The sequence below is a fragment of the Ambystoma mexicanum genome, chromosome 5p (genome assembly GCF_040938575.1).
Source record: "Ambystoma mexicanum isolate Mex_15411 chromosome 5p, UKY_AmexF1_1, whole genome shotgun sequence".
NCBI lineage: Eukaryota > Metazoa > Chordata > Amphibia > Caudata > Ambystomatidae > Ambystoma > Ambystoma mexicanum.
Genome location: NC_090930.1, coordinates 191,075,078 through 191,651,793, shown reverse-complemented (window position 1 = coordinate 191,651,793; position 576,716 = coordinate 191,075,078). Strand labels below are relative to the sequence as shown.

Sequence of the window (576,716 nt, the reverse complement as noted above, 5' to 3'; positions counted from 1 at the left end):
CCTCATGTAGAATGTTTAATATACTTGTTCTGTTCAAATCATAATGTAGAAAAAGGATTACTTCTGCAACATATTATCATCTGAAGCTTATCAGGATTCCGTGGTAAGTTCCTGATCCGCATTATTTGTGTTTCTTGTCTCTGTTTTGTAGCAGTTATTCGATCTATTGATTTATTATTTTTTGTCTCGTTTCGTGGTGTTATCCATTCTCTTACAGGAACTGGTACTTTCACTTGCTTTTAGGTAATTTGACCTGTGCACGGGATATATCTTTTAGTTATTTGTTCCTTTTCATTAGTCCAATTTTTTTGAGGAAGCTCCTGGTTAATTGTATTGTATATCGCCATACATCTTCGTACTTCATCCCGTACGTAGTCCTGATTTATTTGTTTAGTTTGACTTGTTATGTCCATTATATCATTTGAATTAGGCATTTCTTCTTGTGCTGAGTTCATATTAGTTCTATTATCATTTCTTTGTCCTTGGTTCTCCATCATATTTCTGTCAGATCTTTCATCATGGACATTTCCACCAGGATGCGTGCGAGTTTGTAAAGTAGGGGCTTTCAACAGATGTTCTACATTTGTCATGGATAGATCTAGCTGATGAGCTTTTTCCTCATTCAAGTTTTTTTTCCATCTCCTCTCGTATTTCCTTAATAGTCAGGGAAATCCTGGATATGGAAAGTTGTTCATGTTGACCATAGGTTAGAGGACTTTCAATTTGTTGATTCAATGTTTTATCACTCGATAAAATATATCCGGTTATTGATTTACATATCTGTTCTCACAGATCTTCAATAATTTTTTTTAAAGTATTTGATGAGACATCTTCTTGGTTTACATTTTTTATTTCAAGGGAGTCTTGATTTATTCCCCTGTTGCTTGATCCATCATCTCTCTCTTTTATTTGTAATTTATTTTGAGCAGTGATCTTCTCTTTTTGCTTAGTAAAGATTGGAGCAAGTTTAAGTGCTGGTTTCAACAGTTTCAATTGGCACTATTTTTAATTGCTTTTTTGGTGGTTCTGTCTGACTGCCCACAGTAGAACTTGCTACTTTACTCCCAATCACCTTTTCTTTTTCTTGTGCTGTCTTCATGCTTTGTTTATCAAGATTCTTACTTTCTTTCTTTTCCTTCATTATTTGATCACCCTTTTTTTTCTTTAATTTCCGGATGGATCTATTAGACTCTCCTGTTTTTTTTTTCCTTTTTTTGTGATTGGAGTGTCATCACTCTGTTTTTGTTCATCCTCTGTATAATGCAATTCATCGACAGAGGAAGGTTTTTGTTGTTCTTCTGATTTCTCTTTTTTATACCTTTCTCATGTTTCATAGTTTCTCCTTTTTTACTTTTCTTATCCGTTCCTATTTCTTTGTTATGACTGCGATCTCGTTCTTTTTTCCTGTTGTTTTCCTCTTCGTTTTCTGCTAATTGGGCAAGACAAATACATTCTTGCATCGTTGATTTAGATAAAGGTGTGTCATCCATTGCTTTGTTTTCATCCATCTTATAGTCGCAATTGCAAATTTTCCCCTGCTTTACAGGAGAGCGATTTTCAAATTGCTGTATTTTAGTGATTAGATTTGCCATGATCTTCTTTGATTCTTCATCTCTCTGTCTAATAGCCTCAAAATTCTTCATTATTTCTTAGTGATGTAACTGAGTTTCTGTTTTGTTTGATATTGGGAAATCCTTTATTGCATTCCTTAGGGCAACTAGTGTAGTATCATTGATTTTAAAATCCTTTGTAATCTCTAATAAATGTGCTGTATGTAAACGCACTTCTGAGCGAATTTCTTCGTAGACTTTTACCACTGATGTCAATACGTAATTCAGGGATATCATTGTGGATGAACTTGTGTTTTCTTTTGTTGATTTTTCCTCAAGTTTTTTCGGAAGGCATTTCTCATTCCTATCTTTTTCATTTTCAGAAGGATGCCTATGCAGACTTTTCTCTGTGTTTGTGTTGTCCATTAGGGCTGATATGGCATTTAGTTAAAACGAAGACCCTATATTGGGCAGTTTGTCAGAATGAACCAGGGTTTGATCCGACAGATCAATTCTTGTGTTTTCTTTTTGATTGATGTTGTGATCTTGATGGTCGTTGATTTTACCAAGTTTTTTCCTCATAGGTTGTCTCTCTGATGTCTTACCACTTTTTGTTCCATCTGAATTTTGATTTCGTGGAAAGTAGTTGAGTATTGTATTTTTTATTGTTGTTGTTGTTAATGTATAATCCGTATGCAAAGGCACGTTATCATGACATCTATCGTTCTTAGATGTCATGATAACGTGCCTTTGCATAGGGATTATACATTAACAACAACAACAATAAAAAATACATTATCATTGGTGGTAAGATGTGACAAGCCAGAAACTGAAGGTAATTGTTTATCATTCGGATTAACACTTTTTGTTCTGAAAAAGGTAGACTTTTTCTTGTTTCGCATAGATGATTTGAATATTGTTCTGTTTATCAAGGGTAAGTTCCTATCTCTGATTGGTGGCTCATCAAATTCTGGTATGCGATCTTCAAATCCCGCTATAGTGCTTCACAGGTTGTATCCAGTCATCTAAAGTAAATATTACTTTTCCTAGGATGCTTTCAAGTATATTCACAATAGCCAATAAAAGATGTGGTTCGTAAAACTGTTGAAGTCGGAATTTCCAGAAATGTATTTGTTGCAATAATTGCAACGACGATACGGGTCAAAGGCAATGCCTACAGTCTTTTCTTGGATTCACCAGTGCTAGGGACGCGTATCAGGAGTCAGGTGAAAGGCAAAGCCTGAAGTCCACGCTCAGCGTCACCAGCGCTAATAGAACACATTGAAAATTAGATCAGAGGCAAGTCCCGCAGTCCCCGCTCGTAAGTACTGGCAGTAATAAAAGAAAAAAGAAGGGGTTCACATGGTTCGGTTCAGGTGCCGAACATCAAAGGTTTCCACCCCGCCTTGTCCACAAACACTTTCTGCAGTCGGGAACAGGTCAAGGACGAAACATCTGCAGTTTCCGCTCTGCTCCAAGCCACCGAAGGCACATCCCACGAAAATGTGAGTGATGTGTTTGAAAGAGCAACTAGTTTGGTTTGTAGAGCATGTACAGAAAATGTATTTGTATTTTTTGTATTTTATTTATTTGTAATGCGCACCTAACCCAAAGGTAGCCAGGCGCAGAGGCATTAAGAGGGTTGCAAAGCTTCGTTACATAGGCGTGGCGAGGTCCAGCTAGGGTTACATTGCCGGAAATGTCACGCCAAGTCAGAGGGTAGAGCATGTACATTAAAGGCAGTACTATAAACATATTTGCAATTAATGCGTAGGTGACGAACATAACATGTGCATTAGGGCAGTACTATAAACAAATTTACATTCAGTGATGCGCCACATAGTAGAGGCACATCTGGGTCTCTAGGAGTCATTGTGAGTCGAGGGATTTGAGCCAGTTGATGGTCCTAGCTCTAAACTGGTGGTAAGGTAGGTCCTCCCTGCACGACGGAGGGAGGGAGTTCCAGTATTGTGCTGCTTTTACTGGAAAGCTGTTACCCCCAGATGTGATACGTTTAAACCTGGGCACCAGTAGAAGGTTGGAATTTGCCGTTCTCATGGGGCGGGAGAGGGTGGGTCTGGTAAATCTAGCGATGAGGTATTGGGGGGCTGCTTGGTGGAGGCATTTGTGAATCAAAGACACTGATTTAAGGAATATCTTGTCCATAGTGGATAGCCAATTAGCGGTTCTTCTGGAATCTGAGATGTGGGCTTTCTTCGGGATGCTAAGGGCCGCTCTTAGGGCATTGTTCTGGAGAATTTGGATTTTGTTGGAGATGTATTTATTACAGCCTACATATAAGGCGTTGCAATAGTCCAACTTGGACAGGATCAGTGCCCTGGCCAAGGTGGTGCAGTTGGTGGGGGAGAGAAAGGGTTTGGCTGCCCTGATAAGTTTGCAAGTGTAAGAAGTGGAGGAGGCCATTGCGTTCACTTGTTTGTTGAAGGTAAGGGTGGAATCTAGATAGAATCCGAGGGTTTGAACCTCCTTAGCTACCATGATTTTATTGTTGTCGATTATGAATGAGGAGTATTTGTGGCCCAATTTGTTAAGGAGGTGTGAGGAGCCTAGAATGAGAAGTTCCGTCTTGTCATCATTCAGGCATAGTCCGTGTGCGGCCATCCATGCCTGGATGATGAGGTACACTTTATTAACGAAGGCCAAATCCTTGTCATAATCCCCCGATAACGGGATGAGGATCTGGGTATCATCAGCATAGTTAGTGTAGGTGATACCCAGATCATCTAGATCATCGAAAAGGGGCTTTGTAAAAATGTTATAAAGTGTAGGGGAGACGCACGATCCTTGCGGTACACCACATGTGATCGGGATAGGGTCGGCTGATGCTGTTAATGAGAAGACTCTCATTGTGCGGTTGTTGAGGAAGGATTGGATCCAGTTAGTGGCATCTTGAGGGAAATGGGCAGCTATTTGTAGGTGGTTGCACAAGATTTCATGGTCGACCAGATCGAAGGCCGCAGAGAGATCAAGGAGAAGCAATAGTGCTGTCTTCCCCTGGTCTCTCAGCTCATCTATCTGTGCCTTGAGATCTATGAGTGCGGTCTCTGTTCCGTGTTGTGGCCTGAAGCCTGATTGACGGACGCCTAGGAGTTGGAAGTGCTCAAGGTGGTGTTGGATCTGTTGGTATGCTATTTTATCGATGATTTTGAGGAGGAAAGGTACTGTGGTAATGGGGCGGTAGTTGGTGGGGGTGGATGGGTCCAGATTCGGTTTTTTGAGCAGAGGGAGGACCCAAGACTGTTTTAAGTTGTTAAGTACGGTGCCTGACGTGAAGGACGCATTTATTAGCTTGGTGATAAAAGGTGCGAGATCACGGGCAGCATCCTTAATTAGTTGAGCGGGGCATAAGTCTCCATGGCAGTTTGAGGGTTTGAGGGTGAGAATAGTATTCTCAACTTCTTTGGTGGATACTTTGTGGAAGTAGAAGGATGGGTTAATCGCTAGGGGGGGGGATTGAGACGGGTAAACCTTTTTGTGGGAGGCGGTACTCTGTTTGGTGGAGGAGAGTAGAGATTCTTTTTTAGTGCTTATTTTAGTCTTAAGGGATGAGATTTTGTTCGCTAGGGCATTTTGAATGCCTGTGCACCAATTTTTATCTTTAATACACAGGTCAGGTATTTGAATCGGGGATTCGATCTCTTTAAGTATTGTGAAAAGCTCTCTGGTGTTAGATTTGGCTTGTGAGATCCGCGTGCTGAATGACGATTGTTTAGCCAGTATAATTTCTTTTTTATATTGGGAGGCTAGGCTACTCAAGTTTTTTTTGTTTTTTTCTGAGGGGGAAGCTCGCCAGATTTTCTCACATCGTCGCTTTTCTTGTCTGAGGGCTTTGAGATGAGGCGAGAACCAGGAGTTAATGTGTTTCCGGGGTTTGCTCTTTTTTAGGGGCTATAGTGTCGAGGGATGAGAGCATGATTTTATTATAGATATCCACCATCGTGAGTGGATCAGTGTGGTCCGGGATGGCATTCAAGGTAGGTGTGATAAGCGGGATCAGGTTTTCCAAGGTGATGTTTTTTTTGTTACGGGATTGGATGGGTGGAGCTATAGTGCTGGCTTGTGCTGGGGTTGTCTTTAGGGTAAACAAGATCAGATAGTGGTCTGTCCAAGGCTGTGGGAGTATGGCAGAGACCAGGACTGGGCAGTTGTGCACAGCTAGCCAGTCCAGAGTTCTCCCTTTGATGTGGGTAGGTTCGGTAATCAACTGGGTGAAGCCCAGTTCCTCTAGGGTATTGTTAATAGTGCTAGCATTGGCGTCTGCAGGGTCGCTAAAACCAAGGTTAAAGTCTCCTAGTAGGATGCGTTGTGAGGAGTTTTTGAGGTTGTTTGATAAGATGTTTGTGAGGTCTTCTTCGAATGATCCTAAGGGGCCCGGTGGTCGGTAGATAAGGTGAATGGAAATGGATTGAGTGCTAGAGAGGGTTAACTTAGCTGTAAGAGATTCACAATAGCTAGCATTGATAGGAGATTCGATTGTGATAGTAAATTTAGTTTTGGCAATAATGGCAAGACCTCCACCTCTAGAGGTGGTGCGATCAAGTCTTAATAGCGTGTAGTCGTCTGGGACTGCTAACATAATTGCAGGGCCTGCCGTGGGGTGAAGCCAGGATTCGGTAACTGCTAAGACGTCCAGGTCTTCATTATGTAGCAGGTCAGCAATGTCTGATGCGTGGGCTACCATGGAACGTGCATTTATTAATGCACCCTTGGTCCCTGGATCTGTTAGGTTAGGGGGTGGTGGCATAACATCGTGCGTGCTTTTCTGGTCACGGATGGGCTCACGGTGGAGTCTGCTATTCAGTTGAAGGGGTTGTAGAGATGGATTCCTGGTCACCGTATTGTGGGCTAGTTTGGACAGTGGGTCATAGAGTCTTGCGAGCCTGGCGCGTAATCTACGGTTTCTTGCGAGAACAGGGCAAGGTGTGGAATTCATTTCAGTTGATAGGTGTGGGATGTATGCAGGCTCAGGTATAGAAAGGTTGGATAGCATGGTTAGGTGTTGGCTATTCAAGATGTATAATGTTAATCTTAGTAACACTGTGTAGAGAGTGTGGATATGCATTGTTGTGTTGGGCAGGGTAGACTGGTGCGATGTGATAATGTCTGGTAGCGTGGGTCAGTTCACACAGTCCAGGCACAAAGGTAAGGTCACAGGCACAGTGTGGGGGCAGTGAGTCACTTGGATTCAGTTTTTACAGTCGCGGTACGAATGCAGCGGTCGCTTGCAGCAGATTGAAGGCGAGAGGTAATTTAGAATCGTTTTTAACAATCAAGCACTTCAATTCAGTTAACAAACAGGTATAAAGCATAGTTCACTATCAGGGTGTGAAGGCAAGGTCATCTAGATTCAATTTAGACAGTCAAGGCGCAAAGGTTCAGTTAGCAAACAGGTATAAAGCATTTAGATTTGGTTTAGGCAGTCAAGGCACAAGAACCTAAGTCTCTGGGGTGCATAGTCAATGAGACACCTAGATACAAGTTTTTAGCAGTCAGGTACAAAGCATAGATCACTAACAGGGTGCGAAGGCAGAGGGACATATAGAATCGGTTTAGACAATCAGATGCCAAAGCATTTTGATAATCAAGGCACAAGGGCATAGGTCTCTGGCGTGGTGCAAAAGCAGTAGGGCATCTGGAATCAAGTGTTTAACAAGTTGCCATAGAGCATAGGTCACTAGCAGGGTGCATAAGCAATAGGGCATCTAAATTCAGTTTCGCCATCTAAGTGTGAAGCATGGGTAACTTAGTAAGGTATAGAGGCTGAGGAACCACTAGATTCCATTTTAACAATCGGGACAAAGAGGCATTGGTTGCACTAGTGAGGTGCATAGGTGATGGGTCACTTGAGTTCAATATGTAGCAGTCAGGCACCCAGGCGTAGGACGCTAGCGGGTGCGGTGACAGTGGGTCCTAAAATCAAATTAACAATCGGGACCCCTAGGCATAGATCGCAGGGAGTATAAGAGCATCGCAGGATCGTTACAAGGCAACAGTCGATGGGGACGTGTTCAAAGGGATACAGATATTCAAGGTACAGTTGCTATGCAGCTCAGGCAATAGGCAAGGTCTCTGTGCAAACGTGCAGTAGGGTAAAGTTGGCCCCTGTGTTAGGGCAGCGGCTGGGCCTTGGAGAGTGTTTACCTTGTATAAGATGGGCCAGAGGGGCTGGCACACGGTCCTCACGGCTCCAAACAGGCTCGAAACAGGAGTCAGCCTTGCCTTCGTGGGCCTTGGGACGAGTGGGCCGGCTTCGCCTGCCGGCGCCCAATGGCTGAGTAGGTCGGCCAGCAGGCCAATCAGAGGCTGCTTAGGCAGATCAGGTGGAATGGGCAGCGAGCGTCGGGTGGACGGCCATCTTCAGGAGGACGGGTACCTCATGTATCCCAATGGCGGCAGGGACCACGAACAGTGTCCCAGGGCGAAGAACGTGCAGACAAAGCACAACGCGTTTTAAACTAAGCGCCTGTAGCAAAAACGGGGTCAAATGGGAAGCTCTGGTGACGATGCGCGGACGACCTCGGCGCTCACCAGGAGGCATGCAAAATACGGAAAAGCATGTCGGAGTCCTCCATGGGTCCTCTGCTCCTGCAGGGGCCGTCGCCTGGAGCTCCTGCTCCGTCGGTGTGTGGTGGGGGACTACGGCAGGCTCGAAACAGGAGTCAGCCTTGCCTCCGTGGGCCTTGGGACGAGTGGGCCGGCTTCGCCTGCCGGCGCCCAATGGCTGAGTAGGTAGGCCAGTAGGCCAATCAGAGGCTGCTTGGGCAGATCAGGTGGAATGGGCAGCGAGCGTCGGGTGGACGGCCATCTTCAGGAGGACGGGTACCTCATGTATCCCAATGGCGGCAGGGACCACGAACAGTGTCCCAGGGCGAAGAACGTGCAGACAAAGCACAACGCGTTTCAAACGAAGCGCCTGTAGCAAAAACGGGGTCAAATGGGAAGCTCTGGTGACGATGCGCGGACGACCTCGGCGCTCACCAGGAGGCATGCAAAATACGGAAAAGCATGTCGGAGTCCTCCATGGGTCCTCTGCTCCTGCAGGGGCCGTCGCCTGGAGCTCCTGCTCCGTCGGTGTGTGGTGGGGGACTACGGCAGGCTCGAAACAGGAGTCAGCCTTGCCTCCGTGGGCCTTGGGAATGTAATGCGATGCACTAAGTATACTAGTATAAATATCCAGTAAAAACGCTTGAGCAGGATTAAATGAGTTCTTTGGGGTGCAAAGTGTCCAAACAAGCACAAAGTCTTACCAGTTTAGTTGTCAGTCGATCGTAAATCTTTTCCTCGTTGCGTGGTAAGGATTACTCTCCCAGCTCCTCAGACCCAAAGACCCCAAGACTCAGCCTCCGACTCCACAGCCGCTCCGTAGGAGGTTTTTAAAGTTTGTTGAAAATAGGGGTAGAAAGAGGACTGGTAGCAGACAACTCCAAGGAAGAAAGCAGGTAACATGTTGCAGCCCCAAGACTCAGCCTCCGACTCCCCTACACTTCCCTACACTCCCTATGGATCACTATTGATGTTGAATGTAATTGGGGATCTATGCTGCATCTGATTGCTAGTGCATTGGCAAGGCTAGCGGAAACTGGAAAAACACAGAGGAATTGATGATAATGGGGTAGGAGTGGCATCTTGGCAGTACTGTGCAAAGTGCTGCTACTAAACAGTCAATGAGCCTTGTCAGTTCTTGTGGTGCCCTGGCAATATAGCGCAGGGCATTGGAAAAAGAGTGGCAATGACTCCCTCATAAACCCTTCCTTCTCTTTCCCCTGTGAGAATGGGATCAAGTAGATCGAATTAAGTGCCACCATGGGTGGACTGGCCAATAGGCCTCTGCATCCTGGGCTTATTTTGGGTAGTTATTTCCAAATGTTTGCATCAAAAAGGTTTGGGCATGCGTAATATGGGGCAACTTTGAAAAATATTTCCAGGTCCTCTTTTGGTTCCCAGTCCACTCCTAAGTGCCACTTTCCCTAAGGGCCGTTCAGCCTCTTGTATGGACACACATTACTCTCCCAAGATGTTTAAGTTCCTTGATAAATTGCACAATTTTACACACAGTGACCCCTATCAAACATTTCCCAGAGTATATATTTAATAATATTGTGTTCATTCCTATATACGAACATACTCATGTTTGCTTTCTGCATAATGGCAGTAATGATACTACAGGAAATTACGTCCATGCTCGTTCTGCTAATATATAGCAGTATCCCAACGTGAAAACAAATATCCTGTTGGTTTTGCCATTACAAATGCCATACCACAGTATGAAAACATATCCAAACTGGCTGCACCAAAATGCCAGTCTAGCCATATAATATAAAACGTGCAATGCTTGCTTTATTATAGCTGCCCACTAAAAAATAAAAATCCCATGACAAATAGCTAGTATGACTGCACCAAAAGGCTACTCTGGCCACATAATAACAATTGCCATGTTTGCTTGGCCTGGGAGGATAGCTTAAGGGCAACACGCATGTCTTGGAAGACAATGCAGAGCAACACAGGTAGGAATCCCGGTCCCACGCTAAGCGTGTTTTAACTATATATTTTTTAAATGTCTTTCTTAGTTTCATCAAAGAGGAAGAGAACAAACCACATTACAAATATACCATAACACAGTTCCATAACCCCACATAACATATTCCCCATTCCTCAACGTCCATTTAGGTCTATACCCAACCCACCTTACCCATCCCAACCCTCCCTCCCTCCTCACCCAAATGCCAGTGTGCATTCATTCCATTTCATAGTATTCACCTATTACAGGAGTTACGAACAGCAGGAGTTCCAACTGGGACTGTATCTTCCAAAGATATCATCTAGGCCAATTCCACCAATGTCCACATGAGGTCATCCCAATACAGCTCCCGTCCATACAAATCCGCCCCCCCTACTTTCACTACACCCCTTCCCTTTACAAAGGCTTTTCATTCTAAGGGTAGCAAAGCAATTGGGTAAAACAGTTCCAATAAATCTACATGTCATCTGTTCCCTCTGCTCCTCCACCCCTAGCTTTCACCAAAACCCCAGTATCAGCAAGCAGCAACCGTTTGAGATCTGCCAGCCATCTCTCAACATTAGGGCCTGCCCTGTTTTTCCAGACTAAGGCAATCCTCCAATTAGCCAGTACAAACAGCAAGTCTATACATTTTAGCTCATGTCGTCGAACCTTCCCACCTCTCCTAGGGTATATCACCAATAAACAGACCTGAGACTTTACAGGTAGTTCCATATCTTCAACGCAAACTATTTGTTAAACACCCTAGTCCAAAACGTTTGCACCACAGTGCAGGGACGTCATTTAGGGGTCACCAGGAATCACACGTGTGAACCCTGATGTCAACCTTGCTACCCCTGTGGTCTCCCCTGCTACCCCTACAAAAAAATGAAACGTTTTTTTTTTTACAAATTGAAGCTCCTGGGCTGTGGCCAATGCCATGTGGTTCTTTGTTTCTGGAGTGGCTGGCTTTCCTGTTTAGGCTTCTTAAAAAAAACAGGGTGTTCCAAAAGTGTAACACTTTGAGTAGTGACCCTAAATAAGAAAGAATAGGAATAACAAATAATTTGTCTTCCTGGAATTCTTGACAATAATTGCTAAAATAATTAAAGGTTTATTTCAGGCACACTTCAGGGGATGAGTCTGATCTTAAACACCTCAAATTCACAATGCGGACAGAATACTGCAAAAAGCATTTAGAGTAGAATAAGCATCCATTTCGGACTATGTATTTTGCATTTCGCAAGATGCAGTTATAGCATGTTTTATTCTGCCGATACATATGGTGATCCGTTCTTCTATGAAATGAACATCACGTTACAGTGATATTGTAACCATATTTTTCATAGTGTACTTAGAAACAATTTTATGTGTGACCACTTCCTGTTTTGTTAAGGAGGAGTGTTTCCAGTCTCACTGCGCCAACACATACAAATTTAAGACACTGCTTGGTTTGCAGTTTTATTAGGTGAGTATGGTACAGCCTAACACGTGTTTCGAGCAACACTGCTCTTCCTCTGAGGCTTGGATTGATTGTTGAACATACGTGATTACGTGTTGTAGTTGTACTGAAGGTACAAACCTTGTTATATTCCTCGCAATTGCGGAAAGCTACCCAGTTAATATATCCGACCCGGTGGTCCTGACTGAACGATCTATTCCCCACTTCCTGTTTTGTCAAGGAGAAAACGGTCATGTTGCATCACTTTCTATGATGTCACTTTGGGGTGGGGTCAAATGACATCACTTCCTGTGATGTCATCAGAGGTCAAGGGTCATGTGATGTCACTTCCACTACCCCAGGCATTCTGGTGAAATGAAGTCCCTGCCACAGGGCAGCTCCAAAACATATGTAACAGACCTCCGTTCTCCAGGATGCATCTATAGCAGTGGGAGGGATGGTTCGGGAACATTCTAGCCAACCTCACTGGGGTCAGATACACTCTGTGCAGTATATTATATTGCACCAACTTGAATCTAGTATTTCTCTATACCTTCCGGGGGTATACAAGAGCCCTCGCTGAATTGACGTCCTCTGTTATCAGACTTATTGTCCCCCCAAGCTGCGCAGACTGATAGCTTGTTCGTACTATGAATATCAGATAGTGTCTTATACAAGCGTGACACCGCCCCAGAGTATTCAGAAGCATCCTACAAAGCAGCCAACAAACCATCTTTATCCATTTCCTGTGGCAGCGATGGCCACCGCCCCCTAGCCTGGTTGGCTAAAGCCGCATATTTCAGAAACTGTCCCAGGCTCAGGGCGTATCTATCACCCAGTTCTCTAAATGACAGCAAGCGCTCTTCCTCAAAGACATCTCTCCACACAGCCGGGCCAGAACCCTCCCACTTTATTTATTAATCTGGGTTTCATGCTAGCATCCATCCCCATAGTATATTGTGAAAGAGTGATCTAGTGCAAGTACGGATTCCTCAGACCTATACTTTTTAGTAATTGTTTCCAAACAGCTCTTCGCACCTTCAGCAATAAAGTTAGCCCCCACAGTCTTAAGCGCCACTCAGAGGACTTCCTTCCTGGTGTATGGTTTCACTAATGAGGTCAGCCTTGTTATATCAGGGTTCACTTCATATGCCAATCACTAAGCCACAAATTGCAATGGAGCCGCAAAATAATATCCTTCAAAATCTGGAAGTTGCAAACCTCCCCTTTCAGAGGGTCTATGCAGCGTTCTCAGCGCTATTTTTCATTTTGATCCTGCCCATAGTAAGTTCGGAACTTTATTGTACAGTTGTGTGAAATGCCCTTTAAGTACCTCAAATGCTACATTTGTGTAGTAATACAACATTCTGGGCAACAGAACCATCTTCACTAGTGCAATTCTGCCCATTTGGGAATGCGTTAGCTTCCTCCATAACCCCAGCACCGGGTCCATCTTATATATAGCCCTATCCGTATTATGCAACTAAGTCTCTCATGCATCATGGAGAATTTCTACCCCAATATACTTAAAAGAGACGTCTGTCCAGGCCAAAGCTGTCCCCAAGCTCGACAGCCTCACCTGGGTACCAAGGTCATTCCCAGGCCTGCCACCTTCTTGTCATAGGTGGACTTCTGCTGGGCTTGAGCTTTTTCCATGTGAGTCTAGACTAGATTTCGAACAAGTTTCAAATGCTTTTGCAATCGGGTAGCTGTTTGTGAGAGGGGATTAGGTGCCTCTTCCCTCTCTTCCGAGGTTTCCCGGAGCATATCTAAGACATCTTGTGGTTCTCTACCGTAAATTAGTTCAAAAGGAGAGAAGTCAGTGCATGCCTGAGGGGTCCTTGTTACTGTGAATCGAACCCAGGGGATGATGCTATCCGAGTACTTTCCATCCTTATTTACCAATTTTCTCAAAATCATTTTATGGGTTTTATTAAATCTCTCTACCAATCCGTCGGTTTTGGGGGTGGTAAACTAAGGTTCTTAAGGTAGAAATGTGTAGTGATTCCTTGACTTCGCCCATGAGTTTGCTCATAAAATTTGATCCCTGATCCGTTAGAATTTCCTTGAGGAAACCAGCCCTAGAAAAGAATGGTAGTATGTGTTTTAAGAATTGCTGGGTTGCATTGCTCCGCATGGGGAATGCCTCGGGTATCAGGTAGCATAATCAACGGTTACTAGAACATATTTATTACCCAGTCTAGAGGTCTTCAATGGTTCAACGATACCCATCCCAATTCAGGAGAAAGGGACTTTTATGATTGGTAATGGGTTCAGAGGGGCAGATAAGGGAATATACCGCAAATGGTTTTCTGGCATATTTCACCTGTCTAGAAGTTATTTATGGCAGCATGGATACCTGGCAAGTAGAAATTCCCACTGATGTGAGCTTGCATTTTAGATTGTCCGAAAAGTCCCGCTAACAAATGAGAATGTGCAATCTCTAGCTCGATCTTAAGATGGGTTTTGCGGATTACTAATTGAGTTTTACTTAGGCCTTCTCTGGAGGTTTCCTTTCTGTATAGTAATCCCTGTTTCAGGAAGAAGACGTGACTCCCCTTTTCTCATCCTTCTCCCTCAGGAATCAATTGCAACAAAGCCTCTGCAAGGGCTGGATCATTTCGCTGGGCGAAGGCTAGATCGGGAAGGATGGTAGGTTCTTCTTGCCTCGTTGCCTCGCTAATGTGTGGTTCATCAGTCTCTCCAAAGCTTAAGCTGCCTCTCTCAGTTTCTTCTAGTTCATTTTCTTTCTTAAAACATGGAAGTAGATCCTTCTCAAGAATTCTGTGTGCACTTTTGTCCCCACAATGTATTTCAAATGGAGTTTCACCATGGTTCTGTAGGAGGACCTTTATGTCTCCCCAGAAGTCGAGATCTAATATGCCTGCTAGAGCATCCAGACCAAACTTCCAGGCTAGGCCAGATTTTGGGGCCAATCTTATATAACAACCCTCAGGGGGTATTAGGACTAGGTCTGTGGGAATCATCCCTCTTTTCCCTGGAGCGATAATAGCATCTCTGCTGCTACAAATATCAATGCCTATGGATTATTTTGTGACGATAGAGGGATCTGAGGCCCTCTGACTAAGTTTCTGGAATTTTAGGGTCCCCCAATTTGTCTCAATTGAGTCGCATCCCACACCTGAAACCACATGTAAGGAAGGCATGGTATCAAACAGTGATGAGAGACACAAGTGATGAGAGACACAGTTCAAGGGTCTTTATTGAACTTCGGTGGGTTAGTTGAACGCCTATCTAAGCCTAAATACAATGATGCCAGCAAGCTACAACCTTCAAGTAATAATAACGCAGTTCTAGTGGAGTCTCTGTTAAAATAAAAAGGCCTATACTAATAAACATATTGCCAATACTTACTTCTAAATACAAATGATGTGGCACAATAAGGTATGCAAAAATAAAAACCTTAAAGAAATAATATGTCAGAATAATTGAGCAGTTGGCTTCGCTTCCCCACGAGGATACAGTTCAAAGCATACGTACCAGGGCCTTCTGCCGAAGCTTCTTTCCCAATAGTGGTTTCTTATTACAGAGGGCCTGCCGTAACAATCAAGCACCAAATTTCCTTTCTTATCAGGATTTCAGGATTTTCACATTCACAACTTCTCACTTTCAGTGTTCATCGTGAGTCTCCTTCCTTCAGGCTTGGACCCCCCTTTTAACACAATGGGCCTCATTACGACCCTGGCGGAAGACCATGGTGCTATTAGCACCATGGTCCATGCCGGTAAGTTACCGACTCCGGTATGGAGAAAGGGGGAATTACCACCCCATTACAAGGTTGGCGGGGCGGTAATTCCCCCTTCCTCCATGGCCCTTCCCCATTCCCATTTTTGCCCCATAGGGCTCAATGGGAATGGGGAAGGCGCTAAGTATGGTGCCGCAAATTGCGGCACCGTACTTAGCACCAAGGTCCCTTTGCGGGTCCCTACTTTAACGGCTGGTCTACACCAGCCGTTAAGGTCGGGTCCCGCAAAGGGACCTCGTAATTAGGCGCTAATAGGTTAACGGCGCCGCAGCCTTTTACGGCGCCGTTAACCCATTAGCGCCTGGGTCGTAATGAGGCCCAATGTTCAAAATTGGTCTCCCTCGTTCAGGCTCGGATCATGCAATCCCACTAGCTAAGTTTTCCTCTTTGTATCAAAAATCGAAGACTTTAAAATGTGCGGTGGGTTTTGCTTAAACCATCGAAGGACCACTTTGTTTCACTTCACTGATCATTCCTCTACTTTCGTTTCTGTCACTTCTTGGCTGGATACCTTACAGAGACCTTTCATTGAGCACCCTTGTGGTACCGGGCCACTCTGGCATTGGTATTGTAATTTTTCTCCGTAATGTCCAAACATCCATGAGCAATTAAGCTTTTCTCACGTCTTTCATCACACGCGTTACCAATCTTTGTTCTTGCGCTGTTTATACAATGTTGCTGCTTGCAACCTTGACTTCAACACACATCAGTCTTGCATTGGTCTCCCCAACTCACCGGCTGTGTTGATCTCTCTGGCTCTGTTTTGATCTTGGAGCCAAGGAAGGTGCTGTTTCTCCCTGACTTGGTCAGCTGTGCAGGAGGGCCCCGGGTATCTCTGACACACAATACAGGATTCTTCCGTCTTGTTTCCTGGCCTTATGCTTTCGAATCTGAAGAGTTCTGGAAAGTAATGGTTTTTCACCGGAAAGGTGAAGGGTATCTCCCTCCTTGCGTACCCTTCTTGGTTTGGCGTCTTTCTTCCTTCGTTCAGCTGCCATCGGGAAAATACTGTTCCTTCGTGCCTGGCTCAGAGTGTGCTCACATGCTAATTGCCTGATCTTGCCTGACCACAGTAATGGGACATGTCAGGTACAATGCTCGGGTGTGAGTCTGTTTTGTCCCAGAGAGGGCTGTATGTGTGAAAGTGTTTGTGCAGGGAAAGGGGCGGGGTAAGGTTCATAAATACCTGGTAGGATGGTCTAAGGGTATTACATGTCTCACCATGAAGTGTCGCACTCCCACTCCCCAAAGACCCCTCACCCAGGTGATCCTCCCACACTGGTCCACCCCCAGGATCTGGATCCAAAGGCGATGGGCATGCCCTGGCCACCTGGGAGAGAGACCCCCGGGCACTAGTGAGTGAGACACCTTCTGGTTTCTCACACAAGGGGACCAGGTGCCGCTACGCAAATTCAAACACACTTAGAGCGCGCCCCATTTGAGGGGCCATATGAGATGGAGGAAGTGAGCCCCACAGCTGCCAAATTCAAAGGAAGAAGACTGTGGCTACACCTGCACAACATGAAACCGTATAAAGGCGAAACACCAACCCTTCCTGCAGCTGCCCACAGTGAAGCAAGTGAAGAAGGTCTGCACATGCCGAATCACTCGATGGCCAAAGGCAAGGATATGGAAAAAGAAGAGCACCAAAGCCATTTGAACAGAGCACCAATATCTTCCAAATTTGATAAGGAATAAATAGACTTGCAGTTATCCTGGATCTTTTTTAGATAGGTTTAAAGAGACAATGATTAGAAGATCCGGAGCCTGAAGAAAAAGAAGCATATTTCATCTTTTATGTTACCCAATATAATAATAGCTGTTTTTACATTTATATTGCATTCTTATCCTGCTCTAATAAGGAGACACGTGAACATAGTGACGTTTTTTGGCAATCCTAAGAACAGTCACATCATTTTTAGAAATATTATAGCCATCATCTTGCAGTTGTTTATATGAAAAGTGTGATTTATAAAGAAGTAACAGAGTTACACAAACAACATGAGGAGGTTTCAGAATATAAGTGGCACATTGCCATCAAGAAAGTCGATGAGTTCTCTTGGAATGCTAGTTGCAGCATAATTTTGTATTGTGATTTGTGTTTTCCTCATTATTATGGCATTTGAACATGTACTAAAAAGCGATTCAGAGATGGAGGGTGCACATGAAACATCTATTATCATTCCCACTGGGGATACAAATAGCTTGTTTTTTAATATGATTAGGATCTATTTCAATTTAAAAGGGATGCTCACAAAGATCATGAAGATGTAAATACATATGTGGAGAATTCGCCTCATTTAAAAAATCATTTATGGTATTAGCACATGAAAGATGTGGGAGAGAGAATGTCAGATGAAAACTGCCACATGCCATGGATGCAGCAAGGACATTTATTGCAAAAGAAATGCCTGCACATGACGCAAAACGTCTCAGCCATCTAGCAGCATGTACAGCCACAGGCCAATTTGAAGAACAATTGACAACTTTATGCTGGCGAACAAGAGGAACATTTGCATTTGAGGACACTTATGTGAAAACAAAGAGGATGGAAAATGGAATGGGGTGGACAAACAAGAAACATATGTATCCATCCCAGAATGGAGAACGAAAAGTGGTTGTTGAGATGAAGAGGATGAATTTCTCAGATATGAGTGAAGAATCAGGAGAACCAGGATGCTAGTAGAGACCTCAGCTATAGTATGGTCTATGGACTTGTTGTCACCAGTACCGGATGGGGGGATGGACTATTATCTTGCCATACACACTTATTGAACAGGGAACCGATAGGCAGAGTGCAAATAGTGAATGACAGATGCCTAGAATCATGTGCCAAGTACTCTAGGTTACTAACATGGGTAGACAATGAAGCAGGAACAGTATCTATAATATCACTGAAGAATGCAACGTGTTTCAAGAAGGGAGGCCTGGTCCTGGTTGGAGAAAACAAAGGATGTGGGCAGACAATTGAAGCCTCAGGAATTAATGGAGCAACTGCAGCACTGACGGAGTATGTTCCATTGTAGTAATACATGTTCCAGCATTGGTGCTTCCACAAAGTGACGTCAGTATTGATGGATTTCCAAAAATGAATGATCATCAGAGGAGGAAGAGGTCACTCAACCTCGATTGGCTGAAGAAGGAAAACTATTTCTCATCAAAATTAATAAGGGCCTATGAAGACATTCCAGATGAGCATAAATTGTGCAGTAAGACAGCAATGATAATGACATCTATATTCATGGTAGGACTCCAGACGGTGGCGAATCAAAGTTACAGATCACCCGATGTGAGCTGCTGGAGTCAAACAATACAACAATAAAATGATTTAATACAATCAGAGAAGAATTGAGAGCCATCAGGCTGATGACCCTACAGAGTAGATATGTCCTGGACTTTATTACAGAAATGGAAGGAGGCGTGTGCACCAAGGTTGGGCCTTCTTGGTGTACATCCTTACCATCTCCTGATGCACAGAATGGAACCCTGACAGAAGCAATAACTATACTGATGACCCTGCATGCAAAAATGGAAGATGAAGCTGACGAAACAGCAGGAGATTACTGGTTTTTGTTCCTGTTGTCGTGGATTCCAACTTGGCTGGCAAATGCTTTCAAAATATTCGGAGCAATACTAGTGTTTGTATTGCTAGGATTTTGTCTCATAAGGGTTTTCTTGGGACAGTGCCAGAAAACAGTAAGGAAAGCTATTGTAATGAAGTTAATGATTGATATAGATGCTGAAACTGGTGAAGACATGCAAAAGGAGGAAAGTACATGTGAGAATATCAAGAAAAGTACCCTTGCACCTCCAGGAACAAAGTTCTACTACCCCATAAATCATATGAAATATGTAGGACGTTGGATGTTCTGTCCACCATCAGGTGATTGCCCTCACATGACCTGGAGTGTGGATGAACATATAAAGAATGCAGGTCACCTGAGGGGGGAGACAAAGATTTGGAGAGGTTGGTTCACATTTGTGAGGTCCTTTCCTCTGTTTTGGCTTTGTGGCTTCGTGGCGTGGCTTGGCGGTTTGCTCCTCTTCTTCTACCACTTTGCAGCCTTTGCAGCCTGCCCACGTGAGCCCTTGTGAGCCCCCCGCATGAGCAGAGACCTTTGAGGAGCCGAGAAGGACCCTTGACCAGTGAGCTGGGAAATGTGATTCGCGAGCTGCGGCTTGCTGCAAACCGTAGTCCGCAGTTGGGTCTTGCAAGCAGCCGCCGTGGCCTGCACCTGCACTGTGACCAGAGAAGGCGGCGGCAGCGGTATCGGTTGCAAAATAGAGTAGACATCGGGACAGCCAGGATAGAGTGCGGATTGTACAGTGGAATAACAGGAATTTTCACAGTGGTTATAGAGCTGCCTGAGCGCGGACGGATAATTAAACAGTCAATTAAATACCTGACACAGAAGAAACTGGATGGTAATTATGCTGCGAGATAAGGCATCAGTACTATCAGTACTAACAGATGTACCGATGGATGCTGAGAAGGAAGAAATGGAAGCAGATGGACCCTTACCGAGGATATGTGAGCTAGAGCCAGAGCAGGAGGTTCATACGAATAGAGGTGAGTAAGCTGAACCATCCATTCCCTGTCTCAGTCGCGGTGGTAATTGGGTCGAGTACAGCAGCATATATGGAGGCAAGTCAAAAGGAAGGGTCACCCATGGGTACAGAATCTAACCCCCCTATACTGATTGCATCGAGCCCCAGCGCAACCTATAGTCCGGTACATAATAGCGCTTTGTGTATGGGGCTCCCGGAAATCAAACGGACAATACGTCTACATCGCGGTGGACTGTTTAAGTAATCAGCCCGAGGTGGAACAATTACCAGTGGACCCTGGAAAGTAGAACCAAAGAGAACAACTAATATGCCCAGATATCCCCCCTTCAAAAACATTGGGGCTATTCGACAGGGAAATTACAACTGCCAAGGGGGGAAAGATACCGGACTATATGGATACAGGCAAACAAATTTGATGGTGGTCGACTAGGCAAGGGGGGGCGGAAAAAACCACAGCCGCTATAAGACCTTTTGTTAGTGGAGGGCATGCAGACTGAGGAAAGCAGCCACCCCTGAAGGGTGATGAGATCAATATTTGGAAACCTAAATGGCTTACATGAATGGAATCCTCAGATGAGAGGGGTTTCTCCTATAGAGAACATAGGTGGACGATGGATGGTAGTTCGGCCAGTAAAGAGAATTGTGTATTCAAAATACCAGATCAGCTACTATTAGAGAGTGCCTCCCAAACTGAACAGGGAGGAGTGCATTTACTCAAGAGAAAAGACTTGGTAAAGATGACATTTGATCTATCTACAAAGGCCATAGGGACCACCTCTGATCATTTTGATTGTATGGCACTGCAATCTCAGTCTTCAGAGGGATCTTCTACATACATATGTATGGCCTTAAACAAAAGACTGTGCGGTTGTAGTGGTGAAAGAAATACTAGACCTATCTATAAAGAAACACCAGAGCGGGATCAACTTAAACATCTATTTGTAGACAAAGAAACAAATACTAGTGAGCAGACACAAAGAGATATGGATGGGGTTTCAGACTTTACCACTATTACCACTTTAACATCTATTATGGCTCCCTTTATGAAGCTTTATGAGCAGATGGGTGATCATCTCAAGGATCAGACAACAATGTTGGCTATGCTTCATTCCAAGATGGTCTTTGTTGAGGGATTTGTTGCGGCCATTCAGAAAGATCTGGATTCCGGTACTGCGAAAGTAGCAGTACTGATGCATATAATACAAGACCCTCTGATCAAAGATAAAGAAAAACTACAAGCCTCCAGATTATTTGACACACAGGATTTTCGTGAGGCATCCCCATTGCTCCCAAATCCTAATCATCTACAGACAAAAGGACAACAGCCCAACACGAACCAAAATCAAGACGTGCTACTCGATAACCCAGACCGTTTATCAGAAAATAAAGGCACCCCAAGACCTATTGACAGTGTCATTGATTTGAAAGCTAACACGGCAGCTTCTTCTTTAAGGTCGATGGACACACTAAAGATCTTTGCAATGGAATCAGCAGTACGAGGGAGTGTGAATTTGGAAGAACCACAACAAGAAATTACGCCTATGAATCAAGGAGAGCCTCCTGCAGGGATAATTGATAGTGATGGAGGGCAAACCATAGAAAGGCTCCACCCAGATATCCCCCATATTCACCAACTCTAAAATAGCTCAAAAAGCAAGTTCCAACAATGCGGCTGTAGAGAAAAATGGTGTCAATCATAGTGGACAACAGATAAAACAGCTTGGGGCTAGGACGCAAAATTCTCAAAGATCAAAAAATCAAAAATTCCCCCCAAAACAAAAATCAAAGGGTACCAGAATATTAATTCAAAATATTACGTTACCCGTTAATTCAATCCAGTCCAGCTCTGAACTAAAAGTTAAACAGTTACCAGAAAAGACTATGTCAACAGAAACAAACAGCCTTGTGAAAAGGACAATGAAGGATTATTGCAAGGGAAGGAGCGAGAGGAAAGTCCATCGATTGATTTGATGGACATGTCCACATACTGAATCTCAGATCAGAGTACGACCAGTGATCAATATCAGGAGTTGGACGATCAATTTAATGAGGATGAAGATCAACATAATGAGGTTCAATTACCAGGACAGGAAGAGGAAAACATTAACACAAACCAAATTCCTGAGTGGCATAAAAGTCCAAGGGGTCGGAGCCAATCAGCAGGTAAGCCCCGGCTGAACATCATCAAAGCCCGAAAAGCTGCAGCGTCTGATAAGGGAGTGAAGGAAGGGGAATATCGAAAAAATTCTTGTGTGACTTGGTAGTCGGATGAAATACTGGAAGAGGATTAAGAAAGGAAATCTTGCTATAAAACAAAAGTAAATATAGATCAAACAAAGAAGATCCTGGAAGAAACTCAAGGGAGTCTAGGAACCAAGAATCAAAATGAGGAGGTAGTCCCGTCAATTGCCTATGTGGTTGAAATTGCATCCCCCGCAGCTATAGAGAAGCATATGTGGCATCTTTACTGAAAATAACACGACCACCATCAAGTTCGAGCAAGGCAAGTAACCCGAAGACTAAATACTCGTCAGAACATAAAATATGCCATCAAAATGGCTTATTATTAGAGAGACTAACAAAATCTGCAGATGGTTTGATCTTAAATAGAGAGAATGTAATAAGATTATTACATCATGTGCTGTCTCTTAGACCTTTAACATCGGATGATTTGGCAATTGTTGAATTTTCAGACAAACTCTGAACAGACCGAGTGACTATTTACACCAAAACTCCTTTGATTAGCCAACTCCTGAAATATGAGGCGGCCCGATTAAGACCTTTGGGCTTTGATTTAACTGAGCAAAAGTGGCAAACACAATCCCCACAACGAAGAGTATCTAACCAAAGAGAAAACCAGAAGCATCCTCATATAGAGAAAACTGGCAACTACTATGAGAGGAGAAACTCAAGGGAATGTGCCTGTGGTCGAAATGCTGGTAGGGAAGACCAAAGGACGAGTAACACGAGAAAAGATGTACAAAGGCCAGAGATAAAGGGAACAGAAGACAACTGGAAGTGGTTGATGGGTCTAGTGGCAGAGAAAATCAAAATGTCACAGACTCCACAAAGCACTCCAACGAAACCCTTGACAGTGGCAAGTTGGAATGCAAGGGGACATTCCCACTTGTACACTAAAGGGGTGCCCAAAATCCCAAAACATGATTTGATCTGTCTCCAAGAGACATGGTTACTGTCCGCACTACTTGTAGATGGATATTCCATCTACGTAAATCCAGCTATTAAAAGGAAGAGAGGCAGACCTATGTCAGGTCTTGTGATACTAATTAAAGATCAGCTACATTTCTCATTTCAGGAAGAAATAAAGCCTAACTCGCTTATCCAAATATTAGTGGGAAATATTAACTTGGAAGGCAGTAATAAGAACACAGTATTAGTGCTGATGAATCTATACTGGAATCCAGCAAGTATGGCGAGCGCTCATTTTTCACTTCAAGTGGTGGCGCATATAGACAGCTGTAGAAAGAAATGGAACGATCCATGGTTTATATTATGTGGAGACCTCAATAGTGTATGTTTGGATAAAAATGGCGAAAATAATGGTGTAGAATCTGAGAAACCAACTTTATCAGAAACAAGAGGATTGTTATGGAAAGACACCATGGATTTGAAAGATCTGATCATCCTATATGGAAATATTAGTGGAGACACACCAGGGAAAATCCCCTGGAATGGAATGCATGGTGGCCAGATTCTTGACTATATTTGTATCTCCTGAACCTTGACCTCATTCCCAGACACTATGAGGGTGGAACCAATGTCGGTCAGTGACCACAATGTATTAAGTTTGTCTTTATCTGCTGTTGCCCAATAAAACGGCCTAATATATACTCCAGATGTGGAAGTTACTCAGGGCCGTAACAGATTAAGAATAGGAGCACAGCATTTCAAAGATTTGTCAGAAAATTTAAAGTATACTATTAGCCAATGCGAACTGAATGGAGAAACTCAAAGACTAGAATACCTGGGTCTTTTTTCGGCATTTGTAGTGAAGAAGAGTTGAATAAATAGACCTTATAACACTCACCGCCATGTCTTCCACCAAATGGCGGCCTCCAAAAAGAAGGCTCCAAAACAAAAAATGAGGAGTCTTAATAAAGAGAATTCCCCTCTTTAAGCATAAGGCCAGGCAACAATACCACAATTGGCTGAGATTTTACAAGAAACAATCTTCTGCAAAAAGACGCAGAAGATATGCTGATCAAATTAAAGGCAAGGAATTTGGCAGGGATGTGGGTCGTAATTAATCAGTCCGATATACCACAGGAAGCCATACAGTCGACCGTTATATTGGCAACAACATGGATATCTTATTTTGATAAGTTTTAAGATCACGGTCAGGAGCCCGATTCCATCAGTGTGACTGATACTTCAAAGCGTGGTGCGTGGGACTGTATCGGGCCTGAAATAGAATCTGTCTTGGAGATAATTAAAAATTCACCAAGTTCTCGAGCGCCAGGCCCAGATGGCCTGAGTAATGCTACCTTAGAGCAAAATAAGCTGCAATGGGCACATTTTCTATCTATGATGTTCAAATATGTGCTCAAATCAAAAAGAAATCCCAAGCTCTTGGAAAGCTTCAAGTATCATTCCCATTTATAAGAAAGGTTTAAGATCAGACCCATCAAATTATCGGCCCATCGCATTGTCAGACGTCCCAGCAAAGATTTTTGCATCAATGATTTTGAATCTTTGGCCAAATGGTCAATAACATCAGGCCACCGGGGCGTCTGGCAAGCAGGGTTTGTGAAGGGGATTGGCACAATATTGAATATTTTCATCCTAAACCTGTTGAAGGCTCGAACGGACAGAGATAAAAATAAGGAGATTTATCTGGCGTTCATTGACTTAACTCAGGCTTTTGATATGGTCTCCCGCCCAAAGCTTTGGAAAAAACCATATCACTGGGGCTACCCATCCAACGTGCTGGATCCTATCAAAGAGCTGTATTCAGAAGCCAATCTAAAAATTAGATTGAACACAGCAGGACTGCTAACTAAAGCTCTTCTTACAAACAAAGCCTTAAAACAAGGCTGTCCATTGGCCCCTGAACTTTTTAATATTTTTATCTCCGATATTGATCAAACCTTTGGGGACACCAGATGTTTTCCTCCTCATCTCGCGAATACCACCATTGGGAGACTTTTGTACGCAGATGATGTAGTGCTGATTGATCAGACTGAAATTGGGCTACAAAGACAACTTGAAGCCCTGCAAATCTACATCGCAGCAAATGGCCTCTTGATTAACCCGAAAAAAATCTAGGATTCTACCATTGGGACATCGTAAGGGGCGAGGTGGAAAGAGGTTAATGGAATGGTATCTACAAGAGGAAAAAATCCCTGTGGTGAATTCATTCAGCTATCTGGGAGTCTGCATGAACACCAGTACTGTGGACACTCCCAATGGGAATCTTTAAAACAAAAGGCTCAGAACCTGGCTGGACAAGGAAGAATAATTCTAAAAAGATATGGAGGTTTCTCAATGTGTCCACTGATTACATTTTATCACCTAAAAGTGGCACTGATCTTGACATACGAAGGAGAAAATTGGGCAAAAATTGAAGGAGCATTTTGGGGACAGGCATTGAGGCTAACCAAATCTACCCCAATCTAGGCAATTCGCATGAAATTGTGGTTAATGTCCCTAAAGGCGATGGTTGTCTGGAAGTCGCTCTCCTTCTTTAGAAAGCGCATAGAAGAGAATCCAAGAGGAGGCTTCATAGTGTTAAAAAAGGCCCTCGGTCAAAACAAAGAGCCTACCATGACAGAATGGAAACACATCTGCAAAGAAATTCTGCTCAATCTAGATGAATCATAACAAACGTTAGGAACAAATCCAGAGAAAATTAAGCGCAAGTTATATAATCAAGATTGGATCAATACATAAGATGAACGAACGAAATGTCAATGTTACGGAAAATCTTTGGTAGAAGCACGAAAACTAAACTCTATACCAAAGTACTTACAAACCTTTCCAAATTGGTTTCTCAGAAAACAATTTTTGCAATTTCAACTAAACTTGTTCCCAACCGGGGATGTACAGTGTTGGAGGAAAGTTGAAGGAAGTGTCAAGAAATAAGTTCAATTGAGAATCTGAAACACTTGGTTATGTCTTGCCCTGCAATGATTGATCAGAGAGCAAAGTTAATGACAGAGAGGATGGAGAAATGTGGCCAAAGATCGGTCGATGAGTGGTGGAGAATTCTTCATGCTGGCGAAAAAGTGTCAATAACTTTAGCTCTGACTAAATTGCTAACAGTAATCTTTTGGAAAAATTGCAACAACTGCTTTGGACATCGCTGAGACATTGGATGAAAGATAGTATGAACTTCCGAGCCTCACTGCTTTTGTTTGTTTTTTTAGTCTTCCTCCTCTGGTTATTTGACCATTTTGATATTCTGTACTGTTCTTTCTCTTTTAGTCTTTTTGGTCTTTTTTCTTTCTACTCTCTGTAGATAAATGTATTCTTCTATATTGTGATTAAATGTATTTTATTGATGTAACAGTGGCTAAAGGTTTTTTGTATAACCATTATAAGCCAATACAAAAAAAAAAAGATTCCAAAGAAACAATAGTATCAAGAGAAGATAGAGGAGATTGAAGAAGAGAATGTGGTCGAGGACTTCACCAGAGGTGTAATGTAGAGGAGTAGATGGATGTGTTCTCCCTACCTCCCGCCACCTCACTACCATCATATTGGAACCATAGGGGAAGAGTTGTAAATGGGACCCCATGCATTGTCCCTATAAGGCATTGAGTCTATGAGAGACGATATGCACTCAGACAACCATACAGAATGTACCCTTGCACTGAAAAAGTGGAAGGATGTTTAAAAGAAGGATGTTAGCACGTACCATTGGACATCATGGAGCATTCAGTGAAATCTGAAGAGGGTAGAGTGATGTCATAAAGAAGATATATGAAAACATGCTGAAACGATATGAAAATCTTCAAGAGTGACGATGTGACAGAAGCATGAAGAGAAACATGTACTTAAGAATAAAGTAATGACATATACAAAGAAGATACGGTAACATGTTGACCAATTAATGTAAATATACAGTAGCGCAAGGTAGAAGAGACATATAGAAGCGTGCTATAGAGGAAATTATAGAGTGGCAAGGGTGGCCATGAAAGGAAAATGGACGTCAGCTCATTTCAACTTCAGCCCGGTGACCTCAGAGAAAGACCAAGGCTGCGGAGTAAGGAAACACTGGAGTATAGCTGTGCATGCAAAATGAAGAGGAGTCTATGTTGGCCTGGGATCAACAAGGCTATTTTGAGGAATAATTGCAAGGCACACAGGGAGCCATATGGATGAGCTATGAACGAAAGACATATTTTTCTTAGATTAAATAAGAAGTATACATCTGCAAGAACCATGTATTGGACACTTAAAAGTGTAGGAGGTCTATGCAAGATGGAGTGAGCAAGTCCCTAGAGGCCAAGAGGAGCAAGCACTCCAAGTATAATTAGATTAAATTGCAGTAAATAGAAGTTCAAAATGGAACCATTTGTGGTCTCTGCACATGATTCAGAAGTAAAAAACAAGGGCTATTCATTAGGCTTTGGATGAAAATAGTGATGTGGCTACACTCCCTTAAATGTTCCAGAACAGTAAGCAGGCTACAAGGTCAACTACAGATGAGAAGACTTTGGCTCATGGCCGGACTGATGACATATGATGGATTAATTGGGAAATGGGGAGTAATCTGACGTGATTCAAGCACCTGGGTTTTGTTCCTCTTACATGCTGTTAACGAGCCAAAATGTCCAAGGTTGGGTGAGAATGCCAACCAATCAGGGTGTCTATGGGGCAACCTGTTATACAATGTTGCACAGACCAATCCGCTGCCATTTTCTCTGCTATAATCAGTATTATACATATTTAGAGGTAGTTTGAGGTATGCCTTACAGATACGAGGCAGCCAATGATGTACTAACCCATACATTCAAAACAAGTACACATGTTCCTCTAACCAATCGCTCCCCTCAATAGGTTTAATAATTTGCCACATAGAATGACATCATTGATGACGGATATTGAGGTATAAAACCCTTGTATAATCAAGTTTGTGTGTGAGTGTGCAAGCATCAGTCCGATGTCAGCCATTTTAGCCCTGTTTTATTAAATTAAGAATAAAATCATATTTTGCCATATTTGTTTTGTGTCCGGTTATTTGGACTGTGATCTTTATTGGTAATTCCATCTAGCACAAGAGACACTTCAAGGTGCTAGAGCACAATATTTTAAAGTGAAATATAGAAATGTAGTTCAATTGACCTTCTCGTTAGAAGAAAGTGCGCAAGACAAAATAGCATTGGACTTTTAAACAAAGTAATGAACACCAGAAAAATAACCTGAGAGGGGAAATCTTCCAATAAATATGCTGCCAAAGTATAAAAGGTGCTCACATTTTAAAATCAGCAATCTGTCCTGAAATATTCCCTGGAAAAACAAAATCCCAATACGAAACAAGTGTTTGTGGTCTTGTGGGTAGGCGTCTACACTGGGGACCTGAAAACCTGAAAGTCCCATATCTGTGTTATATATATATATTTTTAAAGATATTCTTACAGCTAAATTGATGTTGGGGGTGAAATATCTCTGGCTATGGCGGTCGCCCATTCATGCAGTAACCAGGACTGACTCTGCTTAGTTTCAAAGCAAGACTGACCCTGCTTAGCATCAAAGTGAGGAAAGGGCCGGCCCCCTCAAGCCTTGTTTCTCTAAGTGGTCTTGTAACGTTGGCTCATTTATTAGGTAACATGACCTGAAGGGGCTGGCCACTTCCACACTTTGAAGCTAAGCAGGGTCAGTCTTGCTTTGAAGCTAAGCAGGGTCTGTCCTGGTTACTGCATGGATGGGAGACCGCCATAGCCAGCGAATGTTCACCCCCAACATCACTTTAGCAGTAAAAATATCTTTAACAAAAATATATATAACACATATATCCATAGTCGCGAATATTAGAAAATATGCTTTCTTGCCCCCTCAGCTTCTCACTAAGTGCCCCCATCATCTGTGCCAGCTCCCCTCACTCTCCAGATGGCCTCCTCACCTCCCTTTCCCTCTTCCTTTCCCCCCACAACACACAATGTTTCTGTGATGCAGTTTGCTTTCAGATGTTGGCTATTTGCGGACAAAGCCGAGGTTCCAGAAAAGCTTTGTGTTACAAACTCAGGTGCCCTCTAGCCAACCCCCCACACCTCTAGACTACTGGCATGTGCATTTTATTTGACCTACAAATTTCTTTTTTCCAGTGTTTCATTTTCCTATAGCCGCGGCTATCTCTCGCATTGAAAAAAGATGGCGGCCGTTTCATGTCTAAAAACCACCGGTTTTGTCAATTTACCCGAGACATAGCTATCTATTTTTGAGAAGGGGCACTGCCTTCTCCATCAAATATTTAAAGAACTACTGCACAGAATAACCCCAAACCACAAAAAGGTCTCTTGTCAATCCTTTGTGCCCAAGTTGTTATGGACCTGGTCCAAATACGTCAAGCGGTTTGGGCTGTGCGGTCCGGCAAAAATTTATGTTGTTTATTTTTGGGAAAATGAATGACAAGTAGGGCGCAACTTTGAAAAAAAAATAGAATTGTCTTCACAATAACTTTTTTATTTTTTAATGTATCTTTATGAATCTTTGCAGTCTGGGGGGGCCCATGCATCCCTAACCAACTTCAAGATTTCAGCCAAATGAGTTAGTCAAATCAAAAGTTATTAACAGTAGAGTTTTTCTAGGTTCCTATGGGAGTCTGAATCACCTTAACTATCGGCCGGCTAACGCCGCCATATAACATATATGCAGTGGCGGCCATGTAGTTATGGTTAAGTTGCTAAACCCATAGGAAGAGCACTTTTTGGGTGGCTTATAACTTTGCTCCCCCTGGACGAATCCCCACCAAACTTTGCAATGAAAGTATATGGCCCACTCTGAATAATTTTGCAACGTTTGGTGAGGTTTGGTCAAGGGGGGGGGCAAAGTTATAGGGGCGCCCCAAAATTTGGTTTTACCCATAGACTGATTGGAGAAAATATTTTGCTCACACCTACAGCCCAAACCGCTGGACGGATTTTCACCAAATTTGCGGCAGGGGCAGCGGCTTGGTCCCGAAAGAGTGCTTCTGTAAATTTGGTGAAAATCTGTCCAGTAGTTTTTTTAAACAACCAAAAATTAGGTCTAAAAAAATGTGTGATATCTATGTGCCCTCCGTGGACACACTTCCTTCTTCGCTCCACAGACAGGACACTGATTGGATGATCGGCTTGCGTCGTTTCCGCAGACACGTGATGTGTTCGCTGATTGGTTGGAGTGAAGCGTGAGGTGCGTCACATTCTTTTGATGCACCGGCCATGTTGGAACCGCGGACAGCGCTGCGTGGAAGTGAGCATAAATTCAATTTTGGGGAGTGTGTTGGTGTGTAGGAGTGGTTGGAGATTGGTCAAATGCTGTATTTGTTTAGGTGGGATAAGGCTGTGATGTGTTTGCGGTGTCTGAGGGCACAGCGGTTGTCCACGGACATACTAAACACTGGGCGCACTACTGGCTATTTCACTTCAGTATGATGTTGGTTTTGGGTTGTTAGTAGAGCATTGGGTGAAGAGGGTATGTATTGAAGAGTTTGTGCGTTGGTTGGAATTATTACTTTAGAATGTTAATTGAAGTGGATATGTTTTGAGGTGGATGTGTTATGTTTTTGAGTTGTGGTCATTCAGAAGGTGTTTGTTTCTATGGGTGTATTATGCTGCGGTGGTTGTGGCCAGGGCCTAGAGTCTTGGATGCATGTCCTTCACCATGCACCTTCGGCCATGCACCCAAGACTCTAGGCCCTGCCCACAACCACCACAGCATAACACAGCAATGCTATCAAACATTTTGACTGTGGTATGTGGGCTTCTTAGGGGATATGTTTTCAAAAATGTGAGTACTGATTGGCAGTAGTGTAATAGTGTTTATAGGATAGTGAGATGATGTGTGTTAGTTTGTTTGTTGGATTGTGTTCAGAATGTTGGTATTGAAGACTCTAGGCATTTTGGGTTGAATTTATTGGTGAGGTGTTTGTTTGCATGGCTGTGTTATGTTGCGGTGTTTGGTAGTCTAATTATTATATACTTACTCATTCCTTTGTAGAGGCTGTATGTAGAGTTTTGGTCAGGCCATGCTGTCAAGATTGTAGTGTTTGGCAACAAGCACTGCAGCATAAGATACCCATGGAAGCAAACATTTTGGATTGTGGTCTATGGTCAGGCGTTTGCTTGAATGGGTGTGTTTTGCTGTGATGTTTGTGAGTCAAATCATGATATACTTACTGTTTGACTTTTTGTGGTTGTATGCATTTTTTCATGACATGGGTAGTTGGAGCAAACATTTTTTTTTCAATCACTGTGATAAAAGAAAATAAATCACATGTTAGTGTAGGTAATATATAATGAGTATTGCATTGCATAGTAGACATTTCTGTATTTTGTCTACCCTCATAGTTAGTACTTTAGAAGTACTAGAGTTCAAATGAGTGTACTGTGCAATTTGCTCAGTTCCTGTGGTTTGTTCATTAAATCATTGGGTCTGTGGGAAAATAATCCATGCTGGATTAAAAAAAGAATTTCTACGTTGTTGTACAATATATTTTTTTCATTGATTTCAGTAGGAGGAATTGAATAGGTGTATGGTTTTTGATTTGGAAGTGGTGGTAGTAGTGTTGCAATTAGATAGCAGTTGGTGTATTCTATTTGTTTATTTCTTTTTCCATTTTAGTGGTATTCATCTATCTGTTGGCTTGTTGCAGATTTTTGGGGCAGTTAGATACCTGTTGGCGTATTCTGTTTATTTCTTGTTTCATTTTAGTGGTATTCATTTATCTGTTTGCTTGTTGCAGAATCTTGGAGCAGTTCGATACCTGTGGGCGTATTCTAACTGTTCATAGTTTTGAAGTTGAAGTTTTGTTCATGTTCATACACAGATTAGTTATTAGGTTTTAAGAATATTAAGTAAGCGTTTACAAGATTTGCTGGTAATATCTGTTTTAGAGTAATGGTAGTATCATTACATTCGAACCATCCACAATTCATTTTTATATATGCAGTGTAGTGACCTGCATTGGTTGTGGCTCCTGCGTGGTAGATTATACCTAATCAGCTGGGGAGCAGGTGTAAGTGGATCTAGGTCACCTGGCCTAAGCCCCACCCACCTGGTGCCTTCCTGGTTGCCGCTCCTTCTCACCACTTAGCAAACCCGCCCACCTGGTGCCTTCCTGCTTGTCACTCCTTTTCACCACTTAGCAAGCCCCGCCCACCTGGTGCCTTCCTGCTTGCCACTCCTTTTCACCACTTAGCAAGCCCCGCCCACATGGTGCCTTCCTGCCTGCCGCTCCTTTTCACCACTTAGCAAGCTAAGTGCCTTCCTGCTTGCCGCTCTTTTCCCTACTTAAGGAGCCCTCCAGCCTCTTTTCCTTTGCAGCTGGGGAGCAGGAGTAAGTGGATCTAGGTCACCTGGCCTAAGCCCCGCCCACATGGTGCCTTCCTGGTTGCCGCTCCTTTTCAGCACTTACCAAGCCACGCCCACCTGGTGCCTTCCTGCCTGCCGCTCCTTTTCACCACTTAGCAAGCCCTGCCCACCTGGTGCCTTCCTGCTTGCCGCTCTTTTCCCTACTTAAGGAGCCCTCCAGCCTCTTTTCCTTTGCAGATGGGGAGCAGGTGTAAGTGGATCTAGGTCACCTGGCCTAAGCCCCGCCCACCTGGTGCCTTCCTGCTTGCCACTCCTTTTCACCACTTAGCAAGCCCCGCCCACCTGGTGCCTCCCTGCCTGCCGCTCCTTTTCACCACTTAGCAAGTCCTGCCCACCTGGTGCCTTCCTGCTTGCCGCTCTTTTCCCTACTTAAGGAGCCCTCCAGCCTCTTTTCCTTTGCAGCTGGGGAGCAGGAGTAAGTGGATCTAGGTCACCTGGCCTAAGCCCCGCCCACATGGTGCCTTCCTGGTTGCCGCTCCTTTTCAGCACTTACCAAGCCACGCCCACCTGGTGCCTTCCTGCTTGCTGCTCTTTTCCCTACTTAAGGAGCCCTCCATCCTCTTTTCCTTTGCAGCTGGGGAGCAGGTGTAAGTGGATCTAGGTCACCTGGCCGAAGCCCCGCCTACCTGGTGCCTTCCTGGTTGCCGCTCCTTTTCACCACTTAGCAAGCCCTGCCCACCTTGTGCCTTCCTGCCTGCCGCTCCTTTTCACCACTTAGCAAGCCCTGCCCACCTGGTGCCTTCCTGCTTGCCGCTCTTTTCCCTACTTAAGGAGCCCTCCAGCCTCTTTTCCTTTGCAGATGGGGAGCAGGTGTAAGTGGATCTAGGTCACCTGGCCTAAGCCCCGCCCACATGGTGCCTTCCTGCTTGCCACTCCTTTTCACCACTTAGCAAGCCCCGCCCACCTGGTGCCTCCCTGCCTGCCGCTCCTTTTCACCACTTAGCAAGTCCTGCCCACCTGGTGCCTTCCTGCTTGCCGCTCTTTTCCCTACTTAAGGAGCCCTCCAGCCTCTTTTCCTTTGCAGCTGGGGAGCAGGTGTAAGTGGATATAGGTCACCTGGCCTAAGCCCCGCCCACCTGGTGCCATCCTGGTTGCCGCTCCTTTTCACCACTTAGCAAGCCCCGCCTACCTGGTGCCTTCCTGCTTGCCACTCCTTTTCACCACTTAGCAAGCCCTGCCCACCTGGTGCCTTCCTGCTTGCCGCTCCTATTTACCACTTAGCAAGCCCTGCCCACCTGGTGCCTTCCTGCTTGCCGCTCCTTTTCACCACTTAGCAAGCCTCACCCACCTGGTGCCTTCCTGCTTGCCGCTCACTTTCCTACTTAAGGAGCCCTCCAGCCTCTTTTCCTTTGCAGCTGGAGAGCAGGTGTAAGTGGATCTAGGTCACCTGGCTTAAGCCCCGCCCACCTGGTGCCTTCCTGGTTGCCGCTTCTTTTCACCACTTAGCAAGCCCGCCTACCTGGTGCCTTCCTGCTTGCCACTCCTTTTCACCACTTAGCAAGCCCCACCCACCTGGTGCCTTCCTGCTTGCTGCTCCTTTTCACCACTTAGCAAGCCCCGCCCACCTGGTGCCTTCCTGCTTGCCACTCTTTTCCCTACTTAAGGAGCCCTCCAGCCTCTTTTCCTTTGCAGCTGGGGAGCAGGTGTAAGTGGATCTAGGTCACCTGGCCTATGCCCCACCCACCTGGTGCCTTCCTGGTTGCCACTCCTTTTCACCACTTAGCAAGCCCCACCCACCTGGTGCCTTCCTGCTTGCCGCTCCTTTTCAGCACTTACCAAGCCACGCCCACCTGGTGCCTTCCTTCTTGCCGCTCTTTTCCCTACTTAAGGAGCCCCCATCCTTTTTTCCTTTGCAGCTGGGGAGCAGGTGTAGGTGGATCTAGGTCACCTGGCCTAAGCCCCGCCCACCTGGTGCCTTCCTGGTTGCCGCTCCTTTTCACCACTTAGCAAGCCCCACCCACCTGGTGCCTTCCTGCTTGCCACTCCTTTTCACCAGTTAGCAAGCCCCTCCCACCTGGTGCCTTCCTGCCTGCTGCTCCTTTTCACCACTTAGCAAGCCCTGCCCACCTGGTGCCTTCCTGCTTGCCGCTCTTTTCCCTACTTAAGGAGCACTCCAGCCTCGTTTTGTTTGCAGCTGGGGAGCAGGTGTAAGTGGATCTAGGTCACCTGGCCTAAGCCCCGCCCACCTGGTGCCTTCCTGGTTGCCGCTCCTTTTCACCACTTAGCAAGCCCCGCCCACCTGGTGCCTTCCTGCTTGCCACTCCTTTTCATCACTTAGCAAGCCCCGCCCACCTGGTGCCTTCCTGCTTGCCGCTCTTTTCCCTACTTAAGGAGCCCTCCAGCCTCTTTTCCTTTGCAGCTGGGGAGCAGGTGTAAGTGGATCTAGGCCACCTGGCCTAAGCCCCGCCCGCCTTGTGCCTTCCTGGTTGCCGCTACTTTTCAGCGCTTAGCAAGCCCCGCCCACCTGGTGCCTTCCGCTTGACACTCCTTTTCACCACTTAGCAAGCCCCGCCCACCTGTTGCCTTCCTGCTTGCCACTCTTTTTCACCACTTAGCAAGCCCTGCCCACCTGGTGCCTTCCTGCTTGCCGCTCCTTTTCACCACTTAGCAAGCCCCACCCACATGGTGCCTTCCTGCTTGCCGCTCACTTTCCTACTTAAGGAGCCCTCAAGCCTCTTTTCCTTTGCAGCTGGGGAGCAGGTGTAAGTGGATCTATGTCACCTGGCCTAAGCCCCGCCCACCTGGTGCCTTCCTGGTTGCCGCTCCTTTTCACCACTTAGCAAGCCCCACCCACCTGGTGCCTTCCTGCTTGCCACTCCTTTTCACCACTTAGCAAGCCCCACCCACCTGGTGCCTTCCTGCTTGCCGCTCCTTTTCACCACTTAGCAAGCCCCACCCACATGGTGCCTTCCTGCTTGCCGCTCACTTTCCTACTTAAGGAGCCCTCAAGCCTCTTTTCCTTTGCAGCTGGGGAGCAGGTGTAAGTGGATCTATGTCACCTGGCCTAAGCCCCGCCCACCTGGTGCCTTCCTGGTTGCCGCTCCTTTTCACCACTTAGCAAGCCCCACCCACCTGGTGCCTTCCTGCTTGCCACTCCTTTTCACCACTTAGCAAGCCCCACCCACATGGTGCCTTCCTGCTTGCCGCTCACTTTCCTACTTAAGGAGCCCTCAAGCCTCTTTTCCTTTGCAGCTGGGGAGCAGGTGTAAGTGGATCTATGTCACCTGGCCTAAGCCCCGCCCACCTGGTGCCTTCCTGGTTGCCGCTCCTTTCCACCACTTAGCAAGCCCCGCCTACCTGGTGCCTTCCTGCTTGCCACTCCTTTTCACCACTTAGCAAGCCCCACCCACCTGGTGCCTTCCTGCTTGCCGCTCCTTTTCACCACTTAGCAAGCCCCACCCACATGGTGCCTTCCTGCTTGCCGCTCACTTTCCTACTTAAGGAGCCCTCAAGCCTCTTTTCCTTTGCAGCTGGGGAGCAGGTGTAAGTGGATCTATGTCACCTGGCCTAAGCCCCGCCCACCTGGTGCCTTCCTGGTTGCCGCTCCTTTTCACCACTTAGCAAGCCCCACCCACCTGGTGCCTTCCTGCTTGCCACTCCTTTTCACCACTTAGCAAGCCCCGCCTACCTGGTGCCTTCCTGCTTGCCACTCCTTTTCACCACTTAGCAAGCCCCACCCACCTGGTGCCTTCCTGCTTGCCTCTCCTTTTCACCACTTAGCAAGCCCCGCCCACCTGGTGCCTTCCTGCTTGCCACTCTTTTCCCTACTTAAGGAGCCCTCCAGCCTCTTTTTCTTTGCAGCTGGGGAGCAGGTGTAAGTGGATCTAGGTCACCTGGCCTAAACCCCGCCCACCTGGTGCCTTCCTGGTTGCCGCTCCTTTTCACCACTTAGCAAGCCCCACACACCTGGTGCCTTCCTGCTTGCCGCTCCTTTTCACCACTTAGCAAGCCCCGCCCACCTGGTGCCTTCCTGCTTGCCGCCCTTTTCCCTACTTAAGGAGCCCTCCAGCCTCTTTTCCTTTGCAGCTGGGGAGCAGCTGTAAGTGGATCTAGGTCACCTGGCCTAAGCCCCGCCCACCTTCTTAGCCCTGCCTCTTCCTTCCTGCTCTTAACTCTTAGATGAAGGGCGTCTCTCGCCCGGGTGTTCAAAGTGAAGGGCAGTCAAAGAAAAGTGCTATTGCTGTTTGGACCTGTTCGGACCAGGAGGATCCAGGGTCCGACCCCCTGCTAAGACAGCAGGTAAGCTTGCACCAACATGTGCTTACACCCTCTGTCCCAGCAGGCCATCCCCACCCTCTCTGGTCCCCCTGTGTTGTTCCCTTCTGCACCCCCCCCTTCCTGCACACAGGAGTCTGTCCTGATACATTCTGGTTTCACCATCACCGTCTTGTGGCCAATGCTGGATTTTACTTTTATGGACTTCATTGATTCACGGTGCGTCACCCTTTCTCAACTCTCATGCTGGACTTCCTTTGCATCTTGTACTCATGGTGGCCATGAATCATGCTGTTCCATCTTCATCTTGTATCCTGGCTTGCAACATTATGGCCCTCATTACAACCCAGGCGTTAAGGGGCGCTTGATTACGAGGTCCATTAGCGGGCGGCACTTTAACGCCTGCTTTTAGCAGGCGTTAAAAAACCATCCCGCAAAGGGACCTAGGAGCTCATTACGGCACCGTAATTTACGGTGCCGTAATTAGCACCTTCCCCAGTCCCATTGAGCCCTATGGGGCAAAAATGGGAATGGGGAAGGGCCATGGCGGCATGGGGAATTACCGCCCCGCCAACCTCGGAATAGGGCGGTAATTCCCCATTCCGCCATGGCAGAGTCGGTAAGTTACCGGCATGGACCATGGTGCTATTAGCACCATGGTCCAACGCCTGGGTCGTAATGAGGGCCTATGTGTTACTACTGACTTCTGCAATTGTATTCGCTCTCCTCTCTTGCTTCTACACTCTTTTTGACTGCTTACTCTCTGTTCTCTCCTCCCCTCCCCCTTTTCCCATCTCCTCTCCTCCTCCCCTTACTTTCTTCTATGCACTTACTCTATCAGAATTGTCCCTGGACCTACTATGATAGCAACCTCGTCTGTCGCTCCCCTATCCCCTTACTGTTGCCCCTCCCCTCCCTCCAGCACTATCTGAAATGTTATCAGGCTTAGTACGATAGTCACTTGTTTTGTTCCTCCCCTCCCTTTCTGCACCCCTCTCCCTCACCTTTTGTTTTCCTCCGGCTCTAGCAGAAATGTCGTCAGGCCTAGTACGGTAGTTGCCTGTCTGTTTCCATTTCCTTCCCACTCTCCCCCTCCCTTCCTTATCTATGTCTTAGCGCTTGCACTATCTGAAATGTCGTCAGGCCGAGTACGATAGTTAATTTCACATCCTTACTGTTCATGGCCTGTAAGAATGTCGTCGTATTTTCCCTTGTTCCCTTCCTTGCCTTGAAGCGCTTTGAAACACATTGTGTATAGGCGCTATATAAATAAACTATCATATCATATATCATATATTGTTGTGAAGGTTTTCTTAACAAGTGACACTTGACCATGTGTGAATCCAGTCAGCTTGCAGTTGTTTTTGGTACCATCTGCATTGTAACGTAAAAGCATTACTATTACGTATTTACTATGTGTCTGTATTTGTAAGGTGGAGCGATTATCTGAATTGCAGGTAGTACATAATCTGCTATGGTTTGCATTTTGTACAAGTTGCTGAAATGGAATGGATTCACAGTTAGGTATGGATACATATACAAGGCGTTCATTAGGAACATCTTCTTGTGCGACATGGCTGCAAAGAGTGCATGTATGTTTCCACATGTATGAAATCTGGAAGATTTCCTTTATATGTATGTTTTTGTTTTCTAGTACTTGTAGTAAGTACATTCGAAATTCTTGTAGATCTTCTTGTGTGTTTATAGTGAATTTGACCATTCCAGCACAGTAGTCCAATTCCTGGCTTATTCCAGAAACACTTTAAGTATTGTCAGGATTGTTGGTTGCATTTCTATGAAGGACTAACATTTGCAAACACAATTGGTCTGTCCCGTGTAAGTAAATGTTGTCAATAATTGCTGGCAACTGGAATAGAATATTGATTGCTACATTTGTGAACCAATTTACACCAGTTGTATTTGAAAATTTGAATGGACCTGACAGTTCTGTGTCCAAGTCATTTGTTCGGAGTGCGTGTTGTTTCTTTGAAGAGGTAATTGACTTTGTTTGTGCAGTAGATTCTTTTTTGTTGTGGTCTTTGAGGAAGTATTTGCTTCTTTTAATTTCTTTGGAGGAATTGCTGTGAGATCCTGCATAATTTGAGTCTGAAGTAGTTTTCTTTTACAAAGTTTTGCTTTTTGCGGAACATGGTAGGTTTTTAGATGGGGGCTGTAGAGTGAACGCAGTCTATTGTGTACTAAAATGAAAGAAATATCAGCATTTACTTTACTTGCATCAAAGTTGATTAGAAATAGTCTGTCAAGAGTCCATAAGTGTGATAGTGCTACATAGCTCATGCCTTCTTCAAACACTGTGCTACCAATAACTATCCGTGCTTTATCTAGGGTAAGACCTTGTGATTTGTGAATGGTGACTGTGTATGGTAGAGTTAGAGAAAATTGTTCTCTGCATACATACATGTCTTTGAAAAGAAGGAAGTGGGCTGTTGAGCATCCTATCCTTTTAATTTCTGATAGTTTGTCAAAGAGAATATTGACAAACTGAATGTTGTTGTCACGTGGGTATGTTTGAAAGCCAACAACTGTACCAAGATCTCCATTAACTAGTCCTTGGTCCATGTCAAGGTTACGTTTAAGCATTACTCTACAGTTTAAAGATCATTTTAAATATTTTCTCCAAACCAGCTGTGTTAGAGATAGAGTTTTCTAAGGTATTTAGCCTTGTTGTGGCTTGTTGACACATGGGTAGTGTCATACCATGTACGTCCAGTTTGTCTGTGGAGCAAATCTGAAGTATTGGTTGCATTTCTTTTTTTAACATTGTTTCCTTACATTTTGAACAGCTTGCAAGAGTTGTCATCAAGAACATACAGTTTACATTTTTGTTTGCTAATTGTTCCATGACATCAGTAGCACATGAGTTATGGCCATAGAGTGCATAGATGTGCCTGGTTTTTAATATAGAGTGTGCTTCTTGAGATGGTACACCTACTCTAATACTTCTAAAAATGTTGGCGTATGTGAGGTCTGCAGGATGACGCATTTTTTCAGTTAATCCTCTGTATTGGAAATGTTGCCAAAGGTTGACATTTCCTATGCTGCCAAGAATTTTACGGCATAGTTTGTGCCCTAAGGTTTTAAAAATAGGTTCACCTTTAACTGGTGTTAATTGAAGAAGATCTCAGAAAACTATAATGTGTTTTCCTCCAAAGAGTTCTTCATAGTCTGTTTTCAGGACCTCTTGTAATCTGAGGTGAATGAAGGCTAACATTAGAATGGAAACCATGCTTAACTCATCTGTTAGCAGCATTTTCATTTGTTTGAAAACTCTGCGTAGTTCCATTGCAGCTTCTGGAGAAAGTTTTAATAGTGTAATTTGTTTTGGTGTTCTACTGGAAGTAGTAGTAATCAGTGTAAAGTGACACCGCCCATGTTGTAGGCAGCTAAACCTGTGGGGGCAGTTACAACAGCTGACAGTTTGTTGTTTGTCAATTGTTGGAGGAACTTGCTGGTGATTTTGATTAAGAACATTTTGCCTGAACCAGCTTGACCATTCACGTATAGCAGTATAGGTTTGTAGTATTGGCAGGTACAATGTTTACTTTAATGCTGCACACCATGCTCAATTTGTTTTGTTATTTCTTGGAAAATGCTACGCTGCTCATTGTTTAGTTGTGATTTTAGTAGAGCAAAGTCTTCTGTAGATTGCTCATACTGACACATGGGGCCTCATTATGACCCGGGCGGTAAGTGAACAACGATGCCGGTAAAGGATTACCGGCATCGCTTACCACTCCGGCCGAGTAGGACACGATTAGCCGCTATTAGCGGCACCATAATTAACGGTGCCATTAATAGCACCAGGGGCACGGGCACACGACCATCCATGCCGCCAATGCCGGCATGGCGCAAACAGGGGAACATCACAAGTCAGGCAGACATGCAAACAACGCCCTACTGTGCCCGAAAAGTACCTTACCGGAATGGAACTAATTCCTGCGTCGCGGACCACCCGTAAATGGCCATGTGCAGTGTTCCCAACTGCCACAGGTGCACACAATCAGCACAGGTGGAAGCAATACAGACTGGGCCAGCACAAAAGGAGCACACCCCACCCCTTCCCACAACCAGTCACACTCCACAATGATACCAATACTACTAGCAATGCTGGGGCTGGAGGACATGATTGATGTGGAACTGCTGTAACAACAACAACAACAACAACAACAACTGGCAGCACAGAGGAGACGCAGGAGGAGAAGGAGGGTGAGGCAGGGCCAGCATGCCCCACCAGTGCAGCCAGTGCCACCACGCAGGCAGCCCCCAATCCTTCGCATCAGAGCCAGTCCATTCAACCTAACCCTGAGCAGATCCACACCCTGTACCGTCTGGACCGGGACACCATCACCACCATTGTGGATATACATGACGACATTGTCAGCCTGATTGAATCACGCACCGCTATCCCACCCCTACTGAAGGTAGTGTCTGTGCTCCACTTCCTGGCCACAGGCACCTACCAGCACACAGTGGGGCACATGCATGGCATATCACAACCATTATTCTCACGTACGCTGAACCAAGTGCTTGATGCCCTCCTGAAGCACACAGGCGACCACATTTACTTATCACGGTCTGCCCAGGAGATCTCAAACACCAAAGTTGGTTTCCATTCACTGGCCGGCATCCCTGGTTGCATTGGCACCATCGACTGCACCCATGTGGAATTGGTGGTCCTACATGCCATGGAGGTAGCGTACCGCAACCGTAAACTATACCACTCAATCAACGTGCAAATGGTTTGTGACTCAAACAAGATCATCACACATTGCTGTGCCCGATACCCCGGATCAACCCATGATTCAATGGTCCTGCGGAACTCCACGATACCACGCTACATGGAGCGACGTGCAGGGCAGAGATCCTGGCTTCTCGGTGAGTCGCATGTTAGGCCCATGAAAATGTGATGTGGGTAGGTGATTGGGTAGAGATGGGGGGTAGATGCATACTTCACCTGGCTGGGATGGGGGGATGCATACTTCACCTGGCTGAGATCGGGGGAAAGATGCATACTTCACCTGGCTGCGAGTGCCTGAGAGAATGGACCATGCTCATACCCCAAAGCAGCCCAGACTGGACCTGACACCTGACCACATAATGCAAGATGAAAACTGCCCTAACATGTAAATGATGCAGTGTCACAACCATTCCATAGCCATCTACATGTGCACTGTACCTAATCAGACCGTATCCCCCTCAACACAATGCAGCTACAAGCAATTACTATGGCCAATACACAGCACCAAATACCATCAACTGAAAGGACAGTCCCCCATTACTGCATACAAAGGAGTCACATGAGGACCAAATACATTAATGCACCACTACACTGACACAGAGGTCCAACAAAAGTGCTTTTCACCATTTGTTTTGCATAGTGACATCATCATGAGGCTGACATCAACGGTGCCAGGATGAAAGCATACAAATTACTGGACATCAGTCAGATCATGGAAACAACCGGCGTGAACTAACACAGTGCATGAGCACTCACAAGGAACTGTACCCCCTGTGCCCACTAGTCGATGGCATGCACACCAGTCCATCAGAGGAATACACACATAGCAGTCACATCGTGTGTCTCCATTCATGCATGGGAATGTAGTTGCAATCAGGAAATCAATGCATGCTCTACGTGGAGAGCTCAAAGATGTGTTAGCTCAAGTAGTGAATCCCCCACAAGATTGTTCGGACTATATAGACTTAGTCGTTCAAATAGATCACAGACTGCAGAACAGGAAGGCCGATCGTTCCAAGTTTGATGCTCAAGTATTTTCCAAACCGCCAACTCCTTCCAAAGGAGTAGACTCCGGGGAACCCATGCAAATAGGGGGCCTGAAAGGTCCTCTAACACAAAAGGAGCGGGAAAGGAGAAAACAGTTGCAATTATGCCTCTATTGCGGAAACTCAGGGCACTTTCTTCGAGACTGTCCGGTGAAACCTGCCAAGAAGGCAGTAGGAGATGCAGTTACGAAAGTTACAAACTCTGAGCAGGGAAACGACCTCGCCCGACAAGAATAGAGGTCCTCTTGCCGAGCGTGAAAACCAGTTCCGTGACCTCGCATTTCGTGATACCTATGGTCCTCATTAGCCCTGATAATCCGGATCGATTACATGCAATTGAAGCTTACGTCGATAGCGGTGCCATCGGCAATTATGTGGATCATGAAATGGTTTTGAGGATGAATCTAACTCTTTGTCCCAAGGCTGTAAAGGACGTCATTACTACGATGGATGGAACGGAGATAGCCTCCGGAACAGTAACGCATACCACTCAAGAAGTGACGCTAGTAAGTGAAGATGGACACCATGAGAAGATCGTGTTCGATGTGATCAAGGCTCCTCAGTTTCAGATTATTCTAGGAATACCTTGGTTAGAGAAACACAATCCTCTGATCGATTGGCGAGCAAGAACGGTCCAGTTTCCAGAATGTGTCTCTACTTGTCACCCTCCACCTGGTGTTGCACTGGCAGCAATTTCTTCAGAGACTCCCCAGTTACCTCCCGAATACCTAGAATACCAAGATGTTTTCCGGAAGGACCAGGCTAACTCTCTACCTCCTCATAGGTCTTATGACTGCCAGATAGACCTGATACCTGGATCTACTCCTCCTTGTAGTAGAATTTATGCCCTCACCGAGCCTGAGAACCTTCACCTTCGACAATACCTGGATCAATACCTGGCAAATGGGTTTATTCGTCCTTCCAAGTCCCCTGCTTCTTCAGCTTTGTTCTTCGTTCCAAAAAAGGAAGGAGACCTCAGAACTTGTATAGATTATCGCTCCCTGAACCAGATCACCGTCAAGAATAGATATCCGTTACCTTTGATCCCTGAACTCCTGGACCAAGTCAGAAAAGCATGCATATATACAAAGCTGGATCTTAGAGGAGCCTACCACTTGGTACGAGTAAAAGAGGGCGATGAATGGAAGACAGCCTTCCGCACCAAATATGGGCTATTTGAATATCAGGTCATGCCCTTCGGACTTTGCAATGCCCCGGCCGCCTTTCAATATTTTATGAACGATGTCCTCAGAGAGCTCATAGATGTGTGTGTTGTGGTTTACATTGACGACATCCTCGTTTATTCTTCACCAGAATCTGAACATCGGAAACACGTGAAAATGGTCCTCGAAAGATTGCGTCAACACAAACATTTCGCTAAGTTGGAAAAATGTGTTTTCAACGTGACTGAAGTTGAATTCTTGGGATTCATATTATCACCTGGCGGAGTACGTATGGATTCAAAGAAGGTCGATGCAGTTCTCAAATGGCCATCACCATCCTCCGTAAAAGGTGTGCAAAGCATGTTAGGCTTCGCTAACTTTTACCGCAGGTTTATCCCCGAATTTTCTCGAATAGTCCAGCCCATCACTGCCTTGTTAAAGAAAAACAAACATTTTGAATGGTCTACCGAGGCGGAACAAGCTTTCCAGGATTTGAAGACTAAATTTGTCTCTGCACCAATCTTAAAACACCCTCGCCCCGAACTCCCCTACATCGTGGAAACTGATGCTTCAAGCCTTGCCATGGGGGCAGTTCTATCACAAAAGGATCCGGTAACCAATCAGTTGCATCCCGTGGCTTTTTGGTCCCGCAAACTCTCGCCTCCTGAAATCAATTACACGATTACTGACAAGGAACTTCTGGCTATCAAGTCTGCCTTTAAGGCTTGGCGGCATTATCTGCTGGGGGCCCGACACACCGTCACTGTGATTACGGATCACCGAAACCTGCAATATTTGAAAACCGCAAAAGCCCAATCCTCTAGACAACTCCGTTGGGCATTATTCTTTGCCGAGTTTGACTTCATAATTACCTATCGACCTGGTACAAAAAACGGTAAAGCTGATGCCCTTTCTCGGATGGGAGTGGAAGAACACTTGATCAACCCTAAACCTGTACCAATCATTCCCGAACAAAGAATTCTGGGTGTAATCGTCACACAATCCATAGAGGAAGTTAAGGATAAAGCCAGGCAACTTGTAACTCCAGCAGACATACAGAATTGGCATCTGCAGGGAAAGGACTTTGCAGTAAAGGACAACTTATTGTATTTCCAAGAACGATTATACCTGCCCAGCACAGATTTACAGAAAAAAGTAATCTCTTGTTATCACGATTCTTTAATGGAAGGACATCCCGGTATGGCCAAGACCTCAGAAAAGATCAAGCGCTACTTCTGGTGGCTGTCTTGGAAAAAAGATATCAGAGACTTTATAATGTCCTGTGGAGTATGTGCCCAAAACAAGAGTCAAAAGGAAAGACCAGCAGGCCTCTTACGCCCTATTGACATCCCACCTCGCCCTTGGCATACGCTTTCTATGGACTTCATCACCGATCTACCTCCATGCTCCGGATATAATACGATTCTAGTAATCGTGGACTTATTCTCCAAGATGGCGCGTTTTATTCCGCTCAAAGGCTTGCCAACAGCAGCAACTCTGGCCCGAGAATTTCTCGAAAACATCGTCCGACTGCACGGTTTTCCTTCGGTTCTAATTTCGGATCGAGGTAGTCAATTTATTTCTCATTTTTGGCGAAGTTGCTGTCGGTCGGCTCAAATTGATGTGAGACTATCGACCAGTCACCACCCTCAGACCGACGGACAAACCGAGAGGACCAATCAAACTCTGGAACAGTATTTACGCTGCATGCTGCAACAAACTGAAAAAACTTGGAAAGACATCCTTTGGATAGCCGAATATGCCTACAATAACTCTGTCCATTCGGGAACTGGGAAAACCCCGTTTTTTCTTTTATACGGCAGTCACCCTCGAACCTCGGAGTTGGATCCCCTCCAAGATCTTGAAACACCAGCAGTAGACTACCTGCATTCTACAATCACCCAAGCCTTTAAGGAAGCTGTTTCTCACCTTCATAGGGCTAAAGAACAATAGAAGAAAGGAGCAGATCAACATCGGAAGGAAGCCCCTCAATATCAAGTAGGGGATCAAGTCTGGTTATCCACCAAATATCTACCTCTAAAAGGGCCACGCACATTCAACCCAAGATACCTTGGTCCCTATTCCATCACTACCATAGTAAACCCAGTAGCGGTCAAGTTGGACTTGCCCCCGCACATGAAGATACATCCGGTCTTCCACGTCTCTCTATTAAAACCCGTGCAACCTCAAACCCGACTAACTAAATCTCCAAAACCCATCCTAGTTGATGGAGAACTCGAGTTTGAAGTCAAAAGCATTCTGGACTCCAAGATCTCCAAATCTAAACTATTTTACCTAATTGACTGGAAAGGCTACGGCCCCCAAGAGAGATCCTGGGAACCTGCTGAATATGTCCACGCTCCTCGCCTAATCAAAAGATTTCACCGAACATTTTCTGACAAGCCAAAACCCCCGGAGAAGCCCGGTTTGGGAGGGGCCTTGAGGGGGGGGTACTGTCATGATCTCTGCTTCCAAAAGGCCAGGGTTTTCCCAACTCCCTTGGAAGCAGATCCATAACCCAGGTTCCGAGTGCCAACCAGTCCCAATTGGGACCTTTTGGACCCAGTCCTGGCGCCAGTGGCACCAGGCTCATAAATATACCCAGTCCCAGCGCTGGAAGCGCCGGGCTCATAATGCTTGGGTGGACTTACCTGCAGCAGACCATGCTGCTTACTTGCCTGCCAGTTGAGCCTCTGATCCTCTTCTGTTTGGAACTACTTTTCCTGTTGGGTGGGGCAGGAGCCACTCCCTAGGTTCAGAACACTGGAACTCTTCCGGAAAGCAGGAACTCTTTTCTTACCTAGGCGTGGCTGTGGAAGGAGACACCTAAGCACTACAGGAGGCTATTTAAACCACACCCGATGGATGAATCTTGCTTTGCTTTATTCTGCATCCTCTGCAGCAGAACGCTCATCGTGTCTTCTGCATCTGATCCTGGGCCTAAGGAAAAAGGCTTACCATCCTGAATCCAGTCTTCAGCAACACCTATAAAGACAAGAAAGAGCAGGTTAGCATTATGGTCTTCAGTGACAGCGCTTCACTTACCTGGTCCATCGGCTGTCACCAACGCCTCGCGCTGCATTCCGGCATCTGAAAGACAAAGGCTTACCTACTCTTCGTGCGCTCCGGAGGTCTTCGCACTGCATTCCGGCATCTGAAAGACAAAAGCTTACCAGCTCCTCGCACGCTCCGGAGGCCTTCGGCGCTGCACCCCGCATCTGAAAGACAAAACAAGGTGCGTTTAAAGACATTGGAGAACTTTAATACTCACGTGCCATTACTCCTTTCCACATCTAACCCAGTGGGTATTCCGGCACCCTGCAGCCGCTCCGAACTTGTACCTGCAAAATAAAAAGACAGTTAGAGCGCATCGTGAAGCAGGCAACAAGCGCTTACTTACGTGCTTCCAGGCGCTTCCATTCATCACACGGGCTCCATCTTCAACTCACTTCAGCCCGTCATCCGCCATCGCCGGAACCCTGCAAAAACAAGAGACATCATTACTAAAGACTTTTAAAGACATTAGAATTACTCGAAACTTACCGTTCGTGCAGTAAACGACAGACAGCAGTCCTCTGAAGTCAAGAGGCCTGCTCCCCTTATCCAGTGAAGAAACTGGTTACAGCACCCTGCCCCGAGGCAGATGGAGAGCACGGCGTTCACTTACCTAAGGTGAGAGCGTTAACCTTTGGGGTTCTACAGGAGAAGAGAAAGGGAAGAAGAGAGAGACATTCAATAACCCAGTTCATTAATCCCATATTTTCTATCTGCAGACATCTTACCCTTCGAGTCAGACATACAGTGCACAGAGGTCCAGCCCAAAGAGCCAGCCGTGTGTTACACATCACCTTTGAAGATACGGTATACGCCCAGTCAAGACCGGCGCCTCTACGGGAATCAGGTGAGCGTTACATCGGGCATGCATTGGGGTGGCTGCATTGATATGGAATGGTAGATGATTAACATTGGGGGGAGTGACATACGGGTTGCCTCACTCTTGGGTGGGTGATGCATGGAGGCGTCTGGGTTGCAACACATATGGGGTGCATTATGCATGTGGACAAGGTGATGCTCTGCACTGCCTGTAGGCAGTTTTGTACTTATGTGTCTGGTGGACCCTGCTCTACATCATTGCACTGTCAGTTCAGGTGGACATCATCGTGGTGGTATTAGCATTGTTTCATTTGAGACACCTACCTGCATCGGTTATTGACGGGGCTCTTCGCTCCATGTCCCCGACTCCCTCTATTGCCTTGGTGCCTATGGTGGTGCCGCATATCTCCTCCCATGGTTGCAGTTTGATGGGGGACTCTGCACCTCCACCTGTCGCCATCCCAAGGTTGCGGTTGGCGGAGAGTATGCTCCGCACACGTAGACGCAGGTCATCCCAGCGTTTACTGCATTGTTTGGGTGTGCGGGGTGTGGTGCCAACGGCACTGACTCTCTGGGCGACCTCTGCCCAAATCTGCTTTTTGCGCTGCAGTGCTGGACGGGACATGTTGTTTGAGAACACCACATCTGCATGTTCCTGCAGTGTCTCCGCTAACATGGTGAGCTCCTCTCTGGAGAAGCGCTCCTTGCGAGACGATCTCCCGTTTTATTCACTGCTTTTGGCATAATAAAATGCAACAGGTAGTGGTGGAAGTGTGTTGGAGTTCTGGGGGTCAGATGGCTCCTGGTTGTGGTGGATGGCAATGGATTGTGTTTTTAAAGATGGCCGCTGTGCTCTTTCCCGTTCCTGTGCGATGATGCTACTTCCGGTTCCACATATTTACGGTCACCGCTAATAGCGGTTACCGCTATTAGAGGTGACCACTATTAGTGGTCACCGCTAATGCCGATGGCTTGGATGCCGGAGGAGCTATTTCCACTACAGACGGTGCCAGAAAGGGAGATTTTTCGGCCTTTTACGGCATGGTGGTGAGGTCATTACCGGCATGGCGCAAAGCTTGTGCCCGCAAACTCGTAATGGGCTGCTTTTAGCAGTCTATTGCCAGCACGGACACGGTAATTGCGCCATGCCGGTAATGACCGGTACTTACCGCATGGGTTATAATGAGATCCATGGTGTTTTGTACTTCTGTCATGGCTGTTTCTGCCTCATTTGGTATTAGTGGATGTCCAAGTGGTTCTTGGCTTCCTGTTACAGAAAGCTGACTACTGTCAGGAGTGTCCACATCTAATTGCGCCTGGAGTTCTTCTTCTTGTTGCTGTTCATTGTGCAACATTGTTTTGTACTGTGTAAAGTTTACATCTGTTACAGTGCTTTCATTTGATTTGAAAGCATCTTCATAGGAGTCATAGGTGTCTAGTAAATCTTCTTCTTTTCTCCATGGTTTAAAAAGTTGTAACCGGGACATGTAATACAGTTCTTTATGGTGAGGAGTTTTTAATTACAATTTGATATGATTAATTAAGCTTTGTTTGGTCAGTTTCAGTAAGCTGCCTTCACAATTTTCCACTCTGTATCTACCTTTCTTCTCATCTGGTTTAATATTATGTTTGTATGTGAAGTTTTGGGCTATGTGGTATAGACACATGGTTTCCAAAGTGGTACTCCTGTTTAGGTAGTATGTGTCTAGTAGGTTGTTTTTCAAAATGTCTTGGCTGTTGGGATCATTTTTGGCTATTGTTTCTATGTCTTCATATGATTTCAGAACTCTTATTCTAGATTTAGCAGGACCAAGGCTTAGCCATACTATATTTTCAGATTTTCCATACAAGGCAGTACCGGTTAAATGGTCTGCAGCTTTATAGCAGCCACATTCTCTATGGGAGAGCATTTTTATGCATTAGCTGTACAATTTCTGTGATAGTGTTTTGTCAGATGATATGTCATCCTAGAGGTGTTGGAGCTCTGTTTTCTGCTTTGGTTAAGTAGGCTGTGACATATTGTGCAACCGCAGTGGAATTGTCTGCAATGTACTGCACATCTGTATTTGCATTCCATAGGAGGGAAATGATTGCATTGTAATCATTGATGTATTTTGATCATTCTGTTCTTTTTATGTAAAATGTGTTCTTAGGTGATTTACCTTTGACACTATGTCTAACTGAAGACATGAAGTTGTTTACTTGACCTGTTGTTGAAACTGGCCTAGAGAAACCAAAGCAGCATTTGGTGTAGTATTTCCCTTTGTTTTTATATTTGCAACGACAATACTTCCCACATTTGTGTCTTTGAAATTGTAAAATTTGTGCATGAAGGTCACTATGTGTCATTTGTGAAGGGATTTCACAAGTGACATATTTTTGGATGAACTGCAAAACAGTGGCATCACTGTCATGACCAATTTAGGAGCATCTTTAATCCACAAAAGCATGTGGATGTGTGGTGCTCCTTTGGCTTGGTATTCTTTTCTCCAAAAGAAGTGTTGCACTTCTCAGAGGGGAGGAACAGTTTTATTACAAATGAAGTGTAGCATAGCATTGAAGCGATGATGGAAATATCTTGATACATTTACAGGATCTAGAGAGCAGAGTTCTCCTGGTGTTTTTATATCTGTATTTGTTTTGTTTTTGTTTGCTATGCTTAGGAAATCATGTAAATCTTCCCATGCATATTCTGCACAACTTAATGTCACAAACAAGTGGGTGGGCCAAGGTTTTTTATCATACAGCATACATCTCTGTGACGTCGGAACCAGTATTCATTTGTACCAGGCATGTTTGCTAAATGTTTTGTAATGCTTGACTGCGAAACATCATCTTTTTCTTGCACATTTTGTAGCATTGTTGCTTGCATTGCAGACTGAAGGGGAGGGGGCAGAAGTTGTATGTGTTGGTTTACTACACTGTTTCTACATAGTTGTACATGATGTGATAGACATGACTGCACCTGTGTATAGTTGAATGCTGTTGTAAATTCTAGAACGGAATGGGCAACCAGCTTGAATGAGAGAGCTGTCTAGATTGGAAGAACAGTTGTAAAGGCAGTGGTGTTGTTTCAGCTGAGAGCCTTTCAAAAGATTTTGGCTATCTGTGTGCATGAATAAAGAAGCATTGTTCTCATCCTGGCTGAGTGTCACTTTATAACATACTACAAAGCCTTCTCCCACAATTATACTGTTATTTCTCCCATCTTTTAACATGAAACGACACTTTGTTAGACAGCTGTGTGTGTTGTGTCTGATTACTATTATAATCATTCCTAAAGGAAGTTCAAATGATAGAATGTATGTTAAATATCCACATGTATAGAAAGGAAATTGTATGTACATCCTATGCACTATAATGTATTAAATGCTAATATGGTTGAAATGAGAATAAATAGGTGGCAGTGGTTACACAAATGACAGAATGAATGAAACAAAAATAACAGTTTGCACATTACAGTTAGTAATATGGGTAAATAAAAATGTGGAGAGCAGACAGCTTTGTAAGTGACACTTGATCATAGCAGGTTATACAGGGTAAGTGGCAGTTACCCTGTTTAGATGCATTTATACAAGAGCTGTACATGTACTGTTCAAAACATATTCATGCCTGTAGTTTGTGTTCATGCATGTGGATGTGCATGAATCTGCAAGCAGAAATCTTGGAGAGTTTTATAGTAGTTGTTGCTGTAGGTGCTTTGCAATCACAGCACAATTGTACTCAGATTGATCAACAGTACATCTAAAGTGCTGAACTGTGATGATGGAGTTAGATGTAGAGTTCTTGGATGTGATTAGTGGATCGTTGTATGACTGCTTAACAGTAGCCAATGAGGCAATGGTGCAGAGAGTGAAGTGGAAAGGGTAGAAGGGCTTCCCCAGTGTTACGCACTCTGCGGACACCGTGGGTGTTCATGGACAGGGCGTGCCCCATCCGGGGCTTCTGAGCATGAAATGGGAGTGTATTTTGGGGATTAGCCAATCAGGTGTTGAGGTTCTGCTTTGTATTGAGAGAGGCTGTGTGTAGTGAAGATGGCAGAGGTGGAGAACGTCAGGGTGCTGGTGGTTGAAGATATATTTGTGAATGGTTTGGAGAAGTATGCTAAATCTAGGAATGTGGCTAACCATTTTGACATAAAAGGAGTGGAGGTGGTGTGGTGCACTGTGTCTGGTTTGAATTTTCAGGCAATGCTGGAAGTTTCTCAGGATATGGCTAGGTTCAAAAGTCCAGATGTAGTTGTCCTGCACTGTGGTGCTGTGCATTTGGGCTATGTCAGTGCCCCTACTTTGTTGCAAGATCTGCAAAACTTGGTGCAGGCAGTCATCAATGTCCTTCCAAATGCAAGGTTATTTTTTCTGCTTTGTTACCTAGGGCAGTATGGGACAATAGTTCTGTTTTTTTTTCTCAGCAAATTGTTGCTAGTGTCATGACCCTCGCCCAAAACCCCCTCTGGCAAACCCATTGGCCAGGTGGAGTCAGGACTCGGGCCTCTAGAGCCTGGCATCCTCTTCAAAAGCCCTCATGGGGCCCGTCCTGTTGCCTATGGCACCAGGCTCATGCACCATGAACAACAATGTGCTTGGGAACTACTTTATTGTATTGTCAGCCAACATGGAGGCATCCACATAGCGTGGTTCCTAAGAACCAAGCTATGCGGTCTAGAGTTTTGGGTGTGGCAGGCCTGGAACTACTTTCCCTGGTACTACTTTACCTGGGCTATATAAACCACACCCTGACTGCAGAACATGCTTCGTGTTACTTTGCAGCTTGCAACGTGACGCTCACCGTGTCCAGCTATTCCCTCGAACCTCGGACAAGCAGAACCTGCAAGGAGACAAAAGGAACATCATTAGCAGCAGCATCTTACGTGCAGTCTTCATCTTTAAACACTCGCAGCTACTGAGAACAGCTTCCTCGAATCTGCATGCCTCCCGGACAGAACGCCCTGAAAGAGGAAGATAGAGGCAACATTAAAGAATGCTGTAGAGACATTTACAAATTACGAACTGCTCAAAAGGCTTACCTGGCTGGTCGCCTCTCGGCTGGCACCATTCCAGACATTCCACTCGCGCTGAAGAGTGGAGTGGCAGTGCAGCAGATTGGTTGGTGCCGTTGGTAACCCATGACGATCCTCTATTACATGACTTTGGGGGGTTCCAGAGAGAAATGGGAAAACGTTTTGCTCACCATACCCAGGAACAAGCAGTAGACAATGAACTCTTGTCCCTCCGACAGGGGAATCAGGACTTGTTAACGTACATTGCTACCCTCAACAGACTGGTTGCCGAAGCTAGGTGGCCAGAAAACAAAAGAACCACGTTATTTCATCGAGGCTTACGAGGTGAATTAAAGGACGTCTTAGCCCAGGTGGTTGATCCACCCAGAGACTGTGCAGAATTCATAAATCTGGTCATGCAGCTAGACCACCGTTGCAGGACCGAAAGGCAGACTGGTCTAAGACGGACCCTTGGACCGTGTATGTTCGACCAAGGGAAAACACACCCTGTGTACCTGAAAATGCTGTAGAACCCATGCAGATTGGAGGGATACGGCCTCCATTAACAAAGCAAGAGCGGGACAAAAGAAGACAACAACAGCTTTGTTGGTATTGTGGGAAACCAGGACATTTCCTGAAGGACTGTCCAGTAAAACCCCCAAGAAGAACAGTCGGGGCCACACAGAAGGATGAAGCTAAGGAATCGGGAAACTACCAAGCTCGACAAACGTAGAGGTCAGTTTGTCAAGTGACAAGAAAGAGTTGCTGACCTCGCACTTTGCAATACCAGTGATCTTAATAAACCACCAACAGTCGTCAAGAATGCATGCCATTGAAGCATACATTGATAACGAAGCAGTTGGAAATTATATTGATCAAGAACTGGCAGCAGAGATGGGGCTTCCTTTGTGTTCTGAGCCAACTATGGACAAGGTAACCACCGTGGATGGGACAGAAATTGCTTCCGGACCAGTAACCCAGTGTACAGCCAGGGTAACCTTGCTGTGTCAGGACGGACATCGGGAGTCTATTTCATTCGATCTCATCAAGGCACCTCAGTTCAGGCTAATACTAGGGATGCCATGGTTGGTTGCTCACAACCCTTTGATAGACTGGCGGGCACGAAAATTAACCTTCCCCGGTGACTGCTCCCCTGCCTGCTATTACCAAGAGGAGAAACCCCACATCTGTATCCCCATGACTCCCGGAGCAACAGTATCAACCCTGGGAGAAACTAATACCTTGCCAAGTGAATACCATGATTTCCAGGATGTTTTCCGAAAGGACCAAGCCAATACATTGCCACTGCACAGGCCCTATGACTGTCAGATCGACCTTGTTCCTGGTGCACAAATCCCTTGCGGCAGGATCTACGCTCTCACAGAACCAGAAAATCTTCATTTGAAATCCTATTTAGACCAGTACCTTGCAAACTGATTTTTCCGTCCTTTCAAGACCCCCGCAGCCAGTCCTTTGTTCTTCGTACCGAAAAAGGAAGGAGACTTGAGAACCTGTATTGACTACCGCACATTGAACCAGATCACTGTGAAGAACCGCTACCCCTTGCCACTTATCCCTGAGATGCTAGACCAAGTTAAAGATGCCCAGATTTATACCAAATTGGACCTTCGAGGAGCGTACCACCTGGTCCGAGTCAGAAAAGGAGATGAATGGAAAATCGCCTTCCGTACTAAGTACGGCTTGTTTGAATATCAAGTCATGCCCTTTGGGTTATGCAACGCTCTTGGGGCATTCCAATAGTTCATGAATGACGTCTTAAGGGAGTTAATTGATGTGTGCGCCTTAGTGTACATAGACGACATCTTAGTATACTCAGCCTCGGAACAAGATCATGTCAGGCACGTTCGTTCAGTCCTCACCAAGCTCCGTCAACATCGCTTGTTTGCAAAGCTTGAAAACTGCTTTTTTCATGTCACCGAAGTAGAATTTCTTGGTTTTATCCTTACTCCAGGAGGCATCAGAATGGACGTGCACAAGGTAGATGCCATTCTGAAATGGCCTTCACCGACGTCTCTGAAAGGGGTACAAAGTATGCTCGGCTTTGCGAACTTCTACCGCCGGTTCATCCCAGACTTCTGTCAGGTTGTGCACCCAATCACAGAACTATTACGAAAAAACAATAGAAAGTTTGCTTGGACCGAAGAAGCATTTCAGGAACTTAAAGGTTTACCTCAGCTCCAATCCTGCGACATCCTCGTCCAGACCTCCCTTATGTCGTTGAAACTGATGCGTCCAGTCTCACAATGGGGGCTGTCCTTTCACAGAGAGACCCGGAAACCGGCCAGCTACATCCTGTGGCCTTCTGGTAGAAAAAGTTCTCACCTCCAGAGATTAATTATGCCATCACGGACAATGAATTCCTGGCTATCAAATCTGCCTTTAAAGCCTGGAGGCACTACCTTCTGGGGGCCAGACACACCATTACAGTCATCACAGACCACCAAAACCTGCAATATCTCAAAACAGCCAAGGCCCAGTCCTCGAGCCAATTACGGTGGGCCCTTTTCTTCGCCGAATATGATTATGCAATCACATTTCGACCAAGAGTCAGAAACGGAAAGGCGGATGCCTTATCTCGCATGGGCATAGATGTAATAGTATATATAACTCCAGACCCAGTACCTATTATACCTGAAGACAAACTCTTGGATTTCACGACAGCCTTAACACAAGCAGAACTACAAAAAGAAATCCAACGGACAATGAATCCTGATGCCTCGCATGGCAAACTCAAGGAGAACAATATACCATCAAGGACCACCTACCCTTTTTTAGGGATCGCCTATATGTACCCAAGAAGGAATTACAACAGCATATTATTTCAAACTATCAAGATTCACTGATCGAAGGCCATCCTGGGATCGCCAAAACCCTAGCTAAGGTGAAAGAGAACTTTTTGTGGCCTACCTGGCGTAAGGACATCATTCAGTATATTCAGTCCTGCGGTGTCTGCGCACAAAATAAATCACAGAAACAAAAACCATCTGGTCTCCTACAACCATTGGACATTCCTCCAGTTCCATGGCACACTCTATCCCTTGACTTCATCACTGATCTACCTCCAAGCCAAGGGTTCAACACCATCCTTGTAGTTGTGGACTTATTCTCAAAGATGGCCCATTTTATTCCTCTCAAAGGCCTCCCAGACGCAGCCACTTTAGCAAAAGTGTTCCTGGAAGGTGTGGTTAAGCTACATGGCTTCCCTTCGGTTCTGGTCTCTGATCGAGGCAGCCAGTTTGTTTCAAACTTCTGGAAAAAACCTGTGCAATGGCGCAGATCGACGTTCGGCTATCTACCAGTCACCATCCAAACTGAGAGAACCAATGAGACACTCGAGCAATATTTATGGTGCATGCTGCACCACGAACAAAGGAATTGGAAAGACCTACTATGGATAGCCGAATATGCATACAACAATTCTTTGCATTAAAGCACGGGACAAACGCCCTTCTATACCCTTCATGGCAGACATCCACGTACCTCTGAACTAGACCTTCCAGCCAGCTTGGAAATGCCAGCGGTAAAGACTCTACACACAACCATTACTCAGGCTTTCAAAAGGGCAAAGGAACACCTTATTCATGCCAAAGAAAAGCAAAAGAGATTCGCCGACCAACACCGGAAAAAGGCCCCTGATTATCAAGTAGGAGACAAAGTTTGGTTAGCCGCTAAATTCGTACCCATCAAGGGAACCCGGACCTTTCATCCCAGATTCTTAGCACCCTATACCATTAAGGCAGTTATCAACCCAGCAGCCGTGAAACTGGATTTACCACCTAATCTACACATCCACCCGGTGTTCCATGTGTCCCTCCTGAAACTAATGCAACCCGGCACACGGATTGGGACACCACCTAATCCCATACTTGTTGACGGAGAACCAGAATTCGAAGTCAAAGATATCTTGGACTCTAAATACTCTAGGACCAAGCTATATTATCTCGTCGATTGGAAGGGATTTGGACCACAAGATTGATCCTGGGAGCCCAGTGAGAATATCCACGCACCACGTCTAATCAGGAAATTCCATCGGAACTTCCCAACCAAACCTGGGCCAGACAGAAGGAACACCATGGGAGTGGCCTTAGGGGGGGGTGTCGTCACGACCCTTGCCCAAAACCCCCTCTGGCAAACCCATTGGCCAGGTGGAGTCAGGACTCGGGCCTCTAGAGCCTGGCATCCTCTTCAAAAGCCCTCATGGGGCCAGTCCTGGCACCAGGCTCATACACCATGAACAACAATGTGCTTGGGAACTACTTTATTGTATTGTCAGCCAACATGGAGGCATCCACATAACTTGGTTCCTAAGAACCAAGCTATGCGGTCTAGTGTTTTGGGTGTGACAGGCCTGGAACTACTTTCCCTGGTACTACTTTACCTGGGCTATATAAACCACACCCTGACTGCAGAACATGCTTCGTGTTACTTTGCAGCTTGCAACGTGACGCTCACCGTGATCAAGCTATTCCCTCGAACCTCGGAGAAGCAGAACCTGCAAGTAGACAAAAGGAACATCATTAGCAGCAGCATCTTACCTGCAGTCTTCATCTTTAAACACTCGCAGCTACTGAGAACAGCTTCCTCGAATCTGCACGCCTCCCGGACAAAACGACCTGAAAGAGGAAGATAGAGGCAACATTAAAGAAAGCTGTAGAGACATTTACAAATTACGAACTGCTCAAAAGGCTTACCTGGCTGGTCGCCTCTCGGCTGGCACCACTCCAGACATTCCACTCGCGCTGAAGAACACTGCGACCTACAAGGAAGGAAAACACATGTTAGCAAAGGCAAGACTTCGCAGCGCTGCGCATAGCGCTTACTAACCGCATCATAGCGCTCTTAATGCGCCATCATTTACCAGCGGGGCTCAACCAAGCCAGTTCACCGCGCTGAAGCTCTGCATACCTAAGAGAGAAAAAAAGAGACATTTTAAACAAAGAAAGGCATGCAGGATAGCAACAAAACTAAAGAACAGCAATAAGACCTACCTGAACACTATCAAATGGGCCGGCGTCAGTGAAGTAACTAGACCGCACTCGCCCATGAAAGACAACGCGCCCCTGCAAAGAAGGCAGGACGGAGAGCACGCCTAATTCTACCACAAGGTGAGGAGAGGGCGCCAGAAGGACTGAAAGCATACGGGGGTGGAGGGAGGATACTTACCCCAGTCGGTCAGTCTTGAACACAGTCCTCCTGTATTTTCAGGCAGAACCTTCCCCGCAGACCACATCAGGGCAAAGCTCAGAAGCATACCAGAGAGTAACCCAGCTGGGTGGCGTCCCTGTGGATACCAGGTGAGCGTAACAGCTACTAGGTGTTTAATTAACCAAGGCATGTTTGCTTTTATGATTAGAGCTGGGTTGTTCTTTTACAATAATGACAACATTGAATCTGGTAATGTTGTTTACTTTAAAGGAGATGGCACGTCTTTATCTTTCATGGGAAATGCCATGCTGTTTTGGAATATAAGGATTGCTTTGGCGAAGCTACTGTAAAGATATTTGGAGGAAAATAATAAGAAAGAAAAATACTAAATAAAAGGTGTTTGTGAAGCATCTTAAAAAAAAAAAAAAAAAGGCTCTTGTGAGAGCCAACCTCAAAGGGGAATTGGGGTACCCTATTTAAATGTTCATTCCCCACTCTCAGAATTTACGATTTGTCCGCGGACACCTCAGTTGTCCGTGCACAGCGCATTTTACATACAGGGATTTTGAGGCTGAGAGGCATGCAAAAGAGACTGTGCATGGCGAGGGATTGGTCAATAAGGTTTACTGGGTGTGATGTGTAAGGAGAGGCTTTGGCAGAAAGTCTGTTTCCTGAGAGGAGAGCAGATCATTATGGCTGTGTCTTTCAGAAGGCAGATTGTCTGGATTTTGAGAGACTCGTGGATAAACTGGTTCGAGGTGCATGCAGATCGCTGTGGAGTGGCTGCACATCTTGGATTCCCTCATGTGGAAGTGCACTGGCATGGAGTGTGTGGAATGAAGTGGCTGGATTTGGTACCTCTTTGTGCTACTTTGGTGACAAAGCATCATCCCATGGGACGGGTGTACATAGGACGCCAAATGCACGGGTTGGGTGTACGCATGCATGCGGGTGTTCTACAGACAGTGTTTGTGTCCCCGAACTAATTAAAAGTGCGACACACTTGCAGCAGACAGTTACGGACAGGCATGATGTTCGTAGGACCCAAGAGTGAAATACTCATGCGTACGGGTGGTCTACGGACAGAGTTCAGGTCACCAAACAAATTAAATGTGCGTCACAACTTTGCGGACAGGCGGACGGCTATGTGTTCTATGGACATATTCATTCTGGTTGCGTACAATGCGAACAGGGGGTATGTTCTAAGGACACCTTATTTTGAATAGTTGCAGACATGCGGACAGATTTAGTGTCCTGTGGACACCTCCATTTTGATTGCGGACAGTGCGAACAAGCATAGTGTCCTTAGGACACCCCCACTCTGCTTAATGACAGACATTCCGGACACCCACGCTGTCCGCTAACACCCTAACTGCCTTTTTTTTTTTAAAACAAGACACAGAGGAATACAGTAACAGTACACATAATATTTTATTATTGTATACAAATCTAAAAATTATGAAAGAGAGGGGGAATCAGAAATTGATACAAATACAGGGGAATTAGGGGTTTGTACATGTTGGATGGTAGCGGAGGAAGGGATTGAAGTCTCATCATAACATTTTTCTTGCTGGGGATTTTTTGGGGATGGTTGTCAGGGACATGGAGAAGGGGTACAGGCACATGTGGGACAGTGATATTTAATGTTTTCCTTTATATGGTACTCTACAAAGTTTTTCAAAATAATGAAATTAGTCATTAATAGATCAATTTTTTGCTCAAAATGCTGCATGTGATTTTCTAAGGTGTCTGTTTCTGTATTATTCTTATTGTCGGTATGGTCTGTTAAAAAAAATATGTGTTAAGTACACATAAAATAATGGTTATTAATTGGTTTATTTTTATTGAAGTGTGGTGTCTACCTTAGGTATCACTGTTTTCACTCATTTCGTCCCGAGGAAGATTTCTTCTAGCCATTCCAAAGTACTAGACATTTCTGTGTAAAAAAAAAAAGAAATTATTTTTCAGTTTATAAATATATGAAATTAATGTAGTGTACTTACCAGTTTCTTTTTTAGTTTTGCTATTACTGCAGAACTATTACCTATGTAGGTGTGCTGTTGATTTATTCCGTGCAGTTTCTGTGAGGTAATTCTGCTGGCGGCATATGTTATTTTCTTTTTGTATTTTCCATTATGTTACATATGCTATGTAATTGGACTGTTGGTGTCTTACATATACAGTTTGCACTTCTTGTTTATTATTGAATGTAATTGACAGGGGGTTCACTATGTTCTATGTTACATGTATAAAAACTAAGGGAATCCTACTAAACACCTATCAAATTCATGCTATCTATATCTATAATCAGTGAAAAAACTTTGTTAAAGGGGCGCTATGGTTAAGTTGCGCTCCTAAAAACCTATGAAATTCAGTGAAAAAACTTGGTTAAAGGGACGTTATGGTTAAGTTGAGCTACTAAAAACCTATGAACTTTAGTGAAAAACATTGTTAAAGGGACGTTATGGTTAAGTTGCGCTACTGAAAACCTATGAAATTCAGTGAAAAAACATTGTTAAAGGGACGTTATGGTTACAAGTAATACCGAAAAAACCCTGAAATTCACCAATTATGGTAAGGTAAGCAACCATAACTCGCGTCAAAGTTTTTTCACTGAATTTCATAGGTTTTTAGTAGCGCAACTTAACCATAATGTCCCTTTAACAAAGTTGTTTCACTGAATCTATATATATATATATATATATATATATATATATACATATATAAAAATATCTACCCTATAATGTAAAATCATAAGTGACAATTTTGTGTAACGGTTTTTATGTAACGATTCTTGGAATGCTTGAATCCTACAGACATTGTTCTGGTGTCATTCCGTTCTACATTTAGCCCAATCTAATTGTATGCTTTCCAAATCTACAATTCCTAAGGCATTTGAAGTTTATTCACTGATGAAGTTGTGTGTAAGTGACAATTTTGTGTAACTTTGTATGTTTTTTTGTAACACTTTAAATTGGGTTCATTGTATATCCCACAGACATTAATCTGGTGTCATTCCATTCCACATTTCGCCAACTTTAATGGTATACTGTCCAAACTGTAATTTCTAAGGTGTTTGAAGTCCATTCACTGGAGTTCTTCTACTGATGAAGTTGTGTATAAGTGATGTTTCTGTGTAATGTGTCATATGAGTCTAGTGGTATTCCGTTCCACATGCATCCAACTTTGATGTTATACTGTACAAATCTACATTTCCTAAGGCATTTCAAGTTAATTATCTGACATTCACTGATGAATTGTGTGCTGAACTTGTGTAAGTGATAAGTGGCAATGTCGTAACACTTTGAATTGGGATCATTGTATGGCCTAAAGCTATGGGTCTTTTGTCATTCCGTCCCACATTTCTCCCACTTTGCTGGTATACTGTCCAACTTTCCAATCCCCCAAATGGAGGGTGTCGAACAAAGCAAGTCATTGGAGGAGTATCCCTACAGTGACCAAGCCGCCGAGTTCAACGCATAGGGAGCGATGCAAGCCCCTTGGGAGTTGGGCGTTGAAGGTGCCAGAGGGAAGAGTCCTCGGGGTTGGGCACAGAAGGCACTGTGGGGGCAGAGCCCCCCTAGTATATATATATATAGTCTTTGGGGTTCCAAAAACCTTTTGAACCCTTCCATTGAAAATTTTGAAAATATGCCAGAAACTCATATAACATGCACTTTATCCCATAGTTACATGAGGTAGACTCCTACAGCATACAATCTCATGGCATAAGCGTATATGCTATCCACATACTGACAAACACATGCATCAAATGCTCAGATGCCAAATGTCATGCATTCATATGCCGTACACCCATACACCATACCCACACAACATACACTCACATGCCACACCCTCATAAAAAATACACTCATATGCAATATGCCTACATGCCTTACACCAGACACTCATGAATCACACATTCATATGCCAGATGCTTCCATACCAAACCTTCATGAACCACTCACACAACATACTCTCATATGCTGGAGTGTTTCAAATTGGTTGGAAGTAAGGGAAAACGGGCAATGCCCAGAAAAAAATGATCAAGCGAAAATAGTCCTTTTAGACCTGATATTACAGTCACAAGTAAACTTGTGTATATTTCATTGGGATGTTTAATCTGGTAATGAAAAGCCGACACGTGTTTCGACCCAACTAGTCGACCCAACATGAAATCAGGGTAAGCCTGCACTTGGGCTACTGGGTGCATTTGACTTGTTACATGCTTTATGGGTGCTTCACACTCCTCACATACATTAGATAGGTGTTGTGTTGTCCCTCTTTGTATACATTTTAAATTTGTATCACTCTACTCTCATATGCTTTACACTCATACACCATAAATACATACGAAATATACTCATAGTTCATATACTCATATACCCTATACAATTCAGTCATACACCATACACTATGCCATAAATGATACACCCATACTACATACATGTAGGGCATATGTTCATTCATCATAAACTCATTTGCTAATATATTTGTATGTCATGAACTTTTACAGCATACACTTATACACTCATACACTATGCACCATTCACTCCACAAAAAAACACTGAAATAAAAAAGAAAAAACAATTTTTAAAAAAAGATTTATATTTACTCTGACAAAATTTAAATTCACATAACAGATGAAATAACAACATTAAGGTGCAAACACTCATTCTGTGCCACTATAAATTCAACCATGAAACTCAAAGAATAAACACTCATTCCATACAGCTACACATGTAACCTAACACTCACTTCAAATACTAGGCAGGCTAAATCAATACAACAAAGATCTTGGAAGCTAGACAACGTGGAGCAACACAGGTTTAAATCCCGGTTCCGTGCTTAGAGACCAGTCTCCACTTTGAAGTGCCTTATAAAAGATCAATTAATTAAAGTGAGTGAGTGTTTTTCATTCATAATTTGACAGGGAGAGTATTCATACTTTGAGTTTCATTGTTGAATTTGTAATGGTATAGAGTGAGTGTTTGCATCTTAACATTGTTATATACGTGCAATTGTTTAAAAGTTATAACCCGTTGATTAAATGGGTGCTTTTAATTTTATCATTGGCTTTCCCATAGGGAAAATGCACACTCATTCAACAAGCACACAGCCTAAATCGCTGGACAGATTTACTTCACATTGAAACAGGAGTGGCACAAAGTGAAGAACATCATTTTTTAGTTGGTTTGATCCAAATCCATGCAGTCGTTTTTCTTTATTTTAAATGCACTGGGTGGGGTTCTCCTTGTAATAATAAATGTTAGAACTCTCCCATGGTGCATTGTAGAAAGTGAGCCTTTTCAGAAATGAAAAGTATAATCTTTTTTCACTGATGCAGGCATTCTAGCAAGAATTCCTGCAAGAATGAAAAACACAAAAAAAGGTCTGGGAACCCATCTATCGAGAACAAACATGCCCAAATAATCTGTTCTCTGGGAAGGTGCCTACTGGTGAGGGCCTAAAATCATGTTCTAGCTCACTGTACCTTTCACAGAGGAGAAATATCCATTTGCGTATCAGTCTGGTCCCACCACCTTGGGCAGTCAAGCACTGAAATGCTAGGCAATCCTCCTCTGCACAAGTACCAACAGCAACGCCAGACACGTGTTTCGGCCTATTCGGTCCTCATCAGTAAGGTGAAGCTTTGCCTCTTTAAGGACAGTGAGCAATGGGTCCATGTCTGGATTACTCTGGTTAATTTAGGGTGAAACCACAAGTTCCTAAATATTCAAAAAAGTTCTGGGAGTCCCACTACTGAGAACGAACACAGCCAAGTAACCTATTCTCTGGCAATGTGCACGCTCGGGAAGGTCTACAACCACGTTTCAGTACAACGTGCCTTTCATCGAGAAGAAATATCCATTTGGGTATCCGTCTGGTCTCACATCCTTGGGCACTCCAGTACTAGAATGCTAGGCAACTCTCCTCTGAACAAGAGCACCATCAGCAACCCCAGACACGTTTTTCGGCCTTGTTGGCCCTCATCAGTGAGGTTAAATTGTGCCTCTCTAAGCACTGTGACAAAGGTGCCCATGTCTGAATTACCCTTGGTAACCTAGGGTCCAAACTCAAGTTCCTAAAAATTCAGAAAAGGTTGTGGGAGTCCCTCTACTGAGAAAAAACACAGCCAAATAACCTGTTCACTCGGGAGGGTCTACAACCACATTTTAGCTCACTGTGCCTTTCACAGAGAAGAAACATCGACTTGCATATCAATCTGGTCTCACCCCATTGTGCACACCAGCACTGAAATGCTAGGCAATTCTCCTCTGAAGAAGATTACCAACAGCAACCCCAGACACGTGTGAATGAAAAACACAACATGCTTAATATAATATTAGGAGGGGGAGAAGGAGAGAGTGAGAAGGGGACGTTCGACTTTAGGGTACATATAGGGAGGGTGAAACAGCAGCAATTGGATAGTTCCTGTACGTTCTGGAGGTTGAAAAAATCATCTGTAACTTAAAACCCTCTAACTGCCAAGGGGACGCCTGTCCAGCCCCGATCATTAAGGATTCGGCTCACAACCTCGCCCCTTTCATTACCACATTTATCAACTCCTCCTTTCAATCGGGAGTGGTCCCCAACAACCTGAAGGATGCATGAGTTATCCCTCTCCTAAAAAAACCTACTTTAGACCCGGAGGTCCCAACTAACTACAGGCCCATCACACCAGTCCCAATTCTGCTAAAAATCGTAGACAGCGCACCCTATCTTCAGATACAGAACTATCTGGAATTGAACAACCTACTAGGCACGCGACAATCCGGCTTCAGACCTAAGCACGGTACGGAGAGAGCCCTCCTTGATCTCAAAACCCAAATTGAGGACCTCAAAGACAAAGGTAAACTAGCCCTGTTACTACTATTAGACTTATCTGCTGCCTTTGATCTGGTTAACCACCAAATCCTCTGTCACCACCTGAAAACGGCAGCTCATTTCTCCGACATGGCCACTAACTGGATTCAATCCTTCCTGGATAACAGACAGATGAGGGTATTCTCGCCCACCTTCTCTGCTGACCCTGCGCCAGTCCCTTGCGGGGTCTCCCAAGGTTTGTGTGTATCCCCTACCCTCTACAATGTATTTACTAAACCCTTGTTTGATGTGCTTGACTATCTGGGTGTCACCTACGCTAATTATGCGGATGACACCCAGATACTCATCCCTATCACGGGTTATTACACAGTAGATTCGAAAGCCTTAAATGACGTTTACCATGTCATCCAAACCTGGATGGCCCAACATGAGCTCTGTCTCAATGATGACAAGACAGAGCTCCTCATCCTAGGTACACAGCAAAGACTAAACAAGCTGAACCCCATGTTTAGCTCGTTTAACATCGATGGAAATTCAATAAAAGTCTCCAAAGATACCAAAACGCTTGGAATCTACCTCGATTCCACTCTCTCACTTCACAGACAAACAAATGCAGTTGCGGCCGCCGCCGCCTACACCTGCAAGCTGATCACAGCATGTCGCGCTTTTCTTTCCACTCACAACTGTACTACCCTCGCTAGGACCTTGGTCATGTCCAAACTGGACTACTGCAATGCATTGTACCAAGGCACTAATCAGGGTAAACTAGACAAGCTACAGATCATACAAAACAACGCCATCGGGGCAGCCCTCAACATCCCTAGATCTGCACACATTTCGGATACCAGGAAGAACATTCATTGGTTGTCAGTCACCCAAAGGATCTCACTAAAATCGCTCGCCCTAACTTACAAATGCATGAATAACCTGGCCCCCATTTATCTTTCCTCACGGTTCACGCAGTATACCCCAGTTCGTTCTCTAAGATCTACCCTGAACCAGAGCATACTGATCCCGAGATACAAGCTCCAAACAGCCGGTCGATCCAGCTTCCAAGTCCTGGCAGCCAAATTGTGTAACTCTGTCCCCCGACTATCAGAAACCTCCCTTCCCTCAATCTATTCAAACACAGAGCCAAATGTTGGCTAGTCACATCCAATGCCCAAGCTGCACTCTGAAAATGTGATAACCCATGTATTACTGTACTATTTGACTACCCATGTATTGTTCTACTACTTACCAATGTGTCCTATTACTATGTTCTATCTAAATGCTACCTGTAATATTGTTATATAACCACTGTATGTAACCACTGTAACCATTGCTTCCAAGATATGCGCCCGGTAGCCTCCGGGCCTGGTCTGCGCTATACAAATAAAATAAATACAAATACAAATACAATTGTCCTGCAAGTGTGGGTCAGTTCATCAATTTGGCATGGGCGGAATGAGGGGTTTAGGAACCACATAATGACTAATAACGTGTACATTTCTGATGAGGACTGCTTGGCTGCAATTGGTCTCCCTCTTCCTCCCTTGCAAGAGGATCTGCATTCTGATTCCCCCTTGTGTGCCGTGGTGGACAATGGGGGTGTTCTGGCTAACCCTTTAATATGTAATTAGAGTGAAATGATTACGAATGTGCCCAGTTCAGCAATGCTTGGCTCAGTGGAACCAAGTGGTTGTTTGACCATTGCAGCAACGGCAATTAGCTCTGTGAAATCCCTGGGGGAAATTACTGACTTCTTTTCAGTTGTTAATCGGGCTGTGCTAAAGGCCCAGTACCGGTGGCTGTGACGTGTCTCTATGCAGGCCCGCAGGACTCAGTCAAATATGTTGGAAACTCCTCTGAGGTGGCAAGAACACTTAATGGGGTGGATTCAGTTTTATTACCCCAATCAGGTCCTCGGGTGGCCACGGAACAGGTGGGGCGGCTTCCTGATCGAACGATTGATTCCAGCTCACTTAGTTGTTCTGATTCTCCACCTGGTTTGGGGAAACTGTACGCTCCAGATTTTGATTCATCTGTATCTTTTATTGGCTCTATGTCTTCAACTGTGCCATTCAGTCACTTTCCTGCCAGAATGTCCAAGACGCTTAATGAGGGGCAAGTCCAGGCGGCGCTGTCACTTGTCGAGATTAACCAAGTGTTATGCATCCTTGTATCTCTCTACGAAGGCCTTAAAGTGGAGGCGATGGTGAACATTGTACTTTTGGAATCTCTACTTTCTAAGTTTGATAATAGTAAGTTGCATATGACTGCCAGGGAATTTTATTTAATCAATCTCGCCTAAAAACCACTTCTGTAGGGGTTCCCTGTTCATCTACTTTACCACCTAAAACATCTTGTCTGGGATCTTGTGAGGTGAGACCGGAGGCACAATGACTAGGGTTACGAGACCCCTGCATAAGGGAGCTCAAAGAAAGTTGTCCCAATGGACTATCTAGGGCAAATACCGTCAGTTGCTGGCTATTTTACTATGGTCCCTGTTGACAAAGTTCAGGGGTCTAATTCAACATTTTGACCAGTTGCCCTGTGTTGTCATTGTCTTCCACTACTTTGTTTTGCTACCCCTATAAATTAACCTAGCCCTCAAGTATGGACGTTCAGCCCAAACTCTCCTTCTACTTCATACTTAAAGACTCAAGCCAGGATTGTCTAAGAAGTGAGACCCGGAGCTAATGCCGCTGGGCCCACGGCAGTGGCATTAACATCTGTAAATGCCCCCACCGTGCTGCTGAGTGGCCATCACCCACTTAGGCCCTACCCTTTCTACACCTCTGCAGAGGCATCTGATAAGAAGGGCTTACTAAGCAAGACAAAGAAAATCAGGCAGCTTTCAAGATAACAAATTCCGCGTTGTGGTGATTTTTGAGGTCCTTTTTAAGCAACTAACGGTTCAAGCTGCAGTAGCTCCCAAAAAGGATGATTTGTTGAAAGTTATCCAGCAAGATGTGGTTTTTGTTGGTGAATTGACCACACAGAATATAATTCCCACTAAAGCGAAAGTGATCAAAAAAATTGGATTTGGCCACAGACACGACCATGGCAGCCCCCTTGATTCAGCTTAGGGGTTTCAGCAATTTCATTTAATTTCATAGTTTTCTTTTTTTTCATTTTATTGTTCATTTACAACACGCTTAATTGCAGCAAGTGGTTTCTAAGCTGGGATCAGGATTTGATCCTGTGGTGCGCTGTGTTGTCTTGCTTTCAAGACAAACACATTGCCCCTGAGCTATCCTTCCTCCCCATTTAAACAATGTGCCTTCAGTAACCATCAAAGAAGCAGTATTGACATAGGATGTTGCCAACACTTGGAAGCGTGCTTTGATTAACTCATCTGGTTCAGTCAGACACAGGGAGGGTCGATTGAAGAACTCTAACATCAGGCACAATTTAGGTGGGGTTGTGTCATCTGATCGCTACGCTTTGGGCCCAGGAGCTGTATCGTCTTTGACTAACTATGCTAAGGGTCCTGCTCATAAATGTGTGATTCCGGCCCATTCATTTAGGCTTTTGCTGGAATCTGTTCATCCTGATAACAGAACTTTTTTCTTTCTTTTAATTTTTTTCAATTCATTTTATTCAAACCAAACAACAATGCAAACCAAACACGCAGTGCAATTTACAACAGTTCCATTAAACATCATTTAGTCTCTGTCCACTGCTCCCCTAGTCCCACCCCCCGTTATGAGCCTATTTGTTCTTCGCATTCAGTATCTGCTACATGTGGCAGGGTCTCACTTTCCTCGGATTCTGTTGGATCCGATATTGTTCCGAACAGATCTGCTATTAATAATTTCCATGCTATAAGGGTACCCGCTTCTTCTTCCCCACTCATGCTACTCGCCTCTTGCCATACCACCGTTTCAGCCTCCGCCCATTTCTGCAACTCCTTCCACCACACCTCCACCCGTGGCTTGTGACACTTTTTCCATCCCATGGCAATCCTCCGCTTTGCAAGCACATATGCCAAATCTTTCAGTTTCCCAACATGTTTAAGTTTCCGTGATCTGGGGAACCCTCCTAGCAAGCAGGCCCAGGCCGTGTCTATGACGAGCGTGACCCCCTTCTCTGCTAGTTTTTGTGCCACTTCTCCCCAGAAACACTCAATTACTGGGCATGACCAAAACATGTGTGTCATGTCAGCGTTTTCCTTGTCGCACTTGGGGCACACCTGTCGCCCAGCGTTTCCAAACTTAGATATCCTCAGAGGGGTCATGTATGCTCTATGCGTTATACACAGCTGTATTTGTTTTAATCTGGCATTTCTTGACACCTTCTTGTGGTATCCCAGGGCACGTTCCCACATCCCATTCTCCATTTGGGCTCCCACCTCCGCTTCCCAATCCAACCTCAAATGTGTCAATTCCTTCCCAACCTTAGTCATCACCATCTCATACAATCTAGAAATCTCATGCCCCCCTTCCGATATGTCATATACTGTCCCCATAATAGCATCTGGTTCCTCCGTCAATATTGTTTCAGGCCACGTTTTTTGAATTTTCTGCACCATCCTATGATACGTAATATATTGGCCCGTATGCAATCCCGCCTCTTCCCCAAGTCCTTCAAAATCCCTAATGGTCCCCTCTTGCCAAAAGTCCCCTAACGTTAACAGCCCCACCGATTCCCAGTAGGTCCTGATAATCACTCTCAGCTGCTTATCTCCCCCTGCCAAAGCAACCAGCGGTACCTGCGGGGAGCATAGGAATGGGTCCTCAATCATCCGGCATGCTCGACGCCACATTTTCCACCTAAGCATCATCATCCCAGGGCGCTCCTTCATTTCTGACTCAGGCAACCAGATCATTTCCCTTAAGTAAAACGGGGTACAGTCCTGCCCAAACAACCTAACTTCAGGGGTCGCTTCATCGGAGAGCCATTTGGCCACATATTGTAGTTGACCCGCTACATAATAAACCTCAAAATTAGGCAGTTTTATACCCCACTTTTCATAGAAGTTCTGCAACTTCCATAGTGCCACTCTATTCCGGGTACCATGCCACAGGAAGTCCCTACACATACTGTTCAGTTTAGCAAAAAACTTCTTAGGTATCATATGTGGAATATTACTAAAATAATGTAGAAGACTAGGCAGGACCACCATCTTAAGCATTGCCCCTCGTCCCATCATTGCTAAGGGCAACTTCTCCCAAAACTTCATGCATTTCTGGATTTTCTCAATGGCTATCTCAGTATTGTGCTTATGTTCCTCTTCTGCCGTGTGATACATGTCTATTCCAAGGTAACGGAAAGAACTAACCGCCCATGGTATTTACAACACCGGTAACCTTTCTACTGGGGGTTCCCTTATAGTTACCTAGCGGGAATATGCTAGATTTTTGGGGATTCACCGCTATGCCGGACAGCCCCGCATACCTCTCCATCACTTCCAGAATATATTGGAGATTTTCTTCCGGGTATTTCAAGTATAATAACAAATCATCCGCATATAGGGATATTAGGTGTCTTTCCCCCCCTACCTCAATACCTATCGTATCATATTGTTGCCTGAGGTATATTGCCAGGGGCTCCAGAGCTAGAATATACAGCATCGGGGACCAGGGGCACCCCTGCGCTAAGTTGCCATCTCTCAGATATCACTGCTCCTGTTCGAACTCTGACTAGCGGCTCACTGTATAGCATCTTCGCCCACCTGATGTAACCTGGCCCCATTCCGTACCCTCCCAGGGCCGCCAACAGCCATGGCCACTTAACCGAGTCGAAAGCTTTTACTGCGTCTGAAGACACAATCACCATTTCGCCTTCATTTTTACCCCCCCCCCATTCGACCACCCGGTGGAGTCGCCTGTGGTTATGAGTTATATTCCTATTCGCGACATAGCCTGTTTGGTCTGGATGTATTAATTTGCTAATTACTTGCCGCAATCTATTTGCCAGGACAGCCATCAATATCTTGCTGTCCTGGTTCAGCAGCAAGGCCTGTAGGAGCCACAGCTATGCCCTGGTTTGTTGGGTTTGGGGAGCGGTATTATGATCGCTTCTCTGAGCAACTCCGGCAACCGTCCCACCTCAAACGCTTCATTAAGCATTTCTAGCATTGGGGGGAGCACTTCCTCGCTATATACTTTATAAAATTCACTAGGGAACCAATCCGCTCCTGGGTCTTACTGGTAGGCAAATGCCTCTCAACCTCCTCCAACTCATCCAAGGTCATTGGTGCATCAAGATCTTCTCTTTCCTCTTCACTTATCTTGGGCAGTCCTATATCTTCTTGTGTTTCGATTATCTCCTCTTGGCTGCCCACCTGTAACGCTCACCTGATTCCCACGGAGGCGCCGACCCGTTCTGGACTGCTACAACTTCTTCCACGGTAAAGCGTAGTGCTTGGAAGATGGACTGGACCCCCAAACCTCGTCTGTCTGGCCCGTAGAATAATCCTTCTGTAGATGGGAAAAGGGAGTTAACTGTCTGCTAGATTGTGTGTGAGATTCCCCCCTTTTTCCCCTTCTCACCCTCCTCACCCTCCTCGAACCCTAGCTGTGCCTTCCGCAGACTCTCACCTTAATTTCTGTATGGACAAGCTCTCCATCCTGGTTCTGACGCAGGGGCGCATAGATTTCCAGTTACTTCACTGGATCTCAGATTTGGCGAGGGTTCGATGTCTGCTTGCCTTTACCAAAATGCTGCCGTAAGTATATAGTTCAAAAGATCAAGTCTTATTTGTCCCTTGGCCTTTGTTTAATTTTCAGGGACTAGGTGAGGAATCCGTGTGGAGGAATGGATTCGCCGAGGTAAGCTCAGGTGAGTACTTTTAATGAAGGTGTGCAGTAGTGGTTTGCTCCGACACCTTAATGAGTGTGTCTTATTTCCCCATAGAGGCCGGGGTACGGAAAAGCCAGAAAAGCCGCTCCGACCCGAAAAGGGAACTGAGGTCCCAACAAAATTCAGGTAAGACTTAAGGTGAGTAATCTGTCCTTTTGCAATTAGTTTGTTGCTCACCTTGTTTTGTCCTTTTTCTCCGTAGGTCTTGAATGCGACCGATGTCGCCTATGGGCGCTGAAAAGGTTGCCGGCGCCACGTGAAGGTAAGTGGAAGCGGCGCAGTAGCTGAGAAGCGGAGCGCTTCTAACTATTGTCTTTCTTTTCCGTAGGTGCTGGGATGCAGCCGATGTCACCTATGACCGCTGAAGAACAAGACAGCGCCACGTGAAGGCAAGTGGAAGCGGCGCTGCAGCAAGCGATGAGATGCGTTTCTAACCCTTGACTTTCTTTTGCAGGATCGACGGAGTGAAGAATCCGGATGCTGGATGAAGGTAGGTAATGTCCTAATGCTTGCCTTTCTCTCCTTGCAGGTGTTCGAGGTGCTGGCGGACGTGGCAGGAGCCAGGATGCAGGAGCCGACCCGGTGAGCGTCCTGCTGCAGATGCAGAATAACGCGAAGCACGTGTGGCCATCCGGGCATGGTTTAAATAGCCTTGGAAGAGCTTCAGGTGAGTGTTCTTCCACTGGCCCCACCCGAGTAAGAAAAGAGTTCCTGAAAGAAAATAGTTCCTCCCCAGCCTTAGTTGGCTTGGAGCTTCAGACAGCATGGTCTGCCTCGGGTGAGTATGCAGCATGGTCTGCCTCAGGTGAGTTCACCCAAGCATTACCATATGTTCTGCCATGATGAGCCTGGCGCCTATGGCGCCAGGACAGATGCCTTTTATGAGCCTGGCGCCAAAGGCGCCAGGACAAGGTCCAAAGAGCCCCTATAGGGGTTTGCTGGGTCCTGCTTGGTGAGTATGAAGTCTGCTTCCGGGAACGCTGGGCCTGACCTGGCTTCTCGGGAGCAGGCATCATGACACCACCTCCTCGTATAGCACCCTGTAATAATCCGCAAACTCCTTGTTGACTCCTTCTTGGGTGTCCGCTACCTCACCATCTTCTCTCGTTATTGTCCTAATTGGGGGCCTAGGGGTTTCGCTCTTGTATAGCCACGCTAAGAGCTGGCCCGTTGTATCCCCTCCAGCATGCTGTCTCTCTACATACTTTTTATAATTGAGGTTGCAGAGCCTTTCCCAGTGTTCCGCACACTGCTGCTGTAGTTTGAGTACTAGCTCTGCTTTTTTTAGGTCAGCCAGGACCCCGCACTGCAGGCCCTTTGATTTAGCTATGGCAACCACCCGCATCACCACCTTAAAGGCTTCCCATAGTATAGCCGCCGAGTCAACACTACCAGTGTTCACCTCGAAATAGTTAGTAATCTCATCTCTTATATCCTCTCTAAAGACTGGATCTTTGAGCGCCTCTGCTTGGAAGCGCCATGTCGGAATCCGCGCCTTCGGGTGGCAGTATTGCCACCCGAGGACCAGGGGCGAGTGATCCGATAGGACCCTCGCCTTATATTCTATTTGAGTAATCTCTGTCATTACATCTGGCGTGGCAAAGACATAATCAAATCTTGTGTGCAGCTGCTGCGGGGCTGAGTAGTGCGGATATTGCTTCCCATTAGGATGTTTTTTTCTCCACACGTCTGCCAAGCCGAAATCATCTAGCAGCGTCTGCAATGCTTTAGCCGCTGGGGTGGGCCTATCAATCTTGCCATCAGATCTGTCTACCTTGGGGTTCAGTACACAATTGAAATCCCCTCCCCAGATCACTGCACTACCCACACACATACCAAGATTGGTGCACAGAGTCCTGAAGTATGCCACTGTGTTTTGATTGGGGGCATACGTGTTTACAATGCATACCTCATTATTCTCCACCAGCCCTCTCACTATAACCATCCTCCCATCAGTGTCCACCACTTCCTGTATTAGCTGGAATGGGACGTGCGGCACCACCCAGACAAGCACTCCTCTAGCGTAGGCAGAGTATGAAGAACCCACTACAATCCCTTTCCATTTTTTCCCCACCAGCTCCATCTTTTCCCGTTTCAGATGCGTCTCCTGTAACAGTGCAATATCTATCTTTTGCCTTTTCAAATACAGCATAACCTTATTCCTCTTCAAATAACTGTTAAGTCCCCTGACATTCCACGTTACTATCTTAAGATCTCCCATAGCTCGTTAGTACTCACCTCCCTTACTTCAAGCCGATCCCTCCCACCCACGCAATACAGATACAACCCTCTAGCTTAACTATTAGCATTTCCATCCTGTTGCTCCTATTTTGAAATTTATTACGCTTTATTTTAATGCTATGCAGCTACCAATTACATTTTACCCGCTATATTCCAGTCCATGCCGAGCACAAGGCCCGAATGCTACCCAGTGTTCGACCGGTCTCACTTTCCCAGTATAACCAGGATCACCCTTCCACTTCCCCCTCAATGTCCATGGTGCAAGTTCTTCAGTTATCACCCTCCTGCTGGTCGCGGTCCGCTTCTTGCTCCGGGCAACCCTGCAGGTCCAGCGATGTCACCACCTCCTCGGGAGTATCAAAAAAAAGGGCTCTGCACTTATGTAATACCTTCAACCTCGCCGGGTACAGAAGCATGTACTTGATGCCTACTGCACGCAGCCTCCTCTTGACGGCCACGTAGCTGTATCTCTGCCTTTGCACCAGCATCGTGTAATCCGGGTATGCTGTGATGTTGGTGGATGCTCTCTCTATTGTTCCGCCTTTACGAAAATATTCCAGGATCTTCTCTCTGTCTTTATAGTTCAAGATCCTCGCGATGATTGGTCTCGGCGGAGCCTCAGGTCGTGGTTTTCTCATTAAGGCGCGATGCGCCCGTTCCACCGTGAACCCCTGCGAAGGCTTGTCTGCTCCCATCTCCTGGAGGATCATGTTCTCCAGGTAGTTTGTGGGGTCCTGGCCTTACTCCCCCTCCGGCAGGCCAACCACCCTTATGTTATTTCTTCTCGCCCTTCCTTCCGCTTCTTCCACCCGATTTTCAAGATTGGCAACCTGCTGTTTTAGCACATGAACTTCCTTTGCATTATTCGTGCTAACATCTGTATTGGTCTTTACTGCACTTTCCAAACCACTCGTTTCTCTCTGCCAGCGCTCTGACATCTTGCCGTAACAGGGTAAGTTCAGTTCCTACTGCATCAATTTTGTTCTCTAGGGCTGTTCGTAGGTCCGCCATTGCCAAGCCCCATTTAGTGCTCAACTCCGTTATAGTCTCCAGGATCTGATGCTTGTCTCCTTCTGGGGCTTCTTCCACAGGAGTCGCGCCCGTGCTCTGCGCCGATGTTTTAGGGGTCCTCTGCGTTTTCGCAAAGACCTCCATTGTGGGTTGTTTGGTCTTGGCTCTTAATCCTTTCACCGACATAGCGCCACCCTTCACACGTGTCTGGCTCCGGCTCAGTGCTGTTGTTGTGACTCCTCCAGTTCTTTCAGTCGTTGGGGTCTCTATCTTCCAATTTACATTTACTATGGCACATGAAATTGTTATTCAGGTGGATTGTAGCCTCCCACGTATTACTTTCCGCACATAGTTCTTGTTGGCACTCGTATTCGCTGACACCTCCCCTTGTGGTCGGGTTGCCTAGGCACATGTGGTGTATGCCAAGTTGGGCGTCCCTTTGAGGTTATAATAAGCATACTCACTTATCGGTTCTTGGTCCGCCCTCAGTGTCACCTGGTGCCACTTTAAGGAGTACGTTGGTGTTGCACTCCACTGTCCTCTCCAGCCTCACAGGCCGTTTTCTGTAAATTTTGGTTACATCCTCATCTGATTCCAGTGACAGTCTTTCTGCCTTACACTCTGCACGTCTGCTGGCTTAACCATCTGTTAGTGTGCATATATGGGCCTGGTGTGTATGATCGCCTGGCAGCAGCTCTCCATGTGTAGTACATTGCAGTGGGCCCAGTACCACGGCTACCGCGGCTTACAGCGCCTTCCTCAAGCCCCACCGACCCGCTCCTCAGATCACAGCGTATATTTGGGTGCGGCGACTCCCGTACTGCGGGGCCCAGCAGTTCCCTATGTACTTAGCGCAGCCCGATGCCTGCACAGTCTGCGCCACTGGTAGCCTCCGCCGTCAGTGTCGTTGAGGGCTTCCATCCCGTGAGCACGTACAGCTTTCGCCAGTGCCACTGCCCGTTTCTCTGATCTTATGTCTCTCACCTCGCAAGCGCGGCTACCCTGCATACAGCTGGGTGGCGCGTCCGCCTATCGCTCCCATCTGCTTCATTGTGTCCATTAAGAAGCGATCTCCGCAGCAAGACCCAGGGGCGCCGCCGCGTCGGTGCAGGGCAAAAGGACACCCTTGATATTGTCTGACGGCAGTCAATGTTTTCCACTTCACTTGAGCGGCGAGGACCGGCCGTCTCGCGTACAGTTGCGAGCCACCCCAGTTCCCAAAGCATGTCCCAGCGATCTCGCAACACTATTCAATTGCTACCGCCATCCAGCCCGGGGGTTGTAATCCAGCAGCACAGTATCACTGAGGTGCACAATACTCTTTCTTAGGCAGTCGTCTGCAGCCGCTCCATGTAATCAGAGGAGTTAGTTTCGTTTCTCGACTTCGCCAACCCTTCCTTTGTTCGCTGCCATCTTAGCAACAAAGTATCCCCACTGCTGCACCTAATAAAGTCCATTTATCTCGTGATCCGCAGGCACGACTGACTCTTTCTTCAGGATTCCCATAGCACATGTGTTCCGACGCTTGATCCTATAATTTCCAGGCACTTGTAACAGTTTCCAAAGCGTAAATCAGCAAATTGATGTCGGACCAGCAGGAGCCCAGCACGAAGCATGTCCTAATCCATGGCTAGTTAGGCACGCCCCCTCCTGATAACAGAGCTTTGATTCTCAATCGGTCCAACATTCTTTGCTTGTTTTCAGAGGTACAAAGCTTGGCGGGTATCTCCTTGAATGATCTTCAGCGGGTTGATTTTATTGATGTATTTAGGACCGATAGATCTGTTCTTCATTTTTAATCTAAATTGATTTATGATTTTGTTTTACAAGAACGTCATTCTTTCCAGGTATTTGGTTTTGATCTGTTTCCCTATGTTGAGAGGTTATCATCAGATATTTCACTGAAGGGGCCTGAAAGTGTAAAGATTTCAGGGGATGAAATTCAAAGGCTTCAGCTTAAAATGAGGGCCTCAGAGGAAAATGGTGATTGGTCCTGGCTGCGAAGTGCGACAAATCGCAGATACGGCACAATTCTGATTGTTTATATTAGAGAAGAAACAACCACTTTCCATTTTCTCTTTGAAATACTCGAGGCCACACACATTTGTTTAATAATCCTCCAGTGGGGGCCCATATTGGGTTGCACACAATTGTTTGTCTTCAGGAAACCTGGTTGCAAAGTCCTCCCTCAATTGATGGTTTTGTTGTGATTCTCAGGATGCTAGGCGACATGGGTCACCCGTTTGGGGGCCTGTTAACACTTGTCAAATCGGGGAAGGACTTTTGTGTGAGATCATCTATGGCTTCCTAGTTTGGTGCTCTGATTACATATGTCAAATTTCAGGAATCTCAAATATCGAGATTCTAATTATTAACTTGTACTGGCATCAGGGTATGTCTGGGCTGATTGCGATTCTGGAGTACCTAGTTGGAATTATTAATGAATGATGAGAACTACACAGGGGATTTCATGTTGTTATGTTAGGTGATCTGAACTCTGATGGCATTAACGTAGGTTCTCGTGATGTTCAGGATCCACCTGGTGTTGGGACTGCTAACAAACTTCAGAATGGGAGTTTATGGCTAGACACTTTAGAGGTGCTATGTTTCTTTGTTTTAAACAGTAGAGTTCAGGGGGACATCTTCTACCGCCCCACTTGTCCAATGGGAACGTGTATTCCACTATCTATTACATCTTTGCAGGTTGGTGGCTTAATACTAACTGCACTAGCTTGGAAATAACACATTCCCTTTTAGTGAACACTCTATGATAGTGGCACACTTTGCTATTGGCTTGAAAAACAATAATTTGGGCCTGTGTGATTTACTGACTAACCCGTACGGAAATAAAATCTCCTGGAATTTGGCCTTAGCAGCAAAAGTCAATTACTCACTTCAAGATTTATTGTTTACAACGACTCCAGAATGGCAATACCTCATCTTCTCAGTGAGCAATTTTGATGAGTTCTTGGAATGTTAATTAACTCAAATGTTTGTCTATGGACTGCTAGGAAACAAACTAACAAAAGAAAAAACCCTCTCACTTCTATAATCTGGAAGTCGTCTCTAAAAAACGAGATATGTGAAAGGCAATTAGATTACTTGGTAGGCAATTTGATCTTTTCTTGGATAAAATGATTAGTGTGATTAAGGTGTTTTGACAAACTTATCGCAACTGACTTGGGCAGACTTGTGCCAAAAGGCACCAGGCCGATGCCGAAGCCATGTTTTCAATCCTTGTTAATAAAAATACACAGCCCTTCTGGGGTTTAATGAACAATGTTGAACCCGCCCAGCATTTTAATCAATTAAATGCTGTAGCAGAGTCTGACTGGGTTTCTCACTTCCTTAATCTGTTTGCTCGACCACTTGGGGAGTTGGTTATCTTTCCCTGATTTGAGGGATAGAAGATACTATGGAATCATATTTGTTTGACAAGGAGACGTTGCTTGAGGTCGTAAAGAGGATAAGAAGATCTTGTGCCCTGGGACCCAACCAGTTGTCCAACTTTCTCTTTAAACAAGAATCGGAGGTTTGGGCATTGAGTTTGTCTACCCTCTTTGAAAGTATCCTGAGTATAAACCTTTTTCCTCCCTCTTGGTCTATTGAGATCATAGTCCCAATTTTAAAAAGGCTGTAAAATCAAACCCTTTCAACTATAGACCATTTGCAATACTGGAGGCGGACAGTAAGGTGTTTTCATCAATACTACTGCTGCATCTGGAGTAATGGGCAATTAGGGATGGAAGGCTGGAGAAATGGCAGGTTGGGTTTAGGCAGAAAATGGGAAAATCTTGAAACAGTCTCATTGTGAAATATATACAGCATTTGGAATGGGAGGGCATTTATGAGGCAGTTTACATAACATCGATGGATCTGAGTGTCGCCTTTGACGCTGTTGATAGAAATCTTCTATCGTCTAAACTGTGGGCATGGGGCATTCCATCAGGCATCCTGAGGCTGATTATTGGCCCCTACTCAAACTCTAATATTCAAGTCCTCCTCAATCATGCAGTTCAGCTTTCACGCCAAATGTCCACCTTTCATGACGTCAGGCAGGGGTGTGTTTTGGCCCCCTGCCTGTTTAACTTATATTTGGCGGATATGGGTGATCATTTGAAATTGGTGATTTTCGTGTCACCAAAATAACTACACTTGAGACAGTTTTGGTTGGCTTATGCCGACAATGTACTCATTTTTGACTGAACTCCAGTGGGATTGCAGAATTTGCTTAATGCACTCGCTGTGTTTGTTAATATTCATATGATTCTATGTAAATCACTACATCGAAAACAACACTTTTCCAATGCTCACGGGGTATGAAAATCAGTATCTTTCATTGGAATTTGCGGTCTGAGGAGTTGGGGAGAGTAAACTCACTAGTATTTCTGGGGTTCTTGCTGTCCATTAGACCTTCTACTGGTAGTCTTTTGAATTGGCTAAGAAATCGGGCTATGGCCCTATCTAATCAATTATCAAGGATCGATTCAAATTATGGTACATTTTGCCTTCTTCCATCTATTAAATATTACAAAGGGAAAATTGTCCCAAAGATTCTTTATAGAATGGACATATATCCCCTATCTACCTTGGGACTATCTTCCTATACTTGAGGGATTCATTTGGAAGAGGATTTTACATCTCCCTAATTCCATCCCTATATTTATTTATTTCTTATTTTTTTTTTTTATTTGTTTGCTTATTCGTGCCAGGAAACCTTGGGCATCATGGTGCACAAAAACAGAACATATAGTGTGCGGATTGCAATGTTTTCCTGGATAGTACTTTTCGACCCATTTTAAACAGTAAAGTTTTCAATTGTGCACGAAAGCTGTTGAGATTTTTTTCCAGTCGAAGTTGGCTTGGGAGCACATTCCACATCTGTGGAGCCCTTTTAGGGAAGGCTCTACCAAACTCTATGGCCTTTCTGAATCTGAGCATTTTAATTGTTCCCAAGTTAGCCGATCTTGGATCCCGGTTGGGAACATAGGAAAATGTGTGGGACTTTAGATAGTTTAGAGCATTACCATAAAGGCATTTATGGACAATGGTGGCTGTTTTGAAGTGAATACGGGCCAAAATGGACAACCAATGTAGGGATTCTCTCCCTGCAGAAATGTGTTTCTGTTTGCGGATGCCCTTAATTATCCTGACTACATCGTCTTGGAGCGTTAGCACCCATTGGATGCATTTTTTCTTCACCCCAATGAACAGGGAGTTGCAGTAGTCAATTCGTGATAAGGTAATGGTTCTCCCAATGGAGGCACAGTTCTCTTCTGAGATAAATGGTTTGATATTCCTCATCGGTGTCAGGTAGTTATTGCAATTATTTACTGTGTAAGTGGTCTGTGCCTCCGTATTGATGTCTGCATCAAAGAATACCCCTAGGCTCTTAACTTTGTTCACCACTGTGATGACAGAATCTTTGAAACGGAAATGTCAATATTCATGACCCAGTTTTGCTCTGCCCCCTGGGTTCCCAAATAATAGCAATGCAGTTTTAGATTCATTGAGGCAAAGCCAATTCTCTGTCTACCAATACTTTATTACTTCAAAGATTGCGGTCAAATTCATGGTGTCATTCACATGATTCCTGTCACTTTTTAGGATCAGTTGGATATCGTTAGCGTGGTTTGTAAACATGACCCCATATGGCTCGAGCAGGTCATAAAGAGGCCTGATATAGAGATTAAATTGTCACGAACCCAGTGAGAACACAAGGCACACCCTTATATGGTAATGTAGGAAGGGACTGGACTTCGAGGATGGCTAGCTGGCGCAGATCTTTATTAGGAAGCTGCTACGACCCACACCAATATGGCCGCCAAGTTAGGACCTGCTGTGGAACTCAAGATGCCCACCAGGTGGCCCGTGAGCCTGGGATCCCTGGTAGTCTAGGCTTACAGGGTACACCCCGAGGTTATAAAACCACGCCCCGGGCCACACCCTTTGCTTAGCATTTCTTCTGCTACCAGCAAGAGAAGCGTAATGCTTACCACTCCCCAACGTGCGCAGAGACTTTTACTTACCGGTGCACGCCCAAACTCATCTGCGTTTGGAATCTTTCTTTGCATCCATACTTACCTGAAGACTTTATCGACCGTGCTCAGTAGCAGCCTCAGTTCTTGATACTTACTTGAAATCTTCATTTATCGGGTCCCGCTGCAACTACAGCTCCTGAAACAGAAAACCTACAGTAAGAGTCGGAAGTTTAAAGACAATGCCCACCCGAATTCCCCATTGAGAACGCACTTATCAGAACAAGCGGTCAGCCGGCTAGAATCCTGCTTGGTTGCCGCTTCATTCATTCGTCGTGCAGCGGCACGATCCGGTACAGCATGTAGTGTGATCCACACCTACAGAAAGGAACGGAGAAAGAGACTTGTTAAAGCGCACAGCGCCACCAGACAAGAACAAACCATACAAAACAAGCCGTGCTTTGCCCCGCAAGCTGCCAGAACTTTAACTCAGCGCAATACAAAGACTTACCTCAGCACCCTCAGCATCTCATGTGCTGCAGCTGACCTGTGCCAATGCTCCCAGTGAAGCAACTGGAGTCGGATGCTTACCTGGCACCTTCAGCCTTTCTTCTTTTGAACACAGTGAGCACAACTGCCTGCGCACCAGCCAGCATAACTAAGGTATATACAAGGGGGTGCTGGAGGGGGGAGACACATACTGAATACCTGTACTTACTTGTCCGTAGGTCTCCATCCAGACCCCCTTGCACACCTTACCAGAGGCTCAGAATCCTAATGGGCCTCTGCCAACCACACTGGTTACTGGGCTACAGCTCTTCAGTGGGACAGTGGGAAGGAGTGGTTTGGATGTCCATCATCACCAGTCCCTCCAGTGGGGGTAATGCTTCGGAACAGACCGGACCAAGCACTCCTGGAGTGCACCAGAGGTAAGCATTACAAAATAGAGTAGGTGATGTACAAGCTCCCTGTGGGACTCCACACAAAATGGGGGCTGGCTGAGAGGAGAGACCGTCCCAGGAGATTGTGGATTGCCTGTTAGATAGAAATAATTTAAACCGGTTTGTAGCATGGGACTCGCACTTCCCTATCTTAATGAGTGTCTCTATAAGATGATCGCGATCTAACAGATCAAACACCGCTGATAGGTCGAGAAGGGCCAATAGTCAGTTCTTCCACCGATCAGCTAGTTCTGACATGTTTGTCTGCAGGCCCAAAAGGGCAGTCTCCGCACTATGGTGTGCCCTGAAACCTGATTGTTTATTATGGAGTATTTGTGCTTTCTCCAGGTATCCCTGAAATTGTTTTGTGACCATTTTATTAAGAATCTTTAGCCGGAAATTAGTATCAGTGACAGGCCTTAAATTCTTTGCCTCCTTGGGATCCTGGGCCTGCTTTCTTCACTAATGGCAAGACAGTAACTACCTTTATTATATCTGTGAACAAGGCATAGTCAAAGGAGGAGTTGACCAGTCTAGAGAGAAAAGGTGCAAATTACTTACTATGCTCTAGGCTAAGCTTCACTGGGATATTTTCACTGCATGAGGTAGGATGCATTGTTGACAGGCTAGACTCCATTTCAAGGATGGTAACATGTTTGAATGCAAAATTTGATTGGTCACTTAGTCGGTCCTGGGTGTCTGCTCCCTGGGGCTGTATGTGTGCTATATTACCTAGATTATTTTCTATTTTATCCCGAGCGGCTTTGATTTTGTTTGAAAAAGCCATTTGGACATCATTGCAATCCTTCTCTGATGAAAAGGTTGAGATAGAGCTTTTGGTTTCTCCAACAGTTTAAAAATCTTGAAATTTTTGGGGGTGTTATTCTTAGCCCCACTGATTTCCTTCACAAAGAAATCTTTTTGGTTTGAAGTAATCTTGGCTTTATACTCTTCTTCTAGCATACATGTTCCATAAGATACAAACTGGGATTGGTATCCCTTAGGGTGTGAGCCCAGTGGAACCTTTTGTCTCTTCTAAGTAAGATCATGTCTCCACTGGAGGGTGTGTTGACCTTAAGCTGATTCTTGAGGGCAAGGGGAGTACTTGTTTTGATATGATACAGGATACAGTGATAGGTTGCTCCTTGTGTGATCTGCTGAACAATCCATCCAAGGTTTAGAAGTCTCTTTTCCTTGGCGATTGGATTGACACTATTGAATAAATTCACACGTACCCATCCTTGAGTCACCTCCAGTTTGATCACAAGAAGCTTGGAACTGATAAGAACTTATGTTTGCGATTTCTACTGAATCTGATCCATACTAATCAAATCCTAGTGAGATATGGTTCACTGAGGATGGATAAGGGAGTATGTCACTTTTGAAAGGTTGAGAACCAGCTCGAATGTTTAGAGAATCTATTGTTGCATTGACCTGCTGTGTGTGGCCTCAGAGACAATTATTGCAAAAAAATGCTCGGATCTGTTTGAGTTTGGAAATAAGGAATTAATTTGGTCCTACTATTGATATTGATATTTTATTTGTATCACGCTCCTACATAAGTGTGTTACTTCAACTGTTCCTGCTGTGATCAATTTTTTAAAATCATTGAGTCATTGATCCATAATCATGAATTGTATGAAATGTATGCATTTGTTTGTGAAGTGATGTTATGTTTTTGGCTAGTAGATGATCTGTATATGATTGTCATTTCAAATTTTCTACTTTGCTTTTTTATTAGTTTTATTAATTGTTTAATGTTCTAAATTTGTTAAAAGTTACGTTTTCTTAACCATACAACAATGAAAAAAAAAAAGATTGTTCAGGAGATTGGACAGAGTTTGGAAATGTAACTTCTTTTCATTTTATTTAAGTTCTTTTTTTGCTAGAAAAGTTACATTTTTACAATCATTTTTTGAGTAAAGTAAAATTTCTGCGAGAATATGGATGATTTTTGTAAGGGTGTCATGGAAATAATGTGGCTCAAATGTAGCTAAGTGGAAGCATCGGGGAACTATTACTTCAGGTTGATTGTGTGGAGAGAAAAATAGCACCATTTGTGCATTTAGAGGTTGAGTTGGAGCTTGAAAAAGAATTTTAATTTTAAGGCATGTTCGTTTTCTCAAAAGTAGCAATGAGAATCTAGGATCACCTGGGTGTTGTGTTGCCAACAGTGATTTCTCTTGAGATGCATCCCCATGAGAATGGATAAAAAGATACATTCTTGTAAGACTTACCCAAGGAAACATCTTGCGAGAAAATCTATTGACAACAAAAGGAGGATCACGAAAAACATTTTAAAATGTCTGCTAAAACATTCAAAAAATGCCCTTTGAGTCACTGTCTCGTAGTAGGGAGAAATACCAGGTTACGTAGCTTAGATAAATATTGAATTAATACATGTGAGGTGAGATAAAGCATACAAAACTCTTGAAATTCAGTGAAAACACTTTAGTTAATAGGCAGTTAAGTTGAAACAGTTCACCATAGAAACACATTTGAAATTCAGTGGGAAAACTTTAGTTGAAGTGATGTTAAACTGCCACTTTAATACAAAATCCTTGAAATGCAGCCGGTGTTCGATGTGTGAGGGATGCACAATTTCCCAAGTAGACATTGACACAAGAGCTGCAAGTTTCAAAACCTTTATTGATTGTTTAAAAGGGGTTGTAAAACTCCTATCTTGTCCTATAACTAAGATGGGAGTATTCTCGACCATCAAACAAAAAGGAAATACAGTCCTAGTTAGTCCTTAGTCAAAATAAAAATGCCCTATACTAATCAACCTAATGCCTGCCCTTCTTCTAATACAATAAATGTGTCAAGGAAATGTTTAATGTAAAAAGGAAAATCAGTGTTCAAATGAAATATCAGTATAGCTGAGTAAACTTTACCCACATTTTGTAGCACGGGGAGAGCTGGCACATGAAAGTGAACCCCAATTTACAGGGGCACCCCTCAAATATATTAGGGTAGCCCTGATCACGCTCACACTAGGGAAAATGCACCATTCTAGAGAATTAAAGCCATGAGTCTTCATCTTGCAAGGCTAACAAATTTAATCTGTACAAAAATGAGGATTGGGGGGGAAGAGCAGAGGACTCTGCCCTTCCGACCAGCATTCTGTCTTCCTTGGCTGGCTCCTGCAGACTAATGGCAAGCAGGCACCTTTATATACTCTTCAACTTGGTCACTGGATATGGGCAGAGCTCATCCAAAACTGTTGTTCTTCCTTAAAAGGGATGCTGCAGTGTCCAGTGTTACATGGCCAGGTTACAAGCTACTTAGCATACTGCTGCTTCTGCAGGAATACATTGTAGCTCTTGTTTAGCATCATTTTCTATGTTATAAACATTAATACATAAACACACCTTCCCGCCATACTCTCAACACTCCACTCAATATTCTTATATTTTATCTGGTCCAGTAATTCTCCAAAAAAAACTTTGTTTTCCCGTCGTACTCTGTTTGTCGTGCATTGAATCTTTGTTAGTCTGCATGGGTTTTTGATTGACAGAAACAGCTGCTCAGCCACTTTGTGTGCTCTTCCGGCCTGCCTGTAGTCTATTAAATCCTAATTTATCTTTATTTAGTGACCCTCTTCCCCGGACTCTTGTAGTGCTTAGAAAACAGTTAACAGACGTCATGTCTAATTCAAAAGCACTTGGAAAACTTGGGAATGAAGAAAAGCTCTACACTCCTTCCCAACATTCCCCCCTTTCGTTACTTCTACAGTAGCAAACTCATCCCCACCCGACATATCTACAACCCCAGAAATATTAGTTTGGTTTTGCTGTTTATTATATGGCAAGGTGTTTTAGATCTCCAAATTGATACTATTATATTTGCACTATTAGGGACTATATGAACACAACATCAGAGACCCCATTGGCACGTGCAAAAGAGAAACAAGAAGAACACAATCACAGGCACAAGTAATTACTGCTGCCCCCAGCCATGACGAGACCCCATCAAAGGCAAGCAATAGCCAATCTGTGCTCTGAACTCCACCTTCTTTCTTCATTTGAACACCTAGATTGTGCACTGCTTGATGACGTGGGATAGTGACTCATTCTCATCATCATCTGGGGTTAGAAATGTGCAGAACTGCTTATAACTCAGGAGCCAAAAAAGATGAAAAAGAATGTCTCTGCTGGGCTAAAAAGCCCATCTTATCAGGTTTTCCTCTGAGCAGTGCGGAATAGTCTTTTGAGACAGTTTTATCTCTTCTTTCTCCCCTGCTGTTGAAATCTTCCTTCTTCTGGCAGCATACCAAATTCTTATGTGATATGCAAGTTTCTTTCTGTTTCTTTAGGTGCTAGAGTGGCTGTTGGCACCTTGACAGGCATTTCTTCTCCCTTCAGGTGTTCTTCCAGGATTACTAGTAGCACTGAGTGCAGGATGGCCAGTGAACACTTGCCCCTCCAAGATGGTAGGAAGTGCAGGTAGGCTTGTTGGCCACCAACCAATTAGTAATCCATCACTGCTGCTGTACCTTTCATCATAATCAGGGAACACAAGAGTGTGGTTGCACTGTGTGTTTGTGCCACCAGGAACTGTTCCTTTATTGCTAAAACAAAGTTCAAGATTGTTGGCACTATCTATTCACACTGGCTTCATTGTTGCAATCTGTGTCAGCCTTGTGATTTATTGGGACCATATTGTGCACACACAGTCTCTATTTGGGTAGTGCGTCTCCAATGTACTCGATCAGCCCATCTGCCAGGCACATCACTGTGGTGCCCTGCCATTTGTCATTTGAGTAACCTCCCAAGGAAAAATATGGTCCTTGTAGACACTGAAGGTATTTTATGTTGCCATTTCATAACACTGGGTCTAGATCAAAGCTCCTCAACTGCACACTATGTGCTTGGAATGTGCCCTTTATCCCCTATAGTGCAAGATGTACCAAGGATTATGCCTCTGTAATTGGGATTGGATGTGGAACTAAAACCTTAGGAGTCCCTGATGTGTGCGGGATAAGTGCACACACATAACAGTGTTCATTGATTATATTCCTTCCTGTAATACGCATATTCATACTTCCCGTTTCATTCGTCTAAGAAAACTTGTAGGGGTGGCCGGCAAAAAGTGAGACATTTTGTGATTGTGTTTTTGTTTCATAGATATATTTATACTAGCATTATTTTCCAACTGAAAGAGAGAGAGAGGGAGATAGAGGGAGGGAGAGAGAGGGAGAGACACTTTTTCCACAAGAGCTGACCAGGTTCTAGACCTTCAAAACAAAAAACAATTGAAAAATAAATAAAATTGACAAAAGATAAAGAAAAACAATGAAAAAATAAAAAATGAACAAAGAAACAAAAAATAAAAAAATCAGGAGTGTGCCACTGCACACCACCCTGGAATGGATCCTCAAAAATGTCTCTTCTTTGGCTATGCCCTTACTAAACTTTGCCTTGTCCCAGGTGCTCTTCGGACATCCGAGAGATGTACCCAACATCTAACTCCTTCATATGGACGGCGAGAGGAGTACAGAACACCACCTCATGTGGACCTTTAAACCTGGGGCTGATCAGTTCCCCAGATAATAATGGTCCAGTTGTAATATGGATAATGATGTGTATGGAACTGTGGTCTCGCTTTCTACAGGGGTGGTCACTATTTCTCTCCCCCCCCCTTTACTGTGCCCCGCTACCACCCCCGTGTGCCTCCGTCCCGTTCCCTGGTCAATTATTTATTACCCATCTACATAATATGTCTCCTTCGGTCAATGCATGAGCCGTTCATCAGAGTGGGAAAATAAATCAAACTCCTGTATCTAATCCGGAGTTGCTAAAACAGGGACTGTGCAAATAGCTTAAGTGCTCAAATTGTCTAGTCATTTTGTCAGTCCATTCAAATATACTTTTAAGTCCTCTGTCCTTCCCTGATACTTTGTAACAGTGGCCTTGTGTAGACTGTGTAGTCTAGGATCCATGCCTAAAATAATTACATAAGTCAAAAAAACAGCTACATTTCCTTCACAGTGCTGGGCCTAGGGGCAGTGCATACTGCCGCCACCCTATCTGGTAAAAAATAAATTAACCCATTACAAAAAATAAGTTGTCCCAAATATATAGTCCCTCCTGTTGGCAGTATTGTAGCTTCTTTTTATCTGCCTTGTACCTTTTGTGAGCCAGCAATTGCAATAATGCAACAGAATCCGTCCTGCACTGATGTTAATTTTCACTACATACAAACCCATCATCCACATACTGGATGATTGTGCTAAGCACCTTACTTCAATGTAATCTGTACATGGGGTCACATTTCTCAGTAACCCATCAGCAAGTGGATTAAGAGTCCATAATTATGCTGGCACATATCGCATGTCCTCCTCAACAAAAAAAAACGACTGGGTCACCACTGCCATCAGGGGGCACTGCACCTCTCTATACTGTACCGATATCACAGGGGATGCAGATTCCCAAAATAATCTCCCCATTTTGCTCACTGTCCTCAAATAACTCCTCATCAGTCATTTTCTTTAATTACACTGTCGGGTTGTTATGCTCACCTGGTCTCTGTGGGGACGTTGGGGCACGGTTGCAGCCCTCCGTGGAACTGGCTCCGCTGTGTCAGACTTCTTTCCCTGCTCCTGTGTTGTGGACTGCGCTGGTTGTTGGTACTGCCCCTGCGAGAATACGAGAGGCCGTGAGAATGCTGTGATATGGCTGTGGTTTCCCTCAAACCCTTCTTCCCAGAATGTGGTGAGCATACGGCTACCCATATAGTCTCACCTGTTTATTTATGATGGTGAGCTCTCCGCCCTGCTTCTCACTGCAGGGGCGCCTTACATAAACCTAGTTTCTTCACTGGTCCATGTGTGTGGCAGCCCGGACCGGCTTTGACTGAACCACTTCAAAGGTAAGTGTTCTTCAACAATGATTATTGTCTGTAGTCTTTTGTAATGTCTTTTTTCTGTGATTATTGTCCGTATCCCTTCTGTCTTTCCTTCTCCCCAATAGGTGATGAGAGGCCCAGCGGAATTGCAGTGCTAGAAGCGAGCCCCAATGGAGGACAGAGGAGTTTACGATGTCCCAATAGGTGGTATGTTTGGTTCTAAGTTCAAGAGCGACGATTGTATTGCGCGTGACCTTATCGTAATGTCTTTATGTTGTTTCTAACCTTTTCTCTTGCAGGGATGGCCTGGACAAGTAAGACGGGACTGCTGCTATCCGAAGACCTGCTGGCGGGTGATGGATGTCTGGATCCGCGAGGATGCTGGCCGAAGATGGACTCCCTAGTAAGTGTTGGAAGCCGGGATCAGATAAGGATGCGCTCCGACTGCGGTGGCTGCTGGAATCAGGTACGGATGCACTCCAACTGGCTGTTGGAATCAGGTAAGAATGCGCTCCAACTGCGGTTGCTGCTGAAATCTGGTAAGATGCACTTCAGGCGATGGTATTGCCGGAATCAGGTAAGATGCGCTGCAGGCGATGGTTATGCTGGAATCAGGTAAGATGTGCTTCAAGCGATGGTATTGCTGGAATCAGGTAAAATGCGCTTCAAGCAATGGTATTGCTGGAATCAGATAAAATGCGCTTCAAGCAATGGTATTGCTGGAATCAGGAAAGATGCGGTTCAGGCGGCGGTAAGCGTTACGCTGCTATAAGCAGACTAATGCGAAGCGCTTGCATGCAGGCAGGGCAGACTTAAATAGCCTGGTCCCAGCCATGCCCCTTTGCTCTGCCTTGTGGCCCCACCCTGCCACTCCCAGAAGATGCTGCTCATGCAGCCCAATGTATTCCTATGGCCACGCCCGACCTGGATGCACGTGGAGGCCCTGCAGGGGAGGAAATAGGACGTGCACCAGAATAAAAGTGTGTAGAGCATACTTTCTCATGAGCCTGGTGCCTAAGGCGCCAGGACTGGGTCCAACTGGACCCTTTACGTGATGGAGCTTGTGGTCCTTGCCCTGTGGCCATGACACAGGTATGTACATAATGCTCTTTTGTCTGATAATACTAGTCCTTATAAATCTAATGACAATATTGTCCCTGCCACCATCTCGGGTGACACCATGGGTGGGAAAATAAAATCTGTAGGTACTTACCAACTTTGTCACAATTTGAGGCACTGCATGTTCTAATACCTTAATACCATTAAAAAATGTAAAAAGATATCTGGGAACACAGGAACCCATATACTACTGACTCCCTTGCTATTGCATTGATTATTATCATTGCTTGAGTTACACACATATCTGGAGTGGAACACACTACCCCTTGATCTGTGAATGATACATTTATATTTATTGTACTGAGCAGATCTCTACTCAACAGGTTCACAGGGGAACTCTCTGAATATAACAAGGGGGCTCGTACTACCTCCCCTCCCACTTTTATATCCAGCTCCTCAATCTATGGAACTGTAGAAATAACCCCAGAGAATCAATGCATGTAAAGAGTTTTACCTGATAATGGAAAGTTCCCCTCCATGATGCATGCTTTGGTTGCACCTGAATCTAAGATAAATATAAATTGCCCATTTCCTATTTCCTCCTCCAACAAGGGCTCCTCTTCAGGGTGTGCGGTTATAAATAAGATTGTACATGCAAGTGCTTTCTGTGGCCTGTCCTAATCAGAATGTGTATTTGTCCTGGGGAATGAAAAAGGGCCGCCTCCGTCATTGTAACTCCTTGGAATGGGGCGTCTGTTCCCCGTGCCATTCTGTTAAACAATGTTCCCTCACCCAGCAGTAGTTGTTGCCCATGTTACCCCCAACTTAACAATATTGATTCCCTACAACCTCCCTCCACTTTCTAGAGAAGAAACACACAGGGTTGCAAACAGGTTCTAGTTAATAATAAATAGAAATAAAAGAATCAATTTAAATATAAACAAATTATGCATCTATGACATTCCAGCTTCAATGAGAATGATCAATACACTGGTTGCTACACTTTTCTATGCTACATTTACTTAAATAGACTTTTGTAAACACATGCATCAGCATCTATACATTTGGTTTACCATGAGTGCCCATCCGCTGTGGATTGAAAAATAAATGACTCCAGGTAAAGCTTTCATCTGATAAAACAAAATGGAATAAAAATATCCCTGCCTATCTAAGTCTCTCTGCTTCCTGTGAGAAACCAAACGGTGTCTCACTTACTAGTCCCCAGGGATCTCTTTCAGGTGGCCAGGGCTTGACTATCACCTTTGGATCCAGACCCTGGGGATTGACCAGTGTGGGAGGATCACCTGGGTAGGGGATCTTAAGGTAGTGGGGGTGAGGCAACCGATGGTGAGACGTGGCATTCCCCCTTTCCCGTACCCATGCCCCATCCTATTTTGTAGTATTCTCCAATGTTCCAGCCCGCCCTTTCTACACAAACACTGGGCCGAGGAAGAGGATGACTGAGAGTAAAGAAGCTAACACTTACATATCTCATTGTACATATCTCATTGGACATGTTCTGTTAATCAAGTCAGGCACTTGACCTTAATCACATACATCTGATACCTATTAGCTCCCCCCACACGGATAAAAGGCGGAACACAGAGACACACTCTGAGGGTAGGGAAACCCTGAAGATCCCTGCAGGAGGTTGTTGCCTCTGGGAAACCGTGAGGAATATGCAGAGAAAGTCAAATCCCAGAAAAGAAGAAGCCTGCATTGTGTTTCAAGGATGACAGCGACCCTCCCGGGTGAATGACAGAGTTGGGGAGGCGAGGCTAAATCTGTGCTATTAACCTTGACTCGTGAATCAAAGCCGCGAAGACAAGAAAGGAATGCATACAACCGGTGAGTGAGCAAGGACATGAAAGGCCGGTTTGGGTCGAGGAAAGATTGAAGACGCAACAGTGTATCTCACAATTGAAAGTTGCGCGCATGCTGATGAGACATGAAAGAAAGAAAACCTGTAGTGAACTGTAATGTTACTGATAAGTGTGAAGTCAGTAATACAGAGTAGCAGAGTGGTCCGGTGAAAGTCAATAGCCCACTCAAAAGTCTCTGCAAAATATTTGATGATTTGTATAAAGCAGCAAAGTGAACAAACCCTGAAATCTGCAATTTTCAAGATTAACCCTGACGAAAGGGGAAGTTAAAAGGTGATTGCTTTAAGAGGAATCTTTCTTTGAACGTTTCTGATTGTGGTATGGGACTATCAAGACGAAGACACTTGGGCAAATAACATAAGGGAGAGCTGGAGTGAAAGTCGAAGTGATCCTGCGGAGGTCTATGGAAAAAGCCTTGCACATTCGAAAATCTTCAACATCAGTGAAAGGTCTGAGCCCGACTAAGGGATATCAGAAACGTGAACTAGGTTAGGGGAAGGGAACCTCTGACGAATGTGAATGAAGCTTGGTGAAGGGAACCCCTGCAAGGGCTGTGATTGGGAGGTCCAAATCTGGCTGAGGGAGATTTACAGTGAATCAGGTACTTTTTGTTGAAAGGTCATAGCTTGATTGATGGAGACCCGCGTAACCTGTTGATGTCTTGAGAGGTCAAAGCCTGACAGAGGGAGACCTATGTAAATTGTTGATGCCTAGATAGTTCCGAGCCCGACAGAGGGAGACCTATGTGAACTTTTGTTTAACTGTGAAAGAACTTTTAGAAAACTGGAATAAGTGACTTTAATGTGGAAGGACAAGCGGGCCTTGACCCACATTTTGAACTGTGCTTTTATTATAACGTGAGCCAGAGTGTGTCATCCTGATTATGGGGGCCGTCTTAATCCGTGCTGTCCAACGTTGGGAGGACAGCTTGCTCAGCCACCTTGATCTGTTATGTTATAACACTGAGTTTCCTTTGCATACATATTCCCCTTTACACACATTTTGTATAAGAGATAGGGGCAGGCATTGGATTTTGTTAGAATAGGCCATTTTGATTTGACAAAGACTGACTAGGACTTTCCTTTCTTTATTTTTTGATGGTAGAGACTACTCCAGTCATAGCTATAAGGCAAAGTATGAGTTTTTCCAAACCCTAAGAATTTGATAAAGTTTTGAAACTTCTCACTCTTGTGACATACTTGTGATACCATGCCTTCCTTACATTCCCCTTTATTGAACATAGATACCCTTACACCATGGGTATTTCAGAATGTCAAACAGCATTCTAGAAAACTCAAGTGAAATTCCTGCTACTTGACATTCCTGCATGTAAATGTATTGTAAATAGAAACATTTTGTTTAACATGCCTGTTCACTAGATTCCTTTCAATGGTGCGTCTATTGCATTACTGTGTAAAAGTATTCCTTTCTCATTTTCAATGGACAACTTAAAAGTGATAAAATGGGTAGTAGTAAATTAGTAGATTGCTCTTTTCCCTTTGTCTTGAATGGTTCAGCGCCAGGAACATCACTTTGCTTGGCGATGTAAGCAGGACATGAATTCAATTTACATTATGTTTCTAGATACGCACACATTGAGATATCCTTTTGACTGTTAGAAAACGTATTGTGTTTGATCATTGGACAGAGGAGACAAGAAATGTCCCAGTATACACACACCATATGCCCTATTCTATCAAATCTATAATTCCAGAAGCATATACACTTCTATAACATGTAAACATTTCTCAGTATGTCTAGTAAATGTACATACCCCACACCCTCACTGCTCTCACTAATAAAAAGGTGGGATTTAATCTATTCCTTTTTAGAGTATTGGTCTTATCAGTATATTTCCCCTTCATATTATGCTTACATGTGAATTTGTTTTGGCTGCCTCACAGACAGATAGGCACTCTTTTGAAGACTGGTTCAATCATCTTCCTCTGGAACAGTTGGCATAAGTCTGCAATATGGTGTCAGCTTCCTTCCACATTCTGGGTCCTGCTTTCTGTATTTGGGTCTGTCTGCTAGGCAGTCTATTGGAAGTAATTTCTACACCTAGTTTCCCTCCCGTTTGATGTGATGTCATCTTTGAGATTTCTATGTTAAACAATTGTAACTTTCTAAAACATATTCCTCACATGTGATCATGTTACTAATCAGTTCATCTGATTGCTCTCATTCAGGTGAATCAAATAATGCTAGTCTGATCTCGGCATGATATATGATGTATGTGTTACAAATTGTTTCTTTTTCGCTCTGATACTTTTACAAAGAAATTCCTTTCCCTGCTCAGAATAACAGGGCTAAGTGCCACAAATGCTAGGCCATGTGAATCAGCGATGTGCATAATTTCTGCGCAAATATTTCCACACTCGCCTATTTTACATAATGAAATAAACATTAAAACATTATTTTACATCCAGTTGTAATAGCGTTTCACCCTGATGTTTTTTTAAATAAGTCTTTGCCAAGAGTTACAAGCAAAAATGATTCTGAATGCCAAATGCACATAGGCATTTTGTAAATAGGGGCATTTGTTTCACTTGAGAGGCCTGGCTGAGAACAACTCCAGGCAAAGTCATTAACGTTTCTAGTTGACCTTCAAAGGCAGTGTTCACATGTTTCTCCTGGGAAAGCATCCCCCACATCCTGTAGCTTGTTGGGGGATGTTGTCACCTTAAACAGAACATTATTACATCATAATCAAACTCCTATAAACATTTATTTCTGTATGTTTCTTTATATAAACTGCTTCTCAGTGCTGTAGAGAAAGACAGACACAATGCAAGGCCCAATTCAGTATTCATTTACCTATAAACTTTTGTGCTTTTCATCCCTGATGGGACGGTTTTTCAATTTAAATAAATATTGCCGGATCCTTCCATATAACTGAAAAGATTTCTTTTTGTGGCTTGTCATATAAGGATGAACATATACTCTTGTTGTAGATTTCCTTTCACGTGTCATTTTTCAGATGCTGCGTGCAGGCTGCAACTCACATTTTGATTTTTAAACAATTAACTTTTGCTTTGCATCCTTTTCTTTTGCATAGATGTGCCTACATAACATTAATGCTGTGCCAGTTTCACCATGATTGAGATCACTGCTGGTTGAATAGTAGTGTGGGGCTGAGTAGGAGTTTATAAAAGCATATCTTTTGTCTTTTTATCACTATTCTTAGTTTCGCTCACTATTCTTAGAGAGGCACAGCTCCACCCTACTGATGAGGTCCAACCAGACCGAAACAAATGTCTGGGGTTGCTGTTGGTACTCTTGTTCAGAGGAGAATTGCCTAGCATTTCGGTGCTGGACTGCCCCAGGGCAGGACAAAGACTGATATCTTTTGGACATTTCTCCTCTGTGAAAGATTGTGAGCTAAAGAATCTGGGTAAGGCTCTCGTAACCAGGACTAATGTCTGGCAGAGGGACTCCCAGGACCCTCCTTGTTAATTAGCACCATGGGGTGCCCACCAACCAATCCCTCAATGTTTAAAAAGGTTTGGTATGTCCATATTCGGTGCAGGCGTTTTTCATCTATTAGCTCCACCGCGTGCAAACGGTGTCCCGATATTACTGCTAATTAGGCCAAGCATGTCTTGGACACTCTTTGGTAGATAGATGGATTAATTATTCACTGGCTCTCCTTCCAGCATACACCACAGTACAGTTTCTGTATTTTCTAAACCTACTTTGGCATGTGAAAATGGATATCACTTTAGTCTTCTCCTGCAAATTTTGACTGCAAGAGTGTCTAGGTCTTCTGCTTTTTATAACCTTTTGCGATGCTGTTGAAGGTAGGGCTAAAAAGATAACCCAGACATTGGTCATCATTGTTGGCCAATGCAGTGGAAAAAATGACCTCCAGCCAAAACTCTTAGATCATCCTGACACCTTACTGGCAAAAACAGCGGTATTACAGGCGACAGTAATACCGGCACCTGTAATACCGGCAAACTCCCCCATGATTCCTACACTCGGAATCCAGTGGACATTCCACCAGACCGAGTGCCGGTAACTCTATTACCATTTGACGGTATCCTTGCAGAATTACCGCCAGCATATCAGCAAACTTATAATGAGGGCCATTGTCTGTGGTTTAGTTTTCAAATCTTTCTTAGTGCCTCTTTAAATGCAGTGCCAGAGTAATTTATGTATTTATTGGTTGTTTTTTAAAGCGCCAGCTGTGAGCACAGTCGCTGCCTAGCAGCCTAGCATTGCTACAGTTCTCCTTCTCATGACCCCTCAGTTGTCCACTTGCAAACTCTCTACACTTGCATAACATTAGATCTGGTGGACTCGTGTGTTGAGATCCGACTGTGCTCAGATCGATACAGGAATGAATATGTACGCACAAATGAGGCGGCTGAATGAAACTCAGGAGACCGGCATTTGACATCTAACTCTTTAATGATCGGCGCAAAGACTGCGCCCGAGGCGGTAACCACGCCGCTTCCTGCCACCTGAATACAACAACAGAAATGGGACTTGGCTCCCTTACAACAATGAAAACAATGGCAAACAAACGAGGACACAACATCTCCCCCCCCCACTTAAGCAGAGAGGTGGCCTTCAGTTCATCTCTTCGATCCACTGTATGGGTTTGCGTATATTTCTCTTCGACGGGCTTCGGCTTGATCTGATAGTCATATTGGGAGAGGTACTTGTATCGCTGTCATCAGCGTTGCGGTCTTTCTCTAGATATTCAGAGTATACGTCAGAGGACTCATAAGTGGCTGTCACGGTTGACTTTCCGGGTTCTGCACTTCCTTCAAAGATCTTAAAGAATGAAGAGTTTCTCGTGATCGTTCCTTACTGATTTGCTGCGGTTATCATGGAACCCTTTGCATGAGTCACTGTCATGGGGTCAGGCTTGAAGGCTGGAGTGTCCTTGGCCGTTTGAGTCTGCCGAACAAGTACCTGATCACCCACTTCGATCTGGCATGGCCTTGCGTGTCTCCTGTGGTCCGAGTATGTCTTAATTTTCTCTTTGCTCACCTTGTCTTTGATCCGGGCATCCTCAATGAGGGATCCGGGCAGACGGACGTGCGGGTTGTGTGGGAGTCTCATTCTTATGACATGGCCAAACATTAGGGCTGAGGGGCATTCCCGTGTGGCGCTGTGCAGCTGTCACACCCATGGTGCGCTCCAACTTGCACCGGCTGCTTTCCCCCTGTGTTAGAAACTGTAGATTGCGGCGAGCTGCACCTTTCTGGCAACGATGGCGGTTACTAGGGAAGCGAAGATTGTTGCCACAGGTTCGTATGCGTGGTCAGCTGATGCCAGCAGGACGCTTGACACGCCCCATTGACTCGTGTCTCAGTGCCCATAAAACCATTTGCAGTGTTGGTGTCGGCGCTTCTGATTAGCGTTGTTATTTTGAACCACTTACTGCCGAACTCTTATTTGTACCGACCTTGCTATCCATTGCCGACTATTCTTCTGTGTATCCCTGTACATTGGTTTGATCTGCTGGTTACCGACCCGGATCGTCCCAGATCCCACCTACTCCAATGCGAAGCTCCTCTCAACTTCGGTTTCCTGTCTCCCTCGCCCAGCACGAATCCCGACTTCAGGCTGCGCGGACGGGATACTGATTGTCCCGGAACTCGAATCTCGAGTGCTGCCGAAAATGAAGAGACCTTATCTCAAAGCGGCGTGTACCATTCTTCACGCGACTCAAGAACCAAGCTCTGCCCAAAACGTGCTTCATCTTCAATCTCCCGCAGGCCATTGATCAGTGAAGAAAGATTGCAGTTCCAACACCGGTAAGACGGGAACTTCTTTTCTCCCTCCTGGGTTTGTTGGGTTCTTAGTAGTGCCCCTGTCTTCCAAATCCTCAATCATCATAAGACTATCTACCTCCTACTAACAGGACTTATTGAAAACATCACTGCAACTAAAGGAACCTCGTAGAGCAAATACTGAATGCTCTGCTGTGAATTGCACCAACCCCCCACTAGTTGCGGCCCTCGTTCCATTCGGGGAGTTCCCTGTACTAACATCCCCTTTTTGTTATTTTATCCTACCGTTGTTTCCATCGTTAGGAGTCTGATTACTTTGCAGAGGGTAATCCTCGAATATACTTTTACTGTTCTGCCCATTAGTCTCTTTTCTGGCCTTAGCTCATAACTCTCCCTCTCCTCCTAGGTACTACCAACCCAAACGTCACCTGTCTTACAGGTATTTGATCTTAGATATAGACCTGGAATTTACCTACTCATTACCCACTCCGTTCTAACCTTTTTGTTCTTCCTTTACAGCCTGGTGAAAGCGGTGTGGGTAACCCCGCTCTTTTGGGTAATTTACCGTCTTGGCTATTATCATCAAACAGCAGGAAGGTCCATTGCCAGAAAGAGCTCCCTCAGTGAGAGGGGGTTCGGTCTGCTATTCCCCTTTGGGAATTACGCTAGCAGTTACTGAAGTATTTGGACCCAAAGAGACGCTCTATTTGATCCTGAGCCAATGCCCCAGCCAGACTGCACGTGGTGAGTCTAACAGAATCAGAAGACTTAAAACAAACAAGCCAATGGATCCTGCAGAATCCTTGGCACAGTTGATGCAGATGGTTACTGATCTCAGGTCAGACATGATCTCTGCACAAGAAAATCTGCGGCAAAGGATCAATGTCCTCCAGCAAATGGTGACCCCTCCCGTACCACAGGTCTCAGGGGGTGCTAGTGCGCCACCTTGGGGTCTGGTTTCCCTACTCCTGGTCAAGAGTCAGCCCCGATTGTGGTTTCTACCCAATTCCCTTTGGCTCCACCTGAAAGGTTTACGGGTGACCCTAAAAATTATCGTACGTTTGTTAACCAATGCAAACTGCACTTCCTATGCCGTCCCGCATCGTTTCCCCTTTCAATTACCAAGGCTGCTTTTGTTTTATCACACCTGGGGGGTACAGCCGCTGCCTGGGCCAATCCGCTTTTGGAATCTAATGGCAATGTGCTATACGATTGTGATGCACTCCTTACGGCCATGAGCCGAGTTTTTGATACTCGTTATACCACTCAAGCATCTGACTTGGAGCTACTTAAACTCAGGCAGGGTACCTCCTCCGTGATCGCTTATTTAGCTCGCTTTAATCAACTTGCTGCAGAAAGAGATTGGCCAGAGGATAAGAAGACTGTTGTATTCTACCAAGGTCTATCGGAGGAACTTAAGGACACGCTTTCCACGGTTCCTGTAGTACCCACGAACTATAGTGAGCTGTTGGATTTGGTGCTCCAAATAGATGCTCGTAGAGCAGAAAGAAAAGGTGAGAAACGACTCACTCTTCCTCCTATGGTTTCAGAGACTCCCTCGGTTTCTGCTTCAGCTCCTGAACATATGCAGATCGGAACGATTAAAGGACTACTTACCCCTGCTCAAAGGGAATACCACAGAAAAAATAATCTCTGCATGTATTGTGGGTCCTCAGATCATTTGTTACCCGACTGCAATAAGAGACCAAAAAAGAAGGCGGGAAACGCCAATTCCCGGCAATAGAAAGAGTCCCTTTGTCGGGAAATACTGTTTTGGACTCCATTATAGCCATCCCATATTCTTTGATCAACCTCCCGACCACTTTTTCTACACCCTCGGAGTACTTTTCTCTGCTTCAACCATTATTGACTCGGGTGCCACTGGCAATTATATCGATCACGAGTTTGCTTCTTCCTGTGGGGTGGCGCTACTCAACAAACCTCGACCCGAAACGGTTAGTGCAGTAGATGGTTCTGCGCGGATCTCGGGTTTAGTAACTCACAATACGGTACCACTCAAGATGTGTACTACGGATGGGCACACTGAGGAAATTACTTTTGATGTCATCAAGGCTCCTGCTTACAAGATCATGTTGGGGATTCTGTGGTTGCAGCTCCATAACCCAATGATTGATTGGGCTTTGGGTACTTTCAGTTTCCTTCCCCGCTCTGTAACAGCCAGTGTCTGACCGCTAATGGTGTCTTGATATGCACCCCAGGTCTTGCTTTGGCCTCCGTTACACCCTCTATGGGGCCATTTTAATGGAACCTAGTGCCATTATTCCCCCAGAATATTTGTCATTCTCCGATGTCTTTGATAAAAAGATGGCAGAAACTCTGCCACCCCATAGAGACTATGATTGTCCTATTGAATTGATTCCAGGAGCTAAGATACCCTCGGGCAGGGTGTACTCGTTATCTCTCCAAGAGGACGCCACGCTTAAAGAGTATCTGGACAAGGCATTGTCCATGGGCTTCATCCGACTCTCTACATCTCCTGCTGCTTCACCCATTTTCTTTGTGCCCAAAAAGGAGGGTGACCTTCGATCCTGTGTTGATTACCGAGCCCTAAATGCAGTAACTGTGAAGAATCAATATCCCCTACCATTGATCTCGGTCCTGCTCGATCAATTGGGGAAATCCAAGCTATTTATTAAATTAGACCTCCGTAGGGCATACAATTTGGTACATATGAGGAGTGGGGATGAATGGAAAACCGCATTCAAAACGTGGTTTAGACTCTTTGAGTATTTGGTAATGCCTTTCGACCATTGTAATGCCTGGCTACATTTCAGGCATTCATGAATGATGTATTCCGTGATATCATGGATCAATACCTGGTCATTTATTTGGACGATATTCTGACCTACTCGTCTTCACGAGTGGAACACCTTCAACATGTAGCTACAGTACTCCAACGTCTCCGGAATCATCAGTTGTATGTAAAGGCAGAATAATGCGTGTTTCATGCCACGCAGGTTGAGTTCCTGGGGTTTGACCTCACTGACCACGGTATAAGAATGTGTTCATCTAAAGTAAAGGCGGTTCTGGACAGACCGGCCCCTAAGTCGGTCAAAGCCCTGCAATCCTTTTTAGGATTTGCGAACTTTTATAGGCGCTTTATTCATGGTTTTTCCTCATTGGCAGCACCACTTACCGCTTTGACAAGTACCAAACAGCCATTCATATGGTCTCAGGAAGCCCAAAAGGCTTTTGAACAACTCAAGGCTGCCTTCACCACAGCGCCAGTACTACAGCACCCTGATCCCGAACATCCTTTCTATGTTGAGGCAGAAGCTTCTGGCTTCGCTATTGGGGCAGTTTTGTCTCAAGTCTGTTCAGACTCAGGGGATGTTCATCCCGTCGCTTACTTCTCTCGGAAATGTACGGTCTATGAGAGGCATTATGCCATAACTGAGAGGGAACTGCTGGCAATAAAGAAGCCTTCGTCGAGTGGAGACACCATCTTTTGGGAGCTAAGCATAATGTCACTGTTTACTCCGATCACCGGAGCCTTTTGGCCTTTCAGTCTATGAAGTGCCTTACTGCTCGCCAAGCCCGCTGGCATTTATTTTTTTCCCAGTTCCGTTTTATCATCACTTATAGACCAGCCCGCATGCAAGCCTTGGCGGATGCACTTTCCCGTCTACATATGGATCAACCCCCCACTTGTACAGAACCGATATAGGTGTTGCATAAAAATGTGGCTTGTGGTTGTTCAATCCAACCCTCACTACGCACTCTTCTGAAGGAGTGGGTATCTTCGAACCCTACTGAAATCATGGAACTGAATTTGGACCTCTGGAATGGCCTGCCCTTTATCCAAGGAAGAGTGTTTATTCTGACGGGCCCTGCTCGTCTCCTGGCTGTGCAATGGGCTCATGATTCCATTAATGCCGCCCACCCTGGACAGCAAAAAACAATTGAATCTTTGAAATGCTGGTCTTGGTGGCCTTCTATGTCTAGAGATGTTATTGATCATTTGGCCAATTGTGCAATTTGTGCTCAATGTAAGTCTTTCAAATCCAAACCAATGAGTCTCTTACAACCTCTTCCGGTGCCATACAAGCCTTGGCAGATGATTTTGATGGATTTTGTGGTGGAATTGCCCAGACTCAAGGGTTTTGACACTATCCTTGTTGTGGTCGATTATTTTACCAAATATGCTATCTTTATACCATGTGCCGGCATACCTACCGCTCCTGTCCTGGCCGTGCTGTTCCTGGCCCACGTCTTCCGGAGGTTTAGTCTCCCTTCCATCATTATTACTAATAGGGGGTCCCACTTTACCTCCCGATTTTGGAGGGCTTTGACGGCGGCTTTTCTTATCGATGATCGCTTCTCTTCCTCTTATCATCCTCAGACTGACGGGCAAACGGAACGTACCAATTCCACAATGGAACAATACTTACGTTGCTTGTGCCTCCAGTTCCAACAATCATGGCTACCGGCATTGCTGCATGCTGAGTTCGCGTATAACAACTCTTTGCACTCGGCCACTAAATCTTCACCTTTTCACGCTCTTTACGGGTTTCACCCGCGTTCGTTGCCTTTTGGACCCTACCTTGCCGGTTGACAACCCGGCCGCTGATGCTTGTGTTTGTGATATGGATCAGTTTCGGCGGGATGTGCACTCCTACCTTCTTCGAGCCCAGGTGCGAGCTAAGAAATATGCTGATGCTTGCCGCTCTCCGGCACCTTCGTAAAGCGTGGGCTCAAAGGTATGGCTCTCTACGTGTCATTTGCGTATTCCTGGGTTCAAGAAACTGTTGCCTCGCTTTGTGGGTCCTTACAAGGTGGTCGAGGTGGTTAATCCTGAAGCCTTGCATTTATCCCTGCCCCCCAGCTGGAGGGTTCACCCAGTTTTTCATGTTTCTCTTTTAAAGCCATGTCCTGAGGGTTCTCGTTTGCCTGTTCGTCCTGACCCTCTTCCTGTGGAGGGTGAAGATGAGTGTGAGGTGGCGCGCATCTTTGATGTGAAGATATCCAGAGGTACTGTCTACTATCTTGTGGATTGGAAGGGCTACAGCCCTGAGGATCGCACCTGGGAACCTTTGGATCACATCCATTCACCTGTTCTCCTTCGTTCCTTCCATGCCTCTAGGGGGTTGCCGCTATCTTTGGGGGCAGATGCTATCACACCCATGTTGCGCTCCACCTTGCACCGGATGCTTTCCCCCCGTGTTAGGAACTGTAGTTTGCGGAGAGCGGCGCCTTTCTGGCAACGCTGGCGGTTGCTAGGGAAGTGAAGATTGTTGCCACAGGTTCGTATGCGTGGTCAGCTGACATCCAGGTTGCCAGCAGGACGCTTGACACGCCCCATTGACTCGCGTCTCAGAGCCCATAAAACCATTTGCAATGTTGGTGTCGGCGGTTCTGATTAGCATTGTTATTTTGAACCACTTACTGCCGAACTCTTATTTGTACCGACCTTGCTATCCATTCCCGACTATTCTTCTGTTTATCCCTGTACATCGGTTTGATCTGCTGGTTACTGACCCGGACGGTCTCAGACCCCGCCTACTCCAATCCGAAGCTCTTCGCAACTTCGGTTCCCTGTCTCCCTCGCCCAGCACGAATCCTGACTTCAGGCTGTGCGGATGAGATACTGATTGTCCCGGAACTCGAATCTCGAGTGCTGCCAAAAAACAAGAGACCTTAGCTCAAAGCGGCATGTACCATTCTTCACGCGACTCAAGAGCCAAGCGCTGTCCGAAACGTGCTTCATCGCAATCTCCCGCAGGACATTGATCAGTGAAGAAAAATTGCAGTTCCTCCACCGGTAAGACAGGAACTTCTTTTCTCCCTCCTGGGTTTGTTGGCTTCTTAGTAGTGCCCCTGTCTTCTAAATCCTCAAACATCATAAGACTATCTACCTCCTACTAACAGGACTTATTGAAAACATCACTGCAACTAAAGGAACCTCGTAGTGCAAATACTGAACGCTCTGCTGTGAATTGCACCAACCCGGCACTAGTTGTGGCCCTTGTTCAGTTCGGGGAGTTCCCTGTACTAACATCCCCTTTTTGTTATTTTATCCAACCGTTGTTTCCATCGTTAGGAGTCTGATTACTTTGCAGAGGGAAAGCCTTGAATATACTTTTACTGTTCTGCCCATTAGTATCTTTTCTGGCCTTAGCTCATAACTCTCCCTTTCCTCCAAGGTACTACCAACCCAAAAGTCACCTGTCTTACAGGTATTTGATCTTAGATATAGACCTGGAATTTACCTACTCATTACCCACTCTGTTCTAACCTTTTTGTTCTTCCTTTACAGCCTGGTGAAAGCGGTGTGGGTAACCCCGCTCTTTTGGGTAATTTACCATCTTGGCTGTTATCATCAAACAGCACGAAGGTCCATTGCCAGAAAGAGCTCCCTCGGTGAGAGGGGGTCCGGTCTGGTATTCCCCTTCGGGAATTACACCAGCAGTGACTGAAGTATTTGGACTCAAAGAGACGCTCTATCTGATCCTGAGCCAACGCCCCGGCCAGTCTGCACGGTGGTGAGTCTAACAGCAGGGTGTTTCGGTATTCTCTGAGAAGTGTGCAGATGGCTTGCATGAATGACCCATTGGGGATGGAGCAGACTTGAAATGTTCGTTTGAGGCTGCTCATACATTTTTCAGCCATTCCATTGGCTTGAGGCCACAGCGGTGTGATTTTTCTGTGTTGGAAACCCAGATGTTCTGCAAACACTGCAAAGTCATGACCGCTGAACGGTGGTCCATTGTCCGATTTGACTGTTGTCAGCAAATGTCTTGTCCAATGCGGGTATTACGGCCTGCGCACTGGTGGAGTGAATGAGGTGGACTCAGGGAAATGTGACATTGCATCTATAATGACCAGTGCGTATTTTCCGTTTGCCAGTGGTCCAAAAATGTCAATTGCCACCTCGTCCCAAACTTGCAGTGGCATTTCGGATGGTTTTAGTGGTGCTGAGAATGTTCTCGGGGCTGCAGCTTGACATGCAATGCATTTACTCAAGAGTTTTTCTATCTTCTCATCCATCCTTGGAAACCAGACTTTCGTCCTGAGCTGTCTTTTTGTGGACACCACTCCGCGGTGTCCAGCATGAGCTATGTCCAGTATTTGGTCCTGTAGTTTGGTGGGAATGATGAGCCCGTTTTCTTTGAGGAGTCATCCCTCTAGAGACATGGACAAGGTGTGTTGTACCAATTTGAACTTATGCAGTCGTGCTTCATCTTGTTCAGATAGACTCAACTTGTTATGATCCCTTGCATGCCATCGGCCTGACTTTATGCATTCTTATACTGTTTGAAGGAGTTTGTCTTCTTTTGTGGCTTCCACTAGTTGTGTAATTGAGATGAATTTGGGGAGTGCGTTGCTGATGAGGTAGTTGATGGTATTTGCTTTTGCCTACTAACGCCTTTTTTGTGTTGGCAGTGGATATCTGGACAGAAAACCTGCGGGGTTGCTGTCCTTGCCTGGGCGGTGAATGATGGTGAAAGAATATTCTTGTAGCCTCAGCGCCCATCGGGCTATTCGGGGTGGCATTTTTGCGGTGGGTTTTTCCGTAAATTGTGGTGAGTGCCTGGTTGTCTGTGACAACGGTGAATGGGCGGCCGTATAAGAAAAGATGGTAGTGCTCGCACGCTCAGCCTACTGCCATACTTTCCTTTTCAGGTTGAGAGTATGCACACTCTGTAGATGATAGACTTCGGCTCGCATAGGCCACTATGCGTTGTGGTGAGTTTGGCGGTGCTCCTGGTCTGGATTGAACCAGAATGGCTCCAAGTCCTACTGGGCTAGCATCTACTGTATGTTCCGTGTCATATGTGGGATCGTAATACGCCAGGCATTAAGCTGATGCGATGCGACGTTTGATCTGTTGAAACGCTTCTTCGCATTGTGTAGTCCACTGATAGTCTTGGTCTTTTCCTGTGAGGGTTCTTAATGGTGTGCTCACCGAGGCAAAGTCTTGGATGTATCGAGTGCAGTAGCTGGCCATCCCTTGGAAGGAGCGTACTGCCGATGTGGAGGTAGGAGTGGGCACATCCACCAGGGCTTTTATTTTCTCGGGATCTGGTTGCATACCTTTGTTTGAAAATATGTGTCCGAAGAATTTTAACGTGGTTTTAATGATTTCGCATTTCTTGGGGTTGAGAGTGAGGTGCGCATTTTCGAGTGCCATGCAGAAACATCTCAGGGTGTCGTCATGACTTTCTTGGGAGGTGCCAAATATGAGGATATCATCGCTATAATTTAAACAGTTGTGGATGCGTTTGATTATTTGATGAATCTCATTCTGGAAGATTTTGGTGCAGAGGATACCCCAATGCTTAGTCTCTTATATCTGAACAGACCCAAATGCCTTGAAAATGTGGTGATGATGGGTGAAGTTCAAGCTGATGATAGCCTTTGTTCAGGTCAAGCTTTGTGAATATGGTGGCTCCATGCAACACATGCATCATATCAGTCATGCGAGGGGCTAGATGCCTTTCTCTTTCGATGGCCACGTTTGGGGCACGCATGTCAACGCAAATGCGTATGCTTGACTTGCTGTCTCATTTGGGTACTGGCACAATTGGGGAGACCCATGGTGTTGGCCCTGATGCGGGCTCTATGATGTCCTGCTGTAGCAGTGAATGTATTTCATCCTCAACATGTCGCTGTATGTTGAGCGGGATGCCCCGGTAGTGTTGAGCCATCGGTGGTATTTTTCGGATTGATGTGTAGTTTGATTTGTCGGTCCTTTAGGCGGCCTAAACCTTTGAAGAGGGATGGAAACATTTTTTGGATCATGTCTTTTGAGCTGGAAGTGTAGGCGGACATGATCTGGTACATAATGCTGATTAAGCCCATTTGTATGGCTGTTTTAAAGCTTAGTATGCTTCCCCCTAGAACTTCTCCCTTGATAACATAGATTATTATCTTTTGGCGCTGCTCTTTGTATCAACACGTTGCAGTGAACATGCCCTTGCAGTCAAGTGGTTTGTTTGAACCATAAGGATATATTAATATGTCAGCTTGTTGCAGCTCTTTCTTCACTTCGAGTGACTTGTATACTACGTCACTTATAACATCGACAGTGGCCCCTGTGTCAAATAAAAACTCTAAGTTTTGTCCATTCAATTGGATCAGCAATGTGGGGCTGTATTCCTCTTCTATGTTGTTGCCAATGGCATGTACGTATGCTCGTTTTCGATCTCCACTGGATGACGATGATCGAGCAGTCCTTCTTTCTTGCAGTGACTGATCTAGGTATCTAATTCTTTGTCTTGGTTTCCGGTGCTGGGAGTCATGTCGGCTCCTGTGGTGACTGGAAGGTTCTCTCTTTTCTTCCTACCACCGCGTTGAAAAGGCGCTCTCACGCGATGGGCTGGGTGAGCGCCTCCTGCTGAATTGACTTGAGGGTCTTCGTGGGCTTTCCCGCCTTGCGTTTGGTCCATCTTGTCTACAGGACTCTCTACTGACATCATTGCTCTGGAAGAATTTTATGTTTTTGCAGATGGATTGAAAATGGTTCTCTCCCCCACACTTGTCGCAGTGGTGTCCTATCGCGGGGCATGGTCCTACGTGAGGAAATCTGAAACCACATCTGTAGCATTTTTTTTGTTCCAACGCATCGTTGGTAGTGCGAATGGGGCACACTGTTGCAGTATTGGCGTTCTGCGTAATAGTGATGTTTCCCAATGATTCAGTCTCTAATGCTAATGCTGAGTCGGCTCTTGCCATTTGAAGGATTTACTCTAATGTTCTGCTTTTTTGCAATAATTTCTTGGGAAAATCAGGGGACCCACACCCTGCAATGGCCTGGGATTTCAGGGCCTCATCAGTGGAGTAGTTATCAAAGTCACAATATTTGGCTCTTTTCCTTAGTCTCATTACAAAATTATCCATTCTTTCGTTTTTGTCTTGTGTAGTAGTGTGAAAAATATGTCTCTCGTAATCAATGTTCCGCAGCGGTGCAAAATATGTGTTTAATGAGTCAATTATGCCTTGGAATGAGTCTGTGTTGGTGTCAGGCATTTCAAACACGATGTCACGTACCGTGGGTCCTAGTGAATGTAGCAGGATTCCTCGTAAACGTTGCTCCTCTCTCACCTCAGAGGCATCAATGTTAACCTGGAGCTCCTTCAACCATCTTGCCCATCTGGGAGCTAAGCTGCTGGTATCAGTCATATCAAAATGTGGCACTGCTTGTAGCTGAAGTGATTCTGAGTTTCCTTCTTCTCTGTCAGCCGTGGGCCTTGGGGTGGAGCTCGCCTGCGGGCTTTGGAGCCCGCTATCAGTGTTGCTTTCCGACATGGTGGTTGATGAAACGTTATGATTTGTTGCTGGGATGACTTCTGTGCTGCTTGGTGATGCCAGGCGAACGTGTTTTCTTTAATTATTGTTGTCGAGCGTTCAATTTGCCTTGTGTCATTAAACGCGATGTTGCCGTTGGCTGTTTTCCCCTTTTGCCATGCTAGCGCTGCAAGCCTTGTGCGTGGCGAGCGCGTCATGCGGGAGGAAACGTTCGCGTGAGAAAGTTTTATGTAGCAAGTATTTGTTTCCTCCGCGGCAGTGTTGACATCGTAAGTGGTGTGGCAAGCACGTGTGAATGAGGTTCTATTTAGCGTCTGCGGCGGCTCTGCGTCCGAAATGATTGCTTTTATGATGAGCGGTGTGGCGTTGGCCCTTTAAGGGTACGCACGCGACGGGGTGACGTTCACTCCGTCGCGTGCGCAGTTAAATAAACGAGGCGTTCCCCCTGACGACACAGTCACCGGGGAGCCCACACTGGTAACACCGCTGTCTCCGTGTCTCTGTGTCACGGGGGGTGAGAGGCTCACGGACGGCGGCATCCGGAGACTGCCAACAGTGGCGACGAGTGCCGGGATCACTTCCTGGAACAGGCGGAGACATTTGCTGGGAGCGTACATGATCCTACGTGAACGCTCCAGCGAATTCTGACTGCGGAGAAGGAAGCGACACACGCGGCCGGCGGCCATCTTGATGAATAGGCCTCGGAGACTCACGGCTTCATAGCGAAGCGTCGGTGAGCCATCCGGACATAATTTTTGGATATTTCAGCGGCGGAAAGTCGCTGGAAACAGCACGTGTCAATTTCAGAATGATTCATTGACACTTTCACTGTTTTTCACCGAGTAGATGGGTGAGACTCTATAGGAAGCCTGCTGAATGCACTAGGGGTCTTTCCCCCTGCTCAATTTTTGGACACTTCATTGTCTGCCTGCTGGCTTGAGTGATACATCTGCGAGGAGTGCGCCTGGTGAGAGGCAGAATTCAATCCATCTCTGGAGGCTGACTGCTGGTGGTGAGTTGCGGCCCCATCAATTATATCTTCTGGGGTGCCTGTGCGCTATCCACCATGAGTCAAGCTGCTGCTGCTGCTGCTGCTGCTGCGCCTCCGCCTGCTCCCCCGCTGAAACCACCTGGGTCCCTACAGCCAATGCCTGAGTTTGATACCTCGGGTGCTCCGTCAAGCCTGGGACAGAGGTGGAAGATGTGGATGGATAGGCTTGAGATGTACTTCAGGGCCACGATGGAGACAAGCGACGACAGCAAGCTGGCCACTCTCCTGTACTCTGCTGGCCCAGCAGTGCATGAGATATTTCTGTCCATGCAGCCGGCGGATGGGTCGTTTGGGGCGGCAAAGGATGCACTCCATAATCATTTTCTGACACTGGCCAACGCAGATTATGAACGTTTTCTCATGGGGACGGCTCGACAGAAGGATGACGAGACTCTGGATGTATTCTATGGGCGGCTGCGGAGACTGGCCGCGCCATGTGCGTGGAACGACCCTGAAGTCATGATTTGCAACCAACTCATTCAGGTGTGTGTCTCTGGGAAACTGAGGCGCCAGATATTGCGCGAGCCTGGCATCACCCTTCCTTGCATCCTAGAACTGGGAAGGTGCCACGAGGTGTCGGAATTGCGGGCGACCAGAATGGAAGCTGGTGCCCGCCCAGGCAAGGTGGAGGAGGTCTGCGCGGTCGGAAGAGGCCGTGGAGCGAGGCGCCCCATGATCACTCAGAGCCTGCGCCCGCTTGGGACCACTTCCTCGTGCCCAAAGTGTGGGTACGATCTCCCGCACCCAGCTGAATGCCCTGCGACTGGGGTTAAGTGCGGTAGGTGCGGAGGCGCAGACCACTTCGCCAGGATGTGCAGATCTGCAGCTCCCAAGATAGTGCCTAGGGGGCCTGTTCGAGCTGGGTTCTTCCGACCCAAAAGGACGTCCAACGTCGCTCAAGTGGACCAGGGTGACGAAGGGGCGCCTCAGGAAGAGGAGGAGGAGGAAGAGGAAAACGTCTTCTTCGTGTCCAGTGTGAGCATGCTGAAATCCCACTCCAAGAGACAGCCCAGGTGCAACGTGCTTGTCAATGGTGACTCTGTACCAATGCTAGTGGACACCGGTGTGTCCGTGAATGTGATGGCCAGACAGCACTATGATACCATGCAGGCCCCGCCCACGCTGACCGCACCGAGAGCACGCATATTCGCTTTCGGCGGCGATCAGCCCCTCCCTCTGGACGGCGTATTCGTGGCTGATGTTCAATATGGGGACTCACACATCCGGGCCAGATTCTATGTCACCCCGGTGAGCGACAACACCTTGCTTTGCTGTGCTGCGGCTGAGGCGCTGGGAATTGTCACATTTGCATATTCAGTGTACTTAGACGACATTCAGGTACTCCTGGCCAAACACAGCTCCCTGTTTGAAGGCATTGGACAGTTGGTGGGTGAGCCGGTCCGGCTCCACATCGATGAGTCAATCCAACCAGTGGCGCTGAAGCACCGGCGAGTTCCTTTTCATCTCAGGGATCTGGTGGATCGAGAACTGGACAATCTGGTGGGGCTGGACATTATTGAAAAGGTTGAGGGCCCCACCCCGTGGGTGTCTCCCATTGTCATCGCGCGCAAGCCTAAACAGCCGGATGCGGTGAGGATCTGTGTGGACATGCGACTCCCCAATAAGGCCATAAAGAGGGAGCGACACTTGACCCCTACCATCGATGACATCATAGCAGAACTGCAAGGGGCGAGGTTCTTTTCCAAACTGGACCTGAGAGCAGGCTATCATCAGGTGGTCCTGCACCCCGAGTCCCGCTACATCACAACCTTTACCACTCATCGAGGTCTTTACCGATACAAGAGGTTGAGTTTTGGGGTGTCTTCCGCGGCGAAGGTCTTCCAAAACATCATCAGAGGGGCACTAGCGGATTTGGATGGAGTCCTTAATATTAGCGACGACATTTTGGTGTATGCCAGGTCGGAGAAGGAGCATCTGGCACGCCTGGCCAAGACCTTTGAACGCCTGCGCTCGCTGGGACTCACCCTGCACAAGGACAAGTGTGAATTTCTGAAAACAACGATCGAATTCTTTGGGTTCGTGCTCAAGGCGGATGGGGTGTCGCCGGACCCCCGCAAAGTGAGGGACATAAAGGAGGCGCGTCCGCCAGAGAATGTTGCAGAGGTGAGGAGCTTCTTGGGTATGGTTACTTACTGTGGCCCTTTCATCAGGAATCTGGCGTCTCGTTCAGAGCCGTTGAGATCGCTCACAAAGAAGGACACCACCTGGCAGTGGGGCCCCCTTGAGCAGGCGGCATTCGATGACATCAGAGGTGCCTTGGCGGCGGACGACACCATGGCGTTCTTCGATCCGAGTCTGCAGACAGAGATCGTTGTGGACGCCAGCCCATATGGACTGGGGGCAGTACTTACACAAGTGGGGAATGACCAGGAGATTCGACCCATAGCATACGCCAGTAAGGTGCTCTCCGACACCGAGCAAAGGTACTCCCAGATTGAGAGGGAAGCCCTGGCGGTGCTGTGGGGTTGCAGACATTTTCGCCTCTACATTCTGGGGCGCCCCGTGACTGTGGTCACGGACCACAAGCCATTGTTGTCGATCATGGCGGGCTCATCATCCCGTCCACCAGTGAGAATAGAGCGCTGGATGCTCGCCCTGCTCGAGTATGGAGTGTCGTTGACATATCGTCCAGGGGCTAACAACGCGGCAGACTACCTCTCTCGACACCCAAGAGGGGACTCGCAGGAGTCTGCATCAGCGGAAGAGGCCGACGAACATGTCCGCCTGGTTGTGGAGACAGCCACCCCAAACTCCATGCAGGTGGAAGAGCTCGAGGTTGCATCAAAAGGCGACGAATGTTTCGCCATCCTGAGGGAAGCCATGCAGAGGGGTACCTGGAAGACGGTACTGGAGGCCGTGGAACGCAGGACATGTGAAGCCAGAGTGGCCCTCGAGCAGTTATGGAGAGTGAGAGAAGAACTGACATTCTCAGAGTCGGGGCTGCTCCTGAGGGGTGAGAGAATCGTGGTGCCCCAGGCCAAAATTGCACAGGTCATCACCTTGGCGCACCAGGGTCATCAAGGGGCGCCCAAAACCAAAGCTCGCCTCTGCCAGAAGGTGTGGTTCCCGGAACTCGAGCGAAAGGTGGAAGAATTTGTGGCGTCGTGCGTATGGTGCCAGGCTGCGGCACCGGCCCAGCAGGAACCATCCATTGAAGCGATGCCCAGAGGGACCAGGCCATGGGAAGTAGTGCACGCAGACTCCGGGTCCACGTCGAGAGGCACTCACTTCCTAGTTGTGGCGGACGAGTGGTCTCGATACCCGGAGGTCGAGTTCATAGAATCCGTCGCATTTGAGAACGTGGTGGTGGCGCTGGAGAAGATTTTCGCCACCCATGGCCTGCCCTCTGTGCTGTGCTCCGACAACGGGGCACCATTCCAAGGCGAGAGTTTTGCCGAGCTCATGAGGGAGTATAGCATTCAACACCGCGGGTAACCCCACTGTGGCCCCGGGCCAACGGGGAGGCAGAGCGCATGATGCGCACCCTCAACAAAGTGTTCAGGATCGCCCATGGAAAGGGCGAGTGCTTGCAGAGGGCTCTGTACGTCTTCCTGCGGGGATATCGGACCACACCTCACTCCTCAACGGGTGTGGCCCCGGCGGAGGCTCTCTTCCAGAGATGCCCGAGAGACGTCATACCGGAGGTGGGGGACAGGGACCCTGCCGTCATTGACAATGAACAGGTCGAAGAGGACAGACGAATTAGGACGCAGATGGAAAACATCCGGAGGGGCCTGAGACCCCCGCACATCGCGTCGGGAGATGAGGTTTTGTTGAGGAATCGCCACCCACAAGGAAAGTTGTCCCTCACGTATGAACCCGCTCCTCGAGATGTCGTGGCGGTCAAGGGCTCTATGGTGACAGCCTCTGACGGGACGTCGTCTGTAACAAGGAATGCCTCCTTCTTCAGGGGAATCGGCGACCCGAGAGTGGACAGCCCGGACAACCGAGAGGGTGAGGGTGCCTTGGATGAAGGCGGGGGTGAAAGCCCTGCCGTGGACTCTCCGGCTCGAGGCAGACCAGGTCAAGAGACACCGGCCAGGGACGTTGGCAGGAGGTACCCCCTGAGAACAGGGCGTGGGAAACCTGCCCGTCTCACAGACTATGTGACGGACTAAGCTGGGGAGGCTGACCGGGGGTAATGGTCAGGCCGTGACAGGTACCCGCGGGGGATCCAGGGTGGCTGTGAATAAATGGGGGTTTTTGGAGTTGACAGAGTTGTGTGCTTTATAGATGTGTGATAGTTAGTCCCTCCTGTTCCCAATTTGTTGTTATGGAAAAGGAGGAGTGTGGCGTTGGCCCTTTAAGGGTACGCACGCGACGGGGTGACGTTCACTCCGTCGCGTGCGCAGTTAAATAAACGAGGCGTTCCCCGTGACGACACAGTCACCGGGGAGCCCACACTGGTAACACCGCTGTCTCCGTGTCACGGGGAGTGGGGGGCTCACGGACGGCGGCATCCGGAGACCGCCAACAAGCGGGTGGTGGGTTCCAGAGGCGGTCTTCACGCTTCTCGTGTTTGTAGAGAGCGTCGGTCCCCGTGCAATGAAACCTCGTCGCCATTGTTGAGAACTGACTGTGCTCGGATCGATACATGAATTAATATGTACACACAAATGAGGCGGCTGAATGAAACTCAGGTGACCGTTATTTGACATCTAACTCTTTAATGATCGGCGCGAAGACTGCGCCCGAGGCGGTAACCACGCCTCTTCCTGCCACCAGAATACAACAACAGAAATGGGACTTGGCTCCCTTACAACAATGATAACAATGGCAATCAATAGAGGACACAACAACGTGACCAATGCATATTCAATGAAATTCATGCTTACATTTGGTGGCCTGCTGGAGTACATGGTAACGCCTGTTGCCGTGCTCATGGGTGAGATTCTCATGTATGGCAACCAGTACTTTTTCCCCAGAGGACCAGGCTTGACTTTCCAAACCTGAAAGCACTCAGCATGATGGGACTTGCAGGTTTGCTTTTACAATGTTGCCTATGAGCATACAAGTACCAGCATGCCAAGTGTGGCTGACTTACATAGCATGCAGGCTGAAAGTGAAACTCGGCGGCAGTTAACTCCTAGGTCCAATTCATTAGGCTTGCTGCTAGAAACGCTTCCACGGGGAGTCACTTTAAAATACCTATCACCCTATTTTTTTTCGCACGCAACTACTGAAAAATAAGAACGGTGCATTTAAAAAGCTATCCAGAAATATCAGCGAAAATGCACAAGTTTAAGTGGGTCTTGGGAATAATCACAAGACCCTTGTCACGTTGGGAAACTAATTAGTGATTGGCGCTCCGCCGTGCAGCAGTCAAGTTGTCAGTGTGGCGGGTCGCAGCGGTCAGAGTTATGTCAGCAGTAGACGGCAGCACTCTTGCAACAGCGGCGCGCGGCTTCGCGTCATATTAACATCACACACCCCAGACCCCTTTCACTGGGCAGGGCAGGCGGGCTGCAATGCTCTTTTGCTTTAGACAGCTGCGCTCTTCAGGGGGGCTCAGGTTTCTGCCCCCTCACGCAGCGAGGGACTTGAGGACAATGAGGGCTGTTTTCCTTCCTGCACAGCTAAGTTCACTGTAGCCCCCCCCCCCAAATACGGCTGCTCCCCTTCCAGAGTTTTTTCAGCACTTCCTGCTTTGAAACCCAAGGTTTGCCTCTGCCAGCCCACACTGTGCTATTAGTAGTATTATTATCTGCGCCCAGCCGGCCAATCAGCGCGCGAGGAAAGCGATGACATCATGGGCTAGGGAACAGCAAGGAAGGAGGCAGTGAAGCATCCGAGCTGCTGATGTCAGGATCGGAGGTCAGGCGCTGGGCTGAGGGGAGAATGGGGGGCCTGCGGATGGACTGAACCACAGGGGGGGGCGGCGCTCCTTGCACCACCACCGGGACTCGGGAGGGGCACAGATGGTGCAGTAATGCCACGGAAAACCACAGGTAAAATGCCCCTCGTTTTTCCTCCCCTGCAGCCACGCTGACAGTGCTGCTGCTGCTTCTCATTGTGTGTGCCCGAGACGGCCTATTGCAGGGTTTCAAGGCTGCTGCTGACTTGCAGTTGCGGTCACAAATGGGCAATAATTGCCCGAACGTGGTGTTTTTGTTTATTCTTGCGCATCTTCCTTTTATATTCTGACAATGCCGTTTTTTTGTGAGTCTGCAATTTCAGTCTACCCGTTTCAGTATGCCATTTTTTTTAATGTTGTTTCTGCGCGGGCACTGCCGCTGTTCAATGACATGCTTATGTTATCGATGTACGATCGGAACCCCAATAATCTGTTTCGAGCAGGAGCTCCAGGGCTTAGTCGTGAATGAGATGGTCACCCCAGACGCTGTGTGCATGTCAGCGAGAGAACAAGCCACTCTCTGTTCCAGTCATAATTTGCAGCAGCAGACACACGTTTTCTGCAGAGATATATATATATATATTTTTTTTTGGGCAAGAATTTCCTTTAACCCTTTCGTTGCCAGCTCGCAGAGCCCAAGTGGGGGAATCCGGTATGCTTAAAACCATCAGAACGCACTTCCTGGTTTCCTCAAGCTCTACCCAGTCGTTTGCTACCCCATTTCTTGCCTTGGTTTTTCGTGTTGAATGGCCCCTTGACTCTCTTTGTTTTCCCCCTGGCCCCCGGCTCCCTTTTCTCTCTCCCTGGATCAGAATGGTGACACCTGCTCCTGCTGCTTTACTGTGGGGCCGCCAGAGAGGCCCTTTATGGGGTGGCCAGCCTTTGTCCCAGCCCGGTAGGCAGGCTGCCTGATGATAAAGCGCTTTTCTTCCCTGACGGCTGCCTGCCTTTTTGCCAAGCACACTGCAGCTCAAAACGTGTCCCCTTAAAAAGAAACTCCCAGTCCATGACCCCTTTATGTTGCCATTGCTTCTTAAAAATGTGGATTAGAAGGTCTTGTTTTGCAATTTTGAATGCATGGACACAATTGAAGCATGTTGCTGTATTCTCGTGGACACCCTCTCTGGTTCCAGAGGCAAACGTGCATGTCTGCCGTCATTTTTTTTAAAGGGGGGCATTTTAATGGTGGCATATCTGGCAAAAGCCGATTCTGCAATTCTCCTTTTTGAAGTGTACTGGGGTGGTGTGAAATACACATTGCAAAGATACAATCTGTCTGCCCTCAACCCCTTTTAGATTCTGTTTACTCTGCACCTGCCGTTGATTTGTGGCATTGTTTGGGGGTGGGGTCATTAATTACAGAAGCAGTCGATTTGCGTCCCTGTCATTCGCGGCCCCTCAACGCTCTCCCGTCTGGGTGTCAAACTTCTCTCTGTCTCACTGTGCCTACGTGTTCCGCCGGTTATTTGGGGGGGTGGGAAGCTCGTCCTCAGCCCATCCTCTCCATCTAGCCTTAATTTGTTGAGGCTGATTTTTGAAAGGAAGGGCTGGTGCAGCTGCTGGCCAGGCCATTTTCTCTCTCCTGTCTTCGTGAGCGTTCTCAAGAGCTGAGAACTGCCTCGCGTGCCGTGCAGTGCACCTAGGCACGAGCTGCAATGTCTGGGGGCCCCCTCCTGTGTGTGAAGTACAGTCAGCCTGCGTGCCTTTGGCATGGGCAACTAGACTGAGAGAATAACGCAGATGATCAGACCTCTCCCGTTGACTCATGCATGTTTGCCAACATAACCCATTCCAATCCGTAGGACCTTAACCAGTCCTGGTGTTTTTCTTTGCATTCTGGGACTTGTAGTTCCACTTTTTCCATTATAAAACTGGGGACTACAAGTCCCAGAATACAAAGAAATGACCAGAACTGGATTAGCATTTAGATGCAGTGTCTGATTAGCATTTCAAGTCGTCTCTGTTTCCTTTCAGACACATGCCAGCATTATCCATTCAGGGGACACTAGTTAATTCCTGGTTTTAACCTTGCAGTCTGGGAATTGTAGTCCTGGTTGTATATGGGGGTACATCCAGGACTGGATTAGCGCCTCCCGAATGGAATGGTGACATGCATGCTCTGATGGAATGTGTTGCTCTCCATTTCTGACGAGAAAACAAAACTTCAAGTACCAGAATGCAACCTGGTGCCCTTTTGACCAAGGCAGGGATTACTTCAACCAGAGCTACTGTACACAAAAACAAATGATAAATCAAGGCTGGAGTCAGAGCAACCCCTTTGCAGTGCGCTTTGCATAGAGTTTTATTTTGTTCGTAAACTGGAATTTGATGGAGAGAGTAAGGGGCAAAACATGACTAACTGAAGACCTAGAACTTTTTTGGGTTGGGGGTTTTGGGGCAGACAGGCCAATATCAGTGCTTTGTTTTCAAGTTTTCTTTCTGGGCATTGTTTGTATTGATGGAGGATTCAGGTTTTTGGACACCAGGTGCGAGTAATAGTCGTCTGCTTCCCCTTTGCAGTCTGGTACTTGGCGTTTGCTTTGCTCATTGTAAGTGTTGGGCCAGAAAAGCTACTCACAAATGACTTGACTCAGAACGGATGACTAATTGGCGGCTTTTGGAAGCATGCGCAGAAACAGCTGATGGAAGTGGGAGTATTTTAATCCACTTGTTTTTAAAAACATATTTTTTTAATTGTGAGTGAAATTATTTTAGGGAGTAAACAAAGTCCCATTCCCAAAGTGTGTAATTTAATAAGTGTGTAAACATGTTTTAACTGAAAACCAGAAACGTCTTTGTAATACATTTTTCTTTACATCTAGTTAGTCATGCGCATTAAAAGATACATGTCTACCTCGTTGGACCAAGCAGTAATAACAGTAGTTCTGTCCTGTGGTATGACGTGTACTGCTGGCCCAAACATCCATGAGGCTGAGGGGTGAGAAAGAGGGGGGGCGGGGCTGGATACATTCCTGTGTGTCTGTTTACTATTTTCGTTGGGAGTATCTTTAATCCCTAGTTTTCTTTCTTGGGATAAAAATGGCCTGTGCACACCCAATTTGTAGGTCTTGTTTCGGGACAGCCATGCAGGGCAAGGATAACATCAACTGACTTGCTGAACAGTAGCCCTCCTGCTTCTCGTGCAAGTTGAGAGGCCTTTCATTGAATGTGCGCAGAGCCCTAACTACCCTCTAAACCCCATGAACATGTCTGATGCACTGAGGTGGCCAGTTAAATTAAGGATCCACTGCTTTGGAAGAATTGTGGGGCAAGTTAGGTTGTGCCAATGCCCTACTGATTGGTGCATGATATTTTTTTAATTTATTGTATATGGTTTACAAAGAAACCTTTACAAAAACGTAAAGAAGAAAAAAAAAACATTCTACATAACATTCATTACATCTAAATTTCAAGTATACAAACATATATTAAAAAAAATAGATCCAATTTCCACATAGTAAGGGGCACATTAAAAAAGATTCAGTGCAATTACAGTTCGACATTCAAATTTGGAGTTAAAAAAAAAAATACACAATGAGCCTTCAAGAATTGAAAAGTTCATATGCTCAAGCATAATCATAAAAGGGGGGCGTATAAATCTAGAGCTTTAATAAAACCCGCTACAGCAAGTCCATCCTTGATATTAATAATAGCCAGACACTGTGACCAAATTAGATTTTCTGCCCCCATTTGACCCATTATGTTAAATCTAGCTAAATATTTGTCCCTTAGAGTTGTCAGAGCAGTACAAACTAAAAAGAGATGCCGTGAGGTCTCAATCACCCCCAAAGTTTTACAAAAGCGACAGGTAAGAGTCTAAATCTGAAAACTCCTTCCTTTTATGTAGGACTTCCCGGGTGGGAAGGAGATTCCGTGGGAAGGAGATTCCATCTGAGTTTGAGGAGAAGAGAACAGTAATATCTATTGGGGAATTGGGTCAGAATAAAAGACAACAGACCTCTTTTCTTATGGTCGAATTGTAGGTCTCTCAGAGAGGGATAAGAATGTGTGTTTTCAATGGTGTTGCTCCAATCATGACTAAAAAGACATTCCTTAACCTTATTGGGATTCGTTAACAGTGTCCCTATCAGTGGAAATATCTGACGGGTTCTTGTCACAGAGATCACTGAATGCATTAAGATATAGATTGCGAACCAGAGGCCCCTGGGGAAAAAGTTGAATGACCCATGTCGGGTTTAGGAAAGAGCAGAGCTGAAAAAAGAGTAAGGACCCTCCAGAGAATCCTTGCTCGTAGTGAAACTAGCCCTAGTTTGTATCTAATGGGCACTATTGGAATAGAATTCGGCAGTTTCAAAATTTTCCTCCAATAGATACCCTCAAGAGAGTCCCAAAAAGTCAAAAGTGCCAAGAAGTGAAGTTCCATTCCATAAAGTAGCTTAGGGGTGACCTTACCCTTAAAAAAAAGTCTACTACAGGTTTGAAGGAGAACATACAGTATTTGTTGTCTAATCTGATAGCTTGGGAGATGAGTGGGAGCAGTTTGTGTCTAAGAAATCGTCAGAGTTCAATCACTGAGGGTTGGGCCAGAATGAGAAATCCGAGATAGACGATTTTGTGTGCTCTGATGATATTTTCACCACCTATTTTCCATACTTTATTTCCCTTTCTCCCCTTTGAAAAGGCCATAGTACGAGTTTTGCTCGGGTTAATCTTCAGCCCATTAAGAATGGCGTATTCTTCAAATTTGCAAATGAGCCTCTGCAGGCCAACTTTAGTGTGATCAAAGAGAAGAAAATCATCGGCAAATGCCAACTATGAGAGCCTCAAGTCCCCCAGTTTAGCGCTCGCCATACCTGTATTTCCCAGAAAGTCACCCACATCAGCCATATAGAGGATAAAAAGACAGGGAGCTAGGGAGCAACCCTGTCTCACTCCAATACGGGTCCTTATCCTTCTGGAAAGAGTACCTGCCTAATATGGACCCCCGAGTTCTCATCCATTGCCATAATAAGAGTTAGAAGACCCGCCCGGATGCCCCATTTGGTTAACTTTTCCCAGAGTCTTGACCTAATTACCAAATCAAAGGCATTTGACAGATCGATAGACGCAACGTAGAGTGAACCATCATATTTACCCCAGGTAGAACTTTGCAAGGCAGTAATAATAAGATCATTAAGATTGGTTGAGTGGCCCGCCCTGAAACCTGTTTGTTGTTTCGGGAGAATGATTTTCCTTAATCCAGACGTTAAGGTGTGAAAGAAGCATAGAGGAAAAAAGCTTACAGTCCGCATCAATAAGGGAAATAGGTCTATAATTTTTGACCAAAGTGCGGAGACCTCTTTTAAAAATTGGAACAATGTGAGCGGTTTGCCAACTAGTAGGTACATTCCCAGAATTAACGACGTCTTGGAAAAGCAGGGAGAGGAGGTTGGCCCAAAGATCTGGCTCAGCTTTAAACGTGTTATTAGTAAGGCCGTTAGACCCCGGAGCCCTAGATTTCTTGGCTTTAGAAATAAAAATAAGTCCAAGTACTATTTCAAAATCAATTACAGGCATCCAGGAATCCTTAGACAGATTCTTCCCCAAAGGTCGATATTCTAATCCATCACCACCTGTATCAAATAATTCGGTATAATGCTCTACCCATTGAACCTCTGGGATGGCATTCAACTGGTCGACCTCCGCCACGTCATCAAGGCTGGACAAGGTAACCCAAAATGCCCTCAGATCTCGTTTTATTAGTACTGCAAGCATATGCTCTGCGTCGTTTTGTAGCATAGTAGCTTTACTTGACTTACAGTAATTTTTATATTTTTGGCGAATGGTTTTAACTTTTATTTTTATCAACCCAATCAGAATCTAGGGCTTGTACACCTCTGAGTTTCCGAGTGAGGACCTTTGCATTAGCCAATTCTTGATCAAATCTGAGGGTGAGAAGTTTTAGAAACGCCCTTCCTAAACTAGCCATGAATACTGCTGTGAAGAGCATTAAGAAAACTATCTAAGTAAACTGTATTGAAAACTGCTAATTTCCAAGAAAAAGAGGTATGATTAAAGAAAGAGATCTGTTTACGGTTGAGTAAACTGATATTGATAGGTGACCAACGTATCCCTGTCCCTTGTCCCACAGTATGGAGATGGCTTGGACCCCCGGCGGGCAAACACTTAATGGGAAAAGGACAGATGAATGAAACCCGGAGGATACCATGATCACTCCATAGGTTAAAAGAGACCTCAACATTGGTTGAGAAAGGAATAAGTGAATGATCTACAAAGACCTAGTCTAGAGTAAATGTTGATAGAGATCTGCGCCATGTGGGACAAGGTAAGTTAATGGCATCATAGTAGCCATTAAGACAAGTTAGACCAACCGAATCCAAAGCGAAATTCCAAAGACGACCCCGTGCATATTTCAGGCCTAGGCGAGAGTCATCCTCCATAGCCAGTCCCAAGTCATCATATTTGGAGTCAGAAGAAATAGAGCAATCAGAGTTGAGATCACCTGCCAAAATCAATTTCCCCCTAGGGTACAGAGATCTCCAGGAAAGAAGCGTGTCCGTTAACCTTTGGAAAAACGGCTCAAGAGCAGAAATTCCCTTGTGCCAATATTCATTAATCAAGAGTAGACTGACCATTAGATCAAGAGAAGGCACCTCCAGGGCCAAGATGCCAAAAGGCACATCCGGAAGAACCTTATTCCTAAAACCAAAGGAGGTTCTAATGCCTATGAGAAGACCCCCCAGAGGGCCTCCCTCCCAAACTGGGTTTAGCATTTTGAGAAAAAACATATCAAACCCATCTAAGACGGGAGTTGAGAGCATCCAGGTTTCCTGCAGAAAAAAGCAATGTGAAGCCCTAATCATAGTTACAGTGTCCAAATTCGTGAGAGATGGGAATTACCTCTGGAATTCCAAGATAGAAACACAAAACTATTCATGGGGGGAGTCTTGGGAGAAAGTTCCGAATGAATCGGATGGTACTCATTTCCACAGACCTGCAGTAACCTGAGCCCAGTTTCAAAAATTTCCGTTAGATCTGGGCGTAAATTGCCTCCGTTGGGACTGTGGAGCTCTTTCCGGATGATATACCATAGTGAGGTTTCCCCAATAGTCTGCACCACCTCCATTGTTACTGGAGAACTGAGTGGATTCTAATAGGTTTGCTTCGAAACCAAGTTGCTTTAACCCTTCTCTATGCCCCATAATCAAATCCAAGACCACTCTTGATTTAAGAACGATATTACTCAAATCTACCCGACCCTGAATAGGGAAAAAATACTATCCATGTCATAACTGGAGATGAGTGAGAGCGAGGGTAATTGATGAAAAATCTTTAAGCTGTTACCACGGTTAAGACAAATTGACGTGTCTTGACCCTAGAGACTAGTAAGCTGTAAAATATCGAGAGGGTCTTTCGCTTCTGCTAATTGGGGTAAATAATCAGTGATCTTTTTAGTGAACTGAATTAAAGAGTCAGCCTCCAAGTCAGTGCCCCTTGCACCCCTTAATATAGTCCTATTTTGGATTGCGTTTGGACCCGCAGGGAATCTTTCACATGATTTGAAAGACTTACTGTAGTGGACAAAATTGGGCCCAGGAAGGACACCTTCACGGCCCATAACAGGGCCAACACTTGGCATACTTGAATGAGCTAAATTAAGAGAGATGGGAGCAGAAGAACCACCCACTGATCGAGCTCCCATACCGCAGTCCCTCATTGTGGGCTCAATATTAGCCGGAAGACCCTCAATAACGGAAGAGAGAATAGGGTCCAGCGATAGGAACGGAGTAGATGGGGCCCCAACCTGAGACGGGATTATAATTGAATTAGGCACTGCCCCACTGGCAGTTTTCGGAACCAATAAAGCCTGGTATAGATGTTTAACCAGATCAATATTGATCAGGTTTGCATTGATCAACGAAAAAGTGGTCTGAGTGACTCGAATCTACCCCAGACATGGGGTTAGATGGAGTAGTTAAGATTTCTACAACTGAGGAGGGATCCTGCACCTTGACAATAGTATTGGTGGTTAATACAACTGAAGCGTTAGTGGAAGTCGGCTCTGGTAAAGTTAGAACTATTGTTGAAGGGCTGGAGACCGCAGTGTCCACAACCCCCTCAGTATTATGCCCCACTACTGGAGGGTCAATATTGATGGTAGTAGGGCCATCTGCCAAAGTGTCCGGTAAGCTAGATAGAACTAATGTAGTGGGAGATGAATTGGCTGTGGCCAAAGTGGCCATCATATTAGGAATGGGGTTCACAGAAACCACTGGTTCAACAGGATTCCCAAGCCCCTTGGGAATGAGAGAAGGGGTTGAGGAAGCTGAAGTATTTGCCGAGAAGAGATTTCTGAAGAATTGGTTGGTATATGAGGTAATATTTTTCAAATTCTTCTGATTTTTAGTTTTCTTCATTTGCTGATTATTTTTTATTTTCTTTCCTATGCAAAGCAAACCTTTTTGATGAATAATTTCTTTAGTGAGGTCAATAGGATCAGATGGAATCTCTGAAGTCGGAGCGGATATAGGGTCCACAGAGGAAGCTAAGTGGACACACTTAAGTGGATCTGCCAGTACTAAAGTCCTCCCCACACGGGGAATACCAGGAACAGTACGATTGAGCGGATGGCATACCGACTCCTCTTGGACTTTCTCCTCCATTAATTCTGTAATGAGATACAGAATAGGGATAGGGAGTTTTACCTCCAACCCAAGAACCTCTCACACACCCTCAGAAGTAATTGAAGGAATCGTAGAAGGATGATCACAGATATCCTGATCCGAACATTGGGTGAGAGTAGTACCCAGACCTTTATCTAAAACTACCCCTTGTATAGTCGGCGATTTCCTAGTGAGCCCTTGATTTACCAAATGGGCATCAGCCTTAATCTGGTTAGAGAGGATGGGATCAGAGCCATGTGTGGGCACAGGGGGGTGGGCTTCCTTAATAATTTTAACTAACTCTTCGAATCTGTCAAGGCCCTCTAGCCTGGAATAGATTTAAAAAAGAAGAGTGTGTGATCTAACCTCTGACCATATGTTATCATACAGACTCCCAAAGGAACTCGGGACCATATTCAGAGCCGAGAGAGTCGGTTGAGAAAGTTTAATTCTATCATCCGCCTCTTTGAGAGTATGATGCAGAATGGATTCTCTGCCCTGATCCTTTTTTGAGTCAGCGAGTAGACCCCTTTCTCTCAACCAATTTTGTTTCTCTGTATACTCATCAATAAAATTGATGAGATCAGAGGGAGAGCCCACATAGGAATCATCACAGATTTGCTGGGTGACATTATTAGTATTATTAGAGTTGAGACCCAGGTGGCTATCAGTGATTGCCTTATCTGCAGATTCTATTATGCTAATGTCGTCAATATCGTGAGCTAGATGATCTTCGATCTCTAATTTCTTAGCTACCTCAACTAAATGAGTATGATCCGATGTGGCCATTATTGGAAGTGAGTGTAGAGATTTAACACGGGTGCTAGTTGCAGACCTCTTTCCGAAAATGTTGGAGATTTTTTTTCCCTTGAATATGTTTCCCTTGGGTACCCAGATTGAATTTAGTTTTGGGTGTGGGAATATGGGATTTGTTAAGTGGAGTTTTGAACACAATGGATTTCACTGTGGGGGTATTGGGAGTTTTAGCCCAATTGGCAGAAAGGTTGACATGGATAGAGGAATTATGGTTTACACCCCTAACAGAGAAATAAACCTCCGGCGAAAGTTTAATGGGAAGAATAACATTGTTCCCATTGACCACAGGGGGGGAAAGGCAATCAACAACCTCTTTTGTCACCACCGATGTTTCTGTAGCATTGGCTACAGGATCGTCCACCATAACAGGCAGTTTAGGCGTCCTAGGATGCAATTAAACAGGGGTTGAAAGCACAATATTGACCACCATATTATTGTTAGACTGATCCAAATGAACCTTACCCCTAGGTAAACTACCGCCTTCCTCAAGATTAGAGGCTATAGTGTCTGCTAGACGCTCTTCTTGTGTGTCCATTGAAATATCTTGTTTCCCTTTGAAAATACAACTATTATAAGCTGTTATACGTGGAATAATACCCATAGCATTAAATACCTCAGACCTATCACTAGCATGACTTTGGGCCTAGGCCAGGGTATTTAAAAGAGAAGAGTCGAGGGGAACATCTACTGATACGTGATGTAGATTCCCCAAGGCAGCAGGGATGGGATCATCTAAAACAATAGTGACTAGCGAAGCAGAGGGGAGATTACCAGTGGCAGAAGGAGTCCAAGCAAGAGAAGCCTCCATAGCTGTCTGACTTCGAAGTCCCTTGCATGTCATTCAGACAGAACTAAAACCCAGAGAGGAATAGGGGGACTTGAGGAATGACAATGAGGAATTTAGACTTAAAAACTGAGTTTCAGTATATAGCAGTTACATAAAAATGAACAGAAATGGCATACAAAACAGTCAATAAGATTGTAAACTGTAAACTGTAATATCTAGAGTATTGCACTGAAAACGAGAAGCAACATCAAGCAGATGTGAAACTTGTCTGAAAGCACTCTAAATTTTTTTTAAAATGCAAGTAGAATGGATCTATGCGTGTCAAATAGAAAATTTGGGAATACAGATATATGATAGAATGTAGTGTTGAAAAGAATGTTCTTTATCACCGCAAAATCAAGTTACATGATTTAAAAATAAAAAATTATAACTTCATTCATCCAAGGAGCCTGGTAAAGCGTACAATCTCAGGGTAGGGAACGCCCGACAGCTTATGGAGCTGCCATAGTCCGACTCTCCACCCTTGACCCTGAGAGCTGGAGAAGGAAAAATAGATGGGTTTACAGCTCTGGACCCCGGACCAATTTACTCACAGGTTACAGCCAAACAGCAAAACAGCGGCTCCAGCACTTACTGCCTCCAGGGCTCAACGCCGCAAGGGTGGTTGGTCTGTGCTTAAATGACCTTCAAAGTCACGTGACCGCAGTCAGGTCCGCCTCCTCCAGGAAGTGAATAGAACCTCAGCAAGAGCTACGCTCGCAGTGCCGAGTGTACGGAGGTCACTTAAAATGCAGCCGTGGAGCACAAACGTTCTGGCAACCAAACGCTCCTTTCAATGAGTAAAGAACGATATTGCTAGACTTCCTGTGATGCAGAACCCGGCTGCCAGGATACTGCCCAACGTAGATCGATCTAAGATTTCACCAACATTAAAAAAAACTCCACTGACTGCTCGTTGCACAATGGATTAAGTTGAAGGCCTTGACCAGAAGTTCATAAGTGCATGGAGAAGCAACAGCCTACCTCAAAGCCCGGCTCCAGTGGAATAAACCTTCCCGCTCTCTGTGCTCTAGTTCGCAACAGTTACTCGAGCTGGCGTGAGATTGTTCCAGTTCCTTGCGCCACCCTTATGGCAAGCACTACCCCTGCATATTGGGCTTGAAAACATCTTTATTCTGAATCATTCACCCAGTTGTACCAAGTTTCCTGAATCATCTTCTTAATATTCTGACTGCTGTCCTTTGTTTGTGCTGCCTTTTATGGTGCAGCGCTTTGACACTCTCAGGTTTTAGCACTATACAAATAAATAAATATGGTTTCCAGTGTTTAGTCTAGGGCAACTCCTTACTGGTTGAGTACCCTGCGTACGGCGCTGGTCCCTGAAGTGATATACCACAAAACCTTAAGGTAGAATATAGAAAATGGCCTTTACTGGGAATGGTGCCCCATATTTGACACGTGTTTCGACCAACTATGGTCTTCATCAAAATTGGAAACTTATTTTTAAAATATCCTGCCACTCAGGAGTGTGAAATCGGTATGTTTAGAACCAAACAGAACACGGTACCATCAGGTTCGGGATCCCACTTAAACACAGGGATCCATGGAACTTCAGGATCCAGGGAATTAACCCATGTATCCGTGTACATACTGATTTCACACTCCTTCTGAGTGGAAGGAAATTTTAAGAATAAGTGCCCAGTTTTGATAAAGACCATTGATCGAAAGACGTGTCAATTAAGGGGCACCAGTCACAAGGAGCCCGGTAAAGCGTACAATCTCAGGGTATTTTTCTATGTTCTTCCTTACAATTTCGCGGTCCATGACTTTAGGGACCCGCGCCATACTTGGGTACTCAACCCAATTTTTGTAAACTAAGGTCTGGGTATACCTCACAGTACCTGGGGCAGCGATAGTCCACATTCCCAAAACACTTCAGCGGTTAGCACAGAGTGCGCAGACCTACCCCAATTTTATGTTCAACTCCTCACCGGTTTTCAATTTACACATGTGCCTAGAGGATATGCATATCACGGTAAGCACTAAAGAGCACAAACCACGGACTTGTGCAACATACTCGGTATGGTGTCCAGCCTGTGCTCCCAGGCTGCACTTCACAAGATGAAATAGTAAACAATGCCCCCTCTGAGTATGGCGTCACAGTGGATGGGCTGAGTTTTGGTAGTAAAGCAAAGCACTAGACCTATCTTCAACTTTCGATACAATGTCAGGGAAAATCCAGGAATACGATATATGGCACTTCATGTAGGATTGTTCCCATTTCTAAATGCTTTAAGGATAGCTGTTATTATAACAATATAATCATATTCATGGACTTTTGTGTATCCTAGCAGACTTATGTTGCATCTGCTCTAGCTCCTGTCTTCTGGATCCGTTTTTAGAGACGTATCTCATTTTCATAGCTCTTAAATTTGTCAGTTCCATGCAACACAAAAGCACCAATTCCTGTGTTTTTACTGTGTACTTTACGTGTGTCATGTTGGAAGCTCAAATCATGAAAGATGAACCTCTGAAGGGGGGGGAAACGCGTGTAATCATGTACTTAAGTATTTATAATTTGAAGTACTATTTACACACTTCTGCCCCACTCACTAATACAAATTGTAGAAGAGCATTTGGTTGATTTCCACTACATCAGTGATGGCATAAGACATGTTAATTGCATGATGCATGCCATGTTAAACTTCTGGAACGGTTAAAATGTGTGGGAGTTGACCCACAATAAAAGCTACTACTAGGGAAGGGGTCAGCAACCTCTGGCGCTCCAGATGACTTGAAGTTCTACTCCTGTGATCCCACACCTTTGACTTTTCTGGCTAGGACAGATATTGTGTATGTCGTTTTATAACGCGCCTGTACACAGTGTTTCTAGGCACAACAAGACAAGGGGTGGAAAGACGGATGGAGGACAAGACAAACAATCTTACTAGGCCTTGTGTCATTCAGATCGTGCAAGTGCAACAGCGCAATAGTGCAGGGGGAAGGGAGGGGAGGGGGGAAGTGCCAGGGAGAGGGAAGTGCCAGGGAGGGGGAAGGGAAGTGCAATCGGGGAAGCAATGCTCTGAGTGCAGTCAGGGCAGTGCAAGTAGACGGGGGGCTGTAGAGATTACAGTTGCAGACCCTTAGTGTGGGGTAGGCCGGAGGCAGTGCACAGGAGACTGATCATGGAGGTGCCTGGTACCCAGTGAGACTCTGTGGGTAGCCAAGCAACCAGTTGGTGCAGCAGGCAGGTAGGTCAGCAGGGGAGAGAGAAGGCAGAGAAGAAAAGGAAGGTCTTGGGCAGCTTTTGGAACTTCAGGTGGTCCTGCTCAAGTTTGAGAGGGCCAGGGAGGCCATTCCAGAGGGAGGCACCTGCAGAGGAGAGAGATCTACCCCAACTCTCTGCATGCAGAAGCATCTGATTCTCAAAGTGTGGGAGAAAGCTGAGCGAAGGGCTCGAGAAGGAAGGTATTTTGGAAGAGTGAGTTGGATGTAGTGTGGACCCCGGACCCAGAAAGACTTGTGGATGATGCAGAGGGTCTTAAACTTGATCCTTGCCATCACCAGAAGCCAGTGGAGAGATTTCAGAGCTGGAGAGATCTGGCCCCTGGGCTTGAGGCCAAGGATAAGTCTCACACTCCTGTTCTGGATTAGTGCAGAGGAAGGCAGATTGAGAAAGAGGCTGTTGCAGTAGTTCAGCCTAGAGCAAACAGTGAGCTTCTGAGGGCAATACCTCTGAGGAGGTGCAGCTGGTAGTGGGCCTTCTTGGCAATGTCAGTGATGTGAGGAGAGAGTGGAATCTAAGATGGCCAAGGCTTTTTGCCTCACAGGACGGCAAAGGGAGAGGGCCCAAAGAGGGTGCCCAGAGTGAGAGAGGGAAAGTGGGAGCAGGGGACAAAATGAGAAGGGTCCATGTCAGATGGGGTCAACGATAACGATCCGATGGTATATGTAGTCCAAAACACCTGTTGAGCCAAAGGCCTGACTGCTGCATTGGGGAGATTTTTCCACAGACATCTGAAGAGGGATGTAAATTAGACCAAACTCGCTTATGGGTAGTTATAGCAGAATAGTCAGGCTTTGCTGTAGGGAAGAAGAAATGCTGGTGGATAGATACATGTAGCCCCAAATGGACACCCACCAAGACAAGGGGGTCACCTGATGTTTTGCAGGCTAATGCCCATGAGACCTTGCAATTGAATATGCTGGTTATGGCTTATTGGATTTGAAGTACGAAACATCTGGAGAGCCAAAGGCAATAGACTGATGCCAGTGTATACTGGAAAATATACACACTTGAAATTATGCATATAGTATCTATCCATTTAACAAAGTACTTTGCGTTAGACACACCACATAGTAAAATACAGTGTATGTATATACACAGTAAAGGGCTATTCCAGCTCCAAGCAAAATGTATTACTTTGCCATAGTGGTAAGCTCAATACATAAGGTGTGGAAAGTGAAAGGGAACCGTACAATATTAAAAATAATTTAAAGAGTCATAATCCGGACCCAGAAATGCCAGCAAACGAGCAGTCAAAGTAATCCCCACAACCTCAATACATAGTGATTTTACAAGTACTCTGTGTAGGGCCCAGGTGGAGAGAAAGGATTAACGCTCCTAAGCAATGCCTCAATGGCAACCAAAATCAGATTCAGGTTTGACTGACATTTCCAGAGCAGCATGGTCTCACCACACCCCTGGAAATGGAGAGATACAAAGAAACAACTGTTAGAAACGGCATCCTAATGCATTTCTTTGGCAGGAGTGCAGTTCGTTCATACATTTAGTTTTTATTGTGAATATTTTTTATTGTTTTTAGCTGAATTAGTAAACTTTTACAATATCCGTATTGATAAAAAAAGGAACATTTTTAGTTCCATATTTAGTTACAAATATAAAACTTCTCACATATTCAGAAAACAAAAACGTTGCCATGTTTATCGCTTCCATATTAAATAATCAGTAAGCATATAACATTTGTTCAATTTCTTTTTTTGTTCCCCCAAAAGGAAGAAAGATTAATAAAAATACAACACACTAATGTCAACCAGATTACATTATTGTTCATGCCACATGTCAACTTTAGTAATTCCTTTCTTTCTTACATAAGACACATATTTACTGAATCACAAGGTCAGGGTGTTCAAGAAATTGACAGTCGCTATTGCAATTCCTATCGATTGAGCAGCTACAATTATCCTCCACCGCAAATCTGGATTTACATCAAGTAAAAACTGATAATGATTGGCGAAATTGGTTTTCCTCAAAGACAGCAAACTTGAGAATTCTATGATTAAATGGAATAATGTCTCTTTGACGTATTCAATTTGGCAGAAGCGACAGACGTTCTCATGCGATTTAATCATACGTCTATCTGCTAAGACATCTCTTGTGGGCCATAGATTGAATCTTAAACGCATTATCGACGAATGAATAATCGGTGATGGACTTTTAATTAAGTATGATGTCATTGCTCTACAGCTTTTGTCAATCATACAGTTGCCATCAAAATGTTTATATTTCAAGCAAAGATCTCTCATATGGGATCAGTTACAAATATCTTCGACTTTGCTTTTGTAGGATTATTTACAATGAGATCAATTGTGACATTCACAGTTGCTAATATATTACAAACACTTTTTAGCCAATCTCTAACAAACACATGGTTAGAGGAAAACCTGTATAGAGACAAAGTTTTTAGAAGAGTTACAGAATTGTTAGCCATGAGACACTTTCTAAACAGAGCACAAAATAGCCAATGGTATTGAGCGGACAACGAGATCAATCCCAATACGTATCAAAGCCACACCATTGGTACACATTGTGGCAGATATAACATTTTCTTCAGGAATTTTACCTCTTGCTTGTCAAAAACATTTGTCTGCTACCAGTTTTATTGCTTCCATGCCATATAACAATACAAGGGTGCATTTTTGTTTATAGTAAATCCATGCAGGCATTATTGAAAAATGTCCATATTTCCTCATGATGATTTTGGTTTACGATATGGCTGTTATCACTTTTTGTTCCAACCGTTGCATATGACACTTGTTGTGTTGATCTATACTAATGATTATTCCCAAATAGGTGTATTGACACACAACTTCAATCATTACATTATTAATAGTCCAGCTCATCTTATTACGAGCCATTCTGTTTGGAGCATAGATAAGTATCTTTGTTTTTTGCAAGTTTATGCTTAATTGATTAATTTCAATGTACTGTGTCAATGCAAACAACAAGGTTTGGAGACCCATTGGACTTTTGGAAATAAGAACTAAATCATCAGCATACAATTCTGCTATGGTTTTACCATGCAATTTAGGCACGTCTGTTCGCAAGATCTTAAACACATCTTTAATATCATGAATAGAAAAGCTAAACCGAGCTTATGCCAAAATGCCCCCTTGTTTAAGTCCCTTTGCTGTTTTAATTATAGATGAGAACAGACCCTCTGTATTGAGCCTAATTTGTACAGAGGTATCTGAGTGTAAAGCAAAGATGATGTCTTTTAGGGTCTCTGGACATCCTGCCATTGATAACTTGGCCATCAAAAGTTTATGTGAGACTGAATCAAATGCCCATTTAAAGTCAACAAAAGCAAAGTAAATTGGATGTTTGTTGACATGGGCTTGGGTCTTGCTAGCACTTAGACTCAATAGATCAATTGTTGTTCCCATACCGGGCCACAAATCCGGTTTGGTTGGGATCACGTTTTTGACATGCTTCTCTCCGGGCCTAAAATTCTTTCAAGATTATCAGCGCAAAATCTTACCCGGTGCATCTAACAATTCAATTGGTCTGCCGGGTATCATCGCCTTTTTTAAAAAAATCGGCACCACTATCGGTTTTCACCAGGAATGTGGTATAATGCGACTTGATACAATATCTTGAAAGATGGTACATGAAATACTTGCCCAACATGTCAAATGAGCCTTAAACATATAATTGCTTAAGCCGTCAGGCCCAACTGCTTTTGAGCTACTTGAGCGTTTTATTAAATCTTCTATAAGTGCTGATGTAAATTTCAGATTCCATCTAGTTATGTTTTAAAGCCTCAAATTCTTATCACAGTACAACTCTGAGAAGTCTTTTACCCATTGCCAATCCATGACACCGTTCACTTGGCAGATGTTTTGTCTATCATCTTGTGCATTATTTAGTAATGACCACATTTGGGCAGTGTGTTTGGTTTTCAGAGTGTGTAGCATGGATTCACTGTCCTTTTGAAATATTAGGGCCATTCTCCCTCTGGTCCAATTTTTTTATTTAGTTTTTGCATTTAGTTTTTGCTCTAAGTGCTCTACATTGGTCCTGACCTAGATTGCTCTCTTTTCTTTCCTAAAATCTATTTTACGTTGTTTCATTATTGGATCAAATCGATGCTTATGATTAAAGGCTTTCGAGCCTGCATTAGTGAATGTGGTTTTGTATTTATTCAGAATAGTGGAATAAGATTGGTTATTTAGACCTGTTCATATTTGTAGGTCTTGTTCTAGCATGTGTAATTTATTTTCAGACCAGCTAAATCGTGTTTTAGCATTGTTGACTATTATTTCTTGATTCATCCTATACGGTGTAGTAACTGATTGTTGCAATGCACATGGCCATGTCATAGTGAGCATATGACGATCACTATGGGTTTGATTCACAATCTTGAAATTATTGACTATATTAAAAAGTTTATCATCCATATATATATATATATATATATATATATATATATATCAATGATGCTACCTGAGAGCCCGCAATGCCATGTGTTCTGCGGGGGTACATCGCCCGGGAGAGATCCATTTGTTAATCTAAGGTTTCTTTCTGCCATGAAAAGTTTCCACCTGTCAACCTGCTTTGCTTTTGTTAAGGAATTAGAAATGCAATTCAGGTTGATATCACCTACAAGTATAGTTGCAGATATATTTCTGGCGCCCAAAATCAAATCCAGAAGTTGTACAAGAGCACTATAAAAAGCATCATCTGTGATCCCTGCTGGATTTCTATACATATTTATTACTGCAAAATTCCACCATTAAAAGAAAGTTATTTTGGGGCAGCCCATAATTCAATGGACATCCCACTACTTTTTTAATTTTTTTTTAAATTTCTTTTAATATATATATATATTTTTTTTACTGCTACCATCAATCCTGATGTCGGTCTTCCTTTCAACTGGTAATAATACAACATTGTGATTGTTCCAAATAGGCGTTTGTGTCAACCAAGTTTCTTGGAATGCTACTATGTCATATTTTTCTATTCCATTATCTATATCTGCTTGTAAGCGGGAATACCCACTGTAATCGGGAATACCCATGAGTATTCCAAGAAGCTAGGCTAATATGCTGTTTTATTAGCAATGATTGTTATGCTCTTGGCTTTTCAGCGTACAATTGTGATTGCTTCTGTTCGTATACATTGCTCAGATACTTACTGCTCTCATATGTATGTTGTTGCTGCTGGTCTTTAGCATGGGGATCCTGAGCGAGGATGAATCCCAATTTAAAAATGTCAATTACCTTCCATAGTGCATTGAGCACTACTCTTGCAGAAATCCATAGGCGGACTATTGACAGGTCCTCATCACTCAGGAATTCAATTTGGTCTATGTCTCGTGTAGATAGATATTCCAATTCTGGAATATCTGCAAAAATATTTAATACACTTGTGCAACATAGATCACATTTTACATATGGAGCGGAGCAGCATTTCATTATCAATGAGTATCTTTGCTCAATATACTTGTTTGATGACACCTTGTCATGACTTCTCTCAATAGTTTTAAAATGACACTGCTCCCTCAATAGAGGGGTTTGCATTTCGCCACCACTATGAGAGGCGGACATCCTCAGTAGTTCATCTATTCGTGTTGTGACTTGTCTGGGCACGTTTTCAATTATGTTTTCCTTTTGTGTTGATTGGCTCTTCTTTTCCGTCATTTGTAATGCAAGAGATTTGGCGTTATTCTTGAAATGCACATCTAAATAAGCCTCTACTGCTAGTCCAATATCAATGCGTCTTTGTTCCTGGAACAAATCTTCTCTGCCTTGTGTGGTAACACAAATTTAGATTCTTGATTAGCTAGAGGATCTACTCTACCTTGTGTCAATCTGTCACTAACAGTAGAAATCTGGAGAGAATAATCAATAACAGGTAAAGTTGATTTCCTCACAGCTTGAGCTTGCAATGTAATTTGTGATTGATTATCTTCAATCGTGTGTGTCATCTGCTTGATGCTACCATTTCCTTTGCCAAGGCTCAATTCAGTTAAGGCGACCCTGCTCTCGAATTGGGTATTTAGGTAAGCATCGACTGCTTTTCCTATGTCATTACACCTTTGTGCATGAAACAGGTCTTTTCTTATTTTTTTTGGCTGTTGTGCCCTGTTTACATGCAGTGTATCTTGAACTGTTTGATCCTTCTTTTGGACCGTTGATTGAACTATTTCCAAGTGCTGCCGCTTAGCATTGGTCTCTCTATTTGATTCCTTGATATTCTTCAATAGCCTCAATGAGCTCATTCAAAGGTGTTAGAGAGTGATATTTTCTTGAGGCGTGTCATCCAAGTTCGTACTACTTTTACTTTTTTTTTCATGAGGCCCCTGAGGTTTGAGTTGTACTACGTTATTTTTCAGTTGTTTTGGATTTGCACTCGTCTTGTTTTTAATATTTATTATAGTCTTTGATTTGAGCTGCTTATTTTTATTTACAAATATGTCAAAAGGTTCAGATTGCGCCAGAAGTATTGAATTATCTGGTCTATTTTCTTGAGAATCTAGTTCTACACTGACCCATGAATTATGTCTCTCCAGCTCTTGCACCTCCCTTCCCCCTCTTGTTATTATCCTGTTCACAGTCAGGACGAATCACCTGTTCGAATAGTGGGATCGCCAGCGGCATTCCTTGTGGAGCTTGTTTTTCTAACTCCACTGTGTTTGTGGCACATTTGTCGATTTGATGTGATAATTCTTTGTTAAAAATATCTTGTTTTTTTTTAATTCAATTTCTAGAGCAATCCAATCAGACATTCTTTGAATCAACTTCGTTTGCGTCGTTCTTTTTGCATCAAGTGATTCAAATAATTTAAAAAGACTGGTTATTGTCATATTAACAGCTGTTAAAGTAATCTCAAGCATTTTTGGTTGTAGTAATCGTGATACTTCTTAAGATTTGCTCCGTGGCACAATTTGTTTGCACAGTGTCTGCTGAACATAGGATATCGAGGAAGCCGTAGTAATACTTGAACTATTGATACCCGGGGTCGAAGCAGCTATTACCTCCGAGTTGCTAGATCGATCATAAACACTAGCATGTATAGATATATCAGGTATAACCAAGGTAGTGTCAGGGCTCTCATCAACCACCCCATGAACAGGTATTTCGGCCGGTGGTATACGTGGGAGAAACCCAGGTTGAGCCTAACAACGTTTCATCGGACACCGTCCGACCCACTTTGGTGCCTACATGGGGTATCTGTGCCTCAACAATGCACGCTGGACTTTTGTGCATGGTTGGTATTTCTCAGTGGGAAGTTTTATGTTGCACCATATAAGATGTTTTTACATTCAATGTGGGGGACTGAAGATTTTTCTCCGGGAAAAATACCCGAGTGTCACGCCTCGTTGTTAGGGGACATGAATGTACTATCAGAGTTGAAGTAATTGCCTTGTGTGATGCGCGCGTAGCACTGCCCCTATTGGTTACGCCCACCGCCATGAGCCGGTGTTAAGATGGGCCAGCATGCCCGTCTTCAGTGAATATAGACACTGGCGCATGCAGCTTAAACTGTGAGCTCGTTAACACAGATGGAAAAGCAGGATTACAAGGGAAAGCTCACTCACTGTGCTAATGATTCTAGGAGGCAAGGTGTATCGTCCGACCCCACGAGCACACGACGCAGCAGCAAAGTGGTCCTTGTCGGTCCTTCTCTCAGTGCACGCGCGCTAGTGTGCCACGTTCCAATTTTGTAGCCAACGCCAGAAAGGGGCGTGGTCAAGTAATTAAGTGTATATTTGCCTATAACAAAAGAAATTATGTGATACTTATAGATATATAAATTAAATTGCTATCCTTGACATATTCACCTTTACAAAAGGACTTGTAAGCATGAGAACAGTTGATCCAAAATATATGTTCGTGGCGAAGTGGTCCTTGTCGGTCCTTGCCTCGGTGCGTGCAATACATTTAAATTACATACTAACTCGGAGGTCACTGCTAATGTTCTAGTCTTTGGCAGAAAACTCCAGGGATCCACGGAAAATGTCTCAATTCAACTAAGTACCATTCTTAGTCACATTTGGAGGAACTTTAAAGTTGTAGAAAGTTACCCATAAAATAAAGCTGACCAATCTACAGAGCAGTGATTATGGTAATGTTGAGTAGTTCCGTGTTCCATCCCATAGGTGCACACTCTGGAGCACCAACCCAGATAATGCCAGGAGACTCCCAGTCCCATGTTCAGTCCCTTACAACCAGATAACATATTAAGCCGTACAAGATTTAGGCCAACATGTTCCAATGATGAATCTTGTTGGAGGGGGCCTGCAACACCCAGGTGATTCCTAATGAGAAACATGACAAATCTACCAGGACCCTAAGACGAGGGGGAAAGTACTCCTGGGACCAGATGCAGAAGACTTTGCTCAGGAATGGAAACGCAAGGTTTCTTCCAAAGGACAAAAGTCTGTATCTGTTGCCCTCGGGCTTGTACTCTGCCTAGCTACGAAACAGACGACCCAAAAGAGGATGACCCACCAGCCAGAAGCAATACAAATTATAAGAGTGCACCTGGAGGACTCAGGAACCTGATCCAATGGACCTGAACAGCTTGAGAGGCAAAACTGGGCAGCCAACCATCAGAAAAGTGGTTCCATGGCCAATGCAATGGTGTAGGGACTCGGGAAGGGGTAAAGGTGCAGTAGTGAGGGCTCTGCACTCTTCTGGATAATGGAAGCTCCCCACCCTTAGATGCTAGGAGGGTAACACGGGGGCAACAGAAGTGTGGTCCATAAACGGTGCCAGCATACAGAGGCCAGCTAGTAAAAAGTCTACTGGGAGGGGGATGAGGAGCAGACGAGGAAGGGCCTCTTGCATCGAAAGAAGTAACTGGAGCGAAGACAAAGGACCCATGGCCCAACTAGTATGTACGGACCTGGTGATAGAAAATCAGCAGTCCATATTCATGGAAAACCCTGTAGAAATAATTCAGGTTAGAATCAAGAGGGATCTGAGGAATGCACAGGGTCTCGCAGATATGCACATTCACCCATGGATTGACCAAAGCCAGCTCTCTAATCGTGCACCAGACAGACACTCTCAAAGGTTCTGGGTGCCATCGAACCAGGCCGGTCGGAAAACTGTCAAACACTCTGACTACACTGGATGTGTACTGGGACGGGAAACGTGTTCAGGCCAGTTGAAACCACAATGGAGGACGCAGGTCTGCGCTGAGGGTGAGGCAATATTTTGCACAATCTTGGGCCTTCCTCATGATCCCTACAGTCACGGGGATGGCCCAAAACCAAATGGCCGGAAGCAGGACTTGCATTAGTACCCTCATGGCTACAATCCTGGTTCATTGGACAGCTAACGTGATACAACGGGCTGCACCTCTAGTACAGCCCAAACTAAATGACAGCTACTACATGTGTACTCCTCAACACAAAGTGTAGCGCATGACAATCCCACTGGGATCAAAATGGGGTGATTAAAAACCACCCCTATTCTGGGATCCATATGGGCTACCATAGGACAGCACATCAAAAAAGGGCTGCAGTGTCTCTTGCCACAAAAAAGAAAACGAACAGAAAAAAAACGGAACCACCAAAAATGTAATTGTGCCCTAAGAGCCCCACACTTCTTTATTCCCCAAAATGTATCCATTTTGAAAACTGAAAATCATTTGAAGTGTTCTAGAAAGAATCCAGATGTTTGCAGTAGGATCTAGCAATTGGTTATTGATGTCTATTGGCCTTAAAAATAAAAAAGAAAGAAAAAAAAAATAAAATAACAAGCAGTAGTACATTTTGCTTTTATTATGCCAGAGAAGTTAAGGTCAAGCTCCAACGACCTTTGAGCCACAACTTTAGTCTCCTTAATTGCAATCATTGTGTTACTGCTGAACCGAAACATTCACCAGGGTTCCAGCTTAATTTGGGACTAAGAAATCAATTGTGACTGAGTTCTCCTGTTTTTTTTTTTTTATTCATTTTTTTATTGTAAGTATCGGTCCCTACAAGGGAAGGGACACTGTGTAAATGTACACACACCGTCGGTTTTCTACACTGCGCCTCCTGCCGTTTGCAGAAGGTGCTTGGCTGTGCAACATGAAGTCGGCTGCGTCCGAAGCAGAGTCCTGCCAATTCTGAAGAAGCTTAGTTCCACCGTGTCAACAGCCTTGGAAGGTAATTCCCACGCCATGTGCTCACATCCCCGAGGCAGTCATGTCTCTGCATGACAAGGACTCCGAAGATAGTCGCGCACGTATGTATTAGCCGGGGCCACCATTGAAAGTGATCTAATAGTACACAGTATATTCATCTCACGTTTTATTCATACTGAGTGAGAGCTTTACAAAGGTTTGATATTATTTTTGGATATAATAGTGTTTTGGTAGTATAGTGAGACTGTCCCATATTTTAGAACCCTGTCACTTGGGACGGGACTTGCTTCTTTCTCCTAGCTCATGGGCATATCCACTGCTGTAATATAGGATATTCAAGCTACTATAACCCGTCACCTTCCCTTCCACCAACCTCTGCTAACACCCCTTTATCTGTACAGTGCTCAGAGTTTCCCAGCTAGATTTGGGCTGTATACAGTGCCGGATTATCCATAGGCCAAGAAGACACCGGCCTATGGGCCCCACTCCTTTTGGGGGCCCGTGCCAAATGATCAAAATAAAGCAGTGCAGAAAATTGAAAATGTATTAGGAAATAATTTGCGAAAGGGGGAGGGGGGATGATATTTCGACTGCCTGGGGTTTAATCCGGTACTGGTATGATAAAATATGGCATTTATAACGCGCCTATACACAAGTGTTTCAAGGCGCGAAAAGAATGCCGTGCCCGACGTGGGGCACAGACCCACGGCCGTGAGTTATGCTATACCGACTGAGCTAGCCGAGCTATATGCCCAAATACAAACATATGTCAGCTGCTAGGCCTCTCATTTATTATAATTGTAAGGGTGAACAGTCTCATGTTTCCTGTTGGCTATGGAATTTTGCAAACACATTGACGTATCCCGCCCCTGGTTTTTCATTCACTGAGCCTGTTCGGAGGATCTATACAGACATTTGCAAGTTCCGTCGTTATACATTCTTTGTTTGTTTTCTGTTTCTGGTCCATTTCCTCATGGGGAAGGAGTTGCACTTGGAGAAGAGAATTCGTAAAAACTGCCCAAACCTGTTTTCATTTGATGTGTGTGCCAGGCACGTAATCGTTGCCTTAGTGTCGCAGTACAGTGCCTTTAGACTCAGAAACATAAAAGTGCAGGTTACACTTGGGATTAATTACAGAAGGCATATAGCTCACTGATACCTGAAAGCATCCCTGGGTGCTGATCAACAGCCTAGTGAGGAAAAAGGGGCCTTCTGTTGAGATGCGCGTGACACTGGCCATAGTACATGAAGCAACTAGCAAACTAGGATGTAGCCAGTAGGGATGCAGGTTTAGGGTGATTACATCGAATACATTTAGTAGATGGAGAATTGGTCTAAATGTTCTTTTTTGACAGTTTGATTTTTGCTGCATATATATGTGGGGCAGACCCCCTTAACTTCCCTACAATAATCTAAACCCACTGTGTGTATATATATATATATATATAATTTAGTAAAAAAGGGACGTTCTGGTTAGGTTTCGCTACTAAAAACCTATGAAATTCAGTAAAAAAACTTTGTTAAAGGGACGTTATGGTTCAAAGTAAAACCGAAAAACTCCTGAAATTCGGCAGTTATGGTAAGATAAGCAACCATAACTCGCGCCACCGTGCACTGCTAACACTAACACCCCGGACATCAAAGATGATCTCACAAATGTCATTCATGACATCACATGTGCATTTACTTTTCATAAAAACTCTGTACAAGGGATTCTTATAATGCTGACCAAAAACTGTCAAGGATCATTGGGATAAATATCATGAGCCAATTAGTGCATTAAGCAATGCATTGATATAAATAGCATTCTATTATGAAGTTCTATCCAGTATACTAAGCTACTCATCCAGAAACATAGGCAGTGTGTGCAGCATACATGATGAAGGTGCCATATTCATAATCTTGCCATGTTGAATAGTGAAATAACTGCTTTCTTATTAGAGTTTTGCATACTGTGAAACATGTAATAAGTAGATAATAAAACCCACTTAATACATAATTATTACAGACAAAACACAAAGAGACAACAACACATACACATATGACTATATACACGGACAGTGAAGTAAACAAAAAAGCATAAGTAGTAGCAGAAAGGGTTCATAACTTAACTGATTGTCTTTATGCAGAGAAACTATTTCTCTGTTTCAAAGCTGCTACTTACCATATGTATGTGTATCACATGATGTGACTGCACCCAAAGGAAAGGAGAGTGAGTATAATGTATACAAATATGAGCATATACAGGGAAGGGAAGGTAGAGTTATACAAATAAAACTATGAGAAAGTGCTGATTGCCCTAATGATCATCTTCATGCACAGAAAGGATTGCTCTCTTTCAGGCCTGTGTCTTCCGCTATGTATATGTTTCATATGATGTGACTTGACCCTAAGTCTACAAATATAGTACCTTTTCAATTTTTACTTCCTGACTGTTACTGAAGAAAACTATGTGGCCTAGATATGTCAGTAAAGGGGAAAAAAGGGAGAGCCAGACATGTGATGTCATCAATGACATTTGTGATGTCATCTTTGATGTCCTGGGTGTTACGTTAGCAGTGCACGGTGGCGCGAGTTATGGTTGCTCATTTTACCATAACTGCCGAATTTCAGGGGTTTTTCGGTTTTACTTTGAACCATAACGTCCCTTTTAACAAAGTTTTTTTACTGAATTTCATAGGTTTTTAGTAGCACAACTTAACCATAATATCCCTGACTTTAAATATTTGTAACATAGAACATACTGAAGCCCCAGTTAGTGATTTCGATGTACGGGTACTACCGCCATGTCCACGGACATATCGAAAATCTGAGCGTAGTGAATGTAAATTTAAATAGTGTGCCCCATTTCCCCTTTGAGGTTGGATCTGAAAAGAGCAGTTTTTTTTTCTTTTTTTGCAGATGCTTGACAGACACCTGTTGTTTTGTCTTTTTTTTCTTACTTTACTCCTAAAATCTTCACATAACCTTCTCCAAAGCAACCCTTACATTCCAAAACAGCATGGCATTTGGAAGGATGTTCATTACTGCTTGAACCAAGTGTTCCAAATCTGCCAACAAAGTAGGGGCACTGACATAGCCCAAACGGAAAGCACCATAGTGCAAAACTACCACATGGGGACTGTTGATCCTGCCCATATCTTCACAAACGTGTACAATTCCCTGTACATTGCAATCGGGCACAGTGCTTCACACGACCTCCACTTCTTTAACATCAAAATTCTTTGCAACATGCCTGCATTGAGCATACTGTTGTAAACCATGCACAAACATATCTCCGAGCACCAACACCCTGACTTTCTCCAATTCTGCCATCTTCACTACACACAGTCTCTTCCAACACAAATCCACAACCTCAACATCTGATTGGCTGATCCCTACAGTCTTCTTTCCATGCTGGATTTGCTGGAAAACCCCGGATGTAGCACGCCCTGTCCATGGACAGCCGCGGCGTCCGCGGACCGCGCAACTCTTGGACAGCCCTTCTACCATTTCCACTTCACTCTCTGTGCCATTCCCTCATTGCATACAGCTAAGCAGTCGCACAATACGGAGAACGTCCTCAAGACACCCCCATTTTGTTTATTTTCGAACATTTCAGGACACCGCGAGTGTTCTTCTGGCTCACTATTTTTTCTTTTGCTGACATATCTAGGCCACATGGTTTTCTTCAGTAACAGTCAGAAACTAAAAATTGTATTTTATTTGTAGACGTATCCTACAAGTAGGTTCTTATAGTAATTCCCTTAGAGTCCAGTCACATCATATGAAACATATACATAGGGGAAGACACAAGCTTTAAAGACAGCATTATTTTCAAGCAAATAAATGATGATTTCTCTGTTTCAAAGCTGCTATTTACCCTATGTATATGTATATTGGTATGTGGTCTTGTCTCTTTCTGTTTTCTCTATAGTAATGCAATTATGTAATACATAGGTTTTATTAGCTACTTATTACATTACATATTTCACATTACACAAAAATCTATTAAGAAAACAATTATCATTTCATTATTCAACATATTAACATTACAAATATTATACCTTCATCTTGTACGCTGCACACAATGCTATGTTTCTCCATTAGTAGCTTAGTATACTAGATAGAACCCCATAATATAAATAGCATTCTATCAATGCATCCTTCAAAGCACTAATTAGGGTATGATATTTATTGCAATGATCCTTGACACTTTTTTCGCAACATTGTAAGAATCCCTTGTACACATTTCATAAAAAGTACATACACATGTGATGTAATCAATGACATTTGTGATGTCATCTTTGATGTCCTGGGTGTTAGTCTTAGCAGTGCACAGTGGTGGCGCGAGTTATGGTTGCTTAGCTTACCATAACTTGGCGATTTCAGGGGTTTTTCGGTTTTACTTGGAACCATAACGTCCCTTTAACAAAGTTTTTTTTATTAGCACGCAAACAATATACAAAGATGGAGTGTAAAAAGCAATTTCTCAGAGATGGCTGTAAACAGAATGTGGCAAACTAAGAATTTCTGGTCGTTTACAGTGAAGGTCAGCTGCTTCCATTTTTTTGCTCGCGTGCCGGAGAGGCCCACGACTCGCACTATAAGGTTCTATTGTTTTTTGACCTTGACAGACGGGGATCGTGCTAAAAGACCTCTTTTGAAGGAGTGTTGCAAAAACGTAAGACACGATAAGGATGAAATTTCTGAAACGAAACCACTTTTATATATTATATCACTATGAGAAAGATCGTTGGCACAGACGGAGTCGTATTTTGGGACTCCACTACGCTTAGACAATGGAAAATGCCAATATAATGTAAGTAACCCTTTAGATTAGATTATTTTATACCGGAATATAATAACAATAGCGTGGCGTTAAAGCCCGGTTAAGTTGTACTTGTTCCTTCCATGTGGCATAGTGTTTTCTACCGTGCACTATCACCGCCGAATTGGTCCCCTGTCGCTTAGAGGGCTCTGAAAAAGGCAGAGGACAGAGGGTGGGTTAATGGGAATAAGTTAACATACTCCGTTGCACTATCCTCGCTAGCAAATAGTTTCACGCCCTAATAAATAAAATGAATATTTTTAATGAAGATCGGCTGGTGAGACTAATTTATGTTTTTTAAAACAGGTATGTTCTCCCGTACTGTGAATGCCATGATTTTCAGACCCCGGCCGACGGATTTTTTAACTGCCAGGTGCAGCTACTTCTAAACAACTTCATGACCCTCACCATTTTATGGGACATTCGCCAAGGACCCTTGCGCGGTACTAGCGGCTAGAAGCAACATACCAACCATTATGGTGGTCTAATGCCTTGTTTGTTGGAACAGCCTTCCGATTATCAATGCCACCATAGTGCTTATTTTATCATAAACCAACACCCTGTGTACCGCAAAGGAACAGCGCGTGACTCAAGATGAACTTTTGCGGATCGACAGCAAAGACAAATGCAAATTGCTGAATATTCTCTAAACATTTGATGTCAAATAAAAGTACTTTACGAAATGTACAATCTTGCTATTTGCTTTTAAATCACAGTTTCATATTCCGAATTGTGGCGCACTGTGTTGTGAGATGATCTGTGTTGTTTTCCGGGTTCTGTGTAAAGTAGCGTAGCACTGGAGACGACTGGGCGCGTTTGGCTACGCACCCAGTACCGTCACGGAGAGAGACGGGGAATATGAATGCTTTGATAATGTCAGGCTTAGGGGCAGGAGATATGATTTAGTGTCGCAAAAGCAGGTCAGCCAGGTCGATGGGGCAAGTGATAGGATTATCACATAATGTCGACGCACAGCAGCCTGATTTATCGTTTGTTTAGTGGACAAAAAGTCGGGTAAGGGCCATAGGAAATTGTAATGTCAACGGACATGAGGAGGGTTCTTATAACATTTTCAACCTGACAACGAACAATACGAATAGCGTTCTCAGAACACCCCCATTTTGTTTAATTGCAAACATTACCTCCACGTCCACTCTTCCTCGTCCCAGTACTTACTTCATGAGGCCCCTGCCTCCGACACAGGACCTTCTTCTATTTCTTTAAATTCCTATAACTCCTCCCCCACATCCACATCACTCAGTTTCATATTACCAAGCCGGAGCATGGGAACTTCCGCCCGCAGGGAGGGTCGTCAGTACTGTGACGAGGAAGAGTAGCACTAGGAGTAATGAAGATTAACGGTAAGTAATCAGAGCATTTCAGGACACCGCGAGTGTTCTTAGAACACATTCAACTTGCCAGAGTCCAATACGGACAGCGTCCTCCGGACACCCCCATTTTGTTTATGTACGAACATTTAAGGACACCGCGAGTGTTCTTGGCTCAATTTTAGCTCACTTGCGTACAAAACAGACACATACTCCGTCCTCAGAACACCCCACCATTTAGTTTATATAGAACATTTCAGAACAGACGTGTTGTCCGCAGACAAATCAAACAACAAAAGCGTCTAGCATATAAAAAAAACAGAACATTGAACCTATCTCATACTCCCCCCCCCCCCCCCCCACCCTCCCCAATTACTCTTACACACCAACACACTCCACTAAATACAATTTTTAATCCAAGTTTCACCGCGCTGTCCGCAGTCGTCCGCGAATGCAAGATGGCGGGCGCCACAGAAAATATGACGCGCTTCACGCACCACGCCGTCCAATCAGCGAACACGTCGGATGTCCGCGGACATCACGCAAGCCGCTCGGCCAATCAGGGCACTGTCCGCGAAGCGAACGGAGATATCACTAATTTTTTTGCCTTACATTTTGGTCATTTTAAAAAAGACTACTGGACGGATTTACACCAAATTTGCAAAAGCACGCTTTCAGGACCAAGCCCCCGCTCCTGCCGCAAATTTGGTGTAAATCCGTCCAGCGGTTAGGGCTGTTTGCGTGCGCAAAGTTTTTTCCCATTATGTCTATGGGAAAAAACAACATTTTTTTGGGACCCCCCTATAACTTTGCCCCCCCCCCCCCCCTGGACCAAACCTCTCCAAACTTTGCAAAAAAATTCAGAGTGGGCCATATACTTTTTTTTTAATTGCAAAGTTTGGTGAGGATTCGTCCAGAGGGAGCGAAGACGTGTCTTTTCTGTCTATGCCCCCAGACTCTGGAACCGCCGATCGGTCTCCTCACCTCTACATTCCAGGAAGGGGCTCAAGACTCTCCTCTTAAAGGAATGGTACCTATATCCACACTACCTCCACTCCCTCCCTAACCTGAGACTGCCCCCCCCCCCTCCAGTTTCCTCACCTGGTGGTTTGTAGAGCCTTTGCTGCCAAATTGGCTGCCCTCTCATCCCCGCATTGTTGGCTCTCGACTCCCTTGTATTGGTCCATTGCTATATGCTTCCATCACTGTGTATTTCCCCCTCTGACTTGTAAAGCTCTTCTAAGATTGGTGGTACAACTGAATTTCGCTCTGAGAATTATCCCAATGACTAGGCCATTCTCTAGGGCGATTGCTGGCGCGATGTCAGGATTGACTAAAGCACATCGTCACACTAGGCTGTCAGAACTAGGACCTGGTAGTATGGGACGAGTCTTTAAGGAACTTTAATGGGGCACAGCTATGGCCAGTAGAGGTAAAAAAAACTGCACAGTTGGGGTTGAACACTGCAGCGGGCAGTGTGGGATTTGGAGCCATACTGGGGAGAAATGGTGTGTGCAGCATTGGCCCACTGGTTGGGTCGACACCGGGCTGAGCAAGAACATGACCTTTTTAGAGTTATTTCCAAATGTGGTGGCATTAACAATCTGGGACAAGGAACTGAGGGGTAGGGACATACTGGTCTGGTCAGAAAGCATGTCCGTGTTTGCTCAATCAACAGCCAAAAAGTGGCTTGTCCGATGGAATTAAGATTGTTGAAGAGATTGGCACTGTTGTGTCTTTGTGGGAATGGTTGCTTACCTGGGATCAATAACAATGCAGCTGATGCTTTGTTCCGTTTTAAATCGGAGGAATTCCAGAGATATCTACCAGTGGTGGACCCCGTGGTGACCCCCTTTCCTTGTCCTTGAGATACTATGGGGGCTTGGTGCCCGGAGTTGGGCTCCCTGATTGAGGCGTCGGTGTCCAAACGGATTTGTTCAAAACCAAATGAAAAGCCTACCTCCTCACCTCTGAGTTACCCTCTTAACCTACCTCTCATCTTCCTGCTAGTTAACATTTTTCCCTCGCCTTTAATCTGCCTCTGTCTCTAACGTCCTCTGCCTCCATTCTAGCACTTAACCCATCATGGTCCCGTCCAGAGCACAGCTGGCCATACCGCCTACCTGCACTTAAAAATGTCCAATGTTGGTTGTACTTAATTTATGTATGTCCACATATGTATTGTCCCCTTTGACTGTTCCATTTACTCTCCTCCACAACCTGGTCAGAATGTCCCTCAACCTCACCCCATTGTAAGAATCTCACTGCTTCCCGTCAAATCTGATTTCTTATCTATTGTATGTTCTTTTTTTGATCAAAAGAGCATTGTTCCTCCTGTATATAAATATAAAGGTCTGCGCTCAATAAATACCATAATACCTTTGTGGTGACCTGGTCCATTGCACCAGAATGAGGCAGGGTCCACATGGAAGTTAATGGTGAAGCTACACTTACCTGAGGGAGTGTGGATCTAAGTGCCATTCCTTGAATAGCAGAGTCTTGAGCTCCTATCTGGTACGTATATGTGCAGAGGCAAGTCTGGTGCTCACAGGTAGGAGGTTCCAGAGTCTGCCGGTATAGACAGAAAAGCGCAGTCTTCTGGTTCTGTCCTTCCTGCAGCTGCGGAATTCAAGTCTGCAGACATTGTTGCTTCACATTCATATTGGCTACATCCTAGTTTGCTAGTTGTTTGATGTACCAAGACCAGTGTGGCGCACATCCCAACAGAAGTCCCCCTTTTCTCACTAGGCTGTGGATGCACTACAGTTGTGTTTTTTGTTGAATATCGGCAAACTCCTCGCCACGCCATACATACTCTCAAGAAGGCAGCAAAGGGTTGTTCCTAGATTCGTTTGCATAAATGCCAACATTATACAAGGGCTGCTAGTCCAGTCCTGGTTTTAACTTTGCATTCTGGGACTTGTAGTCCTGGATTTATAATGGGGCGAGGGGAATCCAGGACTAAAATCCCAGAATGCAATGTTAAAGCCAGGACTTGACGACTATCTCCTGAATGGATAATGCCCGCAAGTATGCGTTTTCCAATACCGACCTCTCGATTTTCTCTATTTCATTTGTGAGAGCGCCATCCGGTCTCGGGTTGTCTTGGAATTCTGAGATTTGTATTCCTAAACTTTAAATGGAAACCACAAAACTACAAACGACTTTTTTGGTCCATTTCCGTTTTTATTTGTAAATGGCAGAGCTTCCTACGTTCTCCCTCCCTTTCTAATCCCATGGAGCTCTGCTTGTGCATGTGTCGTTTTCTTCTTTATTTAAACCTACTGTTCATCGATTTTCCACTGTTTTGGTCCGTTTTGGATGTCGTCAAAATAGAGTTGCCAGACTTAGATTTGATTTTTCTTTTTAATTTTTCTGTCTTGGAAATGCATGAGAATATTTTAAGAGTCATTCTTTATTCCCCAGGCAGTAGGTGTGCTCTTCTGTTAAACATGGTCGGATCCTGTTCCACGAACAAATAAAAAATGTTGGCTGCCGTTGTCAAACAGTAAACATTAGGGTGATGGTGCGCAACGTTGCCTAAAATCACATGGCTAGCCCTTAATCTGTTTCTTTCTGAGCTTCAGCCATGGCAAGGAGTGCACTGTCTGTGTGCTATTGCCTTACTGATGTATGTCTTGTGCATGTCAGTATGTAAGGGGATCTGATTTGTAGGCCGTCTCTAGTTACCACCAGCAGACCCAAACATAGAGCCACATAGCTGACTAGATCAAATTAATGTGTGATAAAGGCTGTAAATCCTATGACTTGGAGAGCGAGCTCCCGTACTGATGTTTTCAATAGTGGTGAAGATGTATGTTTCTGGAGAAGTCCATAGTTGGTAACCTACTCCATTCCAATCTGTATCTGCTCTAGGGTGTTGCTAGGTCTGGAAAAGATCAGGGGCTAACCTAATGTCGGGACTGGCGGGACTCGGGGCTAGCTAGTATTTTGGTTGTGGCATCTGAGCTTCTATCCGGGGCTACAACCAAAAGACCCGGGGCTATAGCCCTCTCAGGCCCCCCCTCCCCCCCGCAGCAACTTCTATGTAGGTGCTTATCCAGGCCACATTTTTGTTTGCATTCTGGGACTTGTAGTCTGGGTTTTATATTGTGGAAATGCGGAACTACATGTCTCGGAATGCGAAGAAAGAAACCTGACTGGATGAGCACCAACAGATGGAATGGATCATGTGTGCAACTGTAGAAGTCTCCTTTATAAATTTAGCCAACTGACGTTTTTCTTAAAGAACCAAACCAGTTCTACAAAGCCAACCCTCATGTAGCTTATTAAATGTCCTGCTTCTTTATTGCCCTAAGAAAACATTTTTATTGGTCATTTTAGTTTAATTTACAAAAACTTTAAGCAAATAGAACGTTAAAAAAGAGAAATGTCTCGCATATATAAGACTTGCATATATAAAACCTTACATAAACATCATGGGTAAAAAGTTCTGTCAGAAACCTAATTTTTTTGTTAAAGGTTTTCCTATTTCTTTCAAATCATATTACCATCATCGTCACTTTCTTTATCCTTTCTTTCAATACCCCAAAAGCGGCAGCGGTCACTATAGGTTGCGCTCCACATATTGTTGACACGAATTGATTGTAAAGGATGCTCTCCACATTGTTATGCAATCAACCAGGTTGGGACAAGCTGTTAAAATGTGGCGACATGTCTCAGTTTCTCTATGGCATAGTCTACAGTCGTATTCCTAATCAATTGAGGATTTGGCCTGCCATGTTCCCACATATTCATTGGTGTGAAAAAGGGTTAATCTTAAATGCAATATGAAACGTTTGAGCTCAGTTGATCTGATCACTACAAGCTCTGTAATAGAGAAAGCTCTTATAGGAGTATTCCTTGCATCGCTTCTTTTTGTGTAGTTTGTCCATATTCAGGGCCCTATCCCACAATTATGTTTGTATTATCGTTTCAAAGTTCGGCAAGGTTACAAGAATATCTGGCTCGCTGTCTAATGCTGCAAGATGGATTATTAGTTTTTTTTCAATCCTCAATGAAAGCATTTTTTTCGATCATAGGCTGCATTACTTCCCGCAGGACCACACCATTTGGTCATTTTGGGAAGACAGGATTAGTGTGTAACTTATTCACTAGACCCCAGATACTGTAATCTTAGATGGATCCCTAACAACCTCTTCACCAAGTCGTCGGATTTGTGCAAACCAAAAATACCCAACAACGCACAATTTTAGCTGCTACCAAACTATGTTCGTAATACAGGTTTTTTTTTTAGCGGTTTGATGACCAGAGTCTGTATATGTTTAATTTCTGTGCTGCATTGTATCCTTCACCTAAATCATAAGGGGGCATATATAGCCCATTGCATGGCAAGTACTGAAGGACCCTTTGCATTCTTTGGACGTAGGCCACACATGTAAGTCAAATTAGCACTTTACACAGACAACACAGGTCAAAACTCTTTCTGAGGTGAAAATGAAGGCACAGAAAATAAAATCAAGGGCTCTGGTAAAACTCTTAGTACTAGTGGAGGTTCTTCTGACTCGTACAACGCAATTTACATTTAACCTTGGTTTATGTGGTAGATGGTTGTCCATCTACAGTCTTTCATAGATTGTAGATATGGACATTAACATTGGTTTTTAGGGTGGAGGGTAGCTTCTGTGTCTTCTTCTGGATGGCATCTTCATTATTGCTATAAACTAGGGTCTTCTCGATATGCTGAGTTGTGTTAAAAATGTACAATTTAATCTAAAAATATAGACTGAAGTATGTGCTAAAGAAAAACTGAATCCAGGAAACCGGAGGGATATAGACGTCCCATTTGAAAGAGCCTTCCATTGAACTTGCTTCCACCCACCCTCACAAGGGTCCCATGCCGGTAATTGTCCTAAACATGACCATTGTACTAGTGCAGAAAGCCACTGTTAAGATAGACCTAAAGGAACCAATAAAGTAAACAATACTCCATAACGTAGTAAGTCCAAGTGCATGAGAAAACCCAGCTTTATTCCAAAACAGATGGTTGCTGAGAGAGCATACGAAGAACAATCTCAAAATTGTGTTAGAAACAACCATTTGTAACAGATAATACAATCACAACAAACTTCTATTCTCATATTCAGTTGGACTGTAGAGTATATGATATATATTTATCAATACGTGACCTCTTTATAATGTGTCTCTACAACTCCTAATTCTCCTAGGGTAAACCATCTGCAGATAATACATTTGAATATAATATGCCATTGGTTGGTACTCTACACTAGTTGATAAGAAGAACATGATTTCATTGGTCAGACATTTTCTCATCCAACCTCGAACAACTTGCACAGTGCCAAGTTTCGTGATGCACAAGGAGAGATGGGCAAATCGCTATGATCTAGTTTAAATAAGTTACTCCTCTCTGTTCTGTGAGAAACCTGAGGGCATTCTCCCTCCTATTCCTCATGCGTCCTCTGAACAGGTGGCTAGGGAAAGGCCATCGCTTTTGGGTCTCGCCCCTAGGGGTGGACAAGCAAAGGAGTATCACCTGGGTGGTGGATCTGCGAAAACTGGGAGTGGGATGCCTTTAGGAGAGACATGGTATTCCCCATTTTCCTACTACTGAACAACCCAACCCTTCCCCCCGCCTTTATGGGGTACTTTGAGTCAACTCCCCTGACTTCCTCATGTATGACTGTTAGAAGTACTGGGACAAAGAAGAGGCAACTAGGAGCAACGAGTACTAGGTGCTTTTACTGCTCTGGTACTGGGACGAGGAAGAGGCCTGCTGAGCAGTGTAGAGGTCCGGCATGTTTCCTTAATGATGGTAAGGTAGGCTTAATTGTACCAGCGCACCAGCAGCCTGTTGGAAGGCTGCAGGTGTATAAAAGACAAATCTAGGTGTAGGAGAGAGCAGAGCAGGCAAGGGTGAAGCAGAAGAAGCCATGGCATTTAGAGAGCAGCAGCAGAGAGTAGTGGGAAGCTGCTTGTATGTGGCACACCTGCGGTTCGCAGGGGTTCAGCCCGGATGCTGGGGCTCCGTGGATCCGAGTGAACATCAAAAGGGGAGACATGCCTGGAGACTTCCCCCTTGTCATGGTGTTCGCATTCTCGTTCTCCTGGTGTTTGCATTGCTCGTTCTCCTGGTGTTCGCATTGCTCATTCTCCTGGGGTCAGAAGCTGACCCAAGTGTGCCTGGGGCAGAAGGAGTCCTGAAGTGGAGGACCAAAGGCTGACAGATCAGCGCTGCAAGAACGCCAAAAGAAGCAAATGGTGAGTTTCTATGGGAATGGAAACCCGGTGTGCGAGTGTTTGAAGTTATGGAGAGGATTATTGTGTATCAGAGTGGTCGCATGGATGAGAAGTCACGTTTCCGAAGGCCTCCGATGGGAATCCTCATTAACTCCTGAATAACTGAGAATACTTTGTAGCAGAGTGGTCGTGTGTACGTTAAGAAATGGTTTTCAAAAAAATCTCCAAGTGCTGGGCATGATACAAAGGCAATTTTCATAGACTGCTAACAAGGAAATTAAATGAATAAAACCTCTTCTAATTGTTACAAAGGTCTTTGACTGCTGGGCACATTAGAGAGACTGATAACATAAATGAAACCTCTTTAAATGCTACAAACATTTGGGCACGTTATTCAAGGCATTATACAGTAATTTATATCAAGAAATCAACTTTAATGAAGAACTTTAACACCTACAAAATGCAAAGCTACAAAATTCAGAACAAAATGAAAACCGTACGATACATCCTTTCAATGAATGCAACTTCAGGTACAAACACAATTTATATGTTTTGAACTTACAAGTGAACTTTAACAAAGGTTTAAAAATACAAGGAAACTTTGGAGATGAACTTGAGTTGCGACTTTCGCCAAAGATATTTTGATCCCAAGACCAACCACATCCAGAGGGTGTGACTGTGGTGCAGACCACCTTTAAGAAAGCTGGAAATCTTTATTTACTGGAAGCAAATCTTGGGGAAGGTAACCCAGAGGTTTTGATCTGCTTTCGTGGTTGGATCTATGTTTTGAAACTTGAGGAAGTGAACCCCAAGTACTGGTTAACTTTATCTGAACCTAAGGCAATCCTGAAACCTTTAGAACTGCTTTATTCTTGGGGAGGGTGGCTGAAAGAAAGTTGTGGGCCGGACAGAGCCCTGAACTTTGTGTTGACCACTGTTTTACTGGTTGTCTTCATCCCTACACATTGCATAGATTGGTTGTGAGGGCAAGTATAAGTTGTTTTTGGACACACATTCCCAAGTTGAACTTTCAGACTTTGACTTTCCTTAGTTTTGGTTTGGTGGGGAAATGCAACCCTAGAATAGGGCAAGATAGTTGTTTTTCAAGCCTGACTTTTAAGTTAATAAACTTTTGTTCATTAAGCATCTGTTGTCTGTGTCTTACTCCATAATATCTTCACAGTTCCCAGGCATGAGGTCTTATCTATCAGCTTTGTTTGTGGCTCTAGCTGTCGTCTCGGTCTCTGGGTGTGATAAGGGCATAGCAGGTGTACTATCTAATTGGGCCGGGAATAAATGTCTATTGTTGGGATCACCGGGTTTGGGACCACTCTTCAGAGATCAAATTCATTTCTTTTTTGGATGTTCTGCTATTCTAATATATGTGTGTGTTTGTGACATTCTTCGGCAGCTACTTGTGCCACTGTATATTCATTCATTAACATACCCGTTGAAATAGCAGCTATTTGCACCTGGCACTTAAGGATATGTCTTTTTCTCACTGCTACCAATTGAAACTAACAATAATTGCAACTGTGTGCCCTGGGAAACGTTATCTGGTGTGGTTTCAGCTTGCTAAGCAGAACTCCCCTTGGCGTAATGACCTTGGTGTCTGGTGCCCATCTGAACGTTGTGAGGTTGGTGCCTGAGGCTCGTCTGAGCATCGTGAGGCCTGGAAACTTGTTTTTAAGTGATTTTATGTCTGGCTGCAGAATTGCGAAATTGAGTCCTACAAGAGTTTGGTCTAAGCAATGGCGGCCCTTCTGTTCATTTGCTGCCATGTTATTTTCGTCTCTGGCATATGTGTATTTGCCTACATGTGCCACCATTTCATTATTCGCAGCCTGTGTATGCAGCAAAATGCAATCTACCGGTCGCCCTACATAAGGCATGCAATCTTTTTCTACGCTCTGTGATCACTTCATGATTCTTAGTGTTAATAGCTGTTAAAGACCAGTTTTCAACTTGTCATGTATACTCTGGGACGGGTGGGGCGTGGCCACACCTGGTGCAACTCTCATTTCCATTATTGCACCACCCTTACTAAAAGAAATGAGAATAATACACATTTCATTTTTAAATAAAGTGCTAATTCTCTGTGGTACTCGTGTTATCAACTTGGGAGGATAAAAACACTGCAATCACTATACTTGAGACAAACTGATGACCTGCAAATTGCACAGACCTCTGCAAGACTCGTGTGATTCCACTCAGAAATCTTATTTGTGTTAATTACATTTTGAGAATTACCTTGTGGGGGGCATTTCTAGGAAAGGACAGACCCCTCCGCCACCCCCAGATTGGACATTTTGGGAAAGATCCATTTAAAAATAAATGTATTAAGGAAGTAAATAAATGCTGTTTCGGCCTCATCCCCGTTAATTTTCCCATAGAGAAAAAGTCTGAATTTGGCTCCAGCGCACAGGCAGAACCGCTGGACAGAATTGGACCAGGTACGAAATAACTTGGGCACGAAGCGTTGACTCTATTTCCGGGAGAGGTCTGTGGGTTATTCCATCCAATATTTGTTAATATTTGACGGAGAAGGGGGTGCCCCCTTCTCCCAAAATCATAACTATATTTCCCATGGTGCTTTGCAACAGAGCGCATGACAGGCTAAAAAAGCAGCAATTTTCCCCCAACATTCTATTGCTAATAACTTTTCACTTGCTGGATGGATTCACAAAACAAAAGGTTTGTCAACCGTCTCACTAAACGGCACATTTTGGGAGCAATACGTTATAAAATGAAAAACCACTGTTTTCAGCCTATTCGCGTTCATTTTCTTTTAGAGAAATAGTGCAGTTTCTGAACAGCCGTAGCGCGATAACCGCTGGGCAGATTTGGACCAAATAAGAAACAACTTGAGCACAAAGCATTGACTTAAATTCCTTGACTGGTTTGGGGTAAAACCATTCAGTAGGTTTTTAAATATTCAACAGCTAATGGTGTGCCCCTTGCTCCTTTTAAACATTTTATATATGCCTTGGTGCTTTTTACAGCAGAGAGGCTGAGCGTGGCTAATAACGAAGACTTGCTGGATGGATTTGGATGCAAATTTCTAAACTAAGGGATTTTCAAGTGCCACGTCGAACTGGAATTCTTGGTATGATAATCCTATCTAATCCTCTGTTTGGTTTGTGTTCCCCTTGATGACCTTCATGAGCAAATTCAATTACTAGTGTCCTTACTCCAGTGTTTGTTTTATTCTGATGCCCCCCTTGAGTACAACTATGGTTTCTGGGCACCCCATAAGCCATAAATGCTTATGTTCTATTAATAACAGCCACCATAATCCCATTTTAAAGAGCGTTGTGCTCTAGGGTGGCCAGCCCCACAGTTTGCAGACCACTACCTTAGTCCAGCTAAAGGAATAACCTGATCACCCCCTCATAACTAGTCAATTATTAATATGTAATCCATCCTTGATTTTCCATTTGTGTTTCATTCTTGAAGCATCGAGCAATTTCTTTAATGGTGTTCTAGGGGACATCCTTGACTTTGTATCTCCTCTTCCTTCGTGACTTAAATGGATTCTTCGTTGGATACCATTTGAGGTTCCACCATTAACACTTGGTCTTCTACGTTAATGCCATCACCGCCATCGTCATTATTCTCATGCTCTTCTTCATTCTTCGCTAGTCTGGATGAGCAATCTGCAGCTCATTTTAACTCCTGTACATATTCAAAATCCCATGTATATTCTTTTAGATCAGTAACCGATTTCCTGAGCCAGAATAACACAGTCCAAACCTTTGGTGTTTAGTATTTTTTAAGGGGTTTATGATCTGACCTTATCTCGAACCTGGTACCACACAGAAACAGTCAATATTGTTGTTCTATTGCATTGGAGTACTGATTGGAAGGAATGACAACTGAGGAGGGGCACAGAGTCTGTAGGTGTTGTTTCGTTATGTCATTATGTGCCCACGAATTGCCTGCCCGTGGCCATGCTAATCCCTATGGTAATTCCTGCCTCTGCCCACCCAAAACACCTCATCATGGGAACTCTTTGAGCTCACCTTGCCATCAGGCTTTGCATTCAAAGTGCCTGCCAGGGTTTGTTCAAAGCAGTCTTCTGAGAGTGAATGACTTAAGTTGTTAACACACTACTGGTGTAATAAAAATGTCTCACCAGACCTGCCTGTAGCCACTCGATTTACTAGCACTCTGGGTGTCCTTCACTGAATTCCTGTTAAAAACAAATATTGGCAAAGCCACTGTAGCTCTTTTTTTAAAAACTTGCATTGGCAAAGTCAACATTTTGGCTTGTGTATGAGTTTCAAGCTTTTGCCAGGCACTGCTATGAGATGCCCAGGTACTCCCACCATGTTGCACCTACTACCAACAATGGTTAGTTTAATACCAATATGGCTGTGCCTGGCAAGTGTCTTTCCCATGCCAATGCTTGTTTTTACCTTGCATTTGGTTTCATAATTCTTCTTAGGTAACCGTGTCATTTGAGAGCTAATTCAGTTGTTGTCATGGTTTTGACTGTGTCACCATGGTACAATTCTGTTCCTCTTCAATCCCAAATGTTGACTCATCCAATTCTTCGATCTAATTTGTTTAAAATAAATTGGTGTGACATCATTTTACAAAATGCCCTCTTCTGTTGCATATTTTGCAAATTACTCTGAAGGCTAGGCATTAATCGCCGTTTGACAGATGAATAACACTATCACATCTGTAGCATTTTCTCCTTTCTCCTTGATAATTCACACTTTTAAACTGTTTTAATTCCTTTTGTCATGCTATTTATTTTCTAATACCCGGCATTGCCCGTTTCGGGATCGAGTGGTGTCTCATGTGCCCTGGAGGATGTTGCTCTTGTCCTCGTGTCAGCAAGTCTTGCTTCCGTTTGCTCTGGCATCTCATTCGCCCTGGAGAAAATTGCTCTTGTCCTCTGGTCGGCAAGTCGTGCTACTGTTTCTTGTTGTTTCAGAAGCTCTTGATATTGATATTCGCCTTCCATCAAATGGCGCTTTTCCAAGTGATGTTCGTTTTTTGTGCGGCATGTTTCAGTCACTCAATGACTTCAGCACATTTGAGAAAATGTCCAAGAAAGATTGATTGATTGTGCTCTCTTCTTGTGAATGAACTTAAGTAAACTTGCCATTTCCCATATTTGGAGTGGCGTGATAATTCCCTTTAAAAATGCTTTAATAAACGCTGTCTAACTGTATACAGTAGTAATACACTTCAAAGAAATAACCAACACATCCAACATTTTGCTTCAGACACTTTTCCAAATTTGGCCTCCTTCTAGTACCTACTGTAGTGAAGCGGGATGATCATCAGTACATGAGCGTGTCTACGGAGTGAATTTTTTGCATCCAAACAGACTACAATATTGCCACAGACAAATGAGGAATACAAGCAAACTGTGGTAGCAGTGGCTTAAACGGCATGGATTTGTATAGCTGGACAAACATACCCATACATACATATTGCTTTATATATAAAGATAATACTTCAGAGGAGTTAGTCTGACATTTCTGAGCGGAGATATTTACATTCATATTATTTGCATGATTAAACGAATATCATAAAAATATTGTTTTACATCCAGTGGATAGTTTTCCACTCTAATTGTGTTGCTACGAAACTCCTGTCAAAAGATATTCCCGAGTATTTGATCCCATCTGTAAAATATCAAGAACCACTTATTTTTCTTACTAAATTGCATTTCCATTGCCAGGCCTAGCAAGAGCCCATATGGTGTCAGTTCTTTTTGGGGCTTGTGAGTTGGGTTATTTATGACTCCTGAGAGGGCTGGTTGTCATGGCACCATTGTCGGAAAGTTCATAGCTGGCTGTCACAAATGCCAGTCTGAGTAAGTGTGAATGGCATCCTTCAAAAGAAGACCTGTTTGATGAGAATGTTTGATTTACTTGGAGAAGTCTACTGTGGGTCCACTTCTCAGAATATACTCCTGTATTTTCAGTAAATCCTTAGATGGACCCAGCAAAAAAAAATGTTAATGAGCAGCATTTGTTTTACTTGTAAGCCCTGTAAAGGTTATAGCCCAGCCTCAAAGTCTGGGTTTAATTTTCTTGGGAAAACATCTGCACAGCACTGTTGCTGTTTTTCATTTAATACATATTGCTGTATGCCTCCATGTAACTGAAATGATTTATTTGTGTGCCTTGTCTTTTATTGTGAAAAGATACCCTTTTGTTGTCGTTGGTCTGCTGACATCCCAACACTTCTCGCATGTGTTCTTTCAAATGATTTGAACCGAATGCAGTATATATATATATATATATATATATATATATATATATATATATATATATATATATATATTTTTTTTTAAATGTGGAATTTACATTTGCTCCTTTTTTTGTATAGACTTCTCTTCAGTTTGAGTTATGCTTTCCGCATCATCTGTAGACCCATTTATGTACCCTCATGAATCTGAAGGAAACATGATTTTTTTACATCTGATCATTGTGATAATTGATAATGCTCTTGTCCTGACTTGATTGCCTTTTCTCTGGCTAAGCATTCTGTACCTATGTCCTGGAGCAATAGAGGATCCTCTGTTACCCTTCTTCTAGTCGGTATCCTTCAAGTTCTTGTCACCTACCTATTAACTCTGTTTACACCTCATCCTATGACCAGCTCACCCCATCCCCTGGGTTCTCATATCCTCTTTGCTGACGATGCATACACATATTTCCCCTGGTGTACTACATACCATGATAGACTGCCTGGCTGCCATATGCTGTCAGATGCTTAACTTGTCCACAATGTCCTCCTGACTTCTAATCCAGTAACCATCCTCTCCTCTATCGTTGACATTATCTACACCCCACCCTCTTTTTCTGGCTCTTTTTGACAGGGATCTGAAACTACAACAGTTAATTTCCCCCACCTCTATAGCTGCCAGTTTCACTGTACTAAAGATCTATAAAACCTGTCCCCATCATCTTATCTCAGTTAAAATGCTTGTCCCCAATGTTTGTCAATTGGAAGGGATTACTGCTCCAACCTCCTCATGGGACTACCGCTCTACTTTGTCATGGTTTATTACGTGGTAACACTCAAACTCAGGGAGTTCCTTTCCCCCCAAAGAATGTGGTGCACAATAAATCACTACGATTTTGATTCGGTTCAGTTTGGTAAGACCTCCAACCTGTCTCGCACCCAACCCCAACATATAACCGGTGCCACAATGGACTAGGAACCAGGCCGGTGTGTATTAAGAATGTATATATTTATTCATTTATTTAAACCAAATTTGACAAACGGACTAACATCAGCCACCAATGCTGTGGCAACACAAGAACAAAAATGACTTCTATAATGGCACCAACACAGAGAATACTGAGATATGCAGTCACAATTATTTCTTTTTAAATCGCCCACCAATACAGAAAAATAACTATTCACGACACAAAGTGATTGCTGATTTGGTTATAATACTTTTCTCCCTGAAAACCCCCACCTTCCAAACATCAATTGGACTTCACCCCTCTGAATTGAAGGGCAGTGGCAGAGAGTGGGAACACAATGGGAAAACCGTTGTAGGATTCTGATAAAATGTGCTCTTTGGAAAAAGGGATTCAAGTGGCAAAATCGTTTTTCTTTTACTTCTTACCCCAGATGCAGTCTGAGGGACAGAAAAGCAATGGGAATTTCATTTTGCCAAACCTAATAAGAACAAGCAGGGCTTTGTGGTTTTGGTCAGAGCACAATGGGATCAATGGGGAATTTAGTTTTGCACCCTGCACGCTCACGTGGAGAATAGGTTTTGGGATTAATTATTTTGGCAAATCCATAGATCTATACCGGTTCAAAACACACTGGTAAGAGCTTGTTGGTTTTCAATGGCAACAAAATATATCCCATGATTTCTATAGGGGAATTAATTGATTTACTTTAATTAAATATGCTAAGGATCTACACAAACAGGATATTTTGCTATGGGGAAATAACTAGAACAATACGTGAAAAGTGCAGAGCCTACACAATCTATGGCATTGGGGATAGTTATACTTACAGGAGAGGCCTTGGAATGGGCATCAGTAAACACCAGGGCACCGATGGGACAGCAAGGGTGTCAGTCAAGGATTGTCCCCGTTGAATCCTCCAAGAGTTCCCGTCAGCTTCTATGTCTCCTGTCTCCACTGCAAGATTTAGGCCTCTCTGCTGGGAAGTTTCTCACAAGAGTTCAGCAGTAGGTTGCCTCCCGGAATAAGTGAAACAGCCCAGTTCTAATGCAAACTGGTTCACTTATAGGGCACATGACATCACCAACGTGTCCTAATTCTCACGAAAGGGATTGGTTTGTTTTCTCTATGCACCTCCCACCTGTGTGCTAATAGGACGAGGAGATGGGAGTTGTGAGTTAGGACAGCTCTGGGGGGAGAAAGCTTCGGCATCTCACTTTGACAGGTGCGCTCAGCATGTTCAAAATGCCAAAAATTGATCACCATGGCAAGTACCCACATTTTTTTAATCTTTACATATATGAATACATTTTTAAGAACTACATTTTAAGGCAAATGAGCTGCTACTCTGAGGTCCGCACCCCCTTTCTATACAGATATACGTTTTTTCTTCATTTACTCAGGATCTGTATCAGTGAAAAATATGCCACTTCATAGTTCTCATGTTAATTATTTCCTTCACACTCGCACCAATTTTCAAATATCTCGGAATCAAGGGAAGGCCCAAATCAAATTTTCATTAATAACTTTAGTCGTGTTTATCACACACAAATCGCTTTAGCATGGTCTAAAGGGAGTGACTGTCACGTTTAATAAAAGTCTGGAATGGCCTTTGTGGGGTATATGCTGCCCCTATTATGCAATAATAGGTATTTTCCTATTAATTCAACTGCAGCCTTTTCCTTTGTTCCCCTAAATTGCATTTACCCTGAGGCACGTGACCAGGCAGAGGCTGTTTATGTCTGCCTCCCCTTCAAGGCCTGTGATGACCATAATTGCAGCTTTAATGGACATTTTATGGGAATTGTGACCTCAAGGTCACTTCTGCTAAAAGAACAGACATGGCCTTATCTGTCTTTACCAGGGTTTACATCTAAGCAGTGTATTTCTTTCTATATTTTTAAGTAATGGCCCTTATTGATGGTTGACAATCAGGCCTCTTTCTTCAGGGCAGTAGTGGCAAGGTCTTGGAGATTAAGTTTCATCTTTGGAGAAATGGCCGGCACATGTACTCTGCAAGTAATGGCCTTTTTAAACTCCAACACAAGGCATTTTACATAGCATCTTATAAGGCACCTGCGCCTTATCCATATGTACTATGTTTCTTTAATTTTATAGTTTCAAAATACATCTGGATTGTCCATATATATATATATATATATATCAGTTATATGAGAAAAGCATGTTCAACTCTGAAAGTCAAGTGAGCGCTTTCCTCTGCATACTGTCATTTGCATGAGGAAAAACAACCAGGAAATTAATTTATTTCTTGTAAATGCAAGGAGCTTGGTTTCGGTTTCGATGACTGGAGCAAAATCTGTTATTACATTGAAGATAATGTATGCACTTCTGTCTCTTTAAGTACAAGTGCAGCTACCCATGGATTGAGTTAAACAGCATTGTCACAAGTCTTTCTTTTCCTTGCTGAAATGCATTGCACATATCTCTGCACTTTCGAAATTCAAACCCACTTTCTGTCCTTAGTGATTTAGGCCTGTTTTTGATTCAGTAGGCCTCATGTCTGACATCACCATTTCTGTGCTGGCCTTCTATTTCAATGGGCATTTCTAAATCACTGTGGCCTCTTTATTTCTGGCAATCTGGGGCTATATTTCACCCCACAACCTTTACCCCTCTTGACAAAAGACTTTATTTTGCTACCCACTCCCCTACGACCTCCCCCCATGTTCTCCCACCTCTGTGCATGGCCTCCACGTGGGTTGACTGTCCATGCAGTCACTGCCTCATTAACTTCTTCAAATTCATCCATGGGTTATTTGCCTCTACCTTGTTAACTCCTTCTCTAACTACTCGCCTCTTTGAAACCTGAGCTACCAAACACTCCTCAACCTCGGTGCTTCCTCTCCCATTTGCTCGATCACCTTACTTGCTTTACATCACTGGTATGACAAATCACCTACTTTACCTCAAAGGATCAGCCCACTTAGATCATCGCTTCTCAATCACTCTTCCCTACCACCTATACATATATGTAAGCACTACAAACTCATAACCTTGTAGCAAACTTATATTGGCATTCATTAGATTTTGAAATCGTGTTGTGGCAAAGCGCTGTACAAAGTTAATGAAATGGTATAAATATAAGATATGATGAACAGTAAAAGTAAAGAATGAAATGTAAAGATGATCCGGTTAACTGTAAAAGTGATGGCCTGCCAACAAAATTAGCCAGACAAATTGAATATGAAAGTAAATAAAAATGAGGACATGAAAGAGCATGGGAAACACAGATGGAAATGGCACCAGAATGACTATGGTAGGAACCAAACGACAGTCGGCAAAATAAGAGGAAGCAGAAGTAGAAACCACAGCGAAGAAAGGAAGCCACTCCAGCAGGAGGTCCATCAACCATGAGTCAGTGCTTCTGCACCAAGGCTCTTGAGGCTCCAGGTCTGCTGGTGGTAAGGGGATTCTTCAGAACCCACACTGGCGAGTGTCTCCGATAAGCTAATTCAAAGGTGCAACTAGTCCACGCACAATCTCTCATGTGCTGGGGGTCCAGAGTTATGTTGCAAAAAAATTGAGCGTTACAATTTGGAGTCTGTTAGCCAGTAAATACTACATTCTCACCCCAATTGCTTCTCAATTGCCCCCCTAATACTCCTGCCTTGGTGCAAAGTTTAATGTTTAAGCTCCATCCCCCATTGTAGCAAATGCAAATGCTGGGAAAACGCGTCCAAGCACCTCCACCTAGAATGTGCTTGAAAAAGTCGGAGTAAGAGAGGAGTCAATTCTCTACTTCCTGCTGGACTGTTGCATGTACGTCTGAGGAGATGATCTGTGCTCCCAGGTTTCGGATGAGAAATGTCTGGTTCTTCAACCTCTGGCTCTCCTGATATGGACTACATCTCTCCTCACCACTGACCATGCTGTTTAGTGCTGGTGGGAGCTGTGGGAGCTGTAGTCCAAAACATTTTGTGCAACACCAAGATCAAAATGACTTTCCTAATGTGTGATTATTTCCCAGAAGTGATGTCTGTGTTAGGAAAGGACCTGCTTAGTGCATGTAAGGTGGCTCAAAGCACTTCTGCCCCCCCCCCAACCTCGCCCCAATCTGTGTGCCCTTCGTTCAATGATCTAGATGCTGATGTTGGAGGACGTTTTCTGGAGCATGCCATACTGTCCGAAAAGCAAAAGTTTCCAATGACTGCAAATATATGCTACACTTTGGGTCTGATTCACATAAGCATTTTATAATGGTGCAATCCCTTTGGAAAACACTCTGTGAATCAGGCCCCGTATCTCTGTTCTTGCATCTTTATCCTGGTTTTAATCTTTCTTTTCATTTACCTTTCACTTTTGGAGGTTTTTTAAAATTATTTATGTATTTATTTTTTAAATTATAATTGCACCGGACGTGTTATGTAAACGTTTGTGTCCCCCCCGCCCCCCTCGTTCTCTGTGTGAAAGGCTTAGTTCAAAAGTGCTAACGGCAGTCATATAAACTGCCTTTGTCTCAAAACATCTCGTAAAATGCCACACCTACTCGGTAGGAAGCCATTTCCCTGAGAAGGAGCTCAAAAACCTGCTGGTTGTAAAAATGACTTGTTGCTGAGAACGTAGACCGATAACTGTACACCATTTAATACAATATGGGGATGAATAAAAACAAACGTGGTGTGTGTTGGCCTAGAAAGTGGCCAAACGCATTTCTGCATGAATTTTACATGTACACTGTTTCCTTGTGGTAAAATGTAATTTTTTTAACGAATGACCTTCATCAAAAAATCAGAAGTGCGTGTCGGTATCGGCCGAAAATGTTGGTTTTTGTTTGTTTTTTAAAAAGAAAAAAAATCTGCGCGTGTACAGCAATCGGCTGCAACGTGCTCGCCTTGGAAGCAAGACGACATGAGCAACTCAAGTTCGATCCCCGGGTCCACGCTTAGAAACCTCTGGGTATTAAGCACGTTATAAATAACAAATCATATCATTTAGTTCCAAACCTCTTTGCTACTCTTGGTAGAAGTGTACCATTACCTTGCTTCAGGAAGTAGCTGGAAGTAGAAAAGTGCACTTTCTTGTTCAGGGTGGCCGAGTTGTGTGTGCTGCTGGCCGGAAAGTGGGTGAGCCCCTTGACCCTGCTCATCGAATCTTAATTTCGAGCCCTGCCTTCGTATATATTCTGGCATTTTCATGGATGGCCATTGTAGTTCTACATTTTCAGTTACTGTTCAGAAGATGGGGATCTAAACAACATCTTGACATACAATTACACAGACTCTCGCCACCTGAGGTTTCGTGGGACAGCCTACTGTAACACATTTCTTATTTTTCCAAGAGTATGCAAAAGGAATTTTTTATTGTGCACAAATATATGTTTGTACAAGTATGATATGTAAATTGCATACCAGTATTAACAATGAGCTATTGTTTGCCACATCAGTGAGTGTGTGTTAAACTGGTTGCTCCTTTGTATGGCCATGCTGGATGTTTTTGACTTCAACTTCCATGATCCTTAGCCAGCCTAGTCAGTGGTGATGGATCATGGGATTAGTAGTCTAAAACATTGGTAAGGCCATCTAATGAGTAAACGAGCGCTTGTCTTTTATTTTTAATTCGCGTGACTTTAGTGTGGACCCTTCAAACGTCACCATCCCAAGGAATGTGGATTTGGGTGGGTGAGCAATGGGTCAAGCACTGCAGCTCATGAAGTCATCTGTACCTCCCAATTCAAGGCCACTGAACAGTGGGGACGTGTCTTGCCACTTTGTAGACCCAATGTTTTGCACGCCAGTGGCACTGGGCAGCCAAGCACCCACAGCCCCACTCGCATGTTGGTTATTCTGTGTGGTGCCGTGCTCCCATGGCATCATGGGCAGTCTGGCCCTGTGTTTGAATGGGTCTTGTAATTCCTTTTAACAGTGGCTTGGGTAAGTGCACATTGTTTTGGGATAGACCTTTTGTGTTTAAGGTGCCACCTGATGAATCTTTTCGCGTGACCCTCCCCATCCGTGCCCTATCTGTTTTGACCAGTCCTTACAACCCATTGATTTCATTCAGCGTTCGGTCGCACTGAATCATTAGACGCCTGCACGCTTCCTCGCTCATGTGTCTGTGACAAGCCTGTTCCCCTTTCCCTCAGTTTCACATAACTTCTCGTGCCTTTCCTTTAATTCAGCCCCGTTTCCCCACAAATCTTGGACTTGCTGTGAGATTTCTTTTGCAACCTACTGCAGCCTTGTCTTGGTTCTCAACACATCGCAGCCTCTGCCCTTTGTATGTTTCTGCTCCGGGTTGGCACATAGCGACACCTACTGCTCATGTGCAACTCATTTGTTGGATTTCTACTGGATCCAGATGCTGATATATATGTTTAGCAACATTCTGAATTGCTCTTAAGAAAGTTACAGTTGTGATTGTATTGCATGGTCTGAATGTTTATTGTTTTGATATTGTCCCAATGCATAACTGCTTTTTAGTATTTTAGAAACTGACATGGAGCCACTTGATGGACTCCCCCTTGCCCCCCATCCGCCTGTTTGTAAATGGCCTCTACTGTTTTTTTTTTTCACCTCAAGGCAACATGCAGGCTGATAATTGAATATTTTCAGATGGTTCCTACTGGATCACACACAGGTTTCTGTATCTATCCTGAAGTGCATGAAGTAAAATTCAGTGGTAAACAGCCCCCCCGCCGCCCCATTACCTATGCATCACCAAAGAGTATCCCGTGAGTGCCCCTTTTTCCTTCCACGCCATTCTATTCACCCCACCCCCCGACCCCACCTCTTTCCATGGCTCCTTATTCTATATAAATACTGCCTTGGGAATTGTGTGAAGTATTCCGTGGCATTTTAAAGGAGAGTTCCGGGACTTTTTTTTTATTGTCCCTACGGTTCGGCCATGTGTTTTTAAGCATAAATCGGTAGATCGTAGAAAACTTTCCTATGGACCATACCCGACTTTTCGTCCATTAACGCACTCCAAATCAGCCGCCATTTTCTGATAATCCTCTCACTTGCCGCATCGCCCTGGCTCACCTGCTTTTGCGGCACTAAATCAAATCCCCCGCCCCCGAGCCTGACCTCAGCAGACGCGTACCGCCCATTTCCCAACGCCAAAGCACGTTTCGTGTCAACAATCGCTGCGCCTCAGCTAATGACGTGTCGCCATGGAAATGGCAGGACGCCTCTTTCCTCAATAACTATAAACACACCGTTTCACAACACACAGCAGCAGATTTTCGATTCCATTATTCTCTCTGTGTTACTTTGAGTATTCTGTGACTCGTTTCTGTGCTCTGGTCAGCTACCTTCGCCGCTTCTAGGCCTTGTGAACACCTGTACCATCTCTGTAAATTATTTTACTTTCTTTACCACACAATGGCTACAATAATGCCGTATATGTACGAGCCCGAGTACACCGAGGAAGAACTACTGGAAAGGCAAGCACGTGAAAACGATGGGGATTCGGACGGCAGTTGGGAGGACCAGTCAACGGATGAAGAGCCTGGACCATGTCGCATGGACGGCATCTCCACCTGGTGCACATGCAATCGGTGCGAGCTAATGCCAACTGAGGAGGAGAACTGCTGCTGCCGTGAAAATTCCGGGTGCTTGGCCTACATTTCGGAAGGCGAGCCAAGTCCGCAATGCATCACCGAGCTGCCAGAGTTCAGGGAAGCCTGCCTCTCACGGACCGTATTGAGGATGATGATGGTGCTTATGCACGAACTTCGCGGCACTGTTCGTCCGCGTAATCCGAGTAACGAGTAAGTATACTCTGGTTGTGATGTCAGTGATGCCACTACTATGTCATGGTCGTCTCCCACATATAAAATTACATCTACATATCATTCGAATGCATGTAAATTGGTTCCATATTGTGCATGTTCTAGATAGAATTTTTTTCAAAGCAGAATGACATTTTTTACCTGAATCGACAGTGATAAGAAAGTTTTGTCATTTTAATACAGTTTGCATCTTTCATTTTCACAGGTGGTACAGGCTGGTGGCCTATCGTTGCTTCACTTGGTGGCTTCACGGGAGGCTCGGACACCGCGTTCGGAGAGTAATACCTGCCTGTGCGGTACTTGCCATTAGACAACATTTCCCCAGCGACAGTGGACAATACCGCGGATTTTCCCTGGATGTGCTGCAACCGCAACTTTACAATGTGTAATGTTTATTATTTATGTTCAATTGAAATTAAGATCTAAAATAAAACCCAACATATATTTTAACAATGGTTGTTTTGATTTTTTAAATGAATCTAGTGTGTCTCCATTGAATAGTCTTCCTGTGCCTTGTCTTGTCACACCACATGTCTCTGGTCAGCATCCTCCCTCACGCTGGCCGCCCACCTTCAATCCACATAACCGTTGAACCCATATGCAGCAGACATACATATGTTATTTTGCGGGTTGGCATCAAGCCTCCCGGCCTTGCCTCCTCCCCCAAAAATACTTACCACACCACTTTGTTAACGCGTTGGCAATAAAAGGAAGGCCGTTGGATTTTATTGATACAAAACATGGTTGTAGGTAAATAATCAATATGGTTGATCATAATAAATCATCCTTTTGGGCACCGGGTACAGAGATGACCACCTCTGGCCCGTGCCGCCTTGCCACCACAGGCCAGCCTGCTGCTGACTAACTGCCTAGGCATCCAGGGTCTCCAGGGTGAACTGCACCCATATATTCTCCTGGGAGGGTGAGGTATTAATAAACTCACCCCCCTGCCTTCCATGTACTAGATCCTGCAGGCAGCCTCTTACATGCAGTTAGATGGCCTCTCCTTGGTGAGGCCCTGCGGCAAACGAGTCTTGTCTGCACGACCACCGCCCTAATCCACACCCCCCCCCGCCCTATCAAAGGCAGTTCGCACCGGGGTACTTGCGCTGGCAAGTGGAGCTGTCAGGGAGCGATAAAGGCCAAGAGGTGCCAAAGACCATGTACACTTCAAAGTGGTCTCTAGAGCATGGGTTGTTGTTCCCATGTCTACTTCCAGACCCCGTGTCTCCTGCCAAGCATCCCCCTCACGCTGGACGCCCCCCTGCAATCCACATAAGTGTCTCCATTCACGAGTCTTCCTGTGTCTTGTCTGCACGACCACCGCCCCAATCCACCCCCCCGCCCTACCAAAGGCAGTTCGCACCGGGGTACTTGCGCTGGCAAGTGGAGCTGTCAGGGAGCGATAAAGGCCAAGAGGTGCCAAAGACCATGTACACTTCAAAGTGGTCTCTAGAGCATGGGTTGTTGTTCCCATGTCTACCTCCAGACCCCGTGTCTCCTGCCAAGCATCCCCCCTCACGCTGGACGCCCCCCTGCAATCCACATAAGTGTGTCTCCATTCACGAGTCTTCCTGTGTCTTGTCTGCACGACCACCGCCCCAATCCACCCCCCCCCCGCCCTACCAAAGGCAGTTCGCACCGGGGTACTTGCGCTGGCAAGTGGAGCTGTCAGGGAGCGATAAAGGCCAAGAGGTGCCAAAGACCATGTACACTTCAAAGTGGTCTCTAGAGCATGGGTTGTTGTTCCCATGTCTACCTCCAGACCCCGTGTCTCCTGCCAAGCATCCCCCCTCACGCTGGACGCCCCCCTGCAAACCGCATAATGCCACGACTTAAACACGTCATTCATTCACAAACACACCCCTGTTTCGAATTCTTTATAACCCACTTCATATTTCTAATGAGCACTTCTTTGCGCTTTGCTAGTCAACCCGTGAAGGTGCTGGCTATCTGCTCTTTGTCTCTGTGAACTTCCATGACCACTTCGAGGAAACTCCTCAGTTTGCAACCTGTGAACTGCTCCCTGTTCTACGACAAGAAACTACTCTGATCCCTGCATCTAACTGTTTGTTCGTCAAGGTAAGGCCATGTACCATAATCATTTTGCGTCCAATTTCTTTTCGTTCAAGACAGTACATGCAAGGAACTAGTCACATGTTCTGAGTTTACATTGGTATTCATAGAGAATTGTTGATATTTACTTTTCAGAACTTTCCACAATGCCTGCCTGTTCCATTGGCGGTTGCCCTTCGAAGACCCATAATAAATCTGAAGGTACTATAATGCACGTTTTCCCTAAGACAATAGATCAGATAAGAGAATGGGTCCGATATTGCGGATATCCACCGTCTGAGCTTGAAAGTAGAGTCCTAGAAGTCTTTGCGGACAAGAGGGGTGATCGATACCGCATCTGCAGCAGGCACTTTACCTCTGACATGTACTCCACATCATTGCTAATAAAGAAGAACACACCGCGAGCGAGGCGAAAATTGCTCTCAACTGCTATTCCCACTCTATTCGTCCACATCCCGCCACTGGTGAGTCAAGTTTACGTATTTATCTCTCGGCCTTGCGGTAGTGTGTAGCATTAGCTAACAATAATTTCCCCATTTATGTATCCACTCAATATGAAGGCGGAAGATTCTCCATCCGTGTCGTTATTGCAGTCATCAGCCACTTCAAGCGCCTATCGGGTAATCTTACTTGGCTATTCTGCCACTGACTTGTTTTAGGCATGTAAATCAATAGTTTTAATTTATCGTGTAATTATTTTACCTAATGGTACACCCTTGTACTCGTCCTCTAGTCTTTGTTTTCAGTTATAATTATTGTTATCCAAAATAATTCAAGTACTGTCTTTCAGGGAGATGCTGAGGAGTCCAACGTATTGACGACTACCGTTGATGTCACTCAGATGCTCGAGGTACGTTTCAGGACAGTTCCATCGATGGAGATCATCAGATCTTGCATTCTTGTAGCGTGATTGTTACACACAATGTTTCTTTCGTTTTTAGCCATTGATATGTCCTTCTGTCGTCGCCCTCCTATGTCTTCTTTTTTCAATATTGTGTTCATTACTAATGAAAGTCCTATGTTTCAGGGAGTCGATGGAGCATTAGTCCAAGAAGAAGGGGGAGCGTGCAGTTACGGGTCGGCGCAACAGCTTGCAGAAGTGTGCACCGCAGTTACATCGTCCCTTGATGTTCTTATGCATTTCGAGGTATGGATACTGACAGTTCAATCAAGCGAAATCATATGACGTGATTACATCCGCTATACTTCCTTCTTTATTAACGCAAGTACTATGTTTCAGGGAGATGACGGAGCTTCTTCTACAAGAACATCACCCCTAGTAGTTGATGCAGATCTCTGGGTGGTGACACTTCCAACGATCGAGCAAATCGAATCATATTGACATATCCATTATTTATTTTAGACAACTGAACATTTGTGCAGGTCTATTTAGATGAGCCGTTCACGCCTGCACAAAGTTTCTGTTCTTTTTATCAAAATATAAAACCATACTAATGCAATTACTGTGTTTCAGGGAGTCACTGAAGCATCATCTTCAATAATATCATCAATGGAAGTATGAGGAGCCAGAGGTATGGATCTTGACAGTTCCATCTAACTAGATCAACAATGCGTGAATAATTGTCGTTTGAATGTTCTACACAAAGCGTTCATTCGTGTTTTGCTATTGAGATGTACGTGGGTATTGGTCCCCAAGTACATTTTGTGTTTTCGATATTATTGTACATACTAATGAAAGTTCTATGTTTCAGGGAGTCGATGGAGCGTCAGTGCGTGATGGATGTGCTTATCAGGAAAACATAGTCGTTGCAGCGCAAGAGGAAGTGGAGACATGCACACACGAGTCGGAGCAACAGCGTCCTGATGTTGAAGTTCGAGGCAAGAAAGTTTCAAAGAAAAGAAAGCAAAAGAAGGTTGGTGTCCTGGTCACTATATTATGTTGTTTTTCACTGTTAATAGTTCAATACTGTAAGTTGTGTTTAAACTGAACATCCCTTTTCCAATCTGTCCTCTAGTTGCGAGTGGGTGTACGAACTAGATCCACACAGACAGTGAAGCGAACGAGAGATGTTGCTTGTCAAACCTTTTGGCAGGGACTTGAGACTGGAGATGCATCGTGCCAATGGGAAGAATATGAAGTGATTGACAACGGAGCTATACCACCACCAGCCATTGATAGTGAATGTCCTCCTGGTAGTTCGGATGCAGTCGGAGATCAATTCACAGAATCCACACCCGCAAAAACTAAGACCGCGAGAAAGTTGAAGAAATTGTTTTATTCACCCATCTCCGGAGAAGGAACAGATGTTGCAATGGAAGAGAATGAAGTGGACGACAATGAAACACCATCAATATCACTGAACATAGCGGAAGACGATATCAGAGATTCTACCTTTCATGTGAGTGACATGTCCTCAACGTTACAGGCCGAACCAGCTGGGATGCAGAGTGACAGTATAAGGAAAGAGGCCAAATTCATTGTATTCGATAGTTGTTTGATTGATATTATTATTCGGATGAAATGTGGGCATTCGGTTGGTGGGGAAGTATGTGAGGAGCCATTCATTAATGTGACACGTGCAATTCGAGGCACTAACCTTAAAATACATGCCACCTGTACAAAATATCATCCTTTCTCATGGTCTGCACAACCTATGCTGGGACAACTGCCAGCAGGCAATCTACTTTGTGCAGCGGCTGCACTTTTTAGTGGTTCAAGTTTTAAAAAATTAGAGTCTTTCTTTCAGTTTGTGGGAATCCATTTCATTGCGAAAACTCGGTTCTACAATTACCAAACCGATTATCTATTTCCAGCCATTAGCGAAGCTTGGAGAATGGAAAAAATGTCTATTGATAGTACATTCGCGGGCAAACGGTCCAGGCTAGCCGGTGATGGACAGTGCGACAGCCCAGGATTTTCAGCCAAGTACTGCACCTACCACTTTCAGGACATGGAAAGTAAGAAAATTGTGAGTTCGGTGGTCGTGCAGGTGTCACAAAGTACATCCTCAGTGGCCATGGAGAAAGTTGGCTTTGTAGCATCATTGCAAGAACTACAATCGCGGGGAATGGTGATCGACCTGATGGCCACGGACAGACACGTTTCAATTGCCAAGACAATGAGAGAACAGTACAAAAATATAAATCACCAATTTGACGTTTGGCATCTTGCAAAAACAATCAATAAAAAATTGTCGGCTGCAGGTAAAAAAAAAGAATTGCAAGGTATTTCACAGTGGTCCAAGTCAATCAGCAACCATCTTTGGTGGAGCTCAAAAACATGTGGAGGGTCGTTGGAAATTCTACTGGAAAAATGGCGGTCAGTAATGCCACACTGTACAAACGTTCACCGATGGAACACGAACCAACATTTCCACAATTGTGAACATGGCCATTTGTCCACAGAGGAGGCACGGAAGAAGAAGTGGTTGATTCCTTCATCACCCACTCACAAAGCCATTGAAAAGATTGTATTTGATAAAACTATAACAAAAGCTTTGAGGGGACTCACGGAATTCTGCCACACAGAAGATTTGGAGGTGTTCCACAATATGTGCCTAAAGTACAGGCCAAAACGATTGCATTTTGGCATGGAGGGCATGATAAATCGGACTCTTTTAGTGGTCTTGGCACATAACCATAAAGTTGGCCGTCAACAAAGTAGGACGACCGGAACTTTAGGGACGCTTCGCTACAATAAGGCCTTCACTAAAAGAAGTAAACAATGGGTGATCAAACCAGTGTTTGAGGATATGCAATATGAGTTTATTGAGAAACTTATTGTTGACGTCCTAGATAGGCACATAAATGGAGTTGTGAACAAACCTGTGCAGGGGACAACTGCATTGCCACCCAACATTGCCTCTGTTCCATGTCCACCTAAAGAAGAACTCATTGAGAAATACACATCACGGTTTAAATGATTGTAATTTGATTGTCTGTTCTCTCGAGTCTCCTCATGTCGCAGGCCCATTGAATATGTGTATCTATACAACCTTGTTCATTTGCGCATTAAATTAAACCAAACAGTAATATAAATCATTTTTCAAAAAATATAGAATGTCTCCGTATTTATGGTTCTGTGGGGCTGCAAAGCACGCAGACAAAATGCAAAGATGGAGTGTAAATTTCAAGTCCTGTGAGATGGCCTTACACTAAATGTAGCTAACTAGGAATGTGTGCTCGTTCAAAGTGAAGGTCAGCTGCTTTGATTTTTTCTCGGGTGCCAGAATGGCCCACGACTCAGTATAAGGTTCTATTGTTATTTGACCTTGACAGGCCGGGACCACGTAAGAAACGATAATGAATATAATTTCAGAAACGAAAGCCATTTCATGTTCGTTCATTAGAAGAAATAACGTCGGCATAGAAGGAGTGGTATTTTGGGGCTGCCCTACGCACAGACACAATGGAAAATGCAAATATAATGTAAGTAACTCTTTAGATGAGTTTATACCGCAATTTAATTACTATACAGTAGCTTTAAAGACGGGTTAAGTTGTACTTGTTCGTTCTATGTGGCATATTGTTTTGTACCGCGCACTATCTTGGGGAGAACCGTCTCCTTTTACGGAAGCACCTCAAAACCTTCCTCTTTGCTTCTGCTTTCTCTCTCCCTCTCCCCTGCTACAACTGGTCCACTGTCTGCGATCTCGGTCCTGGGCCCTTCCGCTCTCCACCTGCACTCCCTGTCAACCCCTGCAATGGGGGACTGTCTCAGTATCCTACAGCCCCCCCTTGACGTTTAAAACCCAGTTGCACTGTCCTAGCTATGAAATAATTTCCCGACCGAATATATAAAATGAATAATTTTAATAAAGATCTGATGGTGAGACTAATTTCATTTTTTATGTTTTCAAACAGGTACTTCATCCATTATTGTCTGTGTCACGAGTACCAGACACCGGCGGATGGGTTTTTCAACCGCCAGTTGCTTCTCCGCGTGAACAACGTTAGCACCCTGACCATTTTGTGGGACGATCGCCAAGTACAAGTATGCCCTTACGCGGTACTAACTGCTAGATGCAACATACAGACCGCTGTGGTGGCCTAGTGCCTCGTTCTTGGAACAGCCATGCGATTATCAGTGCGACCGAAGAGCTTATTTTATCGTAAACCAACACCCTGTGTACTGCACACGAACATCGCTTGCCTCAAGACGAACTATTTTGGATCGAGAGCAAATAAAAATGCAAATCGCTGAATATTCTCTAAAAATTTGATGTCCAATAAATGTACTTTGCCAAATGTACAATCTTGCAGTTTGCTTTTAAACCACAGTTTCATATTACGAATTGTGGCGCTGTATTGTGAGATGATCTAAGACCCTGTGTACAGCAAAGGAACATCGCGTGCCTCAAAACGAACTTTTTCGAACGTGAGCAAATAAAAATGAAAATCGCTGAATATTCTCTAAACATTTGATGTCAAATAAATGTACTTTACCAAATTTACAATCTTGCGGTTTGATTTAAAAGTACAGTTTCATATTGCGAATTGTGGCGCGCTGTGTTGTGAGCTGATCTGTGTTGATTTCCGGGTTCTGTGTGGAGTCGCGTAGAAGACGCATGGGCGCGTTTGCCTACGCAGCACAGTCACGTCACGGATAGAGGCGGGGAATATGAATGTTTTGATAAAGTCTGTTTCAGGGGCGGGGGATTTGATTTAGTGCCGCAAAAGCAGGTGAGCCAGGTCGATGGGGGGAAATGATAGGATTATCAGAAAATGGCGGCTGATTTCGAGTGCGTTAATGGACGAAAAGTCGGGTATGGTCCATAGCAAAGTTTTCTACGATCTACCGATTTATGCTTAAAAACACATGGCCGAACCGTAGGGACAATAAAAAAAAAAGTCCCGGAACTCTCCTTTAAGCATTCAGAAAAGTATAACAATGGTATAAAGATCATGAAATTGACGCCTGCAAATTTAGTTGGGAGGTCGGAGTATAAGTAGTTTTTTTAATCATGGGGTTTGGTGGATGAGGGCTTGGTCCAGGTCAGGCCCCAGAGCGGCAACAGAGCAACACGGACAAGGGTGCCGCCTTTATTGGCATGTACACGTGACTGCACTTGCAATCTACTTAAAGGGACATTGCATGGGGTAATGCATTTTAATTTAAGGAAGATATACAGCAGATTAAAAGGAGTTTCTTCATAGGTTGCAATGAATGGACTGTTGGCCAACACATGCAACATTTGACTTCCTGAGAAAAGGGCACCTGTGTGATTCACAACCTTGGGGCCCTCTGCAGATCTGTTTGGACGTTTTAGATGTCCCATTATTGGGGCATAGGAGGCACGGTATAGGATGGCAGGACTGCTCATAATGTAAACTATGACTGGTATATGGTTGTCACTGTGGCATTTTAATTCTGGTCTTGACACATGAGCGCAAAACATACTGTCAATGTTTGTTTTTCGAATGAAGGATGCCCCATGTTTGTAGAAAGCTCCTTTTGCTGTACTAATCAAAAGATTTCTTTTAAGAATTCCATCACCTAACAAATTCGTACTTGAGTGGATGGGGGTGGTGGGTTCTTGACTCCAGAAATCTGAGCACAAATCCCATCTTGCAAAGCCATTTTATTTTCAGAGCTGGTGATGGAGATAGTGACCAAGCCACCGGGTATGGGCCATGCAGGACATGTAGACTTCCCTGCAGAAGTCTTGCTATACTCTCGGAAACTGGTACACAGTTGTCCTTAAAGTAAGCCTCAGATGCATCGGTTTCCCACTAGCCTGCCACCGATGGGGATGGTGGCCAAGCCACTGGGTATAGGACATGTAGACTTGCCTGCAGGAGTCTTGCTGTACTCTCAGAAACTGGTACACAGCTGTCCTCACAGTAAGCCTCAATTGCACCGGCTTCCCACTAGCCTGCCACCGATGGGGATGGTGGCCAAGCCACTGGGTATAGGACATGTAGACTTGCCTGCAGGAGTCTTGCTGTACTCTCAGAAACTGGTACACAGCTGTCCTCACAGTAAGCCTCAGGTGCACCGGCTTCCCACTAGCCTGCCAACGATGGGGATGGTGGCCAGGCCACTGGGTATAGGGTATGTAGACTTGCCTGCAGGAGTCTTGCTGTACTCTTAGCAACTGGCAACCAAGCTGTTCTCACAGTAAGCCTATGGTGCATCGGCTTCCCACTAGCCTGCCAGCAAAGGGGATGGTGGCCAAGTCACTGGGTATAGGACATGTAGACTTGCCTGCAGGAGTGTTGCTGTACTCTCAGAAACTGGTTCACAGCTGTCCTCGCAGTAAAAACAATAGCAGAGTATACCACTAGCTACCCACCTCTCCCACACACCAGTAGTGGAAAATACCTACTCGCAGGATGATTTTTTAGATCATCAAATTATATTTAACCGAAGGCATTATATCAAAATAGACATATTTTAATTCATAAATATCAAAAACAATATGATCACATAAAACATATATAAAACACTAATGTATGCAGATGTAGCTGATCTCACACACAGGGAGAGCTATTTCTATGTGGACTGCAAATGTTATTCATATGAATGTCAAAGTGACGTGATGTTAGTAACAGTGACTTCAACCAAATGTCGATGTTTATCCAACATAAGTTTTAGCAGTATCAAATACAAATGTTCATCCAACATGGATTAACCAGCGTCTACACTTAGATGTGTTTCTGGGGCAGGGAACGGCACTTCCGTGATCTAACTTTGGTTGGTGGAGTTCAGAGACCCGTCTTCAGGACGCAGAAGATTAGTGACAGTATTCAACTATGGTGCCTGGAGCCTGTGCATCACAGTTGAACCCTAAGAACAAATAAAGACGAAAGTGTTCTTAAAAAAAGCCTAATGGGGAGTCACAAAATGCTATGCGCATTGTGGGAAAGTGGAGTAGTGGTGCTGGTAACCTGGTGAAAATTTCTTTTAGTTGTGGAGGGAAATTTATGTTGACTTAGATGGGAGCCATCATATGTATTCGGCAACCGAAGAAGTCCGTAATTCTATGAATAGAAAACAATGGGTGCAGCAATTAGATGTATCCAGATCTATAAGAACAAATCATTCAACTCATTTATTTATAGAAAAAAGTTATGTCAATTACCATATTCAATTGAAGATTTCTTTCAATGAAGCGCATTCCCTCAGCACGTTAGTTCGGACTGCATTATCCATAATGCATCATGTGTCCTGTGAGAACACAATAAGAGGATACACGGCGTCTATTAGCCACCCAAATCACCTTTTGGATTTTAAAATAAGTGTACGTCAGTGAAATGCACTTACTTGCTGTCCACGTGTGATTGAAGTCGGTGAACACTATCCACCCGTATAACCACGTGGAGTCCGAGTCAAATGCACGAGGCTGTCAGCCCGTGTGGCAGTCGCTCAATGCGGAGCGATGGCTGGGCTCACAGTTTCTTTTTTTCGCCTACCTAATAGAGTAACAGATATTGCCTGTTAGATTTGCGCATCCAAACTAAAGTCGGATGTTCGAATGGAACAAATTATTGCACTCGAACCGAAGGACGCTTACCTTGCGGCACCGATTCAGCGTCTTAAGATCCAACGCAGAGTGTGGAAACAAACGAAGGACTTTGCGAATGAGCCGGCTCATTTAATGAGAGCCCATTGACCTATGATTGGACATGGGGCAGACGGCCATAATACTCGACAGGGAAGACAGTTCGTTTGGTGCCCGATTGTCATCTCGGCAAAAGGGAGCGCCATTAATCAGCAATCTAAAAATAAACAGGAACTTACATTTCCTGTAGTGCGAATGCATAGATGGCAATGTCTGTCACTCTATACAGCATCTCGGTATAATGGCGTTATGCCGAGGTATTTATATATAATAATAATAATAACCAACTGTGGCGAAATTATTGCTCATGTTGCCTGGTGCTGATGACACCATATGTCTCAAAGGACTATGGGTGACCGTCTAAGGATGTTAAGATCCCGAGGGGAAAATCTATCATATACAGATGGTACCCTATCCCAGCCGTTTAAAGGGTCTGCTTAATTTTATCTGTGGATGAGCCAGAGAAACCCCCACACTCCCACACTTTTTGGAGTCTACAAGATTATGCATGGGGACCTCCAATTCAGTTCCATCTGGACAAGGAGAGGGGGGGGGGCAGAGATGTATCCTGAAGGATTAACAACCTTGTGTCCACACCTGGCTCATGAAAAAACATCATGTACATTGGGTGTCTTATAGTTCAAAAGGACTGGAAAAGTTAGTGGTCGAATAAATCCCATTCCACAACTATGTTTAATCCAGTCTGGGCAGTTTTGAGGTCATATATCCATTTTTGCTCGAGTTTTTGCAGACGTCTTGCTGTACTCTCGGAAACTGGCACTGATACAGCTATGCTCACAGTAAGCCTCTGGTGCACCTGCTTCCCACTAGCTTGCCAGCAAAGGGAATGGTGGCCAAATGACCGTGTATACGGCATGTAGACTTGCCTGCAGAATTCTTGCTGTACTCTCTGAAACCGGCAACCCAGCTGTCCTCACAGTAAGCCTCGGGTGCACCTGCCTCCCACTAGCCTGCCAGCAAAGGGAATGGTGGCCAAATGACTGTGTATACGGCATGTAGACTTGCCTGCAGAATTCTTGCTGTACTCTCGGAAACCGGCAACCCTGCTGTCCTCACAGTAAGCCTCGGGTGCACCTGCTTCCCACTAGCCTGCCAGCAAAGGGGATGGTGGCCAAATGACCGTGTATACGGCATGTAGACTTGCCTCCAGATTTCTTGCTGTACTCTCGGAAACTGGCAAACCAGCTGTCCTCACAGTAAGCCTCGGGTGCACCTGCCTCCCACTAGCCTGCCAGCAAAGGGAATGGTGGCCAAATGACCGTGTATACGGCATGTAGACTTGCCTGCAGAATTCTTGCTGTACTCTCGGAAACCGGCAACCCAGCTGTCCTCACAGTAAGCCTCGGGTGCACCTGCCTCCCACTAGCCTGCCAGCAAAGGGAATGGTGGCCAAATGACCGTGTATACGGCATGTAGACTTGCCTGCAGAATTCTTGCTGTACTCTCGGAAACCGGCAACCCTGCTGTCCTCACAGTAAGCCTCGGGTGCACCTGCTTCCCACTAGCCTGCCAGCAAAGGGGATGGTGGCCAAATGACCGTGTATACGGCATGTAGACTTGCCTCCAGATTTCTTGCTGTACTCTCGGAAACTGGCAAACCAGCTGTCCTCACAGTAAGCCTCGGGTGCACCTGCCTCCCACTAGCCTGCCAGCAAAGGGAATGGTGGCCAAATGACCGTGTATACGGCATGTAGACTTGCCTGCAGAATTCTTGCTGTACTCTCGGAAACCGGCAACCCTGCTGTCCTCACAGTAAGCCTCGGGTGCACCTGCTTCCCACTAGCCTGCCAGCAAAGGGGATGGTGGCCAAATGACCGTGTATACGGCATGTAGACTTGCCTCCAGATTTCTTGCTGTACTCTCGGAAACTGGCAAACCAGCTGTCCTCACAGTAAGCCTCGGGTGCACCTGCCTCCCACTAGCCTGCCAGCAAAGGGAATGGTGGCCAAATGACCGTGTATACGGCATGTAGACTTGCCTGCAGAATTCTTGCTGTACTCTCGGAAACCGGCAACCCAGCTGTCCTCACAGTAAGCCTCGGGTGCACCTGCCTCCCACTAGCCTGCCAGCAAAGGGAATGGTGGCCAAATGACCGTGTATACGGCATGTAGACTTGCCTGCAGCATTCTTGCTGTACTCTCGGAAACTGGCAACCCAGCTGTCCCCACAGTAATCCTCGGGTGCACCTGCCTCCCACTAGCCTGCCAGCAAAGGGAATGGTGGCCAAATGACCGTGTATACGGCATGTAGACTTGCCTGCAGCATTCTTGCTGTACTCTCGGAAACTGGCAAACCAGCTGTCCTCACAGTAAGCCTCAGGTGCACCTGCCTCCCACTAGCCTGCCAGCAAAGGGAATGGTGGCCAAATGACCGTGTATACGGCATGTAGACTTGCCTGCAGAATTCTTGATGTACTCTCGGAAACTGGCAACCCAGCTGTCCCCACAGTAATCCTCGGGTGCACCTGCCTCCCACTAGCCTGCCAGCAAAGGGAATGGTGGCCAAATGACCGTGTATACGGCATGTAGACTTGCCTGCAGCATTCTTGCTGTACTCTCGGAAACTGGCAAACCAGCTGTCCTCACAGTAAGCCTCAGGTGGATCGGCTTACCACTGGTCTGCCAGAATATAGGGGGTGGTGGTCCAGTCACCTAGCTGTAGCCTTTTCGTTGTAGTCCCGGAGCTTCCATCCAGGGCTACAACCAAAAGACCCGGACCTATAGCCCCCTCAGCCCCTCCCTAGCAACGCCTCTGCAGGACATGTCGCCTTGTCTGCAGAAGTCTTGCTGTACTCTTGGAAACTGGCAACACAGCTGTCATTACAGCAAGCCTCAATGAAAACAGATCAACACGATTCTGTTCCTTCGGTAATACACTGTTTATTATTATTATTATTTCTTCTGTCGCCCATCTTGATGCTATTTGCAAGTCTTGTGAATATTTGTGGTGCTGAAATAACATTCTGGCCGTGTTTTCGTCTGCAATAACGTATATTTGAGCCTTTTTTTAACATTATTTCCAGCTTTTTGTACAATATTATACAACTTTAGTGCTCGGTCTACTTACCCGCCTACTTTTAACCTTGCAGAACTCGCATTATGTGCTTTTCTTTCGAGTCGGATACACCGGCTCTGCACTGGCTCGACACATTAAAAATGATCTTTCCCTTTTTTTAAATAAACGTGTTGCTTTTATCTTTCTGTGTGAGCCAGGGCATTCCAGGCACCAGAGCTGGTCACTATAATGCTAAAATGCCATTCATTCTATATCTACTTCAGGTGTCACACTGCAGCAGTTTCAGGGTGCTTTGTCGCAACAATTGTTACGGTGTCTTATTAGGGCGGGGTAGCTGGTGTCGTGGTTCAGAGGGGCAATAGATTACAATTGTTCAACTCGGGATAGTTTATTTGCAGTGAAATCATGTTTTTGTATTCTCCTACAGCAATTTCAATTTGCACATTTTCATCGTGGCATTTACATCGTTTCACTGTTTCATCTCGGTACTTTTCTAACTATTGGTGATTCCGTGTAAAGCCTTTTTGTCTAAACGTACTGATGGAAGGAGGAGGCGTGTGGTTTAAAGGTACCTGAAGGGGGGCTGCAAGTCCCAGGTCCAAGTGCTTGCGGTTAATGCTTTGCAAGAAAGAGTTGCTTATGAGGAAGGGGCGAGTGGATGGGTCTGAAGAGAGAGGGGCTAGGATGAGTGCTTAGAAGTTGCAGGGGTGCAGATAGGTGCCCCCTGATTTTGGTTGCATATGGGCCACATTCCTATATCAAAGGAAAGGGAAAATAATGTACTGAGAAGGACCATGGAATCGAATTGATATTACTTGATTTTGGATTGCATGTTCAAGAAGACCTGATTAACTTGCAAGGTACCTGTGGCGGAGCCAGCCTCAAAATTTTTGGGGGAGGTGGGACTGGATGACTGTTTTGAAAGCTGGTTCTGAGTGGGGCCATTGAATTGATTTGATATTTTATTTATATTGCGCTCCTACACAAGTGTTTCAGAGCGCGACAAGGCAAGGGAGGGGAACAGGGGAGAACAAAACAACGATCTTACTAGGCCCAGTGACCTTGAGAACGTGCAAGTGCATAGGAAAGGGGAAAAGTGCATGGAAGGGGGCAGATGTGGAAAGTGCGGAACAGAGGAGAAACGGATGAATAATAATAATAAATAAAATAAATAATTACAGGCGAATAAATGGTATTAGTGCAGCCAGCAAGTAGCATGTGCTGGGTTTATCCAACAGGGTATATCAGATAAGTGTAGGAGACAAGCGGGGACTGTATGGGTACAGATACAGACACCAGTGCAAGGGGTGGTTGAGGCAGTGCAGGAGGGTGGCAGGGTGAGCAGGTACCTGGGCCCGGGGGAACAGAGGGCGGCCAGGTGCACAGTGCCAAGGGGCAAGGGCAGAAGCGAAGGGGAAGGTCTTGAGGTGCTTCCGGGAACTGAGATGCACATAACCCATTTTGCTGTCAACCCTCCCCATCCTCTGAGCCCAAGCGGCTGAATAGCTATTACACCTTCCTTTGGCCCTTTAGATGCCCCCTCCATCCCCTTTCAGTGGGCATTTAGTTTCACAAAGCGATGCTAATCATTGGAGGCATGGTCCACTTGCAAGCAGAGCCAACCAGTTAAAACATTGACTTCAAAATAGTGATATCACCTGGGAAGGCTTTTGATCTCTGCCACTGTTGTTTTGCTGTTTTTTTTTTTTACGTTAATGATTGTTTAACTGTAAATACTTCGCTTTCCCAGGTGAGAAATTGGACGGGCACTTGCGATCGCACTCCTTTTCCATTGCCCCTGTCCCCACCCCGTCTGAGCATCACAACCAGCACTCTTCTGAAAGTGCGAGTGCTTCTGCCCTCCCAAGGTAGGGTCTGGCAGCGTCCCTTGCAAGGTACTGAAGAGGAACTTGCAGAGTGCCCGTCTGTATGCCTGTGAGGAGGTGGTGATATCTGGGTACATGTTAGCGGGCGGGCGTGCTGGCGGGAGCTGGTGAGCGCGTTAGTGAAGGTTCTACACAATAACCATACCGTGGGTAATGTTCCAATTCAGTCCAGAAGCGGGTGAAGCCCTTTTTTATGCAGTACCTCTTGTTGCTCTATAGTATTGGCATCTCTTGAAGGATTGCATAAACGAGCATTGGTAATGCCAACAATTCAGGCTTTTGTGCAGGCATGGGAAAGGCACCTGCCAGGCACTGCCCTTGTGGTATTAAGTGGCCATTGATGATAGCAGGTGAGAAAATGGTCCGAGTACCTGAGCATCTAATCACAGTGCCTGGCAAATGCCTAATACTTATACACAATCCAAAACCGTTGGCTTTGCCAATTGATGTTTTTAACAGGACTTTAGTGAATGCCACGCATAGATCTTATACATCGAGTGGCTGAAGGCAGACCTAGTTAGGATATTTTTATTCCAGCAGTAGCTTATTTACAGCTCCAATGTCCTTATCTCACAGAAGACTGCTTAAAAAAAACTCTGGCAGGCATTTCCAGTGCAAAGTTTGGCGGGAAGGTGATTTAAAGCAAGCACAAAAGTTCCCATGGGGAAAGTTCCCGCAGGGAGGGGACAGAACTGGGTGGGAATGGCCTTAGAATTAGCAAGGCCATGGGCAGTCAGTGGGTGAGCACAACATTAAATAACACCTACAAGCTGTGCGACTCTCCTCCTATGCCATTTCTCTGTATCTGTAGTCTAATGCAGTAGTTTTGGGTCACACCTAATTACCCAAACTAAAAACTGGAGTTTCCAGCATTCTCCGTAGAGCAGGTGGTTCGGTTTTTCTTTCCGGGGTTGCATAGAATGCCCCTTGGGTCAAGTTGAGAGGTATTTGAATAGATAACATCTATTGCATAGCTACCGGGCTCTTCTTTCGTGTCACCAAGCTACATGACAGACTAGCAGTGACATCTGTGGCCTTGGAAGGAGGGGATGCATCCATTGAAAAGTATGGATCATATACTCTACGTATCCCCGGTGTAGCGTGCGAGAGCCTTTCCTTGTATGACGCACTACACAGAACTCTATTCCCAGCTGCCGGAAAGGTCTTTCAAGCATTCAGCTAAACAATTAGAAACTGTTCTTTGCCAGGTCTTTCGGAGAAAGAGGGGAACAAACATTGGAAGTGATTTCCCCTCCCCACATACTTGGATTCCTCTGAATGTCTTTTTGGAAAATCGCTGTGCTGTTCTCCTTCCTCCAACCGTGCACATTTCTAGGGGCCCTTTTAAAATAATTTTTGACATTTTCTTTTTTCTTTTTTTTTTCCTTTTCCCTTTTCATGCAGTTTGAGGTGTTCATTGATGTCTTTGCAGCCTCTGTTGTGAGCGGGGGCATGCATGTTCTTTAGTTTATCCCGTGTAGGCAGCAACTGTGCAACTAGGCTGCTCGTGCAGAATGTTGTTAGTGGAGTTAAGGAACGTTGAGGGAGAATGCAACGGAGGAAAAAGGAGGTTGGAGGGTTAAGCTTGAGAATGAGGGTGGACTGCAGTTGTTGCGTATTTTCTCAATAATGGAACTGTTCACGATTTAAGGCCAATATCTATATTATACATGGCACCATTTTCCTTGACCGATCAGAGACTCTGGCAGCCATGCCTTCTGTTTTGAGTAGTCATGTGGCATGTTTTGACATGTCAATGTGGAGGATTCTACCCTTCTACCCATCCTTGGGTGTACAGAAATCCTGTGGTACCGACGCTGGTCACCCTGCCATACATGTTCAGAAATGTCAAAACGTCACAACGCGTACAATTGTAATCTGAGAAGCATGGCAAGAAGGAAGGGACATCTTAAAATGTCAAGACTGCACTTGGGGAGAAATGAACACAAGGTACAATAGGTTCTCACGTTTGGGAGGGCATCCTGTGCACCAAACAAATCAGCCCACACACTGGTTATTCACAGGCCCGCCCCGTGAGATGATTACCATGATCGAGTGCTGTGTGCGATCTCCCTTAGAGGGGAAGGCTGTGTGTGCAGGAGATCCAAATATACCAAGGCATTCCCATACATGATCTATACTGCCGTCAATCGGGGGGGGGGGGGGGGGGGGGGGGGGGGGGTGTGTGTGTGTGTGTGTGTGTGTGTGTGTGTGTGTGTGTGTGTGTGTGTGTGTGTGTGTGTGTGTGTGTGTGTGTGTGTGTGTGTGTGTGTGTGTGTGTGTGTGTGTGTGTGTGTGTGTGTGTGTGTGTGTGTGTGTGTGTGTGTGTGTGTGTGTGTGTGTGTGTGTGTGTGTGTGTGTGTGTGTGTGTGTGTGTGTGTGTGTGTGTGTGTGTGTGTGTGTGTGTGTGTGTGTGTGTGTGTGTGTATAGAGTTGTCTTTCGATTGCCAATTGTTCAGTCGAAGACCAATACTTTGGAAACTTGCAATTGAATTTTTCCTGTTTCTTTAAATGAAATCAAACTGTAAACAAGATTGGATGCCCTTATAGGAGCCCTAGATCAGTTTGTTACCTGGGCAATCTGATTCGCTCTCCGCCCTTATCCAACACTGCCCCCCACCCTCCGGATATTTTTAATTTCAACCCATAATGTGTAAAGGGATGTGATGTTGATCTGCGGAGGAAAGTGATTGTAATCGCACTGCCTACATTACACACCATCACTTGAGCTAGACGCCACAATTACCACGGGGCACTGTTTTTATCTTGTGATTGAACCTTGCCTCCAGCTGCTGTTGACATGGGAATAACCCAGGCATGACACAATTACCATGAAACACTTTTTTCAACGGACAGTACTGTGTGGCCATCCATACGTGGAATCTGTTCCACAACCTGCCGTTCCCCAAGCACACCAGCTCAATCTCCTATTGGTTAAGGTCTGGAGGGAAACTTTGTGTCAGAGCAGAGAGGGCTAGCATCCAAAAGGACCTTCCAACAAAGTTGCTTCTCTTCATAAGAAAATCAAAGATAAATCTTCTTACATCGCCCCAGTCAACTTGCCGCCCGACTTAATTCCTCCCCATAACAACCCCATCCCTAGATTTGAGTTCACCCCCTTCCCTACCGCTGACACATTAAAAATCATCAATGTGCTAAAGCCAGCTAGATGTAGATGACAAGGCGACACCTGTCCTGCATCCCTCATTCAAGATTGTGCCAGGAAATTAGCTCCATTCATCACAATGCTAATCAACAATTCCTTCAATGATTGCAACGTTCCAGGAAACCTGAAAGAAGCATGGGTGCTCCCATTGCAGAAATAACCCACTTTAGATCCAAATCTCCCAACCAACTATCGGCCAATCACAACGGTGCCATTTCTATTAAAGATTCTAGACAGAGTTGCATACCTTCAAATTCAAAAATACTTGGAAAATTACAACCTCCTAGGCCTCCGTCAATCTGGCTTCCGTCCTGACCACTGGACCGGAACTGCCCTTAGACCTTAAAATTCAAATGGATCAGATGAAGGAAATCGGAAACTTGGCAATTCTCCTCCTCTTAGACCTGTCCGCTGCATTTGACAAGGTTAGCCACAATATCCATTGTCAACACTTGGAACACGCAGCCCACTTCTCAACCAACACCATAAAATTGATCAAATCCTTCCTGGCAGACTGCACTACAAGAGTCTTCTCACCCATGGCAGCAGCACAACCGGTCCCAGTCACATGTGGTGTACCACAATCCCCAACCCTCTATGATGTATTTACGAAGCCTCTCTTTGACTTCCTCGACAAACTAAGCATTGCATACTCCATTATGCTGACGATACACATATTCTCATAACCATCTCAGGTAATTTTGCCACCGACACTAAACTACTAAATTACATTTACCTCACTATTCAAGCTTGGATGGTGTGATGCCGGAAATGCATCTGAGGGACAGGGCCTCTGAATCCTTGTCCTTTTTCTGTTTTTACCGTGTGTTCTGTCATGTTTTCTGCCCAGGAGTCCATGAGGGACTCCTGGCAGTGCAGCTCTCTTTTGGTTTGGTGAACAGACCCATGGGATACCCTTATGGCACCCATGGGTAGGGGTACAACCCTGTGCCCCTAGTGTATGTTTTTGGGCACCTGTGGGTGGCCCACAGAGCAGGGTATGGGCTGGTGGCAGCTCCATGCTAAACTTGACAGGTGCTCTGGGTGTCCTCCATTTTGGGATACCCAGGCCCTGCCATTGGGATCAGTTGATTCCTGATAGAAACAAGATGGCCCCTGTGGCCTCTTGCTTTCTATTGCCTGTTGTCTTGTTTTTCCCAAAGTCCTGGGAAGCCCTGGCTCTGTCCCTTCCCCCTGGCTGGCTGTTGGGTGGAAGTTCCATATATGGTGTTGTTGTGAAGGCCCAGCTAGACTGACTGGAGCCTTCCCAGTGACTGTATGTTATGGGTACCTCCTGTGGGTGGGACCTGGGTGAATGGAGTGTGTGACCAATATACACTCCTTGTTGTGGTTGTCTGGTTTCTGGCATGAGAGACAAAGACTGAGACAGCCCTGCCCGAAACTGGCCTGAATGCAGTGTGTAGTGTTGAATGGCTGGGTACTTGTCCCAATCCACATTCCTTGTTGTGAGTGTCTGAAAGGGAGGAGTGTGGCCTGAATGCACTGTGTGCCTGATTGGCTGACTGACTGCATGAATGCCCTTCTGTGTGATTGGCTGCTGTGTGTGTGCCAGCAGTGTGGATGAGAGACAGAATAGTATATCTGGGGACCTCTCACCACTGGAAATTGTTCAGAAGCATTCAGAAGCTGAGTCTCCACTCAAGAGTAACTGGATTTGCTGATCCTCGACGTCCAGCTGGAAGAAGAAGACTTGCTGTGGCATTTGCTTCGACGGAACTGAAGGTTGTCGAAATCGTCGAGGACTGACCCGAGAGAGGACCTGGTAAGGCGCCCTCTTCCCGTGCTCCGAGGGACCATCGAGCACCGCTGAATCTTCGCCGAAGCTCCCTGGACGCCAGACCATCGAAAGGCTGCCGACCGGAGAAGGGGACTGCCGAGGAGACCGAAGTAAAGCACCCGGACATCGACGCTGTCGAAGTCCATTGCCGTCGACCAGGGTTCGCAGGTCTGTGCAACCACTGGAGGCCCGTCGAAGTTGTGTTGCCCAGCCGTGGGAACCACTTGACGCCGAGCCGCCGACGACCGGAGCCGTCCGCTCCTTGCCTAAGAACATTTGACTCGAAGGACTCCCTCGTCCGCACCGTCGACCGCTTTTGTCCTGCCGGAGAAAGTCGAGGACGACCAACGCGCCGAGGAGAATCCGCCGGTGGGTTTCCCGCCACCTCACGATCCCAAAGACTCGAGCGACTCGACGCCCTTGCTGGGCTCCCGTCTCTACAATCTTTGCGGTCCAGAACTATTGTCATCGAGGTGCCCCGCACACCTCCGCCTTGCAGGACGCCGACGCCCCGACGCCGACGAGCACCGCTCGGACGAAGCTGCCGCCTCCTCGACATCGTTCTACCTCGTTTGTCGACGGACGTTCGACGCCCCGTGTCTCCCGCTTGAAAGGGAAGGCATTCAAGAAGGGCCGTCGATTCCCCGTCGCCGAACCCCGAGGTCTTCGACGTTTCTCGACGCCTCTCGACGATCCGTGACTCCTGCTTTAAAGGGGGTCATTCAAGAAGGATCTGTCGACGCCTCTTCGAAGAACTCGACTCCACCAGGTACATTGGGGGGGTAAAACATTGTAGGAGAGAATAAGACTGTTGAACAATATATGGACTGGGCTTGTGTTATATCTCTTTATTTTACAGGTTGCCCAGGTGGGGGGATCTCCACACAGAACGGTGTCCAGTAGCAAGGGCCAGTCTTCTGCCTATTGTTTCAACCCTCTGGTATCTCTCCTCTCTCTATTGCTGGTTTCCTTCTTATTGATCCGCGTGCCATTGCTACAGTATTGTGAATGCACTGTTATGAGGTCTAATATTAGTGGTACCACTTTAGAATTGTAGATATTTATCATTATTGGTTTTCCTGAGCACAAAGTGCGTTGTTGTGATAAGTGTACATAACCCTTGAATATTAATTATATAAAGACTGTGTTTTCAGTAATACAGTGTGTGGACATTCCTTTGTGGGGGCTTGGGGATACACTGTACTTAAGAACCAGCCTGCATCACCTCCTGAGAAGCTAGGCCTTGATTGCTCGTCCATTGCTACCACAATCGAGAATCTTGGCTGGGGTCCTCTGTGCCTCTCCTCTACCATATAGAGAGCGGAAGTACAGACCCCCCCACCGGTCTTGACAGATGGCACAACATGAGTTTTGTTTAAACAATGAGAAAACAGAGCTACTCCTCATTGGCAACCCTTCCAGACTAAATTCACTAAAGCAAGACTAACATCATTCAACATCGATGGCAACATCATCACGGTGGCTAAGGAAGTAAAAACACTTGGAGTCTACCTGGATTCATCACTATCTCTCACAAGACAAGCCAATGCCATTGCCTCATCGGCAGCCTACACGGCCAAACTGATCCCAGCTAGCAGACAGTTCTTAATGGCCGACAATTCTATTACCTTAGCTAGAGCTCTCATCTTATCGAGAATTGACTACTGCAACTCCCTCTTTGCTGGTTCCAATTTGGAAACATCAATAAGTTACAAATAACTCAAAACCATGCAATCGGAGCTGCCCTCAATATTCCCAGAAAAGATCACAGCAAGGTGTAACCTTCACTTGTTACCAGTACGTGATCACATCAAGTTCAATGTCTTATGGCTAACTCATAAATGTGTGTCTTAAAAGGCGCCAGCCTATCTTGCCAACCAAGTCGCGTAAGCCCAATCTATCAGACCTACCCGTTCTGTCTATTCACACCTCCTTACCATCCCAAAATTCAAATTGCAAAATGATGGAGGATGTAGCTTCCAGTAATCGCAGCCAAAAAGTGGAACTCTATGCCCCTCGCACTCAGAGTAGACGTGCCATTCTGGACGTTCCGCAAAAGCATTAAAACCTAGCTTTTCGCCCAAGATGCACCACTATCTACCCTAGAAACAGGTACCCCGGGATTATCTGGCCACCATTGCTAAGCGGTACATGCTTCTAACCTTGTTGTCCGCGTACCCTCTCTGTGCCAAGTTATTTGCTATTTCTATGTCAGTACCCTGGTATGTTTGTATCCCATGTCTAGAGTTAACTAACATGTAATGGGTTAATCCTGCAATAAATGTATTTAATCTGTACCAAACTATGTGCAACTTCATCATCTTGCAATTCCTGTGGTACAACGGTAACCGACACCCACAGCAAATGAAACGACTGTAACCATATTCTCAAGCAAGCGCCCAGATGCCTCAGGGCTTGGTGCGCTCTATAAATGTATGAATGAATAAATAAATACATGTACGGCAGGATGGGACTATTGGGCCTTTGGGAAGCCAATCGATGGACATCTCCTCCATCCTTCGTGCCCTGCCTTCTTCATGGAAGGAGACCCCCCAGTCACCAGTTAAGATTTGTGTAGCTGGCATCGTGTGACAATAGGTCCGGTTGGTCGCTCGGGCTTTTCTTCACCCAGACCTAACATGGGTACACCGTAGCCATTGCAACTGTAGGCAGGCCAGCTCTGTGTCTAGTGCAGTGTACTCCAGTAGACATGACCAGCCCTCTTAAAAGCCACTTAGCGAGCATCCTCCTCAGATTCGATGTCCATTTTGTGAAACTGTTTCTTGTAAGGCCAGAACTTCCAGGCATCTACAGCCCAAGTAGTCTGCCATGTTATGGGGTTGGTGAAGTCCTGCTGATATTGTGACATGAGACTGGAGCCCAGGAGCAGGCATATGTTGATAGATTGGCCCGGGCTGGGCTGCACCAGTTTGGTCTGATCCAGCAATCCTTTCCTCCACTGGTCTATAAAAGCTTTTTTCTTTGTAGGGAAACGCAGCAATTTCATATGGTTTTGTGCACTAAATTCCAATGTGCATGTGCTATGCAGGGCTCAAGTTGAGGGTACACACGGGTGGACGGAGTCGCCCCCCGCCCCCTCCTTTTTTCGGGACTCCCCTCCCCCACACACTTTTTTTCGGAGGACACCTTCATATGCTCCTTTCTGGTGACGCCTCATTCAATTGTTATGTTAATGAGCCCCACCACCTTTTTTTTAAGACTGGTGCTGTTATTTACATAAATTACTGTTTAATTATGATTATCGTTGAGTATTTTTAGCACAGACCGAGCAGAAAAGGCTGTGCAAGTTTTGTCGCGTGTCTCACTGTAACATTAAGGATGTGTTCAGTTCAGTTTGATGGCGTTCTTTGGGTGTCTCCATCTGATTAGTGCATTGGTATCGACACTCCAAGCCTTGCACCAAATGTCCCTGGGGTGTAGACTGTATTTCTCATGTCAAAAGGGACTCTTCTTTTGGAGCTAGGACGTTGGTAGGTGTTAAGGAAAGTGCTGCGCGTTTTCTTTGGGATAATATACTTGACATGTTGTGTCTTCTGTATCCACGCTCCTTAGTGCTAGCAATCGTGCAGGTGTGATAGGGTAGCGGGTTACTTGAAAGGTTGCATGCAACCTGCTGGCCAACAGTTCCAACCCGGGCCGGGCGGACTCGGCCCTTGAAACTGGAGAGGCCCAGTCATTGGGGTCCCCTTCAAGTAGTTAAGAATAGCCCCTGCTTGTGAGCGCGTATACATGCAAGACGCCTAGGCTAGCACTTCGGGCTGGATCTAGTGCGTGTTGCATGTTAACCCTTCCTGGGAGCGTGGTAGCTCCCAGGATGTTGTAATGGGTCACGTGGCAGTAGCCACGTGACCAACATAATAAAAGAAGCCAGCCGCTTCCGGCTGGCCAGTCACTCCCATTCTGGCTCCAGCGTCGTTCCTGTTGCACCAGGCTGGTGCTGCGCTGTTGGTGCTGGGCCCACGAACGGGGCCCAGCTTAAGGACGGTGCCCCTGCCGGGCAACGCCGTCCGGACGGTGCCCCTGCCGGGCAACGCCGTCCCTGTGGGTCCCCCAGCCATGTGAGGCGGGTTGGGGAGGCGACCCCGGCCTGGGTGCCCCCAGAGCCGGGGCCGCGGTGGCCAGGTGGACCTGGCCACGTGTGCGGGGCTCCGGTGCTCTGGAGCGGGGTGGGCGGAACCCCCACCCCTGAGTATGCGGCATGGGCGCCGCCGAAGAGTGTGTGTTGTCGGGTGCCACCCGACCCGAGCATGGGGCTGCCCGGTGATCCGGAGCAGCCCCCAACAATGGCGACGAGGGCTGGAGCCCACGTGCGCAGAGCGGCGTCGGCCGCTGGAGGTGTAGTGGTGCTGGGGGGGCCCAGGGCCCCGTGTGTCTAGCCGCTGGCCGCCTGGTGCCCCAGGATGGAGTGTGGTGCTGGCCGCACGAATAGGGTGGTGGCGTGTGAGCGGCCCCTCTGCCCTCCCAAGGGCAGGAGAAGAGCTGCCTGCCCCGCCCCTGCTGAGCAGAGGAAGATGCGGCCTTGGCCGCAACAGAGGAATGTCGGGTCATCGCTGCGAAGGGGAAGAAGCCCCAAGCATAAGAGACTGAGCGGCATCAGCTGCGCGAGCCGCTGCCCCCTTTTCCCCCTGGAGGGAGAGAAAACTCAGCGGCATCGGCCTCGGGAGGGTGGATCAGGAACATGCTGGCGGCTGCGCCGCGAGGAGGAGGCGCTGCCCCTCCCCCACCCGCAAGCCGCGGCAAACATCGCCGCCAAAAAAAAAAAAGAAAAAAAAAAGGAGGCGGCCCCGAATCCATCCGGGCCCACGAAGGAAACCAGAGGGGAGCTGCTGCTCGCCCCGTGTGTGGGAGGATCTGCGGCGTTGGCTGCACCATGAAGGTGGCGTTTAGCCGCATGAGCTGCTGCTCTTCTCCCATCTCTGGGGGAGGAATGCTATGTCGCAACAGAAGAAAAAGCTGCGTCGGCCGCTATAAGATTCCCGGCCGGCCGGCCGTGGCAAGGTGAGGCTGCCCCTTCCCCACCAGGACAGCCATGCATGCGGGATCTGCCGCAGGGGGAGGTGTAGCCTCCAGAACGGGTTGAGGTGAGCGGCACTCGCAGCGTGAAGGGGGACCGGCTGCCCCCCTCCCCCACCCGCATGCCATGGCAGTGAGGAGGTGCGATGGTCGGCGCAAGGAAAAAAATATACTTGGGTGTGTGCCAGATGCCGGCGCCATCCACCCGCCGAGGAGGCCTGCAGCGCTCCATGGGGAGCCAAGAGAAAAGGGGAGAGCAAGACACGGCTCCCCGGCCCTCCTTAGAACTGGGTCACCGACTGCCGCACCGCTGGGGCGCACGGGCCCAACTGTACCTGGGCCCGTAAGGAAAAGAAAATGAACACGGGGCAATGGAGGCACAATGTCACCCTGCCTCACGCTGCAGCCCCCAAGCGACAGCAACAAAGAAAGGGGCGCAACAGCATCCTGCCACCGGTGTTGTCGTGACACCTCCCCACCAGGGAAAGGAGGTAGGAGGAGGGGCCTGCCGCCAGCAGCTCACCATCGGCACCCCCAGACTATGGACGTGGCCGATGTGGCCCCTGGGCTTCCCCAGGTGCGGCTTTGCCGGCCGTTTTGGACTCTGGTGAATGGAGGGGGGACAGTGTTCTCGACGTCCCCATGAAGACTGGGGGAGCCTGCAGACATAGGCTTGTTGATAATTGCCCAGGTAGTGGGCAATGTGATGTTGTGCACACTTACACATGTAGAGGGCGTCATGTGGTGCCAGTAGATATCATCAGTGTTGCGTAATAGAGAAACCACTCACCCAGGTTAATAAAGGGTGTATCAGTAGAGTGGTTATATGAGTAGTAGAATGCAGTGATGTATATTTTGTTTATTGTCATTAAAAAATGGAGTGGTGTTGCATGTTAACCCTTCCTGGGAGCGTGGTAGCTCCCAGGATGTTGTAATGGGTCACGTGCCAGTAGCCACGTGACCAACATAATAAAAGAAGCCAGCCGCTTCCGGCTGGCCAGTCACTCCCATTCTGGCTCCAGCGTCGTTCCTGTTGCACCAGGCTGGTGCTGCGCTGTTGGTGCTGGGCCCACGAACGGGGCCCAGCTTAAGGACGGTGCCCCTGCCGGGCAACGCCGTCCCTGTGGGTCCCCCAGCCATGTGAGGCGGGTTGGGGAGGCGACCCCGGCCTGGGTGCCCCCAGAGCCGGGGCCGCGGTGGCCAGGTTGACCTGGCCACGTGTGCGGGGCTCCGGTGCTCTGGAGCGGGGTGGGCGGAACCCCCACCCCTGAGTATGCGGCATGGGCGCCGCCGAAGAGTGTGTGTTGTCGGGTGCCACCCGACCCGAGCATGGGGCTGCCCGGTGATCCGGAGCAGCCCCCAACAGTGCGCTCTTTTCCCGAAGGCTCCCCATTCCGTGGTGCTTCAATCCTGTTTATTTGGCCGTTTTCTTTAGATTAAGAAACGGGCGTCCCCGTACTTGCTGTAAAAGCCGCATAGGGGGTGCGATGCCGAGCTCGGAGAACTCTGCCGCACAACACATGCTTTGTACACACACACACGCTAGGCAGCGTGGCCAAGAAACGGTGGCTGCCCAGCAGAGCCGCTCTAAGGTTTCGTGTTTACTGAAGCATTGCGCCGAGGCCGCCTTTCCAAAGAAACGCGGGAAGGAAACTCTTGGGAGCCTGGGGCTGAAACGCCAGCCCCTGCCAGTCATTGGCTGCCGCCTTTGAGAGCGGCGCAGGGCCAGAAGCTGGCTGATTGCGCCGCTCTTCGGCTTTCAATTTGTTTGATAACAACATTGTGCCCATGCTATTTGCCCCGATTGTATTACATTTTAGGTTGGTGCTTGCCAACCCACCAACAGTAGAATGCAGTTCGGTTTCCGGTGCTTGTCCAAAATTCTACACATCTTGGCGCCACTGAAATTCAGAATATTCTGCTGTGTTTGGCGATGCTATCCCGAAAACACCACTGGATTTTTGCCTTGGTTGTTAGGGCACATCCTGTACTGCGTGGGTGCAACATTCGAATTTTGGGGAGAAGCACCAGGCAGGCAGGCAGGCTATACGGGCGTGTATTGGCCCTGTGTATGAGGGGAAGGCCACAGTGGTGGAGGGCGGGGGGAATATTTAAAGAGGGTTGCCGCTCTGTTAATCGCCCGTACAGCCCACTATGCAGGCGTTTCTTGTCCCAATTCTCTGCCGATGTGCGCGCTAATGCCATTTATTAAAAATACCTTTCGTCTTGTCTTCCTTTAACTTTGCTGTTACAGTCTGTGGCTTTCCAGATGTTTTGGACTACAACTCCCTTTATCCTGCACAATTGTGTAGGCTGGCTAGGGGTGATGGGATTTGTTGTTCAAAACACCTGGAGAACCTAAGCTTGCAGATCGTGAGTCTTAGGGTGTGGAAGGAAGACCAAAGAGTAAAAGTAACTTTCCTTCTTTTTTCTTTTTCATTATTTTTTTTAATGCAAAAGTATTAAGGTGTAAGGGCAAGCGTCACTGGCAGCAGCTCAGAGCTTCATCTGAACAGGGCTTAACACTATTAGGTACAGCTCTTTTTGCGACCAACTTCCCTATTTTATATGTCTACTGTGAGCACTAATATCGTTAAAAACCGTACACTTCCTTCTGTAAAAGGTTGTAGAATTGCGAAAGGGCGTTGCATGCAAGAACGCTAACCTTAAAGCAATTTCCCTTTTTTTTTTTCTCCATATTTTACACACTTACGTGTAGGCCACTTACTTGAAAGGTGGAACGGACACAAGGCCCACGGAGATGGAGTTCTAATAATTTGAATAACCCTTATAATGGTCAAGTTGCACTCCCAAGCAACACTTTTTGAAACCTTGCCAATCCCTCCCACCCCGAAAGAAATGAGACCAACACATGTGTCCAAGTGGCCCCAGGTGATCAAAGTCCCCTTGTTTGGGCCATAGTGTCCGCTATGTAATTGTTAGTTCGTAACACCAGTTTGCAGGCATCATATAAAGCGCATACCGTCAGGACCACCCATTGGAAGCGCAACCCGCAGTTACTCTTAGGTTTGCGTATCTCCAATCCTCACGCCGCCGTATCTCCAATCCTCACACTGGCATTCAGTCTGACCACATTGAGGGTTGCGTAGACTTTCAGACGGTAGTCCGTGCCCGCACTTTATCACTCATTGCCCATTGGAAGCGCAACCCGCAGTTACTCTTAGGTTTGCGTATCTCCAATCCTCACGCCGCCGTATCTCCAATCCTCACACTGGCATTCAGTCTGACCACATTGAGGGTTGCGTAGACTTTCAGACGGTAGTCCGTGCCCGCACTTTATCACTCATTGCACACGCTACCTTTCCGAAAGCCTCCCATAGTGCAAAATATCCACAGTAACAAGCTTGCAGCGCCAGTTCGGCGCACTCATCCAAACGAACGTTACACCTGCAAAAGACCGCAGATTGGCAATACGCATCCAATGCACCGCACCCGTCATTGCAGACTCCAGACTGGCAACCGGTGCAACAACAGTATTTTCTGACAACGATACATTGCTGCAGAGTCAAAACACTAACAGCTGTATGCTGTACAAGCACCCTGCACAGTGAAATTTAGACAACCAAGAGCAATTTGGCCTACAGGTCCCAAAATGTTTAACAACCTTGTCCATAAAGCCAGTATTAGTTGATGTGGGATGCTGGTGTCATTTGGCCACGTCTCAACTATGTCTCGGTCTCCAAATGGCATCATCGGAATGCTTCCTGCAACCGCCCTTTCTAATATTGGTAGACAAAATGTAAAAACCCACCAATGAAAAGCGTATCTCCTAAAACCTCCAGCATCCTGATGCATCTTCTGAGGCAAACCGGCTTCATGGTGTGACTTGTCATGGTAAAAGACCTCTCCTTTCTATGGGAGTGATGGCATCTCTCTTTTGCTACCTTTTTGAGGGGACCTTTTCTTCTCTGCTGTTCTCAGTCCTCAAATTCACTGACATGAAAGACATGTCTTTTTAGTCCAATGCACCTCATTGTCCTGGGGTAGATGTTTCTGCAGAACCTTTTATTTGATGTTCAGTAATGTGGCAATCACACCCCAGACGGTAGGCGTACATGGGCAATAATGGTGAGGGCTGTGGGCCGTTTAGCGGCCTGTACGCCCCCCAACTGGGGCGTGATTGTAGATCGTTCCCTCCCACCCCCAAGAGATGGGCTCTGCGTTATTGCGCATTCCCAATCTCCCGAGAAGGGAACAAAATGGCCGCTGGCCGGAGGAGCGTTGGTACTGGAGCACAAAGCTCTGGCCCAGCAGGCAAGTGGGTGGGGATGGAGCGGGAAAGAGGATGTTTCTGTTTGGAGGAGGTGGAGAGGCGGGGTGACAACAGGGTCAACCGGTGAATGACCTCAGGTATCTGGAAACACCAGGTGGTACACTGTGTATTCTCACCCGTTGTTACAGCCACCTGCTTTGGCCGAGCGCTCGTCCCCGGGTGTGAATGTGTATAGAGGCTTGCCTTTTAAATCTTTACGATTTAACTTCTAGCCCCCTTTACGTTTTGGCTCATAGTGAGGCAAACCTTCTTGGCATCGGTAGCAGTAGATGACACGTGTATGAATACACGTCTGCCTAAGTGATGTCATCATTTGGACCTATTGTATCTTTCTGTGATTTGTATTTTGCTGAACGGTGATCATCTTAACTCTGATTGGTTGCCTCGTCTGTCAATTTAATGGAAAGGGTAATAGATGCTTGAGGGTTGTTAAAACCGTTTTTATATTTTTGGTTTGTAGTGTGTTCCCGTTTTGTATGAAGTAATTAATGATCATTACTTCTAATGGTGTGAACTTTATTTCTTTCCTTTAGTCCTGGCATTAACTTTATTGGGGCATTCAAGTGCCACTTTTCGTAAGACCAATACTTTCTCACCAACAGCCGGGCAGTATTCTAAAAGTGTCTCATGGAGGTTTTCTCTTGGTGGTAAAACTGATTTCTGGAGCACTACTCTCGCCTTTAATGATGCACATGCCATTGTGCGCTTATGCTCGTCTTGTTGGGCAACTGTTCATTGAGTAATCTTTAGCCTTTTGGCGTGACATAGGTACAGAGAGGCGAGGTACAACCGGGGGTAGTCCCGGAACAAGATGACAGCAAGGAAGGACATTTGTCTAAACCTTGAAAGACCCACAAAATGAGTGTGCATCTCTACAGACAACGATGCTAATAGCCAACCCTACTAAAACCTCAAGCCTCTGCATACACCTCTCAAACACTAAGTAAACAGAACCATACCTCCAAAAACCACTGCAAACTGCACGCATTTCACTACACTGCAACAATAAACAAACCACACATAGCCTACACAACGGTTACCAACCGTATACCACATCAAGAAGCTCAGCAAACGGTGTTCACCGAACTGGAGCTGCCAACAGCACATCACAGCTCTCTTGCTCTTTTTCCAAACCTCATCCTACTAAAGTACCCCTAACGACTCCCTTCCTTTTTTTTTTTTTTTTTTCAGATCTGCCAGAGCACCAGGGGACCATTTCGGTGGCGATTGTGCGCCATATAAATATCCTTTAACATTTTGTGCCATTCTATTAGGGCAAACCCCATATGATAATTCATCTTGGTCCTATCCCAAACTGGAATCTGACTGCATTTCGGCGTTGACCAAAGCGTGCCTGGCGACTTCGCCAATATGTTGGGGCTGTACTGCTCCCATTGGAGGAGGAGGAAGGACTTGGACTAATTTGCATATCGTAGATCACTTGTTAAATTGTATAAAGGAAATGATATGAAAGGGTGTAGCGGTAGCCGCCTAGAGGTACTCCCAGAAGTTATGATTCATTCAAAGATTTACATCTGTCACAAGTGGAAACAAACCCCAGATATCCACCAGTGTATAAATAAGAAGGGGTTATAGGGGTTTTGCATTCTGATGACTGGTATGGATTACATTGCAACATTTGCGATTACACAGACTTTTATTGTGCCATTAGCACTTGATTCTGCACTTACCCTTGCACTTGCCACCAGCTGGCCACACTTTTATTTATTGTCTTTATTTATTTTACTGTTATCCTATGTACTGCACTGCCCCCTCCCCCTGCACTCATCCCCTTCCCCGCACTTGCACGATCTCAATGTCACCTGGCCTAGTAGGATTGTTGTCTCTGTCTTCCCTCTGTTTCCCCCCCGCCTCATTGCGCTTTGAAACACTTGTGTATAGGCACATTATAACTTCCATATCATATATCCTATTAATGCATTGTGGGCAATACCGCAGGGCCGCCCAAGGTGAGGCAGAGTAACTGTTGTTACCATGCGGCAGGCCCAGTAGAGGGGTGGCCCCACACCCAAGCCTGCTCCCTCTCCCCTGCGGACACAGAGACACGCAGTCTCTGCCACACACAAAACACAGGAAGGGTGAGGTGTGAACAATCACCTCACCCTTCCACAAAGCAATAGGGTGCTAAGCACCCAGAGGGACCAACAGTCAGGCAGGGCACAGGTTCAAAGACCTGCCTCCCCTCAGGGGGCCAGACAGTCGGCTACACCGGCCTGGGGGTTGGACTACAGCCCCCACTACGCAAATCAAAGACCCAGGGCTCCCCTAGGTCTTATAAATAAGATCAGCAAGCTCTAAGAAGGTACAATCTGTTTGTGGACCTTGAACGGGGACCCAAACAAACAGGAGGTTCGCTGTTCACTCCGCGTCCTACACTCTTTCCTTCTTTACCACAAAACCCTCCCACCCTACAAAAGAAGGGAGAAGAACAAAGAAAAGATGAAGGAGGACACCGGACGGTGACCACTACAAGTCGTGGGACAAGAAGGCGGCACGGGCCAAAGGGAGTAACCTCAGGACCCGGTGCTGAAAAGTATGATATTATGATATGTGATTATTGTTATTCCCATAACTGCACAATAAAATCCTGCCGCCTTTTTATTGCCAACACTTGACAAAGTTTGTGCTTCAATTTATTCACTGCTGGGGTAAGGGTTCAGCCAATGTAAGTAGCATGGATATGGGTTCAGCAGTTATGACGGAGATGGAAACAAAGACGAGAGCTGCTGAGTTTAAAGAAACCTTTACACAAAGTCACCATTGTCACTGGCGGCCCCTCTCCTTTCTGCTGTTTAGATCTGCTTTGCTTTCCAAGCATGGAATAGTCTTCTGTTGCCTCTTCGGCCAACTGAGGGATAGCTAGCTTTTAGGAAACTATTACAAACGTGTCTGTTTCCACTTGGGGGTCTGCTTCCTGGTTGTGCTTGGCTATAATCCATCTCTTCATGCAATTGTGTTCTCCCTTGCACACTTTTGTCCTTTTACTTTGCGCCAGGATATCCTTTGGCGTCCCAGTTGCGCTCTATAAATTCCCATGCCATGCCATACCATACCATACCAAGAACCTTATGGCGAGCTAGTCCCATTGCGATGTAAAACATTAACCAGGTACTGTTAGCCGCAAAAGAATTTGGTGCTGCAACTGTGTGTGCAGGATGCAGAGCCTCTGCTGTCTAGACCCGGCTGAAACACTGATGGTCGTGCACGGTACATGCATGCTCACAAGTCATTCTTCTTCTCTGTTGCTGTAGAAGGGCTCAGAATCGCATTATTACTGAGATGATTTAATTTTATATGGCAGTTTTTTCGAAAGTAGTTAATTACCTGTTGAAATAGCTTGTAGCTTAGCACTCTTGCACGTTCTGAATGCTCACAAGGCCTAGTAGGGCCGTCTCTATCTTTCATGGTTCTGTTTGTTCTTCATTCCCATGTCCCCTCCCTGTTGCCCTGTGGGCGCTTTGAAACACAATTTACTTGATATATAATCGCCTTACAACTGCACAATCAAATAAATACATAAATGGTGGCTGGTTGAGACCTGCCCTGTTCTGGCCTTGGAAAAAGCCGTAACGTCGTTTGATGACTGAAAATAAAGGCAATATACTTTGTTTATAACGTTATACTTGAATTTCACATTATTTCAATATAAAATAAAACATCACCAATAGTAATCAAATACTAAGTTTAATTACATCTATGCGGAAGTTATGAAGAGCTGCGAGCAAGATTAAGTTTAATGTAAAATACGTTTCTGGTGATAAGAGCAAAAGAACCACCCAAACACAGCAACCACCCACCCACAATCGCCTGCAAAGTATTCACAACACCTTACTTGATTAGCTACCCAAGCACGGCAACCACCCCACATAATCACCTGCAGAGTATTCACTGCACCGTGCTTGATTTATGCACCCAAGCACAGCAACTACCTATGCACAATCTCCAGAAGAGTGTGCACTGCACCGTGCTCTTTTATCCACCCGAGCACAGCAACTACCTACGTACAACCTCCAGAAGAGTGTTCACTGCACCGTGCTTGATTATCCACCCGAGCACGGCAACTACCTACGCACAACCTCCAGAAGAGTGTGCACTGCACCGTGCTTGATTATCCACCCGAGCACAGCAGCTACCTACGTACAGCCTCCAGAAGAGTGTGCACTGCACCGTGCTCTTTTATCCACCCGAGCACAGCAACTACCTACGTACAACCTCCAGAAGAGTGTTCACTGCACCGTGCTTGATTATCCACCCGAGCACGGCAACTACCTACGCACAACCTCCAGAAGCACCGTACTTGATTAGACACTCAAACACAGCAACTACCCATCCACAATCACCTGAAGATTATTCACTCCCCCGTAGCTTGATTAGGAGATACTTGGTGGCATGGAGAGGGTTTATCTATTTTGGGGGTTGGAAAAGCCCCTGGAAAAGTTGCTGTTTCAAATAAGTAATACGTCAGGATACGCACTGCATTCAGCAGTGTTAATCAAACTACCGCAATGCGAAGAGTTTATAGGGATCGTTGCCAACATCAAATTCTTTGTTTCCAAAACGATTGCAGCCATCCTTAACGTTGTTGTTTTCCGATTGTGCAATCATGTGTGTTGTCAGCCCATCCCAGCTGTGCTCAGATCGTGTTTTTCAGGTTTTCATTTACGGGGCCAGAAAGAGCAGTGAACGAGGCACTCCCAGCATGCATTTCTCGTTCACAGCCTCCAGCCCTAACCTAGCTTCCTTGCTGAGTGCACATTTGAGCGGCTCAAACGTGGAGTGCGTCAGGCTAACTTTGCGTGCACGTTACAAGGGCGGCCTGTCAGTTTTTGATTGATATGCAAATTAGCCCGAGGATGATCGGGCAAAGACAGGTGCTCCTGAACTACTCGTGAAATGGCCCATTATTTTTCAAACAAATGTTTCCGCTGAGGCGGCGTCATTACTTGTCAGGTTCTGCCTGAAACTGAGTTGTTGCGCAGGTGTTACTTGTCCTTTGACACCGTAACTGACAGCCTGTTAGACGGAGCCCAGCATATCCGCTTGTTGTTGCACGAACACAATCGTACATGTTATTAGTAAAGAGTACTGTATCATTTTATGAATGGGGGGCGGCACAAGATGGCCGGTCTGTGTTCGAGCTGCTGAGGCAAAGCAGTTTCAGAAAAAAGTGAAACCAAATGGAAGTCGTTTACAACACCGTGCAAAAATGGCTGTTACAGTGTGATATGTAGGTGTCCTTCACAAATTGCATTTAAGTGATTTTCAGGAAGCATCCAATGGTGGAGATGGCGCTCTCTTTGTGTTTTAGTAATTGGGACTACGGAATGGCTCTAACCCTGGCCGATACATGCGTGTTTGCTCACCCTGCCTTCTGTGCCACATCTTTACAGCCCTCCCACCCCTACTGCATACCTCACCCGTCCCCTGTATCCCACCCCCACACACTTCAGTCTTCAATCCCTTATGTCAGACATTGAATTCCACCCCCTGCCTGCCTATCTGTGCAATTAATTCCTCCAACTTTGTCAGATCCAGCTGCCTCATTGTGTGCCCAACCGTAGTGCCCACAACCTCATTAAATGTGCACCCCCCACCGTCTATCCATGGGCTCCCGACCATGCACTATTTTCCTTCACCTCAATCCCTGTGCGAATGTCGGATGGTTTCAGCCCCTTACTTGACTAGAGTAATTCTATTCTCACCTTTGCTGCAGGCTGGAACTCCATTAGGTGTGGTTTGTGCAGATGGGGAAGTTTTTATTGTGCAGCGACCAAAGAAAATTGTGCAAGCCTTTGCCTGAGTGGTTGACACCTAGTCTGCAGGACTGTTCTTGCATGGTCCCTTGTATTAATATCCCCGCAAAAATTTTGCGATACAAAAACATTGCCATATTTTTTGGGCGATATTGACCCATGGACCCTGCGGGGGAACACCCTGCAATCCCCGCATTATTTTAAAATGTGCGGGAGCCACCCCCACAACCCCCCCCGCTCCCACAAATTATCCCCTCGAAATAAATATCGCCTATGGCGAGACAAACGTCCATATGTACGGCGATATATTTGGTGGGGATATTTTGTAGGGATACCTCTTGCATGCCCTGTTAGTGAACACGCATTTTACAATTTGCTGGAAGTTGTCTAGTGGCCAAATGCTCCGAACCCCAGATTTGGCTCTTGATCAAAAATGTGTCCGATTACAAACCAATCACTTTTTCTCCCAGTGACTAACTTGAATCTATGTGTAATAAAGGAAGCTATTTTCCTCCTCTGGTTTCCCCGACTACCTTTACATTGATGACACACAGCATGTTTTCCACCCCCCCCTTTCCCTTTTCACTGACATCCAACTATCTCTCCACTGACTGTTACTGGACGGCCCTTCAATATCTAATGCTTGGTTTCCAAGATTGACTTCCTTTATATGCTCCCAAAGCCTAACCCATCCCTCCTCCCCTCTGTTCTTTCATCCCACCTGCCTTTCATTCCGTCCCGAGGCTCAAAATCTTAAGGTCCTCTTTGACTGCAAACTTGGGCTTCAGCAATTTATCATCTGAACTGCTACATCAGCTGACTATACCAAATGAACGTAAGCAAAATATACCACTAAACGGAAACACTAATTTCCGCTCTTGTCCTACGTCATCCTCAATATTCCTCTAACATACTGGTGCCTCCTCTCTATTCTTTTGCACGAGCTGACATCATTCTTAACCTTGCAACTTTCACTCTTTACAACCTACCCGACTTTCTCCAATCCGCATGTCTTTTGCTCTACCATGTCAGATTGCAGTCTAGGAACCACTGTTTATGCTTTAAATGAGTCCTTTTAGTATTTAATTTAATTCAGACTTATCCCCTCTACCATATCCAATCACTCCTCATCTCCCACTCTCCAAACCAGAACTGCACTTGATCTATCCTGTGACCACCTTTGTCCTTTCCCGTTTTCAATCCTTAATGCTCCTTGAACCATCAAACAGTTTTGGGCGTGTGGGTTCGGGGTAAACTGTATGCAAAGAATGGGTGTTTACAATAGTCCACATTTTTATTAAACGTAGCATTGAAAAGTGATTGAAACAGTGTAGTGTCATTCTTCCTTGTAGTCACAAATAACATTTGAATTTCAAATATGAATAATTTGTTTATATGTACATTGATTTACTTCTTTCTATTGTGTTAATCAATGGCCCTTCTGGGAAACCCTCCAAGTTTCTTTTCCCAAAAGATGTGGGAGGATGTAGGAAATCATTATTGTTCAATATGGGGGGGATGGGAGGGCACCGATTCTTAAACGTTATTAAATACATACAGATTGTGCATGCCCAATTTGGGGTGGATGGAAAATTCCCCCAAACTAGATGTCGCCCGATTAAATCATCCTGGATCTCCAAAGGATGACTGCACCTGTTGGGTTTGAAGCCTGTGCAAGTTGTGCCCAGTGCTCTCAAGAGACCAGTCCTCTCCCTCAGGTATCCCACCAACTAGTGAGTACTTTTTATGTGCTCTCAATGTTTGGCCAGGAATGGCTAAATCACGTTTTATAAATTCCTGCTTGCCAGTTCTCCTAATTGTTTTTGCAGTGTACATATTATGTTTACATGTTATGACCTTTTTCTTTTTCTCTAATGCACATCCTGTTCCTGAAGTGTTGCATCTCCCTAGAGTAGCAGCCTGAGACATTAGTTAGTATGCAAGGATGATGATGATTTCTTCATATGTTATAGGGCATCGGATGCATGATGTTACCATAAGCTGCCAACAGTATGTCCTCCTACCTTAGATGGTGTCCATCATAACCAGCGTGTTGGGGACCCCTCTTGATGGAGACAGGTTGTATGTCTGAAGGCTGAATTTGGTGCCCTGCTAAAAAAAATAATCTTGATCCCAGTGACCTCCAGAACTATTGCCAGGTTGCAGGCTTTGCCAGGCCAGGAAAGATTCTGGAGACAATTGCGACCTAAGCAGCTCCGGGATCAGGTGGGGAAACATTCACTCCTGGAGACTTTCCAATCAGTCTTCCGCCCGAAGCATGGTACAGAAACCACATTGCTGGAAGTGTGGGGTTTGCTTCTTGATTGGTCCGACAAGGGGGAGTTCACCCTACATGTGATGTTAGACCTTTCAGCAGCTTTTGATACAGTCGATCATAGCATTCCACTTGCTCGTCGAAGGACAATAGGGGGGAGTTTTGGAGCAGCCTCGCTATGGTGCAACTTCTTTTTTGTCCAACCGCTCTGAACAAGGTAAATGTCACCAATACCTTTCAGATACTCTCACTCTGAGTTGTGGTGTCCACCAGGGGTCTTCACTCTTGCCTCTCCTCCTTTTTAATCTGTATATTGAACATTTTTAGGAAATATAACAAAGTTACCATTCATATGTATATAACAAAGTTACCATTCATATGTAGACGATTTTTCTGAAAGTCGGCAACAGTGAGGATTCATTCCAGAGAATAGACCATTGTCTGAAAGAAGTTAATCTCTGGATGTCCCACAACAAGCTAGAGCATATTTCAAATAAAATGGCAGTGGCTCTGTTTGGATTCAAACATCTGCTGATGGATGCATATAAACTACCTCCCACTCCTAACTTTCTGGGCTTGAGCCTCGGCTATGCACACAAAATAAAAAATATTTCTAGTGTTCTCCTTCAAAATTCCAATTCTCTTAGTACCCTCCAACAGTTGAACTCGCTATGCATCCTGCCGTGCTTTGGAAATGAGAAAATCTGAAATGTTGCCCACCTTTGAACACTGGGTAGCTGTAGTATAGGGTGGACATTTGGTAAGGATTGGTACATTCAGCGACTTCCTGGAAGAGACAAGCCCCAGCTTAAACCAGGTCTTGCCTTCATAACACCAGAGGAACTGCTAATACAACTGGTTGAATGGGAGGGATGCAGCATCGAGCAGGTACATCACAGTGGACTCAGTTGGGAACTTGCAAAAAGAAGTCCACCTTCAAGTAACCTGCCTTTGGAATGTGCCTCTGGATGCTTCCATGATTCTTGTGGGGCGTTTCAGGCCCCTAAGTCCCAGGGCCTCCAAAAAGGACCCAGAAAGGCAATAATATATTTACTGTGACCATCTATACCTTGCTTTTTTCAGGTAGCATAGTATATAGCAGTAAACTCGAAGTTCTCAGAAGCTGCCAAAAGGCAGTTTGATGGCACTAGACTAAATCTAAAAAAACAATCAAACAAGTCTTTCTCACCAAGGATCACCTCCTGTGTTTTGCTATAGTCATCCGGAGTGGGACGGGCGTGCCCAGACGCGGGTCCCGTGCTTGCTGGGCCTAAAGACCCAAGCTACTCCTCACTGTTGAGGCCCAACAAGGTCGAAATCTGTTTGGTGATGCTTGTGGTCTCGTGCAGAAGGGATGCGACCTTGCAGTTCAAGCTGCACATCCCCTTTTGGGTTGGGATCAAGTCATATTTGCATACTGTCTTTCCCATTCTGTAATGGCTTGGCAGGGGCGAAACGGTGGTCTGGAGGGTTGCCCAGAGCTATGATGGCGGCTAAGATGAATTGTAAACCTTCCAGCCATCACCTCTTGTGTTTTACTCCACAAGGATCATTGCAGAAATGACAGATGGCAATTTGTAAAGTAAAACTAGTGTGAAGTATTTTAAGAAGTGCGCAACAGTAACTAGCAAACCTAGAAAAAAAAAACAGGAAGCTATGTGTTCCTTTTCGCCAAGCATCGATCTGTTGCAACTTACAAGCCTAAGAGGAAGTTTGTGGTGCAGGCATGACGTGTGCATCGCAGAGTCTAATGTATCAGAATTTCTTGCAAGTTTTGCAAATTCATCTGTGAAAGGGTGCATTTTCTGCCACGCAAAAACTTGGAAGTGCCGTAAAAGCAAGAACAGTTCATATCTGCCTAGGACTTCAAATAGGCTGTGAAACTTCAAAGCCGTGTCAGCATCGCCAGCATACTGTGGTCATGGCAAGAAGCTGTGATTGGTCGATTGCCTTTACATATTTCTAAACTTGCAGTGGAAGCCCAGAAATCGTCCCCATGGATCACCCTAAATGGCTGATCCATTCTCTCTGGAAGATGAGTCTGGAGACTTGGAAGGAGCAGTTGACTCCGTTTTAGAGCATTTGTTTGCAGTTTGATAAATATGAACTACAGCATGGGTCTGCAACTTTTGGCACCCCAGACTTTTTGGACTACACCTTCCATCAGTCCTAGCTAGCATAGACCATGTTGAGGGGTCATGGGAGTAGTTGTCCAAAGCATCTGGAGAAGCACAGGTTGCAGATCCGGGACTACAGCAATGTCATTCAGAGTCTTTGGAGACCATATAAGGGCACAGAGCATGCACAAGCCATCAAAGAAAATTCACTGCCTTTCTTACATTTATCAGTATGGGATTCAGTAATGCCCATGGCACGAGAGGGTCAGTTTAAACGACGGGGGTCACTAAGGGAAAGGTTTTCGGATAGTTCAACTAAGTTTCTCATTAATCTAATACTGTGGATTTGTATCTTTCTTTGGCAAACAGTTCATCTTCATCAGTGTCTCTTCTGGGAGTGTTTAGCAGTGTCAACCTTGAGATGTAGTGTCCTGCTTGAATCTTGTCTAGTTGGCAATAATGTCCCATCCTAGTGATTTAGCACCCTGTTTGCTTCATGTCTAGCCAGCAGTGCCACTTTCTAAGGATGTAGGGGCCTGTTCACTTCTTATCTAGGTAGGACTGTCACATCCTAGGGATGTAGTGTTCTGTTCTGGACCTGACTTCTGGTTGCAAGTATTGCTCCGTTACACTTTGGGCATTGTCGGCCCTAGATATCCTTACCTTCTAGCAGCAGATCGCCCTCCTGGGCCGCCATGAATGCCTTGCAAATCTCTTCTACCAACGAGTATTTCCTCCCCAATGCTTAGCATTTTATCTGACTGTGATAGGCTCACCCTCGAGCCACAGGTCACAGTGAGAGGGAATCTACCTATTGGACGTACAAGGCTTCAGTTGGTGAAAAGTATGTTCCGACTTCTCCCAGCAGCCATTTTCCTAGTCGGCATCTTCTCCTCCAACTCGTGCTCCTACTCTGCCATGTCTGGGACTGCTTCTGCTCAGTCTGGACTCTTACAGTATTTATTCTTTTAAAAAGAAAAAACGTTTTTATTAAACAATAACCACAATGGCACATACACCAGCTTGAAGCGTAAATGGGCGTATCTCGATAGAAAGCGTAATTCTCTTACAAATGCTGGGTCCACTAGCCATGCAACGTCAAATTGTACCTCCAAAGGAAAGCACATTTTTTCCAGAAATATCGGATCTGGGCAGAATATGGAGAAAACGTATTTCCGTACTCCCACATCTAAAACAGTTGGAATGTTCGGCACGCCCCAGTTTGAATGGAGCTGTTCATGAATAATGCACCATGTGAAACACCTTGATCTGAATTAACTGCAACTTTGCGGAGGTTCCCATTTCCCTGAGGAACCGTGCGCCTCGACCGCTCCTCCGATGCAATGGAGCCCACATCCGCTTCCGTTCTAGCTTTCAGGCCTGTCATTACTCTGGATCCAAAGGTAGTTACAACCTGATGTAAGGTAGCTGTGACCTTAGTCGTTCTGGTAAGATATTAAACTCCCGGGGTGAAGAGCCTGTAAGGTCCTGGAAACTCTGAATTCAGGGCGTGCATGACCTGTGTATAGTGGGAACGTTCAGTGTTGGGTAACCCTAAAGAGAACTGGAGGTTCGTAAAGGAACGAACCTGCCCTCCCTTACTATATTCATCAGCGATAAGATATTGAAAAGATATTACTCTGCTTTACAGTATTTATTCTTGATTAGGGTGATCAGGCAATAAAGCTTTTATGTTGTGGTTATTCCCTAGCCTCTTTGTTGCTGCTGAGCATGTTTGGTTAGTCTCCTTTGCTCTGGTTCACTACCATACCAAGAGGTTTCACTATTCCCGTTAGCCTTTTTAAGTTGTCGGTCCAGATTATGTACTGTTGACTAATCCGCACCAGGGTATAAGTAAAGCGGAACCCGAGGGCTTAAATACTCAGTTCGGCGATCTTCGTGCGGAAGGGGGCATCCTTCCTCGATGCACTGAAGCTTGGTTCATTGGCTCACAAGTGATTCCGCGTCAAGATAAATCATTTATGGTGCAAAGTAACCAAGTCTTCTTCCCAAACACGAGTCCGCCCGAGCAGCCATACTGAGAATGTGTGTAGGTAGATTGCACCCAGCGACACCTCTTCAGTCCCCCTCGCTCGCCTTTCAAGATGGTCATTGTCTAGATCACCCATCCTTGAGACCTTTGGCAGTTGTGAGAAGGGGTTGATTTCTCTAGACATCACCTACATGTGTGGCCAGCTTGGAGCAGTGCCAACTTGTGATGCTATAAAGCAAGAAGGACTGGGAGCCGAGGAGGGGGAGGGCTTTAAGGGAGTCTCCATGTATTACTTTCGGGATGGTTGCAGTCTCGTTAGATGGTACTTACCTAGCATGGTTTGCTCTGAATGACCAGGAAAAAGGAGTTCACATTAAGATTGGAGGAATGTTGGTATAAGTAAGCATCACCGATATGGGAGACCCTATTGGTGAAGAGGGCATATACACTAAATAGGGGTTCATAGTATGCACATTCCAGTTTGCTGTCACAGAGAACAAGCAGTGGAACTGCTTCTTTGCTCCGCTAGAGTATTACACTAAACATGTGCCCAATTGTTGCCAAAGGTCAGCGCCTGACAGGTGCGTCATAAAAGGAGGCGTCTAGCATGTGTGGTCAAGATAATGCCATGAGGGGTTTTCCTCCCTTTTTGTGAAATGATTGTGGCTGCCAATACCCATGTAGCTGAACCCTAGGGTGGCAAGTGTATGGCCATAGAGTTTGCTTCTAGAGCTCTGTGTAAGCCCGAGTTGCTCTATGCACAGAGAATGAGGCTCTTGCAGTGCTCTAGGCAGTGCGACTCTTCAAACCCATGTCTGGTGCTTTCCAGTGATTATTAAAACAGACCACAAACCATTTGAGTTTTAGCTCCACACTGCCCGTTATCTACCGATGGAGAGTTGAGTTTATGGAGTTTCTCTTCAGGATAAAAGCAGGGATGTCATTTCACCAAAATTCCATGGGTAGCGGAAGAGAAATCACACGTCCTTTTGACATCTGATGACCTCACAGGAAGTGATGTCATTTGAACCCCACCCTGTAGTGACATCACGGGAAGCGGTGAAACACGACCTATCACCCCTTGGCAAAACAGGAAGTGGCATCACACAGCAAGTACGCTACGAAAAATATGGTTATGATATCCCTATACTGTGATGTACATTTCATACAAGAATGGATCACCATATGTATCGTTAAGATCAGTGTGTATAGGCCCATATTACCAAATTACTGTGAATGCCAGCAGACGTCCAAGGCCAAATGATGATAATGTGTTATGATTCTATGTGATATTTCCACATTTAAGATTGAACACAAAAAAGACAGTTTGTTTTATTCCGGCCGTTTTTGTGTTGGCTTTTATATGCCCCAATATGACCCCCCACCCGGCCCCCCAAAATGACCTCTTCCCCACCCTCCCCTGCCACATTTGATGTTAAACAGGGGGCTTCACCCCTCCAAACCCCCTTTTCCCAGCACAACACACACCAAATCAGCACACATTTGCTCACGAAAAACACTACAGCCTGTCAGCCCCAGCACGCACTCGTGTTCAGCAGGGGCTGACCGCTCGATTTAGAATGACCGCTCTGTGCGTTCACGGAGCGGTCATTTTTTTTCGGTCCAGTGAAAACTGTTTTCCTTTACGACCGTTATTATATAGCAATATCACCCAACGTGTGTTGGTACTCATTTATTGACCTCAGGATGAAAGGCTGCGTTGAGGTGTTTTACGAACAGACTAAATCTGTGTGCCTGAAATAAACCTTTAATGAGCCTAGCAGTTTTTGCATTCCAGAAAGACAAATGATTGTTATTCCTATTCTTTCCTATTTAGGGTCACTGCTCAAAGTGTTACGCTTGTGGAACCCCCTGTTTTTTTTTTTTTTTTTTTAAGAGGCCTGAACAAGAAAGCCAGCCACTCCAAAAATAAAGCACCACATGGTGCTGGCCACAGCCCAGGAGCTTACATTTTTTTAAAAACAAAATGTAAAATAACTTTTTATTTAATTTATTTTTAGTAGTTGTGAGTGAGAGCTCGTGGGTTGCAACTGCGACCCCCAAATGACACCCATGGGATAAAGTATGCAGTATGTTGTTGTGGATTGTTTTTGGCACCCTGTGGGGAAAAGACATGTCTGAAAATGATTGTATGGGGAAGATGGAAGAGAAAGCTTTTATTCCAGCTGTTGGCAACACGGAGTCGGCGGAGTGCAGTGTGATTGGAGGCGTTTTGCTGATTCAAAAACCACGAAGAGGGTCTTGACCCCCATGTCTAAACATCCTGGTTTTGAGCACATCTTTAATGAATTGGACAACAGTGAATGGGGGCGTGGGGAACCCCTTCTGGGAAGAGAGATTCATGCACCCAGCGGGAATGTAACAGCTGGTTGTAGGGGATTTGGACTACAACCCACACAATAGACTTTAGTGGAAAGAATACTGGTAGCCACGGATGGATAGATGTTCAGGTAGAAGGGGCAGTGAGGAACTGTATTCGATGTGCAGTAAGCAGCACATCTAAGAAGATAACGATGCAAACCCTCATGCAGGTGTTGACAGTACCGCCATAAGTGTGATATAAGCTGGTTTAGTGTGAGTCTTTATTTTTTAGTAATGCAGGGAAGCAGTTTAATTCAGGACCTGAGTGATCCCTTGTCTGGAGCCGTGGCAGCCCCGCACATCTTTCTGGTGTAGAGAATGCCCGCTCCCTCAATGCGGGAACTTTTAATGTAAGACGTGGAGGTTGATTGCCCGGCAACCTGCACATGAAAATCCTGGCCCTGCAGGATTGCTGTTGGATTTTAATCTTCTACCTTCTTTATAGCCATTTTTCTAAATATTTCATTGTTTTAATTTTAGGCTTCTTTTTTTGTTTTATAATTTCTTTTTTTGTTTTTTTTATATCTGGCATTTTTATCCGGTCTGATCCCTTCCAGCTGGTGACAAGCCTGCATTGTCCCCATTTACAAAAAGGGGATGGACCTGAACCGAATTCCTACAGTCCTACCTTGCTATTGAAACTTCAGCCTGTTTAGGAACCTTATCTCAAAGACTCCATGATGAACTGAACGAGAGCAGAATAATGTTAGAAAGGCAGCTTGGTTTTGTGGAGTGGGGAGGGAAGGGTGAGGTGTAAAAGCTGCACAAGCCCTGGGCCTATGTAGGTTTCTGGCTAATGTTCATCGCTTCACCACGCTATCCTGGATCTCTCATTCACCTTTAATTGTGTAGACTGGGGCTATACATTGGGAGGCGTTGGTGGACAAAAGGGTCCCCATGGATCTTCAGGCAACTCCGAACATGCACAGTGTTCTCACTGTGGACTTTGATGAGTTTGTAGGCAGAGTCGTTGCTGGGAAAGGGGGGGGGGCAAAACGGCCTATAGCCCCGGGTCTTTTGGTTGTAGCCCCGGATAGAATCTCAGGGTCTAAAACCAAAAGGCTAGCTAGCCCCGAGTCCCGACAATCCCGACATTAGTGTAGCCCTGGATCTTTTCCAGACCTAGCAACACCCCTGTTTGGAGGTCTTGCAAAGTCTGTCTCTTTCGGCCTCACTGGAGGCATTCAGCGAGGTTTGCCCCGGTGTATATCCATTGTCTTCTTGGAGATTAAACTGGTGGACGCTTAGCTGGAGGTCCCAGGTGTGGGCATACATCCTCTTCCGATATTATATGCAAACAATAGTGCTCCTGGCGTTGACGCCACATGCTGTCCAAAAATATGTACCCATTTACACACCGTTTATGGCAAGGGATTTGGCGGTTATTTTTGGGACGCTGAATGTGATGCACCAATGAAAAGATCACGACTATGCAAAACGTCTATACTGGGGCGCGAAGGCCCCTCTATGGTGCAGTACACCCGCATCTATGTTTCCTGTGATTAATCGCGGGCAGATCACTGAGCGAGGCAAAAGGGCACAATATTGAAGGCCAGAGTGTTTTTGTAGAGATGTCTTCCTGCTGACAGAATTTGAACCATCTTCCCCTAAAAACCCGCACCTGCCCCTTCCTAGGAGACTGCTATATGTGGTTATGTGAATACAGGGATACTTCAACGCAAGCAAAGTTATTTTCTGTATAGTCTTTTGGGGTTTCCAAATTAGAATCGGTTTGTAATACTCACTTGGTTCCAGGGCTGGACGTGTTGGCAATCAAACCGTCAGAAATATGGGCCCAGCTATGGCACTACCTTAATTCCATACTTGATCTTTAGCTCTGACATGGACGGGTAATTCTTTTTGTTGACAAATAAATATGAATCTACAATGCGAGTGGGAGCTCATTTTTCTCCGAGTTTGGATTTCAAATCCCAAAAGGGGCCTTAGGTCTACTATGTCTCTCTACTTGACTGGCAAGGAAAAGAAGCAAAAAATGACAATAAACAGTGCGGGTTTGTCTACCATTAGTCCTAGTTTGTCAGACTATCTACTGATTATCAGTAACCTGACGGCGTAGACGTGTGCTGACCTGGTTCAAGTAGCGTGCTCTGCCATTAGAAGTGTAAATACTCTACTTGCATAGTAGCGACTGATCTGATGGTTGTCACTGCAGCATAGGAGTTTTCCTCTGTCCTCCCTGTGAAGGCCCGTGCGATGGCCCTTCATATCCCTGCTGCATACTAGGTAGTTCATGGAAGGCCTCTCCACTCTCCATAACCTTGCTGCATACTCGGTAGTTCATGGAGGGCCTCCCTGCTCTCATCATAACCCTGCTGCATACTAGGTAGTTCAGGGATGGCCTCTCTGCTCTCTTCATAACCCTGCTGCATACTAGGTAATTCAGGGAGGGCCTCTCCGCTCTCTTCATAACCCTGCTGCATACTAGGTAATTCAGGGAGGGCCTCTCCGCTCTCTTCATAACCCTGCTGCATACTAGATAGTTCAGGGAGGGCCTCTCTGCTCTCTTCATAATCCTGCTGCATACAAGGTAATTCAGGGAGGGCCTCTCCGCTCTCTTCATAACCCTGCTGCATACTCGATAGTTCATGGAGGGCCTCCCTGCTCTCATCATAACCCTGCTGCATACTAGGTAGTTCAGGGATGGCCTCTCTGCTCTCTTCATAACCCTGCTGCATACTAGGTAATTCAGGGAGGGCCTCTCCGCTCTCTCCATAACCCTGCTGCATACTAGGTAATTCAGGGAGGGCCTCTCCGCTCTCTTCATAACCCTGCTGCATACTAGGTAATTCAGGGAGGGCCTCTCCGCTCTCTCCATAACCCTGCTGCATACTAGGTAATTCAGGGAGGGCCTCCCTGCTCTCATCATAACCCTGCTGCATACTAGGTAATTCAGGGAGGGCCTCTCCGCTCTCTTCATAACCCTGCTGCATACTAGGTAATTCAGGGAGGGCCTCTCCGCTCTCTCCATAACCCTGCTGCATACTAGGTAATTCAGGGAGGGCCTCTCCGCTCTCTTCATAACCCTGCTGCATACTAGATAGTTCAGGGAGGGCCTCTCTGCTCTCTTCATAACCCTGCTGCATACAAGGTAATTCAGGGAGGGCCTCTCCGCTCTCTTCATAACCCTGCTGCATACTAGGTAATTCAGGGAGGGCCTCTCCGCTCTCTTCATAACCCTGCTGCATACTAGGTAATTCAGGGAGGGCCTCTCCGCTCTCTTCATAACCCTGCTGCATACTAGATAGTTCAGGGAGCGCCTCTATGCTCTCTAGATCTTCTTTTTATTACCTTATATGGCGTATCTGCTTTAGAGGGCAACCATTTTTACTGGGGGCTCTATACTACATTTAGAGAATGTTGTTTACATCTTTTAAATACATGTACTTTATATGCTTAATGTGAATTTATTGGTATTCCTTTTTTTATGATTGTCTTTTTATGTACTTGGGATGTTTTTATGGAACAAGCTTATTGGATTTAATTTGTCCAAGGTGGCTTCATATCTCTTGTGTTCGTATGGAATCCTATTGAACTACTCGGCGTACTTGATCATTGTAGTACATTAAAGGTCCACATCGGAGAACATGGGATCCATAACGACCATGAGTGTGATTATAGTCCTGATCAGAGGCGTAGCAGGATTGTCTAACAAGTGGGGCCTGAAGCTAATAAGTTGGGCCCCCCCGCAGTGACATTAACATCTGCGAATGTCCACACAGCGCTGCAGAGTGGGCATTTATAGATTTTGGGTGGGCCTTGCCTGCTCAGGCCCTAGGCTGTCTACGCCTCTGGTCGTGACTAGAATGTTTAGCAGGGAAGGCATTACTTCAAGCGATGGAAATTCATGTTGTGGTGCAGTTCTGCTTTTGTGAATTGTTGGTATGTTTTAGATGTAGAGCACAACTGCACTGTACCACCCCACCTCTAACTGACTAGTAGATCGTATTAATACATTTCTTTTATTTTATTGTTTAAAGCATGGGCCTCGCTAGCGAGGAGCAGAGTGCTGTTTAGGGTGTGGGTTACCAGCATTTGGGCTGGCATCTTAACAGTAGCGCACTGTGATTATTGTCACATCTGTGCATCCATTAGGATTAGTCATTCAACAGGTGTTGTTGAAAAAATGATGTTGTGAGAGATTTTGAAAAATAGGAATTGTGGGGGCATTCCGAACCGATACCAGGATCGAGTTCCAGAGGATCGGTGCATGACGAGAGGATTGTTTGAGGGTCCCCTCTTTGCAGGCGCATTGTGATTCAGTAGGTTGGTTGATTTGTTCTGCGAGGAGCATGTGCCACGAAATATGTGGAGTTTATCGGCCATGTATGCTGGCGTGCTACTCCTAACTGCTTAATAGATGATACATGCATGCTTCACCAGTATCCTGACCTGGAGAGGAAATCAATCTAGTTTGACATGCTGTTGAATGGTGGACCTCTTTTAGGGGAGCCAAATGAGCAGATGGGAGCGCCATCAGGGCGTTTTCCCCCATCAATGTGCCATAACAAAAGGGCCTGAACTATAGTCCTGAAGTCCTGTGGCGTGATTTAGGGTTTGATTTTGCAAAGGGTTGAGATTTAGATTTTGGTCGTTTGGGCATTCTTGGCTATGTGTTTCTGTAAGGACAGGCTGCTTTACATGTTGAAGCCTAAGGATTTCGCTGATTCCGAGAGTTGTGGATCAAACCCTTCTCGGCGCATTTCATTGAGCCATTGTTGGACAAGTTGCTGTTTAGTGAGCGGACCGATGAGGACAAATTTAGTCCTCGATGGGTTAAGTTTAAGGTAGGCAGTCGACATCCAGGACTGGATGATGGCTAGGAAATCACAGAGACGACTGGTGTCCTCTGGGCTTTTTACTCTCATGTACAACTGAGTATTGTCTGCCTATTGGTTGATGACCTTATTGGGATGTTGAGTGCCTGCGCACTCCATGTAAAGGTTAAAAAGGATTGGTGAGAGGATGGAGCTTTGGGTGACTGGTAGGAGGTAAACCAATTTAGGACAGTTGCAGAGAATGACATCCTGTCAGCACAGAGGCTGAGGTGGATGCAGTGGTCGACAGTGTTGAATGCAGCATAGGGGCATAAGAGGAGGCATGAGTCACACTTGTCCTTGATTTGGAGGGCATCATCCACCACTTGGATGGTGTCTGTCTTGATGCTACACATGTTGCGGAACACTGACATAGTCATTTAGGAGGTGAAGTTTGATTCTGGTGATTAGTTGTGTAGCGACTACCTTTTCCAAGATTTGGCCAATAAATGAAATGGGCCAGTAGTACTTCTTGCTCTTAGTTTTTAATTTTTTCTCCAAATGAAGACATAGGAGACCACTCTTGAGCATGTCTGGGAAGGACATTTCTGTGAGGGAGGCATTTCTGTGAAGGAGGCACCAATGATGCTGAAGAGCGTGTTGAGCACAGGGTCCATCAATTGTTTAACGATAGAGGCTGGGATGATCTCATCGGAGTAGGAATTGGGTTTGAGGGAGGCAGTCATTTTTCAAATATCTGTGGGAGTGAGAGGAGCGTGTTGGGAAGAACTCCCAGGTATGCCAGAGGGACACTGGAAACCGTGGACTCTTGGAATGCCCAACACCTTCCCCAGGATAAACTGAAGACTCAGTCAATGGCAAGTTCAAACTGCGGTTTATTGCAACAAAAACCAACATGGATCTGCACGGGAACAGGAGAAATCCATGAACCTCTCGTTCGTTTTCGGCTTGTAGGCCGGTTTTACTCTAGTGTGGTGCCCGTTCCATGCCATGACTAGGGCCTTTCTCCAGAAAACCTATCGGCCCTTCTAATTGGGTACTGAGTACCATACTACCTATAGTGGACACTCTACAAGCTATTCTACATTGTTGCAGTGTGGGGGTCTTACCATTCGTTCGTGTCTGTTGCTACCCACCCCTTAGAATACTAAACTGTGGTTGGCTAGAGCTGATATCCCCAGACCTAGGATCTGCAAAGATTCTCAGCTGTCTGTACCTTTTCAAGTTAATAAGAATGATTGTGTCTGCAGTGTAACTTGTGTGTACCACCTTAGTCTACGAAAGTGCTCTTTTGCTCAGTGCAACACTTGTCTCAGATTGTAGCATATTTGTTTCAGTCCTCTGTCTGGTAGCCTGAGATCGGCTCCCTTTCCCAGTGCTGGTCGCTGTCCATTGTCTGCTTCGGCCAGATCATGGGTTCAGAGACCACAAATTTGAGCTGTGCAGCTCTGAATTATGAGGAATTATTCGTATTTACTGCTGTTGATGCCTTTGTTGTTTAGGGAATTAAATGTCATCTGTATTTTATGGCCTTAGCTGCGGGTCCTGCCTCACACGTCTTGCTCTCTTTCCAGCTTGAATTCAGTTCAGCTTGTCTCTCGCTGAAAGGCCTTTGCCCTACTGTAATTTTCCTAAACCATTATAGTACGATTTCTACAATATCCATGCTAAACTACATTCTCCATAGGTAAGTCACACTTGGTTCTGTCAGGTCCCAAAGGTGCTCCTGCAGTTCCATAGGGTTATTTGCATATAAACATCTGCAAGCTTTACTCAGGCTCTCTTGCTTCTTGTGGTTTCTGCGTTGCTGCATTTGGCTAGTGTCTAAAATAATAAAAGCAATGACAATATGTATCTGTCCTCTACCTATAGAACTGTGCGCTCGTGTTCATGTATTAATTAGAGTGCCTGTTTGTGTCCCGAAGTTCGGATGGCAGGTGTGCTTTAACGCATCTATGTCGTGGTGCCTCTAACAACGTCGGCAACATGGCTCCTTGGTGCTTTAATCAAGACTGGCAATTGAGGTGTCTTTGGTTATGACCTGGGGCTCTTCATCCATGCTGGGGAAAATCCATACTGCACCTGGTCTGTAGGGCTGGTTGAGGGTGTATGGCTGGCTGATGGGTTATCTTTCAACATACTTGTCAATCATTGGACCACTGGGAATCGGTCCGAAATAGAATGAGTGATTTTGATGGGGGACAAAGGGTTAGGCTCCCCCATCCCGCATGAGGTGCAGGGGATGCTAATGCTGTCAGAGGTTGATTTGATGATGATCTCAGATTTTGACTATTTAAAGTTGTTGATTCAGTCACATTTTTCCTGAGTTGCTGGCACCTCTTAGTCGGGTCGGGGTTTGGTACAATGCTTTACTATTTCAAAGAGAACATTGCTCCTCTTGGAGACTGCCGCGATAGTGGTGGAGTAATACACAGTTTTGGCCTTGGCCTTGGTAATCCAAATCCTGTGTTTGGTACAGAGAGATTTGGGGCTGGTGAGGTCTCCAGGGCTACGGGCTTTGTGCCACAGATTCCCTAGGGCTCTGATTTGAGCGTTAGTTGGAGGCGACCCCTGGGGTGTATCAAGGGGTGGAGGGTTTGGTCTTAGTGCAGCTGGTTTATATGCGGGCATGAGTGTCCACCAGTTCCTACCAGAGTTGTTGAATAATTCCAGGAGGACTGAGGACCTGTGTTGGGGTAGCTGGAAAAGTTAAAGTGCTGAGTGAGGGGGCATTAAACCTTACCTTTGTAGCCTCTAGTTGAGTAGGTGACCGATGGTGGGATAGCGGCATGGTCAGACCAGTCAAGTTGGATAGTGTCTGCGCAGGTGATGATGGGGCGGGGGGGTGATGTCAAGGCTAAGCTTAGGGAGTTGCCTTTGATGTGCATGGGGAGAGCACAGTTTGCTTAAGGTCCATGGATCTGGTCAGTGCAAAAAGCTTGCTTAGGGTGTGGTTGCCGGCTTGAGACTTGCATGGTAAAATCTCTGAGAAAGACATTAGAGTGTGCCAATTTGGCACAGGAGAGTATGTTGGAGTTGTCAGCAATGACGGTGAGGTGGTCTGTAGATGAGGTGGAAGGTGATGGATTCCTTGTAAGTTAAAGGGAACCGGAAGGTGAGTGATTTGAGCAAGTATGTTCTGGGAGAGGGATGGGCAATCGCTCCTCTGGATGATTGCCAGTCTGTCTCCTGGCCGGTCTGCATTTTGGATGCAGTAGCATGAGGTAGGAGGACATCATAAAAATGGGGGCATGGGGATGAGGTAAACCATGTTTCAGTGACATCAAGGTTGTTGTACGTGAGGAGGTAAGCAATCTCTGCAGTGTGAGTGACTGCTCAGCGAGCATTGATCAGCATGAGAAGGTGTGTGTCTGTGTGTCTGTGTCTCCTTGGAGTTGATGCGGGGCAAGGCCAATATTGATAAGTTTCGCTAGGGTTGCTTGCTGGGGCTGCCCAGAGCTCTTAGCCATTCTAGCCGCAGTGAGTGAGGGGATTGGCTGTGAAGGGAGGAGACACATGGTGATATTGTCTGGTGAATAGATGGTAGCTTTCATGCTAAGCTTGTGAGAGACTTGTAGCAAAAGAGCATGCACTCTGTCTTCCACTACTATCAGGATTGGGAATCGGAAGGTACTCTGGATAATTAAGCACCATTCCTTCAATGTAACATCCTTCCATTCTCCAGCTTGATGTTCTTATCACAGTGGCTTGCTTCGTCGTGTCCTCCCTTTTTTGCCTTGGGTTTAACTAACACTAAGGTGTTAAGTCATATTACACCTAATGAAAATTGGGCCTGCGCAGTCAATTTTAAAACATTTGCTTGGTTAGGAAACGTTCTTTTTACTAAAATATGAATGAGCAGATGACACCATTCACAGTTCTAGGCTTTCCTTTCCCAGTCAATTGCATTCTGGTTGTTGCAGTCTTGTCACAATTGTCCATACCCTCCGTGACCTTGAGTCATCTGGTAAAGTTTTCAGAGCCGGGGGCAGCAGTGTGATGGAGGCCGGGATGGTCTGTAGGTTGCTTAGTGGAAATTAGTGCATTGTTCCAGTAAGAGAAAACCATCATTTCGCTGTTTGATTTATTACATGACAAATAATGGATTTTCTTGTGTGCACTCTTCAATCTCAGTACTCAACATAGATTGCACAATTGATCATCCCTAATATTGTTAAGCAAATAATATGATCCTATTCGAATTCCTAGACTAAAAATGTCTTGAAGAGTGTGTTTCTGCTTATCCTGATGTATGCACAATCGAAGCGTGAATTTGCACCGTCCCATTGTTGGGCATTACACAAGTGTATGCTAGATTTGTTTGACCATCATTGTCCCTGTCAACACAAAGCATTGGACAGATCTTCAAGTAATGGCTACTGTTTCATTGATTGCTGGAGATTGCACTCTCTGAGGGGACACTCTGCCAACACAGACCCATTTACTTGGCCTGATCAATGGTTGTCGGCATTTATGGTGCAGTGTCGGCGGTGAACCTTTTATTGTGTCCACGAATGTCTATGTCTATGTCTATGTATTTGTAACGCGCCGACAGCCCGCAGGCATCAGGGCGCGGAGAACATCTGAGAGAAGTCTTGTAGATCGCCATAATAAAAAAAAAACAGTTCGGGGAAAGAACAGGTGATCGTCTAGATACTAGTGGGAGGTCCTGACATAACTGGAGGTTATTGAAAGAGGTATGTTTTCAGAAGTTTCCTGAAGTTACCATAATTACCTTCTAATCTAAGAGTCCCTGGGAGGTTGTTCCAAAATTTGGCTGCTATGAATGGGAAGGCTCGGCCTCCCCCTGCTGCTCGTTTCACCCTGGGGATAACCAGGAGGCCTGAGTCGGCTGATCTCAGGTTTCTTCTAGGTGTGTAGAGAGCGAATTTCTCTTTGAGGTATCCTGGCACCATGCCATATAGGCATCTGTGTACGATCGTCATGGCCTTAAAATGGACTCTTTCCTCGATTCTGAGCCAGTGAAGATCTTTCCTTGCAGCCGATATGTGGTTTCCAAATTTAATTTCCTTAACAATACGGACTGCCTCATTTTGCATGACCTGGCAGCGATGCAGCTCTTTCTTGGTGGCCCCGACCAATAGTGCATTGCCATAATCGAGACGGGATAGTACGATCGCTCTTGCGATGTTAGCCGCGTTTGCTTCACTTATGTAGGGTCTTATGGCTCTTAGCAAGCGCAAGTAATAAGTGTTGTTTTTGTGTAAATGGTTTACTTGCGCTTCGGCCCCTACTGAGGCTTCTACCAACATCCCAAGTGTTTTAACTTGGGGTAGGACTGAAATTTTGGCATCTTTTATACTGAAAACCTTGTATTGAACGCCTAGTTTGGATCTGGCATGCTGAGCTCCGAAGATCATGAGCTCAGTCTTGCTGTTGTTGAGGCACATCCAATGCTTCTGCATCCAGATATCGATGGTTTTATATACCTCTTCTACTTTCGCACTATCTAGTGTGTAGTCTCCCGTCATTTCAATGACCAGCTGCGTGTCATCGGCATAGTTGGTGAAAAACACACCAATGTTTTCCAATAGTTCACACAAACTACGCATGTAGACATTGAAAAGCAGAGGGGACAGACTGGCTCCCTGCGGTACTCCAAATAGGATGAGAGCTGCTTCTGAGAAAGTGTCTCCCCAATGAATGCGTGCCCTCCTGTCACTTAAGAAGGAAACTATCCAGGCCAGTGCTGTTGGAGAGCAGCCTATGGTTTTATCTAGGGCCTTTTGTAGTAGTTGATGGTCCACTAGGTCGAACGCTGCACTAAGATCTAGTAGCATGAGCATCCCAGACTTGCCCAGACTAATGAGGAGCGACCTCTCCTTGTTTGCGGAATCTTGGCCTCAATACAAAGTGACGCAATATGTTGCATGGAGCCATCTCTCAGGTCCTGAGTGTCCTGTGAATGGTTGAGGAAAGCTTGCGCATCTTCATAATGTGCCTTCGGAGGCAGCTTGCGGCTCCTTATCAGGGCTGCGGGTTCTGATAAAACGAGCGGGCAGTGACCTCAGAGGGTGGAAACCGTTAATCAAGTGACTCCAGCAATCCACTAAGTAGTCTGGTTGAACTTGATGATGGAAAGTAATAGAAAAAAGAATATATATTTTTTTTTCTCCCTACCCCGATGAACAAACCGGGCTTGGTATACTCTTCTCGTCACCCCTTAATAACGACTAGTCTTTGCTTATCCCAGTGCAATGGCCTATTGGCCTAGTCTGTGAGTAACTTCAATCTAAATGACGGAGCATTATGCATCTCCCATTTGTTTACTCCTCCCTTCTGCAATGATTAATGTCCCATAGTTCTGCAATAGTTGGTTCCATTGAAATATAGTCTCCTTACAGGTGCTATATCTTTTAAATGTGACGTCAACACTACACCACCTTTGACTTCTAACTATTGATGGAAAGGAGAAGAAGAGACATAGCAGAAGAGTAGGTATAATGTGCTTGCACATAATGGAGTCGCCAGCCCAAAGTAGAAGGTGCTGATCTGAAGGACTTGCAAGTGGTTGACAGGATTATGTAAAATGAACATGTACCAAAGTATAGAAAACAATACCAATAACGGCATAACCTGTTTTGTATTTGTGGTTAACACTATGCACACATTTATATGCTTAAGACCTGTAGCTTAACAAACCGATTGAAAGAACTTGAATGTGTGTTTGCTGGCCATTGGCGGGAGCGCACGATGAGCGTAATTGAAAGAGCAGAAATGCATATAGAGTCTTATGAAGAGTGCATGGCCACCTACCCATTGGATCTACCAATCAATGACTTCCACTCTTCCGTTCTACCTCTCAGAAAAAAGGCCTTGCTGACTGCATTAGCATCTAGCCACCTGTCAACTAGTGCTCCAGTTCCTGCCTCCTCCATGTGCCTTGTACCGGCCGCCAATGTCTTGCAGAGGTCTTCTAGCTGATGAACGCTCCTCTGACTTGGCAATCGCTGATCGTAACTTCTACGCGTCTCTGTCGAAGTCCTGTACCATACATACATCACACTTGCCACGGTCCCCACTACCCTTGCCACGGTCCCCACTACCCTTGCCACGGTCCCCACTACCCTTGCCACAGTCCCCACCATGCCTCTTTTTCAGCAACCATCTGAGGTGAGCAGTTAATGGGACTACTCTAGCAGGGTCCCTGCATTTCCCATGATACTCTGGTTATAGCTAACCTGACCCTACCGTAACACCTACGCAACCTGATACTGCATGACCTGGGCCTTTTTGTGCCATGGAAACAAATGATTTATGACTATCAAACAAACACGACGGATCTCTCAAAACCTATTCATGCAGTATGTTAAACGTGCAGACGAGAGAAATGAGGATAAAGTAGGAGGACGCGGAAGGTTAAACTGGCTCAGTAGGTGAAAAGGTACAGGGGCGGGCAGTTGGCCAATGGTTCTTGGCGACCCAGAGCATGCCACTCACTAGTAAACAGATCAGAAATTGCAATGTCAGAATGAAGGACTGTGCACACCTACAAGATGTGCCACTGTAGTGATGGTGTAGCTTCACGGGAACTAACATCAAGCCAAGAAAGGTCAGGCCAAGATGGTTAGTTCCATATGAGGGGCAGCGCTCTAGTGATTGAGAAGCCTCCTTGAGTGCAACAAGTTAAGGAATCCTCCACCAGCTGCAGGTTCGGAGGAAGTGGGGGGGGGCAGACTAGCAAAGGTTGGGGGGGATGTTTAGGGATTACATGGTTAAGGGAAGTGATTGATGGTTCATCGAAGGGAGCAGAAGGCTGAGTAGTCTGTTTCTAAGAGCACGTGGTCTTACAGACGATCAGAAACTGACACCCTGATGTTGACCCCAATAAAACGCTCCAGCAGATCTTATCTTTAAACCACACCAAGTACCAGAACTTGCCCAATGCTTCCAACTAGGAAATCGCTCATTTCGCATGCACATCATCCCTAAAAGGGGTCGATTCTGCATCGGTTTTGCAGCTGTCGTTACGTCACTGAGGTCCTTTGCCCGAGCACTGCTGGCTTTACAGGTGAGTACAATGAAGGTGCATATTCTGGCCTCCGAACGCCCTCCCTGTGCAGTCGAAACCAAACCTTATTTTACTCCTGTAGCCTAGCTGGATCTCTAATAACCCAGTGTACCTAGTGTACCCGGTGTGCCTAGTATCCTAGGCATCAACAACTAACCCCAAACTAAAGGCGCTACTGGCAGACAGTGGTCCTATGAACATTTAAACGAGGGAAGCATTTGCATGTATTGTGGGAATGTATTTATTTTATTTATTCACTTGTTAGGCACCTATACAGCAAGTAAATATTGTTTCAAAGCGCCAACAAGACAAAGTTAGGGAACAGAGTGTGAAACACATTAGCAAACACAAAAAAAGGAAAAAAACAGTAGGGGGGGGGGAGGACAAACCTACTATGCCTGGTGAGTATTCAGAACGTGCAAGTGCAGCAAGGAAGAGGGAAGGGGGGAGTGCTAAAGTGTCTATGCTCGTGGGTGAGCGCTAAAGTGTCTATGCTCGTGGGTGAGCCACAGATAAGTGCATAGTAGAAGTGCATGGTGAGGAGATTGCTACACAGCCAGGGGCCACAACGGCTAAGTGCGAGCCTCCAAGGCGAAGGGAGTGCTAGGGCATGTGCTGAAGGTAGATAGGAGTTGGGACGATTGGGTGTGAGAGATCGGAGGCCCGAGGATGCACGAGGGCCAAAGACACCAATCACAGCAGCGGTGCTAATTAGCAGAAGAGAGAAGGGAAGGAGGTGGTAAAGAGGAAAGTCTTGAGGAGATTACTGAATTTTTTAAGGAAGTTCTGCTCAAGGTGTAGAGAGATGGGGAGGCTGTTCAATAGGAGGCAGCCAGCGGAGGAGAGTGATCAACCAACTACTCTGTTTAGCGAAACGCTTTACACACAGAGTTTGTGCAGAGGAATGTAGATGTCTAGAAAGAGAGTATTTAGTGAGATAAAGTTGAAGATAGCGTGGTCCCCGGGCCCAGACAGCCTTGTGGATGATGCAGAGGGATTTGAATTGAATCCGTGCAGGAACTGGGAACCAGTGAAGACATTTTAGGGCAGGAGAGGTGCGGTCCCTGTGCTTAAGGCCAAGGATAAGTCTTGCTGCCCTATTGTGGATTAGCTGGAGGGGTCGCACAGTGGAAGATGGTAGATTCAGGAGGAGGCTATTGCAATAGTCAAGCCTAGAGCGAACCAAGGCTCGGGTAGCATTGAGCCTCTGGGGGGAAAGTGCGAAAAGGAAGAATTCTTTTGAGCAGGAAGAGCTGAAAGTGGAACTTCTTGGCAATGTCCTGAGTGTGAGGACATGCCACCCACATGATGCCTTGCATGTGAAGTATTTGATTTGTCTGGACATGCAGTTAGTGGAGGATGGAAACATGCACTTGGCTGAAATCCTGCTGTATGAATTCACTTAACCCTTGCCATACTCTGATAGGAAAGCAATGCCTTGCTATAAGAATGCTTTTTTGTCTCTATTCTTTCAACCCTCTCTCTTTATGCACTTAACTGGTGTATAGCCTTTAAATCCATGTATGCTTTTAAAAAAGATTTGGAGCATCTACATTACACTTAATTTCGTTTTAGATCAATTATAAAAATAACTGAAGAATTGTTGATAAATGGAAAATAACAAAAGGGTTTCTGGTTAGGTGAAACGTAGACATTGATTCTTGTGCCATAAATGGGGAGTACAATAAATAAATGGGCATGCATATTTTAATAAAACGCTACTTTTCCATTGCCATAATTAGTAAAGGGACCTTAATCTTATATAATGTATACTTTGTATTTGATGCAGTGATAATTTAACAAATGAGCAATAGATGCTCCCAATGATTGCTCATTTATCACAAACAATGATAGTAACATAAAATATATGTAAGGCTGTGTTGCAATGCTCTAGTTCAGGGATCTGCAACCTTTGGCTCTCCAGATGTTTTGAACGAGAACTCCCATGAACCCTAGTCAGCATAGGCAATAATGGGGATCATGGGAGTTGTAGTCCCACACATCTGCAGCGCCTCAGGTTGCAGAGCCCTGGTCTAGGTGCTTGGGTACCCTTTAGTTGTAGCATCACTTCCCACTTTAGTTGTCGGCATTGTCAGGTGCTTGCCTTTCCAAGGGAGTCTTGAGTTTTGGCTGATTACGCCGCCACCAATTGGCATGCACGTAGAAGAGGACTGTGTAGATGCACTGTGCTAAGTACTGTATGCTGTATATTTTCCGCTTTGTCTCCTTCCGCGTGCAAAGAGGTGCATTACAAAGGGATACACACAGCACAGAATGCTGTAGAGTGCAGACTATCTGGGGTTTGGGACGATTGGGGAGTTCCCTTAAAGCACAAAAGTTGGTGGTGCACTGCAGCTGAAACACTTTGTACACTTCCCATTCTGCCTTAGAGACATTTGGCATATGATATGAAAACATGGGCAATGATGGCACCAGTTACAAAATGGCCATATGCCGCTTATACAAAATCAACGGCTATCAGCTTTGACAATGCTTGGTGATTTTTTGGGTCGATTGCAGGGACCATCATTTGATTTGCAATGAAATGTGTGTGTGTGTGTGTGTGTGTGTGTGTGTGTGTGTGTGTCTGTGTATGTATATGTGTATATATATTTCTGAGGCTTGTTAAATCTGCTTAGACATGCTGTGTATATGCCGACATCTAGTGGAAGCTGCAGAGTATTACAGTTTGTTTTTCAAAACTCAAAAATGGACATCGACCCAGGACGTTCCAGTAATACTATCCCTAGTGTGACGTCTACTGTACCAATGTTCCCTCACGCGTCTAAGACCCTCAGATTGTTTTTTTCCGCCATACTTGTCGGAAGCATTCCGCTGAATTCCCTGGCTTTTAGCCATAATTTTGCAAATGAGTATAATATTTCCCCGTTTCTTCCATTCCCACGTCGAGTCACCGAATTTCGAAGCTTGACGCCGGCCCAGAGAAGAAAACGACCGTCGAGAGCTGCATGACGGACTTTGGGCCTCGGAAGGCCTCTGGCCTCGGCCCGGGCCTTGGAAGGCTTCTGGCCTCGCCCCTTCAAGTAGGGAGCGTGGGGGGTGGTACCTACTCTACACTCTATATATATATATATATATATATATATATTCCTACACACACTAGCCCGCTGCCACAGGGTGCGTATGGAGGATACCCCTTTCCAATTTTGCCCCCAGTGCAACCACAAGTACCCTTGGGTGGACACACGCCACATGTAACCTTTGCTTGCCGAGGGACCACCCCGAGGCGAACTGCAGAGCATGTAGCCGGTTCAAGGCTAAGACTCTAAAGGACCGTTCGACCAAACGTTGGGCCCACCACACCAGGCAACGAGAGGCCATGGAAGCGGAGGGCACCTTCAGTGATGGCAGCGACGCCATACTATCGGACGGCGAGGGCAACGTGGTGTCGAAAGACAGCCAAGCGCAAGTCCCTGACCTCGGAAGGTTGTCCGGCAGGGCAGCTATAGGGAGCACACCCGGCGACACGAGCGCTACCCACAGCACTGCCACTAAACACTTGAAGTCCAACCGAGACTCGACGCGCGTGTCGAGTTCCCGGAAAGAGGCACACAAAGAACGGTCCACCGAATCGGTGTCCTCTGGGCGTTCTTGGTCAAGATCACCGCATGACACCAGGCAACCATCCACTGTTGCCAAGAGTGCCTCACTCGCCAAAGTTATGGAGGTACAATCCTCGGAAGATGAAGCCGACCTCCATCCCCAGGACGCACTCCAGGAGTCGGCGTCAGCAGACCGCTCGACACCTGCTCCCGGATCCTGATGTCCACACTCTAAGGAAAGGGACTCTACCCCTGAATCTCGGCGCCAGACATCGAAAAGCTCAGAGAAGGTGAAAACGCCAGGGAAGCACTCTTCCACTCATGGGGAGGGGGGAAAATGGAAGAAGAAAACATCTCAGCCTTCTTCTACACCTCTGCTACATAAAGACAGTGTGAAGTCTTCTGATAAACAGCTAGCCAAGACCCTTGCACAAGCCCATAGGTCCAGTCAGGTCACAGCAGGGAAACCCTCCAAGGAAAGGGTAATCCCCAGCTCCAGAGAATGGTCCAGTGAGGATATAGACAGTTATGTCTAGAATGTCATCCCTAGCAGACTTCTATGTCAAGAACCCAGATCACTTCCTCTCCTATAGCCCTGACGGGGCTACTCCCTCAGGGTCTAGGGACTCACAACCCTCTGGTAAGAAACCTAGAGTTGAGGCACCAACTCAAACTCGGTCTTCTGACCCTTTCTACGTACAGCCATACACTCAGTATAGTGAGGATCCACTACAATATGAGGATCCAGAATTGGTAACGTTGGATGACCAAACTGGGGTGGACTACTATGGGGATGACGAGGACCAAGAGGATGAGGATGAGGATGATGAGGAGGAGGAAGAGGAGGAGGAGGAGGAGGAGGAGGAAGATGACCCAGAAGTCTACAGAATAGACTCCCTGGTAGACAAAGAACCTCAGGTTACAGACTCCCCAATTGACAACCAACCTCTCCTAAATGAGGTTTTCTCTAGAGCAGCAGAACACTTCCGCATAGACACTCACGGAGCACAGGAGGAGAGGGACTTTGCTGAGGAACTAGTAGGAGAAAAGAAACCCATTGCCCAGGCCATCCTTATTCTCAAGTCTATACAAAGGAGAATTGATCCTTCCCTTCTCAATCCTAACCTCACCAGGGCGGTAAACCCCAGAATTGAAAAATTGTTCAGGGCAGCCCAATCAGACCCGCTTTACATAAAGGGGCAACTGAAACCTGACTCCCTGGTAGTGACTAATACCCGGAAGAGGGCGGGAACACCCCTATCTTCGTCTGAGGTGCCCCCCCCCCCGACAAGGAGAGCAAAAAGATCTACGGGTTGGGAAGGAAGGTAGCCTCCACTTCTGCCTACCAGGCAAGGATTGCCAACTCCACCACCCTGTTGGCTAGTTACAACTGCCACCAGTGGGAGTAAGCTGCTGCACTTATCGACTCCGCACCGGAACCTTTAAAGGGCCAGTTGGCACAGGTTGCGTCGGAGGGGAGAGCCGTGTCTGGTTGCATCCTTAAGGCAACCTTTGATGCCGCGGATAACACCGGCAGGCTAATAGCAGAGAGCACTGTCATTAAGAGGCATGCTTGGTTAAGACAGTCAGGGTTTAAACCCGAGACACAAGCATCCTTAATCGACATGCCGGTGGAGCCTAATCTACTGTTTGCCAAGGCGGTAGAGGACGCATTAAAAAATGCCAAAGATGAGTATGAGACTCTGAAATCCCTGGGACAGTTGACCAACAAACCCCCTAATCAAGAGAGAATGGCAATTTTCGTCTCCCACGCGGCCAAAATTCACAAAGAGGCTCCAACTATTCTCAGGGGCAGGGTACATCATGGGGTAACAACCAGCAGTCTACCCAGAATTACAACAGGGGAAACAAGAGGGACCGTGGTAAGGGAAGAGGCAGCCCCAGCAGAGGCGACACGCCTCCCGAAAAAAAAGTGACGGCGAGATCAGGGTCCCTTCCCACGCATCTCCAGTAGGGGGACGCATTACCAACTTCACCCAAGCTTGGGAAGGGATCACATCAGACAGATGGATGCTGTCCACAGTGTCTGCAGGATACTGCATAGAACTGCTTGAGCGTCCCCGAAACCAACCCCCACAACAAAAATTACATTCCTTGGACCACCGAAAGATCCTCCTAAGGAGATCGTCAATCTTCTAGAAAAGGACGCAATCAAACTCGTCCCGGGCAAACAGGTAAAAAAAAGGGTATTTATTCAACTTACTTCTTTGTGCCCAAAAAAATCTGACAATGCGCCCAGTTTTAGACTTGCGCCCTGCAAACAAGTATGTCAAGCCCCAAAAGTTTTGCATGACTACTCTCCAAGAGGTAATCCCCCCGCTCCTAAAAAAGGGGGATTACATAGCAGCATTGGACATGAAAGATGCCTATTTTCATGTTCCCAGCGCACAGAAGATTCTTGCACTTCAAGGTGGACGGTCAGCACTACCAGTTCTAGGTGCTGCCCTTCGGTATAGCCTCGGCTCCAAGGGTATTCACCAAGGTTCTGGCGGTGGTGGCGGCACACCTACGCCAGGGAGGCAATCCCAGTGTACCCTTACCTGGACGACTGGCTCATCACGAGGGAGACCCAAGTAATTTGCAGTTTAAACATTCAGGGAACGATCAACCTCCTCTTCGAATTGGGTTTCTCCATAAACGAGAAAAAATCAAGCCTGGTGCCAAGCACCTCCAAACAGTTCTTAGGAGCTATACTAAACACTCAAGAGGGGTTGGCCTTTCCATCGGAGGAAAGCATTCGGAATCTACTACTGCAAATTCCTCTATATCTGCCCGGTCGCCAGATAACGGTGCGCAAAGCGATGAATTTGCTAGGCATGATGGCGTCATGTATTCCCATGCAAGAATGGTTGGCGAAACAGTGGTCTCAGGCAAGTGGTCAGTAGGACTATCTAGTGGTCGTTTCGCCAACACTGGTACAAAGTCTTCACTGGTGGACAAGAGACAACCTGTCAAAGGGGAAACCCTTTTACGATCCAGAAGTACAGGCTGTAGTCACTATAGATGCATCCCTGTCAGGGTGGGGAGCATACCTCCTGCACCACACAGCTCAGGGTCTCTGGTCTCACACAGTGGCCAAGAATCATCTCAATCTGCTAGAGCTTCTGGCAGTATTCAGAGCGCTTCGAGCATTCGAGCCCCACCTGTTGAACCTGTTAGTGCAAGCCTTAACAGACAGCACGACAGCAATGTTCTCCCTAAACAAGCAGGGAGAGACTCGTTAGCCAAATCTGTCCAAGCTTGCCCAGAAAATTTGGATATGGGCACTCAGATGGAACATTTACCTGTCATCTCAACATGTTCCAGGGGATCTCAATTCACTAGCAGACGCCTTGAGCAGAGATCCTCTCCCAAGAGAACACGAGTGGTCTCTACACGGAGAAGTCGTAGAAGACATCTTCTCACAGTGGGGGTTCCCCACTATAGACCTATTCGCCACAAGCGAAAACAGACAATCCCCAGACTTCGCATCCAGGTTTCCCCAGCCAGGCTCCAAGGGGGAACGCCCTGTGGACGAACTGGTCCGGGATGTTTGCTTACACTTTTCCACCAACTCCTCTAATGAGGAAGGTGGTGTACAAGATGCACAAAGAATCGATGACGCTCATCCTAGTTGCTACCATGTGGGCGAGACCACCGTGGTTCCCATACCTACGCAGTCTAGCAGCGTGCGAACCCATCAGACTTCTGTGCTAGTACAACCTACTATCCCAGCACCAAGGTCAAACAGTGCATCCTCAACCCAGCTCAATGAACTTGGCAGCATGGCTCCTGCAGTCATAGAGTTTGGACACCTCAATTTACCACAGAGGTGCATGGACATCCTAAAGGAATCTAGGAAGCCCAACACTAGGCACTGTTATTTTGACAAATGGAGAAGATTTGTTATCTGTTGCCAGAATAAGCAAATCAACCCAGTTGATTGCACTCCTTCCACTATTGTCACCTATATGCTCCACCTGCTTGACGCAGGGTTGGTATTTAATTCACTAAAGGTACACCTGGCAGCTCTGTCAGCATACACCACCTTTCCATAACACGGTATCGTGGTGGAAAGTACCAGTGGTTAAAGCCTTCATGGAAGGGGTAAAGATAAACCACCCTCCAATTTCTAACCCACCACCAGGATGGGACCTTAATGTGGTGCTGGCTAAACACATGGGCCCCCCATTCGAGCCCATGCATAAAAGCAGTCTCAAACACCTGACATATAAAACTGCCTTCTTAGTAGCCATTACATTGATAAGAAGGGTCAGTGAAATTCAGGCTCTGTCAGTGCAGGATCCTTTCTTTACTGTTAATAAAGATAAACTGGTTTTACGAACACACCCTAGGTTTTCACCTAAATTTATTTCTTTTTTTTTTTCTTTTTTTTTTAAATGTTTGTTTTGAAATAAGGCAGGAAACAAGTACAATTATGCATTACTTCCCCACTCCAGTCACATTTCTCCTACTCCCTTGTCCACCCCCACCCCCACCATGGATATCTGTCCGGGTTAGCGTCCTGGAGCTAGGGGCTACCTCCCCTTCCTCCTCATGCTTCACTCCGCTCGGTAGGTGTGCTCCCGCCACACAAAATCCGCCTGGCCTGCTGGGGCTTGTATGTGAGGGCTGGGAACTTTTGGTCATAATCCAGGTATGGGCCCCAGATGTTTTGGAAACGATGTAGAGTCCCTGCTTTGGCCGCTGTCACCTTCTCTGAAATGAGGATGTCCCATATTTTGGTCCACCAGAGGGGTAAAAGTGGTCCTTCCCTGGCTTTCCAGGAGCCGGCAATTGTTATTCGACCTGCTAAGAGGAGTTGGGGAAGGAGCTTAGCTTTAGCTCCAGATCTCGAGTATATTCCAGGAACCTGAGCACCCAGCAGGATAGGTTCAGGCTCTAGGGGGAGCGTCGTTTGGGTAATATTTTTAATGATATTTAGGCACTGTCTCCAAAACTGTTGGGGCTTGTGGGCATCTCCACCACATGTGGAGAAAGGACCCCGTATGTCTGCACTGTCTCCAACATGCCGGGTCCAGGGATTGGTTCATGTGGTGGAGCCTTAGGGGGGAGTAGTACAAGCGTAGCAATATTTTATAGGTGCATTCCCTATTGGTGATACAGGCCGAGGATGAGTGCGCCTGGGTCCATATATCCGCCCAGGTCTGGTCCTCTGGGATGGCCTAGATCTGCCTCCCATTGTGCCATATCGCGAGTTTTAGAGGCCAGGAAGTCCCCCTGGAAACGTTTATATATGGCCGAGATCTTACCTCGGGTGGGAGATCCGTTAAGGTTAGTTCCAACGCTGTAGGAGGGCGAGTTGCTGCCGTTTGGGTTTGTGGGTGGGAGCACCAGTGGCGGAGCTGGATATAGGAAAAACTGTCTGTCTCGTGGAGTTGAAAGGTGTCCTTGTATTGGATGAAGGTGTGCGGCTCCCCTCCCAGGAACAGTTGCCCCAATGACTCCAGGCCTCCTGTGATCCAGTTCCTAAAGTTCCAGGGGTTCATACACAGTGTGAAGGTTGGGTTATGGAAAACCGGCGATGTGGGGCTTAGTCCTCTACGGACCCCTTTTTTCCTTAGCGCTCTGTTCCAAGTGTCTACAGTGTGCCTGGTGGCAAGCAATAGTCTTACTGTTTGTCGCATAGGCGGTGGGATATGTGGAAGAAAGCGCAGAGGGAGAGATGAGCAGGATTGTTCAAGTTCCACCCATCTTGGGCGATCAGATGATATCCGCCATGCCTGAGTGTTCGCCAGATGAACTGCCAACTGGTATCCCTGAAGGTCGGGCACTCCTAGGCCGCCCAGTCTGGCGCTCCATAGCATCGTTCTTAGGGGGATTCTGGGTTTTTCCCCCCTCGAAATGAACCGCAACATATTCCTCTGGAGGGCCCGCAAGGCCGGCAGTGGGATAGGCACTAGGAGTGCTGAGCAGGCATATAAAAATCTGGGAAGAAGGTTCATTTTGCAGGCGGTAATATGGCCCATCAGTGAGATTTCTTTTAATTTCCACTGCTTCAAGTCATCTGCCAATTCTTTAAAGGGAGGGGGAAAGTTTGCTTGGTAGACGTCCTTTGGGTTCGCCGGGATGTGGAACCCCAGGTAGGGGATAGTTGTGGCTTTCCACTGAATGGGGCATAGCGGGGTATGGGTTTCTTTTAATGATGGGGTCAGGCCTATCTCAAGGGCTGATGATTTGTTGAAATTGATGGAGAAGCCAGTGACCCTTCCATAGGCCTTTATCTCGGCCAGAGCGTAATGCAGTGAGTGACAGGGCTGTGAGATGGTGAGTAGGACATCATCCGCATATAGGGCTACCTTGTGTTGGGAGGGTCCCACCTGCAGCCCCTTGATGGAGACATTTAGTCGGATTCTTTGGGCGAAGGGTTCCATGATTAAGGCGAATAGAAGTGGTGATAGTGGGCATCCCTGCCTGGTCCCGCTGGTCAGGGGAATCGGAGAGGAGAAGGTGCCATTGATTCTCAGGAGGGACTTTGGTGATTTGTAGTTCGCCAGGATTATGGCTGGGCACTCTGGTCCAAAGCCGAAGGCCTCTAGGGTGAGTTGCATGAAGGTCCAGTCTACCTTATCGAACGCTTTGGTGGCGTTGAGAGCTAAGAGTGCCAGACCTTGTGAGCCTCGGGTGGCCAGGTCCACCAGATCTAATGTTCTGCGTATGTTGTCGCTTGTCGCTCTATTTTTTTTTTTTTAATGAATCCGGTCTGGTCCGGGTGGATTATGTCAGGCAAGATGTGGGAGAGACGTGTTGCCAAGACCTTAGAATATATATTTGCATTGATGTTCAATAATGCAATAGGTCTGTAAGAAGCTGGGTTCGCTGGGTCCCCTCCAGGTTTAGGCAGATGGACTGTGATGGATTCCTGCATGGAGGGAGTTCGAGCCTGTGGTACGAAAGGAATTAAACAGCTTCACCAGAGACGGTAGTAGTTGATGTTTGAAGATTTTGTAGAATTTGGTGGTGTGGCCGTCTGGTCGGGGGCTCTGGATTTAAGGTTCTTTATGGCCTCTTCTACCTCTTCTCCTGAGATCTGTGCATCCAGGAGGTCTCGGGCTGAGGGCTTCAGCTGGGGGAGAGCGGCCTTCTGCAGGTATTCCATCTGTTCCTGCGGGTTTCGTGGTGGGGTGGACATCACTTGCATAAGATGGTCGGTCGCTATTCGTCGTCGCTCTGGCTCTGAGTATTGGATTGTGCCCTGGGGGTCTGTAGTCCAATATGGTGTTATTCTTCTTGATTTTGGCGAGTTTTGCTACCATTAGCTTATTTGCCTTATTATTCCTGACGTAGTAGAATTGTTTGGCCTTTTCTAATAGGTGTGCCGTGTATTCGGCGTAGTGCGCTTCCATTTTCTGCATTGCAGTGCAGTGCTCGCTGTATTTTGGGGGACCATCCCTTCTCCTTGTGGAAAGCTTCCGCTTTCTGGAGCTCTTCCTCAAGGGCCGCAGGCGTCTGCCTCTTGCTCCTGTGGTATGCCACTCCACGGGCTATCTGTTCCCCCCGAATGACTGCCTTCATAGCGTCCCAGGTGTTGGCTGGAGAGGTATCTTCGTTAGGGTTCTCCTGGAAGAAGTTCGAAATTTACGCTGCTATGGCATCCCGTGTTGGCATATCATTTAATATTGGGTCGTATATTGACTATGTGCGGCGGGTTGTGGGGGCCGGGTGATGGATGCGAATTTCCAGGGTAATTGGAGCATGATCGGATAGGATTCTCGATCCGATGGAGACCTCGTTGGTGAAGGTGAGTACCTGTGGTGATGTCAGGAGGAGGTCAAGCCTCGAGAAAGTTCTGTGGACATAGGAGTAAAAGGAGAAGTCCTTTTACGAAGGGTGTAGTACCCGCCATGAGTCGACCACCTCCAAGGTCCTGAATAACCGTAGCAGACCTAGGGCTAAGGGAACCTCTCCTGAGGAGGCCGGGTGTGACCTGTCATTCGTGGGGTCTGGCACCCCATTAACGTCTCCTCCCATCACAATCTGGCCCTCTGCGAAGGGAAACAGGGGGGCGCTCAGGGCTTCATAGAATGCGACTTGTCCTGTATTTGGGGCGTAAACCGAGATTGAAGGTGTACAGCTGGTCCAGCAGGAGACCTTTCACTGCCACAAATCTTCCCTCGGGCAGAGTTTGGTTTCCAGCAAATGGGGTTTTAACCCCTTCTGAAATAGAACTGCCGTGCCCCCTTTCTTGTTGCCACCGGAGGCAATTAATTGCTTTGGGAACTGTTGTGAGCGCAGACGCCCAAAGCACGCTGGAAGTAAATGGGTTTCCTGGAGCAGGGCCACCGCTGCTTCCTCTTCCTGGAGCTTCTGTAGAATAGATTTACGTTTGGGGGGGTAATTCAGCCCCCTGACGTGAAGGGAGATGACTCTCAGGATGCTATGGTCCCGGGTGGAGGGGGGTGGGTGCTGGTGGGTTCGGGTGGGAGGCATGGGTCGGGTTGGCGTCCGCCATAGCTTGCATGGGTGCGGTTGCTTGTTCGCCTGCTATCCTGCTCTTGAGATTTTAGTCCCTGCCTCCAACAGGGAGGCCGGGTATTAACTAACTGGGGGGGGACCAGCTTGGTAGGGCTGGCACCACTCCAGGCCAACTGGGCCATACAACCGTGGTCAGCCAACATGGCTAAAACTTGCGGCCAGACTAAGTCTGGTATTCCAAGGATTTGTAGGTGTATCATACCTCGGAAGTGGGCAGGAACCGTGGGGGAAGCCCGCTGCTGTGTATGTCAGGTGAGTTTTGTGCAGCCTTACGGTATATATCGTCTCGCCTGGGACAAGAAGATCTGGATCCGAGGGAGGATAGGGTCATGCCAATTCAGTTTCCGGTTGCGTGGAGGTTGTGGGATATCTGTGTATGTAATGAACGCTACTTGGTCTCTTGCCTGTGTGCCATTCCTGTGATCCGTGGTCATTTTTTCCTCCTGACCCTTGGGACCCTTGTCCATGTATTTTACTTTTCTTTTGGTGGGAGGACGGGATCCCCCCCACCCCATGTGGTGGACTCGGAGGCCCCCGGAGGAGTGGTCACGGGCGAGAGCGGATGCATGATTTGTGCAGTGTCTTCGAGGTGGCTGATTCTCCTCAGGGTGCCCTTATAGGTGAAATGTAATGCTGTTGGGAAGAGCCACCAGTAGCGGATCTGCTGGGCCTGGAGGAAGAGAGCCAGTGGTCGGAGAGCTCTCCTTTTTTGCAGAGTGAGGAGGGAGAGGTCCTGATAGATTTCAAGTGGGGAGCCTTGAAAGGTTAGCTCATTCCGGGTGCGACAGATTGATGAAATGGCTTCTTTAGAGGTAAAAAAGTGTACCCTGGTAATGACATCGGGGGGGGGGGGAAATCTGACTCCACTCCACGACGCGGATGTAACCTGTGAGTGCGATTTAATAGGAGTTGGGCCTTATCTAAGTCTGGGAGAAGGCACTGAAAGAGGTCCTCAGCGTATTCCATTACATTTTGGTCTGGAACCGAGGCAGGTATACCTTGGATTCGTAGGTTATTGCGCCGGGCTCGATTTTCAAAGTCCTCCTGCTTGAACTCCACAGTTGCACATCTATCTTGTAAAGCTCTGATGGAGTGTTGGATTCCGTCTATAGCCGTGGAGTGGTCTTGGGCTTGGCCCTCGACTTCTCCCAATCTTTGCTGTGCTTCCGTCACCCTCTGGTTAGTATGCTCCAGTTTTGTGGAGAATTACGCCATGCAGGACCTAATTTCAGATGTGATGTCAGCCATAAAGACCAGCAGGTCGCTTCTGGTTGCAAGGGTCTCTTTGCCCTCCTGGTCCATCTGTAGCGTGGGATGCGGATGGTCTGGTTTCTTCCCTTTGTCTGACGACAGCAGCATTGTAGCAATATCTGCGTTCTTTGAGGGTTTAAGTTGCTTGGCCATAATGCCTGCTAATTGGTTACTAGCAGGGTAATAGTCCGTGGTTACAGCAGAGTGCAAGGGAAGGGGGGGGGGGACCCGGTCAGGGCAGCGATCTTGATTGATATTGGGGGATTCCCCATAGGCATGAAGAGAGTTAGTTAGTCCATGGACTAGGGCGGTGCACCTGGGCAGATGGGGGGGGCCAGAGATCATTGAGGTTGAAGGAGAGGTGCCAGGAGCTTCCTTGATGGAGGGACCGAGGGTCGCCGGGTGGGCCGGGGCGCCCCAGGAATGGTGTGAAATGCCTCTGGAGGCCAGTTAGACTGTAACTCGGAGTGGGGTATAGGCAAGAGTGGGCCCCACCAGTTCTCTGAGGAGAAGGTGCCCTATACTCTGGAGGCCGTAATAGGTAGGCAGGAAGCTCTGGGACCCTCCGCTCACAAGTGCTGAAATTCAGGAAGGTAGCATTTGATTCTCAGGGTGGAGAAGGGGGAGGGAGGAATGCCTCACACCCCCCCCTTACGCCATGAGGGGTCCAAGGAACTCCACAGTGGAGGTACAGGGGGTCGTTGAGTGGGCCGGGGCGCCCCAGGAATGGTATTAGGTGCTTCCAGAGGCCCAGTGAGACCGTGAGGCCCGGGGGAGGTTAATGGGCTTCTCGAGAGGCTTCACCCGTCCAATGCGTTGTTATCCCGTGGTGGAGACTCAAGAGTGGCGGGGGGGGTCCTCGTGGGAGGAGGGAGGAGGCGGGCTAGTTCTGTGTGGAGCCCGACAGCCGCAGAGCTCTGGATGGGGCAAGCAGGAGAGGAGGGTAGGGCCTGTCTGCTCTGTAATGGGCCGTCCGTATGATGGCGGCATGTTATTCTCTTGTTGGGGTAAGAGGCCTCAGCCTACGTGCTACACCACAGGCCCCCGGCGGCACAGGATGGTGGGCAGGCCGTTGTCTCCAGGCCCGCAGGTCGCCGCAGGCCTCTGCTCCCCCCCACACTGCGTGGATCTGCGGGAGGGAGAAGGGCGACTCAGCAGGCCCGGTGTGTGATCCGGCAGCCGTGGGGGACCGCAGAGCCTCGGGTGGGGGTTGGAGGGGAAGCAGGGCTGCACATCCCCAATACGCTCCTTAGTGGGCCGCCTTTGCGATGGCAGCACAGTCTCCCTCCATTGGGGTACGGTGCTTCTCACCTGACTCCTGCGTGTTGCACCGCGGGTCTCTGGCGGTTCAGGGATGATGGGCGGGCTGTCCTCTCCAGGTCGCCGCAGACCGCTGCTCCTCTCGAGCCGCACGGCACCAGCGAAGCCGGTGTATGGCTCGGCCGCTGTGGGGCCCCAGGGACCGAAGAACTCCAGGCAGGATGAGTGGGGAGGTAGGGCTGTATACCCTCAGTGCGCGGCTTGAGGGACCGCCCGTCCAGTGCCGATCATCCCCGTTGTTGTCAGGGGGGGGTGGCGTCTCCCCGCGGTCCTGCATACGCCATTCGGAGGACACCAGGCCCCCCCTGGATGCACTCAGCAGTTGTCGGTTGGTGTCGCTGTCATTTTGCCTGGCGCCTTCACTCTTTAGGCGGTGTCCGGCAATAGGTCCTCACCGCCCTCCAGCCACTGTCCACCATCTTGCTTGTGGAACGTTGGCGAGTTGGCTTTTTCAGAGGCCGATTTCAGACACTTTAAGGCATAAACTGCCCAGGCTTCATGGACTCGGCTGTTCGCACGGAGTTCCGATTGTTCTGGGTAGCAGTGTTGATTCGGTCGCAGTACTTAAGACTGCATAAATCTGAGTTGCAGCAGGCTTCCCACTGAGGCCGTTAAAAGAGCAGCCTCATCGATGGCGCCCTTGGCCACGCCCCCCCCCTAAGTTTATTTCTAAATTCCACGTTAACCAGTCCATTGAGCTTCCAGCTTCTTCCAAGAACCTCAAAGCTCTGCTGAGGTGAAACTGCACACCCTAGATGTGCGTAGGGTGGTCCTATACTATGTAGACAAGACCAGGCCGCTAAGGAAAACAGACCAACTGTTTGTCTCCGTAGCTACAGGCAGAGAGGGAGATCGCGTCTCTAAAGGTGCCATCTCTAGGTGGATTATAAATTGTATCCAGCTGTGTTACTGCCTTTCTGAAAAAACTCTGCCTTTCACGCCAAGAGCCCACTCTACAAGAGGCATTGGGGCCACTCTGGCTTTCATTGCAAATGTACCCCTTGACACCATTTGCGAAGCAGCTACTTGGAGCTCTATTCACACTTTTACTCATGCACTACTGCATTGACACTCATTCCAAGACAGCTACTCAAGTGGGACAAGCGGTTCTAAGACCTATATTTGCTCATGACCCTTCTCACATCCCACCTCCTTCTTCTAACATTGCTCGCTAATCTATGCACAGCATGTGATCTAATCAGATTCCACAAGCCGCAGAAGGGATACATTACTCACCGTAATCATATTTCTGATGCTTGTATCTGCTTAGAGTCACATGCGATCCACCCTTCCTCCCCTCTGAGAGAAGGCGCATGGATGCTTGTAGTCTTATCTTTCTATCTATCTGCTTGGATAATCTGTACTCTGGCTACTCCTCATGCTACCTCATGTCAGAAAAAATACAATCTGAGGGTCCTAGACGCGTGAGGGTTCATGGGTACAGTGGATGTCACACTAGGGATAGTATTACCGGCACGCCCTGTGTCGACGCTCTTTTTTCGAAACTCGAAAATCAAACTGCAATACTCTGCAGCTTCCACTAGATGTCGGCCTATGCACAGCATGTGAATCTAAGCAGATACAAGCATCAGAAATCTGATTATGGCGAGTAATGTATCGCATAAATATATTACACGGCCCACGGTAGTGGCCGTGTAGTTATGGTTAAGTTGCTAAACCCATGGAAGAGCACTTTTTGGGTGGCTTATAACTTTGCTCCCCCTGGACGAATCCACACCAAACTTTGCAAAAAATGTATATGGCCCACCCTGAATTCGTTTGCAAGCTTTGGTGAGGTTTGGTCCGGGGGGGCAAAGTTATAGAGGGGGTCTCAAAATGTATTTTTTCCCATAGACTGAATAGGGAAAAAACTTTGCAGACGCCTACAGCCCAAACCACTGAACGGATTTTCACCAAATTTGCGGCAGGAGCAGTGGCTTGGTCCCGAAAGCGAGCTTTTATAAATTTGGTGAAAATCAATCCAGTCGTTTTTTTTAAAACGACCAAAAAGTATGTCACAAAAAATTAGTGATATCTATGTCTGATGGTGAAGAGCGTGAAGTGCGTCAGATTTTTGGAAACGCCCACCATCTTGGATTCACGGACAGCGGCCGGTGTATGTGGACATCGCAGTAAAAACAGATTAAAAAACACAACATTGCATTTGCCAAATTTATTAAATAATCTCTGGGGAGGTGAGGGGTGATGAGGATGGGATGGGATATGGCTACAAGAAGCAAAACAAAAAAACGGGTGTTTTTGCTGCGAAAGTCAGCGAACAGTCTGGATGTTCGCGAACAATCCTGAGAAGTTCGCGAACACCTCCAGCATTACAGGATTGGTTAAATGCAGTTCTTGGATGGCTTATAACTTTGGCGCCACTTAATGGAACTGCATGAAATTTTGCATGTATATTCCTGACCTGAGTGAGGATTCTGTCATGAGGGGGCAAAATTAGAGGGAAGGTCCCAAAATAATGTAAAGGCATATAAATGAGGTTCCATTTGACAAATCTACACTTCATTTGGCAAACTGATAATAGATCTAGATATACATGTTTTTGCGTAGTTTGGTGGGATTCTTTCAAGAGGGAGCAAAATTCGAGGGGGGGGTCCCAAAATATTGTAAAGGCTTATAAATGTGGTGCCATTTGACAAATCTACACAAAGGTTTGCAAAAAGATTATATTATATATCTAGAAATAGATGTTTTCGTGAAGTCTGAATGGATTATGTCAAGTGGGGACTATGTTATATGATGATTGTATGTGCATACATTTGACACTTTTGAAAAAATAAAACATGGGTAGATTTCCGGCAAACCTGCGTAAGGAGCATTGGCAAGGACCTACAAGCATGGTTTTGCAAATGTGTCAGTGTTTTATTATTTGACAAGTGTAATAATGTAGCTACAAAAAATAGCGGTATACCTTTAGTCACTGAGGGGTAGCCTGTGGCCAGGGGCTGTGACCAGATTGTCTGGATCATGACCTTATGATCCAGACAATCTGGCTACTGGCCATGACCAGAAGGGACAAAACATAGGATTAAAGTGGCCTTGTCCACCTGGGACTGGCTTTGTGGTAAAGTTATTCGAAATTAGGATAGATCTGAAAGGGAAGAAAAATGTGCTTGTGGTAATATGGTCATAGGGTTCTCATTTGCCTTCTGCAGGCTGCCATGGAAAGTGAAGAGGGACCCTCTATGGAACCCTCGCCTTCCCTTTCCATGGTGGCCATCTTGGAAAGGGATTTTCCTTCCTACACTGGTGTAGGAAGAAAAAACCCCTTTTTAGCACCCCGGGTTCGTGCTTTGGGAACCTAGGGTGCTAATGGCCTTCATCCCCCATTTCAGGGGCTGGAATGGGGGGGGGATAATGGTCCAGAGACCTTGTTATTCACCCTTGTTTCGCTTGGGCTGATAACTTGGGCTCCTGGGCCGATATCCACCGTTCCAGGGACGGAGGATGAACGCCACAATTTTCCCATTAGCATAACACAAAATGCAAATGGAAATGTTGGAAAGTCTTATTGAGTCTATGTACTTTACTGAGAAATATAAAGTAGATGGAGTCTATACATGTTTTTTTAGTTCTATTTTTTAACTGTGAAAGGTGGTTCCTAAAGGAATACGTCTTTTGTTGTTTTTGGATGTATTTTATTTTGGCAGGAGAGCTGAGAACGAATGGTGGGGAGGGAAATGAGGGAAGAGGAACCAAACACTAATATGGAGGGGACAAGGGAAAATGTTGCGCGTGTGTTATTTCTAAGGTAGGGGGGCACTGTTTCACATGCTCCTTGATTACAGCAGTGGTGGTGGCTCTTGGGAAGGAGGGATGGCATTAGCTGATGCCATTTTAAGGTAAATAGCAGTTTTGTTAAAAGTATGTACTGTGTACTTTATTTTTAATGGATAATGAGTAGGAAAAGGTGTTGGAGCTGTGCAAGGGAAATTTTGAAGTTGAAAGTTCCTAGATCAGTAGAAAATGCAGTTCTGAACTGTCTGCAAAGCACCGATCTTATCGTGAAGTGCGGACGGGTTCTCGGACACGTCATCATGCCGCACGCCAGCCTATGGTCATGTGGCACTGTCCGGAAGGTCCGCTATGAAGTCAGATGTTCGTAGACGTCTACAGATGCAAAACTAGTTGAATTTATTTCCAAAAGTCTATAGAAGTGTTACAAATGATTCCAGAAGGTGGGAAATGGCAGAGTTTTAAGGTGACACTTTGTAAATGGACACAAATATTGCTATATTGGGTAGTTGTAGGAAAATAGCAAGCACTGGTAAAAACCCATGAAATTCACTGAAGAAACTTTGTTAAAAGGGTGTTATGGGTAAGTTGCACTAATAAAAACCTATAAAAATCAATGAAAAAACTTTGTTAAAGGGACGTTATGGTTTCAAGTTAAACTGAAAAACCCCAGAAATTCACCAGCAGAGATTTTATTGTGAAGTGTGGACGGGTTTTCGGACATGTCATCATCCTGCGCAAGCGTATAGTCATGTGACACTGTCCGGAATTTCCGCTATGAAGTCAGATGTTCGTAGACATCTACGGATGCAAAACTAGTTGAAATAGTTGCAAAAAGTGTATGGAAGTGTTAAAAATGATCCCAGAAGGTGGGAAATGGCAAGAGTTTGAAGGTGACACTTAGTAAATTGGACACAAACATTGCTATATTGGGTAAGTATGATATTAGTGAGTTGTAGGAAAATAGCATGCACTGGTAAAAACCTATGAAATTCACTGAAAAAAACATTTTTCATTGAATTTCATAGGTTTTTGTTAGTCCAACATAACCATAATGTCCCCTTAACAAAGTCTTTTCATTGCATTTCATAGGTCATTAGTGCAACTTAACCATAACGTCCCTTTTTAACAAAGTTTTTTCATTGAGTGTGTATGTATATATATTTACTTCTCAGCTGATGCTGCTCGGATGGTAATGCATTTGATGGAGCCTGGAGATTCTCACATGCAACAGGAATTCAAAATACTCGAATTGCATCCTGCGTATGCTCCTGGGACGTACAGGTTAGCTCCAGTGACAAGCTCATGGACGGCTTGTGTGCCAGTGAAGGTAGGAGATTCTCTGGGTGGTTCTGCATTGTTCCAATGTTTAAAAAAACACGCCCAATAGGCAATAGGTTGTCAGAAATAAAATAATTTTGCTTCTTAATGGAGTTTATTTTTATATTTTCTTAAAAGTATGCATTTTGATTTGAATCAATCTATTGTTTTTCAAAAAAGTGACTTCTTGTCAGTGGGAGTCCGACTCACTGGAACAGTGTCTGTTAATGCAGTTGAACTAAGCAATTATTTATTATTAGACTAAATTATGAAAAGGGCTAAATGAATGCAATGAAACCTCTGAGTAACCTGTGCCTGATCCTGCTATTGACTACAGTGACGCCATTTTAAGTTATTCTGTTTCCCAAATATGCGGACTGCAAGTTGGTATTTTCTGTTATTGTGGTTGTACATGGGTCTATTTGTTTGCTCTCGACATACTACCTTTTGCTCAAAAGCATTTTTCTACATAGTGTTTTTTCAGTGCGACGTTGTTACATCAACAGTATTTTTTGGCGTTTTTTGCCGAAAACATTTCTCTGAAAAAACTCATTGAAAAATATAGGTGGGGGTAAGCAGTAGGCAATGGGGAGTCCATAAAAGGAAGGTGGGTTTTAAGGACCCCCAAATATATATATATATATACATTTTTTTTTCCCCTCCAAAAATCGATTCAGAAAAAACTATTCGGAAAAAAACTCATCGAAAAAATAACTGGCGATGTAACAACATAGAACCCAGTTTAAAGGCCAATCAAGAAAATAAGATCGAATAGTGCTGAAAAATCACAACATTACGGTTGTTTTGGATATGATCGCAGGGTTTTGCATTTCCAAAAAGATCTATGCCTCCTCATGCTTGCAGCGAGTGCTGGGTCAATCAATGCACGAGTACAAGGGATTCTGTGAAACCCAAGTGAGTTCTCGTCTTGAAATGGTCCATCCCGGCTGAGCCTGTCCTTTCATATGCCCGTCGTAGTAAATTTTCTCTTTTTGGTAATGTATCAAAAACCAGGAAATCCTGCTGGCTTATGGAACCCAGCAATGGCTTCTCAGATTTGGCCCTGGGCTACTCATTTCCCGTTAATTCTTTTGCAATTGCTGTGGTTTCACTCTGTATGTTCGGTCCCTGGGATTCATTTGCACTTGAAATACGATCTTACAAAACCTTTCTGGTGTCCTCGGTTAAATCTCCAGTTACTTATTGCGGTAATGTAGACGGTTACCAGCGGTTTCAACACATCAAATTGTTGCCTTTCTCTTTCTCTCTGCAAATGCTGGAGTAAATAATTTTCTCTGTATTGTTAACTGTTTATCATAGAACCTTTTGTGTCCTTCCAATTGAGCTTTTAACTATAGCTAGCACAGTCCTTTTCACGGTGGTCTCAAAGAATATTAAGCATCAGGGCTGACCTGCATTTGTAGCCCGCCTGACTCCAGGCAATTTTTGATGAAGTCTGTCTGAATTAAGATCACTTTTTTTCTTTGCAGAGAGGGGGGCTGTGCAAAGAGGGAATGTTTATGTAATTGTGCATTGATCGTGTGCCTTGGTTAGAAGTAAGGGGGGCTGAAAATAAGACGCATCGAAATGGACATGGAGGCGTGTAAACTGGAAGTTGAGTCCATAAGAAATTCACGTGTTGCAAGCACTTACATACAGCTGGAAATTCACATTGATGTGTGCCAAGCCTTTGGATAAGCAAATTGACATGACCAATGCCGAAGGAAAAATGCCAATGGGTATAAGAGGGGAGTCCCATGAGATGTGCATTGCAGTAGTGGAGTTTTGGCAAAGATGGACGTCCATTCTTCATAATGAATTAAAACATCACTTTTAAAATCTGACCTCTTGCTAGGAAATAGCAAGAGAAGATTTGGTGAAATTATTTGATGATCAATTTAGTTTGTCTGTGAACGATGATATAATTTTATATTTTGGGGTCCTTTTAGTAATGGTGAAATGTAAGAAATTCTATATATCCTAATATCTTGACATGAAGCATTAGCAATTATCCTCTTTTATTATGATGAGCGTTTTGGATAGATTGGTACATTATTTGTTTGGGCAATTAGTAAATGATCAAAATGTTGGCATTTCATTTGTGTAATTGTAGATGTCCAGGCCTTTTTAATGTTTGATGAAATGAAATAAAAACAAAATCTATGCATGTGCAAAACTGAACGGATCCCATATAATCCGCAACAGTTGGCTCATCAGATGTTTTGGACTACAACTCCCATCAGCCCCAGCCAGCATAGTCCAAGGTGAATGAAAAGTAGTAGTGGTACAAACCATCTGAATATCACGTTTGTAGTCCCCTACCCCATGTATCATGCCAATGGTCATTCCTCTTTTGAATGAAGGTTGGACATTCTCTTTAGGTCAACGGATGACTGTTTTATTTTTTTAATCCTCTTGGGCACAAACACTGCAATAGATGGATGATCACACCTGATCCTGGAAGTTTTCCCAGGGAATGTCCAATAAAATTCAGTGAAATAAAAACTAGATATTAGCATTGATCCTGATGGAATGTTTGTAGTATGCTGGCACAGTTGCACAGTGCTGGCAAAGTTACAACCCAAAAAAGTGATGGGTGGAAGGTTTTGAATAAATCTGAACCACTGGCACTGCTCTGGGCAACGTACTGCACCACTGTATTTTAGCCCATCTGCGCTATTGCAAAAGGGGTCGAGCCGATGCAAATCCTTCAGGGTGCTGCCACCAATGGGAGCAGCCCAGCCTGAAATTCTAGGACAGGTCTCCTCTGCACCGGAAACACAAGCAACCCCAGACATGTTTCTGCCTTGTTGGGCCGCCTCAGGTGCAGCTTGGTTCCCTGTGGTGCAGCGAGCAAGGGACCCACATCTGGGCATACCCTCTCTCACATAGGGAGACAAACCTTAACCAATAAAGTGATGGCACTGCTCTGGGCAACCTTCCACGACACCATTTTTTAACATGTCTGCGCTATTGCAAAAGGGTGATCACTGTAAACATAACCACACTGCCCTGATTTCTATGTTAGTTGCAATTCTTATATTTTAATAAACATCAACCATCTGACACGTGTTTTGAGCATGGGTCTTCCTCTAGGCTGTACTTAATCACAATTTACCAACAGGGAAGGGGGGCCTGATTTGTCCCATGTTATTCCAACAATGCGATATGTGATAAATTGCGTCTCATGCCCGTTGGCCTGACTGAACCTGTCGGGCAGGCCAACGGGCAAGAGACACAAGTTATCACCTTATTAATGGCACCCTATTTCCGGACCGGCAAACCTATGAGAACCTATGTGCTGATTTCCCATAATTTCCCAGTATGTTACTCCCTATTTCACTCGGGAATATCTGCCTTTTTTTCGAGTGAAGTAAGCCACTTCTCGTAGGGCTGCCTCCCATGGTAGGACCTATATATTGCTCAAACTTTAGTAGAGCCTTAAAAGAAACCATGAAGAATGGAGAGCAAGAAGGGACTTGCCAGAATCCTGCAGTAAATTAGATGGCGGGCTTAAGAGATGGCTACCAATAAGCCATCGAGAACTCCAGTCAAGCACGCCCTTCATAGACTGATGTGCCATCTAAAGTCTCTGGTTCAAATCCGAGCAGGGCTGCGTCAGCTCTTTTGTTCCCAGATCCTTACTTTCGTTAGCTTTACATGAATCAATATTAGTACTTGGCGTGCTGCTAGAATCCAGAAAGCTGTGCACCCATTGGTGCGTTTCCGAGCCTTACCCTACAGTAAGCCCGGAGACGTACATGCATGCATCCCACACCACTCCCGTCCATTTTACAAGTGGCCGGGCCGCCGTGGAAAGGGAGAATGGACTATATGTAATCCCTTTGCCCCTTTCATGGCAGACTTTTTGTTTTTGTTTACTATGACTGCCATGGAAAGGGTTAACGGACTACGTTTCCCAGTCCGTGGCAGGCATTTATTTTTTTTTCGGCTGTGAAACACGACACTTATCGCAACTGGGAAAAAAAAACAGCATTACTACCGCATTCTAACAGGTCGGGTACAAATAGCAATAAGTCCCTCCCTGGCAGCTCGGGGCTTATTGCCTTAATGTAACCTACCATTGCTCTGCCTTGATGTGGGAGGAATTTTCCATTACAATAATACTTTTTATTGCAGCATACTCTGAGACCGTTAAACTGGAATGTAGTGATCTTGCAACAAAGGATTTCTTTGACTGATGGAGAGGAAAGAACTGCTATATCCAATATTGGAACACATCTGAGTCACTGTTTTGATATATCATTAGTGCAGAATCCTCTAGCTCAGGGATAGGCTTTCTCTGGATCTCCAGATTGTTTGACTACAGCTTCCAAGATCCTGCACCATTGACTATACCGACTAGAGCAGATGGTATTTGTTGGCTCTCCAAATGTTTTTGACAATTGTTGCCGTCCCCTCCTTTGCTAAATTTGTATTTATTTGTATTTATTAGGCTTATATAGCGCTTTAGACCAAAACGCTGCACATATAACAACAGGATACAATTTACATAATAACAGTAACAATAGAAGCATTACTAACTTGAATCAGTCAACAAAACAATATGTAGAGCAATTAGATGTAGGGAAGGGGAGAGAAGTGGAATAGATCTATGTGAAAGTGGGAGGGAGGGTGGGAGGGAGGTGAGAGGCGGAGGAGTAAAGGAAAGTAAAGGAAGGGGAGAGGATGGGAAAGGGGAAATGGAGGGAGAGGCATGAGGAAGGAAGAGGGAAGGGTGGGAGAAGGGGGAGGGTGGATTATGGCGGGGTATGGAGAAGGAAAGACTTAAGAGACGTGCGGAAAGAGGAAAAGGTAGGAATAGAGCGGATTGCGAGAGGTAAGGAGTTCCAGTGGAGGGGGGGCCCAGGAGTTGGAAGGATCGGAACCGGGAGGAGGCACAAGGAGATAGAGGAACAGTGAGGAGGAAGTGGTCAGCGGAATGAAGGGAACGAGAGGGAGCGTAGAAAGAGAGAAGGGAAGAGAGAGAAGGGGGAGCAAGACCGTGGAGAGATATAAAGACTAGGCAGAGAAAATGAAATTTAAGTTGAGAGTGAAATGGGAGCCATCCAATGGAGGATAGGGAAGCAGAGATGGAGTCACATGGGGAGAGGAGACAGAGGGTACGGATGGCAGAGTGATAGATAGATTTGAGGGGGACAAGATGCAGGTAGACCAAAAAGTAAGGAGGAGCAGTAGAAGAGGCGAGAGAAGATAAGGGAGGAGATTAAAAGTTTAGTAGCATGGAATGTAAGGGAGGAGCAAACTTTGCGAATATTGTAGAGGTGGTAGCGACAGGCTCGAGAGGTAAGCGAGATGTGATGGGGAAAAAGTGAGAGGAGAGTCGAAGTGAAAGCCTAAGTTAGGGGTGTGGGGGAGAAAGTAAGATTCGAGGGAGTAAAATGGATGAAAGGAAGAGGGAACGGAGGGGGAAGGGAGTTGGAAGGGAAGAAAACTACTTCAGGTTTGTCAGATAAGGGAAAGAAAGCAAGAGGACATCCAGTTCTTAATAGCAGTAAGAAAAGAGAAAAGTTTAAGGTGGAGATCAGGAGAGAAGGAAGAAAAGGAAAGAAAGAGCTGCTTGTCATCGGCATAGAAATCGTGAGAAATGCCAAATGAGGAGATAACAGGGACAAGGAGGGAGATATAAAGAGAGAATAGGAAAGGACCAAGCACTGAGCCTTGGGGAACTCTGTATTCGAGAGGGCGGGAGGGAGAAGAGCGGCCTCTCCAGGAAACCGTAAACGAGCAGGAGGAGAGGTAAGAGGATAGCCAGTTGAGTACAGAATCTTTGAAATCAAAGGAGGAGAGGGTGTCGAGAAGAAGAGGGTGATCAACAGTGCCGAAGGCAGCAGAGAGATCAAGAAGAATAAGGACAGAGGATTGCTTAGCCTGACTGGCATAGAGGAGGGAGTTAAGGATGTAAGTGAGGGCAGTTTCAGGGGAGTGTTTGGGGTGAAAGCCAGATTGAGAAGGGGGAAGGAGAGAGAGGTTAATGACAAAGATTGAGAGCTGAGAAGGCAAGGTGCTCAAGAAGTTTATAGAGGAATGGGAGAGGAGAGATAGGACGGAAGGTAGAGATGAGCAGGGGATCAGCAGAAGGTTTCTTCAGTATCAGAATGATAGTGGCATGCTTGAAAGCAGAGGGGACGGTGGCTGAAGAAAGGCAGATGTTGAAGAAGGTTAGGTAGGGAATAAGAAGAGGGTAGATCTTAGGAATAAGAAGGGAGGGGATAGGGTCAGATGGAGCAGAGGAGGGGTGGGCCTTGGAGAGGAGGATAGAAACTTCAGAAGGGGAAACTGGGGAGAATACAGTCATGCAAGTGGAGGGTGAGAGGGGGGAGGAGGTGAGAAGGACGAGGAAATTATTTTTTGCCGAAGAGCAAGAATCTTGGAGGAGAAGAAGTTTGCAAAGTCAGAAGGAGAGAGGGTGGAGGAGGTTGAGGGATCAGGGGTTGGGGGAGAGAGAAGACGAGAGAGAGTTTGGAAGATGCGGCAGGGGTGGGAGGATTTGAATAGTACAGATCTACCACAAATAAAACAAACAAACAAGTGGCCTCTTGGTGTGGACATGTGCTAGAGACGGACTGGCATCACAGGTTGTCGATGAATTGGGCGGTAAACTGACACGTTTTCGGGGGTCTGTACGAAGACTGAAGACCTACTCAAGACCATTTGGCAGCCATGCTATGGTAGGCAGACCCTCCTGACTTCTTCTGATCCTCGGGATAACCATAAGGTCCAATAATGGTAAAGTGAAATGGTTTGAAATCAAGAGATGAAGTAAATCTGGACACGATTTAAGAATTACATTTATCTGAGGACCACAAGCAAAGCCTTCACACGCATTTGACGATCAACTCCTCCACGACTCGGAAAAATGGAGCTTAACGTTCTCATATTGGTTTCCAGTGTGGGAGTGCTAATTTCACACTTCTCTCATTCCCACATTCGTGCACATTCCATCACTAAATGGCCAATCGTCATTGGAAGCCTCATATGGGATACAACCATGAATATGAAGTTTTTGCATCAATGGTGGATTGTTTTATAGGCATCAGCACACAGGCATGTTGGCGTGGAAGAGTATGCACTACCTTTACTGTCTCCACTTTTGCATGACTTTCATATCTGCATATGTGTACGTGATGTAATGAAAAGACGTAGGAACCCTCGCATAGTCTCATTCTCATTCCCATATCCAAGAGCCCCAAAATTCACAAAACAAATTCCAAGATAAGGTGACCACAGGAAGCAGCACGATATGCGTGAGACATGTGATAATAATGAACCATTCGCTATTTGTTACTTTACTGTAGAGCATAGAGGGAAAAACAAAATGGAGGAACTCCATGGGCAATTCAATTAGTCCTCCAAATTAATATTGCAGGAGTAGTTCTTCTGGTCTGTCTTTAATCGGTCACAATGTGGCCAATCAGTTGTTATTGTGGCCAGAAAGGTGCAACTACAGCCGTCTTGCTTGACTGGGTCTTGGTTGGATTCTGGTCTGTTTGACAATCTCTTCCAATTTCTCTTTTGTAGTGAGAGTTCTGGTTTTACTCTGAACTTTGTAACGTCGGGTAAGGTGGGCTCTAAACAAGGCAAGCATTTGGCTGCTTTTCTGTTAGACCTTAGCCAGTTATCTATTCCCCATTTAAAAATGAGTGTTGTGATTCAGGACACCATAGGTGCTAATCTCCAGGGTATTAAAACCAATATTAGTCGGAAAAAGGCTAATACAACCAGGAATAACAGCACAACTTATGCCAGGAACCCATTAGATGTCCCACACTCCCCGAATTTTCGCTTTCAGCAATTACGCTCGAGGAATTGATGGAGGTGGTGAAACATCTGAAAACAACCAGTGGCAGGGGTGATCCTTTTTCCGCCATCATCATTTAAAACATGCTCCCCTATACTGTTGGAGGCTATTCTTCAGTTCATGAATGCATCTTTTAGAGAGAGCACGGTGCCTGATGTACTAAAACGTTTGTGGGTGGCACCTCTATTGAAAAAAACAGGCCTCCCTCAAGAGGACCCACTGAACTACAGGCCCATCACAAACTCAGCCTTTCTGATGCAAATTCTGGATAGGGTCGCATACAAACAAATAGCCAAACAGAAAGTTATCCCATCTTAAACTACAGACAATCGGGTTTCAGAGCAGGGCATAGTACTGAAACAGCCTAATATAAATAGGAGAGAGGCCACCATGGTTATGCTGCTGGACCTCTCAGCCGCATTTGAGCAGGTCGACCTCAAGTTGTTGGTCACCAGGCTCGAACAAGTGGCAGCATTCTCCTCAGAAGCCTCACAGTGGGTAGCTTCCTTTCTTAAAAATCGGGTTGGCTGTGTTTGTTTGGATATTGCTGAAGCAGACACGATTCCGATCGAATATGGCGTTCCACACGGAGCAAGTCTCTCGCCCTGCTTCTATTACATCTTTACTGTTCCCCTTTTTTTCCATGTTGGAGCAAGAAAACATTTGGTTCACCAATTTTGCGGATGATATGCAATGTATCATCCCCTTGCCTGGAGACACATACGAGATGAAGTGTATCAATAAAGCCTACACTTGTATTGAAAATTGGATGGTGCAGAACGGACTAGCATTAAACAGAGCCAAAACCGAGCTCCTGATTGTGGGATCCCCTAGCTGGATTTCTAAGCTAGACCCTAGGTACTCTAACTTCCAGCTTGGTGACGTTAAAATCGACACACTCAAGAAAGTGAAGTCTCTAAGGGTGATCCTTGACCAACACCTTTCCAGGAAAGCTCATGTGTATCTGGTGCGGTTTATTGCCTAAAACTTATCGCACACCTTCAACCCACAGTCTCCAAATCCAATGCAGAAACACTGGCCAGAGCCATAGTGGGAACCAAAATGAACTACTTCTGCAGTCTGTTGACTAGCATCAGTAACACTGAAATAAATAGACTTCAAGTTCTTCAAAATTAAGCTGTGAGGGTGGTTACAGGTCTAACTAGATGTGATCAGGTCACACCAGCCAGTAGAGGGCTACAATGGCTCTATACAGAGGCACAAATCCACTATCACTTACCACTTATTACTTTCAAGAGCCTTCTGGGCATTATGCCCCGCTACCTGAAAGAACTGATATTGCTTAAGAGTACCGCTCAGTCTCTTAGGTCGCTGGAGACTAAAATGCTTATGAGCCCGAGAAGTAAATCCAGGAACGCCAAAAAGGAGCCTTTGTCATAGCAGCTCCGACAGCCTGGAACTGTTTGCCGTTGGATCTCAGGCTGGAAACTAAACTCTAGCTATTAAAGCGAAAGCTCAAAACCTGGCTGTTTGATTGAAGTTCTCTTCCTGTTTTAGTTCATGACTCTTTGACTGCCAACTTCTTTCTGTTTACTGTTGTGTTCTTTCTTGTCTTTGCCATCATGCCCATGGGTTCATTGCTGCGCATTATAAATTAAAGTAAAGTAAAGCTAGTCCTGTGGCTTTCCTTTAGTCTGTTGGTAACTGGCCACATCAACAGCTCACCTGAAACTGATTGATGAACTGAGATTTGCCATGATCACTCAGCAGTAAGCACTGATCAGGAAGAAAACGATTGACAAACCCATTCTTTCTGAATGTTGCCTGCGTGGGGGAGTATGTGCTACCCCATCACTGACCAATCTGGGGAACATCTGAGCTTTACCACTCTACGTTGACTGGACAAGCTGATTTAGGAGGAGCAGAACTAAATTAGTTCAACCATTATTAATTCACTAGAAAGACGATATGCTTAAAACGTTTACACCGTATTCTGTGCTATGTGGGATCAACAGCCTGCGTTCTCAATTGCGGTAAGTGACTTTAGAGCAGGGTTGTCCATCTCCCGGCCCGGACACATTTCGGTTTTTCAGTATTGCCGTCATAGATATTAATGAGAAATGTGCCTACTATCATTCTAAATATGCACATATTTCCTCATGAATACTAATAAGGGATATACTAAAAACCAGTCAGGATTTTAGGCCTCGAGGCCTGGAGTGCGACAACCCTGCTTTAGAACATGTCTAGTAGTGTAGAATTTTTGAAATTCAGTTTATTTTTTTCTTGAAGATTGCTCTTTTCTTTGCAGACGTGGTTCAGAGGTCAACATCGTCCAGACCAGGAATGCAAGACTTGTCCTTGGCCTCAAGCCCAGGGATCATATCTCTCCAGGACTGAAATCTCTGCACTGGCTCCCAGTGGCTGCGAGAATTAAGTTCAAAACCGTTTGCATTCTCCACAAGGCCTTCTGGGGCCTGGGGCCTCAATACCTTCAACTCTCTCTTCCTAAATATCTTCCTTCTCGAGCTCTTCACTCATCCGCCTCCAACTCCCTCAGGGTCAGTCGCTTCTCCAAGCAAAGAGTCAGCGGTAGATCTCTTTCTTCGGCTGGGGCCTCCCTCTGGAAGAGCGTGCCTACCTCCCTGAAACTCGTGGAGAACCATCTCCGGTTCCGGAAGCACCTCAAAACCTTATTTGCTTCTGCTTTTTCTCCTCCTCTCCCCTGCTGACATCCTGGCTGAAACTAAAACTGCACTGGTTACCTGGCCACCCTCTGATCTCGGATCCAGGTCCCTCCCCCGCCAGTCACACACACTTGCACTGCCTTCCTGGCAACACCCACACTTGGAGACTGTCTCTGTATCCCTACAATCCCACTACCAGCACTTGACACCTGATGTCTGCTGCACTTACCTTTGCACTTGCCACCTGCTGGCCGTAACTTACTATCGTTTTAATCTATTGCCATGTACTGCACTGTCCCCTCCCCCCCTACTCTCACCTCCCCCATCCCATGCACTTACACGATCTGAATGACACCTGGTCTAGTAGGATCGTTGTCTGTCCTCCCTTTGTTTCCCCTCCCTTGCTTTGTCACGCCTTGAAACACTTGTGTATAGGCGCGTTATAAATGCCATATCATATCCTATCATATAACATTATTCTTCATCTTCTGGGCTTCATTGCTTTTGATTCGTTTTCAGGCTTTCAGAGTCCGGTTAAAGTGCATCTTCACGAACAACTCGTCGTGAAATACTGATTTGTAAATTACAAAAAAAAATAGTTTGGGAAGAATTATGAACATTTTAGCCACCCATCCCTCTCCATTTCTGCTCAACATGAACCACACCCACGTCCACCTCATGTACCACTTGTAGCTCGGCGTAATTATTCTAGCAGTTTCCAGGCACTTAACTATCTGAGAAACATTGACATGCTTCCTGTGATTGGCCCTAGGTCTGCCTTACCCCAGCTAAAAACCAAGCCATAGCTCAGTGCATGTCATGCAGAGGCCGAGGCTCATACACGGATACCAATAGGATTTGCGATCCTTTGGGGGCAAAAGCAGCCCCCTAATTTGCATTTGTAGTAGCATCATGACATCACAGGAAAATGACATCACTGAAATAGTTTTTAATACCCGAGTTGACAAATTAGCAGTTACAGTTGATTTTCAATATACGAATGGGAATGGTCACATACGTGGCAACATCATGAGAGAGGTTTTTTGGAGTAGTGTAAGCTGAATCAGTCCTTGAGAATTCTAATTTTGCCAGATGTGGCATATGGCGATACAGTGATTTCCCCAGGAGCACACACACTGTTTTGTTAAGTGGTAAAGCTGGGATTTTTGAGCACCACGTAATTGAGGCAACTGAACACATCTCTTCCAAGCTGTTTTTGGTAGAATGTTTCTTGCAATAGGTGTTTCTGCAACTATGGTTTGCAAACACCATTTGACTGTAGAATGCAGTACGAACAAATTGTGATTTTTAAAGTATGCTGCCGTTTTCGCAGCTGTTTCATGACTGCTTTTATTTTCATGGTGCACTTCTATAGTGTATTTGTTTAGACATGTTGTCCGAATTAGCATTATGATTTTAATTCAAAAGCTGTAGATTAGGATGATTCTGACTGGTGGAAAGAAGTGAATCTGCGAGAAATGCTTGCACTGTTTATGAAGATGGGTTGAGCCGCATCGCCAAAGTAGGACTTCTGGGCCGGGATGTAGCCTGGGGAAAACAAAGTGCCTCTACTAGAGGACTGCCCTTTAGTCTGTATCAGCAGCCTCTCCTCTTCCACGTCCCAGGTAAATCGTGGCTCACTAGCCCTCGCCTCCCTTCCCAACCTCCATGTTTGTCTTTCACCAATACTCTGCTATGTAGAGTTTACCGGAAAAGTACATGGACAAACGTGTAAATACTGAAGGAATTTTGTAAAGCAAAAATAATTGGATTTTTCTCCCATCTTGAATGGAGTACTGAATGGCAGTGAAAGGCTCAAGAAATGGCCTTTGGGTTTTGTAAATAGACTGTCATAGCAGAAGATATAGAAGGTAACCTGGTTGCTTTTCATGGGTTGACAACGGCATAATGTCACGTGAGGATAATGACATTAAACAACAAAAAAACGATTTTTGATCCGGCAAATAAGAATACATGGAAAGAAGGGAGACAGTTTAAACTTTGTGTTTTTTTTTTTTTTGTGTGACCTATTTTAAGTATCATTTGGGCACCTGACTGGCACTTTATATGTGCTTTCAGAATGAAATGTCCCTTTGCCGTTCTTGTCACCGAACGTCGTGTCCCAACAATGGTTACTTAAATTATCCATCACTTCTAAACAGATTCAACTTGCAATACTCTTCCAAAACCAAGACTGCGATACGTGGTAAATTTATTTTTGAGACCCTTGTGGGATTTGCTGTGGATCTTTTGCTGGGTAAGGTGGGAGCTATTTGTGTCCAGTTTTGCGAGGTGACCGCATGCCGCGCTGGGACAGGCAGGAAAAAACGGGCATCGTGCCAGAAGAACATCAAAGCCCCTCTAGAATCCGGTCTGTTACTTGGAATATATGTGGTAGCTGGTGCCTGCAGGGCCCATAGGAGCAGGAGGCCCTGGGTACATCCCTTTTGGCCGTCCCTCGCTACGAAGATTCAAAGAGTGTGGTAGCCGCCCATAGCGTTACCTCGTAAGGTACAGTGTTTAATACTGGAGCTCACAGGAACCGCCTGTGACTCCATTGACCGCACTGCATCAGTGGAAGAACGATGCAGACTCTGAGCTCTTCCGTGCACCTCCTTTATTCACACTCCATTCTCCAACTAACTTTTCCCCATCCCGCCATGTCAATTTCCGCCCTGCTCCCCGAGTCCCGCCCTGCGTCTATGGACTACATTTTCCCAATTCTACACCCCCCAGATAAAACACCAACAAAGTTCCATTACCCCACTTCTTCAATGCGTCTATGGGGCCTTATTCTTGCCCTTTGAATTTGTTGATATCTAACTTCCGACTGTCCTGGTCGGGATGCAGACACTGGGTCGTCTGGCTCGGCCTAATCCGAGCCCTCTCCATTCTAAGACTCATCTGAAGAGTAGAGGGACTTCCGTTCACAACTGCTGCATCTCCCTGGCTGGTTGGTCCCTCACAGTTTCTTGAAATGTGATGACTTCCTCATCTATGGTGCTGGTCTCCTTCTGCAGTGATCATGGAACCCTTCTCGCCTGTGATGTCCAATGGGTCCTCGTGGAATGCAGCAGTGTTTGCTGCCTCTGGGCTGTATCACCAATACCACTTCTCCAAGCATCACTGAAGTGTCTGTTGCCCTTCTCATGGTGTCGGCATAGCGTTTCATCTTTTAACTCATGATCTCATCTTCTGTATATTTTTCAGAGTGATTTGGGTGTTTTGGCAGACCAGTACGAATGCTACGGCCAAACGTGGCCTCGGCCGGGCATTTCTCTGTGGAGCTGTGGCGTGCTCCTGTAATCTCTCAACAGTTGATGTAACACCTGTTCATATGGCTTCCCTGTCCGGTGTGAGAGCAGTAGTGCTCACTTCAGGTTGGCCATAAAACGCTTGACTGTCTCGTTGGCCTGGGGCCACAGCGAAGTTATCTTTTTGTGACTGAACCCCGTATATTCTGCAAAGGTTTTCAAGTCTTGGCTTGTAAATGGGGCCCATTGTCTGATTTCACCTTTCTCGGGATACCATACGCAGTGGATATTCTGTCCAGTACTGGAATCCCATGGTGGACCGCCATGGAAAACCCCATCTGTGCTTCAGGAAATCGGGAATATTTGTCCATGACTGTTAGCAATTATCTCCCCCTTCAATGGGTCCAAAGAAGTCAACAGCCACTCCCTCCCACAGCCCTTTTGGAAGTTGTCATTCTCAGCGGTTGGGGCTGTTTTGTGGGTGTGATCGGACAACATGTGGGGCATTCTTTTTAGTAGATCTTCTACCATCAAGTCTAGCATTGGGAACTTTACCTTCTGCCTTAACATCCTTTTAGTCAATACAATTCCCCGGTGTCCTTCATGTGCCAGCTCCACCACTTGTTTCCTCAGCGGCGTGGGCACTATTTGTCTTGATACCCTTGAGCAGAAAGGCTTCATCTGACACAGCCAGTTCCATTTCACCTGCAGGAGGCTGCCCCGTCCTTTTTTTTTTTTTTTTGCTTTTTTTTTTCTGCTTCTTCAGACTCAAGACCGCCAATCTCCGCCACCTTCCCTACCATATCCCCTCGATGACGATTTGAAAGGCCACATCTCTTTCCACTTCTTGCATTGGCTTTATTGGATCTATCCCTTGTGGAATTGCTTATTGCTCTTTCTTCCTCCACTGCGTACACCTCCAAACTCATCTCACTAAGTAGGCAATTCCTGTCACCAAACAACTGCTTGACACTTACGCGAGCACTGATCCTTTCCAAATTGGACTATTCCAATGTTCTCCTCCACTGCACCTCAGCTATCAAACTATCGAAACTACAAGTACTACAGAACAAAGTCCTACGAGCCGTTTTTGGTTGAAAATGCAGCAACCACATCTCATCCACCAGACGAGATGCTCACTGGCTGCCCATAAAAGCGCAGATTGAATTTAAGACTCTAATGCTGGCCCACAAGTGTATTTACAATGATGCATCAACTTACCTTAATGACTGTCTCTCCCAAAAAACACCACAACATACTTTAAGATCCAGTGCCAGCATCTTGCTTGACATTCCGTAGTACAAGAGCAAAAGGGTGGGAGGCTCCAGCTTCGAAGTTGCTGCCCCCACTCTAAGGAATACTCTGCCTTCATCCTTTAGAAATGAACAGTCGTACTTGGTATTTAAAAAAAACTTGTCAAAGCCTAGCACTTTGACAAATATGACTGATGTCCTCAATGTACTTTTATTTCTGTCCTTGTAACAGAATGAATATGTTGTAACAAACGCTGTGATGCCCCTGGGTTTGAGCGTTCTAGAAATGTTATAAATAAATAAATTGGTGTACCGATCAGTCACTGATGGCTCCGGCACTCTCTCTGACCTTGGATGACGAGATAAAAAGTTGGCCAGGTTGTCCTCTTTCCGTGGCAGGTGAACTGTATTGAATGCATAGTCATGCAACCGCAGGCCCCACCGAGTAATGCAAGCAAACCTTTTTGTCTGGGGGTTGCCATACCGAAACAAGTACCAGTTGGGGATATGTGATTATCGTAAACGGCTTCCCATAGATAAATTAAATGTAAATCTTCACAGGCACAAACAACAGCCAAACATTCCTTTTTAGCCTGCAAATAAGCCTGTTCTGTCTTTGATAGGCTCCTACTGGCATACAAAACAATGTGCCTCTGTTTGGAGTTGTCTGGTGCTTTTTGGGCCAAAATGGCACCCAGACTTACAAGGCTTGCATCTACTGTTCGGTCTGTCTCTCTTTCTGTGTTAAAGTATTTCATGTCCTCGTCCTCTGCTATCTGATCCCGGATGGATGCAAATGCCTCTTAGCACACCATAGACCCATGGAATGGTGCATGCTGCTTTGTGAGGGCCATCAACGGTTCACTGATGATGAAGAAGTCCTTAATCTATCTTGTGCAATAACTTGTCCGTCCCAGAAAAGATCGAAGTTCCGAGACATTTGTCGGAGGTAGCGTCTCAACACCTTGTCGGGATTCAGGGTCATTCTTTTCTCTGAGCAAATGTGCCCAAGGAAACTGAGTTCCATTTCTGAATTTTCACTTGTCTCCATTCAACGTGAAATGGCTGCTTCTAGCACCATGCATAAACTTGAAAGTGTGTCATCATGTTTTTCCACAATCATGCCGAATACCAGACTGTCATCACTGTAGTAATGCAATTCGGAATGTGTTTTATTAAATTGTATATCTCTGCCTGAAATCTTTGCACCGCTGATGAGACTCCAATGCTTAGTTGCTTGTAATTATAGAGGCTGAAATGTGTTACGTCTGTAGTAATGTAGTGGCTCCCCGGGTTTAGGACCAGCTGGTGATTTCTCTTGTTCAGGTCCAGCTTCGAAAACACCTTGGCCCTGTTTAGAACGTGTAACATGTCTGTGATGCGAGGGGCCAGATGTTGTTCCCTCTTTATGGCCTGATTTGGCCGTCTCATGTCCACACACACCCGAATGGCTTCAGAGCCTTTCTTTGGAACAAGCGCGATGGGTGACACCAAAGGCATGGAGACCACTGCTGGTTCTGTAATGTCTTGTTCCAGCATCTTGTGGAGTTCCTTTTCTACCTGCTATTCTATATTCACCAGAATGCCTCTGTAGAGCTGTGCCACCGGCTGGACGTCATCAATGTGGAGCTTAATCTGGCTGTTTTGCAATTTTCAGATACCCTTGAAGACTGATGGGTATAATTGGTCAATCTTGTCCACTATGTCAATGTACTTGTTGACCATCAGCTGTACCAATACAGTACATGAATTGGACCCATGTTGACCACGGTCTTAAAACTTAGGATGCACCCACATTATCTTGGCATGGAGATCACATGTATCTAAATCTTCTTTTCTAGCATCTTGTAGCGACATCTTGCCTCAAACTGACCCAGGCACTTCAGCGGATTTTTAGACCAAATGGATAGATGTCCACTTCCGATGGGCGAAGAAAAGTCTTGTATACCTGCTAATAGCTTTTACTGTGGCGCCATTGTCTATCAGAAACTCTGTCTGACGCTTGTTTAGGTACATGAGCAGTACAGGGCTCTTCTCCATGGGTTGTTTGTTGCCTAGAGCATATAGGTATCCTTTCCGCCGTTGCTCTCCTTCGGAGGATCTCGGTGCCGTTTCAGACAGTGACTGTTCAACCAGATACCTTATATGGCATCTTGATTATCTCTGTTCGTGATGATGGATATCTCCTGGTCCCTCACTTGCTTCTCCTCTCTCCGATCTTTCACTGATTTGTCGTCTCCAGAATCGTGTTCTCGTCATCCGGTGTACCTGTGCTGCGATTTGAGAGGCCTCCGAGGCCATGGTTGGTGCCTTTTCCCTGTGCCTCTTCCTGCTGCCACCTTCACTATTTCCTATCACCAATCCTCTATGCATCCGGCACACAGACTTGGAGTGGTTTTCTCCTTAACATGCCGAGCACCTTTGTCCTATCTATGGACATGTGTTGTCCTGAGGAGATTTGTATCCACATCTGTAGCAAAATGGCTCTCCTTGAGTCCTTTGCACCCTTTTTGTGCCTAGAAATACTTGTGTACAGGTGCACTATAAATGCCATATCATATAATATCTATCATACAGTTTTTGGATCATCTCTGGGTGCACATGCAAGCCTTTCCGGTTGCCCGTGGCCTCTACCTGTGACTCCACCGCAAGTTCTGTTCTCGCCAGCATCAGTATCTCCTCCAGCGTCCTGGATTTCTGTAGTAGCGTTGTCCTGAAGTTTTGTGACTTACACCTCGCGATTATCTGGGATTGCAAAGCCTCAGTGTTGGAATAATTATTAAAGTCACAATGGTTTAGTGTTGATTTGTAGCCTCATCACAAAAGAGTCCATAGTTTCACGCTTCAGTTGTTCTGTGGTGCGAAATACATGTCTTTCATAATCCACATTGGTATGGTGCATGAAACGGATAGCAAGAGCAGTCTTTTAAGCCCTGAATCGTGTCTATGGAGTCAGCTGGCAGTTTATCAGTGATGTTTCTGGTGGCTGGGCCTGCTGCTAGCTTCAACTGGCATTGCTCTCTGATGTCGTACATGGGCCCAATAGCACCCATGTACAGGTCGAAATCCCTGAGCCACCTGGCCTTATGTTGTTGGTATCGGAAACATTGAAAACCCTAGGCAACTTTACTGCTAGGAACTCCTGCACTCTCTGCTGCACCTGCACTTGTGGTGTTACTGGGACGGTGGCTGGAATGTCCAGGTCAGACATGCTGAGTGGGAACACTAACCCTTGTAGTGCTGCCACAGGGCTTAATAATAAATAAATAATAATTTAATTTAGAAGCCAAAAGGATGGTGTAAGAAGGTCCTATTCTTGACTTGATAAAGTATGTTGTGGCGCTGTAACTGGGCTAGCAGCAATGAAGAATACAGTGTCTTAAGTTCACCAGGGTACATTTCCACTGGAATGCTCACCTCGACATCATAATCACTGCTGCCGTGGCACCGGGCTTCCATGCCGCATCCACCAGCAGATCGGGGATGCCACAGGACTCCTGCTACGTGCAGGCTGCACGCATTTACCACGCACCCAGGTGCGTATTGGGACAGGAGCCTCTGGTGCAATGACCCAACATGGGCCGCTTTAGGCACACACCGCATAGGCTGCCTACTCGTCTAATACTGGAGGTCACAGGGGCCGCCGTGACTACAGTGACCGCACTGCGTCGGTGGAAGAAGGATGCAGACTCGGAGCTCTTCCATGCACCTCCTTTATTCACACTCCATTCTGCAACTGACTTTCCCCATCCTGCCATGTCACTTTCCGCCCTGCCACATCACTTCCCGCTCAGCTCCCCAAGTCCTGCCCCACTGACTACATTTCCCAATGCTACACAGTGGGATCATTTAAGAAAGCAGTCTACTTCATTGGTACCCTGGCAGCACAGCCAAGCAATCTGTGTTTGTGGAAAGTTATTTATTTGCATGTGTAAAGCTGGCGTACCATGGTTTGCTATCTGCCCCAGTGGACCCATGCTTCAGTGTCCACGCTTCAACACCTCCCATCGTAAATCCAAACACTCCTCCAATCGCTCCCCCCCTGAACATTTACTACCTGTCTCTCGCCATTGCTGGTGTCTTACTTGTTGACCACACCACTGCCACCCAGGCAGCAGAAAGGGGACTCTGTTGAGTACACTTTCTTTGTTTGATGGTCAGCCATTTTTTTTGGGCTACTTTCAGTTTCATGAATTGATGCTTATGCAAGCGTCACTCATGAAACATACTTTTAACACACTTAGTTTTTATTTTTTTATTTTATTGGACATTTGTAAGGCACCTATACACATGTGCATCCATGTGCCACAAGACAGGATGGGGGGAGACATGGGAATCCTACATTTATATTGGCCTTGTGACAATCCTATGGTGCATGTGCTTGACAAGGTGATCAGTGCAAGGGGGCGGGGGGGATGAGGGAGAAGTGCAAGAGTGAGGTGCGGGCAAGTGCTGGTCAGGCCATGGCGGCAAGTGCCAGGGGGAAAGAGAGTATGGGGCTGAAAGTGCAGTGGACACGAGGACTGGTTTGGGATGGTCTGTGAAAGGGAGCCTGAAGGCAAGTGCTGGCAAAGAATGCTGTGAGGGACTGGTGGGGGGTGGTCGGGTCCCTGTACGATTCTGAAGGGTCCGGCCACAATTGGAGCGGCAGGTGGAGAGTTTAGCACGGGAGGCGGAGAGTGAAGGTAGAGGAGAAAAGGTAGGTCTTGAAAGGTTTCGGAACTTAGGAAAATCCGGCTCAACTCTGGGGGCAGGGCCGGGAGGCTGTTCCAGAGGGAGGCATCAGCCGAGGAGAGGGATCTACCTCCAACTTTCTGCTTGGGGAAACGTTTGACCTGCAGAGAGTTGGAGCCATAAGACCAAAGGTTTCTGGCTTGGAGGTATTTCAGGAGAGAAAGCTGTATGTGGAGAGGTTTTAGGCCCCAGACAGCTTTGTGGATGATGCAAAGGATTTTGAATGTGATCCTTGCAGTCACCTGGAGCCAGTGGAGAGATTTTGGGGGTGGAGAGTTGCAGTTCCTAGGCTTGAGGCTAAGAATACGTCTTGTAATGCTATTCTGGATTAGTTGGAGGGGGGGGCGAAGGGAGGAAAGAGGGAGTTTAAAGAAGAGGCTATTGCAGTAGTCAATCCTAGAGAGAACCAGGGCTCTGGAGACATTGAGCATTTTAGGGGAAGGTGAGGAAAAGTAGAATGCCGCTGAGGTTATGAAGCTGCAAATTGGACTTCTTGGCAAGGTCTGTGATGTGTGGAGAGAAGGAGAGAGCGGAGTCAAAGATGATCCCAAGGTTTTTTGTCTCACAAGTGGGTGAGGAGAGGGGACCCAATAAATTGGGCCAGAGAGTGAGTTGGAAGCTAGGAGCAGGTGTCCCAATGAGAAGAATGTGTCTTGCTGGCGAGGAGGAGGAGGAGGAGGAGGAGGAAGAGGAGGAGGAGGAGGAGGAGGAGGAGGAGGAGGAGGAGCTCCTCCATGAGTTTGCCCAAGGAAGACGTGATAGAGATAGGTTGATAGTTAGCCGGGCAAGAGGGGTCATCAGATGGCTATTTTAGAAGGGTGTGCACAAGAGGGTGCTTTAGGGGTTGAGGGGGAAAAAGCCAGTGGAATACAAGCGGTTGCAGAGGTCACCAAGGCACTCTCTACACGCCCTTTTACCCGCTGCTTGTGGGCGTCTGTCCCTGTGACGGCGGTGGGTATCAAATTTGTGATCGGGTGAGGGTCCAGGCCAGGCCCCCGGGGACGGGGGGCGCAGCGCCCACAGCGTGCTGGTCAGGCCGTGTTTTCTTCCGAGTGTCTCTCCAGGTGGGCACTCGCCCTGGGACGGAGCCCAGGGGCCACCACCTGTATAAGTCTCACACCTTCTTCACCGGCCTTGCCCCGCTGTTGTCCGCAGTACACCGCTCCGATGGCCCTTGCCAGGGTCCGTTGGTCGGGGTCCAGGCGCCCCTGTTTTTTCGACTCCGTGATCTGGCGCTCGGGTCAAGCGGGCTGTCTCACCTCTGGCTGGATTGGTTGGTACCCTCCCCCAGTGCCGCGAGGCCCCGACGGTGGAGACCCCGCCGAAGCGCTGGCGTGCTCTATGACCGGGGTAGGGTGGCGGGGCCTCCCGCGGATTCTCTCGTTAGGCCGCGGGGCCTCGTTCTTAGGCGTCCGAGGGTCTTTTGGCGTCGCTCTTTCGCCCGGGGGGGTTTCCCGGGATTCACCGCCACTGAGAACCGCAGCTGTTTCGTGGGGGGGTGCAGGGGGGGCTCAATCCCTCAATATGGCCCAGTTTCGGCGAGAGTGGCGTCTTCAGGCAGCCATCACCTGTGCGCCCCCTGGTGGCCTCCAAGCCATATTATTAATGACATAGACGACTTACAATAGCCTTGTGGCACACCCGCACCTTCTGTAGCAAAAGTTTGGTTGTGCCCCTGCTCGTGGGACCAGACCCGTCCGCAAGAAAGAGCCATGTTCAATCTCCAGCCTCCGCCGGCTGGTTCGGTGAGGTTGGCTGGTCCGGCTCCGGAGGATGGTCTGGCGGTGGTCTAGGATTTCTGCCCCTGTTGGTTCGAGGTGCCGACCAGTCCGCCTCAATGTGTTGCTCTGCCCATCGCCAGGCCTCCTTCAGGTCGTTGAAGTGGACCGTTGTGCCCTTATGATATATTTTCAGCTGGGCCGGGAAGAGCAGGCCGTACTTGACTCCCATCGCTTGGAGCTGTCTTTTATGTCTTTCGAAGGATTGCCTTGCTTTCTGGACCTCCCGCGTATAGTCCGGGAAGGCGGCTATCTTGGACCCATTAAAGGTGGTCGTACCCTTGGTTCGTGCAAGGTGCAGCAGCGTGTCTCGGTCCAGATAGTTCAATAGCCTTGCTATCACCGTGCGCGGCGGAGTACCAGGCACTGGTCTGCCAGTGGGCATTCGGTGTGCCCTCTCTATAGAGAAGAATTTGGAAAAGGATCGCTGGTCTAAGAGGTCCATCAGCCACTGCCCCAAGACAAGCTCCATACAGGGGCCTGCGGCCTTCTCAGGGATACCGAGAATTCAAATGTTATTGCGCCTGGACCTGTCCTCCCCTTCCTCGACTCTGGCTTCCAGAGTTTTAAGTTTGGCGGAGACTCCTTGAAGTTGTAATTGCACTACGTGCAACCCATCCTCCGTGTTGGAAATACGCTGTTCCGCCTCACCCGTTCGTGCCCACAGTTTCTGCAGGTCGTGTCGGAGGAGGGACACATCCAGGCTAATTCCGTCCATCTTCTGCTCCATCGACGAGCGGGAATCCGCTATAGCTGCCATGACGTCTCTTAGGGAGAGCGCAGATGCAGAGTCCACTTCTACCGACGGCAACGGTTGAGTATCAGGAGATTGCGATGGAGGAATCGTGTACTGGTCGATTCTGTTTTGCATGGTGGGCCTTCTAGTTTTGTCCTTCCCCATGGCCGCTGCCGGGCCCCTCGGGCGCCCTCCTGTATCTTGGTTACTGTCCTGTTACACACTGGCCAAGCCTCACCAGGGTATCGCACAGGTCAGTAAGCGTTGCCCACGCTCTGTGGGTTTGGGCACCCCCCCCAGCCAGTGGGGAAAAGGAGGGCACAGAGCCGGATGGTGAGCTCGCTTTAGTGAGTGTGTAGGCCCAGCCACAGACGCTGGGGATTTTGCTGTGATGTGCCGGGGGTGTTCGCGCACCGTCGGAGTCTGTGCGCCGGCGTGTCGCCAAAGCTTCTTTTTGGAGCCCTAGTGCCCGCACCACCAAAGGCGGGACACCCCTGCCCCCCCCCGGCACAAGCGATAGTCAGGGCGGAGAAAGGGGGGGTGCCGGCGCTTCTCCAGGCGTTGTACAGTGGCACGCACCAGGGCCGCTTCCCCCCTTAGCGTTATCTCCAGTACGGCAGAGTATCTGTAGTGGTGAGAGGGGGGGGGGAGTCCTGTTCAGTGGTCCAACAGCCCCCAAAGTGGTCACTCGCGGGGGGGGGGGTGCCAAGGTGAGGCCGGGCTTTGAGTTTGGTGCTCAGCAGCAGGCACTCACCGGCGGGGCCGCCTCCGCAGCGCACGGGTCCCTGTAGCGGCGCTCTGTTGTTCGCGCCCTTCCCTCCTCGTCCGGGCGGAGCAGGGCGGGTGGTTCCTCCTCTCAGATTCCTCCAGGAGCCTCGCCCGCGGCTCCCACTAGTGTACCGGTGCGCCGTCTCCGATGCGGTCGCCGCTGGATGTGTGGGTGCTCCGCTCCCCACTCAGAGCGCGCCCGATGGTCCGGCGGCCATCTTGGTTCGTCCGACAAACCGCACCGGCGTAAATTTCCCTCGCTCCTGCTCCCGAAGCCCCTGCGCGATTTGGGCTGGGATTTGCCCCAGATGTGCCCCTGGGTATCAGGCACCGGGGGTCTTGCTTTGGGGGTCACCAGGTATTTCAAAGTGGTCGTCTGTAGCAGGATGTTAGGCCGCGGCAGCGGGAGCTCCGAAGGCACACGTCTACTGCATCGCGCAGTTGGCCACGCCCCCCCCGAAAAGTGAAAAGTTTGATTCAGAAACATACTTGAATATTTCACGTAGTGCAGCTCATGGCATGCCACTGCAGCAGCATGATCACGTTATGTGGATTGAACATGCATGATGGCCCAAGCCGGCTTGGTAGTCTGTGGTGCAGCAGGGAGCTAGGGGATCCCCTCAGTAGGGCTCACTGCACCACCCCCTAATTTTCTGTTATGCCACTGATACACATACTTTAATCTTAATTGGAGCCTTGTGCTGGCCTGGAGACAACACTGGCATGATGAGACTGTCCGGACAACTGCTCAATTTTTCTTTCAACATGCGGCTACCTATATCTGACTACTGATCACGATTACTTGGGTCTCGACTGCTGCAGCTGTTCTTAATGTACAAACACAACACACAGCATGCTGTGCAGATGCCTGTGGTGGCACCTGCGGCCCCCAGGTAAAAAATGATACAAAGGTTTGTGACCTGGGAGGGCTCAACCAGCATTTGATGCAGGTTTACCACGGTACCAGGCTCGGAAGCCAGAGAAAGAGCCAGTGTCAGTCGGTCACTATGGATTGAGTATGGGAAGGATGCTTGCGCTCAACGCCCCTAGAATTAGCAGAGTTCACTAACACATCACTGCAGTCAAACAGTTGTTTCAAGAGGTGAGTATTTATTCTTCAAATTGTAGACAGCCGACATGTCTTTTGACCCCTGGTCATTCTCAAGGCTGTTATTCATACGCAATTAACGAGTAATCCTCAATCGTATTAGGAACATTTAACACATCATGCATTGTGAGTTAATACTAAGTTTTCATCCGAAAAAAAACAATTATAGAATCATCACATAAAATAACATGTCATTATAGTATGTATTGTGAAAGCAAGAACATGCCAGTTTAGAAAATAAATTTGAAACCATACCATGTACCGTCATAGGTCAGGTCATAGACGGAGGTGTGGATTCAGATGGAGGCAGGTTGATTGGATAGCAAATGAGCAGGAATGAGAAAGTGGAAAATCCATAGATTACTTAAATTGACCATTATCTGTTAGCTGTTGATATGCAACATGGTGATCCTGTTCCTTGTAAGTGTCCAATTCTAGTGCATGCCAAACCATGCATCATTTTAATGTTAGAAAACTAGTGAAACCATTCTGCCTGGCCCATGCCAAACCATGCATCATTTTAATGTTAGAAAACTAGTGAAACCATTCTGCCTGGCCCATTAGAAACCAAATGGATACCTCAAAAGATCTTATCATGGTATTTTAAGTGTAGAAATGTTAGATACTCCGGTTCGACATTCTCATTGAAGATAGTATAAGTATTAGTACGTTCTCAACACAAGTGCCAGAGATGGTCACTTTAGATAGGCTGAAAGTTTGAACTAAGTCAATAAAACGGGTATCAGATCAAGATTACCCAACAAAGAATATCAACAGTTCTTGTCTCTTGTATTTAGTATTGGCTTCTCCTAGTGTCGAAGTACCATAAAGTCTCAAATAAGAAAAGTTTCCCAAATTCCGGGTTTGCAGTTCCTAATATATGATAGGAAAACAGAGTCCTCAATAAACCCCTTCCCGCTGATAATGATTTCTACCTCATGTGCCTAGCATCAAGATTTCATATAAATCCATATCTCACCTTAGAACGTGTAGTTCCGGAATTAAAGTTCCATTAACCATACAAGTCATGAATGAATTATAGCAAAAGTCCAAGGATCAGCTTCCAAATGCCAGAACCTAGAGAAATATAGAATTATATTCTTAAAGGCCTGCGTGATCAGTGTGCAAGGGTTTGATTTGGTCCCAATGGTTATTAAATTTGGTGTTGATTGATTGATATTTTATTTCTATCGCGCTCATACACAAGTGTTTCAGAGCGCGACCAGGCAGGGAAAGGGACCAGGGGAGAACAAAAACAATCTTACTACGCCCAGTGACATTGAGAACGTGCAAGTGCAGGGTAGAGGGAGAAGGGGGGGAGAAATGCATTGAAGAGGGAACAAAAGGAGAGTGCGGAGCGAGAAGGAAAAAAAACTTTATGGCAGCAGGCCGTGTAGGTCTGAAAGTGCAGGAAGAAAAGGGGAGTGCTGTATGGGTACAGATACAGACCCCCAGTGCAGGGGGTGGCCCGGAGGCAGTGCGTGAGGGTGGCAAGATGAGCAGGTACCTGGGCCCAGAGGACAGAGGGTGGCCAGGTGCATGGTGCAGAGGGAGAGCAGAATCAACAGGGGAGAGGGGAGGAGAAGGCAGAAGCAAAGAGGAAGGTTTTGAGGTGCTTCCGGAACCGGAAATGGTTCTCCTCAAGTTTTAGAGTGGCAGGGAGGCTGTTCCAGAGGGAGGTCCCAGCCGAAGGCAGAGATCGACCTCCCAGCTCGTTTCTTTGAGAAACGACTGACCCTGAGGGAGTTAGAGGTAGAGGAGCAGAGTGCTCGAGATGGGAGGTATTTGCGGAGGGATAGCTGAAGGTATGTTGGACCCAGGCCCCAGAAAGCCTTGTGGACAATGCAGAGGGTTTTGAATTTAATCCTTGCATCCACAGGGAACCAATGGAGAGATTTCAGAGCTGGAGAGATATGATCCCAGGGCTTGAGGCCAAGGACAAGTCTTGCAGTCCTGTTCTGGATAAGTTGTAAAGGGCGGAGAGTAGAGGCAGGTAGATTAAGAAAGAGGCTGTTGCAATAGTCCAAATTAGAGAGAACCAGAGCTTGGGAGACAGTGAGCTTCTGGGGGAATGAGAGGAAAGGAAGAATGCCTCTGAGGAGGTGCAGTAGGAGGTTTGACTTTTTTGATACATCAGCAATGTGGGCAGAGAAGGAGAGTGTGGAATCAAAGGTGACCCCAAGGTTCTTGGCCTCGCAGGTGGGGATAGGAGGAGGGCCAAGGGAGGCCGGCCAGAGAGTGAGGGTAAAGGAAGGTGATGGTGTGCCAATGAGGAGGATCTCTGTCTTGCTGGCATTAAGACAAAGACTGTTGGCGGCACACTAATCTTGGATGGCAGTTAAGGGACCACAGTCTACATTATTTGTACTGAGGCTCAAATGACTGCATATTGTCCTTAATTTACCATAGAACCCAATGTGGCATCTAGTTTTAGAAATGTAATAACCATTGGGACCAAATCAAACACTTGTAGGCGGAATGGTATTACGGGTCCGGCAGCAGCCTGACGTTTTTTTTTTCCGGCACGGCTACCACCAGATTCGTAATGAGGCCCAATGTCCAGAATTTAACAGGTGAAATTAGGTGTTTTGTCCCTGGGTCAGTGGACGGAAGCTGTACTTTTTAGTGGTGTGCCCCGAGGCCTGCGGGCATGTGGTGCATTACAAAAAATTAAGTAAATAAATGTATAGTGTTTTGTCCCCATGACGATGCCCAAAATTCACATGTTGCCCCTGTACAAAAGTAAACCTGCTGAACTATTCCAACACCGCAATCGCAAATGTACATCTGGCAATACTGATCTGCCCCGACATTTAAACAGTGGTTGTTCCCCTGACCTCTCGGGAGTTGGCTTAAGTGATGGCAGAATCTCCCACTCCTCTAAACTGTCTCTGGGAATTGGAAAAGAGAATGATTTGAACCTCCAATACAGTCCTTCTTTGGACAGTGAGCTTAAATGTGGCTGCGGACTCTAGAGTGGGTACCATCCCCTAGGTTCGAAGCTGGAATTTGGCCGGTTTACTTCCATATTCAGAAACCGACAAAAATGGTCTCCCCAAATGGAGTTTGCGGAAACGAAAAGCCCTTGCCCGCGCCACCACACGCTGCATCCATAGTAGTCAGCTGTGCACAGTTCTTGGAGATGAGAAACCCGCCCTCCGACAATCTTTGCTTTATTCAGGTTAAATGTAAACAAAATACCACTATCGTTGTGAAATTAACATGTGCTGTCTGCAGATGCAGCGGTATGTGTGTGATCATTGGCCTTCAGTGGAGGGGATGGCGGATGATCAGAAATTGTAGAGGGTGCATAACATTGTGTGAAAATAATTACTTCGTTCGGGTGATCCCACTGCTTTTTATTGTACACTTGATGATAAACTTAGAACCAGGTTCGATTTGATTGTTTTTAGGCTAAAATGACTTTGAATGCTTGTGATCATAGGTTTCATTCAGGGTGTTCAAAAGAAAGCTCTCATATTATTTGTGCTTAATTTGTTGCTAGAATAGGTTTTATATCGCAAAACGATGCATTGTGGGATTTATTCACTCTTCAAGAAATGTTTATGAAACAGTGAGAAAACAAGCGGTACAAAATGAATCAACCAAACGAAGCGCACATCCGGCCTATTGGAAAGTAAAAAGTTTTCAAGATGAGTGAGCAGTGGCATAAGAGGAGATGGATCTGTTGTGTAGAGGCAAAGTGTTCCAAAGTTTGGGGGCAAGAAGACAGACCGAAAATGGGATTGGGCATGGGGGGGAGGTTTAGAATAAGTCATGGGGGGGCGTTTAGAATAGGAACAAAGGGACTGACCAGGGGCATACAAGTAAAAACTGGACCACAAATATAGAGAGGGGCCAGATCAAGGCATTTCAAGGTGATACAAAGAAAACGGAACTGCAGACGGAATTAAAAAGATGTAGAGTGTGAAGGGGAGAAATGGAGGAAGGAGGAGCGATATTGCGAAGTGGGCGGGAGCGGTCGGGTAGCGGTGCTCCTCTACTTCTTTTAATTAAGTTTTACCGTTCCTATACTTTTATTTTACAAAGAAACTGTTCCGGAACGGTTTCGTTTTAAAATAAGTGTAGGAAGAGGTTGGAACTTGCACTTTCAGTGCACTGCACAGGACGTTTTCTTAAAGAGCAGGCCCGTGTGTTTTGGGGTTTTTATTGTGCATGGGAGGGGGCGCGGCGACGGGGTCTCTGGGGAGCGGTGTAGGCCAGTAGGGAACATAGTTGCACAACTTCTTTTCGTACACTTCGGCCACTGAGTGTAGGAATAGCAAAGGAGCAAGTTGGGAAGCGGGAAGTCCAACAAGACCAGAACTGTAGTAAAGTCATGAAAAGACTAGTGAAGTGTTAACAAGCTTCCAGGCATGCAATGTAAGGAAAGCCTGAGTTTTGCAAATGTTGAAGTTGAAAATGGCAATATTAGAAAGGTGTGAAGAACGGGAAAGTGACGAATCAAAGAGGACACATAGATTACGGACAGAAGATGTAAAAGAAAGGGAGGTGGGAGGAAAGTTAATTGAGGGGGGAAATGGAGAAGAAATAGATTTGGTCTTTCCCTTTTTGTAATGGCTTGGCAGGCGAAGAACGATGGTCTGGAGGGTTGCCCAAAGCAATGCCAGAGGTTCCGATTCATTCCATAACCTTCCAGCCATCACCTCTTTGTTTTTCCATTGTTACCCCGAGTGGGACGGATATGGCCTGACATGGGTCCAGTCTAAAGAGCCAAGCTACTCCTCACTGATGAGGCCCAACAAGGCCGAAGCATGTTTGGGGATGCTTGTGGTCTCATGCAGAAGGGATGGGACCAAGCAGTTCAGGCTGGACTGCCCCTTTGGTGGTGGGACCAAACTTGATTTGCAAATGGTGTTTCCCTTTTTGTAATGGCTTGATGGGTGAAGAACGATGGTCTGGAGGGCAGCTCACAGCAATGCCAGAGGTTAAGATTCATTCCAAACCTTCCAGCCATCATCTTTGTTTTTGAAGGAATAGTAGAGGTAGGAAAGAATAGAATATCTGTCATTTGGGTGTAATAAATAAATATATATATTTGGTATTTAACACCGAAGAGGTTTCTAAGTGCGACCAAGGATTCAAACCTGTGTAGATCTGCACCATTTTGCTTCCAACACGAGCACGTTGCCACCGAGCTATACTACCCGTGCAAAGAAGTGTGAATGCTTGTAGGTTTGAATAGAAAGAAGACAGTCAGAAATAGTAGTATGAAGCGTATTGGAAAAAGAGAAATATAGAGTTGGGATTTGTCAGCGTAGAAATGCAACGAGATCCCAAATGAAGAAATGTATAGAAGATAGGTGTGAGGTGTATTGTGAAAAAAGGAGGAGACCCAGGGCTGAGCCTTGAGAAGCCCCCCATGAGTGAGAGGGAAAGAGGGGGAGATTGAGCCACCCTAGGACACAGAGAACAGATGGTATTTGTACCAGAGAAATCCAAAGAACTTAGCGTGGAGAGGAGGGCACAGTGGTCAACGGTGGTACCCTTGGCCACGTTTCCTCCAAACCAGAGCAATGTGTGCCTCGTCCAAGCACCGGTTGGACACACACGGATGGTTTGTGCAACAGAGCGGGTCGCAGAAAAAAATCTTGCTTCTGCTTTCTGAGCTACGCCGATTTGCCCAAATTCCACACTGCCCCAAATGGATATGGGGATGGAACACTTCTATCGCCATTGTAGATAGGAAATATCAGACATCAGAAAAGTAAAAGCTAACAACATCTGAAAAACTATACATCAAGTAGAAAAGCAACACATGGGACCACCTGTGCAAGCTAGATTGTTAGATATGTTATTTCTCAGCATGGGCAATTTGCATGCCTGCGTATGAGGGAATAGCTGTAGCATTGTCTAATGTAGAAAAGCGTTTCTTCATAATTTATATTTTGTTCAGTTTCACCAGGGATGAATGTCATTTCAAAACAAATTCAGAAAAAAAGGTGTCATTCAGCACAAATCCAGAAGTCAGCCATTCACGAAGCCTCAGGAAAACCACATGGGACTTCCCTATTAAGAACATGTGACATTTTAAAACGAAAGCTGATGACCCTGCAACGCATAGTGGTGCGAATCGCTGTAAACCTGTGGTTGATGTTCTGTGGTGTGTTCAGCAAAGTGCCTAGAAGCAGCAGCATTTATCTGTGACCCCGATAGATGTTACAAACGTCAACAATAAATACTATTTAATGCTGCTCCACCCAGACTGGACCAATCTGCTGGTGCGTAGTGAAAGAATGCTCCCCATGCAAAAGCTATATTTCGGCGTTTAAAATTCTCCTTATCGCTAATAATATTTATTTTGTGATTGTTATTATCCCTTGAGGTTTTGCTCTTGAATGACTGGCGGTTAACTCTGGGTTCGATCTGATTCCCAGTATGGTTAAGGGGGGATGGTGGGTCCTCAGAAATCCTTCCCAGCGGTCACCTGCAGGGAGGTTTTCCATGAAGTCTATGTATTTCTTCTTTAAAGTGGCCATTGTGGTGTGTTTCCTTTCGGGGTTTCTAGGTTTGCAAGAAGGGGACTGTGTAATTTACAGCTACCCACTCCCTTAGCAGTTATTGATTTGTTACCAATGAACTCTGTTTTAAATAATAATTGTAATCAACTGTGCTACTGCCAGCCTTTTGTGGCCTCTGCCTGCTCAGGCAGACACAGCCCCCCATTGACCACTTCTTCGTTGCACGGGGAGGAGAGCGGGGGGCTTCTGTCGTCCTGATTTAAGGTCGTCTTGAGACCGCAGTCTTAATGAAGGTATTTATTTCCTAGGCACGATGTAGACCGTGTCGTCTCATGTATTTTAAAGGAGTCTTGCCAGCGGACGAAAGTAAGCTGCATCTCTGTCCATCATGTTGTAGGCACCAGGTGAAAAGAATGATTAAAGTGACCTCACAGTAGATATAATGGATTTTGCCTCCATGCTCACTGGAGATTCTGCATGGACAGGTTGGCTGAGGGCCCCTTGTTTACATTTTGAAGGTTTAGGTTGTAAGTGGAGTTGCAAGGCTGCTACCTCTCGCCGTGTCTGGCTCTTGGGTGCTACCTCTCGCCGTGTCTGGCTCTTGGGTGCTACCTCTCTCCGTGTCTGGCTCTTGGGTGCTACCTCTCTCCGTGTCTGGCTCTTGGGTGCTACCTCTCTCCGTGTCTGGCTCTTGGGTGCTACCTCTCTCCGTGTCTGGCTCTTGGGTGCTACCTCTCTCCGTGTCTGGTTCTTGGGTGCTACCTCTCTCCATGTCTGGCTCTTGGCTTAGGACATGACCAGGGGTTTAAGATGCCGACATCCGCCAAGTGATGTTTGACCTAGAGGTTCTAAGGGGAAGACCCGCCACCTAATCACCACCCCCGCAGTGATTGGGGGGTGTGGTGGGCAGACTCATTTCACATCTAGAAACGGATTTTAATTCAGTTTAGCCCTTCAAGTGCCTAAAGCTAATTAATATATGCTTCCTATTTGCATAGAAACCTCTTTTCATTGTCTGGATTTTTGTTTATCATCATATATAGCATGTGTTTTTTTTATTGTGTTTGTGTGTTGCTTTTATGGATTTGTAGACAAAATAAAGTACATGCTAATGATATAGTTGCATCAAATTTAACATTTAAATGTGAGATACAATAAAAAAAATAAACTAAGATCTGTGAATACTATGGATGGGAGACGTCGGCCTAAGTGGTTTGGGGAAGGGAATATAATTTAACATTGCACATATTTGAAGTGCATGGAATTGATAAAGGACAACATAAACTTGTGAAAATACCCAAAGCCTAAATTTGAGGCTAGTCTCGGTGGTCCCAATCTGCAATCTGGGGTCAGTTTTTCCATCTTTTGCACCAGTGCTAATTATTTCGCAAATGCTTTGATTTTATGGAATAGGCTAAACAGGTTCCCCCCCCCCCCCCTCTCTAAACAGGTTTACAATCGGGCAAACAATATTCGGGCTGTTTTTGTAACTGCTCATTGTATTGCGTTTCATACTGCACAGCAAACCTAATGACTAAAACAGGCTACTTTGTTTTTGTTCTAGTGAAACCCTATTTGGACAGTCTGGATTGGGGCTAAACCATTTTGGCACATTCCATTTTATCGAAGCTGCAACATTGTTGCTAAATTCATTATCTCTGTTTGTTTTGCACAAGGGCGAAGTTTTGATAAGCTGGCACCAGATGGTTGGCCAATCAGTTTAGCATTCTCTTCTCCTGATATGCTCGGTTTCAAGTAGCCCTTGCTTTTCTGCCATGCTCGGTGGTAACGGCAACCAAGATTTAAAAGGCATTAGAAAGCCAGTAAGCAGCAGAGCTTTAGGATACAGTGGCGTGTCCAGACTCCTTGACCGGGGGTGGCCCAAGTGGGGAACGGACTCATGCAGGGCTGGCATGAAGTACGAGCGCACACACACATAATGATCGCAGTTTAGGATAATCGGGTGGCACCTGGGGTGGCCAATTGGATTCCAGGGGTAGCACGCGCCATCCCAGGCCACTCCCTGGACACACCCCTGTTAGGATAGTCCCCCTCGCCCCCCCAGTGTGAAGCGGCATCCCTAACCTATCAGTTCTGAAGCTGTACCTCGTTATTTTCTTCTCCCCCAATTCCTCTGTTCATGATTCTTGATCTCTGAGAAGTCTTCCATTGAGAAACAGAAATAAGTAGAGTGCTGAAAATGTGGTCCGCACAAGCTTCGGACCTTTGTGTTGTGTACATAGACCTTGACGGCTGCATGTAGTTTGTAGCTCACTGTGTGGCCGTCACTAGCTCTCCCTGCCCACCACGATCCTGTTCAAAACTGCCTGCGTCATTTACAAAACAGTCTTGACTGGCACAGCTACAGACCTGGTGGCTGAGCTCAACACTTCTGGGGGCTCTCGTGGCCACCCGTAGCGAATCCATCAAAGACCTGCAAGCAGTGCTACTTCGAACACACCACTTTGGCACTCTATCCCGCTGCAGGATCCGGGTGTCTCCACCACCCTCCAGTTCTGCAACATATTAAACGTGGCTTGTCCACCAATGCACGTTTTTCTGCACTTTCGCCAACAGTTAATGTGCTGCTGTCTAAAAATGCCTTGAGGAATGCTGGCTTCCACACGTTGTAAAGCACTACGCGAGAAAATAGTTTAACCCGCACATTTCCCCAGGAAACAATGGGCCTCATCACACGGTATGCGGTAAACAAGGCGCTAAGGTTGCCGCCGGTATTTTACCGTGTCCACCTTGGTGGATGGCAGAATTACCAGCCTACTCCAAGGTGAGCAGGGCCGATAATTCACCAAGGCACTTCCCCATTCCCATTTTTTCCCCCTAGGGCTCAATGGGAATGGGGAAGGAGGTAATTACGGTACCGCAAATTGCGGTACCGTAATTAGCACCAAGGTCCCTTTGCGGGCCCGTTCCTTAACGGCTGGTAAAACCAGCCGTTGAGGTCGGGGGTCCGGCAAAGGGACCTCGTAGTAAGGCGGTAAGGGTTTACCCCTTACCGCACACCGTGTAATGAGGCCCACTCTGTCTTTCAAGATAGCCACAGATTACGTTATTGGCTTTTAGTTGCAGTGTATGGAGATTTATCCCTTGAATCTTCACGTTGGATAGACTGATAACCTGCACTGTATGCAACCCTTCTCCCTTTAACTCTTTGGTACATATTTCAGCCCCCACCCTTGCCCCAGTAAAGGAAGTGGAACATGATTTGCTGCTTAATCACCACACAAATGCTGGTCAAAGCCGCCCCCTCCCCCACCTCCCACCCTCTGCCTCTTGATTTCCTGCTTGCCTAATATACATTATATACACTGTGTCTTAGTTTGGTGGAAACTAGACTTTTCGTTACTCCAGATTTTTCAGACATCAAATCCAACCGATTCTGGAAGCCAAAAAATCTGGCATTGGTGCGTTGGGCGGTAAAGTGATAAAACCCATAAATGGAATTCCGAAAAATGCGTACAGAAACCGACACCAGCGGCAACAGTAAAACGGGTGAGTCGCCTTGCTCTGTAGGCATTGATACATGCATGAGTGGCAGATGGCATCCAATCGGGGAAAAGCTCATTTGAGGGGGTCTGTGCCATCATGTCGTGTAGGGTCCTTTGTGATTTAGAGTTCAAAGCTTGGGAGACTCATTTGCTATACATCAGTGGGCTAAACAACCTGCAGGGGTGGTGTCAGCTGGCGCTTTAAATAGGCCTCGCCCTCGCCAGTCAACCGTAGGAGGGTGCAGTTTTAGCGGTGCACAATGCATTCTTTAATTATTCATGTTATAGGATCGCTTGTCAGAAGGAGTATTTATAATGGTTTATATAGGTCATACAAGGCTGTCAGAAAGATGACTGAAAAAAGGCCTCCTGACTCTTGTTCACACGTGGTCGGTGCAAGGGCAAGGCAGGACTAAGTGGCCACAGTGTGTGCAGCCAGCAGGAGGCAACAGAACGTCAGTTCTGGTTATTTTATTAATTAATGGCAGAGTGCTGCCTCTGGCATCCGCTTTTATGTATTAGGACAATGTGCCTTGAACAGAAATGAGCCAAACATTCACAGCGCCTAGATGCCTGAGGGTTTTGGTGCGCTTTATAAATGTCAAATAAATAAAATAAATAAAAATAAACAGCATGCAATGGTTGCAATCAGAAATTGGGCTAGTCCTAAATTCCCGTGCCTTACAATGGGTATCATATATTATTGAAGAGCTGGTTGATGGTTGAGAGGTTACATCACAAAGCTTGGTGGCATTTGGAGGAGGAAGAGATTCATGTGGAGAGCCAGCCGGCATGTCGAGAGTAAAGGTCAGGTGAGGTGGTGGAGGAATGGGGAAGATTCTAGGGAGTGCAAATAGTGAAGTATCGATTTTTCTCCTGGAGAATAAAGAAGTAGAGAGCGAGGCCAATGAAAAGGCTTCCTACATAATTCATGTGCCTGTGCCTTTATACTTGCTCTGCTGGATTTCTGGGCCTTTACGCAGATATGATCGCGGTGGGCTGGGAGGTTGGTCGGAAGGCCTTGGTGCAGCATATTGTGCTGAACTGAGCTCCATTGTAGGTTGTGGGCCTCCAAAGACAGTCGTCCGTAGATTAAGTCTTCTGTGAAATTGCCACCAGGAGGCGACATTTCCCCAGTAAGTTCCACTGCAGTAAACTCACTTTCTCCAAATATTCTATGAATGGAGTTTATAATTTAAAAATAAACCCGCCCTAAAATATTTGGGAAAGTATTTAAGGGGCCAGGAAAAAGTCGCCTATCTGGTGGCTTTTTCCAGGTGACCTTATCACATAGATCTGACTACACTATTCTGGCATAAAGGCGCCTCCACTTATGCCAATCCGACAAATGGCTGATTTAAACGTAATCGGTGCAGTACACCAAGCCTTCTGGCAAAGGCCTGTTGGGGGTCTCTGAGCGCCCCCATGCGTGCCCGTGAGCCCCTCCACCCACAGACCTCACGCAGGACACGTCTGTGTGTTTCGGGCTCCCCGGTCGCTCTGCGGCGGCCGGGAACGCCCCGTTTATTTAAGCCGCACGCGGCGACGTGCAACGTCACATCGCCGCGTGCGCACACCCTCACGGGGCAACGCCACAAGGCCCAACATACGAATCAAGTAAAACATCCCCATATGATGCAAAGCTACTTCATGTTTCCTAACAGGAGTAATGGACATTGAATCTGTGAATTTAGGATGTTTAGTTGCTCACCGACATTCCACACGGAATAACGCCATATTAATGCTTGGGAAAACTGTGAATCTCCCACTCAACTGCAGGGAGTAGACATGCAAGAATCCAATGAACACCCCAACCTCTCTGCAGTTGTGATGTGACCAACAAGCTGCTTTGCTGCAGTGCCTGCCACTCTGGGATGGAAAACCGCCCTGCCAATGCACCTCAGTCTTGCACCATAGCGCGCGTCTCTTCCTAAGGGCCTCAGTCGGTGCCTTCAGATTCCTTAATGTTCCAATAATGGAGCCATGTATCCCTGACAATGCACCCAATCCTGGCCAGCAGCACCTAAACTGGGCCAGGTGTTGGATCAAAGCAAATGACCTGTAAAGTCATTTAATACCGACCGGCAGCCTCTCCTGATATTCAAGCGCAGAACTCCATGCGCAGCTGCGCCAATAAAATTTCAGATGCCAATAAAGTGCCGCCCACTATTTAAAAAAGGGGAACCGCAGCCAACATGCTTCAAGCCTGACAAGAAGCATCCAATGCTCGCCCATTCTCTATCAAGTGCACTGGTGTGATCAGTGACTCTGACTGGGTGTGAAGTGTATGCAACATTGTTGCCAGTGATGATGTTATGAGAAACATAAGAAACTGGCAAGTACACTTTGAGAAGTGAATGGGGTAAGATGGCCATTTAGTGGCACACACTGAGCTATGAATGCGAAGTTGAGCAATGAACCAAAAAAGTTAATAATGATGGGTGGTGGCAAGTTAATGAACATGGGGACCAGTTAATGCCTCGATCTACTCTTGACAAGTCCAACACGACGGTTAAGTGGCAGCCAGTCCAAGTTCAGAAAACTGATCTTTACGACATTGACATTAATTTAATGACATTTTCCTACCACAAATTGATGTACCCCTGAATGATTCTCACAATGACTTGTGCCTTTACCATTTTAGGAACCTAGAAGGTGACTGATATTTCCCCAGCCCTACAAGCCTTCAGTGGCATCAGTCTGTTGAGAAGAATCCACTGTTCACTCTAAATCAGTCTAGATTTGAGAAAGCATATTTGATATGTGTTTCTCTAAAATACCTTTTCCAGATAGATTGTCTGCAGGTTGTCATTATGGCACTAGGTGCTGTGAACTGGCTGTCCTGCAAGTCTGGGGCATGGAGGGGTGAAATAGCGTCCAGTATTGACTCTCCGCCAGGAGACTGCCTACACAGGGACATTTTCACGATGAGGTGTTCAAAAGATCCTGTAGCTTTAGACAACAGAACACAGTTGTGATGGGACAAGCACAATTTATATCTAATTTCCATGGGGTGGGGGAGGCTGGGGTGGGTCTATTCATATGTGAGTCCCTGTACAAACACCTGCTAAAGTTTGGCATGACTCGAAAGCAGGTATGGGAAAACCCTAACATTCACAGTTGGTAGAGCTATGTGAAAGTGAAGGGCTTGTCTGTGTGGCTGCGCCTGAAGACGGTGGGTCCGTAGTTATTTGTGCTGGAGGATGGAAGCCCTTCAGCAACCATCTCCGCTCTAGGAGGTCTAACTGTTTCTCCATGGAATGTGAAGACTGTGACCATCAATAATACCCAAGTTATCCGGCTGGTTGTGCCTTTGTGCCCCTGTGACCAAAATAGAGTTCATCAAAGATTTCAGCTGAGGGTAAAAAACGGTGCGCCTCATTACAAGTTTTGTGGTATCCCAGCAGTAAATCCACAGATGCCACCAAATGGATTTACCCTTACCATCACTTGGGCCGGCAGAATTACAGCCAGATTACAAATGGTGGTAGGCAGTGTTGGTCAATAGGATTCCAAGGGAATTTTGGTGGAATTACCACTGGGTTTGCTGTTTATCCCTCCGCCTTCACTTCAAACCTGTAGTTCGGCCATGTGGTAATGCAGTGGTAACTCTTTTCCCACTGCATTACCACAGTTAACCACCAAAATCGTAATGAGGCCCTGTGTGTGGTAGTGCATGGTGGAAGAGCATAGAGGAAAAAAAAATACTCTTTATCCCCTGACAAAAAAGACCCATAAATAGTGGAAGGATTAAGTGAAAAATAGTGAAAAAATGACAAACAGTGGTAGTGTCTATAGGTCCATCAGCCATGATTAATTCCACTAGTTTTTTATTTTGGCATTCATAGGGCTGGACGATAAATCTAGTTTTGGAGACCTACCGATATATTTTCAAAATCGATATAGGATGAGACCATATCGTCAACATCGAGATACATACATTATTACATATGTTACAATTATTTTTAATTTACATTTTGATATTTACACAGCTGTGCATATTCTCAAACAGGAAGACGAACCCTGTGTTTGCACTTTATTTTGATCATTATCTTATAAATAAAGGTGTTTGTGACATCTACATGTAGTTGGCAGCTTACAACTGAGTATTTAACCTGCATAAACAATACTGAGATATATATCGTTTATCGCCATTCAGCCCAAAAATATCGAGATATGACTTTTGGCCCATATTGCCCAGCCCTAGAATCATTTCTTACCACAGTCCAGCAGACGGCTGCATTTCACACCACTTAACTGAAGAGCGTTAATTGGTCAATATCAGCCTAGGGTGGTGCCTTGAGAGAAACCTGGGAAAGATCCCACTGACCAAATGCTTACTTGGCTTCAGCGATTCCAATCAAAGGTTTGTGATCTCCCTTTAGGTTGTACTCTAAAACTTGGCATTTCTCTGTAGTGCTAATTAATCACAGGCCTTGTTTGGGCTTCATGGTGTGATGTAAATGACATGCTTACTGAATGAGACATACTGCAAGACTTGCTGTGAGACTTCTCAAGCCCAGGGACTGCATATCTCCAGCCCTAAAATCTCTCCACTGGCTCCCGATTGCTGCAAGGATCAAGTTCAAGACCCAATTTCTGGGGCCTGGGACCCCTCTACATCCAACTCTCACTCCCTAAATACCCCCCAAACCCACCCGCTAAAACCTTTCAGTCGTTTAGCTCTACCTCTGCAGATCAGTCGCTATTCCAAGCAGAGAGTGGGGGTAGATCTCTCTTCCCTGCAGCTGCCTCCCTCGGGAATGGCCTTTCCGCCCCTCTCCAACTTGAGCCGGATCTCCTTAAATTCCAGAAGCTCCTCAAGACCTTCCTTTTCTCTACTTCAATCCCTCTCCCCTGGTAATGTCCTAGTCTGCCTCTTGACTGGCTGCCTGGTTACTTCAGAGTCTTACAGGGCACCAGCCCCCCCTAATCCAGTCTACCCCTGCACTTGGTCTCCCCTGATCCCCCTCGCCTCCCTTTACCTGCACTTGCCGTTCCGGGAACCTCCCCCCCCTCTCCGCCCGCACTAGTCTGGCTGGCCTGCACCCTTGTAATCCTTCCAGGCCCCCCTGCCCCTGCACTTCTCTTTACTGCACTTGATTGATCTAAATGTCACAAGGCCTAGAAGAATCGATTTTGTTGTGTCCTCCCTGCTCTCCCACCCCTTGTCTTGTTGCACTCGAAACACATAATAGGCGCATTATAAATACCCAATATATAAAAATATCTAAATAAATACAATGATGGATATGTAATATAGTCAGTGAATAAACGTAATGCATTCTTTCTGCACGTTACTCTTGAGAGTGCACCCCGTTATCAATGGGGCTTGCCCGAGACCACGCTCGGGGAGAAGTGCAGTCATGGTAGAAGGGGCTCTCATGCATTCAAAGTTAAAACTAGCTTGTATCTGCTTTGATGACAGCTTAACACATTAGACTGTACAATGATGCCATTGTATCCATGCTTCACCTTTGTGGAAATCAATTTCCATATTTTGTTAACACTGGGAATGTCCGGCATACCTAGTGCAGGTGGAAATAATGTTGGGTGAGGAGGGGTGGAGTCCTTTATTCTGGTACAATTGTGTTAAAAAACTGCAAAACTGTTTCCACCGAATGAGTGTGGGGAAGTGGCACAGGTGCCCAATTTATGCCTTGCTTGTAAGGTCATCTTTTCCCAACCTTGATAATCCTAATGTGAAAACTACCTAAATAAGCTATATGAAGACAGCATAGGTGATTGATATGTCCTGCTCACCGGGCACCGGAGCGGGACACACGAGATACTGGGATCACTCGTTGATCAACAATTCTCCGATCACACAGCTGGTCGGACAACAGGGGGCACCCTGCAGGGTCTGGGTCACCTGACCATACGCCAGCGCTGGCGGCACTCAGCCAACATTGTAGGACAGGGAGGACATTGTCAGCCCGTGGTCATAAAGGCTCCTTCATGGCCTGGGGGGCACCCAAGCCAACCCGTGACACAGCGACTGAGTTGCCCAGCAGGGGCACCGGTACTTTCAAGCAGAGTTGCCCGGCAGGGGCTCCGCTGAACTAGGTGGGGCGGGGGGGTGACATCAGTGACAGTGTTGCCAGACAGGGGCTCTGTCCAGGTCGAGGGTCCTGCAGCAGCAGGCCCTCCGCCTGCTACGCGACACCAGCATCGTGCTGCTGCAATAACAGACACAGCAGGCAGGGCTCCATAGTATTGACTGACGAGCAGAAACTGCCTTGTCACTTTTATTGTTTTAGTCACTTGGTCACTTGGTCACTGACATGGACACGAGCCCTGGGAAATACCATGCTCCCAGGAGGGGTGACCTACCATAGTGATTATCACCAGTCTTGGCGAATTCTCGGCACTTCTGGATTGGGCCTTTCACAACACACGTGCAAAGGACCGTATTCTGCCCCTCCCCACCCCCGGTGAGGGGTGCTGAGTACACGGGTGCTCGGGGGGCTGAGGCCCCCATCACCCATGAAAGGTCATGTCTGGAAAAGGCCCTATACCCGCAATGGACCATTTATTTTTCTTGTCGCCACCCCCATTCTCCCCTCCCCCTAACTAGCCCACCACCGAGAGTGCTGCCTCGCCCTTGGAAAACCAAAAGTCGGCTCGCTTGCACCCCTTGGTAAAATGACGATCACAGCAGCAAGGCAGTGTTAAAAGCTTGTTGCTCTCCGTCTCACACAGCAGCCTCCAAAATCCTGCCCAGAAACCGAGCTGCTTTAAACCACTCACATCGATTTGATCAGAACGTTGCAGCAGTTGTATTTCAACTTCATATCACCCAGTACCCAATCGATGTGTGCAGGTCACAGCTATGAATTGGCTCCTGCCTGTTGAATCCAGTTCAGTACACGGGACATCTAGGTTTGTCCAAGAGTTGTAGTTTCAACAATATTGATCGTTTCCGTTTTTTCCTCCATTCTCTCTTCAGTCTTCACTCTCGGGTCCTTTACTCGAACATATAAAAGAATGTTGTCCAGTGTATTCTTATGTAGGATAGGTGGATTTAAAAAAGATATAAATATTATCACTGTTTTTTAAAACACTTTTTTGGTGAATGCACAAGGCTTGCAGGAGTTCCATACAGTGCCCTGAAGTAGCGGCCAGACGATTTGTCTACCCATTACACACCTTAAATAAATGCATACAATGTGATGCTGAAGTGGTCTAATACCTGAGCTCATTACAAGTTTGGTGGCAAGTTCGGTAGAATAACTGCCAAACTTGTTTACCGTTACTGCTGCTCAGCCCTCTGAATTTACAGTGGGATTACAAGTAGGGTAATAGTGGTGTTAGTCCCCATTTTTGGAATCCATTGGACTCCACAGGTATTTCATCGGATTTACCTCAAGTGTTGCGCATGCCATGGAAGTTTACCACTTAAATATTACAACCTAATGATTTTCAAAATGGTCGCAGTGGTGGTCTATGAAAAGAGAAGTTTTTCCACTTAGTGTGAGGTCAAAAAAGCTCTGCTGATTCCCACTAGAGCAGGGGTCTGCAACCTTTGGCTCTCGAGATGTTTTGGACTCAACACCCACTAATGCCAACCTACATAGACAAAGGCCTGGGACCACCAGAGTCCTAGTCAGAAACATCTCGAGGGCCAAAGGCCGTCACTAAAGTGTATTGTGGCTACTGTGGGAGGAGCCATAGTAAAATCGGATGAAAGTGTCCTTGGAAGTGGTGGATATACCGCTAGCATTTTGTTTGCTGTAAACCCTCCACTTCAAGGCCAGACTTCGAATTCGGCAGTGCAGTAAAAATGGTGGTAATTCCGTTAATGCCCAAAAATGTGCTGGTAACTGAATAACTGCTACTTTTTGGCTACACCGCCAAACTTGTAACAAGGGCCCTTCAAATCGTGCATCCACTGAAATATTCATTGTGTTTCTCTAGAAAGAATGAAAACACATTAAGTTTCTCGACATCCTCAAGGTCGTTTTCCTCGCGAACAACTTGATGACACTGGATATGACCACAGTGGATTCTATGGATGTACCGCAAACGGTAATTCCATCTGCGAACGAGAGCTCTCTGCAACTGTCTCTACTGACGGATGACAGAAGATTCAATTGAGATTTTATCAGAACATGTCACCCTTGAGGCACCGTCCGCGATTAAGTGACACTTGGGTAATGGAAGATTGTTGCACAGTTAAATGGGGTACCGCTATGCTGAAGGGCGGCGGGCTTGGCAATACTGCTATACATTACATGATGTTCATTGACGGCGACATAGCTTTGAGGCAAAAAGCTAAGCTTCATAGTAAAGCCATTCTTCTACTTTGCACCTCTGTTGCATCCAAATCTCACCAATCTTCATCAAATGCCTCTAAAGGTTGGAGAAAAAAACTACAGAGACGTAAATTAGAAACTGGCTTTTCAAGCTTCCCATATTGTGAGTGTTGTTGAACGGAACCGCAAACTCTCTAGTAATGTTTACCATAGAATTCTACTGTGGCAGTAAGGGGTTCGGTTACTTGCTTTTTAGAGAACTGTCGGGCTTGCTTAAGGGTGTGAAGCAAAACTACTGTTTCCATTGCCTCCACATTAAAAAATGATCTGTAATCTATCGGACGTATCGATATTGGTTTCCTACCAATATTAGTTATTTTTAATGTACGTGCTCTCGAACCATCCTGCAGCAACTCCCTACTACACCCCTATGGCAGCCCTCATAAAATTGCAGAAATATGAACTATTGAGGGAGGGGAGGTAGATTGGCAAATTGTTTTTCAGTTTAAGGGCTTGCCTTTGGCTTGGTGCAAGGACTTGCCTTTGGCTTGGCGAAAGGGTGCACTTCAGGAGTTCGAATCCTTCATTCATAAGTGGTTAGTCATTGTATTGGGAATAATAACAGATGTTATTGAAGCACTTCGAACTGGGAGGTCTCTGGCATGAAGCCTGACATGTCTATGTTCGGTTACACCGACCTCTAAGACCCCTAATCTTGCAGTTGCAAGATTACCTTTATATGCAACCTCAAGCTGCCCCTCCCTCATTAAACATTATGAATGTGGGGGGGGGTGCAGCAGTAAACCGGTAATGCTGTACTGAGACATCCCTGATAGGCTAGTAACCCCCACCCGCACAGACTATTCGATGTGAGCAAGATAGGCTGGAGCAATAGTAGGGCATCCGAGTTCTCCCGTGACCCCAAACAGAAGTGTGGCTTTGGAAGCTTTCATCATCCGCAGATGGCGTGATCGAAACATAACCAACATCCCACAGGCTCTCCCTGTGAGACTGATGACAATGCAAATGTGGGAGATGGATTGTCCCAGTTACTTTCTTCCAGTGCAGGACATGTGATCACAGTGACCAGAGTTTCACATCATTGCAATTGTGTTCCCTGGCACAACACGATCTCTACAGCACATTGCACAGACAGGTTAGAATCGGTACAAAGTACAATTGGGTCTTCATGGAATTACAATGCAGCCTGGAATACAAATGGCATGCATACAATTGGGGTTTCAATGGTATGAGTTATGCAAATAAAGAGAGAGCCTGAGACTGGCACTAGCATGACACCTGAATCCCCCTTCCCCACAGGGAAGCACGTTTTAATCTTTTCTTTTTAAAATAAGCCTAGGGCAGAGACCCACATGCACCCAATTTTCTGCTGTCTCCCTACCTCATCCTTCCCCTGATTTTTCTGTGATGTGGCAGTGTCTTAAAATTATAATGACAGAACACCAAATAGATTCATCCTTTTTATACTAAGCTCTTTTGGTTTTTCTGGAGCGCTAATCGTTTCCTCTTGGATTTAGTCTAAGCTCTTTCAGGTTTTCTGGAGCGCTAATCTTTTCCTCTTGGATTTAGTCTAAGCTCTTTCCGGTTTTCTGGAGCGCTAATCTTTTCCTCTTGGATTTAGTCTAAGCTCTTTCAGGTTTTCTGGAGCGCTAATCTTTTCCTCTTGGATTTATTCAAAGCTCTTTCAGGTTTTCTGGAGTGCTAATCTTTTCCTCATTCATTTAGTCTAAGCTCTTTCAGGTTTTCTGGAGTGCTAATCTTTTCCTCGTTCATTTAGTCTAAGCTCTTTCAGGTTTTCTGGTGCGCTAATCTTTTACTCTTGGATATATTCAAAGCTCTTTCAGGTTTTCTGGAGTGCTAATCTTTTCTCTTAGATTACCATCCATTTCTTTCTCCGAGTCTGTGGGAACTTTTCACCTGTATCTTTTCTCTCTCTAATCCGGTTGAGTGTTTTGGGAGCTTTCTCATCCTGTTCAAGCATTCATCTTTTTTCTTAATGAATCTTTTCTACCGGTTGTTGCAGGTTCCATGAATTCCCTACCAGTTCACTTTTACCAAGACCTGATTCGCCCCCCCCCCCCAACGGTTCCATATATGGTTCTGCAGGGAATTTCTTTTAATTCCTTTGCTCCCCTTTACAAACCCTCCTCTTGTATGGGAGACACCCGCTGCAGTTCCAACCATCACATCCACCTTTCTCTTGTATGGGGGACACCCCAACATCACGATATGCCCTTAAACATTCCCTTCCAAGTTCTCACAAAACTCCCTCTCCACATTGGCTACCCAACCCCCCTCCCACTCATGGCCCAGCTCCTTGCTTCTCGCAGCACCACTGGATTCCTCCGACCTCTTCCTACCTCTCCCATTCTATGCAGCTAAAGCGCATACAGCAATCCCTAAAGGCTGCTGGTAGAAAAAGGCGCCCTGTCGTGGGGGCTGTGAGTAAAACGGGCACTTTGTTTTTAGCATGTAATGATTTTTTGTGCAGATCCAAGTTTATTTTTGATTCTACAAATTCTAGAAATGAATACAAGTAACGGCATACAACACCATTTGGTCACGGTCAGCCTGTGTGCCTTGGGCCCTGTTCCCTAGCATACTGGGAGTTTCCCAGTATTCTGACTGTTGCTACAGGTCTTGCGTTGGCCTTGAGGTGCTCTCCCATTTCTTCACTGCTGTGCATGGAAGGTTTCCCTCAAACTTGGCCTCCCTCTGGCTGTGGCCACTGTTCTCTTGGTTGACTCCTGTCTAGCTCTGAACTATGCTCTCAATTGTCACTGCTCACCGTCTCAGGCGGGACAAAACTTCTGACAGCAGATATCCAAGACCCGCAGAAGTACATCCAACAATGCATGCAGAGCAGAACCGGGGTGATTTTTTTCCCGCCCGCACCCCTTACTACTGGACCTACATAGATCAATCCATGAAGTTCAGGTCTATTCTCAAAAAAGCCTATCGCTGTAAAACAAATAATGAAGCGAAAGCCCAACAAACCGCCCCAATCTCAGAAAACAAATGGACTATCTCAACAACACTATGTTCATGTGATGGATTTCCATCTCTCAGATGCTGTTGTAAACATATTCTACCATAAAAGTCCGGTCTGTTATACAGTCTCACTTTCAGACCGCACTTTGTGTTTTACAAACTGGCCTTGGTGGGTTGTACCCAGATGGGCATGGCAGCTATTGAGTAGTAATTGAGCTTACCAACATCCATATCAGACACCCCTTTAATGCCTGTGTATGGGCATCATTAATTGGCATGCCAACAGCATGTTAGTAGAAATGGGGCTTCACTTTTAGAAAGTGCCCCAACTGATACAGTGATTCATTTGCCAAAATGTGCAAACCTGATTTGTAGTTGCCAAATTTCCTACAAAATCATTCAAAGGAAACTTGTCGAGGGAGCAGTTGGAGCAACTCAGAAGCCAACAGAATGGTTCCTACATTTTACAACTTCATAGACCACTCTCTTCCGGTGTCGCCTCACCACTTCCTGCAGAAAAGCACAGTGGGACTGACTTCCTAAGAAAAATACGTGTTGAATCATACAGGATTGGCCGCATGCTGACGTTCTGAAATTGACCAATCTGCCATGGAAATTTGAGTATATAAGGGGGTGAGATCCCTCCTTAAGCTCAAATACTTTTGGACTTCACAAGGTTTCACCTGCAACTTGTGTGGTTTCCAGTCTGTCCAAAGTCCTCTGTCATAGAGGTAAAGATAAGAGTCCAAGGAAGGAACCAGATTCTCCTGTCATTCCAAAGACCATTAGGCATGACCTGCTATTTGGACATGCCTGCTGCCTGAACACTGGTAAACAGGACTCTGATCACTAGAAGTGTCATCTCCTGCAAGAGTCTTCTGGCAATGCAACCTGCCTAGCTAGAAAGGGCAGAATCAGGACATGCCTCATCCTTTGTCTCTGGGTTGCAGTGAGATCCTGCCTGGGCTCTCAAAAGAAGAATTCTGCACTCTGGCTCCCGTCTCAAAGGGCTTGTGAGCTACGCTGACCTGGACGTTGTCGCAAGCTTCTTCGTGCCAGTACCACTCCAGAGCATTGGACCCACTTATCCCGTTCACCAACTCGATGCTGGATGCCGCCTTGAAGAGCTCCCAGAATCCTTCCTGGATTGAAGGTGTCTAGCCCAAAGAACAAGACTGAAAGTTAGCTGTAGTGGTGGTGTTCCTCTGGACTGGTTTTAAGGGCCCTGGTGACATTTAAGAACACACTTGTTACCTCTATAAAAGACATACATTTTGAACTTGAACACTGCTGCAGAGGTTGTCTGCCTATTTATCCCCCACAGTGCCCTTTTTATTCAGGAGTTGGTACATTTCTGTATTCCTTTACAAGGGTGTTTTTTAGTGTCTATATGGCAGTCCTTTATTTTATTTCCCTACAGACCCTTGATCAGAGATGTCCTTTATTTTGGTAGGAATTACTATTATTTGGATGCTTCCTTGCCAACTCACACCACTTCTGAAGAGCATAGCCTGCCCTTGGCCCCTATTGCCACAGGAGGCAAAGGAGAGCTACTAGTGGGAGTTCACATATTTCACCTTTGACAGCTTTGTGGGTTTAGAAGTACCTCTGCAAAGCAGTGGTCACTTCATCGCAATAATTAATAGACAAATCCAGTTTGAGACACAGAACAAAATAAAACCTTGTGCACCACTGAAGAGGGGATACAACCTTGCACTACATTTAATAACCACTAACAATATCAAGCACAGACAAAAAATGGAGAGGGACACCTGCAGACACGAAGACGCCCCGGAAACCTGAGGAAGACCACATCTGTAATCAGTACAACATGGAACTTTTCAAGGACAAATTTCACTTTCTCCTTTGTTGCACCAAATACGAAGACCCAAGGCAAACTTATTTTGGAGAACTTGAGAAAATGATCGTCTCCCCAACTAAACGATGACAAGAAAATGTAAATTCTCCTGGTTGGAAATGGTGAAACAATAGAAAAAGCAGCAAAATTCTTAGCCTGTCCTCTGCCATGACGGTTTCATCCTCACCTGCGGTCACAGTGTGTGGCACTCTTTCTCCACTTTTCTTTCTTGTGCAAGCGTCACAGGGCTCTGCCCATTATCACTGACACTGTGAAAAGACTTCTGCAGCAGTGATGTAAATTGGCCTACAGAATACATCACCACAGTGTTTTGCTTATTTTGTTGGGAACCCGCATACTAATGCACTCAAAAGATGTCACCAAATGGACGTCTCACCTAGGTCGTGTCTGTGTGTCTTGGGCAAAGTCTAGTTGATAATAAATATGATATTTCTATGGGTTAAAGGCCCTGATTTTAACCTCTGCCGTATTATGCAGCAATGTCATACTGACTAGTTTGCTTCCTTGTCGTATCCGAGGTTTGGCAAGTCGGTAACACTACTGTCCATCTGCACCAGTGGAATGCCCCACTCCTGCTGCTACTAGCTGTAACGGTGCTGCCCAATTCTATCCTGCTTGGCAACAAGGGAGGCAGAAAGTTGTTGGTGGTTGTCGACAATTCACCGCTTATGCACTTCAGTTATCTGCTTGCCACCTCCTCCAAATGACCCTGGGGCAGGTAGGCCTCCCTGTGTGGACATTGGTTTCTGGCATGGTGATTCCTCCATCGGGACCCTAGCCATGGGTGGAAAGGAGATGGAGCAGTTGGTGAAGCGCACTCTACCCCTTCACTATTCGTCCGGTGGAGTACCTGAAAGGTAGATCCAGAGCCCGGCTGACCTTCTGCCTGCCACCATATCGGGCACCTGTGATGGCTGGTAAGTGCTTCAAGACCAGGCAGTATTATCCACCTTTCACGAGAGCCACAGCACATCATGGTGGGGAACATCAGGGGTTTTGCTACCTAAAAAGAAGTGGATAAATGGGACTGTGAAAATCATGCCGGTTAAACTCCAGCGTTGCTCAAAAAAGAGAAGGTGGTTAGATGACTGTAGCCCCAGTATTGTGAAATAGTGGTACAGGTTGACTAGAGATAATGCTCTCCAGATGTTTTGGACTACGATTCCCATCGCCATTAACAAAACAAAACAGCTGGAGAGCCGAAGGATGTAGAACCCTTTTATTGAGGATCACTAGGAAAAAGAGCAATATTTACTGGTGCCTAGCTTGCCAGAAACACTAGTGGATTATGACACTGGTGTACCGGGAAGTCAGGCGCCGGTAAATGATAATCCCCATAGGACTCAATGGGAATGGGGACCACGGAAGCACCGGCACCGTTAAGGTCTGAACCTGGCGGGCAGGACGGCACCCACCTGCAGAGTCGTAATATGCCAGTCCAGTAACAACAGTGCCGGTAGGCTTACTGTCACCTTTGTTACTGGACCGGCATGGTCGTAATGAGGCCCTGTGACTTCTGCATAAACTGTTTTATACTGTCATTTCATTGGAGATACTTTGCGGGTGCAGGCAGTTATTTTATTTTGAGTTGATTTTGCTTTGCATTATTGAAATAAAATGTTCCTTTTGTGTATTTGAACAGGAAACCGTCAACACTAAATAGTTGGTAATTCTCTGTTTGCAGTGGATGTTTGAGTCTGTCATGGCTAATGAGGGGGCATGGCTGTACCTGCTTTTAGCTAAGGTGTGCATAATTTTCATTTCATGATTTTTCCAAAATATTTTATTAACTTTGTTCATGGCAGTAACTCATCAGGAGCAGGCTTATTAGTGATCAGCAAAATGTCTGCCAATCTAGATTGCCTGCATGGGGGCAGCATAGTAGTCCAGCACTTAAATGGCTAACTGTAAAATCTGTAGACCAGGGCTCTGTTATTAGCATTGGGACATTTATTAAGCACTGTCCCAGCTTTGGGAAGTGTTTTACAAGTCATGGGGGAAGTACGCCGCAAGGGATGCGTATTGCAAGGGAGGGGGAGCTAACGACGGAGTAGGGTATGGGTGGGCAATTCATTTGTCAGAAAGGGATTTTCAAGCAACTGGAGAGGAGACTGGAAGCACATTGACCAGTCTCAGTTTAGAAGGGAAGAGGCCAGGAGTTTGAGGGGGGGGTGTCTGTATTAAGAAGGAGCCATTGCTGGGCTATGATCACAGCTTTGATACTTGGATACAATTATTTAAATCTTCCTTCCCCTAGATATCACTGTAAGACTGCAAATCAGTGGGCAAAAGGACCCTCCTCACCACCCCAGAAAAAAAGATGATCGCAGCACCCATGTTTAATGTGCAGTTATTTTACTGGTCCTGCTTAATGAATCCATGCTGAATGGCACTGTACAGCCGGATTGGCCTCCTGCCCACTGCAAACTTTCCCGATCATCACGGGCGTAGATGTCGAGACAGGCCAAAAACCTTTGTTGACGCACTAACCGCACCCACACCTCATCCATTATTTGGACCACCAAAGCCTGCGGTTGAAGTATTGATCCCCACCCGCAAAACAGGTTTGAGTACAAGGATTTGTATGCGGTTGTGGGTGAGCCTCACAGCTTAGTGGGGCTCAGCCGGTGGTGACTAGGGGACCCCCCTCTTCTAATGCAGGCTCTAATCCGGCCGTTGTCCACAGCCAGATGACTGCGTACGCAGGTGTGCCCGTACTACTCATCTTCTTGAGCTTCCCCCAACTGGAGAACGGAATGTTCTGCAAAGACCTTTCTCTTTCCAGTAAAATGTATTTCTCAGCAGCCATTAAATCTCTATGGAAATGTGCAAGAAGGGCACTGCATTTCGTTTTGGCGCTGGTACAGAAGCTTAAGCAGTTTACATTATATATTGTTACAACACTGGCACATTCGAGCAGCTCTAGACAAGAATAGGATTCATAAATTAGGAAGAGAAAACAAGGATACTTTAGTCTGCAAAGTTATTGTTCTGTGGATGCATTTTGATGGCGCCTCATGTATGACTCATGGTAGATTGGGGCAACAGCTGAGTACATCCTAATATACTCACCCAGTTTACGTCTCCTTGGACACACTAATGAACTCTTCCTGCTTTTTTGCCTGAATTGTGCTGCCTAGGCATGCTTTAAAGCAGCCTACATGTAGAACGGTGGCAACTTATGCAAGAAACTGAGATTATAACATTCAGATGCCTAGATTTAAGAATTGTAATATGATGTGAACATATGACTAATATGACCAAACATAGCAACACTCTATCGTCCTCTATGGCTTGCACATCCAAACTTATTTCACTCAGCCGTCAATTCCTCACTCCACAGAATTTCCTCCCCCTAGCATGAGCCTTTTTACTTTCAAAACTGGACTATTGTAACATCCTACTACTAGGAACCACAAAAACAAACTTGGCCAAACTACAACTCTTGCAAAAAAAAGCCCTTCGGGCAGCCTTTGGCCTACAAAGAAACCGAAATATAACATCGAAGAGAAGTACGCTGGCTCCCCATCCAAGCAAGAATCATTTTTAAGTCTCTGACCACAGCACACAAATGCAGTTCCAACGTGGCCCCCTCCTACCTAAATCATTGTGTTTCTCAATAAAAGACTGATTAGAAAGAGCCAGCACACATCTGAATGTTCCCAGATTCAAGAGTAAAAGGGCAGCAGGTGCCAGCTTTCTCGTAGTAGCCCTCAAACGCTGGAACTCCCTCCCAAACCACATCGGGAACAAACCTTTACACCAGTGCTTCAAGAGGCTGATCAAGACCTGGCTATTTGATAAATACAAATAGGCTTCTACCAACATTACTAAAACCTCCCCCCATCTCCTTGCCCTCTGTTAATGAATATGTGATTGTACGGATTGTAAATGTACTTCTTTTGCTGTAACACAATCTGTAACCAACTAAGTTTCTAAGTAATCTATGGCGGGATACCTCTGGGTTTGCGCGTATAACAAATGCTATAAATACATGTGGACTGTTGTTCCCCATCAAGCTTCCCACTCATTTCCTGTAACTCTGAATCTGATTTTGCTTCTCCTAGTTTCATCCTCTATACTCTCTTAAACTTTGTGTAGTTCTGGATTAGTGTGGAGGAGTGCACTTGGACAACTATTTACAAAAGACCTCTGAAATTCAGCATTTTGAATAGTACTGTCTGTTACATCTGGTCAGAACATATTAGATTTTCGTGACATTTCTAAAACTAGACGTGGACTTTGCACACTGTTTACAGCAGTGGTCGAAGTGAGTGGAAACGGTTGGGAGCGGAGTTCCACTACTTTCATGTTGTACTGTTAACAGTTCCACTACTTTTTCCAACCATATTTACCTTTCTGTAACTGTACTTTTTGAAGTTAAAGCCTACTTTTTTCCTTTACCATCCATTTTATAGCAGTTGCAGCTAATCTGAAATCTGACCACGCATTTATGAAGCCTGTCCCATAGCCTGGATGGATTCTAACTGGCTTCATCTTTGCCAGGGAATGATGGAAGGGGAATCCTAACACTAAGAAGGATTCTCTCATCAGACTCCATCGCCCCTGATTTTTTGGAACACTTTTCAAGTTGTTAACTCGGGTACATGCCAAGGCAATATAGTTTCTAACGGTCGATGCCATTTGCAAGGGATACTTTTTCAATATCTGGTGCCTATGGAGGATGTGTCCATTCATGCCCTTGTGCAAGTGTGAAGTTGTAGTCTGAGCCTTAGTGACTAGTCATGGGGACCGTTGCAGGGGTCTGCAACCTGTGGCCCTCCAGATGTTTTGCACTACAACTTGCATGATTCCTCACCATTGACTCTTCTGGCTAGGGTCCATGGGAGTTGCATGCCAAAGCATCTAAAGAGCCAAAGGTTGCAGATCCCTGGACTATTGCAATGCCCTCCCCAGGGTTACTTTTCACAATTGATTGGTCTCTGAGTGTAGGATAGGTGATCGTATCCAAGCTGTTAACAGGAACTGTGTCACTTCCAGTGGAGTCAAACATTCAGTTTAACAATCTTTGCATCCTTTTCAAATGTCTTCAATGGGCTGTCCCTGCCTATGTACAGGACAGCATCACACAGTATATCCTAGAATGGAACCTATGGTCTATGGTTGATCACAGATTGTTCAAAACTCTGTGAGGCCAGAGGATATCGGGCTAATTCTTGAGACACGGGATTTGGATTAAATTACCAAATTCCGTTCATGATAATGTAAGCCTTTTCTGGTTCCAGGCCCCTGTTGACGAGGCATCTTTTCAGTGCTAGTGGACATGCGATCATTGTGTCTAGGACATGCGATCATTGTGTCTGGCCAATGTATAAATGGTCCTACTGACTGACATGACCGATGAATGAAAAAAAGAAAAGCAATGCAAGGGTACCATCTTTTTTGCACGTCCCCCCTCCCACACAGGGCTGTCAATGGCCCCGGTGGCAATACCTTGTCACATGTTGCACTAAGCTCCTGCCTATCGTATCCCCCACCGAGGTCCGAGTACCACTAATTATTTGGGTGCACTCCTACCCCTAGTTTACAGAGGGTGAAGTATTGGATTTTCGCTTAGTAGTACTGTTGTTGGCCACCCCATCCACCCTGTGTACTCCTCCACCTCCTCCTCTACTAGGTTTCCGGTCGTTTTTCTTTCATTATCCTTGTCGGTCTTTATTTTATTTATTGTGTAGTTCTTTCATGCTTTTCTCTACCTCTTTCACACTTTCCTTTCATTCACTTCCCACCGGAGGGCAATTTAACTTTGAATTGTTACTATTTTGCTCTATTTGGCTTTAAATCAATCGCGTTATTAAAACTTGGTCTTGCCTAATATTAGTCTTGCCTGCTGTATAGTAAGGGGGCTGAATGTACCAAACTAAGAAAACGAGTGTTTTTCTATCATCTAGTATTGTTGCAAGAAAATGAAATACCAAGAATGAATTAAAATGGATCTTTAATGCCAATTTGGATAGTGATTATTTTATTTTTTTTTTTTACGCACCATAGGCACGACGTAAAACGGTGCCCATCCCTTAATGAGTATCAGAATACACTGTTGCACTCCACGTTTGATGCTCAGAACAGGTTTGTTCTTTTATAATTGCTCATACGCATTGCATTGGACTGGCCAGGCAAACTTTACGGACCCAACCCTGCTCATGAAAACCTCATCCAAGGGGTTTTCACGTGTCATTTGGCAAACTCGTTATACAAGGGGACTTCAAAGAATCCATGGAGCTGCAACTGGATTGGCCACCAAGTGATGACAAATCGATTTATAAACCGGTTGCATGTCCAAAATCGTGGGTCTGTAACTTGCCACTGCCCAGATGTTTTGGAATGCAGCTCCCATGATCCCCAACCACTGACTGTGCTAAGTGGCGCTGAAGACTGTTGTAGTCCAAAACATCTGGAGATACACAGGTTGCAGATCCCTGCCCTTAAATCACCTTTGGCGATTTAGATATCCTGCAGAACTGATTAATTAATTCAGTGCCTCATGTCACAGCAGCCGCCATAGAATAGAATTATTTTTCATTTCTTTTGACTTGGTGACCAAAGTCATTAATTTATAGAAATCTCATGGCAGAAATTGTCATCTCTCCGATGATCATGCTTCATGTTGATCGGGAGAGTGTTATGGGCCCTTCTTCCAATACTCAAAAATATTTTGGCCATTTAAACACCATGCTACTTCATGATTTTATGCCCCATAATTAAAGTTCTGTCAATTCAATGGCAATATTGTGGGGCACTTGGAATAGTTAAACTGGAGTTAAGATTATTCCTCCCTCCATCTCCCACAACAGTAACTAGTAATCAATGTGAAGATGACCTTTTGTTTAACTGAACACAGAAGATTTCTTCAACTTACTTAAACTTTATTTTCCCTGAATCAATTCATAATACAGATATATTTCTAGACTAAGTCAACACTACTGTAAATCTTGGCGTGTGGGGAAAATAATAACATGATTAAGATGAATAAACACCCAAACATTCTTGATGAAAACCTGCCCCCATGACCACCTCATTGCTGAATTTCTCTTAGGCCCAACAGTACCCTATTTCATGATTTTCCTAGTGCATATCTATCATGTTTATATGTTTTAGACGTCACTCGATCAGACATGCTTTCCAGTTCCTTGAAGCTTAGCTCCTCTTTGTCTAGGTTTTATAAGCTACTGTCTAAATTCTCCTCCCTTCTAAATGATATTGCAGTGGCCATCACCTGGGACAGTGAATTAGACCATGCTTTTGACAAAGAAGATACTGCACAAGCCGCATGTAGCCATTTGGTTGCAAGAATATTGCTCTCCAGCAGCATTAGAAAAATACTATGTTCAGGCACCACAGTGTGCTAGAGATTTCATAAGCTTGGGAAGGTTTTGAGGAATCGATCCTGATGCATGGTCCACCATACCATTTAAAGGTTACTACAAATCGTGTCCGTCTGCCTGCTTTTCTTTCTTCAGTCCTACACAGACCCACTTCTCTTCCTCTTGAGTTTTAGCTGTGCTAGGATTCATTTTACGTAACATGAGGGACTTTTCCTTCTCCCTTTACTTGCAGTAGTTCTGAGTAAGGGGTTCCGAATCACTTTTGAACTGTACAGTCGAATCTGATTATAGTTTTTTGAGGCTCGCCCCATATTGCTATGCATGGTTTTTATTTGCTCGTTTTGCTTGCTATATCATGAGGGTTTATAATGAAAACTCCCGGTTTTATGGTATTTATTTTTGCACCATTTCCATCTGTATATATCCACATTTATTTTTGCTACGTAAAAAAAAAAAATAACTTGAGTAATATTGTTCCATATTTATTTACGTATAGAAAACACATTTGCACTCTTATGCCTGTAATGGGACCCTCCTAGGTTGGTGTTCTTGCACAACAAGTCAAGCAAGAGCGACAGATCTGCAGCCATTTAAAACGATGTTGAAAGGAATTCAATTCATGTTCTGTTACTTTGCTCCGCCATTGACCTGCAATGCATGATGGACAACTTAAAGACCCAACCAAGAGACGCGCATTTCTGTTTTTATTAATTTGTTACAAATAAATACTGAAAGAAAAAGGAGCCATTACCATCCATGTATGTGTAAAACGGGGAGCAATATTTATAATCTGTTCTTTTACTGCGTTTTTCAGTTAAGTTCTATGTGATAAGAAGCAAAGTGACTCGTCTCGCCTTTATCCCTCTCTTTTTACTATTTATTTGGTTAGTTGCCCCACTACATAACATACGAAACAGAAAAAATTAAGTGCTCTGTTAATCTACTGGCATCTGAGGGTTTCTGATGACCTTGCACATTTTATAATCCATCAGTAGTAATTGTTTATTCAAATCTTAGGACATCAAACTTTTGCTAATTATAGTCCCTATCATTATTAAACTCAAAATGAATGTTATTAAAATTGCCTTGCTTCCTAAAATTCTATATATACTTCAATCTTTACCTTTGCTGATTCCCTAAAAATATGTATGCATATTTTGAGGTATTTAAGGATGTTTTATGGGGAAATACAAAAATGGAAAGGATTCCATATTCTATTGCATAAGATTGCGATGGGGGGGGGATTTGATTATTCAGATTCAGTAAAGTATGTTAGGGGCTTTATCATTACAAAATCTGCATTGTACTTCACTCACAGTATAGTCCATCTGCTGATGGCTAAGCATGGAAAAATGGGCTGCATGTCCCTTTCAGATTGCGAATAATTACACAATGACCACAAGCAACTAAACTCTCATCCACAATACAAACACATACGATTTTGCTTCAATGGTTGCAGGAGAATGAAGACATTATCAGGCTACATAGAGCGGCTTCCTTATGGTATAAACCGTTTTTTCAGAGGAATAATAAGATGATATTTTGGAGCAGTTGGATTGGTATGTTAGTTGCTCCACTGGTGGATAGGCCTGAACGTTTCAAAATCTTTGAGAATCCACCACAAATGGTATCGACTTTTATCCGACTTATGTCAATTGAGACAAATGTTTCTGCTGGATTGGAGTGTTTACGTTCAAAATGGTCTGAGGATATAGGCTGTGTTTTGACGGATACTGACTTGGAAAGGGCAATAAAAAAATCTGTCATGCTGAAATTGGATCTAAATGTACGACTGGTTACGCAGAAGATTGGGGAAAGGTAATATTGGACCTTGGATAGGATGCTTTCTTTAGGTCTTCACTAAGATAATTGTTAGGGTTGTGGCTGACCAGGTGGTTCCTTACTACATATGTTGTGTAACTGTACCAGAGTTGAGATATTTTGGAAAGACGTTTTGGATCGTATGGAGTTGGTTGTAGATGGGAGCATTTCAAGATGCCCAAAACATGTAATGTTATGGTTGAGTGGTTGTAGTAAAGGAGCTACATTTTATTCACAAATGTGGTCATTCAGAGCACTGGTGGTTGCACAACAGCAAATTATAAAGGTGTGGAGGACGAGGACAAAGCCTCGGGTTGAATCTTGGACAAATGACTTGGTGTTTTTTTTTCTACATTTATGAAAGTGTTGTCCAAAGATACCGATCATATTGATATGTATGAAGAAGTGTGGTCAACCTTTAATGATCTACAAGGATAATCTTTATTTTGTCAAACACTGGGCTTTAATTTGGGTGTGTGATGGTATATGACATTATTAATGGATTTGTGTGTTTTTTTCCTTCTCTTCCTTTCCCTCTCCTCTCTTCTTTCTTTTTCTCTTTCTTTTATATGTATCAATTCATCACCATTTAGTTTATTGTGTTAATGTTCTTGTGATTTTACTGTTGGTTCAATTTGTTATATAGTATAGTTGTATTCATTTCTTGAAACCTATGCTCTAATTCTTTTTATTACCTGTTATGATGTTATAAGCCATGTATAAATAAAAAGATTAAACGTCTATGAAAAGTAGGTTGCCTGATTTTATGTCAGAAGTGTGTTGAAAAGGATCCAAATGTGTTCAGCTCTGTGACCTCCAAATAAACATTTTACAATAACGATGCACCTGGACACCAAGGTCATACAGCTATGTGACACGGTTATCATTTTCGGATGGCCATCACAATGTATAAACTGTCTATGCCCATATGTCAAAAAAGAAATCTTGAGTTTGTTTTAAGCTGCCCGTACAGTCCATTAAGATACACGTATACAGAGGTTGAAGTGAGTGGGAGCTTTCAGGAATTGTTGCAATATTTTTTATGTTCTTTACTGTTAACAGCTCCACTATCTTTCATAACCATTTTCACAGAACAGTTCTTCTTTGGAGCTAAAGCATACCTCTTCATTTCATCACCCTAGAACAGTTACAGTTACACTGAAATCTACTTGACCATACATTCATGAAGCCTGTATAACATTTCAGCCTGCACTGACTCTTGCTGTCTTCATCTTGGTCAGGGGAAGATGGAGGGGGTCTGGCTAACACCAAGAAGGAATCCCCCCTCAATGTTTAGGGAAACGTGTTGAGCTGTTATCTCAAGTTAAATGCTTAGATGTTGCTGAAGGTCCAGCCCATTTTCATGGGCTGCTATGTTAATAGCCGGTGGCTATGTGGCATGTGTCCCTTCATATCACTGCATAAGGGTATAGTTGTAGAATAAGACTTATTGATGTTGGCTCCGACTACAGTAACGCCCTTTGTATATCGGAAAATGTATTGAGTCCAAGCTGCTTCCAGGAACAGGAATCTGTTGTGGCTTCCAACAGAGTACAACATTCAGCTTAACGCTCCTTTCATCGTCCTCATCAAATGCATCCAGGGTGCTGCTCCATGCACTTCATCTCCTGCTATCCACATCCTCCATTCCTTTTTTTTTGGTACACTGCCTTAACCATTCGTAGACTGTGGCAACACAGATTATTTGGCAAGGTTGTGACTTGCTTTTAGTTGAGCACCGACACATTAACTACATTTCAAAAAGCATGGCCGCTTCTATACCCGTTACCCATACTTTTTTTAGTAACCTTTGTTGATGCAGGCTGGCATGCCCCGTCACACAACCTTCTAGTTTCTGGAGAAAATAAGAGAACAAAGCAATATTCTTGCTGTAAATGGATCTCTTCATCAGCATCGTAAGTGCTCACAACATTGATTTGTTTAACATTGCTCAATTTCTATAATAACATTCCATTTATTCCACAACGCAGGTCACCGCATTGGGTGAACATCGCATCATAATGAATTGTATTTTTAATTATTCATTTTTAGCCAAAACAATGCGGAATTCAAGACTCTGCTTTGAGACAATACTCGAAATGAAGCTCATGCCAGTTCAATCCATTAGAGCCAGCTGATTAAACATGTGTGCACTGCATTTGCAATCTATTCTTTAAGAATCTGGTGAGATGATACAGAGTTGGCCTAAATAGCAGCTGTGATAGCTGATATCTCTTTTACTAGTTGACTGTTGTATCATATGCAAGTCTGAATACATTTGAGAAAGATGGATGACATTTTACTTAATAAAAATTATTTCTCATCAACTCCAAATCCATCGAGAGCAAAGGTTTTGTGATGAATCTTGTTTTGAGAAGGCCTGAGTCTGTGATATACCTGAATCTGTTTTCCAATTAAACGATCCTGAGACTTCGCCTGCAAGTCGACATACGTTTAAAATGCTCTTTGGAATCCGTGCCGTTGATGTATGAACCATGGTACTGTTGTGTACTGGATGTAACGTACAGACATGGAGAACAAATGCAAAATCTATACAACCCAGTACTGCTACCATAGAGAGAAAAGGCTGAGAAACCCCTGCGTAGACAGACATCTGGGATATGTTGGGAACTGAACTGGGTGTTCCGCGAGTAGGAGGAGAATTGGAATGCGAGTACCATGTAGAAGACCTGATGTGATTATTATTATTTATTTTTCGTGTTCCAAAATGGTGTTATCTCTCTCTGAAAGGGGGCTCTTCTAAACAGGCCACACTTTAAACATGATCCATGCTGAAAATGATAGTTCACATGTGCACTTTGCTGTGCCCTTTCTACTGACACACCAGAAACTGTGATGTTTTGTGCCAACATGGCCGCAACAGAGTTGCTTGAACGAAATAAATTCCAACAATCATTGGCTTCCTTCATGTTAGTGGCAACCGTGTTCAAAATGCACTTCGCTACACATCATCATTTGTCTGGTGGCAGAGCTTTGGTTAAATGTAAAGCTGTATCTGGTTTGATTTAGTGGCTGATGCAGAAATGATAGTGAAAACTGGCAAAACCCAATCTGATGTCATTTGTTATTTCCACATGGTTTCAACTAGGCCCACAGCTGCAGGGTCTTTGTCTGTTACGTCTACCCTGGAAGCTTCACCATCAACACATGATGGGCCTTGCCCAGGTTGGTTCTCTCTTGGGGAAGCATGACACCTTTCCCAGGGGAACAGGACATAACTCATCTAGTGATGACTGGGAGCTTCATATGGCCGTTTACAATGCAATGGGGAAGCCATACCAGGGAGATAATTATGTGAACTCCATTGATCACATGTCGACAGAGGACAGGACATAAGGGCAGTTTAGCTGAAGCAGACCATCAATCTGCATAGGGTCCAGCCATTTTGGGTTTGCGAGACCCCTATAAACCTTCTGCATACAAGGCACTCTACCATCTGACCTGACAAGGAATAACCCTTGTTATAACATCATGGAATGGGCTACCTACAGAAGGCTTGGAATGGACCAATCTTCTGTGACAAAGTGATCACTGTCATGGAATTGTTGTCAAGCTTCTTGCAAGATTTCACTGGAACCTTGTTGGGTAAAGACTGCGTGAAGGACCCAGCTGTTAAGCTGAAGATCTGGACTTCCAAGGAGAGTGCATACTCTTTCCCTAACTGCTTCAGGGGAACATTGACATTACCAGCTGTTGAAAAGTCCTGACTGTGTCAATCCCCGAAGTGTCCCTACCACCTTCCTGGCAGGAAAGGGTTGACGAAAGATGTGTGATTCTGTGAGACCCTACGATTGGTCTCTGAGCAAATGAAAGAATCCAAAGAAGGTGCCTTTGGCTCTCTCCAGCTTTTAACCAATGCAACGACCCAATGGAACAAAATAGTGGTGAAAATTCAAGCAGTGCGCCTACCTCTCAATTGTAAGAATGATTTAAAGGGAATATATTTAAGATCAACCCTGTGGCAGAAGCCTGTGTAACTATGAGATGCACACCATAGCTAAATAAGAACATTTTTATAACGTATCAACCGTGGCTTTCTGCACTGGGTTAGTAGATGTGCACAATTAAATGCATGTTATAGAAGAATTTAAGACCTTGAGATTCATAGTAAATGACCACACATTATATACTCAAAGAAAAGTGGTGTGTAAGCAATACATTTATTGCAGTCTTGATTCAGACATGCATTGATACCCAACATTTAATACTGCCGGTGTGAGCAATAGGTTTATTGCAGTCTAAATTCAGATGTACACTGATACCCAACATCTAATACTGCAGTCCCAATGGAGCTGTCTTTGAGACACTACACTTCAAGTGCCTTCGAGCTTCACTGTTCATCACCGCCCTGTCCTGAGCTTCCTCAAGCTGTTGATGCTTGTTGCACCCATCCAAACCAGCTTGCTGCCGAAGTTGAATTCATGCTTTCTCGCATCAAGACATGACGAGTCTTCTAACATTGGCGATTGAAATACTGCATTTCGGTCTTATTTTATATAACCTTGATTGGACGTTTATTTTGGTACTTACTTTACTATTGGTATTTTGAATGCGTCCTTGCTGGGTCACGCCCTCTTGAAGAGTATAGCCTGCCCTCAGCCCATGCTACCTAAAAGTAGGAGGACACATAGTATTCCGCCTGTTTCAACTTTATTTGGGGTCATTGCTGCCTTAGTGGTAGTTTGGGGCTGAGTAGGAGCTTAGAAACCACTACTCATCCCTGAAGTCATTTTGTTACAATGGACAAAACGATGCAGCACCCAAGATCAGAACACTGGAAGAGGCATTATCCAAGGCGGGGAGAAGGCAAAAGTCTGATGTAAACCAGATTGAGAAGCTTGTAGACCTGTGGCACCCTCTGCGAAGGAGGGCACGCAGCACCAAGCTAAAGTGCCTGAGTAGAGTGGTAATGCTGACAGATACCTGATGATAAGATTGGAAAAGCAGTAACAAGTTCCTACTGTACTGAGAGAACATTTGCCTTAAGCAACATCACTTGTTTTGAAGTGGTATCCGACCAGCCAAAGTGTACAGCATTCTTCTAAGTGAACTGCTGCATGTCGGGGGACAGTGAAACCAGATTGTCCGAATTTGCAGAGACACTAATTGCAACCACAAAATGCAATCCTGACCAAAGACTTTCTTTTTACCTTACTTGTATAACTAGGTCTGTCATCTATTTCATTGTCATCAAGTCTGCCAACGTTCACTTAGAACTTCCGTTGCCACGCGGTTGATTCGAAGGTTTCCCCACCAGGTTCTCGTGGCTTTGGTGAATTATGAGTTATAGATTTATTTGGGCTGAGGGTTTACATGCAAATTGCAAAAAGGAAATGACCAAAATGGATCTTGCTAGACTTGTAAAATCTTCAATATCCAATGTGCATGTCTGTCGCAATCTGCATCGTTAGGCATATTGAAGTTGTTCCCCATATGCTTTTGGTTGGATGATCTATATATTCTGTTATAGTTGATATGTTTACAGCATACTCCTGCCATTGTATGAACCACATAGTTGTGTGGGCTTATCGGGAAGCATTTAGAATTCCAACAGACCATGGACCCAGTGCATGGTGGAAGAGTAGCTTCCCATCATCAGCCAGATATTTGTTTAGCCTTGTTTACAATTGGTCAAGGATTTCATAATGGCATTAGAAAAGACAGAAAATACAGTTCTAGATCCATATACTTAGTGCATAACCTTGGTTGTCTAGCAGTGTGTTAAATGACGAAAGTTCTTTCACAGATTGGCTGCAGCCGCTCCACAGTGAATAGATCAGGGCACGCACACTGTATTCAAATGAATGGTGCTGACTGCTGTGTGGTCTGAAGTTGAGACATCTGTTGGCTGCCTAGGAACTTCTCCCTTTTTATCTAAAGTAGGTGCAAATGCAGAACTTGTGTGTTTTTTTTTAATTTGCATGACATCCTGTTTGTTTGGCTTCTCATTTTTAAGGCAATACCATATTTCTGTTCAAGGAAGTCTGCTCCTATATTACACATTAATTTCCCCACGCATGCCTTATGGTAGGTAAAGGTACGCCTCAAAAGAATGGCAATATTATTTCAAGAATAGAGATTATCTGAACCAAAAGAAGGAACACCTAGCCACAATACATTTAAAATGTCTGGGAATTTGACATCTTAAATTCAGTGATAAGGAACCGGTCCTCAGGTATAGGTGTACAGTATATTACTCTTCGTATGTAATAAAGATAAACAGAAACAAATATTTGAACTGTGAAAGAGTGCCATTAAGCACACAGCCTCTGAAATGGAATGATAATTTTAATATCCCTTTTCATTTATTTCCAAGAGTGGATTATTTCAAAATTGTGAATGCATGCAGTGAGTGATCTTTTAAAGGCTTCTCTCTGAAATGAAAACCAGTCTCGTAGATTTAAACAGGATTTAGAATGTGTTGTAATGGAGCGTACACCTTTCCCACGTGCATGCCTAAGAAGGACATCAAGTCCTGTTTTTTTTTCCCCCTTTTGTATTCTGGGATTTGTAGATTTTTCTTTTCCCTTTTGAAATTTAGGAAAACTACACTTCCCAGCATTCCAAACAAAGGGAGCACTGAATGTCCTTCTCACTCATAACTACAAGAAACGTGAGAGTTCTGAAGTAATCTGTTATTTCCATCCATGACCTACAAATGAATGGATCATCTTCTTGAACCAACTGCCCTCTTGGTAATTCAACTCATCTTTGCTGTGCACTTCCAGGAGAGCCTCCCTCTTTGCAGCTTTAGTTTGGATCATTTAACTGAGCTATTAAAGGGCACGACTATACCTTATCTTTAGGGTATTGTCAAGAGGTAGGGATAACCGTATAAAAAGCATCGGGAAATAAATTACACACTATCTTCACTTATAAATTGGACAAAACAACATAAAAGTATTGATCATTACAAGGAAAGGACTCGATCTATTTATTTTTTAACATTTTAAATGGTGGATTTCCGTTCAAGAGACACATTTCTTTTAAGAGACATTTTAAAAGGAATGCAGTTTAAGTGTTCCATTCAGCTGCTGGCATCGGAGCTTTTCTTGTGTATTTTCTTATTGATCTGAAGAACATGGATGTCGATTTCAATTGGAATGTTTTACAATAGCATATTTATAGGTGGTGGGGTCATTAATTGGAAGCACGAAGAGGAACACAAGTGGTGAGCCAGTTTATGAGGGTGTTAACAAAATGGGGCATATACCGGCTACAAAACAAGTCACTTACCAAGGTAACCTTGACGTTTGGGGCAAGTGCTGCAAACTAAAGAGGAGTACTGTGCATACATAAAAAGTTACATTACCATGCGACACCAGAGGGAGTGCTGGGATTGGGTAGGAAGGACGGGAGAGATCCCTCTTTTGCCAGTATGTGAAGTATAAGCTGAGTTTTTAATAGATCCAGTTTGGGCTGACCTTGGGAAAACAGTTCCAATGTAGTAGGGATAAAGAGCGGAAGCAAGAAGAGGCACCAGGGCATGGGAGAGTGTGGTTTATAATGGAGGATGGAGGAACTGTGATGATTACTACATGGATATTGTCAGCCAGGTATGGAGGAGCAAAACCATTGATAGACTTGTACATTAGAAAAATGAACTTGAAAAGGGAGCAGTTGTGCATGCTGAGCTTTCCAGCGTGGTGTTTATAGGTGAAAGTATGGCAGGATTTAGGTCAGTTGAAGAGGGCACAGGTAGAGAAGTCGAAGACTTTGTCTAGAGGGAGGAAAGAGTAGAGAGAAAGATGGAGTTTGCATGAGCAGTAGTCTAGATTGTGAGGATTGGAGTGTGGGGATTAGAGTTTTAGTAGAGTGATGAGTAAGACCTTTAAAGGTTTTGAGATATATCGGCAGCAGAAGCAGTTGTAGCGACAAATTGCTGCAGATGGAGGTTACAATCACAGAGGTCTTCAAGGGCCTGAGCCTTAGGCAATGGAGAAGGGTTAGGCCAGAAAGAGCTAGGAGAGGGTTGTAGAAATATTGATTTCACCAAATGGTACAACCACTGGTCTACTATCTGGTATACAGTCCCACCCCGGACAAAAGTCCAGCTGTATGATTAAATCCCAAATGGATTTAAATAAAATAAATTGAAGGTGGTCCCCTTACTTTGTTTAGGGGAGGGCACTACAAGACATTACATTGGCTTATTTACTCCCTTAAATTTGGCCTGCCTGTGGCAATCTAGTTAAATATCATATATTAATTCCATCACAAAACAGAACTATTACTAGTTCTAACAATTCTAATCCTAACCATGCCCTTGTGTGACCATTATGCTGATTATTGGCCATTTTATGAAAGCTCTTTTCAATTGCTATTTACACAAAATCTGCTACAGCCAATAAATGGCAAATCCAGAACATTTTATTTTCTTCATTATCAAAAGTATTGGTACCAGAGAAAGGTTGCATCGAAAAATGATATTTATAAATGCACATACTTATCGGAATTTGCCCTGCGTGAAAGTGGGGTTTTGAATTTTTAATCTAGAGTTTGCACTTTAAATGCAGTCTTAAATGAATTGCATGATCATTCTGCAGGTTTGGGTCTGAACATCAATGCGATCGATTAGAATGCAAAGGTTCTTGGGTCACCCATTTAGTATCAGAAAATGTTTTTTTATGTTTTCCTAGTGGAAGGATGAGTAGCCCTCTGACTTTAATTCCCAAACCCATTTACACTGTGTATGGTTGAGAGTAAGGAGTGAATGACATTTACATTGGCACCATTTTCCATTTGATTTGAATTGATACAAGTTGGCTCCCTCACATTCCCAAATTATTTTTATTTATCTATGGATTTCACAGATCACATATTATCAAACAACTCTTCGGTAGGCTAGGGTGCAGGCCTCCTTTGAACCACAGCCCAAGGTTAACTATATCTCTGAAAACACATGGGTACAATTTTACTATCACTTACAAAATGTTTCATTGTTGCTGCTGGGCAAGTATTCCAAGTACACAGCATAGAAAAACATTTTTGTCTTATTTAAATATAATCTCCCTCAGCTTTAGTACAGTGAATGTAGACTAGGACTCACATTAACAAACTACGATACCCTATTCTCATGCTGATAAAACAATTTATCAGGCCCTACCTCCTCTGCGCAGAAAATGCCATGTTTTGTACATACAGTCAAATCTCACAGGGCTTTAAATATAATAGGGACAACTGTTGTATATCACACATGACAGCCCCGTAGTGGAAATGTCCTCTCCAATTCCCCAGGGACCTAGCAGGGCAGTGATTCTGGGGAATTTATTAAATCACTTTTGGGGAGTTTTCATACTCACTTTGAATCATTATTTATGGTACGGGGCCTGCAGAGACCCTTGGTTGCTCCCAGGGAATTCTTAGCAAACAGGCATCTCCTAGAACTTCCTCTTTCTCAGTAAAGCCAGTCTGCCTCAGGTTTATGCTTGTTCAGACTCCCTGATGGTTCAGGCTTGGCCATCCCCATATATGATCCCAGTTCAGAACTCGTCCCTTTGGGCCATGGGTTTTGCTTCCCCTTAACTTTTAATTTATGTGGTCATGTCGCACTTTTTGATTGGCCAAATCTTTCCACGGACTTGTTCAGTAGTCAAATACGACCATAAAATCTACATTGGATGACTAAATGTTGAGTTCAAAAGGGGTCCCGTTAGTGCAAGGATTTTCCTTTGAGTCTAGGCAATAAAACAAATAGAGCTTCACATTATCTTGTCAGTTCATATCCTAATCACTGTCCACACTTTGAATTTCATCCTGGTAGAATCTAAAATAATTATTTAATTATACCTTCTTTACATATACACCCAAGGTTGGGGGCTACTTTGCTCTTAGTTGATTTTTACTCCAACCAACTGTTTTTGACAGCTTACTATCGACTGCAATGAAAACAAGTGTTATCCAAATAAATACAAAACCATTGACTTTCTATACATTTAGACTATATTGCATTGATTAAAGGTCACTGTGTTCCTATAAACCTTGTACAATAACCCAGCTTGTTGTAAGAAGAAATATATTGTCACTTTATCTCCTCTAATTTCCCTGAAATACATTATTATATTGTGGGGATGGGCCTTGAATCACTTTAAACCAAAACAGGCCCACCACTTAAGAATGGTTACAGTAAGGGAGGCATGGTATCACAAGTATGACACTGACGCAAAAGGTATAATTTGTAAAACATGTATTAAAGTTTCTGTGTTTGGAAAAACTCCTACTTTGCCCTATAGTTAGGATGGGAATAGCCTCCACCATGAAATAATAAATGAAACAGTCCTAGTTGAGTCAGTTAAATCGAAATGGCCTGCACTAATAAAACCTAATTCCTGCCCTATCTCTTGTACACAAATTGTGTAAAGGAAAATATGTATGCAAAGGAAAATTAGTGTTCAACTAATAAATGTGGCTGAGTCAGCTCTCCTCCCCACATAAGACCGCACAGAGTAAGGCGGACCCCATAGACAGGATGACTCGCTCTGGTTCTTAACACAAAGGCAGTTCAAAACATGGATCCAGGCCCCCCTGGCCATCCACGTTAAAGTCTCTTTCCAACTTTCAAAACACAGTTCAGCAAAAGGTTCACACTGGTCTCTCTCGGTCAGACTCGGACCTTTCAAAGTAAAACACTTGCAGGGGTTTCCCTTTACCAAGCTTAATTCACATCCTTTAGGGGTTCCCTTCCCCTAACCTATTACACTTTTGGTCTCCCTCAGTTGGGCTCGGACCGTTTCCTGATGTCAAAGATTTTCTAATGTGTGTGACTGTTACTACAGGCCTCCGCAGAACCACTTTGACTTTCCCGTCAGCTCACAATCTTATGTTATTTACCCCAGTGTCTTTTGGTATGGCTAGTTCGATGTCATAAACACCAAAAGTTCAACGTTTACCTTTTTACTCTACCCTTTTCCTGGGGTTAATTTTGATCACTTCACTTTTTACGGTTCATTCACTTTATCGCTTCATAACACAAACATTTCACCTTTCACAGAGACTGTCGAGTGGGCTACTTTCTTTTGCCGGACCACTCCACTACTCAATATCGCTGGTTTCACAGCTATCAGTACTTCAATGTTCATTCACAGATCTGCCTTCCTTCGCGTCTCATCCAGACGCGTGCACCCTTTAATTGGGCAATATATTGTTGCAACTTCAATTTTTCATTAACACACATCAGTCTTTCATGTCGCTTGCCAACTCACCGGCTGTGTATGTTTCTTTCTTTTCTTGGTACCACAGGCTTGACCACACTTCACCAAATCTGCCGTTCACCCGGTAGGGTCACTGGTGTCCTTGAAACACAATACAGTCTTCTTGTTTGGGAATTGGCCTTCTCCATGTGCCTTTCGCTGTTTTAGGGAGGCAACGACTTCTGCAGGGAACTCCTGGGGTTCTCTACCCTTTTCTCTAGTCTTTCGGTTACGATGCTCTGCTCTAGTAGGTTTGCCTTCACCCCAGAAGTTCTGCTCTTGCTCATGTTCTCCTTGCTCAGAGTGTGCTCCTAGGTTCCGCCTTTTATCGGTGTAGGGAGGGCTAATTGGTATCGGATGTATGCACTAGTGCCTGGCTTTGCCTGACCCGATTAGCGGGACATGTCCAATGAGATATGTAAGGGTTTCTCTCTGTAGTCTGTTCCCCTATTCCTCATCCCAGTGTTTGTGTAGAAGGGGGGGGTTGGGAAATCGGAGAATGGGATGGGCCCGGTGTATGGGGGGAATACTGCGTCTCACCATTGGTTGCCTCATCCCCACTCCCTGATGACCCCTCACCCAGGTGCTCCTCCAGGAACTGTATCCAAATCTGATGCCCCTGTCCTGACCACCTAGATGACAAGTCCCTGAGGACTAGCGGATGAGACACCCTATGGTTTCTCACACTACACAGTTTATGGTACAAAACTCTGGGCAGCCATTAGATGGTGTTGCAGGACCAAACTAACCGAAGTTGCAACAATTTAAAACACTGTTTTTTTTTTTTTCTTTTCTCATATACTTTACCATCCACCCCCCAAATATGATTGGACAAAACCTCTTCAAAGAAATTCCATCTTTTCCCAATCCTTCCATTTTCATTGGCCAGTCTTATCTTGATTATTATCTTCATCATATTATAAATACATGAGATATACTAAAAAGATAGTATCCCGTGTTTCACTACAGGTAGGCTTATTGAACATCAGTTATGTCTCCCAATATCGATATCCTGGTATAGATTTTGAAGCGACGGGTGACTATGGGGCCTGTAAACAACTGCGTACAACTAGAGCAGCACAAATGACTGCCTTGTTCCACAGGTTTATGGTGAAGCAGTGTGGTTATACGCTGTGGGGCATTCGGCAGCTATACATACAGGCATTTTCCCCGGCCATTACATATAGACTAGAAGCTCTACTGGATATAGATTTAGGCTGGCTACAGGTAATTGAGGGAAAATTCTGGCGTAGTATTCTTGGGTTACCGCCTTGTATACCAATGGCCATAATAAGATTAGAATTGGGCCTGATCTCTCTCAAGGCGCTAGTATTGAAGAAGCGCACTGTATTATATCTAAAAATGACTCGTGACACTAGGAATGGTCTACTATCGGCTGTTTATCAAGAACTGGCTAGGGAGAATCTGGGTATGTCAACCATTGAGCAGATGACTAAATTATATTCAGATATCGGGTGGCAAGAAAGGGAGGGGGGAGTACTCGGATAAAGTACAAAGGGCTCTTTGTAAACGCATAGACCTATGGGATTGGACTGAGAATTTCGAACACCTGAGGAGATTGCGTAGTTATAGGTTTGTACAATATAGACTTTATGACTTTCAGAAACCTCAGAAATATCTGAACATTTGTCCATCACCCAGACTAAGACGGTTTATTTTGCTACTTAGACTGGAACAACTCCCCACAAGGATGGTCACAGGAAGACAAATTAAGTTGGCTGCCAATTTGCGAACATGCCGATTATGTAAAGCTCAAGATCAGCTGGAGACAGCAAAGCATCTTTTGACTGAATGCCCTGAGATGGCGAGCACTTTTATCCCTCTGCTGGATGGCTTTGTCCATTCTAGGAACTACATTAAGGACGATCTGTTCTGGAATCACTGTGTTAATACTAACAGTAAGCGCCTGCTGATCGCTCTGTATACCATCTGGCTGAGAATTGAAGGCAGACTGGACATAACATTTTAAGTAATAGTTTTCAATTGAATAATCTGTAGATAGGATTGGCTGCATAGGTAATTATGTGTTATATATTTGCTGTTTACTGTCTTTTAAAAAATTACGATTAATGTGATTTTTATTTGTACTTTTATGCTCATAAGATATTTATATTTGTATTTTGTGTAAAGTTTATAAACTAAACTATATCACAATAAATAATAATAATTATAAATACACCACTTCTTGGGATTCGTCCATAGTAGGTCATGATGTCAGTACGTGATCAAACATTGGTATTGAAAACATAATTAATTGCTAGCAATAACTGGCATAAGGCCTTTAACTTTAAGTGTGATTTCACATGGACTGCTTGCATATTTGAGTAAATAGAGGAAGGTCTGCATAAACAGGTTTTTCTTTGAACTACTGACTGCAATCTCAATTCCCCAGACTCCTTGTACCTCTAAATGACCTTCTAATTTATGCAGCCACATCCAGCCTCTGATTAACTGGAAAATCAGTTAACCGCTGGACCCTGGCCTTGGGCCTCATGTTTATAACCACCCAACAAATGACTAACCCTCTCTAAAGACTAATACAAAGGCTGAGCAAACATCTAGGCCATCTTATTAGGTAACTCATTCAAGAATGTCCCTGCTACTTAGAATGCATATGTAACAATGAGCCGTGGAGCAAAGCACCCTATTGTGTGGACTCTGTGTTTCATTTTGCAGGTTTAATATTGTATCGTTCTACGTGTGTGAAGATCTAATATGTAGACATTCGAAATGATTGTAACACATAATTAACTTCATTCGATTAATATGTATTTGCAACACTGCACCAGTTCGCTGCCATCCCCCCTTATCAATATGGTGTTCGCAACATGAATCCCTCATAATAATGGGGACCCTCATTGACCACCCCGACAGCATTACAAGTTCTCGTACATTTGCATCTTCTTCGTTGGAGGTGTGCTATTTAAATCCTGTGGAAACAGCCTATGAAATAACAGAATAATTCACTGGACTTTTATAACTTTAAAATACATTTTTCTGCAGGAGAATCTATGTTCAGTTGCTTGCTTAATCACGTTTTGACATATGGTCCCATGATTGTAAACAATTATGTGATTATTGATGAAATGCATTACTGCAACTTTCTGACTGCATCTTTCCATTAGTATAATTCCATATAATAAATTGCAGCAATGTGTTAATATATCACTTCTCATGAATGCAGAGGGTTCCATCTCAAATTGGGGCTTTCTACATCTTCTGTTTTCACAATTGAAGTTAATTAAAAGCCCAGTCTTTTTGAGCCTGTTCTCATGAGTGTTCCTGGCATGTATGAAACTGTGATTTATAAGTGCTGTCTCTCAAGGGAGCCGGTAACTGCTGACCTTCCATAAGTGCATCCTTGTCGTGGCAGCTGTTGGGACGCGCAAATGATGACTGAAACAATCCATTATTCTGGCGACTCTTCACTTTAAAATCAGGCAATCTCTATATTTCTTGTTGGGTGATGTCCGTTCCACACTTTAAATAATTAGTGCAGTTTTCTGGCATCCGTTTACATTAGTGCAACACCTTTTGAGATTAATTTTTTAACTGGGTAGGTAGGCATGGCATTGAAAGCTGCAAGCAAATAGTTATTAAAGAGTTCTGCATGCAGCATCATAGAGCCACTCAGTACTTGATTGCAGTGAGGCAGTTGGTCATTCATTCCGAGATGATTGAGGTGAAAAAGGAAAAGGAACAAGATTCTGAGTGTCATGTGGCAGCTAAAGGCTGGAATGCTCTACCTCTAGCCATAAGAACTGACCCCTCCCACTCATTCTGCAGAAGACTGAAGACCTGGCTCCAATATGTAGACCCCCTCCGCCCCCCTCAGCGGGAGTAGTCGGCAGACCCTGTCTACCATTTCGCTGCACATAGGAACAGAGCACCAAGAGGCCCACCATTGTATAATGTTTACTGTATTTGTAAATACATATTGATTACTATGTCTGTAAATAACTATCGATTGTAAATGTGCATAGTCGGACGACCTGCAAATTCCATGTTACTGTATCTAAGACTGATTATATATCTATAAATAACTACTGGCTGTAAATACGCATATTCCAACTATTTGTAAATCCTATGCCTCACACTGTTGCCAGTGGCAACTCATGTAAATTGTATTGCCTTTTTTTCTAGCGCCCAGATACCTACGGGTTAGGCGCACTCTATAAATGTTAAATAAATAAAAAGGAAATAAATGAGCAAATATGTGGAAGTGAAAGCCAAAAGATGAGTTCAGTCTACTTCGAGCAGACAGAACCATAGAGGGTGCACAGCAGAAGTCTAAGGACTGATCATTGGATGGAGTCAGGGGGTTTTGTAGGATCAGGCGTTTGTGAGATCCAGGGGATTTTAAAGGAGTGAATTTTCAAGGAAGGAGGCAATCCAGACTAGAGATTTGCGATCACCAAAGTTTCTGGGACGAAAAGAGAGGATTGGTTGACTGTGTTCAAAGTGGTTCGGCAGTCCGAATGATGAGTCTATTCATTATAATTCGATAGAAGATAGTGGTGAGCACCAGAGAGAAAGTTGGTGACATTCTTGAGTGCGGTCTTCGTAGAGATTACTACAGAAGACAGATTGAAGTGGGTCTCCAAGGCAATAGTGTGCGTACCTTCTCGCTACATTTGTTTTATTAAATAAAGTTTCTATGTTGAGTGCCACACCATAATATGTGATAGAGCAATGTGTAGCAAGGCATTACCAGGGAGCAGTAAGACATACATTCACGACACACTAAATAATGGCTGTACACTGTCGCAGCAGGCACAGGAGCCATAGTGAATACATTTTTAAAGGCTGAATCATCAATCAATCAAGGGAAAACATCTGGTCTTATTGCAGTGACAGTTTGGTTTTCAGCTTTCAAATGGACAGCAGGCACGTGGAAGATCAATTATCAACTGGTAGACAACTTCAGTGTGAGAGACAACCAGATACAGCATGGAATTCCCTGCTTTTTCTCTTGTACAAAACTACCAGCAAGGCATTACTGGTTTACAAGCTTGGGATTAGGTTTTTATTTCAGTTTAAAGTGCTTCTTCAACTAAATATTTTGCTTTAGGCTAATGCATACGCAGTACAATTGCTCAGTGGAATACTGCATCCAATGCATACCTGAAGGTCACAGTTTCAAAACCTGTTGGATCGACTCAGCCTCTTCTTTTGAGGGTGATACAATGAGAACCATTTAGTTTGGTAACACTGCACATTTTTGTTATTTGTCAAATCAGCGGCAAGATATCTCAGAGTGGGACTTTACGATTGCTTAAGTTTGTGTGTACATGGGTCTGGCTCGTTCAGTCACTGGTTCCGGTGTGACCACTGGTGGAGTCCATTCCTAGCATCTCTGGTTGCAGAATGTTCTCCTGGTGCTTCGGCCGTACTGTGCAGAGATATTGCACAGCAAGTTAATACCCTCGCCCTTTTCTTTCTGCCAGTTTTTAAAAAAATTAACCGCATTGGTGTTGGTCACATCAAGTGACCGCAGGTAAGGACAAAAGACTAACGAGAGTGGTCCTCTTAGCTGTATTCAAATGCTGATTCGTCACACTGGCTTAAGCCCGATTTGATTCCACTCTTTTGATTTATTCGGGTGTTTTCCTTATTTTCGAGAGAGTTGATTTTGGGCAATGTCAATCGAAGCTACAGCAGTCATGATTGAAATTGGACCATTATCCGCAAAGGGATTTTAATATCTAATTCCTCATGTTTTCAATCAAGTTTAAGATGTGTATTTCTTAAACTCTGTGTTCTAGTGAGGTTATTAAATGTGAAATCCCTGTGCTCAATTGTCCAATTGCAGACACGCAAATTAAATGGTTCTAGTCTTGTCGTTTGCTCTGCATGCCCGATCCGCCTCACGCGCGGCAACAGTGAACTGTCTATTCTGTTTTCATGCTCTGTTATTATTTTAGCACAAAATACAGTCCTTTGTGTGTTTCTTGAAACTGATCCCAGAACAGCACTGAAACACTGATATCATGTGCTTCAGTATCTTGAAAATAAATACATTGCATGCCAATTAAAGCTCCTAGCTGCGCAAGGCACCCATTGTATGAAAATCCCAGTGTAGCTCAGGGTCCCCTACTTGTTTGACAAGAGTTATTAGTGAATGGTTCACCGGTACCAGAGCAGATATCGGATGTAACAAACAATCTGTGATCCCTATAGTTGATGAAGTTATTGGGAGAGGTATCTGTACTTGCATTCCAGTTGGAAATTCACACGGCATGCCTTGTACTTGTGCTGTGAGACTCCTCAAGGTACAGTGTGTTTACCGAGGTGGTAGTGCACTATATGGAGTGGACCCCTTGCCACCCACTTTCTGCCAGCTTGTGAGCAACCCAGCAGCACAGTATGTGACCTCAACAGGTTGCAACGATTATTCTTTAAAATTAGCCTCTGCTGTAATGTACCTACCTTCATGAAAGCTTTGTCAATCCCGAATCTGTCTTTTAATAGTAGCATAATTATGCATGTTTGTTCATCACTTGGCTGCAATTGCGTCCACGTTAAAGTCTAACTTCTCATTTTGGTTTGCGCAGATTGTAATTGGTCATTTATAACGCCCATATATACCTTTCTATATTATTATAGTGAATGAGGTTAAAACCTGCACCCAATGCTGTAACTCCTAATGAAGTAGCCTTGAAGGTGGACGCAGTCAATAATGATAGTGACCCCCATTGGAGCCCCGCTATGCAGCCACAGAACTCCAGTACCTCAAAACGTAGGTGCTTGCTGTGAGTGATTAGACAACTAAGCCATCAACCCACAGAACTATGCCATAAGTTATTCTGCAATGGTAAATACTATTGCCTGCCTGCCTGCCAGCTTGCTTACACTCTGCCGAGTGTCACCACTCAACCAAAGAACCCAGGTACTTTGAATAATGGGTAATTCTAATAAGTAACTGGGCAACTAGACTGGCAACTAGTGGAACTATGCTGAAATTATTCATTGCCTTGAAGAGGCGCCGGTGGCACACGACACGTATCCCCTAAGATTAATGAGAATTAACTTGAATTCACTAAGCGCTTTAGGTTTCATATGGAATAAAAGGGAATGCAACAGAATATTTTCCATAGTGCAGGGTCCAGTCTAATTCCCAAACCAATAATGGCTTCTTCGAATGCCTGTTCTGCGCTCAACCTTTCAATTCATGTGTTGTATGCCGTAAGCCTTGGGTTGGGGAGCTTTCTTTAGTCTTTGTACCACACTGCAAATTGTGAGTCAGACCTGGGCTCCTTTTAAATGATGATGTAGTGAAATATACATGGGAAAGTCTCGGGAGAATAGCTCAGGGGCAACGTGCTTGCCTTGGAAGCAAGACGACGCTGAGCAACACAGGTTCAATCCCCAGGTCCACGCTTACAAACCTCTAGGTATTAAGCACGTTATAAATAACCCATTACAATACATTACAAAGTGTGTCAGACAGCTCAGTGATCTGATTAGTGTGTGGACTGTGTTGCCGGTTTGAATCCCAGCAGGGAAGACTTTACCCTCTTGAGTACCGCCCATTTAGTACTTCCAACCTGGGTTATTTACGCTGCTACAAGGCTGTATTAGAAGGTGCTTTATGAAAACAAGTTGTCTTTGACTGTGGGCCATCGGAATAATCTTGGGTAGGGTGTGATATTCCCATACAATGATCTTCCCATGCAATCGTGGAGAGTGTTCAGCCTCTTGAGAGCTTTTCCTTTTACGAAGACTGCAAACCTCCAAAAGGTTAGATGGGAAGCTTCTAATCAGTTGCAGCTTTCTCTTCCATGGTCCTATTTAGCTCACCTGACCATTGCATTACGGATATGAACTGATCAGGTACATAAGGCTTGGGTCTGCTTGAAAGCGTCTAGTCTAATGAACTGCACATTCTGATTTTTTTTGTTGTTGCTGATGAAATACTATTGGTGTACACCAACTGGTTGCGGTCTGTAGGCCGACATGTAGGAGGCTGTATTCAGTAGGTCAGCCTCTAGGGGACACAGTCTGCACGGAAGCCGATACCCTTTGGGAGCGGGTCAGGTAAGTTGGGGGGGAGGGGGTGGATGTAATGTGATGATGGAGGGAGCTGTGAGGGGATCCCACCAAAATTGACTGAGGTGGAGGGGGAGGGAGATAAAAGACTGGCCTTGGGGGTGGGGGCACACTTCTTGGCTGCCTTTCGCATAGTCTGTCTTTCGCTTGTGGGATTTACACTCTGATCTGCACCCACTACGCTGTCAGGAGGATGAGCATTTGGTTCAGTGGGACTAACTTGAATATTTATTCATGAGAAATTTATTGGAGGAAAGGTAAGGTCCAAGTAAGAGAAGTGCGGAGTCCACTGCCCCATAACATTGAAACCACTGCCTGGTGTGTTTTCCTAGGTCTGAACTTGCAGCAGTATGACAAATGTTGTATTATGTAAAACAGACAAATCTTTCCATAAATCTATCATTCTAAACTGTACTCTACACAAGAGTCAACCTGGGTGTTCACTAGGTTGGCAACATAAATGAGGTCCTCTGCCCGGAATCCTAATCTTTGCCTAACTTCTTTACCTACTACTCAAAAGAATAACGCAAAACAAACTATGTCTACTTTTGGGGATTTGCCCAATGAAAGCGATGGGCGCTGGATTCTGATCCCGCAGCCCTGTGTCGCTCTACCATAAGCCTTAGTCTATGTTTACAGTCCTTGTATTTCTTTTATACACAGCTGGAGTGCCGTCCAGGGACTAATGCCACAATTCCCGTTGCTTCTTGTTACAGTCTCGCATTCTTTCTCCTCTTTGGGGAGACATTTGTCTGGCTTGCTCCCCAATCATGGTCCTTTCCTTCTTTCTCCCAACTCTGGGACATCAAAGTGTGCTCTCCGCTCCAGGGATTGTTAGTATCTGTGGTCCAACTCTGGGACTTCTCAATTTTTACTTTTTGTTTGTTTCTGCTTTTGTTTTCCCCCACTCTGGGGCTATCATCTTTCTTTTTCCGCATGTGGTGTGCATTCAAAGGCCGCAAACAGAAGTTTCTTTCACATAAGCAGCAGGGGTTTAAACACTGAAACAAAAAAACGGCTTGGCCTTTGTTTTTGTTTTTCCAAGTAAAATTAAAGAGCCATGTGGAATGGTGCCTACCTGTCATTACCAAAGGAAAAGCAGCATTTTAATTTACAAAAGAAGGAGGAATCAAATATCCCTTTCACATGGAAAACAGGATTTTTAAACACTGAAACAAAAACAGCTTTCACAGGTGTGTGCAAATAAAAGCAGTTTAAATGTGAAATGTATCACTGCTCACAGAAACATTTCGGGGAAAAGACTTTATGTGCGGGTTGAAAAAAAGCAAGGTATATTAGGTTTCACATACACAACTCCAGGGACATTTGAATAGCCACTTTGTGTTCATGAAAAAATGTTAGCCCAAGAAAAACCCTTTTGCTGGAAGAGGGGAAACTTACCAAGGAAATCTCCCACTCCCAGTCTGGACGTCACATCTCCCATCTAATTACCAACTGCAATAAAGTGTCCTGCTAAAGGTGTTGAAATTCAGTGTCCTCCAGAACTGCAGGCTCTGAAGGCATGAACTGCAGGGGAAGTTCCTCTTGGCTGGTGCATGACTGATATGTGTGGAAAATGGGGCAGCAACTTCAAAGAGCAAACTTCCAACACAAATAGACTGCGATAAAAAAAAAAAAACTGTGGGTACAGACTGACCCAGTGAAAACAAAAGGCTGGAAGGCAGGGGGATTGCCATTGTCCCACATGAAGATTCACAATTAATTTTAAAGTACTATTATCATTTATGCCTTTTCTCAGCAACCATAAGGCAGATTGATTTCATCTATGTACCATTTTAATGTAATTTCCAGGTGATTTTGGAGATATAACATTCATCCACCTGCGACTCAAGGAACTGTAATGGCTATCTAAGATGTGTTTCTGGCTGATCTGAATATGCTCAAAATGTGAGAGTTGGTGAGCGGGTGGAGAATAACATTAGCGATATTGGTAATAACTTACATATTCAAAACTGTTATGCTTTTTTTGGAAACGGCTGGAAGGTGCCACATGGCTGTGCTACATGGTACAGACTTGGTGATTGGCTTATCTAATTTCCATGATTATCTGAATCAGAAAACATGTATACTGTGGCAGTTGATAGTAATATTATGAAGTTGCCATACATAACTCCTATTTGCCAAAAATTTGGAAAGGAGAACAAAGGGTTGTGTGAGAAACCAGCGGGTATTCTCCCAATGAGACCTTGAGAATCCCCTATTCAGGTGGCCAGGGGAGGGCTGGCACTCTCAGATCCCAACCCTGGGGGTGGACAAGCGAGGGAGGAGCACCTGGGTAGGGGAACCCAGTGTCATCCTTTGGGAGGCATGGGGGGGGCAGGGGGATGCAGTATTATACAGGAGAGAGGTATGAGGAAGTCGAGGTCTATGAAGTCTTTATAGGCTGTACCACATCGACCTTCTTTCAATCCAATAAAATTCCTCTTCTGAAAGCAAACAACCCCTCTGTATATAACCAATCCCCTTTTATCCCAATTTCCATTGCTCCCAGAAACCACCTATCCCTGAATCCTTACTTTTCTAATTCCTACTTGAACGATTCCAATCGTTCTTCTCCACTTCCCTCTGATTGTTTCCCTTACTCCCAACAGGTTCAGGTAAGACTACGATTCCCACAATCCCTTTTGTTCATTTCTCGATCCCAGCTATTGGCGTTTGCCGGAAACTCTACCAATCCCGTTTCTGATGATCATTTTCTGAATTCTCAAAAACCCTGCAGCTTATTTCACAAACCATCCCCATCCTACCCCATAGGACATGTACAAACCCTACCACCAGCTTTATCCTACACTCCAACCCCTTCCTTTTCTGCCACAAACACTTTTTCCCGAGACAACGGACTGACACCAGAGCCGTTTACCTGACATGTCCCAATACAAGGATCAGGCAAAGTCAGACAATTGATCAGAATCACACACACACACACCTGATGGTCCTTTCCCTTCCCCACAGGGATAAAAGGTGGAACCAGAGAGCACAGTACGAGCAAGGGAGCATGGCCGGCAGTACAGCGGCCCAGCAATGCAGGTGCGGCAGATCAAGAGAAGGAGAAAGGCGTCGGAATAGAGAGGGTGGCGAGGAAAGAAGTGACCGTCCCCTTTTCATCCCAGGGCTGTGGAAGCTTTGTGGAAGAGAGCCTAAAACTGTGAACAATAGCACAAGTGTCTTGCAACAGATGTCAACGGTACACAGGGCAAGCTTATGCTGATAAGCAGGACCAAGGGAAGTTCCTCTGCCTGGGGTACCTACCTTGAATCCAGGAAAGCCAAAGTCAAGCGGTTCATCACAACCAGTGAGTCGAGGGAAGAATCGATAATAACTGGCCTTTGTTGAGTGATAGAATCATAAAGTGGCAAGTCTGAACCAAGCATAATGAACTGTAAAAAGTGTTAAGGTGAGACCAGCTGCAGAGGGAAAACTGGCACCAAGTGGGTGCTAATTCAAGAGACACTGGGAAACTACAGGTACCAGAAGGCCATAGGAGAGTCGCCGAAAGAAGTCAAAGTGGTCATACAAGAGGTCTAGCAAAATCCCTGTACAATCGAAATATTTTGATCTAAAAGCTAAGTGAAAGAAAGGGAAGTGAATCCCAACATATGAGAAAGCCAGGGAAGTGAATGTCACAAATACAAGCACATTTGAAGTTGAGAGGGGGTCTGAATCCGACTGACTGAAAAAGATCTTTCATATAAATTGTCGAATGAGATAAGTAAGAAGGGTCAACGCCCAGAAGAGGGATACCCAGGGATGAAGCCATCATCCTATGTGAAACTGTGGTAAATAATTGAGACGGTTTAGTGCCCAGAAGGGTGAATCCATCACCCACCAAACATTAGAAACTAACTTTCATTTGTTAAAGATACTTTTGTTTTGTTGTTTGAACACGTCAGGTCCTCGAAGGCAAGAGACTTTAAGTGAAATGAGACTTGGCCATTGACGGCCATTATAGCAGAGAGCTCGAGAGTGGAAAGCTGAACTGTTATCTCATGCTGGAGAAGCCCGAGACTGTCCTGTGCCCCAAGATCCCACCTTACCACATGCTCAAAACGCAGGAAAGGTTGACTGAGGCTACCACATCCTGACATATTTATTTGAGAATACTTTATTTTTTCTGGAGAACTATCTCACACCCTTTTTTGTATTATTTGTTTGGTTTCTTAGCATAGGCTCTTTTTATTTTGAAACAATGCCACTAGGACGGACTTATTTTTCATTTGATGGTCGATGCTTGCTCCCATCATGGATTTAGGTTTAGATTAGGTGTTTCTTTTTCCAACCTGCACACAACATTCATTGTTCAATAAACACCCTTGAACTGTAATCACTTATGTCTGCTTACTTGTCGCCACCATGAGTACCTCACAGTGATTACAAATGGGAATTTCCATATGTTGCTCCAAACACCTAAACAAATCCTGACTTGGAGGCTGGGTTTGGGAGGAGAGATAAGGGAACTGTTCCATCCTAGTTGTGGGAATGATTGCAGGTAACTTCCTCAAGATTGTAAAAGTGGTGGTGTCATTACTGCTATATAATGGGGACTGTACATACAGAGAGAGACACACAGACAAGAGACAGACCATCGGGAAGGCTGCTGAAACTTACCATCCGACAGCTGTAAGGAAACACCAGAGGCGATTGCTGAGAGTGCATCTGGGTGAAGCTATTTCTAGGAAGGCCTCAAAGGTGACTGGGTCCTATGGTGGAGAGCAGGAGGCCATCTTTGAGAGTGGAGTGACCAGACCCCTGCCCTGTCTTTCCAGAGTGTCCTGAGATTCAACTGGCTTTTCTGAACTTTAAACAGAGGATTTCTATGTAAGTAGAACTGAGCCCTGGGAAACCAAAAGGGTGAGGGAGTCTGTTTGCCTTGAATCCTTTCCCTTTATAGTGACTGGCGGGTAGTCAAAACTGCATAGATCCCTAGCCTATTTAACTACAACTATAAATTTGATAAATTCCCACTTGGCAGAACACTGCGGGGTGAATTTTGTTAAAATCTGAATTAACAAAGCTCACTTCCCAGTGTGCGCTGAAAACTAGGCAATAATTGAATTGGGTAAATATTTTTGACCTGCTGACCTCGACTGCTTTAAGGATGAGAAGTGTCTTTGTTCTTAAATCAGTCCAACCTTTTATCCAGCTTCCCCAACGCAGGCCTTTCAGTGAAACACTTGTGTATAGGCGCGTTATAAATACCATATCATATCATATCATATATCAAGAGGGGGGTTCTGAAATCCAGAATTCCCCAAATCATTCTAATTGTTCTGTCTGACGTCCCCAACACAGACCAAAGTAGGGCGACGGGGGGGAAATGTCCTTAAACCGCTTAATTACCCTGTGTTTATTTTAAACCAAAAGTGTGGGCAAAATCGTAATTGCCATATGTATATGTCCCGATCTTGAAATCCTACTGTTAGCTTTTAAGCCCGCAGGAAAATTTTAATCCCAAAACACTACATAATTGCTTTCGTTATTGATCAGTGTAATTATTTCGAAGTGAAATTTGCAGGAAGTGCAGAATTGTGATTGTGTTCTTTTCATCATTGTGATTTATTTATGCTGAGAGAAGGTGATTGTGTTGTGCCACGGATAAAGTGGTGTTTGACATGTTAGTGATCATTTCTATTACTTTTAATTTAAATAAATACCAACATATTTCTCATACATGGCCTGGTTCTTGGCTCATTGTTCACTCAGGGGAGAGGGATCCAAGGGGAATGATACGTGTCTGAAAAGAATCCATTACACAGTTTGTTGCATCGCACCTCAAGTGGGGAAGGAAGGAAATCCCTGTGCCTTCTCAATAAACTGTTACACCCACTCTAAGGTTTCTGCCCCTTTAATCCACACCAGGGTTTGCGTCTCACTCATTGCTTCCTGCCTGCTATGCCTTTGGTGAAGTGTGGTGCTCCCTGGGAGGGCTATGCAGGTGGACTGCTTCTCGTCTCACTGAAGAGCCGCTTACACCACTCCTCAACGGGATCCTGTAGCAGTGGGTGTCTCCTCTGGGTTTCCATTGACTCAAAGCTGGAGTTTGTGAGCAGTTTCTCTTCCAATCCCTACCATAGACTATTTAGGTACTCCGTTCTTGCTCAGGTTGCCACACCCCAAGTTCCGGTTTCTCACCTGCCGTGCTACATTGCACTCTCCTGGTGTGGACCTCCGGCTGTAAAGCCATAGCCGGAGCTCTCTCTGAACGTCTCTTCTCAATGGGCGCTGCGGTGCAATTAAAGTCCCCAAGCTGCGTGGATGCTCCTTCCTGATTGGCTCCTCTCCTGATGTGACTTCAGGAGGATGGATTTCCGGATGTTATGCTGTTTTCCCTAAGGAAGATGAAATGACGTTTGGGCCATACACGGAGACAGTCACTTTTGAAGCGTCTCATGCACCTTAATTCTTGTATACCCATAAAGGTGTTGTTCTCTGGGGAAAAGGGATGGTGACTTCAGTCTCACCCCGGAGTTTCTCTGGCCCCTAAGGGGGAGTCTCCTCCAGAGGGATATCACTTACCATATCTCCTAGGGGGTGTTAAGTGTTGCAGACTCAGCACCCTAGTCCAAAAATGGCTTGCTCCCCCTTGGGGAGAGGTGACTAATGCCATACTTGGTCAGTGATTTTTGGCCCAATTGGGTTGTAACCCTTATTCAGATCGATTTCACACAGAAAGACTGGGGGATCTTGTTTCCACGAGTCCTCCAGTGCAGAAATTCCTTTGGGCATAGTCGGTTCCAGACGCCTTCTGGAAGCGACTCCTGGGCAGTGATTACTTGGCAAGTGATGGTTCTTTCTAGGCAGGGCTACCCTAGCATCTGCTAGTTTTGCAGTGGATGTACACAGCCAGCAAAACTTGGGGGTGTGCCCCTTTTTCATAGGACACTCCCCAGGCAAATGCAGTCTTCTATGTACAGTGGAGAAGAGCAGGGGGCAGGGCCAGTCGGGGGTTCCCCATATCGCCCAACGTTAGCATAATGTTTGCCTACAGAAGGAAAGGGCTCCCCAGAAAAGTCCAGGTTTGCTGACACCCCCGGTTCGTCTTTAAGGCGTGGTGTTGGGTGTGCAAACAACTCTAATAGCTCTAGAAGTGTATTACGAATCACAATTAATAATTCTCAAAAATACACAAGTCGAAAATAATGATTTATGAACTCTCCTGCAATATAAAATAAAACGTAAAATAGATCAACATAAATAACACCTGGCTATATGCATTATGGGACTGAAAAGGGGAGAAGATTGGATGTGGGTTGGTAGGCTGTTTGTGAGCATCAGGATTTTGCATAGTTTTCAAAGTCCAAGTTTGCAAATCGAAATAGGAATAAGCAAAATAATTAGACATGAGTTATTAATTCCTGGTCTGTGTCTCTTTAATAAATATAAAGTTCGATAAGCATGTTTTAATAATCCTGTTTGTATGAATGAGTAATGCAAATATCTTATATTTGTTTTAATGGATTTTCTTATGTATTACACATTTTACTGACTTTGGTGCTAAAAGTTTACAATTCACTAATGCACTTTAAATAAAGTTCGATATTATTGCTTTAATGCTTTCTTTTGCAACGAAGATGAAGATTTAGGAAATAGCCGATGAACGCACAGAACAATGTGCACATTGCCTGGATGAAGACGGGAAAGGAAGGAGTCGCTTGGAGAGTGTGAGGCAGCAGGGTGGCCGGGGTGACAAGTCAATGTGCAGAAATGCTGAGGTTCTCAAGAGGCATTCGGTCACTGCTTGGTAACCGGAATTGCATTAACACCTGTCATTGGTGTCAGAGTCTGACCTTTGCAAGTTCCTTCTCAGTTCCCCTCATAATTAAGCTGCGCCCTGGGGGGTACAAGCCAACTTCACCTTGGGAGTTAGATTGGCACAGTAGGATGCTGCAGCTCCTTAAGTGTTACAATGTATGCTCTTTACACATCATGAGCGGCCAGCAAGCATTTTCTGCAAAGCGCGTGGTGTTGCATCTGTGCGACTGAGTATCCCTTTTCAGTCCTGCAGACCTCAGTTTCATAGATCCAGGCGTCAGAACGCTGCCCATTCCTGTTTTTGTTCTCGGGATTCATGGAATTTCAGTTGTCTTTTCCTCCCATAATTTATTCATTTACAAAGCGCTCCTGACCCTGTGGTATCTGGGCGTGTTTATGAAAGAGTACATTAGCGTTAGGTAGCAGGCAAGTGCAAGCTCAGTATGAGAGATACAGTTACACAAGGACGGTATTCAACATCACTTCTACCACACTGTTCTCAAAGGGGAGGCTCGAAAACACAACTTTATTACCCTTTCAGTGTATTAACTAGAACATGTCAGGATAGTGATATAACTTGAGAGGTAAAGTGTCAGGATGATGGTCTCCCCAAGTGTCAGGAATTGATGTGAAAGGAGGGGGACTGTCTCGCAACAAAATGGGGTCCTCACCACTTCCTCCAAAGGGGTAAACCAAAGAAATAGTTTGATCAAGTACCAGATAGTTGGGAAAAATGCGCAAAATCGTGTTCCAAAGGTTTAATCTCACAACAAAATGTACAAGCACAAAGGTTGATAGTTTACTCCTCAGAGGGGGGTGTCGTCGTGTCTCCAAGAGTGAGGCCAGTGAGGGTCTTCCAGTCCTCCCAACTTAGTTCGGATTGTAAACTTTCCCCATCCATTGTCAGAGCCATGGTTCTTGGCTAACAGATGATTTTGGGGTCTTCCTGCTCATTGCCTCCTGCGGACTTTTCTTGGACCATTCTCCTTAAGAAGTGGCAACAACTTCCTGCTAAGCTCGGGAACAGGTTTGGGATCCTGTGCGGGTATGTTGCATCCTCTAGCTGTTAGATAGAGCAGTGTTTCCCTACTCTCTCCTTGCTTAATATGCTCCTCCCAGTGTTTGCCCCGGTTTTGTTTTTCATGGTTTGTTTTTTGGTCCTCATGTCCACGGTATAGTTTTGCGATCTCGTTCCTCCACCCGCCTTTCTGGGGATTCAAGTGGTTTAATTGTCTTCAAGGTAGTTCTGCTGCACTTTCCGCTTTCCTGTCTTAATATCAGTTATTCCCTTTCCAGTCGCGCATGCGTGTGCATGCATGTGCGTGTGTGTAACCCTGACCTCTCTATGCTTTTACCATTGCATGCCTTAATTTTAAGTTGATAGTTTAAAGCACTGACCTAGTTCGAGAGTGGCGGAGTGCTGTACAGAGTGTGGGTAGCCAGTGTTGGGGCTGTCTCAACAGTAGTGCAGTACTGTGTATTGAGGTCTGTGCCGATATGCAAGTCCATTGGGATTAGTCCTTGATCAGGTGTTGAAAAAGGCATGTTCTTCTCTGGATGGTACCTGTCTTCTAACTCCCAACTCTCTTCTAACTTCCTGTTCCCTTGTCTCTAGTCCCTCCAACTCCCTCTCCCTTGTATTGCTCACCTCTAGGACCTTCCTCCTTCCTCTGTGAGAAAATATCTCCCTTCTCTATAGTTGTACTGTTTTCTTCCTTCTAGGAAAAATCTTTTCTTCTATTCTCCCTCCCCCCCTGCACTACGCCCTCTCTTCTTCATTCCACATTATCTCCCTGTCACAAGCAGTATCTCTGTTGTTGCTCCAAACAAACTCTCTCTGTGCTTGACTCTAACTCCTCTTGTCCAGTTTATCACCCTTCCAAACCAGATACATTCCTGTTTAAAACGTTCCCCTTCCTCGAAAGCCTGTAACCCTTTCCTTTAAGGATTGCAATCCTGCGTCTTACTTCCAACCCCAGTCTATCACTGAACAGGTTTTGCTTTCAATCCTTCAACGGTCATTTTCCTTACCCAACTCAACTACTTTCTTCCCAACCAGATGTCTTTCCTCAGAATTGTACCCCTCCTCAAACTTCAATACACTTCCCTTTAAAGCTTCCAATGTTTTCTGCGCTTCTTTCAATTCACCACATAACAGTACCTGTTGCAAAGGTTCCTATTTTGGCCTTTCTGCTTGACAAGCCTTCTTGCTTGGGATCTCTCTGGATCCACTTGCTTCCTCCTTGCACGCTCTCATGGACTAACCATCCTTGCTCGGGCTGGCTGCCTTCTAAAGGCCAGTTTCTCCTTCCTGTGGCAGCTCTCTGGCGGAATTGGTTGCACCTGGACTGCAGGGGCTGATCTGTCCCGTGATTGGGGAATGCTCCTAGGTTCAGGTGGTGAGCCAGTGGGCTGGTTCAAGGACCTATCGAGGCTGGCAGCCATTTTGATTTCTTCTTTGGAATTGTAGGGATGACTGTCCGCTCTGCCTCCACACTGCCCCTGAGTGTGTAAATACTGAGGAGGGTGTTTGAAGTGTTTTCTGTTGTCTTTATTTTTTTCCTTTTTAAACTCCCCAGCATGTTTGCAGACATTTGCCTTTTTGGTTGGCACCATGCAATGTTACCAGACCCTAAGAACTGGGAACTCGTCACATGATCTAATGGTTTTTCTAGACCTTTTGGGAGCGAAGTGAAGTGGGGTAGAAACCCAAATGCTCATAATTGTTTAGTCATATTTGTTGGAGACAATCTCAGTATTAATTAATCTTCTTTTATAAAGCGCTTCCTATCCAAGACCAGTCTGTAAAGACGGGATCGTGATTCAAACCAGTGTTGTTCAGCGTTGTTTTGCTTCCAAGACAAACCTGTTGCCCCCGAGCTATCCTACTAGCCAATTATTCCCAGCATTTCAGCATGCATGCTACAGAATGCGCAAATGGGCTTGCACCACATTTTAATGATCATACCACTCTCTTTCCTCAGGTCTCCCTAGCCCTCTGCCTGATCCCAATATTTCCTAATAGCCCTAACTTTACACTTTCGTTCCGCCCTACTAAGCTCCACCCAGGCCTACCGTCCCCCCGCCCCCACATTCTTTCTTCTGTTGGTCCTAGTAGGTTACATCTTGACCTCTCTTTCCCAAACTCACCTCCATCTCCGTTTATCCATCAGGTGAGATTTACTTGCTTGATTTGCAGGCAGGTGCACTGGGTAAAATGGTTTCTTACCAGAAATGCCATTGCATCATCATCTAGCAGGGCTCTGCCGAAGAGGGACCCTTAGAATTACAAGATGATGATGATTGGCCACAGCACAAGGCAAATGGGAGGATATGGTAGTCCTTCTGAGTCTGTGACCAAGTGAGGGAGGGGTAATCTTCCTGTTCTTTCCCTCCCCCTCTGGACATGTTAATTAGTGATGCGGGTCAAGGCCTCTTTGTTCACTGCAATTGGCATACTTGGCAGCCCCTGCTACTCTTTAGGCTGGGTCCGGTATGTTTGGGGTTGCTTCGAAGGCCCTTAAATCTGAGCCCAATTTATGGGTGTTACTTTATCTTCCCTGTTGCTCTACGACCTTTATCTTGACCTGCGATGGTCCCACATAAGTTTTTCAATGTGGTGCCCCAACACCCAGCCTATGCTTGAGGGCTTTCAAAGCCTACCTCTTAATTCTGGGATGGTTTATTATGCCAGCGTAGTTTGGCTGGAACCTCCTTTATAAATGTATGTGGGGTCATCTGTAGAGGTGTGGTAATCCTGGGAGGACATTTTAAAAACTTTACTCTTCTGATTCTTTTGTTCGGCCGCAGTGCCTTCCCAGTCTTGTTAGCGCAAGGTTGCCTTTTGGTGTCAGTTACGTTGTTTCTATGTCGAGTATCTTCCACGGAAGAGGAACATTCTTGCTGACTGTTTATCGCGGCGTACCACCAATAAGGATGAAGAAGAAGATGAAGATGAACCAGATTTTGTGTTACTAGTGGAACAGAAAATTATTGCTAAGGATGAGTGGGATAAGTGTATGGCAAATGATGAGAATTTAAGGAGAGTGAAGGATGAACTTGTGAGGATGAACTTGTGGAAACAGGGGTGATCTAATTTTGAGAATAGATGTGGATGGTGTAGGAGGAATTGCACTTGAATGGTGAATTTGTAATGAGAGGGGACAGTATTATTCCCCTTATTGGTGTAAGGAATAGGATTGTAGAAATTACACATGCATGGGTGGACTCGGAACCAAAAGAGGCCCTGGAAATAATTTTCAAAGTGGCCCTATATTACACATTTTCAGCAAGCCCAACCCTTTTCCTATGGGAACATATGGAAATACCACACAAGAGGCCCAGGGTGCAGAGGCCTACCGGGAAATCTCCAGAGTTTCCTATAGGCACATCCACCCCTGTGCACATAAAGAGCATCAAGCTATCACTAAAACCAAAAAAACGGGCCAGGCAGAGTACTGGTGGCCAGATTGTGATTTGGAGGTGGATCGAGCTTTGAGATATTGTGTTTCGTGTTTATTGAGTGAGAAGCGTTTGGTGGTTATGGAGAGCCCCATTGCTATATTTGCCGTCCACAGTATGCCATGGGAGAAGGTTGGGATGGATAGAACTGGTCCCATGTGGAATAAAAGAGCACAGACGTACTGCATAGTACTTGTCGAGATACTGTCAAAATGGGTAGAAGTACAAATTACAAGGAGTATTACAACTAAAGATGTGACAGGATTTATGGAACTGGTGTTTTGCCATGAAGTATATCCATGCACACTTATCACAGAAAATAGCGTCCAATTTAAATCCAAAGAGATGTGTCAGTATTTGGTGGAGAATGGTATTGAACATAAATTCACCTTCATTTATCATACACAAGCCAATGGTGTGGCGGAAAGGTTTAACAAAGTCATTAAGGACTGTGTAAAATGGGTGTGTGGGAATGGTGAGGACTGGGAAAGTGTGGTGATGAGGAGGATCGAGACACTTTGAATAAGTAGGAAGGATAGCTCCGGGGCAAGGTGCTTGTCTTGGAAGCAAAAAGATGTGGTGCAACACAGGTTTGGATCCCGATGCCGCGCTTAGAAACCACTCGCTGGTATTAAGGGTGTTATAAATGACCAATAAAATAAATAAATAAATACAAATAAAAATAATGGTCGTGGGACAGTGTCCTATAAGAAAAGTTGCGAGTTAGAGAAAAAAAGTTAACAAACAAGTGTAACTATGATAGAAGGAAAGTGGTCAAGGATGGTTGCTTGAGCACTGCTCAGTGGTTGCCTGCTCCATTGCGACATAGGCCATAGAGATGGGCTAAACCATGATATTTTATTTATAGCGCACCTATGCACAAGTGTTTCAAGGCACGACGAGGCAGGCAAGGGGAAAAGAGGGGACATGACAGCAATCTTACTAGGCCCAGTGACATTGAGATTGTGCAAGTAAGTGCAGGGGAGAGGAAAGGGGAGACATCCCGGGGGAAGGGGAGGAGGAGCAAGTGCAGGACATAGGATCAAAACATCGAGAAGAAAAGTAACAAAAGAAGAAGTGCAGCCAGCAGAGCAGGTGGTGGTGCAGGGATTAAGTGCAGACAGCGAGTGTTAGTGCAGATAGGGGAACTGTAGGGTTGCAGATACAGCCCCAAGTGCAGCGCTGCCGATGGGCAGTGCTGGTGTGCTACTGGGAGGGCAGGGACCTGGCCCGTAATTCAGAGGGTAGCCAAGTAACGAGGGCAGTATCAGACAGGAGATCAGCAGGGAAGAGGAAGAGAGAAGGCAGAAGCAAAGAGGAAAGTCTTGAGCTGCTTCCGGAACCTGAGATGGTTCTGCTCAAGTTTCAGAGAGGCAGGGAGGCCCCAACCGAAGAGAGAGATCTGCCCCCAGCTTGTTGCTTGTAAGGTTGTAACCATGTAAGGATGTGAAAGTATTTCACAATGCAGTGATGATTGAAGATGGCAGGGTATGTAATATGAGTAGAGTAGTGAAGGTTGAAAAGCAGGGCGTTCCTGAATAGAATGGTGATAAAAAGTTAAGAATGGTATGGGACATAAAGGGAGGTCATGGAGGAAAAAGGAGTCCCCAAAAGTTGAAGGATCATGAGATGGGTCAATGTGAGTAACACCACAAACCCAAAATTAAGTTACTGCATACTGTGCTTAATGATATATACACATGATAGTATGTGTGTGTGCCTGAAAGTGGAATGTATGTGGTCCTGGGGGGTCTTTTGAGTGTTTGAGGGGGGGGAGTTGTGTACTGTGCTTAGTGAAGTATGCAGATGATGGTATTTGTGTGCATGTGCATGGAATTTGTGTCTCGGTGTGTTCTAGAGTGGTGGGGTGAAGGGGAGAGAAAGATGGTTGGAGTGGATGGATGATGATGGATGCTCACTGCTGATGGGCTTAATACAAGAGACTTAATAAATACCTGTCAACTGTGAACCTGCAGCCTCCGTGTCAATACTTCAACTATCCATTTTCAAAAAGGAACTGGCACCTTCAAAAACCTAGAAAGCTCCTTCAGAAATGTGCTTATCAAAATTTAAATGCCCCTAAAAGTCATATACTAGCAAAACCCAAGAAGCATCAGAAATAATCCAGGGTTTTGTAAAAAGGGAATGTTCCAAAAAGTGGTAATCTAAAGGGAATCCGGGCATCGCTCTCTTCCCTCTGATCAAAGTGTAGCTTCCCCGGTCTATCTAGTCAGCCTGTCATCCCTGCTCCCAGCATTGTGTCGCCCTCTCCTTGTCCCTGATAACTTTCAAAAGGACATCAAGATGCAGTTCTTAGATGGTGAGTTTTGAGCCTCCCATGCGGGCAAAGAGGATCACATGGCTACATCAAATCTATCAAATGCAAGTTCCTGTAAGGTGTTATTTATTAAATTTGTATAGTGCCCAGAACCTTGGGTATCACGGCACTTGAAGTAAGTGAAGAAAGAGGTACATATATTGGTCATATTTGTCAAACAAGTTTTCTGAACAATTGGTAGGAGGGTTCATTTCTGGTAGTAGGTGGCAGTGAGTTCCACAGGGATGGTGAAAAGCTAGATCCTCCTGCTCTTTTTTGTTTTCTAATCTTAGGGTCATCAGGGTGAGGTTTGAGGAAGATCATAGGGAGCACAAAGGGAGTTTAGTGTTAGGAGGGAGCTTCATTATAGATATACCGGTGTGGTCAAGATTTTGTATTCAATTTGAGTTTTAATGGGAAGACCATGAACGCCACGTCTAGTGGAGGAGATGTGGGCTGTGCGGCTCAAACCTGTGGCTGCTCTGCGGCTTTGTGATTCAATAGTTGTATCTTTGAGAGGTTCCTGACAGAGGTGCCCCAGAATAGGGAATTGCAATTATCTTCCACAATTGTCATATCTGACTGCGGGATTCTGGTATTGTTACGGATGACGCAGTCTACATCATTTTCATTGTTCAATTGACATATTTTCAAGTTCCTGTTATGGTTTTAAAATCAGATGAGTGAATGTGTGTGGCCAATCCTCACCCTTTAATGAGGATGGAAGATAACCTAAAAATGGCCACCAAACAAACTGCCTATTACAAATACAAATGTGTCAATGTTTCACTAAAGAGCCACTTTTACACCGGAAGATAATACAATGCCAAATGAATTACTTACATTTGAGAAATGTGTTAAAAGAGATCTTAAGGAATTGGAAGAACGGCATAGGTCCGTACGTTATAATTTGACACAATCAGAAAGACAGGCCCTCAGATCTCTCAGTAATAATCCACACATTGTTATAAAACTGGCGGACAAGGTTGGTGGCATTGTACGGAATATGCCCTTCAACGTACCTGGATCACTGATAAAGAAGCACAATTTCTCAATAAACCGAATTGCTCCATTCCAAAATGTTATGCAATTCCTAAAATCCATAAAGATGCAGTTAAACTGCCAGGCAGACCTATACTGGCAGGCTGTGACACTGTCCTTGAAGGCATCTGCCAATTTATTGACAAATACCTTCAACCGATTAGTCAACAGCTTCATACCTCAGAGACAGTACCTCAGTCATCTCACTGTTTGAGGGCAAGTCTTTTGACCCCACTACCAGTCTTCTGGTCACGCTCGATATCATAGCACTCTACACCAATATTCCTCATGATGAGGCAATGGAATCTTTATGAGCTAATCTAACCCTTTCCTCACAGTGCAATAAAGCTCCAGTTGAATTCATTATGGAACTGGTCTCCTTGGCACTTACCAAGAATTATTTCAAATATCAGGACCAATTCTACGAGCAAACCCAAGGAACGGCTATGGAGGCAGCCTTTGCCCCCAGCCTAGCCATTATCTTCATGGCCGATTTTGAAACCAAATTCATTTTTTCAGACCTTAATCCGTTTTGCCAACACATTGAGAACTGGAGGTGTTACATAGATATTATTTTCATCTGGCATGGCACCATTGATGAACTTACTGCTTTCTTTTCATGGTTGAACCAATGCCACCACACCATCAAATTCACACTCACTCAGAGCAACACGCAAATTCCTTTTCTTGACTTATTAATTCAGCACCACACTAAGAAACTAGTCTCTTCATTATTCACGAAACCCACAGATCGCAATACTCTATTGCACTTTGACAGCTACCACCCACGTACACAAAAAGAAAATCTTCCTTACTCTCAATTTCTAAGACTAAGGAGAAATTGTACATCGATACTGGACTATGATCACCATGCACGGATCCTTAACACTACATTTCAGCAACGTTGTTACCCTAAAAAGCTGGTTACCAATTCTTATAAACGGGCAAGATTTACCCCCGTGATATCCTGCTACAGCCCAAGGATGTGACGCCACATGACAAACTAGTATGTGCCCTCACATACAGCCCACATACTTTTTAAATCAAAAAATCTATTAAAAAACATTGTTCTGTGGTGCAGCTTGCTTTACCGGCGGAACCACTGCCAATATTCGTTCTGAAAAGCCAGAAGAACTTAAAGGACCAATTGGTCCATGCTTCTACCCAAAACAAATCCTCAAGATCCACATCAAGCTGGGACCTCCGTCCCTTGATGGGGGCATTTCCCTTGTGGCACCTGCTCGATTTGTAAATTCGCTATTAAAATTAAAACATTTCCTTTACATGGCAAAACCTAGAAAATACGCCATCACTCTAATTGCAAGACACCATGGGTGATCTACTGCATCAAGTGCCCTTGTGGACTTAGTATATAGGCAAAACCACACGGCCTGTCCACACCCGCATTACGGAGCCCCACTCTCGGATCCGGTGGGTAGTGAGCCACTACATGGAGTATAGCCACTCAACTGAAGACCTACGTTGGTGGGTGGTCGATGTGGTCAAGAATTCCTCCAATCCATTTCAGGCACTGGCCAATAAGGAGGCACGATGGATTTTTGCATTTGATAGTCGAACACGGTCTCAATGAAGCTTCCCCAACTTGGCACTAATCTTCTGGGTCTACTGACCCTTTTTTTCTTTTAATCACCCTCCCTCCATAATCTTAATGCCCCATACCTTTATTACTCGTTTGAGGCTGCTTTTCATGAATCACAGGATATTTTGACATTTGCCCTTATTACATGCGACTCATTGATGGCTCCTCTATGGAGTATTGCTCTCCTGTTATCCATCCACTCACTTTGGTCCTTTTAATTTCTATATAGTTCCCCCCCCCCCCCCTTTGTCCCCCCTTGCATTTCCTTAGGGGTGCATTCACATATATATATATTATTTTATGGTGATTAGCTTACTTTCCGCTCCATTTCTTTTTTTCCCTTAGTTCTGGCTCTATTGCAGCCTGGCTGTCATTTTATATGATGCATCTCGCAGCTCTTGCAAATGCGTGCAAGAGTTACAAGTTCAGTCCTCTCTCCATGCGCCGTGTATATAAACTTAAGCCACGCCCCTGGAAGTGCAAAGGCAGTACTTGGCTTGGATGTTTCTGCCGGGCCGTACACTCGAATCATCCTGGTTCCTGCTCCTCCCGGAGGCACATTACAGGTAAGCATAGTGTTCTATGCTGTTTCCCCACAGCACTATTTCTACCGTGTATCGTTCGAGCATTACAGTTGCTCTCATTTTATATTTTCAGCGACGGTCTTGACCGCGCAGACTGCTGGCCTGATTGGGCTTTGAGATACCTTTGCCCTGTGCCCCCCTCTCAAATAAGTGCCGGATTTCCATGGCGCCCCGTGCAACACGTCTGCACTACACACTGCAGGTCTGCATAACCTAGTGTATCCTTAATTTCACATTTGCATTACTACATACGTATTCTTTAAACCTTGCACGTCATCTATTTTTCCTCCTAGATGTGTTTATATACTTCAGAGGCAACTGCATTTACTCGAGTGTTTCAGTCATTGTGACTCCACTACGAAATGCCTGCACTAGAGGCATGCTCAATAATACTATAGGTATGGACTTGTTTTATACTTATTCTCTTGGGTGTTTCCTCTGACACTCCTTTCTAGTCGGTGTTTTCATTTATTCTGATCTTTTCATAAACTTCTTTATTTATCCACAGACCTTTCCTTCGTGGCATCCTTTATCACTACTGTATGGGGTCTATGGTTTTGGAAACTTCTCTATGGGAAATGGGAGTTAGTTGTAGGGTGTCCGCCTGCCACCTCAAAGGGGCGGTTGCCTGTTGTTCATTATCATTTGTTGGTATCCTTCACTCACCTCTCACACTATTACCTCACATTGTATTTCATAATGCCTTAGAAATATTACAATATGTTGGGATTACATCTGTTTGTATCTGTAGGGGCTGAATTCAAGATCAAAATTTCCTGAAGAAGGTGGTCCTTAACTGTTTACACACAACCGAACCGCCAATCGTGCCACACCCGTGGCATAGGTGCATATGTACCTGTTTCCAGAGGACGTTGTCACCCACGCTTATCAGCGGAAGCACATCATTTCAGCCTGTGTCATGTACACCACTTTGATATAACCTTCTATGGTTGTTTTGCTTTACCAAAAGCATTAGTGTACATTAGTACATCATCTCAGCTTGTGACATAATATTTCAAGGTTTTTTCTTAGTATAAGTAAATGTCAAACATTCATTTTCTGTTCGCTACACAGATTTGCTTGTGTTGTGTTTTTTTGTTTGTCTGCCTGAGTTAGGCACAATGCACAGTATTATTTCTTGTTGCATAATTTTGCTTTAGCATTCTTGTGAAAAAACATTGATTGCTCATTAAGTTTATAAACTATACCCCTGAGCTAGTGAGGGTCAGTTAGTTATGATCTGCTTCCTTTTGAATTTATCCATAGCAAACTGCATGGATAGACTCAAATTCTTATTTGAACTAGATTTGTCTGAGTAACCTTAATGGATAATATACCTTGAACAGAATAAGTGTCTTCATGCCTTGTCAATTGTTTATGCTGCTTCCCTCCTCTTCTTCTTATTTTCTTCTCCCCTATTTTTTCTGTGCTCTTCCTCACAAAACTGAATGTATTTTGTTTGTATTTGCAGATTTGGTTATTTATGTTTACTTTTCAGTGTAAATAGTTTGTATATATGAAGTCAACAAGTGGCTATATTCGTGTTTTCTCGTCTAAAATAAAAAATATATTTTCTTTACATGTCATTTTATTTTAATGTTTTATTGTATGTGCTACTAATAATAGGCACGATTGAGGTTTGTTTGATTGGTGATAGAAAAATATATATGTTTCACTGAATGATTTATTCTGTTTTAGCTATTAGTTGAATATGCACTGATAGGCGTCTAAACGACACTTTAACGTGAGTCTTTCGGGAACATCCTTTGTTATGTTAGTGCTATGCTCCATTGTGTTCCCGAGATATTGGAGATCCTCTATGTTGATACCCTACTTCACTAAAGAGCCAAGCCTGAAACAGTCAAACAAATATGATCTCCCTTTTGTTGCATATCAAAATGTTGAATTTATTTATTTTGCATTTGTAGAGCGCGCTGCAACCCACAGGCAACGAGGCGCTATAAGGAAATTTAAAAAGGCTTGCTTGAGGGTTACAGTAAGCGGCCCATAAAGGTATTAAATACATTCCCTTAGGTGCATTTGCATGGTTACAGAGAATACACATAGCTCGTTAATATAATAGCTGTGTAAATGAAATGTATTAAAATAAACTATACACAAACCTTTGGTAGACTAGAGGGAATATTTAACTCAACCACCTTAAAACAACCCTCTTTGAGTCAAGAGACTAAAACCACAACAATAATGTTTTAAAGGGTCCCTTGCTTCTCCAGAACCTTTTTCTTCTGGCTCAATCACGTATGTTGTTAATTCATTAAATTCCAACACACTCGTTCAAATTTTGTAGCAAAAATATCAATTTATTATTATTTAAAAAAAAAAGCAAAAATACCTTTACCATCATTTCAGTTTGCAAGCTCTATACTATTAGTTTAGACCATGCTATCCCAAAAATACATACACAACACTCTGTTGACTAGTACATTAATTCTCTATTTTTCAATTCATCAAAGAGACAAGTTTTTCAATAAAAATCAATTGTAAAAGATTGTCTATCTACACAAGGGAATCCATTATTCCCTACACTCTGTTCATCCGTACTTCTGTCACTCATACATACAATCATTCAGCAATCAACACTACCCAACATGTTTCTTTCCTTTTGTTATTTGCCATGAATCAAGGAAATTCTTCAGGGTTTTTTTTTATCTGTACTATAACAGTTTGTCATGTATTGACCATTGTGTTCTTCTTGCACATAATGGATTTCCTGATGGATACTCTTATGCTCTACTCCCATCCATCTTGTGTCTGGGCCAGAATTCCAAGAGGGTATCTGTGAGAAGCAAGTACACAAAGACTGGTTTTATTATTCAACCAACTTCAAATGTAGGTTAATTACTACATTAAGGGTATATGAGTTACCAGGGAAGAGAGTTAATTATACATTCTTCTTCCTTTATATTGCCGTTGACATGCATTACTCAAGAGAGGAAACTGGTGTCCGCACTGATACTAGTCACACACAGGTTTGTTAATGTTTTCACTATCTTCATCATTACTACTCTGCATTGTTACCCTTTTTGTTCCAGATGGATCATATATACAATTTAATTGTTTATCATCATTCAATATCCATAGCAAAAACACTATTTACCTCGTAGTTCTGGTTTCGCAGTCTATGGTCTATGCTCTTCATTATAGACATGTGGAGCTAATTGTCATGATTCATCACGCCTTCGCGTTTTTTTTCCTTTTTTACTCTGCCTGTTTCAACCACATAGTAAAGAAAAGAGAGATTATCCATTAACCCTATCTCCTAATACTCGTCTTTTTTGGTTTTAATTATTAAATATGGCCAAAACATCAACTGTCTCCATAAGCCTAGGTATAATACTTTATTAGATGGTTCTAATCACACAGAACCTCCCGGTTTAATTTCATCTCCGGGTTTGCGATTTATCAGCCACCCCGATTTTGATTTAGTTGCATGGGTTCCTTTTCTTTAGCCAATCATTCTTGTATTCCTCTATGGTGGCGGAAAGTGGACAAAAAAAAGACAAAAAAATGCATGTTTCTTTCTTGTTCTTAACTATAGCTTCTAGGGTTAGGCAATTCTCACTCTCCAGGCTTTACTTACTTTTTGGGCTCAGAGCTAAGTATCAGTTTCCCAGTCTTCCTTACTGCCCCAACATGGTCTGTCTGTGTTGCTGAGGTTACTTTGTCACAAGTCTAATTGGTCAGAGGGGAGGAGAGGAAAGAAAAGTATTCACCTTTTTATTATTAAGAACGTAATAAACCATGCTATTCCTCCTCCCTCTTAGATGTCTAACTTGTGGGACCCGCAATGTTTCCTTACCTTCGAGCAGTCGTGGAATCGGCACCACTTCGACCCGCGAGTTAACTTCGGCGTCGTCTTGGTGCCTTCGTTCGCTTTCACTCTTGCCGGAAGTCTGGGTTCATCTGCGGGGGCCGGCTACGGGCTTATCGCTATCAATGGGTCCATTTTAAACCTTAGCCGTGTCGCGTACATCCGCATACGTCATTACGTTACCCGGCCGTACATTGCGGGTACTTTCTTCTACTCCATTCGGCCCGTCGCGTTGTTCTTGCCATGTTCTGCTCCTAAAACTATGGATTGATATGCACTAATGTTATGTTCATTACTTCACTCTGACAGCCTAAAAACATCGGCGTTCGAGAACCAAGTCTTTTTTGTATAATGTCTGGCTAGTTACATTATCTTTTCCCTCTGTTTAACCAGTGGGTGTTCATTAGTGTTCGTTATTTCACTCCGACAGCCTGAAAACATCAGCGTTAAAGAACCAGGTCTTTTTTTGTATAATGTCTGGCTGGTTACCTTCTCTTTTCCGTCTGTTTAACCGGTGGATGGGGAAAACGATCGCCAATACTAATTTACATTTTTCTGGGCTATCGCATTTCTTTTACTCCCTTTTTGTATACAACGATACCGCAATCGGTGGATGTAGTTGGATTTCTTTATTCTACTCTCTCGTCAAGACCTAAAACCAAGCATTCTAGGCAAACTATGCCTAAATGATGTGTGTATATATCATGTATCATATGTTGTGACTAAACTATAGGCTTCATGTACCATGTATTTTATACATGTACAACCTTCATAATGAAAAATGGGGAAACATTTCTGCAGTAAAATGTCAATCCATGTAATAACATGTCAAAAAGCAAGAATGTTAGCTCACGCTGAACTGTGAATTTACATATGCCAAATAGTTGATGAGCAACACTAGTGAAAGAAAATGGGAAACAAACCTGAACACTGATTGTAACATGATAGAAACTGGGTTTCTGCCATCTGCACGTTTCAGAAACGACATCCGATTTGTTGAAATGCTGCATCATGTCTAGTCATAGGGGATGTACTAAATTTCAGCACTCGCTCTGAGATATGATTGATCAAACAAAGAGACCATAATATCTTTTCACCTTGAATTGTGTTTGAGGCACACATTTATACGAGCTGCAGTTCTCTATACAAAGCATAGGGCAGGGGTGGCGAGGCCGTCATATACAGCAATGTTTGTGATAACTCAAATATTATAATCCTAGATGTTTGCTGGTCTCATCTACTTATAGTAAAAGCCCAGATGTATGCTTGGGCAGCCTCTACTGGGCATGACGGCATCGGACAAACACACAGAATGTTCCCCTAAAGGGAGCTATTGCATTAGGATATACAGTGGTCCAATGCACATAGCTTCGTCAATCACAGTGGTCCAATTTGCATAGCTTCATCTGTTGTCAACGCTAGAGGGATCTGTAGGCTTAGTATATATAATGGTCCTACCGTGTCAAAAAAAACCTGCACTTTGACCCGTGTACATGGCCCTTTACAATAGTTTTCAATAATTGACTCTAGACCTAGGATTTTTAGTCTACTAAGTTGAAAGCCTTTTTGCATTAAGACATCAAGCCATGATCTTGCAGGTGTTTTTTGCCAAGAGCTGTCAAGTGAGCTGCCCAACCTTGTGACATTATAAGTTGAGCAACATCCTTTGATGCTTCCAATCTAGTCTGGGGCGAGTAGACTGGGCCAGAATAGTATCAACATCTAAGATGGTGCTTGGCATGCAGGATCCATAGTTTCGAGAGTGATGGTCTGATTCCAGCATTGATAAATATTTGATTTGTCACTTGAACTGGGATTTGCAAGCATGTAGTATGGACCAGGGTTACAGGGTATTGAGCAGCAGTTTAGTTTCTGGTACATTTGCCTCATCAGCATAGTTCAGGAGTATATTGTAAGTCATTTTATTAAACCAATATGACCATGTGTGTTTTTTTTTCTGTGCAGTTTGATGGTCTTTCTTTATACAAGTAATGTATCACTGGGAAGTGGTTTTCTAAAATATAAGTATTGCCCCTTCTTCCGACGTTGGAATCTGATTTTAAAAACCTCTTCTCTGAACTTGTATTAGCTCTGAAACAACCTCCTTACATTCCTGTCCCTTTGTTCAGTGCTATGAAAATTACAGCACTGAACAAAGGGACAGGAATGTAAGGAGGTTGTTTCATAGCACATTATTCAAATTGCCCTTGCTAACAAGTCAACCAAATATAGTAAATAATCTAGCTATATATATATAAAACACTTGGGTATGTTTCCATACTCAACTGATGCAATGTATCAGTATTAGGTTGCCCACTGCTGTCCAAATGACAAAGTGCACCTCTGTATGCCCTTCCACTTCAACAACAGCTATAATTATAACAAACAGAATGAGCACAGTTCTACATGGTCTCCTCCACCGTCCACTATCGCAAACATTCGGAATCATTTCAAGTTACTTCTTTCCACCCCCACTTCTCTTCACATAGGGCAAGGCAGTTCCAATGTGAATGAACAGTTAATTACTGACTCAACACATCATTCTCTAAAGGGCAAAAAGCTGTATGACGAATGCCTCCTCATGAGCTAAAACTGAAAGTAGGTGCTGCAATTATGCTATTCCGAAATCTTATTACATCACAGGGACTCTGTACTGCAAAAATTGAGACGCATAATGGTCAACATAGCCACATCATAAAGGCCCGTTTAATTGATGGATTGAGCTTAGATACTGTTCTTACACCGTGCATACCTCTCATTTCATCTGATACAAATATGCCTTCGAATTCAAAAGAAGACAGTTTCCTATTGTTTAGCTTTTTCAATGTTTAGCCTTTTCAATGACCATTAATAAGTCACAGGGACATACGCCCCCTTTATTTAAGAAGGGAGACAGAAGTGACCCTATGAATTAACGACCAATATTGATCTTCCAGATATTCTAGAACGACAATGTTACGCCAGGAACAACTAGTCTGATACATTTCATGACCTATTAAAATAGCAGGCCCATTTAATCTGGCCATCACCACTTTAAAAAACATTAAAAAAATGAGTCATGTTTACAAATTAAGATATTCAGTTGATTCTTTTTTTTTTTAATGTATATCCTAGTCTGTCTCTTGTTGACAAATGAATACTATTCTCTATTTCTTTGCCTAGTTTAACTGCAGGGCCATTTCTGCTACTGATTTTGACATTCTTGCCTTATTCTCCCTAATTGCGTAAGTCTTCAAAGGGTCCGCCTTAACAATTATAAATTAATCTCACATTCTCTACTGTATTAATATGTCTGACCTGTGCAGATACCCAGAATAGCTGTTCGATGAAGGACTTGTGCAGCACAATCCACTTTAGATTTTGAGTTGAACTGCCAAATATATTAAAATATGTGGTCAGTGTACTCTATTGTAATGTAGTAGTCATTTATACAGCACCTTTTTCCCCATTTGTATGGCCTCGAAGCGCTTTGTGGTAGGAACGCCCTCGGGACCGAAGTCCAAGTGTGGGAAAATTCTCAGAGGATGCTTAAAATGTATGCTCATTTGGCCAAGATTAGGACTTAGGGGGGCTGGCTAGGCACCAGTAAGTAACCCAAGAGGTCAGGCATGTGGACAGGTGCTGAGGGTGGTCATGACAGAGCGCTAGTGCAGGAGAGATTGTTGAAATCTGCTCACACGTTCAACTGCTTTGCCTCACACACTAAAAATTCCATAAACTCCTCACACACTAAAAATTCCATAAACTGCTTATGAGCACCCTCTACAAATACAAGTACCCCCCCTCCCCTTTACCTTGACTGGTCCAGACCATTGCTTCACAATCTTGTACAATCCACATTTTTGTTCATTTCTGAGACCACCGACCCCCATCCTGGTTTATCAACCATCTTCTGTGATGTGCTGGCCCACTATATATTTTTGGCCTAAAATTGATTTACTGACCTAATGATCCCTATAGTTCATTGTAGCCCTTTAACTAGTTAGACCTTTTTCATTAGATGATTCTGCTTTTGAACTTCTAAAGTTTAAAATCCTTAATTCCACCATCTGGCAATTATTTCTAGTATGTTCTCCTTGAAATTGGACAAGAGGCTAGAACATTACCCATCATTAAATATGCACATCTATGTTCCTGCACTGTGGGGGAAATAAAATCCAATAGATCCCCTTTCTCAATTAGAAAACGAACCTCTTCTTTTTTCAAGCGGGTAGATGGATGAATGGTCCTCATGCTCTGATGTGTATCTGGATGGGTGGATGGTTCTCATGCACTGATGCATAGATGGATGGTCCTCATGCACTGATGCATAGATGGATGGATGGATGAATGGTCCTTATGCTCTGATGTGTATCTGGATGGGTGGATGGTTCTCATGCACTGATGAATAGATGGATGGTCCTCATGCACTGATGCATAGATGGATGGTCCTCATGCACTGATGCATAGATGGATGGATGGATGAATGGTCCTCATGCTCTGATGTGTATCTGGATGGGTGGATGGTTCTCGTGCACTGATGCATAGATGGATGGTCCTCATGCACTGATGCATAGATGGATGGATGGATGAATGGTCCTCATGCTCTGATGCGTAGATGGATGTCATCATGCTCTGATGTGTAGATGGATGGTCGTCATGCTTTGATGTGTAGATGGATGGATGGTCGTCATGCTTTGATGTGTAGATGGCTGGATGGTCCTCATGCTCTGATGTGTATCTGGATGGGTGGATGGTTCTCATGCACTGATGCATAGATGGATGGATGGATGGATGGATGAATGGTCCTCATGCTCTGATGTGTATCTGGATGGGTGGATGGTTCTCATGCACTGATGCATAGATGGATGCATAGATGGATGGTCCTCATGCACCAATGCATAGATGGATGGATGGATGGATGAATGGTCCTCGTGCTCTGATGCGTGGATGGATGGATGGATGGATGGATGGTCCTCATGCTCGGATGTGTAGCTGGATGGGTGGATGGTCCTCATGCACTGATGCAGAGATGGATGGTCCTCATGCACTGATGCATAGATGGATGCATAGATGGATGGTCCTCATGCACTGATGCATAGATGGATGGTCCTCATGCACTGATGCATGGATGGATGGATGAATGGTCCTCATGCTCTGATGTGTATCTGGATGGGTGGATGGTTCTCATGCACTGATGCATAGATGGATGGTCCTCATGCACTGATGCATAGATGGATGGATTGATGAATGGTCCTCATGCTCTGATGCGTAGATGGATGTCATCGTGCTCTGATGTGTAGATGGATGGTCGTCATGCTTTGATGTGTAGATGGATGGATGGTCATCATGCTTTGATGTGTAGATGGATGGATGGTCGTCATGATTTGATGTGTAGATGGCTGGATGGTCCTCATGCTCTGATGTGTATCTGGATGGGTGGATGGTTCTCATGCACGGATGGATGGATGGATGGATGGATGGATGGATGAATGGTCCTCATGCTCTGATGTGTATCTGGATGGGTGGATGGTTCTCATGCACTGATGCATAGATGGATGGTCCTCATGCACTGATGCATAGATGGATGAATGGATGGTCCTCATGCTCTGATGTGTAGATGGATTGTCGTCCTGCTTTGATGTGTAGATGGATGGATGGTCATCATGCTTTGATGTGTATCTGGATGGGTGGATGGTTCTCATGCACTGATGCATAGATGGATGGGCCTCATGCACCAATGCATAGATGGATGGATGGATGAATGGTCCTCGTGTTCTGATGTGTAGCTGGATGGGTGGATGGTCCTCATGCACTGATGCATAGATGGATGGTCCTCATGCACTGATGTGTAGATGGATGGTCAACCTGCTTTGATGTGTAGATGGATGAATGGTCCTCATGCTCTGATGCGTGGATGGATGGATGGTCCTCATGCTCGGATGTGTAGCTGGATGGGTGGATGGTCCTCATGCACTGATGCATAGATGGATGGTCCTCATGCACTGATGCATAGATGGATGGTCCTCATGCACTGATGCATAGATGGATGGTCCTCATGCACTGATGCATGGATGGATGGATGAATGGTCCTCATGCTCTGATGTGTATCTGGATGGGTGGATGGTTCTCATGCACTGATGCATAGATGGATGGTCCTCATGCACTGATGCATAGATGGATGGATGGATGAATGGTCCTCATGCTCTGATGCGTAGATGGATGTCATCATGCTCTGATGTGTAGATGGATGGTCGTCATGCTTTGATGTGTAGATGGATAGATGGTCATCATGCTTTGATGTGTAGATGGATGGATGGTCGTCATGATTTGATGTGTAGATGGCTGGATGGTCCTCATGCTCTGATGTGTATCTGGATGGGTGGATGGTTCTCATGCACTGATGGATGGATGGATGGATGGATGGATGGATGGATGGATGAATGGTCCTCATGCTCTGATGTGTATCTGGATGGGTGGATGGTTCTCATGCACTGATGCATAGATGGATGGTCCTCATGCACTGATGCATAGATGGATGAATGGATGGTCCTCATGCTCTGATGTGTAGATGGATTGTCGTCCTGCTTTGATGTGTAGATGGATGGATGGTCATCATGCTTTGATGTGTAGATGGCTGGATGGTCCTCATGCTCTGATGTGTATCTGGATGGGTGGATGGTTCTCATGCACTGATGCATAGATGGATGGGCCTCATGCACCAATGCATAGATGGATGGATGGATGGATGAATGGTCCTCGTGTTCTGATGTGTAGCTGGATGGGTGGATGGTCCTCATGCACTGATGCATAGATGGATGGTCCTCATGCACTGATGTGTAGATGGATGGTCAACCTGCTTTGATGTGTAGATGGATGAATGGTCCTCATGCTCTGATGCGTGGATGGATGGATGGATGGATGGATGGTCCTCATGCTCGGATGTGTAGCTGGATGGGTGGATGGTCCTCATGCACTGATGCATAGATAGATGGATGGTCCTCATGCACTGATGTGTAGATGGATGGATGGGTGGATGGTCCTCATGCACTGATGCATAGATGGATGGTCCTCATGCATTGATGTGTAGATGGATGAATGGTCCTCATGCTCGGATGGATGGATGGATGGATGGATGGTCCTCATGCACTGATGTATCTGTGAAAAGTGCTGCTCATGTGTAGTAAAGCACCCCCTCTGTGGCACAGCCCCTTGTGACTCTGGAAGGTGTATCCTTGCCCGGGCGCATCTGTGCGTTTGCATATTCTCCTAGCCCCAAGGTGCAGAGCAGCCATCTTCCCTCCCCACAGATACCCACTAGGCATTTTCTTCCACAAACAAAAAACGTCTTTTATGGTGTTTAAAAGTGTGAATTTTGCCTTCCCGCAGGATTTTAGGAAACTGTTTTTACTTATTTTGTTTTTACTCATTTGGTATTAATTAAAATATATCTCCCATAACTTTCAGTTCGAATATCTGCTATATAATGAATTTGATTGCCTATCGCCATCCAGTGTCTCTTGGTGTATTTGCTGCCCTGAGATTATTGCCTAATAATTAATGGAAAGTACATTGTTTGCATAAATGTATTGCGATCTTGCATCAGATTGTGGAGAATGCAGATTTCTCTTCTATTTCTTGCTTATGTATCTGGTTCTTTTCTTGTCTGACACAAAGACTTTCTTTGTTCTCCCTTTCCATATAGGAGGCTGTGAGGGCTGCTGAAGATGTCCGATAGTGTGGATACGGACGAGAAACCTCCGGCTCCGCCCCTGAGAATGAACAGTAACAACCGTGACTCTTCCATATTGAACCACGGCTCCAAACCACTCCCGATGGCCCCAGAAGAGAAGAATAAAAAAGCCAGATTGCGTTCCATCTTCCCAGGAGGAGGGGATAAAAGTAAAGTATCAGTCCGAGGCACTGCACATGGCTCAGGCTTAGTTTTTGTATGTTTGCATTAACTACTTTGGTTCAAGGATGTGGATTTAGAAGTTGGCATCCCCTCATTTTCATGAGGGCTTACCCCAAGGAAAAAATGTTGAGTCATGGGTGCTTGTCCATGCTCCATTATTGAAGAATTCACAGAGGCAAATGGGTCGCTCAGCCCCCACACCAAATCCTACCTGCCCCCCCTATCTAATGGTGGGGAGTCTCAAAGGTTTTTCACTTTGCAATTTTACAGCAAGCAATGGTATTTATGTCCAAATATGGTGGTCAGCTGTCCATGAAGAATCCTGTTACTGCAGTTGCTGGGCACATTCCTGCTGTGTTCTTTTTGCTATATAATGCTTCAATACACCCTTCAATGTTGCTTGCTATGGAGCTGTGGTAGAGTGATGTCTAATTTTCATAGGGACTCGCTGTGGGGAAAGCCTTTTGAATTATATATCATGTGATTTCATGTTTGAATGTCCTCCTCCCCATCAACCCGAAGTTCGCCCAGCGTTTCTACTTTTCAGGAAGGACCTCAAAACCAACCTCTTCAAGGAATGGCTCCTACCGAATGCATAGGTCCACACACACACACTCCCCTCCTAACCTGAGACTGGGGGATCTGCTCCCCCCTGTTTTCTCCCGTAGTTGCGTGCTGATCCCTTCCTGCCAAATTGACCACCCCCTCCCCATTGTCATCTGCCAGATCCTTTGTATCTCTGCTGCACTCGTGGTGTTCTTCCCCCATTACTTCTAAATCGCTCTGTTGCTTCCCGAAGCCAGGTTTACACTCAATAGATGGTGATGATGATTTAAAAACATCCTACACCTCAACGTTGTTTCCCCCCCACTCTGCAAAACCCTTAATGAAGTTGGCGGTGCTCCTAAAGATGGAGCCTGCTGAGGAATTGGATCCTCTGATGGTCATCCCAAATTAAATACTTTCTGACCACCTGCTACATTTCTGCTGCTAAGAAGCGTTTTCCAATGTGGGCCTTCTTACTGATGAAACCTATGCCTTTAGTTACATGGCGAATCAAGGCAAATGGCAGCAGGCCCGTTGGATTACAGATAACCACCCATTTGGAAGTTGTGTATTTTAGGACAACAGATCGGCCATCTTGCACTGTCTGAAATGTGGTTTTGCTTAAAATTAACTTTGTTTTTTGTTGTTATTTTCATTGAGGTTCTGTCCTCTGGCAATATTTGCAATCTGTGCAGCTGTCTGTGCTCCATTAATGCTGTGCTCGTTTAGGCTATGATGGGCTTCTTAAAGTATATAGGTAACACTTTTTAAAAATAATAAGAGGGAAAAAGGAGATGTAAAAACAGATGAGTTTCCATTTCTTTTTGGGGAGAGAGTGAGCGGTTATTCATCTCATTTTTGTGTCGTCGGAACTGTTTTTTCAGTGTGGGTGTGTTTACCTGTTGTAGAAAAATTAAAACCTGAACTAAGTGGAAAAAAGAACAGTCGCAGGGCAAAAAACACAAAACGGCATACATGGAAACATGTTACTTTATAACCAAAATTAATAAATAAATGGCTAAATTAAAGAATAAAATCCAGCTCAAGATCCACCAATCAAATTTTGGGGAACAAGCAGAAGCTGGAGATCGTGTCAGCATGTATTTTTCTTATGATTTAAATTCTTAATTCACAACGAATTCTGTTAGAAAATACACGGTCAGGTCACAAATGCTATTCTTAGAAAGAGAATGGCCATGGGGACTATTGTGGCATGTTGAAAAATACAAATCATCAAGTTGGCTGCAGAGTTGCAGTCTGTGGCAGTCACTCCAAACTTTTCTCCAGAGACAGGAGTCTCTCTACTGTGTCTACTTGCATATGTGGGAGGACCCATAAAACCCCCACCCAGCCGCGGAGCGGCCGCGGAGTTGGCTGCAGAGTTGCAGTCTGTGGCAGTCTGTGCACGTCTGAAACAAAGGAAATGGCGGCACCATCAGTGAACGCCACCTCCACAGCCATAACCACGGACCGAGACCCTAAGGACACACAGGAGGGTCACCTGCTTCGAAGCGCGTATTCACGCCCCGCTGTAGAAAAAAACCTACAACAACACACCGTACAATCCCATTCTATGCCGGGCCCACCTCATAAACATTCAAAAATCTTTTCGGGCTCAACCGCAATTGCCCGTTGGAAACAGGACTCCCTAGAAAAACCTGGGCCTAGCATTTCAAAACCAGAAACAACTCACCAAAAGTCAGGTTCAGGGGAGACAGAGGACCCGAACCGGCGGACATCAGAGGTTGTGCCTCTGGCGCCAGACCCGTCAAACATGGACCTTGAGGGCGACCTGTCGGCGTACCAGTGCCTGCGCCAACGAGCTCCGCCCCCGGCGGACACTAGCGGCTGCCAACCGCGGTCTCGCCTGCGACTCCCACCCCCCCCAGCCCCGGGACCCGATGGCCTCCGGAGGGAGGATCGAGGATCGAGAGCGCGGGGAGGGGCCCGCTTTGGTAGGGACCGTGGGTCGTGCGCCGCGAAGCGACCTGGAGGACGAGCGAAGCTCGGCTCCCTCGGCAACGGCCTCCCCGGAAATGGCCCTAAGCGAGGCGGAGCACCCGCGGGTCTTTCTGGGGGAGGGGCCGACTTTCAGTGCCCACCCCACGGCAGGAAGTGACGCACAGTGGGGAGGGCACGACGGCCAAAAGGCCACATCCATCGCCGAAGAGGACGCCCAATCATCTTGGCCAACACGAAATGGCCAAATAGACTCCTCAGTAGAGCCTAGAAGCTCTGAAAGCCATGCAGAAAAAATTAAGGAAAAACAATTCACTAATGCATCAACACAAAAAAAACCAAGTGTTCCCAAGCAAGTCACCAAAAACTTTTCCTCATCACCCAGCAGACGAGCACAGAGATCAGGGAATATAGGAAATGAAGAGCAGGCCTCAGCCCTGGAAGAGTCTTCGCCACCACCGCCCGCACCCTTGGCGGGCTCGAAAAACAAAAAAAAACGCACTAGGAAAGAGACGGAGTCTTCTGATATTGGAAACGTAAGATCCACCCGGAAGAAAGTTCCCTCAAAAACTACAAAAAAACACAAAAAAGTACAACCAGATCTCATACGTTAAAAAATCAAAAAAACGGCCCAGTAACAAAAAATCACTGGGGCCTGAAACCAACAAAACCATCGGTCGCCACCCTCGTAACTGACTTCTTCCATGCTTTTGCGCCAGAGCCTCACTCTAGGCAAGCGGACCTTACCGACGAGGAAATATTGGAGGCAATAAAAACGTGCCAACCACCAGAAAAAGCGAGAAAAATATTCGTCCCGACAAACGCGTGTGTTCAACATCTTAACCTCGCAAACGATATTCAACCTGCTTCTCCCTTGAAACAGGCCCTACAGGCGAAACCAGCAAAGCAAATAGACCCGACTCTACATCAAATATCGGGTACCCTGTATACATCTAAGAGGAAAGACACGCCGAAACAAACCACAGACTTCATCCAAGCCATCGTTCACACAGAAAAGCTCGTTGGCACGACGAAATCAGCCCTACCTAAGGAAAACCCGGCTCTGGCATTTAGCAAAGCCTTACAGCCAGCCAGTGAAGATCTCTTACAGTCAAATCAACCTAAACCAAACACCCTATCCGAAATTTTAGAACAGACAGGGCCTCAACCTCCGCAAGACCCACCCTCCGAATCACGAAAGCAAACCCCCCCGCAATCTGACCATGAGTATGAAACGCCCTCAAACAAAGCAGTAGCGACCAGCAAAACCAAGGAACGGCCGACTCGCATTAGGCAAGACGGAGTTCTCCCCGCCTTCCCCTCAAAATCACACCTACCTGGGCGACTCAGTGGCGGCCTTCCTGATCTTCCTCCATCGCCCATATTAAGACGGATCTTAAACGAGTCTAGTATACTCTCGCCTGCTCCTAAACAAGGCCCCCCACCCCAGGGTCCGCAAACGGAGCCTGCTTCGCAACATAAGAGAGACCTTCTTCCAATAATGTCAGCTATCACCATTGCAATGAATCCGTTCATCAAATTATACGAAGGCATCAACGAAAATCTGAAAGACAACTCAGCTATCCAAGCTACAATGCTCTCGAAACTAACTTTTCTGGAAGGTTACATCACCGCCTTAGATGACAAATTCAAAACCCTAAAGCTAGCTTCAGAAACTGGCCATAAAGGCACGGCAAACCTGCCCATCCCATCTTGCGCGGTGGAAAAACTGAGAGTCAAAACTTCCCCAGCCCAACATTCATTTCCACCCCCCGGTACTCTCCCCAACAATCAACTGGCCGCCGGTCTTCCAATTCCTGAACCACAAGAGGTGATTGACATCACAGAAAAAACAGTAAATGCTTTGCTCCCTTCGAATAAGACAGCGAGCGAGCCAGATCTCTCTTACCCTTTGTTTACAGGCACGAGATGGGAAAAAAAAAAAACAATCCCTGTAGAGGGAAACCCGAAACCCAGAATCAAACCTCAGCAACGCGATTAAACTCATGGTCAGCAAAACAGAAAGAAAAAACAAAACCCTTGGCCCGGAGTCCGGCCGCAATCCAACCAACCCAAAAAGCCTCTCCTAGATCATTAGAAGATGAGGTTCTGATGAATATTTCCCAACACCTCGAAGACATCGAAGACCCACCACCTGAAAATAATGAGAAAACGCCTTAACTACTACAGCTGCAGTCTATTTCAACTAAAGTAGATCAAATCGCAAAAAAAGAAAACCCAAAAGAATTGTCAGAAGAGGACTCTCCATACTACTTTACCACCTTGGAAGAGCGCAGGAAACTCCTCCATTGTCGGAAACCTGCTACATCTCGTAGCCCAACGAGCTCTAGAGTGGTGTCATTCACTTATCCTCCAGTTCGCGAGGGGTTAACTCGTAAAAAGCTAGCCTCTAGCAATCAACTCAGTCCACAGGAAGCATGACAATTTCAGGACCTCTATCAAAAGTCCAAAGAAAATACACACTCAGAATCAAGAAAATCTGACAAGAGGGGGCAACATTTGCGGTCCCACTTTATTTCAAGGACTGAACAATACCGGAAAAGACATGACTCCACAGGGGAGTCCCCGATCAAGCTTGAACAACATGCTGAAAACGACGACGACATCATACTGAATAGAAGAGGGATCCTCACGCTATTCAGCCTGATACCGACCCTCCGGAAGATCAAGTCCACCGATCTAAAAATCATTGACCCATACCATTCGAATGAAAGAGCGAAAGCCTATATTTACCCAACCTCGAAGCACATAAGGTCGAAAATTGTGGACGCAACAAGCGACCTGGCTGCATTGGGCTATATAGTGCAAAGAGATCCTCAAAAGGGGCACAACAGGGAAAAAACCATCTCAGATAAAAAAATCGGCCCGAAAGCTCAAAATCTCTGGCAAAGAGCCAAAAGTGGAGTCACAAAGACTCTCAGGGCTAACTCGAACAGTGGTAAATTTACCCCCAAAGCTACCTGAGAGCCATCGAGAACTTAAACTCGCCACCCCTAGGAGCGACAAGCCGAACGAGTCCACAGAAGCGACGTCCTCGAAGCCTCAACAACCAAAAGTAGATCGACCTAACTTGACTAAGACTGTGTCTATGGCAGAAAACAACAGGTCGAACACCAGAGCCCAAACAGAAAGTGCCTCTACAGTCTCAAAATCAACCGCAAAACTACAGGAGCTGTGGGCCTGGCTCCCTAAGGCCCTATCACAAGGGTCTAAACCCAAATAGCAATTCGCAGGCCACCCTGTAGAGCCCCAGGGAAAACGGAACGTCAACCGGCTCATATCATCACTAAATTTCTGCTCATGGAACACGAGAGGTCACTTACATCTCACCACAACGGGCGATGCAAACTCATCTGTCTTCAAGAGACCTGGTTTAGAAAAAACCCAGCAATGGATGGGTATGACATAATTCTGGCCCCTGCCAACAAAGGACCCTTAGGTCGGCCAACTTCAGGTCTTCTTTTGGCCTGCCGTCAGGGAATCGGGTTGACCCTCAAGTCAACCCTTCAAGAAAATCTGTCAATCCTAGCAGTACTATGCGAATGGTCTGAAAAACCCCTCTCCAATCCATCGCAAATAGTGGTGATTAACACCTACTGGAACCCGGCGGCAATAAACCACCAGTCTTACCTCTTAATGATGGAAAACCTGATCGATGAAATCCAAGCAACACGTCAGGTCTCCTCAATCATCATCTGTGGCGACCTGAACGCCAATTGTTCTAGAGAATTGCGAACACTGGATGCATCCTCGCAAACTACAACAGCATTGAAAAGAGGTATCCTATGGTCCTCCTTGATGTCATCTAGAAAATTCGAAAATCTGAATTTCGCCTTCCCAAATAAAAACCGTCTGCCAACTTGGGAACAAGGCCCACTAAAGGCGACCATTGATTACATCTATGTATCCAGACCTCTTTTGAACAAAGTCCAATCCTTCGAAGTCCGACAGACTACAGCCAGCGACCATAATCAGCTGACAATGTCGTTGGTAAACCATCACAAGGCGCCCGAACCCTATACCTTGGAAGTGGAATCAAACGCCCGTGGAAACCGTTTAAACCTGACAACCCGAGCGGTTAAAACTCTGCTGGCAAATTACACCGGGGAAGATAGACCCAAGGGCGTAAAGAGTCTTGATTACGTACCTCTGCTGTTAAAACACCGAACGAACGCAAAACAGAAAATCTCTGTCCACGCACCCCCAAAGCACGCTTATGATTCCACTCTGGTGGCCAAACGAAGGGAGCTGCGAAAACTCAAAAGACAATTAGGAAACGACTTGTCAAATAAAGAAAAATTAAAAGCGGCAACCGCAACCTATAAATCATGGGTGAAAGAACATTGTTACCGTCTATACCAACAAGACGCTGAAAATATGTTAAAAGCCATCAATGGTAACAAAGCCAAAGAATTTTGGTCTTTGTTGAAATCCACAGTGCCTTCAACGAACAACACCACAATCAACGCCTTGCCGGAGCACAAATGGATCACGCATTTCTCCTCTGTCTTCCGAGCCCCAGCTCAAATCATCCGTCGGGATCCTACAGCCCAGAAGCCAGCCTGGATCCAACTGAATGACCGACAAGAAATTAGCAATCATATAAAAAAACTGAAGATCTCCAGCTGTGGGCCCAGATGGGATCTCAAACATCGATCTGAAAAACAACTGCCAGGAATGGGCAACACTGTTAGCCTCCATCTTTCAGAAATGTGCTGAGCAGCAATCTCTGCCGCCGTCCTGGACAAAAGCTATCATCGTCCCCATCTATAAAAAGGGGGCCATCACCGACCCCCGAAACTATCGCCCTATCGCGCTGTTGGATTGCATCGGCAAAGTCTTTGGAAGCTTACTCTTGAACCGTCTTCAATCCTGGGCTGTAACAGCCCCGTGCAATGACAACTACCAATCGGGCTTCAAGAAAAATACGGGCACGATGGCGAACATCTTAGCGATCAGCACCCTAAAAAGCAAAGTCTGGGAAAAAAAATCACGAATTTTCATTGCCTTCATCGATCTAACGCAGGCTTTTGACCTCGTCGACAGACACCGCTTATGGGAAAAACTGGAGAGATGGAGTTGCCCACAAGTAATACTCCAACCAATCAAAGCTCTCCACACGGATACTTCCCTCAGGGTTCGACTTTCCCAAAGAGGTGATCTGTCAGTCGAAATCCAGACCGGGCGAGGGGTAAAACAGGGATGCCCGCTAGCACCTGCCTTGTTTCTTGCATACCTCGGAGACTACGGCGACTCAGTAGACCTGGAGCATACGTTTCCGCCGTCTCTAGCATCCTCAAAAATAAGCTACCTTTTGTATGCTGACGATCTAATCCTCCTGGACCAGACCCAGATCGGCCTCCAGAGACAACTAACAAATCTCCTGAGCTACACAGCCGAAAACAACTTATAAATAAACCAAGAAAAAACTAAAATAATGATTCTGGAAGGAGGACGGAAGAAAAATAAATCCTCTGAAAAATTCAAATGGTACCTAGAGGGTAAAGAGATTGAGTCGGTCCCAGACTATAAATACCTAGGCGTCCAGATCGACTCCTCAAAAAACAAAACATCTATGCAGTTTGCTTTGGAAGTAAAGTTGGAGAAATTAGCCTCACAAGCAAAGGCAATCGATACAAAATTTGGTAAATTCTCGTGTATCCCTGTAATAGACTTTTACAAGAAAAAAGTCGTTCCTTCAATTACCTATGGAGCAGAGGCCATGCCAACAATTCCGGAAAGAACTTGGCAAAAACTGGAGAGCAAGTTCTGGAAATCAGTCCTGAGTCTACCAAAGTCTACATCTATCGCTGCAATCCGCCAGGAATTAAGTCTATTGTCACTAATAGCAATAGTAAACCTAAACTCACTTAGGTTATTCAGGAAATGCATTACGGCCGACAGCGAGCAAATCTTTGGCCTATTAAACAAAACTACAAAACGACAAAGTCAAAATGCTAAAAACCTGGAAAAACAAAATTACGTCCATCTTAGAATCAGTGACGTGCACGGAAGCTGACCTCATCACAAACCCTCTGAGAGTTTATAAGAAACTCAAAGAACTAGACTGGATCCAGACCCAAGACCTAGTCATCAAAAACAAACTCCTTCTCCATCTTCCCCCCTTGCTCTCTAAATTAAACAAGCCGATGCAATACCTTCGAAAATTCCCAAATAGGAGAGCAAGAAACTACATGTTAAGAATCCGGCTAAATCTGCTGGAAACAAACGAGATCCTGAATATTCGAGGCCTCTCTGACTCTAACATATGCCGTCTGTGCAACGTCGAAACTGAATCCATCAGGCATCTACTGACCTCATGCCCAGAAACCTTAGTCTTAAGATCAGCCTACATAAAGCACTTTAGCCCAGAAGAATACGGGTGGGATGAAGTCACCTGCTGGAATAGACTGATAGGTGGGGACCGAAACTGCTGGTTACTGGCTTCAACCAAAATACTGCAATTCACCATGCAGAGGATAGAGTGCAAACGGCCCCATCCTCCGTAAAACCATTGGACTCTTTCTGGGCTACCCCTGTGCAAGTCACCCTCTCGTCTCTTCCCTTCTTTTCTTTTGTAAAGTTCTAAATGAACACATACAAATAAAAATAAAAAAAATAAAAAAATCATCAAAAGCAATATTCAGAACACTGGAATGTTTTTTTAAAAAAAATGCAACAAAAAAATCAAAACACTACTTAAAGAAATAATGCGCTGTGCAGCAAAGCGAAGTAATTGCTGTCCCTCCGTTTGTTTGTCTATAAAATGTCGTCCCACAGAATATTGTTCAATGGAACGATGCTCTTCAGAATATTGTGCCACGAACTACATCAATGTAGTAATCTGATTTGTTCTCAATACCTATAACATGTTTCACAGTTTTCCAAATCGATCCTGCAAGCACATTAAACAGTTAAGTCTGTATTCGTGTGCCGTTCACGTCAGAATTCTTGCTAATCCGCAGCTGCAACCTAAAAAAGAAATAAAAGAAAACATTGAAATGTAGTTTGTTTATTTGAGAAATCATTATTTTAGAATTAGTGGGTTTGCTTGGGCATGACTTGGGGAAAATGTCAATCCAGCACAGTAACTAAAGTTCCTCATTACAATCTTAGAAAAGTGTTGGTACTGACTGTTCTCTTAAGTGCTTTTTCTTGCACAATAAAAAGCTATTTTTTTGCAAGTTTTGCTGCATACTACGGGAGGATAGCTCAGTGGCAACGTGCTTCCCTTGGAAGCAAGACGACACGAAGCAATACAGGTTCGATCCCCGGGTCCACGCTTAGAAAGCTCTGGCTATTAAGCGCGTTATAAATAACCTATGAAATCAAATACACTATGTATGTATACGGTTATAAATCTAGATAGCTGTTTTATATTGAGAATAAAAGTGAACGTGTTTCACAATTGGTGAATTTACCTACAGTAATTCTACCTGCTTGGGCTTCACCGCCGCATGGTGCGGAGAGTGAACACACTGACAGCTACTGCATGTGACATGCATTACTTGGCTGGATGATCACACCTGTCGCTGTACTACACCGTTTTCAAAAGACAAGCGTCATCATGCGACAGGCAGATTTCCATGCAAAATATGAACACAGCAGTGAGCAGTGAAATTCCAGTCTTCTAATCACCATATATGTTTTCTCCTATTCAACTCTGCCGCAGAGGTTTCACAGTTCATTCAGTTGGCCATTCCATCAAACTGTAGCACAGTTTGCATTTGCTGGGTATTGCCAATCGTTGGCATCATTCCATTTGGCAACATGGTGTAATGAAATAATACATGTTCATGTAATGGTTTATGCTGGACTCCTCCCACTGCTACAGTTGGTTTCCATTGCCCAACTCCTTGGTACCCAATTTGCCAGTCGAAGAAGGATCCGGGATGTTAACCTCTGGCTGCAGGATGCTCCGAAATCTAAAGATGTACTCAACTCGTGGAGCCCTCTTTCCCTTGCAACTGATCCTTGCCATGGCCGCCTTCAGTAGCTGATTTGAAAGGCTGTGCAATCCCCAGGGAAATGGGTGCTGGAAAATCCAATGGCTCAGGCTTGCTTAAGTTTGTGTTGTGTTGTGTAGTGGACAGATGAATTCCTTGTGGGTGTATAGTTTGTATATACGTGGTACTCTCTCTGTGGCAGAATGACTACTGCTCTGCAGGAGTACAGGGATGAGTAGCGGCTAAAGCACCTACTCAAGCCTACACTACTACTAGCACGGCAGGTATCCAAATCATGGAGTTGAACCTATGCACAGCCCGACATGTATACCTCTGTGGCCAATGTGGGTTAAAGTGCGAGCTGATCCGCTTTAGTTCTATCTTTCAGAAATAGGGGAATGTCAAATAAAGGTTCTCTGAAAATAAACAAACTTTAATAAAACAATTGATGCAAACAAAACTAGCTAAATGCATTGAAAGCCCCCTCCTATAAAGGAAACGCAGCATTCAGAACTTTGGTATGAAAGGGCACTCTACGTTTATAAGCAGGGGTCTTCAGGCAAGAGACCTGGAAACAAATTGAATACTTCAAGTCAATGGGCCTCATTACGGGTCCGGAGTAATCTTGCTGCTGCTACCGCCGGGTTGCTGCCGAACCCGTAAAGAATTGCCATCGCCTGACTTTCTGGTGCCACTGGGCTATTACAAGTCCGGCGGCCGGGAAGTCAGCCAGCAGTAATTTTGTTAATTCCCATTCCCATGGAGTCCTGTAGGTCTCTATGGGAGTGGGGACACGGAAGCAGCGGCACTGTTGGTGCTTCAATGACGGCTATGTTTACTGTGACCGATGCACCCGGCAGTGTCCGACCTGTCGGGTACAGCGGCTGTGGCAGGCAAACCTGTTGTTTGCCGGTCCTGAAACAAGGGTGCCAATGAGCTTACAGGCACCCTTATATTTCCATACCAGCAAACTTGGCATGAAGCCCAATGTCTTTGGAATAGGGCTTCAAAGTAACTATGACTTCCAAAAGTGGGCCCGGGGACAGGACATCTTCACTGTACCTTTTTAAATCTCGTCTTTGTTGCTCAACTACTTCGAACTGGGTTTTTATGTTCTTTTGGTTCAAAGGTGCAGGCTCTCATTGGTTCGAGACAGCATTTGAGATTGTTGAGATGATGGCTTCCAATGTTTTGGGCAGTTTTGGGTTGAGTCAGCGTTCTGGATGGGCGAGTCGATGATTTCCAGCAGTAGAGTCTGCGCTCAAGTAGAGGTGTGCTAAAATAGATGGTGCTAAAAGAGCAACATATGTTCATGCCACTTAAAAGGACATGGATTTGGAGGCCCATTCACAAAGTTTGGTTGCCCACAATGCACAGGTTTCTGACTCGCAAAGGAATCCCTCCACCTCCGGACAACCTATACATAGGAGCAGAGCGCTCACCTGGCTCTTGCATATTGATTTGGATGGAGGTCTAAGCGGGCATATGGCCTTCATTTTTTGGGACGCAGACATCCAGAGGATGGTCCCTAAAAGGCCAGTCTCAATCATTTCAGTGCCTGCTGCCATATTTCCTTCTTACTATTTTATTGGACGAGCGATGTAGGATGTACAGCAGTGCTCTGGATAAAATGAGACTGCACAGATGTGGGGCTCTGGTGACCAATTCCAAAGTCACCCCTGGACTAGTTTCATTCACCTGCCCAAGCTATTATTTTGCCCTGGTCAATGCTGCCCATTGCACCCTTCAAGGGCAGGGCATCTAGTCATGAACAAGGTATCCTGGAACATTGGGGTTGACTACTTGCCCCGCCCACCGTAGCACAAATGTTAACTGGAATTCCCACAGTTGTCACTTGGCTTCTCCCATGTTATGTAATTTGCACAAATGTTATCTCGTATTTATGAATCATAATTTATGGTGCCTTAATCCAATGTGCTGTATGTAACCGAGAGACAAAGGTACTAGGAATGAATGGATGGATGACAAAATGTGGACATTGGCTAGACCGTCTCATTTGCTAAAGTATAAACCAGTGAAAAGCAATGTTTTGTTTCTGGTCAGAAATTGATCTGGAAGGCAGAAGTCTGAGATGGATGAAAAGAGGAACAGAATTCCAGGAAAATGGTGCAAGAAGGAATAGCAAGTAAAAGGGAGATCGGAAGGGGAAAGGCAATGTGATTCTAAAGTAGATGAAGAAAGAAGGGAACTAAATGTGAATGTGTGGAGGGGGAGGTGCGATGATACCTAGAAATGCCGTGCAAAGGAATTTGTCAATAATCCATTGAGCAAGTTGAATACCATGGAATTGGTGAAAACGTGCAAAAAAGAGCAAGGCAGGGGGATTGCAAATAATGCCATCATGTTCTGATGCAACTGATGAGCAGGGAATTGGGCTCTCCGTCGTGCAAGGACAGGGTTACAGCAATCTGGGCATGAGAGAAACTGATTTTAAGAGAAATTGAACAGATTCGAGGCCCTGGAAAGTGCAAATATTTATTTGTGATCATTTGGTAGCTTCTTAGAAGGGAGACCTCATCACTAAGGCAATTTCTGCAGTTTCAATATGCAGATGCTTTACTCCACCGCAATCTCGTGGAATGCAGATCAAGCCATTTATGATGGATTTGGGGGACGAGGGCTTCTCTAAGAGTGATGTTTTCAGGCTCTTCTTGGAGTGTAGCAAAGCGGAGGATCTATGATCGGGGCTCGTGCCACTCCAGACACCACAGCCAGGTGCTGTGGTGGATGCAGTTGTGTTGGCATGATTTCATTGTGGTTCTGACTTTTAGATTGCAGGCTGCTGTATTTTAGGGGCTTCTGGCTGGAGGGCATTATGGGCCGATGTCCAGGGCTATGAACATCATACACACAGTTATGAATTTGGTCCTTGAGTAGAGTTTCATTAGTGTAGACCTACAATTACCATCAAGTGGAGTGACTAAGACATATTGACTATCATACCAATGTTCTGAGCACTAGAGGAGAAGTGGTTTGATAGCAGCAAGAAGGTCTTCAAAGTGGTCACAAAAGAGAAGACCTGAGTGGTAAAGGAAGCGGCTCGCAGTCTTTAAAGGATCGATGAAGAGGAAGCAGGAACAGCCACTAAACAGTAAAGACGGCGAGAATGGAGCGAATCGGAACAAGAGGAAAAAGGAAACGAAATCTAGATTCTTGATCACCAAAAAGGGCGTATTCTCTTTGCTAGGGAAGTAGTGCAATGAATGTGAGAAATTCTCGCATCAGAAAGGCATGTGTTTAATCGACTGACTACATCCATATCGAACCTTGTCGAGCAGAAGGCAAGGAACTGCCATTTGTAAAGGTTCTTTTCTAAATGATGGCATTGAGAAAGATTGTGTATGCATGCAGCGTTGCACAGGTAAATGCTGAGACTACATTGGCAGGTTCGGCGTTGCAGGTGTCCCAGACTTTGCCTGCTGGGCCGTCAGCCTGGAGTATAGTGCTGATCATCCTTCAGCCTGACTTCCGGACCACGCACTGGTACTATGGGGCTTGATGAAAATTGTTCTGCATTGCTGGTTTCTTGATTAGATTTGATTGTTTTCTTAAAGGGATCTTGATGAACCCTTTAAATTGAATTTTCAGCACAATACTTAGAAATTGACAAGATGGGAAAAGCTGTAATTGCTTTTGGCAATAGATGTTTGTAGATATGAAAAGGATACAACATCGTAATGCATGAAAGATTGAGCGTGAAAATTAAAACGGCAGCATATAACGGATGCAAATTAAATGTTTTGTATTTTCTAAGTTCTGCATTGGCATAACCGTTGGCTCGCTGGGTTGACAAAAAAATCTGATCTTCTAGTTGCGCCAATTTGAGTTTTTCTAAAAACAGCAATGTATGTCTTTTTTTTTTTTTTACTCTTCCATGCCTATTTCATATGTACATTGAAAATGTTTAGGCCCACAATTAATTTGAGTCCAAATGTCACCATTTTGTCCAGCCAGAAAGAAAAGACCACGTTTTTGTTTTGTGCAGAAACTAATTTTTGATTGAAATACACCTGGAAAAAATGTTTTTGTGTAACAAATAACTTGAATCACAAAAAAATGAGCAGTTTGCTTGCTATTCGCTAATATCAGTGTGCTTCGAAAACAGCAGTATTTGCTTTGAGCAAAATAACACATGTATTTGATTTTTAACTGTAGCAGAGCGACCTAATCAAGGCCTGTTTATGGCGCCTTTCTATAAAAAAGTGATGACTCCATGCTTTCTTCTAAGCTATACAATGTAGCTTTGGATTTATGACTGGCCTTGCCTGCTTCCTGACTTCCTTCCAATGCCCATCACAACCACTTTGAAAACTATTGCAGGCGGCGTGAGGAAACACTGGGATCCCGCTTACCACTAAAAGAAGTTTTAAAAGGAAAAATCAATCTGCATTAGCAAAATGATAGGCAGGGATCTCCTGTCATGGAGGAAATGTTTGGCACACATGTCAACAGCTGATCAGTTCTCAAAAGCCGAGGAAGGAGCTACGTGCTCCGGTCATCAGTGGGGGAGGGGGGGTGTGGGGGCGGTAGAGGGAGAGGTTTCCTCCTGTTAAGCTACTGGTATGGCCTAGGTTTAATCAGTCACTATTGCCCGGTGTCTTGGCACTGAACACGCGAGGGTCTTGAAAGCTCGATGGAATGCAAGAAGAGTCTCAATGAGGCAAAGCTTAGAGTGAAGAGAAATCCTTATCCATTCCTTTATGTTGCCTGCCATTCAGTGGCAATTCCAGTAGTGGTGGGGCCAGAAGTGCTCCACACTTTTGTCTTGACACGCACAATGTGACGCAAGTTGGGCAAAGGAGGGCTGATTTGGAAGAGACCATGGGTGAAGGTTTCAAGGGGAGGAGGTAGAATTAATGAGGATGTAGCCCAGTTTGAGTAAAGGCAAAGCGAAGGAGTGGGATTAGATTCAGAAAAAAACAATGGAGCGTGGTCTCTTGCAGCTCTGGTGGATCTGCAATGGGAAGTGGGTTCAGGGTTTGTTAGTGGGCTTGAGGGGGAGAAGAGCAAGAGAGCTTTGATGTGCTGTTGGCAGCTTCAGTTCGGAGAAATGGGACACTGAGCGTTGGTGTGTTTTTCGGGCGGTAGCCGCCCTATCGTGTTGAGGTGTGGTTGGGTATGGTTTGGTTTCATGTTGGGTGTTGTAAAGTGCGTATGGGTTGGTATAGTTGTGTTTAGTTCAGAGTTTGAGGGTGAGTTTGCAGAATAGTGAGTCTTGAGTATGGTTGGTTAGTAGCCATACATTTCCCACCCCCAACAATCCATCCAGGTGTGACACATTAATCTTCCCAACAATTTATCTAAGTGCACTACATTTCCCATCCCCAACAATCCATCCAGGCGCAACACATTAATGCTCCCAACAATCCATCCAAGTGCGATACAACCCCACACCAGCAATCCATCCAGGTGTGACACAATAATGTTCCCAATAATCCATGTAAGTGTGATCCATTTCCTACCCCCGGCAGTCCAGCTAAGTATGATACATCTCCGTCCCTAACCATTCATTGAAGCGAGACACACTTTCCATCCTCGGCACTCCATCCAAGTGCACTACACTTCTCCACCAGCCCATCCACGCATGATGCATCTCCTATCAACTGCAATCCATCCCGGTGTAGCACACTCCTTGCCGTTAAATAATCTCAGTGTGATACAATTCCTCTCCCCAACTGTGTGCATTTTACATCCAACACCCCTCCCCCGCCCCCCGGTCCGACTCAGTCAACCCATCCTGATATGAGTTAGATAGTGCCTGTCTCAGAGCGTGACAAGGATCATAAGGTTTTGCTATGCTATTAGAACAGATACTAAGCTACCGGCTAAGTGTGGAAGATGCTATTTTACAAAGTTAGGTTACATGCAGGGCAAGCCTAGTGTGCTAAATGCTGGTAGGCATTCTCTGCTAAATGCTGGTAGGCATATGATAGCAGGTGATTGAACTAGGGCCCATTTCTGGATTACACTAGTGGTTGTGTTCCCTGCTCTCCGGGAGGATTTCTTGTGCTGTATCTTGCCTGGTTTAGCGCATTGGATTTTGTTGTTGAGGTAGGTCCTTTTGCTCGGTGTCGCTTCATGTCTGGTGTGTTCAGGCATGGATACTGAAGTTTTCTGAATTTTAGATGTTCCTCCGTAGTTCGTATTTCTTTTGGTAGAGAGTTCCAGAGTTTTACGGCTATGCAAGATGTAAGAGAAGGCTGATCCTCCATGTTGCTTTTCTTGTGTAGAATTTCGGTTCTAGGCAGAGGTGGTTGCTGGATCGGAGTGTTCTTGCTGGTTTGTAGATGGTGATTTTGTTTTGTATGTATTCACCACAGTGAAGAAGCAATGTGTCCAGAAAACTTTTTTGGGTTGCTTATTTCGCCTCAACCTGCCCTCAACTGACTACTGATGCAATCACACATTGAGATTCCTTTGTATAAAAAATGATCTAGACTCATTTTGGCTGATAGTTGTTTCTAGCCTTCAATGCCAGCAGGCACTTGATTTAGAATTGTTGCTTAGCTAAGTGCACAGTGAGGCAAGTGCTTTTTGATTTTGGATATTTGGTATCACTAAATTCCACACAACACTATACTTTTAATGGTATATGTGATGGGTGAGGTTACGAGGGGCATTGTGCCTGCAAAGTGGAGAATATGTTTGGATTGTAGAACCCTTTGTATCAGTAGACAATAAGACAACATGGTAATCTGCCCAAGGAATTGTGTAAGAAGAATCCATTCAAAATCTCCATGTTAAGGATATGGAGTGCATCCCGAAGTATTTTCTTGGGAAGGCATCATGGGAAGGCCTTCCAAACCGACAATTAAAATGAATCCCAGTTAGGAATTGTAATCCCAGTTTGTATAGAGTACTATTTAAAACACTGTGGATAGGCGTTCTCAATTGTTATTGCAGCCTTTACCGGAGGAGACACGCTGTTCTCCTTTCTGCATGTAAAGTATTTTCCGATATTACATTTCATTTAATTTTTTTAATTGGATTTAGCATGGGCCCGGCTCAAGGGAACGCAAAATACTTTTCTGGAGCTGAAACACTTCTACGTGGCTATGTTGTACATAGAGGAATGTAATGTGCTGCAGTCGGTTGAGACCGGATTTCACAATACCACATTTCCTCCAGTGATACCTTCTAATTGGGACTAAACTAAGTGACACACTGTACAGTTAGTATTTCCACTAAACCTCTTCATAAATGAAGACACAGTAAGGTGTTTCCCAGGGTTACATGGTCTTTTTGCCCAAGTGCTGAAGATGGGATTAGAACCCAGAAGTCCAGGTTAATTGGCAACTTTCTAATAGGACCACATCTCCCCTGACTTGAGTCAGGGTTTGGAATACTGATGTCGTAATAGCTATTCCTATTTGGATTGGCATTTTAATACTGTAAGCATTCGTTCATGGGTACTAGAAAAACATGATTTTTTGTGAGACTGAAAGAAAAGCTGTGGACTAGAACTCAGAGTTCTGGGGCGTAATTTGAGTCTGCCACTTCAAGTTTAGTGAGGCGAGTAAAAAAAACCTAGATTGAAATGAAAAGACATAGTGGTATTATATTGTTTTTAGTGCTGTAAAAATTTATAATTTGCTAATGTTCACTATGTCTTTTCCTTCCAATCTAAGTTTTTATATATATTCAAGCAATTTAAGTAAATTAAGAAAATCATTAATTGTATAACAAACATATTTTCATCTAAAACTTGCACCATTACAAAATATTGTACCATCAATATGAACACATCTCAGTTACATACACAACTCACAATATGAATTCTCTCAGACCCAGAACCAAAAGAAAAGAAAGGAATAGATCATATATACCAATGCCACCAAGCAGGTACATTAATTATATTACATATCATTAAATCCATCCATTACTTCAGGTTGATTGGAACCAGGAAACATAAAAAAAAGTTTGGCCCAGCTTAGGGTAATTTACATCAAACTAGATGAAGTAATTGTAGTAAACTTCATTACCATCTTACTGTTTTGGCTCTGGAACATATTGATTATCAAGACTTCTTGAGGACCGCCAGAAATTCACTGTGGTTAACAGTTCTCAACTCCTAGAGTCATTCTCTGGAAACATAAAACATTATATTTTAAATTCATTTCAACACTTTAATGAAAGAACCACCCCAGTAAACCCAGTGACAATCCAGATCTTTAAGACAAATCCCAAAGAAAATTCTATAAACTCTAGATTCAATCTGACACCAATAGATGGGGCTTACTAGAACCCTACCTGGACATCAATGCAAGCCGTCTGTATTGGTGTCTTATCTTTCAACAAATAGCTGAATGGTGGAACAAACGGGAACTAGACTTAAAGGGGGAACTAATAATTAAAAAGCATTTTCAATTGTGTGTAAACTTACTAATTAGTTTGCAGGTAAATTCCTACTGTCACAAACGCTAAACTCCTGATCGAATCGATGTTCTGTAAAATGGTTAAACATCACCATCTACATCTAACCATCAGGTTAGCGAAGGAGACTCCATCTTGATGATCAGTCATTTGTCTGTGAATGATGGCATATAACTACTAAATTGTATAATCCCTTCTAGTTTTGTATCCACATGTATGTATTATAACATTACAGCATAACAATATGTTGGCTTGAGACCGAAATCGCAGCTCGGTGTCTTTTTACCTCAACATAGTGAAGTATCACATCGATTTACGTCGTTTTATATATCTATTTTGTAAAAATGCTGTTCCAAAAGCTTATATACAAAATAAAATGAGATAATCCGAGCCTGACAGTGAAATAGGATTTTTTTTACAGCCAATCAAATTCTGGTGAACTCATTCACTTCAGAATAATCAATGCAGTCTCACTGTAAGAATTTAATAATTTCCAAAATAACACATTGATTGGTTTGCATTTACACAGTAATGAAGACAAGAAAAGTGCACGTCGAGTGCTTGCAAAGCTCCTAGATGGTAAAAAAGTACAAAGAAATGTAAAAATGGGATTTCGCCAATTTGTTAGTTGAAAAAATGAGGGGAATACCAGGCACACAGCTGTGTTTTAAAGCTTGTGGAAACACACCAGCAGAATCATTGTATTGTTTTGTACATCCCTGAAGAAGCACATGGATGCAAAGGTCCATACACTTGCCTCTTGGTAGACAGTTCTTCTTGTTACACATAACAAACTAAACTGGGAAACAATATTTGGTGAGCATTGCCAAAGCCAACAACTCTGGTTTTCTGCCGGCAGATGTATTCCCACCATTGTATATTTTTAACATTACAATGTTAAAAGATACACTTTTTATAGCTTTTTTTTGTTGTTGACTGTTTTATTCAATTTCGGGTATTTCAATCAATAATCATGCATAAAGAACATAAAATATAACCTGATAAATACATATTATAAAGTATAGAACAAATATTGCAAAGAACATACGATAAAGATAATTAAACATGGATTATAACCTATAATTCCTATTATAAATATTTTTTCAATGATGTAACACACAATTTTAAGTAGATCACTTATTTTGAGTGTTAATGGTTCATGTTCTAATGCTGCTGCATAAATAGAAATGACATTACTGCACAAATATGTGTAAAGTATACATTTTTAACTTGTATTTAAACTAAGATCAAAGACAAATACAGAATGACACACAGACAAAAGACCCAGGAAAGGACACAAGGGAGGAGAAAGGATACATGGGCATACAACTCAAAATAACTAGCAGAAGACATGTATTGTGTCATGTTAATAAATACTAATCAATTGATTAGATTATAAGATTAATCCATGGTCTTTACAACAAACTAGATAATGAATACATACACACAATTGTTATCACATTTAGCAAAAAGTACAAGTGTTTAGCAATGTATTTTTCTATTCTATGGATTTTACGAATATTCTTCCACAAACGCATAATCATGATTTTTGGATAATCCTTCCAGTTAGATGTTACCATACAAATTGCTATTAGGATTAGGAATTTCCTAACTTGTGACTTGAATATTTTAACAAATCTGCATTAAAAACATATTTTTAAGGGAACCAATCTCCAAGTGACAGGACCAACAGTTGCCATCCTCACTAAATTTAGTGTTGAACAATTTCAGCATTATAAAGGCTTTGTATGAAAAGAAGAAAGTGAGTTTTATATTTGCTGATGACACTTCTTTAACCTGAGACCAAATGGAAGCCCACGGAAACAATCAAAAACCTTTCCCCAATCCATTTCCCATTGTAATTCTGAGGACAATTTCACACTCAGTTGTCCATTTCTTATTAACTTATACAGACTTCAGTAAGAAAATTCCATGAGATGCATCCCGGGGGATCTGCCAGCATTTACATTTCTGTAACTGTTTTTTTATCTATACACGCAATATTAATGTATTGATTAAAAGTTGAATCAGGAAATCAAAATGTGCATTTAAGTAATTCAAAAGAGAACATTCGTGCTTGAAACTAGTTGATTAATAAAACCAAATACCTTTAATCCGCCATGGTCTCCATAAAAAGATTCTCCCATTAATGGTTCTATTTCTATTGTACCATAAATTTGGTGAAAAGGACCTAGATGGTGATCAAAATGAATCCAGAGTAAATCTCTCTGAATAGATGTGGATATATAAACCATTTTAGAGGATATGTACCGATTACTTTTATGTATACAGTATAAATCTCTAATATCAAACGGAGCAAAATATCCCTTCTTCAATGTAAGCCAAGTAGGTGGTCCATTCGAATTGTCTGGGCAAAAGCAATGTTGAACTTGTTTTAGAATGAAATCCCTATGATAAGATCTAAAGTTCTGCAACCTAACCCTTCCATACTCCTATGTATTCCTTAATTTACTAAAAGATATTGGGCCTCATTACGAGTCACCCGGTATGGAAATAATGGTGGCAGTAAACCCGCAGCCGCCGTTGTTTCCATACCGGGTGATCTCGAGTCCTGCAGGCGGAGGTGTCATTCCCGCCAGGTCTGAACTGGCGGGTTTAACACCAATCGCCTGCACGCGTGCATCCATGGTGCATATAGGACTCAATGGGAATGGGGATTTACCAAATTCCGCCACCAGAATTCCTGGATCACTGGGGTTGTAATGCCCCAGTAATTCTGGGAATCACGGAGGCGGAATGGTAATATGAGTCCGGCGGTAACCGAGCCGGAAAAACCGGCAGGTTACCGCCGGACTGGTAATGAGGCCCATTGTCGTTTTCTTTTTATTGCCCTGCAGAAATCTTAAATAGTCATGTTTATGGTTTTTTTAAAAGATGCTGGAATAAGAGGTATTTGTAAGCAGTATGACATTATTGGTGCCAGCATCATCTTGATGGATTCTAACATACCCCACCATGTTGAATATATTGGTGACCAGGATGCTACCAAATCGTGAAGTCTAGCTAATGGGTATTCCATGTTAACTTTAACAGTTTCTCCATTAAATTATGGGAATCCCTAGATATCTAATATAATCCTAGAACCAATTCAATCAAAATGTATCCAGTTTGTTTAAGGCATAAAGAATTAAGTGGCAACATTTCTGATTTATCTTATCATAGCCCAAGACCTCCGAGAACAGTTTTTATAGTATCAAAGAATTTAGGTAGATTGACATTTAGATTTTTCATAAATATTAGAATATCATCCACATATGCTGCAAGTCTAAATTCATATTTGTCATTGAAAATACCATAAATATCCTTATTGCTTCTAATAATGGTTCTAGAAAAAGGGCAAAAATAATTGATGATGAAGGGCACTCTTGCCAGGTACCTCGCTGCAATGAAAAAAACTAGGGAAACTGACCATTTGCAAAAATTGAGGTTTTGGGATCCGAATATAGTTATTTAACCAAGGATATGAAGAAATTACCTAGTCCATGACATTTTAATCATTCAAATAAAAAATCCCATTCTGCCCTATCAAAAGCTTTTTCTACATCTAGGGCAATAGCTGCATATCTTTAATTTTGATATATTTATTCTTTAACTAAACCAACCTGATCTGATTGTATTAATTTGTGTAGGAAAAATGTTACAATTGTTAATCTGTGAAATTGGCATATATTTCCTTGGGTGTTCACTTCCTTTACCAGGTTTAGGTAAAAGAACTAAAAGGGCTTCAGTAAAAGATGCCTAGGTTACCCATTTTTTAAAAAAAAATATTTGGATAACGCAGCTAATTTCAGAACTAAACTAGACTCAAAATGCTCAAACAAATCCATTGAAAACCCATCCAGATCTGGAAATGACCATTTTCTATAAGCCACACAATACCATTTAATATCATGTTACTGTTAGTCTAGCCTTACCATACAAAAGACAAGACACCTTCAATAATTTCATTTACAGCTCTCAGCTGGGATGCTTTGGAAAAAACATCTGGAGTTTGTATCAACATGTTACCTTTCACTGAGATGCTTTTCAGGGTCGAACTTGCTGTTTTAAATCATCTTAATGTGACTAGAGACAGAGCACCAAAATTTTAACTTTTGCAATGATCATGGTGTATATCAAGCCAAACACAAATGCTAGAAATGTACCAACCCACACATGCCTTTCTATATAAATAGGTTCACCTCAATCAGCCAAAACTAAAAATGGCCGGAGTGCTAGTTAAAGCAGTCTTGGAGAAAGCATGCTGATACAAAGGATTTCAGCTCAAATTTCTGGAATAAAGTAAGGAATTATTGAGTTCCAGCAGTGGTGGTGGTCTTTTTGTGAATTGTGAATGCTGGTGTACCGCATACTACTGCACATTGAACAACATGGAAGAAGGTTGGACCAACGTGTGCCACATGCACAAGAAATCTCAGATGAGTCTTGTTTCACATTATGTCTTCGCTATATGGGACTAATTTAACTTTGGTGAAATGAGTTGCTGGACTCATTCCAGTGCCTAGAAGGCATGTGTTTCAGTGTGTTTATTTGCACTGCGCCTTACTAACCACTCCCTGCAGAGAAGCTGATGAGCAGGATTGTGCAGAGTCCCAACCTGCTTCTGTTTGAGTTTAATTGTAGTTACCATCATTCATGCAGATTGTTTAGCACAAAAATAAATAACAAACCCTGGTCTCTATTGGAAGATTGCACTGTATTGGAACCGAAGTCAAACGGTGTAGGTGCTGTGACGAATCGCAGAAATTCATCCCTTCTCCCCAAGGGGGGAGCTCAACCCCTCTCCCCCCCGTGGGGCTAGGGAGGTTAGCCCGCTCCACAATACCCTCCCTAGGGTTAGAGGCAAGCGCAACCTCACTGGGAAGAGATTTCCCCTTTGGGGACAAGGACTCCCGTTCTCAGTAGGAACTCCCTAGAAGACCCATCAAGATAATACCAGTATATCTTCCTGATGATGAAACCTCTGAAGAACCAGTTAAAATGTGTTATTGCAACCTGACGGAGAACATATCCTTTTAAAGTCCCAGTCTACAGACCCTGTGGAGGCAGAGAGAACCAAGTAGAGAAAGAAAAGGAATGGCTTCTTGTGCAGTGGAAGCCCTCCAACTACATAATCCCAGAGAGGGGTGCAGAATAAGTGAAAACATAGCCCTTGAGATTGGAATGGAGACACATGCTGGCTACAAACAGCTGGAGCAAGAATTGCAGTGTTCTGCAGTTGTGCAGAGACCTGAGATAGCATATGTGCTATGGTTGGTAGCAAGAAATGCAGCAAGGAAGAAAACAGATGCACAGCATCCCAAAGAGACGAGAGAAGGGGAGAGTGAGAGAGACCGAGAGAGGGGTGGTGTGACAGTGGGAAGTTCACAGTGGACCAGCGGTCCAAATAACTACCCCGAGACCATTCGCATACGGCCAACTTGGGACGAGTGAAAACCCGAGGTAGTAGACCGCCAACCTGGAAGAAACCAGAAAAGAGGAACTGCCGTAGAAATGCAAGATGCCAAAAAGTGAGCAGAGTAAACCAGCTCTGAACCCATGAAGAACCTGCAGATGTTAACTCACAACACGGAAGGTAAAGGGTATAACAGGAGATATGGGGAAGGGAATGTGAATCGTTACTGGACTACTCCTACTAGTCACAGTGAAGAGAGTAATGATATAAGAAGAGTGAATGAGGATCATTATCAGAATGATCATATTTGTCAGTCAAGAGAATAAAGGGAACCAAGATACAGTAGAAGAAACTGAGAATCATTATTACAAAGCTCCTATTCTTCATAGTCCGGATAGAGACAATACAAGAAAAGTAGTAAAAAAGAAACCTGCAAGGCAAATGTATTTGGAATTACCAAATTGATTATGAATCATATCAAGCAGGTTCAAGAGACCGAGAGGAGTTAGTCATACAATCATAAAAGAGGACTGTATCAATAAATCAAAACATTGTGAGAATGCCCATGGAAGCTGAGAAGGAAAGATTCTAAAGAAATGAACTATTATCCCAGAAGTGAAGAATAATTGTTGGAAAAACAACCCAGGAAAAGAGAGAAGGATTAACCCTTATTAGGAAAAGCAGGAGAGGAAATCCACATTAAATGGACTGTGAAGTGATTCCTAGAGGCTATCTAAAGATCTATTGAAGAAAGGCTCAGGGACAAGCCAGGAAACCTCAGAAGGTAGTCCTTCTCCTATCTTTAAGTTGTTAAGAACAGAGGTATGGTCAGATGGCTAGAGTTGGGCAGTGGATGGTTCTTAATTTACAGATATTCACTGACAACCAACGAGCGAGCACCTAAGTTAGTTTTGTTAGGTAAGGAAGTCTTATAACATAGGCTTTATCTATATTCTTTAATAAAATCTGACATACCACAGTGAACAAAACCCCCCTGCATTCTTCAGTAGCTTATTAGTAAATTGTGTTATGTCAGGAAAAAGTGACACGAATAACCCTTTTTAAGTTTAATTCTCCTCACACACACTATAAATCTGAGCCTATTAGCATCATTTTAAACTGTGAATGGCCACTACCATAATATTGAGGGACAATTGAAGGTACCTTCTTTCCTATATCCGCATGATGGAAAAATCTGAGTGGACAGAATCCCGGTTAAGGGTTGACCTTTGACTATCTTGCTGGCCAATGAGTGAGACACATCTTTCCTCATTTATGGGTCAAATGTATTGTCCTCGCCAGTGTGAGATATTGTACCTCCAGGGTAAGGCTGGATAAACAATAGGGCCGGCCACCAAAAAATGAAGATGTTCACATCACAATGCAGATACTTCCACAAGAAACTTTGATTGGTGCATGGGAGCACATTTGTGAATCGAGGTATAGCAGGGGGTGCCCTTTAAAACATATTGGGCCGGAAACTTCGATCAAAGCTCCCAGCTGTGCAGTGCATTAGGTCTCTGGACTGACCCTCTTTCTCCCCAAAATTGGCACGTGTGCTTACGGGGCTAGCTCTCCTGGCATTTTCCCATTATCCAATATGGGCCTAGGTACTTCTAAACTGTAGACTTTATACGAATGATTGATTACCCACCAAGTTGTGGACAAGGCTCCGCAGTACAGAACACATTCATTTATAGCTCTAACTTTTAAAAAGCACAGTATATTAAAATCGGCATCCAGCTATCAGTGGTGCGTTATATCATGGGACAATTAGGCCTTAAGCATTTAAACGCAGAACCAGATGCAGCCGATGTCATATGCTGCAAGTGATTTTCTAAAAAGGGCTCTGTATGGAAACAACCTCATGAAATAGGCCTGGGGGCCTTTTCACCTATCAGCTGTGGTACTGAATGGTCTTTTTTGGCATCTGAAGCAGTATATGACGAGCCATATATAGGAGATGTGATGGACCAGCAACTTTGTCAGTGGTGGTATCCTGGATGGATCAGATTAACCGGTTTACTGCTCTACGTATACATATACTGTCATAAATCCCTGTCCTCACTTATATCCATATAGAATGAGCAGACAAAGTAGCGACAGCACACAGTTTTGAATATTGTAGCGGGAGCTGCTGATAGCAACTAGGTGGTGCACCAACAAAAATGTGATCTGCGTCTGTTTGATATACAGAGAGTAGATAGATCGAGGATTTGTAAAGCGCTCTATTGCTTCCTGAAGCTACTTCTGTGCATAAATAATACAGTAATACTGATACTAGTCCTATTATTTCAAGCCACCAATGAGGATAGTTTGGTACACTGCCTGTAGAGGGTAATGCATTGATAAATGGACCACTCATAATGCATTGTATTCTGTCACCTGTCGGTTGAAATGCCTGCATTGCATACTGGACAATGGTGAGAGAATGTGCTTGTATATGTACTTCGACATTCTGATTTCTGAATTGTACTGTGAACTCTTACAGTGTTGACATAATGACACTGATACTGCAGTAGCAAGCTACTCTACACCGTTTTGTGTAGGCAGTACAGTTGCTCGTGGATTACACTGAGATGGAATAATGCATATACATTCCAACACATCTTGGAGACTGATACGTTCTGAGTGACCTCTAGTAGACAATAATAACAAAGCTTGAGTGGTCCTCAATGTCACTGGCATCTTGGGGGTGGAATATACCCTAGTTATGATTTTCTGTATGCCCGCTCATTCAACACCCCGTTTCCACCCTCTGTCTCCATGGACCAGCATTGCAGGGAGTGGATGGAAAAGGAAGGCATGCAAGAATCGGATAAAACATAAAATCTATCCAGTTACCTCTACCCTCGTCAAACAACAATGACTGGCAGGGCAAAGAAATGCCATATCCCCCTGCAATTGTGCCACGGTGGTTCATCAGGAACACTCTAATCCTCTGCCATGATGTTACTGTAGGAGGATGCACCATTCACAAAGGGAATGAGTTGCTAATTGCTTCCTATGGAGGCACTTATTCACAAGTACAGGCAGAAGCTCTAGGTATGCAGTTGCTCGTTTGAGCAGTTCAAAGGTTACGAGCAAAACCACAATTTTCCTATACGACGAGTGTGTGATCTTGCATACTGTATTCCCCCGTGGTCCAGATGAACGTATCTGATTGATTCATCATTTCCTGAAAAATGTCAAAACTGTGAGTTCCTTGGATTAGTTAGATCTTCAGCAAAGTGCTGGGACAACCAGTGAGGGGGATGGAGTACTTTATATCTCGGAGAAGTTCAGTGCAGCATGTTGGATGAATGCCTTGTTATCATATGGACCACCCCAATATTGCCCTTCATAGCAATAACATAGACCACCAATATTCCTCCTCGCTGCCCTCATCTTTGATAGGATGAGACCTCTTTGCAACACTATCAAGCCACAGCTGGTTTGCTGCACTGTATGTGGGGTGGTACTTCCGACCCACTATTCAGCGCAAGCGATGGTAGCTGATGTTTGTGAAAGACCGGCTTATTTACGGTGCCCTTTGTCATTGAAGCTGCGTTCCCAACCTGTAGTTGTAGTAGTAGTAATAGACCTTTTCACCTGAAATATGCCAAGGGATCTTCCTTTGCTGCTTCTATTTAGGATGTGTGTGCTGCGCGTGGCTTTATAGACATGGGCTTAATGCCATGTCCATAACAACCCATCCTTGCTCTTATCAGTTCGTTTTTTCTTAGTTCACACAGATTATCTGGTCTTCTGTGGCACCTATAGAGTTAATTTCCCGTCCAGTATCCATTGTCCATATCACTTGGAGCAAGAAATGCAAGAAATGTATCTGTGCATTTGCACAAGGCCCAACCCACTGTGAGAAACCTGAAGGTGTCTCCCTGACTAATCCGTGGGGGTCTGTCTTCCAGGTGGCCAGGAAACGGCCATCGCTATTGGATCCAGTTCCTGGGGATGGACCAGTGAGCGAGGATCACCTGGATGGGGGGGGGGGTCCTCGGGGAGTGGAAGTGGGACAATGGCAGGTGAGACACCGTATCCCCTAACTTATAACACCTTTTCCCCAACCTACCACGTAGGATGCTCAAACATTCTAGCCTGCCCCCCTCCCCCCACCTTTCCGGTGCTAGCATATAACAGAGGATGACGAAATAACACTTGAGCCATTTACCTGTCCCAACACCAAGGTCAGGCATTAGACCAAAACCGCACACACCTGACGGCCTTTTCCCTTCCTCACAGGGATAAAAGGTAGAGCGAAAGAGGGCAATACGAGCAAGGCAGACTGCACGATGAGGGAGCTAACTCAGCACAGCAGTTGAAGAGGAGGAGAAAGACGGCGCAAACGGAGAGGGTGATAAGGAGAGAAGCGACCTTGCCCTTTCCGACCAAATCCTGTGAAACCTCTGCAGAAGGAAACGTAAGACCGCAAACAGTAGCCAGCATGCGTTGCAGCACATGTCAATGGTACACAAGACCGTCCTCCGCTGATAACTAAGCGGGGGAAGAGACACTTGTCTCCGTAGTACCAACCTTGACTCCAGAGAGAAGAAAGCCAAGCAGTTCATCACAGCCGGTGAGTTGATGGGAGAGTTGATAGGAAACCAAACTGTATTGAACGGCTAATTGAACTGTGAAAGCATAAAAAGCTACTTATGCTAAAAGGGGGGAAAACCAGCAACAGAGCAGTTCGGCAACACATGGGTGTTCACTTAGGAAACTCTGGCCAATTACCCAATTGTTGAAACTACCATAACCAGAAGGCCTTGGGGAAGGTGAGGAGGTGAAAGTGGTCATGCAGGGGTCATGTAAAATCCTTTGTACAGTCAAAGATCTTTGACCCACAGATGACTGTGAAGCTTAGGGAAATTAATCCTGCATCGTAACAGTACAATGAGAAAGGTACGATTGACAAGATTGGCAAGAGTGAACACGAAAGAGGGATGCTGATAAAAATGGGGGAAAGTCTAAAGTCCCGAAATACAGTGTGTGGACAAGAGTGAATCCGGCCGCGGGATGTCCACAGTGAACTGTACAAAACGATATGAAGATTGCGAATGTGACCAATAAAATTGAATTGAAAGCCATAGTGAACACGATCGAGGGAGGCGAACAGTTGTCGGATCTGCGCCCGGAAGAGGGGGATCCAAGGGTGAAAAGCCAACACCCACCGACCCGTGAATGCAACAAAGACATTTCCAAGAAGTTAAACCTTTGAATGCATGCCATGCCCGAGAGAACCCGACAGACGGGAAACTGATATTCGAGAGTGATTTGAGCCCAGAAGAAGGGGACCCAGGGGGGGAAGAGCTATCACCCAAATAAAATCAGAAAAGAACTCAAGAACTCAAGAACTTTTATTTAATCTTTGATACGTTGAAACCGTCAGGCCCTCGAAAGCAAAGAAAACATAGCTATCGGAGGTCCTGATATCATTAAGGAACTTTCTAGGAATCTGCACACGGGAAGAGGGGGCTCCAACGGTGAAAGGGATCACCCGACGTGCAAATAGAAAATACCTTTTTGTTTATTATTTTGAATATGTCAGGCCCACAGCAGCAAAATACTTTTTGTAGAAAAGAGACTTAACCACTGAAGCTCCTGATTGCTCAGAGTGGAACTGTTAGCTCGTGCTGGGAAACTCGAGCGTGTACTGCACTCCAGAGTCTTACCTTATCCTGTGGGGAAGGGAGACCCCCAACTACTGCATCCTAACTTATAATTTGTGAACACTTCTTTCTTTCTTAATAACATTATCCCACACTTCTTTTTGTATTTAGCGTAAGGATTGTCAAAGGGTTTTTCAGTATAGGCCCTTTTATTTTGACAAGACGCCACTCGGACTGCCTCGTTATTGTTTGATGGTCGAAGCTTGCTCCCATTCTAGGTTTAGGTTTAGATTAGGCATTTTTCAATCCTACCTAAGCAGTTTAATAAACGCCCTTGAACTGTGATCACTTGTGTCCGTCTTTACTGTTGCCACCATGAGTTCCTTACACCACCTGATCACTGGTAAATTATTCAAAAACGCTGACATGCAACAAGTTTATCAATGCCTTGTTGCAGTTCAGGTGAGTCTGAACATTTGTAACCTACCTCCAATTGTTTTAGACTATTGCTCCCATGATCCCTCTATATTGACTTTGATGGCAAGGGTTGATGGGAGTTATAGTCCAAAGAATTTATGGGATGCACATAGACATCGGAAGAGTGGCAGCCGGAGGTACACATTCTGAGTTGTCTTTGTGTACAATTGAAATGATACACAAATTCATGTTTGAACCATGGGTAGATCTTAATGTCTGCTAGAGGAGGCCAATGGACTTGCGATGCAGCATGGAAGGATGCGGTGCCATGCTTCCCTTTTCAATGAGTAGTCTGGTCACTCTTGCTTGGGCAGATTGGATGCTGTTAGTGACTGAGGCTTATCGAAATGCCGACTGACATTGTTGCGGTTCATTGCACTTAAGGTTACATGGGTTTTAAATTGATTCCTTTGAAATGATTGTTCATTACACATTTCCATAAACAACTCCATGTCAACTACTTTTCTTTTCTTTTTTTTTTTTAGCCAATAAGAAGAAGGAAAAAGAACGCCCCGAGATATCCCTACCCTCGGACTTTGAGCATACAATTCATGTGGGATTCGATGCCATTACTGGCGAATTCACTGTAAGTAACCTTCTGAGTTTTTCCATCTCTTGACACAAAGTAATTATTGCAATCAGTTGCCGAGCAAGCTTTACATGAGGGGTAGTTCTAAAAGGCCACCTCCAATGTGTCTAATTTATTGAACGTGTTTCCATTCACTGTGGCACGATGAGTCACAGGCCCACATTTTGCCAAAGGATAACGAAAGAGCAGGCGTGGATCCGCAGTCCATAGTCTCCTGTACCCTGACCCCTAATGCGTGTTGGACAATGACATTCTCGGAAAGACATCCACCGCGTGCAATAATCCTGAGCAACCAGTAAAAAAGAGGATCCAATCAGTTGGAAAGCCCAGTAACACTATTTACATAACCTGCAGAGAGATTTGTGGGTACAATGACGCTGTCCAACAAGATGTTAAGACTCTTGGGGGCAGAGGGGGTAGTATTCCATAGATGCATTCATGCATATGTTAAAAGATACTCCGCAGACCGGGTTTAAGCAGAGCTCGGGTTCTGTTATTTTGGCTATCACTCTAGCCCCATTTGGCAGATTTGCCCACCCATGATTGTTCTCGAAGATGTCTCATTACATTGATTTTTCTAAATATTTCACTGGCCAATAAATCCAACATTGAATGTACATTGACTGCCGCCATTGTAGTGTGCAGCAGATTACTAACCTTTGGCCACAACTTTAACCATATTAGCAGTGGTGGTAGAAGACATAAGGACAATTCTTCTGATTCATGCCACCTTTTAAACATACTTCCTCAGGAAGGAATAGTAGCACACGGCCTTTAAATCCATTTTGGAGTAAATACTATTAGAAAATCCAGGTCTTTCTGTTCCACAGTAGGCCTCTCGTTCAGCAGCAAGACGTTATAGAAGCATTGTACGAGCAAAGCCCTTCCTATAGGAATGCCAAACCAAGGTTTTGGTTAGCTGGAGGAATGGACTATAGAACCATCTCTGTGTGGCCTCATTGGGAGGGATGCACCAGAAGGCTTGCTATTGATATTCTGTGTCCAGATCATGCTTGTGCATGCAAAGGAAGGCTAGTAAACCAGGCCCTTGCATTTGTGCACTAGAGCTGAGCGTAGCACCAGGTCTGCAGGTGACCCGGGTGGTGTGATCTGAAAAGGGGACCCTGCAACATTGTCCATGATGTGTGTTCTAGCAGGCGTAGATTTTAGTAAACCTGCACCTAACACACTTGCAGAGAAAATTAATGGGTGAGGGTCTCTTGTGTGAGATTTCAAGGACTCCTTCTACTTAGCACTCGTAGTAGGAATGAAGCGTAATTGTTTGATTAGAAATTTTCAAGAGACTGTCCAAAGAAATGATCAAACTTCTCAAGAAATACACTGGAAAAGGGCAGTTCTAGTCCGGGTCGATAATACACTGGAAAAGGGCAGTTCTAGTCCGGGTCGAACTGGGGCATACAATTGTCTCGGCCACCAATGAAAAAGTGGTCCACAGTTGCAAAAGGCAATTAATTCCTTTTGCAACTGTGTCAGAATAGTACACAAGTGGGAGTTTTTTGATCACCTGTGATGCAAATTGTGCAATTTAAAGAATATTTTTTCAGCAACACTGGTCAAAACTACTAGCCACAGTGTGAAGTAACTCATCAAACTGGCCCACATTGGCCAAAAAAAGTGTCCCACTTTGACCAGAAAGACTGGCACACACTACCATTTTGCGCTTTTGGTTTGGGGATTGCCCTATAGGCCAGTTCTACTCCTAAGTGCTTTAAAGACCCACCTAGATCTGGTTAATTTAACAATACTCCTACTTTACACTTTCACATGCACTGAGTGTAGACCACGACTGACCCACTTGCCATTGTAGTTTGGTGTCTTGGGACAGGAATATTAAGTTTGACTGACACCTTGCATTATCATCATTATCATGCTGCCAGAGTGTGACCGCTACCGGCATGATAGTTCTAACCCTTTGGTGGTCGCCTCTCCCACACTCCTTTCTGATCTGTCAGCCCTCCCACCCCCCACTGCTACACACGAACGAGTGAAATGACTAGTGCCCCATGAGGAGTTGCATACCCCCTCTGGCCGATACCTGTCTCCGACACTTGTCGCGATATTCTGACAGTGGCGGGCAGAGGTTCATCAAAGAGAATCTGATGTTGCAATCTGCATTTGAGGGTATGCAGACACAGGTCACACAATGATCATCTTACTCGGTGTGTAGCATGACATGATTATTCAGGTGTCCCTTCCACGCGCAGGCGTCTTCATGACTCATATGAGGCGTTCTGTTGGCGGTGGGATTTGCCGACTAGACTCCGGTCTCTTTACACTCCAGCAACCTTTCTTTTCCTCCCTTACTTTCTTTACCTCTGAAAAGTTTGGAAGTGCCATGTAAAAAAGGTCACACCGCACCATGCTATTCTCTACATGAGCAGCCCTCTCTGTGTTCTGCCCTCATCAGATCCCGGTTGAAATACAAAATAGTTGTGCTATACATGTGATGTGCTCATCTCTCAGGGTGTGTTGCAAGGTTGGGGCTTGGGTCATCGCGCACCCCAGAGAAAGGTAGATTTTGGAAATTGATTTTGGTGGAAGCTCACCTCTGCTACGTGAGCATTGCACCAGTGCAGTGCGATTCTGAACCCATGTTTGCACAATGCAAATAGTTCCCTCATCGATGCATTGCTGGAAGACATTTCTCCAACCATCCCTTTTTGCTTTGGTGCATATTGCTGATCAGGATTGCCGTGCAGTGATGAGACATTTATGTAATTGGGAGTTTTGCCAATGTAAGCCATTTCAGGGCACTCGCTCATAATCCTTCCAATATGTACAAGAGGCCTGTTCCATGCATGAGCACTACTGACTGGGCAAAGCTGCATGGGGCGGAAGTGGTCAGAAGGAATATCTCGTAAAGGGGCGAGACCTGATACTACCTCTGTAGTATTTTGACGGACTATGTTCAAATTTATGTTATGAAGTTAGGTCGACCACAATCTGGGTCCCTGGGGAGAAAAGCCTATTGCATCAAGGAAAATGATACTTCCAAACTTTGGGACAACTGTGATCAATTCTGTTTTCCAAAATCTATCCTGCTGTCTCCTTCCCAGTGCCTGACCTACTAGAAATTGCCCTACGTGTGACTGTAGGCTTTCCCGTGTTTTTGACCCATTGGCTTCCACCTCCTTGCCCCCCTTCTAAGTTGTCCCCCCGTTCTGTTTTAACTTTCTTTTCTTTCTTTATTTACGTCCATTACAGCCAGATCTCTATGGCTCTCAGATGTGCACAGGGAAGATCCCAGAGGTGCGTCACAGGCCCAAAAAAGAAGCTTGCATCAAAGTGCTTCTTTGAGATGTCATAGCACTTGCAGCTGCAGGTTCATGTGTGTGCAGTAGAGTTGTTGCTTGGCTTACCCCACGTTATTTATCATTTAGCCCCAAATTCTGGAGACCCATGTCGCACATTGTTTTGCAGAGGATCCCTTAGAACGGGGGTAGGCAACATGCAGCGTTCTAGATGTTTTGGCCTACAATGGCCTACAATGGCTTACAATGGCCATCGGCCCTAGCTGGTAAAGTCCATGGTAAAGGATCATGGAACTAGCAGTCCAAAACCTCTGGGGCGCCGTAGGTTCCTATCCTTGCCTTAGAAGGATGCCCAGGAAATGTGTATATCTAGATTGGGTGGGCCCTATGACCTGCATAGAGGCACTCTAGCTACCACTGATTTGTCCAGTGGGTCTATAGCAGAAAATACATTACATTGTATGAGCTAAATGGCACCGCTATGGTAAAGCGATTCTAAAACTATGGGACACATCCAATTTTCCGGAATTTGATCTTTACCGAAATGCCATCCTGAGTCTTTAGATGATGGACAACTCATTCAAGGCTATTTTCTGAGCCCCTTCCTCCTATGCCATCCATTCTGTCACAGGGGGTTTAGAAAAATAGCTTCCATGCGGGCAGTGTTACAACTCAGTGTTCCGATCTGGCAAACAAAAAAAATAATTAAGAAACCTAAATATTAATGCACAATTGCAATCCCCTTTCACGGCTGTACGTGTACGTACAGGGCACTCCCCCCTGATCTAGATATATACGATTTTGGATCCCTGCAATTTGAAATGTTGGGGGCGAGGCTGTCTTTTTAACCAGATCGAGACCAGCAAATTTGAACAAGAGTCTGTATCATCCCTTACATGTCAAAGACCCAATATCACAGCCCCACAATACACTGCGTTGTCCACAGACACCGATTAAGTTTTGTTCTTGTCTGCACTGGATCACTGTGGTGGAGGGGGGTGGGGGGGAGCTAAACCTTAAACCATGTTTCATTGGTATTGATTTAAAGACATACCTCATGCACTTTTTCCCAATCACAATCATCAACAATTGTTTCATTTTCTTTTTTCTTTTGGGTCCTGGTTTGAGCTCTGTGTTTGATAGCGAGAATGATATGATTGCCATGTGCAAGTTTCGAATGTCCGTAAATGTAGGCCGTCCATGGAGATCACTGAATCTGTTCTGAAAGGTAGCATGGACTCTTTGTGTGTTGAACTGCTGAGTGAAAGCCGCCGAGCTGCTGGTTTCTAAGCACTTGTTTTCGTCTTCTTTCTTTCATTTGGCCATCCCAGGGAATTCCGGAGCAGTGGGCACGGTTACTCCAGACGTCCAACATTACCAAACTGGAGCAGAAGAAGAACCCGCAAGCGGTCCTTGACGTCCTTAAATTCTATGATTCCAAAGAGACTGTGAACAACCAGAAATACATGAGCTTTACGTCGGGAGGTAGGTAGATTGCGGGGTTCAAGGAAGGAAGGCATGAGCCCCTTGGCGTGCACAAGTTCTGAATGAGGGGAAAATACTTCATTATACACTTATTTTTTCAGATGTGATAAGTTTTAACATTGAGGCTGTTGAAGACTCTTATAACTTTACCCTCTAAACTATGACTATCCTTTTGCTAAGGGATTTCGGCCACAGGAAAATACTTTTAGGTCAGTGTGAGGTTTAATGGAAACATCTGATGACGTGTTGCATTACAGATATATGCAAGGGGAGTTCTATGGTGCAAATGTTTCTGGAAAGCAATGGAGCACTGTGCAACAGGTTGAAGGATTACTGAGAAAGGGAGGCGGAGAAGGGTTGCGAGTTAGGCAAGGGCTACTTAAAGGCAAAGAAATAGGAGGGGTATATTTCCACAGTTCGCCTTCAGCAAAGTAGTGCAGAGGTTTTAGTTCCTCCCTGAAGGTCAAGAGAGAAAGGGAGAGAGAGTCAACCAGTTTCTTGCAGTTGCTTAAGCTATTTGGGAGACTGGGTGCATAGCAAGAGCATGCCTGCTTTCTAGTGTTGCTCTTTTTAGTTTTTCATGCAGTCAAACCTGGCAAAAGGCAAAGTCATGACTTCATATTTTAGTATTGCCTCCATAGATCATGAATTCCTTTGGTCATGTAGATCAGCGCGTCGGATGTCATTGCTTTGAAGGTGATGTAAGTTGTCTTGATTTTAATGCACATCTAGAGTGGTAGGTGGTCTCAATATATTTTGCAAGGTGGTTGAGTACCTTTCTTGTATGTGAGTTTGGCTGAGTTTGGCTGAAGTCTGGTAAGCAGTTTTCTGTGGGCCCACGTGGCAGGTACGAAACCTTGAGAAAGTGTAATTGCCATTGACGTTAGAGAGGGTAAACGCCTGGATTTGATTTTGAGCCAATGAACGGGTTGATGCTTGAGGAGTGAAAACTATTGGTAAGGCTTTAACTTCTTGCAAATTAGTTTTCATTTAGAGGTTGCAGCCTACAGCAAAGCCAATCAATAAAGCCTTGCTGATGAGTTGGGGTGTGAACCAGTAGAGTTTTATTTCTATCAGTCAGCTTTGCACTGGAGCATGTTTGGTAGAGGCTCCAAAGAGAATGAGCACTGTGCCAGTGAGGTAGAGGGAGAAACAGCATTTCGGTCATTTTATGTCACTGAGACAGTTGATCCTAATGTAGTCCTGTTTGGTTTCAGCCTATTTGTTGATTGTGGTGTTGAAGTTTGCGAGTCCCTCTTCCCTCCCCCACTAGTTTTGTGTAGAGGCTTCCTATGGAAAACGTCAAGAAAAACCCTTGAGGCATTCTGAATGATACAGGCCAATATTGATAGATGTTTTTGCATTTAATAAAGAAAATGCACATTTATACAAACCCTCAGGTATCTGAGCGTGGCTTATTATTACCCACGTGTGTGGTGTTCATTTATCGACTTCGGAAAGATGAATGGCTGAGTTTGGCCCTGCCGGGATTCGAACGTGCATCGGCAGGCTCTGCACGGATGTCAAAGCGAGCGCTCTTCCCGCTGTGCTATCTGATCGGTTTATCTGGCTGAAATGGTGTTGGGTCATGACGTATGAGGCGAGGCATTGAAAGATATTTATTAACCACTGGCTGATAACAGTGGCATCAAAAATATGCACCGAGTAGTTTGCTGTGAGTCGATGCATGCAGAAGGGTGTCCTGTTAAAACTGGCCTTTGTCTCAGAACCTACTGTAAAACCATCATGCCATCTTTAAACTCAATTTGATGAGAATGTATAGTATTAAGATTAATGTTTCTATAGCCGTTGGATGCAGGATACGCCATTGAGAGTGAGTAATGGTATAGCATTGTGAATACATCATAACATCTCCTCTTTGGTGGATGTTCAAGGTCTTGCTCTCGGAGAAGTACTGGAGACTCCTTTTGGTGCATATTTAAAAGCTGATGATCGTCGAGCAGGCATTTTGGAGCTTTTGGGGTGCAAAATAGTTAAGTATCATCAGTGCTTGAGGAACCGGGCTCCATGCTTCTGTAATTTTATCATGATTAATAAGTATAGCGTTTTTAAAACCTCCCAAGCGGTGCAGTTAAGGTGGGTCAGTAGGCTTAGACCCTGGATATTTTTTTAATACAGCCCACTTGGAAAAGTGATTTACATTCTGAAAAGTGGTGGAGAGAGTTACATCCTAAAACATGTTGTGATTGATGTAAAGGTCTGAAAAACTGGTTGACTAAAAAAAAGGTCCTTTAAACTTGGGAGGAATCAAGTCTGAGCTATAATTGGAGCACAATAAGGAGGGGTTGAACCAGAGGTATTGCTGGGGGGTGGCTTAAGGGAGCTCTAGCCCCTGGTCTTTTGGTTGTAGCCCAGGATAGAAGCTCAGGGGCTGCAACCAAAATGCTAGCTAGCCCCGAGTCCCGACAGTCCTGACATTAGCATAGCCCCTGAACATTTTCCAGACCTAGCAACACCCCTGGTTTGAACTATGACACCCCAATGAACTGACAAGATTCGTGCTTCCATATGTCTTCTGTTAGTGCTGGGAAATTGGTCTAGCACAATAGTAGGATAGCAGAGTAGATTATCCGATCTTCAGCTAAATCCCAATTTAGCTATTAAGAATCGGGAGTTGGCCAAAGGCATTCTAAAAATTCCTGCCTCACCGCCAAGTAGCAATATCTAAACTCGAGACTTAATCATACATGAGCTGAGTTTCACTGAATGACCCGTAGCCATTGCAGTTCCTGTCGATGATTTGAGATGTGACACCCTCTCAGAACTTTCTTAATAATCCGGACTGCATCATTTTGGATTCCTTGTATGTCTTGGATGCTTTTTTCATCCACGCTGATTAAGAGTGCATTGCACTAATCTAATCTTGATTTGAATAGTAGCCCTAGTAATGGAGGCTGGGTTTTCCTCAGTAAGATAGGGACGGATGTTTCTGAGAATCTTGAGATGGTATGAGCAGTTCTTGGTTACTAGATTTACATGGGCCTCAGCACTCAGTGCGCAATCTGGTTGTACCTCAAGTGTTTTAACTTTAACTTTCTCCCTAACGGGGATACAACAGTCCTGGATGGACAACGACTGGTAGCAGTTAGGGAGTTTAGCCCTGGCTTGTGATGAGCCAAAGACGAGGAGCTCCGTCTTGCTCTTATTGAGGCACATCCAGCTGTCTACCATCCAAGAATCTATTTGAGAGTAGATGTTTTGGAGGAGTAGGTTGTCCTTGGTATAATCCCCCGAGAGATCTAGGACCAGCTGGCTGTCATCAGTGTAATTAGTCCCAAAGACTCCAGAGTTTTCTAGGAGGCTACAAAGTGAGAGGACGTACAGATTGAACAGTATGGGGGACATACAAGCACCCTAGGGCACCCCACAGGTGGGAAAAATGGGGTTTGATGTAGCATTCTCCGAGCAAACTCTAGATGTTCTGCTGGTCAAGAAGATAGTACCCACTTACAGGTCAGGGCAGAAAAGTGTCTCTGAGGGTCTGTATGAGACGTTTGTGGTCTAATAAATCGAATACAGCCTAAGTCCAATAATACTAGGAGGTCGGGTTTACCACAGTCCATAATGCTGAGCATATGGCTCTGTAGATCAATGGTTGCAGTTTCAGTACTATGAGCGGGTCAGAAGCCTGATTGCCTGGGGTGAAGTATGTTTGTGGTCTCTATGAAGTATTGAAACTGCTGAGTTACTTCTTTGTCCAGCACTTTCAAGAAAATGTTGCAGGTGCTGATGGGTCTTGGGTTGGCGGGGTCCTTGGCTTCCACTCCAGGTTTTTTCACAAGAGACGTGACTATTACATTTTTAATGTCAGCAGGAACTGCATGTGCACAGAAGGAGGCATTGACAAATCGGGCTAAGAATGGAACAAAGGTATCCGTATTATCAAGGATGAGTTCCGGAGGAATTACATTATCTGGTCCTGCTGTTGGATGCATGTTGGACGCATAGTACCCGTAGTGGCTAACGGGTCAAGGTTGGATAGATGCATGAAACTAAACGAGGTGCAATCCTAAGGGAGCACTGAATGTTCAAGGGGAGAGGTCAGCAATCTGTGGCAGACCGTGCTAGATTTGGTTGAGACCCGACTTTGAATTTTATCCCTGGCTCTAAGTATTTCATCTTGGAACACAGCCTGTATTCTAGTGCAGTCCTCGTTTGATGGGGTAAAGGGAGTTAACTGGCCTTTGGGTTTTTTAAGAAGCCTTAATATATCAAACAGTTTTTTGGGTTTGTTAGCTTCTGAGATTTGTTGGTTGAAATAGTTATTTTTCGCCTCTGTTTTTCCATCCTTTATAGGCTTTCTCGTAGGATTTCCAGGATTAAGGATTCATACTTTAATGCTTCTTCTTAATTTCAAGCGTGAACGATGTGTTGTCACAAGATGCGTAGAAACACTTGGCAGAATCTTGTATTGAAGGTGTGGCTCGAGAAAGAGGTGTACTGTTAGTAGCATGCTGGCACTCGGGGGAGTGGACAGGAATTGGAACCCTCTCCACAGCCACTGTCCACCTCTCGGGTTGGGCTGCTATGGGTTTCTCCCTGGTAGTGAGAGCAGTCGCCATCTCCTCTCCACAGTGCCAGGTTACTGTCTCTGAGACATACTCGTTTTTTAAATTAATGATCAGAAGCAATTGTTCATATTTAGGCCAAGAAAGTAAAATGCATTGAAAATGGGAATGTACATTTCCTAAATTCTGGTTATGAAAATGTTGTGATTGTCAGGTGATTTTACAGAATGATTGATTTATAAATTAGTGTTAATCTGGATCATTAAGCAGAAAGGATATGTCAGCTAGGGCCATTTCGAAAATAATGCAAAGAAATGTCTTTTTGAAAATAGGGGACATTGGTGTATCAAGGGGTAGTAGTAGGACCCGGGGTCGGCGGTAGGTTTTTCTCTAAATCTTCCATCGCCATCCAGGTGGAAATTGACAAAGGGTATTCTCTAAGCCGCCATCATACCTGACCGAGAAGCACTTCAGAAATTGCCTGCCCTGTGTTTGTTCAAGTTAACTTGTGTTTTTTTTAGTTATCCGAAACTGAATAGACTTTGAGCACATTCATTTTTGGAAATGTTGTAGATCAGTGAGAACAAGTCAGGACTGCTGTTAGCTGCGATGACATTTGGTTGTTTACTGCCAAAAATCTTCAATCGCCTAGTATTTTCTTTTTATTTTTAAAGGCTAGATTTGATGGAAAGTGCACTATTTGCAAGCAAAACATGCACTTGTCTTCGTCAGTGTTCTTTTTATACTGCTTTGTGTAGGAGTTGGAATGAAAATAGAAGGCTGTCTGCCATTTTAAAGCAGCTGGATAATTCGGATGGGCTCACAACAAGCTAATTCTGCCTCCCACATGCTGTTTCCTGCTCAGGAAGACGAAATGAAAGCAAGAAGGAATACCTAGTTATTTTATCTGCTTACTTTTTTCACAACTGTCTGCTGATTCATCCCTGTGTTTTTTTTTTTTTTTTTAATACTTCTCAATGTTTCGGTATCACCTATGAATACGCGTTCCAGATTTACTGCACAGAAGGAAAAAAAGAATTGTTAATTTGTCGAATAGATGTCGTGCGTCAAAGCTCTCTCCTCCAACAACTGGACTGTTTTTTAGTTCTGATGCGCAAGATGGCCATATTTGATTATATAAAAAAGGCTCATAGATGTTACCTGAAAACTGTATATTTATTTTTATATTTATAATATTGTATATTATTTATATATTGTATAACATGACATAATGTACACTTGTAGACTGGCACTATGCGTCTGCACGGCCACATGTCTTTGATTTTACTTCATTCTATGTTTTTAGTTTTAAATATGGCCAACGTGGAAGCCCCGTACATCTAGCCCTTCACAAATAAAAAATACAATCCTAGCACAATGAAACATTAACACCATTATCATCAGAAATATTTTATTTGTAATATTGGGCTATCAAAGAGATGTAGCACTATCACTCAAAAGAACGGTCCCAATTATTTTGCTGGTCTCTAATATTTTTCCACAGACTATGGGGGAGAGGCCCCGCAGCTCCCCTCAACATCCCTCACCTCACTGCATCCCACCAATATTGCATAAACCGAACACACCATCTACATTTAGGTGGTCAAATTTGAGAGAATAAGCAAAATAAATTTGAGACGCTTTTCGTCGAGCAAAAGACCTAATACCATCTAAGTCCTAAACACACTAACATTTTTCAGATTGGTCCAGGGTCATGACACTGATCACTGTGACACCCCCAAGAGGCCCCTCAATGTGTCACTAATAACTCTTTGTGAACTGCAGGTAACCAATTTTGTTTGAAGCAAGGGAAGTGTAGGTTGCTCTCTCGCCATACAGGATGGGAACACAAAGCGGGTCCAATACCGTAAACGCAAATACTGAGTGTTGTGGGACACTGAAGGACACTTGTAGAGAGTCCACCTTGCCAACCTCCTTCCTCACCCACCGAGAAGGCCTTAAACAGTAAGCAAGGGAATGGCATAAATCCTTTTTTCATAAATCCCATGCCTTTGCATGAACATTATCTTTCACCTTCGTTACTGTGAAGGGCCCATCGTGGAAGGTCTCATAGTACATAAGTTTCTGTGGCAATGCGTGAGCAGACCATCCGGCCCTGCTTAGTTTTCCAATGCGTTCTGCGAATTGTAGGGTTTTTTTTATCCCCCAAAGAAAAATGAGGGAAACTAGAATTCCAAGTAAGAACAGGACTGAATGGCCTTCTCATGCATGACCATGAGAAACGTGGGAGCTCTACATTAATTGGCCTTAGGAGCCAGTAAATCTAGCATTCAACCTTTTGCAGAGGCTGTCATTTGTTGCTCCATTTCCTACAAGTGCCTCGGGATATTGCTTAGCAGAAAGACTTGAACAGCTAACCGTGATAGAGGCAGGCTTGGGTACCTAGGCCTCTTGTTAACTGGATGCGTGTTGGGCTGTAGAGCCCACCGATAGTCCATGGTTGCCCCTTAGGGACCATGTTGCAACACATTCCACTGAGTCCAAAGAGGTCCACAAAGCCATCAAGCATTCCAGTTGGAACGGCCTCACCAACCAGTAATTTGCTGACATTCAAGAAAATACCCAGCAAGCGATCACCCTGTAACATTTGCTTTTCAATATAGACACCATTTGATGATACAACACCCAATCTATTTGCCCCGTAGAAAAAAAACCATGAAAGCATTACTTCTGTAGATGGCCCTAAACTTATTTTGTTTCAGTTCTTTATTTTCTTCAGCCTCTTAATGCAACTCCAATCTTAAGGTTCACCGGTCAAGGTGGTTGACATTAAATGAAATGATGATCTGGCTGCTGTACTCTGTACATGGTATGCTTCTGTGGTTCAATTCACCCATGCCTAATGATTTTGACATGTCCCTTGTATTTCCATTGGTTTCCTTTTAAAGTGGGTGGTCCTGGGATTCCTTCATGTTTTAAGATCTTGCTTCTGCACCATCGCCAACCTTTCCTCCATCCGGGTGCCACTATTTTCTATACCCTTTCCAACAGGCCGGCTCTTTCATGTCCAATAGTTCTCCTGCAACAATACCCTGGACACAATTTGTCAGAAATGTTTTCACCATGAATTCCTTAGCTTGCATCCTGCTGTTTCCTTCTCCTTCAACCATTTAGTTCTCTTTTCTCTTGTCCGGATCTCTCCATGTCCACACACATTGTCCCCCATACCCACCACATCGCAGCTATTTATTTGAGCCCTGTATCCCATTATTCTTTTTCATGCCCTATTTCTTACATGACATGTCTTCCAGTATCTGCCACTGTTGCTGTGGGATTGTAGTACAGGACTGCACGGCCACATAAAATGGGCACCTTTATGCCATTCTCGCTCAACCATGTCTTTTTCTCTATCCTCTATGATCCTACCATGTCTTTTCTGTATGATCTTGAAAACATATACGTGTTTATTCGAACTCCCTTACCACTGGCTTTATTTTTCAGATAAAAGTGCACATGGATACATCGCTGCACACCCTCTGGTGAGTACTGACTTGACCTCTGTTATGTTTTTAGAGAGAGGCCTTGATTCTAGTTGCCATTTAAAAGGTTTTTCACTAAAACATGGACTGATGTTTGATGACTACCACTGACCTATGAAAGAAATAGGATAAGCTGCTGCAGAAATTGGTTATTTTTTTCTGCAATCTCTTCTGCAGATTTGCTTAAGTGTGTTCACTCAACTTTCCAACTCGCGTCATATCATATGAGAGTCTGCAAACCTATTTTTACTTCCCTCCATAGGCGGTGCTAATCTTGTTCTCTTTCTGCAAGGTTAACATTTGCCTTGAGTGTTCCATTCTCAAATCAGTACAGATGTGCATTTCTGCAGCAAGCAACTGAGGTCGAAAACATACACTGATTACTGGAGTCTTTTTGTATAAAGCAAGAGAAGGCCAGGCACGCACCCTAGAGAGGATCTGGACAGATAAGGCAATGCCTCTAACATATTTGGACCTGTTGGTGGCTGGCGTAGATACCAGGAACAGGCTTCAATACATGGGTCAGCTTTTAAAATGTGATAACTGGTGTTCTTTATTTTCAAAGGTTATCTTTAACATTTCTTTTAAATGTGGTTTAGAAGTAAAACCAAGAAACTGCTCTCTGTGACTGCTTAGTGTCTACTGTATGTTTGAAACCCACAGTTGTTGCCATATAAATTGAATAGTCCCATCACCAGTCCAATCAGTCCGGATTCAGTCATTGCTTAAGACATTTCGAAAGAACATTGTGTTCATTTAGAGTGGATGGTCATTGTTATGCAATTTAATTGTTATGACTCCATTATCCATCATCTGGATGGCTGTGAATCCCTCATGATAAAAATGAAAATGAACCCAAATATTTATCTCGCTATAATTATTCTTTATAAACCGCCCTACTCTATTCCATCTTTTGAAGAACAGCTAATAGGAGTATTGAATAGCATCACTAAAGTAAATTCACCAGTCATTGTTAAGGGTGATTTTAACATGTGAGGCGAGGATCCATGAGACACTTCTGCCACTTCTCTCCTATCCTCCTTGGAAGTGATAGCTTACATCGAACTGGTAAAGGTACCAACACATCAAGGTGGCCATACCTTGAACTGGATACTATCACATAATGTCTAGAACTCTACCATTAGTACCCTAGGATGTCCTTGGTCGGAATCATCTTTTTGTAAACACTATGATCATACTGCCAACCCCCAATTAAGACTTGATATCAATGCCAAGTCTATGATCACTTGTCGAAATATTAAAAAGGTCACACTGTTTGCTTTCATCTCTATGGTGGCCCCAAATTGGGTGTTATTGCTTCATTAGAAGACACGTCTGAGTTATTCAGTCACTTGTCATCTGCCATTAATGATACCATCAATACTTTGGCCCCAGAAAAATCTAAGATGATGAAAGCTGAGACTACCAATAAAATCTGGTTCTGAGATGAGATCTTGGAAGCAAGAAAAATAAAAAGAACATATGAGCGAGAATGGAGGAAGGACCCATGCCCAATTACTTTGGAAAAATATAAAATAAATCTGTTCTAAAAGTATAAAAATGCCATAATTGAGTCTAAAAAGAAAACATACAATGCTCACATTGATAATGCTAAATCCAACTCAAAATAATTATTTCAAATTCTTAGAGATTTTGAAATAATCCTCTTTTCCTCCTAATTCCAAGGACTCTGTTTGGTGTCAACAAATCCAGGATGAACTTATGAACAGAATTGCTGGACATCGTCTAGCTATCTTTAACCAACTGGCAAATCTTGACTACCATTCTGAAATTTGTATGTCAGATCTGTACCGAAAAGAGGTCAATGAGATTATCACTAACATGAAATCCTCATCTTGCCTAGGGGACTCTTGCCCTCCTGATATATTAAAAGGATCCCTGGATATTTTGATACCATGGATCAGTAAAATGATCAACTCCCCTTTCTTGATGGGCGCTGTACCTGGAGCTCTAAAGGAGGTATGGGTGACACCCCTTTTGAAAAATGACACCCTTGACCCCACGGCCCCCGAGAACTATAGACCTATTACCAACATCCCATATCAGTTGAAAATCTTGGATAGAGTGGCCTACTTACAGTTCCAGAAATTCATTGAGTAACATAAACATCTCAATCCAAATCAGTCTGGCTTTCTTTCCCAGCATGGTACGGAGACCGCTCATCTGGACCTTAAGTCAAACATCGCTGGAATCATAGAAAGAAAGGATAGTTTGGCAGAGTTTGACATCATAGATCAGTCTACGACATAGTAGACTGCTAAATGTCTCCAACTGCGCAGAAAGTGTAGCTAAATGGATTGTGTCCTTCCTGGGTCCTAGAATCTCCAGAGTGGCAGTCGAGAGGGCTCAAGCCAAACCCACATCTATTGCATGCAGTGTTCCACAAGGCTCATGGCTGCTCCCCTGCTTATTAATATTTACATTAGACCATTTCTTGATCTCCTTGACAATCTGGGTGTCCAATTTGCAAATTATGCGGATGACGGACAGATCCTATTCGAGCTGTCTGGCAACTATCAGGAGGTTGTAGCAACCGTGAATTTTGTTATCTTGAAATCTAAGCCTGGATGGCACACAATTCATTAGCACTCAACGACTCAAAAACTGAGCTGCTTATCTTGGTCTCCGGTCCTTGATTAAAGAAACTCACCCATCAATGTGATTCTTTTGAGGTGGCTGGTAACATAATCCCTGTGAGCAAATCAGTGAAACCCTTGGGAGTGATGCTGGATGCCATGTTTCAATGAAAAAAACAGGTTTCTCAGATTTGTTTATCACGTGGACCTCTAAATAAATTGCTTCACCAGATTAGGCCATATCTCTCATTGAAAAACAGATCTCTCTTGGCATCTTCATTAATAAATTCATGATTAGACTACTGTAATAGTATCGGGAGGATAGCTTAGAGCACTGTGTTCATCTTGGAAGCAAGAGGATATGGAGCACCACAGGTTCAATCCCTGGATCCGTGCTTAGAAACCTCTGGGTATTAAGCGCGTTATAAATGACCCATCATATAGTCTACTAATTGGCATGTCGCAAGATAACCTAAATCGGCTTCAACTGCTCGGAATGGAGCTGTTCGGGCTGTATTTGGCTTAGCCAGAAGGGACCATTACACTGGCGGTGAGGCAGAGAATTAGACATAAAATTCTCTCTCTCACATATAAATGCCAGAATTCAAATATGCCACACTGCCTCACCAAAAGATTAGTGAAAAAATCATCCAGCAGAGTGCTATGCTCCTCCGACACTCTTCAGCTCAGTCAGCCGCGAAATCGTCTAAAAAAAACTTTGGCGATTACAGCTTTCGAATTCAATTCTCCACATGAATGGAATGTCTTGCCCCTGAATATTAAAACATCTCAATCGGTTATTATGTTTTAGAAAAATGTAAAGACATTACTGTTTAATCTACCCGAATAGAAATCTGTCCGTTTCCTCCGCTTTTGCTCTTTCCTTCCATCATTCCTCTTCTCTTGGAGCGCTCTGAGGCCTAAGGGCATGTAGCTCCTTATAAGAAACAAAATTTGGTTGCACCTGTAGTTGAAATGAATGCAATACATATTCATGAGACCATCTCAGCAAATACAATATTGATGTTTGGCAAGTAACATTGGGGGATTTTTCAGGTAAAATGGTAGGACCAGCCTGGCAACTAATAGATGGCTTGCACCTACATGTTTACATCTTTTGCTAGGTTACTTCTTTTAATCAGAAATTGGGTCAAAAGTACTGAAACTGCTACAGCTGTACTGAAAACAAAAAGAAAAATGCTCACTCATCTTAACCCTTTGTCTGCCCATGGGCCTCATCTATGGACTCTACCAGACTTTGGTTTCTCCTGCTCCCCTTAAAATTCCATGAACTGACGGGTAAAACAACCTTTTTCTTTTTTCGTACCGCCACTCTTCTGTCCTTTGTCCCCTCCAGGGGGGTGATGTGTGAGGCACTAATAAATATAAAATACCAGTTGTAGTTCTCCTACTAGTGGTATCCTGTGCAATGAAGATCCCTATATATGACTCATAGAGCATCTGCTAGAGGCTTGCGAGAGTATGTAACGATGTGTAAGTATTGCGAGAGTATGTAACGATGTGTACACATTTATAGAAGTAACTAATTAAAGGGGGTCAATCAAATACATACTGTTGGGTTAAACATGAGCTGACCCGTCTTTGCGCTGATCCAAACACATGTGTCCTTAAAGCAAAGATTTTAATCTGCTTCTAGTAAAAACATTTTTTTTTCAAATCAAAAGGGTTTTTCAATTTACAGAAGAGCTGAACACCACCAGAATGTAAGTTCTATTTTTGGAAAGATAAGTTCATGCATTCTAGAAAGTACAAGATGATATGTTCGGCGCATACGGGCATGTGTCATACGGTCTGCAAACCATGTCCTTTTCTTGGTAGATCAATTTTCTCTGAGCTACCATGAGAGCCCACAAATACAGACAGGAATATTTTATCCGGAAACCTTCAGAAAGAACATTTCTTGCTCCAGCTAGTCAATGTGCTGATCTTCATTTGGCTGTCATTGCTCATAGCACTAATCCACATGCTTGCATTGAGACCTACGTCATCCCGTTCTGTTCTGTGATATTTGTATAGCGCCTACTGCCATTATAATGGCTTTGAAGCGCTGTGTGGTAGGCGGCCATAATCTGTGCAAACATGGAATTAAAAGAGCATTACATTGCATGCGAATTGCAATTAGATTTAGGTGATTGGCAGAGATGACTCGCTAAAACATACAGATCGTGCCACGCATTCTGTTCAGCCACAGAGATGACTGCTATGACAGTGACACTGTGACAGCTGGAACTGATATTTTGTGCGACTCCGCTGTATTCTATAAATTACAGTGCGAGAGGTGGAATGTGCATTTGTCAATCCCTAGGGCAAATGTCTACAGTTGAGGGATCTGCTATACTACACGTGCAGAACACATGCTTACTGAATAACATGCAGTCAAGGCAAAACAACTTACAACCCTGCACTTTCACCATTATGATGAATGTGCATATGACAGTCCTCCAAAGCAATACTTGATCCTACCAAGGGCACATCACCATTTTGTTAATGTATTAATTCTTAAAAATACGGGATGGCGTAGCCTTTGTCACACTTACAAACGCAGACAAGTGATTTCCAGGATGGATATTTTGGATTTGTTTCCAAAAAAGACTTAATCTTCACCTCTGACAGACTGATGCAACTTCGAATTCCTGGCAGAATTTTGCAGTTAGTTGATGTAACAAACATTACAAGTTTATTAATCATCTGTCTTAGGATAGAACCTATCTTTTTAAAGTGCTTTACAAAATTAACTCCTCGTTCTGCAGCTGGATCGTGAAGTTTGAGATGATGTCAATGGAATAGCCAAGAGCAGTGATTTGGATGACATTTTGGGAGAGGGCATTCTGAAATTCCTCTGTGCAAGCTCATCTCCTGTCACAGAAAAAATAAGTTATTTAAAAAATGGCCACCGCCATTAACATGGAAAAGGGTCTATGTCCCTTTTCGGATGACGGCTGACACAGAAAACATGTTTCAAAATAGCCACCATAGTCCCTTTTCTATTTCAATGTTGGTAGCCATTTGTTTCAGTTTTTTTTTCTTTTCTCCTCCGGGTGCAGGCAGTGAGGAGACAATTGCACCTGGGAATGGCAGATTGTGATTAGTCAATCTGTCTTTCCCAGAAGGGAACACTGTATCACATCTCAAGTCCACAACCTGCAAAGGTGATGCTTTCCCTGCAAGCATTATTAAGGGAATCTATTAGCTACCTTGCTCCATTTGCCTAGTTAATTATTCTTTCTCGACCTCCAAGGTGCCCACAAGTCCCAAAGAGGTCTGGGTGTCTCCCTTACTTAAAAACACTTGATCCTGGGGTTGCAGGCAACTACTGTCCTACCCCACGGCCCCCGAGAAATCATGGACAGGATGGCTTGCCTGCCGCTCCTGAAGCACATGGAAAATCATTGCCTCGTGAGACAACCGCAATCTGTGTTCAGGAACTGTCATGGTACTGAGACCGCTTTGAATGACCTTCGGGCAAATCTCACTGAGATCGTAGAGCAGGGTCACACTGCATTACTCATGTAACTTGACCATTCTGCAGCGTTCGATCTTGTTGATTACTCTCTTCTGAAAGAAAGGCTTACTGAGCTTACTAACTGCTCTAACTCAGCGACAGAATGGATCTGCTCCTTTCTTGGACCAAGAACATCCAGGGTAGTGGCTGCAGAGTTTAAGGCACCACCTGTTTCCGTGTCAAGGAGGGTTCTACAGGGATTGTGCTTGTCCCCCGGCACTTTTCAATCTGTATACTCACCCATTGTTTGATCTCTTGGACACAGCAAGGGCAAAATACACAAACTACGTGGATGACACCCAGTTAATTTTTAAATTGATTGGTGAATGAGACCAACTACCTGGCAATTAACCATGTCTATTCGTTAGTACAGACCTGGATGATATGATAACCCACCTGTACACAAGTGTTTCTAGGCGTGGCGGATGTCTGTTAACTCTTAGGTCTTTAAATGACAGCAAAACCGAGTTGCCCGTAGTTGGGAGAGCTCAGGGACGGAAGTTATTGGAGAATAGGTATAACCAATTTAAAATTGTTGGCTGTAACATTGAGACGGTGTCATTGGTTAAGACTTTGGAGTTGTTCTAGACTCCAACCTATCTATGAAGAAACATGTTGTACACCTAAAGTCTACTTGTGCATACATGATCAAGTCAATCAAGCAGGTTAGGCCTTATCTTTTTATTACCAACTTTGCTTATCTTGCCGGTGCTTTAATCAATACCAAAATTGATTATTGTAATGGAAGATTGATCGGTACCTCAAAAAGTAATATAAACTCACTGCAGACCATTCAGAACAGAGCTGTCAAGGGTCTCAAAAGGATGGCTCGTATCACCAATACCAGGAGAGAGCGCCACTGGCTACCGCGGTGCCACAGGATGCTGCATAAAATCGTATCCTTGACACATACATGCCGCACAGGTAATGCCCCGGGTTATCTTGCGAGGGGAGTGCAGGCAGCTGTGTCACTTAGAGTACTTGGATCCAATGGATAAACCAGACTCCAGCAGACACGCAATAAATTAAATAAATTTGGTGGTCCGAACTTCGATTACTGTGCCCCAAGCTCTGGAATAAACTCCCCATCAACCTGCGGGTTGACACGAAAATCAGCAACTTTAAGAAAAGCCACAAAGACCTACTTCTTCAACTCTAATGACTAAGTGGCATCTCTCTGTAATCTTGTTGGTCCCCTGGAGTGATGAAAATATATTTCTTTATTTATTTGTAGTTGTAAAGCGCCTAGCAGCACGGAGGCGTCGTCTGCTATTGGTTCATCCCATGTTTGTTTTGTTCTATGTGCGCACCGAGGCCTGAGGGCGAGTTGCACGTTACAAGAAATGCAAATGATAAATACAAATAATAATATATTATAAAGTTAAAAAAAAAACTCACATTATTAACATGTTCATTTGTCTTTCATGATAAAGTGAAGTAAATGTTGAGTTCCCTTCATTCTGTTTTACTGAATAGAAAAGTGACCGGAAATCAGAATCTGGCAAGTGACACAGATTTTAAAAGAATTTCGGGATGTGCCTAGTCACCTACATCAGCAATCTCCCTTTCATAGAGACACCAGCTTTACTGAGCACAAAAATAAGGGAAGTAATGTAGTATTTACTCAAGTCAAACAGCGTTTCCAGGATGCCGCTCCGATCACCCATGTGGGAATCATTGGTTCGTATGTAGCATCTTGAATATTTAAAAAGATATCTCTTCCATGTTTCCTCTTTGACTTTATCTATGCGTGTGTTGGAAGCTAACCACTCCCTCACGCTCTCCGTTATTTTCCATTCATGTATATAAGAACTGCTCTCTCAAAGTAATACCTATTTCAGAGTACATTGTTTCTTTATGTGAATATTTATGATCATGTTCTCATAGACCAAACTAGGACAGTAGATCAATGTGAACTCCGGATCTTTAGAGCCATTGACATTGTCACCTTCAATAATGGAGTAGTTGAAAATAATAATGGTAATCCAACTGTGAAAATACCTTCTGGAGACACACGATTATGACGCCCACATCATGGCGGTTTTTCATATTTTTTACGCCTGGACCTACCTCATTGTTTGATGCCTTTTAATGATGAAATATGATCTATCGCTTGAGGCAAAGGTCTTTGTGCCTGGCCATGCACTGTTGAAGTTGGCTAATGGGAAACAAGTGACATTTGAAAACATAAATGCAATAATGACATTGTTCTAGCAATCTTTGCTTGTAGATTGAAAATATGTTTTTTAGTTTCTCAGAAAGAAGAGGATTGTGGTGAACATACTTTACCCACATGTACTTGCTGTACTGACAGTGCTGATTAACAATTGGCTGAGGAGAGTACTGCATTCATCTCAATACAATTCTAATCAGGAACAAACTATTTTTGAATTGGAGGTATGAGATGCAATCCGTGACCGATAGTCTTGTGGTTTTTCACTTATCTCTACGAGGAAACCTAGTTTTATGTTATGCCTGAAAACAATGAATACCTCATTAGTGAAGTTAGAGATGTCAGTGTCATAGTGGAGAGTAATGCTTTGGTTAATGTTTAGTGGGAGGAAGTCCTACAATTCCCTGCCTAATATTGTGGACATTGTAGCGCATTTCTGCGAGTGAAAATACTTCCATGCTACAAATAGTAACCTTAAATGACCCAAAAAATATAAGTTGGGTAACAAAATGGGCAGTTTTCCTGCTTTTCAGGTCTTAGTAGAAAACAGTAGACTACATAACAAATGACACTGCCAACCGGTTCTTCTGTAAAGCTCTTATTGGATGCTTTTAGGACCAGAAAAAAAGAAAATGTCCCTAGAATTGTAAGCCAGGAAGTCAAAAACTTCTGTAGATGGCGATATGTTTAGAATAGTATTTTTGCTTGTGATACATCAGAGGTCCTTACACTTTCTGATGTTCATTTCATTGTCTTTGCACATCATGCCAAATCCCTGCGTGCACTCCTTGTATCTGCATGGTGGCTTTTTGAAGTGCATTCACATGTGAATACAGTGGCTGTTCCTGGGAACTGATTGATTCCTTTTCAGTTCATGAGTTTGTGCAATGACTGGCTTCTGCATCTTCCCAAGCTGGGGAGAAGACTAACCGCTTGATGGATGCCTTTGTCTCTGTCACTTGCATACAAATGTCTGCCTTGTGACCAGGCAGAGTAGAAGTTGACCTTGGCATGCCACAATTGATTGAGCATACAGGAGCTTATTTCTAGAGGGTGTTTAGGTGCTCCTCTATGTATATTAACATCTTATGTCAATTGTGTTAGGGGGCAAGCCAGGTGGCAGCATCTGGGTTTGTTGATCTTTGATAAATTCATAAAATTGTATGGATTCATTGGATTATGTTACCAACTATTTTGGACATGCTTATGCCACTCTTCAGGCTGTACCTTTTCAATACTGGACATTTTCTATGATATGTTGTCAGACTGAACTGCATTCTGACAGTCTTGGCATCCATTATCACTCCTGAATTTATTTTTCAGTCATATCAGTGTCCACATTTTATTTCGGAGCCATGTACCTCCATCCCAATGGTACTGGCTTTACAGGGTGTAATCCATGTTATGGAAATGGTGTTCTGGATCACTTTCAAGATGGTCTACATGAGTAGATTGACTATTAAACCATATGCTGTTTCCAGTTATAATTTATAACTGATCTGTGACATCCTATGTTCAAAGAATACATCCACAGAATCATTGGACGAAATCTATGTGTAAAGCGTCCAGACTTAAAGGCCAGGTATGACTAGGATGCTAAATTTGATGGAAACGTTGAATGTATAGCCCAAATTACTGAGTTGAAAAGGTAATGGAACTGTTGTTGGTGTACTGGAACATTTTATTTGAACATAGGATAATCCCTTAATTTACACTTAAATCATTTGATTTAGCTAATCCTGTGCCATTATGTCATTAAACAATGATGGATTTGTTTAATGTGTGAAAAGGCATCAGTGATGAGAACTGTGGTTACGGATTTAGAATGGCATTAGCAAGATCATGCAAGAGGAAGAGACCTGAAGTTGACAGAAGAGGAATGGCTGTGGTCTCAGATATCAAGAAAATATTGGGTCAAGGTGCGATGGTTGAATATTGTCTCCGAACATTTGTCCACTACAATTAGTTTCCATTGTTTAAATTGCATTATACATTTTTGACTTTACCAGATGATGATAATAGGTGGCACGTAAATCAAATCCCTCTGACTGGGTATGAATGATATGATGAGGCATTTATGAGTGACTTATGTTCTAGGTGCATGACAACAATGCAGTTGAGGTAGAGTAAGATGATTAGTTATCAGCCCTCTAAGAGGGTCCATTGAAACCAAGTAAGGAATATTAAAAGGAGACACCTGGCATGTTGAAGTCAACTCTCGACCTGCATGACATGGCCAGCTATCGCCTCATCAAGCGGCTATCCCCTCACCCCCTCAGCAAAATGATTGAGAAGACAGTCGTTATCAAGTTTCATGGAAGGATCATTCAGCACAATGTCCTACGGGACTTCCAATAAAGATTCCACCCACTGTGTAGCAAAGAGACCGTCACCGTCCAAGGTATTGATGATGCTCTACAGATCCTGCACAAAGGGGACACCTGTCTACATTTCTTATTGAGCCTTTGTCCTGCCTTCTATACAGTGGACTATTAAGCCCTACCCCACATCCTTGTTGTGTGCATAGGCTTCAATTGCACAATCCTGCAATTGTTTGCATTCTAACTATCCACCAAGGACCAACACACCCATATTGGCCTAAACAGGTGCCAGCACCGCCAAGTAACCTGCAAGGTTCCATCCTGTCTCCTGTCCTCTTCGACCTCATGAAAGCTATGGGGGACCATCTGCATATGTTGATGTGGGCAATACGACATGCAAGTTAACCTAAACACCAATTCCTTCATCCAAACCTCCATGTTGATTGCCTCCCTGATGCTCAACCCAAAAAAAGAGTAAATGCATTCTTCTAGAAAAACCTGCCAAGGATGTGCTTGTCTGGAATTGCCTGATTAACATGAATCCCAATGGATTCACACCTCATCTTGCATCTAGCGCAACCTCTCCTGGATTTACTGTGGACGGACCTCTCATTCCAAACACACATGGCTAAGAAAGCCTACACAGCATGATACTAGTATGTACCACTCTGAAAAAGGCTACACTTTCATCCTTGTAGTGAGTTCCAGAACAGTTCTGCTCATCTCCCCCCTGGGCGGTGGCAACATCCTACTTCCAGGAGTTACAGATGGCCCCTCGGCAAGCTGTATAGCACATCTTCTCACTGGACTCCGAAAATTCAACCACATCATCCCCATCAACAAACTGCACAGACCTCTCTTAGCAGGCATCATGTCCAAGACTGCCTGTGCTACTTACAAAGCAGTCATTACCAAAACACCACTATACCTGGCTGAGAAATTCACTTTTTCTAGAGGCCAGTGTCGCACCAGAAGCCACAACATGACCAGACTGTACACAAAGAAATTCACAAGGGGGGAAATGAGGACTGCTGCCTCTTTCTGCTATGCACCCTGTCTTTGGAACATCTTACTGAAGGAGATGAGACGGGCTCCATCCATTCTACACAGGAAGTACATGAAACTCCTACTCTTCCAAGAATGTCTCACCCATCCCCCATCGGCCATTTCCCCCCACTCTTCCTCATCCCTCTTGCTCTACATTCTTCTCTGCTATTCCCCATTTCCCGGCTATTCCCCATTTTCCTGCTGTCCTCCCTTCTCTGCAGTCCTCCCACTTCTGCTGTCCTCCCTCTTCTGCTGCCCCGCCCCTTTCCCGCTGTCCCACCTCTTCCCTGCGAAAAAAGAAAGATGTATTTTTTGAATGTTGTGAGCAGTAACACCCATTCCCAGGTCACTGTTGCTTTTTGTTGTTAATGATACTGTAAATTACTTTGCAGCCTTTAGCAAGGAATATGATTTCATATTGTATTCAGCATCCAGCAAAAAAAAAAAAAGAATTCTTTAAAGAGAATTTGAAGCTTGAACTGTAAGGTGTACTGATCTTTTATTTCCTTTTTGTTTGCAACCAAGGAGGAGCCAGACGCATTTGCAGCATATAGAGTACGGACTTTATTGTACTTTCATAATATACATCTTAAAATGGTGATGATAAATGAAAGCTGTACATACATGAACTTAACCTGTACAAATGTAACCCCGTCAGTGAACCATGAACCTACGATAATTGTTCTGTATGAATTCCTGTTTTGGTGACAATGTATGAATTAATTTGTATTTTTCCCCCGAATTGAGATTACGACTAGGCAGATGGACATACTAGCTGAGTGATTTATCGACAAGTGGAATTGAAGCTAAAACTCTTTTGTGAGTGACAGTGAGTCACAATTTACAGCTAAGACCACCGAGGGGTACTCGCCAGTAGATCAACCCAAGAGGAAAAAGGAATTTGCAGCTGGATTTAGCCAGTGGTTTAGAATGGAGGCATACATCTAAAGAACTATTGTGGAGCATGTGTAGTGTACCCCATTTTCTTCAAGAGTTTGCAGTTGATGAGGGGCAGCGGAAAAATCTCGGAACTCGGCCCTTCTTGTGTAGAGAAAGATGAGGTTACTTTTCAAGAAATGGTGGGAGGGGATCTAACGGGCTCAGGAAAAATGCAAAGCTTATTTGAGCAGCATAGTGGTGCGAAAGATAGACGTTTTCAGTCAGAGACTGGCTAAAGGTGAGTGTAAAAAGGAATTTCCGAGCTCCCTGGGCCACTCTCAAGTCACTGATGTGCACACTGATTCAGTCGGGGTGGAGAATGACACCGTGTGGAACTGCAATAGAGTGGTACGGTCTGATCCCAGTACCTCAAGCATGCCCACCACTCCTAGAGGAGTATCCCAAAATAATCCCACTGCCCTCCACGCCGCCTTCGAGGTTTGGAATCTGCATTGGAAGGAAATAGTCATGCGAACACCTGCGATGAAGGAACAAGGGGACTTTCTCGGGTATCGGTCCTGGTCCAGAACAGGCACCCTAGGGAAGTTGACACGGCACATGACAGCAAGAGCTAGAAAATCCCCCCCGCCTGCTTAAGGGATTCATTTATTTAGTTGAACTGCTGTGCTCTGCAGGGGAGGTTGATGTGTGATGGTCAAGTGGCTTACTGGAGCCACACCATGACACTGTTAGGTCATGATTACTTTGTAAATAGTGAGGAGGCGAGAAACTAGAGGGATTCCAGGAATGTCCGTTGCTGGAGAGGGATGAAGATGACCAACAGTAGAACTGTAGGGCGTCAGTGAAGGTCTCATCATTTGCGTTTGCCTCTGTCACTTCGGTACACGCCTTCCATAAGATTTTCTATTTAACTTCGCATGTGGAACATGCATACTGACCTCTCTACCACAAACAAGGTTTTCCTGACACATATGGGAGGAAATAGACTTACAGCATGTGGGTTCCCGCTAGCATGTCCCTACCACGAGGTCTGATTTGGGAGGGATTGTTAATGTCTGAAGGTTGCCAGGCAACTGAGAAGCCAGTCAATCAGGCCACCTAGCAGTTACGCAACACTGTGAGACCTTGTTAGAACTCTCTCTCGCTCATTTACTTACTCACAGTTTTTCATAATATTATGCATCACCTTTGTCAACTGCTTGGTCCATGGATGGTGTAGAACATTATGTAACTTGGGTGATGTGGGTCTATGAAGACAGAGTTTCCGTTGAAGTAAATGTTCGGATGCTAAAACCACATCTAAATACAATTCTTAATACCACATCACATAGCAAGCTCGTTCCGTTGTCTGATTTACCAGACAATGGAAGACATAATTTGACATGCAGCTAGAGTTTACACATTTATGAATGCAATTGTGGCAGCATGGATTGGCCAGGTATCCAATGCCATCTGCTCAGTTTTGAAGTGAGATTATACAAGAGATGTATAGAGGTAACTCTGAGGAATGTGATGCCAGGAAAGTACACCAAGCACAGCAGCGATATGATCGCAGGAGAAGCAGACCTCTCTTGTGCATGGTTTTTGGATTCAGGTGTCCTTTGCTAAATTATTAATGTCTTCGGAAATTGATCTTTGCCAGAGAGACAGTGGCAGGAACCTGAGCTCCCGAAGCAGGGTCTGTGCATCATTTACCTTGCGACATTTGAGACAAGTTTATTTTTGGACTGCTTCGTAAAAGCTACGTTCCAGTACCATATAAAACACCTCAGTAATTGTTCTTTCTATGGATTTCCGATGTAAAGTAGTCCTACTGTATTTTATATGGCAGGCTTTGAAGGTTTGCAAAAATGCTTTTTTTATTATGAGCAAAAGACAAGTAGATGATTTTACAGATTTCATCTCCTACGAAACATTTTAACGTAGAGTCCATGGCGTGATGAATTTAGTACGATCGGCACTAGCCTCTGGATCCGGGCTTCACAAATAATCTGGTGAGACGGCTGCAAATGCCACAGAATCCCATCAGTCTGTGTGCTTGTTCATCTGAGACCAGTGACCATTATTTATTTAATACCTGTAGATGCACAAGGCAACCGCCACAATATGCAGCATGCTGTATGGTGCCCCAAGAGGAAAGGGAGAATACAGACAACGGTGGGGTGGAATTCACAGGTCTTGTGGATCACTGAGACCACATGGGAGCAGGAGCAAAGGGAGATCCTATAAGTAGGCATCAAACAAGTGCAGTATAAAGCAAAGCAACAATGTACAGGGAGGGCCAATTAGGGCCCGGTAGACCAGGGTAAGTACAGCTGCAAGCCACAGCGCCATAAAGACTTACCAGTGGGCAAGTCTGGCCAATTGAGAGGCTTTGTTCAAGCTCAAGGTGCCACAGCACAGGGTCACATCTGTGTGAAGGGTAAGCCTGTATGTAAAGGTGAGATTTCAACATTTCTTTAGAATCCCAGGGGTGTGTCTTAAGACTTAAAGTTAATATGTTTCCGGAGAGCGGTGCTGCCTGATCTGATGGAATGCCACCTCAGCATCTATTTCCTGAAGGCAGTAGAGGATGGCTTTCTAGCGTAGGTGGATCTCTGATCACTGAGGGTTCTATTTTTTAATGTATGATCTGATGTAGGAAGGTCGTCTTCCATTGGCTACTTTGTGTGGTGCACAGCACTTTGAAATCAATTCTTTCCTTCAGATGCTGCCGATGAGTCTTTCAGGTCTGGCGAGATGTAATCCTCCCAAACTCCCCAAACTTGGGGTTTAAACTCCCAAACAAGTAATTCTGCCTTGGTCTGTCTGAGTGGCAGGGCATATTCAAATGGAGACGAACGTACACGCTGTACCAGAAATCAAAGCTTGCCAACACCAACGGTTTGGTAACATCCACCATATGCTGCATGGTGTGGTAGGGCATGATGTATATACGCCTTGAGAATGTGGACATGGTAAGATTTCCAAACCTCCATGCTCTGCCTGTTAATGAAGCTCTTGTTATCGGAAGGAGAATTCCAGGTAAATGACCTCTGTTGCTAGGAGTAGGAAAGAGACCCGTGGTGTTCGGCCAGTTGGGTATGCGAGGAAGGGCTGTTAGACCCAGTGAAAGGAACTTCTGTTTTGGCGATGGGTTACCAATCGTCCAATCCGTTAATGTCCGTAGAGGGATTGAGCTGTTCTGAGCATTTATGTCAATGTTTTATATAGTTGGCATACCTGTGAAAGGGAGTAGGGACTGTTTCCAGTATCTCAACTAGAGATTATACAGGACATTTATCCATTCAGTCATGAGGAGCAACATATCTGCACGTGAACTGTCTTTTAGGGTGGAGGTGATCCATTTTAAAGCCAGGCCTTTGATGCCAAATGGGTGCTGAAATCTGTGCAATAGGTTTGGTGGTGGACCTTGTCAAATAACGCAGAATTTTCTGGGAAATGTTTATCCATAGTAGACACAAAGGCTTCGGCACTCTCGGAGAGGCAGAAGCCAGATTAGTTTGTATATGAAGTTCATTAGATTCTGTGTATTCCTTTAGTTGTTGTGCGGCTCCGTACCCCAGCAGCTTATCCATGGGTGGGTTATTAATAGTCGGGTGAAAGTTATCCATGTTTGGATCGGGAGGCCTTTTATTTCTCAGGGAGTTGTGACCAGGGCTGTGAGGTCTGGGGTCAGAGTGGAGATGTCTTCCTTAATATGCTGGTAGGATAAGGGCGGGGTATATTCTGAAGAAGTGTTCAAAACAGCCTCTGATTTTCTTTTTAAGCAAAGTCTAAAAGTACTGGAAATGTTTTTGTTTGCCCAGAAACCTTTCACTAGTGCATGTGGAATTTTTCATGGTATTGGCACTAGGGCAGACATTGCCATGTGCAAAAAACACATGCTTTCAATGCATTTTTGTATTGGGGAAGGTTTGCCTTTGTGCGCATACCGTTTCTTATTAGCAGTATGGTTAAATGTGTCCTTGTGCAATAATGCATTAAAATAGTAATTTTTGTTTGCACTAGGGCAGTGTTTGCCCGAGGGCTATTTCTGTTCAAAATTATACTTGCACTAATGCAACATTTTGCTTATCTTGGCCTAGGGCATCTTCACTTGTATTGAATTGCATTGCTGCAGTTTACAGATGAAGAATTCCTACTTTAAGCAATTTCCTATGGGAGCTGCCATGACTTTTGTTATTTTTCCAGCTTTCATATGTTGAGTCCCTCTTTGCACAATTTTTGGTGGCCCCTCTCCTGCTTTACCCTTTTCCTTAATAGGAGGCTAACCTCGTTAGTGAAGAAGGACAACTCTGGGAGCTGCAGCCAATCCAATCGAGGTAGCATGGAGAGTGGTCAAGGCTAAGTCTCAGGAAGGGGTGAGCTTGGTAAAGGGTCCACAATGAGTCCACAAGTTAAGTAATCAAGGATTACACTTAGACAAGTAGTTCAAAATATACTATATTTATTTATGGACAAGCAAACACTATAAAAAAAGTAATAATATCACACAATAAATACATATATACAGTCCCTGTATCCAGTGCAATATGACTACAATGCCCCCACCCCACAAAGTTGAATGGAAAGGTATTGGTGAGATTTGTAATGGCAGTCCACAAGGATTCAACCCTAACTTTAGAAGTCCAAGTTGACTGGGGTCCTGTGCCCTAAAAGTTCACAAAGTTCCAAGTACTTTTTTAAGTCAGGAAAAAAGTTAGGAGGAACGTTTTGTGGATGGGAGAAAGGTTCCAAAAGTCAGGTAAGGGTCTATTCCACTGAATAAAACTCTCCCTGGATTTTGGAGTGCGTGTGTGAACAAGCAATGGCAAAGCCAAATTAATGTAAAAGTTTTAAAATATAGGAAACTTTTAAAAGGGAGATATAAGGGTTCGACTAATTACCTCAGTAGCTCACCCCACTTACTCTGGTTTCTCTTGGGACATTGGCAGGTCTTCAAAGTGTCATCAGAGGTCACGTTTCCCACTGTTTCTTCCAGACTTCGGTGCCCAGGAGTTGCAGGTTCGCGTGAATCCCCAGTCAGCCACACATACTGGTGCAGCATTTTCCAGTTGAAGAATGCAGCTCATTTAGGTGCAGGTCTCTGCAGGAAAGCAGTTTCTGGTGATGGTAATCATTGCACGGTGATGGGAGGGGACACAGTTGTCGCAGTCAGAGTCCGCCTTGTGTCTCGGGTCCCTTGGATGCTGGAGCGCTGACATTTCACAGAATCGACTCTTGTGGGACAAGCTGGCAGTTCCCAAAGATCCGGGCTGGAACGGCAATTTCTACAGCATGGTAGCCCAAACTTCCAGTTGGTCAGCACCTGATTGGCTCAGGGACACCTCCACAGCCTATGGATTGCAGGACAACTAGCAGAAGAAAGAAACCTGCCAGACAGGTTTCTTCCAGGACAGTAGCAGAAGTTGGTTGTCAGGCCTACTTCAGATGGGTCCATGGTCTCTTTACTGGTCTTCAGTAGCATAGGATACTAGGCTCCTTGTAGGATTTCTCCAGGATCTCTGAGGCATGAATGCAGGACTCCACTTCTTATCCAGAATGTCATGTGAGACAGAAACTCGGCTCACCCAATGGAAGAGCTGCAGCACACATACATGCCAGCAGTGGTCCAATCAGGACCACTGATGGGGAAACTCATGTATACCCTCTAGAAATACAGAAATTAGTTTGTGGATTGGGATAAGACAGTCCCAGCCCCCTGGGAACGCCCGCACGCACACACGCACGCACACGCTTTCACAGGCAAGTGCATATCCATGAAAGGATTTCCCTGACCTGGCAGGGTAAGAAGTAAGGCACAGAACAAGATGGTCAAAAGAACATGCAACAACCATGTGACACGGCCATGTGTTGACGCTTGCCACAGTTAGCAGCCAAATGCGGCACGGCTAAAGAAAAGTATTGCAAATATAGTCAAAACACAACTGCTGCCACCAGCTTGTCTTTGGGCACATCTAAAGTAATCAAACCAAAATCCCTTTGAGCGTAGTCTAGGGTTACACAAAAGAAACCTCATTGCACTGCATGGTAAAATGCATTGTCCTTTGTTAAAAAGTTACCTGAAAAATAGATAGCATGTAACAAGAAAAGGGAAACGTAGCTTCCCAGTAGTGACCACCTTAAGGACTAGTCAGTTTCCTCATAAAAATGAGCAAAGTTGCATGGGAGTGAAGCTGAAGGCTTCATTTCACTTGAAAAAGTATTGACAGAGTTCAAAAACAAAAGGATAACGTTTGGATGTGAGAGAACACTTGCCTATTTTTTTAGTTCTGGTTTATCATCTTCCCCCTGTTGGAATTACATAGTACTGTGGTGACAACTTTAAATATTCTCATGTCCCATCCATCGCCATCCCTTACTATTCCACTTAAAATGAAATTCAGTCACTGTAGACGTTTCTGGCCCTTCTATTTTGACAAGCGTGCGAAATCCTTTGGGACACTAATAAAGAACAATCATCCATTCACGCAATACTGCCATTTCAATTGTTCCAGCCCCTTTAGATTCCCTTTCCTCGTCAGTGGAAGCGCAAGACTGAAGTCTGGGATGCAAGTATGTATGGGATTTATAAGGTGCACACTCAGCTGGGAAGAACACGTGCGCTGTCGAAAGGGGGCGCGCCCAGGTGGTGCAGGGCTCGCTGAGGAGCTGGAAAGAGTAGGGAGCCAGGGGAAGAGGGACAGTACTACAGATGGGGAGAAAATGGATTGATCGCAGCCATCAGTGATTGGCACTTTGAAGAGGAGGGTCTTCAGCACTCCTTCCTGAAGTGTAGAATGGGTGGAGCCAGTCTTATCTGCGTCAGTAACTTCTTCCAGAGACAGGGTGCATAGCTGTAAAAGGACTGTTCACCCCCATCACCTTGCAGTTCTTATGTCAGGAATACAGTTGATAAAAGTTAAATCTAAAATACTCCCCACCGTGACCAGGCTTCTCACTCAATGGCACCGTTTTTTCTTTGTTGTTTCTTCTTTAGGGTTTTAGTTTTGATGCATCCAACCATCCTTGCCCTCTCGTGGCTGCCTGGTCACAGCTAGGTGGCTTCAACAAACCTGAAGCCTGGAGTATTTCTCCCCCTTGATCTAGGAATCCTAATGTCGGATCGGCTCACTAATTGGTAGAAACATGACTGGCACATTTTCATTCTCAAACACCCTAAAGTGATTAACTTGGAAAAAACAGGTCAAACCTATTGGCTTTGTCCGTGCTCGTTTTTCTTTTTCTAGCATAGCCAGTCCTTTCTACAACATCAAGTACAACAGCTGAACACACGCATTGTGGGCAATTCATGGCGCTGATTTACACACCAATTTTCCACGTAATTTCTCAGATTTAGAAGGGTTGAAGCCGCAGAGTCACTGGTGGACTTGCTGTGCAATATTGATGTTGGGGAAGGTATAAGACCTAACACGGAGACCCATCTGCCCCATCAAAGTCCATGCCCTTTAAGCTGAATACAGCATGAGCATTCAGGGCATGACATCTAAACTGGCAAGGAAACATTGGGAAAGAGTTCTGAAGTCCTTTGCTTTTTTTCCCCCCCATCAGAGCACAAAAACAGCATCTGAGCCTCCTTTGGCACCCCCTGTCTCAGAAGAAGAGGATGAAGAAGACGAGGAGGAGGAAGATGAAAACGAGCCACCACCTGTTATCGCACCAAGGCCTGAGCATACAAAATCAGTAAGTGACAATTACACCTACTGTTCAATCAGGCACTCGGATACCGTAGAACTAGTGTGTGGGTGAGGCTAGTAGGGGCAACATTATTGCTCACGCTCTCCTCTGGTTTGGCCAGTCTAGTTCTATTTCCATTCAAGGATGAAGTGATTAGTACTAGCAGAACTGCCAGCTGGGTCTACGTGATGATCAGTTTTAATCGGTTTCGGATGAAATGTCCGAATAAAAATTACCGACCCCACCAAAAGAACTAAAACACACCACGAAAAGTTCTCGAACTACCAAAAGGTCAAACTTTTCGTTGTATGTGTTTGTGTTTCGGTGGGGTCGGTATGGGGCTGGGGGGGTGACCCCTGTAACACCCCGCTCACTACAGTGATCAGGGTCTGCGGGGGACACCCCCCTCCCCCAGACCCCTGCCAGAAGAAACAAAAACGGGGGTTGCAGGGGACACCCCCCCAGCCCCATACCGACCCCACCGAAACACAAACACATACAACGAAAAGTTTGACCTTTTGGTAGTTAGAGAACTTTTCGTGGTGTGTTTTAGTTCTTTTGGTGGGGTCGGTAATTTTTATTCGGACATTTCATCCGAAACCGATTAAAACTGATCATCACGTAGACCCAGCTGGCAGTTCTGCTAGTACTAATCACTTCAGCCTTGAATGGAAATAGAACTAGACTGGCCAAACCGAGCAAAAATAAAAATATTCAGTATAGTGAGCGGGGGTTGTGTAGCTGTCCAAAATTTTTTTTTTAAAGAAAAGGACCCTGCAGCGCCGATCACGGAAGTGAAAGGGAACTGGTGCTGCAGGGACACAACGCGAAGGAAGGAAAGTTAAGTAGGGTGTTGGGGGTGTGGGTGGGGGTCTGTTGTGGGTGGGGATGTATGTATGTATGGTTTCTATTGGATGTTTGCATGGGAAATGTACGAACATTTGTAGTGCTACATTTCCCGTGCGATCATTTCCATCACAGATTTTTCCGCGAGGGAAATATCATGCAGATCCGTTTGAACCAGCATCACTTTCCAGGGTGGAACTTGAAGTTTTTTTCTGAATGACTTGGCAGGCATAGTGTCTTAACAACAACCGACTTGGTAGCAAATTTTGAGTGTGATTCAAATTGGATGTTTGTTTTCATTCGTAGGCAATGCACGCTATCGCAAATAAAGCCTTTGCATTGTCAGTACATGATGTAAAATGTTTTCTCGTGCACGCTATCAAAATGCTGCTTTCCTCACTGAGGGTTTTGAAATTCGAGTGACGTTTCTAATTTGTGGCTCTGACATCATGAGGTGAAGCTCCAGCTGGTCCACAACCGACTGGTAATTTTACTAAATAGAACTAACATGAGCATAGTAATGCTGGAGTACCAATGCTGACACTAAACACTCTGACAGTGTACTCTGGGCCTCCTTCTTGACTGCTAACATGACGCTTTTGTATGTTTATGAGCGTTTGAATTAAGTAGTGCAGTTATTCAAATAATTCTCAATCGGACACTAGAACATGCTTAATAGTAATTGATAGAGTAAACGCTCCATTCCTGGCTCGGGAGGATACCTCGTTGTCAAATCACCTACTTTGGAACCAAGACGATGCAGAGCAACACAGATTTGATCCCCGGGTCCGCGCTTAGAAACGTCTGGGTAGACGCTATAAATAACCAAGTATAATTATAAATTATCTGGCACAAGCAGGGTTTGAATGGTTCTGGACATCCAAATGTGTCAGTGTCCCAAATGGATGCCTGCCAGTCTGCTCGGTGTACCGGCACTCCCCTGTCTGGAATCTGCTATACAGCCTCAAATCTTTTTTTTTTATCCGAATATTAGAATTATTGGCAATAATAAGTGACTGCTAATCACACTAGTAACTACTAAGTATGTATATAATCTTGCCTCTGACTAAGCAACTGCTATAATCATGTAATTGTACTTCAATGCGCCCAGATACCCCTGGGTCAGGTGCGCTATATAAATAAAATAAACAAACACATTCCACTTCATTGAGTGCCAGATGACAGAATGTATACTGAGTCACGTGTTTATATTGCCCTCCATGGCAGATTGCTCTGGTTTCTGTGCATTGTAATAATTAGAGTTCTTTGTACCCAATTTTAATGGTGCTCAATTTATGGACCTCTGACGGATGATGGGGTTGAGTCTGCTCTGCCATAATATGAGCATGCAGCTTTCACTGTCCTTAACCTGCTGAGCTACCTTGCCGCTAAAAGGAGACCTTACTAAGTCTTAAACTCCGAAATCAATTATTAAAGTAAACATTTTCACTAGTGCACACAATAACTTAGAAGATCAGACTCGCAATATTTCAATATGTTGCAATGTATTTATCTTTGCTGATCTCAATATTCCTTTCTTTTACTTATAAAGTGCACAAACAAGGCAATCCATGCACTAGTCCTCAACAATCACAACTAATCAAAACCTTCAATCAAACCAGATCATTCTTTGAACTGTGTGCAACGAAGAGCTGCGACACAGGGCTGCCTAAATGTCTTTCAAAAGCGAAGTTGTAAGTTTGTCCAAATGAATTCTTGCAGGACCCCGTCCTTCCTACTGCAATGTTAACTAGATGTGCACTCTAGCGCTTCATCTTATCCTTCCTACTGCAATGTTAACTAGATGTGCACTGTAGCGCTTCATCTTATCCTTCCTACTGGAAAGTTAACTAGATGTGCACTGTAGCACTACTAGATGTGCACTGTAGACCTTCATCTTATCCTTCCTACTGCAATGTTAACTAGATGTGCACTGTAGCGGTTCATCTTATCCTTCCTACTGCAATGTTAACTAGATGTGCACTGTAGCGCTTCATCTTATCCTTCCTACTGGAAAGTTAACTAGATGTGCACTGTAGCACTACTAGATGTGCACTGTAGACCTTCATCTTATCCTTCCTACTGCAATGTTAACTAGATGTGCACTGTAGCGGTTCATCTTATCCTTCCTACTGCAATGTTAACTAGATGTGCACTGTAGCGCTTCATCTTATCCTTCCTACTGGAAAGTTAACTAGATGTGCACTGTAGCACTACTAGATGTGCACTGTAGACCTTCATCTTATCCTTCCTACTGCAATGTTAACTAGATGTGCACTGTAGCGGTTCATCTTATCCTTCCTACTGCAATGTTAACTAGATGTGCACTGTAGCGGTTCATCTTATCCTTCCTACTGCAATGTTAACTAGAAGTGCACTGTAGCGGTTCATCTTATCCTTCCTACTGCAATGTTAACTAGATGTGCACTGTAGCGCTTCATCTTATCCTTCCTACTGCAATGTTAACTAGATGTGCACTGTAGCGCTTCATCTTATCCTTCCTACTGCAATGTTAACTAGATGTGCACTGCAGCACTTCATTTTATCACTAATGAGGGTCCTCCTCTCAATCGGTGGTCTGTAAACTTTTGCTCTACAGATGTTTTTTGACTAGATGCCCCATAAACCCTTGCCAGCATAGCCAATGGAGAAAGGTCATAGGAGCCTTACTCCAAAAGACACGAAGAGTGGAGATTGCAGACACCTGTTCTAAATGGGGAGGCTTGCAGTTTTTTGTGGCGGAGCAGGGCATTCTCTTTCATCAGTGTGCGGCCGATGCCAACATTACCGTAGGGTTTGCCCTTTTGCTAACACAAACTCATCTCTTCCAGATTGGGTAAGATGGAATGCATAGTCTACAAAGTAGTCGCACACCAGCGGACCTGGTGGCTAAGCCCCACATATCTGGTGGCACGCGCTCCTCGGGCACCAAATTGACCAACCGTCTTGAATCACAACTCGTCCGCAAAGAAGTGGACCTGCAAACACTCCTTTTCTTTTCATGCACCCACCCTCAGGGACTCAATCTCGGTGTCGGCTCAGAATGCCCCCACAATTTTCCAATTTCACAAATCTCTCAAAACATGGCTGTTAACAACACCTGACCTAGGACTAATTCCAATGGACACACATACCAACATGCATACCTGCACTATTGTTAAAAGATGCCAGCCCAAATTCTGGATACCCACACTCTGTGCAACGGTCCTCTGCTGTCGAGCTAGGTCTGCACTTTAAACCATAAGAAAATAAGCATTGTGTACTACGTGTCCTACATCTTCCTTTCTCGCAGAAAGAAGTCGCTGGCTCTGCTATGCTGCTGCAGTGCTTTGAGACCTAGTTGCATACAGTTAGCGCAAGATCTTTCTGTCCTTCTATAACATCTGTAGATTACAATCTTGGGTTAATGGTAAGCCAGCAATTTGAAGCTTTTACTTGGTAACCCGCCTCTGCTACCTTGTTTAAGACAATAGAGAAGGAAGTCATTTAAGGTGGGAGGAGAACTACCTTTGAATGCTATTGATGAAAACTTTCAAAATGAATAAACTTGTTTTCTGAAAATAATGACTTCCATGGTCAGGCATCGGGTGGCAAGCTCTATTCTTGAAGCCGAAAACCACAGAAAAGGCGTCATTTTATTTCAGGAAAAATGGCATTTTCGTGTAGGCACTAAAAACTAATAGTCATAGGTATTTCAATTGCCATTCATGTCCAATCAGTTCATTGGTCGCCACAACTGGGCACTGAGCTGTAAGCCACTAATCTAACCAACGCTGCACCTCAACATGGTGTACAATATTTGGGTGTACGCGGTAATGTTATGGTTCGGCTCAGTCTAGTGCATTCCAGTTTGGTGTACTTCTTTTCTATATTTCCAGGTTGCTTTGCTTTTTATGTCTCATTAGGCAACATACAATCGCAAATGGCTTTTACCTGCATTTTGTTAAAGTGTGAATTCATCAAGAGAGTAAGTCTCGCTGACTCAACTCTTCATCCTTCAGAGGTCAATCCATTGCATCCTATTCAACCCTTCATCCTTCAGAGGTCAATTAATTACATACTATTCAACCCTTCATCCTTCAGAGGTCAATCCATTGCATACTATTCAACCCTTCATCCTTCAGAGGTCAATTAATTACATACTATTCAACCCTTCATCCTTCAGAGGTCAATCCATTGCATACTATTCAACTCTTCATCCTTCAGAGGTCAATCCATTGCATACTATTCAACCCTTCATCCTTCAGAGGTCAATTAATTACATACTATTCAACCCTTCATCCTTCAGAGGTCAATCCATTGCATACTTTTCAACTCTTCATCCTTCAGAGGTCAATCCATTGCATACTATTCAACCCTTCATCCTTCAGAGGTCAATTAATTACATACTATTCAACCCTTCATCCTTCAGAGGTCAATCAATTACATACTATTCAACCCTTCATCCTTCAGAGGTCAATCAATTGCATACTATTCAACCCTTCACCCTTCAGAGGTCAATCAATTGCATACTATTGAACTCGGTAATAGTATCTGTTCTTACACTGCTTAGAAGCAGGAGGAATCCGCCATGAAGCACCATAGAAGAATGCAAATTACCATGGGTCCTCCTACATGGCTCCCCTCCCTGTGTGCAAATAAACAGCAATGTAGCAGTGCTGTCCTGAAACTGGACCAGTCTAGCCCTGTATGTCCACTTAAAATGTTACCCCATGCATTGAAAGTGAGTTGAAGCGCCTAAAAGTCCACTTATTAAATTGACAGATCGACCAACATGTGCTTAATATGCAATGCTGTGCAGAATGGAACCAGAAATGTGTAACCCTCACTGTGAAATGGATGGTCTGGGGTAGCTTTTAACTTTCACGTGAGTGAGGGGTGGAGTTGTATTACATGTTTATGGACATAGTTTGCATGTTCTGTGTCTGGCATGCAAGTTTTTAACTGAGCAGTAACCATGGTGTCTTTCAGATCTACACACGCTCTGTAATTGAACCCATTGCTTTACCAGCGCCAACAAAAGAGGCGGCAACCTCCCCAGTGACTACCCAGCCTGAAAATACCCCAACCCCAACCTCAACCACAAGCACTTTGTACAGAAATACAGACCGGCAAAGAAAGAAATCCAAAATGACAGACGAGGAGATCTTGGAGAAACTAAGTAAGTTAGCATTTCTGTCTGAGTGGCTTTGTATCTGCTTGGGCTATGGCATCTAATCTGTCTGTCTAGCTAATATGCCAGGGTGAATTTATTCAGGAAAACTCCGAACCACCTAAGTTTCTATTGATTCCGGACATTGAACTTTCTCAAAAAGAGGTTGCCACATAGGCTATTGAGAGTTCTGAATGAGATCTGAAGGCAGAGGCAGAAGGTTTAGAATAGTTAGAGAAGAATTAAAAAGTTCGAAATCGGACTACAATTTAGTTGACCCAGGGAGAGCGATCGCAAAAGGAAACTCCATTTTGTAAAAGGAGGGCGGGGGGTAGAACATTGAAATAGGGTTTAGCTGAGGAATGCATGGGACATTGAAATGTAATACTGTAGGCTGGTTATTGTATTTTGCAAATGCCACGTTGGATGGAGGCAGACCAGAAGATACCATTCACTGACGTAATAGTGTGCGTCATCTTTTTGTGACTACTGCATGGGAGTGGAAGATTCCAGGACCAACTTGCATAACCTATGTTCATGTTGCATTACTTGCCAGTGAGCAGAGGCGTACATTGGGTAGGGCCGGAGTGGGCAAGGTGCAGCCAAAATCTTTAAATGCCCACTCAGCAGCTCTGTGTGGGCATTTACAGATGTTAATGTCACTGCAGTGGACCTAACTACATTAGCTTCAGGCTCCACCTGTTACACAATCCTGGCTACGCCTCTGCCAGTGAGTCCATGACTAGGTTGGAGAAAACCCTTATGGTTTACCGTTTAGTGGCTGAAACTGGGTGGGAATATTTTTGTGAAAGCTCAGAGAATCCCAAGGAAGATAAAATCATCGAGTTGGTCGGAGGCAAGAGATTAAATCTAGTGGCTGCTAGTAGAAGCGAGACCAGTTACCATTCAGTACTTCGAATTGAGTGTTCAACTAACATGCCATTGCTTTTGTGACTACGGGAACGAAGGGACCGTCTTGACTGCCAACATGGCCAGACCACTTGTGCCATTTGAATTGGGGCGTCATTAGCTAGAGTTTTTTTAATTTTTTTTTATTTTTTACAGCAGCTGCAGTGTGCAATGAAGCTGGTAGAGTTGTGCACGGCCAATTGAAGGTTTGAACCTCGCTTTCCGAAACGGCTTGTGCCAGGCATAGCTCCTCTGTGCAAGATCAAGTGGTACAGGCTCGGATAACGCAGCCAGAGGCGGCGGTGCTCGTACATTAGTGTCTCGGGGGCAGGAGAGGTGTAGATTCTATCTAGTGAGGAGCCCAATGAAATAACCGTGTAAATGATTAGAATGTTGGAAGCTCCTGGTCTCCACCAGACCCCACATCCATGGATTCATTGGAAAATAAGAATTATAAGCAAGATGAAGATTATTCATCTCAATCCCGTCTGCAGCAGGAGTCTGAAAAGAGAAGGAGAAGGCTCAGTTACACAGACGGGAGTGGATTTCAAACAAGGCCTGAAAGTGTCAAATATTGTAGGGCCGCCGCACCTCCAACACCACATTCATAGCCAGATGGGTGTCACAGCCGTCCATAAAAATGCAAGGGTTTTTACCCCTTATGAAGGACATTTTATTTCCACCTGAAATGGGGATTCAAACTGAGACACGATAGAAATATAACATTGAATATTTCCTGAAACAATATCATGACGCACATTTCCAAATGATTGCCCACTTTTCAGTCTAATGTACGTGGCTGATGAGAGCTTGAAGAAACCCAAACACCGAAATGAATCGTGCACTGTGGATGTGCACTGGCAGGAAGAAAATACAACCACTCTTGTGCAGCACACACCCAAACCAGAAAAAGTGATGCCTTCATCATCTGGAAGGATCTTCCCCTTGTGCCCTAGATAACTGTGCACTCTTCTGCCTGCATCTCCCCCTCTGGTTGCTGCGGGGGAGGGGGGTATTGCATCACCCAGGGGGACGCTCATCATAGACATTAAAGGGTACTTCACGGTCCTTCATCTCATATTTTGGTCTGCATTTCCCCATACCCAGGGTGGGAACCATGAGCACCAGCACGGCCCGTCTCCTCCTCCTCCTCCTCCTCCTCCTCCTCCTCCTCCTCTTTCACATCACGCTATCCCTCTGCCTCCTGCCCTGCATTCACCTCTGGATTCCTTTTCTAGCCTCGCATCCACCTTCTCTTGCTGCCCGCCATTTTGTTTTACTGTGTTCCACCTGCTCTACTTATTATCTGACCCCTCGTCTCCCTTTCGTCATTGGCCTCCCACTACTGCAGTCCCTAAATTGCCGGTCTCACCTCTGCCTGCTCTCCAGCCACATCTTCTCCAGAACTCATCTAGATGCTGCCGCCAACTCCAATGGCTGCATGCTGCACTGCGCCTTCATGCTTTCCACGGCTCCTTGTGCTGCTACTATCCGCCTTCATCAAGTTACAAGGCTATCACATCTTTGCCTACATTCCGGCTAGATCTGCTCCGACACCCCACCTCTTCTTACTCCTCATTTGAAGAAAGAATGGTTTCGAAAAGATTGAACACCACTCTTTTCAATCCATACCCCAATGCAATCTCTCAAAAGAACCAGCCGCGAGGAGGAAAAAACGATTTTCTTGATGATCTAATGGAAACATTATTTTTAATGTTTTGATGGAGTGGGCAAGGAGAGAGTTTTAAAAAAAAGAAAACAAAGAGGATTTTCACGAATGACCTCCCCAATGTGGTTTTATTGTTGGGGAGAAAGGCAAAGGGTCACAACGAGCCTCAGAAATGTTTGTTGGGAAGGGGGATGGACAGGGGAAAAAATAACAAAAATTGCAAAGTTTTCACAAATGGTTATATTTTCAAGGGATGACGAGAAAAGCTAAGGAAAACAGAATTACAAGAAATTCCAAAGTGTCCCACATCTTTTCATAGTGTTTCTCGGGGGGCATATGAGTTGAATTGACATCCAAATACTTGCCCATAACGTCACATACTATGGCAAATCCATGAAGTGGCAAAGCAGGAGGAAATAGGAATTTAATGAGGAAATGTGTGCTTTTTTTGTCATTCTTCACACTATGACAAAGATTGTTTGGTTGTCCATGGGGGGCTACTGCTGCAGTGGGATTTTTGGCTCGAAGAAGGAATAGGAAAATTCCCTGGCCAAACCCCACCATGCTTTTGTTGGGAGGCATGGGCGCCCTACATATCTCAATTTGGTGGTGTCGCATAAAGCGACCATGGTCAAGTGAAACCTGTGGTGTGTGCTGGTACCTGCTCAGAGAATTCCAAAATCCGAGTCATGGGTGAAACTCTAGGGGAGCCCGATTGCCCCGAAACCCCCCGCACTCCCCCCCCCGTCCCGCACCCCACCCTGCAATTGTGGAGCCAGAAGGTTAGTTTAGCCAGCAAAATAAGTAGGGTGTAGAAAACAGGTTGAAGTTCTGGTGTGATGTGCTCAGGAGCAGGTGATCAGGACGGAACTTCAGAGTGCACAGCTCCAGCTCGCTTCACCCCAAAGTGAAAGGAAAACCAGAGATGTTGGTGCAATCTTTTATTTATTCACCCCGCCGAGACATGCAGCAAGAGGGAGGGCCTGGAGCAGGGCTGGGACCCCATGGAGCAACAATCCTATTAGTGCAAACCTAATTGGAATCATCCAAGTCCTTTTAGACTGGGAGAGTACTATGTGGTGGGTAAGTACACTGCGTAAGGTGGAATTTTTGGTAGAAGCGATTGTTTGGAGAAGGGTCATATTCAGAGGCATCTAGATGAGGCACAAGGAGGCAAGATGCTGCAGAAAGGAGGAAGGTGAAAGAGGGGAGGATGATGATTACCCAGAGAGGAGGAGATTGAAAGGAGAGAGGAAGGCCAACTGGACGTGTAGAGTGGGATGATCTGGAGAGAGGAGGTTGGCGATAGCTGAGAGGAGGATCCTCAAGAAGAGAGAAGTGAGACGAAAGAGGAGAAAGGAGGAAGCTCAGGCGAGTAAAGATGGGGAGTAAGAATAGCAAGAAAAGGAAGTGGTAGAGACACAGTAAATGGGTTTTAGGTGGTGAACGGGAGGCAGTAAAGGGAGGCTTGAGGAGGAATCTGGATGAACATGCAGGTCGGGCCCAGAGACGGAGCTTAAAGGGTGGAGACACAAGCACGTGACGGAGCACTGGGGACATGCAGGTGGTAACGGAGAAAAGCGTGGACAGGAGAGGGGGACCAGGGCAGGTTCCCTTTGGTACAAGCATGAAACAAGACATAATGGAGCAGAGTAAGGTTGGGTTGTTGGCCAATAGATTCAGGGCCCTGAGACGAGACAAGAAGGTTAGTAGGATTACAAACCTAATTATGTAAATCTCCTTGAGTCTCTTTATGCTTTTGTCACATGTGAAAATTCACATACATATACTTTCTTTTTAGTATTGGTGCGTTTGGGGTGATATGATAAAGCACCAGCCCAGACCAACACATGACTTTGTTTCCATGCAGTTTGATTTAGTCTAGTACAGTCCAACTGACAAATACCGTTCATTTTCATTTTCAGTAGGTTAACATTCAAAATGAGAAATTACAGACTTGGGGGGATGGGGGGGGTTTCCCGCTGTCTTTCCAAGCTTCTATCCATTTTGCTGTGTTTGTTTTCCCAACCTAAATTAGAGACAGGGTATTTGGCTGCTGTATTACCAGACAGTCAGCAATTCACACATCACTGTAAAATCCCACACTCTAATTTGCATGCATACATATGTAAAGCTTTATTGCAAATTCCAAACTGCTTGTCAGGGTCTCGAGACAAAGCATCAATAAAGATTTGAAAATGATTATATTAAACCGAAGCAGATTGCATAATGTATTAAGCAGTGAGGAAAACTGGACAGGATGAGAAAAGGACTCAAAAGGGGTTTTTCATTTAGTATTAAATTACTGAAGCTAAAGAGTAAAATTTGTTGCACCATTCCAACAAGTCTCTGAAATGGTTAATAGAAAAGTAGTTTAACAAAAAAGGTTACACTTTGGAAAACAATCTGCTTTTCAGCATGGTTGCACTCCTCTCCATCTTTGTTTTTAATAGTACCCATCCTTCACTTTAATACTTACTTTCTCTGTCTTTCATCAATTGCTCTCTCCTTCAACCGTACCTTTCTCCCTTGCTTCCTTTCAAGCCCACTACCCGTCTGGAATCCTTGGCTTACTTAACTGACCCAAAAGTGTGTTGTACACACCAGGATAACAACGTAATTTGTTGGGTATGGAGTAAGTTGGATACAAGATGTTACTAATGTTAAAGCCTGTGGGAAATCGAGTGTTTTACTATCTCATTTCTTGGACAAGGAAATATGTGAAACCACGTAAACTTCTCATTATTACATAATACCTTCTAGTGTACCAGGTCTCTCCCAAACCTTGCCCCATCACCTTCAGAATAATCTTCCTGATCATTCTTGTCAACACAGTTTAATCTTAAGGCAATATAATATGCACACTATATAAGTTGTATGGGCGTCGAAGAAGAGTCTGACAAGTAGATACCATGTTTTGGGGTATATACTTTTATTTATTAAATTTCGCAACACCTAACTATCTCTGCCTCTGAGGGGTTCCCCTGCCTCATACTAGGAAAATAAGGAAATGTCAGAATGTCTGTCAAATGATAATACATCCGTGTCCAAAACCCTGCTTCTATCCCTTACACTTCAACCTAAGAAGCTAAGAAGCTCAGGACAATGCCTCCCTTCTGCTTGTATCTGGTAAGATAAAAGTCCAGGAGAATGCCTCCCTTCTCCTGGTGTCTCTAAGGTACAGGAGAATTCCTCCCTTGTAGCTCCTGACAAGCTTTCCTCACTAGGCCTCCAAAGGCTTCTTTGGTCCAGTCTTTTTTCCAAGTACCTTCTTGGCAAAGGATCATATTCCCTATTAATAGTTCCCTTGATATTTGGGGGAAGTGCTCTTTTGACTACCAGTGCGAAGATGAGATACTCCTGTGATTCATTCTTTATGCTCTTGGTTGGAGTTTGGCGAGTGTCTTTAGGATTGCCACTGTGGTGGGGGAGCACTTCTCTGTGGTCTTATGTCTTCCATCTTGGTTCAGTGGTCTTGTGCCTGCTACTGCTAAGAGGAGGCTCTCCTAGGATGCTTGAATCGTTATTGCTAGGGTCCCTGACCCATGTCTGGTGATCAGTGCGCTTGTTGCTGCCACTGTGATGAGGAAGCTCTTCTCGGATGCTCACTCCACTCTTACCAATAGTTTGGTTGTTACTACTGGGCCAGGGGACAGCCGCTCAAGCCTGCCCCTCTACTACCACTGTGTCCCCTCTGGGTCTCTCGTACCTCCCGTTACCTTCTCTGGGACTTCGGTACGCCACCGGGGCTTCCTGTGACTGGTATCCATCTCTTTGGCCTTCTCTTCCTTGCTTCCACAGCACCACAACGTCTCCACACTCTGTTGTACCGATCGGCTCTTTTCCTGTTTTGAGCTGGGGTCTGCTCCAGCTGGAACCACGGTGCGCTCCCTCAGCGATTCGCCGGCTTCCTCAGGTCTGCCTACATGATTTGAAACTCCAGCTGTAGATCATTTCCGCACCTTTTGCCTCCATCGGCTAGGCTTGACAAATTCTTTAGTCCATTGTCTCTTATACATTATTACCATTATTATACATTATTGCCAGTCCCTCCTTGGCCGATTGTCCTTTGGTTCTTATGATCGCTTGAGGTTTATGCCTCCTTGAGTCCAGCTCGTACCAGTACTAGCACAGTCAGTAATCTTCATGTCTTCCATGCTCTTATTTGTCCTAGTACTTTTTGTCTTGGCTTTATCCCATGTACTACAGTAATGCATTGGTCTACTTTCAAGGAAGTGGTTTGGAATAGAAGTGGGGGCTAGGGAATGTTGGGATGTGACGTTGTTCAATGGGCTGCACCCAGATGATCGTCCATATCCCAGAGGGGGAGTCCATCCCCATGTGGTCCTCCTGGAGTAAACCACGTCTTAGGGTACTATTGGGTAGTAGCGAGCCTCCCTAGCCTCATGGGAAAGCCCCCCTCCCCCCGGGAAGAAGTGATGACACCTACTGAATCGCCACAGTGTAGACACATATCTCTAGGAACTATAAAATGCTTATTAGTTCCTTCTCTATTTTATGCCACTGAAGCGCAACATTTTCAATCCCATTAGCTCTTTGAAATATGCACCACTTAGATTGGGCTAACGCATTTTTGCTATTTCTATCATGTTAGTTTAACTCTTCATTTCCTGGGTCTCGTTTTACGGTGTTCTTGCCTGTTGGTATACCTGTCCCAAAGTTCTTAAATCACTATTATATCTGATGGCTCTCTTATTCATGTTTTCGCCTATGTCTCCTCATTTTGCACTCTATCATGGCTGAGGAATTGCAACAACAACTACGGGGGCAAGAAAGGGTGTGGATTAAATGGAGGTCATGAGGTGCGTAATCACAAAAAAACATGCAAAGAAAATTGATGCTGATGCAACAGCATGGCACTACCACCCATGGGAATCATAATTAAGCAACCATTGAACTCTGGAATTAGCGCTCTTAACCCTTGTTTGGGGTCAGGCCTATCTCATGTGCTTTTACCAGGGCTTCAGCTGGTGGTAATGCTCTTTGTCTCATTACATGATATTACCTGAGGTCAAACCTCTGGGGACCTTCCTTCCTATATCCCCCGTGTTTCTGTACTCCTTTCCTCATCCTTCTCTCCTTCGAAACTTTTCCTCCCAACTTCCTTTATCCCCGCCTCATCACCACAGAGCTCATTTCTCCACCTCACCTCTCTTCACCAATACTGTGTCGTGATGTTCATCCTACGCTGCTTGGCAGAGGCAGTCCATATGCTCACTTGGGGCAGTAGCAGGTTTTGCAGCAGAGAATGGTGTTCTACCCGACACAGAATCTCTGTAGAGGTGGATCTATGTGTCTGGCATGCGAGAAACCTCAAACCCTGAGCTCATGAAACATTTGCTCTTGGATACCAAATGTGTTGCGTGCCTACCCCCTGAATATCTAGGAATATAAATTGTATTACTCTTACTTAGAAAGTGTAACATGAGATATCATGAACAACTTCCCTATACAGTTTTATCGCTAAAACAAACATTTACAATTTGAATATAGTACCGTCTTTATACTCCTAAAAAGAAACACGTAAATAATGCCATTGCTCTTTTATGTATTTAGTGTATTTATTCTCTTGAAGAGATGATGAATAGTAAAAAAAGTATTATTCAATTATAAGCAGTCTCCGATATTAACAATAAAGTAGTTGAATATTGACCTAGCCTCCTCCTCCTTCTCTTCTTCACTTCTAGGCATCTAAAGCCCACAGCCAATCAACAGTGTGTCTAGCCACCTAAAATAGGGCGTACTCTAAATAACAATATATAGCACTAATCTAGTGTGTTAGTATTATGAGGCTGACACCAGGTGATGTGAAGTTCACTTCTTGCTCTATTTGATTTTGTAAGATCATCTCATTTGGACCCCCAGGATCTCCCCTTTCAACCTGCTTCTCTCAGCTCCACCACCCTCTCTCCACTGCTCTCCATCTCGCACATTCTAGATCTTACACATGATTACCTTTTGGTTCTAACTAGTTCCTAGGCAACATTGAGCTCCTGATAGTCTTGCATATTTAAACTGTAATATTATGTGATCAACCACATAATGCATCTCCCCCCATCTTCTGCTTGTCATTCATGTAATGTAGCCAGTGCAACTTTGCTCTTGTTCCACACCTTACCTTCTCATGTGATTACAACATCTTTAACAATTTGTGGACTTGCACGTTTCCGGGTACCCTTGACACTGCCACTCTGCCACCGTATGTATACACTTGCTGGCGTACACTTATATCCATGTCCTTGGTGCACTTGAACCTATGAGAGCGCACCTTCATTCTATCCATTTTACTTTGCACACATCTTCATACCTCCTCCCAGCCCCCTTCCACATATTCTCCTAAGCCCATCTATTGTGTGCACATCATGCTACTAGGATCCCACCTACCAAGTTGGAATAATTGTGGTGGTGGAGTTCAAAAGGGATCAGTCCTGTGGTGGATTGAGGAGCTAGTCTATACGCTAATAGTTAATTATCGATCTTGTACTCCCAATCTCTTCTATTTCTAATCACCATTCTAGTTGAATCCATGAGTGTCTTCTTTCTGTTGCTCCAGTGGTCTGCAGGTGGTCTAGAGAAGTTTTACATTTTTGCACTCCATTTGCTTTAAATAAGTCTACATCTCTTTTGAAGTTAACGGCACCCCATTATCTATCATCAATTGCGTGGGTAATCCCACCCTATGAAAAAAGTTACCCATAAACGTTGACTGCTCTTGTATCAGCCTCACATACTATTGTGATCTCAGCCCACTTCGAGTACAGGTCCAGGAGTACAATCGGATATTTATTTCTACCTCCTGTGTCGTGCAGTGGCCCCAAAATGTCTAAGGAACAAAAAGCTTGGCATCTCTGGAAATTCAAATGGTGCCAAAGGCTATATCCTTGTCTTTAGGATTTTGTCACTATCCTTACAATTCTCATACATCTATCCCTGGCCAACAATGGTCTGCTCAAACTTTACCCTTCATTTTAGTCATTCCTAAGTGCCCCTCATGACCTACATCTAGAATCTTGCTCCTAACCACCTTCTGCGGTATCACCTTACTACCTTTTAATAGAAAATGGTCTTCTAAATGTTAATAATCTCTGATCTTGTGCTGGGGCCTGAGTTCTTCTGTAACTCTACCCTTTCTAGCCATTATTCACCATTTATTTAAGCTGTTTTTAATATTGATCTTCCAACTCAGCAGAATACCACTCTTCTTCATCAATGACTTGCCCAGCAATATGGAATACGTGTTCCTAAGTTTCCTTATTTTCTTTCTCAACTATCTCATTCTAGCTTTAACCTCTATATCAAGACAGATTGTCCGCTATCACATTATCCTTCACTGATACGTGGTCAATTGTGATCTCATGACCTTGAAGTGCTGTCACCTACTTTAATATTAATTGAGTTTACCTATCTAGGCTCTTGTTAAAAATACTGACCAATGGCTTATGGTCTGTCCTTACTTTACATTTTCTACCCCACCAATATTACTTAAACTTGCCAATCGTCCATATAATACTGAGACCCACTTTCTCCATCATTTAGTACTTTTTTCTGTTCAGCCAGTATTTTCCCAATCTTGGCAATCGTCCTACTCTGGACCTCTGTTTCTCTTCATCTTTATAGTGATGTAAGTAAATACTTAAGCAATCCATCTCTTTAACAGAGCACTGTGCATAGGGCCCGCAAACTAAATGATCCTTAATTATATTAACCAATGCCGACAACCATGCAGGTGTTGGGGAAAGAGCAATACCTTGAATTTCACAAATTGTGTATATAATAATCTGTTTAGCTCTCTATCTAATACTCTACTATATTTATAGTTCTTGGGTATTTAAAATTATATTAAATTGGATTCTACCTAATCATTTTCTGCAGGAAGCATTGTGAGTGTCGGGGACCCTAAGAAGAAATATACAAGATTTGAAAAAATTGGTCAGGGGTGAGTACAAAAATGTTGATACTCTTACCTGTGGTTAGTTGCTTTGTGGCTCTTATATTTATCTTTCTATCTTTCTTGTGCAGAAAAAAAAGTAACTTTTTAAAAGGTTTTTTAAAAAAGGCTAATGCTTAGGGCTAAGTCAGTCATATGGACTAATGACAAAACGTGATATTCCCAAAATAGGAAGGTTGTCCTAAGCTGTTTATTTTTCAGCAGGATTATGTCGAACTCTTTATTAATAATTTTAAAATAAACAGTGATACAACATGTCTGTTAACCTTTCTTTCCACTGTTTTACTTTTTTCTATTGGTAATGAGTGGTACTTAAAATTAAGATAATGTTTATGAATATTTAAGTAAAAAGGAAGAGCTGCTTAATTAGTAACAATGTGATCTGTTTAGTAAATAAATGTTGTCTTTCATGTTAGTAGGTTGTTTCACCTATTTGTTGAGAACTTTAAATATAGAGATAAATGTCTCCTATTTTACACTGACAAATTAATTTAAAAGAAATTGATGGTTATGGTATTGTATGAACATTTCCAGGTCCCAAAGATGATTTGTGAATTGGAAGCAAGATGTATATATTTAAAAACATAATCCACATGATGTGCACAATTTTAATTCAACGTGGGAAACTGTAGTTGTGCATTGGGCTGATGTACAACAACAGATATGTGAATATGCGTATTTGCACTCAAGTAAGCTTAGATAAGGTTTTAGCTTGGTTCAACTGCGGCAGATCTCCAATTCACATGGGTTTAATGTCATTAGGTAACCAATTGGAAGGAATCCATCTGTGTAAGTACTGACATATTGCTGGTGACATTGTAAGTGACATGTGGGTTGTTACTGACTTCCTGTGTGCTCTGCTACCACTTTCTTGTTCAGCCGCCAAATAGAGCATGAAGGCTGATTGCTAGATATTCGACTTATATGCATACTTCACAAGTATGCCAATGGCGTAGCACTATCCACCATGGTTTTGGTAGCATGGAGTTTGACAAATGTTAAATGCTGGTATGCAGCAACTGCAAGGACAGATGCTAGCTCATACATATTTGAACCAATAGATCCCATTGCCTCCCTCTATCCCATGCATTCTCACAAGGGTCCATCCTATCCCTAATTATCCCCATCATCTACACTGTTTGCCAGTGGAAACCCATTCCTAACCTCAACTCAAGATCAACCAAAATGTAGGTGACTTCCAGCTCTACCATATGGAAAGAGAAGGATGTAGTTTCCATCTACTAAAAGGCAACATCTAACTCATTCAAGCATGAATGTAAAGTATCTTCTGAAACTTAATCTAAGGGGACTAAATGAATTCTCTCTCTGTGGGCTCTACCAGACAGACCCACATTCAGAACTATCTGAGGGAGTTGAAACATGGTGGCTCCTCTCCGAATCTCCCATCCAGCACTAAATTTGAGGGCTTCATCATAGACATCAACCGTTCCTTCAAGACTCTGATTGTGCAGAAGCAATCTGGTAGCAGCTCTCTCCCCTTGGGAAAATCAAGCTCTTCATCGCACCACGGGCTTCAGCCAGGCCCTGATCCTTTCCCATTTGGATGCAGGTAAAGCTTGTGTTGCTGGTGTCCCAACCCTCTTTCTTGCCACACCTATTTTTAATTTGCTTTGGACTAATGCCTTTAGTAGAAATGTATTTCCCAGACCTGACAGAAGACTATTGGCCTTGCTATCAGTCAATATGTTCAATGGATAAAATTAAGGTTGATGTGCTAGCTTATTAATATTGATCAAATAATATATTGCAGGTGGTGATTATTTTATATTATTTTTTTGTGGGTCGAATGTCTTGAAATTCCACAATAGTTTAACAATTTTATGTAAACAATCTTCTTCAAAAATAAAATGTACTTGATTAAATAAATTCATCTAAAACATTTACATATTTTGTGGTCGGTAAACCCAAGCGTAGTGCAAGTCATAGTTTATCATCTAATTTCTGCAAGGTTTTCCTTGTGTACATCACCATTTCACAAGTCCTTGTAGTATATTTCTAAATACCTATCCTCAAACTGTGGATTAATGCTTAGCGAACGTACTCTAAATAGATAGAAACCAAATGGTAAAATAGTTTAAATGTGGTGCCATTGATGCATTATGAGTATTTCTGGTTCACTGAGTTTACAAATTTGCTAAAAATATGTTTTCAAATCCAGGGAGGGTTAATACTCTCTTTATACTTTCAAGATTGTGCAAAGAAGTACCACAGAGCTGAATATTGGGAACACCTATTACTTGGTTCACTGAATTTACAAATGTGCTAAAAATGTGTTTTCTAAATCTCTGAGGGTTAATATTCTGTGTATACCTTCCAGATTGTGTAATTAAGTACCACAGAGTTGGATATTAGGAACACCTAATAGTTGTAGCACTTGTGTGCCAACTTTTCATATTATAATTATGGTGCATAATATCCTTCTATAGTACAGGCTCTTTCAACATAAGGATTTCATGCATATACAAGAACAGAGGTTGCCATGAAGATGTGCATTGCACAGTCAATCTTCCTTCTCTTTCCATACTGTTACTCAGCGGCATAGCCTCCTATCGCATCCCATATGACATGGTGTGATAGCCAAAAACCAAAGCCCAGATTAACGCTGTGATACTTCGGGTTCTTGGGCACTAACAACCAATTTTATAATGTTTTATTATAATTATAATTGTTTATTTATAACATGCTTAATACCCAAAGCTTTCTAAGTGTGGACACGGGATTGAAGCTGTGTTGCTCTGCGTCGTCTTGCTTCAATTGCGAGCACTTTGCCCCTGACCTATCCTCCCAAGATAAAATAAATACAATTCTTGTTTTGCATGACAAAAAGGGCCCTCCCTGAGGCACATAAAATTGGATAGTTTACAAACAACCAGATACTTTCAGATGCTAACGGATGATTCAAAACATGTATTCATTATTGTACCTGGTTCACTTTGTTGTGATCTAATTGACTTTATACATCAACATGTGAAAACAATACCTAAAACAAATGTATCTGAAATCTTTCTGATGAAATTCAATGGGTGTATTACTGATTGCAATTTTTTTTATTACTGTTCTCTAGTCTGGTTCAGTCAACTCTGTTGTCGGGAGATGATTAAATTAGTTGGGGCTTGGAGAGGTTTCGATGTTAATTAAACTTTCTTTAGTGTACCTTCTTATGTTGTATCCCTTTAGGGTCACTAGCTGTAGTTTACCTTTCACGGTACTGACTGATTGTCTTTAATTCATTTGTCAGGGATACATGAAATCTTTCTATGCTGGACTATTGTTGTGAAGCTCCCATAGAAATGCGTCCTCCACACAGATGAGGAATGCTTCAGTGTGTTTCTTTCAGTAGAGCTGCGTGGGTTTTCCAGCTGATGCTTAGGTGATTGGATGTCTTCCATTACTACTCCTGCATGACACACTGCCATTGTTGGTGTTTTTTCTTGTAATTAACTGTTGATGATATCATTCTGCCATTTGGATCTGAAGCAGAAGGCTAATGTTCAGCGCTTGATATCTTTCAATTCATGTAAGCACTTTTTTTGTGTGTGTATGGTTTACAAAAAACCTTTGCAGTAGCCAGATTAAATGCAAAAATAGAAACAAACATTTTACAAAATACAATAAAGGATAAAACATTAAATTCATTATGCTCATAGAATAGTAGAATACTGGTCAAGATCTCCACAAGATACCATTTTACCCATAAAGAAATAATACATTCAAGCATAAAAATATTCTTAAAACTTCATATAAAAAAAGCAAACAATGAAACGTTAACTAAGAGTATTCAGATGGAATGATTTTAGAAAGGCAGACAGGGTTACCCCTCTGAAGTAGTCCCACCTCACAGACATTGTCGCCATACATTTTCCTCATTACACCAATCAATATGTGTAAACAACTTCCCCAAAGAGGTCGTTCCTGCATATATTTAATAGTTTCAATTGAATCCTTATTCATACAAAATCTACAGAAAACCTCCCACGATGTAACCATTCCCATTCTCAAGAGAACTTGCCTAGTTGGTACATGGGGAACTGAAGAAAAAAGTGCAAGATGGACCCTCTTTTTTTATGCTCATGAGCAAGATGGTTCATAGAGGAGTATCGGTGAAAGCGTTCAATTGTATTAGCCCAATCTCTATCAAAGAGAGAAGTTTTGACCTTATCGTGTTACAAAGCAGAGTCTCTATGTCCATGTTCATTTCACCCAATATTTTTTCACAGGACAATCTAATATGCACAGCAAAATGAATGGCCCCACTCTTCAAGCACTCGTAATCAATACAGATTTACATTTCATCATATAGGGGATTGGGGAGAATAGGTTACAAAACAATGATCAAAGAATCCACTGAACACGTGAGCTCTGGGAAAGTAGAACCAACTCAAATCTTATTGCAGCAATTGGGACTGCATTAGTTATCTTTACGACTCAATGCCACATAGATGTGGGTAAAGTATCTTACCATTTTGTGGCAGATTCCAAATAAAGTTCCAATCCATATACAAGTTTGGGAATTATTTTCCCCTCAAAGAAATTAAATGCAGGTTTGATCGGAGAACTGACATATCTTTGGTCTATCTTTACTCTTTGAATGGTTAGAGCACTCACCTTTTGGATCAATACCTGACAGAGACTCTATAAGGCTGGCTGGGCCCAGATATAGAAGTCCAAATAGGTGATACTCAAAGAAGTTTTGAGGATAGTGTTTTCAAAAGACCATGCCTGTATATTGTGTTTCCTGCCAGACTGTGTTTCCTGCCTTTTGACATTGCAAGGATTGTAGTCTTAATAGGATTGATTAAAAACCCATTTCCTTTTGCATAATCAGAAAATGCAACCAAATGCTTCTGAAGGCCGACCCACAAATTGTCAAAGAGCAGGAAGTCCTCAGCATAGGTGAGCCAGGAAATATTCAAATTACACTGTTTTTTGGGAGGAATTAAAGCAGAAGACGACAAATGTTCATGCATACCTGAAACATAAAGATTGAAGAGGAAGGGGCCCAAAACGCACCCGTGCCTCAGACTGGATTTGGAATCAAGACTTCTTGATTAGAGGCCTGGTCCACTCTATCATAGGCCACCAAGAGGTCTCTTGACGCCACATAAGTGCGATGAGGTGGGTCAGCCCAGACCGATTCCTGGGTAGCTCTGAGGACGAGTCCATTAATATTGATTGAGTGCCCCTTTCTAAAACCTATCTGACTTTTTTTTAATCTATGGATGGAATAAGCCCATGCCTCCAGATGCAGGAGTAGGAGGGACGCGAAGATCTTACTGTCCACGTCAATCAAAGAGATTGGACAGTCATTTTTGGGTTTGATCCTAGTGTCCCTCTTAAGGATAGGGACCATATGTGCAGTTTCTCAGGTCTTCGGGAAAGTGCCTTGATTAACAATACTTCTACATAGTACAGTCAAAGCATTTGCCCAATTGACTGGGTCCGCTTTTAATGTGTTGTTCATGAAACAAGGTTTTACAGGCTTTAATAATTTCCAGTACCCCTTCCACTTTTATTGAGATTGGCCACTGGGAAACTGTGCAAATCCTCCCCGAATACTACCGGGCTTTCCTGATCATCCTTCCACTGGGCGTACAGATCTTCAAAAAACCTGATCCATACAGGTTCTGGGACTGCGTTCAGTTGGCTAATAGGTTTAAATTCATCATGAGTATGAGTGTCCAGAAGGCTCTCATATCCTTTTTAATAAGGACACAGAGACTCTGTGGCTCTGCAATAATGCTGCACTCCTAGATTTACAAAAGTTCTTATACCTTTGCTTCACAGAATTACATTTAATTTACATTTAAGGAGCTGCATGTCCATGGAGTGAGTTGTGCACCAATTGCCCTTATAGTTTGCTTCATAGTTCATTTTACACCAGCTAACTGGACGTCATGCATGTGTAAATGTTTTTCACCATGTTCCCGGCCTTCATCTTAGGGTTACTTAATGCTTTATCCATCAACCTTTCCATAAAGGAATCAAAATGCACTGCATTGAAAACCTCCATCTTCCACTCTAAATTTGTGTGTCTCATTACCTAAATGTTATATTATGGGTGACCAGCAAATGGAATTCTCTCCTGCATTTACTGTCCGATTCTTAGGACCAACACGCATGCACACATTCAAAGTGACTTAAAAATGAGCCTTTAGCATACAATGGTTGCTCCAGGGGTTTTTCAATATCAGAAAGTCGGAACAGAAGTGAAGAGTGGTTGATCCACGAAAATGTAATCCAAAGTAGACTCACTACTCCCTCTATACCAAGTGCACTGTTGGCTGCTACGCCCCATCCTATCATTCAGAAATAGTAACCCAATAGATTCCAATAACAAAAAACCATTTCCTGCCGGCTTGGAATTTGAAATCGGTGGCCACCATGTCCTATGTAATTTCTCAGAGATCGCTATCGGATTCTGGCATAAGAAAATTGGGTGGCAGGTCAGCTGCTAGAATAACATAACCTTTCGGCACCCTAGTCTTCCAACCAACTATGGCTTCCAATATTTCTCACATGAGAGCTTCCAGAAGACCCACCCCTTTATGGCAATAAATATATATCAACCACAGCTTAAGGGAATTGTCTTGTCAGGACACTACAACTGCTAGGGCGCTGTAAGGAAAATTAAAGGGCTCCATGGCGATAAGCCCTTGTCCTGAGCTGATGATTACAATTAAGTCCCCTGCTGGTCTACCCCTCGCAGACTGAAAAATACCTGTAATGCATCCAAAACCACGGGTGTGGGGGTAAGCCAGGTTTCTTGGAGGTACACGCAAGTGGAGTCTCTAATAAGAGATAATGCATCAATGTTTGACATCAAATTAAAAAACTTTAGCTCTTCAACATAACTGGTTAAGTCACATTCCTCTACTCCTTCTCTAATTGGAAGTTGTGAATCAACTTTTGGATCTGAATACATGCTCCCCATTAAGTACCCACGTAAAAGCTTTGGCTTTCAGTATAACAGATCAAATTACTTTCCTCAACTCCATCATCGACCATCTCTTTTCCACAAGTAGAAGTAACTTCCGACGAGTCTATCCGACTAAAATTCTGATTGTCATACGCTTCATTCAATTTGCTATTTCGGCAATTGTTAAGCTATCCCTGCAAGGAGGTCCCACCACATCAACTCCAGGTTTGTTCATGTGATCTATAGAGGAACCCATAGTATTTAATTTTGAACGTTCAGAATAGACCAAATCTTTTACTAACTGAACCGAAATATAGAATGCACAGATCGGTTTTCCTCGGGAAATTCAACCCCATCAATATCAACTGAAGATAATGGACCTCAGAGAAGATTGATGAAACGTTGCCTCTATTTAAGCAGAGCAGGAAGTTGTCTCCTAAAGAAATAGTCACTAAGATTTTATTAGACCCCGTTTGCACTTGACTGATATTATGCTTTTGATGTTCGGGGGCCCGACCAATTATTTTTGGATTTGAGCAGTCCCCACCACCCGTCATTGCATCCATGCCTCTTGCATACTTCAAAATACTATAAGATTGAGTACGCTCCTTGCAATCCTTCCAATAAGGAACAGAGGGTAGACTGTTCGTACCTGCTCCTCCCATCGACCAAGTCTCTAGAAATTAAGGAGGAGAATTTGCTCCCATTCGCTTCTGTCGAGGAGCCAGCATTAAAATGATTAACTCTCATATCTCCTGGCAAGTACAATTTAGTCAAGAAAAGGTGCAAAGGGCTGCACCGATGGACAAAAACCTGTAACAGTTAACTGTTCAGGACCGGAGACAGTAACCCCTCCTGAAAAACTGGGGGTTGAATCTGTTTGGGTTGACATGGTAAAGTGAATAGGCTTTAAATTAAAATAAGTCTGATGTCCCGAGCCCCGGCCCTCCACACCAGGCACTTGTTTCACTTCTGTTTGAACCCCTACATTGTTATTTATACACACTTTTTGTTTGGGTGTTAAGTTTTAAATACTTGGGGATATGAATTCCCATACTACAGCCCTCCATATAGAGTACTTATTTCACTTCAGCTTGAACCCCTATGTCACAACTTAAATGCTGTGTAAGCAGGAGAACCCTGTTACCCAAAACCAAACTCTGGGTCTTTCCCGGGCTAGAACTTAAATCACATTGCACCGCGATGTTCACGTTTAAGTCACAAATGCTTTCCTCCAACACCCGAGTCATAATTTGGGGAGCCTGTTTACACGTAACATGTTCCCTATTCATGGACTCAATTATTATGAGATTTCTAAAAAATGTATATGAAGACACGTTTCTTCTTTTAATCAATATTTGATTTTTAGATTTATTTTTTGTCTAGCGCCAAGATTTAGAGGGATCAACAATTGCTTGCTTCCTACCCCCATTGCCAACTAACTTATGCTTGTCTGCCATAGGGACGATTTCAGCCACTACAATAATTTCATCATTATTTACAAGATTGGGCACAAGATCTTCACTTGACACATTAAACGTGGTTGAATTAACTACTTCCTCCCTGGAATCTTCATTGATAATGATTGGGGTAGTATTAAGAGCACTTATTACAAACTTGTTAGATTAATTCCAAGCAGGGGTGTGGAAGCTGGGGGTAGAATTGCTTATAGTCCAATTTCAAATCTTCTAACTTAAAGTTAATGGCACTTAAAATGATAGTGTGAGCTTTTACTTAATTCCAGATATTGTCATGTAGGTTGAAGAAAGAATTGAGGACCATGTTGAGAGCCAAAACAGTGGGGGTGTAAGCCGAATTCGATTGTCTACCTCCCTTAGGGTACGATGGATTGCTCCCTCATCCTGCTGTTCCTCATCCACCAAACGGTTCAGTGATGACACATTGCCAGAACCAAGTTCAAATATGTTGATCAAGTCTGTCAGAGAGCCTGCTTGCAAAGCATTACACATTTGTTACACCACACACTCCACAGTGCAGAAGTCATTGCCCACTAAAGCAGAGTCTGCATATTCAATGATATTGAAGTCGCTCAACCCATCCATTTGGAAATGGTCAAGTGTGGCCATCCCGCAGATAGGAATCACAGATTTAATTTCAGTACTAGTGCCAGAAGATTTAATAAAGAAATCAGTAATTTTCTGACCAGCTATTGGCGATAAGATTCCACAAACCAATAGGAGGGACACCTGGTTGGTCCAATAGTGATGTATGCTCAGAAACCCGAGCTGTAATTGATCGATCATCACCAAGATTCTCAAACGGTGCAGCTACAATTTCTGCTTCTTGGTGTTCAGAGCCTTTATCGATTACAAGGTTGACCTTTGGGGGGGTAGCAATGCTGGATGGAACTTTGAATTGCTGTTAGTATTTAGTTTTAGCCAGGCGAATTGCTTGATGAGGCTTTGGAACTCAGTGTGAACAAGGATCCGTCCACGGTGAATAAGAAGCCTGCCATCTGCATTCTGACTGGCGTTTTTTTTGTCGCAAGGTTTTTAAGGCAGCATCGAACCATGGTTCTGAGGCGCTGGGTTTACCTCTGCAGAGGGGCCAGCATATCAGCTACTGCCCTAAGCGTCTGTGCAATATTAGCCAGATCTACCTCCAGAGGGTTAGCCCCTTTAGCTTGGATTTTCGAGATCATATCTATGAGGTACCTGACACCAGCTGCGTTTAAGTACCTGTCAGTGGATATGTTGTGCACTAAGGGCAGGGGTCTGAAGAAGAAAAGGCACTGCATAATGGTCAGACCATAGAATAAGAAACGGCCCAAAAGTGATAACCAAAGAGGGAGAGGAAAATATTGTAGCAGGATGGATGCACACAAGGCAGATGCAAATTCAGCCTGCATGAAAGGCAGAGATGGAGATGGAGCTGGAGCATTTCATCCAGATGGCAAGGTCGGCGGCATCCAGGCATGGCCCCAACTGGTTACAAAGCATGACTGTAACTGGAGGGGGGCCAAGTAGGTTCATCAAGGAATGGCTCACAATTCCCATGCCTTTTTCCGGCACCAACAGAAAAGCAGGTGCTGGAGGAACTTATTTCTCTTGGGGATTAAGAGCCAGTGGCCAAAAGGAGGAAGACGTTAACACCAAAGGCCATGGCAAGGAGGCAGCAGAAGGAAGCGGTGAAAAGAAAGGAGGGGAGGCTGGGAAGAAAGCAGTAGGAAGGAAAGGCAGAGGAGCGAAGCAGGGGCTTGCAGCCACCATGGTGGCACCAGAAAGGGAAGACCCAAGGGGAGTCCAGCAGTGAGCCGAGCACGCGTGCAACCATCACGGCAGCAGAGGTATCAGAGGGACTTACTTCCTTTCAGCAAATGAACGTTATCGTAATGCAGAGCTTGCAAGCATGGGGCAGTGGTCGTAGTGGGCAACTGTTGTGTGGCAATGTTAATGATTTTAATCATTTGGGGTAAATGACAGTGGCTGTTAACCATCAGGGGATTCACCGTTGGGGGCTGACGGGAGTGTGACCAACTGGGGGAGAGCGCCACTACATCAGGACATCGGGTCAGCAGCAAGAGTATTAGTCATTTCGGACGATGCCAGGCAGCAGCCAAAGTAAAGGGGGGCGGCACCAAAGCAGCACAGATTATGGGAGTGGTATGATGGGGTTTGCACCCCTCAGGGTGAAATCGAACACATTGGCGTGGCATATCCTGATTCACACTAAAGGATTTGGCAGAAAGGGTTTATTGACATTTTCACCCTCCTTGAGCAAGAGCAAACTGGCTTATATACAAGGCAGTTGTCGGAGAAGGATAAGAAAAAAAATGAGAGACAGGGTGAAGGACAAACTGGCTAGCGGTTTCAGGATGCTGGTATCCATTATTGTGGAAAAACACCCCCAGGACACTGGAGCATCATATGCTTATGAGCAATGTATATACCATGCTTATTTAATTTACAGGGGGGATGTATGACTCAGGTATGACGGAGGGTTCAAGTTAAAAATGCATATTTGGCCAGCAATGGCCTGGGACGAGGTGGCTGTCACAGAATTTATAGAGAAAATGGTGGCCGGAGTTTGGGAGCAGATCACAGTCTGAGAAACCACATTATAAGAAGGAGAAATGGTGACAGAAGAAGGGGGTCCGTTCGTAGCACCTCTCCTAGAATAATAGGTCCAGCTATCGGCAGGGGGAGCAAGCTACATGCTGGAAATTCGAGCAAGGCTCTTGCCCTTTTGGTAAGACGGGTAGGTTTAAACATGCATCTACCAAATGTTCAGGTGCACACAGCACAGGCTCTGGAACCGGGTAAAAGACTGTCACAAAACAAAAGGGGTCACTCAAGCGCAATTAATCATGCCTGTTAGGAAACCGCTATCCTCCCCGATAAAACTGAACAGAATACTCCCTTGGCTACATTTTTACCACAACCTCAGACGCAAAAATAATTTGGGATGGTTTCTCTAGAGGTTTTAATATTCCTTACTCTGGGACCATTGGACTCAGAGAGGCCGAGAACCTTAACTCTGCAAAAGCACAAACACAGTTGGTCAGATGAAAAATGGATAAGCATTTGTTACTAGGCAGAGTAGCGGGCCATTTGCTGTCCCTCGCATGAACAATTTGGAGGTTTCTCCTCTTGACGTAGTACCGAAGAAGGAGAAAGGGCATTTTGGCCTAATCCACCACATCTCTTTCTCTGCTGGAGAGTCCGTAAATGAAGGCCTGGTCCAAGAGTTGTGCAGGGTGACCTACGCCTCATTTGACAAAGTGGTGGAAATGGTCAGGGCCACCGCCAAGGGGGCTCTCCTAGGAAAAGACATAGTCAGCCTTCAGACTCTTGCCTATCAGCCCAAGAGTATTACAAACTGTTGGATTTCAAATTGGAGTGGGATGTATTATTATAATAAATGCCTGGCAATGGACGTTCAAAATGTTGCACTTTGTTTGAAAGATTTAGCCTCTTCTTGGAATGGGCTCTGAAGCAGAGGACAAAGGTGGGAAGAGTTGTGCATTACCTGGGTAACTTTCTGTTCATCTGTAAAAAGGGCACAGAGGAGTGCAAAGAGCTAATGGAACCGTTTGTGTTATTATCTAAGGAACTAGGATTGCCTTTGGCAGTCTGGGAAACAGTTGGTCCCCGCAACAGATTGACTTTTTTGGGGATGAAAATAGACTGGTCAAGGGCAAGACCAGACTACTGGGAGACAAGGTCACAGACGTAAATAAAGCAATTGGTGTGTTGCTGGGGAGGAACAAAGCGACACTGTGAGAACTGCAGTCATTAGCAGGAAAACTGAATTTTTCAGGAAGGGTCATACCTGCTGCAAGGGTGTTCGCTAGGAGCATATCTATCAAAACAGCATGGCTACAACATGCAGCACAGCATGTATGACTGGGCTCAGACTTAAACATTTGGGACATGTTCCTGTAGAAATTTAATGGTGTGCTTCTTTGGAGAGAGCGCTGGGCAAGCAGCAGAAGCATAAGGCTCTTCACTGACGGATCTGGCAAACACGGCTCTGGTGGCAATGTTGGGGATTGAGTGCTGTGCACAGCCGTGGCCAGACAAATGGCATAGGGAGGGCCTTACAGTAGACATCACGCTCTTGGAAATGATCCCCATTGTAAAAGCTTTTAAACTGTGGGAGGAACAAAAGAGGGATTTTATGATCAGACAACATAGCAGTAGTACAGGTGATAAACAAGGGACGCACAAGTAGTGTTCAGGTGCTACGCCTACTCGTGGATCTGACAGTAAGCCTACTCAGATTGAACACGGAGGTACAGGCGAGACACATCCTAGGGAGAAAAACATAGCAGCTGATGCTCTCTCTCGTTTACAGTTCAGGAAATGCCGAGAGACATGGCCAGATATGAACGAGAGGATGACCCCATTCAGAAAGCAGCTTTGGTAACAATTGGGAAGATCTGACCGCCCTCATCGGTACAGCTCTCGATCCAAATACGGGAAGAGGCACAAGGTCTGTTGGGACAAATGTATTAATTTCAGGGATGGACTGCAAGGGGAGCATTGAAGGGTGCCAGTGCGATCCTTCTTTGGGCGGCCATGTCTCAATCGCTGGACCAGAGCATTTGGCAGCGATAGCCCATTACCATAAGTTAGGAGGCAGGTCAGATCCAACAAAGAAGTATTACGTTAGGATGGCAATGAAGGGACGAGCCAGAGAAACAGGGAAGAAAGAAGACACAAGTTGCAGGACATGCTCAGAGGGCTGGGGGAATATGCAGAGATGGCTTTGAAACTTTGTGTTTGGAGCAGGCTTTTCACTGGCATTCTTCGGTGCACTGCGGATCAGCGAACTGGTAGCATGCAACAAGGAATGGGGAGGAATTGGCTTCCTGAAGACGGAGGATGTAACAATTACAGCTGCTCCTACCGAGGTCAATAACTGACCAGATGGGAAAAGGGGGGGGGTATTACTACAGTGCATTAAGGACAGCCCTTGCTGCCCGGTGTGCTGCCTCGCAGCATTTTTAACACAGAGACCTTGCAGCAGAGGCGGGGCTCCACTATTAATGCACGCGGATGGCTCAGCTTTGAGCAGGTTTCAATTTAAAGGGGTGATGGACTAGACGTTGAACCACATTGGGGCAACCAAAGGGGTCTCCTCAGCAGACACTCTTTTAGGATTGGAGCCGCCACGCCGGCAGTAGGGGCAGGCATGCCTCCAGAAGCTATTAAGAGAATAGGGGGATGAAATGAAACTGTTTTAAGAGGTACGTGAGGCTGGAAAAAATGTGCCTCGATACACAGCCTCGAGAAGGAGCAGAACAGTGTGGTGTGAGAAACCTGAAGGTGTTCTTCCAAGTAGACCTCAGAAAACCCTTATTCAGGTGGCCAGGGGAGGGCCGGCACTCTCAGATCCCAACCCTGGGGGTGGACGAGCGCAGGGGGTGGGTAGATCACCTGCATAGGGGAACCCGGGGGTTATGTTCGGGGGAATGCCCCAGGTGAGATATGGTATTATGCCGAGTAAGGAGAGGCGAATGAGATATCTGAGGCCTTTATAGGCTATAACACATCTACCTTCCCTCCTCCCATTACATTTCTTCTACCTAGAGCCAATGACCCCCCCCCGTACAGTAATAATCCCCTAGGATTCCAAACCTGCTTGCACCCGAAGATAATCCATCCCAGAATCCCTGTTTGTCTGTTCCTTATCTGAATACTCCTGGTCATTACCCTTCCCATTCTTCTTCACGTCCCTCTAATTATACTTCCCCGAAACCCTAGTATACTGCATTTACAGAACACTACGATTGTCACAATCCCCTCTGTTCAATCCATGATCCCAGATACTCTCATTTGCTTCACAAACCCTACCAATCCCGTCCCTCTCATCTTTCGAAACCCCAATCTACTACGACAGAATACTACCCTTCCCACAATACCCTATGTTCTGTTCTCCAACCCGGTCATTCTCGTCCATTTCGCAAACCTTCCCCCATCATATCCCGTAGGACAATTCAACAATAACATTTCTCCATCCTATCCCGTAGGTACTCAAGAACTCTACAACCCTCCTTTTCCACCATGAACACTTCCTCACATTGTGACAGACAACGGACTGGTAATGCACCTGCTTACCTGACATGTCCCGACACAAGGGTCAGCCAAAGTCAGGCTATTGATTTAAATCACCCACAACTGACGGGCTTTCTTTTTCCCTGCAGGGATAAGAGGTGGAGCAAGAGAGCACAATACGAGCAAGGCGAGCATGACAGACAGCACAACGGCACAGAAACGCAGGTGCGGCAGTTCAGGAGAAGGAGAAAGGTGGCAGGAATCGAGAGGGTGGCGAGGAGAGAAGTTACCTTGCCCTTTTCATCCCAGGCCCACGGAACCTTCGTGGAAGACTAAGACCGCACAATAACACAAGTGTCTTGCAGAATATGTCAAAGGTACACAAGGCAAGCTTATGCCAACAAGCAGGACCGAGGGAACTCCCACGCCCGTTGTACCAGCCTTGACTCCAGGAAAGCCAAGCGTTTCATCACAGCCAAGGGGAGAATTGATAAGAACCGGGCTGTGCTGAATGAAAAGCGCAAAGTGGCAAGTTTGAACCAAGTTTAATGAACTGTGTGAAGAACTGTAAAAAGTGTTAAGGGGAGACCAGCTGCAGTGGGAAAACCAGCACCACGTGGGTGCTAAAACAAGACCCTTTGGTCGACCCGCATCAGAGCGAAACCATGGGTACCAGAAGGCTGTAGGAGAAAGAGGTCAATGTGGTCATACAGGAGATCTAGTAAAATCCTAGTTCAATCGAAAGACTTTGGTCTACATGTGCGTGGAACCAGGGAAGTGAATCCCGCAAAATTGCAAGAATGTGAAGTTGACCAGAAGGAACCCGGCGGAGGGATGCTGATGAAAAGTGGGCAAGTCGAAAGTCCCAAGAAACAGTGTGTTGACAAGAGTGAACCCGGCAGAGGGTTGTTGAATGGACCGGTTTAAAAAGACATTAAGATTTGTGAAAGAGGGATCAATGCCTGGAAGAGGGAGATCAAGGTGTGAAGAGATCACCCAAACGTTCATTGAGAAAAGAACTGTCATATAATTTGGGAAATGAGATTTGTAAGAAGGGTCAGCGCCCAGAAGTGGGGGACCCAGGGGTGAACCCATCACCCAGTGGACCTTGGAAACAAACTTTCGTTTGTTAAAGGAACTTTATTTTGGAACCGGAGAGGCCCTTGATGCGAGAAAACATAGCTATCCGGGGTCTTGATATCATTAAAGAACTGTCTAGAGATTTGTGCCCAGAAGAGGGGTATACCGCAGTGAAAGCAGTCACCCAATGCCCATGGAAAAGAGACTGTATATTTGTTTTGTTAGTTGAAGACCTCTGGTCCTCGAAGGCAAGAGACTTTCAAGGAAATGAGGCTTGGCCATCGATTGTCCTGAGAGATGCCATTAGACCTTTTGTCTCATGCTGGTTAAGCCTGAGACTGTACTGTGCTCCAAGATCCTACCTTACCCTGTGCTCAAAACGTGGGCAAGGGAGACCCAGGCTACCGCATCCTGTCATATTATTTATGAACATTTCCTTCTTTTCTTGAGAACTATCCCACATCCTTTTTTGTATTAGTTGGAAGATTTGGAAATGGGTTTCTTAGTATAGGCCCTTTTATTTTAACACAACGCTACTAGGACTGTCTTATTTTTCATTTTATGCTTGACGCTTGCTCCCATCTTGGATTTAGGATTGGCTTAGGCGTTTTTCCACCCTGCATAGAGCATTCATTATTCAATTGTGTCTGTCTTACTTGTTGCCACCATGAGTTCCTCATAGTGGGTAGTGGGCCTCTCGTTTGTAACGAGGGCCAAGGCAAGTTGGACAACACAAAGGGAGCAAATGACCTCAAGACACTTCAAGGGCGAATGGTGGGGAATTCCGGGTTTGAAATAGGCACAGCTGGAAGAACATGTTGAGAGGCTATTACAGAGGTACCCCAAACCCGAGGTCTTGTTTTTACACCTGGGTGGCAACACTCTTACAAGCCTGGGGAGAGAAATCTTGCTTGGAGAAATGATGGGAACTTTGCAAAGTCTGGGTGCCCTCCTGGGGAAGACAAAAATCGTCATCCAGCAATCGAGAAGTCTCAAAGGAAGTTAAATCGTTCGATGGCAAAGTTTTGCAAGGTGTATGGGCTTCACACACAGATGCCACGGGCGGATCAATTTAAAGTCACCAGAGTATTTTGAAGTAAATGCGGTATATCTGTCGAACAGTGGCATGGATCTTTTCTTTTGGAACATAAGCACAAAATGTATGGAATTATGATTTCGCAAACTGAGGGGAACCAAAGACCTGCGTCAACCGATCTGTGGTCTGAAGGTATGTTAGTGACCAGTTGGACTATAAAGTGAGCTTGGTAGGAATCGGGAGGGGTTTTTGCTCCTCCCGGGCTCATCCCCTTCTGAGACCCAGCTGCGAAGGGGCTTGAGGAAAGGAAGAGAGCTCAGCGTCCCCCATCATGAATGGCACTCCTCCAGCCCAGGCTCTCCTGCGAGTGCAGGCGGATTGAGGACATTTGCTCTTGGGGGAGCTTTGGCCTAACAAATAAAGTGGAGTTGGTTAGATATAAGGGGGAAGCAAGGACTGTGTGATTTAGGCGGCTCGTCTCCGCACACGAATAACAATTTTGCCAAAGCATGTTTTGCAGTGATGACAATCATGTAGCAGGTTTGAATTAGCTGATTGCTGTGGAAATGTAAATAAACCTGCTGCCTTTTATGCCACAAAGAACCAACTGACTGCCAATTCTATATGACATGACATGATAGGATATTTATAACGCGCTTAATACCCAGAGGTTTCAAAGCGCGGACCCGGGGATCGAACCTGTGTTGCTCTGTGTCATCTTGCTTCCAAAGCGAGCACGTTCCTGCTAAGCTATCCTCCCGATACCTCTATAATAAATGTGCAGTTAAGGGAAGAGTGTAAATATGGGGTGTGGTCCAGCAAGTGGCCAAGTGCTCAGGTTATTACTGGTGATTTACATAGCGCTGTATATGCAAGACTCCTTCAGTTTATAAGCACTCGACCAGGGGATCACACCCACGTTGCCTGCCATCATGCCGTTCCAATGTGAGCACGTTGTAGGGGCTTTCCTCCCAGCTTCCCTTCATTCCAAAGTTTAAAAGCAACTTCCATAATTCATGACCTATTTTCACATTATGATGTCACTTTTCGTAACAATAACAATGCGTCACAAGAGTCTCCTGTAACTTATGGTCGCTGTAAGGATCGATGCCCTTGTATGGTTCTCTATAGCCCGCCCCCCAGCGGCCCACAAGGCTCAGCTGACACCGATCCAGATCTCTGCACATCCTCCCAGGTGATCGGCTGCACCGAGTCTTCCTGGAGGCTGACCGCTGCTATTAAGAGCCCTGCTGTTGCTTCCGGCCTGCGATGCTGCAGCGTCAGCTTTCCCCAGAGAAGGGAAAAGTAGCTGACTGCATCGCAGGCCTTGACACTGACTTGCAAGTCTTGGGGAATGACGAGGCTTGAGCGGGGAGTGCGGGTGGGGGGGCTGCTCAAGAGGTGCACAGGAGAAAGGCACAACACGGAGAACCAGGCGCGATAACATGAAACACAGCGGGATCCTTTGCCGGGTGGGGCGATCCTTCGTGGGTCCCGCTTGTGATCTGTTTAGGTAGAAATCGGCTAGAGAACATGCGATGCCATACGCAGTGCGTCATACAGAGGGGAATGCGCGGCAATGCAGAGAACGGTTCAATGGTTCAACCCGGAAATTAATTGTGCCGCCTGTCTAGGCAATGATAGCGCAGCTGGTGAAGTGCTTGCTGCTAGGACCTGTGTTCAACCCGCAGGTCACAGGCTCGCGCTCTGGCCTGGCAGAGTAATTAAGACGTTTTTAAAAGGAGGCTTGGTAACAGCTGGTAAATGCACTGGTGGAAGGCGTTTCATGAAAACACTTTATTAATAAATGAAGGGAATAAGGCATGCTTGTGTGAATTGGAATACCTGTACACTTTAATGATACATAGCAACTTGTTTTTGCTTCATTCCCCTCTTTTGGGGTTCCGCTCATCTCTATCATTGTGGAAGTCCGCACCAACCATATGCACATCAGCCCTGCGCACACCACGCCCCCAGAAGGAGTAGCACCGCTGGATTGGCTAAGCCACAACTCCCTCCACCGAGAAACACAAACCCAAGTTATGCAAACATTGTGTGCACGTGCGGCAGGTAACTAAAGACACAGGACACATCGGGAAACACACGTGGGATGCAGTTCTGCATATGTCCCGGGAGGATAGCTCAGCAGCAACGTGTTCGCCTTGGAAGCAAGACGACACAAAACAACACTGTTTGGATCCGCGCTTAGAAACCTCTGGATATTTAAGCGAGTTATAAATGCAAAACTAAGAAAAAAAAACAATTATGCAACAAAAAAAACAAAAACAATTCCTGGGACAGCGCCTCGATACCTGCAGGCCGTGTGAGCGCTTTAAAAATGCAAATAAATGAATATATACCTGAATGTATGCATTGCGCACTAGACATGGTTTCGTCTATTCTATATGATGCTTCTATAGGACCGCAGGGTGATAACCCTGCTCATATATAGGCGAGGAGCACGGCAACCTCCCTTGAGATCAAACCATCTGTGAAGTATACAATGATTGAAGTGTCCAACAGCGTCACATTTGAAGTGACATGGCCTTTTCTAGAACGCGCCCCCACCTGCCATTCTATATTGATGTATGCGGGTCTGGAAGGCACCGCAGAGGAACTACCAATATGAATGTAGAGAATGCCATGGAAAATGTCCCCACCTAAGTGAAAACCAATCGATTGACTTAGTAACACAGGATCGATGTAATTGAACTAATTAATAGACACAATAAAATATATACAAACATGCGACTTTTATAAACGCTGTTCCATAAACTCATTGGTAGTGTGGGCCGAAGCATTACTTGGATCCAGGCTAGATGTTTGATTCTCATGTGTTGACTGGCACTGCCACGGAATAGGACTATAAAGTTGTAAAGGTACTTTAATATGTCCATCACCTTGACACACACCTTCTCCCAGTCGCCCACTATAGTGCCGCTAACTGGCATGATACCACTCTTTGCCAGAAACACCTGTGTGACACTCCACTTTGGCAACACCACTTCCATATCATCAGCACCTGGGTGGCAATCCTGTAAAATATAGCACTGAAGGATCGAGAACAACAGTACGGCCTCTAGGACCACACACTCTAGATGCACCTCAAGAAGTTTATGCCACACCGCCTCTAAGACCACACTCTCTAGATGCACCACATGGGGTCTATGCCGCACCGCCTCTAGGACGATACTCTCTAGATGCACCACATGGGGTCTATGCCGCACCGCCTCTAGGATCACACTCTCTAGATGTACCACAGGAGGTCTGTGCCACACCGCCTCTAGGCCCACACTATCTAGATGCACCACATGAAGTCTATGAGGGAAAGACTCCTATTATAAAGTTGATCTCAAGATCATTTGTGGATAATTTGAGGTTTGAGACAAGCCATGCTGTGCACACACTCCAGGGTGTCCTCTATCAGTCATTCCATCAGTCGAGTCCCTTCTGACAGGTGCCCAATGCTGAAACGGCCTCTACCCGGCCTTTCCCCGAGGTACCTTTCCTCTTGACAGGCTATTCTGCGTCCATTAAATCGGTTTTCTTTGGGGGCTGAGGGGTGCCACCCTCTCTGCTCTGCTAAAGGAGCCCTATGAGTTTTGCAAAGGGAAACCTCTAGCTATCGGACATGATTGTGTCCCTTACCAAAACATCTGGAAACCCCAAGAACTTGCCACCAACTCTTCAGGGCTTATTCGACAGTTGCAAATGTCGAAATTCTGCCAGAAGCATCCTTGCAGGAAATAGAAGCCGGCCATTAGAAGGCACTGCTGTCACTGCTCAACAAGGAAGCAATGAAAATGAACCCCCTGCTTCTGGCCCAAATGTAAGGATGGACTTATATTAGTTTTTGTCTTTGGTTAGGCACCACATGCAATAACATGGATACTACAAACTGTGATGAATAGATCCGGAGGTGATGAGAGACGCGTTACCTGGCGATGGAATCAGTAGCTGGAGGGCAGCCAGGGTGGTAGGTTGGCATGTTAGTCAACGTAGACGCAACTGAGACACCAGTGTCGTCCTGCCTGGTTTATTGCGGAAGGGGAGCAGGAAACAGTACTACATGGTGGAGGCTTGATCATGTGCACGTGTGTTCCAGAAACCATATAGTTATGCTTTGAAATGGCCAGGAACTCAAACATAAGAACATGAAGGTCGCAAGGAGGATAGCTCAGAGGCAACGTGTTTGTCTGGAAGCAAGACAACACAGGTTCGAATCCCGATCCCATGCATAAAAACCACTTTTAGGTACTTTGATATGATAGGTTATTTATAACGCACTTAATAACCAGAGGTTTCTAAACGCGGACCCGGGGATCGAACCTCTGGTGCTTCGTGTCGTCTTGCTTCCAAGGCGAGTACGTTGCCGCTGAGCTATCCTCCCGAGACGAAGCACATTATAAAAGAACAATTATAATTACAAGCAGCTACTCAACAGATATATAAAAAACATTGACTGACATTTTGAAACACATGCCCTCTGTCATGAAGTACCACACTGATGACACTGCATTCTTCCTTTAGCTACGCTTTAACCATGGGTGCAATGGTTTTATCTGGGACTGCCTTACCCAAGATGGTAGCCTTTGCCTAAATGTCTACAGTACTAAGATGCACCTCTTTGACAATGCTATTCCCCCACGTCTCCCATTCCTCTAGCTCAGCCCTATGGGTTCAACTCCCTCACCTGCTAACAAAGCTAAGCATTTAGTACCATCTTTGATTTTGATCCCGCCTTCATCCTTGAATTATTTGCATGATGGCATTAACTTCGTCCTCCAAAGTCACGATGCTCTCAAGATTAGACTTTTGCAACAGTTTCTCTGTGGATCCTGCTAATCTGGTACCCTCACCAAATGCAACTTCCCATGAGCAAAGCCATGATGATGACCATGGGAGTCCACTTGCACAACAACATCCCCTTAGCGCGGAAGGCACTCGCTCACTCCGGTGAACCGGAGGACTGTTCTTCCGTCACCCAACCTGAGGCAGCAACTTAAGAAAACTGGCCGAAAGAACTATCGCAGTGCCTTCCGAAGCACATGCCCTCACGATTGCCCAGGCGGGTTTCCCTTGGAAAATTTTGCACCCCAAAGATACTAAAGACTCAAAACTGTGGCAAACCATTCGCTGTCCGAGGGTCCAGACTTTGGAACAACATGAGCCCAACCCTTGGAACACAGCCTTACTATAAACGATTCAGAGCACTCACCCTAAACCCAAACTCTAGGCCTTTCCCAAATCCGCCTGGTCCCCTCTCTACTTTGAACTACACCTAGTCGCAGGAGCCTCATGCCCACGTGCACTCTTCTACCATCAATACCTTGCAATTGACAATGTTTTTTGCACTTTTGCTATCTGGGATGTTTCCATTCATAATGTGTGTGACTGGTTTTCCATCTTCCCTCCATTTCCTTTCCACCCAGGTTTTCTCTATCTTCCCACCCCAACCCCCCACCTTCCTTTTGAAACTTTCGGAAGCTACTCGGGTGCTGCAAATAGGGTTGTGTAAAATAATATGAACATATGTTGCAAACCATGGACATTAGAAACTTTGGAAGAGACCATAAACCGCACGAACAAGGTAATGTTATGCTATGTTGTTAGGCTTTATACCACAGATCGCTGCAACGTGCTGCCATTACATAGTCCCCAGGCAATCTAGCAGGTCTGAAAGAAGTGGACGGGGGGTGGGTGAGGTTAGTGGAGGCAGAAGTGAACATTCAAAATAATTGTTGTGTTGTGTGCAGACGACAGTAGCCTCAGCTCTGTCTGGGAGTGAACTTCTAGATGTTCTGTGTCAAGAGCATAGAGGAATTTGTCCCGGAAGTGTGGCCTCCTGTGCCTGTGATGCTAGGATACTCTGGCTACTTTGTAGAGGTGTCGTTGTCTGATGTTTGACATATGTTGTGTGTGGGGTTTCATTTCTTTGTCTGGAATGTCTTAGTAGGTATGCGTATTTCATGTTGGAATTTTTAATTTGAGGCGGTTAGTCCAGGGAGTAGTCTGAAACCTCAATGGGCAAACAAACCTGAACCCACGTATAGCAAATCATAACATGACATGTCATAACAAGGAAAGCGGAAAGGTTCTATGCCCTTTCCTCGCCAGGTATTTCTATGCCTGCAATTTAAACGTGTATGAAATAACAAAAAAGTTCATCAAATTTCTTTGGGGGGGCATCTGAACACCCCTCTGCCACCTATTTTTAACTATACCAAACCCCCCAACCCCTTATCTGCCCTTTCCCACTTTCTTGTTATTTTGTACACGTTTAAATTGCAGGCGTAGAAATGCCTGGTGATGAATGGACGTCGTACCAGCAGAAATGTGGGTGAACGGTAAGCCAGTGAAGGACTGACCGAAGATGGTGTAATTTAGTTACACACACGAGCGAACAGCTCGTTTTAAGTCATACTAATCTTTAGAACAATAGAAGGTGTGCTTTAGACTGTGGTTGCAATAACACAAAACAGGATTAAGAATAACGTGTTGGCAGAGGGGGGACATTCAATACATACATGTCCCATTGTATGTGGGAGATATTGGTCCAGTCCGATTGATTGTTTTGCCTGTTCTGACTTGTAGTCCTAGATGTTCAATGGGGAAATCCAGGACTGCAATATCAGAAAGCACAGAAAAATAGCAGGATTGGTCTAGTATCTCAGAAACAGTAGTGTGCGTTTGTTCTTGTAGGACATACGGCTGGAAATGACAGAATGGTACGACGCTCATTATTCGACAGATTATTTTTCTATAGTTTTTTTTGCCGTATTTGTTTTTCTTGAAAACACTCTTTGAAAAATATAGGGTGGTGGCTAATGGTATCTATGGGATAGGGGGGTTGGGAATAAACTTTGAACTATAGGAGAGGAGGTGCTTGGGGGAAGCCCCTGCGCACCCGAAAACCATTTCGATGATATTTTTCAAAGACGCATGTTCAGCAAAAAATGGTGCGAAAAAGAATCGGCTGAAGAAGAGACATAGAACCGACAGAATGATGAAACATGAGGCGAGCTTTGCTTCTGAATGAGATGATGAATTAAAAAGTGGAACAAGCAGCGATGGTGTCCAGTGGCCGGGGCACGGAAAGGCACATTGCAGAACTCCTACAGTTAGTGAGTGATGAGCAGCGAGAAGTGGCGTTAGATGAATAGACAATATTATAAAGCTGCAGACCAACATGAAAGAAAGTTGTGCAGATGTGGGTAGTGGAGTACCCAATAGTGATATGGGTGGAAAATTAAAAAAGAGACTACTCTGGGCAGTCGGGTCCGGAAGAATGAGCAGGATATACAAGGAGACCCTTCAGGTATAGGGATGGTCCGCTACCAAGAGAAAAGAGGGAATGGCCAGGAGAATCCAACCACAAAAACTGCCCAGGAAAGAGCCAGTATTGGAGTTAGAGAGTTAATCGGATTCAGTCATCAGTTAATAGGATTCAATCGTCTGTTAAATCATGAATCCGAAGGTGTGGAAAGATGCATAAGAAGAGCAATCCTTTTCGGTGGTGTTGGATGTGGGTATTGCATGAGATGTTCCTAACCTACTGTCTTTGCAAGAAACTACTGCCATTGCAAGTGAAGGCTGTGGACTGGAATGGAATAAGGATGGTAGTTTCTCTGAGGGTTTGTGCTCTGGTGTATTATGATTGGAGTCGCAAATCAGAAATGTGATAATCGATTAAAAGACCGAGCGGACATTCCCGCTCTTGTCACACGATATACTGGCAGAAAGCGACTAGCGGGTCAGGTGAAATGAATCCTGCTGCCGTTATTGTAGCATATGACGTTGGTTGCTGGATGCTTTTGAAATCTGATGATCATTTACCATTTAGTAGACGTACTCCGGAATATATCAGCAGTATATTTAAGCAGGAGCTTATATTAGTTCTGCTTCTAGACCTTAAGTAGGTGCTATGGGCTGCAACGGGCCAGTGTGTTCAATCAGCCTGAGATATGTTTATTTAAATCGCTTCCAGATGAGTTGTTTTGCACTTACATTATAAGTATTTTTTTTGCAATTAAATTATCAGGCAATTACTTTTTTGTGTTTAATTAAAAAATTAGTTTAGAATTTTGCAGTGAAATGACACTTTAAAGTGTTCTTGTGCCTTAATGGACGAATATGAGTAAAATTTAATTCAACTGAAATCGGAGGCGTTTTAGGGATTTGAAGATTTGAAGAAATGTAATTATTTTTGCAAGCAACACCTTATGGCAATTGAAGGCCATGCTTCAACCCAATTGGTCCAGGGGGGGGGGGGCTAAAACAAAACTTTTCAAGTACGTTTGGATGTGTACTCTCGATTCTATTCCATCTTACTGAACATATATGGAATATTCCAAATTTTGGAGAAAAAGGGAGTATTTTTCAATCTACTTGTCTCGTTTCCCCTTTCTGAAAATGCGCTCCCTGTACATGCGCTTCAAGCTAAACCAACTTCCCACTAAGGAACGGACCATCTACTGGGGAGGACAATCGGTATCTTCTGCCAAAACGGCAGAATGTTGGTTCTGCCTTGGGACAGATTGCATTGAAACCCTAAAACATTGTGTATTAGATTGCCAGGCTCTGACATTTAAGAGAGATAGTTACTTTAAAATATAGGGTGTTCATGGACTCTATTGTTTCCAAGGAACTATTCTGGTCTAGTGTTATGTGGGGTAAAATCTTTCACGGATGCTCTCATTATGTAAATTTTTGTCTGTTGTGGATGACTTTGATGAAGATTTCTATGTACTAACTATCCATTTTCTATAGTTTATTTCTCCCATTTTTGTATGTAGTTTTACGTGAACTGACTGTCTCTTTATGCTTAGCTGTTTCAAATGTTTATCTTGATCTTTTTCTACATTTGTGGAAGGTTTAAAACCAAATTGCAATAAAGAAATCAAAAAAAGAAGGCCATGCTTTATAAGCAGGTTTTCAAAAGAAGCCATGATGTATTAAGCCAATTTGTTATTACTGACACTCTAGGCCCCAGGTCGGTCTCTGAGACCGTTGTAGCTTGAAAGCTGATGCAGACCATGTAACTGATGAAGCTCCTGGTGCTGGCCACCCCCCTTTTGAATACATTCCTTATTGACATGTCAGCCATATTGATCCCTCGTCCAGTCATCAAGCAACACAGACGCCATGGCTTAACTAGTGGTGAGAATGGCTGTTTGTCAGGGTATTCCTTTGGCGTGAACTCAAAAGCTATTAGAAGACGTAACCTATAGTTCAATGTGAGGACTGCTCGAGAAATCGGGAGCTGTGCATCATTGCAGGTCGCCAGTCTAAAAATTAAATTGCCTGCGAATATTGTTTTTTCTTGTCCCGCCTCCAATCTTGCCTAGCCTCACATCTCCTAGAGAGACCAAAATCCTTTGTTTTTTCGCTAATTCTCACCCACACTGAAAATGGAGGAAAAGATTTGCTAGTCTGAGGTACCAACCACTGGTTGACCCATTAAGAACAGGAAGGATTATGGAGATGAAACTACCAATCCTGCTGCTCCCAACAGCAACAAAGGTTGTACTAGTGAAACCACTGCAAGCTGATCATGCTCTCATCTTAATACCCTGAGGATTTTATATGATTTGAAATTATGAAAGAACTCCATTTTATCAACATACAAAAAAGCAACCACTGACCTATGTAGAACATTGGTGCCGACGCTGAATTTGGAGTAACCATTTGTTGTTCTTTAGGGACCGCTAAAATATAGCTCTTGAGATCTTCAATGAATCGTGCATAAGTAATTTATATCCTGAATCAGATTTTAAATTGTGCTGCAATCGTCTCACTTCTACGCACTGCAGAGAGATGATATTATGCAACTCAGTGGCACTGCACATAGTATCCAGGATGGGTAGGATGAAGAGCGGAGTCGCCCCCAATGAGATGCAAACCTGTGACTGCACGGTTCACACAGCTCCCTGAAGTAAGCCATCTTACGTACTAGTTTAAGATTATTACTCAGATATCCATTTTGTTGAAATCCCTAATTTTTTAGCAATACTATGACCATATAGATCATAATGTACCACCAGTACAAATCTTTACGGTAACTTACTTGCTATCTTTACACTGCACAGCATCTTTAATTATCTGTGATAATTGAGATTCCACCCACTTTATGAAACTCTGGCCCTTCCGTGGCCATAATGAATATTTATTTTTCAGATAGTCTAAAAATAGGAATTTAATTTCTTTGAATACTGTGAAGGTTGATAAGATTACAGCAAAGTGCGCTAGAATTAGGAAACATCTTCCAAGTGTTCCTTCTCCCCCACTTTCTGCTGAACCTATTTATTTTTGCATTTGTTGCAGCGCACTGAAACCTTAGGTATCTGGGCGCTAGTTCCATTGGGTGAGGAGACACGGAACGTATAATGGGGAGTGAAAAAAAGGGGTATCACATATCAGACGCTAACAACAGACAAGAATGCAAATAAAGGTGTTGGAATACCTATGAAATGGTATTCATTTTTCACCAAACTTCAGGGACTCTGAAAGCAGATTCCTATTTTTTCTTTATATTGGGTAATGAAGATGTCTTCATGCTTGTAGATGTTATGGATATAGTGGGCGTTACTACAGTCCAGAGGTTTGCGAGGCAATGCCTCCATTCTCCCGGCATTTAGCCTTGACCTTTGTTGCGTCATCCACCCATGGGTTGTGGGCAGACCAGCATCAGATCTGGCTGCTGACGACTCCGGAAGATTCTCTGCTCTCAAGGGGATCGGAGTGGCGTCACCATAAGAAGGCAGTTGATGTGGCTAATGAGCACAGCCAGGGACTGAGCCATAAGCGACGCACTAAAGGAAGCCGGGGTGCCTGGAAAGAAGCACGGGCAATAATTCAGCAGAGCAATGCCTCCTTTTGCTGTCTTATAAGCAGGCAGTTGCATCTAATCAGAATAATACGCAATGTTAAGTGTGTTCCTTAACCCTCATATACAGGAAATGTATTCCACCCTATTTGACTTGGAACTAGTTTTTGTGCTCGCTTTTCCTCTTGTATTTGTGATGGCTATAAAAGTGGCTATTGCCATTATCATCCCCAAAGGTTAAAGTAATATGTGGTAATTAAGAGTGGCTTAAATTAATAATACTGTGGTTTCCGTTTGCCTATCCTTTCATATGGTAAAGCGCCTCAATATGCAAACAAGTTTCTAGTGCTTGAGACAATGCACCATGCATCTGGCTATGTCAATAAGTTGCATTCGAAATGCAGAGGAAGAAACTGCAGATTGTTGCCCTTGTGCAAACCAAACGCACTCGTGGAGTGTACCATGTACTCCGGCATATTACCGTACATAAGACCGCTCCGTGGGTTGAATGCATGCATTGATCAGTGCGTAACATACGGGTCACAGGTTCAAATCCAAGAGCTGATTAACAAGAATGTTATTGAATTTGGTATGGCTTGGAACAACTTTTTATTAAGATTTATTCTACTATCCAGTTCAAAGTTGCAGCTCTAAGATGCACGCCAGTAACAATGGTCTACGTTAAGTAACGGTGACCAAGCACAATCAACACATTTTAAACCACATTTCCCTTTGTGTCTTCTGTGATATGAGACTTTGTTTAACCCTAATTAGTGTTTAATGCGGTCCTTTCAAATTGCACTGGACTGAGTGGCACAAAGAAATGTTTGTTGGCAATCTTAAATGATTGAAAAGAGAAGCCTCCTTGGGAATTTTTCAAACGGCTCACATTGCTAAAGACACGAGTTTTAGGTTGTCTTCCATTGATACATTTCATCAAGCAACAAACTCAATAAAACACATGGAAATGGTCAGTTTTGTATTTCAATCTACCAAGTAAGTGCCTAACTATGAATTTGAATACATATGGTGAATAATGTCCGATAATGATTTTGTATGCGCATTTAAAAGGTCACAGAAATGACCATTGTCTTGGGCACTGCAAGCCATGGACGATGGTGCTACGGTCTACTCGGCTTTAGTTTTTCTAAGCTTAGTGGTTGGGTTGTGCCGCTCAAACCTTAATTTGGAATTTTGGTACAAGGCGATATTGTGAGAGTGGAGCAATTGGCAGGGAAGATGGGTTAGCCTCTTGATGTGACCTTTCAGAATATCTTAGTTTGTACAACTGCCTTGTAAATATTCTCTGATTTTACACATTTTATAGGGTGGAGCAGGGATAATATTAACAAATAGTATATTTAGTAAAAATTGGTTGTTCATCAAAAGATGGACCTCTTTTTGGGTGAAATATTCAAGCACTGGATGAAGTATTCAAGCACAATGTATATTATGTTTAATAATGGACTGCTTATGACTCTTTAAGTAGATAACTGATGAGAGGAATGGCCTACATAGTGGCCAGATGATAGTGACCTTAAAGCAAATGACCGCCTTTTATTCAATTTCATGTATTGCGTTTTGGCTCCAAAACACTTCACAAGTAGCTCACATTTACTTTATACTGAGGAAATGTTTTGCTCAAGTGCAAATGCTGTCTAAAATGGCACTGCAGCAGCACAGAGTTTCAGGAACATTCACTGGGGCGATGTTACAGAAGTAGTGCACCGGTTCAAGTGCAATTAGCACCGGGCCAAATTTTCTCAATGCAAATATTATTCCAACACTTTTTTTTACGAGGTCAATGGTTTCCCTAGTCCCGGCCCTTTGCCCTGGTGCAAAATACCTTTTGAAAGAAGGTTTTTCCCCGAATAGAGCAATTTGTGCACTAGTCCTAAGAGTGTTGCGCCAATGCAAAGTTTCTGTAATACGATCATTTGTTTTTGAGATTACATTTATTTTTTAAAGTGATTTGGCGAATCTTGTACGCTAAAAGATTCCTGCCCCTGTGGTATGAAGTAGTAAACCTAATTTCCTAGAAAGGGACATTCATCTACTTTTTTTTGCTGGTGAGGAATACCCCCCTCACCCATTCCAGGTGCAAAGTAAATGTGTAGTTGGCGCCAATGTACTTGACTTCAGCAAATGAATCAACATGATTAGGGAGATAGGAAGTGTGTTGGGTGATGAATAAATCGGTCTCATGGTGTGGTCTAGTTTGTGTTGCTATTGCTGTGGTTTTACTTCTAGCCAATGTAGGCTCTGGCGCAGCCCTGGGGTCGGGGGTGGGGAGTGGATAGGGGGCAGTGTTTTGTGAAAGAATTGTGATAGAGACTCCATGGAGGATTTAGATGTCTTTCTCATCTAACTGGCCTCATATTTGATTGCTGAAATAACAGCTGTTACAAATAACCAGACATTTAATATTGGGAAGCTAGATAATTAGCCATTCAAACATAGTGTTGCAAACCCTATACATTCTATTACATCACACACACTTCACGATAATCTACTTGTCTTTTTTCTTGTTGTTTTATCGCACATAAGAAATCACATGGCATAAAAATAACACAGTAAGTATTCGAAAATCCAATTCATATGCACACAGGTTACATTGAAATAAATAATGACAAAACGGTCATTGTGAGTGCAATTACTAAGCCTATCACTTTCTCACATATCGTAGCAATCCATCACGTATGCAAAGACTGAGATTGTGTAGCACACCCATATGTTTTCAAATAATCAATGGCTTAAAGAAGACAACATCTCGTCCAGCCATTACATAGGCTCGTTCACTCCAGCCCCAAAAGTGGTACGGGCCACACATTTCAAGAAGGGAAAAGACTGGGATGAGGTTTCCATTCTTAGTAATTTCATTTAACATGAAAGAAACATAACATAAATAACTGTTTATTATGTGCCGCGTTCCGGATTGTACACAAGCTGTTTGTTTCTCAACACTGAAGCACATATTACAACATAACAACATTAAATCCACTTCAATGTATGTATCTCCCTGTTCAAGAAAAGAGAACTCCTCCTCCCCGGGTCGCTGAATTTCTAACAATGTAATTCATAAATCGGCCAGATGCCTTCATTGGGAACTAAACGTCTCCACAACAATGCAATTCTGCAGAAATGGCACTGCAGTTACCTCCCTTAATACATTTTTCAGCATTGAAGGGTGGATGGAATATTCTCCTTAAATAGATCAGAAAATATAAAAATGTCATTTGTGAAGTCGACTAAAGGCGTCACAATCCTGAATATGCTGTGATTTTCCACGTTTGCACCCTCCAACAATCTTATTCATGTTCTTTGAAACAGTCGATTTTGCCAACTCCCTTGTTTAAGTAAGCCACCTAGCTATTTCCACTGTTGCTATGAGCTAGCTTCCAGAGAATGAGGCAAGAGCTGAATAATGGTGCATGCCCAACAACTCGCTTGAATCCATAGCCCTCGACTTGTCCTGCTTGTTAGCGGCCACTAAACCCCTAATCAAAGGAAGTCTTCCCACAGAGATTTCTTAAAAAGGTCAACGGGATAACCAAGAGGCGTAACTTGTGGACAAATGTTCCACATTGTGGAAAGAAATGGCCCTTCCAAACGACGCCAATAAGAAACCGTTTCAGAGACCTGGCATTCTACGAGCGTATCACCCACCTACTCACTACCTGACATGATGGGAATGCATCTCTACACAGGATCGTGAGCAATTGGGGCAAGTGTCTCATCAAGTCAAGTAGTGAGTTGGTGGGTGATACTGTAGTAGAATGTATGGTACAGTTCGGCCTCTTGGTTTTGTTTACTTGTAGGTTTTGGTTAATCAGAAATACTCTATTTTATTATTTCTTTGTTAAAATATAAAAAATATCTGTTTAATACCCTGACAAGTTTGCTACAAAAATCTTAATTTAGATGACAGTATGTTGTTCAGCTGTAATTTGTTTGTTAGGTCCCTGATTGATTGATTTATACACTGTACTCTTGCTCAATTTTTCAAAACAATTTGTGAATTATTATATGCTCTTCCAAGTCAGGTGCTTGATTCTTGTGGCTTAACAGGGCAATCCATATCTTTCCCTGCTCTTTCATCAGCAAATAATATATGGTTCGGATCTCCCAATAAGCACTCGCTGTAAGGATCACCACAAGCTGGAAAGTTACCTAAACATCAACAATAACCATATATTGCATATATTGAAATAGAACAACATATTGATCCCCTGTAGTCTTCCTGATCAGAATAAATCTACTACATCAGGGCTCAATAATACTTTATGTCAAACCGGTTAATTGATATCAATTTCACATCTTTTGTCCATTAACATTACTCTCTGCTGAAGTGCAATACATGTTTTACATGTGGTATAACATATTCTACAATATGACATGAACTTCCTTTGCAGGCATTTTTCAAAACAAAAAAACATTTCAACCGTGTTTGTGTATTCCATTTTCTTGTTTAATGAAGTTAATCAAAGAAGGCTCTAGTCATTCTCTTTTCTTCCAGTATGCAAAACTGTTTCAGTGCTAAGAATCAATGTGTATCTTCCTCAGGGTTATGCTGGTCTGCCCAGATTACACCTAGGCTTTACATCAGGACCATCCTTTTTAGATATATTATATTAAGATTGTAAAATGCTGAATGTGTTGCTGGCCTCTTCCCCGCTCCCAAATCAAATTGCAAAAGAGATTAAAAGTTTGTTGGTACCTGACATATCTCTAGAGCCTTCAAAACCATTACTGAAATCAACTGAAATGCCATGTTTAACAGCTGAACTAACAGACTTCCTTCCTGCAAGGGACAGCATTACCTAACAAACATTTAGAGAAAGTTGTGGGAGATATTTATCCTATTTAGATATCTTTGATAGACAGCTATGTACGACTGATCATTACTGCGATTGACCTTGGAATTGAGCTTGCAACCATGTGCGTGTCGGAAGTGTCGATGTGCATCGTGCTCTTGCTGAGCTAAGGTTCGATGGTCCAGTTAGTTTGAAGGGATTCTTATTGACTCCTCATCCTGTCCTTTAACGTGATCTTCGGACCGAGTCAATGAGTTGGAGATCCCATATGTGTCCGTCACAGCACATGATTGACACCGCTGTTATAAAGCGGGATAATCTTGCATACTTGGAAGGGAGTGAACTCCTTGCCTGTGTGGGAAGAATGATCCTTGGGAGATGACATGCATTTGAGCTATGATTAGACTAAAGGTGTTTTCGCTCCAAAGGCGATTTACAGTGCAGTATTTTTCTGAGGGACCAATTTATCATTTTAATGGATCTGAATAAACAACATCATAGTTGATGCTCTGAGATGAATTCAAGCTCTTGTGATCTTGATAAGTTTATTATTTTTGGGAGGCGTTCTGAGGCTGTGCGATGAAACAAAAAAAAAAGCCACATTGCGGATTACCCCGCCACAAACCGGCTTCTCCACTCCTTTCCAGGCACTCCCAAGACTTGTGGACAAAAAATGCGCCCATACTTGGAGCACACGGTACTCAGTTTAAAGGTCTCCGGCATTTTGGAAGCGGTACGTTACATGTCAGTTGCAGAGCGCTCACCTGCCACTTATCTCGGTTGGATAGCTTAGGGGCTTCGTGCACGCCTTGGAAGCAAGACGATGCAGAGCAACACTAGTTCGATCCCCGGGTTCACGCTTAGAAACCTCTGGGCATTAAGCGTGTTCTAAATAAACCAATTACAATTAGAATTACAAAGCGCCTTTGCAGTTTGGTTGGGCCCGTTTGCGCCATTCTGTGTCCCCACCATTGCATAATAAATGACATTTTAAAATGTTCCCATTGTTTTATACTTTCAGAATAGCCTAACACAATAGCAGAAAATAGCAGCATATCCTTTGAACATACCTTTTGGGATGGTAATTCTCTGGTTGCTATGTTCGTGGTGGTTGTGATGCGGTGTGTGTTGGCTGGGTCAGTTTATAGCACAACCTTACACAAATAAATATTCAAACCAATACACATTTTTAAATTGAGCAATTCATCTGCCTTAAATCTCAAGGTTTGATCTTGTATTTTTTACTTCTGTGATAGAAATATTCTCAATGTGTGCTGCCCACTTCTGCATATGTTGACGTGTTGGTTAATTGCGCTGTGCAGAATTCCCAAATGTAAAGCGTGGCCTAGCAAACCTGAGTTATTCTTTTTTCCTAATCCCCAGGTAACACCAGTGACATTACAGGAAGTCTCTTCATTTGACTTTGTAAACAAATGCAACGTATGCATGTCTACCAGTGCAGCACAAACCGCAACTCCATGGGGTCTGAGCTCGTATAAACCCGAGCCCCTTTACTAACACAATGATACTCGCATACAGTGTAGTTCACAAGGCCACATGCAAAGCAGCTGGTTCACTGTATAACTCTGCAGGCTGCAATGTTACACTGCATGTGATGTTGCAGATGCTTCCCACATTGTCTCGGACCTTCCGGAGGTCATATCAATATTCAGGAATTAGCAATAAAAAGGAACGCCTGCTAATGAAAGGACTGGACTCACTGTCTAGGAGGTATGTACTCCATACCACTAATCCCACGCTCTGTCGGAACGCCTAACTCTAAACCTTTATTAGGTAGACATGTGAAAGAAGCTCGATACTGTTTAAAATATCGTATTCTTATGTTTTTGAAAGCACATTAATGCCGTGAAACACTTGTTTGGCTTTGTTGAAGTTTACTTAATACAATATAGCGACATTATAGATGTATACATCTAATCACACCATGAATAAAGTTGTCGTCCGCCCTTGAGTTTCGGCCCTAGATGATGCATCTCACTGCTCCATTGCATATTCCATCAACATTCCAATGCACTCCAGGCCTCATCAATATTAATGAGGGATGTCTTGAACACCCATCAGGATTTCGGCCCTCGAGGCCCTGAGTTGGACAACCCGTTTATAAATCACTCCTACAATAGTACACCATGTTTTAACTTAATCTATCATATATTGCACTCATGGCTTGTACCAAACATGTTTCAGTCCACTTCTCTTTTATCAGACCTTCTTCAGGGTTGTATCTAAACAGTATCCTCTATACATTACATGTGCTAGCCTTAAAAACCCTGATTCTGGGATTCTTTTTTAGAGTACAAGTGCAGTATGAGCCATTAGCGTATGACTATATTTATTTTACTAACTTGTCACATAATGCAAGAAATGGTTTATAGTGACATTTTCAAATGTCACATTTTCGAAATGGCATTAAATGCCGGAAAAAAAAGTTATTTTCTTGAATTTCTGTAATTAGGGGGTGCCCCCCCAACACCCCATTTTTTTTTTTACTTTCTTTTTTATTTCTTTTACTAACGAAACAAACATACAACATATAAAATAAAAAAAATAATACATTTGGATTTTTTTTTTGCCATTTTGGTTCTGGGATTTTGGCATGTCGACCATATATTCAATGAGGTCAGTAGGGAACGCAGGAAATTCAAAGAGGTCGGCATGCCATGAGAAATTAATTGCGATCAGCAGGTGTCCAACCAGATTTGGTAAGTGATAAAATTACTCATTTGGCCAATAGGCGATCAGACATTCAATGATATTCAATGAGGCAAGTAGGTGATAAAACATTCAAGGACATCCAATCGTTTTTGGGCTGATACAGGTGGGGAAATTGAGGCGCACAAGGTAGGGTCTGCGAGATGGCTGTTGATAGATAAAAGGTCTGGATATCTCTGGGTTGGCAATAGTGACCATCTAAGTAGGGGGATGGAGGATGAGCCTGTTGAACTGACAAACCAGTGAAACATTTAACAAATCGCCTTTCACCGGATACGGCTGCAATGGCCTCTGGACTTTTGATTGCAGAAAGGGTCTGTCATGGTATCAGATGGCAAGTCAATCACTGCTTCCCTTTGCTGTTTGCCAAGGGCTGATATGATACGCATGGGCTCAGGTAGCGGCACAAATATATATCGAGCCTTGTTGGAAGTGGTAGCAGAGGCGTAGACCGGGTAGGGCCTGAGCTGGCAAGGCTCACTCAGAATCTGTAAATGCCCACGCAGTAGCACTGTGTGGGCATTTACAGATGTTAATGTCACTGTGGTGGTTCCAACTAGATTAGCTTAAGCCCCACTTGTTAGACAATTCCAGCTATGCCTCTGTGTGGTAGCCATGATGGAGAAGTGGAATACTTTCTACAAGAGGCTGGCAGCCTGTGCTCCAACTCCAGTAAGATGGGAAGTCCTAGATTGATCAAATACATGATGATGGAGGGTCCCTGTGGTGGTACCCCTGATTTAGGGCGCCCTGTATCAGGCACTGCTTTGGACAGTCACTTGATTGGATAGCCAGCCAATTGCTGGCACCTGTCTGCCTTCCCGCAGAGTCCTACCCTGTCCATCCAACCCTATCATGCCAGTACTGAACCGTTTTGGAAGTAAATCCTTAAGATCCCAAAATACAAGGATATGTTTCAATATTGTATTTTCTTGTTGTTTTGTCACCCATGCCATCGTCATTTCCTTGACTAAATGGAATCCTAAACACCTTCTCTCCACAGACGTATCTTCATTTAACTGAGGATTTTACTTGAGGACTTCAATTAATGGAGAATGCAGTACCAGGCAGCTATGTCTAGCTTAAGGAAGACGGGTATTTCCCTGAACTGAAGTATTCCTACTGACTGCAGAACACATTAGCCAGAAGAACACTTATGTATACACCAAACTTGGTCAGTTCCATTAAATAGAAAAGTGTGCCAAAAGGCATTCATTCTTAACTTTACTAATGAGGACAATAATAATATGATTAAGTTATATTTGTCTTAATAGCCAGAGGAACATTCTCCTAAATATAGCTACAAACGAAATATTTTGCACAAAATGTTTTCATTATAGGTCTATTTCATTGGAATACGCTTAATCAGGATTTGTGCCCTGATTTTTGCAGGTCAGCGCTTTGCTTTTTGAAATCCTTCAGGACAGGGTGTCCCTGCTGGCCAGATGGAGTTATAAGAGGAAGTAAATACGTATTTACAAAATATCTGAGCATCCAAAAAATAGCCAGTATTACAGAATCTTTGCACCGGTGCAAGTTTAATTTGCATAGTGTTTGAGCTAGGTCAATCATTGCCCCAGTGCAGAAAACATATTCTGTCAATGGATTATAGCAGGGCAATGTTTGCCCTAGTGCTAATATAGAATATTACCACTAAAAGAGCCCTTGCACTAATGCTACACTTGTGCATCACAGCCCCAGGTTTTGCCGATTCCGAGGTGAAGATCAAACAAAGCTGGATGAACGAACACTGTATGAATGTGTCTGTCTGGTCAAAGAGAGAACCACTGATTGAGCGAGCAGGGCATGGCTAGATAGCCTACACTGGTGCAGCCAATCTGGATGTGTTTTCTTACTGTGACATGGCATTATTTACTGGTATAGGGTGGGGGGGTGAGTGTGTGTGGGTGGATGGGTTCTTGGGTGTTTGGTGTCAGTTTGGATTTATTACTGTGGCATGCCATTCTTTTAGTGGGCCTTAAGGGTAAAGCAAACATAAGTGTTCTTACTTGCCTAGACTGACCTACAATGGTACAGCCAATCTGGAAATATATTCTTACTTTGGCACTGCACTTTTTACTAGTCATCAAGAGTAAAGCCAACATTATTGTTTTTATTGGTGTGTATTTGTGCAGTGATGGAGCAGTGTTCATGTTTTTTTTTTTATTGTGTCATGGCTTTTTTTCCTTTACTGCTATCAAGGGTAAAGCATCTATGATGAGTTTTATTATAGACTAGTCTACACTAGTGCAGCCGGTCTGGAAATATTGTCTTACAGTGGTAGGGCCTTTTTTACTGGCAGAGACAACTGTAGTATGTTCCTATATGTAAATACTGGCATATATTGGTGCAGCCAGCATGCACGTGCATGGGCATAGCCAGCAAGAACATTTATTTTTTATGCTGACATATATTGTGGTGGCATCATGAAAATGTGTTCGCAATTCTCTAGTGCACTCTTGGTGACTTGCATCAATTGGATTTGATCAGGTGGCCTACAAAACCGATTCCAAACTGTCGGCTGTTATGCAATCTTTCACAGAAAGTGTGCTGTGCAATGTACCATTTTATCCCATTATTTAAAACATTTTCTCAGGAGAACACAACGGACTCTGTTTCGTCATTCCCACATATTTGTGGGAAACTGTTAGACCCCCTCCATTTAAAAACAAACAAAAAAAGAAGAAAAAAAAGTACAAGCTGACACTGGCTTAAATCACTTCTCCCTGATAATGACCCTGGATACCTGTCACAGTCGCCCTAGGACTCTGCAATGCTGCAGTGTATTCTCACGTGAGGAAACCGTCCAATTCACATGTCTAGACAGCCTTACCTGATGACCTTCATGACGCAGCACTAGGCGCCTTTTGCTGGCACTACGTTCAAAAGGTCCAACAGAGTCTAAGGAGCATTCTCTCAGCTGGCGCGTTTGCAGAAGTGCATGGGTTCTAACGACTGTAGACTTCAAATTATTCATTGGAGAGATCTGTGTATTCTTGGATTCATAAAGTGAAAAGCAACCGTAAAAACACATTTAGACTTAAAGACACAACACATTCATTAAAAAAAGAACAAATGCCACAAAACATTGAAACATAAGACCCCATAGATGCACATAGTCCCTCTTCTTGAAAACCATAAACGATGCAGAAGGATAATCGACTATATTCAAGCTAAAAAGGCAGAATGAGCTTAAATGTACTTTTAAATGAATGTTCACGAATGCACAGGATGTTACTTCATTAGCACCCTAGGGCGGGGAGCCAGCCAATCAGCTGGCTAGGAACGCAGGCTTGCACCGGTGGTACAAGCCCGCGTTCCAAGCCGCATGATGGCCCGCTCTCTCGGCCACCATCTCACCCCACCCTCAAGCCCATTTTTTTCACCCACTTACTTAAATTATTTCGTTGACATCCGCTCCTTCTCTTCACCTCCTGCAGGCCGCCATGGAAAGGGGAGAGGGGCACCATGCGGAGCCCTGCCTTTCCTTTCCATGGCGGCCATCTTGGACTAGGGTTTTCCTTCCTACGGCAGGACGCTGCACGCGTTCCGCTGTATGAAGGAACATCATTTTTTTTTTTCCTTTAGCTTTTTTTAAAAACATTTTTTAGCACCCCAACACCTTCGCAACCCGGGGTGCTAATGGCCTTCATCCCCCGTTAAAGGGGCTGGAACAGGCGATAACGGCCCGGAGACCTTGTTATCCACGCCACATTGCTACCTGGTGGAAGAAATGCGAGTCCTGCAACGAACCTTGGGAAATGTTGTGCCTCTGGCTCCCTCCCCTGCTATGTCCCTCGACAACAAACAAGAGGATTGCTCACTTCCCTGTTGAAATATTCTCCTTTCATTCAGGCAGCGGACCTTGGCTAAAAGATGACAGAGCAGTGTTTTAAAAAATTCTTCCAGAGGCACCAACTAAGAACAGACATCCATTTATTGGACTAAATAAATGATGGGCTTTCTCACCCCAGAGATCTGGGAGGTTGCCCCTCCCCCTCCTTCATTGCATTGATGCGACCAGCAGGATATACCAAATATACCTAGCAGTAGGAAAGTTCATAAGGCAACCCAATTTGTCAGTGAGCGAAACTTCTGTAGGAGCGGCACACTGAAAGTGCTAGAATGAGTGATCCTTTCCTGTCACTTTTTTTTTACCACTGCATCAAGGACATGGTGGGGTTTCTGACTGTTGGCGTCTCTGACTTCCATTGGCAATAGAGCCATTGGAAGAATGAGTAAGGTGGTGCCCAATTATGGAGAGCTTCAATGGCACTGGGGAAAGTCGGTCATCACTTTGGAATGAGTAGGTCTATCTGAGTGACTGATGAAGCCTTTATGAAGAAGGGTTTAGGGGAGGGGAGACAGCGCTGAACAAGGGTTCAAGTTGTGCCCATTACTGTTGGGGTCTCTCCCGATGGATTTGTTAGAAAAGAACCTTTTGAAGCAGAGTTTTCCTGACCTCTCGCTAATGACCCTCCTCGCTTGGACCAGTTAATTCAGACTGTTGGCCTATTAACAGAGAAAAGGTGAGAGCACCGGGAACATCTGGGTACTGCGCAGAACTTGACCAAATGAAGTGTCCCGTTAAGCAGCCAGTTTGCAGGAATCCGATGGGGCAGTGCTCATGTGCCCCACATTGGAGATCAGCGAGTTCTTGGAGGAATCCCGTGATATTGGTGCTGCGTATCAAGTTTGTCGATGATTACTTTTGTTCATGAGAATTGCTTAATCATACTTATTAATAAGGAGCACTCATGTTCTGGTGTTATGCCTTTGGTCTTGTTACTATGGGCGCTGAGATGTGTTTCAACCACACAAGGGTCTTTATCAAGGCTATGACATACATAGATCATAAATCGGTTGTTGCACATTGATACAGTGCCATGTTGTAAAAAATCTGTAACATAGTATGAAGCCCAAATTGTGCAAGGGGAGGTGTGAGGTGCGTAGTGATTGGGTTGGCAACATGTGCATTAAGTGTTATACAGGAACATGAATTCAGATCAATTGATATACATATTGCTATTTTTGGGCAATTAACATCCATTACCGCCAGCAGCTGCAGTCTACACGGGCCGGACTAAAGTGATTTAGTTTTGCCAGGTGACTCCAATTGTACATCTATGGGGGGGACATCATTTAGCAAGAGTAGCTGAAAAAGAGCAGTTTAAGCCTAGATTTTTGCACTGTAGAAGATGTCGCCTTGATTCGGGTACAAATGCCGTAATGGATGTATATTAGCGACCTCGTTCCTGGCTCGCCTGAGGTGTCCACATCTGGTACTTGACTACTACTGAATAAACCACATGTGCAAGTGGGCTGTTTGCAAGAATTCATGGGCTACACAATGCATGCTCTGTTTTTATTTCTAAACACTAATTCTAATTATTAATAATAGAAAGAAGGTGCAAGACTTGGCTGTCTGACAGCCCACCCAGTGTTTCTGTTCTTATTTCAAATTGTATTGAAAACGCCTCTGTAAACACCATGTTTTTGGCCACCAAGAGTTTAAGAAATTGTCAGTCATTCACTAACTGGGCATAGGCTTTTAACAGCATCCCCTATTGCAATGTGTAGTTAGTTCATCCAAGAGAGAAAATAAAAAGTCTGTTTAGGATTTGAGAGCAGTTCTGTAGACTATGTGGGGGGGGGAGGTTACCCTTTGTTTCATGCCCTTTTATTTGGGCTTAGGCTGACTGTAAATCGATAGAGAGAGTGACCAGCTGGCAACGTGGCATAAACAAAGTGTATAAATTAAGTAATCCTGGGAGGTGACAAACCCTTTTAGATTTTTGATGATGATTTCAAGTACTCAATCACAGGTTGCCTTTCAGTAAATTGCACGTACACCCCTTTGGGTTCAATCGAGCCATTTGTCAATTGCCCATACTGGCAAGTGTCTGTTTCATTCTATGAGTCATCCTTACGCCATCAACACTTTAAACACTGATGCTCGCTACCAATTGTTGCAGAATAATCTCCCCTGGGTCCCCCCCACGCCATCCAGGGAAGAAACGTAATAATGGCGTAGACTCGATCTCTAATTATTACAGTTTGCGTATTGGGGATTCGCACCATTACGCATTTATCCAGCTTCAGAGTATTCATCTTTACTGCCCATCCTCATTTAGCTGCTCAATGAAGCTACTACTTGTCAAAGGTTTCCCCCCGGCTCACCTGAGTTCTCTTCTTGCGGCGTTCCGCGGAGGACTCCTTCTCCCTGCCGGACCGGGACTTATATAAGTGCGCGTGAGTCGAGTCTGACTCCAGCGCGAGCGTTCAAAGTTCCAGGAAGTCGCGTGTTCCAGGACGTCCAGGAAGAGGATCGAAGAAAGGTAAGAGATACTGGAAACAGGGGAAAAGGGAAGAAAGAATAAGGGAGTTGGCCAGGAACTTGGAAGGGTAACGCCGAGCAGCACACAACGTCGAGACACTACCTAGAGATAGCGTTGAGACGCGCGGGGGCATGGCCCATTTATAGAACGTGCCGTGTCCGATGTACAGGCTAGTACGGAACACGGCACTGGGCACGGCCATGTTGGAAGTATCAAGGAGCACACGCCATCTGGACCAGGACCAGGAATACCAGAAGGGGCTATGTCCATGGTTCATGACACTACTCCTCTCTGGGTAGAGTTTCTTTTTTCTAGGGGCACTATCTGTATTCCTTCACCAATACAGTGGTGCTGTCTATTCTACCTATGCGCGATCTCCACGCACCAATGCCCCCCACCTTGGCATTTCTGCAAATCCACATCTGCTCCACTCTTCAGTGTTCAAACCAGTAATCCATTTAGTTCTCGCCTTTGTTACAGTTGAGTCCCCTGGATGATTTTCCTCTCCCCACCCTTCTGTCCCGTGAGGAGTGAGCGGGTGGGGAAATCATTCACTTGTGACACTTGATTCCTGGTCCACTGTGACACTGGATCCCTTGACTGCTGGAAGACTGAGGCATAAGCAGAGAAAACCACCCGCTCTTGAGAAAAAGGGATTGCTGACACACTTTCAGAGGGACCTGCTTTTAGAGGAGGGATCGAGTAATAACTCTGGGAATGTCCCATTTGAAGGAATCGCCCCCTAATTCCAAGTCCCTACACCCAGAGAACTGCTATTGTGTCCCTTTGTGCAGCCTAACATTTCTCCACCAAAAGGTTGTTCCCACTTCTACTGAGGAAACTTACATGCTTCCCTTAGAAATACCTCAGTAAGTGTTTCCGCAAGGGTTGGTCTAGAACATAGATGCTGCATATAATCCTGCAGTGCCTAATTGTGAACTGTTTGGAGTGCAATGGTGACTGGGCCTCTAGAAGAACTTTTCTGCCCCCCCCCCACCACCCCGGAAGCATCCTGAATCCTTTCTGCTGACACAATGAAGTCATAGGGCATGGGCTGATGAGATACAGGCAGCTTCTATGGTGTCCTGCAGAGAAGTCAAGCTTTCAAATGTAATTATTTCCAATACCAGAGTGTAACTCACTCAAAACCCTACACGTGGCATGGAACATCCTGGGAAACAGTTTACCAATCCCCATCCCGAGCTTTGGAGCTTCACCAGGATTAACCCATTTTTAAAGCTGCTCTGTGCCCCCTACCTCGCTGGCATGCTTTGGTACAGCTAAACTGGTCATTTTGACATTTCACAAAATTAAACTCTTCACTTCTTGTAATTGTTAATGAACATCCTCAAACACAGAGAAACCCACCATGGTGAGTACCGGCAGTGACCGACCCCTGGTCAACTTTGCTGCATCCAAGTGAAAAGTGCTTGAAACATTCTTCATCCAGACACTGACCTCAATTTAGAGTGCACGAGGCAGGGCACAATCACTGACTGGCAATGCTCACAGACCGCTCGTAAGTGGTTTGAAGCAGGGAAGGGAATGGTTATGTCCAAAGCACCAGTAAGTAGGGACCTGGGAGATATTTGGGTCCTGCAGAAAGCTTAGCTTCTGGTAAGGTACACTGGTTCTTCTATTAGCTCGTACCTTTGACGCCCTACAAATAGGCACATTTGACCTTACACCTGTGTGGAACTTTTCAGATCACAAAATGATTCCTCATACTCCCATTCCTAATTATGGTTTATTTTTAAAAAGAAAAGAAATTATGAAATATTATTACAAGGAACCCTGTAATTTACAATACCTCAAATACCAATGAATTACATATAATATTTTTACTGTGCATAATTTTAAAAAGCGGATTAGGTTTTCTAATTACTTTTTTACATTACTGCTTTTGGAGTGCCTCCGAATGTACACTGAAGCCATAATGTGTCGATAACTAGGGACCTGTACTTAAAAGTGACAGTGTGAAGTTACGTTAGCCTAATACTATGTGCATGAAAGCTCCTCGTTCTTCAGATGTAGCTCCTGCTTGCATTTGCCCAGCCCTATACCCAGGAGCTATACGGAGCTCCTGCTTCTGAAATCTTTTTTTCAGTCTCAGATAGGGATGTAACGGTATTACGGTATACCGTTCAAGATACCATGAACCACTTAATTGAACAATAATAACCGTCACATTGTGTATACCGTTCATACCGTTAAGTGGGCTTTTCAATCTGATTTGGAAAGGCTGCAGTAAGCAAGTGCTGCACAGTCTTGGTCTTGCACTGTTGGATGTGCCGTCTGCTAAGTAGTTTCAGTTTGAGCAGTTTTTAATGCCATTCCATAAACCACACGTGCCTGACACAAAAGCAATATGTTAGCAATAGGAAGAATAAATACAGTGCCAAGAAGGAAGAGGGATTTTTTTTTATGTACATTTTTATTAAAGCGCTCATACAGCCTGCGGGCATTGAGGCGCTGTTAAAGAAATTGGTTTTGTTTATTTAGTTGCGTAATTGTTTTTGTCTTGGTTGCGTATTTATAACGCACTTAAGCACCCAGAGGTTTCTAAGCGCGGACCCAGGGATGGAACCTGTGTTGCTTCGTGTCGTCTTGCTTCCAAGGCACGCACATTGCCGCTGAGCTATCCTCCCGGGACTTTGGGTTGGTGGCTTTGGGGTTTATATATTTATAATGGATAATGTTTTCTAAACATATGACAATGGGGGATTTGCCTGGTTCTTTCATTGAATTTACATATAATAAATCACACTGCGAAATGTAATCATCTCTGTGGGTATTCCCTGCTGCCATACCAAAGGGTAACATGTCTGTGATTACTGAACACCTTTTGGCCCGGAAGTAAACTAAAGGTTGTAACATAAAGAGAGAGTGTGTGTGTGCGTGTGTGTGTATGCGCACAAGCGTATACTACCATCAGACTCCATTGATCTGTGGCATGCAGATTATCAAGATGGCAACATGTTCATCTTCACCAGTAGCCAGTGGGGGGAGCTAAAAGCCTAAAGGACCATTTAAGAAAAGCTATTCAGTTTTCTTTGCCAGTTGCAGCAGGCCCCCCCCCTTTCCACACGTGTTTGTGTTTGGTGGAAGCAAGGGGTGGCATTTCAGTGGAAAGTATGTTGAAAAGCCCAATTCTGGCCCTGGGTGCCTGGTTTTGTTTGTGATGATAAACCTGACAATTTATGACCTTTTAGAAAATATTTGTTAAGATTACTTAACTCCACCTGCTATACCGCGATAACCATGATATACCGTCATTTGGCAAGAAGGTTATTGTACCGTCATAAAACTAATACCGTGACACCCCTAGTCTCAGAATATATAAATCAATTTACTGGAATTTTCCACTAACGGTCAGACTTTAAAGAAAAAAATATCGTCTTTTGCTATACATCTTCACTATGTTTGATTCCCCACCCCATCTCCTAAAATTTGAATTACGTCCAGTGGTGGAAGTGAGTGGGAACGGTCGAGTGGTGTTCCATTACTTTTTGCAACCATTTTCACCATTCCGGAACTGTTCTTTGTGAAGTTAAAGCACACTTCTCCCCTTTAACAAGGATATCAGTTCCAGATAAACTGAAATCTATTTCAACTCAATTGGCTGTCAACCAGCAGGACTACAACCCTTGAAAGTGTGTTGCACGTTGCTCCCTCCATTCCTACTCTGTGCCACGCCTGAGTCACAGTTCCACTACTTTTTTTCGTACACCTCTATCACTGATTAAGTCGTGGCTTTACTTAAATGTGGGACGTTTTAAAAATAGTTTTAATTTTTATTTTATTTTTTGTTTTATTGGCTAATCAAGTAAACCTTTAACGTTTTCAAAGAATTAAATACACTCAAACAGCAAGATTAAAAACCAAAGAAAACGAAAATAATAAAGTAGTTTTAATGTAGGCATGTCTGCTGACAATCTTCAATGTGCGTGGGGCTTGTTTTTGTGTATTGTGTGCATTTTCCCTACTCGTCTAATGTAGATTTGTTTTGTATATTGCCTGCCTTATCCGCCTGCCATTGATATGGAAAAAAGGTGAACGTGTCCCACTGCCTCTTAGGGGCCTGCCAAGTTCCAATGGGCTAGTGGGTGCTGGTTAAAGGGTGCTTTGGAGGACCAGGGTGACACCAGCCTGCCCTACCCTCTAAGCCTCAAATGGTTGCCCCTGGGTGGTCTGAAACGTTTCCATTCGAGTCTCTAAAAAGGTTTGAGAAATTCTAGGACCATAAAATGCCCAGAATTCAGTTAGGCAAATCGCTCGGCACAAGTTACAGGCAATAGTGCCCATTAAGTGGAAGTCACAGATGCATAACAAGTCACTGAGTTCCAGAGGCATACCAAGTCACTGAGCCGTACAGGATACTGAATCACTGATCCCTACTAGGTCACAGAGGCATACTAAGTCACTGAGTCACAGATGCATACAAAGTCGCTGAGTTCCAGAGGCATACCAAGTCACTGAGTTGTACAGGATACTGAATCACTGATCCCTACTAAGTCACTAAGGCACAGAGGCATACCAAGTCACTGAGTTCCAGATTCATACCAAGTTACTGAGTTCCAGAGGCATACCAAGTCACTGAGTTGTACAGGATACTGAGTCACTGATCCATACTAAGTCACTGAGTCACAGAGGCATACTAAGTCACTGAGTCACAGATGCATACCAAGTCACTGAATCACAGAGGCATACGAAGCTACTAGTCACTGATGCATACTAAAAAGTCAGGCTGTGCTATAACGTGGTTTTATCTTTCTTTTTGCAGCCACACTAACTTCACATGATCGTTGTGTTTCTAAATATTTAGGAGCTTCGTAAAGCGCTCACATATCACTGCACGGCCTCTTCCTAGCACTTGGGTTAAGGACCTGTTTGAACAGTAGTGCCATCTGCTCACAAGCTTCCTCAGCCCCTTCCTTACTGCAAAATGCGCACCTTTTCTTTTCGATTAATTGTAATCCTAGTAATTTTAAATTATACCGTGCCTCTTTGAATGCTCCGTATAATTGCACTAAAAATGCCAGTGCCTCCAGGTGGGTCCTCCAAAGTCCAAACACACTAGGTTTTCTGCATAATTACGGACTATGTAAATAACTATTATTTGGAGTCGTGATCATCAGATAGATTTCGGATGGATAGCCTGCAAATATGGGACGAATTTCGCTCTTCAGGCCAGAAATTGAAGACCAGTAGCAAAAGATGCAACCTATTTGTATTTTCAATTTCTTTTCTCATAAAAGATAAAAGCTGCAGGATTTGTGAATGTAAAGGCCCGCCAGCCCGAGGGTTGTTGGCACGGGCGAAGCGAGGGCCTCAGCTTGGTCTGTGGACCATTAAATCCCATGTCCGCTCCGTTGCCGGGGCGTGAAAAGCTATTTTTACCCTGTAATTTACCGGGGTGCGAATAGTTTTCATTTTTTTCCCCTTCCAATGAGGGATAAACTCTGCGCGAATCAGTCTACCGTCAGAAGCGAAAAAACAAAAAACAAAATGGCTACCACCATATAAATAGAAAAGGGACTATGTCCCTTTTCGAATGTCGGAAGCCATGGACAACATGTTCTAAAATGGCTGCTGTCACCCTGTTAATGGCGGCAGCCATTTCAATTTATATATTGTTTTTCTCATCTGCAGCGGGCGGTGAAGGCAAAATCGTGCCCTGGAAAGGCTGATTGTGTTGAGTCAATCCACCTTTCCCTGGTGTGAATAACAATTGGAACTGTCTTGTTGGCATAGCTATTCAGGTTGCTCAGAATGTGGGCTGGATTTACCATTAGCACTCTCGGCAGGGGCTACATCCAATCATTGAGCTTGGAACGTGGGCTGTTGTCTCTGATATAAGCATGCGTTCCGAGCTCCATGACTGCTGTTCCCCCACCCTGTACCTCACCTACCCTATATCGCCATTAGCATCCGCGAGAAACAACACGCGAGTCCTGATGGCTAAAGCTAACGGAAGAAAAAAGAAAACTTACCTTTCTGCAGTCCTGCAGCACCATGTCTGGTACAGGGGATTACTTTCACTGTTGGCTATGTAAACCCCCATTGCTGCGAGTACGTCACCCTTTGCCTCCTTTGCTGCCTCCTCTTCCCCCATACAGCCTTCAGCACCTGTGTGGGTACTAACAGGTGCTAATGGCCCTTAGCGTGGGGCTGACGCTGCCAGTAATGGCTTTGCTGCCCGCGTTAAGAGACCGTCGCTTAGCTCGCTCATGAAGGGTCAGCCCACCACTTTGGGCCATATCACCTCAACAGATAGAAATGCTTTGAAAACCCAGTCGCACACAAATGCCGTGAAATAACGTGCAACAGGGGCTCAGACCATGTTGGGGTACCTTGCTTTCCTTCTATCCAATTCACTATTCTAATCTCTTTAAACGTTCCATAGTGACAGGAATCGGACTGGAGCCAGGCAGGGACTTCATTTCACCAAAATGCCAGGGGTGAAGTGACATCACACACCCCTTTACTTCTGATGACATCACAGAAAGTGATGTCATTTGACCCCTCCCTGAGGTGATATCATGAGAAGCGATAGAACACGACCTTTCACCCCTTGACAAAACAGCAAGTCGCATCAGATAGCATTGTTTCTATGTACACTACGAAAAATATGGTTACAATATCACTATAATGTGATATATATTTCATACATGAATGGATCACCATATGTATTAAGATCAGTGTGTGTATAGGCCCATATTACCAAATTGTGAATGCAGGCAGACGTCCAAGGCCAAATCATAATGATGTGTTATTATATAGCACTTATGCTTAAGCGCTTTATATAGAACAAATGTATGTACAATATCACCCATCCTGTGTTGGTACTCATTTATCGACCTCAGAAGAATGAAAGGCTGAGTTGAGGAATTTAAGAACAGACTCAATCAGTGACTCACCCCCTGAAGTGTGCCTGAAATAAACATTTAATGAGTTTAGCCATTATTGAATAGAATTCCAGAAAGACAAATTATGTGTTGTTGCTATTCTTTCTTATTTAGGGTCACTGCTGAAAGTGTTAGACTCGTGGAACCCCTGTTTTTTTTTCTTTCTTTTTAAAAAAAAGAGGTCTGAACAAGCAAGGCAGGCACTTCAGAAGCAAAGAGCCACATGACGCTGGCCACAACCTAGGAGCTTGCATTTAGAAAGAAAAAAACATAAATGCCCATGTGAAAGGCAAATACGTTTTTAGAAGGATTACATAATATAAGAAAGTATTCAAGGTGACATTGAATGGCCAAGAAAGATAAGAGCACTATTAAGAATAACATGTTTTCGTATAAAAATGTAACCTGCCTGAAATGTTTATCATTGAAAAGGAAGAACCTAACGCATTTTGAAAATGTGGCTGAATGAACAAGACGCTGGGCTACACAACCTTCCTTGCCGCCACACGTATTAAAATCTCTTGACGTATGTGAATGAACAGCGCCAAGCATTTTCTCATGAGGCGCTTTGTTCTGGTGTTAAATTACTTTCCATGACCAAGCTGGTCTGCAATGTTGGGGACTACAACTCCCATCAGCCCCAGCCAGCAGAGTCCATGGGGAGTGATCATGAGATGTGTCTAAAACATCTGGAGTGCCAACGGTTGCAGACCTCTGATTGTTGAAAGCCAGGCCAGGATGATGTTTTTCTAAGTAGAACAAGATATCTGCATTGCATCCACGGAAAGTCATCTGTGGGACAACAGAGCGCTGCGTGAGTGCAAATCCATGAAGTGCTATGATTGCATACTGCCCTCCAGTGGCTTTTATCAGAACTGATCAATTTAGCAAGCAACTAAACACAAGATTTAGCACCCCTAATTTCTTTTTAAGTGGTATTTTATTTACTTGGTGGTTTTGCATTGAACACAACCACGAATACGTACGTGAGGGAGGAAGAGAGAAAATAGAGTACACCTAGCTTTGTTTCTAAAAAGAGAAATGAAATTTAGCAGCCTTATGACTAGAGTGTTTTACTTATGGTGCTTCTGTGTTAATGTAATGGTTTTATTATGTTATGTTCAAGGTTCTTATACTGCACACTGTTGCCACCTGCATGGTCTTTTGGCGATCCGGCAGATCTATAATGCAAGCAAGGGGGCGGGGGTGGTTGGTAGGAAGGTGCAGGGAAAAAAGAGCAAGAGATCCTTGATGTGCTGTTGGCCGCTTTGGTTCGGAAGCACTATTCACTGAGCATGGGTGTGATTTTTCGGTTGGTAGCTGCCATGTGGTTTTGGGCGAGAATATGTGTTTTGTTGTGGTGTTGTCAAGTATGTGCGGTTTGTTGTGCTGTAGAGGTATGGTTGTGTTTAGTTCAGAGTTTGAGAGGTGTATGCAGAAGGGCGAGTTTTTAGTATGGTTTGTTAGTGGCAGTACATTTCCTGCACCACCTGTTCTGACTAAATACGATCCATATCCCTTCCCCTGTCGATCATTCGAGCGCAGTGGTCTTCAAACCTTTTTGGCCTGGGCATGCCCTGAGCAAAATGTGGGCAGGCCGGGCCCCCCAAAAATGTCAAATAGACAGTAAGTCCAAATGGCTATGAACAAACGCACTCTGTCACTGCACCCTACTTCCAGTATAGTCCCTGGCTACGCCACCTGCTCCCATCACAATCTCTGGGCTCGCCCCACCCCACCGCAGATCCTGGGCTCTCCCCACCATTCTCCCGTCACTATCCCAGGACTCCCCCCATCCTGCTCCCACCGCAATCCCTGGGCTCCCCCACCCTACCCCACTCCCAGCACAGTCCCAGGGCCAGTGGCAGTTGGTGAATTTGAGTGGAGAGGCATACATTTCGCCCCCAGATATGCCATAGCGACAGAGCCCACACCAATTTAGGGAGTTTCGGGGGTTGCAGGGTATATCCTCCCCCCGCTGGAATTCTTTGTAAATAATGGGTTCAAATTATGCATTTTATAGCATACTTTAAAAAAGAATTGGGTAAAAAGCCAGTTGGCAATTGGGGGCGGGGCTCAGGCGGGAAGGGCAGGCATGTAATTTCTTACTGCACATTTATGTCCAGTAAAAAGAAGCCATCCCTGTCCCCTGGTCCCCACAGCACCGAACATACTCACATAATGAACATGATTAAGTGTGTATGCAAGGTTGCTGGAGGGCCTGGGGGGGAAATATGGAATTTTTTGTACTGTACACTATGATGGTTGTCCAGTAGAATAAAATACCATCCATGTCCCCTGGACTCCACAGCACCTCAGATGGAGAAGTGATTTTGGCAGGTTGGTCACGGATTGCGTAACAAAGGCCTTTTTAAAATGCCTTTGTTGTCCAGCCCTCGCGCCTTGAAACACTTGTGTATAGGTGCGTTATAAATGCCATATCATATAACCCGCCTCGCCCTCACCAAAATCAGCTCCACGAAACTACACACACACACACACCTATATTCACAGAATTCAAACAGCAAGCACTCTATAATTCACAAGAGCACCTATCACCATACACTCACTCGTAACACAAGCATATGCAAATCCATACACATATTTAAATAAAAAACAAATGAACATAAACGTACCTTCTGCCCCGGTTCTCATGAACAGGAATCTGGAAGCATCCACTCAGGCCGGCTCTGTATGTTCGAGGAGGCGCAGGAGCCCCCCCTCGCACATGCAGACATGCAGTTTCCCAGCCAGCACTTTGAATGAGTCTTGCAAGGCTGGCGAAGAAAACCACCCCCAGCCTTGCATGGCTCATTGAACATGTGCAGCTGGGGAACTGCACTGTCAAAGGGAAACTTCATTTCCTGTTGACGGTTCAGCCAGCCCACAAGTGCTCCCTTAGCTAGAAAAAGCATCTGATGGAGCACTCAAGAGTTTCACTGGTCTGGCTCCTGCATAATGGGTGAGGGGGGGCAATTAGGTTGACCCCCCCTGCCCGCTTTTTCTTTCCTCCCTCTTCTTTTTCCATTTCAGGCTGGGCTCACTCATCCCACAGTTTGGATACATCTGTTCTAGCGTGTAGAAATTACCACCTCAATGAGTTCCTCCAGGGTTAGTGTGCCTGATGAACAGCCCGTGGGCTGCCTGGTTTCTGCGTCCTGCCCTATTCCTTTGTGTGACAAGATTCACACCCTCAGTGGACCGAGGTGCGACACATATCCCTCTCCTGTTTGCACCTTTGGCCCTCCATTAGGGTGGGTACAGTTCAGGTCCCAGAAACCACCCTTATCAGTCAGATGCCTCTCTTCAACCCTGGACTCCAATCTGGGCCGGCTTACTCCCTGCTTCTTTTCTGTTGTGTTTGTTTCCTAGTGCGTGGATGTTGTTCAGTTTTCATAACGTTCAGAGCTGAACAGCCAGGTTTTTAGAAGTTTTCTGAATTTAAGATGGTCCTTCATAATTCATATTTCTCTGGGGAGAGTTCCAAAGTTTTACGGCTATGATGCAGATTATCCTTCTGATTCCATGTCAGCCTGAAAAAAGTGTTTGCATTGTGGGCATGCGTGCTATTAGTAGCGATGTTCTTACTGTTTTGATTGGTTTTTCAAGGTGTGGCAGTCGGAGTATTTCAAAAAACGATATTGACAAAGTTTGATTGGTTTGTTTGAAGTGTAGACTGGGACTGCTTTAATCACATTCTTGATGGCTGGTGTTGGCATTGGGCCGACTTTGCAGAGATCCAGCCCAATCCTGCAAAAAATGTCTCTTCATCTATTTGCACTCTACATTTATTTTGTAATGCCCGTATTGCCTTATCCTGCAGCAGGATTTGAACCCTGGTCGCTGGGATCGGGGGCCGGGGGGCGAGTCACTTCTCCAATAAACCACTTGAGGATCTGAGCAGGAGTCCTGTGCAATCACTTGTTAATATTGCAGTCTGCAGGAAATATTGAAGTACATCCTTTTAGATTTAAACGGTGTGCTCATGTACTACCTTGCTGACAACATGTTAAGAAACTGGGCTATTTTCCAGGTGTTCATGATCAATCTTCTGAGGGATTGAGGGACAAATGTTTGAGCAGTCAGTAATGTACTTTCTTGTAATCCTTACTACCGGTTTCCTATTATTTTATCAAGCAGAATGCGACATGAAGAACCACAGAATGCCATGTCCCATCATATGAACAGTAACCCTCCCTCTTTCTACCTTTGCTATTTTTCTCCCATTTGCTTATGTCTTGCCCGGGTTGTCTTTTAGAAGGGTCAGTACGGCCATAACTGAATGACTTAGCTAGCGCTTCATCAAGAAGAAGAAATACTTGGTACCCTTTTCAGAATGCTTAGTGCTTCCTGGCCAATGAGGATGCAAGACGTCTGTGCTCTATATATCTGGATGGTAGTTGCCCAGAATTTCTACATCCTTTTTGCTGGGCGCATGAAGTGTTCTGCCCTTCTCCGCTCTATTACTTGCTTCTCCCTACACTCCTTTCCACTGCTGCCGCTCCTATTCTATATTCCTCTTTGCTTGCCTGCACCCTTTTCCTATCACTTTACGGTCTGCCATTCCACCGCCATCCTCCTCTCCCCTAGCACTGCAACCTCTATAGTCTTCCTGCTTGGGCAGGTCCTACCTCGCGCCTCACCGCTCCGGCCACTCCTCATACATCCCTCGCTTGTTCGGCCTTGTGCGCCGTACCACATCTCCACGGCAAAAGGAGACTGTGCACCAGATCCACGCCTCATCTGCCCCTTTCAAAAACTCAAATCTGCCCCTTACGGCCCACTGACAGTAAACGCTTTAGCACCTTAGAGACCGGTCAATACCAGGCATAATGTGCTAGTGGCCCTCCTTAATATCCCTCGCCTCCTTCAGAGCCCTTCAATTGTGCGTATGGTCTCCCTAATCACTGTCATGGTCCTATATGTTTGTCATTATTGATTAATAGCCTGCCTGTCTGTGTGACTCCACCTTTTAATTTAATAACCGATGGTTGGGCGGAACTGAGCAGCTGTAAATTACATGGACGCGGTAGCGTCCATGTAGTTATGGTTAAGTTGGTGTTTCCATAGGAAGAGCATTTTTTGGGTGGCTTATAACTTCGCTCCCTCTGGACGAATCCTCACCAGACTTTGCAAAAAAAGTATATGGCCCACTCTGAATTGTTTTGCAAAGTTTGGTGAGGATTCGTCCAGGGGGGGAAAAGTTATAGGGGGGTCCCAAAACTTGTGTTTTTTCCTATAGACATAATGGGGAAAAAACTGCGCACGGCCACAGGCCAAACCGCTGGACGGATTTACACCAAATTTGCGGCAGGAGTGGGGGCTTGGTCCCGAAAGCGTGCTTTTGCAAATTTGGTGTAAATCCGTCCAGTAGATTTTTATAAAATGACCAAAACGTAAGGCAAAAAAACTAGTGATATCTTTGTTCGCTTCACGGACGTACTTCCCTGTTCGCTCCGCGGACAGCACCCCGATTGGCCCATGGCCTTGCGTCATGTCTGCAGACTTGCGATTTGTTCGCTGATTGGACGGCGAGGGGCGTGGAGCGCGTCAGATTTTCTGTGGCGCCGGCCATCTTGCATTCGCGGACGACCGCGGACAGCGCAGTGAAACGTGGATAAAAAATTGTATTTAGTGCCGTGTGTTGGTGTGTAAGAGTGTTTGGGGAGGGTGGGGGAGTATGAGATGGGTTCAATGTTTTTTTTTTTTTATGTGCTAGACGTTTTTGTTGTGTTTGATTTGTCCGCGGAGAACACGGCTGTTCTGACATTTTGTAAATAAACTAAATGGTGGGGTGTTTAGAGGACGGAGTATGTGTCATTTTTGTTAGCAAGGAAGGTAAAAATGAGCTATCAACACTCGCGGTGTACTTAATTGTTTGTAAATACACAAACTGGGGGTGTCCTCAGGACGCTGTCCGTATTGTAATCTCTCTAGTTGAATGTGTTCTAAGAACACTTGCGGTGTCCCGAAATGGTTGCAATTACACAAAATGGGGGTGTTCTGAGAACGTTGTTTGTATTGTTCGTTGTCAGGGTGAAAGTGTTTTAAGGCCACTCCTTTTGTCCGCTAATAGTACAATTTCCTATGGGTGTCAACCGACTTTTTGTCCACTAAAGAAACGATAAATCTGGTTGGTGTGCGCTCACATTATCTGATAATCCTATGACTGGCGCTATTGACCTGGCTGACTTGCTTTTGCGACACTAAATCATATCTCCCGCCCCTAAGCCTGATATTATCAAAGCATTCATATTCCCCGCCTCTCTCCGTGACGTTACAGGGTGCGCCATCAAACGCGCCCAGTCCTCTCCAGTCCTAAGTGACTTTACACAGAACCCGGAAGACCACACATATTATGTCACAACACAGCGCGCCACAATTCGGAATATGAAACAGTGATTTAAAAGCAAACAGCAAGATTGTAAATTTTGTAAAGTACATTTATTTGACATCAAATGTTTAGTGAATATTCAGCAATTTGCATTTGTTTTTTTTTTGTCGATTCGCAAAAGTTCATGTTGTGGCACGCAATGTTCCTTTGAGGGTATTAGATCAGCTTACAACTCAGTGCGCCACAATTCGGAATATGAAACTGTGGTTTAAAAGTAAACAGCAGGATTGTACATTTGGTAAAGTACATTTATTTCACATGAAATGTTTAGTGAATATTCAGCGATTTGCTATTGTCTCTGCTGTCGATCAGAAAAAGTTTATTTTGAGCCACGCGCTGTTCCTTTGCGGTAGATAGGCTGTCGGTTTATGATAAAAGCATTAAATGGTTGCTCTGATAATCGGAAGGTTGCTCCAACAACGAGCCATTAGACCACCCTATTGGTTGGTATGTTGTTTGTAGCCGCTAGTACTGCGTAAGGGCATATTGGTCCTTGGCGATTGTCCCATAAAATGGTGAGGGTCATGAAGTTGCATATTTGGACCTGCGCCTGGCAGTTGAAGACCCCATCCACTGGAGTCTGTAAATTGTGACATAGGCAAAATGGGGCGACATACCTGTTTTAAAAAACATAAATTAGTCTCACCAGCCGATCTTCATTAAAAATCATCATTTTATTTATTAGGGCTGAAACTAATTGCTATCGAAGATAGTGCAAAGGAGTATGTTAATAATAACATGATTTTCCCATTCATATAGCGCTAAGAACCGTGAGGTATCTAAGTGGTGCTTATTATTACCCACGGTGTGTGGTGCTCATTTATCGACCAAGGAAGGATGAAAGGCTGAGTTTGGCTGTGCTGGTATTCGAACTTGCGTTAGCAAGCTGTGCACGGATGTCAAAGCGAGTGTTGTACTCGCTGTGCTACTTGACAGGCTACAGTGGCACAGCGAGTAGAGCGCTTGACCGCCTATAGACCGGTTAAATTATTTCTGTTAACCCACCCTGTGTCGTCTGCCTTTTTCAGAGCCCTCTAAACGACAGGGGATCAATTCGGCGGTGATAGTGCGCGGTAGAAAACATTATGCCACTTTGAACGAACAAGTTCAAATTGAGCGGTCTTTAATGCTACGCTATTGTAATTATATTTGGTATAAAATAATCTAAAGGGTTACTTACAGTACAATTGCAATTTCCATTGTCTACGAGTAGTGCCGTCCCAAAATACGACTCTGCGTGTGCGAACGATCTTTCACATAGTAATATAATATATTACAGTGGTTTTGTTTCAGAAATGTCATCCTTATCTTCTCTTACGTTTTAGCAACACTCCTTCAAGAGAAGTCTTTCATCACAATCTCTGTCTGTCAAGGTCAAAACACAATACAACCTTATAGTCTGCTTCGTGAGCCTCTCCGGGGCCCGAGAAAAAAATGGAAGCAGCTGACCTTCACTGTGAACGAGCATAAATTCTTACTTTGCAACATTCTGTGTAAAGCCATCTGTGAGAAGTTGGTTCTTGCACGCCATGTTTGTATATTGTTTGCGTGATATTAAAAAAAGTTTGTTTAAGGGACGTTATGGTTCTAAGTACAGCCGAAAGACCCCAGAAAATCGCAAGTTATGGTAAGCTATGAAAAATAACTCGCGCCACCACCGTGCACTGCTAAGACTAACACCCAGGACATCAAAGATGACATCGCAAATGTCATTGATGAAATCACTGATGACATCACATGTGTATGTACTTTTCATGGAATTTGTGTACTAGGGATTTTTATTATAATGTTGCGAAAAAAGTGTCAAGGATATTGCAATAAATATCATACCGTTATTAGTGCTCTGAACGATGCATTGATATAAATAGCATTGTATTATGGGATTCTATCTAGTATACTGAGCTACTAATGGAGAAACATAGCATTGTGTGCAGAGTACAAGATGAAAGTATAATATTTGTAATGTTAATATGTTGAATAATGAAATGATAATTGTCCTGAAATGTTCGAAAATTCACAAAATGGGGGTGTTCTGAGGATGTTATTCGTATTGTGTGATTGCTTGGCTGTATGCAATGAGGGAATGGCACAGAGAGTAAAGTGGACGCCGTCCACGGACACCGCGGCTGTTCGTGGACAGGGCGTGCTACATCCGGGTTTTTCCAGGAAATCCAACATGGAAAGAAGACTGTACGGATCAGCCAATCAGATGTCGAGGTTGTGGATTTGTGTTGAAAGAGACTGTGTGTGGTGAAGATGGCAGAAGTAGAGAAAGTCAGGGTGTTGATGCTTGGAGATATGTTTGTGCATGGTTTACAACAGTACGCTCAATGCAGGCATGTTGCGAAGAACTTTGATGTGAAAGGAGTGGAGGTGGTGTGGAGCACTGTGCCTGATTGCAATGTACAGGGAATTGTACAAGTTTGTGAGGATATGGCCACGATGAACAGTCTGCATGTGGTAGTTTTGCACTATGGTGCTTTCCATTTGGGCAACGTCACTGCCCCTACATTGTTGGCTGATTTGGAATGCTTGGTTCAAGCCGTAATGAAGATCCTTCCAAATGCGAAAGTAATTTTTTCTGTATTACTACGTAGGGCAATATGGGACAATAGTTCTGTTTTTTGTCCTCAGCAAAACATTGCTAGGTGTGTCATCAACCGAGGCATGTGTGCCTTCATGCTTAGAGCTGGTATGTTCTTCTGTAATAATGAGAATATTGATGTCAGTAATGCTGTTAATTTTAAAGAAGATGGCATCTCTTAATCTTTTACGGGAAATGCCTTTCTATTTTGGAATGTAAGGGTTGCTTTGGAGAAGGTTATGTGAAGATTTTAGGAGTAAAGTAAGAAAAAAAAAACAAGAAAAAAAATACAAAATAACAGGTGTCTGTCAAGCATCTGTAAAAAAAAAAACGGCTCTTTTCAGAGCCAACTTCAAAGGGGAAATGGGACACACTATTTAAATTTACATTCACCACGCTCAGATCTTCGATATTGTCAGAAAGCACCAAAGTATTAACTGAAAAGGATACGGTACTCAAAAGGATACAGGTGGTAGGGTCTTCCGGATCCCTGTTCACGCGTTTTGATAGTTGTGAAGTCAAGTTAAGACCTTCCAAATGATACAACTCTCTGACTGGTAAAACAGGCAGAGCGATGGATCACTGGAAAGGGCGTGGGTAAGGTATAAGAAGTCAGCCTAGAACAAAATAAAGTATCATGAATAACTGTCCCAACCTGGGTATGATGGAATAGGAAATGTTATGGATGCACACACTGACCTTGAGTCTAGGGCAGATGAATCCAGCAGAGTCTCTTGCGGAATCCAAGGTAGAACAAACGACAAGGAAGGGAAGGTTAGTAAGGGAGACTTATCCCGAACGGAACGAGGCTCACGCTAGATACCGGGTTGATGCACCACAGGATAGCGTCCAAAGTACTGTTCACTGTCACCTTCCACTTATCCTTGAAAGTTTCCTTCCCACGTAGTGTAAAGTATAGAAGTGAATCAATCCCCCTGTTAATAAATAGCGCTCTTTTTAGGGTATAAACAAAGTACACGCGGTTCTGGACAGCCGCGACGAAAAGAGCGTGTGCGTGTGGATTTACACGCGACTAGGATTCAGGCAGTCCAGGCCAGCAGCGCTTGAAGACAACATATGCGTGTGGAGTTACACGCGAGCAGGATCCACGCAGTCCAGGCCAGCAGCGCTTGAAGATAGCATACGCGTGTGGATTTACACGCGAGCAGGATTCACGCAGTCCAGACCAGCAGCGCTTGAAGATAGCGTGCGCGTGTGGATTTACACGCGAGCAGGATTCACGCAGTCCAGGCCAGCAGCGCTTGAAGATAGCGTGCGCGTGTGGGTTTGCACGCGAACAGGATTCACGCAGCCCAGGCCAGCCGTGTTTGAAGATAGCGTGCGCGTGCGGATTTACACGCGAACAGGATTCACGCAGCCCAGGCCAGCCGCGTTTGAAGATAGCGTGCGCGTGCGGAATTACACGCGAACAGGATTCACGCAGCCCAGGCCAGCCGCGTTTGAAGATAGCGTGCGCGTGTGGATTTACACGCGAACAGGATTCACGCAGCCCAGGCCGGCCGCGTTTTGAAGACAACGTGTGGATTTACATGCAACCAAACAGCTCCAGGAATCAGCGTGTGGCGGAAAACACGCTATAGAAGGCCAAAAGGTAGCTGTAGTAATCAGCAAGGATGCAGACCGGAGGTTCAGCTACACAACGCCAAATGATTCGATCAGAAGCAGCGAGTGAAGTTTCCACGCTGCTTAAATACGCAATGCCGTAGTTCACGTGACAAAGCAGAATACACGTGAGTTAGCGACGTGAAAAGTGCAAACGTCGTTTTCCCGGCAACGTGTCGAACAACCGCCATTTGGAATAGAACGGTCTAGCTGTTCTACGAGCGTAGGAGGTAGGACCACGTCCAGCATGCATGACAGATATGTCCGCGGACATGGCGGTAGTCCGCGGACATGAAAATCAATACGAGGGGGTTAGTATGTTCTATGTTACATGTATATGAAGTCAGGGATATTATGGTTAAGTTGTGCTACTAAAAACCTATGAAATTCAGTGAAACAACTTAGTTAAAGGGACGTTTGGGTTCAAAGTAAAACCGAAAAACCCCTGAAATTCGGCAGTTATGGTAAGATAAGCAACCATAACTTGCGCCCCCGTGCACTGCTAACACTAACACCCAGGACATCAAAGATGACATCACAAATGTCATTGATGACATCACTGATGACATCACATGTCTGGCTCCCCCTTTTTTTCTTTTACTGACATATCTAGGCCACATGGTTTTGCTCAGTAACAGTCAAGGGGCCTCATTACGACCCTGGCGCTAAGGGATTACCGGTACCGGTAAGGGTACCGGTAATCCCTTAGCGCCTGATTACAAGGTCCCTTTGCGGGTTCCCACCTTAACGGCTGGTTTTACCAGCTGTAAAGGATTGGACCCGCAAAGGGACCTTGGTGCTAATTACGTTACCTTCACAGTACGCAAAACTCTAATAAGAAAGCAGTTATCTTTTCACTATTCAACATGGCAAGATTATGAATATTGCACCTTCATCATGTATGCTGCACACACTGCCTATGTTTCTGCATGAGTAGCTTACTATACTGGATAGAACTTCATAATAGAATGCTATTTATATCAATGCATTGCATAATGCACTTATTAGCTCATGACATTTATCCCATTGATCCTTGATAGTTTTTGGTCAGCATTATAAGAATCCCTTGTACAGAGTTTTCATGAAAAGTACATACGCATGTGATGTCATCAGTGATGTCATCAATGACATTTGTGATGCCATCTTTGATGTCCTGGGTGTTAGTGTTAGCAGTGCACGGTGGCGCGAGTTATGGTTGCTTATCTTACCATAACTACCGAATTTCAAGGTTTTTTCGGTTTTACTTTGAACCATAACGTCCCTTTAACTAAGTTTTTTCACTGAATATATATATATATATATATGCCCAAGTGTCTCTTCTGAACTTTTAGCACAGCAATCAGCCAGCAGTGCCTCAAACCTCGGTTGAAATCCTGGAGTTTGAAGCCCTGCCGGAGGAGGGGGCTTTTCAGCTTTTGCACTCTACTCTCCTTCCAATTTCCAAACGACACCCCTGCCCCACCCAGAACGCTTCAGACGCAAAGTTGAATTTCTTCTGAGCACCGCCAGAGGTTGTGCTTTGCCTCTAAAGTATACCTGGAAATTATAATGTTCACAGGTTTTACCCCTGCGACGCGACGCTTACAGTGCAGTTGAGCTCACACATTCCAGCTTCCTCACCCCAATTTTCTTTTTTTACGCACATCATTCCGTTTTTTTTTTTTTTGGGGAGGGGATCAGGAGTGAGTGAGAACTTCCCTAAATCAACCATGCTAGTTGCGCTAGAGCGTTCTCCGGTAGCTGGCATATCGACCTGGGGGCTTTAGGGACACCCCCACACCTTCCATGTTTAGTAGAAGAGAGCACTGCATCTGGGGGGGAGAGGGGGCAGCACATGGCTGATTTATGCAAATGAGTCATAGACGGAAGGCATCTACTCTCCTGCCGAACCACAAACATGCTTGTTTCATGTGACATGTTGCCATGCCTAAGCCATCGTTGGTGGACAAGGGAAGTAACCTACAGCTTTTGACACATTGCAGAGTGGGCAGTGACAAGTGATTATGAATGGCACTTTAAAGGCAGGAACATACAGCAACCAAGTGGGGTTTTGGATGCTCTAGAAACAGGAAGTGCGTATGACCACAGTATGGAATTACCTCATGGGTTGACTCAGAGCCGGCCATAGGGGGGGGCGAGCTGGGTGACCGCCTGGGGTGCCACACCCCCAGGGCGCCTTTCGCCCCGCCACGCCAGCTCGGAGGAGTCTTTCAAGGGCTTCCCCGAGCTGGCGTTGTGGGAAAAGGGGCAGCAGGTGGCCTTTTACTGTAAAATGTGCTCGCGGCAGGGGGGGTGCATTTAAATGCGCCCCTCTGCCACGGGCACTTTTCACAAGAAAAGGCACCATTAGCCCCACACCACGCAAGCTCCCGGGAGTCTTTCAAGGGCTCCCCCGAGCTGGCGTGGTGGTAGAAGGCGTGGCAGGTGCCTCATTGTCATTGAATGATCCGTGGCGGCGGGCTCATTCAGTGGCAATGGGGTGCTAACGCGCCTATTTAACCTCCTCGCCAAAGCAAGGACGTAAAAAAAAAAGTGGCCCCTCCTGGCCCACCCTCTTCCACCCCGCCCCCTGTTAACCAGGAGGGGCACTGAGGGCGAGGGGGGGCGTCAATTTGCCCAGGGTGCTGCTGCCCTTAAGTCCGGCCCTGGCCGTTGACTAGCTCTTGCCTTGTTAGTGAAGGCATATGCTTGATGCATGGGTGGAAGAACCAACTGTCATGTAAATTGGCGTTTCAAAGAGTATAATCCAGCTCGCCACAGCCACTATCACCCCAGGAATGAGGTAACAGGAGCAGATCACCCCAATACTCGGACAGCAGCACTGGTTATCCCTCCACCCCTCCGTGCCGGAGTTGCCTTCAAAATGGTGTGCCTCGAAACATAATGGTATGACAAAATGAAAACCAAATTGGCTGGAAAAAAAACAGCATCTTTGGAGGAAACCTCAGCAGAAACAGCCAAAACATCGCCAGACTAAATCGAACATGTGTGTAGTCATAACATGCAGCCGTAAAAGCGTGCCACCCGTCTATCACATGCGGATTGACCCAAAGAAGCAAACAAAGCCAGAATCACAGTGATTATAGGAGACGCGCACGTATATAGCAATGGACGTGCAGGCACACTCTGTGATTCACATTTTTTATTTAATTATTTATTTATTTGTTCATTTATATAGCGCACTTAACCCAGGGGTATCTGGGTTATAATACGCCCATAATATTTCAAACATTCTTGGATACAATGGCAGGTACCTTTTTTTCCTGTATCTCTCCTTCAGAGTGTGCGTGTGTGAAGTGTTTGTACCTGTGGAGTCCTGGTTATCAGGAAGGAAGCAGTAACCACGATGGACCAGGTGAGTACACAAGGAATGTGCTTTATTAGTCGAAGGTTACAGGGCTAGGTGGTGGACAGGAGAGCAGGGTATGTGCACCCATCGAGTATAAGCTCCCCTCCTGAAGTCCCAACCAACGGCCAATCCCAGAATGTCCAGACCTCTGGATGCTATGTTCCATTGGTCAGTCCACTTGTAGCTCCGCCTGCAGCGTACCACACTTCTGCAATGCGGTCTCCACAGCATCACCTTTTCAATGGCAAAGATGAAGGACCAACCTTGGCATCTGAGCTTCAGCTAAACAACTAAAGCATTCTGGGAGATGACTTAAAGATCCTCCTTGATACCAGTGATCTGCATAAGTGAAGCCCAAGATTGGGGACTTCGGGGTACCATTGACCGGGAGCCATCTTCTCAACCGGTCTGTTTTCAGCCCTTTAACTTCTATTGTCTGTGTACTAAAAAGGAACAAGAGCCTGACCTCTAAATGTGACCCAATCGTGGGACGGTGTATTTTTCCAACAATGACTGAAGCTAAAAGTTGCATTGTTTCGGCAAATAGTACTCTGTCATGATGTCAGTCTTTCTCGAGTGTGTCTAAAACTATGATTCTCTTTTTATTTCAGGGCATCGGGTACCGTTTACACAGCCATTGACATTGCCACGGGGCAAGAGGTGAGTGTGTGCACTGTTATTCTGTAACCCACCGCCCACCACAAGTACTCCCCAAACACACAGGTAAGTGGCTGGCCGTGAAGTCAAAAGGTGTCCGTACTCCACGCTCCAGAGTGATCCTAGAATATAATACCACAGCGTATCTGATATCATTTTACCCAGCTATATTTCATTGCCAAATAACTTTCCCCACTGTCATATGATTTAGAAATATTTTAACTATTGTAAGAAAGAATGAGGACATCTTGAAGGATGGGTGTGAATGATGCAACTGTCCGAAAGCTATGAGCCCTTTCAACATTTCTGTCTGGTTCAAAAAATAATTGGGAGATTATAAAACCTCTTTTAACTAAGCTATTTTTAGCTCAGTCTGAGGAACATGATGCTATTTTTAGCTCGGTCTGGGGAACATGATTTTTAGCTTTTGCAAACAATACGAGAGCCTCCCTCCTGAGAATGAAGAAGGCAACATTGGCTGTGAGGGATACAGAGGTTACATCATTATTCAGTAATATTACCCCCACACAAATGGTCGCCATATATAATGGGAATGGGTTGCCGGGAAAAGGCTGCTGCAACATTATGTTTGGTGACCATTTGTGAGGTGAACGGGCTGTGCATCGCTCACCTTGGATAAACATTTTTTTTTTTAAACCGGTGCTGCGCGGATGTCCCCTGCAGATTCACATTGATAATGTCGCCGCAAACCACAGCCTTTTTGCAGCAACCTTTTTTGCCACACTCCATTTTTGCGGAGACATTATCACATGGAACCCTTACATCTTGGAAGAATTCGTCGAATACGAATTCGACACATTTTGTTTAATCAAATTTGGATGAAAATCCATGTGGGGGATGGTTAATCGTGATACTAAAGATAGGGGGATGTGGGGGATCAACCCCCATATGTTTGCTGCCAAATTGCATGAAAGAAAGAAAAATCATATTCATTGTAGTCTTTTCGATGTAAACACATAGAACCGTTCTGTGGGACCTGGTGCGCACCCATGAGGTTCAATCATTTTGCTATTGCCCCCTAGACCATGCAAGAGGAGGATTAGCCATTTGCAGATTTTCTAGTCCAACCTATTAGGATGATCCATCACCAAAGTGCTGGGCAGTTCTACACTGACCACTAGCACTACCAGCAACCCCCAGGCATTTATTGTTGCTTTGGCGGCATTGAGTGAGGTGGGGCTGTGGTGTTGTCTCTGCCTAAGTAGAAAGGGCAATGGGGGTCTACGTCTGAATATTCCTTAGGAAATTATGGTGAACTCCAAGTATCCCATCGTTTTACAAAAAGGTGAGAGAGCCTCTACGGAGTATGAACTAGGCCAAATAATCTGTTCTGTTGGGATGGTGATTGGCTTCCATATCATTTCATCGTGGGATGTTTTTTCGAGAGGGTTTTTACCGCAGATTTTTCAATGAAAAAATCTCAACACATTTTTATTTTTTTTATTTTTGGGGGCTTGCCCCCCCTAACCCCCTATCCCGTTTAATTTGTTGGCCTCAATATATATATATTTGTCTAACCACCCCTAGAAATTCGATGGAGTTTTTTTCGTAAAAGAATCGCGGTAAAACCCCAGCGATAAAACATCCATGATGAAAGGACGCCGTACCAGTGATTGATGATCCATAGGTACATAATGTAGGTGCCATAAGGAAACGCAGGAAAAAGGCAGAATATAGAATATCTATCAAAATGAGCGGTTTACTTACTAAAATGAAGGCCCCTTGAGCAAACTGTTCTCTGCAAAGACATTGAATAAAAAAGCAACGTTCTGAAGCTCCCATTCATGCCTACAAAGATCCATCAGCATGCCTTCAATTCGTAGCACCCCACTACCTTATCCAAAGTAGGTGTGAGGATGAAACAGCCGGGAGTCTCAATGCCATTATGAGATATTAGTGAGCTGCTTTGCTTATGAATACATTGAGCAAAATCTCTAAGACGATTGGAGCGACAGTGCTTCCACACTGATCTGCTGTACGGCATTCGCACTGAACCGAAACATGTGTGCGACATCAAAACACAGACCACAACATCATTGAGACTGATCACTTACCATGGCGAGTCATTAACACTAGGCTCTCCACCTGCAATAAAGGAAAGCTGTGGAGCAACAGTGTCATTCTGAGACTGATCACTTTGATATTGATATTTTATTTCTATCGCGCTCGTACACAAGTGTTTCAGAGCGCGACAAGGCAAGGGAGGGGGACTGGGGAGAACAAAACAGCAATCTTACTAGGCCCAGTGACATTGAGAACGTGCAAGTGCAAGGGAGAGGGGGAGGGGAAAAGTGCATGGAAGGTGGGAGAAGTGGAAAGTGCGAAGCAGAGCAGAAACAGATAATATATAAATAATAAAGGCAACAAACAGTGGTAGTGCAGCCAGCAATTTGCAAGTGCTAGGTTTAAGGCAGCAGACAGGGTAGGTCTGATAAGTGCAGGAAGAAAAAGGGGGGAGCTGTATGGGTACAGATACAGACCCCAGTGCAAGGGGTGGCCCAGAGGCAGTGCGAGAGGGTGGCAGGGTGAGCAGGCGCCCAGAGGACAGTGGGTGGCCAGGTGCACGTTGCCAAGAGAGAACAGATCAGCAGGGGAGAGGGGGATTGAAGGCTGAAGAAAAGAGGATGGTCTTGAGGTGCTTCCGGATCCGGAGATGGTTCTCCTCAAGTTTTAGAGTGGCAGGGAGGCTGTTCCAGAGGGAGGCCCCAGCCGAAGACAGAGATCTACCCCCAGCTTGTTTCTTTGAAAAAAGACTGACCCTGAGGGAGTTGGAGGTAGAGGAGCGAATATCTCGAGAGGGGAGGTATTTGCGGAGGGATATCTGAAGGTATTTTAGACCCAGGCCCCAGAAAGCCTTGTGGACAATGCAGAGGGTTTTGAATTTAATCCTTGCATCCACTGGGAGCCAATGGAGAGATTTCAGAGCTGGAGAGATACGATCCCAGGGCTTGAGGCCAAGGACAAGTCTCGCAGTCCTGTTCTGGATTAGTTGCAGAGGGCAGAGAGTAGAGGCAGGTAGATTTAGAAAGAGGCTGTTACAATAGTACAAGCTAGAGAGAACCAGAGCTTGGGATACCATGAGCTTCTGGGCGAAGGAGAGGAAAGGCGTACTTCTGAGGAGGTGCAGTAGGAAATTTGACTTTTTAGAGACCTCAGATGTGGGTGAAGAAGGAAAGAGTGGAGTCAAAGATGACCCCGAGGTTCTAGCCTCACAGGTGGGGGTAGGAGGAGGGCTAAGGGAGGCCGGCCAGAGAGTGAGGGGAAAGGATGGTGAAGGTGTGCCGATGAGGAGGATCCCCGTCTTGCTGGCATTCAGACAAAGATCATTGGCAGCACACCAATCTTGAATGGCAGTTAGGCAATCCGAGATGAGAGGGAGAGGAGGTGGCAGAGGGTAGCCTGAAAATGAGTTGTGTCGTCAGCGTAGCACTGGAAATTTGAGCAGAAAGTGGCAATGCAGTGGCCGAGAGTTGCCAGGTATTGGTTGAAAAGCCAGGGCGAGAGGTTAGACCCGTGGGGAACACCACAGGTAGAGAGGAAGATAGATGAAAGGAAGGACCCACGTTGGACCTGGGAGGGTCGATCTGAGAGGAAAGAGGTTAGCCAGGCCAGAGCCTGATCAGTGATACCCAGGTTTTCATGGAGATGGTGGAGCAGGATGGTATGGTTGACCATGTCGAAGGCAGAAGAGAGATTGAGGAGGATGAGGACGGAGGGAATGTTGGAGTCGAGGTTGGAGAGCAGATCTTCACGGATGTTCAGGAGAGCAGTTTCCGTGCTTCTGGCAGCTCTGAAGCCAGACTGGTGGTCATGGAGACAGCCAACAGAATTGGAATGAAGGTGAAGCTGAGAGATGGCCAACTTTTCCAGGAGTTTGCCCAGAAAGGGAGTAATGTAAATTGGGTGAAAATTAGCTGGACAAGAAGGATCAGCTGTGGGTTTCTTGAGAAGAGGATGCACCCAGGAGTGCTTTAGAGGGGAGGGGGGAAGGATCCTGAGGCAAAGGAGTGGTTGCAAAAATCAGCAAGGGCCAGAGCGAGGGTGTCAATGTGGTCCTTTATGGTTTTAGAGGAACAGTGATGAACCTGTTTTGATGAGGCTTTCATAGATCGGACTTGTCTAGTGACCTTGTCAGGGGAGATAAGAGGAAAGGGTGAGAAGGATGGTGGAGGGGTGGCTAAAGGAGGTGGCTAAAGGAGGGTCAGCGAGCACAGATGGAGAGGGGAGAGGAGGGGGGTGGGGGTAGAGGGTGGATAGGATGTCCTGGGTTTTTTAAATGAAGTGAGAGGCAAGGGCATTGCAAAGAGCCTGGGAGGCAACAGGAGGGGTAGAGACTGCAGCAGGGTTGGCCAGCTCCTTGCAGGTTTTAAAGAGTTCGGCCGAGTTGTTAGATGCCGCAGAGACGTGAGCTTGAATGTGGGCTCTCTTCTTGGTGAGGACAGAGTCTGTATTGTCTTTGTAGCAGGCGACAGGCCAGTTTGTCAGAGGATGAACAAGAAGCCCTCCATTTCCTCTCAGCCACCCTACACTTACGTTTAGGTGTAGCTAGGTCAGAGCCATACCAGAAATTGCACTTGGCTTTGGACTTCAAAAGGATTCTCGTGACAGGGGCAAGAGCATCAAGCGTATCGGAAATAGAAGAGTAGAGCAGAGACAGGGCTGTCAGGATGTGAGACAGCCAAAGGTGGAGGGGGGAGAGAAAGTGATGGGGAAAAGCCTCAACTGACACCTGGTTCATGGGACGGATGTCCAAGAAGGTAGGTGGCAGTGTTGGAGTAGGCTTGGCTTGGGGGGGGGAGAGGGAGAGATGAGGAGAGTAGGGAGTGATTGCTTAAGGGGAGAGGAGTGGTCAGAGGAGATCAAGACATCGAGTGTGCCCTGCATAGTGAGTTGGGCCAGAGGGGAGGATGGACAGGGAGAGGGAGTCGCAGAGGTATTGGAATAGTACAGAGGGAGGAGCAAGGAGAGTCTAAATGTATATTGAGGTCACTGAGGAGGAGGAGTTGAGTGGTAGAGGCCAGGAGGGAGGATGAGCGGTTTTCCCACTCAGAGAGAAATGAGGTGATTTGACCAGGAGGCCGGTAGATGGTAACCACAGTAAGAGAATGAGTAGGCGTGAGAGAAAGCCTACCGACAAGGCATTCAAAAGAGGAGTAGGTCTGAGTGGGAATGATAGAGACAGGAATCCACTCAGGAAAGATCAGGGCTACCCTCCCACCGGACCGGGAGGATCTGGGTGCTGAGGATCTTGTAGCCATCAGGGAGGAGAGTGTCAAAGCATGTGACAGAGCTGGCCGTGAACCATGTCTCAGTAAGACCAAGGACATCAAGGTCTAGTTCTTCAAGGAGGTGGCAGATGTCAGAGGAGTGTTTGACAGCAGAGCGAGAGTTGAGAGTGGCAATATGAAGAAGGTTGCCAGCCTTAAAGACCTTCCAGGGGGGTGGTACAGATCAAAGATATACCCTGCGGAGGAGAAAGAGCCCGAGGAGGAGGAGGAGAAGAGAGAGGGCAAGATAGCCAAGGGGGGAGCGGAGGGGACAGGAGGAGATGAGAGGAAATTGATGAGGTGAGGGAAGCGCCTATCAAAGAGGAGTAGATTGGCCTGAGGGCCTTGGACCATGACAGTGCCATTTAGGTAGACATTAATGATGACTTTAGAGGAGTCAAAGGAAGCCATGAGAACTTCCCAGTGAGTGCCACCATTAATGGGAGAGGAGGAGATGGGGCAAATCACAGAGACCATATGAGGAGTCCATAGATCTGGCGAAGGAACAACAAAGTGGATGTTGGTGAGGGTCTGTCTGGCGGAAGCATTGGAGTAGGTGTCGGCGATAGGAAGAGCAGGGTTAAAGGCCAAGATATCCCTTTTGAACTTGATCTACCAGACGTAGTGAGAAGGGAAGGATAGTCGATGGAGAAGCAGTTGGAAAAGATAGGAGAAACAGAAAGCGCCATTGGGGTGGAAGCGAGGAGGGGATGGAGATACTGGGGGGGTTAAGGCAGGTAGGTGTGGGACAAAAGAGTGGTGAGGTCACTGGGCTGGCAAGTTACTTGCCATGGTGAGACATTAAAACCGGGCTCTCCACCTGCAATAAAGAAATGCTGTGGAGCAACAGCATCATTCTGAGAGTGATGACTTGCCATAGTGAGTCATTAAAACTAGGCTTTCCACCGGCAATAAAGGAAAGCTGTGGAGCAACAACATCATTCTAAGACTGATCACTAGCCATGGCGAGTCATTAAAACTAGGATCTCCACCTGCAGCAAAGGAAAGCTGTGGAGCAACAGCATCATTCTGAGACTGATCGCGTGCCATGGAGAGTCATTAAAACTAGGCTCTCCACCTGCAATAAAGGAAAGCTGTGGAGCAACAGCATCATTCTGAGACTGATCGCTTGCCATGGAGAGTCATTAAAACTAGGCTCTCCACCTGCAATAAAGGAAAGCTGTGGAGCAACAGCATCATTCTGAGACTGATCGCTTGCCATGGAGAGTCATTAAAACTAGGCTCTCCACCTGCAATAAAGGAAAGCTGTGGAGCAACAGCATCATTCTGAGACTGATCGCTTGCCATGGAGAGTCATTAAAACTAGGCTCTCCACCTGCAATAAAGGAAAGCTGTGGAGCGTGCCCATGTGTGCCTTGAATATAACATATAACAAAATCTATTTGTTAATACTATTTTTAGTTTTAAACTAGTATTTACACATTTTTCCAAAATGATCGCACATAAACCGACGTACTCATAAAGGTTACTTCTATTTACATCTCGTAAATCATATAAATTACATCTTTACAGTTTCCCAATAAAAACATGGTGACAAACTAAGTGATTTTAGTGAACTCTATGAACATGTTATATAGAGATAGTACAGTGTTTTAGATTTTGAAATTCCATAGAAATGTTCACCAGATTTTCGTCACAGAATGAAATGGGTGACGCAGTTCTTTTATGTAGTAAGTCGAGAATCCGCAGTTTACACTTCAGTGGTTGCAGAATTAGTGCATGGGTGCATGGAATGCAAGCCTGGGAGGGCCACCTTATCTAGAGAGAACATATGATGGTACTCATTGAAAACAATGGCCACATCTAACAGTGCTAGGAATTACATTTTAGGAAGGCACACACTCATTCATACAAATCTGTTGCATGTAATGTGTTCATACGTTTGACACATGGGATATTAAGCCTGGGACCCAGTAACTTCAAAGAATTTTGAGACATTTGAAAGACTTAACCATATTTGAAAGCTGAATGTGTTTTGTTTGTGCCTGAATTAAACTAATGATTTTCACAGGTATACTTAAAATTCCATTGCTGCAATCAACCTTCGGTTTTTCTAAATTGTCTACCCTCTCACACCCACTGTCCCTCGCCAGTTTTCCAAACAAAATGTTTGTCTGAATATGGCAGCCAAACCCATATCATTACTGAAGTGATTTCAGTGCACAATTAAACATAAGGTTGGCACTTTGCACAACTGTGTTCACTACCACATTGACCAGTGCTTACTATGTGGACGTGACTGCCAGGGCTCAGCCCTGCCACTTATTTCTGTGACCTGGCACTTATCGTCTCGGACTCAGTATGCTTATGTTGTAGTCTTTAGACAATGTCATCATTTTAACTGTGAGTCAGTCATCGTCCCACAACAAGCAACCACAGTGTGCACTGTCCAGGGTCTTTGCATCCGGGCTTGGCTCATTGTTAGTCATGAGCCCGATGAACCAGACAGGAAGGGCAATGCTAACTATCCGTTTTTATGGATTACAATGGGTTGGAAGGTGACAATGCTCGGCACTCATGCTGGCCGTGCACTCGCACTGCACCAGTCTGCCTTCGTGACATTGGCGCAGCTTTATTTATTTTATTTATTTACTGGTCTTTTGTTAGCAGCTTATACAATTAGCAACATTTTTCAAAGCTTTGCTACCATATCAACCAGAATCACTACACCATCAGGGTGGGATGACAAAAACAAGACCGGTACAAGGGTAAAAAGCCACTGCAAAAGAGAAGGACCTGTCATGAGTACAGTGATGGGTGGTGAATTTACTTAAGTGGGGGTTGCCTTCTCCCCCGCCAGAGAGAATGTTTCAAATAATGGGTTAAAATGGTGCAATTTACAGAACACTTTGGGTAAAAAGCCAAACAATTTGCAATTGGTTTTGTAGAAAAACTCCCATAGATTCAAGTCACCAACAGTGCACAGGAATTTCTCCCAAAAAAATCTTCCATGATGCCTTAGCGCACATTGTGTGCCACTATGACAACATTTGCATGCTGGCTGCATCAATACATGCCAGTATTCCCATATAAGAACATACTCGTGTTTACTTTACGCATTATGCCAGTAATGATACTATAAGAGACCATGTCCATGATTGTTCTGCCTGTAGTATCCCCACGTAAGGACATACTCCATTTGGCTTTATCATTATAAATGCAAGCCACAGTATGAAAAAATGTCAAAACTGGATGTACCTAAATGGCATTCTAACTACATAACTTATCATGTTTCTTTATCAAAGATGGCCAGTAAGGAAATGACATGACTTTACCGTGGATCCCCCAGAGCCTCATACAAACACACAATCAATGTGATTGTGTTTATGCAAGATGCTGATCGGCCCAAGCATAGTATTTATGTTAGGCATCTATCATGGATGCCTAGCAGAGATGCCCCTCCATCGCACATACAAACATGCAGTTCCCTAGCCTGCATTCCCAATCTGCTATGCAAGGCTGGGCAAGCAAAACGCCCCAACCTTCCATGGCTCATTTAGCATGTGTCTGGGGAACAGAATGGTCAAACAGAAACCGTGTTTCCCTTTGACATTTCAAGCCAGCCCAGGAGCGCTCCCTCAGCTGCAAAAAGCATCTGAGGGAGTACTCTGTTTACACTGGCCTGACTCCTGGCTCCTCAGTAATGGGTGGGGGTGCTGCCACAGCTGTACAAATACCCGCTACAAGCCCAAGCCCACACATTCATATACACATCCACACAAGCAGTCACGCACCCATACAGCCTCTCTCAATCATTCACACGACATCCACCAGAACAGTTCACTTGCACAGAGATATATATATATTTTTTTTTATTTGTTTGGCTGAACTTAATCAACCTTTCAAATATGAAACAATTAATTGATACAGTCATTAAAAACACAGATATATGATTTTGTGCATCTGCGTGAGTGAAGTGTTTGAGTGGGTGTTGTCTGAATGATTGAGAGAGGCTGTATGGGTGCTGTGATGAATCCTATGGATACATCACTGAATCCCTGCCTAAAGTCTCCTCCCAGGTGGCCAGGGAAAGGCAGACGCTTCCTGATCCTGTCCTTCGGGTGTTGTACTTCAGGAGCATCCCCAGGGACAAGACCCAGGGTTGTGAGGAGATCTCAAAGGATGAGACACAGTATTTGTCCTTTAAAAGGGAGAACCTTTTAAAGTTGGCAGAACAGGTAATGGCATATTGTCATTATGATGTATCTGAACCACACATAAGATCCGTGGCTCTGAATGCAAATACCCTTTACCCTGAACAGACCTTAATAACAGAAAGAACATATAAGGTACGTCGGGTTAAAAATCCTCCATAACAACAAATTCTAATGATTCATCCTTTAATAACGTTAAGGGAATGGAAAATAACTAACTTTGTTGTTGGGGACTACAAATCCCATAAGTACTGTGAAGTGGAAGAGGACTGAAGAGGCAGGCATGTTGTGGTAGTAGTCAGGCAATTAAACCTAATAGCCCACACCTGAAGGAACCTGAGAGGCATAAACGTGCCCCTCAGGTGCAGGCAATTAGAATGAGCTGGAACTATGGCTGGAGTTCCTGCTTCCTGCAGTAGTAGCAGAGGCAGAAGGCACGCTGTTGGCAATCCAGGCAAAAGTGGGAGACCCAAATGGGACGCCGGGATTCTGATGAAGTAGATGTCACCTGCACATCCTATGAGGGTCCTGTTCACCCAAACTCTGACGTGCAGAGGCTGCACAGTGGAAGGCGTGCAAGAAGGCTGTCTTTCCCCATGTGAGCCTAAATTCAAAGATTGCGCAGCGAGAAGCGTGTTGGAGTGTGTGTTGAGCAGCTGTCGTGAAGCCGTGCGCCTCAGGAGCCAGAGGGGCTCCTTATTTGAGACACCGGACAGGGGACGCCTTCAGTGAGGAAGGGTGTGGGTCCCAAGTGAAGCTAGAAGCAGCAGAAGTGATGCAACATGTGGAGAGAGGAAAATAGAAGTCAGTTAGTTAAACCTGACATTCTGATAAATTTCGCGAGCACTGCTGGCAAGAGTATCCAGCTTAAAACTCACTTGCGCAAGAGTAGAAGCAAGGCAAAGTTGTTTACTCCATAACAATGGACCTCTTGAAATGAAGCACTCACGTGTGATTTGAAGTATATCCATTTTACTTGTGTGAAGAGCAAACATTAGGGAAATGCAACTTTTAAACTTTAAAGCTTGTAAAATCTATGAACAAGTGGTTGCGTGTGCCTAATTAAGTTTCTTAAAGGAAGTGTGAACTTTGAATTATTATTCATGCAGACAACAATTGTTTCTGAAGAGATGGTATGTGTTTAAACCAATGAATTTTGAATTTGGAGAGAGCAATCATTACCTAAGCCAATAGTATTCCCCTATTAAGACTGAAAGCAGCCTTTCCAAAAGCCAGAGAGCAATTTAAACAATGTTGTGAGCCAAAGAACTTTAGTACTGTTCAGATACAAGTGTGCAAGCATTACCCCGAAGCCAAGAGAGTGGCACCAAAGCTTCTGGTTAATTATCCTGGCTCGAAATTGACAGAGGGATGAAGGCAATGTTGGGGAAGGGAAACTTGCTACTTATTCTTTGAAATTGGTACAACCTACATTGCCAAAGACTGTAGAAGGAAGAGAGGAGTATATCCTAAAATCAATTAGAGGCTGTTGGTTGCAGATAGACAGGAGAGGCAAACAGGCTTCTCCTGTTGAAAAGGCATATTCAGAGGCAGAGTGCCTTGCCTATTTGAAAGTGTTGATGTACCTAAAAGTGAATCTTGTCATAACCTATTTAAAGTCACAAAGTACTAGAGCTGGGGTGGTGTATATGGTTGTCAGTAGATGTGAGACTTCAGTAGCACAAATAAAGTGGAATACTATGAGGCAAAGGAGTATGATCTCATTGTGAACTATTGCATATGTTAAAGTTGTTGAAGTAGAAGTGCTGTGAAGTCATCCTGACAAAAGACACCTACTATAGAGAGAGAGAGACACAATAATTAACCAACAACTGTGTTTCACTAACACTTGCAGAAGCTGTATTTATTTTTTTTTGAACAACTGGAAGTTGTGGAAAAGCATTGTGGCTAGGAATGACATTGATGCTATTGTGGTGAAGTGGAAAGTCTTATTACCAAGAGGAGAAGCTTTGCTTTTGTTGGAAATTTGCTTGACACAACTTTACCTTGACATTGAAACCTCAGGAACTGAATTGAGACGATTCTGTCTACATGGATTTCCTTGTTTCTTTTTGTTGAACCTTGAAGCTGAATTTACTTTGAATCCTCGGGAAGGGTGCTCACCCAGCTTACTAAAAGGTCATCATGAAACTGTAAATATAATTGTTGATTGTCATTTGAATTGCCATATATTTTTCTTTGTATATTTACGTGTGAGGGCCAGACATCCTGTGTTAGTGTTTCCCTTTAGTTTCGTTTGGCAGGGAAATCCTCGCCCGAGTAGTGATAGTGAGGAGTGTGATAACTTTTATAATTTAATAAAATGGCAAATATTGAACAATCATTCAAAGGTTATCCGCCTTGCATTGCTGACCCGTCACAATGCATAACTGCTTATGTGCATGTGTATCTGAATGTGTGTGTGGACTCGGAGGGAGCACGCAGTTGGTAATAACATTTTTCTCACCTTGGTATTGCCATGCTCAAGTGCCCCCTTCAAACCCAATCACACGCACACACATTCATATACACATGCACCTGCACACAAGCCGTCATGTACCCATAAAGGCTCTCTCAATCATGCACATGACCCCGACCAGAACACTTCACTCACACAGATATACACGTTCATATAAACATGCACACAATCATCCCTCATATATCTTCTCTCAATCATGTAATAAGTAATAAGAATGGTAATAAGAATGTGTCTCTGCTTCAGTCTCAGGATAATTGAAAGTTCAAAAATGTCTTTCCCTGCATCCTTAGAACATGCTAGGTACTCTTTGCCATTCAACAGTTCATGTCTTTAACTAATGTCTCGAGTTTCCCAGTATCTGGGCCTTGTCTTCTCATGGGATTCATGGAAAGTTCTCAGTGATGCACTTCCTTATCACGGAGAAGTCGCCCCTATTCGGTGAAAAAACTTTGTTAAAGGGACATTCTGGTTAAGTTGCACTAATAAAAAAAACCTATGAAATTCAGTGAAAATAATGTGTTGGGACGTTATGGTTAACAGTAAAACCGAACCCCCCCAGAAATTCACCTGTTATGGTAAGCTAAGCAATCATAACACGCACCCCCACAGTGCACTACTAACACACAGGACATCAAAGATGTCATCACACATTAATTGCTAGCACTAAACTCAAACCAGACCATTTTGGGCATGAGCCTCCAAAACGTCTGGATGGAAAGTAAAACGTTTGCTCTGAAAACCCCTTGTATTCCTGTGTCATGTAACTAGATGTCATCACTCATAATGCATTGCTTTGCGTTCTGCTGATATTTCCTTGGGTTGATAGCCAACTGCACAGATCGCTTGCATGCCAACATGCCCCATTCCATTCGGTAGTCATTTCCTGGGTTTAACGCTGCATTCTGGAACTTGGAGTCCTGGGTTTATTATGTGGAAATGCAAGACAAGTCCCGAAATACAAAGTGGAAACCAGGACTGAATGAAATGAGGCATATTGGATGTATACGGGTAGGTTTGTAACCTGTATCTTGGGTCCAAATCCCAGCAAGGTAGGCTCGACCTTTTATCCTTCGAAGAATGATGAAATGAGTATATTTAAGATGAGCAATAACAAATACTCCCTTGCCCCAAGAGACACATCCAGCTGTGGTGTGTGCTATGTAAACATCCATTGCACTATCCAGTAAAACGCTAGTCTTTATATTCAACATGCATTGTTCTTGTAAAATGGGAGAAATGTGTATTTCCTTGTATTGGTGTCTTTCAGTATAATTGTTATCGTGTGGCATTTATGTATATGGCAATAGCTTTTTTTAACAGACGACTCGTATACCTACACATCCACAAATCGCACAGGATTCTGGCATGGAGCCCTGCAGAACTCCACATTTCCTGATGACTGGAATGCTTACCGAAGACGGCCGAGTGTTCCCATATATTCCAACATGAAGTGCTCCCAAGGCAGGCATCACAGCTCATTGCATTCCAGCAATGATGCTTCTATTGACTGCAATGAGAAAAGCACATGATTCACTCCAGGCTCCCCCAGCTGCGGCAGCTATTTTAGAATGTCCTGCTGCACTAATTAATAGAATCTGCTGGGAGGAAGAGGAAACGGGAATACATCCTACACACACATTTCCATGCCCTGGATCATATCATATCATAGAACACTGTCTGACATTTAAGTTTAGAAGGTAACAGACTCCTAAAAACACAGAGCCTCCTGTACAGGTGCTCCTCAATATAGCATGCTGCTACCTCAGAACTTGTGTTATTAATATTATTATTATTACAAAAGTTATAAAGCGCAAACTAAGGCCTGAGAGGAGGGGACGTCACTTTGAGCAAAAAAAGTAAATTTAATAAATGCAGGCAAACACCAAATACAGACTAAGTCTCGGGAGGATAGCTCAGGGGCAACGCGCTCGCCTTGGAAACAAGACGGCACAGAGCAACACAGGTTCGATCCCCGGGTCCGCGCTTAGAAACCTCTGGGTATTGGGCGCATTATAAATAACCTAACATATCAGATCTTAAGTGGCGGGATAGTGGGTATGGAGACTGGATGGCACATTTCAGACAAGCTTAGGGAGGACAGGGTCTCTGCAGACCGTGCGGCTTAAGAGAAGTAGAGACTGATACCCTTCCTCCTGCACTCTCCTGAATACAAAGGGACTCATTCCCAGTTTGGTGATAGGCGGACCACTGAACTACCATCAAATGGAATTACTTTTACCGCCACTTGGTCCCGTGGGTTTAACAAGGGATTACAAGTGGGGATAGGTGGTGTGAATCCCCACTTTTATGAGTCCATTACCAAACTCAGTGCGATACAATTGGTGGTAATGAAATTACTGCCACTTTTTTACTGCACCGCCAAACTCGGATTGAGCCCCAAAGTCTTTCGGGACACTTATTTCCACACCTTCCGATTGAATAAAAAAGTGTTTCCACGTAAAACTGGACAAGTGCAACCACCAGAGTGGCATTGAAAACCGCAAAATGTGTGTATTCCTGTCACCTAAGAAGACATTGGGAATCCAGTATATGGACTTTTGGGGGGAAAAGATGACAACCAAAATGATCACAACTAGAGAAAACCAAAATGATCAGGATTCTCGGGAGGATAGCTGAGGGGCAACGTGCTCGCCTTGGAAGAAATACGACATGGAGCACCACAGGTTCGATCCCTGGGTCCGCGCTTAGAAGCCACTGGGTATTAAACGTGTTATAAATAACCATCATATCACAACTAGAGAGAATGCAACACTTCGTGTATCCTATAAACTTAGCAATATTTGTCTAATTGTTGTACCTTATATTTTATATTGGCCTGGTTGTAACACTTATACAGCTGTCTTGTACGCTTACATTAGGCAATCGCAATGGACGCTTACTTTCTGCAGGTGCTGCACTGGCCCACACACATTCTTAAAGGCACAGCACTACTTTGTAGTGTCCATGTTTATCGGCATCCCCCTCTCCACACAACCGCAGATAGACCCAAATCTAGGAAACTCCAACCTTTTGGACAGGTATTGCCTGGCCTGCACTGCACTGGTCACCACACACCACACACCTACCTCATCAACTACAGCAACAAGCTTGCAGCCCCAGTTCTGAGCACCACTGAGACCAGATCTTACACCTGCTAGTCCCTGTAAATTATGTATATTGGCAATCTGCATACAAAGACCCATTGATCCAAATAGTTGACTCCGGTCTGTTGGATGCCATCGGTTGTGCAGCAAGTACAACTTTGGACAGCCATGTCAAGTCATACTAGTGACTGCTGTGCACTACACAATCCAAACACAATTTTCATGGTCATTGGTATTTGAAAAGAGGCAACACGTTGATGGCCAGCAGTCTGACAATCTGCCATCATCACCTCCCTTTTTCAAACGGGTAAGAAGAGTTGACACCCTTTGGGATCTAGGATAACACTGTTGTCCACTTAACAGTTGTATGTAACTACAGCCCTATTAGGTCAGGTACACAGATTTCTTGCAGTGTTCATGCCAAGCTAGTATCATCATTCCACCAACGGACCAGCCTTTATCTTGGACACTTTGAGGATCTATGCTGGGATGCACCTGTTTTGCAGAACCCTCGTAGTACGTGTTCAGCCTCGCCCTATTTATTTATTTATGTATTTATTTATTTATTTATTTATTTGCTTGTTAGGCGCTCATACAGCAAGTAAAATACTGTTTCAAAGCGCCCAGTGGGCATGGGGGGAGCAAGGGAGTGAAAAACAATACAAAATACAATACTTAATTGGAACAGTGGGGGAAAAATATGAATGGATGAACCTACTATGCCTTGAGTATTCAGAATGTGCAAGTGCAGCAAGGATGAGGGCAGAGGGGGGGGGCAAGTGCTGGTGTGTTCGAGCTCAAGTGTGAGCCACAGATGAAGTGCTAGGGTTGTTTGAGTGCTACACAGCCAGGAGCCATGTTTAGGAGTAAGTGCAAACCTCCAGGGTGGAGAAGGTGCCAAGGCAAGTGCTGAGGGTAGACGGGTGCTTGGACGATTGGGGGAGGTCAGGGGCCCAAGGATGCATAAGGGCCCCAAACACCATCACAGCAACTGTGGGATTAGCAGAGGAGGAAAGAAGAGAATGAGGAGGTAAAGAGGAAAGTCTTGTGGAGCTTCTGGAATTTTAGAAAGTCCTGCTCAAGGCGCAAAGTCAGCAGGAGGCTGTTCCATAGTAGAGCCAGATGAGGAAAGCGATCCACCTTCTGTTTCTCGAAACGCTTTACACACAAAAGTTGGTGCCAGAGGAACGTAGTTGCCTAGAGGGAGAATATTTAGTAAGATAAAGTTGTTGTTAGTGTGGTCCCCGGGCTCAGACAGCCTTGTGGATGATGCAGAGGGATTTTAAATTTAATCTGTACAGCAACCGGGAGCCAGACCATTGTCGGCTCCTACTTAATCCACGGTCAAATATTGTTGATGGCAATCCTGTATTCCACTGGTTCCTATGTATTCTACAGTGCTTTAACTTCTAAGTAGTTTGTTAGCCTATAGGTGAGGCTCATCTCTGCTCCTACATGTGTCGTGTCATCAGGCTACATACTAGATGTGTTTTTCAAATGATAGAATATATTTATAACGTTTTCTATTGGCATTGATATATCATGCTGTTTCTTTATTACGAAAATATTTGATTGTGCGAGTAGGTTCATTTTCACCTTCTAATGCAGCAAGGTACAAAGTAACTGGCAAATGTCCCACTTCCACGTCACATCCCTTTATTTAATAAAGGATTGACTAATCCTTGTCAGACATTTTCCATGTAAACCCAAAATGCTTCTCCATTAAGTGACGATGTGGCCCCCTAAAGCACCGTTACATGTTTCCGGGGCCCTGAAGAGGCTGTCAAACTCCCTTTTTGATTTATTTTACTGTTTTCATGTTTGTCTTTTAGACAGCAAGAAATCTGAGCAGGGCCAATGTTTAGATTTCCCCAAATCTCCATGTTAAGCCATGCTGATTCTATACAGCTTGGCTGCGGTGGAGACAACACCCAGGCAGATATGTCTGTAGCCATTACATGCAGCACTTCCTGTGTGACGGTGCCAGTACAGGGACTACACACTAGAGTGGCAGAGCCACTATTAGATCCAACTGTACTTTTGTACCCAGAATTAGAGGCCGGATGTCATAACCAATGGGGCATCAATTAGAAGGGTTCAACTGGTGCACACCATCCGGATGTGATGTGGTACTGTTTCATCTTTTCCACAAAGTCTGGTCACAGGAACTCTGGGTAAGAGCCACACTTTATTCCTGTAAGGACCCACGTGAGACTTCAAGTAAACTGGAGCCGATCCTCATGGACAAAGCACTGGGTCATGGCTAATATATTGGGCCTCATTCCGACCCTGGCGGTAAGGGGCTAACGGCACCGGTAAGGGTGCCGGTGCCGTTAACCCCTTACCGCTGCATTACGAGGTCCTTAAGCAGGTCCCACTAAGGGCGGCTGGTTTTACCAGGCGCCCTTAGTGGGAGTCGCTAAACGACCAGGGAGCTAATAACGGGCCCTATGGGGGCTCGAATGGGGATGGGTATTTTGAATGACGAATTACCGGGTCCTCCAAGGTTGGAATGGCTCGGTAATCCCTCATTCAAGGAACCCGGACCTGGTATGGGGGTAGACATGGCATTAATAGTACCATGGCTACCTCCATACTCATAATGACCCCCATTGTCTCTAAAATCTATTGTTCAATTTTTTTAATTCTTCTAGTGGACGCTTCTTCCGACCACATTGGCAGGACACTTTTCCTTCTCCTGCATTCTTTATCTCATGCTCTCGCGGTTCTTCCTCTACTTCATAGAATTCCAAGACCGAAGAAATTGCTCCGGCAAGTTAAGATGTTATTTCGCTAAGGAGAGGTTGTGGGACTTTACCATCTCTGAGTGAATTTAGATATCATGATCACAGCAGCCCTGAAGGGACAAACGCCTGCACCTGATCCTCTAAGCATTTTAGGGCTGTTATCATGTAGGTGTTGGACAAATGATACATTCCAGAGTTCCTTAGGGTGAGATCAACCCGCAGCAAGCAACAAGGGGAAGGACTCTGTGGAAAGGGTGGAATTGTGTTACACGGCCAAGTTCTTGGCTTTGTCAGAAGAGGTTATGAACCCTTCTGAAGGCATGGTTGGAGGTGCAGGGAAAAATCTAGAAGCAGCCGTAGCACTGATGGCAACCACGGCCAAGAGAGACCCATTTCCTGTTCTCCCTCCCCCCACCCCCCTTTATGCCAGTATGTGTCTTTGCAGACCCTTGCCTCCAATTTACCATAACGATCCCTGGGGATGAACTCCGAACCAAGAACTGGGACATTGAACTTTCTGCACTGCCATAGTCATTAAGCGGAAAGCCTGCTCGGAGCCGCTGGGAAGGGCTTAGCCCCTATAGAAGACTTTCCCCTGCCCATAAACACCCAGGGTTGGACCAGAGGGAACAGATTGACTAGGGAAAGCTGGCCAGTCCACACAGATGAAGGAATATTTAAACCGAGGGCACTGAATGGGAAGTGCGGGTTATTCAGCAGAGTAGAGGACCAAGAAACAAGCAGTGAAGGAGGAAGAAAAGAGCAGTGGCTGGTAGAGATTGTTGGAGCAAGTGAGGTATTGGCTTGGGAGTGAAAGTGGTTCTGCAGTTTGAGTGCATGTGGTTGTCTGGCGAGTGAGTAGTGGAAGTTAATGGAAGTTGTGGATGTGAAGTGAATGGTTTTGGGTGAAAGCAGGGCGTTTGAGTAGTAGGGCTGGGAGAATAGTAGTAGTGGGAGGAGAAGAGTAGCAGTGGACAGCGGAGCATAGCAGTGGGAGGATTACTGTAGTAGTGAGAGGCAGAGTAATGCTAGAGAGGGGGGTGTGGTGAATTAGAGTGGGGGAGTGGTAACATCAAGTGTTGGAGGCGATAGTAGGAGGAGTAAACATCTGCAGGACTGAGGACTGATAGGAGGAGTAAGCCGGAGTGAGTGGAGTGTGTCTAGGGGTAAGTGGGTGTGATTGAAGTAGTATGAATACCACTCAGCAAGTGCAAGGCACTAGGCAACTACTCATTAAAACACCAACCTCTAGTTAGAGTACGGAAAGCCAGGAAGTCCCTGAGGGAGTTAAGATAGCCTGCGCTTAGGGAGCCATCAGTAGTCCCAGTCAGCCATTAGACAGGATGGCTTACTGTTTGGTAGCGGTAACTGGAGTTGTGAATGCCTGGGTTAGGGAAGTAACCCCACCGTAGATTGAGAGAGAGAGGGACAGCCCTAAAGCCCACATCTTAGAAATTAAAACCCTTTAATGGTCTTGGAGTGTTTTCCTATGCCATCTGAGACATTTCCATGTTGGCTCAGTAAAAAAAGAATAACAAATATAGGTTTATAATGTTTTATTGGACTGAGCCTGCATTATTTTGTTATGTACCACTATTTGTATTCCAACTGTTTGCTATTGGCAAGGTTTGTTTGTTTATTATTTATAGTGCGCACCAAACCCGGAGGTATCTGGGTGCATTAAAAGGATATGCATGTTCATGGTGACAGAAAGGGCAGTATACACAGTAATTACAGGAAAGGCATAGATCTAGTAGTATTGTTGGCCATCCTTTGAGCGTTTCTGCATGGGGTCTGTGCTTACTTGGTGACTAGAGGCATAGGATTTCCATTGTATATGTAGTGGGTGTTTAGTTGGCTGCATGTTTGGTCCTGTTGCTTGGATGTTTTTCTGTAGAATTAGGTGTTGTCACATACCAGTGTACATATAGGTGCTGGCGGTTCAGAGGGTGCGCTGGTGGCCCAAATTGTGGCACTGTCTAATGTGGACTCCTTCAGTGTCATGACTTGTATCGCATTAATACCAACAATATTGCCCATTGACCAGTCTACTTAATATTTTGTGTAGTGTATGGGAATATTTTGTGTATGCCAATATTTAGTGGGCAAGAATGGAATTGTGTCTAGTATTATCTATAGTGCTGCTTGGCTGCATGTTGCCTGATTAGCTCTGGTGGTGTATTGTTTCACAGAATCACTTTGCCACTAATGCTACTATCTGATCAGCAACAGGTTATTTTTGTTGCCAGAACGCGCAAAGCACTTGGCTCTTTAGACATCTGCTCAATTCATGGGCTCATGTCTGCTATTGCACTAAACCAAGGTTGGCCAACTCCAGGCCTCAAGGGCCGGGGCCCTGATAGGTTTTCAGGATATCCTTCATTAATATTCATACATTTAGAATCATTGCATGCAAATTTATCTCATGAATATTGAGGGCTATCCTAAAAATCCAACATGTTTCCGGCCCTTGAGGCCTGGGGTTGGACAATCCAGCACCAAACAAAGTCATATGTGAGCGTCCAGTCAATCAAGCCACCTCAGCACAAAATATGCAAGTAAGTTGGCGATAGGCCTAGCAGACGAAGTGAATTGTGCCGCAACACATTCCCAAAGTCCTGGTAAGGCTTACCTAGTTTATCTTTCTATAAAAAATAGATAATTCCTTTTAAAATTACAATATTGGATGGGAAATGATATTCTTTTCAAGGCTGTCGGCCTTAAAATCATTGCCTTAAGCCCTGCTCAAATCAAAATGCCCCAGCTCTCAAACACCAATAGATATCATCCTCCTGCTTCCTCTCTGAAAGATTTCCCATGAGCACTTGTGAGCTCCAGATGCAGATTCCTTATATGGATTAGCGAATCTGGCTGCCCAAACTTGATTATTCAAATTTGTTACGTTCAAGAAGTTTGGTAGATCCTGAATACAGTGAAAATTGAAATGATTCAGGTTTCGAACTAATGTCTTTATCCAAGTTTACTCTAGAGGGCGCTTGTGTGGGCTTGCCATAAACACATTTGAAAATAAATGTTGCATCAAGACAGAAAGAATAACTCTTCTCTGCCTATTCTGCTGTTGATCAGTGAGGATGCTTCCTACAAGGCCATGTTAATAGGTTTAAAAATAAAACTTTAGGTCTGTTGGCATACCTGGGGAAGTGCCAGTATTCGGTGACCTTGGGACCATGAGCCTGAAAAGCCAGTGTTCTCCCCTGTTGGCTAGCACCGTCTCCTCTGTGTCCACTATGCCTCCTCACCAGTTGCCGCCACCGCTGCACGCCATCTGTCCCTTCCACCATCCCCTTTCTCCCACCATCCATGCTGTGTCATCCACGCCCACGCCCTCTGAAGTCACTGAAATGAAGGAGGGGCCCCATGCAGAAGCCCTGCTTTCATTTAACGTATTGTGCTTTGCAGACAAGCACTTTCGGCCAGTGTTGCCAGGTCTGCTTATTATAAGCGACTTTGGGCTTCTTTTTGCCCGAAGTCGCTTATAATTTTTGCTGGTCGCTTGTTGCGTTTTTTGTCCGCCTATTTCCCCTATTAACCGCTTATTGTTGCGCTTATTCAGTTCACTGATTCAGTGAACTGAATACGTGGTTAAGAGCGGTCAGCGGGCACAAACCGTAACAAGCAGAATCACTTCCCCGCAGTCAGCACTCTTCAATCCAATACCCGCTGCAGCGCAGCGACCCCTGCTGCTAAGTTCCATTAGAAGCAGGGGTCACTGTCAGTGCCGCAGCAGGGATGTGAAGAAGCACTACAATAAACCACGGGGAAGTTAACTCTTATTTAAGTCATGGTCTAGGAGTTAACATCCCCGTGGTTTACTGTGGCGCCTTCACTTTTCCAGATGCAGAAATGCTTTCAAGGGAAATCCTGCTTTTTTTGTCATCTACCCGTGACTTTCGCTGCACTGTAAAGGTTAAGGACACACTCCGCTAGCAGTGCTAAACCGCCAAGCCTGCCCCCCTTTTGTTGCACTTTTCCCACAGCTCTGGACACACGGTTATGCCTCCTTGTGCTGCCGAATTCATCAGGCCGATAACACAAATGATAGATATTTTTGAAATGATGTTGGAATAATTTAGCAGCAACGTAAGCAAATAGAAAGTAGTTTCTATTGCTCAAAGCTATCTTTTATTCCCACCTGACAAAAATACACACTTCGTTTGTAGAGCCAAAGGAATGTGTGCTTCTGCGTGGGCTATCTCTGGTTCTATATTGCTAACGTTTGATTTTTTATAGACATTAAGAGAGGACTGAGAGTGGTGCTGTATTTTCTTTGTTCAAATATCTCTATTGATTTTTTTAAATGGATACAAATAAACATTTAACAGATGGAAGGAAGAACCAATTTATCATTTTGGCGTTGGAGAAATAGCTGGGTTAATACTCCATTGTTCAAGTTAAAAAAAATACTGCCCCTAGAAATGTTTGCTTGCTCTTGTTATATAGGTTCTCATTTTACTTTGTGCACATGTACCTTTTGTCTTTTTGAAAAAACCTCCACAGCACATGATACAGAATCAGGAATGTGTGTTGGAATGCCAACATGCCCCATTTCATTAAGGAATGAACGGTTTCTCAAAAGATAATAAAATATTTTTGAATACAAAATAAAAACAGGATGGAATGAGTCATGTGGACATGCTTGTGTTTGACAAGTGCTAGCCAGCCTTCTTTCATATCCCATGGAGGAGGTTGATATTGAGAGGTATTGGGTGTTTACCTCGACTCCTGCCACTCTCTAACAAAGCAGGTGAGTGCGATGGCCTTTAGCACTGCATATACCTGCAAGCTGATTAGAGCAGCAAAACCATTCCTGTCCACTACCAGCTGTCTCACCCTGCCAAGAGCTTTGGTATTATCCAAATTGGACTAATGCAACGCACTTTATGTAGGGTCTAATAAACACATGCTGCAAAAAATCCAAACCTTGCAGAATAACGCCCTTAGAGCCACTTTAGGATTATCAAAAAGAGAGCATATCTCAGACATCAGAAGACAATCTAATTGCCTCTCTACAGCGGACAAAATTAAACTTAAAACAGTATCGCTCACATTCAAAAGTATTAATAATTTAGCCCCCAAATCCCTAACAGAAAGATTCAAAAGAAGAACGTCCATTAGACCCACCAGAGAAGCATATACTAACCAGTTAGTTTTGCCCCCATTTAAACTGAGCACTGCCGGAGGGAACAGCTTCCCTGTCAAAGCAGCCCAGTGGTGGAACTCCCTCCCGACCTCGCTTAGGTCTGACCAATCCTATTCACACTTCAGACTTAACTGTATCAAATGGCTCAACGAAAAGGACCTGTAACTGACCGAAACTAGGACTACTCTATCGATCAATCTGTAACTGAACGCTTACTAACATGCTCCTCCACTAGACTAGTCCACCTTGCTTTCGCTTCACAATGTATACTGTGTATATACATATCTATGTACAAATATTTGTAAATCTAACTCTGCATATTACCCTGTGTACAAACTTTTTAGGATAACCATTTTTCCTGCTGTCAATGTATTTTGTATTTAGTTGAAATGTGTTACTGTAACTTGTAAGCTTAGAGTATTCGTGCCCGGATACCTTCGGGTCTGGCGCGCGCTACAAATAAACAAACAAACATTATGTTTTTAGGCGGTAAGCTGTGGAACAAACAATTTGGAGATCACTGTGTGGCAAGCACACATAATAAAGACTTAAAAATAAAATACATTTTTTAAATAAATGCTTTGTTCTAACATTTTTTGTTTGTATTTTCTCTATGTATATTTGCGTTATTGTTATCTTTCTTATTTTTGAGACCTAGCCACAGTGTTTTTTAGAGGTGCGCTTGTTTTCTCAGCTTATTAGGTTGGGAGGCAGCTTGTTTTGGGCTTGTTTTGAGTGGGCATTCAGCTTATTTTTTCCTTTTGACCTGGCAACACTGCTTTCGGCACCCGGACAAGTAACCGGTGCTAATAGCATTAATGGCGGCGTCCACGAGAGAACTGGGTTGTTAACTGCCCTAAGCTCTCATGGAAGTGCTTGTGGGCCAAACTTGGGCTCGTGGCTTTTTTAAGCACCAAGTCTGCCCGCGAGCGAGGACATTACTGCTTCACAAAGCAAGAAAAAATAAAAATGTAGAAATCGGACTATGTCATATATACAGTGCTGTACAAATGTTCCAGTCAAACTTTCATTCTGTAGTTCACGAAATAAAGTAGCCCTGTTGGACACATACTGCACTTAAAAAGGGATTAGTTGCAATCATAGCCTGCATCGATTTTGCAATATGCACTTATTTATTTATTGTTTGCTTTTTAGGCGCTTATACAATACTGTTCATAGCGCCCGCAGGGCAGGGAGGGAGCAGGGGAGGGAAATGCATTACAACACAATATTTAAGAACAGAGGGGGGAGGGACGAACCTACTATGCCTTGTGAGTATTCAGCACGTGCTACAGATGGTACAACATCGAATTACGCTGCGGAATGCACCTGTTACAGATGGTACTACATATCAAACAGCAATCCTCTATAAAGAGAATAATAAGTGAAGCGTGTTGAAGTCACTTGCTTTTGACAAGCTTGTGGGAGCAAACAGCCTGTCGGTGAATTAAGCAGTGGTAGACCAGTATGCAGCTTTGAGGGAAGTGGTGCCGGCTAATGATCCCATGGTGCAGCTGCATTTTAATATGTTCAGAAGGTAATACAGCACTGGTGTTTCTCTCTGCCCCTCTGTTCATTGCCCCTAATAATGTTGCACGTGATTTACTCTGTCCTGTCTGGGATGCCAGCACTCTTCCAATTGTTCCATTCACAACGGTCTTCCATGGTCTCTTTTTAGGTGGCGATAAAGCAAATGAACCTCCAGCAGCAGCCCAAAAAGGAACTCATTATAAATGAAATATTGGTCATGAGGGAAAATAAAAACACCAACATTGTAAATTATTTAGACAGGTAAGTCTCACGGATCTAGAGATGGTTGACTATGTGTGGAGATGGCCTTTGCAAACACATTTACCCGCGCAATTTCTGAAATAACACCTGCCAATTAAGGTTTGTTTTTTATGCATAATTTCAATTTTAAGTAACACGAGGGATTCATTTTCAAATGTGCACCATCGTATAAATGTGTTCTGTGTAGGTGGAAATATGAGCGTATCTGCTGGAGGCCACATAACATATCTGCGAGGACACTTCTGGTACACACTGATCACATCCCTGCATTTGGAATCTCACGTTAAAACTGACATGCTTGGGAGGGAGGCCTCCTCGGTGGCGGGACCGTCCGCCCTTTACATACCTCAGCCGATGATTTTAACCAACTCCATGCAAGGGTAACCATTTGGCAGTCCTGAACAGTAGTCGAAGTGGCCGAAGAGAAATAGTGGAACTATGTTGCCTGGTTCCCCCGACCCCCCCCCCTGCACGCAATCCCTCAAACAAACACTCCTGCTGTTTAAGGGAATGTTCAGTGCAATGCAAGTTTCAACTTCTTGCTACACTTTTATTTTAAGATGAAACCATTCCGGAACGGTTTCTTTTTAAAATCAAAGGATAGGAAGGGTAAAACTTTAAAAAAGAAAGTGGAGGGGCACGGCTCCTGTCCCCTTCGACCACTGGTCCTGAACACATTGGCTGTGTCCTCGTTATACTGCAGCAGAGGAAACATTCTCTCTAGTCTTTATCTTTCCCCCATGGAAAGTGAAATCAATAAAAACTGTACATTGTTGAAAATCCTGTCTTTTTTTTCGCATGTGGAGTTTGGGCTTTGGCTCACAAGATGCAGCAAGTCTCCGGCTCTTCATCACATGAAGGAGGGAGGTCCAGTGAATATGCACGCTCGAGGGCTCACAAATAACACTTCGGTGTTTATTATGAAACTGCCTGCGCTGATTTGCAATGCCAGCCTTCACACAGCAGGGGGCGCAACGAGCATTGGGGAAATGGGCTTTTAGCTCTTGCCAGCTATGACATTCTGGGCTATGCTGATGTGTAGTGCTCCTTGGCTTGCTGATTAAGTCCTGACGTGCTGGGCTGCACAGGTGGATAAGGACTGGTTGGCATGAGAAAACATTCACATCTTGTGATCGACGTCAAACTCCTATAAAGCCTGTACACAAAATGTTCATAAGCATTTTGCCCTGAAACAATCATTGTATGGTTACCAGCTGTTGTTGTCTATCTGCCTCTCCTTTTCTCATACTCTCACTGCATTATCTTTCTCTCTGTCCCACTCTCTCCCCCTTTCAATGTGGACGTGAGTCACTTTGCCAGGTGCACATTCACGACCAGAGTGGAATAAACCCGATAGCTTGTGGGGGCGGGGAGGGTATCCATGTCAAATGAACGTTTGTTAGAGCCACCCCACCTGTTGCTGACAGATGACCTGTGCATGACCGGAGGAAACAACGTTATCTTGGAGGGAGTGGGGTGCATCTTATTAATTTTCTTTGCTAAACCAATGATTTAAAAAAAAGGAAGAAAAGGAAATTATTTCATTGGACTAACATTGTGAGCTGGCTCTTTTCAAAAGTTTACAATGCTCACTTTTGATGAACACTTCTAGGATATATTTTAATTCTAATAAGAATATTACACGTGTCTTACGTCAAAATATAATCAAAACCATTACAAATAACTGGATACATTATTTTCTGAATGGTGTTCATTCCAAGAGAGGGGGATCTGGTGCACTCCTATTATATACACTCTTACAAAATATTCTAAAGGGGAAGGGGACAGATGACACAAGTGAGGGTTCCCAGCTGCTCTGTATAAAAATCAAAGAGCATTTTGGGAACACAGAAAAGCCTACCCATCTTTATATATGAAAAATAAGTCTGAAGCATACAACCATTTTATCACAAACACTTCTCAATGCCCACTGAGCTTGAGGCTCATTTCAGCTTTTACAACATTCCTAACACTGAAAGTTTGCAACACTGACTCATATACACTAATTTGGACAGCCTCAGCATTTGAAAGGCAGCATCAAGTCACTCTTTAGGGGTTCAAGGGCCATCCGGAGAAGCTCCCTTTCCCTATGAAGAACTTTTGCCTTATCTTAGGTTATGGATGGTTCTGCACATGCTCCGTTCCCAATGCACAAACCTCCAATGAGAATGTTATAGTATATTTTCAAATATGGCGACGAACCATGCATGTCAAACTTCAAATAAGAGTTCCTTTACTGTCTTGTTGAAATCCTCCATTTAAGATGTGAGTTTAAGCTAATCTCCTACTCCTCCTTTTTAGTAAAATAACACTCCATTGCAGGATTCTCCTCCTCACAGAGAAATGGCCCAGTCATCCCTCCTTCCCCTTGATGATCTCTTGGATCATTCTTTACAAAACAAATTAGGTTAGACTGCTGGAATTGTTAGTTCCAATTGGCTAATCATTCAACACATGACTGTACTGAATACGTTCCTGGATCCCTCCTCCCTGATCTTAGATTTGTCATTTCAGACAAACCAGAAAATGAGTGATGGCTCATGTACTCTTCTGTCCTGGCCATTTCTCTCTGCTCAGCCACATTAACCTCTAATTCAATTCTTCGCCCTTCTCGACCAACTCACAGACCTCTCTCCCATTAGGCACATTGACTGTGTCTTCTTTAGGTTGCATCTAATTAGCATCAAGGACCACACACACTGGCTACTAGAGAAGTACGAGACCTTGATGTGTTTCTGCATGCTGACACTATGAATACAATTATTACTGATCTCCTTTTCTACTGTCAGACACCCTCTGGCCTAAGCGGATCGGGGTTGAAAGCCAGAGATCCAAATGTTCGATGGAGAAAAGACAAAAGATAATTTTTCCGAAATAACCTTCGGTCTTTTCTCCCCAGAACATTTCAGACTTGGCGCCTGCCCCACTCTCACGCCCCCACCGCACCCCTACCTTGCGGCCGCCGACTGTCCCTGCGACGCCTTTTCCCTTTCACTTCCGTGATTGGGAACCAGCGCTGCAGGGTCCTTTTCTTTTTTTTTGTTGTGGCTTTTTGGGATGGCTACGGGGGACACCCTCATAACCCTCGCTCACAATATAGTGAGCAAGGGTGCAGGGGGACACACCCACGCAGCCCCCAGCACTGAATTCGTGATTTGGTCGAACTTTTCGGCCGCTCAGAATTTTCGAACGGCTGAAATGTCGGCCAAATCACGCATTCAGGCTTTTAAGCTCAAACAATTTGGACGTTTCCGCCTAAGCACATACCATACTGTACCTTATTTTTAGGTCTGTCTTGTTTAGTGTCCACATGATCTGCAACCTTCTAGTTCTGAGGACTGATGCCAGTGACAGCTTGGTTCGCGCTATGTACATTAATACAAACATTAGGAAATGTCTTCTTTCTGACCGTTGTAACTTCAATATTTTTTCTTTCAGTTATCTAGTTGGTGATGAACTTTGGGTAGTTATGGAATACTTGGCAGGAGGTTCCTTGACAGACGTTGTTACCGAAACGTGTATGGATGAAGGGCAAATAGCAGCTGTATGTAGAGAGGTAAGATACTTAATTCATCATTGGAAAACAGGAAGGTCACCTAGATCTTCAAAGTACACTTCATTGCTGTTCTGCTTAGGGTGGTTAACAGCATTTCCTTTCTGCTTAGCGTGGTTAAGAGCCATTGTTTTGACACACATTCTTGTATTTAACTTTATTTTCGCACAATAAGTGCACCTAACGATTCATAAGGGGTTTACTACTGAGCTTTCTTGACAAGCTGGCCAACACAGTTGATGCATCTCAAAACCTTACAACCACACAGTAGAAAATGAAGGCTAAAGAAGCAGAGCACAACCAGTTGCGCAAAGGAAGAGGCTGGCATTACTTTTCGCACATGGATGTGATCTTCCTGTTCTGGCAGTTGTCTGTCCAAGCATTTTAGTTTTCTGCATCATTGCACCCACATGTCCCTCACTCCATGAGCTGCACAAGAGACCTTGTATTTTGGCCAGAAACTGGCTGGGAATTGTTAGAATCAATGTAGCTAACTACATACTGTTTGTACAGAGCCATGACAGATAAGCCTGAACTTTTGTCCCACATCATGGTTTCTCAAGAGGTGAGTTATTTTCCTATCTTTTTTTAAAGAAAATGTACATCATATTTAAGCAGTCCTTTTTGATCGATTTTGGACTCAATATAGAGTGCACTGTTTTAAGTAGGGCTGGTTGAGAGCAACGAGGCCCCAAGGCGGGGTGACAGAAATCGGACCATAAGGCGGAGAGAGTGAAATCCGACCCCCCAGACTGTGTGAAAGAAACCAGTCCCCAAGGTGGGCTCAGAGACACCAACCCCCAAGACGAGGTGCGAGACCCCAGGCTCCAGGAAGGGATAAAACTCAGGACATAAGTCACTGGAGAAAGTTCCACAAAGTTCCTTGGAGTGGAAACTGTGAGAAACCTGATGGTATTCTCCCACCCATGTCGCCAGGGAAGGGCCATTACTTTTGGATCCCGACCCTGGGGGTGGACAAGCGAGCAAGGATCTCCTGAGTGGCGGATCACAAGGGATTGAGAGGAAAAGCGAGGGCGAGACATGGTATTGCCAATCTCGCCCCATCTCCCCCTCCCCATTTCCAACAAATACTGATATGTGGAAGAGGCAACTAAGATCAGTAAAGATTACCCATAGGAATAACATGAGGAATATAAGGGCAACCTACCCTAGAAAGAACCCAAGCTGTTCCACTAATAGGCAGGGTCAGGCATTCACTAGTAACTATTCACACCTGACTCCACTTGACTGGTCTTTTTGCTATAAAAGGTGTGGTCTCACACAAAATGATGAGCGAGTAGGAGAACAAGCAGAAAAGCGCGTTGGGAGGTGACCCGGACCTCTGAGCTGTCCAGGACCAGAGGCCAGAGACTGGTATGCTGAGAGGCTGTGTAGCTGCACTTTGCAAATGCAGAAGCCTGGCGAGGGAGCCGTGTCTCCAGGTATCCCATGAGAGTCCACTTTTGTGAGCTGAGGGGCGTGCTGGTCTCGTGCTGCAATTGTGGATGCAAGTGCTCATTCCCCTGGGCTGGAGAGACAGCCCAAGAGTGTCCGAGGTGCCCTTTCCCAGTTGGTGCATCGCGCGCTTCAGCTACGTGCTGGGCAGAGTGATGCAATGATATTTGCAGGCTCATTCTTGTCGGCAAAGTCCTCCTTTACGGAGATCCCGTTTGAGGAGCTTTATATTTCAGTCAGGCAGACAGTAGCTTTGGTTCCCTCTGTGTTAAAGGTTGCAAAAAACCGGAACAAGGAATCGTTGAGAAGCCAAAGTGCATAAGTCAGCCCGGTGAGTCTGAAAGCACTGCAGAGCCGGGTTGCAAAGTAGCATGTGAAAAGTGTAAGAAAGAGGACAGCGTTTGTTAAAGTATTCGAATGAAGTGAAAGTAAACGCTTCAACGATGTAAAAGTAATGTCAGCACGAAGCTAGAGGGACACACGTGTGGTGAAAGTGAGATAAAGTCGGACATTGAACTTATAAGTGTAAAAGCCTCTGATTCTACCCCATGAGACAATGGTGTGCAAGAGAGACTTTATGTAAAGTAAAGGCATATCCTGACCAGCTGAATTGGTGTTTGGAACCAGAGGGGCCTACGCTTGGGGAAAGGCGCCCTGTGGAACCAAAAAGGAACTGTGACATATGGTGCTTTGTTTTGAAAACTGGAAGAGGCTTGAGCTTGGAGAAGGGAACCTGAGGGGACTATCAAGGAATTTGACTTTGTATTTTGTGGTGAAAGCTAGAAGAGGCCTGAACTTGCAGAAGGGAACCTTGAGAGGCCTTTGAGGAATCATCTTTGTGACATTGACCAAACTGAATCTGGAGAGAAGACCACCCAAAACCAACTCTGGTTTTGCCATTTTTGTTGAGCCACCATTTTTCTTTTCAAAAGGCTTCCTATCACATCTGTCTACATTGTGAGGGCAAGCATGGGTTTAGACAAACACAGACCTTTAGTTTGTACTATTAGACAAAGACGGCAATTGCAAGCATCCATTAAGGGAAAATCGCTTTAGAGTTGGGGCCAGTCAGGCATTGCACCAACCCCAGAACCTTAGTAAATAAAGGTTTTAAAACAAATGCTTTTAAGTCTGTGTCTCTCTTGATACCATGCCTGTCTCATCATTGGGAAGAAACCAGAGACTGACATAAAGTGCTTGGGAAAGAAACATTTGAACTTCTGTTTTGAAATGTTGTACGGGGTAAGGAGCCCCTTTGTTTTAATAAAGAAACGTCAGGCTGGGGTAGGAAACCAGCCACCATTCTTTCCTTGTAGGCAGAGGCCATTATTCTACTTTAACAAAAGTTAAGCTTTTTGTGTTCACAATGGTGGGGACAGTAATCGGGTACGAATAGGTTTTGTGGACTGTTGGACATCTCGGTGAGCATTCCTTTAAACTCCTTAGTTTTCTTTAGAAATGGGACCTAGAATCATAGGGACAATATAGGTTTTGGGTGTTCTAATAGAAGCCTTTGACTCAAAATGCCACCGTGTCCGTCTCCGGATTCTGACATACCACAGAGCTGTTTTGAATCCTTCTTTGGACAGCACTGGACGGGTTAATGCAGTAGTTAACACTGCTACTTGCAAACTACTTTTGTTCTGACAATGTAAACCTTTATTCTCCGACGCCCATCTCAGCCGTATTGATTAAAATATTATAGGGCCACGAAATTGATTTCTGCAATTCCTTTCTTGTAGGTTGCTCAAAAAAGCACATTAATTGCTTTCAGCCTTTACTGAATCAAGCAGCCTGGATTGCAACCAATGTTCCACCCTTTTCCCATGTTACTGTAATTCATTAATCTTCTGGAAAGGCTACACTTGGGCATCACTTCTGATTTAGAACCACACTTTCATGTCCATTTCTACAATTCTCTGGTGGTTTCTTTCAGGCCCAATTACCGTTTACAACCTGAAGTCACTTTTTTCTAGTGCCAAGGCTCAATTTGACCTCGGCTAGGGGGAAGTAGCTTTCCAATGCAAAAATGCACGATTTTGGCATGGCCTTCCAATTAGTCGAAGAAGAATGACCACTCTCTCTGTTTAGAGACCACTAAATGCTTTTCTTTCAATGTATCCTCCATGGCTATAGAACTGCAGCTTGCTCTACAATTCTGTTGCTGTACAGGCTGCTCACGCTAATGTCCCTAGGCTCTATACAGGTGCATGCAATTAAGTGAAAGACTAACCTAATAGGCTCTGTGGTTCTTTCAGATTTCGGTGGGAACTGCCTGCCCCACTGAACCCTCCTTGCCAACCACCGATGCAGTCTTCACTAAATGCTACTGCAATTTTAGCCCCAGGGTGGGATATAAAATAAACACTGCTGCCTTCATACTTCTCGTCACATGCTAAAACCTCTACTACCATCATTACTACAAGGCATACAGGGAACATACTATGCTACTCATGCTTGCTACACTTTCCTCTATTCTACTCCACGTCCCCTTTGCCCAGTATGCACCTGTAATTCTTTACAGAAAAGCTGGATGTTTTCTGCAATTGATTCTGGCTGCAGCGACACACTTTCCCTGACTCTGCCAGAAGCTTTCTATTCTTTGTTGCATGGTTGAGAAATCTTTCTCTAGGGTATTTTACACTTTATTTTTTTTTTTTTTTTTTTTTGTTGCTCAACTACATTTCCTTCAATGTATTTAATAATCTTTCAAGTCACTAGTTTGTCTCCTACCTATCCTCGCTGCCTTCCTAAAATGCAAGCTTGCCTATCTTAACTGGCCTAATCTAATTAAAACATAATGGCTAATTAATAGTACATGTAACTCTTCTATTGACAGATAACTCTGACGAATCTTCTAAAGTTTCTGCTGCTGCTGGAATTGAGCAAACCTATACTAACTGAATTCATATGGTTGTATGCCTCTTAAACTTTGATTTTCCAATGTTTGCTGACAAGAGAACCTCTGGTGTTTTAGGTTTAGGCTTCATAAAACTTGGGCTGCTGCAATAAAACATTCATGTCTCATTAAATCAGGTCTTATTAACTTTAATCTGTGCCTTGTTTGCCTAGAGGCGTGGTCCTTGTGCAGAACAAAGACACAATCAATATTCTAATGAATGTTGCTCCCATTTTGATTATGGCAGAGGCCAAGTGAAGTGCCAAGGCGAATGTACCAATACTTAAATCTCAGGGGAGTACTCACCTATGCAGCTTTGGTCAATAATATGTCAGGATTCTGAAAACACTGCTCAGCTACTTGTTGGGCCTGAAAAGGGGACAGAGTAGTGCAGACCAAGTATGGGGATGCTGCTGCCTCCACTGATCCTGTGGAAGGCAACTAGGAATGCAACGCACAGGATTTTAAGGAACAGTCTTGTGCACCTCCAACCGCCGCCAACTTCATCAGCGCTGGGTTGCCACCATCTTGGAAATGCATACTGATGAGACAGTTAAGGAAACGAAACACAAGGTAACACTTGCACACCAATTTTCAAACAGGATTCCACGAAAACATGGGTAATTGTTACTCTAAAAGATGGGTTAGTAATATTTAAGGTGCAGGGGAGAATGGCTCAGCCTTGGTATCTAGGCTGGGATACAAATATAGAACGAAAGAAATCCAAATTATGGATAACTGCGTCCCCTGCACACTTTCAATCCGGCCAATGGCCTAAATGGATTAAATGAAAAGACTTTTTTCAAGAGTCGGTCAAAGATACAATTAAATGTCACTAATACGATTCAGATTTCAAATATGTAGACATTTTTAAAAAAAGGAAAAATTCCAGGAGTTGTTTTCTTTAGAGAAAGATGGTCTTCTCTGATTTATTCATTTTTTCTAGTTGCCCAACGCGTTTCGAGATAACATTCTCTCTTCATCAGGGGCTTAAGTTTCAACATCACAAGCATCTACAAAAAACATATATTGAAAAATAGTTCAGTCTTATTCAAAAGATTTCATACCTTAACAGTAAAAGAACTCATGTTGCCTAAAGCTACCTCACTTGTCCAGGTAGAGCTTAATTTAAACAAAACAATGTTTCATTTTTCTAAATCATAGGATACTCTCGGATGGATAACATGTCCTTTCTATTGTAGGTTGTATAAAGATACCTTGTTCTAAACCGTCTGATAATCCAACACGTCTTTTTTGGGAAGAAGATGTATTTAACCAAAGCCCATCGTGAAAAGCGAAAGGATAGCAGATTAAAAAATGGACGATCCTACTTGGGATGTGTGAGCCTAAAGGGTCTTACAAAAGGAGTAAAAGAGAAGGACTCACCCTTCTTCCAAGGTCTGAGAAAGAGAAAGTAGGTGCCAGGGCTGGGAGCTGGTAATCTCCCAGGTATAATCAGTACAGTGGAGACAACCTAGTCTCAATTGATGAAAGGTCAGGATCCCACTCCTAAGGGAGTTAAAGTGCATAGTGACAAAAGTAAAAATAGTAAATAGGAGCGTGTGGGGATCCAAATGACCTTATTTCTGTAGGCGGCAGTAACAGAGAAGCAGTCTGGAAGCAGAGCTTTCCGACTACCTCCTTTGCGCCTCGGTTTATATGATATGTGGGGCCTATGACGTCACCCGCGCATTCGCGAGCGGCGTCATCAGAGATGATGTAAGCTGTTTGGGTCCCATGACGTCACCCGCGCATGCCAGAAATGCTCTCATACAAGGGACACAGAAGAAGAAAGAAGAGAAAAACTTAATACACACGCTCAAATTCTCAAGTCAGAGTTTTCAGGTTAAAAGAATCACCCATAAAAATTGGGAACTTATTAAATCAGATGAAACTCTTTCACGACTCTTCCCTGATCCACCCATGATGGCCTACAAACGAGGAAGGAACTTTAGAGACCAATTGATACGAGCGGAAAGGGCGAAACCAACAACACAGAGGACGTTAAGAAAACCAAAATTTGGCACTTTTGCCTGTCTACACTGTCAGCACTCTAATAATCTGATCAAAGGAGATCACATACGTCACCCACAAACAGGCAAAAAGATTGTTTTAAAGAATTTTGCGACATGTGACACAAAAAACGTCATTTACGCGATACGATGTCCCTGTGGTAAATACTATGTTGTGAAAACGAACAGAAGGGCCAAGGACAGGTGGACGGAGCACAAATCATGCATAAGGACTAAAAACATAAGTTCATCCGTCTACAGACATTTTCGAGATATGAGACACAATGTCTCTCAAATGAGATTGGTAATATTGGAAGTTATACGTCCATTCAACAGAGGGGGTAATTACCCAAATTACTGGCACAAAGGGAACTGTTTTGGATCAATAAACTTGATGCTATGAATCCCCTGGGACTGAATGAAGAATACTATTTAGGTCCATTCCTGTAGGCATACAAGCATATAACATGTACAAAGTCAATTTCCACGAATTCGACCACTTGGTGTCAATGACCTTTGCATGAATTTTGTAAGTAGAGCACATTTAGTTTGGAATGTTACAGATGCCAATTATGATGAACACAAGATTGTACACCCATGTGCCTAGGGGTAAGACTATATTGGAAGCTGACTTTGTATTGTATGTTCTAATTCGATCAGTTTAAGCTTGGAATGCTCCAGATGAAGATTATGATGAACACAAGATTGTACACCCATAAGTCTTGGGGCTAGACAACGCTGGAAAATGACTTATTCCATTTCCACTCTACTTCTTTTTATGCAAAACAATTTTGTCTTACTACAAACATGTGACTTCATTTTTGCATGAGTTTTAAACTAATTTCTCTGTTTCTTCTCACACCCAGTCTCCACAAGCATTTTCACCATTCCCATATGGGATGTACTATATCCAGTACTAACTACTCCCATCTCTCATTTTTTCGAGCCCTCTATTATCCTTAGTTGCTACACACACCTTTGTTTACATCATCCAAATAGACTTTTTCATACCCTACCAGATGGGTATCAGTTACATGAGTGGCGCCACTATCTCTTTGGCCACTGGTACATGCACGTCATCCTTATAATCTTTGTGATATGTTATCTTCCTTTTCTTCAACTAATGAGTCAGCTGATACCTTCTCCGATGCCACCCGCGCATGCGGGTGTGACGTCACCACTTTTCACACATCTCGCGCATGCGCAGGTGTCGTCATGGGACCCAAACAGCTTACATCATCTCTGATGCCGCCCGCGCATGCGTGGGTGACGTCATCTCTTCTGACGCCGCTCGCGCATGCGCGGGTGACCTCATAGGCCCCACATATCATATATAAACAGAAGCGCAACAGAGGCAGTCGGAAAGCTCCGCTTCCAGACTGCTTCTCTGTTACTGCCGCCTACAGAAATAAGGTAATTTGGATCACCACACGCTCCTATTTACTATTTTTACTGGTTTATAGTCAAAAACCCGAATAAAAAAAATCTCTAAAAAAAAAATATCGAATTGAAAATCTCGAGGAAAAAAAATCTCAATTTTTTTTTAATACGTTTTTATTTCGAAATGGGGGGGTTCCCCCCTAACCCCACTTTTTTCATTTTTTTTTTTATTTTACCCTTTTTTTTATACTTCCCTGAACCCACAAATACATATAAATAAATAAATGAATAAATAATTCGAGATTTTTTTTTTCTCGAGATTTTAAATTCGAGATTTTGGTAATTCGAGATTTTTTTTCGGTTTTTTGACCGACCACCATTTTTACTAATTGAGACTAGGTTGTCTCCACTGTACTGATTATACCTGGAAGATTACCAGCTCCCAGCCCTGGCACCTACTTTCTCTTTCTCAGACTTTGGGAGAAGGGTGAGTCCTTCTCTTTTACTCCTTTTGTAAGACCCTTTAAGCTCACACATCCCAAGTAGGATCATCCATGTTTTAATCTGCTATCCTTTCGCTTTTCACGATGGGCTTTGGTTAAATATATCTTCTTCCCAAAAAAGACGTGATGGATTATCAGACGGTTTAGAACAAGGTATCTTTATACAACCTACAATAGAAAGGACATGTTATCCATCCGAGAGTATCCTATGATTTAGAAAAATGAAACGTTTTTGTTTAAATTAAGCTCTACCTGGACAAGTGAGGTAGCTTGAGGCAACATGAGTTCTTTTACTGTTAAGGTATGAAATCTTTTGAATAAGACTGAACTATTTTTCAATATATGTTTTTTGTAGATGCTTGTGATGTTGAAACTTAAGCCCCTGATGAAGAGAGAATGTTATCTTGCAACGCGTTGGGCAACTAAAAAAAATGAATAAATCAGAGAAGACCATCTTTCTCTAAAGAAAACGACTCCTGGAATTTTTCCTTTTTTTTTTAAATGTCTACATATTTGAAATCTGAATCGTATTAGTGACATTTAATTGTATCTTTGACCGACTCTTGAAAAAAGTCTTTTCATTTAATCCATTTAGGCCATTGGCCTGATTGAAAGTGTGCAGGGGACGCAGTTATCCATAATTTGGATTTCTTTCTTTCGACAGTGAAGGAAATGACCAGATAGCAGCACATAACCAACAGATAATTGCGAACCCAAAAGTCATGCCACAAAGGTATTTACATTAGCCGCTCCATCTACAGGAACTGCCTACTGTTTTGTTCAGGTTGTAGAGCGGTGGCGCCGTGACGGGTACAAGAACCTGGAGCACAGCCTGACAAAGATGATCTGAGTTTGATTCTTCGGAATTTCTAGACAAAGAATTTCTTTGCTCTAGTAGTGCCTTGCCGCCCCCTGATATCACAGCTTCTCAGCCGGGCACTTTGAGGACTATACGTGGAGGGATTTTATTTTAGGCAAGTTATTTTAAAAACATACACAGCTTTACATGTAAGCCCATGTAGTGCATTGCGAACAGGAGTATTGTGGTTGAAATGGCTAGTGCCTTATATTAGATGGCCTGCAGCACTGGTGCCAGGTAGTTTCTTGTAAAGCCATACAGGAGGGCATGTCCATAATCTAGTTTGGAAAGGACTGTTGCCTGTGCCACTATGCAGAAGTCTGTGACTGGGGTGTGTTTTGATATTTCTCAGTAACCTGAGCTGGAATCAAGCCCCTTTAAGCGAGTGTTTGGGATGTGAAGTCTGGTGTCTAGAAGAAAACCAAGAAATGCGGCATTTGAAACTAGAGTTAGAGCAATACTAAACTCCACGAGGGTGGTATTCCAGTGCCAGTTGGGAGCGGGAGACTGGTTTGGAATGTGGCAAAGACATCCTTTGCTTTCTATGAGGGTTAAGTTTCATGTAATGATCGTTAGGTTAGTTCGAGTGTCTTCTGCGTTCTGGTGAATTCTACGTTTCTTGCCACCTGTCAAACCATCGGATGCTTCCAGGTACAAGTTAAATATCATGGGTGATAGGGTGGCACCCATGGAGGTGCCATAGGGTGCAAAGAAGATGTAGTTTTCTATCTCCACAATATTTGCACGATCTTGGCGATGCGAGGAGAAGTGTTTAAGTACTTTTCAGTGATCGCCTAGGTGACTCGTCATGGTGTTTAGGGGATCTCATGGTCTTTGCTGTCAAAGTAGACATGCTTCTCCATTGCCTGTGATGCACAATCCATCTACCGCCTGAAGGGTGACCAATTCTTTTCTACACCTGCTCTGACTCCAGATTGCTAGTCTCCCAGCAAGCTGCTTTCCACTATATTATACAGTAATGTTAGAAAGGATAGTACGAGTCACTGAACTGGCTTATTAATGTGTACTTTTACTATGTAAGCACTACTTATTTAACCTGAGTACCTATTGGCAAAGTTGACAAAGCCAGTGGAAAAAAAATACTTCCATGTATCAGACAGTAAATGCCGGTAATGGGAACACATTCTAGCATTATACACCTGCAAAAGGCTTACTTTCCAGACCCTAATGCCTTCGAACAAATCACTCATGGGGATAAAGGCAGAATCTGGCCTCCTAGGTGATTGATGATCTTCTGCATTAGGCATAGTTTAGCCAGAGGTGGTATTCTACCTTTCCCCTACTAGCAGTCCGAGCACTGGTACACCTCGGATGGTGGAGGCACAGTGGTAATCTGCACGCGGCGTAACTGTTTAGTAAGAACATGACACTCAAAGCTAATAAAGTTTACAGACAAATGCCCCCTTTTGTCTTCTCAACTAGGATGAAGGGGAATCATCCATGTGCCCACTAAACTTAAGGGCTTCTGAAACTTAAGGACAGGGAACACATACAAAAGAAAATCAACAATTTAATTTAAACCTAGGAGTTATGAAATACTCCCTGATTTAATCAGCATAATCAACAGGTGAATCTGAAGTGCATTTTTCTCTTCGAATGTCACCCTTCACAAAAACTTAATCATTCAACTTTATTCGGCCATGAGGCATACATATCCAAACATAAATTATATACAATAAAAATAACATAGCCGGTTAAGTCCCCGTATCATGAGCCAGTGGTTGCCATAGTGACAATCCCTCGACCACCTCAGGGATCGACTGTTTTAGCGTAGATAGGGCAATGCTTATTTAGCCTTGCACGACACTCCCATGTCCATTAAAAGGCCCCTCAGGTCTTTTTCCTAATGGACCAATGTTGGCTTCAAGGATAACAATGGGTACTGGGGACTGTCTCCTGCGGGATGCATAAATCCTATTGTGTGGGCAGTTTTGCAAGAAGCAGAGGCACTAATTTCAGTCGAACCTCTTGTCGTTGCACCACGACGCATTCCAATTCCAAGTAAGCCAATGGCCATTCGTGGGTCCCTTAGTTCAATGTGAATACAGTAATGAGTACTATCTTCCCTGTAGCCTAACCTTCTACAACTTATGATGTGCTCTCTAATTGAATAACAGCATCCATAGACTGTTTTTAGCCAGTGTGTGGACTTGTTTATTAGGGAGTCTCTGGCTTCAAACTGGTCTCTGGGCTGCTTGGGGATCCTGTGCATGAATACCCGTTCTACAGGGTCCCCCTGTAATTCCACAATCCGTGTCTTGCCCTAAAACATTTGGAGGGTTTAAATCCTGACATTTGGGGGTACCACTGGTGATTAGTTTGGGGGTCACCTATTTCCACCTATTGCCCCCCCCCCGGACTTACCAGCCCACATGTTGTACTGGCCCCTATGATCATCACCCCTTGACCAACCTGCCAAGACATTTGTCCAAATTTACCCTGGGAATTGATGGATGCTAAGTGTAAGTGGGTATCGGGGTCTGTTTGGCTCCATGACCCCTGTTTGGGATCCACTTCAGTGTACACAGTGGGACCCAGTCATGTCGCACTGGCTCACCACCAGCTTTGATATACTGCTGGGTTTCTCTGCTGTTAAATCGAGCCCCTTTAAATTGACCTTGATGCTTTTGTGGTGCTCCCCTGGGGTCCCTCCTCCTATACCTCTGCAATCTGCAAAGACCAGCATTAAGAGCATCTCAGGGCCAACAATTCAGTTAGGACTAGAAAGCATTTGCAACCCAAAGCTAGCGCTTCTCGGGTAGGAGCAGAGGCAGAAGTGGAAGATGTTCCAGCAAAAACTGCACAGGGGGAATTGACACCCAAAGGGTGTCCTTTCCCAGTTGGTGCATCGCGCGCTTCAGCTACGTGCTGGGCAGAGTGATGCAGTGATATTGGCGGGCTAGTCGTTGTCAGCAAAGTCCTCCTTTACGAAGATCCTGTTTCAGAGGAGCTGGATATTTCAGTCAGGCAGACGGTAGCTTTGGTTCCCTCTGTGTTAAAGGTTTCAAATGTTTCCAGAGTTTCTGATGCACAGGAGGCAGGATTATGTGTGCCATTCAAATGGGACTTGTACTCTGGGGGTATTACGGTTCTCAGGGGGACTCGTCAGAGGCCGGGGCATAAAGGTGAGTGCAAAGACATCAAGGAATGGTAGAGATGAGTGTTCACAGACCCCCAGATGAGCTGTTGGTTTACAGGTCCCCAAGAGAACCTTGTAATAATGCCCCTGCGACACGTCTGGAATGGCTACAAAATTGGCCAAGCAGACCTTCCCCTGGGGTTTGCGATACCGTTCAGAGCTACCGTCTGTGGTGCAATCCCCTACACCTACATTATTCCCCGCCGTAATCGGGGCACTTCCCAGAAAGTGGTTGATTTCCTAAATCCGGCTACAGGCGTCACCTGTTAACATGATTGGGCTCAGAGTCCTACACTTGATGCCACCTGAGTCAGAGCCTGGGGTAACCGAGTCCTACAACCTCTATTTCACAGTTAAAACTTTCCTTTTAATTGTGCAGTCCACTGGGGGGATTTGTGATGGTGGGTGTGAGGGGGCGAGGCAACGACCTTCTTGGCCACGACTACCGTTGCTATAGCTATAGAGCGTGGGAAAATTGTAACGAACATTGGAGCAGTAGGGCGATTCGGCAAAAAGAAAAGGGGAAGTCTTTCCAAGTCAACTTGCGTGGCGATGAGAGAGAAACAGATTGAATAAGTCCCACCCCCTTTTCACACTCCTCACCATTTCCTGGTGTAAAGGGGCTTACTTTCTCCTTTTGAGTAGCTGGGGATTTTCGACGAGCAACCAACCGCTTTGGTCGCTTAACACCCTTGCAGGAGTGCCCTTGTCCCGCAGGCTTTTCGGGTCCTCTTGAGGTCCTGGGGGTGTGGCCTGGATCAAGCTGCACTGCAAAACCGGGAAGTACCAGGAAATTCAAACAGAGCCCCTGCGGGAGCTCAACATTCCCCGCACCCTTGTCCCGCGGACCTCGACAAAACTTACTAAATAAAATGCAGAAACAGGAGGTAAAAAAGTTTGAGATTGCTATCCATTAACACACAAAAAACAGTTTGAAACATAACAATCATAAACATACAAACTGCAGTACATGTTCTTCTAAAGGCCAATATTCGCTTGATTTAAGACATATTTTGAAGCTGTACTTTGTACTGTCGTCTTCAGAAACAGAGCTCCTTTTTAGTCCAATGTAGACTATGAAATGGTTTGCACATTTTGCTTGTGGTATTTTACGTTCTTCTACAATATTCAAGTTTCATTGTCGCATTATAAAGGCAGGGCTACAAGTGAAAAAATGTGCAGAGTGATATGGGACGCCGGAAAGATCTGCAGAGGGGACTACATCCGACAAGGATTTTATTTCAAGATTTCATTGATATACTTTTAGCCAATATTGGCTTTGTATAACATATCACACATTACATCTGATTACATTACAAAGCTTTTCTTGTAGGCTTTTCGGTGGACTGCAGTTTGCCTCTGGGACTTTACTTGATCGATAAGTTTGAACCCACAAATCCTGAAATGCAAAGTACACTTATCAAAAGAGCAAGGTTTAAAATTGGCCAATTGGTAGCTACTTTCCTTCTACTGCCTACTAATGTGTGCAGTGGTTTCAATGCAGGGCTCCACCCCCTACACCATATTTGCCGCAGTCTTATGCTGATGCTTTTTGCTTTTTGCGTTATTAATACAGAAATGCATAGACAATCGGAACAGTCTGCAGTTTTTCCTGGTCACTACGCAGAGCACAATTGAAATAAGTGTGTGCAGCAAAAAAAAAAGAAAACATTCTGAAAACAAAAAAATTAAAATAAAAAGAAATAAGTCAAGAGCGCCAACTGTCCCATGTTCCCATGTCAGGTGTTAGTGGTGCATCCTATATGGCCTGTCTGCATTCTTGTTATTTTTGTTTATAAATGTGGAACTGCAAATTAAATAACACGAGAAAAGAAGTTGGGGCTGGATGTGCTATTCACATATAACATCGGGCAACTTGACATGTCTACGATCTCCTCTGGGCTGTAGTAGGAGCTGTATAATTTGCCCTAGTTTCAAGTAGGCATTCATGTTGTTCTTCTGAGATATTGAAATATAACGAAAGTGAAACACAATTTTGCTTCATACATTTTGTAGTTTCTTACCTTTTTGTGTCCGAAATGAAGAAACTGCAGGTTGTATTGGGAATGTGGCTTTAAAATGTAGGTGATGGGACTCCCGGTCACTGCCCATACACTGCTGCTACCTTGGCAGGAAGTCCTCCTTTGACAAAGGGGCATGGCTAGAAACTTTAATGGTGGCATACCAAAGTCATTACGCCTCGTAAAGTGTGCCCAACAATCGGATCACACACAACCTGCCAGTCTCCTAGCACTGAGTGTACCATAAAACCAATGGGGTGCCACACAGGGGTGTGATAAGGTTACCTGATGTCTCCATGGCCACCAGGGACACTATTCCTGGGCTATCATTTCCCCCTCAGTTGTATTCTGGGAGTTGCTGTCGTAGTTCACCACTTCAATTTAATGAAATTGACTCAAATGAAAGTTCAATCAGTTCCATGTGTTGTCATCAAACTCCAACTCTTTGAATATATTTTTTACCCCATTTTCTTTGCCCTTTTAATATTGATCCCCACCACCTTTACACCCTTCCCCATCCAATAATGCATGACACCCGATCCACCATCTACCTCTCAGGCAGTAACAACCATTAGAACACCCTAGCAGGTGTTTCGCAGTGCTGATTGGTCAATCAGAGGGCTATACAAACTGGTATTGCCCACAGATTGACTATAGCTGCTTACCTTTGCCAGCACTGACCATTATAGCCCGGAAAATGTACTTGCTGCCTGCAAGTTAATTGCAGCGTTTTGCGAAGCCGCTCGCACTGCACGCTGTAGAAAAAGGAATATAGATTTAGGAACGGCTGTAGTTTTAAAATAGCTTGTCTTACCTTTCACATCAAGAGAGATGTGATGTGTTTTCACTGTAAGAGAGATTTAATTTCTTTTGATTCAGCTTTATGCCAAACAGCATGAGCGATACAAGATAGCTGATTTTCTTTCTATCCTTAACACGTATTTAAAAACAATCTTATCCCCACCTAACTTGTGTTCAGAGACAATATTGCTGGGGAAAATAAAGTTTTGTGAACAGTAGTTATTCCTAACCTAAATGCTCTCCGATGGCCATCCAGCACAAGTGCTGGACATGGATGAATGAAGTAACATGTGTGAAGTGGTTTTTGGCCTCAGGAAATAAACACTGCAACACAAACATATCAGAGCTATCCTATAGACCCATTTTATTTTGTCAACACGAGGAAACATAGTCCCCTCCCTTGCGATTTATGAGGAAAGTAAAGTGACCCCCAAACTTCTAAATGTAAAAAATGTGTATTCATGATACTTTTGTAACTAATTTAACACTTAATTTCTGCAGCATGTATGTATAATGTATCATTTGTTCTACTTTAATTGAACAATGCGGGTGTTCTAATAGCTTTATAGACCTGCAGCTCGGGCCGTACTGGCGATATGGACCCTCATACCTCGGTCTTCAGGGCAAATAACGCCCGGTACGGCCCTCGCTGCAGGTCTATAAAGCTATATTAACAAGTTGATCAGATGGAGGTAAGTGAAATCACATCAACTCATTCAGTCAAAACCCAAGACTGGAAGAGGATGCCCCCAATCACATGGTCCTCTGGTAATTTTAGACCAACATCAATGCTGATTGATAACAACATTCCTCTTTTAAATCATTAATTGAGGAAGTCGATATTTAACTCTGTCAAGGTAAATCATATTAATGAAAATGTAGATGCCACTGTCGTGATGAATAATGCTGCACTATCACACACTTGAAATGACACAACGTGTTTGAATATTTTCAGTGCCTTCAAGCCTTGGATTTCTTGCATTCGAACCAGGTGATCCACAGGGACATCAAGAGCGACAACATTCTCCTCGGAATGGATGGATCTGTCAAATTGAGTAGGTTTTCCTCGGTTTGATCAGACCATGTGGGCGGTACTGGGTGGTGGATAGTTGCGCTCGGTGTAGCTTGAGCAAGTGTATACATTCTATGTGTTCTATATGTTTTTGAATGGCTAATTTTTCCATGGACGTAGCCATTCAGGGATAGAAAACCTTTGAAGGCCAGGCTTTGTGACATGGCTGCCCTTAATTTAAATATATATAATTTTCAATGTGCAATGTGAGAACTGTATTGTGTACAGCATGTGTTTACAGACACTCTCTCCATCCACTTACACATAATACCAAAGGAAAATGACAAAACTGTTTTATTCCAGCCTTATAGACTGAAGAAGGGGTAGTTATAAGGATATTATAGTGTAAAATCTATTTAAGTTTTTGCATTATAGTGGTGAAGTTTCATTTGAAAGTAAATAAAATAAAAACACAAAACCTCTTACTAAAAACTAGTTTGGTTATATTTTAATTGTACATTTGGTTGCCCTGGAAGTGTTTTAGGATAAGCACTAGGCGTAATCTAAATATTAAGTAGTTTCTCTGTACAAAAGTGAAAGCTGTGTTCCATGTTTTAGCTTCATGTAGATTTGTTAAATTGAATGTTGCCTGTCATTTTGAAGGGACAAAGAAAAAAAAGGCACTCTATGGAGGTATTGTGTTTTGAAAGAAATGTTGCTGGGAAAGTTGCATTGATATTTTTTAATGCTTGGAAACCCTTTGTGGCGTTTCTTTGTCTGCTTCTGATGCCGGAATGTTTCAAATGTAGTCAGTGGCAGAGGTAACTGGCTGCATTGCAAGCATTCTGATTGAATGGGAGAAGGGCTAATAATGACCCGTATGTGCACATTCTATGTATTTTGGTTGTTTAGCAGCTATTTCTACTACTAGTGACATGCAGAAGACGAGAGCAAATGTACCAGAGGCAGTCCCTAGACAGCGCGCCTTTGCAAAGTAGCAATGAGTGTGCAGTTGAGTGAGAGCAAACAAGTTGGTGAAGCGGTTCATGAAATGGTGCATGGACAGGGGACATTTGGTGACAAGGGAACATACATGAATGGGATACTACATCGAATCTCCTTGGTACCTGCTGGATGCTGTTATTTGGTAATGCGAGGGGGGTAAAAAGCTAGAGCGGTTTGGATCATACAATTTAAATTTTATGAAAGAAAGACTGATGGATACATGTATTTGATACATTTGCCTTTTTAGGGTTAAATTGAAAACACGAGAAGTAGAGATTTGCCTCGTGTGGCAGTCATATGCTTCAAGCAGTCATCTGCTTATTTCTCTTGCCTTCCACGCTTTTCACACTTTGCTTAGAAGAGAAAGTTTTAATATCATGGCAGGTCATCTTCTTGGGCTGTGGTCTACCAGCAATATTATCTTTTTTACAAAAAAGGTATTGTTTGTTGCTAGTAATGTTTTATATTCTTCCGATTTTCCTAACCACAAACATTAATCTGGATCATTTTAAAATTGATGGAAGCATTTCACTAAGTTGAATTACTTTGCATTTTGTGAACAGCCCTAACTTTCTGCTACAGCATGTAACAATAATAGTATTGTGTTCTTATAAAGTGCTTCATGTCAGACCTCTCCATCTTCTATGCGCTGTGATAACAGGTGTTATTACCCTGTTTTTTCTTCATGGTACCTAGTACAACAGCAAAGGAGAAGACATTAAGTTTGCAGGTACATTTTAGAAGAAAGGCTGCAAAATAAAAGATGACATTTCATATAAAATGTGTTGGTGGAAAGTACAAGAAAATGCAATTTTTGCCCCACCAGCAGCAGTGTTGCTAATGCCAAGTACTAATCCTAGTAGTAGCTTTAGTACTTAACAATACTAGTGCTCCCATATTTAATGACATTTATTTAATGAAAATTACAGGGTAATGGTGCATTTTTGGCACAAAAATGCTTACAGAACTTTTTAACATAGGTTTACAGAGCGAAGGACCAGTGTCTTTAACCATAAGACCAGATGATACAGGGGAGGCAGAAAGATAAGCCCAAGGACTAGGACAGTAGAGAATTATATAGGAACCGGGTAGTGGCTGAAGGGGTGAGGGATACGTGATAACTACTAGCACTAATTGTATTGCTGCAACCACGAGTGGTTATTATTGTAGTACGTTATATAGTGGTAGTACTGCCTGTGATAGTAGTACTCTTAATATTATTGGTAGTTCCAGTAGTTTAGTGTTACTACTTTTTTTTATTTTTGCATTTTTAAAGCATTCACACAGCCCACGGGCATCGAGGCCCTGTTACAGGAATTGTTTTTTAGTTGCGTAATGGTTATATTTTTTTGGTCTTAGTTGCGTATTTATAACGCGCTTAAATACCCAGAGGTTTCTAAGCGCGGACCTGGGGATCGAGCCTGTGTTGCTTCATGTTGTCTTGCTTCCAAGGCGAGCACGTTGCTGCTGAGCTATCCTCCCTCACTACTAGTAATGCTACCTATAGTAGTAGTGCTGCCAGTACTGATACAGAGCGGTTGGGTAGTGTCAAGTGGTACTATCACTGGTCGTAATAATACCACCTCTGCCACTATTACTATTGCTACCACTAATGCTTTTTCCACTACTTGTAGTAAGGATTATGATAGGACTATTAAGGTAGTTAAAGGTATAGTACTGAACTTGCTGTTTGTAGAATTAGAATAGTACTGGTTCGAGTTTATTCCACTATTGCCACTACTACCAACATACCACTGCTATATTGATTATGGTATTACTTGTACGGATGGTTAAAGATTGTTGTACATATTAAGTACCTGGTGGATGGTAAAATCAGTGCAAGTGTGCTTTGCATCTTCTATACCACAATGGTACCACAATGGATGCAGGGACTGCCCTAGGGACACCCTAGTTAAGAAAAATGCTAACGTAAATATATCATTAAGAGGTGTTTGGTTATACGATTGCCAGAAGATGGCACCGTATTAGTGAGGAAAAACGCACTTGGGAAAAACATTGTCCACTTTATTCTCCAAGTATCGTTAACGTGCTATTTATTTTACTTCATACTAGCAAAATTACCCGTTCTCCAAACGGGTTCTGCAGACAGACATGATAACTCTCATTAATTGTTGAAAATGAATGGTCCTGCATGTCGCTTTTCCACCTTACACTGGCATGGTGCAGTTTGTTGCGGTGCAAATATCTCCCTATAGGGACCTTTAGTTTTGTTCCTTGTTTCAGAACTGGTTAAGAAACATTTTTTTTTTTATCCCTTCCCAGTGAACATGGTTTACGACTTCGTCAGCAGGCCACAACCCCACAAACAAATGTCAGTTTTTCCTGAAATCCCAGGAAAGGGGTGGGGTGTCCACATGTCATATAGCCAGTAATGTCTGGAGCGTCCTAACGGGTATCTATGCAAAATCTGGTGCAGATTGGTGAAACGGTGTGGAACAACGCTTCACCAATTCCCGGTGCAGGAGTATTAAACATGCAAGGACCGGCAACCTTTGCTCTCTGGATGTTTTGAAATGCAGATACCATCAGCCCAAGGCAGCATGGTGAGGCATCATGGGAGTTGTAGTCCATAACATTGAGTGCCACAGGTTGCAGACTCCTGTGAATGCTTGGTCAAGGATTTCCAGCTTTACAAGAGGGGATCATTTCCTTGTTTCTCTAGATGAGTTCACCAATAATCCTGTCTATCATTAAACTCTGCCTTTCTTTTTTTGTAGCCGATTTTGGTTTCTGTGCTCAGATTACTCCTGAGCAAAGTAAACGGAGCACAATGGTGGGGACACCCTACTGGATGGCGCCTGAAGTGGTTACGAGAAAAGCATATGGACCAAAAGTCGACATCTGGTCCTTGGGGATTATGGCGATTGAAATGGTGGAAGGAGAACCCCCATACCTTAATGAAAATCCTCTTAGGGTAAGTGTTTCCTCATAATTCCTTGAACCTTCTGGATTCATGGTTCTTAGTATATTTTGTAGAATAACTACACATTTAGTTTTTTGGAAAGGTTCTTAATGCTTGTGTTATGGACATGTTTTTTTATTTGATGGTATTTGGCAATTGCAGCTTTCATTGGTTGCTCTTAGAGTAGAATTCTGCAATTTAGTGGGAGTCCTTTTTTCGTTTGGGCTATTGGGTGTCGCTTTTGACACCTCTGCGCCTAAACTTTTGCAGTAGAGTACAGGTGGGGAGAAATGGCATATGAGGAGGGACACACAGCTTTGTAGGTGTTCTTTGGTTATTTGCCCACCCATTGACTTCCCATGGCCATGCTATTCCATATGGCCATTCCCACCGAGTTCCTGACCCTCCCTGCCCAAAACCACCTCCCCCCTGAGAACTCCTTGAACTCGCCTTGTCAAACTTTGCACTTTAAGTCCCTGCCAGTGTTTTTTTAAAGCAGTCTTGACTTGAGTGGAGTTGTAAACCCACTACTGGTGTAATAACATTGTCTTAACCAGCTTGCTGTCAGCCACTCGATTTATAAGCACTCTGTGTGTCCTAAACTGAAGTCCTGATAAAACACGCATTGGCAAAGCCAACAGTGTTGGCTCGTATATAGGAATTAGGCATGTTCCAGGCACTGCTATTAGACGTCCAGGTACTTGTACCATTTTGCACCTGCTGCCATCAATTACCACTACGGCTGTGCCTGGCAAGGGCTTTTCCCATGCCTACATAAAAGCGTAAACTGTTGGCATTGCCAATGCTGGTTTTCTTTGTGAACAATATATATCCAGGCTTGTGAGTTTGTTATTTGCTCCTTTTATCGTGGGACCATCATCTGATGAAGTAAACAATGGGACTTTGAAATCATATGCATCTACTATCTCAGCATAATATTTTCATTTAATCCAATAAAAGACATCAAAACATGGATTTTGTTTGATTTTAAAACTGAGTGTTGTAAGTGATTTCAATTCAGCACTCCAACTACGTCAATGCCTAGTCTGGGATGCCCAATGGAAGCCCTTATTTATATATTTTTATGACAAGATCATAAATCTGGATGATGAACCCTTATATAACGCCCCTCTCTTTGAATCCCCCTGACCTCACTGAGCCAAGAAGTAGGTTTGTTTTGCAAATTAAAAGATTTTTTTTTTTTTTTTAACTTTGTTTATTTTAAATCAAGGCAGAATGATAGGTAGAGACATTATATGCAGTGGTTATATCGGCTAGTTGACCCCCAGTCCTTTATCCCCCCTGCGTCCTCTCCCTCCACCCTCCCCCTGGTCCATCCGTCCCATAGGCTCTGTGAGCGGGCTCCTCCCTCCCGGGCAGTCCGGATTGAGCCTCAGCGACTATGTGTCTTCCTCCAGGCTCTCCTGGTTTTTTAAGATCCAGTGAGCCCTGGTGGGTTTGTAGGTCAGGGCGGGGAAGCGCTGGACGAATTCTAGCACTGGAGCCCAGATGTTCTGGAAGCGATGTAGAGTTCCCACTTGTGCTGCCGTCACCTTCTCCGCTATCAGAATGTCCCATAGTTTGGTCCACCATTGGGCAATGTGGGGGCCTTCCGGGGTTTTCCAGGTTCGGGCCACCACCGTTTTCCCTGCTAGTAGGCAGTGAGTTAGTAGTTTCGCTCTGGGTCCGGAGCGCGGGTAGATCCCGGGGACTGGAGCTCCCAGCAGGATCGGTTCTGGTTTCAAGGGAATCATTGTTCCGGTAATTTGTGAGATGGACTCTAGGCAAGCTTTCCAGAATGGTTGGATCTTCGGGCAGTCCCACCACATGTGGAAGAAAGAGCCTGGGTGGCCGCATCCTCTCCAGCAAGAGTGGTCCACCTGGGGGTTCATATGGTGAAGTCTGAGGGGCGAATAGTACCACCGCAGCGTGATCTTATACGCACATTCCCTGTTGGTGATGCAGGTGGACGAGTTATGTGTTCTGGTCCATATGTCAACCCAGGTTTGATCCTCTATCGGGTGACCAAGGTCCGCTTCCCATTGGGCCATGCATCGGGCTCTTGTGGTCAGGAAGTCGCTTAGAAAGCGTCTGTACAGGGTGGATACACTGCCGCGGGTTGGAAGGTCTCCTAGGGTGAGTTCTAGGGCAGTGGGAGGGCGCGTTGCTGCTTGCAAGGTTTGGGGATGCGAGCACCAATGGCGTAGTTGGATATATGTGAATCTATCCCGTTCCTGGAGTTGGAACTTCTCCTTGCATTGGGCGAATGTGAGAGGTCTCTCCCCCATATACAGCTGGCCTATGGTCTCCAGCCCACCTTTGATCCAATTACGAAAATTGCGAGGATTCGTACCCGGTGTGAAGGTTGGGTTATGAAAAACCGGGGAAAGTGGGCTCAGTCCTCTTGGCACTCCCTTTCGTTTTAGTGCCCAGTCCCAAGTGCTAAGGGTGTGTTTAGTTGATAGCAGGAGCTCTCCCCAATGGGTCCTGAGGGGGGGCGGGGATGTGTGGTAGAAATGGCAGGGGTAGGGGTACCCGTGATTGTTCCAGCTCCACCCATCTGGGGCGGTTTGTCGTATTTTGCCAGGCCCGGGCCAGTTGGGCTGCCACTCTGTAGTTCTGGGACCCCCTGCCCTCCCAATTTGGGACTCCCCAACATAGTTCTGAGAGGGATTCTCGCTTTCTTACCTCTCCAGATAAAGTTCAGCATTTTCCTCTGGATCCCTCGGAGAGTTGGCGTGGGGATTGCCACCGGTAATGAGGCGCATGTGTATAGGAATCTCGGAAGGAGGTTCATCTTGCATGCAGTGATGCGCCCGAGCAGAGAGATCTCTTGGGTCTCCCATCGCTTCAAGGAACTGGAAGAGAGTCGGGGGAAGTTGGCTTTGTATGTCTCCCTTGGGTCAGCCGGGATGTAGACCCCCAAATAGGGGATGGCGCTCCTTTCCCATGTTATCGGGCACATCTTAGTCAAAGGTTCTCGTTCTGCCGAGGTGAGGCCAATTCCCAAGGCGGATGATTTATCGAAATTTATGGTGAGGCCTGAGACTTCGCCATAGCTGGTGATTTCGCGTATCGCTTGTTCAAGGGATGAGTGGGCCTCCGAAATCGTAAGCAAAATGTCATCCTCGTATAGGGCGAGTTTATGGTGTGTGGGGCCACTTTGTATGCCCTTGATTTGGTCATTCCGCCTAATTTTTTGTGCGAAGGGCTCCATGGTGAGTGCAAAGAGCAAGGGCGACAGTGGACAGCCTTGCCGGGTTCCGCATGATAGGGGGATTGGGGCCGAGTTGTGGCCGTTGATCCTCAGGCTTGTTTTAGGGCAGTCATAGTTAGCTAGATCCATCGTTTGGAAAGCGGGTCCGAAGTCGAAGGCCCCTAGGGTGTGTCTCATAAACGTCCAATCTACCTTATCAAACGCTTTAGCTGCGTCGAGAGCCACCAAGACTAGTTTTTGGGAGTTCCGGGAGGCGAGGTCCACCAGGTTCAGGGTTCTCCGGATATTATCACCTGCTGTCCGGTGCAGGATAAAACCAGCCTGGTCGGGGTGGATGATCTTCGGCAGGATGCGATTCAAACGGGTTGCCAGAATTTTTGAGTATATGTTCGCATCGATATTTAAGAGTGCGATTGGTCTGTAAGAAGTTATGCTTCTTGGGTCTTTTCCAGGTTTGGGTAGGAGGATGGTGGTTGATTCCTGCATCAATGGGGTCACCGCTCCCGTTTCCCTGAAGGAGTTGAATAGTGTAATTAGATGGGGGGTCAGTTGTGCTCTGAATAGCTTATAGAACCTGGTTGAGAAGCCATTTTGAGTGATTTGATGGCCTCCTCAATTTCCTCCCCCGTGATGGGCTCCTCCAGTTAGTCTCTCGTTGCGTCGGAGAGCCGGGGCACTTCTGCCTGCTGCAGGTATTCCTTCTGTTGTGATAGGTTTCGTGGGACTTCATGATTTGGGCCAAGTAATCTATTGCGAGGCGTTGCTTCTCGGGCTCTGAGTATAGTGTGACCCCGTTGGCGTCCCGCAGGCCCATGATCGCGTTGATGCGCGTCTGCTTGGCTAGTTTGGCCACCAGGAACCTGTTCGCCTTGTTGCCCTTCGCATAATATGACTGTTTGGCCTTCGCCATTAGTTGGGCGGCTTGTTCCGCGTAGTGGGCTTCCAGTTTTTTCCGTGCCGTATGGATGATCCGTTGTGTTTTGGGGGACCAGCCTTTCTCCTTATGGAGTGCCTCGGCCTCTCTTAGTTCGTTCTCTAGGGCCGTCCGGGTCTGTCGTCTATCTCTATGGTAGGCCGCACCTTCATGGCATCCCAGTTGTTCGCTAATGAGGTGTCTGAGGCTGGGTTTTCCTTAAAGAAGTTATTTATTCCTGTTGCGATCTTGTCTCTGGTGGCCATGTCGTTGAGGATCGGGTCATACAGCATCCATTTACGCGGGATGTTGGGGTTAGGGTTATGAACCCGGAGTTCCAGAAGCACTGGGGCATGGTCGGAGATCGCTCTTGTGCCGATGGTAACCTTTTTGACTGAGGGGAACGTATGCGGGGAGATCAGGAACAAATCGATCCTTGAGAAGGTGCGATGGACAAAAGAGTAAAAGGAGAAATCTTTTTCGTCAGGGTGAAACACCCGCCATGAGTCTATTATCTCCAGCGTCCTGAAGAATCGAAGGAGGCTGAGTGCTTGGGAGAAGTCGCCTGGAGACTGGGGATGTGAACGGTCTTTGGTGGGGTCGGGAACTCCGTTGAAGTCCCCACCGACGATTGTTTGGCCCTCCACAAAGCTGGCGAGAGATGTGCCCAAGGCGTCATAGAAGTGTGACTGTCCAGTGTTGGGAGCGTATACTGAGATAAGGGTATACAGGTCTCCCATCAGGAGGCATTTAATCGCGTAAATCGGCCTTCCCGGCATATTTTTGTTTCCAGAATCTGTGGGTTCAAGTCTTTCCTGAAGAGAATCGCCGTACCTCCTTTTTTACTTGTGCCAGAAGCGAAGAATTGGAGCGGGAATAGCCGGGATCGAAGGCGAGATACATCTGCCGGCAGCAGGTGGGTCTCTTGAAGCATAGCTATCGCCCTTCTCTTGTTGGGGGGAGTTCAGGCCATTAACATTCAGGGAGAGGATCCGAAGCGACTGAAGGTCCTCTGAAGGCTCATTCTCCGTTCCTTGGGTTAGGGGGGGGGTCCTGGGGTGGAGGTTCAACTGCCATGTCTGTTAGGGGAACTCTTGGTATCATTCTGCACTTGAGGTTTTAACGCGGAGTCCCAACGGGGGACCGCAACTTTAATAGGGAGGTAGACCGACATTGTCAGTACGGTCATACCTAAGGCCAACAGGGCCAACTGTCCCATCATGTATCGAGTACTGTGGGTTCCCAAGGAACAAGAGATGGAAAGTATCCTTGGGGTGGGTATGAACCATGGGTATGGCCCGCCGCCGCCGTGTTTAAAGTTGCAATTTAGGTGGCGGGTCCTGCTTCAAGCAGGGGTATCTGTGACCTGGCTTATTTGCTGACGGAGCCTGGGACCATGGAAGCGTCCCCGTTCATCTCTTTCTGTTATTCCGCTGGGTCGACGACCAAGGCGTGCGTTTGGGTTTTGGAGAGGGAGGCGGTCCAGAGTCTTCGGTCCCCTCTAGGATTGGCGTGGAAGGATCTCGGGGTGAGGTCGGGTGCAAGATTTTCTCTGCGTCTTCCAAGTGGCTGATTCGGCGTAGGGTGCCATTATATGTGAACTGGAGAGCTGTCGGAAACAGCCATCTGTAACGGATCTGTTGCTCCTGGAGGAACAATGTCAGAGGCCGAAGTGCTCTTCTTTTCTGGAGAGTGAGTGGTGAGAAGTCCTGGTAGATTTGAAGTGGGGTGCTCTGAAAAGTGATCTCTTCTCCTTGGAGACTGATTGCTGATATTTCCTCTTTCGTCGTAAAGAGTAAAGAAGTAAAGACCCTGGTAATCACATCTGGAGGGGGGTCCGAATCTGTCACACGGCGCGGGCGGAGTCTGTGGGTCCGGTCCAGTAGGAGTTGTGATTTGTCCAGATCCGGGAGTAAAGCCTCAAAGAAGCTTCCCACGTAGTCCGCTAGCTTGTTGTCGGGGATAGAGGACGGGATGCCCCGAATGCGGAGGTTATTGCGTCAAGCCCTGTTTGTCTTCATGTTTGAATTCCAGGATCTCGCATTTGTGATGCAGGGAATCGATGGATTTTTGCATTTCCCCCAGTGTGGTAGCGTGATCCTGGGAATGGTCCTCGATCTCTCCGAACCTCTGTTCGAGTTCTGTGACCCTCTGATCCGTTTGGTCAACTTTAGCGGTGAGTTCCGAGAGGCAGGCACGGAACTCAGATTTGATGTCCGCCATGAAGGCTATCAGGTCTCCTTTGGTGGCGAGAGCGCCCCTGTCCTCTTGTGGCTTCTGTGGGGTCAGTTTAGGAGGATCCTGTTTCTTGGGTTTCTCTGGAGCCGTGAACATGGCGGAGATATCTGTGCCCTTGCTCGCCTTCGTCTGCCTTGACATGCTGCTCGTGTCAGGCGGTCTTAATTAAGAGAGTAGCAGCGAGGCCCAGGACGGCGGGAGACCATCGATGGAGAGCTTCGCCCCCTCGGCCCCCGCTCTGGGCTAAGTCTGGGTGAGTGGGCAGGGGCGCCCCAGGAAACGTTGGTATGGGGAGAGGGTCTCCGTCGGGTCTGATGCAAGATGGCCGTGAGGGTCCCGACTCGTTCTGCGTAGCGGGGGGAGGGGTGGAGGCCTGCTCTCTTGGTCCCTCCGGGTGTATGTAAGCCGTAGCTGCCGGGGCAGCAACCCGGAGTGTTCCGGGCCGCCTTGGTGCGAATCGGATGATTCTGTTTTAAGTACCGCTCTCCCTCACCAGCCCCCCGGCGTCCTCGGGCCCCGCTACCGACGAGTGCAGCGTGTGCTGCTGGGTTCCGGATTGGCGGCCATCTTGGTTTCTTCGGTCGAAGACGGGGAAGAAGTTCAGCCACTAAATTCTGGTAGAACGCCTCCTCGGTCGAAGGCTATGTTTAGCCAGGTTGTGCCATGTCGGTTCCGGTCGCTTTAGATGGCATTGGCGACGCGGAACCCTGCTTAGAACCGCCGGAATTCGACGGCGGCGGCGGGCATCCCACGGGCGGCCTCAGAGGAGCGACCACATCGATGGCGCTCCAAGCCACGCCCCAATTAAAAGATTTATTTGAAAAATTCAACAATTTACTTATCACACTTTTATGAATAAATTAATATTTGATAGCACTCTTATGAATATGACAGTGATCAACAATGGATAATATTATAGTAGCACAATTCTTTAATTACTTAGGAGTTGGTATAGAAAGGATAAGGCAGCAGAGAATACTTTGTATGGTTTCAATGAAAAGCAATGATGGAAAGAATGCAGCACAGAAATAAACTGATATGGTTTCAACAATAGATAAGATGATCACATTTTTCTTTATGACAACTCACTCCCCCCCCAATGCAATAATGCAATATGAAGAGATGGAAATGAGGGCACACAGGTTTTCAGGAATACAATCAACAGAAGTTCAGTTCCCCCCTAGCAAGTGTAGAGCAACCGGTATGCTTTTAAACAGTCAAAAATACATTTACATGTGATTTGCAATGAAGTGAAAAATATGCTAAAAATTATTTTAATTTCCTATAGGAGATTCAGGGTAGGTGACAGCTACTTTGAATCAGTTCAGGTCAACACTAGCAATGATTCAGGAATGATTATCAGAGTGAAAATGAATTCCAGCAGTGGAAAGAAAGAAGCAGCTATTTTTACAAGTGGTGAAATTGAGCCAGTTTGCAATTCGCTGCACTTTTTCCGAGTGTGTTGATCGCGATAACGGAAAAAGTATAAGGAGGGATGTCGTATTAGGTTCGTTGGAAAGCTTAGGTTCTTAGCTTTAAAATGAAATGAAAGTTAAATCACGCTTCTAGAACATACGGTTCAAAAGATACGGACGTCTTTGTGGAGGTAGATTTTCAGAACGAATTCAAGATTTCAGAATGACAATTTCGCTTTGACAGGTTGGAAATCACAGAATGGACACACTATTTCTATGCAGTTCGGGAAGGGTTGAAATGGATGGGATAGGATTATTTTAAACTAAGAGAAGGTTCTGTACAGATCTGGCTGGATACTCACTCCTAGTTTTTGGACTGGAAGGGGCCTTGGACTGCACTCTCGCCACGGGACGGTCTCTGCCACTGGTTCTGCTCACAGCGTCTGGTCTGGGTCTGCTATCAGCACTGCACAGCGGTCTGGTCTGGGTCTGCTACCAGCACTGCACAGCGGTCTGGTCTGGTCGGCCTCTTGAACTGGACCTAACGGTTCTGGATACAGCTCTGCTTTCTCTGGATCTCGGTTCTGACATGGGTTCTGGGCCAGAAGCGAACAGCACAGCCCGGCTGTTGAATAGTTTAGTTAGGTTGCTGGATTCTGAGGCCTGCTGAGAAGGATTCAGCTTTTGGTTCAGGCCTCTCTGCTTCAAGTTCTGGAGTCTATGGTCCTTCTGGATATTGTCTGGTCTGGCAAAGTGCTGCGCAAGAAAGTGGAAAGAGCAGTCCCTATCTGGGTTTCAGTGGTTCTTTGTGTCTTTTGGAAGTGGGTGGAAGGCTGACTTTCTATGCCCAACCCACTAAGGGTTCTGATAGGTTAAAGGATTTACTGTCCTCTGACTGGAGAAATGGAGTAGTGAGTCATCCTGTGTCATCGGGTATCATTTTTATGGCTTTAAGGTAAGAACACTTCCCTTTGGTTTCTTATAGAAAATCAATTTTACCCAAAACACATATTTCCCAGATACACATGTTGTTGAAATTACATGTACACATCACAGATTGCTTAAGGTACAGTTCGGTTCAAGGCACATGTTTCTACGAGCTTGGGTTCAGAAACGACATTTTGCAATTTTAGTGGGTTTCGCCATATTGGTTTTTCATCAAATCTTCCACAGAGGTACACCCCCTCTCTGCGCATATTACTGTAAGTTTGCATTGTCCTAGCATAAACAGTGTCTACAATATCAATAAATCCAGGGTTTTGCCTCAGAACATCCCACAACGTCCAACTTCGTCTTCAACTGTGACTGAATTTTTCATATTAAGAATCCCCAAATTGTACATTTCTGTCAGCTTGATACAATATTTTATAAGCAATTTAATAAAAACATACATTTTCTCTCAAATAAGTACACCCATTTGTTGCCCCCGCCCCCGGGAACTTGGCTTGACTCAGAGATCATGTGTCTTGCCTTCCCCAGAGCAGTGTTGACAGTTCACACCCAAAATCAGCATATTGTATTCAGCTGAAGGCATCCATTGTCTCTTTCCTCCAGGCTGCAGGGAAGCTCTCCTCCCCTTTTAATCAACAGGACCCTGTGATATCCTGTGCTGTTGGTGTAGGGCCTGGGAAGAGTAGGTGTTAAGAATTCTCATTGACCAGCAAGCCTTGTGAAGTCTCAGCTAACTTAGGATGCTGTTTAGCTTCTGAAATACAGGTCTCCTGTTAGAATTTAGATCGCTAGCGCCGGTTATTGTCAAGCACCAGTATTGCAGCCATTTTTGACAACTGCCTTACTAGCAAGCAATCCTCAAATTATACTTTGTTCAAATATAGATGCACTTCTGTGGACCTCAGATTCATGTAGATTCTTGCGGGAGAATGATGTTGACCCCCCAACAAGGAGGTGGGACCTTTTTAGTGGTTCTGTGAGCCATGATTTTGGCAATTTTTGACATCAATTAAAACGGATTTTGACCAGCACTATATTCCTTTGCACTGATTTTGCTCTGTGTGCAGCCAAAGGATAGGGTCTGGCAATGGTCTCCTGTATTAACATTGACAGAGGCAAAAGTGGATGGTGGCCTATCTGTCAGGTTTTCACTGCGTATTATTGGATGATCTCTGGCGAGCAGCATGCTTTCCGGCGGCCATTATGATGTTTCCCATGTCAGTAATGCACAATGATGTGGTAGGGCTTGGATGCATGGATGAAAACATCCCACAGTGTACCCGTCATCAACCCCTTCCACTGCACTATTTTTTGGCATATGTTAATCAAATTAAGCGATAGGCAATGAAAATATCTGGAATGTTTATCCTGTTATCCAGAATAAAGTATGTAGCTCACTAACAATTAAATTCCATGTTTACTTTAAAGCAGGGTTGTCCAACTCCAGGCCCCAAGAGCCGGATACATGCAGGGGTTTCAGGATACCCTTCATTAATATTAATGAGGTACATTTGCATACAATGATTCTAAATGAATGCACATTTTTCCTCATGAGGGATATCCTGAAAACCCATCGGGATTTCAGCACTGGAGGCCTAGAGTTGGACAACCCTGAGTTAAAGGTAGATTATTTACCCTGTAGAAAGAAGTGGAATTCATGCAGTTGTGTAGGGAAGTACATGATGCAAATTATTTTACTCGGAGAAGGCACAGTTTGATTGTATTTCTTTCCAAAGTTTCAGGCCTATTTTGCACATTTTTGGGAGACTACAAACATTTATGAACACCAGTGGATTTAATTTGGGAATTGTTTCTGCTATTACTGCGATTCAGAGCGAAAAGTAGGCAGAGCAATGACAATAGTACTTAGCTAGGCCAATTCAGGTGTCCTTATTTCATTTCAGTCTATCAACAAAAGGTTAATAAAGGCAGGGATCTACAACGTATGGCGCTTTAGATGTTTAGGACTACGACCTCTCACCTTTCACGAAGCTTTCTAGGGGTACTGGGAGTTGTCCAAAACGTCTGAAGATCTAAAGGTCCAGACCTCTGATTTAGTGGAGTCATTCAAAAATAGGCAGTGGGCTGTGTTGGGGGCAAAAGGGTGGAATATTGTTTGGGACAACAGTATATTATGTTATCTTATTTTACTTAATGTACATTTTTCCTGTTCCCTGTTGTTAAATAATAGAACACGTGCCAGTCAGCAGGGTTTGATTAGGCTGATCGTATTCTAAAAACGTACTTAAATCGTGTAGCCTCACTCAATAGTTGTCAGGCACTCCCAGAGCCCTTTGCGGCAGCACAGCACTAGCAATGCCATACATGATGCAGAGAGCTAACTCACTGGGATGATGTAATGTGCACACAGTCTATGTTCAGGGATCAGAATGGGAGTCTGTGGTGAGGAGCATATATAAGCGGGTGGATGTAATGAAAATGACCTGGAGGCAGAGAAAATGTTGTTCCTGGAGCCCCACTCCCCAAACTCCAGGCTCCAAGAAGAGACGGCTAAGCATGGGACTGCTGTGTATTGAGGTGGGCTGGCACTTTCAGCAGTGAATTGGAGACGAGGTCCACCCCAGGATCTTTTTGCCATGGTCCCTCTGCATCTTCTGCCATTGTCGTTGCCACTGTTGCTGCTGCCACCACAGAGTGTGAGGCTGAAGCAGAGCTAGAAAGAATAAGGTTGGGAAGGTGTGAACTCTGAATCTAGAACAATGCAGTGCTAAGTACGGTGTCGCGTAAAATGTTATAAGAGTAATTGTACATAATTCAACCATATTGTAATGTGCAGAACCAAATTGATAGCACCAGCTATTTAATATGTTATGTAAAGTGTTATTCGAGAAAGTCTACATAGTTAAGGTGTATTGTAACATGTGCAGTTCCAAATGCAAATGTATTCATTGTTGATAAGTGAGATGTGTTATATTGGTGTCATCTCTGTTATGGAATGTGTCCTGGTCATGGAACCTTTGGGTGGAGCACTGTCTTATGTCCAGGCTAGAGTGTGGCAGAGAGGAAAGGGGTCCGTTGGAGATGGAAGAGTTGACCACCACTTGTGTTGTGGCTTCCTGTGTTGTAAGATCTCAATAAAGATCTATGATGACCCATCCACACTGGTGACAAGGAAGCAAACCTACACCAGCTACCCCCAAGGCCCCTCCACAACCTCTCCTCCAAGCTGGCCTGATCTAGCATCATATGGAAGTATCTCACTGCTGGCGATCCATTGAAGGCACTTGAAGTAACAGGAAGGTTGACCACAAAGAGGTGAGCGACCCATGCTGCGAGGGCAAACACTCCCCTGCGCTTGCATTTCTAGTGGGGGGGGGATCAAAGGGCTGCCACAGTTGTGGTGGTGTTACCAAGGCATCCCAAAGAGTGGGGAAAGCCAACAGTGTGAACGCATGCCTGAAATTGCAACCTGCGCACGTCACCAAGAAGTGCACAATGTGCCACATTGGTTGTGAAGGAGAATTGCTTGAAAGCAAAGCACCCACTACGCGGCCGCATGCGGCTTAATTAATGAAGGAGAGCAGATTTTGAGTAAATCGCCCTCTATGCCGTGCCATGAGCAGCCCAGCGCCTGCTCAGTTTGGTTACCAGAGCAACCTAGCTCGAGCGCTGTGCACTTCACAAGTGGATTGATTTCGCTATGAGTATGTTACAGCGAAGGGGAGCTCTGCATGTGTATTCATGCTGCCGGTACATTTTGGCATTGGGCGTATGGGGTCTACGCAGAGGCATATGGTGAAACAAAGGTTCTACATTAGAGAAGTAAGCTCGTGACGTTTGTTCACGGAACATTTTATAACAGTGCTGTACTGCCTGCTACTGGCACAACATTCTACAGGGAAAGTGGAAAGCATTAAACAATGTTGTGTGCAATCCATTCTATAGCAGCAGACTACAAGAGTACTAACTCCAAAGCAATGCATACGCTGTCAGAAACGGTTACATTGTGAAAATAAAATACCAGTGTGTATATTGGATTGTGGTTATCAGTCCAGCATTCATGCCATCTCCAGGTCCTGTCAAGATTCAATGGGCCCAATGGAAACTTGTTTTTTGCACTATGTGAGAGCTGTCTGTGGGAGCACCATTTCAACAGATCGGAAGGTTTCCCTATTAATGCATTTCTTGGGCTATGAAGGGCAACATATATATGAAACCCTGCCAGAATTAAATCGAGCAAAGGAAGAGTGTGTTTCAAATGAATTTGACTCAGCTCTGCACAAATTGGATTTACATTTTAACTTGAAGACCAGTACCATTTTGGAGAGATATAGTTTTGGCGTTAGAGTGCAAGAAGAGGGATAAACTGTTGAGGAATACTTAAAGCTTTACGCCACCTGTGTCTTGCATGTAAATTTGGTGGGAGGTTAGACAAGCACATAAGAGATCAGATTATGATATATTGTTGGAATGACAAACAAAGGGAAGAATTGTGGCTCAAAGATGACCCGAGTCTAGATGAAGTCCTATGGATTGCCAAACGAGTAGAGTATTCAATGGGTTGTGCAAGAAGGAAGGTAAAAATGTCACTACAGAAATCTTAAGGATAGGAGATGCTGGGAAAGGGAAGACATTTTTTTTTAATGGGTAGTGGGCATCAGCCTCGGGATCTTCCAGATGGAAAGGGAGATACGCATAGACCACAAAAAAGTGATGAGAGATTATATTTTAGATGTGCCAGCACAAATCACTTTGCCAGTTCGCTGATATGTCCTGGAAGAAAAAGTACATGTGCCAAACGCAAAAGATGGGGGCATTATGCCAAATGTTGTAAGAATGTCGCTTCTGGCCAGAACCGCAAAGTATTGTATGTCAATGAAGACGCTCAACAGTCTTCAGGTGGTGAGGATGAAGAACAAGTTGAGGTTCTTACCGTGAACATGGTCAAATGTGATGAAGATGATGAACGTGACAGCCCATTTGTGGGGATTACAGAAAATTGTAATGGGGGTCCAAATGATGGCTGACTCCAGAGCAAAAGTGTCCCTAATGTCACGTGAGGTGTACGAGAAACAGGTGGGAGGGCAGATAGGTGATCTGCTTCCCTCTGATAAAAGGCCAGGTGGATACACCTTTGGCAAGATGGACATCATAGTTTATTTTGTAGCTCATTTAAAGTTCAAAATGAGAGAAATGCTTGGGAAGATTTATGTTACAAAGAGAGGAGGTACTTTGTTGGGCTGGAGAGACAGAAAGGTTTAAAGATCTGACTTGATCTGAATGCAGATGTGCAAGTAATGCATGTAGAGATCAACGTTGGTATCGTAGATACATTTTCCAAGTTATTTTCAAAAAGCGTAGGACGTGCAAAAGGTATGAAGCACATGATTGTTCCAAAAGAAGGGAATGTGCCAATTTCAGCAAAGTTGTGCCAAATGCCATTGGTGATGAAGGAAGGAGTTCAAATGGAATTGAAGAAATTGAGAGAGTCTGGCGTAATAGCGATGGCTGGATGTGTAGAGTGGGTTTCCCTATTGGTGCTTTTAAAGAAGCCAACAGTGGAGTTGAGGTTGTGTGTGGAATTGAGAGTCCTCAATAAATGTGTGGTTGCAGAGAGACACCCACTTCCCAATATGACAAAGATGTTGACTATGGTTGGAGGGGCAACGTTTTTCTCAAAACTTGATATGGCTTTGGCGTATCACCAGATTGAGTTGGATGAGCAATCACGGAAACCTACTGCTTTCATTGCCCATGAAGGAATATTTCAGTTTGAAGGATGCCTTTTGGGTTGTTCTCTGCCTCGTCAGTCTTCCAGAAGATGATGGACATATCACTGAAGGATTTGCCAGAATGCATTGCTTTCAGGGCGATATCTTGGTTTGCAGAGAGACATGGAAGCAGCATGAGGGGAATGTCAAGAAGGTGCTGGGAATATTAGAAAAGAGAGGGATTACGTTAAGTACAGAGAAATGTGTGTTTGGGAAAGAGTCATTTGAATATTTGGGTCATGAGATTTCGATGCATGGCTAAAAACCCAAAAGTGGAATGGAGAATGCTATAAGTAAGGTGCCGTCTCCCAAGGATAAAGGGGACCCGAGGACTTTTCTTGGCATGATCGAGTTTTACCAAAGGTTTGTGCAGAGTTTTGCTAATACATTTGTGAAAATGAAAGCACTATCAAAGAAGGGTGTGGAATTCTGCTGGTATGCAGAGTGTGAGAAGGAATTTGTCGAGATAAAGTGTGAAATTGATTTGGCGAGACTTCTATCCATGTTCAGTACTAGAAGAAAGAGTGCGATTTCTTTGGATGTCTAGTGATACAGGTATTGGTGCCGTATTAACACAGATTGGTGAAGATGGTTGTGAGCATATCGACACACATGCATCGAGGATGTTGAGAGGTGCAGAGAGAAATTATTCTGTATTAGAAATGGAAGCTCTTTATGAGAACTTTGAGCCCATTTTTGGACTATGTTTCGGACAGAGAGCATATGTTCTTTCAACCGCAACTTATGAGACATTTTATGAATCCTTGATGCTTGATGCTAACTCTATGAATTGATAGTTTACCAACTTGTTTCTTTCTTTCACTTTTCTTCTCTCCTGGTTGTATTCCTTCTCTTTCAATACTTTTGCCAATGAATTAATTCTTCCTCATCATTTTCTGTTGACTAATGAACTTTAGAAATATTCGATGTGTTTTATGAAATTAGAAGATGCACTGTCAAATGAAAAGGGGAATGAATTGTGATGGAGTATGAATACATTTTTATATGTTAGGAATTTATATGTTTAAAAAATTAATAAAAATAATTTGTAAAAAAAAAATGGAAGCTCTTGCATGTCATTGGGCTGTTGAAAAATTCTGCTACTTTTTGTTGGGGCGGAATTTATCTAAATAACTGACCACAAACCATTGAAGGTGATTTATGAACAAAAAGGCCGAGACAAAGTGTTAAGGAGGGTTGCCGGTTGGATGGCCAGGATGCAGGGACATACATTGTGTCCTGGTCGTAATTCCTGGGAAAGAGAATGTATTAGCAGATCATGTGTCAAGGTTAGGTGGGGATGTGAAATATGATTTTGGGCAATTAGAGAGGTCATAACTGACATGGTTTTTGTGACGCATGATGGTGTTGTTATTTCTCGGGAAGAGTGACAGAGAGCAGTAAGGGAGGAAGAAGTATTGGCGACAGTAATGGATTTTGTAAGAGAAAGCTGGCCTGAAAAAAGATTACTCGATGACGAGGAGAAGTGTTTCTGGGAAGTTATATCAGAATTTAGTGTCAAAAGTGGTATTTTGTACAGATGGGATCATGCAGTGGTTCTAAAGGCTTGAGAAAGAAGATGGTAGAAATTGCTCATGAGGGTCATATTGGGGTTACTAAGGCAAAGGCGATTCTGTGGAAGGAATATTGGTGGCCTGGATTTGACCAATAATTAAGGTAGATGTTCCAGATGTGGTGTGGTGCGATCTGTTGCTGGACTTAATGGGTCCTCTTGATCTCGGGCGGGACATGGAAAATTCATTTTGTGTATTTGCTGTCACGTTGGATAGAGTTTCAAATTGTGCAAAATATTACTGGATTCTCCATGGTGAAATTTCTACAGTGTGTTTTCAAGAGAGGGTTTACACAGTTCTAGTTTGACAGATAATGAGAGACAGGTTGTTGGAGGATGTTTTGAGGAATATATGAAGTGTACTGTTATACCACCCCAAGGGGAACAGAGCTGTGGAAAGGGTGAATAGGTGTGTGATGGATGCTGTGAGGATGGCAGGTGCACGTCGGAAGGACAAAAGGTTGCCGCCAGGGCTAGATTTTATTCTATGCATATGGCGCCTCATGCTGCCATGGGTGTAAATTCATTTGAATTGATGAGGGGAAGGAAGCCCAATACAAGAGTGTCACTTCCCTGGCTGGGAAGGAAGAGGTTAGTGACTGTGTTGAAGAAATTAAAAAAAAAACTAATTTAAAAAAAAAATCTTTTTGAAAACAAAAAGAACACCTGCAGCGGCATAATTCATCAAAGCAAGGCAACACATGTTACCTTGCTTTGATGATGTATTTGCATGCATGATGTGTGCATCATCAATTATGATGCATGCATCATTCACATGCTGCTGCAGCATGCAAAGTTGAGGGGCCGGGGCTGCCGCCGGGCTGGCAGCTGTCACCATGCCGCCACTCCAGGGGGCACAGTGCCCCCTGGAGTTGCTGTGCCGTTGTATTAGTGATACATATGTATTAGTGATATTAGTGACTACCAATTTTACAGTAGAATAAGCATCCATTTCGGACTATGTATTTTGCCTTTCGCATGTTGCAGTAATAGCATGTTTTTTTTCTGCCATTGTCTCTGTTCCGATCATCACAAGACATTCCATCTCGGTGTCCTCGGTCACTATCCTTGTGATTGTTAGAGAAAGTGTACATAGTTAAGGTGTATTGTGAAATGTGCAGCTCCAAATGCTAATGTTTCATTCATTGTTGGGGAATGAGATGTGTTATATTGGTGTCTTCTCTGTTATAGAATGTGTCCTGGACATGGAACCTTTGGGTGGAACACTGTCTTATATTCCAGGCTAGAGTTTTGGGGAGAGGAAAGTGTCAGTTGGAGTTGGAAGAGTTGACTACCACTTGTGTTGGGGGTTGCTGTGTTGTAAGCTCTTTGACCCATCCACACGTGTAAAGGACTTCATTTCAAAACACTTTATACAAATGTCAGGAGACATTTGTCTAATTATGCATTTATCTCTTACCTCCTGTAGGAAGAAAGCATGATAGATCTTTTGATCAGGCAGTTGGACACTTCTCCAGCCAAAAGTGTATCATTTATCCAACCTTTTTGCAAAATGTCTGTTATTGGGGTTTCTGATGGGTCGTGAGTAACAGTCGGACACAGAGGCCTATTTTGATTGCTATAAACATTTATTTGAGAAAATGGGTTTGGAGGAAAACCTACATTTCCCTATAGATATGAGAGGTTTCCCTGCCTGAACAAAAATAACTAGTGTCCAATCAGGATGTCCAACTGTAAAAGTCCTCTGTCCTGTGTCCAAAACCTAAACTGACTCTCACATTCTAAACTAATCATAAAGTGAAAGGGTAAATTATTTTTTGGCTGCCTCCTTGCAGCTGTACTTTGCAAATTTATCAGTTCCAAAATGGTGCAAAAAGGAAAAATAATAACCAATGTTCCAAAATATATGAAAGGGGTACCCTTCCCCAAGAATTCCACAGTTCCTTTTTAATACAGTCTTAAGATATCAACAGGTGTTCATGTCCTTATTCTGGTTTACCAGTGTTGCCAAAAATAAAGAAATATCCTTTCATCTTGTTTACAAAGCTCGCAGCGTCAATATAGCTTCTCTTCTCTTGACAATGACACGTTTCAATGCATCTGTTTATATGACTCACAACATCAGGAGATTACTCCTTCTCTCACAAAGAATAGAACGTCCTCTCTTGTTTGCAGACTTCACAGGGTCAAGAGATTTCTTCTCCTCTCTTGACGGAATAATTCCAAACATGTACAGTTTTAATGTCTTTCAAAAATGTATAGCTGGTGTACTCTACTGCAAGGTTTTACTTCAGCATCTCTGTTCCCAATTCCCCAAAACAACACACCTAGTAAACACTCCTGTCAGTTTTTATTGAAGCATTTTATGAACTTATATTCTTCTTCAAGGGCCTGGTATACTCTCCTGCCAGGACTTTGCCAAACCTCATAAAATGTTCCCTTCTGCCAACATTGGGTTCGTACCCTCTCCCTGTTTGTTATGGCCAATGCTTGTTTGGGTTCACTGTTTACCCTGTTTGGGGTTTCCTGCTTTCTCCAGTCTCTCACTGTCAACATTCTCAATGCTGGCTTAAATACTCCAGCTCCATTGCAAACTTTCTCCGCACAGAGCTCTCTCACTTCATTCACCTTCTGGTGCACCCAGCGAAGTGCCCCAGTGTCCCCTGTCACTTGTTTGGGTTCACTGGTAGATTCTTTGGCGTCTTCCGCAGGTGGCATCCAGTGCAGCGGTCTTCCTTCTCTTCGGTGTCTCCTGTGCTCTACGGTTCTCTCACCACTCCGGTCTTCTTGGTGGAGCCTCCTCTGCTCCATGTCTTGTGATCACAACCCTCCCGGTCTCTCTTTTCCTTGTTGCACCTGAGTTTTAAAGTTCCCGACACAGGTCATATGATCTAACACCCAATTTGATCACATCAAACTGTCCGTATGGACATTTGGATAGCATTGGGTGTTTGTTTTCTCTGCTGCTGAAAATACCAAACATGAGGAGCAGGGCTGCCGGGGTGTCCCACACTCCCCATGTTCAATATTTCAGGGTTTCCAGGGTGCTGGAGTGTCCCCGCATTCTTAAAATTGGTGGCGCAGGACAAAAGTTGCTTGTCCCCCATCTACAATGAACGTTGAAAATGGGGACTCGATCAATTACACCGCTGGCAGTTTACCCGCGAACAAATTATTCACGAATAAACAACACAGATCCAATCAAAAGGACTACATAGCATTGTGTGCACTTCCTGGTGCTTTTACTCGGCATTACTGCTTCTTTCGTCCTCATCCCAGTGGATTTATGGGGATCAATATGTAGTCACCCATGGCCTTCAATATTTTCTATTGCACAGTATGCCATACAGGTTTAAGATGGACAAAGAGCATTATTGTCAGTCTCTTCGGGTGGTGGAAGGGGTTTATTATATGCTTTCAATATTAAACCGCCTCCAATCTCCTGAGGTTGGTCTCTCCCATGTGGTCTTCCCACAGATAGCCACCCACAGGGTTGGAGTCGGGTATCTCTGCCCTTCCCACATGGGGAAGACTTTTCCTGGGTAGTCAGTGACCGCTTTGTCAGATTCGTCACAGGTTTCAATGTGCTTCCATTGTTATGGTTTGGCATCTGCCTTATATTCCTTTTACCCTTTTGTTGATTAATTATCAAATGTAACTATTGTTTGCTAGCTTTGTTTTTGAGCACTCTATGGTACTTGGACTTTATTCAAATTTGGTATGTGTGATCCGGTGGTACAGAGGTATGGTCGAATTCAGTAGGTTTGTGATCATTTGGGGCTAACCAAAATGTTACGCTGTGGTTGATCTTTTTATTGCATGATCTTATTTCTGTATAGAAAACTTATATGGATTTGGAAACATTGATCAGAAATTAGATTGATACTGCATTATGTAATTGTGAAATTCACGAAACATATTACTGCCGTGCCCACTTGGCTCTCTATCTGTTGATGCATCTTCTGAGGCACGGCACGCACCACCGTTTTGTGCAAAGTGTTGTACTGCTAAATATCATGTCAATTAAGCAAATTACCTTTCTGAGTCATTCCACTTTATTTCTTAAAGTCTGTTGAACACTTTGAAAGAAAATAAACTAACACTGGCCCAGGCCCCTCCCTTTTTGGAATCAGGACCCCAACATCCCTACTGTGATTGATGAACAGACAGTAGAAAAACCAAAGAAGAACAGGACACAGGAGACTGAGATATTCCTGTAACCAGGACAGGGGAGGATGGGGAAATCCAAAAGTACAAGGTACTTTAATCACTTTGTGTTGGGACATTTTAGGTGGATAAAGAGTTTTTTTTTTCTGTGGATAGGGGAACCTGCTAAATACCACGGCTGAAGTCCAGCCATATCGAACTTTTAGTTTCCGTGAACTTTCATTAATACATTGCCTTTGGAACCATTATCTCCCCACTTACTATACAGGCTTCATAATAAATAACTACATTTATATTTGAGAGTGTTTGCGTTTTTATTCCGGTCATCTGTCTAGGGAATGAGGGTAAATTAGAGAGGAAGCCACACACTTACAAAAGGGGATAAAACGGGGATCAAAAAGAAAAACCAAAAGCTACAGAAATGCCTTAGAAACCTCTCAACTCAGCAAAAGCATTCCAAAACTCCTTCAACGCCACAGATTTTATGACCCTTTCCTATTTAATCCTTGCGCGACAGTCATACAGTTTAATACATACATGCGCACCATGTGCAGCTTATTGGTGGAAGCAGGTGTGTTGTTTACAAATTACGCGGACGACACCCAACTCATATTGGAATTGGGGGGTAGTCATCACGCCACGGATAGCGAAGTGATTGCAAGGGTTTACAAGACTGTAGACGACTGGATGCAGGCAAACTGGATGTGCCTGAATGACTAAAAAACAGAACTGATGCTGTTTGGTTCCAGTCGTCAGTTGGCCAATCTGGGGGTAGAGTACAATTCTTTCTGAATCAAGAATGCCACTATTTTGGTGGCCACTATTTTGGTGGCCCCTAAAGTGAAAACCCTGGGTATGATGGTCAATTCTGCGGTCGATTCTCATGCCCAGACCAGCTACCTTAAAAAAAGCACGGCGTATTATCTCAGGCTAATGAAATCAATTAAGCCGTTCCTTGATGAAGGCAATATGGCCACGATAGCCAGAGCCATTATTCTATCACGGCTTGACTATGGTAATGCTCTGTTGTTAGGGGCCTCTTCCAAGGACCTATCCAGCTGTCAGGTGATCCAGAACAATGCGGTCAGGTTAGTTAAGAATTTGAAGAAGAAAGACCATGCTACTGCAGATAGATTATCTCTGCACTGGCTTAGAGTAGAGGAATGCATAAAGTTCAAGGCTCTCTGTTTGGTACACAAGTGCCTCTATGGCACAGCGCCTGACTACTTGAAAAAGAGCTTAGTGCTCCACACACCCAGGAGAAATCTACGCTCGGAGGGTAAGTGCCTACTGACTGTACCGAAGTTCAAGTTCGGGCTACCGGCGCTATATAAAAATAAAATACATACATACATACATCTGCAAATGGAACCAGAAGCAAGTTTTACCCTTTACCGTCCAACCTGTTTTAGAATGGCTCAAGGCATCTGATTGGCAGTAGTTTGAGTGTCTCTCTCTCGACTTGGGATTGGTTCGTGGGTCACTTACCTCACCTTGAGTCTGAAAGCTGTGTTCAACCTTTGGCAAATTCACCTGTGCGGGGTTAAACGACCATGAACAGGTTAACCTTCCTGCAGGGCACATTTTGGGATTTTCTAGCACCCCTGTCGGCGACCTGGATTGCCTTTCTTTGTGTTGCTTTTTCAAACCACGTGTTGCTCAAAAAGAATGTTTTAAGAACTATGTGACTGAAGTACAGTCTTGAATCACACCAGATGCCCTAGAACTAATTTTTAGCACCAAACGCATTATAGTAAATTATGCAGTGTAAATGTATAATAAGAATGCCCCGCTTCTCAGGGCTCAGTTGTATAGAAAGTGGAAATGGAACAGATGGGACGTTTCAAAGAATGCTATTAGATTTTATATTAATATATTGAAAGCGGCTGTTGTAAATTATTAAATGTGCGATACGTTTCTCGAAGGGGTCTGTGAAATTCAAATCGCTATAAATGCACTTAATTATCAATGTGGGTGAGAAAATGACTACGACACTCAGTTATTTTCAGAACAAATAATACAATTGTTACTAGACCCGCTCAAGTGTTTGTGTGAATGGTTTCCTGTGTTTTCGTTGTGGCTGTTTTATATGTTGTCATTTTCCCCTGGTGTTTTAACCATGCCAGTTTTAGCTGGATTTCTTTTCTTTATTTTTAACATGAGGCTCCTCCCCTGTCCCCCTTCCAACTCGCCCCCAGAAGGTCCATGGAAATCTCCATTTACGCTTCCAAATTGCACCCTGCAGGTGCTATCTCCACATGCAGACGTTCCAGGCTTGCGTACATGCAGAGCGCTGGGCTCCTGGGGCTGAATGCCCATGTACATTATCTGCTAATACAAACCAGTTTTATAAATCCCTTCATTGCATTTACATGGGGATCACCCTGTGCCTTAAGTGACATGCCCCTGTAGAAAGTGCTCCCAAAAGTATTATGATTGTTCTTGTATAACGTGTTTAACAGTGAAGTCCTGTTTCTAAGCGTGAGACTGGGATTCGAACCTGTGTTGCTATACTGTCCTACTTCCAAGACAAACGTGTTGCCCCCGAGCTATCCTCCCAGCCTTTTACAGAGGGGTCTTACGTTCACCATTCACCCTCTGCAGGGAAAAACGGCACTATTTGTTAGCGCAATTATGGTTGCATTCAATAAGTTGTGTGGTAAATTCGTAGAAGCTGCCGCCCAACGCACACCCTCTTAAAATGCAGTGACTTTCATTGGGGAAATTAAGTAAGTGACCGGGAGCCTGTATCTTTAAATACTTTACTTTATCTACAAATATATGTAGCCTATGTGTAGTGGGATAATGCTAGCCCCGCTCTCCTGGCAACTCCAACCGTCCTCACCTCTGCCTTTTACGTCCGCCTTCCCACAAGTTCTTGACACCTTGCATCGCGTCATGAGTTCCATGACGCAATGCAATCCAACACTACACATCCCCTTTCTTTCACAATGATGTTTCCAGTGCTTCCATTAATCGGCATAGTCATCCAGGTAACGTGGTCTTCAATAACTCCTTCCCCATCTCAAGACCTCTGATGAAAAATCCACTATGTTCCCAGATAAATTTGCCCCTGTCAAGTCCAGAGTCGATCAGGTTAATTCTAACCAGCAAAACTGGTTCTCACCAGAACTTGGATGCCTAAAGATAAAAAAGAGAAAGTCAGAGAAGCGCTGGCTGAAATACCCCTCCGTTGAGAATAAAAACATCTGGAAATCTTACGAAAATGCCTATAAGGATGGAATTAGAGGCGAAAAATAACTTTTTGAACCAACAAATCTCAGAAGCTAATAACAAACCTAAAAAATGGTTTGATATAGTAAAGCTTTTTGAAAAACCCAAGGCTCAGTTAACACCTTTTACCCCTTCTAACGAGGATTGCGCCAGAATACAAGCTGCATTCCAAGATAAAATACTCAGAGCTAGGGACAAAATTCAAAGTCAGATCTCCGCTAAATCTAGCACTGTCCCCCAGAGATTGCAGACTCCTCCCCTACAACATTCAGTGCTCCCTCAGGATTGCACCTCGTTTAGTTTCATTCATGTATCCAAGCTTGACCTGTTGGCCACTCCGGTTACTATGTGTCCAACAGCTGGACTAGTTAGTCATTCCTTCTAAACTAATCCTTGATAATAAGGATACCTTTGTTATATTCTTGGCCCGACTTGTCAATGCCTCCTTCTGTGCACATACAGTTCGTGTTGATATTAAAAGGGTCACATTCACTCCCCTTTTGAAAAAACCTGCACTGGATCCAAAGGACCCCGACAACTTAAGACCCATCACCACCAGCAACTTATACTTAAAAGTACTTGAGAAAGAAGCAACTCGTCAGATTCAATCTTTCATTGAGACTACGAACAGTCTTCATCCCAGGCAATCAGGTATCCGCCCCGCTCATAATACTGAAACTGCCCTCATCGATCTTCAGAGCCATATGCTCAGCATTATGGATCGTGGTACACCCGGCCTTTTGGTGCTATCAGACTTTTCAGCTGCGTTCAATTTTCAGGGACACTGTCATTTTTCTGCCCTAACATGTAAGTGTATACTATCCTTCTTGACTGGCAGTAAATCTAGAGTTTGTTGTGAGAAGGCTACATCAGACCCCCCATTAGACCCCCATTCTCTCCACCTGTGGAGTGCTCCATGGTGCTTGTATGTCCCCCCCCCCCCCATACTGTTCAATCTATACATCCTCTCTCTTTGTAGTCTCCTGGAAAACTCTGAAGTCTTTTGGACCAACTACGCTGATGAAACCCAGATGGTCCTAGAGCTCTCGGGGGATTATACCAAGGATAACCAATTCCTCCAAAACATCTACTCTCAAAAAGATTCCTGGATGGTAGACAACTGGGTGTGCTTCAAGGGCAAGACTGTGAGCTTCTTATCTTTGGTTCCTCACAAGCCACGGCTAAACTCCCTAACTGCTGTCAGTCTTTCTCCATTCAGGACTGTTGTATCCCCGTTAGGGAAAAAGTTAAAACACTTGGTGTTCAAACAAATTGTGCACTGAGTGCCGAAGCCCATGAGAACCTAGTAACCAAGAACTGCTCATACCATCTCAAGCTTCTTATAAACGTCGCCCCCATCTAAACAAGGAAAACTCAGCCTCCATTGCTAGGGCTACTATTCTATCAAGATTAGATTTCTGTAATGCGTTCTAAGTTGGCGCAGATAAAAAAAGCATCCAACGCCTACAAATCATCCAAAATGATGCAGTCCGAATTGTTAAAGTCCCGAGAGGGTGTCATATCTCAAACCATTGATGGGGAATTGCACTGGCTACATGTCAATTCAAGGCAGTAATTCTGCTCCATAAGTGTCTTTATTGGAAGGCACCTAGCTACCTGAAGTCAGCAACCTCTTGGTATGCATTGAGATCTACTAACACCAATCTTGTTTCCTGCCCCCCCCTTTCAGAAATCAAAAGCATTGGTCAGATAATTTGCTAATGGTTCCTCCAGAATCTGGAATGGCCAACCTGCCTTCATTCAAGAAATTGCTGAAAACCACTTTTTGCTTAAATCCTCCTAGTGACCTTATATCCTTCACTGCTGTCCTGTCTTCCTTCTTTCTGTTGTCTTGTGTGTCTGTGTGCGCCCTGATCTGATGCCTATGGGCTCCAACGCTCTATGAACAAATAAAATAAAATTAAAATAAAAGACGTGGACAGCGATCTATCTGGTGTATTTGACAAGGACTTTCTTCGAACTCTCTCAACCTCCCTTCTCCCACCAACCTCACCTCCCACATCTCTAAACCTACCCATCTCCTCAACCAGCCTCGATTCCATCACCATTACCATTTCCATATTCCATACCCTGCCATCTTCTGTTCTCAGGGCATGCTTGAACACCTCCGTCACCTCAAAATGGGCTTAGACTAGCGTCAGCCATCAATACTCTGCATTGCACAGGGCAATTTGATTCTGACCAAACTTCCCACCCGGGGAACACGTTGTCTCCTGAATCGTGAGCTGCCTTATTCTTCAATTAACTTTCTTTAATCCTCTCTTCTACACCACTCAACTTTACCTCCATACTTGAAACATCACCCATCCAGCCAGGAAAGAGTCTTGGTGTACCATTTCTTCCCCTGTGTTAAAATGGCGGAATGCCTTTGGTGCAGTGTGGGGTAAATCTACGGGCAACAAACATCCTCATTACCACTTCCTTCCATTCCTTTCTGTTGGACCTTGGCCATCTGATAGCTTCCTTAATCACTCTTTTGTACCTTTCTACAATTCCATTGGTTTGTATATAGTGCTTGTCATATGGACAGTGGCTCTCATTTTCGAAATACATTTCCATCTTTTTTGATTTAAATTGTGAACCATTATCAGTGAGCACGACACCCGGGTAACCCTCACGCTCCAATAGCTCTGCCAAAAACTCAGTTATTCTTTTTGTGGTGACATAAGGTTTCATCTTCACCTCCACTCACCTCGTCAAAACATCCACAACCACTATGCAGTATGTCTGACGCCCATCACTCTGTATCGGCCCAAGCAGATCAATCACCAATTTCTCCCACAGTCTTTCTAGTATTTCTATTAATGCCATTGGACATGTCTCACTCACACACACACACCTTGCCACTATTAGCGCAAAGGATACAATCCATACTCTCTTCTCAATCTGGTTATTGCACGCTGGCCACCAATAACTGTTCCTTAGCACATGCTTCTTTTTTTACAATCCCTTGATGACTTTCATGATGAAGGCATATTATTCTCTCCAGTTTGTCTCCCCTCATGAGAATGCCATCATACCCATGTAGTTCATTTTTAAAGTTCCATAATGCCTCAACACCTGCTTCTCTTGCTGTGGTTTTACACAATTGTCCCTCCGACAAATGTTTAATTATAGTCTATATTTTGCCGTCTTTTTCTATTTCATCATACCACTCGTGTTTAGAAATTGCAGGCTCCCATACTTCACAAATTGCATCTTGTTCCTCCTTGTCACTTCCAGCTTCTAGATTTAGTTCTACATGACAATCAGCAGCGTAGTTCCTTACACCAGGAATATACAGAATCGTAAAGTCAAACTCCTGTAGTCTGGACACACACCATCTTCTTCTGCCCGAAACAGCTTGTCGTCTGCATGCAGCTCAAATTTGGTGCCCCAAACGAAACGCCTGAACTTTTCAGTGGCCCACTTAACTGCTACAGCTTCTTTTTCAATGGACGCATAGGCCTTCTCTGGCCCTTACAATAGGCGTGATGCGAATGCTGTCACATACTCCTTTTTGTCTTCAATTTGTGAAGTACAGCACCCAACTCTGCATTGCTAGAATTTGTGGAAATAACAATTTGTCACCCCCTTTATAATTCTGCAACGCTGGTGCAGCTGCTAAAGCTTGTTTGATATACTGGAACTCTTCCTCACAGTTCACATTCCATGAAAGTTGCACGTTTGATCTTAATAGACTTCTAGGGAGCTTTTGTGATTGGCAAAACCTCTAATGAACTTTGAATAATATTCATCCATCACCAAAAATATTCACATGATCTTTGCTATTGGGTGTGGCTATTTTCTCTATTGTGCCGCCTAATTCCTTCTTTGGAGAAATGCCTTCCTTAGAAATCACGGGACCCAAATACTCAATTTCTTTCCTATCCATTTTTGACATTTCCTTAGTGAGCGTCACCCTTACTTGACAGTTTTTGAGTATTCTTTCCAGTCTTCTGTCATGCTCCTCTTTGTCTTTAGCGTAAATCAAGATATCATCCTGGAAAATGATCACACCTTCGTCTCCGTCAAATATTTTGTAAATAACTTTTGGGAAAAGTGAAGAGGCTGAAATTAGACCAAATGGCATCATGCGATATTGATATAGCTCTTCCGGTATGATCAACTTTGTAAGATGACAAGATTCTTTGTGCATCTTGACCTGATGGTATGCTGAGGTAAAGTCAAGTGTCGAAAATAACTTTGCAGGGCCCATCGTGGAAATCATCTCTTGCAGGTATAACACATTTCTTCAGTTGGTGAAGTTTCACACATACCTGACTTTATCTGAGGGCTTCCTCGCTACCACCAGGGATGAAACCCATTCCGAGGCATCTATGCTCACTATAATACCTTGCTTATCTACTTCTTCTCTCATGGATAATGGTATGGTGTGTAGCTTTTGTTCAACTCATTTGCATCCATCTTTCCATACAATGTGATGTGTGAACCCCATTAGGCATCTAATCCCTTCTTTAATAACGTCATTTTCAATCACACTCTTGTGCTGCTTCAAGTCTTCAACCATAAACACTGCATCAGCATTTGGATCGAGACATACTTTTAGGAGCCTTTGGTGTCTTTGAAACATAAACACGTCCTTCAGCGTGTCTCCCTTTACAATACAAGGTCACTTTGAACCACCCTATCAGATCAATATCCATCCTCCATATGCTTTGGGGTTTATTTCTACCTCATGCAGATATTTAGGACAAATTCTTTTCCACTCCCCTTCTGGGATAAGAGTATATTTATTTCTCGAGTCAGCCATTATTCTAATCGGAGTGCCATTAACTTGAACAATTGTCATTGGGCTATCTGTCACCTCTTCCTCATCCCCAACAGCACAGATACACTCCTCGCCTTCATCAATCTCTTCATCCCCAATCCAATTAGTCCTCTCCCCCTGCAGATCCTGCATATCATTCTTAATGCTGGGCACATTGGGCTGTTGGCTAGATGGGAAGGACTGCACACCTGTAGCAGGACCTGACCCTTCTTCGTCCTCTTGTGTTTTAACTTTGGCCACAACCTTCCATATCTGATATTCTTCCAATGCTCCTACCCATTGCTTCTCTAGCTTCATTGTTGTACCTAAAATCTCTGTTATTGTTGTTCCATCTTGTTCTCCAATTTTGGTTCTTTATCAACGCTACAGATTCATTACATGGCTTGACGTAGACCAAGGTATAGGGTTGACTGAAATTTACTTTACTCTGTCTGCCAAGGGCCTTACACATTTTTCTTCTTTGTCTACCCGTAAAACAGTCTCTACTGGTGGCTCATCTTGCACCCACATCCTTTCTCTTACCTTGCTACTCCTTCACTCCATCGTATATTGTTCAACACTTTCTCCCTCTTCTTGTATGCCCTTACCAAACTTGTACCTTTCCAAAATTGTGCTCAATTACTTCTCATAATGGTTACTCCTCTTCTTTATGGCTTTTTCAAATTCATTCATATCTTCACTCTCATCCGTCGTTAGTTCTGGCAGGTCTTCAAATTTTTCCTGTCCAGCGAGTCCTAGACAAAGCAGGAATAGAGATTTTTGTTCTGTACACGCTGTAGTTTGTGCTGCAAACCACATTGGCATAGTGTTCAAAACCCTTTAGCCATCTTTCTTTTCCATTGAAGGGATGGCTCACTAGCTTCCGTTAAAAACACAGTAGGTGGGGGGGAACTGTGCATGGCCATGTCTCCACCACCTCTGTGGGCAGCTGTGGTGGTAGGAGATTTAGGTTGTCGTGGTTGCACACTTTATTTAGTTGATGCAGTTACCATCATATAGTCAGTACCTATAGAGCATTCAGTTTGCACGTGTATTAATGTTGTTTTTTTTATTTCAATTCTTTTGACTGGGACGAGGAGTGCTTCTATAAGATGCACATCATCATTACATAGCCTGGCCCTTGTAAATGGTCGCCCGTCAAGTGATTGACACGTTTCAATGGGTGCTTTCCTCTGAAGTCTTCCCCCTCTTTTAGTGCTGGTGTATTGTAGTGGAGTTTTTCCGTTGCAGGACTCTTAATTAACAATGTTCTGACCGGTTTGTTTGGTGGGATTTTCGTTCAGCTCACCTTATACCCGTTGCAGCAGACATCTTCTTTCTTTGAACCAGCCACTATATTGGAGGTAGGGCTTGCTCATTGTCACCGCTTGAATTAAGTTATATGTAGCATGTATAGTGGGATAATGCGTGCCCTGCTCTCCTGGCAACTCCAACCATCCTTTCCTCTGCCTCTCGCGTTCGCCTTCCCACAAGCTCTCAACACCTTGCATCGCGTCATGAGTTCCATGAAGTGATACATTTCAACACTTCAACAGGGTGTGTAAGTGTGTAACGAAAAAGACAATGATGGATATGGAAAGAAACCAGCAATTGTGCTTTCAGAGGGTTATGTACACAAAGAAAGCATAATGCAAAACAAACAATTGACCTGTAATTGCTATATGATTAGAGCAATGCATTTATCAGGTACTTCTCCAATGTTATAATAGGGCATGCCAATACGTTTTGCGATATTATAGCTATACTGTATTCTGTTTCTTCTGGTGAAAAGATGGACATTATCACCATTCTTGGTATTTACTCAGATTAATTCTATTTAAGGAATAAGTCCCGACAAGTTCAGCTAATTGCCCACGGCCCAGGTTCCAGGTAGAGAGAAGTGAGGGCCTTAACAAGTGGGTCATAGAGCTGTTACCTAACTGTTAACACCTCTGACTGAGCGGTTTATTGCTATTGGCACCACAGCATCTGCTAATAGCTTCTTTTTTTAAGTTGAGAAACGGTGCAGTTGTAGTTTTTCAATTTAACAAAAAAAAACACATGATGAAATGTCCGCCTTGGAAAACAGGGAGGAGGAAACTACACATAGTCCTGTCTCCAGTTCCATGATTGCCTTTGCTGCAGAGGAGAAGGGGCGGGACATTTGGCTGGAGGAGAGAAGACGAGTAGATGCAGGGTCAGGTAAGGTAGGTGGTGCTGCAAGTATTGGGTGGAGGGGTTAGAGAAGGGTGGCTACTTGCAGGCGGGCGACCATAGGCCTTTGCCCTGGGAGGCAAGATGTTGGCCTCCCGCTGCTTAGCGGCTGAGAAGGCAGACAGTACCATGAGGCAATCTTGCATTCCAAGTTCACTGATTATATTCAGAATTGCAGCATGCTTGGTTTGGGCATATTATACATCACATGTTTTTTTATTATTCTAAGTCAATGTGACGTCTTTCACAATCCGCATGTGCTGGGCAGCCACAATAAAACATTTTGTTTTTGTTTACAGGCATTATATCTCATAGCTACCAATGGAACCCCTGAACTCCAGAATCCTGAGAGGTTGTCTTCAGTTTTTCGAGACTTTCTGAATCGTTGTCTTGAAATGGATGTGGACAGGCGAGGGTCAGCCAAGGAGCTTTTACAGGTAAATCTCACCAGTGCCATCCACATTTTCTAGATGGTGGAGGAGAATTTTAAGATAAACCTCTACTTTCCACTAACAGATTGTTTTGTGTGCCATCCTTATACACCCAAGGATGGGGAACGCTGCACTGGAGGGAAATTAAAGGAATAGTGCGCACAAATATTTTTGGTCTTAAAACATTTGCAATAATAAAAAATATTTAATAAACATCTTTTTTATTGAAAGTTCCTATGTAAAATTAGGAGGCGTCCATTTTGTGAAATGGACGAGCCTCCTGTGTTCGAGTTAATCTCTGCACTTGCGGCAGTAAAGAAGCAAAAGCCAGCTGCTGGTAGCTTTTATTACAGCAGCTTTTGCTTCATTAGTGCCGGGGACGTGGAGAGCAGAGAATGCAGGCAGAAGGCTGCTGCGGATAAGTGCATTTATTGTTACTTTCTTTATGCAAACCACAGCAATCATAAATAGCGTTGTATTTATGATTGCTGTGGTGTTCTTTCTAAGTTTCCCGAGCTCCCCTGAGTCTTGGGAACACGGGAAACTTAGAAAGAAAACCACTGCAATCATAAATACAACCGCACTGTTTTGAGTCTCCCGTGCGCTTCCGGCTTGGAGGAGCACGGGAGACTCAAAACGAAAGTACCTGCATTTATAAATACAATGTTGTTGGCTTTATAATTGCTGTGGTTTTCCTTCTAAGTTTCCCAGGCTCCCCCGTGCCCGGTCACTAGTGTGACACACCGAGGTATGCAATTAATATTTTACATAGGAGAATGGCTTTCATTGCAGATCTCTTTTAGTGGGCTCCACCAAAGCTTTTACACTCTGTATTACATGTCTGCATGCTGAATGAAGTGTTTGGTTCATAAGCAGGTTACCCAGTGGGCAAACAGATTATCTTACTCTCTGATGCTAATAGCCTAATAATTTTCAGAGGGCCATTATCATTGGGATAATTGTGCTGCCCCCAATTTATGGATCTCCATTTTGCCTTGGACTATAATTGGAGGGCAGGTAATTGTCCTATGATAAGGACATAACCTTGGTTGGCAGTGCTTAAATTGATCATAGCTGAGAACAATTAGAAATCTTGCAACATGATATATCTCAATAACATGTTTCATGTCTCCGCAAAAATTGGAAAATACATGTGGTGATCCTTTATATAATAGTATTGTATGACACACTAGCGCCCGGTGGAAAGGGAAGCATCCACACAGGTAGATGTCAAGGAATGTAAGCAGAATCAATCAGTGATGCCCGGGGACTTGCGGCCACCTGTGCACCTCCCCAAGGTGTTCAGCATCTTCTTTTTGGTCCTCAGCCCTGGTTCCCTTCATTCACCACCTCCATAATCTACACCCTTCTGCCTTCTCTAAAGTTTGTGCCCCCATCTTGTACCATCCACTTACCTGATGCTCTGACTGCCACATCCTTACTGATGGCTTTAATGACAATAGAAAGTAACATAGTGCCTTTTCTATTTCTATTGCTGCCATCTTTTTTTCCCATGGGAATTGGGCACGTGCATGACAGTTGTGGCCGCATTTCCCCTTAAAATAAAAAGCTATTGGAGGAGTACCCTAGTCTGTTAATAGCGATAGCTATGGCTATGTGGTTCGAGCCAGTAACAACCCTGAGCCCTTGTTAGGCCCTTCATTCACTCAGGCCTTGCACCCTAGAGCTGTCATGGCGTTACCGGCCATGCCCTTCCAACATCCATGTAGCTATCGCTTTGATGATCTCCAGTGGTAACTCTAAAGCATTTTATGATTTCTCACCACCTGAACTCTTTGGTTAGGGAAAAGAAAGTTGTTCAGTTGAAGTGTGATTGAAATTTCCTTTCTTTCTCTTCTTTCCCAGCATTCATTTTTAAAACTAGCCAAGCCCCTTTCCAGCCTGACTCCGTTGATCATCGCAGCGAAAGAAGCCATCAAGAACAGCAGTCGCTAGCGCAGAGAGCATTAGCCTCACGCCAGCTCCCTCAGAATACACAGGACTGAGCCAATCTGCAAAACCTCAACTCCCGCACTGCAGAGAGACGAAAGGGAATGACAGTCATGGGTACCAGTCGAGAGGGGGTGGGGGAGGGGCTACAGCTCTCTGAAGAGCGCAAACCTTCACGTGTCTTCTTCCCAATTCCTTAACTTATTTTTGAAGTCAAAAACATTTGCGGGCCCAACACCGAATTGAGAGAGATTGGCAACTGCCAGTCAACAGTTTTCGGGATTGTTACAAAAGTACGCCGGGGGAAACAAGGAACGCCAGCGGGACCCACACTGACCAATAAGTTCATTCACTTTTGAACCATTGGTTGTACTTTACAAATGCACAATCCCCTCCATTGAGTTCTCCTTTATCTTCGAACAAAAACATGGCTACACCTGTATTCACAACCATCTTCTGACTGAACATACAACCACGAATGATATCGAACAGACTACGGTACGTTCTTCTCTTGCGCAGTATATCCGTCCAGCTCTTTTGGAAACGCAAAACAGCGTACAGTTGGGCCTTATTTTATTTTCCGATCTACATCCATGCCTCCTCATCGTTTATTGTTGTATCGGTTTCTCGGATGCTTTCCTCTGGTGTTGAGCCTACAAAAACGGAACATGCTGTGACCAAAAACAAACATGTTCAAAGGTTTAGAAGAAAGATGGCCGCATTTCAATGGGAAGTTCTATGTGTTACAGCGGACATTATGTTGTGAGTTCCAAATGTGAAATGGATTGTCGCTTGCTGAATTGTTGTATGCGAATTGCAATATTGTGCTAACAATCACTTTCAACATCAATTCATGTGAAGCCACCTATTACCCACAAAGCAACCTTGGGCACAACAAAATGAAACTTTACAAGCTCCCAATCGTGCGCCTAGCGCAGGGGTCTGGAACCTTTGCCCTCCCGCCCCCCACATGTTTTGGATAACGATTCCCATGATCCCTTGCTATAGACTATGCTGGAAGATGGGAGTTGTAGTCAAAAACATCTGGACATTCGAAGGTTGCGGTTCCCCGACCCCGTGACTGGTCCTGAGGTGAGTTGGAAGCCTTTGAGACACAAGCATACGTCATAGTGCTTACATTTCACATAAGATGCACTTGGCCACACTTCTGATTAAATTGCGTGCACCGCATTGGGGGGTTATGGCTTTTTGGACGCATTCAGTATCCTTTGTATCTGAAGTATAGGGGCGCACAGGGAAACTAGCATGCGCACAAGGACCCAGTTCATCTATACATTGCCCACACGCAGCAATCACCCTCTGTCCTGAGGTGACCTGGCCCACAATATGTGATTAGAAAATGCCTTCTCCGTCCTTTCTTTTGAACACAATGGGAACATTGTTTTTTCTGCTAGAAAGTGAGCCACGGTTGTTGAATGAATGATATAAGTAGCTATAATTTACGGTACAAACCTTTTAAACATGTTTTTGAAAAATGTGTCTGGACAAACTTTTTTAGGTCAATAAAAAGTTATCCATTTTCATAAATGTCAGGGAGCACTCTGGAATTAAGTTTTTTTTTCCTTTTCTTTTTTTAATTAAAAGGTGTCTGAAAGTAAAGTTAACTGTGAGGTGGGTTTTCTGGTTGTTGATATTCCACATTTTAATGTGAGATCATAAAGTCTGAAGTTTTCTCTTTTGTGTCCAGGGAGCAACAATTGACCATTACTTGTCATTGGCACTTAAACCAGGACACCCACGTTTTGAGCCCCAATGCTAGTTTGGCCCATCACAAATGAGTCTCTCGGTGCCTCGCACCCTATTAATGAACAGACTAGGTCACTGACAAACTGGCCGATCCATAGTCTGTAGTATGGAAATGTTGCACAGATGCAATCATATTTTGGATGGTATGTGCTTCAGAGTAAAAATGTGCACTTAATCCATATTTGTACTATGATAATTTCTGCACTAGTGCAAATGCTGTGCAAAATTGCTCTTGCACTGCTGCAAAGTTTCTGTGATACAGCCCTTGATGTTTACAATTGCGGTAGCAAAATGGACTTGCATGTCTGACTGCCAGTTTACTGATTCCTGTCCCCGGGGCATCTGCCACAATAGCACTTCTGGGTAACCCGTAATTACATTGGTGGGAAAAAACACTGACTGGGAAGCAGGTTTTTTTTTTTTCCCCCCTTCAACTAGCTAGCACATTTCCCCACATATTCTACCAGTGGACTTCTCTGTTGGCCACTTAAACTTTACTACATACACCTATTGGTGCAACTGCTTATCACACTCAATATTCCATCTTGGTGTACTCTGAAGCACACTAGTGAACAGATCCAGTTATGCATATTTTTCGTGTGGCACGGTGGTTCCAGCAGCATGCATGCACAGTCTACTGTACACACACCTCAACACGCCACATTGGATTCCTGTAACAGCACAGAGGGTTCCATGATGAGTACAATATAGTTCCCAGAACACCCTTTTTAAAGTGTTTCTCACTTCAAATGCCAACTCACTGTCTCCATACTCGATACGCTGTCACAAGACAAAAGGAATTCACACTCCAAAATGGCCTCTACAACACCACATACATTTCTTTGCTCAAACGTAAGAATCGCGACTTATGGGTGGCGGCACCTTGTGCAAGTCAAGTAACCTCTACTCTTGTGTGGGAACCTATACAGTACTATTGTCAAATCCTCTCTCTGTATTTTAATGTATATGTTGAAATATGCCCAAAATGTAATTTATTACAAGAATTTGTCACCATTGGTAAATCATTGCTCTGGCTCAGGTGGGCCAATATGTTGTGTAGTAGCAGAGCTGTCTCTCATGTTAACATCCGGCGAGTGTGGTTTAAGGTAGACAAGAGTGTCTGTGGGTAATCGAGAAGATTTAGAATTCTAAAGATCAATCAAAAATCCTCACCTGGAAGTTGTACTCTGGATTACAAACAATAGACATGCAGGGTCATGCTACATAAACTGTTCACGGTTGCAACTGCAAAAAAGCACTAGTTCAAGTAGTGCAAAAGCATTATTTCAATGCACTATAGCATCAGGGTAAAGAACTAGGATTGGGGCAAACACTGCCCGGGTGCACAAATGCGTTGAAAGAATACTTTTTGTACTAGTAATTTTCCCTGTAATGCTACTTGCACCAGTGCAAATATTTGGCAGTACAACTTGAATTTCACTCAAAGAATTGATGTGCAGCGCATAGTGAGATCTGATGGCACGCCTTCGGTTAGCAGGCAGGGTCTTCCGACATTGAGTATGGTTGTAGATGGAAGAAGGGGCATATACAAAGCTAGGATATATTGAGGTCCAGACCGCATTCCTGGGGTGAATTAAAGAAAAACTACAAAACGGTACTAGTCTTTCTTTATTGGCAGGACAGAGGCTATTTAGAGACCATTTTGTGGGGAAGGGATGTTTTATAGCACCCACATTTGTATAGATTAGTTTATCTGCATAAACATATTTGATCCATGCAGGCCCAGGGGCAATGCTGGTGGGCTGGAAGGTGTACGTTGAATAAAGTGCAACGATGCCTGGACTGATGCAGCTGTGCTCCAATTCATCCTCCTCTAGTGCGCTCCAGCTGGGAGGGAGTATATAGCATGTCATAGAGTACATTATGGCATTGCTGAGCAAACCATTCCAGTGAAAGAACAAGTGGAATCCAGAGGGCTTTTAATTGAAGAGAGATGTTCGTATTGGACAGAACATGATGAAAAGCGATTGGGCACTGAGACAGAGAGGAACGGTATTGGAGAGCTCAAAGCCTTGACCTGGAGCTGATTGGTAGGATCCTTAGGCACAATCGGATCTGGTGTGTATAAAAGCATGCAAGTTGGTGTTTGGCGTTCACGCCATGGTAATACACACATGGCTAGAACTCTCCACTCGTTTTTGTCAGGAACCTATGGATGAATAGTTGAAGTGACTCGATCCGGGAGCTAATTATAGAAAATCTTGCCGGTCGGGCAGAAGAGTAGCAAAAATCGACAGCGAAATATATTCCCAACAAAATCAACTGTGCTTCTGAGATCTAGGTGCACCTAAATTGATTTCCACTTGCAAAGGTGAACAGTGTCATTTCATTGACCTGTTTCCGTGAACTACTACACCTCACCCGCTATGCATTACAAATGCAAGGATAAGCAGCTAGAGTTCTAGTAAAGGACATCACCGTGTTTTAAG

General features: G+C 44.6%; 1 protein-coding gene across 4 annotated transcripts; it reads left to right on the top strand.

The window, feature by feature from the left end:
- The first annotated feature begins 114,041 nt into the window (after positions 1–114,041).
- Positions 114,042–574,119, top strand: PAK3 (p21 (RAC1) activated kinase 3). Of its 4 annotated transcripts, XM_069612608.1 has the most exons (17): positions 114,075–114,211; positions 347,874–348,070; positions 378,934–379,034; positions 382,263–382,307; positions 383,641–383,794; positions 391,786–391,823; positions 404,010–404,039; positions 411,939–412,070; positions 417,882–418,071; positions 428,534–428,597; positions 491,359–491,407; positions 516,037–516,149; positions 519,588–519,705; positions 535,748–535,847; positions 539,548–539,744; positions 570,418–570,555; positions 572,416–574,119. In XM_069612608.1, exons 2-17 carry the CDS (start codon positions 347,896–347,898, stop codon positions 572,503–572,505), a joined length of 1,734 nt encoding a protein of 577 aa, XP_069468709.1. In that variant the 5' UTR covers positions 114,075–114,211; positions 347,874–347,895; the 3' UTR covers positions 572,506–574,119. The 4 variants fall into 4 exon arrangements, with proteins under 4 accessions (XP_069468712.1, XP_069468709.1, XP_069468711.1 ...); XM_069612610.1 differs by lacking the exon at positions 382,263–382,307; XM_069612609.1 differs by lacking the exon at positions 404,010–404,039.
- The last annotated feature ends 2,597 nt before the right edge of the window (positions 574,120–576,716 follow it).

What these genes read in the sequence shown, in the direction of transcription:
- PAK3 (XM_069612608.1), top strand. Translation starts at nt 347,896, where the DNA reads ATGTCCGATAGTGTGGATACGGACGAGAAACCTCCGGCTCCGCCCCTG. An exon ending in CCCAGGAGGAGGGGATAAAA is followed by an intron (nt 348,071 to 378,933) that starts GTAAAGTATCAG and finishes TTTTTTTTTTAG; the next exon opens with CCAATAAGAAGAAGGAAAAA. An exon ending in TAGCAGCTGTATGTAGAGAG is followed by an intron (nt 519,706 to 535,747) that starts GTAAGATACTTA and finishes GAATATTTTCAG; the next exon opens with TGCCTTCAAGCCTTGGATTT.